General features: G+C 37.9%; 5 protein-coding genes across 51 annotated transcripts; 3 read left to right on the forward strand and 2 right to left on the reverse strand.

The window, feature by feature from the left end:
- Positions 1-17158: 17158 nt before the first annotated feature.
- SLC39A12 (solute carrier family 39 member 12) lies at positions 17159-52180 on the forward strand. Of its 4 annotated transcripts, none has more exons than XM_009465807.2 (12): positions 17159-17261; positions 18383-18735; positions 22703-22984; positions 25478-25685; positions 28113-28312; positions 32766-32937; positions 35642-35814; positions 37089-37241; positions 40884-40947; positions 44678-44836; positions 46251-46438; positions 51605-52180. In XM_009465807.2, exons 2-12 carry the CDS (start codon positions 18466-18468, stop codon positions 51731-51733), a joined length of 1998 nt encoding a protein of 665 aa, XP_009464082.1. In that variant the 5' UTR covers positions 17159-17261; positions 18383-18465; the 3' UTR covers positions 51734-52180. The 4 variants fall into 4 exon arrangements, with proteins under 4 accessions (XP_009464082.1, XP_087615983.1, XP_087616152.1 ...); XM_087759857.1 differs by having other exon boundaries at positions 28143-28312; XM_087760026.1 differs by having other exon boundaries at positions 18383-18501.
- A 29850-nt stretch (positions 52181-82030) lies between these two features.
- CACNB2 (calcium voltage-gated channel auxiliary subunit beta 2) lies at positions 82031-341069 on the forward strand. 9 transcript variants are annotated; one of them, XM_087776158.1, is made up of 14 exons: positions 82031-82192; positions 94280-94372; positions 252941-253060; positions 298596-298718; positions 303086-303222; positions 305036-305112; positions 309067-309200; positions 312617-312697; positions 313013-313071; positions 316159-316268; positions 332014-332165; positions 332905-333000; positions 334331-334516; positions 339250-341069. In XM_087776158.1, the coding sequence occupies exons 1-14, from the start codon at positions 82094-82096 to the stop codon at positions 339739-339741; spliced, it is 1959 nt and encodes a 652-aa protein (XP_087632284.1). In that variant the 5' UTR covers positions 82031-82093; the 3' UTR covers positions 339742-341069. The 9 variants fall into 9 exon arrangements, with proteins under 9 accessions (XP_087632284.1, XP_087632289.1, XP_087632300.1 ...); XM_087776163.1 differs by having other exon boundaries at positions 339253-341069; XM_087776174.1 differs by lacking the exon at positions 309067-309200 and adding an exon at positions 309346-309365.
- Positions 158526-228305, reverse strand: LOC148057653 (uncharacterized). 27 transcript variants are annotated; one of them, XR_015708646.1, is made up of 9 exons: positions 228184-228305; positions 221471-221657; positions 219290-219338; positions 218616-218643; positions 212483-212594; positions 183704-183758; positions 182357-182406; positions 164135-164278; positions 158526-160928 (listed from the first exon to the last, which is right to left on the reverse strand). XR_015708646.1 is itself a non-coding variant. In XM_087776314.1 (8 exons), exons 2-8 carry the CDS (start codon positions 221494-221496, stop codon positions 160920-160922), a joined length of 306 nt encoding a protein of 101 aa, XP_087632440.1. In that variant the 5' UTR covers positions 221497-221657; positions 228184-228305; the 3' UTR covers positions 158526-160919. The 27 variants fall into 27 exon arrangements, 10 of the variants coding, with proteins under 10 accessions (XP_087632440.1, XP_087632434.1, XP_087632513.1 ...); XR_015708621.1 differs by having other exon boundaries at positions 164135-164197; positions 212483-212606; XR_015708617.1 differs by having other exon boundaries at positions 212483-212606.
- A 4352-nt stretch (positions 341070-345421) lies between the features above and the next one.
- On the reverse strand, positions 345422-373322 carry NSUN6 (NOP2/Sun RNA methyltransferase 6). 7 transcript variants are annotated; one of them, XM_087776234.1, is made up of 12 exons: positions 373290-373322; positions 369577-369685; positions 368682-368837; positions 366926-367005; positions 365624-365733; positions 362722-362875; positions 361002-361083; positions 358163-358282; positions 353877-354021; positions 351866-352014; positions 350784-350909; positions 345422-347808 (listed from the first exon to the last, which is right to left on the reverse strand). In XM_087776234.1, the coding sequence occupies exons 2-12, from the start codon at positions 369649-369651 to the stop codon at positions 347596-347598; spliced, it is 1410 nt and encodes a 469-aa protein (XP_087632360.1). In that variant the 5' UTR covers positions 369652-369685; positions 373290-373322; the 3' UTR covers positions 345422-347595. The 7 variants fall into 7 exon arrangements, with proteins under 7 accessions (XP_087632360.1, XP_087632375.1, XP_087632385.1 ...); XM_087776249.1 differs by having other exon boundaries at positions 369577-369674; positions 373290-373317; XM_087776259.1 differs by having other exon boundaries at positions 369577-369671; positions 373290-373316.
- An 86-nt stretch (positions 373323-373408) lies between these two features.
- Positions 373409-392868, forward strand: ARL5B (ARF like GTPase 5B). 4 transcript variants are annotated; one of them, XM_087776421.1, is made up of 8 exons: positions 373409-373565; positions 373684-373828; positions 374145-374742; positions 382832-382892; positions 384144-384291; positions 387308-387391; positions 389126-389277; positions 391248-392868. In XM_087776421.1, the coding sequence occupies exons 3-8, from the start codon at positions 374697-374699 to the stop codon at positions 391294-391296; spliced, it is 540 nt and encodes a 179-aa protein (XP_087632547.1). In that variant the 5' UTR covers positions 373409-373565; positions 373684-373828; positions 374145-374696; the 3' UTR covers positions 391297-392868. The 4 variants fall into 4 exon arrangements, with proteins under 4 accessions (XP_087632547.1, XP_087632539.1, XP_087632554.1 ...); XM_087776428.1 differs by adding an exon at positions 379927-380070 and having other exon boundaries at positions 373410-373565; positions 373684-374742; XM_087776413.1 differs by having other exon boundaries at positions 373684-374742.
- Positions 392869-492812: the final 99944 nt, after the last annotated feature.

Consider the following 492812-nt stretch of genomic DNA (forward strand, 5'->3'; position numbering starts at 1 on the left):
TGTGAATTATGGCTAAATTACTTATGAGCCTAAGCTAAGTTTTTTGGGTCCTGTTAAGATTCTGTGACAAGCATTACAAAGTTGTCTATGCCTTTGATTAGCTAAATATATGGATAGTTTAATGTGTACCCATTTGAGGGTGTGCTTGCAAAAGCATATTACCTCATGATAATATAACTGGGCTACCCTGCAGTGCAAGTTACATCTTCTCAGATAATAGGAGTATGGCATCTAAGAATAGCGCTTTCTCCTGAGATGGACAGGTGGACAGATGGATGGATGGGTGGATTAAAAAAAAAAAAGAGAGAAAGAGAGAAATATTGGAGACAAACTGTACTGAGAGAAGGATATGAATTCATAGACTGTTTGTGCTGGATTTTCTTCTGTTCTTTCTGCCTCCTCATTTATAATGTTCATTGAGAGATGACATTTAACAAGGCATTAACATTAATGCCACGGATATTGCAGCATGTTTAACTCAGTCAAAATATCTCCTGAAGTAAGTCATTCTACTTTACAAAACAAATTTGAGAATACATTTCTTCTATATATCATATATCATCATTTATTTACTTTGGTTATTTTAAGTCATACTGAAAAATTCGCATTCCTCTGTTGCCAAATGAAATTCATTGAAAGTTAAAGGAAAAAACAAAAGCAATCTTGGCATACGCACTTGAATATCTGTCTCTAAAACTAATCATTCTTCAGCTTAGTACGAAATACACACACTTGGAAACAGTTCCGTACAGCAGAGGGCAGCAGTGGTAAAATGGCATATTGAGTAGCTGATAACAGTATGTCTACTTTTATCATCTTTAATATAATGTAATTCAAACAGTAAAAATAAAAACTATTAAATAAACCCAGGGTTAAGTCTTTTATTTCAGTTCCCTTGATGCTGCTCATGTCAGCATTTATTTTCATTAATAAGAGAAAATTATTCTCATATGTAGTTTCCAAATTCAAGGCTAGAATTACTGTGGCTTTCACTTCATAGAAAGGCCACTGAACCTCCTACCCTATTAACTTTGTTTTTTTCTTTGAACAAATGAAATAAAGTCTGGTTCTGAATTAGCAAATGGACATATTTTTTCCTGAGATCGTAAATTGCTAGTTCCACAGATGCATTTTATTATGGATTGCTTCATTACATTCTAGGGGTCAATATCCTGTTATACTGCCTCTCAATCAGTGAATTCTTTTTCATGAGTATAAAAATTATTGGAAAGCCATTATAAATTAAACAAGTAGCAGATCTAATGAAGACTGAGTGTGTCCAGTGGCTTTGCATCTTTTCTTTGGATTCTTCGTTTCAAATAAGATGGTTTATGGCATTCATAACATTTCTCTTACAGTTTCTTTCTTGTCAATAGCTGAGTCTTATGTCTGCAGCTTTCCTGCGTATAGATACTAATAGAATGCTGCTTCTAGCCCTTGTTTTGCACAGAACTTGCAGGAATGAAATATCTTTGAGATTTTTGTTCCTCTATCAAATATATTTGAAAGTGGCAAAATTGTTAGGGACTTACTGGGTTGGAAGGAGTCAGGGAGTTCATATAGAGACATGGAGGGATTTAACTGGCAAAATGTAGTTGATGGTACAGATGTCTACAACAAAGACAGTCTCTCCAGGCTCTCTTAACTGTCAAGGAAGTTATCATAAATATAATCACATAGGCTAGAGCGCAATTCCTCTCATCCAAAAGTTTATTCTAGAATAGGCCAGAAAAACTGCGTCTTAAAATGCCTTTCTCTCCAATGACTATACAGGGATCCTAGGGGTGACTCGCCCAGATGTAGACTTCTGCATACACCAAATTTAGATAAGATAAATCCTGACTTGCACGCACAGATCTTGACTGCTTAAGCCTTTCTTGCTCAGGAGATCACACTGAAAAAAAGCAAAATAAACCCTCTTTAAATGAGGGGAAAAATGGAAACAAAATAAAGAGAAATGGTAAATAATTGAGACTGTACTCATATATGTGTAATAAAGGTAGGAAAGGTTTGGGTTTTTTTTAAATATAGGTGAAAGAGAATTAATGGGCTTCATGCATATGTTAAAAAGCTTCTGTGGAACTATGTATTAGCTTTCATGGAAAATATTCAGATCAAAGACCAGAGAGCTGTAAGCAGGTTAAGGGTGTCAGCTTTACTGTTAAGTTTGTGTTTTTTTAAAGAATTGATTAACCAACATACAGCTACACATTTGCATTCTGAAAGATTTAATTCAGCTTTATAGATATGTTAAAGAAGAGATAATATAAAGGAACATGCCAAAAGGGAGCATGGTGTATTTTTCCCTCTCTCATATGCATATACTTCCCTCTTTCAAAAAGACAGTAAAGATAGTCTTTGGCAGGTGTATCTCAGATTTTTTTCTGCAGTAAGAGAGCAAACTGGAGTTAATACATATCCAGTTAGCACAGTGAGCAGACAGTCAATATGCCTGTGTCATTTATTGCCTTTAATTGACAAGATTGGCTTGTAGAAGAGTTCCATGTCACTCAAAAGGAGACATAGAAACAATGCAATGAGTCATCACTGAGAAGATGGGGAGGAGATCCAGTACCTTGGATGTGTGCATTCTCCAGACTTTCATCTGAAGATACATACAAACTCACACTTCCCTTTTTTTTCACTTTGCCACTGGTTGATGAAGAATCTTACTTTTCTTCCTCTTACATAAATTTGCCTCAGCTTCCTCTTTAGTTCTTTTTGGGATTTCCGCAAAAAAGAATTTTTGAAATAAAATTCTAGTTAAAAAACCCACAAACCCCCTTGTAGAGAGTTAATTTTAAAAATTACCTCAATGCACTAACGCTCTGCATACTAATCCACTTAGGCTTTCTTTTTCAAGCTTATGAGTGCCAGCCATTGACTTGTTCTACTTGGCTACTTTGAACCTTACACTGGGCTGCAGATTGTATGTTGTTAAGTGTAAGCAAGTGTATCTAATCGTTAATAAATACTCACTTTAAGTTCATCTAAGTACATTGTGAAAACTAAGATTACAGTTTACATCTATGATTTTCCAAACTTGTGTGTGTGTGTGGTTGTGGTTGAAAAGGGCAGCGGGGAAAAGGGGGATTAGGATAAATATTCTTCTTGCATATCTCAAAATCTATTTCCAAGTGTGTAGAAGGCAGTGTGGGAGCAAGAACTGCAGCAAGAGCAGAGCTGCAGTAGGCTTGGTTAGTATCATGCTATGCAGACAATTTGCCTGTAGTGGACCTTCAGATCTGGGAAAGTTTCTGCCTCTGGTGTTCACAAGCTACTCACATTGAGCACTTCAGTATAAATCCCCAGCACGCATGAGAGCTTGCTCAGCTGCTAAATCAAAGTACAAGCACTTACTCAGCAGAGAGTTAACATGGACTGCAATTCAAGGCTACCTGAATAGTTACTGGTATCGGAGCTAATAAGAATTTGCCTTTTTTTTAATTTTTTTTTTTTTGTTACAGATTTTTTTTTCCTCATCTGTACAGATAAGACATGAGGAGTGAAGGAGAAGCTAAAAGACTTTAGTTCTTTCTGTACTGTTGAAAGAATTTGTTCAGCAGAGGGAAAAGCTTGAAAAATCTTTACAGAGGAACCATAGGTACCAAATTGTCGCTATGTTGAAGATTGCTATGTTTTGCTTTTTAAGACATAACTTACAATTACTTGGGTGGATTTCTAATTCTTGTTCTTTTTGCATCCTTTTAGTCTTTTTGTTAGCTTTAAGCTGAGTATATTATCTTTAGCACAGTGCTTTGAAGTTAGCATTTCAGAATTTTCTAAAATTATAATTACCACAGACTCACCAAAATCTGTATAGCCTAATTCTAAATTAAAGGCCACTGTGACTGATAGAGGTGGATTGGTCATGGAACTAAAAGTTGATGCCTGTAGGCATCTGTTCATTTCTTGATTTCATATAGGTGTATGTACATATGAATAGTTCTAAACAAAATATACATGGCTGATACTTTAAAAAGGCTCCTTCCTTAAAGCTGAAAATAAAGATGAGCAAAACTGGATGAGTGGAGGTTTTTAAAAATAAAATGAGAATCTGGATAGCAAACTGGCTGGATGGTTGCATCCAGAGGGTAGTGGTCAATGTCTCGATGTCCAGATGGAGATCAGTGACAAGTGGTGTCCCTCAGGGGTCCGTACTGGGGCCAGTGTTGTTTAATATCTTCATCAATGACATAGACAGCAGGATCGAGTGCACCCTCAGCAAGTCTGCAGATGACACCAAGCTGAGTGGTGCAGTTGACACGCCTGAGGGACGGGATGCCAACCAGAGGGACCTGGACAAGCTTGAGAAATGGGCCTGTGTGAACCTCGTGAGGTTCAACAAGGACAAGTGCAAACTCCTGCACATGGGTTGGGGCAGTCCCCTGTATCAGTACAGGCTGGGGGATGAAGGGATTGAGAGCAGCCCTGCAGAGAAGGACTTGGGGGTACTGAGAGACGAAAAGCTGGACATGAGCTGGCAATGTGCTCTCGCAGCCCAGAAAGCCAACTGTATCCTGGGCTGCATCAGAAGCGTGGCCAGCAGGTCGAGGGAGGTGACTCTGCCCCTCTACTCTGCTATGGTGAGGCCCCACTTGGAGTACTGCGTCCAGCTCTGGGGTCTTCAGCGCAGGAAGGACATGGACCTGTTGGAGCGAGTCCAGAGGAGGGCCACAAAAATGATCAGAGGGATGGAACAACTCTCCTGTGAGGAAAGGCTGAAAGAGCTGAAGTTGTTCAGCCTGGAGAAGAGAAGGCTGCGGGGACACCTTATTGCAGCCTTTCAATACTTAAAGGGGGCTTATAAGAAAGATGGGGATAGTCTTTTTAGCTGGCCTTTAGTGATAGGACAAGGGGTAATAGTTTTAAACTAAAGGAGGGTAGGTTTAGACTGAACACAAGGAAAAAAAAATTCACAATGAGGGTGGTGAAACACTGGAACGGGTTGCCCAGAGAGGTGGTAGATGCCCCGTCCTTGGAAACATTCAAGGCCAGGCTGGATGGGGCTCTGAGCAACCTGATGTAGTTGTAGATGTCCCTGCCAATTGCAGGGGGGATGGACTAGATGACCTTTAAAGGTCCCTTCCATCCGAAAGCATTCTATGATTCTATCATTCTATGAATGATTATTGGTAACTAAGAATGACCTATTAAACAGAAATAGCACAAATTCTGCATTCATTAAAGAAGGCACATTTGTCTTAAAAAGTAATTTTTAAGAGAGGATGCAATAAAAATTCTGTATTTTGCTTTATCAATTTTCTGAACATCATTTGTTTGTTTGTACCATGTGTCGTCTTCTTCCGATTGTACTTCTATATAGAGCAATATAAATATGCCATCAAATAATGTATAAAATAACAAGGAAAAAAAAGGCTGATGGCAATGAGAACAAATATGTGATCAGAGTCAACATTTATGAAAAAAAAGAATAAATAAAAGCACAAATATTAAAGAAAAAGGCTAATAGATACTAAGTTTAAGATTCAAGAAAAATTTAATAGTATATCAAAAACGAAAGTAACCAGTATGAAATCAAAGTACTCAGTAATAACTGTCAAAAGGTATATCAAAACCAAAGTAAATTCTAGCCCTGGTGCAAGGTCTAGATAAGACTGTTTAAAAGTGTATGTATGTATAAGTTCATATAAGTATATTAATATTCTAGCTTTGGAAAGAAATAGTGCATGTAGTGCCTTATTCTGATATAAAGATACTTTCTACTCTGTCATAACCAAATAAACACTTCAGTTAAATGTTTTTACATCTGCCAGACAGGATAGCATATACTTAGCCAGAAGCATTAGTCACAGAGCATTGTGAACCATTGATGTTTGTTTTTAAAAAAAACACATCTTGGAGCATGGTGTAATTTCACGGAATGGAAGAAAAGCTTAAACTGTTCCAATATTTTAAAAAGGGTAAACAGGATGACTGGGTATCTATAGGCCATTTCACCAGACATTAATCCTAGCCAACAGCAGGGAAAGGCGTAGAATGCAGTCAGTGAGGAGTTAAAAGACAGTAGCATAGTTAATACTAATCAATATGATTATATGGGAAACAGATCTGGACAAACCAGCTCTGATAAGTTTTTCATAAGACTAGAAACTTGTCTGACGGAGGTAAGATTGCAGAAGCCTAGGCTTCATGAAGCTTTCACCTGATTCCTGAATGACTCTCCAATTTAAAAAAATAATTACTTCGTGGGATCCCAAAAAGCAATATTGATTCAGTTAAACATATAATGAATGGCAAGTTAATAAATATATAAGGACTTGAAAACAAGTTGTCACCTTAAATTAGGAGAATAGGCTTTCAGGAAGGTGGTTTTGATCAAATGCCATTCAACAATTGTCTCAGCACTAAAAAAAAAAAAAGAAAAAGAAACTATTAAGGCTAAAATTTATAGAGAAGGTAAAAATTCCACCAGAAAAAATGATGGAAACATAGTACTCCGTAACAGGCATTCATTGAACAGTGAGAATTTTAACAATCTAAGGAAGGCTGCCAAACTGGGGAAAAAAAAAAGTTGGAGTCACACTGACAAGAAGAGGGATGGTGCCCTGGAACACTGACCTGATACTGTGGTAGATAATTGGTTGAAAATGAGTGACCAATGTAGTACTGAGGCTGAGATGATAAACACAGTTTTAGATACAAAGCCTGAGAGGTACTAAGTAGGAAATTCTATTTTCTTTATATATGATCTCAGTGTAAACCATCACTGGAATAATATGTAATAATTCTAAGCTCCAGAAAGACATGCGGAAAACTTGTGATAACATTCAGAAAAAAAGAGTCAGTTAACACCTTAGAAATATGTCTTATTAAGAGATTTAAAATTAATCTCCTTACTTTGTCCAAGAAATGGTTGACATATAATGATAATGGTCAGTGTATGTTTGTAACAGTTTTTCTACTGTATTGGATGTTTAGTCATGCTGAAGTTAAAGTGAAAAAACATAGTACCTGAAGCTAAGCAAATCCACACTGAAAGTAAGACACATATATGGTAAAGGTGAGGATAACAAAGCTCTGGAAAACTTTCCTGATGATGAGTTAAATCCTCAAATGAAGCTTTTGATTTTTGTACATAAGTATATCTTAGAATGCAAACATACAATGGGCTTATATCAGAAATTGCTGGGTATAGTGTTTTGTCCTGCTTTAGTGCAAGACTGTGTAATGATCCTAAATGATCCCTTCTGTCCTTAAAAACTGTGAACTGGAAGACATAGGTTGAAATCCTTCCACATAACTGAATAGAAGTTATATGTGCAAAACTAAGAAGGAAATAATTCCTTATCGGAACTATATGACAGAAACTTCTAGCTTATCTGAAGTTTTCTAAAAGACATATTATTTTCATTGAAACATGTTTTCAAAGAGCGGTTTTCTGTAAGTGGAGAGTGGAAGTTATACAGTATGGAGCATCTTCAAGATAAACTAGTAGTTTGTGGGCACAAATGTTCAAAAATTGGAAGAGATATTTAGTTTAAATCTTCAATTGCTGTCTTGATGAAAAGACAACTTTAATACAGACTGTTACTGTTTCCTATATAGGAGGTTATAATTAGAACTAAATAGAAAATTCAGGCAAGCAGTTCTTGGAACAGTGTGTGGGAGATTACAGGTACTGATTAGTCGTAGATTGTCTGGGTGGTAACAGTTCAAAATTGGCAATTAAAGCTTAAAATACCAACCAACATCACAATGAGTGATGTTGTTACAAAGACTTTTTCTCGATCATTTGCAGCTGAGTATTATAACGCTTTCCATGCTTGATGAAATTCAGGGCCCACTGGTGTGATACCTATCCCACTACCAGATGCTTTAGAGAAAGTTCTCTTCTGGTACCTGACAGAGACAGGCTTCAGCCCTGAAACCCAGCATTCCGTATTACTCCCAAAATGTGTCTGCATTCCCACTATTTATTTACTTATTCCTGCTCATTGTCATCATGGCTAGGATCCGTACATGTGTTTTTGCTAGTAAGTGAAGTCAGCTCCCCATTATTTCTGATATAAGAAGGACCTTAATGCAAAAAACTGTACTGTAGCTTCATTCATTTTCTGGAGATGGGAGAAGGTGTTCAGGCAATGAACTGAGGTTTTTGAGATGATTAACAAAGGTCCAAGGTCCATGCTTGAAACCTGCTTTCCAACTCACAGTCGTCCATGGTATTCACATTGATACTAACTGGATGAGATGATGAAATGGCCTCAAGTTGTGCCAGGGGAGATTTAGATTAGATATTAGGAAAAATTTCTTCACGGAGAGAGTGGTTACGCATTGGAACAGGCTGCCTAGGGAAGTGGTGCAATCACAGTCCCTGGAAGTGTTCAAAAAACATGTGGATGTGGTGCTTAGGGACATGGTTTAGACGTGGACCTGGCAGTTAGGTTAACGCTTGGACATGATGATCTCAGAGGTCTTTTCCAACCTTAATGATTTTATGATTCTATAATTCTATGAACTGATACCATCTATATAATTTATAAGTGTGGTCAATGAGCATTGTATATAACTTAGAGAAAACAAGTAGAAACCAGAAAAGACATTTGAGAATGGGGTGGAGCCCTGGTTATGCCAGTGCTGTTAACTTCAAAAGTCAAAGGACATTAAATTAACAGCTTTTTAGTTCTTAAGAAACAGCAGTCTAGTGGTAATAAAGGTAAAACTGTCTTTATAATTAGCCTATCTACTCTGTGCCTTTGTTTTGGATTGGAGCAAACTTCAATTTCAGATTTGGCCGATTATGTATATATTTTTAGTAACTTCCAGCTGAATTTGCCAGAACAAATATAAATATTTACTTACCTAGAAACAGTCTGAGTACAATTGAGACTGAAAAAATCTGAGAAAGTGTTTCTACTGCCAAGTGTTTTGATGCAGTATCATTGCATGTTAAATTAAATCTTTTCTTATAATCTACATCTACATTGGTTTTATTTTCAAGATATTAAATATTTTCAACATTCAGTATTTCAATATTTTCAATATTGTACTTTATTCAATGTATCTACACAATTAGAAATTACTAATTCTGTATTTTATTAGTTTTTACTTTTATGAAAAATAAATGTTTATAGCTAAAAAGAAACTATTGCTTCCATTCAAAAGTTGGTAAAGAAGAAATAATTAGTGAACTACTAGGAAGGTAAATTTTTTGTTTGTTTTTAAATGACTAATCTTCTGGATAAAGCAGATGCAGTAGGTCAGATCTGTCAGGACTTCACTGTAACAATTGTGTATAACTATTTGGTGTGGTACCAACTAGGAAATTACTTATTAAACTGAAGGAGGTGGAAACATTGAGGGTGGGTAAAAATCTAGAAGGTTGTAGGTTGCTTTGAAAAGGGATTGATTGGCCTGGCATGAGGTTACTAGCAAGATCTTCCAAGATAAAAGTCTTTAGACTTTTCTTATACTTTCTTAAATGTTTTTGGCATAAAGTTTGCTGATGACATTGGGTCAGGAGGCTACAGAGGATGTTTAGGTTTTCATGCAGAAAGTATTAGAGACTTGGAGTTTTAGACATGACGTGAAACATAATAGTACATAGTAAGCACATACTACAGGGTTATAACAAGAATTTATAGGATGGGAAATAATGGAGAGTTAAGACCTGCATGCATCACTTATCCACAGGAATTGTGAGGCATGTAGACTGTGCAATCATAAAAGAGGCAAATGTAACCTTTGCATGCACACAGCCAAAAGTTTTGAGGAAAGATGTGAAAATTCTAATATTATTGTAAAGATACTTCATTGGGAATAATGATTATGGTTATAATCACACATACTCATCAGGTGAATTCAGTAAGCGGAAAAAAACCTGCTGTGTTGACATAAGAAACAGAATAATCATATTGAATTAGACCTAGTTTTTTTTATTGTTCTTTCATACTCTTTGGATTTGTTTCATTCTCCTTGTATATACATTTGTGTACAGAGAGCACGCAGACATAATAAACTGCTTATATAGATGAGCGCTATTGTTGCCCATCATGAGATCTCCTATACACTTCATAAACTGCTTTGAATATTCATCTACAGGAGAGGAAACCAATGAACATACCAATATCTCACCTCAGTACGGTCAGTTATTCTGCTGCTTCTTAGTACAATACACACTGAACCCACAATTTTTTTCTTCCACAACTGTGGTGGGTTGACCCTGGCTGGACACCAGGTGCCCACCAAAGCTCCTCTATCACTGCCCTCCTCAACTGGACAGGGGAGAGAAAATATAACAAAAGGCTTGTGGGTCGAGATAAGGGCAGGGAGAGATCATTCACCAATTACTGTCACAGGTGAAACAGACTCGACTTGGGGAAATTAGTTTAATTTATTACCAATCAAATGAGAGTAAGGTAATGAGAAAATAAAAACTAAATCTTAAAACACCTTCCCCCCACCCCTCCCTTTTTCCCTGGCTCAAGTTTACTCCTGATTTTCTCTACCTCCTCTCCCCCCGGTGGTGCAGGGAGACAGGGGGAATGGGGATTGTGGTCAGTTCATCATACATAGTTTCTGCTGCTCCTTCCTCCTTAGGGGAAGGACTCATCTTCCCCTGCTCCAGCATGGAGTTCCTCCCATGGGAGACAGTTCTTCACAAACTTCTCCAAGGTGAGTCCTTCCCACAGGCTGCAGTTCTCCACAAACTGCTCCAGTGTGGGTCCCTTCCATGGGGTTCAGTCCTTTAGGAACAGACTGCTCCAGCGTGGGTCCCCCACAGGGTCACAAGTCCTGCCAGCAAACCTGCTCCAGCGCAGGCTTCCCACGGGGTCACATCCTCCTTTGGGCATCCATCGGTGTGGGGTCTTCCATGGGCTGCAGGTGGATATCTGCTCCACCATTAACCTCCATGGGCTGCAGAGGGACAGCCTGCCTCACCATGGTCTTCACCATAGACTGCAGGGAAATCTCTGCTCCGGCGCCTGGAGCACCTCCTCCCCCTCCTTCTTCACTGACCTTGGTGTCTGCAGAGTTGTTCCTCTCACATATTCTCACTCCTCTCTCTGGCTGCGGTTGCACACATTTCCCCCCCCGCCCCCGCCCTTCTTAAATACGTTATCCCAGAGGTGCTACCACCATTGCTGATGGGCTCGGCCTTGGCCAGCGGCGGGTCCATCTTAGAGCCAGCTGGCATTGGCTCTGCTGGACATAGGGAAAGCTTCTAGCAGCTTCTCACAGAAGCCAACCCTGTAGCCCCCCCTGCTACCAAAACCTTGCCATGCAAACCCAATACACACAACTAAACAACACAAACCACACAACCAATGGCAAACAGATGCTAAATTCACTGAAGTATTATTAAAATACAGCAATTCTGTTCCAGGAATTAGGGATACAACGAATTCTGTGGCCAACACTGAGCAGAATGAACAGTGTGTCCTCTTGATGAGAAAATAAGAATTGTTCCTAAATTGGATAGAACAATGCGACAAGAATATATAGTGTGTTAACTCTAACTGTATTTGCAAAGTTCAAATAGTAGTTGATTTTGTATTTTCTTTATGCATTCTCATAGGCTAGGAACAAGCAAGCATCTATTTTATAATCTAAGGGTTACATATGTGCATTCATTGTGAGTACTGGTATTTAGGTTGTCTATGGTTATATATAGATAAACATCTTTTCAAAGTAAAAACTTTTTTTCATAAAGTACAAGCATTTTGTATGATAACAAAGTCTCCTCTCACTGCTCTTGTTACTAAACCTTCGAACAGTGGATATAATACTGGGTTACATGAGGGAGATACTAGTTGGTCAGTAGTTTCAGTAAAGATAGAAACTAAGTTCACTGCAACGTAATGAAGTTTGTATTTGGTTAAATTTGTTTTCTATCAATACTGTTTCTTTCATTGTCCTTCCATTCTCGGGTTTTCCTTTTTTCTTTTCACCTTTATTTCTTCAACATCTGTTAGTCGAAGCCCATCTCATCACTCAGCTATTTCGTAAGCTATTGTTAGTGTTGGTGCCACTTACGAACTTCCTGAATTTAAGACAGTGAAAGAAACTGTCTTCCCTCCCCTCACCCTGGCTTGTATTCATGACCCAGAAACATATATTTTTCCTTTGTTTTTAGGTAGACTAGAAGGCCTTGAGAAACATCAGTCTTCTCGCAGGCAACAATTACCATGGTGTTTGCTTGCAATGACTCTTCCCTATTGTGAGGAGAATTTCTTTAGAACAACTGAACACTGAGTTGTAGTTTGAAAAAAAAAAGTCATGTGAGTAAACACTTGTTATCTTAATTTCTGTAATAGTAAAAATTATTTATAAATATTTTATGAAGTAAGACAAATTGCATAAAGGGATTTTTGAGTGGTTTTCACATATAAGATGATGACTATCCAACAGGAAAGGAACATTCCAATATGTTGGGGTCAGAAGTCAATGGCTGAAGCAGTGACAAATGATACATAAGTCAGTTTCCTACAAGGTGAATAGCATAACTGTCAAAAGGTTATTTTTCAATTTAAAAACCTTATTTTTTTTCCATTAAAATATTACTTGGTGTTCTATGCTGTAATACTACATAATATTTCGTTTGGGATATTTAAATTTGTGGTTTAACATATGTAATTGGACCATAAATGCTTTGGACTGGATGAGATATTGTTAGTAAAACCAGCTCATGCTTTTTGAGCCCAGTGTCTTTAGAAACCTAAAGGAGCAGAAATAAACAATATACATAATAGATTCTGATAGTGCTCCAGGACATAACCAAACAATAGGCAGTGAAAAGCTTAGTAACTGATTTCTGCATCTATTTAGTATAAAAAGAGGTGAGGTAGCTGAAGCTGACTTGATGGCGTAGTAGCTATACTTTAATGTTTAGATACCTTCAGTAACATTAGGCTGCTAAAGTTCCTAAGGATGAACACAAGAGCATTTTTTTCCTGATATGTTTTTTAACTTAAAAATGAGCAACATCGTATACATCCTTCTGAAGCCCCCTCTTTTTCTTGCCCAAGATACTCATACCTCCTACTGTAACTAAGTTCTTCAGTACAATTAATGTTACTGTTAAATAGTCTTGATGGTTACGCCTACATAACAATTTTTGTTTTGGAAACACAGCCAGATAGTCAGCAGTGGAGAGGTTGCATGAGGGAGAAGTTTGTAGTAAGATGGGGGCAATTAATGAGGTTTTAGATCACACTTTCCATATAAATGAACACTTTCTTTTTGTTAACCCATATAAGCTTTCATGCCAGGAATATCTTAGGACAATAAATGTCACAGATTAATTCTGTAATATGTGAGAAGGCATTTCTGAAGGTACAGTTCTCAAAACATAAGAGGCTTTGCTGGCCTAGAGTGGAAGTAATCCATGAGTTCTTTCTGTTCTATTTTGATGTAACTAGATTTCCAGGTCTTCTTAGGAAACTTTCTGCTGACTCACACGTGAATTTCACAATCCTGAACTAATACAAGGCTTGTTCCAGAGACGCAAATTAATATATATAACTCTACGATAATATATGTAACTCAGATAATTTCAATAGCATTCATTTATTTTAATTCATTGGCAATCTTAATATACGTGATATTGTTAGGATTGACATGTGAGGCCAATGAAGCTGAATAGACCGTGGTAATTTTAAAGCACTGACATTTTTTATTACAGAACTCTGGCATTAATTTATTGGCAAAGATGCTTTATATATTGAAATTCTACACAAATTACATGCAAAATGTAGTCCTTTCATATGTCAATATGCTGCCTATGGCTGTAATTATAGCAATGTGCAGACATCACATGAATAACATGGAGGAAATCTGCAGTACCACAGGATTCTCTTCTATTTGCCGTAATTGCTGCGATTAGTAAAAGGGCAAAAACTGCATTTGCTTAGTCCATCAAAACAAGTTATACAGTATTTAAGAAATAAGAGTTATATAGCTGCATTTCTCAGTAAGCTGTAAAGTTCAGCAGGGTTCTTGCTAAAATGATGCCTACATCATCTCCCATTCTGCTGTACAAATAAAATTAAGCCATTTGTCAGGTTGGTAGAACCCTTTGGAATGTCCTTGTCATGTCAGAGTGAGTTCTGTAAAGAGTTTTCCTATTCCTACATAATTTATTCACCGATCCTTTGAAAACCAGTAAATTGCAGAGTGCAGTTATTTATGGCATTTGTGAATGGGCAACTTGCTTTTGTTCTCACAGCAGGTGCGTAGGTAGGAGAAACAACAAGATAAGCTGCAGTAAGTGTTACTGGTTCACGTAAAATTAAAACCAAATAAATAAATAAAAATCCTGTAACCAAAGAGGGCTTGCTGCATGTACTTATCACATTCTGTGTCTGATTATGCCATTTGGAAATTGCCTTCACTCCTATTCACTAAGAATGGAAGTTAGGATATTACTATATGAGCTTTCTAAGTCATAAAGATTGAATTTGTCTCTAGAGAAAATTTGATATGCACTTGTCTGAGATCATGAATCCAAATCATGAAATGAAAATAAGAGTTTTAAGAAGTTCCCATTTTTGTCACTCTTCTTTTTATCTTATTTGTTCTGTTACTTATTTTCCTGGGACATGTACCTATGCCTATCAGCAATCAGTTACTCTCTTGCAAGTATCCCTCCATGGTAACTGTTCAAACAGATTAAAAATTATTGATTATCTCTGCAAATTCTTGAGCTCAGATCCTTGCTTGATTGTGTCAAGGCCCTTAACTAAGTGTAGCATGGAATTAAAAAAAAAAAATCATTTGCTTATTTAATCAGGAAGTTTATCATGCCTCTGGTTTTGCTATATACAGTCTATTGTCATGTTAGAATGGTAAGCTAGTTCAATTTGAGTTACCCCAGTTCTACAGTTCCTCTGAGGGCTCTTTCTTCCATGTGTATTATCATTCTACAGTAAGCAGAAACACACTGGATTACAAGCATTGTGTGTGGCTTTTTTTTCCCCTTTATTAAAAATCACCAAAAGACATGCAATTGCATTTGAGCCAAAATGGCAGAGACTTATAACACATGAAAGAACAATAATAGTGATAGGTGCTTCGGGACGTTTTAAGACATTAAACTGTACCAGTGATTTCTTTCTGTCTATGTATCTCAGCAAACTTCTAATAGGCATATAACTACAGAGCTCTGTTGTCACTGTCCCATTTTATCAGTTGGCACAGCATCAGGATGGGTAGGTAGAAGGGGAATAATGCTACTACGGAAGGGTTTGAAAAAAGGACAGCAATTGATGCTAGCAATTACTTCAAAAGTAGAAATCCAAGTGCTGTGTAGACAGAAAAATTCTTTGTTGTCAGCAGCGTGACTCAAAGCACGGGTAGTGCGTCAGGGGTAAAAGCAGAGGCTGAGGCTTAAGTCCCCACCAGTGATTTTGCCACCACTGAGAAACTCATTTACAAGCCAGAGGAGGTTTGCAACACTGAGTCTTAAGAAGGGAAGTGATTTCTCCTTTGAAATCATCTGTAGTACCCTGTACCAATTATTATCTGTTGCTTTTTAATACACTGAACATTTCCTTTTGTTACCATCACTCTGTAATATAAACGTTAATGTAAGATATAGCCAGTATTATGTAAATCTTCTCTCAGCAGCTTTCAATAGTTCTAAATCATCAAATATGTTTTTAAATGTTAGCTTCTCTCAACAAAGTGAAACAATTCACCCTCTGTACACATTAATTGGATAGAATGAATTCTTAGTTTCAACTTGTAATTATATATAAACCACCAAATTATATACAGATAAACCTATTCTATGTTTGTTTGGAGATTGAGCAATCCCCAGAATTAACTGCTGGAAGCTATTCCCTCACTATCTGAGGAATTATTTTTATTAGTGGAACAAATCTGGACATAGTTAGCTTTGTTTCATAGAGCAAATGATATAAAAGCTAGAGGAGATGCATATTATCATGTGTTTCTGCTTTTCATTCATATAAAAATAAATTATTGAGATGAAAATTCCTGTAATTCTTGTTTGCATAAAGTTGCATATTTGGAAATGTTAGTTTGATAAATATATTTTGTAATTTATGAAGTAAAGTAAAAGGTATTTTGGTACAAATTGGAGGGTTGGTTTTTTTTTGTACTTGAGTATCTAATAATAGGACTGATTTTTAAAATGCTCAGCCTTGATCACACAAGTGTTTGTACATACTTCCAGGTACTTGTACTTTGTATTTTTGAGAACATTTGTTTACATTTTGCACTTCACTCAAGCTGGTGTAGTCAGTTTAAATTTCTTTTATAGTCAGTATCAGTTGCCAGTTCTCAGCCTTACTAAAACAAGGCTGTTCCCTTTGAGCTCACCACCTTGTAGGAAACATTACTGGCATTTTAGAACACAGGATTTTGTCAATCTAGGTTTAAAGAGAATTATGATGTTTCTATTACCACAGGCTTACTGCTTCACAGGATTTGTTGAGCCAACTGAGATGCTAATTCTTCAGTACCACACAGAAGATTTGGAAGGTGGGAGAATGATATGACTGGTGTACCTGTTGCTGTGGAAATCTGTCAGTCATGACAGTTTTCACTAACTTCTAGTGCAATAATATTGTAATGGCATGGTGATGTAAATGTCGACTTTGTAACAGCATCCCTCTGGAAAATCTGAGTGGAAGAATTTTTTTTTCACTGAAGTCTGAGCTATCTCAGCTTTTTTAATTGGTGCAAATGTGGCACAGAATAAGTGGGGATGAAAGAGCCTGTTCTCTATAGACAGTGTTTCCCAAAGAAAAATACCATTTTTCTATGGGGTACTTGAAAAGATTTCTAATTCTATTCTGTACTCATATTTGCAAAAAGAAGTAATGTTTCGATGAAAACAAGAAATTCAGGTTTGTTGTAAAATTGCTCACATAATGTAGTAATGTAGAGAACAGTTAGAGTGCTTGCCTGTATTATCCATTGTAATGCAATACATTCTTCAGTAGATTTTACACGTCTTGCACTGCTAAAATAAAGTAGACACTGTTTACATAAAATGATAACTACTAAAATATGTGAAATACAGTCAATAATGTAATGCTTAGAACTTGCCAAGAAGAACATGTACTAATTCCTATCCACCTCCATTGTTACCTTAAGAGCAGCTCTCTCCATAGCAACTGAAAACTTTGCAAGGCAGCAATAAACTAATCCTCTCCAGCTTCCAGAGCACCATCAAGGAATTTTAAAAACATTGGACTTCCAGCAGCTAAATACTTCTGAGGATTCAGAAGGCCACAAAGCTAGATACACAAGCATTTTCCCTTCAGAAGGTAAGAAAATAATGTTTAGAAATAAGTGCATCCTCATAACAGTGATACGTATTCCTAACTGCTAACAGTAAAATGTATCTAAACACCAAAAAATTTCCTAACATCTAAAAACATACTAACCTTTATCTGAGTGAATGCCAATTTGAATTCAGCAATTCTTTTTTCATTTTAAATACTTCGTTAGCATAGTTTCCCTTAAAATAAGACACACACGTACCATATTGCAGTTAAAAGAAGCTGAACTTACATGTGGCTGTTTAACACATGTGCATTATCATCTGAAAATGTATGTCACTGCCAGCATCTGCCCATCAATAAAATTAAACCTCTTTGTGGAAAACAGAAGTGAAACTCTTTTATATTTCTTTTGCTTTGATATTGAGATAGATTATTGTTAAAGCAGAGGCAATGGTATATTAGGAAGGATAGTGACAAGGCAGATTTACAGTACAAAATGTCTTTTGCATCTAGAGTAAACAAGTTAAACTTGTTCCTTCTGTTGTGTTTGTCTTGTTTATTCACTGAGTTCCATGAATGAAATTATGACCTCAGTTTTGTAACTCTTTCATCTGATCATAAAATATCACTAATTTTTAAGTGCATCCTGTTCATTCTTGTTTCGTGTTTTATAGCTGGAGTTTAGTAATGTTGGTAAAGTGTTTTGAAAATAAAACCTGGTCTATATCATTGTCATGTAACATAATTACTTCACGTTCATATCAGAATTAGACTAGTAATCTTTATTTACAGATATTTTTGCTACTAAAAACCTGTTTCATAATGGAATGAAAGTGAAAGCTATGGTATTTTCCTGTTCTTACTGAAGAGGATTATTAGTGAATGCAATAACATAACACTGAAATGAAAACCATACACTTTACTTTTATGAGGAAGGAAGGGCACTTTGAGTCAATCTCTTGTTGGTAATTCTACTAAGTTTTAAGGCCATGGTTGTCTTAGTTTCCTGCTGTTCTGGGCTGTAAAGCCCTTACAGGCTCCCTGTTGTTCAAAAACAGCTTGTCACTGCAAATCAGCTTAGCCAACCAATTAATAAATCCTTTCAGACATATTGCATTCACACTAATTAAAGGGTTGGGGTTTTTTTCCCCTTTACCATTCAGATTCCTCAGGTTTCAAGTTTAAGCTGTGAAGTGCAAACAACAATCCAACATTCAGTGCAGATCACGCACTGCAGGAAGAGGAGATGTGTTTTCTGACCAAGCATCCAGCTCTTGGGGTGGTATGTTCTGCTTTCATATTCAGCGTGCTCATTGCTGAAGGACAGCCTGGGGAAGAGCATGGGCAGGATGGCAGCTATGCTCCCAGCCGAGGCTATCTGATGGAAGTTTTACACGTTCTTTCAGCTGACAACAAAGAGCTCCACATGAACCACTCACGAGAACTGGTCAAAATGTTACTGGAGAGAGCTGAGTGCCCACAGCGGATTTATGGCATGCAAGAGGATTGTAATCTGGTTAGTGCTTCAATTAATGAGGGATATCTTTACAGGATCATCAGTGAGTTCTAAAATTATTTATTAGAGTGATACTCTCCTGAATACAAAACCTAAACATGTAAAGGGCTTGTTGTTGCAGAAAAAAAAATGTCCCTGCTTTAATTGTTTCATTCTGAATTATTAATATTTATTGTTTGAGCTCATGAAGAGATATTCCAAACATGACAGAGATTCCTTAAAAACTCCATGCTTCAGTCACATAACATTAATAATTTTCCTTTAAAAGTTGTCAAGTGTTTAGTTTCCAACGAAGATTTTTCTCCTTTACCCTGATCTAACTATAAAAGCATTGAATTTGGGACACAGAGGATTTGCACTATGGAAAGACAGAGGTAAAAATCGGGGACCAGTTCTGCCACTTTGTTTTGTTCTGGATTTTAGTTCATAAAAATAAAACCCAGACAGGATTGTCTCAGATTTATGTGCCACTTCCCTGAAACATTCAAGATTTAGGGGAGGGTTTTGGTAAGCAGTTCAGGTCAAGGAAAATCAAAGGCAGAACAATGAACCTACAAATCCAAATTGAAACTGGAAACAGTCCAGGGTACAGCTTCACAGAAGGTTTGGTTGTCTAGTTGAGCTGAGAATATTTTCAGAACTGATTCCTGATTTGACAAAGAACGGAATGAGTGTAATAAGATAATAGGTTCTGGTAGGACGGAGACAGTGGTAAGTGAACAACTTAGCTGAAAGGGATTACAAAGGGCTTGGTCAGTCTTGGCTTTGATTAACGTTACTCTAGTTCTGACATTGTTCAGTGACCTACATACAACAGAGTGTCACTTTATATCAGAATTATGAGGATGGTCATAAAGGTGAAAGCCTTCAGAATATGCTATTCTTGACAATCTGGCAAGCCAATGAAATGGAGATCTTTTTCTCCTGTGCAGTAGACAACTACTCACTTAATTGGACCTTTCTGCAAATGCTCCTATTTTTCATATAAGCCTCAATGTGAAATTTCATACATAATGTAGGTGCCTGTTATTCCCTAAATGGGTAATTTTTATGAAGAAGTTTGTGTAGTTTTTCTCTTTGCACATATGGGCAATGGATATATACCAGATACGGGCCCAGATCAAAAGCTGAGAATGTATTAAACAGTAATGGGTATAGAGTCCTCCTAAACTTCACAAAACAGGGGTCTAGACCTTCTTGTTCTCTTGCTTTGTTTTGCTTCTCTTGATTGCTGTATTTTTTCTTGTATTTGTGGTGCATTTGTGGAGAGCATACCCACTGTGTCCTTGGATGGAGGAAATCTAAGTGAAACTTAGCTGGGGCTTACTTTGGTCAGGACTTCCACTCTGTTTAGGCTTCATCTTGGAAACTTCCTGTGGGAAGAATTTGAGGACTTTCACCATTTCCAGTAATTCTCAGTGTTGGTTATGTCAGTAACACCGCACACATCCTGCACTGCCAGTGCCACATGAAGACAGTTGTCTATAGAAAATCCATAAGAGAGAGATGGCTTCTTCAGTCACATGCAGGCCACATGACATTGTACTGAAATTCTCCAAGATGATTTAACGAGATGTGGTAAACCAAGACAGCAAAAACTGTGTGAGAAGATCCTTCAAGATCGTCGAAATTTGAAACAGAATGCCCCACCTTAGCTTGGCATTTTCTTTCCCATATTTGTTGGGAATAACTAATTGATTTCAGACTCAACTTTCCCTTCTAAATACAGGATTCCAGTCATACCACATGACTTTGTTTTCAGATTTTTTTTTTTTTTTTTTCATTTTTAATGATGTCTCCAATGGGTATTTAAACACAGTGAAGTTTAGCACTTTTTTAGACGCTTTTTTGGTTTGTTGTTGTGTATTGGCCCCAAGACTCTTTGGGCAGAGGCTGGCAGCTATTGAATGGCATCTGAAACTTCTTTATCTCCTAAGCACACAAAAGTAATATATTTCTTGCAGTGGTAAGAAAATTTTTTCTAACTTCTGGTCTCTTAAACGATAGAAACTCAGGGTTCAGTGCCCAGGTTCAAAGTTGGCCTCTTTTTTATAGCAAATAAGCATTTCTAAACCAAGGCCATGCAGATGGTTATGCCTGTAAAATATTAGTAACAGCCAAATAACCAGTGATGAATCAACTTACATCCTCTTGATATCTCCCCAAAGGTCACTCTCTATGGGCTACCTATATACTATAGAGTAGCTGCATCTTTTACAATACACCTTCTTCCTTCCAATTAGCAATTTCGTTTTCTGTCACCTTCCTTCCAAGAGCAAACAACAGCCTCACTAATGACAGTTGATCCTCACTGGGTTTTGAAATGTTGTAGAAATCTTCAAAAATCTTCCACTACATGCACTATGTTTATTGTATTACTATTGAGTGTTTGAAAAGGCTGGTTGACTAACTTGAGGTCTTTTGGGACAGAAAACAGAATATATATATGCCTCCTAGCCCAAATACTAATGCTTTAGAGACATGCATTAGGAAAAGTTAGAATTATAGATAGACAATGTAGGCAGGGCAGAGTTGATAATACTGTAGTCTAGTTTATTTATGAGTATAAATACTTAATTTGGCAATTACCATCCATAGTTCTCTTTTTTTTTTTTTGCTTTTTTTACTTTTTTTGCATCAAGTATTTGTGAGATTTTTTGTTAGAATTATTTCTATTCTATAGAATTATTTCTATTAAAAAGTAGCCGCTCTCTCATTTCCTTCAAGCAACATTGCCTTCTGAAAACAACAATGTGTGTTTGATTCTATTCAGCTTCTGTGTAGGAAAATGAACTAACATACAAGGTGAGCCACACTGACCAATACATCATTCTTGTAGCCACAAACAATTTAGTCTGACAAACTAGGATTAATGAATTTATTAGAGTGCAGTTTTGATCCTCCCATGGTACCTTCATGATGTGTTGTAGTTTCTTCTCTGAAATGTACAGTCTGGCTGCTCTACCATAATAGTTGAGATTAGCTGACAGGCCTATAACATGCTTGGAAAGGTGACAGGTCCTCACATGCTTGGAAAGGATTCATACACAATGAATGACAATAGTTAGAGGATCTCTTCAAGAAAGATTCTTTATTCTGGAATTCAGTATCGTATTTCCCATAGTCTGACATACAGCTCTAGTAGTCTTCTGGTCTAATTTTAAAGACTAACCTTTGCTTGAGCTGGAAAAGGTTTCTGGAAAGTGTCTTTATATCAAGAAAAATTGGGAGTTTTACATATATATATATATATGTATGTGTGTGTGTGTATTAAAAAATCTGTGCTCAGACAGAAAGCCTGCACAGGGTGAGTTTATAATTTCAGTCCCTCTTGAAATGCATTTGGAGGACTAAATGGTGTTGAGACCTTGTGCTGGCTCTCTGCACTGGACTGAATTAACTGTTCCAGTTAACAGAATTCATTGAGAAAAAATAAAAATAGCTGTATGATTGCAGGGTCAATTAAGTCTCTTAACAGTGCACTGAATATGATATAACTTCTGTTTACATACCCTGAATTAACTACGGTGCAGATACAGTCTTTGTCTTATAATATAAACACATATAGAATGCACAGGTGAAAATACATATAGCCCTAGGCCTTAACTAATATATTTATAACCAGAAATATAATCTGTTGAAGCCAGTGGAAGACTTTTAATTCTCTACAATGATTGATCAGAGTTAGTCCTGTTTTGTAGTAAATCTTAAATCCCTTGGATACTTGACATTTCTTAAAAACAGAAGGGGCTCTGGAAAAAAAAACAGTGTGATCTTGCGGCCATAGAGCTGCAATGAATTACCTGCACCCTCCTCCTGCCATTCCATCAGCCTGCATCTGTGTAGGCCTTGGTTCAATCCCTTAAATATAAGAGTTGAATTCTCCTGTTCTCCTCTAATTATATTTGCAGATGACTGCCAGTGTGATACTTGAGTTGAATTTCCATTTATTTTTATTTTTTCACAGTGCCTTGAACCAGATGCTTTGTTACTAATAGTTGGTGGAGATTCAGAAGACCATCTCAGCGAAGAAGTATTTGAGAGAATATCTCTTATTCTTCTCTACTACATTCTTCATCAGAGAGATGTGTGCTCTTCAGAACTCAGCTTGAATAATAAGGATTATAAATTTTACCTACAGAGTATGCTTAGTTTAAGACATGATGAAGACTGTTATTATTTTTCACGGAATGAAACTGAAGATATTTTGGCTGCAGTAAGGCAACATTTTAAAACTTCTGAAACCCAGGTAAAGAAAACATAAGTAAAAATAACTTCATGTTTATTACTGATATAATGCCTTTAAGCTAGTTCACACATTGTGTCAGTATCACGGTCCTCCAGAAAACTGGTAAATAACAGTGTGAGAGCACAGGCTGAACATTGGTCTTTTGTTGTACATGCTGTTTAATACTAGCCTTCTCCTTGACTTGCTTTTGGCATGTGCTACCTGGCACTTCCACAGAGTCCGTGGCTGGGGAGATAGTGCATATTAGGGACCATTCCCAATAGGTAATTTAGATGCAGTTGCCCTGCTTAGGGCAGATGGAAAAGAGCATAGCTCTGTAGATGCAAGATCTTGCACTTGGCTTCAAGGACAGAAAATACTTTCTCATCTCTTTTATTTATTAGTATAGATATACTAGCAGTGATTGTATTTAAATGGTATAAAGCAGAATAGCTCCAAAACTGATGTTGCTGTATAGTAGAAATGATGAATCATTTTTCTGTGATGAGATCCTTACCAGGCCCTGCACTTCCATGTCTATCCAAAGCAGGGTGGAATAAGGGATCTGTCCAAAGATATGATGGTTTCCTTCAGTTGAGACACATAAATTTGTGACTAATTTTCTATGAGCACGAATATGCCTTGCAGAAAGAGTGATACAGGTAAGCTTAAATTTAAAGTTAAGAAAAAAAAAGCATATTGAGTATATTCAGCTAAAACCAACCTTTTTAAGTCAGGAAACATGCAGGGAGTTTTCTCACCACTGTTTATTATTCCTTATCTCTATAAAATAATAGAATAATATTCTAGAGTTCACAATCTAAAGAAAAACTGTTTTCCTTGTAATGGGCAATAAAATAAGTTTTTGCCTGATTAGAGAACTCCTAAAATACAGGTTGACATTCTGTGAGAAGCCCCTTAGATCTGTTCATAATATACAGTTAAATTTGGTTTATTGCAAAGTTTGAATTTGCCCTGTTCTTTTTCATTTAATTAGATTTTAATTTACACCATACGGTAGTAGAGGTTCCTATGCAAACAGAAGATGGCTAGGAGTCCTGGCTGCGCAGCAGAATGCTGAGGGCCTCCAGTTACTCTTTCTGCGTTCTTTGTGTAATTGTTTCCCATCATAAATTATTCATTGACCAGTACTTTTGGTTCTGAGTCTTGGTGAACGTGCCGATTTCCAAGAACTCCAATGGTATCTGGGCAACTGTAAAGAGGCATCGGTGGGTATTTGGCATGTCAAGATAGAATAACAATCCATAAAGTGCTTTACTGTGTGGTTTGTTTGTTTATGCTGGCAGTATAATCAGTTGTCAAGCCTGTTCAGTAGCTGAGACTTCACTGCTCACTGACATGAGGGAAAAGAGGGTTTTTTTATGAGAAGTACTCAAAACATTATAGACTATCTAATGTTTAGAATCACAACACTTGAGTTATGGAAATCAGCCAATGAGGCAGGGTAGCAATAGAAGAATAGCATTTTTAGTGGCTCTTTATATGTGTTGGTTTCACAGAAAATATCCTCCTCTTAGTCATAGCAGCTAATATATATTATTTTAAATGAGAGGTGAAATTTTGGGTTGTGGAAATGTAAATGTATAATGGATGACGGGAAAAGAAATGCCAGCTGCCTCTCGTCAGTGTTTAAGGCATATAGAGAGGGAGATGAATCTGTGTAAAATAAATTATTACTGTACTGGCTCATCTAGTTGGCTTCTCAATTTAGTCAATATGAGTTAGAGACAAATGTGCTTAAATAATTTTTGCCATTTTTTTTGTTTCTCTCAAACCCCAACTGTTTGCCGTGAAAAAAAAAAAAAACAACAAAACAAAGAAAGGCAGAAATGGAAGAAAACAGGGATAAGTTTCCAGGTAACTGAGAGAGCTGTACCCTGCTCCCTCCCTTCAGAACTGCACACATCCACACACACGGGTGTACATGACCGTCTACTGCTCCTGTTTGGTCACACAGCAGGGAAGTCACCCTTTATCTGCAGAATTATATCTTTCCATATTGTCCTCAGATAACTGCCCCATAACAAATTATTGATTCCATTTAAAAGATAGGGAACTGAAAACATTAAGAGAATTCTTTCTGAAGTTTGAGATAAAGAGTTAAAGTCTGCCTTATTTGAGTCAATTTCAGGTACCTTAACAAAAATTCCTCCCTTTTCTGCCACTTTCTGGAAGTAGATGTAGATGAAATTGAGGAGGACACAGGAATAATAAAAACAGCACGAAAATTACACTAAGCAAAAATAACCTGAATGAAGCAATATACTGCTTTGCCGTCAGACACTGAGTAAAATTTCAGGCTAGTTTATTCTATGCCTGTTCTCCTGAAAATGTCCTCTGTTTCACATTTGCTGTCCTGCTGTCAATTACAGCTTTTTTCTACCCTGGCTGTCTGTGAAAGTGTTCTCTCCATCCGGTTTCTCCTCCTGTCACTCTGATTATTTAAATGGAGGTGACCAGGGCTGTCTTCATGCTGTTTTCTCCTGATTTCAGTGTGTTGATGTGAGTACTCTGGAGAAAAATGCTGATATAATGGACCGAGATGGTGCTGATGAAAACACTCTTCCACGCCTGGCTGCTTTAATCATTACTCTGGCTCTCCAAGGAGTCTGTATGGGGAAAGCAAGTTTGCCCTCCCCGGAATTCTTTATAAAATATATTTTCAATTCTCTAAACAGTACCACTGAGCTCCAAGTGACAGGTAAGCTATTTATTTGTCTCTAGTTGCCTTTTGTGACACATATTTGATGTAAACTATCCTTAAATGCCTAAAGGACTTTTTGCTCTTCATTTTAGATTTAAATGCCATTTCATTTTAGAGCTGTTAAGTAGTCTCTTCTAAATTTAAAAACAAGGTTGGAAAATAAACTCCTTATTTTGATAATTCTCTGAGAGGTATAAAACAAATAGTTACTGTGATTATTAAATGTGTACCATCACATTAATTTATGACTTAATTGCTCAGCACAGTCTACCCAAGAGAGCTCTGAGAGTGGCAATCTAGCTGTGAGGGCAGAGTTCACTGAGGCCTCGCTTGCATTTGCTTCTTCATGCAGGTCTTGATACACTGCAAGACTCATTTAGGGGTAGATGGGATAATTCATGTACGGTAGCCAGATTAGACACCTTAGTCACTCACAACTCAGTGTAGGCGTACCCCCAGAAGAGATGAAATAGACACAGGCCACTCTGTTTTGACCAAATGCTCTCTGATATCTGCCTAATGTACCTGAAAACATCTTTATGGTTTGTGCTTCCCTACTCACCTTCTGATCTTAGTACCCAGTCAGTGAGTCTGGAAATTGCAAAGTTCATTTACTTCAGGTGCTCTGTTGCTAGACGTATCAGAAATGCTACTTAACCATAAATAAATAGAAGTATAGGAAGGCTCGAAGTGGTCCAAAAATGAAAAAAAATAGAAAACACAAGTGTTGTGCTCTCAGCAGCTGCTAGTAAGTTCTGTAAAAGATTCTGCGTGCTTAGTAGTTTAAGAAGCTAAACCATGAACTCAGGGGCCTGGTATGGATTTAGAAGGTTATTATAAGACATCTACATTTCCTTATTTGTGGTAACAGCTAGTAGCAACACTTTACAAGCTTTTCAAAGCACTTTTTAAAAGTTACATTAAGTATGGGTTAAAACAGCTTAAAAAGTTGAATTAAGCATAGGTAAAAACATTTTTACTTCTCTTAGGTTACACAGAGGTACACTGAATCACAGAATTAAATCATAAAAAAAAGAACAAAATCCAGACTTGGACTCCTAGATTGTACTTGCATAAACTGGTTTTGCAGCAAAACCTTTCCTTTAAAATTGCCAAGCCAGACTCACAAGAATGGATGGAGGCATCTGGGCACAGTGCTACTAAATAGCTATATATGGTGAAATCCAGGCCTCAGTGAAGACAATAGCAAGAGTTTATGGTTGGTGGAGTTAGGGTGTCATTCAGAGAAACAAAAAAATATTCTTAACTGTTTGTTACACTTTAAATATATTTTAAGCCTAAGCTAATTAAACTCTCCATTTAAATTTATTTAAATTCTTAATAGTAACTGCAGGAAAGAGCAAGGAACTGGCAGCATAGAAAAAAAGAAGAGTAGAGTGGACTACATTTAGGAAAAAAAATCTAGCTTCAGCCCCATTCAGATCTGTGTGCTCAAGACAAAGAAAGCAGATAAACGTCTTATCACAAGCCTTTTTTTAAGATTTACTATTAAGATTATACCATTTGCTCTTTCTGAATAACAACATTAAAAAATAAAGGATTATCGCATGGAAGCATTCTTAATCTCATTGATCTAAACTCCTTTGAAATTAATTTGTGGACCGCCTTTGTTTCCAATGGACAAACTCAGGTTTACAGAAACTATCGCTATGGCTTCATCTTGAAAATACGGGGGTGAAGGAAGGCAATAAGTAAGACAGGATAGAGCATGCTCCCTCATATAACCAAGCATTTCATCAGCAGGTGTAGCCACTGCACTCAAGCTATGTCATGGAATACATCTCTGCATTGTCTCAGGTTTGGATTAGGGATCCTGGCACCCTCCTTCCTACTTCAGTGCTGTAAACAGGCATGCTTCCAGATTAGCCAAAGGAGAGAGAAAATCCACTGCCCTGTGTTTCACTTCTGAAGTGCAAAGGGCAGCATAGCATCCTGAAGATTGCTTTCAGGACAGCCTATAAAGGATCTGTTGTCATGGTCTTTCTGGACTATCCAAATACCTGGCCATGGCGTCTTAGCATGGTGTTCCATTTACACGGGAAAACTGGAGGAACAGTGAAGCTATTTAGCAGTAATTTGTAGATAACTTTGGCAGAGATCGATGATTAAATGGAAGATTAATTGCCCTTCTAGTCACATCTGTTTTCCTCTGAGGTAGTCACAGGCAAAACATCTGAGTGTAGTACGGTAAAGAAGGAAAGGCTGAGTATATAGGTGCCTTGAACTTCTAGAGGTGTTAAGTGGAAATTACCTACAGTACCAAACTAAGGAGAAAAAAATTTATTAAAATGAGGAGTTGAATTAATGTTAAAACTAACAAAATTTTATCAGTTACTTTTGGTTTTATATTTTTAAATGTGTATTTTCCCATGGTAACATATCTGTTTTCTAATGAATTACTAGAACTAGAACAACTACTAAATGTGCTTACAGCCAAAAAGACCTGCACTGTAAATGGACAATTCCACAGTCACAAAAGACGTTATAGTATGGCAATCAGAGATATTGGAACCAGAAATATTCGAATCAAAGGAAACCATACAAAAGGAGACTATCTGAAAGGTTATTTTGAAGATCGTGAAAGGAACACAGATTGGGACCAGGTTAATTTATTTTTATGTTATAGTATTGGTCACAGAATTTCAGTGCTAAAAGTACAAATCTGTTTTCAAACACTACATTATTTCTGAGGTAAAATTTATTAGTTTCAAAAAGTTGTGTAGATACTGATAAAAATATATTTTTATATAATTATATTTGTTTAAATATTAATTAGGGGAACAACTTTATGGATGTTGAATGTGTGATTAAAGTAGCTGGGAGGGGCTAACAGAACGGTTAGTGTTACGTGGAATCAGGTGTTTCTTCAAGACACAGAGGACTGTAGTACCATGGCTTCAATATTTTCACAGATTTATTGGAGATTTCTTGTGCTTTTGTGTCACAGAGCTTCTAGAGCCCCTTAAGTGGCCTTGTAGAAAGAAGGGTTGTACTAAGGAATAAAAGTAAATTAAGGTCTCTGTGTAAGTTGTTTTTAAAAGGCTTCTGTAAACTGAAGATTGGGCATTTCCAAACACTTTTAATAGCCATCTGAAGTTCAGAAGCCTCCTTTAGAAAGTATAGAGTCTGTAAGACAGAACTTTAGCTACTACCCAGTATCCTCTTTGCGGGCTTTGAAGGACAGTGGCTCATTGCAGGTGATTTTATCTTTATCCTAAATATTTGAAAATAAATAAATTTTGTTTATAACAATGATTAAGATGGTAATTGACTTCCATCTTTTAGACTGGAAGACAGTCCTTGACAAAAAATGAGACTTCAAAGTATATACTTTGTATATATTTTGACATATACATTTGAAATACATACTTCAAAGAATGTTTCTGTTGTTTTCAGTTCTTTACAATTTAAGTTAACTCAAAGACAATGTTTCTTCTCCATTTAGGAGAATAAGCGATGTGCAATTGACTTTTGCTGTGTGGTCATTTTATGATGTGGAACTGAGACAAATGGCATCTGGTTAAATGCCATTCTGATAGATATATATCTGTGTAATTTTATTACTTTTGGAATACAGACTCTATTAATATGTTTATTTCTTTCCAGCTGACCACAAAAGAGAATCATGCTTATCAGCATGATGAGGCATTTAATAGAGTCTCAAAATAATTTTAAATGAAGGTCATTTTAAATGTGTTTCATATTAATTTTAAATTATGAAGGACAGAAATCAGTAGTGATACTATCTGTACAAGAAGTAAAATTGTTCTCCAGCGAAAGAAGAATTTATAAAACACAGTTTTTGATTTCTTGAACTTCTGAGACTGGCTGTAACTCAAAAGATAAGTGTGCAGGGGAGTTATCTGAGGCTTGGGAGTCAAACTGGGTGCCAAATATTGTGTATAGATGAAAAAAATCACAAAGAAACATCTGGAGAGGAGAGAATTTCTCTTCCATATTAATTCCTAGTTTCTTGTTTTTATTCCATTCCTCTTCTTTCTAGCTATGTCTGTTTTCTTTGACATATCATTCCATTAGAAGGCTTTGTGTTTCAGTGTTGTGTTGCTAATTTTGTCTCCTGCTTTCTGCACGTATCTATGATAGCCATTGTGTTCCATTAGTAACAGATGCTGCTACATATGAGGCATTGACTCGTTTATGGCTTGTGTTTGCTGACTACATTAAGATCTATAATTTGATTTTTAGATAGGAATTGTGTTTTGAAACATTATCACAGAAAAAGGTCACTGCCTTCTTTTTAAGTCATCATTGTCTCTACTGATTTAAAAAATGCATATAAAACAAGTAAGTAGCAGATGATCTAATGCGAGCAATCATATTAAGTTCCATTAAACTATGTCACAATATCTATGTATTAATTTATTATTCCTCATTAAAGAAACATGGATTTTGGAAACCAAAATCATCCATCCATCCATCCATCCATCCATCCATCTAGTTTTTCATATGAGAATAAGCAAATTCGATTTACTTCTTTCTTCATTATCATCCTCCAGGAGTATGCACATAGTTGTTTTACTAATGGAGGCTTAGTACTGGGCCTCCCTATGTTATAAAGCTTAAAAGGCTAGGACTTGCAACTGGAAAAGATGCAGGTCCTCATGCCTCAACTCTTACAAGAACATTTTACTAAATAAGCATTAAGAATTATTTTTTTTTATGTGTAGGTGGACAGTTTATTTTCCAGATGAGATCTTGCTTTTTCATTTAAAATTCCTTATAATAAAATCATATTAAAATTTATGTTCATAGTAATCCTGGACCTTATCTTGTCTATCCTGCTTCTCAGAACAGGGCCACCATCAAAGTCAGATCAAGTTTCACAGGGCTGTGTCCAGTTGAATTCTGAATGTCTCCAAAGATGGAGATTCCACAGGCTTTCTGGGAAACATGTACCAGTGCTTTATTGCCCTCATTTTGATGTTTTTATTTTTATTAGAGCAAATTGGAATTTTCCCTGCTGCAACTAATACCTGTTGCCTTTCATCCTTTTGCTGTACACTCTGAGAAGATTCTGGCTCTATTTTCCCTATAACCTGCATTAGATAGTTGAAGACTTAATATACACCCCAACCTTCTCTTCTCCAAACTGAACAAACCGAGATCACTCAGCCTCTCCCTGCACATTATGTGCTGAGGTTCCCTAGCCATCTTGGTGTCCCTCCATTGGACTTTCCCCAATTTTCCACTGTCTTTCTTGTACTGCCGGTTATTAAACCAGACATAGTCCAGTTGTGGACTCATATGTCCTGAGCGGAGGGCAATAATCTTTTCCCACTATCTGTTGGCTACACTCTTGCTAATGCAGCCCAGTATGCAGTTAGCCTTCATTGCCACAAGGGCACACTGGTGACTCGTGTTCAAGTTATCTGTCAGGACCCCAAAAGCTTTTTCTGTAAAGCTACCTTCGAGTCAGTTTTTCCCAGCCTTTATTGATGCATGGGGTTGTTCTGTTTGAGGCACAATAAACTTGTCTTTGTTGATCTTCATGAAGGTGTTGCCAGCCCATTTCTTTGGCTTGTCAAGATCTCTCTAAATAGCAGCTATGCCCGTCAGTATATTGACTACTTGTCCTAGCTGGATTTCATCTGTGAATGTGATATGGTGCACTCTGTTCCATCACTCAGCCGACTGGTGAAGGCATTAAATAATATCAGTCCCTGTACCGACCAGTGAGGAATGCTGCTCATAACCAGTCACAAGCTAGACTTCCAACTCGATACCACTTACTGGTGTTCCCTACTTCTAGAGTCAAAACTGCTGCCTAGAACAGACAAACTGAAGGTCTTTCCAATATGGTAGCTCCTGAATTGTTTCCATGCTCTCCTTCTGCTTGGAGGCAGAACAGACTAGATCCAGGTAGCAAGATCACCTGTTATCCTGAAGACTTGAATGTGGTATTCAGGATAAATATATCAGTGATCAATTCATTCAGTTTTTCAGTGAGCTACAAAGCATATTTTACTTCACTAATGGATGAACAAAGACAGGAAGGTGTTGGGTTTTAACTGGGTTATTTAAAAGTGATGATAATTACAAGTTTTTTATTTAAATAGTAATTTTCTTTCAAAAGAAACCTAAACTTCAGTGATTAGAAAAAGAATATGTAAGAATCCCTTGATTCTCAGATGAAGACTAATTTAAATGAAAGAAAAAAATATTTATTTTTTTAATTGAATTACAACAATGGATTATTCCTTTAAGTAAGATAGCATATTTGATCTGGACTTCTTCTTTTTAAAAGTTCTTACCAAAATTGCCACGAGAACTGTTCTAATGCTAACTGCTCATATTTTTACTAGAAGTTTCATCCTGGAGATGATAAAACAATTCTTCATGAAAATTTTTCAAAATATAAATGTTTCCAAGAAAAGTTCCTTTTTTTTTGACAAAGAGATATTTCTAACAAGAACAAAAAGTGGTTGAAATTCTTAATAATACAATAATAATAATACAATAATTAAGTAATCCTAGGCCAAATTTGACTATGTAACATCTAGTTTACTGACCTTAAAGTGACATGCCATTGTTAAAAGAATTAAAAAACCCACCTTGATTCCATATCTTACTAAAGATGCAGCACAAGGACAAATTTCAGCACTGCCTTGATACAGGCAGTATCTTACATTAATAGCAATAGTATTGCTATTAATGCAGTCTTACATAATAGCTAAGAACATGATTTGTTTTAGCATTAAAATATTTTTGTTAGTATATATGACAATAAGATATTTAGAGATATTATTGTGTCAGGTCCTTGTGATATTAACAGGCTTCGATAGAAACTGTGCTACTTCATCCCAAAGATTCTGGTCTTTCTGAAATATATAGTAGTATCAAGTTTTAATTGGAAAAAAAAAAAGAATCAGAAGTAATTGAAGTAATTAAAGTAGTTTAACCAGACAAGAGTATACGGAAAACAAGTTTTTTCTAGGCTTTATAACCTTGTGTTCTTCTAAGATTCCATATATAACCTCAGCATTAAATGCAGGTGTATGCAACATATTTAGTAACTGTATATACTTTTCTGCATAGGTTTGTTTCTCTGCCAACGAACTTGTGAAGATATTTTTAAAAAATAGTTCTTCCTCCATTTCTAAGGACCACTTCAAGCAAATCAGTCCAGCTATCATTCAGCAACTATTAAGTTGTTCATGTCAGCTTCCTGACTCCAAGCAGACAAAGCTTCCACCAACAACTTTGGAAAGTGAGTTATGTTGTTATCAGCAAAGTACTGTGAAAATTCAGATAAAAGGGTGCAGGAGCTTAACTTCTGGAGACATTTCATTAATTAATAAAATTAAACCAAAACATGATGAGATTTATGCACTCTGTAATCTATGCACTCTATAATTTTATAGCATACATGTCAGATAACAGTACTATATTGAGAAGTGCGGGGATTCAATGGTCTCAATTTTATATTAGACAGAATTCTATTTCAATGTGTAAGGTTTTAAGCTTTATTTTCTTCATTTCTTAGAGGACTGCTTGATGTAGGCATCAGTGAGCCATGACAGGTCCTTATCAGTGGGGTGCTGGGCAGTAATGACCTATTTTGTGAAATTTCCACCAGGTTTATACTGGAATCATTACATTGCTCTTACATATGGCCTCAAGATTATGTTAGGTGGCATTTTATACCATGATGTGGCAAATGCTTGATATAAGTTCTATGTGAATGTTGCTGGTTTTTCATGTTGTGATATTTTACAGCAGAGAAGCTTTGGGGATACTACTGTGAGAAGAAAAACAACCAGAAAACATCACATGGGCAGCAGGACTTGTGTGATAAAGCTGGAACAAGAACTGAGTTAGAGTATAATCAGATTGTTTCCAGTTGCAGTCGTAGCCCTCACATGCCACTGCTTCCAGGGATTTCTGCCCCATCTGTTCTGCTGATTCAACTTCTCCTGTAACCAATCCCTAGTCCACCCTACCAAAACCAAATCTGAATCTGATCTGACTTAAGGGCTTCTTAACATGTTTCCTGGTTTTGTTTTTACTTTAGACCAGCAATATCTGGGAGGTGGTTACAAACCTAGGTGTGCTGGTGTATTACAGGAGGCATTAATTTCTGGTGGGGGATTTGGGAGCTGGGAATGAGCAAAAAGGAATGGGCATCTAACCATAATCACCTGCATCTAGAGCAGCACTTTCAGGCTACAAATCAATGCCTTCAATACCTTTATCCTAATATCTACATGGCGAGCTCTAGGTGACTAGATCTTTTAGGAGCTAGTAAGCTTTCCTCACATCCTGCTGGCCAACGATCCTTATGGAACAGCACTTTCCAGCTCTAAATTCTATCTGTACTTTAAGCTACACACTTTAAGCAGCTCATAGCAATCAGCTGAGCTATCATTCCATGGTGTACAGATTAATTGAACTATAAGTGCAAATTAAAAAAACATGTTAGATAAGGGCATGGAAGGAAACTCGTGGATATCCCAAGAATGGCTATAGGAGAAAGAAACATACAGAATAGGAAGAGTCATTATAGCTCCCCAGAAGGCAGCAGTCCTTTCTTATGTTATCTCTCTTCTCATTACCTGAACACCTTGCAATCTTTACTGCTTTTATCCTTTCTATGCTACACGGATATGCCCATTTTTAAGATGGGGAATCAAGGGACAAAGAAAGAAAGGAACTTACCCAGGTCATACACAAGGTTCATGGCAAATTCACAGTTGAGTGAGTTTCTCCCGAGTCTAAGGTCATCAGCCCAATCAATGACATTTTAGTGATCTCATAAAGGTGAGACATCTGTGTAGATGAGAAAAGCTGAACCATTCAAACACAGAAGGGAATTAGTAAGAGCCCTTTCTGCAGCCCTTTCCCTGTGCTTTTTGGCAAAGGAAGGTTTCCATGACCACAGGGACACTTCTGCTGGCTGGAGACAAAGGACTTCGTGTTTGACCTATGTGTGACCTAGTGACCTGAGCATAGGCTCATTAATTTTATTCTCAGTTCTATTTTACTGAAAGGCTGTGCTGTTTTGGCTAAGTCATCAAGGCCTGACCTTCCATAAATATCTACTATACCCTTGTATTTGGATGTGCAGTCTGTGAAATTTACTGTCTGGTTTTATGAGGTGCTGAGCACTTGCAGTGCTATTAAAGTGCGAAACATTAAGTGACACTTTTGAATATTTTGGCATTAGTTCCTTTATGTCTGTTTCTCATCAGTGTTTTACCTCCATCATAAGACTTTCATACAGATTAATCAGGATTCATGTTGTGCAAAAGGTTGCAAATGTGAGCAGTGTGTAATTGAAGAATTATAAGAGTAACCTTCCAAAAATCCCAGTAACCTGGGAAAAATAGGTTGGTGGTCCTGATGTAGTAACTAAATGAGTGTCTGTCCACAGCACATTTGTAAACATAATTTGGACCAAAAAGTTTATGCTTAGAACCTAAATTAGATGCCTACATTCATCTGAGGTTTTAGGCCTTGGTTTGTGTACTGAATGTGATTTGGTTAGTAATGTGGTATTGACTGTAAAGATACACAGGTGTGGCATGTGAGGATGTAGAATAACAGGCATAAATCTGTTAAGAGAGGAAACAAATGCAGACTAGCATTCGCTGTGCTGCTCTGAGCGTCTCTACTCTGCACAGTCACTGTCTATTTAGCTCTTTAAGGTCTGAAATTTGGAAGCATTAAACTGTATTACCTGTAAAGCCTGAAAAAATGAATGTTTTTTAGGCTTCCAATTCTGTCATCTGTGTCGCACACGGGTAGAAAAATCTATGTGGCACAATGAATCACTTCTCTGTGTGCTTGTACACAGAAGTGGGAAAACATAGCCTCAAAACCAAATACAAATACAAAACAAATACTCAAACACAAATACAAATACTGAATGATTAAAGGTGCCCCTGTTTTGTTTCATTTGTTTTTCCCTACAGAATATGGTTACAGCACTGTTGCTGTTCTACTTATTACTATTGGATCTATGTTTGGTACAACCCTCATTTTTTTTAACTCCTGCCAAGAAATCTATACACTCATTTTACAGCTGTTTGTCGGTTTGGCTGTTGGGACCCTTTCTGGAGATGCATTGCTACACCTTATTCCTCAGGTAGGTAATACACACTTTTATGTTTTTAAAATGTTGACACATACGTGCGCGTGCACCCACACACACACAGAAGAGTTTCATTTAAACCTTGCTAACGCTCGTCTATTTAAAAATAAAGTTTTCCATGAAATCTGTGAACCAGCTACCCAGCATTCCAATTACATCTGCACTTCGTAGTTCAGAGATAGATTCCAAGTAGTAAGGAGGAGAAATCAATGAATGATGAATTCAGAGAAAATAAGGTTCCTATTTTCACAAAAACTTTTCGGAAAACCCACAAGTCCTGTGCAAGCCAGGTTTCTAGGTGTGTATTAAACTCTTTCATGAGGCAGATTCTGTAATGCATTTTAGGAGAAATTGTTCAAAGGTTGTACAAGGCATCCACAGTCCCCTCCACACATTGTTCCAGAGAACCAGGGGCTATCAGCCTAATTAATCCTGCTGCCTAGAACTGTAATAAAATGGGTGCTATGATTTTTTCCTGAAGTAATAAAATAAGAATAGGATAGTGTGTAAAGCAGAACCAAATTTTCCATTGTGTATTCATTTATTTTTGACTGAGTCTCCTCTGATACGACACAACTGTTATGAGTAGACTTCAACTGGTCATTGAAAGGGAGCTTCACACCTTCACTTGAGATTCTGGTCAAAATGTTCTTCGTACTCAATACATCATCTTTGGAAGCAGAACTGGGAGAGTGGTTTAAGAAAGGCAATTCTCAGTGAATGTCAGGCAAATGCATTTCTTTAAGAAACACCTTTTGAGTGTGAAAGTATTCTCCTTCACCAGTTTTAAGTGATGTATCCAGTAGCCTTTACAGTGCCCACTTTCAGAGCAAAGGAAGGCTACCATGCTGTGTCACTGGGGAAAAAAATGGAAGCACACCTACCAGCAGAAAGCTTTATGGATTATTTTCAATATGAAGTTTACATCTGAAGATGATGCAAGTAACTTTTTAGACTTTAAAGATCAATATACTCCAAACAAAATATACCAATTTTATATATATATATATAAAGGGTAATTTCATAAAACTGTCATGAAAAATAATGTTACTTTCACCATTGAGAGATGATGAAGTGTAGCAGAGACTCTTAATAATTAATTTCATCCATCTACTATTCAGCTGATTAGCTCAAAACACAATTTGAATTTGAAAGAGATAGCAAAAGAAAATTTTGAGAATAAATTGAATTAACACATTACGGATTACTCTAGCAAAAATTAAAACATTGCTATTTTGATTTTTTTTACTTTATCTCTTTTTTTTTAGACTCTTGGTTTACATAAACATGACGCACAAGAGGTAGAACATTTCTATGAGGGGAAAGAATATATTTGGAAACTTTTGGGAATAATTGGAGGAATTCACGGATTTTTTCTGATAGAAAAGTGTTTCTTTCTTTTGGTAACATCACGTGACCAGGTAAAGCTTTGTACAATTTCTCCTTTAAATAATCTCTTTTATTTTGAGATTTTACAGTGCACAAAATGTTAAAATGGTTGTGGAAAATAATTCTCATTTGTATGAGTTAAATGGAGCATTAAAAATTGCTTTCCAACGTGCTCCTACCAGATTGATCTTCAATTTCTATTTTGCTTTGCTCTTTGGATTTTGTATGCTTCATGAATGTGTTCCACATATTTATAACTCAAGAAGGAAACAGTTAATTGAATGTGTTCCGTAAGCATACTTTCATGACTAGCACTGGAGCAGTGAAGAGTATGTATCCATATGAAATAGCAATGACAGTTGTTTACTCTAGGCTCTGTTTGAAAGGGAGGAAGACATAGATGTAAGCACAAGATATTTTCAAGAATGATATCTTAAAATTTCCAAATTGTTTTTGACCCCTATCCCAATAGATTTGAAAATCTAATATGTATGTTGTGGTCAGTAGAACCTGATCTTATGTTAATAATATCTCCTTGCTCACTGCCATGCTTATAGAAATTCTATTACTTTATTTCAGTGTGGCTGGTGCCTGAAAATATGATTATGCACAAGGATATAATGTGACACAAAGTGTGATGGCTCATTAAGTTTCTCAGCATGGGAGGCTATCTTAATGTCACTTAAAAAGGCCAAGCCTTTGCTTGTTCTGTTTTACAGAGAGTGTTTAATGACTGGCCTGATTTAGATACATTGCAATGAGTCCCTATTCCCACTATCTTTGAGTTAGCTATAAGAATATTATGTGAGATTAATAGAATGAGAATATTTTGATTATGGTGATATTTTGTTTGTTTGATAAAAAGTAGTCCTTTCTATTACTTATCTGGAGAGAAGGGCTTTATCATCATCCCACAAATTTTTAAACTTGTTCTACTGAGAACTAGATGAATTCTCAAAGTTAATTTTTATACCTGTCTCAGCTTCAAATTTTAATCTTCAGCTTTAAAACAAAATAAATTTTATCAAACCATTATGGTTGTCACTGGTTAATCTGATTCACTTTTCAGAGTTTTTTAACCAAATAAGCATTAGGAAATTTTGATCCCAGCCAACAACCTTTTTCAATAGGTTTTGTTTTGAAAAAAATAATTCTTATAAATGTTAAACTATCACAAAAGGCTGAGAAAGACTGCACCTGTGTTCACTGGGTTTCAGAACTAATTGCAAAGCATCTTCATTCAGCAGGGCCTTTCTTTAGTTAATGGGCACTGGGGACATTCCCATGATCTTCCAGTGGAATCTGAATTAAATGAACATTCAGGCAGAGGCAAATCTACTTCAACAATACAGTTGGTAGGTTACCAATAAGACATACTTCCCCCCTAATTTTTTATCCTTCTTTCTCTATTCCTCAGAAAAATAAACCAAATGAATGTAATAAATCAGTATTATTTTTCAGTCTTTATTGATTTGTCCTTTACTACATGACATGATTGTTAGGAATCTCTAGATTTTTAAGTTTATAATGAGCTTCTCAGAGATTTCAAACACAAATTTTTACAATAACTTTTCTTAAGTGTGTATCAGATTGATATAACAATACACTTCCTGTACTACCTTTTGTTGATAAAATTCTTGAAGATTTTCCTCCTCCATTCTTTTTAAAAATTTATCATCTGTAAGGGCAGACTCTCCCATGGGGAAAACTTCATGATTTTCTGCAGTGAGAGTTAAGTGCATAATTAGTGAACAGATGAAATCTTGGACTGTTCTTCGGCTTTTTTCCACAGATTTGAAGAGTAACATAAACAACCTGGATATCTGGGAATGGTGCTTACCCATAAGAAGTTACATAATTTTCTATTGGTCTGTGGAGAGTATCCAGACAGATATATCTTTGCAAACTAAACTGACTCATACCTTTTAAGTTGTTTTCTCTTTTTCCAACAAATCTCTTCAGTTTTGTATGTAGTATCTAGATACATAGGTTCCTGCTTATTTAAATCAGAATCTCCAGAGATCTTCTATAATGTGAACTCCATTTTACTAAAGCAGTTGTGATGGGGAAGAGCCTCATGAGCCACTGCTAATCCCTCAACCACAGCTGGGAAACTCAATTGAATGCAGAGCAAACAGACGAGTGAAGAACGTTTACTGATTTGTGAGCCATGTCGTAGCTTCCTGTTTATGATAATGAACGACGTTGTCATTCCTCTCAGCTGCAAGATCCCCCTAAAGTTTTGTATAGATCCCATGAACTAGCCTGGCTTAGCTAGTTTGTACAAGAGCAGCCAATTTTTCAGAATCATGTGAGTAATAGTAAGACAAACACTGGTTGACTAAGAAAAGCTTATAAATCCTTCAGGTCAGTGATTAGTCTTGCAGTTTTGACTCAGAGTTCAAAGAAGTGGCATGTGAATAAATATTATAAGAGAATTGGAACAATTACTGGAATTCATATGACTGGCTGCAATCATGGGAATTAAAGACTTTTATTTTTCCTTTAAAATGTAGAATTTAAAAACCAAATCCTTTCCCTTCCCTCCTCATGCTTATACAGCACATATCCCACATCACAACCAAGCTAATACCAGCCAAGAAACATATCCTGTTTTGCAGCCAGTACACATCTCTGCTATAGTTTTTGGAGTGGTGGCTGCTGTCCCTAACAAAGCACTCTTTCGTTGACTCTTCACTGGCTGCCATAATAGCTTTAATATGCTTTTTTGGCCAAAAAAAGAAAAGACAGTGATTATAAATTCAGTTTTTCTAGTTTAAAGCAACCAATTTTTTTTGGCTTATCTCACCTTTGCAGAAATTTCTAATAATTTCTCTAATCAGAAAGAAAAGCCCCAGGGAGGTAGGGGGAGAGAGATATTCCTCATGTTCTCTCTTCTCTCCCCACAACTGAAGTTTCTGTTAATTAAACATTAGGGCTGATGCATCAAATTAGCTCTCTAGGATGAGGACAAAGATACTGTCTCTTTCTTCACTTGAAATAAGGGTAAATTTCACTCATTGCAGTGGAGTGTACTCATGTGCTGCTATGCCCATCCAGTGATGCTTGATGCTGAGGCAAAGCCCTGACTGAAGGCCAAGAGACAAGACACTGGAGGCTGTACCACCCTGAAGAAAAAAACCCTGTCTTTTGAAAGGCTGTAAAACCTACCTATGATCATCTTTTTTAGTCTGGTGTTTTCACAGAGTAACTGTGAAGAACAGGAACTCCAAAGAGACTCTGGTGTCTACCCAATTTTCCTTGGAAATCCTATAGACACCCTATCCAGCAGAAAACTACGATCATCCCATCATGACAAGATCAAAAGATACGATTTGGATTATAATGTCCTTTTTAGTTCTGCATTTGGCTCATATTTTTGTGTATTCAAGCAGAAACATGATTTTCTTGGGTTACAACAGTACTTATGAATGTCTTTCTTCCTACCTGAATTAGACTATAACCTTTTCTGGGCAGGGGAGATTTCTTTTTAATGTGTTTCTGCAGTACCAATCACACTGCCAGTGCTCAAAAATGATTCTAATGATATCTATGCAAATAACAGTGACTATCTTTAATTCAAAAAGCTTGAACTCTTTTGATATTTTCCTGTATTTATAGCGGCAGCTGGAAGAGCCCTTTAACACTTATCCATTATCTTTGTTTTTAACTAGAGAAGCCCAGAAGATTCTGAGTCTGCTGAAGTTCCTCCAGACAGTAAGGCGATCAGCAAAAAAAGTTAGTATCAATAAAAAGACTAGACAAGTAACAGGAAAAGCCTTCAGACCTAAGATGGAATTGAAAGTGTGAAGCTGGCTTAGCTCTGCATTTGCTGTGTGCTGCGTCACCACATCTGATGGTGCTTGGCTACATAATCTCTGCTTAAAGACCTTTTCAGCTGCCAAGCCTGTAATTGTGAAGTTCATTAATCTTATACTGTCCATGCTTTAGTGTTTGTTTACTCACTGTTGCAAACCATTTTTCTAAAGCCTTTGCTTAAAGGGAAATATTCAAAATTTAATACAAAACAGATTTTTATAATTGTAAACTTTGCTTGGGCTTTTATTTCTGAAGGTAGTTAAACAATTGTTTTCTTGGCTCACTATACTAATATAATTCTGCTTCCTTCTTCTCTTACACAGTAAAGCAATAGTCTCTTTAAACCAGCAATGATTTATTACATGTATGGAATTATGGGCTCCTGATTGCTCTCAGTTTTAGGATAATCTGTTTTCTTCAGAGAGCTTCAAAGTAATTCCTGTCTTCTCTCTTTTGTTGCTGCTTAGTCCAAAAAACAGGAAAATAGAGCATAAACCAAACTCTGCCTTTGACTGTACTTATGTGACCTTGATGAATTTAGTGGAGTTGCAGTCATTCAACTGAGGGAATAATATTTTAACTGAAATCAGTTTCTTTACTAAAATCAACGCCCCTTTATTTTGTGATCTTGGATCTCAGGTCATTGATTTGATTTATTTAACAATGTCATTATCTTCTTCGGGTTTTTAATATTCTTCTCTGTTCTTGTGGACTTCGTTTCCATTTCTGAAGCATTTGAAATCAGAATTTCCATTTCTTCAGTCTCACCTGTCCAGCAGTACACAATCCAGTGCCAGTTTCAGTGTGACTATCTATTCCTTCTCTAGATGTTTCCTTTCTGTTCAATAATCACTACCTGCTAACCTAAAACAAATTTCTAGTGACCTCTATGTTATTTGTTCCAAATAACTAAATTTGGTGTATAACTAAATTTGAGATAGTTTCTCAGTAATGTTCTTTGTTCAGTTCCATTTTTTTCCTTATGCCTCAGTTTTACCTCTATATTAGAAATCAGTAAGTGAAACCATAGTAGAGAAGGGGGGTTGTTTTGTTTTAGGTTTTTTTTGAGAATACATATTTTCAAAAGTTTGTATTGTTACAGTTCTTATGAATAGCTAAATGCATAAACATACCTGGGTACATTGATACTAAGCTAGACTTTTAGGTGTTTTTTTCCCCAAATGGAATGGAATCTGTACGTCTAAGACAGAAGCCTGACATCTACAGAAATACCAGACTTCACTGTAAATGCATATCAAGCAGGACTGCGAGAGGAGTCAGTCACCTTAGATAGCCAGTGAGTAACTCAGAAAGCAAGAAGCTATTGGAAGAAAAAGATGTCTCACTGGCCCTCTCCTCATTTATCCACACTTGTTCTATCAGTATCTGAAAAGATGAAAAAGTAGATTTTTATATTTGGTATGCTCGGTAAGACTTTAAGTTAACTAGAAATATTTTTGCTGTATGAGTAATGAAAACATTGGAAAAAAGATCTATTTATGGATAAATGTTTGCTTTAAACTCTTATTCAAAGCTTAAAAAGTGTAATCTATGGTGGGAGTCTTGCACCCATTAGCTTTATGAAAATTATGGAATAGAATTTGCTATGAGTTCTGATCCCATATTTAAGCAAAGAAAATTATCAAAAATAAATGTCAGATTGTTTAAGAAGAAGAGGCTTTGTAGAAATAGTTTCAGTAATAAGTTAATAGCTACTGTTGCAGCAATATAATGCAGTGAGATAATTGCTAGTAACAAAGTTGCTTTAAAATAGACTGAAACGTAAACATTCAGATTTGTTTATATACGCATCTTATTAATTTTCAGTCAAGTAAGTTCACGAAGCTTACATTTGCAATTGCTCCATAATGTTAACCTGATCCATATGTTATATTATAGACAACATGCTGGAGTAAGTTCCAATGACCGTGGTATATCTTCTTCAACAATCAGATACTTGAATAAAACAGACTAATAATATCTTAGGGCAGGCCATGATTTTGTCCTCGCTGGTGCTTATTACAAATCACAAACTTAATGTAATGCATCAATCTATTATGTCTATGCAATTCATGCTCTGCACTATTGATTATAAACTGCCCATAGTGTTTAGAAAGAACTGTGCAAACTGGGGACATCCATGTCTGGCTTTGTAAGCTGGCAGGAAAATCTAACAAGCCTGCCAATTTTTCTGAACCCGCAGAGCTCCCAGGCAACTAGGGAGGATTTTCTGAATACAGTTTTAGGCTTTTATGTGCTGTGTGTTTTTTTTTATAATAGTCTGAAGACTTCAATTCTAGCCAGTTTCTGTAAGAAAAACATCTCCCCCATCACTATAAAATGGTCATCTCTGGAAAAATTACTGAAGTGAAACCTTGTAATAACTATATTCAGACAGCTCTGTGCAGGTCCATGTTACCTCCTTAGACTGTCATATTATGTCTGTGGGGGGCCAACAAAAGTCAGGAAAATACATGATGTTTAGGGCCCAAATCATGACCCTGCTTCTTCAGGCATAAAAGGAACCCTTTGCAAAGTATTCTGTCCGTACTGTGTAGAGGGAAGCTGGATGAGTTTCCTGAGAGGCATTAGAAAGTCCTGCTTGTAAGACTGTGGATAAAATGAATGGAACAAAGTACATGATAGGGGAGCCAATTCTATGTTGCTTAGCCTAGACATTGAGCTTATGTATGGAGCCTCATTGCTACTTGAAGAGATAAAATCCCTCCCCCTGAATCCATTCAGCATTGCACATGGCTGTCTGGGTTACAGGCTAGACAAAGAGACTGTCCCTAAGTTCCTAGCTTGATTTCAGTACTTTTAACACTAGTAGCACCTTTCCTCTCATGGTAGATGCCCGATCATGAACATCCAATGTACTGTTCCACACTAAAGCAAGGTCACAGAACAATATAGGAAAGAAAACCAGCCATCTGCATCCATGAATGATGCTGCAGACAGGAGCTCTATGAGCATACCGGCCATTAATTGGTTGGAAGAAAAGCTGGAAATGAGCACGCTGTAACACTGCACTACTAGTGATACGCTGAGGCTTGTCGCCTTTCATCTCTATCTTTCACTGTAGTATGATCTCATAAAAAACAGACCCTGAAAATATTATTCAGTAGTGACATGCTTGACAGTATTAAAATGATCAGCTGTATGAGACTAAATATTCATCTTTATAGCTGTGCAATTCCGTGAGTGATAGTGGAAAATCTCCCACCTTTTAAGGAAAAAAAAAAAACATCTGGAAGGCAAGAAAGCTTGTGTGAATTTCAGCAACCAAGGAAAGGTTAATGGAAACCTTCAGGACATATCATGAGACTGGAGTCAAACCGAACTCTAAGTTTTTGTCTAACAGTTGACCCAGTAAAAATAAAGAAGCTACTTCCTGGTATTTGCATCTCTGAATTATTCTACAACCTACTTATTCATTTCAAGTGTCTTGAAAGAAGTATAATAACAAGGACAAAACAGATAAACACTGTTGTCCTCTGATTATTATGACTTTTCATAATGTTGTATGTGAAAAACCCCAAATAACTTGTAACATAGCAAAAATTACAGTATCTCTTTTTGTTAAAACTTCTGGGCTTTTTTGTTGTTTGTTTGTTTGTTTGTTTGTTTGTTTGTTTGTTTTTCCCAGGTAAAAAAATTAGCTTGTTAGCAATAATGGTTCTGGTGGGTGACAGTCTTCACAATTTTGCTGATGGCTTGGTAATAGGAGCAGCATTCTCATCCTCAACAGAAACAGGTGTGACAACGACTATTGCTATTTTATGCCATGAAATTCCTCATGAAATGGGTAAGAAATATATATGTGTATTTTTCCTGACTGGCTTTGTAGTTCCAGGTTTCCCAAAGAATTCTTTCCTGTATGACATTAGTGGGAATTCTTCTTGCTTGTAGCATCAGGAATTATAATATTAATGTGTGAGATGGATATAGAAAGAGGCTCTTTTCTTCTCTTTCCCCTTCACAAAAAGGAGAGGAGGCTTCTGCCCTCATTATTGGATGCCATCCCATCTCACCGTCTCCAAATGTAAATGGCATCAGGTCAAGAGTGACCCGTTATTCTTGTGTACAGACACAAAAAATAGTAAGCTGTGAGCAAGAGCCATGTGTGCATAATGGGCATGCCTGACACAACAGGCTATCCAAGAGTTTTAATATGCAGCAGAGCCATTTAACAATGTATTCCTCATGCTACCCTCATTCCTGCTGCTAATCAAGAATAACAATATAATAAAAGAAGATATATGACCCATTTGACTAGGAGACAGGACAGAAAGATCGTTCTATTGAACATTGACCTCAGTTATCTCCTTGTGGTAAATCTTTCAGTATGGTTGAAGTTGTTCCTGACATCGTGTTTATGAACATACATAAGCTGGCAAGTTTGAGATGAGAACTGCAGATTCTCATTTCTATTCTTAAATGACTGAAGATTTCATGTTCTGTCTATGTAGAAAACTTCCCCAAACAAAAAGGTGGGACGGGGAATTGCTGTAAAACTGGTAACTCTTGTTTGCATAGCAAAGAAATTACCAAAATACTGAACAGTTAACCCCAAAGACAGACCGTCTTAATTCTGGGGCAGTAGTGCCCCAGTGTCAAAGTGGCATTTCTACACTCACAGAGGAGAATTAAGATCTGTTACTGTGGACCTGTTATGAAATCGTTTATTTTAGAAGAAAAAACTGTGATGGGATTTTGATGTACAATTTACCAAAGTTAATTAGGTCTGAAATAAGTGGAATTAAACTCAAACTGGAATCAGACTGGCATAGGTTTTTCTGACTTGCAACACCTGTAAAACACTCAAAGACCATGCTGCAAACATACTCACATGATTTGAACTGGCAAGTTCCCATTTGAGAAAGATTTAGAAACTCTGGAAAAGCATGTGACTTCACTTTTGTGTGTATCCAATTTGGAAATGTCACAGAACATCGAGAACTAACAGAAAGCCACTCCTGTATACTGTATGCTATCTTTAGGAACAGCTAAACAAATACAAGTCAATATGGGTTTTTTGGTTTTGTTTTTTCACACAGGATGAGTTTATAGCTAATTCTACAGAAATCTAAGGGCAGTCCTCCATCATTCACTATCTTTGTGCATATCTTAATTATTTTCCTTCATGTTTTATTACCAAGAGCCTTACAAATACATTTATCAGCTAAATAATAAATTTTCTGTCTTTTTTCTCTATGCAGGAGATTTTGCTGTGCTGCTAAGTACAGGACTTCCCACGAAGATTGCAATTTTGATGAATTTTATAAGTGCGCTAACAGCATTCTTAGGACTTTACATTGGCCTTTCTGTATCAACTGACCCATGCATTCAAAACTGGATTTTTACTGTTACAGCTGGAATGTTCTTGTATTTATCTTTAGCAGAAATGGTGAGAACTTCAGTCTATTGCTATATTTTCCTTTTAACATAGCCACATCACAGATGAGTGTCAGACAAATGCAGGTGGATGAACTTGGAGGGCAAAAGAGTTCATAGGCTTCTTGGGAAAAGCATGTTGTCTACCCTGTGTGTGTACAGTGCTTAGAACAATAATCTGGTTTTGTTTCGTGTCACTGGCATGCCAGATGTAATTAGTAATAAAAAGGTGAAATAAAGGCCATTAAGAGGGTAATATATGAGAAAGGCATAAAGGACTTTCAAAGGGGGAAAGGCAAAAAATATATTTTTTAGGCCTGATAGAGTTACTTAGTACAACATAAAGAAACATTTGAACCTGCAGGGTTTTTTAAATCTTGAAGAAGTCAGTGACTTTTTTTTTTTTTCTGCCGTTTTCTTTATATATTTTCCATCCATTGTTTCAACATGAATTTGCTGTTTCTGAACTAAAATGCAAGATGCTGATCCTGTGCTCTTCCTGGCCAGCCTTTCTATCTCGGAAAGGTTTGGATGAGCTCCTAAGCAATTAAAAACCCATCAGATATTACCTCAACTTTTTCATATTTGCCCAACATTTTTCATACTCCCAGTTCGATAGCAATGATCTGACTATAGAAAAACAAAGTGTGAAGATATACAGTAGGAGGAAGGTCTAAGGACTGTGGAAGAATGTGGTGTCATCATAACTCATGCAGATGCCTCAGGCCACATCATTTATTGAAGTGATGGCTAACTGTTACACTTGTAACAATGCAGAACTTAAGTACCTTGCCAGCTTTGTCACATGGCTCTTTAACCAATGTGTCTTAATGTAAAGCTGCTTCTAAGCTTCTGAACAAAGACAGAATATTTTGAGTGATTAGATCATGAGGGGAAAAAAAAGAGGTCTGTCTCTTCATAAATTATTACTGTGTTTTTCCCAAGCCTCGCTGTCTCTCTGTTGTGTTCACTACCACCCCCACCTCATGCCTGAGATATCATTTACCAGGTTCAAGCATAATACTTTAAACCTGATATGCCATGCCAGTATTATAACCTATTTAGAAATCTACTTGTAATAATTGACCTTAGGTGTATTTTGGTCTATTTTTGCTACTGTAATAGAAGTAAAGTTCCTAATAATTAAATAAAATGCTCCTAAGAGCTTATGAGGGAACTGCCTAAGGATTGTCAACAGTCCTGACTGAGGTGGTAAACAACAGACAAGAACACACTGTACCAAGTTGCATCTTATTCTGACACAGAGAAATTTGGAAGCGAGGCTGCCTACCTACTCAGTAGGCATAGTTTTACTAATGTGGCTAAGAATGATTTAGGCATATTTTTCCTTCAGTGTAGGATCAGCATCCATCAGGGATCCACAAGCTCCATGTTTTTCCCCGAGTCTTCAAAGCAATGTGCCAGCTGTAAATCCCAAGAGATGACACAGTTCCAGGTAGAGACAGGGACGTGTTTTCCCTTGTTCTCAGCTTGTCACCATGATCTTGTTCTTGATGTGAAGAGGAGAAAGGAGGGAGAGAGAGGGGAGGATCTTATTTCTCTCACCTCCCTTTTATTAATAGGATTCCAATCAGCCTTTCTCTGCATTTTGTCAAAAGAACTGCCATTGGGTTGCTCACCCATGTTTGTCAGAAGTGCAAGTGTTGAATATCACAGGGATTATTTTATTTAAAAAAATATTCCTGTAGCACTGCAGGAATCTATAGATCTAAAAAGTTTCGTACGTTTGTATAGTACATCTCAAAAGAAAACCAGCTATGCTTTACATATTTTTCAACTTTCTGCACAGAAATAACTTCTGTTCTCTGCTGCATTCTCATCTACAAACAGCAATCATGAGTGTTCCTGTCAATGGTGTACAAATACTTAATGGTGTACAAAGCTTAACTATAATTTTCAGTATTTGTTTTATGGGCTTTCACATATTCATGTGCTTGTCAGAGGAGCATTTAAATAAGAGAGCAGCAGTTAAATAAAACTGAACAGCCTCACCGGTTCCTGCATTGAGGAACATTAAGGGGTATGAGGTGGAGGTTCGTTGACAGGACAGCACTGTGAGACTGCCACCACAGGCAAGGTTGCATAAAACTACTTCTGTGGTTAATTAAAGGTTTTTCATTTCTGCAAATGGCATTCTAGCTCCATTAAGAAGCAGGGAAGACTAATAATTTTAGAAATCTGGGGAAAAGGACAAAAGATAAAATTATTTATATCCTTCATCTTTTTTCACCAAGGAATTCTGCAAAATTTCATCTTCCCAGTAACTGGGGAAGGTGGAAGGGAGGAGTGTTTTGTTTTGCAAATGTGTGTGCACAGGTGTAATATTGCAACGCAAATTGTTTGTTGCTTCAAGATATGCATGTGAGTAAACACCTGTAATATTGTGGGTTTAGTTGTTGTTTAAGCAAAATTAAATCCCCTGAAAAACAGCTTTTTATGAGCAGTATAGTGAGATTTTTTGTACTTGATATCTCTTTAGAGGTCATAAGTATAATCATAATTTTGCACTATTTCCAAAGATCTTTTAATTAATAACATACCTTTTCTTTAACGTACCTTTAATCTGAATTGAAACATGAGACACCAATATATGGAATGGAACAGACCAACTCACTCTTAATGAATTGTTTCTTTGCCAAACGTGTGCCCTTTTTCTCTTGGGAAACAAACTTGAAAATCTTGCATCAGCCTCTTAAATGAGTATCCATGAAGTAAATGGACTGGGATGTAATTTCTGAGTGTTTGTACAGATCATATTGGTTTATATGGTTCCCGACCAGAAAGACTTACTCTCTAATTTGAAAGGAGGGAGACAGAAGCAAGAAAGACAATAAGAATACCAAGAAACAGGAGCTAGCCAACCACTCCCTGAGGCAACTAACTGATGTTTCCTCTGACTAACCTTAAAAATCTTGCCAATTTTGGAGGTAAAGGAGTATTTTTAAATTGACTTATTGGGCTGTTGCAGTACAGCAATCGTGCCATATATGCCCCAGCTTGGTAGAACTCTTGTTTAGACAGCACATGGTTGAGAGCCCCTCATGCCTTCTTTCAGTACGCTGCTTCCTAATTCTTTATATCTTTTGCGTGCTCATGATGAAAATATGAGCTGGAGTGGGAATAGAGTAGCCCCTTGGTTAACAGTAACTCTTTTGCCTCCAACAAACTTCAAGCATTAATAAGTGTGATGGCATCCAATAGCTTGGATCTGGTGGTATCTTCCCTTAATTTTTGAAGTGTTTTGCATCTGGCAGTTGGATAGGCTTATGCTTCCCAAACAACAAGCATTTCTCTGCTGTACCACACACATTTTGTGTATAGGCAAGTTCAGAGAGAGTTGGGGAACCACAGCTGATATTGTGTCAGCAATCAGCTTTTATTTTCAAAGAGATAAGCAAGGATGTCACACTAGGTAAGGCTATAGAAATGGTCTGTGCGCTTGATAACATGCACATAGGCTAGGTGGAGGGAACAGAGATCTGCATTGGACACAGGAAGGGTACTACCTGCTGAGAATTCCTTTTAAAAACTTTCTTAGGAGCCTACTGTGCATGTGTGTAACTCATAAATTGGCACTGACAGCGATAAGAGAAAATACTAGCTTTTTCAGTGGGAGGGGAAAAAGTTTCCTATTTAGAGAACTTGTTCACTCATGCGCTGGGCAAGAGGACAAAATAGACTTCTTATAAAGATAAATTAGAAAGACCAAAGGTCTAGACTGGAACCCTGGATTCAGGCCTAGGTCTTAATTAACAGTTTTTGCTTATATACAAAACAAAAACCATGTGCTCCAAACACTTACAAGCTGTCAGTTCAGATTTTGATTTACCTCAGAACTTTGAGGTGTTTACATTGGCTTTAGATTAAATGTTTCTGATAATCCTTAAATACAAATTAAATATAACTACATGAGTTTCTAAGACACGAATTTGTACCATAATTTAAACCACTGCCTAGTTGTTACAAAGTTCCAGGACCTTTGTGTTTGCCTGTTATTTTTATGTAAAACTTTAAAGTGGAGGCAGATTTTTCACAATAATTTTCTTTTGGGCCCATGCCAGCTTCCAGAGAAAGAAGACTGCAGGAGAAGCAGAGCCAGAGACCCTCCTCTGGCAGGGGGAAGGACAAGCATAGCAAATAGATGTAAACATACCCTGTTAGCCTCCTTGGTCAGCACCACTCCACTGTCTCCCAGTGGCTGATGCTGTTATAGCTCCTGTGAGGAGGCTCTAAAGAGCAGAGGAATTAAGTAGCTTCATTCAGGCACAGGCTGTGAGTGGAGCAGGAAGGCAACGTGATGGGAGAGTGCCAGGACCACTTGCTCTTGTTTTGAAGTTCACAACAAATATAGACAAAAAAAGCCCAACCATAACCAAAGGTCAGTACCTGGCCATTGCTCTATATTTATTTCCAAAGTTGGTGTGAAAGTATCAGCAGTCATTAGTGTCTCCCCTGGTGTCTATAATACATAAAGCATAAATACCAAGAGAGTCTGAGCCTGAGGCATTATTTTCACAGGCTTTATGGAGACATACATTTTGTTTAAAACTTTGATAAGAGAGACCATGTAGAGTAGAAGGTCAATGTAAGTACCTTTTAATATCATTAAAAACAGCTGCTGCTCCTTTATTTGATTTAAAACTCACAAATAAAAATATTAAACATAATTTTTTTCAAGCATATTTAAAAAATCCTGTTTTCTACTTGTATGTTTACTAAAGCCCAAGTAAATAGGAGTGTTGCCAGTTATTTCAGTAAGACCAGGATTGACCCTATATATAGTACTGAAACAAAAACACTCAAACTACTTTATTCCCACAAAAGGGAATCACTAATTTTACTAAATAAGCATTTCCTTACAGACAGCTGTATAAAATTACTTAAAACTATTGAGAAGTTAACAAATTTTTGAATCTCATTTATAATTCTTGTCAGTGCTAGCGAAAGAACCAAAATGGGTTTGATTAATTTAAATATTTCACTGTCAAGATCGGCATTGTTACGATGTACAGAACATGCTACAGATTAATAGCTATACTCAAAACTCAGCATTTTGAAAGTTTTTTTTAATGAAGTTTGCCTTGTTTTCCCATAAGACTTTTTTTCCCCAGAGATGAATGTATCTGGCTCTCATTCTGGTGTCTTATTCTTTTTTTAGCTTCCTGAAATGACTCATATTCAGACACGCCGACCCTGGTTGATGTTTCTCCTACAGAACCTTGGATTACTATTAGGCTGGCTTTGCCTCTTACTTTTGGCTATATATGAGCAGAAAATTAAAATTTAAGTTTTCTGTTGGAAATTTTGAAGTACCACTTATGACAGTGGATAGCATTATTCACAATTTTGTTATGTCTGCTATAGTGATATATAAATTAAGTTGCTGGGATTTTTATATCTGAATAGTAGATAACTATTTCACTTTATTAACTTATTGTTCAGATTTTGTAATTTTTTTGTAAACAAGAATGTTTAGAATTATGTGTTATTTGTTAATGAGTTTACCAGATCCCATGCTTAAACTCACAGGAGCTTTTGATTAGTTTTTATTGAGACTGTTCTAGTTGAATGCTCTAAGTGATCTCTGCCAGTCTGATTGAAGAAAAAAATAAAACTTTTATACACAATAATTAAAGTGGACTAACCGTAGTTGAATAATCTGAAGCAGAAAGGTTTGTTGCCTCTTAATACAAAGAATAAATGTATTTCTATAAAACTAGAAAGTATAGCAAAACTAAACTCTTAAATGGCAGACAGCAATCTCATTATAATATCTGCATGATCTATTCTGTCAACATAAAGATCCTCGGTAGTCACTTCTTACTGGTCCACTGTGGCAGGTAAAAAATGACAAGCATAAATGTTGAAGTTTATGATCTAGAAATCTGAGAATGTCCTTTTCTGATTGTAATATAGTTTCTCATACATGTGATGGAATCTGTGACAGTCAAGCATTGGACTATAGTAACTGTCAGAGTAACCGCCTTCTGCATTATCCCACCTCTGATGGTAGCTCATAGCAAATGCTTATGAATTATTATAAGGAATATGTTTAAATTATTTTTCCCTGATATCCCTTCCAGGCTCCTCAAATCAAGGGATTCCTTGAGCCAGATGCTGCTTCTGAGCCATCATGTTTAGTAAACACCAATAGTGCCTTCCAGTCAGCAATAAGCTTATTCATACAAATGCAATGTGCATGGTGGAAAGAGCTTTTTCAGTTGTCTAAAGTGCATGTAGTTGTGCTCTCTTAGGGCCTCACTGCAACTCCTGTCTTGAGTGATTTTTGTGTAATTAGTTCTCTTGATTTCAAGGGAATTCTGCATAAGTTAAAAATGACTCATTTAATTTAATATTGCAGAGTCAAGCCTGAAACAAAGATACAAGTTATTCCCTGATTCTGAGGTGCTGAGCAACTTCCAGGAGGTACTGAGCAATACTCAACTGTGCGACTTCTGCTACTTACACGCTATCAATTTTTTGGCATAAGGACTCCCCTCTACCCAGTTTATGGTTTTGTATGAGAATTGAGGTGCATTCTTTCACCCTCCTCCTCTGAACTGTAGCAACAGAGAGAGCAGATTACAGAACAAAGATATATTCTTTATGCAGCAAGTGGATATTTTCTTTTCCTTGCCTTAACTCAAGCTTGAAATATGGCTACATTATGACACGATCTGACTGTCTCACAATGTGTCCTGTGTTTGTTTGGCAGCTCCTAGTAAAGGTACAATTATTCTCCTATTACAGGGGGGAAAAGAGTCCACTTTCCTAGAGCACTGTCAGTTCTCAAAGGCTTCATGCGTACCATACTACCTTATCATCAACACTTAAAGTGAAAATAATTCTGAGTTTCATTGTTTATAATAGCTCACATTGATAGGCTTGTGGACCCCTAGTCATCCACAGACTACCCTTGGGAAAAACACTTAAAGACAATTTTAAAGGTAGAGATGCACTCATTTTCAGTGCCTGTTAGTTATGAGAATCTGTAGCAAATACCCCAATGCACTTCTAAATGTACATCTAGGCATTTACATACTTCAAAAACCTTGTCCCAGACAATTTATCCAAGGTCATACAGGAAGTCTCTATCTGACTGGGGAAATGAACTGAGCTGTTTCAAGTCCCAAAGTAAAATCCTATCTTGTTTTATTTAGGTGTGCAAATATTATGGCTGCTTTTTCTGTTGATTTAACTTTGAAAGATGAGCTGAGAAGCCACGACTGATGATTCCCTTTTCAAAGTTTACATTTTTTTCAGGAGTTTGTGCTTGCTTTTAGTAAGGTAAGATTTTTTAAAAATGGTTTCCCAGTATTTCATCTGTTTGTATTGGCACCGAGTCACTCCATGACCTTCAGCTGTGACAGTCAATTCAAGCAATAGCAGGACGCCACTGGATGTAAGCAAAATCTATTCTTGTATCAGATGGTGCAAATGAGTATTGGAAATGTTTGTTATTTCAAACAGAGCTACTTTCAGAGTTTGAATGTTTATGTATGCATAATGTTCACTACCACAGAAAACAAGATTACCAATATGATCATATTTTGGCAATGTTCTTGTATTCTGAAATATTTTTCTACTATTTATTAATGTGTCTGAAAGAGGGCAAGTAATTTCTGGCAGTGTGTACTTTAAAGTTGCATACGAGCATAGGTTCACATCCTGACATGATCTGTGAACATATTGCATCTGCATCGGCTCAGAAAATGCCATCTTTTGGCAATATATATTTATCAAGTTTCTTGATCACTTTTAACAACCAAGTATATTTATACAGCTTCCACCGCAGGCACAAATATGTTGATCAGAATGCCAGTTAGTCCTTATTTCTGCCACAGAGCTGGGATGCTTTTGTGGTATTTGTCAGTAAGTGAGCAGTTCAGTCACCGTTTTGCCCTGGTGTCAAGTCTGAGCACCTGAAGTCTCGTTAGCGTACAGAAGATGGAATTTCTATGGCACCTGCGAGACAACTTATCTCACCACTAAAGTTGGTGCCTCTGCTGTAATTCTCCTGACATTAGTATCTTTAAAATATACTGAAGGTGGAGCATTACCACATGTAAAACAAGACTAGACTGTATATTAGGAACAATGTCTCATACAGAAGGCTGGAAACTATTCCTATAGGTCACTGAATTAGAAAACTAGATCAGTTTAAATGCAAAAAGATCCACCTGCAGGATTCATCTGTTTTGACAATGTTCTCTGAAAAGCCCAAGAAAAAGGAAAGAACATGGTTTTGCGTCCTTACAAAAGAGAAGGTGGTGCACAAGTATTCTTATGATGCATTCTCTTTTTGTTTGTTTTAAATTCTGTAGAGTTTATTCATACAGATTTCAAACAAGGCTCTATTTAAAGCCAGGTATTTCTTTCTGTTCCTCCAAACCTAACAGACAGAGAGCATAATATGCCAATGTTTTCATTGAGTCAAATCCTGAGTAAGGACTGCAGAACTTCATCACTTGCAGCCCTTAAATCATGACTGGGTATCTCTCTAAGAGGTATGCAATTACTCAAACAGATGTTATGTGCTTGATGGAGAGATTACTTGGTGAGGTTTTACAGCCTGTCAGGCAGTTCTGAATAGATAATCATAATGTTCCTTTGAAACCCTAAAATATATGAATCTATAGATACAGGAATTTTTCTGGAAGAAGTTGGTTAATATTTCTCTCTTTCATCTATTCTTAGTTTTCAGGCAATCTCAAGATGAAAAAAGTAGAAAATATCTTGCTTTCCTACACAGAAAATGAGGGAGGAAAGGTTGAAAGAATTTGTTTGCTACAGTATTTGTTCCTTGAAGTTAAATGTCAGAAAGCCTCATAAAAAACCCCTTCCAATTCCAAACTACCAGGGCTCGTAAGCATAAGTGAGCTGACCTTGTACCTCTCTTTTCTGTATATGTTACACATTACCCAGGGACTCCTAAGATAAATAGTACCTTCTTTGCAGCCAGCTATGCTACTGCCCTTAGAAGTTTCTGGAGCTCATCTGCATGTTTTAAATACTGCCATCTATTCCTTCACTGTATTTTATGCTTTAGGCATGAATGTGGCATTTCTCCAGAGACAAAAAATGCCTTTTTAATATGAGAAAACATGGTTAGTTTTCATATGTATATTTGGATTGGTTTTCTTTCACCTTGCCATTGTATTTGAGAAAGCATATTATTATTGCAACAATTTTTAGCCTGCAGCTGGAAACCAAAAACAGGTTTATATCAAAGTAAGGATTAGGCCTGATAATTTTATAAGGGCATACTTTATTAATGTTGTTAGCTTTTCTTGCTTTACTGTAACCTTTTGTCAAGTCTTCCTCTCATCTTAAAAATAAGCTGCCTTCTATTGTGAGTGTAGCCTTAGGAATGTGACTACAGAAAATACAAGCAGTAGTTACACAATAGCTTTAATCAAAACAAAAAGTCCTGCAATTTATTTTACTAGACCCACCTTCATTCCCTTCTCCCCAAAAGAACAAAAAATCCACACGCGGAGCTGTTGCTCTGGGTCACGTAGGAGAATGTAAGAAGTGCCTTCTTCCTTTTATGTCTCTGATAACAAGACCGAGCACAATGGGAGACCCTGCGTAGACGTCTGGTTGCATTGAAGTCACTGCCAAGCTCCCATTGGCAGTGGTGCAGAGCCACATCCTGGTGCGGGGGGGGTGGGAATCGCAGAGGGATGGTGCTGCTTCCTTTTGCAGCCATGACAGGAGACAGAGCAGGCGGGGGACTCCAGAGGGGCATACTTCAGTGCAGCACTTCAACAGTTGTAGCAGAAGGATCAAAGGTTTTATAGCTCTCTCTGTATCGTCCTGCAGGGGCTCACTTCAGGGCAAATTCTCAGATGGTTCACGTTCTCTTGGCTTTGGACATGAAGGGTATCGTGAAAGCCATCTGGCTGATAACCCTGTGAGTGAGCGCTCCTGCAGTGCAATCCACAGGACCCCAGCAGTCAGGGTGACCCAAGGGAATGCAACTTCTCTGCAGAGGAGCCTCCCTCGATACTCTCACAAATAAAGGGCAAGGCCTGCAGTCGTGTCCAGGGTGGTCCACCTCCACGTTACAGCCGCAGAGCACCCAAACAGAGCGCGATGTGGCAGGCCCTCCTCTCCAGGGTCTCAGCTCTGACATTGCCAGAGAGCATTAAACACAGGATTACCTCGCAACCTAAGTCTGCCTAGCAACAATTTACATATTGGCCCAAGATGATGCCAACCAACCACTAATCCAATGCTATAGATGTGTCGATATGTGACATGATTTTTTCCCACTGCAGCTGGCTGGGGAACCCTCCCTCATCTTTTTCCCAGGGGCCAGCAGAAACTAACTTGACCTATCCCAGAGAGATGACAAGAGATATGCATAGGGGAATAAACTAGTCAATTATTATGACACATTCCAGTCTTAATTTAAGAATACACCAAATTCTGCTGTCTCTCCGTGGACTCTCATACTGCAGGGAAGGCACCAGGACGATGTCTGCACTGGTCTGGCGGGTAGCTGCCCAGGCTGTCCTTGCCAGGGCATGTGGTGGGCAAGCAGCAGCCATATCTCAGGCCTGACAATTGTTTCAGAGTATCCCAGGTGTCCCTGTCATTGCATATCAGATATGGCATCCACCAGCACACCACCTCACATGAAAACATTTTCTGGCTTTTCTGGCAAGGACTTTCTAGCATTTGTCCTACCAGCTACTTGTCTGTGCTATGCAAATATCATAACCCATATGGTATGGGCTCTTACCTGTTCTCCTCCATCTTCCATACTGACGGTTTTGGAGCAATGTGTTGCAACTGTTTGTGACTTCTGATGTTCAGGAAGGGCAACAGAGCACTGGAAATTTCACTGAGAGCCACACAGAAAGAGATACTATTATCTACACTGTGGTACCAGCAATTTGACTCTTGTTTGAGAGACACTGCTATGAGTACTGAACACAAACACAAGTCGGTCATTCTTTTGTATTCCATGCTGAAGTGTGTTGGTGTGGTCTTGAGTGGTTTTATCACTAGCAACTGGTAGTGTGTCCTAATTTCAGGACTTCAAAGGCCATCTTCGTATTCCTGTGCAAAGGTTTAGTATGAGCTCTGGAGTCTACTTTATGGCTGCCATCCCAATCTAGAAGTGGGTGGGTATTGCACTTCTTCGGTATAAAAGCAGAAGTCATCTATACACATGGTACAGCAGCTCAGTAGCAAGCAGCTGTAATTATCAGCAAGTTTAGAAGGTGGACAATATACATCTGGTGGTTTAGGATTCCCAGGACAGCACAGCAGCATTCAGAAAACATGACATCCACAACCGAGCTATAGCCATGAATGCAATTCTTTTCCCAGGCACTATCCACATGAGGAGTCCCATGAGTATTAGAATCATTCTGTGATACTCCAGGACTACACCGATGATAATTTTTTTGTGCACTTTGCACAAGACTTCAGAGGAAAAGATGAAATGGAGAATAAAGCCTCTTCTGTAACTTGGTAAAGAAATGAATACAAGTGGCAATGCACTCTAAATTGCCTAGTGATTCATCATTCTGCATAAATGCAAAGCATCTCCCTTTTCACTTGAAGACAAACAGGGCAAAACAGATATACAACAGGAAAACCAGAAAAAGGAAGTGTCCAGGAGAAAGTTCTTGTAGATGACTGTGTAAATGCCCAAACAAACAACAAATATGTAAAGAATATAACCCCCTCCTCTTTGTAGTTCATTCTCATTGGTAAGCACAAAACCCACACAATTCTCTGCAAATGTTGCTGGAAAATATCATGTCTAAGAAGTTGAGCTTTACACTGGAAATAGTTTAAATATTACAAAACAGATTACTTTTAATAACTCTTAAAATTGAGACATGCATTGAAAATATGATCCATATGTTCGTAGCCATATATTTTGGAAAATACATATTCATAGTTGATGAAATCAGTATAATTTCATGTGCAGGATTTCAATTCCATCTCCAGTAATGAGAAGGAAACAAGCTTATGAGAGCATAGTCCATTTTCTATCATTTCCTACTACCATAAAACCTACTTTTTAATTTGGCTTTTTGTACTTGCAATTAGCAAGAATATGCCATTTGTCTAAACAACAGAGTAGCTGACTCTGGCATAGCATTTCTGGCATTATTAGGATGGACTAAGAAAGCACATGACTATTTGTTGTAAATCCTTTTCTAGCATGTAATATTTTAATATGCCATCAAAATTCTTAGGTTGGATTGCACTTAATTAACCTGCCATTCTCGACTTTGATTCTCCTTCACAGAGCTGTGTTTTTTAGAAGTAATAATGTACTTCACTTGAGTGAAGTGGGGTTTTTTGTTTCCTTCCCTTCCTCTCGTTGCATTTATCTCCCCAATATAATTTCTGCTATGTGTTCAGTTTCAGTATTGGTGGAGAAAAACTAATTTGTCAGAATATCTTTTTCCAGACATTTCATAATTGTAGTGTAAGTTGGATCATGGGCAGGAGGGACCTCAGAAAGGATGGTCTGAATTCTGAGGAAGCATAACTAGAGGAAGAGCAGCTCCTGCTCACTTTTTGTTGGTATCAGAAAGCATACTCCAGCTTTAAAGGAAAAAAACAAACAAACAAAAACCAACAAAAGATTTAAATGGCATGGTGCAAATACCAACACTGCTATTTGCCAGTGTGTTTACACCAGACTGCAAGTGATCAGATCTCCTGCACTTCTTCAATCACTCTTTTTAAAGTTATTGCTCCCAGTTGAGACATATTATCTGACACTGGGCATGTGCCTAATCTTCTGCAAATACTCAGTAAAACAATTGCTAACCACTTTCACTTTTACAGCCTATTAGTATTACATATGAAGATATAGAAAAACAATTTCTAATAATGGATAATTATTTGATTTAGGCAATATAAACTGAAAATTCCCAATGACCTGAAGTAGATACTAATGAACTTGCAATATGCTCTTGCAGTTTACAGTTCTGGTATGAATGTAAATCATAGCCTTAACAAGAGTCACTTTTGATGCTCCTATATCTGTGTCATATAAAAGGTATTTCATACCTTTCCCTCTTTCTCCAGAATTCACAACACAAAACGTATCCCAGATTCAAGACAGTAAGAACAAACCTTCAGGTACCTAGCTTTCTCAAGAATTACTCTTTTATATGTTCAAAATGACTATTTGAATCGTAAAAAGGCCCTTTCCTCTCTTCTGCACTTATGTCCTACTTATTGCAGAAATGGCCACCTTTGATGAAGAATTGTCAAGCTTGTTCCCCAGCGAAGTTGGTGGTTCACATGGTAACAAACAGTCTTGGCAGAAGAGACATTCATGTTCACTACATTCATGTTTACAAAATAGCGTCAGATGTCAGATTCAGACTTTGCTCTCTAATACTCTTATAGTTACCAAGACTTACTTCATAATAAGTAAATGCATAAATGACTTCTGAGTTCTCAGGTTAGTTTTATACCAGTGAAATTTTACTAAAAGCAATAATTTCTGCCTTATTCTATTTTAAACAAAAGAAAACATGGGCTTTTGCATTCTTTGTAACAAAAAACCCAAGTCTGCACGGTGCCTCTGCACAGTTGCTGAGATGTACATGATAAGGAGATCATCTGAAATACAGACAGCAACCAGCACTGTTTCTCAAGTACTGAAAGTTCCTAGGCAGTATGTTTGATGAAAAACACATTGCGTGTCCATTTATCCTCTATGCCTATTTAAAATCTGAGATATAAACATCTCTTCTACAAACATACTCAACAAACCTATATCTGGTTTACATCCTTCAGTCACCACAATGACATTTTGTTAGCTAATCCATTGTGGAACTGATTTTTAACAAAATAGAAGCAAATTCAATTTGTTAAGTTTAACCTGATCATGTAATACCCTTCCAGTAAGTCTACCACTACAGTTCTGGCTGCCTTATGTTATTGTTTTCTGGTGACAGATAGGCTGCTGCAAATACTTCTACCATAATTAATCTGCTCCAAGGGAAAAAAAAAAAAAAAAAAAAAAAGAGTTGAAAGTAAACTTCTAAATGACACGGTACTGCACCTTACAGTGTAAATGGGTCCTTGTGATTTTTAGCTATGTGAAGATAAGACAAGACAGAACAAAACTCCATGCAGTGACAGGGAAGAAGCAGTGTTTGATATCTCTGTGACTGCTAGATAATAATCATCAGAGACAACGTAACAGTTTTGGCACTAGGTTGCTTCTCTTTAACTCTGCCTGTTGGCTACACACTCATCTACTGTTTTCACTCTAATTATACAGTGTTTCATATTACCTACTTAAATGAGAAAATAATTGATCAATCTCTCTCAGGGAAAATCTAATGAAGAAGAGAGTTCCTTCCCAAATGAGATTTTTCCGTGCTTCATCTATCACAGTCTCCCATCAGCTGAGCTCTGCAGAAAGGTCAGAAAATGGGAAGATTCTACAAGAGGTCAACGGAAAATTCAAAACCCAGGGATTTCCCAACAGCTTTAAGCAGCATCTGTTGGTGCGTCAAGTAACCCCTAGGGCTTGGTAAGTTTGTCAATTTGTCTATCAGTAGTTAGATACAACAAAAGACAGTTCCTTAGGTGCATGGTCTTGTCTCTGCACTAGACTTTGGAAGAGAGCATGAGGACAGTAGAAGAGAAGAGAACTGTCAGTGAAAAGCCCCAAATATCCTGTACAGAAGCCACCCATTTCCAGGGATGGCTAATGCAAAAGGCAGCAAAATATCTTAATCTAGCCCTTCTCTCCACAGATTAGAGGCCTCTGAGGGATCTAGTGAACTGGATCTAATCCTCTTCTGAGAACACACACCTTATCTTTCAAAGATCTGAACATGGTTGCTCTTCTCTTTTAGAGATTGTCTGAAGGAGGTTGTTCCGCCAAATCTTATAAAACAGCATGGCAAATGAGAGTATTCAAAAGCCAGTCTGAAACTAGCTAGTCCCAATTCCAGAGACTGCTTATGCATTTTCTCCAGGGCCTATGAAATGTAAATACAGAAACAGTCCTTGGAGCAAAGACTAGAGTCCACAAGTGATAAACTGGTCACCAGGCTAGAGAGTAACAGAATCACAGAAGAGTTGAAGTGGGAAGGCACCTCTGGAGATTGTTTAGTCCAACCACCCTTGCTCAGAGCAGGCTCAGCTAGAGAAGGTTGCCCACGGCCATGTCCAGCTAGGTTTTGAGACTCTCCAAGGATGGAGACTGCACAACCTCTCTGGGCAACCTGTGCCAGTGCTCAGTCACCTCCACAGTAAAAAAAAGTTTTTCTTATGTTTAAGTAGAATTTCTTGTATTTTGATTTGTGCACATCACCTCTTGTCCTATCGCTAGATACCTACCTCTGAGGAGAGTCTGGCTCCATCTTCTTTACTCTTTTACTTCAGGTATCCATACTCATGTATAAGATGCCCCTGAGCCTTCTCTTCTTCAGGCTGAACAGTCCCAGCTCTCTCAGCTTCTCCTTGTGCAGCAAATGCTCCAAGCCCTTAACCATCTTTGTGGATCTTTGCTGACCTTGTACGTCATGTCCTTCTTGTCCTGGGGAGCCCAGCACAGGGCCCAGGACTCCAGATGTGTCTCACGAGGGCTGAGTAGAGGGGGCGGGTCACCTCCCTCAGCCCACTGGCAATGCTTTGCAAGGCAGCCCAGGAGGCTTTTGACATTCTTTGCTGCAAGGACACTGCTGGCTCATGTCCAACGTGTCCACCAGCATCCCCAGAGCCTTTTCTGCAAAGCTGCTTTCCAGCTGGTCCCCAGCCTGTACCGGTGCGTGGGATAATTCCTCCCCAGGGGTAGGACTTGACATTTACATTTGTTGAACTTCATGAGATTCCTATTTGCCCATTTCTCCAGCCTGTCAAGGTCCCTCTGAATGTCAGCACAACCCCCAGGTGTATCAGCCACTCCTTCTGGTTTTGTACCACCTGCAAGTCCTATTCCTTCTTTGCTTTCTCTCTGACCTATTACCTTAAATTAATTCTTATAGAGTGTTAACGGGAATAGAGAAGTGGACAATAAGTGTCATGTAAGCATAGTCCTTTGGGGAGCAGGAGACAGGGATTTCAACCTCCTCCTGATGAACAATATCCCCAGCAAAGTTAGACAGCTTGGATAAGGATAGGGATCTTTCTCTCTCAACCATCATTAGAAAGGCAGTGACTATACTGACTTTTTTTCAGAGGTCAGTTCACACATTAGGTGATTTTGAATCATGTCTTGACTGGACCTTAGAAAACAATTAGTTTCTAGATCCTGAATCCTTAAGAGATGATACATTCTGATTTGCTCAGACTGTGACAGAGACTGAACTTTAGGGAGCTTACAAGTCAAATGGGAGTTACTCTGTGTGCTTAAGTACCTCTAAAAATTATGCATCAAATGAGTGGATGCTCCAGGATTACAACTTTTAAACTAGGTGCTTGGGTTCTGCTTAACTCCTGCTCCAAACATCTTAACAGTCTATGGGCTTTAGAGTTACAGAGGAAAAACGAATGTCACAAGCTTTTGGTCCGAGCATATGACATATAGCAACTTTACCCTGACTTTGTCCTTTCCATCCAGCCTTACAGCCCCCACAATGTACAATACTCACTGTCAAACTACCGCTACAGACTCTAGAGAAGGGAGGAGAATGAGAGATGAGACAGATATTGCATAGTTATTTCATCCTGTCTAACACTCCCAGCGAGTCCACATCCCTGCAAATTAGTACCCTTTATGCTGTACAAAGAGTATTAGAGCTACAGCTTTTTATGTTTAAAAGTTTAAACAAGTAAGCATTTTTGAAAAATAAAAATTACAAACTCTACTTGCTACCTATCATCTCCTGCCATCTCCATTTCTGCCAAAGCTATGCGAATATGCGAAGTACCCCAAAACCAGTTCATTACTAAGCTTGTTTGGAAACCTGAAATTCAAAGAATAACGTCTTCTTTTCATAAGTTAACAGTTTAATTGCTATCAATAAACTTCTTCAGTTTCCTGCACTGCACAGTTCTGACTGCACTAGGAGCTTTCCACCCTTTTGTTAATCCCAAAATGTGCCCATCAGATAAAATTTTCTATTTGGATAGTACTTCTTGTCTTTCCAAAGTTGTTCATAACTCTGGAACATAAGCTTTAAAATGCCAAGTTACTAAGATGTCTCTTTATCTGAGTGAATGCATCCTCAGTTAAAGCAATAGTTCCTTGCCTTTTAGAGATCGCCTTGACAGAAACCAGGAAGAAATTAAAGATAAACATGAGCAGTGAACTACAATAATGAACCAAATGTCTCTCAAAGGTGATTTCAATGCATTTTAATTGTATAATTTAATTTAATACAAATTTTATAAATCACAGACCCTTTGATTAGAATAGTTTTCAGAGCTCCTGCTTAATTTCCATAGCAGTTCCAGGCCTGATTCCTGCGTGAAGTCATTGAAATTTATCTACACAAAACAGTTCCACACCCCTACAGGGATGCAAAGGAGTCACTTTAACAGAAATACCAGCTGAGAGACTTCAGGGCTCCTCTGGTGTCCTCGAGGGTCCAAATATAAGAAAAATCTGTACCTACCTAAGAAAACTGGTGTAGTAGAAATGGATAGTATGCAGAACTGTGATTCCTTCAGAAGACCGCAGACATTTCTGGGTAGAATGAAAGCAGGATTTTTGCCTTATTTAGTATTACATCAGAACAGAAGATAAACAGTAATCAGGTAAAATACAGGACAGGAGAAGACTAGAAGGTGTTAAACAAGGCAGACTGTACATCAGAAAATGGCTTTCCCACAAGCAACAGCTTCTTTGTCTCCTGAATACACGATGACCGTCTTACCTCCACAAGCTGAGAGAGAAAAGTGTCATCAGGTTTTGGCCCACTGGCTTCTTCAGCCCATGTTGTAACAGCTGAGTTTGGCCTGCTCTTCTCTGTGAAGGCAATCATTGGGGTAGTGCTACTCTATTTAGTCTAGTCTTTTCATAATGAGTGTTACAATTCAGTTAGCTCTGACTCTGCAAGTTTAGTTGAGAGAGGAAGCAGGGGACAGACTGATTAATAGGTCATTTGATCATACAGCTTTTCCATCCTCTGAAAAGTAAGCTAAAAGAATCACTGTAGGATGTAGTTCACCCTGACGTTCAAAGCTTTGACAGCAGTTTGAGTTTCAACAAGCAAGTCCAAACTACTATCTTCCTACTCAGGAAGGTTTGTTTAAAGGCAAGTCAAGCTTCTACAATGCTATTCAAACATGACAATATCCAAACCAACACTCCAATTCTTAAAATTCAAATTCAAAATTCAAATAAAAATAAAAATAAAAATAAGAAAATGAAATTGGGCATGTCTAGTCTGGCTAAAGCCTAAATGGGACACGTTATCTAAAATATGGTAGCAACATCAAGTTTTCGCTGAACCTCTGGTGAAGATTTGTGCTGTATTGATGCTGAGGGGCAAACACAAAGGAGGTTTAGATTGCTTTTCCTTTATGAACCACTGTTAGTCTCCCATCTTCTCAGCTGAGTTGTATGTCTCTAGTTAACTTTGTAATTACACAGGCAGGAAAAGAAAAAGACGTTTTGCTTTGGTCTAGAAAATTCTGAGACTAATGAAACGGTAAGGTAATTTTGAAAGATAAAGAAAAAATGTTACCTTTTTCTAAGTGTAGCAGTCAATTCATATATTTCTCCTTTCACAATAAAAATAGAATTGCTTATTTCTTGCTATCAAAAATTTGTTGGCATTTATAGTTGTAAATGTAATTACCTGCCCAACATTTCCTCTGTAGAAAACCAAAATTAAATTATTTCTTTAACAGTGAAATGAGTTGTTTGGAAGTTCACAAACATACACTTTTGTGCCGTTTCAAGTACTTTTAGTACTTTGATCACGTGCTTTCTCAAAGGTTTATTGGATGACTACAACTAGTTAGCACTTCACAAAGGTGCTACAAGATAAAAAGTGGAGGATATTCAGTGGGTTTATTGGAGCAATATTTGCTCCTGTTGACTCTTTTTCAAGATGTTCAACATTCAGTTACTCCAGGAAAAGCTCTTTTATTCGCCTTAAGACTCCTATTGTACTGTGGTAAAATGAAAGACAGTCCCTTTCCTGTGCTGTAAACAGCTATGGAATTGCAAACAACTCAAATTCACCCAAGGAATGCTATGTTTCAATAATATTTCATCCCAAATAAATATATCAAGGGATTTATTTAATGTGAAATCTTTAAAATGCTATTTCACTAAGAAGTATAACTCCTATCTTTTTCATGACACAGGTTTGTGGGTTTAGCATAAAATACATTATAATCTCATTGGTTTGTAATCCAGTCTGATTTCACCATGGAATTTTTTAGATATTGTTTCTTGATGTCCTTTAGTTATAAACAATACAAAACAGAAGTCGATGGTATGGCTTCTTCAGAGAAACTAGTCTCTATTTTCTAAATGCTGTAATTTTTTCTGGGTCAGATATACATATTTCTCATAAAATCATAGCAAACAACAGTTGCTATCATCAATCATATGAAAACACATTTTTAGTGAAGTGTTCCCTACCTGTATATTGCATGTTTGCCCTCAGAACACATTTATGGTCTGAAGAAAATCTGGAGATAATGAAAGTGGTAGTAAATGCATTCTTAGGAATACTGTATACTTCAGACTAACCACTTATTTATGGTGTGGGCCAGATCCAAGATAGTAGAAAAGAAAATTAATAGCTATTTTCTGGCAGGAGAGTTTAGTCCATTATTATGCACTGGATATCACAACAAAGAAGGAGTGTTTCTGTTTGGGCTCTCCCAGTGAATTGACAAGACATTTGGCTGTCACCCTTAAAATTTTTGGATATACAAAACCAGGCTTTGCAATAAATATTTACATTCATTGTTTTATATAAAGCACTGTGCCAAGACCAAATGAGAAAAAGGCTTTAAACCTTCAAAAACATTGAAGTAATATTTAGCTTTTCTCATTTTAAAGCATTCCTTTCTTTTAGCTGTATTTATGCTTCTCATTTGGGAATTCCTAGCAAGATCGAATTCTCTGAGGCTTTTAACATAATGGAAGATAAAATTTGGAAGCTGCTGTGGAGAACAGGTTCTTATCCTGCAAACTTGTTTCTATCCAAGATTTTACAGAAGTTCAGAAGATTAGGTGGGTATTTCAGGTCTCTTCAGTGGGGATATTTTGTAAGGAAATAATAATACCTGTCTGTATAGTTCTCATTTTAAGGGTTTGGGTATTTCAAATAAAGGCTGGTACAAAATCTTGAAGTGAGATTTTATTTATTTATTTATTTATTTATTTATTTATTTATTTACTTACTTACTTACTTATTTATTAAAGAGGATTGCAACCAAAGTAAGCTAAGTTGCATTCACATGAAGTTACTACTGAGAAATGGAAAAGATGGCAGTAAATGTAGCTATAGAGTTTCCTGTTTTTTTCTTCAGCCTGTAGGGTAAGAGAGTATCAGGGTGAGAGCCATGGATTTAGAGCCAGGTAGTGCACTGCTCTGTTACTTCCCTGGATTTCAAATTTCCACCAGTTGTGACCATACAAGGGAGTTGTGTCAGGATGGGAATTAGATAAATGTGTCACTCAGGTTTATTGATTATAAACCAAATTTTATTTCTTTATTATTACAGTATGACATTATTGCATCCTTATAAGGAAGAGATGAGCATATGATATTCCAACCTGTTTTTCAGGCTACTATGCAAACGGACTATCTAGTAGCTGTCAGTGTTATAAATTCTATGAAGAACAATAGTTCTAGCAAATTTAGAGAACTGCAGTAAGCCAGCTTCATCTTATAGCAGTTTTAATACTTGATAGAAGCCCAGAGTGCTGGAACAAACTAGAAAAATCTGATCTCCTCTCTGGAGTGACTTATCTGGCAATGCTCAGAGAACCTGACCTAATTTCAGCAACCCTTCTTGCACTCATGCTAATATGAAATGTGACAAGAGCACTTAAAAACTATTCCTGATAAAATTTCAGGGGCAAAGGGTGACTTGTGTCTGTATCCTATCGCATTACCCCAGCAGGCAGCTGTACAAACTGAGCTGTCTTAGCTGGAATCCAAGTGACTCATCACTTTAAAGATAATTACTATGCTAGCATAGATTTAAAGTGTCCATTCTATAGTAGCTTGAAACTGTAAAGGAGATGACTGTTTATAAATAAGAGTGCATATCTATATTGTTAATGTTTTCCTTTTCTCTTAAAGATTGATGGCAATCATTCCAAAATAGCTCATCCATATAAAATATATAAGAAGACTTTTGTCAAGAATAATTGATTATTTTAAATTATTATTAAAATAGCTAGGGCTTGCATGGTCTCTGCCTGAATTCAGAGCTCTCCTATAGGAGTTTACCAGTCAAAATAACATATAAGTTATCCCAACTGGTTGTTATTCAGCTGGCCTACTGGTAAAGGTGTAGTCATTCCAGGACAGCTGATGTCATAGAGTTTTTATCATTTCATTCTTCTTCTTCTTCTTCTTCTTCTTCTTCTTCTTCTTCTTCTTCTTCTTCTTCTTCTTATTATTATTATTATTATTATTATTATTATTGTTATTATTGTTGTTATTGTTGTTATTGTTGTTATTATTGTTTTGTTATTATTGTTGTTATTGTTATTATTGTTATTATTGTTGTTATTGTTATTATTGTTATTATTGTTATTATTGTTATTATTATTGTTATCATTATTGTTATTATTGTTACTATTGTTATTATTGTTATTATTGTTATTATTATTATTATTATTATTATTATTATTATTATTATTATTATTGTTATTATTATTATTATGCTGGCCTGCTTGATAAAATATACTTTCTTAGACTTTATTTACATTTATGGAGCTGAAATAAAATACTGCCTTTTCAAGAAGTTATGCCTAGACCTGGTACAGCATGATGTGATTGTCACACCACTGGTAACATGGGTATTATAATGTTTACAAGTCTTTCAGGAGAGTTTTGTTGCTCACAGGTAACACTGATGAAATGTTATTTCTGGAAATATTATCATGTGTATAGTTTTTACTAGCAGCATTCTCACATATGAGACTAGTGCTGCTAGAACTGTGTTCACAGCATCACTGTTAATCTGAGAAGCTTCCATGACTGCTACAACCCATTTATACTTAAAATAACCATGATGCAAGTTCTTTAAGGCTCCAGTAAGAAAGTCCCCAGGTAGAAGTGTATTGAAAACACAAATTAAAGTCAGAATAAGTACCAGAGCACAAGGGCATGGAACAACATGGAGCAATAGAGCAACTGCTGCTTTGATGGAAAGGTAGGAGCCAACAGAGAGCAGACTGAGGAATTTATCCTCAAGAAAGTGATTAGATTTATTAGGCAACAAATTGTATTTTCATTCTGTATGATGGCTGCAATGGCTATTGAATCAAAAACAGTGTTTCAGAATCACAGATATTTGATTGGTTGGTACTCTGTATGCCAAGCTGGTGGGTATGTGTAAGCAGTCGTCAGATAAATTTCTAACTCTGAAATGGAGAATCATACTTAATCTGTGTCAATGAACCTTGGGTTTTTTGATTCTGCTCCTCTTATAGCTACATCTTTTTCCAGTTACCTATCAGGACAGTGTAGCTTTTTGACATTCTGACCTTTTTCTAAGTGGGATGTATAGCTCCAAGCATGTTTTTCTTTTAAACTTCGTGAGAAACAACTGAGGTGCTGTAGAAGCAAAGGTCTCTTGGCATATACACACTTACTAGAGTGAAAGGGAACTAGTCATATAAGCCAAGATTTTAAAATCCTTCCAAACCAAGATTAATTACCAAATGTTCCAGGAACTTTATCATCAGTCCAGTCAGTCCAGATGTCCTTGCTTTGTGGTGTATGTGGTAGTTGCCTTTTTGGCACGGTATATTATTTCCTGGAGGGCTTCAAGGGCTGCGGTCACATGGCTTTTTGCGTGAACTGATTTTACTGCACGCATTTTTAGGCTACAGGATATATGAGAAGTCTGTATGTTTTCTCTTGATTATAGTGCAATCTGGAAAGTACCACCACAGGATTCTAATCTGTCTTTGCTCTAAATGCATGGGGATTAGTGCTAACAGACGTTGCATGTGAGACTCACTCTCAGTATCCAGAGAGTAGCCAAGCATCAATTCCCATTCATGAAACCCTGCTGTGTTTATCTTAGGGCATTTTGGCCTCATAGTTTCCATGTATGTAGTCATAGCCACATGGAGCAATCTTCAGTTAAACCATCGCCTCTCTTAAACAATAAGCAAAGTAAACACCAAAAACGTTAAAGGTGCTCTGAGAGCCCTGTGCTTAGCTTACCTGTGAGTTTCAGCATGTATCCACTATGGCTAAGGATCACACGGGCTGCAGCCATAAATCAGAGCTAGTTTTACAATAGCTGGCCAGCACAGAAGAAGCATACTTGCAGCAGGACAGAGTGCAGTACGTGCCAGCTACCTGAGTACTACCAGCTTGCTCAGGCTGAATTTACAGCCCTTGCTGAACCCTGCTGCTTTCCTGTTATCCGTGCTGGCTCACTTTGGCCATTTCCAGTACAGAATTCTGGCCGTGAGACACCTTTATGCACTTTCCTAAACCGCGTTGTCACAGACCAGTTGTTGTTCCACAGCAGGCTTTCATTTACCCTTGGCTTCATAAATCTTTGTGGATCAGCAGTGGTGTTTCAAAATCATTTTGAAGCAGGGGAGACAGTGATGAAATAATTTAGATTTCCAATTTGCAGCAATTCGCTCTCAGCAAAGCCACTGAGTGACAAATATTTAACAATGTACATGGGTTTTTTTGCTAGAAATGCAAAGATGCAGTCTATCTGCAGAGGTAATTTATTAACAATATTAATAACATCTTGGGGTATTTTTACAGAGAGCAATGTAAATTGATATAGAGTTTATGAAAATGCCTCTTGACAAGGCTGATACTTGTTAACCATAGGTCCCATGGGGAAGTGTAATTTCTTACTGACAAAGATACAAAGAAGTTTCGAAGATCATGTGGTCCTCGTCCAAAACACCTAGCAAACAATGAAGGGTGCTGATTGTACTTCTGTGGCAGCACAGCCTCAGGGCTTCACACTTTCAGAAGACTTATAGTACTGCTCCACCAGTGAAATGAGACAACTTGGTAGACTCCACAGCCTGCCAGACTGGGATCGGTTGATGTAATTTTCCTATTGTTAGCCTGGATGGCTAAGTAAAGACTAAAACTCTTTGAAAAGATTTTATATTCTATAGAAAACAAGAGCTTTTCATCAAATACCACTTCCGTCTGTGTTTTCACTTTTCAAGTCTTGCAGGCCTTTACTATTTCTACTCTACTAGTAATTTTCTTTTTTTTTTTCTTTTTTTTCCTTTTTTTTTTCACCAAACTTGGCCTTGGATCACGCACAGCTCAACCTAGGCTAAGGGTTACAAGTAGGGTTTACTATATGTTTTTGTCGGTAAAGTTGGCCAGTCAAATCTCGTCCTTCTTTTTTGTACAAATGATAAACACAGTTATCAAGTACTTCCATCTAATTACTCTAAAGATGTTTGATTCCAGTTGTTTGGGTGATGACAGTGGTTAGGCAGCAATCAATTTTAAGATGCTAAACCTTGAAAGACTGGGGTTTGGTTGTGGGGGTGGATTTTTAAATTTGTTTTTGTAATAATCTGATCCTATACACTTGCATATGGCTCCCAACCTGATCATTAACTTTGAATGCAATGCAATGCTACTTCTACCTCTCTGAGCTCTGAAAATCTAATCACACCACCCTTTCATAATATTTCATCTGTTACCTAGGTTTATTCTCAAGTACTTTCCTTACTGAATCATATCCTTAGTAAAGGAAGATGTGGAAATGTTAGTGAATGCTCTATGTTCCTTTGCACTGATGGGTTGCAATACATTTTTTTACCTCCTGGACAAAGAATTTTGTTTAAGAATTGTTTTTGGAAAAAGAATTATTTTTCAAACATTTTCTATTTATAGTTTTTTTTTTTTTACTTGTATATTACATTTACAAGCAATCTATCTTTTTAATATTTGTGATGCTCATAAGTAAAACTATATATGTACATAGACAAACTGGATGTATAGTAACTGTGCTGAAAGAGTTTTGGTTTCTGTTTTTAACGATATTTTAGTTTCTAATCTAGTATCTGTTTTATTACCCAAAAACCACAAGGGGACATTTTTAGACATGTAATATCAGCTTTGTTTATGCCTTGTGTTTTCAATACTTTTTATCATATTTTTCTGGTTTGAGTTGGATTTTTTTTGTTTGATTTGACAGTTAGATTGGATTTCTTCTAAGAGATGTGTAGTACCTCTGAAATTTAAGCTACTTATAAAATACAAAGTCTGATCTAAAAATGAGATTAATCTCATAAAATGTCATCTGAATTGAAGTTTCATAGTAGTAAAGAGTAAACCTGAAAAGCCCTGCTGAGGTGCCAAGTTATCTCAGACGCGCTCAATTCAATGGACACCATATTTCTTTTTAGAGATGCACCTGTGAGCAAAGACTAGGTAACTTATTTCTTTAAGAAACACCTATGAGGATGCTTAGATCCATATTATTTATCTGTCAGGAGGTTTCTGTAACCACCACGCATGATCTGTTCTGAAAACAAGGTTCCTTGGGACTACGAATGAGGGGAAGAGTAAATATTAGTTTTTAATCTAATGGTTGAATATTCCAAGAAGATGGGAAAATCCTGAGATTTGATTTCTGTTCTTAAAGGACATTTTAATTTATCCAATGCCTATTTTGGTTAAAAAAGCTGGAATAGTCTCACCTTGGAAACTTTTAACTGTTCTGTACTTCTGTTTGCTGATCTGTAAGTTATAATTTCACTGGCTTATTATACTATTACTTGTAATCAACATTTGAGATCTGTGGATCTTTCACAGAAAGAAACCATAAATAAAAATGTTTGAAAAAAGGTTGCATTTAAATTATACAGTGCAAGACAATTAGAAAAATTACTCATTCTATCAGACATTCAGAATAATGAAAGCATTAAATATACTGGAACACATACTTGTGCATGAAAGACACCTATCTTGAACTTGGGTTTTCCTTTCTGGTTGAAGCACAGTAGCAAATGTAGAAACTGGTGAATTTTCTTGCAACATACAGAATTTAGCTATGCAAATGAAGAGATTATATACAAACACTATACTAGATTGCGGTAAATAAACTTTTATTGCAGTTGCAAACAGCAACATGAATGCTAATTAAATAGAGTTTATAGACTGTTATTGCACAACAGCATATGTGCAATCCAAGCAAAACAGAGCAGAGACTCAGCTACGTAGCAAACTGAGGGTGCAGTGCGGAGTAGCATGCGTTTTGACAGCAGCACTTTATGAGGAGCACTTGCGAGCAGCACCTAATCATCTGGTGTTTCTGAAGTCTCAGCAAGAAGGGTATAAGAAATTTCTTTCTTCTGCATGACCTTCATGTTTTGTCTGATACTTTAGTGTGTGCTCTGTTTTCATTGCTGATTGGTAAGAAAGGCATGTAAAAGTGCTTATTATAACTTTAACCTCGTTTATTTAGGGGGGAAAAAAAGAAAGAAAGATTATCTGGTATAATTACACTGGCAAAAGTTTCTAGTAAAAGCCCTTTTATTTTACACTACTGGCTGAAGAAACACTGCAGTCAAACTAATGCTTCTTCCAGAAGGGACTACACAGCAAATGAAGTTGGAATCACTGAATAGGTGACCACCTTCAGCTGGCCATTTTGCTGCTTTAGGACATTGCTGCCTCAGTAACAAGGATGGCCACATGGCTATTTTACTAGTTGGAGAACTATTGCACTCAACATACAAGTGAGAACCAAGAATTAATCTTGTTTTAAATTAGCATACTGGATTTAAAACAGCAGGAGTTCAGGAGTTGATTCATGAACAATAGTCTGGCTGCTAACAGCTAAAATTTCAGTCCTGACTATCTCACTGTGTTTACTGTCATTGTTTCCTTTACGCTGGGTGACACATATAGCAAAACTGAATAAAACAGTATTGTTTTTAGTAAAAGCATGCAGCAGAGACTTTTCTCAAAGAAAACAACCTCACAGTGGACCAAACTGCAAATCCCTGAGCCGTTAATCATGAGATTCACACTGATAAGTAATTCTTATGACATGGGCCATATTACTTATGCAAGTAGCCATTCACCAATGTATTATTCTGTTGTTAGGAGACTTACTCTAATACACAGTGTTGGCTTTTTTCATGTGTGTTTGATCTATTCTAAATGTTTTGTGTCAGCCTGTAGAAACGAAAACATGTTTTTCGCTATGTGTTGAACAGTAGATGAGCATTTGGAATATATCAAAATATTTACTGCAGTAAATATTGAATTAGTTTGTATAAAGTGCTTTGGAATACTTGCATGAAGTAAGAATTGTGTTAGTGTTTATAAGCCATACTGAAACATATCCAATGCAAAAGAACTTATTGTTTGCGATTCTGGCATCCAGTTAAAAAATAGTGTAGAGCACTTCGTAACTCATGAAAGGTTCTGTGAAGCTAATGAAGCTACTTACATGAATGATTTGCAGGATTCCTTTTGGTGTCTTTATATACAGCTCATTCACAAATCTAGGAAAACTAGGGCTTAAGTAACAGAGGAACATGAATTGTTCTCTTTTTTGATGCTTCTGTCTTCAGGTGGGCATGAAAAATTGCACTGCAGTCAGTAGGACTAGTAGCAAGGGCTGGGCTTCAGGGTTGCATCCAGATTTGCTTTTCTTAGCCACAAGAACATGACTAAATTGTCCCCCAATTTCTCTAGCCAAATCTGGATGTCAGCAAATGAACAGGTGATCCTGCTGAGTGACGGCTCAGTTAAGAAACCAACAAGATTAAAGATTAATTTGGAAAACACCATGACTTCAGCAACCTTCACATATGTCTTTATGTAACTTTAAAACTAAGTTAATTTAACATAATATCAATGTCAAGTATCACTTAAGGAAGCTATGCTTTAAAATTGTCTCTGACGAGTTATTTAGGAGGTCTTAAATATATCCATCTCACTAAAACCACCTTGTCAGAAGAAAATAAGAGACTTTGATGATGGAGTTTCTCTGCTTTTGTGACGTCTACAGTGATTCAGTCATGGGGAAACGTAGATTAATGTATGTTGCTGTGAAAGTTGCAACAATGGATTTAGAAGACATTTATTTTTGTGGTAGGATAATCGAGCATCAACTTTAAAAAATTAAGACGTGTCTTCTTTTTCAGATTTTTTTTTAATGTTGGCATTGGTTAATATGACACTTAAAAATAGTCTTTCTATCCTCAATGACTCCTTGTACAGAAACAGTCCACAGGCACTAGTCTGGCAATAACTGGCTTCAATATTCTTGTTCTTGTAGTAACTCCTGGTTCAGGACTTCATGAGCTGTGAGTGAATAAACAGATGTACACTGACTGTATTTTAAAAAAAAGAAACAAAACAACTGGGTGAGATTGATTTGAATATTACCTGAACAAAGCCTGTAAAATCTCATCCTGAATTTATTTTGTTCTCGGGAAAAATCATTTAATGTACAGAAAAATGACTAATTACCAAAGATGATGATCTGCTTCCATTCTTGAGGAGGAAATCTTTTAAGGCTTTGCTCATTATCACTATCTGAAATGTATTTTTCTTCCTGTTGTGCTAGAATGAAAGAAAAAATCCTCCACGTATCTTTCTTTGTAGAATTAGGGCTCTGGCTAACAGGCTGCTTCTTTAGTATTTGTTGCCATGGAGCTGCGTCTGCCTATTGAATTCACCTGCGTGGACTTGGGGTGGCACACTGAAGTTCATTCAGTCTGTCACTAACACGTGTCTTCAGTGACCACAGAATTTCATAAAGGCCGTAAGGAAAAGCAAGCCCTGTTCAGATTTCCTATTAAGGGATTGTTTTAAGTAAAATTAAAGGTTCATTTTTTCATCAGATGCTTTGTGAGATCATTGCAGCCTGACATCCCCCCCTTGGAAGAACAATGCTTTGTCATTGTCGTTCTTTGCTGCCTTTTTCAGAAATACCCATTCAGGAGACTGATCCAAGAGTGGATGTGGATGTGTCTCACCATGGCTTTCACCAGGAGCAGCAGCTCCTGCGCTACCCAGCAGTGGTAGATTTTTGATTTTTAATGTCCTGGGTGTCACAGGCTTGGACACCAATACATTAGCTCTTGGTTTTTAATAGATGCATCATTTAAAAAGCTGCTCCTTTCCTATTATTTTTATCAGTGTAATTCCATCATGCAAAAAAAGGTATTATGTCTATTTCAAGATATTTTTCGTACAAAACAGACGAGGGCAAAATTGAAGGGAAATTTGTTTTCTTAGCATCTAATGATATAAAGAAACCACACAGATTTGAGAAACATGTCATAGAAAGTACTTGAGAGTGTATTTTAAAATACATGGTTTCAAAATAATATTAAAATACTTATTTAGCTACAAAATGTGAAGTAAATCTGATTGATGCTTGCCACAGTTTTATTCTTTGCACATGACTAGGAACAAAATGTTGCTATTAGGCTTCTGGCATTTTGTTCTATAGAAGTGATATGGGATACCATTGCAATGATACAATAAAAAAATAGCATCTCAGCAAAAAAACTTGGTTCTTAGGTTTTTGGAGGACACTTCAAGGACAGTTATCTTAATAAAATGTAGGGCAGCACAGAATTGGAGGGGGAGATGGTGAAGTTATGCACTGTTTCATGTTGCAGGTTTTAGGTGGACAAATGTTTCTCTCAATATTTTACTGTGGAAATAGATAAGATGGTTTTGATGGCAATTAATTGACTGTGGCTAATACAGAATTTACATCACAGTATTAATGTGACTGCTGATATCTTATTTCTCAGAATAATTTTTTTTATGACACTTGAGGGCTGCTAAAGCTTTATTGAAAATTGCTTTCTTACAAAATCAGAACTTCAATTTTGGTAAAGATTGGGGGCAGTTGATTAAAAGAGGCTTAGCAGTAAGGGAGAAGAAAGGAGAACAAACAAAAGCTTGAAGACTTGTCTTTCCTCGCCCCCCTTTTGCTGCAAAAACTCAAAGTACTTACCAAAAATTACTTTTCAGAAGCCAAACTGACGTTATTCTGCAGTAATGTTTTCAAAACTGACCGTGGTTGCAGTTTGATGTTTATAGCTAAGCTGCTCTAAAGGCTGGTGTGCTGCCAGGAAGGAATTCCTGCAACCCTGCTCTAAGCTATGTATTCCTGCTGTCCCCCCCTTCCCCTTTCACCCTGGCAGTTGCATTTATCAGACTTCATGGAAAGATGGCTCATGGAGATAAAGTAGCAGAGAATTAACCCTATGGAAAGGTAACACGTTTTCTGCTACATTTTGCTTTTGGTTTTTGAATGGTGTCCCTTGTGCTCAGAGAAGCACAAGTGGTGTGCAATGGAGGATCAGGTTAGCAGAGCCAAGGCGCGGAGGGAGGGAAACGACTTCTGGCAAATGCTTGCTGTTAAAATCGACTTGATGGTAATGTGGAGCTGTGCCATCAGCGATCTGCGCTTCAGATCTGTGCATGTATAAATTGGCAGAGAATTTGTAAACTCTTAGGCATATTAACTCTGCCAACAACCTTGGTAATGATGAGTTAACTGTCAACCATGCTGATGGTTTTGCAATCCTCATGCAGATTAGAGGTTGTCATTGTCTTTTCTTACACCATTTATTGTGAATGAAGTTTTGCTTTGGTGCCACAAATAAGTGATTGTTGGGTGGAAAAAAAAAAATGTCTTCCCTAAAGCAGAAAAGACCAAGCTGAGCAAAGGGCTTAATGAAGGGTAGAGGAAAGGCCAGCCTCAAGGAGATGAGAAGAGCTCGGATGCCGTCCTTGGACACAGGCCGCGCGGTCTATTAAAAGCTGTCTCTCATGTCAGTAACTCACATGGGCTGAGCATATTTGTGGGTGAGAGTGCTATAAAGCCTTTTTGTGCTCTTGTGATTCAAGTATTTAATAATAAGAGAGCAATAACGCTATAAATAGGAACACCATAGTTGGTAAGGACTAGGGATACAAAAGGAGATATGTGGTCTCAGTTATGATGGGAGGGCAAAGAAAAAGGAAAGAATATATCAACTGAAACCAGCAACTTGTGCAGAAGTGCTTAATCAAACATGAACTTTGTATACAACCCATCGACAACAAAATTGCCTCTCGCTAAGTGAACAGCTTGCGAGCAGGAGCGTGCCTTTTTTGGTCACGTTTTGCAAAGGGCTGAAAATATGTGCTTAGTAGGTGTTGTGGCTTTTGCAAGCATTGCAAGCCTTCCTGTGCATTAGGAGCGCTTTTGCCAGTGTTTGTATCTTGCTCATATCTTCCATCACATAGAAACCTTGCTCCTTCCAATCCTGTCCCCCCCGCGAATATATTGTGACAATATCAATCAAAGTTTTGCTGCGTGGCACCTTTATACTACAGAATAAAGCATAAGAAACATGGGCTGGAAGAACGGATCAGTTCATTAAATCCAGCCAGGCAGTGTTGTGCTCTGATACAGACTGATAATAGATTCATAAGTGAGCCTGTCTGGAGTGGTTTTGTTCAGACTTGTTGTGTGAAAGATAAAGTACAATAATAAGAGGGATCTCTTTAGTTTGCGCTTGTGACAGCCAGCTTCCAGTTTATCACTGGAGAAGATGATGAACTATGTCTGTTCCGAGATATTAAATCCAGGTAACTGAGTGAATTCTTGTTTTCACAATATTGAATTTCTAGCTACCATGTATTTTAAGCAGGAGGTAGCACAGCGTAATGGATGGCCAGCACTTCTTTTTAACTGATATTTCTAAAGAATCCTGACGATCACTGTATCAGTTCTTTAAACATATGCTCAAGTAGAAGCATTTTAGTAGTTTCATAAGAGTCATTGTAAGCTCACCGGCCTATATTTATGCAAGTTTTTAATGATCTTCCTTGGGCCTAAGTTATTAGCTTTCAGCTGCATTTACACCAATATCAGCCAGCCATCCCAGGCCTATTTTTGCACATTCAGGTGATGGTTATAGACTAAATCAATCCTGTACTCACTGTACATGTGTGCAAAGGTTAGGACATGGTGCTGACACCACATTCTTATATTGCTGGTAAAGGACAGTTAAACATGCAAAGTAATAGAGTGCTCCTTGCTCTAAAAGAACATCTGATCTCTCATACAACAAAAAAAGCTATTTTTTTGGCACCCAAATCAGGTTATCTTCTTTGTCAGCCTAAGGTCTTGGGGTGTTTGTTTTTAAAAAAGAACAAACCAAACAAACCAAAACAGCTTATCTTTTCTTCTGGTTTTCTAACAGTTATATGTTTAGAAAAACCCAAATAAGCATGCACAACACCTCCCCATTGCAGATAAAAGAGTAAAAAAATGCAGCAGAGTGGGTTTCTGCTGAGAAGTGGTTAGGCATAGCAGGTTGCTTTCCCCTTGAGAAAGAACGAGCAATTTGGAATCTCTGCATATTGTTTTTACACATTGACCCTTATCCTGGAGCAGATGTGGCCAAAACTAGCTTGCAGAGGGATGACTGCATGCGTATGTGTTCAGCTGAAGGATTTTCACTGCACATTTCAAGGTTAGAGAACTCTGTTCCACTGCTAAACACAAGGAGTGAAACGGAGTAAGATACTTACAATTATTTTTCTAGGCTAATCTTCTAGCCACTCATTACATCAAGGCAATGAATGATAATTGCTACTAAAGAACAGTTAGGTAGAATATTTTTCCTCAGGAAGAAGAACGAAATAAACTTCCTAGAAATTTGGAGGTGATTAGTGTGCGTGGGGTTTGTTGTGGTTTTTTTAGAGAAAACTGTACAACACAACTGTTTGTATTCAACTATTTTTTTAAAGTTAGTGAGTTCCCTTTTGTTTATTTGTGTCTTAAAAAATTCATACCTGAGTCCCTGCTTTCTACAGCCCTTGTATGTGTGTATATAAACAAGGAAAATCATTACCTTTATCTTTTCATAAAGGAAAGAAAAGAAGACAAAGTAATCATAAAAGATATAAGACTTAGCAAACAAAAAATGAACTTCATTTGATATATTCAAGCTCTAATTTATGAGGGAGTAGAAATACCCTTTCAACACGGATACACAATTTATGGTTTATAGAAACTGTAATGCTTCCAAAATGATCTCTACTGCTTTTAAAGAAGAATGGTATACTTGAAAGAAAATGCTATGTTATTTATATACTCTTTCCAAAGTGAAAAATTCAGAGGCCAATATGAAGGACCGCTGTTACATGATTAAATAAATTCCACTCCCTTCTCTGCATGAGAGAGAACAGGTGATCTCTGATGGATGCCTGAAAATTTACCAAGTAAATGTACTGAATCACAGTGGATCAAGTGCCTTTCACAGAGAAAGGTTTGAAACAGAAGGATAAATGGTTCCAAAGCTATAAAGGTGTTAGAAGTCAAAGCCAACATCTTTCGATAACAACACTCCACTTGGCAATCATTAACAAGAATACTGTGTTTAGGTTATTTTGTAAACCTTTATTTATGTATTATCCTTAATTATTATGGTGGTCACAAAAAGTAATTCCATTAAAACAATCTAATTTGGAAGTGACAAAGCAATAACTACTTCAAGGCCTGTATTAGAAGGTGAAGTATGCGTACTTCCCACCAAATGTGTAAAGAGAAAATATCTTTTTGGCTATAGCCACTAAGAGAATATTTGGAAGTAGTCCAGGCTCTAGCATCTTTATAGTTTCAAGATTATTCAGCATCTCTCTTGAACAGTTTGAATGAAATGTAAGCACATAAATGACAGTCTTTTCTCTTAAAATTAAGGTTCTGTTTTGCCATAGACAACAACTTGGACAAAATTCTAGAAATCATTTTTGAACAATGTTATGTCAACTTTTCAAAATGAAATGTGAAACTTCGTGGACAAGTGAAAATTCTCAAGCTCCTTCAAACCTCGGAGCACTTCCACTTGCAGGCCAATTCCACTTCCACAAGCCAACTCCTTCACAAAAAATGGGTAGTTCCTGCAGGATATTTTCACTATTCATATGAGAAAATTTGTAGGGTAAGCTTATTCAGAGAGGAAATTTATTAGCTATTATGAAAAATTAGATAAATCAACCACACAACTCAGAGAAAGCTTGAAAGTACTTCTTGAAGTTGAACTGGCTTTTGTGCTCGTTTTGGTTCGCTGGCTTCTTTTCCTGTATGTGACCATTATAGTGCTTAGTAATGGTTGCAATTTTAAGTATATGACGTTAGGCCACTCAGGGTTTCCATACTGATTTTTCACTGTTTACAATCAACTGATAATAGATTTCACAAACTATCACACAAGTTTCCCTCTTGTGCTGCGTGGAGCGCAGCTCAGTCCAATCCAAAGACGACAGCAAGAGGTAACAAAGTCTTCCCCTACAAAATCTTCTCTAACTACAAGTACCAGTCCATCATGTGCTTATGCGGTCAGAGGATTTAGTCTCTGTTGGGGCAGTCTTAAAGTTGGGTTTTGTTTCCATGAAATGAACGATAGATCATCTCAGGGGTGGAGGGTGATTTTCCCGGGCCAGGTTTTGGCCAGGTCTTTCAAAAGCCTGCTGTGGGGTACCTGATAACATGACTGAAATCGTGCTGCTATTGGTTATGCAAAATTAGGCAGTGGGCTTCATCTCACCTGCTAGCTAGGAATTACTCATCCCTTGATACGTGCACAGGAATCCCCAAGAAGTACAGGAAGAAACCGTATCAAGAAGACAGACCTACGGAACTTTCTCTTTGGAAAGTGCAGGTTTGATCACTAAAACCAACCCTACCCCATGACTCGGGTTTCGGTACGGGCTGAGACACGCGATGCCATAGGGTCAGGGCCGAGCGGCACCGCAGGGCTGAGGGAGAGGGGTGCACCCCGCCACCCCCGCTCTCCCGGCCGTACCTGGCTGGGCGGGGAGGGCCGGCTGAGGGGGCGCGCCGCGCCTCTCCCACCCCTCCTGCCAAACTGCGCCCGGCAGTCGCGCTCCACAAGCCACGGAGCTGCCTGACCGGCGGGACGCGTCCTTGGCGAGCAACTTACCGACGGCAGACGGGAGCGAGCCCCTCCCGCCCTCGGCCACGGCCGCGCCGGGGCTGACCCAGCCCGGCGCACACCCACCGGCCGCCCCACCCTCCCGCGGCCCTGCCGGGTGGCGGGGAAAGGCAGGGCCTGACACCCCCCATCGGCACCCCCAGCCCCAACTTTCCCGCTCGCCCCTCCGCCGCGGTCCGCGCAGCCCGCCGCCCCCGCCCCGCGGCGCCCGGCGGGGAGGCAAGCGCCGCCCCGCGCCCGCCGGCCGGCAGCTGCCGGAGGGAGATGCTCGTTGTCACTTTCCCTCTTCCCCCGGCGCCGCCCCCTGCCCTCCCACCGCGCCCGGCGGCGGCGGCGGTGCCCCGTTCCCCGGCGCCGCGCCGCGCTGCGCGCTCCCCGCCGGCAGCAGGCAGGGCAGGGCAGGGCAGGGCCGCGCCGCCGCCCGCGTCCGCCCCCGGCATGGCCGGGCGCTGAGGGGCGCCCGCCGCCCCGGCTCGGCTCGGCTCGGCTCGGCACGGCTCTGCCCCGGCGAGGGGCTCGGTGCCCAGCCGCCCGCTCTCCTCGCCAATGGTCCAGAGCGACATGTCCAAATCGCCTCCCAGCCCGGCGCAGGAGGTGCAGATGGAGCTGCTGGACAACCCCCTGCCCGCGGCGGCGGCAGCGCAGGTACCGCGGGGGCGGCGGGGCTCGGTAGGCGGCCCGGGGCTGCTGCGGGGAGCGGGGCGGGGGGCGGTGGGGCCGGGCCGGGCTCGGCTCGGGGGGCTTCGCCCTGAGGCGGCGGGCGGCAGGCTGGGAGCGGCGGAGAGGGGAGCGACGGGGCTGCCGGAGCTCCGCGTCCTTCAACTTCGGCTCCCCGCCGTCAGAAAAGTTTGACGGCTCTCCTAAGGCGCCTGAAACCCCTGTCCTCCCCCCTACCCCCAAATGCCATTTAATTAACACGCACAATGGGATGCTCTGTGGCATAGAAGCTTAGTAAGTCAAAAGAACCTTACAGTTATCTGGAGGGTGGATGGATAAGAATACGTTGCCATTACGGTGCTCTTCCGTGCATATATTACTCACGGGTTACGGCTGTTTTTCCCTGCTCCAGTAACCTGTTGTATCTGTACCTGGTGCTTACCACGCACTGCTGAAACCTTCCTCATCTGCTGCTTGTTGAGTCTGTGTTGATGGGGGAAGGCGATTCACGCTGGCTGTTGAGCAGGATTTTTGGGGAGGCTGAAGGTGTTGAGCACGCTGCAGATTTAAGCTGCTCGATTACTGTGCAGAAGGTGGCTGTACAGTCATCTCTGAAATTTTAACAACTCAGTCCATGTGTACTGTGTTCAGGTGGATGGATGAAGAGAGGGAGACAGGGTATAGATGTTTGCACACTTGGTAAAGACTTTATATTTTGAAAGGTGGTTCCTGTTTAATATATGGATGTTGCATAATATCTTCGAGTTTGCAATAGTTGGCTACAAAGACTTACGGTGCTATTTTTAAACCCAGTAAAAGGGTGGTAAAATCTGATTGCGTGTGTTTTAAATTACAAACATGCTTGCTCTTGTTAGGACAGAGTTTTTTTCCTTTTGGGGTGGCAGTTTTTATTGCTGCTGCCAAAGCTATCTCTGATGCTTTATTTTCTTCGAGAAGGTGGTCCAGTTTCATCACAGAAGTGCTCAATTGCCAGAGGAAAATGCTGTCAGTCTGTCAAAAGGCTTGCTAATTGATCTTTATTTACTGGGGACCAGTGACAGCAGAACAAAATCCAGGCACTGAAACAGAGACTAGGTTAAGCTAAAAAAGAAAAAGTGTCTCTTTGGATGTGAATTTGACTGCAGCCTCCAAGTGCAGAACAGACATTTCAGCAGGGCCATATGCTTTGCCAGCTTCTCCAGAAGCAGTGGCAAGGGAACTAATTTCTGACCTACAAATCCCATCCTTTTTATATCTTTTCAGCCCTAAGCACAGAATCGGCAACTGTCAAATCATATGGTGCCTCTTTGCTGTGGACAAATGTCAAATACTGATCATAAAATTGATTTTCACCCCTCCTTTTAACTAGGCATAAAGAACCTCTGTTTAGAGAGGAAGGATAGTTTGCGAACACCCGCATTAGTTATGTTTCAGGTAAAGTACTTATAGAATCGGTTTCTGAACACTCACAGCCAAAAAGATCCACTTTTTAAGATAGTAATAATGCAGCTTTTCAGTTCGGGGAATATTTTTCAGTTTTTGAAACCAAACCCATTAGGCAAAACAAGAATCATATTGTCTCCATATATACATATTCTAGTCATACATAAGCCTTTGGTGTAGAGTAAATAAGATTATGGAAGCAAAAGAGCCCTTTGTCTGAATAATAATGTTAGTTAATTCCTTAGCATGCACTGCATTGAGAGACAATTATTCTGATTTAAATTTTTGCTCCGTTAACACGATTTCCAAAAAATCAATATTGTAAGAGCTTGCTGCTTTAGAACGTACTCACAGTGAGAAGGAGAGGCTTAATGAGAACATGTGAATCATCAAGTAGATTGCCTACAGGTACTTCAGTTATGCCCACCGCTATCTTTTTCACTAAGGTACTTGAGTATCAATCCTAGAAACATTTCATGCCAAGTAATGCATCAGGAAAAAAAAATCAAACAACATTGAAGCTTATGGAGTGATATCACTCCTAAAAGCTTCTGGGAATTATGATTTAGCGAAATACAATTGAAGAGTCTTTGCAGAGTTGTAACAAGCATCAGTATTTCTCTTACCCAAGCATTTTACTTTTGCAAAGCTGAGTATTTCTTTTAACCTGGCTGTACATCATGGTCAGTATCTTGGATCATGCCTGTCCATTGATTTTGGCCAAACTTGTCAACACTTGGCAGAGGAGTAAATGTAGTTAACACTCTGGAATTAATTATTCTTAAAAGGTAGTTAAACACGTGAAATATTCCTAGATAGCCTCTCTTTCTTATTTTCATAATGCATTTTTCTAACAAGATCTGCAAACAAAAGAAAATCCCTTTAGGTGTTGATTCTGACAGTTATACTGTACTCTCCCTGGGAAGTTCTTTGCAATAGGGAAAAGGTATTGGTGTTTTATTCTGCATTACCTAAAAATCTGTGGCTTTTAGGTCCATATTACTGTAAAAACATAGTTCTAGGTACTCACTGTGATCCTAGTCCAGATGGGGTTGTGGCATAGTTTCAGATGTCCAGTTTTAGCCAGATGAATGCACGTGCTAACAGTTACACTGTGGAGTTATTCACAACGTCCAGGTATATGTTAGTGTGAAGTGGTAGTTTTAGGTGTGGCCCTTTTGTAATAAAATCAGCATTTGATCTTCTGAAATCGTAAAACAAGGAAAATCTGTTCAACTGCATCAGCGTTTGATGATCAGTATCTGGTTTTTAAAAAATCAACTCCAGTCCTCTTTTTAATTCTTTATTTCAAGAACGCCTTAATTCTAGGAAGCTGTTTTAGAGAATGTTCAATTTAATCATTTTAATTAACTCAGATGCTATGCTGATTTATTTAGAATATATTACAGCATAGCATATTAATGTCTTTCATGGTAACTCTTGGCCTCTCTTCTTCTCTTTTCCCTCCTTCCCATGTAATTTTTTTCTGATCCTACTTCAAAGTCCCTCAGTCCCCAGAAATCATTAGATTCAATTTCTATTGCTATTTTCTCATCATAAAGCTTCCTGTGTTGTGTCACAGGAACAGTCATAGCAAATCAGATCAGTCAATTATACGAGATATTTCAAAGAAAATATAATGTATCAAGCAACTACAGACTACCTTGTGGAGGGAGAAGGTGTCTTACTGTGGATGAAGTCTTCCCTATTCCCCATTATTATTTTCCTCCTGTTCTTTTTCTTGCCTTGTTATGCATCATCTGTCAATGCAGGTCCTAACAACCTGACACCTTTTAAATGAAAACAGTTCTCTTGATTGTTTTCTTCAGCTCTTTCACTTGCATTTAGATTTTCTCTTTGCCCTGATACTATTACGTGCTTCCCCCTTCCAAGTCTAAAGGCTTCATCCTCTCAGGAGTGCTTGGCTCCAGCTGGTCAGGTTGCATTACTGAGGGTAAACTGCAGGCATGGGGTTAGAGACAGGCTTGTTCAGTTTTTCTTCTGTATTGACTGCAATTGATGTTAATGTGAATTTTAGAGTAATGTGCATCTGGTGACTCCAGAATATCAGTTATTATATTAGTTATTTGGCCCTTGCACTGACTGTTGTCCTTCCTGGATCTCCAGCTATCTTTTCAGTTGCATAGCACCATCCCCTCACTGCCTGTCTTGTGGTAATGAGGAATGGAAAGAATAGCCAGAAATTTATTCTCAGCAGATTAATCACACTGCCCTCTGCTGCTCTCTTTCAGCTGAGCTGATTTATCACAATTCATACTGTGTTTACCTATTCTTCAATTAAACATTTTGCAACAGCGTATTTCCCAGTACTGGCTTGCAAGAATACTTTGTAAGCGATAAACAAACAAAATTTATATCCCTTTGCTTACTTAAATAATAATAATAACCATTCATTGTAGAGGCATGGAAGGTTTTACTCTCTGCTGGCAGCATCCCTAGAAGCCAGATCCAATGTGGCAGCAGCTCAATGGAGTATATACAAATGAAGAAGAGATGAAATCAGAAATAGTATGGCCAGCAGGACCAGGGAAGCAATCGTCCCCCTGTACTCAGCACTGGTGAGGCTGCACCTTGAATACTGTGTTCAGTTTTGGGCCCCTCAGTACAAGAAAGACATTGAGGTGCTGGAGCGTGTCCAAAGAAGGGCAAGAAAGCTGGTGAAGGGTCTGGAGAGCAAGTCTCATGAGGGGTGGCTGAGGGAACTGGGGTTGTTTTAGCCTGGAGAAAAGGAGACTCAGGGGAGACCTTATTGCTCTCTACAACTACCTGAAAGGAGGTTGGAGCGAGGTGGGGGTTGGTCTCTTCTCCCAAGTAACAAGTGATAGAACGAGAGGAAATGGCCTCAAGCTGCGCCAGGGGAGGTTTAGGTTGGATATTAGGAAAATCTTCTTCACCCAAAAGGTAGTCAGGCATTGGAACAGGCTGCCCAGGGAAGTGGTTGAGTCTCCATCCCTGGAGGTATTTAGACCACGTGTAGATGTGGTGCTTAGGGATGTGGTTTAGTGGTGGACTTGGCAGTGTTAGGTTAACAGTTGGACTTGATGATCTTAAAGGTCTTTTCGAACCTAAATGATTCTATGATGCTATGAAATCAAACGCCATTCATTGGACTTTCTCATGGTCCTCAGCAAGAGGTAGTATTTTCACTCCTATGTGGTAACCTCCTTTGAGCATTGTACTCCTTACTGACAAGAATAAATTTTAATAGTCCTTCAATTAGGAAAGCCCTTCAAGTTTCAGCTGTTACTTTTCTGGTGATTCTTCTCTGCTCTTTGGGTTTATTTTTCATTGTCCTGAACTCTATCAGTAATAGGTGATCTTGCATGCTCATCTCTTCCAGAGACATTTATTTGCCACTTGGATATCACACATCATCAGCATGTATTGTCTAGAATCATCATATTTTACATTTTCCTGGAGTGTAAAATCCCTCTGAAACAATGCAGCGGTTTCAGTCCTAGCTTACTTGAGTATCTGGTAACCATCTTCTAGAAATGATCCTGTTTTTGTCTTGTTTTGTCTCTAGGTTTATAATTACAAACTGCTACGGATGAAAAGTTCCTGTAGTCTTCCAAGGCTGGCTTCTCTGGAGTCTCAGTTACTTTTCTTCTGCTTCTTTTACTCAGTTCTTTTCTGTGCTGGGATGGAAGAGATTCAAAATAACACAAAGGAACCAAAATCAGCCTTCCTGCCCTCCAAGGGCTTGCTTTAGTCTCTGTTGACAGGGGAGCAGACCCTTAGCAGAGGGAAGCTTCCTCACAGTTGGCTGTTGCTCCCTTCGTGTATCTTTCTGTCATAGAGTCAAATCTCTTTTTCTGTTTGCTTGCATTAGAGAAATACAGAAATCCATGGAGAGCAGGTGAGGAGGAGCAGGCACGTGGCCTACAGCTGTAGCTGCCAATTTTAAAAGGCTGCAGGAGGCACAGTGGGGTTTGGGCACGAGCTTCAACACCTATTGCTGTTGCGTGCTCCTGTTTTGCCGAGTTGTGAGCAGACATCTTCATCACTGGTGTTACGGGGAGATGTGCAGCAGATTTGCACCGAGGTGGGTTCCCAAGCCACTGGGCAGGAGGAGAGCAGGCCAAATCCCCTGCTTCTTGTCTGGCACGTTGAAACTGCCAGGTGACCCGGCCTGAAGCCAGGGCGAGAGCAGTGGTGTATGGCTTGGAAGTGTAGGAACTGGTGAGAATTGGGCTTTTTCTAGCAGCAGTACTGGCAAGGCTTTATCACAGGCCAGCAGAAAAGAACATCAAAGATTTAACCCTGTTACAGATTTCTCAGCAGAAATGGGATTTCTTTTTTTTATGGGGGAAAATGGAGCATCTGTCAAATACTTATTTTTGGATTATGTATGCAAGTTTGGATAAATAAATTATTTGTGGGTTGGATTTTTTTTTTGTTTGGATGGATTTTTTTTTGGTGTAAGTGTAAGATTTTATAAAAGGACTGTGGAATGGACTTAGCAGACTCATCATTGTAGCCTGTGTAAACTCAATGACTGTATATGGAGATCCTCACTTTGATAGGATTCCTGAAGCGAAGTCTTGTGTTTTCTGAATTGTGTCTTGATAGCAAATGGTGTTTGTTTGAAGAAATTCAGGTTTTGAGACCTAACCTTGGGATTTTTCTCTGCTATGGGGACAAGAGCCTGTGCTCCTCAGGCAGCTTCTTCACGGATGGTATGTCACAGGGCTGAGTGCCTGTTGCAAGGCTGCACTGGTGTTGATCGCGTAGGGTGACCTGAAACCCTGGCCGTGAGACAGAAGCAAGCCAGGATATATTGCTGTGTCCGCTATTGCCCCGTTGCCCCCATTCCCATTGTGGAATGGAGTTGTGGACTGCTGGGAAGCTTGTCACCAAGGTCTACGTAAGTCTTCCAGCCCTTGGCTGTACTGTCAGAAGGCTGACCACTCCTCAATTACAAGATTAGTGTGATTTGTGGTGCAAAGATCAGAAATATCTGACCCTTTATATTCAAAGACGTGCAGTTTGTGTTGTTTGAGTGCGGGTGTGGGAGTTGACAGTTACACAGCTGGTGCTGGAGACTACACCACCCGGTAGCTGGAGGGTATCGTTTCTGAGTGGTGGCAAGCCTGGCCATTGACCAGAGAGGGCTCCGGAGGTCTGACCTACAGGAACATTCGGTTGCCTTGTTGTAAGGAATTAATTCAAGTGGAAATTACTTGTTTTTCTAGGAGGTGGATGGAGCTGGATGTGCATGTTCTGCACTGTCCTGGCATGTTGTTCTTTGCCTGGGACACAGGCATGAAAAATGCTTAGTGGACTCTCTCATTTCTGACTTTTCTAGCAATTCTCTAATCCTTCAGGGGTCACTCATTTCCTTTACCTTTAGGTATTCTTTTGATCCTTATAATTGGTTATTTGTTCATCTGAGATGGTGAAGCCTCATTCCAGCTCTGAATTTTTATTTTCTGTTTTTGTTGTCTCCAGTTCCTTTCTTGCATCATTATTTCTGTTTCGAGACCTGACTCCACATTAGTGACTCTGCTGCCTAAATCTTCTGCACCTTTCCTTTATTCTTTGAATTATGTTTGCCACTAACCATGATATCAGTCTTAATGACTGGTACTGTTTTACCCATTATAATTAGTAAAGGTTCAGACTCAACCCTGTGTATGCTGCTTTTCTCTGCTTTGATGTAAAATACCACTAGAGTGGTTAATGGTGAAGAGCATTTTAAGACTTTTACTGAAGATCAGTTCCCTGGTTGTAGATAGTTGGTCATTTTAAATGTTTTATATTCCTTTTTCCAGATGATAGTATTTTGCCTACAGGGATAAACCACGCCTTCTGCTTCTCACGTGTGTTAGACGATTAAATCTTACGGGTGCGTGTTTTTCATGTGTACAGGCAGAACCTCATTAAAATTAAAGGGTTTTACTGAGTGACATTGATCTCATCTGTTTGCAATAATGTATAATTGTATATGAAACCGGTAATTATCAGGAAAGTGCTATGCAGGCCTTTAATGCTTCATAGGATTCCCGTATTTTGTTTGATTAGATGGGCTGAATAAAGGTTGCACAATGTACTTTCACATCAGAGTTGGAAAGCAGAGTCTTTCTTTGCTTTATTAAGACTTTGTTGATGAAATGTTTTTTACAAGATTACTTTGGTAGGGCTTTCTTTGGGTTTTTTTTAAGGTTTCACATTGTCTGCCAGGTATTTTAAGAAGCTGTAGAACGTAAGCACGTGTTGTGTTTCTTGTCTCTGGCAAGTCAGCCAATTTTCAAAGAACTTCACACATCTGACTAATAAACCAAGCTACAGTTTTGATCTTGTAAACACTTACATGTATACATAACTTTAGTTGTGTAAGATGTTCAGCTGAAATCCAGTGAGAATGTTCCTGTCAGCCAACTTTGTATATAAACAGGCTTGTTTGCAGTGCCAGAATCGGTTGTATTAAAATTAGCTGGGGCAAATGGTGGTACGCCATAGGCAGCTGGTTATGCTGGGTTTCGAGATTGTTACCATTGAGCACCATATACTGAGGTGCAGAGACTTTTGGTCCCCTATGGTTGTTCTGTCAGGCAGAGCTACTGTATAGGTTGAGAAAGACTGCCCCGTATTGCTGCTTTTACTGGCCAATGTCCGCACGTCATGATTCAGCCCTTTATTTTTAGCTACCTAATCGCAGCCAACTGCTGCACAGAACACAGATAAGGCAGCTAATTTTAATATGAAAATCACAGTAACATATTGAGTTCATTGTGAAAAAAAACTTTTTTGTTTTCCAGAATTGAAAGTAACTGGTAGATTATCTTTTTTTGTACAAAGGTCTTGTTCTCACATTGTGCTCTTACAGAAAAAATACACTCAAAGAAGAACAACATAATGAATATGACAGGATGAGTATTCATGATTCTGCACATGACAGAGATATTTAATCATTTTTAAAAATATGTAAGAATCTGTTTTGTTTATGGAAGACTTATCTCATTTTTAGAAGAAAGTTTCAGACATTTCTGACTGTGGGAATAAGCTTGAAAGGCCTGGAAGACAAATGTAATCCCAGATTAGCATCCTTTAAAATAATGTGAAGAGTCATCAAGTCCCACTTTTCCCATGTGCCAAAATTGTCCCCTTTTTCTCTGATTTAGAGTTGGTTTGTGCACAGAAACAGCTGTAAACCTGAATTTCCCTACACTGCGTAGCCATGGCCTGCCATCATGTCAACTGTTTCTTTGTGTTTAAAGTTAGTATTTAGCTTGTGCTCCTGAAAAGTGTTCACTTATATAAGACTAGAACAAAAATGTGCATGCTGGTATGCACAAAAAAAAGAAAAGAACTGAAAAATCAAGGTAAGTTTCAGTTTGAGCTGGATTTGCCACGTGATGTTGCCCAAAATAAATGTTTTTAGGTGTTGCTGTGCAGGTAGAGAAGTGTGCGTTTTATCTGTGCTTGTAATGTGTTTTTAGTCTGCTCTTGTTTGTTTTATCCTCATCACACTGGACACAGTCCCTCTTCTGCCTTTGTAGTAATTTTGTGTGTTATATAACTGAACACTGTGATTCTGTAAATAAATATTGTAGAAACTGGGTACAAATAAAAAAATATGAGTGTGAAAGAGAATATGTGTACATTTTTTTCTAGTATCTCCTTGGGGATTACAAAATACTATGCTGTACATTATTTATGAAATTGCATAAATAGTGTGATCTTTATGTAGATGCTTTATATTCTTGAGCTGCTATGTGCATGTTTTGAATTCTTTTTTTTTTTGTAAGTATATTTCCACATTCTTCCACAAAAATTGGAGAAGAGAGTGTCAGAATGTTGGCAGGTAACTACAGTCAGTTACCTCACTAAGAACCATTTTTAGGAGGTAAATTTTGATTTAAAGATGATGTTTTATTTGAAGACTACTCATGTCGAAGATACTTTTTATGTATTTTACATACCTTGATATTATATTCTATTAGGTGGAATATTATATTGGGTGGAAAAAGATGGTTCTTATAGAACTGTCTATTCTAACACTAACTGGAAAATGTTTTGAATAATTTGCTGGTAATGGTGGTTCCTATCTACTTTTTATTCTTATAGATCTATGAAGACCTTTCTATTATCAAAAGGTTCTTCTGTTATCAAAGATCCCTTTTAGAAATGCAACCATGTAAAGTCATTCCTCATTCAGTTTTCATTTTATGTTTTGTGATGTACTCGGTTACAGTTCTAGACTCATCAGAAAGTCATATTTTCATTCCCATAACGTGTAGCTTGCTGATTTTTATATAGTTCTTCCCTAACCTACATGTGTAGTATCAGTTCATGTGCCTTTCAGAAACTTGTTACATGGCTTTTTTACAGTTTTGTAAAAATCATATGAATTTGGCAAAATATCTTTCCTATAAATCTGTATTTTTGGGGGGAAATCATTGCTTTTCTTGTAAGTCATTGTTAGTTCAGTGACATAACATATTAAATTATTTTTGCTGAGAATCGGTGTCAGGCTGACAGATCTATTGTTACTTGAGTCATTCTTTCTGAAAGATTGGTATAATATTAGATTTCAGCCAGTGCTCTGAAGTTCCCCAGAGTCAGCATGAACCGTCCAGATACAGCCCGAGATTGTTCTCATGCATCTCGTGGTGGCAAGTTACCTGGATTTGTCAATTTGACAAACGATCTGAAGTTAGTAGTGGTTATCTGTCATCCTCCTCAATTACTCTTAGATTACAAAATATTCAATCATATTTACCATATACGTTACTGCTAAGAGCTACAGCTCAGATTTTGAAGTCATGATCTTAAAAATCTGCCAGTATGAGATTTTAAGTGCACCTCTGAGCCTGCAGTGGAGCCCACCCTTCCCTACCATGAGAACCGATGGGACGCAGCCCCAAAGCTCAGCGTGGTGCTCTGAAGATTGCCCAAGCCCAGAGGACATGCTTTATACACCAAAGCAGAGTTTTATCCCAGGGTTTGCTGTATCAGGGCCAGGTCGTCAGGGGTGTTGTGTTGTAACACATGCACAGCCACGTTCTCCAGTAAGCTAATCGTAATTTTCTCATCGTGCCTAAAGCCGGGACTGACAGCAGCTTAGGGCCAAAAACAACAGCAGGATGTGGATGCGTGGACTTGGAATTCGAGGAAATAATAGTGGATAAATAATATAATTTATTAGTGTAACGTTTTTAGATGCCAGCACCCTAATACTTTATTATCAAGAGTTTTTCTTTTTTGTTGTTGTATATTTTAAGGGGAACAATGAGATTTCTGTAAAGGAATTTTTATTCTTGGGAGAAGGACTGCGAGATAGTATGGGGGAGGATATGAAATTACTCTCTGAAAATTTAGCATGTAGGTGATGGAGGCTGATGTTTTGTTTTGTGTTGTTTTTTTTTTCCCCTGAGTTATTGTGGAACTCAAAAGTTCAGTGCTGAATGCAAGATGAGAGCTAAGATTGGGAATAGGCCAAGGCAGACCTTGAAAGTGAAGACAAAGACCCTGTTTATTTCAGGGAACTGTGGGAGGTATTTAAAGACAGGAGACGTGATCCAGAGAGATGGATTAGTAAAATGACCTTTACAGCAGCATGATGAGTGAGGAAAAAAATTGCATTTATCAACCTCAAGGAAAATAATGTTTGAAGTAGTCAAGACATGATTTTGATGTAAGTTTAGATGAATTTAAGCAATGTGACTAGATAGGAAGGGTTGCCTTTTAATGTAGTTGGGCAGAACAAATCTGCGAGATTTTGCTATGCCTGGGAGCAATGCCCTGGGAAGGGTCTGAGGTGGTGTCATGCCACGATTTACAGTCATGACAAAAATAAATGGTTGCAAATAGCATAGTTTTAAACTCTTTCATGTTTTTTTGAATTTGTTTTATGGTATTTATTGATGGTCTATATTCATCGCAGAGAACAAATAGCTTTTTTTGGGGGGGATTGGGCCATTTGCTGTGTTTCTAAACCATAGTTTACTAATTTTTTCTTCAGCCAACCATTGCTTTCTCCTGGTGTCTTTTTGATTTCCTAATAGACAAAAATGATGCCTTGCTTTTTAGTTGCATATTATCCCTTTTCCAGTTACATGTTTAGTCCTTTTTTATTGTTATACTGCTTTTACTTACTTCAACTTTTTTAAAAAAAATATTATTATAAATTCTTCCTCAGTTGTAACATTGTATCTGAATCAACAAGTTGTTGGTCACTTCTTGCTGTTTAATGTTCGCTCAGCTGACTTGGCTCATAGCTGTGATGCGCTGGAGACTGCTCCAGTGTCTCCTTTCCTAGCTTGTTTACTTAAACTAGCTGCAAAACAAACTGTACTTTTTAATCATTGTGACTTGCGTGAATAATACTACAACTCTACAAGTTTGTAAATGCTTCTCCAAACCTGAATGTGAAAAAAATCCCGGAACAATCAAGGCTCAATTGGCCATGCCTGGTTGTGTTGGTGAGCACTTGTGCACGTAGTCCCATCAGTTACTGAATATGTGCTTATTAAGTGGCACGAAGCTGATCATCTGAATCCTAGGAGCCTAGGAGACACTGGTGGTGCTTGTACTGAGAGCTTTCTGTGCAACACAAACTAATGCTGTTCCTCTGATCTTTTTTTTTTTTTTTTTTTTTTTTTACAGTCTTACGGTAAAGGGGCAAGAAGAAAAAACCGATTTAAAGGATCAGATGGGAGTACATCTTCTGACACTACCTCTAATAGTTTCGTACGCCAGGTATGTGTTTTAAAAGACTGGATGACTTGCTGAAGTTCATGTTCAAGTAATTTTTTTTTTTTTGGTAAATTGTCAAATCAAAGAGTGATATTGTAGCCTGAGAAATAGCAGAAGTCTCTGCCGGCACAATGAAAAATATTTGGTTGCTATTGTTTTGATCTTGGCAGAAAAATACTTTTTCATTTCTTATTCATTTCCATGTATAGTCGTTTTCATTATTTTTGTTACTCTAATGCTGTCAGGTGATTAAAGCTGGAGGAGGAGGCAGAGTCTTATGGGAGTGCCTGAAGTGGCAACATTTGGGAGAAAGCATCAAAACCCTACCGTTCCTCAGGGTTTTCCTGCTTAAAATAGTGCTGTGCGAGGCAGTGTTAACTTAGATGCTTTCCTCCCACATCCCAGTGTTATTTTTAAGGCATGGGTTGGAGGGGAAATCCCTGGCAGCATTTGTCCCCACTGCACTGATGCTGAAAGGCCTGTGGAGGATGGAGTGGTGCCGTGGGCTCCCGTGACCTGTGCATACATGTCTCGCCCTCAAAGGGGGAGACACAAGTGGAGCCTCATGGGGATCCCAGACCCGTGTGGGTGCTTGGAGGACAGCTGAATCTGGCCAACAGAGGCAACAGAAAATGCAGGGAAGGGTATCCAGACCCCAGTGTCTTTGGCTGCAGAACGGTGCTACTGAAGCTGTGCTTTTATGGAAGGAGAGTGAGTTTTGATGTGCTTATGGATGACAACAACTTTGAGAGCATGAAGGGTACCCAGAGCTTCACAGCGACTGTGCATGCGCAGAGCCTGAAATACAGTGCTTCATGCCCTGCTGATTTAAGCCGTGGTTTTGCAAATGCAGACTTTGCCATTTTTTTTGAAGGGTTCTGGAATTTGGGAGGTTTCATTGCAGAGCTTTTGGTTTTGCCATAAGCAGGCACCAGACCTTCTTCTCTACCAGCTTGTCTTGCATATTCCTCCATCTCAAAACATTTAATGGCTCCACTGCCGTTTCATTGGTTGTATCAGTATATATCTTCTGTTTGCAAAATTCTTCTGCTTTGTCCTGCTGTGATCATGTTAGCAGGTTTTATCATAGGTTGTGGATTTGATAAAGTCAGGCCCCTATTACATTTCAGTGTCTGTTGGACATAGGCATGAAATATTAATTGATCATGGGAGTTTTTCAGTGGCAGTAAACAATATGAAGGTGGAAACCCTGGATCAATAAATTACTTATTTCTGACATTTTGTCCTGTTTAAACATACTCTGAAAAAAGCAGTCCAAGTAGTGTTTGGGAGCAGCAACAGATCTCCCAGTTCCAAGGAATCTTTGTGAGGAAATCTGTGTTGCTGTTTTCCTTAGCTCCTCATGGATGTTGAATTCAGTCTGGAACATTTTTAGCAGACTATGAGTGTTTATTTTACACTGGCTGCACATGGTTCTTTGCCTTTCTTGTTTACCTAAATGAAGTCTGAAGTTGGTCTCAAGAATCTCTTCTTGCTGTCATGAGGGGGAGCAGGGCAAAGAGGATGTAGCACAAAGAGGTGGATCATCAAACTATGTATAGATGTTGAGGCGGACTCCTGTAATCAGTGGAGATCTGGTTGGGTCTATAGGCTGTGGGGCATGATTTATTAAATCTTCAAAACAGACATCTAAAACCAGGTTGGTGAGTTACAGTCTAAAAGTGTCTGTATCTTTCCCAGGGCTGTAAAGGGAGCATAGAGCATGACTACCTCAAGTGTAGATTTTTACAGAAGAGTTTTATATATTTCCCTGAAATAAATCCAAATTTAGTAGTTACTCAAGTGATATAATACAAATGACTGAAAAGTGAAATAGGCTTCTGTGAAAAACCAGAGATTTAAAGATTGCTGAAGCAAAATTCGGTTTTGAAATGGTATTGTCACTGAAGATAATGAGGGGATGTTAATGAATAAATGTATGTTATGTGACATTGTCTAAAATAAATTTTAAAAAAGAAAATCACCACAAAACATTCCTAGTAAGTAATGTACAGGCAGAGATGTTCAAATTGCAGCAGATGTATGAGAGGTGTCTCTTCACAGTTGCTGCTGAGAGGTTTATTTCAGAGCTTGGACTGCATCTTCAACAGGCTTTCCTGCTCTGATTCTCCTCCTGGGACAGCTTGGTTTTCTCCTGCACTAAGAAAAGTTGCCACCAGCGTGAGCAGGGTGCCCAGTGCCCCAGATATTAAACAGAAGGGGTGCAGTCTGCTGGCTCAGCTGCTGTGCCCTTCCCAGAAACTACCTCAGTGCTGCATATTGCTTGTCTCCGTCTTTCTTGGAGGATATTTTACACAGTATAAATTAACATAATTGTTTTGCCATAACCATTTATTTGCAGGAGAAAAAGTGACTCCAAGAAATTGGTGTTTCTCCTGAGATGGGCGAAAGCTGCAGAAAAGCAGAGCAGACAAATGAATCCAAACCCAGTAGAATCAATGACGTATCCGTTTATTTTCTGTTGTTTTATTTTAGCACTATCTTAAAACTGGGAAGTAAGTTTTTGCTTGGAAAGGGGTTTGTGGGATTTTTTGGCAGTAGTTTTGATCTAGATGTGGGATGCACACAACCTGTTTGTTTCAGTGATGCTTATGATGCCTATAGCTGCCTTTTTTTTTCCTCAGCCTTCCTTTTTCCCTCCTTGCTTCCTGTCTCCTTTCATATTTACTTCTTAACTTGTCCTGCAACTTTTCATAGAATCATAGAATCGTTAAGGTTGGAAAAGACCCTTAAGATCATTGAGTGCAACCATTAACCTATCACTGCCAAGTCCACCACTAAACCATGTCCTCAAGCACCACGTCTACCCATCTTTTAAATACCTCCAGGGATGGAGATTCAACCACTTCCCCGGGCAGCCTGTTCCAGTGACTGACCACCCTCTCAGTGAAGAAGTTTTCCCTAATATCCAACCTAAACTTCCCTGGCACAGCTTGAGGCCGTTTCCTCTCGTTCTATCGCTTGTTACTTGGGAGAAGAGACTGACCCCCACCTCGCTACAACCTCCTTTCAGGTAGTTGTAGAGAGCAATAAGGTCTCCCCTCAGCCTCCTCTTCTCCACACTAAACAACCCTAGAAATGTGCATCTCTACAAGTACTCCCTTTTGCACTCAAGAAGGAATCTTGAGATTGTCCTGGACATTTATTGCTAAGGTCTGCCTGTGTTCCTCATAAAGAAGAAAGAATGTTTGGAAAGTGCTTTTGCGTCATATTTAGCTGGCCTGTCCTTAAACTGGGAGAGCTGTGAGAGGCGTGCAGGTTCTTGTTGTAAGCATCAATGGAAAGTGGACATTTCCTAACAGAGAAATATATTGGTGCTGGATAAAAGAAGACAAATGTGTCTAGTCCTAAAGAAATGTTATGCATGTGCAAGGCAGTGGAGATATTGTGCAACAGCAAGGATATAGGATTCAGTCTTTTGAATCCACAGAGCTGCTGACCATTTAAGTTAAAGCTGCTGCAGGATGGAGGGAGTTAGTATCTATTACTTACATTGACAAAGCTTTATTGTGTCTGCATTTTACTATTTCCTTAAGGAGACGTGCACCTCTGGCTTCGATATGTACCTGGCAAGTTTCCTGCAATGCATACCAAATGCTACAGTAGTAAAAATAATGCCAACTTATTTCTATTTGAATGAGAGAGAACAAAGTAACATTTTATTGGAATTGCTTGAAAATTCCTGCTGTTGTATAAGGAGAATGAAATGCACTCTGCACAGCTCTGTGTGCAATGATCTTTTCCACTTAAATCTGTTTTTCAGAGTGCTGTAACAGAGCAGAGCAGTCTATCCAGTATTGTTTCTAATGTACATAGAAAAAGCATTAAACCGAAGCAAGAGAATTTATTTATATATAAAATACAAATTTAAAAAACGTTCTTTTCAATCCAGTTAAACTTCCTCTCTACTGTGAATTTTATCTATTGATATAGATTTTTATTTCTATTTTTTACTTGTGACACTGTAAAACCTATGAGATATTTAGGAGAATGTTTTGGATCATGTTCTATTTGTTTGTAACACAAAAAATGTTTGTTTAGTTTTTGTCTCCAGATTATTAGTGATGATATTGGAGCTTGAGAAAATAACAACAACTTGGCGTTTCTTTCACTTGCCAGCAACTACTGCTTGACTTTTCAGTAGCGGGAGAGGGAAGAATTTTTTTCCCCCCTCTGTGGTGTTGTGAAGTTGTATTGGCAATTAAGCAGTGTATTTGGAAAGCAGAAGCATCATTGCACACCAATCAGCTCCTAACTGACTTTAATCAGTTGTCTTTAGGGAGCTAAAGAACATTGTGTTATATAGTTTTCATCATCTTTTTTGAGCTTTGGAGTGATAAGCAGCTTGTTGTTAGGGTTAGCTATGAAAGACTGAATTGGATCTGATCTCTACTTGCTGCCATTTTGACTGATGCGTAGTAATGATTTTGTTCCCAAGGGTTTTTTCAAAATACAGATCAGACAAAATATTTCGCAGACAACACTATGGCACTTCCCAGCAACATTATTTTAAGCAAATTGCATGTTCTGATAGCATTACATATTTTGTGGTTGCACTTCTGGACCTGTCTTTGTCGAGGTTTTATTTTAAATCCTAATGATTAATCACAGAGGCAGTCTAAGTTGTTGGGATTTTTACGTATTGCAAAGGCAGATTAGATTGTGAAATAGACTGTAGACTATGGACTTGCTTACTGAAATATTTAAGGTTTTACAAATCTGTTTTTTTGCCTTTAAATATGGGCTTGGTGCCTGTTACACTGTGTTCACTCAAAAACACAGCTATAAATAATTATGTAGGGAATTCATTATTCTTCTACTTTCCTCTAAGGATGTTTGCCTAGCTGTGTAATTACCTATTGAATTTTATGAATGGTAAAACTAAGATTTGCACTAAAAAATGATTTGAAAATATTGACTTAGTTTTGCTTATAAATATGCCTCTTAATCTTGAGGTCATCGGAGAACTGGGCTGTGTTAGAAATGTATTCCTCTGCTTTTAATTGCTTTTTTTTTTTTTTTCCAGATATAGAGCTTACCTCTGATTTTTTTTTTTTTTTTTTTTCCCCTTTTCATGAGGGGAAGAGCTTATGTATCCAGCTCGTACACACAACCTGCCAGTGAGGCAATGCATTTACAGGCTGAGCTGTAAAGAGCCTGGTGTAGAGAGGGCACAGATATTAGCTTTGGTCTTAATGCCCAGCACTAACAATCTTATGCTGAAAACCTGCTTATGCTTTCTCTGCTAGGACTATTCCTGCTTCTCGAAGACTATGTATGAGCAAGATTGTGGCTAGCCAGAAAATCTAAATAAATAATTTTTAAAAAGCTCCTTTGCAAATTAATATATTCTTACATTCTTTGTGTGCCTCTAATTATGAGACATGTTTGGCTTGTAGAGAAAAAAGGAGCTTTTCAGACTTGCCTTTAGCTTTTACGCATAACAAAATGAGGTATGTCAGAAATTTTTAGAGGTATTGTGCAAACACTGATTGTAATACATGAAAATGCATACCTACTGCTCGACTTACTTTTCTCATCTTTTATTTCTGATGCTAATGTCTGGGCATATTTTGTTAGGTTCAGGTTTTTTCTGGTCTGATTCTGCTGGTTTCACTGAAAGCCACAGCGGTGATGCTTGTGGCCTGTGCTTGCTGTTGTGGTTGCATTGAAGCCCTACGCAAGTGATACGTACTAGAACATAGGCTTATTTGAAACACATTAAAACCGTTATTTTGTAGGTTTTTAATTTGATGCTATTGTGGCATCCTATGTTTTTCACTGTGAATTATAGGTTTTTGAAGGAAATGTATTGCGCTTGGATAAAGCCACGTTACACTGAGGTTGGTTATATGGAGTATGATGTCTGTACTTCTGTGTTCTTCTGGTGTTAGCGGGAGCCACCAAACTTTGCTGTTAAGGCCAGTGTGTGACCTTAAATCATGGCCAGGCAATGTAGTTTCAGGGTGATGTGCTGTTTGTATCAAGCAATGTTAATTGGTTTTTAGTCAAATCCAGTGAGTTTTTATTTGTTATGACACAAAATTAGATAATGTCTCTAGGAGTAGTACTAATATGGGAAAGCGACTATTTTTTATGTATTTCTTGTCATATGAAGTATACCAAGTTCACAGAAGAGTGGGTGAAGCACTTGGAGCAGTGTAGGGATTCATAAGAATATGTCAGTTCAGCTGTTGACGTGGAGTTTCATTCATGGCTGATATCTCAGTTCCTCAGTCATGTGGTAAAAACCAGCTAGGTGGAGGAGTGGGAGGAGGACAGCTTTTTAAAGAGGCCTGGATTGGGAGTGTGTGGCTGGAGGGCGGAAGGCTGCAGGGAGGAGAAAGGGACTTTCCCTTCTGGTGGCAGTTGTGAAGCTGTACTTTAGGCTCTGTAGACATGGGAAAATCACATTAGGCTCATTGAGCTATAGAGTTCCTCAGCTGTAGTAAGGGTTTGAAAAGTCTCCTTTTTTGGCCTGGAGAGAAAAGAACAGATGCCCCTATAAAGCATGGGATTTTGGCACACGTGACTGGAGGGGAGATGGCTGAGAAAAACCCAGCGGAAAGGAAGTTCATTTGCGGACTTCAATTCTTTCATGGGCCCTTTTTTTTTCCTCAAATGGTTTCTAAGAATAGAAATCAAAATGCTGCCATGTGTTTAAAAAAACCACACACCCTCTAACCAAAACAAACAGGCAAAACCTCATAAAACTCTTCTTATACATCCATTTACTCTTCTTGTAGCAGGCTGCGAGAAAATTACAGGGGGGAATAACTGAAGGTAATACTTTATTAAATAAACTGAAGGATAGGAGCCTTCCTTATAGCCTGTTTGATGTTAGATTGCATGCAGCTGAAGTCAACACATCCTTTTCCAAGCAGCAGTGGGAGCTATGAAATTTTTAAGGTGGGGCTTCTATCTAATGGCTGCTGAAATGATTGCCAGCGTTGCTTTTGAGCTTGCTAAGATGATGGGTGGGTGTTGTGAGGTATCAGAGAGGACATATGTGGCCTCCTGCGAGAGGATGGGGGGAAATGCGAGCCCTGAGGTGAGGGGTGGCATCTCCACTGGTGGCAGCTGTTGGACCTTCCCCTTTAGCGTTCCCATTGCTTCTGTCTCGTGTGTGTCTCCTGGCTATGTGCTTCTCCTCTGAGTCTATCAGGGAGAGGAGAAATGGGGCTTTCCATTCGGCTCAGGAACTACCACAGCCTGCACTCAAGTTTGGCAGCATCAGGTGCGTCCCTTTGTAGTGGAGCGTTCAAAGGGTGCGACAGGACTTCTGCGTCCCTGAGCCACGTGGGATTTCTGCAGGTGACAGGGCTGCCTCTGTGTTGCTGCTGCTGTGGAGGAGGCAAGGGCTTGGCTGCTCAGGCAATGAGATGTGAGGGTTTTTTAAGCAGTTAGATAAACTGATGGAGGTAAAGCATCATCTTTGCAAGTTTGCTGAATATACAGTTGGACACTCTTCCATCACAGTGCATGGCATACGGAATGAGCAGAAAGGCTTAAGCCTAGCCATGTTTTTAGGCTTTCTCTTTGGCCAGATATCTTCATGACTGGCAATTGCCCACTGGCAGTCTCTGTCTTGTCGTTTTGTGCTAATCAGAGTGTGCTTTGCATGAGCTGAACCTCTCAAAAACTTACAGCTGTGCCAAGAACCTCCTTGCCTGTATTTCTTGGTCTTTTGGGTGGGGTATAGCGGGAGCTCCAAGAAAAAAATTACACAATTGTAAACAGTTAAGCTCAGAATTAGTAATAGAATTGAATGAGAATCAAGTGTTTTGTTTTATTTTGTCCCCTGCTTCTCCCAGGAAATTCACTGCGGTTTCTAGTTCTCATGTGCAGCATTGTCTTACTCAAAATAATAATTTTAAACATTGTGGTGAGATGCAAGGTTCTATTATAGGCTATCATAGATGTCTTCTAGTTATAGTAAGCACAGACATACAAAGTATCTGCAATGGGACAAGAGTTCCGATGCATATATTTAATTATAGCTAATGAAAAAACTGTCAAAAATAATTTATGAAGATAAATGCAGTATATTGACAACTTTTTCTTACAGGCCCATTTAGTTGTAGTGGATTTGTTTTGGGGTTGTTTTTTAAATTTTTTCCATTGGAATTTTTTTTTTTAACAAGGCCTTAAAATATGGGGGTTTTTTTTGAGAAATAAGGTGGTTTAAGTCACTTGTAAAGTTCAAGTTTATATTTATATGTGAATGTACCATAAACATAGCTGCTGACTTAGTTCCTTTTAAGGAAAATTAAATCTGAAATTATTTTTGTCATTTTAAATATTGCATTCAGGGCTTGCATTTATGCTGTGTGGTTTTGATTGGGAACGAATGTCTAACACAAGGGAACAGTTTGGTCCTCTGTAAAGCAAATGTCATCTTCCACTCCAAAATGCAAGTGGTTTCAAGGAAAAATAACCGCTGGTTGGCTGATGTGCAGCAAGCTGCTTCAGTTTCTCTTCATCGTGGAGCTGGGCTGCTCCTAGTCGCTGGGAGGGCTCAGGGAGTAAATAAAGGTACTTTGCAATTAGCCAGAGGGATCTGCTGAATCTTTTTGTCTTTCACGATACCCCCCCAGTATGTTCCTGCTCAATCTCAGGAGTGTTGTACCTCACTAAGTAGATATATTACAACATATACAAGTGCCATTTCTGTCTGTTTTTACCACAGTCATGAAGTTGCCAGTTTTATGGGCAGTTGCAGCAGAGAGCTGTCTTCTCTTGGGCTATGTATTTAGACAGTACATCCAACACTGATTATATGTTTCTGTAGATTTGAATGTTGCTTTTTTTTTGTCCGATCTCACTCAGACTTTTCTTTGCTGGAATGTCAGGTTCATTGAAAAGCTTCATGCTTCACTACCTCTAAAATGAATTGTAAATCTTCAAACAAATTTACAGTAAACCTTTTTTCTGGCCATTGAATTACAGAGTGACATATATGTGAGCACAATTAGTGCACATTTTTTTCACTGATGGTCACGTAATATTTAATTCCCAAATATGACTAGCCTGAAAAATAGTAGGTATATGAAAAACTGGAAAGCTACCTTTTCTTAAAATATGATGTTGTGGGATATCTGAATTCTTCCACCTGTGCCAAAGGAGGTCATTAATAATCTCGCTGGGATGCATAGCATTAATTCTAAGCTCCACATAAACCTGTAGCCTCCTATATGATAAATGATTGTCATCAGACGATTTACCCGTAGGATAATCAAGTCTTGGACAGGAAAGAGAACTGGTTCTTGCAAATGAGTGAGGAGCTGAAAGAAGGGAGGACAGGTGAAGTGAAAAGGGAGAAATATATCTATATATGCCTTTTGATGTTTTTTCTCCTATTGCCTCGAGTGATATTTTTGAGTTTTCAGTTGTCTTGCAGTTGAACTTGCAGAAAATATTTCTGAAATCTGGAAGGCTGTTACAGGATGAAAACTAGACTTCTGCTTTTAAGCTGAATTAGCTTGAGATGCTATGTCTTTTGTGCTAGAAATACAGCTTTAAGCCATGGTTGATCGGTTGGCTCTCAAAGGTCTGCTTATCAGATGCTGCTTTTGGAGGAACTGAGTTGAAGGCAGGCGCCGTTGTTCCTGTAGAAACAGTGAAGCATGGCTAGCTGGGTTTATTTTTCCTACAAACTATGAAAGTTATAGTATATATTCGGTAATCTCCCCTTACTACTTTACTAAAAACACGTTATTGCATGCATAGCTCTCTGAAAAATAAATCATTCTTTGTCCACCTTCTTTGACCTTATTTGCTTTTTAGGAATTCTTTTGAAAACAGTAATGTGTCAAGGAAATGTTTGCTTACAATAAGAAAAGATTAAAGATTATTTCAGCCTTGTCCTTGAAATAATTGGTGAAGAAATTGCCGGAGTTAGTAACAGAGTATAATCAGAAGTCAGTTGGTTTTACACATCTCTTCCCAGCATTAGCTACAATTTATCCATCATTTGCCATTTATACTGAAATGGAAATAAGATGCTTTCCTAATCCGCCTGTATTGTTAAATAATGCGCTAAAATAATATGTTAAAATAAAATTTCCGATGCTTATGAGAAATAATGCTTGTTCAAACTCCATCAGCAGTTTGAAGATTTCAAAGGGTAAAATTTACAAAATCTTCATGTTTCTGTTATTATCTCAGAAAAGTGAACAGTATTTAAAATGCTGTTACAGATATAACAAAGAAATGAAAGCACATTAATAGATTTGACCAACCATGCTGTTACTATACTTTGAAATCTGAATGTAGAAAATGAGTCAACACCTTACATAATAAATAAGTGTGGTGATAAAATATGGTGTTAAGATAAAGCCTCCGAATGGAATGACACAGCCAAGTGGAAGAGAGGCAGCATCGGTTTGAGGCCTAAGAAGCAGTGATTCATTGGAGATACTCTGGAAGAATTGGCAGTGTGCTGTGTGCGTTTTTTTATGGAAATGACTTAAGTCTGGAAGGTTTAAGATTTTTCTAATCTTATTTGATTAATTGCTCATAAGCAAGAGCTACTTAGACTAGTCCTTAATTTTTTTGCACAGTGTTCAGCCTACATGTGATATTTATTTATTTTAGAAAGACTGCATGCAACTTAAAATAACTTGAATTTGTATTGTTAGGTAAAATATTGCTGAAGGTTTTGAAGAGAAAAACTACTTGAAGGTTGCAATGCTCTTGTCAGCATTTTTGCAGAAAATTTTGGGATTACCTCCCATAGATAGTGTTTGAACTTAAAGAACACCTATATACATTAGCAGTATGCAGTTCTTACTTGAACCACTGCTTATATCTGTATTTTGTTTTTAAAGTTCATGCTTTGGCATTCTCTCAGCAGTGCAGCCCTGGCTAGCTGTGGCAGTTGAAGCCAGTCACTCTGCCAGAGTGTCCTTGTGATAGAGAGTGGGTGTGAGGAGGGCTTGCACCAAATGGTCAGCCACAGATTAGATCCTTCTCTCTTCTACTCTGAGGCAAATCCGCTAATACCCATTTTATGGTGCTCTGATACCTCTCTATCTTTGCATCTGTTCCCTAAAATCCCTAGTTAAACTAGCTAGATGATTTATTAATGCTGTATTAAAACTTCTGTATTGAAAGTTTTCTGTTTAACACAAAACATTCTCTTTCTTAAACCCAAGTGACTAATTCTAAATCTCTTGGGCTCGGATGCAGGCAAGGGAGCAGTGCTAGTGAATGGATACTGATACTGTGCAGGGGAACTCCACACATCCAGAAAACGGTGATCGCCAGGTCTGTGTCAAAGCTTGGGGTTCATACAGGCCTGCATCCAGGATTTTCACTGAGAGATGCAGAGTATCTGCTCTTTGAGGCATCTAATTCCCATGTGAACTAAACTGTAACTTGTAACGAAAAGTATTACCATTGGGTCCAGGTCTACAAACTCCCAAACTTCTGCATGAATCAGCAGGTCTTGTTAGGAGGCTACCTGTGAAGAAGATGCATTTAGAGGAGGGGTCCAAAGTAAGACTTTTTTTTTTTTTTTTTTTTTCAACAGGACAGTGGCTTTCATTTTTGAGTCCGGCTCAAGAGTCTCATCTCAAGCCAGTGGACTCTTTTGTGTTTCTTCATCTCTTTGCTCAACTGTATGGTTTTTTTTGCGTCTGCCTGAATAGCTTGTCAAATAGACACAACTACCATAAATCCTGCAGAAACCCTATGAACAGATTATGTGAGTTACTCTGTCTTGAAATAGAGCCAAGAAACGTCATCTTTCTTCCAGTGGGGCTGGATTCTTTTATTCCCACTCCCTGCTAGGATCTCTGGTGGCACGCTTGAAAATGAACAATCTAAGCCACAACTTGCAAAATGTAACAAACGACTGAGAAGCAAAGCATATTCTGTACACTGCCTGTATTATATCTCCTAAATGCAGTTTCCTTTATATGCAAGTGATACTCATTAACTGTTTATGAGCCACAGTCACATTTATTATAAGCCTCTGATGAGAGATATTCCCTAATTTACAATAACTTGTTAAAGTTTTGTTGGTTGACTGCTCTTGAATGATGAAAAGAGTATTTTTAAAAATTTACATCTAAGGTTTCTGTAAGTCTGCTTGATGTATACGTCCTGTGTTAACTGATGGACTCACAGTCGTGATGTGTGGTGAGTTTTGTGGGCTTCATGGATATGGTACTGACCAAGAGGTTCAAGTCAGTCTGAGGGACTTGTCTCAGCAGGTGAGTGCTCACAAGAAGAGTGCTCACAAATCCGTCAGGTCAGTGTAAGGATTTATGAGCTATTCTTTACTCCATCAAAGTCTAAACTCCATTCTTAAAAAGAATGGAGTTGTATTACTCAATAGTTATCTCATATATCCTTAGCAGGCTACTTCCCCCCCCGCCCCCCGCCTTGGAACTTGGCAAAGTTTTCTAGAAAGAAGTAGTAAATATAGAAAAGATAGAAATAATTCTATTGTTGTTTGCAACTTTGTTTTTAGATTGCTGTTTCAGAGATTTCTGTCCCTTATTTCTGGCAATCAATTAACTTTCTTCAAGTATCTGTAGACTGTCATCATCTCAGACCAATGAATATATGTTATAATTACACCGGGATAGTTTACACACACCCTGCCTATTTCCACCTGTCTTCTTCCATGCTTTTTGAAGGACCCATATCTCAAAGACTGATGTCATAAATAGTTACTTTCTGATGCCAAGAGAAAGTGTTTTAATTTAAGCACTTATTCATTCCAAGAGAATAAAAAAAATGAGTAGCATTCATCTCAGACCGAAATAGATTTGAAATTTTGTGACAAAATAAAAATCTGTGGTTACATTTGCACTTTCAATTCTGTCTCTAGAACCTGGAGACTTCCTCTGAATCTGTCAGGACTGGGTACTTACAAGTGTTGGTAGTTCTAGAAATCTTACATACTTGCAGTTTGATCATGAACATTTTAAGTAGAAAGGGTGTTTTTTTTGCTATGGATGTATATATAAAAATAATATATATATATATATATATATATAATTTATACATATTTTATATGAATCTATAAATCTCTCTCTCTATATATATATAATGACCAAACTCCTGGCAGTCTCAGGTACACAGCAGTATCACATTTTATCCTTCCTGCAAATTTTCGCTATTCAGAGTGCAACTCATAACTTACTTAATTGGTCCCCGTTATGTGCCTGAAAGTCAACGTGGTGAAATCCAGTTTAACACAACTTCAGAATCTGGCATGTAATCTGGTATTCTTCTTTCTCTCAGAAATTGGCTCTCTACCTTGTCAAGATTTGTCAGATCAGTCCAGAGCTAAATCCTTACACTATACTCGGGAAATCCTTTGGTCTTCTTTGACATGTGATGTCATGCACTTTTTGTTATGCTACACCCTGTGCTTTCTCACAAAGCAGGGTTAGCTAAATCTAGGGCTTATTTCCAGTATGCATCAACTGTATCTGCTTTGGAGAACATCCTATTAGTTCTTCCAGAAACGGTAACTGGAGCCCAGAATCACAGAAAAATCTGTATCTTTGGTACTTCATCTCCTGCTCGTAACTATAGCTATGGATGTTTCATTGTTGATGTGAGGAAGCACTTGTAAGTGACTCACATTTAAGTGAGAGTTACTAATGACCAGGGGAACCAGAGAGATGAAATAATAATGAAACCCACTGCTGCAGAATTTGCTTGATTAAATGAAAGAGGGAAAGTTCATCCATGGGAACAGGTAGGGTCTGAGGTATTATCATTTTGGCAGATCTTTACTTCATTTGTGCTTTTATCACCTCTGCAGAACAAAAGTGCCCCCTGGTCCTAATTGGGAAGGGAGTCAGTCCTCTGTGAATGTTCCCTTTGGGTTGCTTTGAACTGGATCTGCTTCTACTGCACTCCTGACTAAAGACTGAAGCATGTTATTCAGAAGGTGGCATTGATCTGCTCCATTTTTCTAATTTTTGTGCTGTAAAACACTAACCTGTTTAGGCTTGCCAGTTATGTTGGTTCTGCAGACCATTTACAAGAAGAGACAGACCTTGGCTGGATGAAATTATTAACTCTGCTGTTAATTTTTTGTTGTTGGGAAATTTGTGGTCAGTCAGCTTACAATTCTGGATCAATTTACACATCAGAAAAGGAGAGTTCTTCATTTAGACATTGAATTGCTTCCTCTTATTGACTGACTATTTGGTAGACATTGGACTTGGGGGAAATCCTATTCCTATCTTATACAAAACTTAAACAGAAAGTTTCTAGGCAGACTTTCTTGGCAGCACACGTAAGATTTTATTTTTCATGTTAGCAAAGTTCAGTGTATTTATAAGACTGGTATTATTCATGGTTTTTCAGAACACATACTTGAAGTCAAGCAGCTGCAACTTACAGTTAATCTGGCAAACATTTGCCTCTCTGCTTACTCTGAGTATCAGGGATTTTTCTCTACTAGCTCTTCATAAGGCTTTTTGAAAGGTCTCACTAACATGGTTCTGCCAGCTATGGAACAGGACCTTAACTTGGTCTTATTTGTACTAATGGACCTTCCTTTCAAGTCTGTTTAATTCTGTATGCATCATTACATTTTTCTGTGAAAGTCATATTTTAATGGTCACTCAAGAGCTGGAGATACAATATCCCTTATGTTTCCAGTAAGACAGAATCTGTCTCAAAAGACATCATTGGTTTTATTACATAAGTCATCCTCAAAGCAGAACACTACCAAAATCTGAAATGTGTATAAAACCATTTCTGCCAACTCGGAAAGTGCTTCTCATTGTTTTGCACTTTGCTGGTGAGAGCATTTGCCAGCCACTGGGGCAAGGAGACACCCCTCAGACAAGCGGGCGAGCTGCTGAAGATTAATTTACCAATGCTGGCAGCTACCAGACTGTGCACTGGCGCTGGCTTGCTGGGGCAGTGAGGCTGCCCAGGCTGCTCAGCCTGCTGTAAGGGGAAGGGCCTGGATGCTGTGTCCCGGCATGTCTCCTCTCTGGCCCCAGCTGGCCAGCCCAGCAGTCAGGAGGCCTATGCATTGCTGGCATGCTGCTTCTCAGCCACAGAGGACCATAGGAGTAGTCACTGGGATGTATGCTATATACAGTACAGCCCAGGGCTAAAGAGTGTGATTGAAGACCCTATCATGCCAAAACCTGTTAAACTTGGACACCTTAGTCCCTCTGTTTTTGCCCAAACTGCGGGAAGGCCCTGGGTTTGGAGCACATTCTATCTACACCCCAGCAAGCAAAGGTGTGTGTGGACACCATTGCCTTTTTCCTTATCCCTACGTTGTGGTTTCCCTGGAAGGAAAGGAGTTTGCAAGGAGACCAAACCTGCTGTGTGTTCCCAGAAGTTTCTGAGTTTGGGCAATGGCTGGCCCATTCTCTCCCTGGGGCTGCAGGACATTCCTCCCACAGGTTCACACCTGTCTCGTTGGCATGGGTGTCCCCAGCTACTAAAAGGAGAGATCAAATCCTTTTTTGACAAAAAAATGCATTGGAAATTGTGAGGTAAGCAGGTGCTCGGTGTGAGATAGGTCTGGAAACAGACAGAAATGGAAATGAAGTTAATGTATCAATGCAGAGAGTAATTCCCAGCCTTTGTAAGCAGAAAACCCAGAAGACCAGGGTGAATGAAGAGAAATTTTCACACTGTGACTACAAATATTTTATACAGCCCATTTGCTGTATAAAGTATACTAGGGATTTCTGAATAGAACTGATTTATCTGATTGCTAGCAGTCTGTTGTTTGTTAGGTCTCTAGGCACCATAAATGAGAGCGACTGAGACATTTGGAGAAACATTGCTTCTTCCTTATATGGTACATCCTTACCATCTAAGAGAGTATCCATTAATTACTATCCACTTTGCAAACTTGACTGTTTTTTCATGAGAAGATAGGGTACAATTTGTACGATTCTATTTTAGAATATTTTTTTTCTTGCTTTTATCTTGCTTTTCTAGGATAAAAGGGAGAACCTGGTACAAAGTCAACCCTCACTGTTGCTTAGCACATTTTGTATGCCTTCAGTGGATGCTGTTGGCATCAGCCAAGGCAGAAAGTGCCACTTGAGCTCTCACCCGAGCTAGCAGCATTCCTGTGCATGCTTGATGGTTATGGAGACAGACCAGCTCTTCCAGAAGTTCATTTGCATTACCTAAATTAGTCTTCTACTCTGAATTACTCTCTAGAATAGGGTAATTATAGTCCCACTGAGTACAGGGGGGGACATCAGGGAACCAGCTTTCTCATTTAGCTGCCTGTGATTGATTGCTGTGAATAGTCTCTTTTGCTCATACCTGTATCTGATGGTCAGACTCTCTTCTGAGTTGATGTTTCTGCAGCTGTTTAACATTATTAGCACCTCTTTAGCTATTTAGCACAGATTCAGCACATGTTGCTACAGTGTTTTCTGTATCTATGCAGCTTTCTTATTTCTATGGAACGTTTTTGCATCTGTTCTACTCTATTGAAATCATATGGTCTATACCTATGGGGTGTAGAATACAGCAGCACATAAACTGTTTTTAATTTTATTGCTGTTCTGCATTTAGGAGTGACTCATTGCTCTGGAGATTGAGTTGATAAAACATTTGCACATCTCATTAATCTAATACTGTAATTCCCAAGAACCATTATAGTGAAAAAGCCTATTGTTCAGATGGTGCATGGTGAGCTTTACTTTATTGATAATACCATGGTCTGCATGTAACAGTCCTAGGTGTAATTTTCTAGCAAATGAAAATACAATAGAAGGACTCCTTTACAGAATCCAAAAAGTGGTGTCTTGGAACTCAGACCTCAGGGAGCACGGGATCAAGAGTTTTAAAAAGGCTGCAGTTTAATTCTGTTAGTCATACCATTCATCGTCATTAATATGAACGTTGATGCTTTTCTGAGCAGTGAAATTTTTCTTTCTTTTTCAATTTGAAGCTTGGAAATTGGTGACAGCCACCTGATTCAGCAAGAGATTGGTTTGAAAACTATTTTAAAGCTCTTATTTTATGTAATGGTGGTCCATAAAGTGATACAGAATAATAAAACAAATGGAAAACCTCATACAGCCTTGCTCCCCTGTAGTTTTACGATTCTCATTTAGACAAGAAATTTAATGCAGAGCATAGCTAGTGAGCTACTTTTTAAATTCTGAGGACTAGATTGATTATCACCTTGTTTCACTGACTCTTTCTTTCTACTTTGTCTTGGAATATAATGTCTCATGTCTCCCCAGCTACCCTCCCTCTCCAAAAATCCCCAAACCAAAAAGAGCTAATGAAGGGTCCATACAGTCTATTTTTGCAGCATAAAAGATTCTGAAGGTGAGAAGAAGCTGAAGGTAATGTGCCCCTTGGCAAACAATCATTCCAAATATTAATTGTAATGGAATGTGCCTACTGCAGAAACGATGAGGAAAAGGCAGAAAGCAAAACCAGTGGAGAGTACACTAGAAAAGACTTTACGATAGTCGGGCTTCAAACCTCTCCCTTCAAAGACAGTAATATTATGCCAGGCTTAGGAGCAGCCTGTTTTCCTGGGTCTGGGCAGTCTCCCTCCACATGAACTTGAAGTCTCTCTATCTGGAGCAAAAGCTTGGTGTTTCCTGTAACATCTTTCACGGTGAGTGTTAGAGTTTGCAGCATTTGTGTATCTTCTGGGAGTGATAACTTCTGAGGTAGTCAAGTTGTTACGATAACATACCAAGGATGAAGATTTGGACTGTTGCAAAATGTATGGGCAGTTTTCAACTTAAGCCAAACTCTCTGGTTATAAATAGTTTCTCCTCCGTGGTCCTTTTCAGAATATTTTTGCTCTATGTGAAAGGCTGTAAGTTTTTCCTCCATAATAAGGCTTTTCTTTTTTATGCTGTAAGAGGATAGCAAGATGAGGTGTATGTGTAAGCTGAAGTAAAGAGTTTTACTTAATTTTTAAGTTATCCATAGTGTGTGTGTGTGTGTATACGTTTTATTTTCTTTTTCTCCAAAGGACATAAAAGTAATTCTCTTGTCCTGAAAGTTCCGGGGAGACTGGTGGGCACCTGATGGGTGAATTTGCCCCACAGTTGCTGGAGGGCAGTGTTCCCCGTGTCACAGTGATTTTTTTTTTTTTTTTTTTTTTTTGGCTCATGTAAACATCATCTGCTCTGTTCAATGTTGTATGCATTCCAGGGACTCTTTGCTTATTGCAAGTACAAGACTAGGCGCAGAAACTCCAATTTAAGAAATATTTCTTTAACTCCCTATAACTTCAGATTCTGACCTCCAGTTTAGGCTGGAGAGCTTATGTACACATAATCCAATCTAGTACATGGTGTTTTATTACGTCTTGGTTCAAGATACAGAAATATAAATGAGCAAGTGAGCAACAGGTAAACTGTATGGACATAATTACCTGTAATTAATGGATTTCTAGATACCTGAAGTCCACAGGACAACCTTGGATATTTCCTCTGCAGCCTGACTTCATTGTCTGCCTGGGATTCTTAACCTCTAGGCTAAGATAAATGCCAAAATAGTCACCTTTTTTTTCTTTTTGTTTATTCTGTCCAAACCTTTATTGTTTCTCACAGCTTAAGACACAGGACTGATCTGTGGATAAATTCTAGTAAAAGTTTTCCTGAGTAAAACAGGAAAATTTCATCAGAAAGTCATGTCCCAAATATTAGCAGTTTTACAGTAAAAGACAAAAAAGAAATATACCTTCCTATACCTTACTTAATTATGGAATAAACCTTATAAGAATAAATAACTGTATGTTTGTAATGTATATTTGAAAGATAATTTTTTATCCAAGCTTCATTGTTTTTAGATTTCCATAGAAAGGTCTTTTTTAACTTTGATTAGTAACATCCCATATGTGCCACAGACAGTAAAACAGAGTACATAATCTTTCTAGAATGTGTTGGACGCACGCTTTCACTGTTCTCTAAAATATTTATGTGAATTAGAATAGGTTGTTTTCAAAATTTTTTTGAAAGTGTATGTTCTTGGACCTTTTATTTCCTTTTTTTTTTACTTACAGTCTGTGTGATTATATCGTAATATCTCTACTATTGTGATTTGTCTTTGCATTTCTTCAGGTAAGAAAAGTCTTTCAGGCTGGATTTATATAACATCTTTTGTTCCAAATATCTTGCATGTCCTTTAAAAAAAAAAAAAAAGCAGTGTATTATTGCCCAGATGATTAAAATGTGAATTAAATACCCTTTGATATTGAAGCAGCTTTGGTTGAAGCAATAGGCACCTGTCACACGTTTGGGAGCAAGGAAAATTGTGAGAGGAGTGAAAGGGAGTCAGAACATGATTAAAATTTGGCATGGTGCTGAGACAAGTGCTCCAGAGCTGGGAGCGATGTGCGGGCTGCAGGGTGAATTTCCACAGCCAGCAGGGCAACCGCTGGACCAGCCTGTGGGAAGAAGGTGGGAAGCAGCAGCCATCAGTAGGCAAACAAGAGTGTTTTGTTCATAGCCTCTGTCCGCATGTGCATAAGGCACGCGTCTGTCAGGCTGCAGTGTCTGCTGTGTGAGCGGGGAGCAGGGGGGCTTTTCTGCGTGTGACCCTGTTAATTGTGTTAAATGAGCAGGGAGGGAGGGAAAAATATGAAGGGCTTGAAGGGCTGACAGGAGCATTCACTATTTAATATCCTTATCTGCCCAGAGATTTAAGCATTAAGGAGGCAAAATTTGTTACAGCCATTTTCCCCTCTTGGAGCTGTCATCTGGGCTGTTAGTAATGGATTATTTTGAGAAGCAAAAAAATGCCTTGAAGAAACAACTCACTGCCATCACAAATGACTTTATATCTTTTTTTCCTGCATACGTTTGAATTATTTATATCGGAGATTCTGAAATAGTGCTCTGCTACGAAAGTTATAAGAGAGTATTGCAAAAGCTGCTAGCTTTTGTATTCTTGAGTGTGAATTTCCCTGATCTTGATGAAACGAAGACTTAATAGCCACAAATGAGCGTTGCTGTATCTCAGAGGAAAGGCTCTTAGTCCCTTGAAGCAGAGGCAGCTGATGCCACGCAGTGACCGGTGTCACAGTTCTGCAGGGGCTGTGAGCAGCTGTCCCGTTAACTAGAGGGGATGTAGAGGCAGCGGTTTGCAAGCTATTACATTCTTTTTTTTTTTCCAGGCCTGTTTCATTTTATAATGTTTTAGGCATATGTTTTCTATAATTGGTATTTGATTTTTTTTTATCCTGTGACTTAAAATCTAGCTACTATGTTAAGAACAGTAATGCAAGAAGTGTGAGTCATTCATTGAAGAAAATCTAAAATTTTATGCATTAAAAATTATTTTTTGTTAATGAATAAATGTATATTTATTCAAATATATCAGGAAAATTTCTGTTTTATCTAGCAGTGGTCTCCAGCAGTTCTACGTGAAGCCTTACATGTTGCTCCACGGTTGCTGTGCTCCAGGTCTTCCCCTTGCTGCTGCCGTACCACATTGTGTTGTCCGTCTGTTTCTTTAGTTGACAATATACAGCTATTCACAGAATATTGATCAAATTAATGACATTGAGTGTTTTGTGCCCTATAAGTAAACTTAGTGTATCTTTAATTTTGAGGCATATTTTTTTTCTGTTCCTTACCAAAGCTTATGCTAATTCTTTTGTTTGATTCAATTTATGGCATAATCTGACCTTTTCACTCCTATCTAAAGATGCTGGCTGTCATGGTAGACTACTAAAGGCTACCACTACTTAGTAAAGGTGATTGTTAAAGAAGTTAAACATATTTTATTTTTATTCTTACTTTTGTGGGAGTTTTAGATGCACAGACTGGCTCTAGTCATGATGCTTTTAAATATATGGTTTTGTTTTTACTTAAGGATGAAGGAAAACAAACTTTATAAGAAAAAAAAAGTTCTCTTTGCTGAGATCAAGATGTATTATATCTAATATAATATGCAGAAATCTGCTTTGTTTTCTAAATTGTATGTGGTTGTTTGCAAAAGTAAGCAAAATTGGGTATGAACTGGAATAAAATAAAAAAAGGATGAGGACTTCTAAGTTTTCTTGATAATGTCAAAAGCTAATGTAATAGGTACCTGTTACTAGATATGGGAGGAATCACCAAAAGTGTGTTTTGATGCCATTACTATTTATGAGACCAGGTGGCATTTTTTCTTGGCCTTTGCAGATACAAGAAGAAAAGAATTATCCTACTTTTTTCATGTTTTTTATACAGATTCTGAGATATTTAACTGTCTGGACAATTTGTGAAAGGCAATGAGACATGTGCATGTTGTCCTGAAGAAATAATCATGGACTGACTAAAATTTAACCCATGTTAGCTTGTTGTTTCATTTGCATGTTAAGCAATTAAAAAAATTACAATATTTTGTCTTATTATTTACTAGTCTGCGTGCATTGTTTAATAAGCTACCAGATACTTCCTCTTCTGATTAATCCTACAGGAAAATATTTTAGCACTATTAGCAATATTACTAATAACTGATAGTACTGACTCTATTAAGTTGACAAAATACTTTCATAATGAGGCCTCATTTGTGTAACTTAAGTTTTTTTATACATATGCTTCTAGCTTAAGAGATGTGGCAAAAAGGGACTTTTTCTTAGAGAGTCAAATGATATCTGGTTTTATTGTGATTCACGTAGTTCAGAAAAATGCTAATCAAATACATCCAATTGGTTGAAGATGTAGCCAGGTTTTGCCCTTTGCCTTTTCTGTTTGCCCTTTCCCTTCTTCTTTTTTAATATTGCATATGTAGTCACATACTTTCAACAGATAATCCCCTTAGCAGAAGCTTGCATTTTCTTCTACTTAACCTGGATAAATCTAATCAGGAAATTCCTGCTATAACATCTTGTGTTTGATGTAACACTGAACACCAACTGGGTAACTCTCCTTCATGTTACTGATGTTTGAGACTGAGAGCTCCAACACTGTTGCGGGTCCCATCAGACTGGACAGAGTTTGGTACAATGTATATCATAGAATAGTTTGGGTTGGAAGGGACCTTTAAAGGTCATCTAGTCCAAACCCACTGCAATAAGCAGGGACATTTTCAACTAGATCAGGTTATTCAGAGCCCCGTTCAACCTGACCTTGAATGTTTTCAGGGATGGGGCATCTACCACCTCTCTGGGCAACCTGTCCCAGTGTTCCACCACCCTCATCGTTACACAATTCTTCCTTGCATCTAGTCTAAGATCTAGTTTCCTTCCTGTCTGTTTTCTGTGCTCTTGCAGATGTTTACATATTGCAAGAAGTTTGTTCCCAGTTCTGTTCCTGGCCCCGTTTTGGGGTTACTTTGAACTCTAGGGCTGGTTACTGGAAGCTTTAAAAAGACTCCTTGGAGCACAAGCTATCAATGAGCTGAAGCTCAGTAATCCTGAATTATTTGCATCAGTTTTGACTCTATCTTGCCACTGCAATGCCTAGAGCTCTCATCTCATAGGACGCACTGTGCTATTTTTTACCCATAAGTCACTTTTAAAATAATTCTTTCAAGTAAAATGAAATCTAATCTTTAATAGATACAGCTCATGAGCAGAGTAAAAGATTGGTTAGAGTGGGTATTTTAAAGTGTGATTATTTTAAAACAGATGTGTTTCTTGTTTTATTTACTTGCTGGGAGCAGGGTTCAGGTGTCTGTAATCTTTCCCTGCCAGTGCTGATGCTATCGTTACCAGGTCACTTCTGCAAGGAGCGCTCTTCCTTTCTCCGCACCAGGGTGAGTGATGGAATCGGCTCTTAGAGACGAGACATGGGGCTCAATGCCTGACAGTCTGCAGGAATCAAATATTTCAGACTTTGCAGAGGACGCTCAAAGTCTTAGACCCAAGGATGAGCTGGAAACAATTCCTGTGGAAGAAATTCAAGGCCTTAAACCTGAGGACTTGCAGGAATCTGCTTCTGCTGAAGCAACTCAGGACACTGAACCGGAGACTGGGAAGGTACAGCAAAGGGATACTATAGATTAAAGGTTTGGGGCATTTTTGTCGTTACAGTAATGTATTTGTTATCGATTATAAACTTACAGTTTTCTCCATTATACTTGGGAAGACTTGCTTGGGTTTTACAGACTCAGCCTGTTATTTCTGTAGAGGTAGGATCTGTGAAGCCCCAGCAAGGCCTGTGGTGCAGGGCTGTTCAGTGCATGCCATGCAAACCTTTTTTGCCTTAGCTAGGCAGAAGTAGTTTCTGTATGCTGCTGTCATCTTCAGGTGGATTGATTGGAATGAGAGTATCTGTTGCAAGCTGACCTACATAGCTAACTTCTAGGTATAATGCTGGGCACTACCCATAGTGGATAAATTGAAGCTGTCCTAAATTGAGGTGACTTTTGTGTGCAATTTGAAATTACTGGCCTCTGTTCAGAGTGAGGCTAAAAATGATTGTTTCTATCTGCCATAGTCTTTGGTTTCTTTGTGGTATTGTGTTTCTCTATGGAAAATTGCACTCCGCGGTGCCATCACACAGCTCAATGAGATACATGTGTATTGGGGCCTTCAAGTACAGCAGATGTAAAATAACCTTTCTACATTGGAACAAACTTAAAATCTTTTTCAGTGTTGTTCCTAACAAGGGAAAAAAAAGATGTCAGGAATGAGAGGCAGGCTTTGATGAACAGTGTTGGTGATCTGATACTTCGCTGCAGCATGAGTCCTTGCTCTTCTGCGTTGCAGGAAGCAGACATGTCCTAAACACTGGACTGTGTTCTTGCCCAGAAATTTTCTCCTCTTAATGTTTCTCTGCAAAGTTTTTCCATTTGTGTGAACTGTTCAGCACTCGCTGCAGCAGGCAGTTGAAACATCTATGCTCCAGGTGAATGTCCTACCCAGCAGGCTGGCAGGTCCGTGTCTTTTCCTCTGAGTCAGTAGTCCAAATCTACCAGAAGGCGGATCTCAGCCTGGCTATCTATATCCTGCATGGGTGTCTTTCTGTTCCTTGAATACTTGTTCTGTGATGAGTGTTTTGGGGTTTTTTAAATTGAAATTTTCACCAGAAGTCCTATCCTGAACTTGAGAAGTCTGTCCCAAAGAAACTTTTGTTAAAAATAACATACAGTTGCAAAAAGTCTGCACTGACAGATTGACTGCTTTTATCTATGGTGTCGTTTTTTTGAAAAACTCTTAATCAAGAAACGTTAGGAAGAATTCCTTGTCAGAATGAAAAGATGACTGTTGTTTCTGGATGAAAGAATAGTTAATAATACAAGAAAATTAACAAGTATCTGACATTATAACAATTGAGGAATCTGAAAATGTTTTTTACAGAGTGCCTTGACTCTGTCAGAAAAATCTTAACTTCTGATGTTGAGAAGGTTTTTTCTTTTTCTTATTGAGGGTTTGCCTGAGCTTTAGAGAGAAGAAAGGTCAGGATGGTATGGTAGTCCTCTTAATCAATGCAACATGCAAAAACTCAGGGACTAAAATTTTGAAGAATAAATGCTGCTGAAACAGGGCTTTCTTTCTACTTCTAAAATGATTTCGTGGCATGAGCAGACTTCACGCTAAATCTTAGCCTTTAATCTTTGATTTTCCTATTTGTCAAATATCTTGATTATTTACTAAATGAGAATATTAGTCTATCTGTAACGTTGAAGTGTGAGGGAACTCCTTAAGTTCCACTTTAACAGTGCATCTTTTATATCTTTTTCTACAGGTAATATTTCTATAAAGCATTAGCAATGAAATGTGACAATATCCGGTCATTATTATAATGTAACAGCCATCTAGTTTTGCTGTTGCTTACATCAGTTGCTCACCCTATCATACATTTTGTACAATTTTGCAGTTTTCACCAAATTTCTCCTGCAGTAATCCACAGAAGCACATGTGCCATAGTTAGAGTCCTGGTTGTAGTATGACATATACCACATGCTGCCACATGTTTGCACTTAGTGTTGCCGAATGTAAGAGTGTGCTTGATTAATGAGCAGTCATGATCCCATTACGTGTCCTACATTCTTCAGACTGGTTTGCAAAGCCGAATTGACAGAAAATCGGCCCTGATGCGCATCTTCAAGTATGCGAGTCAGGAAAGGACAAAGGCTATTTTCAAAACCTTGTGATTTAATCTTGGCATAGTTTATTACTTTGCTCTGATGCTGCTGAACATACAGTTTCAGAACATAGAAATACAGCTCTGTGAAAGCACTCACTTTGGCATAGTCCTCCTTTTCTCTTTGTCTAATAGCTGGGAACAGTTCTTGCTGTTTAGTTCTGTAATGTTTCCCGAGTTCTTTTTGCTGTTGCTGACTGCATGTGCAGGACCTCATACGTTATGTGGTTGTATGTGTACATGGCCCCTTTCAAAATGAAACTATTAATCACGTTGATAAAGTTGCAAAAATCTTGGCACGTGTACAGGAGTTCTTTGCTTATATTCAGAAGCTCTTTTTATTGTTTTAAAAATTAATTTAAAGTACATCCTAACGTTTCTTTAAGCTCTCTAGTGAACATTTAATTTAGCTAAAAAAAAAGGATTCATTAGAAAATATGTTCTCTCTCAGGAAACTTCTTAGTCTTAATACTTTGAACTAGATATAAATACGTTTAGAAGTTATTTCCATTAGTGTTTTGATGTGAGGTAAATAAAAGTAAAGAGCCGTTTACAAAGAACTAAAGAATGCTATTGTTAGTAATGATATAAAATGCTCGATCTATGCTTTTAAAAATATTTCTGCCTTTTTAGGAATGTCAAGAGGCAAACTTTCAGTGTATTCTGGAAACTAAGTACTTGCATTATATAATGATGTGTGTATAGTTCTTGAACTTTTAAAATAATGTTTAGTTTATGAACTTTTCAACTTGAGATACAGCAGATTGTGCCTGGTGACAGAAAGTAAACAGAAGTTACAACCTGCGGTTTCATTAGCTGCCTGGACTAAATACAGTTTGTTTTCTAACACATCGGTGTGAATGCCATTCATTCCCCAGCCTTTATATTCAGGGACTTCTAATAGATTTATGGATCTTCAGTGTCTTTTTCTTCCTGTCTCTTTGTCTTCCTCCCTCCCTCCCTCCTTCCCTCCCTCCCCTTCTTTTCTTGCATCATTTTGTAATGATTCAGATATTCCACTATCATTCTCTCTTTAAAGTGAAAGTAGTGCTTGCAAGAAATGCCGGTCTAATGGACTAGAAAATTCTGGTTTCTTATCTCTAGAATCAATCCAAGATAGGCAGTGGCCAGCCCAATGTCATCATACAGGTGAGAAAGCCACCATTTCTTATCAATCTTAGCCTATGAATGGGGAGTCCTTAGTGGCAAGTGGCTGCCCCTAATAACAGCAGAAGCAGGTACTGTTACAGGAGGCCAGACTGAACTGTGTGGGGGAGATTGTTTCCTATAAAGGCTGCATTTCTACCTGTAAAATGTGTGCATGCTTACATAAGAACAAGTGAAATGCTTAGCCAAATATTTGGGTTTCTGGGTAACCCGAAAGGAATGGGAGACTTCCCTGACTGGATCAGCTATGGCACTGTTCTTTATTGTGATGCTGCTGGTTCAGCATTACTCTCAAGGTGTTATTCTGCACTGCCCCGACTGTGGTTTCCCATTCTGCACTGCTTGCTCTGCTTCCTTTCTCAGTGAGAATAACTTCATTAGTTGCTCCAAGTTAGTCTAATAGGTCTTGCATAAAGAAACTAATAGTTTGCCTCAGACTGGCTCCCTGGTATAACATACACATTAATAGCACTGGTGCCTTCTGTCAGTGCTTTCTTTGGATGCAAACAGAAAGCAACCCTAAAAGGACCTGGAGTCTGCAATGTTGGCTCATTCCCAACATTTGTTACATCATGCTTTCTTCAGGGAGTGCAGTCGTGTGTCATCTTCACATATGTTCAGAGTACATTAGAATGAGTGGATGGATGTTGTTCTTTCCCAAAGAATATGCAGTTCTTGTTTCTGTTTGTGATCAAGAGCAATTTAGATTGATAATATCCTTGGAGGAAGAAAAAAAAATATTTGTAGTGATGGTTATCCTGCATTTGAAGCAGACCAATTTCTGTTCTCTATTCTCAGTAGCGTCTTATTTGTCAGAATTTGCCATGTCCATGGTGATGCCTTGCTTCCCTTGAGGGGATTCATGTCCAAATTTTGTCAGACTGCCTATGCTTTGTGAATTTTCCATGAATTCCTTTAATTGTATTTGAAATAGCTCCTGTGATTTTTGGCTTTTCTTCCAGTCTGCATTAATGATTAGTTCAACTGGTTGTAACAGGGTTCACTTGGACATGGGCTGTTGCCCAACATCATTGGCCTGTCCTGGATGAGTCCTGTTTTATAAATGTATAACATGCTGAATCTCAAGCTAGCAACTGGAAACGGGTTTGGCTTGTTCAAGCTGGTCCATAGTTTATTGACACATTACTTTTCATATTTGAGCCCAAGTAAGCCATTGGTTTTGAAGCTGAATATTCCATCGGGAAACTGCTCCTTCTTTGAAGCTGGGTTTTGCTGTCCCTGGCCATGGTCAGTAAGCTGGTGCTAAAAGAGGTGAAGCAAGTGCACTGCATGACTTACCTTACAGTGCTGAACCCTTTTGTAATCACAGTCTGCTCAACTCCCTGTGTGAAACCTGGGTGAGCAGCTGGAGAATTATGAATCATTGCTCATAATGAGGAGCCATAACTTAGGCAAATATAAGTGGTGACTCAGGGGGCTCTGTGAACTGTGAAAACAGAGAACAGCAGATTAGTTTCAGAGGGGCAGGTACCTGAATGCCCAGCAACCTCACTTCAGCAAACCAAGGAGCAGAAAATAGTACACAGCATTAAATGCCAAATGATCCAAAACACAAACTCGAATTATATGTGTGATTTCAGATTCTAGGTGAAAATGAGAGGGTTTCATAAATCAATAACAACACGGAGAAGTAGAAAGCATGAGGTTGAGCTTAGTTTATGAAAGGTTTTTTTAGAGATTATGGCATTGTGAATCCGGTTTATTATTGTATCTCAAATAACATTAATTTAGGCCTAACATAATCTAAATTACTTAAGCACATCAAAAGCGTTTCTCTACATTTCAGTATTTATGGGGTTAACAGTGATCATTGCAAGTTTCTTTTCATTTTAATGCTAAAAAACCCCTTCACCCACTTTATTCTCCTCCCTTCCTCCCCTCCCTTCAAATAGCCTTTCCTGTTTTTAAAAATTTGTGCCATCTACCTTTATTCTTAAAGACTGTTCAAAATGCAGTTACTCTCACCTAATTTGTCTAGCTTCAGTTTCTAATCTTTTGCTTTTGTTGTGACGTTTTCTACTAGATTAAAGACCTGTTTACTGTTAGAAGTCCTTCCTGCTCTGGCTTACATGTAATCCTTGTTCAAGTCACCTCTTAACTTTCTCACTGCAACAGACTCAACTTCTTTAACATGCCCAAAGTGATTTCTCTAGCACTTCTCTAAAATTTTACAGTTTTCAGCAGCAGCCTAAAAGATGCATGGACACCTGTCCTCTGTCCTGCACATATTATCCCAGTAATAATCTTAGTAATACCATAAAAGCACCTACCTGCTCTCTCTTGACATTTCCTTATAGGTTGAAAGATCAGGTTGACCTTCTAAGCTACAGACCTGCAGAGAGACTTTGTGTGAAACCAGTATTGTTCATGATTTTTCCTAGGTTGCTGCTTTGCTAGGTACTCTACTGTTACCTAGTCCCCCATTTTAAATATATCTGTGTGTTTGGCTTAAATAAACTTAATTTAATCAGTCCCAGGTCCACATATGTGAGTCATCTCCGTCATTGTTTATTGTGTCCTAGAGTTTTCAGACCAACCTACCAGTGAATTGTCCACTTTGTTGATTACCCTTTTCCTGCAAACTCATTGGCTTAATTAATCAAATTTGGCAGAGCAGTGGAGATCCCAAAGATGTTAATTTTGTGCTGACTTTGTGAAGAACAGAGGGGGGCCTGTGAAGAGACAGAAATGGATGGCTCCACAGTGGGCAGATGGGTGAAATTTGGCCTTTGCCCGCTCTGTCCAGCAATGGGTGGATGGTCAGTAAATAAGAAGCTCGTCGTGGGGCAGCTAGTACAGATGTACCTTCAGGACAGCCTCTGTCTTCTGAAGCTTGCCCTTGCAGAGTTGGGAGAGGATACTGGTGGAAACTGGGAGCACTGTGGTGCCACCGAGAATGGGGATTTGGCACATGAGGGAGCTTAGGGAATCAGGGACACTGGGCTAATATGATGGTTGTGATGGGGAAATGCGTAAGGACTTCAGACAGACAAATGAAGGTTTTGCTGGTTTAGGCTACCATTAGCTCCACTGAACTGGTCTGATCCCATTTAGCCATTCTTACATTCACATATTAGATATGTCATGGGTCTGGGCTACATATTTAGACTGAAATGTAATTGTTTGCACTTTGCTTTCTTATCGAATGTTGTTTATTTGTCAGGGTACTAAACACCCAAATCTATCTGAAAAAAAAAAATTTAAGTTAAAAAAAATGACTGTACTATCCTAGTTTTTCACAACAAAAAAGTTCTAAGAGGAGACAGTCATAGCTAGAAGCACTAAGCAAATATTTTTAGAACAGCAGAAGAAACCTAGTGTTGCATTACTTTGCATACTGTATGACAAAGTTGATTAGAGTGCTGTTTGAGACCTAGCCGTTGTTTTCAAAGATAAATCCTACATGGTTAGGCAGCTAATGAATTATTCATGTGAAACTAGGGAGAGGTATAGATTTCTAGTGATAGTTACATATGGCTGGCCAGAGCAGTACTCTCTAGTCTTACTTGCTGTTGCCTGCCATGGGGAAACACGAGCAGGCAGACATGGTGCTCTTAGACCCCATCCTCTGCTGTGTAGAAAGCCACTGGACTGTAAAATGCAAAAAAGGAATGGCAATGAGAAGATACTAATTTTTGTTGTATTTTTTGATGACAGTGCTTCAATTTCAAGTAACACCTTTTAATGATGATGTGTTTGTGTATTTGATATTTTTTATAAAATTTGTATTTTCTTTCTTAAAAATACTCTAGCAGAAATGTGTGTAAGCATGTATATCAAGAAGGAACAGTTAAAAATTTTAGATGGCCTTCAACTGCATTTTTCAGAAGTTTTAAAAATGTTGCCGAGCCAGATTACTTGGTGTTTTTTGTGTTACTTTCTGTTGCTTTTTTGAATAATAGCTTCTAAATAATAAAGCATTATGATGTAAGTATAGAAGTTAACTCACGTTGCATGTCCTCTTTAAATGATTTGCCCATTGAATTTGCTCTACCAAAGCTATCTGTTATAAATATTTTGCTGGTGTCTAAGCACTGTTCAAATGAACTTTCTAATAAGGTCTCTCAAGTCTGACATAACAGGAGATTTGTTATGGTTATATAAAGGTGGACTTGACAAGATTAAGACACTGGGCCATGGAGCATTTGACTGTGAAGCTCAAATGTTCAGTTTGAGTTGAGTGTATAAAATTACTTTGTACTACTGAAGATACTTGATGTTGTGGTAGGTTTGACTTTTATTATGAAAATGAAAGAATATTATATAAAAGCAGGTCATATTGGAGTATTTTATTTATTCTGAAGACTGCTTCTCTTAATGGTATAGAAATTGGGTCAGTCATATGCCTCCCAACCTTCTGTGATCCACTAATGTCCAAATGCTTTTAATTTCTACTCTGTTTTACTTTGTAGCTGTGAGCTGCCATGCAGATTTAATGTCGTTCTCTGTAGAAATACCAGGAATAGTTTTGATTTTAAGTCCATTAAGGACAGCGTTGTATCATTTACATCTATGTAGTGTCTAACAAATCAGTCTCTGATGTTTGTTAAAGTCTTGCATGACATTTTAGGCTAAATTTTTACTACGCCTACTGTTAGCAATAATTGGTTGGAGACAGCTTATATTTTTCTAGTTTATTAATACAGCAAATTTAATGTTGTTTTTTTATAACAACCCTTCAAAATATAGCCACAAGAGTCTTGTTTTGCCTGAAGAATTTAATGATAAACCTTCTTTTTCTTGTGGTTCAGAGGGATATCACTTTACCATACAAGGAGATTGAATTAAAAGCTGTCAGACCTTCAAGGGGAGTTTTCACAGCTGGCATGGGATGGCGTTAGACCTAGATTGCAAGAAACAAGGCTGAATTTCTGATCTCTAGGGTGTTTTTTTGGGTGTTATTAAAAAATTGCCTCACCTATTGGAATAGCACACCACTTTGGTGGTCTACAAAGTGGCTGCCAGCAGTTGCTTCTGCAGTTCAACTAATCAGATTGTAAAGATCAGTGTCCAGTGATCTACTCTTGGCCAGCTTCAGGAGATTTCATAGTCATATATAAAGCAACCACTAAAAAAAAAAGGCACATTTAAAAATGGGCAATGAAATTTAATACTTGCTATTCTGTGAATGACAATTAATTAATGAGAATTCACATTTAATTTCTTGTCAAATACTATGCATTCAAGTGTAAACTCCGTGAAGTTGAGCTACTTGCTGCAATTGGCATCTTCTGGAAATCGTGCCGAAAGTGATAAAGTGTGCTTAAAAGTGTTGTTGAAAGTCGGTAAGAAGGCAGAATTACATTACAGAGAAGTATTATTCCAGATGTGTGAGCATGGTGGATTCATGTGTTGAGTATAAAGTGAGGTAATTTCTGTTTTTCTTTTTGACCAACACATCAAAAAGACTATACGTGGGATAAATTATCATTAAAAAAAAAAAAAAAAAGGAAGAATGATGGGATTAGTAATAGTTTTGTATTTTTTTACAAGTATTTTTGTTCACTTTGGTTCGTTTGAATTATTTTTATTCTTGTGACTGCAAATATAGTCAACTAGGTTAATTACATTAATCAAAGATAGTGACTGATGAATCAGGCAAGAGAGGATAAGTCTTCATCACTGTTTCAGTAATAACTGGGAAAGCATTAAATGAGAAATACAGTCCAAACAAGTGTGCATAGGAATATATTTTAGAGAGGCTGCTAGAACTGGTTTCTGTAATTCTTTCTCTCTTCATGATCACTGCTGAAACACAGCTGTGTGTCCCTGTGTTTCACTGCTGAAACACAGCTGTGTGTCCCCGTGTTTGTCACACAAGCGATAGTTCTTCATGATTGTTATTGCCCATGCTTTGTGAGTTATTCACAGAGTAAAGCAGCATTAAAATTTCCTACCACAGATTAAAAGTAAAAAAAAAAAAAAAAAAAAAAAAAAAAAAGAAAGGTTGAGAATGTAATAATGTTCAAAGTGGAAGTACAATAGCTTTAAGAATAAGTTATAATGTTTTTCTGTCGACCACAGTAATGTCCTATTTGGGAAATTTCTTTCTGTTGTATCTTTCAAGGACACAGAAAATGCGGTCTTCTGTAGTTTCTAAAATAAAAATCATTGTTAGAAAAGCATCATATATCATATATATATCTTTTAATGGCAAGGGTGCTGTGCCCATAGTTATTACAGGGGGATGTTGTTTATTCATTTAAATAAAACCAAAATATTTTGAAAATGTAAATTGCATAGTTTCTTTGTGAAATAAATTTGTCTTTTTTTTTTCTGCTCACCAATCAGGCTTACATCCCTTTGAATATGGATGTTTATCTTTGTCATTTTTGCAGTAGAGCAGCACAGAGATATATGTGGCAGAACTGAAGTTACTGTGCACTGCCAGTACACATGTATTTTTTTCCTTATACGTATTCTGCTGCATGTACTGCCCAGCAGCATGTGCGTATGTGTAATGGATTCCTCTTTCTGTGTCTTCATATATCCTCTGAGGATAAATCTTTTGCTGTGTATAATTGTAATATTCAGAACATATTCTCTCAGTGACCCCAAATGTTATATATTTTGTAGTGTTGCTGCCAGCTTAAGAGATATCTAAGCTTAAGGACACCAATACATAAAAATGCTCTTCCAGAATTCTGATTTTGTCCTTCATTGTTTAATATTTCATAAAGTTTCTCAATACAGTGAATAAACAAAAGCATGGCAATTACTCAGTTCTATCTGAATTACGCTGCAACAAGAACATATAGAGGTTAGTGCACTAAATTTTCAGGAATGGTCATAGAAAATGATTTGTCAGTTGTATTGACTAGTTGATTCTGTAATGAAAGGAAAACTGGTTTTGACTACAGTGCAAATGTGTTGTGTCTTCTAAATTTTGCAGTTAAAAGTTAAGGACATGAGAAGTTTTGTTAATGAGTATTGAAAACAGCCTTTTATGTTATTTAAATCAATTTAGATGAATTAAAATAAAAAATTAATATGCAGAAGCCGGTCTTAAATGGTTATGTAGCATATTTAGGGCAAAGATGAAGAAGAACAATAACTAATTTTTGTATACTTGCTGAGGTGGTTTTGGAATTCAAAGAGTTACAGGGAAAAAAAAGCAGCTCTAAGAAATTCTACTATAGTTATAAAGGGTAGACCAGCAATGAGTTTAATCATGTTTTCACTCAGTTTCCATGCAATTGTATGCAAGTTCCAGATAAATTGTAAGTACAATCAGATGACAGACTGTGAACTGGTTAATATTTACAGAATTATATTCTTGGATACAGAACTGTTGCTCTTTTGTTGGTCTGGAAAATGTAATTCCATTTTTAATTTCTAAATATATGTTTGTTCCTCCTGCTGTCTGAATTTTATATTTAGTCCAATACACATGACATGGATACTAAGTTTACCTAAAACAAGTATCAATCTTGCCAGCCTTGACAAGGTTAGGGGAATTGTTCTGACCTTTTGCAGTGTCATTTAAAATGGAATATGTCTCATACTGCAGTTTTACAGATGTCGGAGATGAAGACAAACTTTCTCATAAGAATAGTTTTGATTCCATCTCACACTTCACCATCCTATGTAGATCTCTATTCCAACAGGATTATCTGGTGTTTAAAATTTATGCATGCTATTTTAAAAGTTTGTATATATTTTAATTTCTCTGGTAATGCACATATATTTATCATAAATATAGCACCAAAGCAATTAAGTCATAATGGATAAAGCAGCATAGAATTCCTAGATATCATAAATTGTATGGTAGTTATACAATTGCAGGGAAGAAGTTCTGCTCTACTGTAAGTATCTGAGGATATAATTACTATTAACGTTCATTAACTTGGTAAGACATATATTTGGCAAACATAAAGCAAATTGGATCAAACTCTATGTTGTTACTAAACATTTATGAAGTATTTTTATATAATTTTAAGAAAGTTGGTTTAAATATGTGTGTTGTGTGTTTTTTTGTTTGGTTTTTTTTGTTTGTTTGTTTGTTTGTTTGTTTGTTTCCCAAATTGTCATTATCTCCATAGATGGTCTATTTGCTCTCTTGCTCCCACTTTCACTGTGAGGTTTGAACACATCTAAAGATCAAAACTGGACAAAACTCATAAATTTTCTTGACTTTGTGCTGAAAATTTTGCATGATATTATTAAAGAGACACAAGTGACCTTTAGTTTACTGCAAGATTTCAAGGTCTTCTTTCTTTATATATTGAGAATACTTTAAAAATTGATGTGGAAGTAAATCTCTTGATTATACAATGGTTTTGATAAGCATGAACCAGATTCCTTAGTTAGGAAACTAAAGTGGAAGCTGTGTGGAAAAGTGGAAGCTCAAGGTGTGCCCCAAATGTACCCTAATCCTTTATGGTTCCAGTAAGGTCCAAACCAATGGTTGAACTATATGTGTGTTGAAAACAGTTTATCCAGGGGACCAGCTAAATCTTGTCTGAAATAAAAACCTTTCTGCATATAGTGGAGACCTATAGGGGCCTTGGTACCAATTTCTTCGATCTATGAAATGACTCCTGTTGTGCTGAATAATTGCTAATGGAAACATAGCCAAGAATATAATCTCCTACGGGTGTTAATGACTTCCTTAGATAACCCATTGCAAGGCTTCCTCCTTAGCATCCCACAACCTCCCCACTTCTCCCTTGTATAAGTGCTAGTACATTTTGTAAAACTTGTTACTATTGGAGTTAATTAGAGGATTTTTTTTTAGTTGTAGGCTTCCATTCCTTGCATAGTGTGCAAACCTATTGGAAGATATGGTATGGCCTTGACTTTTGGCTAAAAAAGGATAAGGACTGATAGTTCAAGGTACTTGTGAAGCCAGAGTATTTGTTTTTGAAAGCTGTTACCTACACATATGTATTATCAGGAAGGATGTGTAGCATCTTAACATTTATTTCATTGTTCACTGACATCAATAAAGTGATGAGATTACCAAATGGGTTTGTGGGCAAAATTATGAGAACAATGCTTTAAATCTATTTAATTTTGTCTAAACCTGTGAAAGAAGTGTATCTACTGACTATTGCTGTTGGTTATTTTTCGGGATAATTATAGGTCCAAGCTAACACTGCGTGAGTGCTGAGATTACTCTCACATCTAAACAAATATAGACATCTTTATGAAAGGGATTTTGAAGGTCTATAACATGAAAGACACTCTTTAGCACTCAGTTGAACTCTTCTTACAAGATTCATTCTGAATTCTGTTATAGCAACACTCAGTCAAGTAACTTCTGGCTTTGAGTGCCAACACAACCTATATTTCCCATAAAAATAAAAGCATCTCAATGATTAAAATCTCATTTTTTAATTGTTTTGTTCCCATTGCACTCTGGTGTCTGGGTTAGGCCACATTTCTTTTTTGTATGAGAAGACCGGACGCTGGGGAGCTTGTGTGCCACCTGAAGGACCAGCTGCACAACCCACCCAGATGGGCTGTTCTCTGCCATGTCTGAAGAGTGGGAATGATGGCGGCAGGGAATACGCAGCAATTACCACAGCAGTTTGTCTAACCTGTGTGCTTTTTCTAGTGCTGTTTGGGTACAGGCAGGGAGTAGGTTAGCAGGCTTGGTGACTATTTGGCCATAATTGATTGCTCTCATCTGCCATCTTGCGCAGAGACCTCTGTTTCTTCTCACTCTCTTAGTGCCTCAGGCAGCGTGGAGAAAGGTGGTGTGTGCTGGAGCAGTCCAGAGCTGCCGTCCAGCTGTCCTGCTGCCTTGACCCAGGGAAGTGAGCCGGGAGATGTACAGACCATCCAGGTAGTAGGCTGAGCATCCAGCAGCTGGCACGCAGGGCCTAGTGAAGAATAAATTTCTGATAGCATAGGATCACCAGGGTGGTTCCTTTGTGCTTCTTCCCCACACTGAAGAGAGTGTTGGGTTTGTGATTATTCCAGATTGCCCCCTTTCTGCTTTGCATGAACCCAGGAGGCTGCAATGCCTGCCTTCAGTGTGTCAGTGATTGATTGTTCAGCAAATCAGCATTTTCCCAGGCAAAGGAAATGGACTGGTGTTGATAATAATTTTTTGTTCACTGATTCCTGGTTCTATAATTTATTAAAAGCCTATTTATAGCCAGCTAATTTCCACCAAAAATTACATTTAGTACAAAAGTATTTCCTCATCTAGATATAATGGTCCCTTTTATTTTCTCAGGATTTAAAATACTGGAAGGTAAAGAAGAGAGTGCCTTGCATTGCTAACATTGAATTTACCTTCCATTCATGTGTGGTGTGCCTCAATATAATATTGTTCTATTCAGCACACGAACTGCACGACACAGATGCCTCTGATTTTGGGTTTTTTTTTTTCCTTTGTTGTGTTCTCATATCCTAATTTCTTTAATTTATTAGGAACCAATTTTCAAAAGCTGGATGAGCCTTTATATTTTTGAAACAGGGTGGTTAAATGTTTCTAGCTGAAATGATATCTTTCTAAAAGCGGTTCCGTATAGTAGATAATAAGAAATATTATGCTATTAGCCCTCTTACAGTATTTGAGTTTCAGAATACAGTGGTACCAAATACTTTATTAGCACATAGATTATGGATCTTGAGGGTCATGTATATTTGGTGTCTGAAAAACATTGGCTTTTATATAAAGGTGTCATTTGTAGTTAGGGAGATAGAGCTGGTGAATTTTAATTAGCACTCTATTAAGTAAAAACTTTTTTCAGCAGCTTATGTAGATTTCTTGCACTTAAATAATATTTTGACACTAGATTTGAACATTAATGAGCAATATATTTTAAATACATGAATAGTCTTCCCGTATGCAAAATCCCCCATTTTTGTTTCCCTTGCTACGATTCCTTTTGATTACAGATGGTCTGTGTGATAGTTGCTATAGAAACCAGACCATTTTACTTCAATCTCTCCCTGTTGCTATGGTGTACAGAGAGCTGCTACGTGTAAAGTGTCACTTAGATTTTTTTTTTTTGTGATACTCCATTTAATAGTTAACTTGCAATCAGTATTCCCTAACTGCAGATAGAGTAATGACATGCTAATTAATGCCTTCTACCACTGTTGGATACAACAGTTGGGCAGAAATTAGTTGCAAAGTTAGTTTAATGAATTCTGCAGCTTTCTTTAAATGCTTAATATTAGAAGAAAATAACTCTGTTAACTCACTGTTAGGCAGAACTGTTTTTCTTGCTGCAGCATGCTCCCTAACTGAGCACAAGTGTATACAAGGCACCCAGAAGCTCTGAAGACAGAGACCTTGGGTCTCCAGGGAGCCCCGGCGCAGCCGCTACGCCAGCCGAAGAGGCTGGTTTTGCAATCTGCAGTTGCTAGTTGCAGCTGTAGCCTTCCAGTGGTTCCTGAAGGCAGCAGCAATTGGGACCGCTGAGTGTGAATAAGCTGGAGCGCAGCTGCCCTGGCCTCCAACCTTCACCCTTCTGCCAGCCTGAAATAAAACCAGTGTGGGGTAGCGTGTAACACTTGTAACACTTCCATGTTGCACTTTCCCTTCTTGGATTTGGCACCTAAAAAAACCCCCCAAAACCAGTTTCTGTCAGATTTCAAAAATTGTATTTTCAAGAAATCGTCTAAAGATGACATGAGCGAGTCCTTGGTGAAAAGGATGATCTTGCCATTATTCAGAGATGATGATCAGATTCTTTTTCATGCTGAATAGCTGTATCTAGAACAAAAGCTTCATCTGAAGCAAGTTAGTGAGAGTATCTACATCCCATGGCAAATCTTCAGTGATTAGTTGCCTGCCATTTGATTTAGTTTAGTAGCATCTCCTACGTGATTTATTTTGCTCCCACCCCACAATGGAGATGCCAGTGCAGCATAAAACTAACAAAGCTTGCCCTACATCTGAGGTGTCAGGAGGAGTCCTCACCACAGGAGCATGGTGGCTCTTTGCCTCCCTTCTGGGGTTAACCATCTTCCTGGGAACTTTGTGCCATGTTGGGGTCAGGAACTGGGTTAGGGCCGTTGGAGTGGGCTGGCACAGCACCTCAGTGTGCAGCACCGGTGTGCTCCCCAGCAACACGTTCTGTGCAAGTAAAGTGAGTATCATGGGGATTTTGTTTTTTTTTCCCAAGTTTTGCCACTCCAGAGAGGCTCCAAGATCCTTATTCCACTTTTCCTGCATCATTTTGGTAATAAATAGCAAGGAGCATTTAGATGTTGTTAGTTTTGTCCTGAAGCTTAGTCAACCACTTACTCTGCAGTTCTGTCTCTATGACAGGAAAATGGTGCCATCAGGGTACGTCTGTATATGGCTTTGGTAGAGTTGTTTCAAGGGAGAGACTTTGAGTCATGAAGTGGAAGTCATTTTCAGACAGGAAAACTTAATGATAGTCCCTTCTCAGATGTAAAATGTTCTTTAATATTATTTAACTGTCAGTAAAGGGGAATAAAGAAAAAGTCTTAGTTCTGTTAAGAGGAGTTCTGGGGAAATTACGTGTGCTCTTTGGAAGTGCAAGATAAACCTTTGCAAACATCTGCACTCCTCTGCCAGTTTATGTATTTTGCACCATTTATAAATATATATATTAGTATAACTCCATTGATTGTGGTTAAATGTTCAGAGTTAAGCCTGGTATAAGTTAAATAAGAATTCTTCTTCAGCCTAGCTAATTGCCTCACAGCTCACACTTCATCTTGTTTTAATTTTTTTCAAGGCATTTGCAGAATAAATATATGGAGTTAAATGTGGTGAATTGAATTTTTTCTTAATCTGATTTGCAGTGCTGAAGTTCAGTAGCATCTATGCCTATTACCTACCATCTGAGCAGCTGAGTCAGGAGATAGTCATGGCACACACAATTTCCACTGTTTTTTTTAATCACTTCTCTTTCTGTTTGTTCTTTTGACTGAGCTTAAAATGAAATAATTGAAACTTCTGGTTTAGGTCTCATGCCTTTGTTTAGAAAAAAATAAGATTTTTTTGCATCTTGAAGAAACATTGGATTACATAGCTATGAGTGCAAAGCACAATTCTTGATTCTTTGAGAGAGAGATACATTTATCCTGTTGTAGGAACTGGCTTCTACATCGCACCCTTTCCAACACACGTGTGTGCAAATGGCACTCGCAGGGTTTGTACTTCACGTATGTGCTTTGCTGAGAGAACGGAAACCTTCTGTCACAGCCTGTATGGATTATGGGTTTGAGCCCTATCGTATTCTAATAATATGGATTTTCACAGTTGTAATACTTTATTAATAATTTGCAAAGGAGAGGATAAATGTCATTAAAGAGCCAATACTGTATTGCAGACCTTCTAACAGTAAAGTAGATGCACATTTCAGCATAATTCTTCACATTAAAAGTTAAATTCTTGCTTAAATAGTCTGCTTAATTAAAAATTAAATCACCCAGGACACTACAGCATTGAGAAAAGCTGTCTGAAGTTGTTGCTGTAATAGAACAAAAACATATTTTACTGTCTGTTTCAATTTTGACTATCTCATTCATTCTTTTTGTTGTTACTGTTGTATGTGAAAATGGGAGACCACTAACCTAGATAATTGAGCCTGGTCAGCCAAGATGCACAGAGAATCTGACATCTGGAAACATCAGGGGATATTAATTTTTTCATTTTAAATGGTTGCATTTTAAAGAACACTATTAAGGCTGCTGTGCTGTGTTTATGGTTTGGACTGTTTCCAAAATCAATCTTTGTCTTAAATTATTTGCCCATGTGGATGATATTGAAGGTAGGTATGCAGATGGATGCCTGAACACATAGGAATAGAATCTATTTTTTTTTTTTTTCATATGTGGGACTATGTACCTGTTTGTGGTCCTCTCAACAAAATACTGGCTATGAAGGTTAGAGTGCAGCAGTCTTGGTCTGTCTTTTTTTTTTTTTTTTTTTTTTTTTTTTTTTTTGGAAGGAAGTTTAAATTAGGCCACACTCATCTGGTATATAAAATGTAATCCAGAGATTGTTCTTAAAACTTTAATGTTTTATTTTGCAAGTCCAGATTGACTTGCTTCTTAGTATCACTGTTACCTAAGGAAAACAGAAAAATCACAGTAACCATTAGAAGTCATGGTTTATTACGAAGTCGTGTATAATGTGTCCTTAGGCAGGGAATGATACTTGCACCATGGTGGCATAAATAAATTTCAGTTATTGACTGAATTAAATGTTTTGTTAAAAGCAGAGTCATTATAGTTTATGTGCAAGACTACTTCCTACAGAGATTTCCTTTATACCCTAAAAAAACACTGCTCCATTTCTGTCTTTCTAACTCTCTTAATCCCTCTTTATCAAAGTGAGACATCTCTGGCTTCTTTCATTGTGATGAGCTGTACTTGCTTGTAAAAACCCCGAGAATATTGCTGTAAAGTCAGAGTAGGACTGCAGGATGTCACTATAAGGTAAGAAGAGGAGCAAGAGCTTGTTGTTGGCATTTCAGGGAGAGACATCTAGTGTCTGGTTGCAAGTTAGCATGGAAATAGCCTTTATATTTTTTTTTTCTCCTTAAAAAAAGGTTAGACTCAAAATAGCACCTTAAGAGCAAAAACAGAAACTCATGACTGTGTGATTTGTGGGTCTTAGGTTTTAGGTCAAATTTTACTGTAGGCAAAATATTGCCAGTGGTGCAGGAATCTTTTTCTTTTTAAGAGGCATTTGGTACTTGGTGTAATAGTGCTTTATGATTAACTGTGGAGGTAGGAGTTTTTTTACATTTGTTTCAGTAGAAAACCAGATGTGGCATGGTTATTGGATATTCTTGTATTTCTAGAAGTAAAAATTTCTCTGTTGAAGAGTTGAGTCAAAGTGGATTGAAGCTTCTGCTGAAATTACGCATTTATTGCTTCTTTGCTGAAAATGGTTGTAGATCTAAATTCATTTTTTCCTGGGTGTCGAATTGACTTTAATGGCTCAGCATGCTGTGAATATTAACTAAACAGCCTTTCTATCGGTTTGTCAACTAACGTGTTTTATGTATTATTAGCAATAGAGTTCTTATTTATTGGACTAATGTCTTTCTTCTGTCCTCATGCTTTTCTTTCCCCTTTGTGATACTTCTAAAAATTACATTGTAATCTCTTTGGAATACATGCTTTGCTCTGTTTGAGTTCTGTGAAGTACTTCACACAATTGGGAGCAATGAATATTATCAAGTATGACAGATATTACACCTAAATTCACATTCTAAATGCTGAAAAGTAGACAAGATTAAACTAATATTTTTTAAGGAAAGAAAAGGGAAAAATATACATATAATTAAAAAAAAAAGAGAAAAGAAAAATATCTTTACTTGTTTTATTCCAGAATTCAGGAGCCACTTTGGGCTGGCTTTAGCACCCCCCACCGTTGGTCAGTTTTTACATTTTTTTGTGTAAGATATAGCACACAGAACTAAATTACAAAACAAACTTGCAGGAAGCAAAACTTGATTCGTTATATTTTTTGCAAAAATGATGAACATACTGTTGAGATTCCTAGTGACAATTAAAACTATACGATTTGATGGAGTGCAATATAAATTCAAACAGTAAGTCCATAAGCGTGTTTGACAACTAATTTCTTCATTCAAGAGAAAACTGCTGCCTCCTTTGTTTGGCGCTGAAACCATTCTGTGCCTATTGTGTGTGTGGCAGCAGCTATATAAAATGATTTCCTATACTGTGAATATAGTTAATTGCTGCTGCAGCTATCATTTCCCTTGGTGGAAAAAAAGCCCCATGCCATCTGAAGGGGAAAGGAAAAAAGGAAAAAAAAATGCTTCAGGATTGGAACTGTAATTGTGGATTTGTTTTCTCTGTTCTTTGTCAAGGTAGTTGGGCACTGAAAAGATAAGTCTGTAAGTGAGTTTGAAAGTTGCTGTGGTGCCGGAAGGTTGCTATCCTTATGACGAATGCAATGCCGACAAACTGACATCTGTGAACAGTATAACAGATACCCATCTCCATGAGTCATTGATGGCAAGGAATGTTCTTGGTTATTCTAAGATGTAGGCCTGTGTTGAGAAATGTCTGTCTTTTTCATGAGCTGAATCTCTCTCTGCAATATGGACCTGTTTGCCACTTCATTAACACTGTCACTTCTGTCTTTAATTCTGCTGAGGGAAGAAAGAACTTAGTGTGTGAGGCACATCTTCTTTCACCTACCCTGCAAAGGTGTCAAGCTGCTCAAAATATGGAAGATGTGTTGGGCTCTTCCTATATCCTATTTACCCTGCTTACTGTTCTGAAGATTAGGGAGTATATTAATGTATAGATTTTAGCCTCTAACTTTGTTTTCCTTTAGTCTCTTTGTCATTTGGTCCCTATAAAATAATTATGGTAGGTATGTAAAACGTAAAGAATTTTTATGTTGATTATTAGTAGTCCCCTTTAGGAACCACAGTTGTGTTTTGAAGGAGAAATAGCTGTAAATTCAGAACCAATTTCTATCACTATTATAAAAATATAAAGTTTTAAAATGTTTTATTAATTCCCCTTCTGAATATATTGTTTTAATGTCTGATTTCTCAAAAATAAGCTCACTAACTTGTTCGGTACTGGTGGCATATTATGAACAAGGTGGAGGCCCTGGCTAAGCATAAGATGTACAAACTTTCCTGTGCCTGTGATCCTGGGCAAAGAGAATTTGGGGAAAATCCTTCTGAATCATTTATATGCCATTCTGTGAATGAAACCAAGTTTGGTACTTGTCCAGGACTAAGTATTTGGTGTATGATAGTGGTGCTTGGCCTGTCACCAAGTGTCAAGATTTAGTATACCTGATGCCATGCAGGAACACATCCACAATTGATCTGAATTCAGCTGCTGAATTCTTTGTTAATATAATTTATTCCCTCTATCATAACCAAAGCAATACACAGATATAGTCTAAATTGACCATTTTGTAAGTGAGGATATAAGACTGGACATGGAAAGTTATTTTTCTCTGTATGTCCTATTTTGCTTTTAGTCCTGTTTCCAAAATGTATTAAGCATTGCATGCAGTTAGGTGATACCTGACTTTTGCCCGCTGGAATATTTGAAGAAAATTCTGGCAAGACTAACTATGACAATCATCATCTCTTTTGTAAGAGGAAAAGTCCTAAAAAGAATGAATGATGTCAAGGGATGGGAGAAAGCAAGATTTATGTAACTGCTTGTAGTGACCTGGTAAACTGTGCTGAAAGGAGCAGAAGTACTGTATTGCTTTTTAAAAGAGCTATGGTATACATTTATGAAAGAGATTGTCCTTAAATAAGGATAGGCACTCCTGAATTAGCAGCAGTTAAGATTTTCATGCATTGTGAAGAGTAGGTGAGAGACTGGAGTGGATAGCGGGACATCTTTTTGCGTACAGATTTATTCTCTTTTGACTTTCATGAAGCTGAGATTGAAGTACCAGCTCTGCATTCCCAGCACTGGTGTATGCCATAGTAGTGTGAAAGGGTATGCTGGCCTCTGTTTGCCATTTTTTAACCATTCATGACCAAACTCAGTGGTGGTGTTGAATAGGTTGAAATTAGACATTCTTGGGCCACCCCAAGCCTTATTCCAGGGACAATTTAAAGTGGGGCAGGATCTCCAGGAGCAGATCCTAGTTCTGGAGCTCCTCCTGCAGACTTTAGCAGGGGTGCAGCAGTGCCTGGGACTGCGCTGGGCAGTGCGTGGTCAGAGGAGATGTCTCCTGTCCCCAGCTCTCCTGTCACCCTGGTGGCCACTCCCCATCCAGGCTGGACTGCTGGAGGGTGCAGGAAGGGGCCTTTCAAGGCTGACTTTCTCCCCACCCCCCAAAAAAAAAGAAAAAGAAAAAATATATATTAAGAAGTTTAAGAATAGAGAAACTAAACATTTAATTGTAGATCAAACGAAAGGTTTGAGGTCCTTAATATTACATTTCCTGAACTGTTCATATCTGTATAAACAATCTGATTTTTTCTTTTTACTGGAGCCCAATTTACTTTCTTAATCTGTAACAGTCCAAAAATTATTTTCTTGCAGGATGTCTTTTGACTTCTGTCATCTTTTTAGTTATTTGCTCTTGTTCCTTCTCAGAATGGAGCTGCTATTTTTCTGTTATTTTAGTCATCACTTCATGTCTACTGTTATCCTTGTTTCAGGATTCAAAGTGGCATCTACAAGGGAATGTAAAAGTATTAGCAGCACATAGCATACAGTTTGTTTCCTATACCATAGTTTATTTGCAACTAGCAACACTTTTTGACTTAATTATGCCTCTAGGAGAAAAAAAATGTATGGCTGCAACATGCTGCATTTCACAAAAGTGTGCTGTATTCGTTATCATATATACATTACACAGCTATGAAACCTGCAGTCCCAGTTCTTCTACTTATCCCTCATTCCAGTCTGTTTGAACTTCTGATCACTCTGTTATCAAAGCAACATACCATATAAACAGAGAAGCCAAGATTACTCAGTCTTAAGTTGTCATGTACGCAGTCTGTCTCAGGAGACGTGGGCTTCCTGACACCACATCAGGTTTCAAGTGAAGTAGGACTGTGAGGTTTAAAATGTTTTCATTTCCAGCAAAATGCTTCAGTGCCATCTGAATTCTTCCAGGCAATAAGTAGCTGGAGGAAGTAGAAATTTCATTACTTAATACCCCAGGGATGCCTTATTTGAGTTCACGAGACCTGCCATCTGGAAATTCTTGTTCATTCACATGCTGCAGCCTTTTTTGGACACTGGAGAGCTACAAGGTGCTTGGTTTAAGTTGCTTTGGAAGTGACCAAAATAAAATGGGGAGAAATATTTGAAAGTCTTTATAAAAAATAAATAAATAATTAAAAAAATCTGTTTCCATCTGAGTTGCCCAGGTTACCCTGCTCCGCTATGAAGCCAGTCCAAACTTTGCTGCTGCGTACTGCTACGCTCTAAGCACTGCCTCTTTTCCTTCTCCTACTTTTCACCCAGTTGTCCCTTAAAATTCCTCATAGGTCACTGGCAGCAGGGTATCCCTCTTTCTCCCTCTCTGTTTTTCTGCTCCTCAAATCTTCAGCCACCAGAGGCTCTGGTTGGATCCCTGGGGGCTCTGGGAACACTGCCAACCCCGGACAAGCACACTTGGCACAACCATTGGGACATTTTCACAGTGTCCATGTAGCTGTGTTGGTTTTCATTGCATATATTTGCTAGAATGTAAGCTTGGGGTCTCCTGGTTCAATTGGGTTGCGTTTGAAAAATGTGAATTTGGGAAAAGTCTTTGTTTTGGCACAGCCTAATGTGTGGCAGAGGTCTACCTTGTGGTTTGCTGTCTCTCTTCACCATCTACCCCACAGGCCCAGCCTTGGAGCTCAAGGGCTCCTGGGCTTTTGTAGTCTGAGGTATGGCAGCTGCCCGTGGAGCCAGGGGTTGGGAAACCCTCATCCCCACAGAGACCGGCAAAGCTCAGATGGTGCTGCAAAACTGGTGGTAAAATGTGGTTTTCATCACTTACCATTGCATAACGCAGACATCCTTTTTGGGTTTGGGTCAGGTTGGTGAAGAATGTTTTGAACAACTTTAATGAAGTGTGCTGAAATTTTAATAATAAGACAGGATTTATTTTGCTATTTAAAAATCTATTTGAATCTATTTAGCTCAGTTTCTAAAGCTTTTTGTCTCAAAATTGAGGCCCTTTGTGACTGACGTTTAATGGTGGTGTTGTTTATCCCTCAGTGTTTCCTACAGAACCTATAATTTCTTGTTATTTGGCTACTTATTTAAGTAAATCTGTAGAAAATTAATATTTATTGAGATTCTACCCCTCAGTCAAATATTATAAAAATGGGCAAATGAGCCCAGTACATAGAGGGAGAAATAAATTTTATTTTATTAGGAAAGAGGAAAGCAGACTACAAAGGTATTATTTGCCTACTTCTGTTTGATTGGAAATAGTGAAATATTGCCCATCATCTGCAGAAAATCCAGTTCATATTGCACTGACTGCTTTTACCATACTAGATTCTGTTTATTTTCCTAGAAAGAGTTTTAAGCAATCTGTGACATATTTAAAAAAAAAAAAAAGTTTGTTTTTTTTTTCCCCAAGACAGAAATATGAGGGAATTTCATTAAGTACTCTGAATATCTTAAGAAATGTGTTTTGTGTTGCGTTTGAACTTCTCTGTTCCTTATATTATGGTTTGCCTATCAGTAACAGAACAACTCAGTAGAAATATATGACAGCTGTTTTCCAAGAGTTCAACAAGTTTGATAATTATGGGAGGAATACTTGAAGGAGGCTTTGAAAGATACTGTGAAACTACTGTAAAAGGAAAGTTTTGTTGTGGGTTTTTTTTTTTTGACATTGTAGCTTATGTTTACTTTTTCATAGCAGCACATTCTTAAAACTTTCCAGTGTCTCCTTAATAGCTATAAAAGCTTGACAAAACAATTGTAAAGCATTGTGTAATTGTTTTTTTGAATACATTTCTTCTTCAGTTAGTAATAAGGACAGATTTAGAGAGTCAGCCTTCTTTTCAATAAAAATTAAACTGGTTATGCCCTTGCTTACTATTTAAATTGCACAAGTAGCAGAGCTTTACTTTCCCATTGTTTTCTAAATGCTGAGCATTAAGTAGTATAAGAAATGGAGATTGTCAATTCTTTCTTCAAGCAACAAGACTGCTGCAAGTTAAGTTTGGGCAAAATTCTGTGGAATTTTACATATTTAGTGTTTGTAGAATCACAGAACAGTTGAAGTGGGAAAGCACCGCTGGAGGTCATCAAGTCCAACCCCCTGCTCAGAGCAGGCTCAGCTAGAGCAGGTTGCTCAGGGCTGTGTCCTGGCGGGTTTTGAGTATATCCAAGGATGGAAACTGCACAGCCTTTCTGGGCAACCTGTTACAGTGCTTGCCGACCCTCACTATAAAAAATAGTTTTCTTATATTTAATTGGAATTGTCTGTATTTCATTTGTGCCCATTGCCTGTTTTCCTGTCATGGGGCACCACTGAGTAGTCTGGCTCCGTAGTCTCTACAACTTCCTTCTGGGAATGTATACATATGGATGAGATCTCGCTGAACCTTCTCTTCTCCAGGCTGAACAGTCCCAGCTTTCTGTCTCTCCTTGCATGCCAGATACTCCAAGCTCTTCATCACCTTCATGGCCCTTGGCTGGACTCACTCCTGTATGTCCATGTCTGTCTTGATGAGGCTGTGTTTCTCTAGGGAAGAAGATTTTCTGTGGGGAAGAAGATTTGCGAGATTATGCTCTGTTGGAAATGTGTGGTGAGCTCTCCCCCTCTTAGAGCTGCCATGAGTGAGTTGTTTGGAGCCCTCCTGAGATCCAGGGGCTCAGGCTGAGCCCTCACTGTGGATATCAATGTAAGCTGCTTCCAAGTGACCTGTTAGCAGACTCCTGTTTTTTTGAGGCTGAAAATCAAAGGTAGCCAGCTGTGACAGGACCTTTCTTTCTTTCTCATGTGCTCCAGAAACGACTGCTCAAATGTGCTTAGCAGGTGGCTTGTCTTTTGTTGCTCCATGTCCACGCCATCCTCCCCCTCATAGTGTCCTCTGGTCAGAGAGTTGCAGCAGTTTAGTTTAAAAACTTCACAATTTGAGCTGGGGTCAAGGTAGGACTCAAACTCAGTGTGGTTCTGCCTGTTTATTTTAACCTCTCCTGTGACACAGAAGCTCATAGATTTTATAGCTGCGTCACTGTGATCAGCGGTTTACTGACATGTTAAATGACACACATCTAGGAATGGGAGTGGATGCTACTGGGCAAAAATACATTCCACATCTACTGCGTGTAGCTGGTAACTTTCCAAATGGGCAGTGCACATTGCTTTGGAATGACTCGTTCTCAGTCTGGTTTATTCTGTTTTCTTTCCTCCTCATTCTGAGTGGGACATTGTTTTGTTGACTTTCACTTAAAAGAAAAGGCAAACTAAATAGTGTTGATAGCCAGCATTAGCTCTTCCCCCTTTACTGTAAAGAATATGATCAAAAACTGTCACGTATTTAGTCTCTTCAGTGATTGGCTCCCCTCTGATGCTCACACTCCTTCTTCTCTGCAGTCTCCCACCCTTGATAGTGTGATGCTGTATCCCCAGTGGCTTTTAAAAAGCTTGAGCTGGATATGAAAAGAGCTTACCATTAGCACACCCACTTGATACAGTAAGTTTATAATTTTCTGACTGGGTAAGTTGTTTAGTCAAGTCAAAAGCCCTTGACTGTGGAGTTCACCATTCTTCTATCTTGGAGCTAGCCAGATTTGACCCATGAAACATGAGAAATCATGCCAGGATCCTCCACTCTTTGTGCACTCTTTGGACACTTTGTGCTCCTGGTCTATTAATTTTTTTGGAAGAGGGAGATACTAATATTGGGAGTAGATTTTTATTAAGTGATGGCTTAGTAGTTCTAGAGGGACTGGGAGACAGGAAAGCTCTTCCAAACTCCTTTCTTTAACATGTGCCCCTATGAGTCAGAAGGGGTTTGCTCTGCAGGATATTTGCAGAGTGTTTTGTGGATCAAGTAATGTAGTGTATTTCATGTCATTATTACCTGTCTTGCAGGTACCACTAATTCCAGTACATTGGGATGTGTAAGTGTATATAGTAGACAGCTTGGAAATCAACTTGAAGCATGATTCAAGAAGCAGATGTGCTGAAATAAAGAGAAAAAATAAGAACTAGCAAGAAGAGGTTAAGGAGAAGGAAGTACTACAAGAAAAGGTTAAAAGACTGGCTGTCTTTCTAAAGTATTTGCTGGAATTCAACCATATGGAGAGTTTGACTGTGCTGATTTGAAAGGAAGAAAAGCAGCTTTTATGTCAAGAAACATAAGGAGTACTGTGTCCTCTGTTGTCAAAGATAGCATTACTGTGCCTGGTGTCAAGTCAGAAGATAGTGTATGTGTTCATAGGTATTCTTTTCTAAACTTAAAATCTATTCAGTATTTTTACTGTTGCCCAGTGCAGTAATTTCTCCACGTGATTTCAAGAACGTTCGCTAAAAATATTTTACCTTCAGTATTTTAAGAATTTTAATAGATAGATGAAGCAGATTAATAATATTTACAGACATCATAAAATAAGTTTCTTATTACTGACGTTTTATTATTTTGCACTTTTTTATTTTCTGTGGCATTTTTTAATAAGCCCTTTTATATTCAAATAGAAAGATGCAAAGTCAAGTTTCGATTCTTTAGTTACTGGTAATTGTTTTTTGGCCAACTTTGCCACCTAGCGGCTATAATTAAACAGAACAGTTCATTTTCTTATTTTTTTTAAAAAAAGTAATGTAGCACAGTACTGCTGTATTTTTTCCTTTGCACTGAATATTGTATGATTTTTGAGTTGGCATAATTTTCAGATGCAACTGAAACCACTCATAATATGCTTATGAAAATAAGCACTTTATCTTCTAATGTTGTTTAAAAGCTTAGTAAATAAGTGACTGCAAGTATAGGAGAGTTTAATACTAGACAATTCATTTTTTAAGGAAGTAGTCTTCTCATAACAGAATCAAAAGAAAAACTGTAAGCCCTGTTAAAATCTCACATGAAAAGATGTAATTTTAGGCCTTTGCTTGTATGTACTACAGACTATTTTTCCTCTAATATCCTTGTAGCATATGTAAAATAAATCACTCTTCTTCAGATGTCATCCCTATAACACAGAGAAAAGAGAAACCTGCATCTGCAGTGCTTTTGCTTCTAGTGTGCTTTATAGGCACCTTTGCAGGCTGCTGAGTCTGTAGTAGGAGTAACAAAGACTGTGCAAGTATTGTTTTCTCCCCTTCCACTTGCTCCTAGTTCTGATGCAGAACCAGATCAAAAAGAAATAGAAATTAATATGGCCCTAAATTGTAATTTGGTATGGTGTAGTACCTTTATTTTTGTGAAATGCAATTAAAATAGAAACTCTGCAACAGCTGTTTCCTCAGTCTCCTGTATCCTGTGATGGCATACATGCTATGAACAACTGCAGTAGACAAGAAATGTATGGGGCAGTGATGAATCCTAAAACCTCTGGACAGTGGTCCAGCTGCCATCTCCTCTCCAGGCTACACCAAGCCACAGGCAAGGCCGCTCCCCAATTTATAATTTATATGTAATATTTTTTTTCCTCTTTCTTACTTGTTTTTTTTATCTAGAAACATTATCTTTTTTTTCTTCCTCAAATGCTTCGAGCTGACCTTGTTTAATACATTTTTACTAAAGAGTGGTGTTGAGAGAAAAATAATTCTTTCAACAGGAAAAAATTATCTCTATCTGTAACATGAGCATTTGAAATTAACAGTGATATTTAATGTTGGAAAATGTTATGATCACCATTGCAGCGAGTTGTTTTTCAGACATGGGTTATCTCCTTTCAATCTCTTAGGTTCCAAAGGGAAAAAGTAGCGGTTCCCTGAGCAGCAGAGCTACAGAAGCTTGATTTCCTTTTGGTTTATGTCCTTTTTTTCTTTTATATATCCCAATGACAATAATTCTTTCTAGGCAAGTGACAGCATGCCCTCTGACTGATTCAAAGTTACATGTGTGGTGATTTCCCATGCGTATAGGTTCAGTATAGTATAATTGACCTGGCAGAGCATGTGACACTTGTTTATAATTTAGTATGATTTCGTAATTATCAGGGGTTTGGGTGTCTTATTTTATCCATCTTCTAGTACTTGCCAAGCCTGTAGAAATGAAATATCCTTGAAATTTCCACTATTTGAATTAAATTGACTGACAGGTGCAGAAGCTGATGAGGTGGTAAAAGGGAGGAGGATCTGCTGGGTAAAAGGAACAATTACATAAAGCTTTGTTCCCTAAGAAACCTCATCTAAAAAGCTATGGGAAAGGCCATCATACATCTTGATCAAAATATGGCCTAGAGAGCATTCTGCATATAATAAGAAACTAAAATAGCATGGACATCTTATTAATGTTGTTGCAGCATTCATATTATCAGATTCAAAACAGCAAATTATTTAACTGTTGGAATATGTTCAATAAATCACTAAAGTACAGGAGTGAGTAAACATAGGAGCAGGAAAAAGGGGGGAGGTGGTGCAGACTTTGTCTTTAATGAGAAAGCAACAAGTCCTTTTATTTTTGACCTGGGAACTAGGGAGAGGTGCTGATAGTATCTGAGATGGCATTACAGATGACCTTCACATTGAAGGAGAAAACAAAGATGACTAGGTGTAGAAGCTGCCAAATGTGCGTTGCTAATGAGATTTCTGATACCATCTGTATATGCATGGTATCACCTGAACTGATGGCAGAACATACCTGAGAATTAGAGTTTCCTGGTGGAAACAGTAGGATTGTAGACAAAGTGGAGGAAAGAAGAGAGGATGCCACACAGAAACATGGTGTGTTCAAATACCTGTCTGACAGGAAAACCTGAAAAGCAGGCTGCCAATACAGAGGATGATGGATACAAGTAGAGGATCACAAGAAAAGAAGTTGAAATACAGTTGATGTTTCTGGATAACATGAGACAGAATGAACTGCAGGCAAAGGGAACGATGGGGCATAAAGAACCTCAACAGGTATGAAGAAGACAACATGTGTCTGAGTGGAAATCACTTTAAAGAAGACTAGATAGCTTGGATAGCAGATCACATTAAATCTCCTCATGCATCAGAATAGTGGTGTATCTAGCACAGTACTCTATCTCTAACTGTAGTTGAAAATAATGCTAGTTAGAGAGGGTATGAGAGAGCCTGTTGGCTTTATGAGGTCCCTTGTTCTCCTTGTTTTGTCAGAGAGTGTATCCCTGACTATTTGCATTTGTATCAGTTTATGTATCTGCTGTCCTCGAATTTGTCCAGTCCCCTCTGCCCCAGTAGTGTCTGTGGTACTGCCAGTGGCAGCAAATTCCAGAATTTCATGCCTGATGTTGTAAGTAGTATTTTATATTACCTGTTTCACTTTATTTTACTTGTTTGAAAGTGATCTCCTATAAAGTTTAAACTATGACTTGCTGATTGCGATTCTCTGACGTAGATCTGTATGAGAAAAACTGCATTCATAGCTAGGATGATAGCTTGACAGATTCATACAAACAAAGGTTAGTGATCATTTGAGGCAAATTGTTTATTATTATCTGTCTTTGGAGAGCTTTTAACATATTGAAAAATGAGCTTGAAAAAATTGCAGTTTATGTTACCTCTCTAGATTAACAGGCACAGTAAGGTTTGCATGTATTACTTCTTTCAGGATCAACTATGATAACAATGAGAGACTGCTGTATTAAAAGGTAATTTTTAAATGATTTAACTTATTTTTGCTCAGAAATTATGTATGTATAGATGATGTAAGCAAGAAGGTTTTAAGTATTGCTAATTATTTAATACATGCTAACTAGCAAAAATAGCATAGTGATAGATCACTAAATCAAAAGATTTCATGTTAAAAGGGTTTTACTCTTTTTCAGTCTACATTGAGAAGTAGTTGTCTGCAACTTCAGCAGCTTTATAAGAAAAAATTAAAAATTGAGCACTACAGCTCTGAAGTAAAGCCAGCCAGCATGAAGCCCTCTTAATGAAAATGAAGACTCCGTAGTGCTAATATTCTTTTCCAGAGAAAGGTTGGCAGAGAAGAGGACATTTACAACATTAATAGAAAGTCAACAACATTCATTTCTGGTGGAAGACAGGAAGGTGGGAGCCATAGTTGGCAAAAGCTCATTGTCAATGATTAAACCTCCAAACTGTTATTTAAGAATGTTAACTGAATGCAGAAGTCTTGAGCTAGTATTGCATATTTTTTATATTAAGTTTAGTTACTTAGATTTTTTTCTGGAGAATACAGATCATATATGGATGATACAGTAGAGGATATCCATTTGGAATACCACTAAAAAAGCAGCTGTACCACTCATTGTGCTCTTTCAAGCAATGGAGGAGTTGGACATCAACAAAAGTAGCTTCTTGAAAAGCCTTGGGAGGAATTGAATACAGCATATGATCAGTAAAATGTCACGTGGAGAAAGACAACAGCACTGGAGAGAAGTCATATTCTTAAGGTTATTTCCAGCACTTTCTGAGACACAGATTTTTCATACTTTTTGTGTGTACGTGTGTGTGTGTAATGTATTGCATAATACGTAGCAAATGCTTCGTAAAAGTTGGACTGTTTTTGAGAATCTTATATAGTTTTTTACCACTAACTTCCTAAGCCAAATACGTTTTTGTTTTGGCTTTGATTTTTGAGGGGGAGGGACTGCATCACTTTCTCGACAGTTCACAAAACCAAGGGATTCAGAAACAGTTTATTCTGCCAAAAAGTCTGAGATGTTTTTGTCATAATTTCTCTGTCACCATAGACCCCTCATACTGTTTTGCATGGATGCTTAAAATGCTTTATTTGTAGATAATTGATTGGCTTAAAATATCTCAAATGAGTTTCTCTGAAGTGCTGCATGGAAAGAATGTTAAATGGTACTGAGTAAATTAATCTATTTAACAACTGACTAATATGCCAAAAACCTTTAGCTAAAAATAATACATTATTTCATAAACGCTGACTCATATAAACTACTAAAAAGTGGGCCTGAAAAGCTTTAGAAGAAGGATTACAGTTAGAAGCAAATTAGACATTTTGATGTAAATTTAGGAATCCATTCAAGTACTTAAAATGAAGCTGTTATGAAGCAACTGAGAAAATCAGACCTAAATATCTGTGTATATAAATTTTAGGGGGAGAGGTCTTTCTGAGAGAGAGTGGTTTACACTGAGTATCCATACCACTAAGCTGACATCCTACAAAAATAAGGAACGACAGGCTGGTCAGCCTTACCTCGATCCCTGTGAAGGTGATGGAGCAAATCCTCTTGGAAACCATTATTAAACGTATGAAGGACAAGTAGATAACTGGGAGTAGTCAGCATAGATTTACAAAGGGCAAATCAGGCTTGACTGGCTTAATAGCCTTTTACGATGAGATGCTTGGCTTAGAAGACAAGGGGAGAAGAGTGGATGCTCTTTATCTTGCCTCTGGCAAGGTTTTCCAAACTGTTTCTCAGGACATGCTCATAGACAACATGATGGACTAAATAAGTGGATGGTGAAGTGGACTGAAATCTGTCAGAACTGCCAGGCTCAAAGGGTTATGATCAGCAACATGATGGACTAAATAAGTGGATGGTGAAGTGAACTGAAATCTGTCAGAACTGCCAGGCTCAAAGGGTTATGATCAGCAGCATGAAGTCCAGCCCAGCAGGAGGCCAGTCACTAGTTTTGTGCCCCAGGGGTGGTCCTGGAGCCAATACGGTTTAACCTCTTCATTAATAGTCTGGATGATTGAGCAGGATGTACCCTCAGCAAGTTTGCAGATGCTTCAAAACTGGGAGGAGTGGGTTGTGCTGCCATCCAGATGGACCTCAGCAGGCTGGAGAAATGGTCTGACAGGAACCTCATGAAGTTCAACAAAGGGAAGTACAAAGTCATGCATCCAGGAAAGAATAACGTCATGCAGCAGTATAGACTGGCGCTGATCACCAGAAAGCAGCTTTGTAGAAAAGGTCCTGGTGGACTCCAAGTGAACATGAGCCAGCAAGGTGTCCTTGCAGCAAAGGCCAGCATCTTCCTGGGCTGTGTTAGGAAGAGTGCTGCCAGCAGGTCAAGGGAGGTGATCCTTACCCTCTGCTCAGCTGTGGTGAGACACATGGAGTGCTTGGTCCAGTTCTGGGCTCCCTAGGACAAGAGAGACATGGACATTCTGGAGTGAGTCCAGTCAAGGGCCACAAACTTGATAAAGGGTTTGAAGCATGTGTCATATGAGAGCAGGCTGAGAGGACTGGCTGGGATTGTTCAGCTGCAGAAGGGAAGGCTCAGGGGGACCTTCTCCATATGCATAAATACCTAAATGGAAGGAGTAAAGAAGACGGAGCTAGATTCTTCTCAGTGGTGCCCCATGACAGGACAAGAGGTAATGGGGCACAAATTGAAATATAGGCAATTCCAATTAAACATAAGAAAAGGCTTTTTCCTGTGGCAATGGCCAAGCACTTTAACAGGTTGCCCAGAGAGGTTATAGAGTCTCCATCCTTGGAGATGATTTGAAACTTGCCTGGACACAGCACTGAACAACCTGCTGTAGCTGAGCCTGCTCTGAGCAGGGGGTTGGACTTGATGATCCCCAGCAGTGCCTTCCCACCTTGACTGTTCTGTGATTCTGTGGATAAATTAAAATAATAATTTAATGGAACTTATCTGTAAAGGATCCTGAAGGTAGCATAGGGTGGACAGTCATTCTTCTGTGACTTGTTTTTTCATCCAGAAAAAGGATTCAGCATAGTTTTATTCCGTCATCACTCATTTGGAATGGATGCGATGCCATTTGAGGTGGTTGGGGCAGCTGTGCCTTGAGCTTGCTGGCACTGAACACTTCAAATCCATCTCATTAGCCCTGGGCAGTCACTTGATCAGATTATGGAAGGTCTGGCCATGAGCTTTGGGTGACTGTGAGCTGGCAGAGGCTTTACCCAGATAGTGCTGGTTAGCTGAGGAAGCCAATCAAAGTAAATGACAACAATTTTCTGACAGCCTCTTTTTCTTTTCCCACATTTCAGTTTATATAACCTGTGAAATGAAGCACTTAAGGAGAATACAAATAGCTGTACCACTCATTTACCCTCTAAGAGTTCATTCCTACTCATCCTTTCATGCCAGCCTATTCATTTAATTTCAGATAAAACTTCTGTCCTTTCTTCCATGCTGTTTCAATATTGGAGAAGCTGCCTCTAAATATTTGAAAATCAACCTCACTGATTACTTCAAAACACTTCAAAAGTTTCTCCTTATTTATTGTACCTGTTGGTATGTTTGTCACCACTGTGTCACTGTTTCTTCCTGCTCCCCAAGTGTCTGTACCAATCTTTTGAATATTGTTTTATATTATCTGATAAGCTCCTTTTTTGAAGGTGCTCTCATTTTGCCCTGTGTGCAAAAATAAAATTATTCACTGAGAACATTAACCTTGGTATTGTCTTAATGATAATGGCTAACTAAAAGTTCATTTCAAAAATATATCACAAGAAATACAAAAGTAGAAGAATTGCTGTGCTCATGGAGCTATTTTTTCAACATTAGAGCATGGAAAAAAATCTTTCACTGGCTTGGTAGTATAATGTCTTTTAGTGAGGTTTTCTGATTTTTAGTTATTCTTGCGTTAGGTGCCTTGTTACACCTTCAATTCAAGGTAGCATGGAGTTTTTTTATTAGAGTGACAATGTTATTAATTAGATTGTTGCAGTTTGCCTGAAGACTAAGCTCACCCAGAAAGTATGGGGAGGATAGTGATAAAATTTGCTGCTTGAATAGTCATCATTGTTTCTTTAAATGCAATAAACACTACTAGACGTCACAAATGTGGTAATGAGAATGAAGAAGACAAAATAAAGCAAAATCCAGTGTGTGTGCTGAAGAAAATTTAACAGAAGATGTAAATGTTCTATTCTGTATTCACTGCATTGTCCTATGGGGACTGTAAACAAAGTCATATTTGCAGAACTGGATTTCAGTCACAGATGAGTTTGACTTGGAGATATTTGTGTCCCTTCTTCTTCAAAATAGTCATCCCTTTCTCACCCCTCCATAAAAAGCAACTTAGAATCATGTTGAAAAAAGTGCTTTTGGTAATTGTTTGAAGTATGGTTATGGCAAAGTATTTTAGTAATTTGGGAGTAGGAGGGAAGAGAGACAACCAAACAATTTTCCTGCCTATGTTGAAAGGACAGATTTTATGGTTGGATTATGAAATCTTTGGTTGTGACAGTAGATGCATGCTAATTTGAGTGAGAGTTGTAATACTGGTTTTGTAAGGGGTGCTCCTGGTTGCTATGGGTCTTCTTGGAAGAATTAGAAATATAGATGCATTAATCTTCCTCAGAAGCAACTGAAACTTCTAAAATTAATTTCCACTTTTTCATATTGTTTGCCTTACCAGTGCAAGAAACACTTATGTGAAACCAATATTATTGATGATTTCCAAATAAATTTCACAAATCTTTAAAAAAAGTTAAATGCCTAACATATAGCTGAAGTATGTCTCTCATTCTGGTGTTAGTTTATGTATGGATCTTCCCTAAGAGTAAAAAGTAGTCATTATAAGGAGAGAATGTAGAGAACTGATTGGTATATATGTATGTATGCAACTGCTGTATTATTCTTTCTAGCTTTATTTGATTAGCTGTTTTGAATAAGTGATGCTTTTTTATGGTAATGTTCAATATGCCCAGACTTCCAAATGCTTTTTTCTTCCTGCTAGTTGTCATTATTGCTACATTTATTAATGGTTTTGTTAGAATAACTCTAAACAGTCCTGATCGGAAAAGATGAACGGTCTGCATTGTTTATTGGTCCAGTATGCTGCTTTTGGACTGTCAGATTGTTACAAGGACACTTCCTTATGTGTCATTGTGAAGTACCAACTTCTGTCCTGCTAAAGATAAATCATTACCTATCTCACTGTGTGGTAGGAGGTAAAATAAAGCTAACTTAGATTTAGATGTATAGATCAGGTCCCTACATCCACAATTTCCTGTTGTTAATTATATTAGTCTTATTATATTTTTTAAGATGCTGAGATCATCTGCAGGTCCAGCTGAGATGAGTTATCAGCAATTTGTCTTCACTAACAATTGTGGCTTTACACCAAAAGTAAGAAAGGCCAATCAACCCACTGGTAGCCATAGGAACTGCTGGTTGTTAGATGGTCAGGAAAAAAACCACAACCCTACGAAAAAAAAACCCAATCCAAACCAGTCAAGCTAGTGATATTTGAATGGGTAAATATGCTTTTTGGTCCCCAAAGACACATGCTTAACACCACTGATTTATTTTTTTTTTTTAAGAGGGAAATTGCACATGAAAAAAATGTACTTGAAATTGGCAGCGGTTAGGTGCCTAAATTGAGTTTTAGTTGCCTGACTTTGGGCTTGTAGATGTTAACTCTCTTAGTGACGTTATTTCAGCACATAGTCAGAGGCCTTCCCACTTCTATGGGCAGACCTTTGTTATCTTCCACTGGAATAAAACTCTCTCCTGACCGTTCAGCCAGTTTAAGTACCTGATACCATTTTGCATTCACACAGGTAACTTGCCTTCTTTTGAGTCCCCTCTTTCAAGCTTGGAAGCCAAACTAATCTCTGAGGAGCATCACCTTTTTTTTTTTACCCTTTTGAGAAGGTTTAACTCTTTCATAAGCCATCATGACACAGCCTACATAAACACAGAGTAGAAATATCTTGTATAATCTCTATTTTTTTCATTACAGATTTTAATAATAAACTCAGTCATTAAATTAAAAAGATAAGTACCTTTATCTTTTAAAAGTAATATATTGGTCCTCTTATTTTACTGTTTTAAGCATACTGTGTATTCTGTTTTTTGGCAAAATGCTGGTGATGAAAGAGTTAAGTTTGCCTCAGTGTTAAAAACATAAGTGAATTATGTATTCATCTGACTGGAGATGTACAGTACTGGAGACATCTGAGACTCTTAGACCACTGCCATAAAGTACTGAAGGATTTAATTTTAAGATATAATATAGCTATTAAGCCTTTTCAGTACTGGAATATTCAGTCCCTCTCAGAAGAAGAGTGATGAACTGTGATCATAAACAGGTTAATTTAATCTGACCTGATTTCAGATGTGTCCCCTTATTGCTTTAAGGATAATAATTTTTCATTATATTTATCTTTTCAAAATCATTATCCATAAGTCTCAATTATCCAAGTATTTAATTAGCTCTGTCAGTGTTTTAGGTTAAAAAAAAAAAAAAAGGGGTGTTAATCCCAAAGTCTAAGTTTGTATTCTGAGTTTTGATGTTCTTTCAAGTTGTTTTTGTAAACAGTATCAGCAGAGGAGACTGTGCCTCTGATGCGAGTCAGGTAGTAAGGCCACTCAGCAGTCCTGCCTACAATTCATATGAAACACGTATCGCCAGACAAAGCATCTGACTATTTGGAGGGTGGTTCTGTAGTCTTGAGAATCCAGAGTGAATTAAAGTCTAGACTCTGTCATTTTTTCAGGCTGTTGGGAAGGGATAAATAACAAATCAGATATGCCCAAGATAGAACAGAGGTAACGCTGAAGCAAGGATGCTCTTGCTGGTTTGTGCATTGGGAAGAAAGCTGTAATAGCAGCAGCAGCAATAACAACAGCAGCAGCGGCAGCAGCAGCAGCAAGAGACCTTCGGAAAGCCGGGTGTTGCAGTAGTCTGAGATATAAAGATCCTGTTATGTCTCTGTCTTTCCTAAATTCAGAATGGTTGATACAAACCTTATGCCACGTGTAGTAAAAGGTGTATATGAATACAGAATTTGCTTTGTAATAACTGGATGCTGAGGAAATAAAGACGTGCCTCTGGGTTTTCGTTGTTGGGTTTTTTTCTGCCCTTTTTTTTTTTTTTTAATCATCTGAAACAGAAGAGATTGATTTACTCAGAGAAAGTAAGTTTCATCTGTCTTCAAGATAATTTAAAAGGACAGCTTGGGAGCTGGAGGGTGACTGTTTTTCTACCTGTTTCCTTGCACCTGGGGCTGAAAAGTGAGGAGAGATGGACAGTGTCTCAGAGGAGACAGGAATGACCGAAGCTTGGTGAAAGCGTACACTGATTGTTGTCTGCTGTCCTCTTCATGCAGTGCTGTGGGCTGGTGCACCGACGGCGAGTACGGGTTTCCTATGTAAGTTTTCATTTGTATTAGAATGATGCTAACTTGTATGTTCAACTCCTAATATATGAGATGTTATGGTATGCCATAGGCAGGTATTTTGATGTATATCTGAGTGACCAACCAGAGCACTAAGTATCTGTGAAATAAGTTTTTACAGCACAGAGACACAAGGACTGTTTTAACAGGTATGAGTTTCTTGTCATCTACTTTTTCAGAACTTGTTCATATCAAGAATATATTTTATTTCAAAATAACCTGTGGTGTTAAAAGACTGGAAGCCTGACCCTTCTGACTTCTTTTTTAAATGGTGTATTTTTTCTTGCTAGTAGCTCTGCGTTAAGTGGAGTCATTAGAAAAGGACATCTTTATTTATCCATATATGATAACCGAAAATCACTTCAGCAATTATGGACTGGCACAAAAATTATTTGAAAGACCCTGAGGAACATAAAAATCATCTTGTGAGGTAGTTCTTTTGACAAAGAGCAGTAGCACAGTGGCAGAAGTATGGCCTGATGGTTTGCATGGTTTGTTTGCTTTCCAGAACAGGGTATTTCAATACTCTGGTATGATAAGACTGCTCTGTATTGCAAAATGGCTGTCTCTAATAAATTCCACAAGGAAAGCCAGCACCAAAGCTTAAGTATTAGTAATGAAAAAGATTGGCTATTAGCTGAAATATGTCTGAACTATACTCAGCTGATGTGATAATCTTCTAAGTAATTAACTTATGTTTTAACATTCCTTTTCTATTCTGCTGTTCAGTTGTCAGATAGATGTGATAAAGAAACAGGAGGTTGAAACGATCTGGCTAGGCTGCAAATTGAAATTGCTGAGTATTTGCAACAAGCAGCTTGTAGCTTGTTGCACAAGAAAAGAGCAAATGTATCAATAGTTCTGTTGTCAGGAATGCTGCGTGTTTCTCTGTGTCATAGAAAGCTCTTTTACACAATGCTTAAAAATGATCGCAGAACAAGCAAGGTCATAAATAGGTGTGATCTAAGTCAAAGTTTGTATACGGGATTGATGGAGAGAATAAGATTATTAAAAAGAAAACATATCTTCTTTAGAAGATATGCAGATATATTGCAGAGATGTAAACAATTAGAAATGTGAGTGTGATCATAGTTGTTTTGCACAGCTAATTTGACTTCAGATGTATTTTGTTCTCACTGGTGCAACAGTTGATACTGTTCTGTAAGAAGCAGGCAGAAGCACGGAGATTCAGATGAGATCTTTGCTCAAGGTTAGAACTTAAACAGTATAGTATTTTGCATAATTATGCAAAACTCAATGTGTAGTTCATTTTAACCATCCATTCAATATAAAATCAAAACTTGGACATCCGTTATGCAGATACTTATTTGATATATAGCTACTTCCACTGTTAAGCAGAAATTGAAATATGAATACATTGAAAACACTTCTTACTTGTTAGCTCTCTCATGCCTGTGGAGTTTAGGGCATATGAAAACAATGACCTCTTGAGATGCACCACCGACCGTTTCATTTCTCTTTGTTATCGTTACTTAACAGTAGCACTAGCCACTGTGAATAATATTACCTAGACAGAATAAAATATTTGCCTGTTTGCAAAGTATGTTTCACAACTTGGAAGTGTCAGAATACTGATTTGTGAACCATCATGACATCTATTCAGGTTTAGTCTCAGACTAAACACATTAAACTCCATGGACTCCATCATTTTTAGGATGTTTGTGGGTAACAGAGAGAAAGATGCTTAGTGGATGTCTTATAAAGTACTAAGGTTTGTACCTCATTTTGTGATACTTGTTGTGTAGAGGGTATTGTATGCTGCTGGGCCCTGTGGTATTCTGAGTACCTCACTAACTGTTTACAAAAAAGAAGGTTGGTCCGTCTTACTTAGGATAAGTGAAATGGAGTTTGCCCTTGATCTTTTTGGTCCGAACCCCATTACATGAAAGATGACTGTGTTCTCAAATAACTTAATTACAATGAAAATTCTCTCTGTTGTTTGAATCCTTGATTATCCAAACTCGTTATTATTGAATTTTTTTGGTGCTCCCCACGGCATTGGGCTAATTGAGGTTGTACTGTGTGATTCTTTTGGGATGAAAGCACTGAAATTAAAGTGAGCCAAGATATGACCCTTTTTATTAACGTCTGACTCACTGGGGAAAAACATCAGACTTTTATTCTGGGTTATTAGTTTACAGGTCTTAAGTTGCTTATGAATTGTGGTGGTGAATACTCCAATTAGAAGTTGTTTTTTTTTATTTTGGGGGGAGTTTAAGATATTGTACTTTATGTATCCAAAAACATATGACCAAATCTAACTGACTATTGTTTTGCAACCAATACAGCTCTTTCTGGTCCAGGTCCTAAAAACTGTGCAGATCTTAGGCATAATCAGTCTCTTTGATGGTCTTTTGGGTGAGGAATAGACAGATGACCACAATTAGTTATGTGGGCTCACATTGTTTACTTGGAGGAGCAGCATTATTGGTGGAGAAGATGGTTGTATTCTTATGTTGCTCCTTTCTATGATCTCCTGCATGTTAGGCTCTCATGCACAGAGATTAGCCCTGCACCTGTGTTCAGGGATAAAACTGAAGGCCTGGATGGATTGTATCCATCTTTACCTTCTCTCCAGGTTTTGCTGCTATTGAGTGATGTGCAGACCACACAATGTTAACAAGATTAAATTTGGCTCAGGCATTCTCCCCAGGCTTTCCTGATCATTGACTCTTCCTTTAGCATGCCACCATGTACTGCCTGCATCCACTAAGTTTCTGCTCTTTCTCTTCCTCTTCTGAGAGTTTCTCTCTGTGGGTGGGTAATCAGGGTGATGGGGGGGGGGGCATTTAATGAAATTTGTCTAATATGGTGTGGCATAATCTTCAGCTTCTAATGGCAGGGTGTGTCATATGGGCTTTACGACTGCATACTAATAGTCAAGTCCAGAAATAAAGACCCTCATATTGGACATTTTGATGGCAAAAGCTGGAAATAATTCCAAATAACATCTTCACGTTATTCCTTTAGTTCTGGCTGTGAGATGGTGTCATGCCATTTGTCAAATGGGATCCATTTGGGGTAGTATGGAGGAGCAGCTGTGTCAAGTTCTTCCAGTGGACAATCATCTCTTTCTGGAATGTGGAGTCTAAAACATTAGTACTAATTGTATGTTGCCCGAAAATGTTTTCACAACTCTTACTGCCAGCATGTCACAGAACATCTAAAACCACTGGAGCCTGAAGACTGACCAGTATATTTCAGCTTTCAAACTTTATAGGCTAGTCTGTCCACCTATTGGTTCAGCCTTCAGAAGATGCAATCTGATGGAAGTCAGTCAGAAATCTTGCACTGTCTTCAGCTTTCTGCTGTTCTCCCTGGAAGTGTTTGGAAATGAAGGCTGTTTGAACACAGAGCCCAAGGTATTTCCAGAGTCTGCACGTTTCTGAACAGAGCAATTATCTGTCAACTGCTTTGCCTGACTGTATGTACTGTCTCCTCTTAATGCTGTGAGTGGTCTCATTTGCTGTGGTGCAAATACCCGCCAAACTGGAAAAATTGCTTATATGGCAACATAATAGGGGTTCACTCTGAGCTTTTTATCCATGGCAAGTGAAAGCAATGACGGGTACAGGAGGAGAGTCCATATAGTTTCTTGCACGACTCTTCAAGATGGTGAACTTGGAAGTGACCTAATGCATAGCTGTAGGTCACTTACCGGAGCATACAAGACAGGCGAATCCAAGCGCATTGAGCACGTTAGTGTACTGCAAAGCATAGCGTACTGCAAAGCTTCCTGGCTTCTCAGGGTGCAGGTCTGTTTGCAGAGTACATGTTTATTGCCACTCTTACAGCTGCACAACAAGGAGCAGGTGAATGTAGCCAGGGAGGGCCAACATATGATGATCTGGATAGGCAAGCCATAGGCTGTAATCTGTTGTATTTTAAATAACAGCTTAAAATCTTTAGGTGTCTGGATTTCCCAACACTGTGTTTAATACTTATTTATTTAGTAGTTTGAAAATTCATCTTGTTGACTTTTATAATTTTTGCTTTTTTTGTTTGTTTTTTTTTTAGAATTATCAAGTGACATTTTTGCTTAGCTGAAAGGACTATTCAGAATAAGTCTGAGCCAATGTTTTAAAGATTTTTCTCAGATATATAACTAATTTGATAAAGCATAGAGATGATGTCTGGAAGGCAAATATTCATTACTCTGGCTCAATCCTTTGTTAAGGATTAATTACAATTCAATATATTAAAAAAAAAAAAACCAAAAAACACCCTTACAAAATGCATTCCAAAACAATGTGAACTTTATTTAAAGATTAGTAGTGAAATTTATGGTATGGCTTGCACTGTGTATTTTAGTTTAATGTAAGGACGGACCTTGGTATGGTTTTGTTTCAAGATGCTTCTGTTCTAATGGTGGGGATTGTAATTGGAGAGCTTTCTGCCTGCAGCAGTGAGCAGGATCCAGACGGCAGGCTTTTTGTGCTTGTGTCTGGAGGATATCTCAGACCTCCTGAGGGAATGTTCTCTTTTTGGTGTCGTTAGATTTGGTCTAGGGTTTTTTGTCTGTTCCTCTTGAGACTGTAATCTTTTCCATCTATCACTTAATCATGCTTCTCACCAGACCATTCTTTATCATAGCAGATGCTGTCCTTCTCCTTGTTCCTTTTGCTCACTACCTCCCTATCTCTTCTTCTTTGCTGATTTATAAGGTTATTTTTTTCCAGATATAGCTACTTTTTTTCCACCATGCATCTCTGGTTTTGACATGCAGAAATCTTGCTTCAGATTTGCAAACTTCTTTTCCTTCTGTTGACATTGGTCCCAGCCTTGTATTTTCCCTTCCCAGGACTGCACCTGCAAGGGCTATTTCTATGATCCTTAATACTCCTGTGCCATCAACTCTAGTCTTGCATCTATCCCTCTTCTTTTCTTCATTGCTGCTGTTGTTAGTTTTGGTGGAAGTTTGAGCTGTTCGCAATGAGAAGTTGCAGGCTAAGGCAGCTGTTGATGAACCATTGTTATTATCACAATTTACCTCCACGATTCTCCTCTGTGTATTGTAGGCAGAAAACCAACATGCTGGGAAGGAGGAAAGAGAGTATAAAGAAGTTGTGGTTTTCTGATGATGAGAATTAAATGACATGTTTTAGCATAAACATGGTATATTTACACCTTTAAAGGAATTGGCTGGACTAGCAACAATAGTCCTTTAACTTTTTTAAGTGACTGGACTGTCCTTGGTACTGGATGAGTATGGCTGACATGAAACTCTTAGGGAGCAACTCATCATCTCTGGATTTGGGGGATACTTTCTATATTTTAAATATCTGTTGGAAGTATTTTTGCATTTTTTCTGTACCCTTTTTTAATATTTTGCTTTGGTAGTATAGGAAGAAAACAGTAAGTGAATAAAGTGGAATAAACTGGTGTGGCAATGTTTAAAGGAAAAGTGACCTGAACCAAGACTCTGTCAGTCATTGTATACCAGCCAAACCAGGGCAAACTTCACACTGCCCAAATTAAAGGCAAATAAATCCCCTTTATTTGCATTTACCCTGCTACAGTTGTCTAATTGCCTATATTCGTTAAGTTGGGGAGTATTACTGAAGCTAAACTGGTTCCATTGCAGCTCCAGTCTTTCCAAGTGAAACTTCACACATTTACTCCAATTGTTTTGGTTTTTCCCTTTTACATATTAGGTGATCATAATTTCTTATTTTTGACTCCTGTGGCTGCATTTAAATGATTGTGTTCCATTTTACTAGCATAGAGTTTGGACTACAAAGCCTCTGCTTAAAGAAACAAAATAAGAATGTATTTTCTTGTCCCTCTTCTTTAAATTCTCTCTTCTTGCTGCATTCCCTAGGTACGACCTTTGAATTTAATTAACTAGCAAAAGGGGCTTCTTTTGAAAAACTTTCTTACATTTAGGAGAATTAAATGGAACATTTATAGCTCTTGGTATATTCTGAAGTAAAATTATATAACAATATGGCTGGTGGACAAAATATTGTGACAATATGTGCAATAAGGGCCTGCTCTCTTTCATTTTGTATGTAGTATGACTGCTTGAATAATAGATTTAAAATATTTAGAATTTCAAGTCAGCAGCAGTATGACAATTTTAAATGTACTGAAATAAAGAATTAGAGAACTCCATTTCAGTTATTTTCCTCTATCCTCATCTGTTAAGGCTGAATTCATATTTCCATTGGTAATACTATCACTAATTGCTAAACCAGGGCATTATTTTGTTACCCACCACCTCTTTGGGTATATCAAAGTAGTGACATTATTTTCATTGTTTCTGGCAAGAAAAGCTCAGACTTGTGAAACCTATCTGCTTCCTTCATAACCTCCTCCTATACCAGCAGCACGCTTGACTTTGATTTTATGCATATTATGTTAGAGTTTTCTGAAGCTCTATTTTAAATAAGTTGTTCTTAAAAAGGCTATGTGTTTTCTGAAACCTGTGTTATATTCATGAAAATAAGTTGTAAATTTGCAATAAGTCATACACTTAGAGCACTGTATGCTCTATTACTAGTCTCTTGGAGTTAATAAAGTGGGAATCAGGACTTGTAATCTCCATCTCCAGACCCGCCAGTGCTTCGTCCTGTGGCTGTGGACAAATCATGTGGAAAGAGGCCTGAGGTGCTTCCTTTCCACAAAACTGCAATTCTTTGATGGACGGAGAATCCTGCTGCACAAGTATGTGTGCAGAAGTATAAGGTTTTCTATGAAACCTGAAAAAAAGAGTATTTGTTAAAAATAAACACTTAATAAACAAAAATAAACACTTAAAACTAACTTAAGATATTGTTACAAGTAAAATATAGTATAATTTTCATCCCTCATTTCTTTTCGGCTTACAGTCTCTTTGCCTTCTGCCTTTTCTCCCACTTCATACACAGTGAGATTTGCTATCCTCACTTGGTAAAAATGTTTTTCTCCTTTCTTCTTAGTCTTTTATAGGTTTATTTTGTGCGCTCTTTACTGGCCGTCTTTTTTCCCTTTGACATTTACTTTTTCATTCTGCTCTTCTTGGGTGTAATGTCTTTGGGTACAATGCTTACTGACTTAAGTGGTGGAGGAAAAATTTAAGTATACTTGGCAATTTTAATACATTTTCTGGTGAGCTGGCATTCCATAACAATTTTATGAGGCTGTGAAGTCATGATAAATTATCTGGCTGTCTTACAATACTAATTGAGTCTCCTGACTTCTCTGAGGAAGGTTGCCATGTTTAATGTCTTTCTACTATCTTTATACTAAACCGGAGTAGCAAAATTAATAACTTTCTAAAAGGGAAATGAGAGGAAAATAAAGAAATACTTTTAGATTTTAATCAAAAAGATAGACTTGGTGAAGTGCTGAACATAGCAAGAGTGCTTCAATGAGCAGAAACTCTTCTGGGAAGTCTTGCAATGGTTCCAGTGTGATTAAACCTCCCCTTCTGGCAGGAATGTTGAAGGAAAAGGGAGTTGTTGGTTAGTGAATGGAAGAAGAAACAGAGAGGGTCAAGGTCAAGATAGGCTGGAAGAAGCCAAACAAGATTACTGAAAGAAGGTCAGTTCTTTGCTTCATCCTAAAAGAGCTGAAAGAACACGTTTTGTTTAAGTAATGGGTTAATGTGCCTTTTATATGTAGCAGAAAGTTTTTGGCTTTTGTGGAGTTCTTAAGAAGTTTTGCTAGTCAAGGCAAGATGAAATGAAATTAGGGCTGAGAGTTGAGGAGGTGTTTTGGTTTGCGTTGGTTTGAACGTATAATTTACACCTCAGTGAACAAGTTCACTTGTAGAGCCCTTTTATATGTCATTCCTAGTCATACCTACTTTAACATTATTCACGGGTGCAGATCAATATCTGCACCAGGACTGTCCAGGATGTAGATGTTAATAACTCTGATGGTTACAACATTATCTTTTCTGTCCAGTTCAACCAAGCACGCACTGCTGTAAGAAACAGATTATTCATGGACACCAGGTAGCAGGCCTTTTATACTGAGCATGCTGTATTAATGGTTTATGCCTATTCCTTATTTAAAAATAGCTAGTTATCAGGGATGAGTAGTTTTTACACACTCTTCCTCTAGATGGAACCACTCTGCTGCTTCACTTGGCTGAAATACTATTTGTTTAACAGCTGAAGAAACTGCTGCAGCATGTACTTGCAATCGTGTATCTATGTTCAAATGCACACACGTGGCTGTGTGGCATTAGAGGCATGATGCGAAAGAAGGAATCCTCTTGGGTTTTGTGTTGCTTCTGGAAATAATAATTTGAAGGTAATGTTTGCAAACTTTGATCTGTTATAGAGCAGTGAAAATTATTATCTTTATGGGAATAGTGACCTACTTATTCTACATCTGGTGAAATGCAGACAGATGCTTCATCTTGTGAAGTCTATTTCGGAGTTTGTAACCAGACTGTTAGCAATAACACTCACCATCTTCACATTTTATAATCCTTTCTGTTTATGGGTTTGTGCACAGAACTTGGTCCGCTATAACAGGCATTGATACCTCTATTTTCAGTAGAAACATCTTGCTTCATTTATTGCTTCTCTATTTCCATTTGTTTTTTCCAGAAACTATCCCAGTTAAAATAGTTTTCTTTTTCTTTATTAATGCTTTTCCCATATTTTGTGATTATGTGGGCTTTTTCAGTAAGTTGCATATACAACTTTCTCAAGTTTCTTTATTTTTACCTGACTTGGAAATAAGTGGGTCCGTTTAACTCTTATCTTCCTAGTTGTAAATGTGAGCTAAATATATTACCTAATATACTCTTCATGTTCTTCTTTTATTGAATTAATCTGGGAGCCACAGATTTTACTGAAACTGGATATTTTACTATTTCTAAGAGCAGCATTTATGTGCAAGACTTGGCCTACTGCAGACCACGTAAAAGATAAACTAGTTTGATTAATTATCTGCCTAATCAGAATCAAACATAGTAAAAGATTGTCCAAAGGAGAAGAAAGAAAAAATGGTGTAGTACATTTAATCTCATGGGTTTTAGTCCTGTTTTTCTCCCACAATATTGAAAGTGTGCTGAAATAGCATGGGCCTGCACAAAACCAGCACCAGTAAATAAATATAAGACGGTGGTTCTTGGTCTCCAGCAGCTAAGGAAGGAAAAGCTTAGACATACAATCCCTTTCAGGCTGTATCCATTGATTGATGTTACCCAATCTGTCTTGTGAGCAGAAAGAAATATGGCAATGGATTATTATCCATTTTGCAGAATCTCTATTACCACATAATAATATTAAAATAACAAGTGATGAAACATTGTTATTAGGCTATAGGTTTTTAGAAAAGGAAAATACTGTTTAGCAGTTATGTTGTCAGTGCAATTCCTGTATCTTAAGTTTTCCAGCTTTTGGCAAAACATACGTGAGGTATGCCAATATTCATTTGTCATTATACTAGAAGAACTTAATTGCAAAAGTCCAAATGTGAGGCTAGAAGTGAGTTTAGTCTAGATTGTGTTTGTGTAGAATAATAAACTATTCAAATTGAAAGAATTAGAGAAAGGATAAAGAGAAATTTAGAGAGGATGCCAAAGAGAAGAATTCAGCAGGCCCTGAGGCAGTATGCCATGTGTATAGAAAAACTAGGTGGAGCGGGGTTGCATACGTGGAACATTTTCTTATGGAGGAAATGGTTAATGTTGTTATGAACTGGTGCACACATTTCATTAAAGATATGTATTTGTGTGTATATATCTGCAAACACAGTACCATAATTCAAGTAATATGGACAGCTGAATTTTTACAGATTTTAATTAAACTATGTTGGCTAATGGCTGCTGGTAGTTGTTGTCATGTTTGATCTATTGAATCAGCAATGTGCCATGATCCATTAATCCTTTTTATGTTTTAGTAATAGTCAACCTATACATGGGCTAACATATTTGTGTAGGTTACGTATAGATTACAATACAAACCTTACGAGAAGACAACAGGCTCAACAAGTCACCAAAGGGCAGGAGAAGAAAAGAAACATTACCCTGATTGAGGCAAAGAAATGTTCATTAAACCAGGCAAGTACATGAGATGATTCCTGGTCTAAGGCGGCAGTATCTGCGTCTCTGAGGAAACAAAAAAGTATTTATTTTGACAGGAAGAATGACCATGCAGTTTTGTAAATCAGGAGGAAATAAATTAACTCTCAGTGACAAACACTGAGGACTTCAATGATCGGATTGGTTACAAAAAGCTAAGTGCTTCACCAAAAAGAGGTGCTCAGTGAGGGTTGCAGCCTGAGGGTTAAGAGATGCAGAAAGAGGGAAAATGCAGTAGAAACAGGAAATTCTGTGGGAAGTTTTCTGGAGAAGGATTTAGCTTCTTCACTTTTGTCTTCATAAACATCTTTAACTGTTGACTGCTTTGGAAGTTGTAAGGAAATATTTTTCTTTTTGTTTTTATCTTAACCTGGCTTGTATTAGATGTTGGAAAGCACGTGGGTGCTAACACATCTTACCCAAACCTATCGTGAGTCAAACATCCCAATGTATTCATTGCATATTTTAAGAAATTTTCTGTTTGTCCAATGCATCCTCCAGAGTGTCCAAAGGTAATAAATTCTGCCATAGAAAAGGGTGTCCCAGGGTCAGGTGAGTCTATGCTTCCCAGGTGTGTCCCAGTCACTGGTGTGAACCAAGACAGCAACATTTGAACAGGTATCCAGTAAGCTTGTCACAAAACATTTTAAAACTGTTTTCCCTTTTATGATCTATGGTGATACACCCTCCCATCTGTATGGAGTAGGATTTCTTAAAAATTACAAAGATTTTGAAAAAACTAAATTTAAAAAAAATAGAAAAAAAAAAATTAAGACAACTTCTAAGGAAAGCTGGCAGATTGCACAGGGAATCTCTCCTGGTCCGAAGGGCAGTGACCTGGCTCGGCCTCACCATTGCCAAGCTCCTGCCATCCGTGGGCGTAGGACTTCCCGCGGGGCACCCTTCCTCCAGGCGTGCATTTGCAAACGTGCTGTTTAGGCCAAATGTTCTCCCTTTATTTTATACTGAGTTTTGAAATTGCTTTGGATTCGAAGAGAGATAGCATCATCTCATAATTTTTTTATGCTAGTACTGGTACTTATGGTTAAGGAGTTGACCCCAGTCATAGCTACATTTCTAAGCTGGATGAAGTGATCCTTGTAAATTTTAAAGAAAAATGCCAAAGTACTGTATATTGAAATAAACCTCAGACTTGAGACCTTGAATTGAAATAACTTTTTCATGAAAGAGAGAAATTGAAAGGAGACAGAACAGAGAAGATAAAAACTCTTTCCAGAAATAGCTATATTTACCTATGGTACAAGCAGAGATCACAGGGGTGGTTTTTATTCTGTGAGCTCTCTGCAGTCACTCATAGCTGAGCTTTGGCTGGATTCAAAGGAAGTCTGTCTGCCTTCATGTGCAAAACTTGCTCACAGTAACAGTTGTTATTGTGAGCCTGTGTTGCAGGAATGCTGAACAGAAATGCTTTCTGTACCCTTTGAGAAATGGCATGATTATAGGGGGGAAAAAAACCCTTATTTTCCTAGGATACTGTAAAAGTACCAAAGGAACAGTGTAGATGTTTTGCGTTAGGAAAGTCATATATATTCTGGAAAAAAATATATTTAGACAGAGAACATGGATGATAGACGATACAGAAAAGCCAGTTTGTGACTACTGCAGTAAAAAAAAGTTGTTCAAGAGCAGTTCAACCAGCTGGAAATAAAAATTTTGTAAAACTGCCAAAGTTGGTGAGACCCAAAGTGATTTGCTGATTAAATGATGGTCACATGTTCGTGTGCCTGTGGGTTGTGTTTAATTTCTGTACTTTCATGCTGCAAAATTGAAAGCTAGCATGCTTTTAGCATAAAAAGGACAGATTAGACCACAAAATAAAACATGCATTTACAGTCATTTCTTTAGAGGTTGCATTCTTTTTTGTGTACACGACAAATTTCTGGGGTACTCTCCAAATACAAAGTTGTATGAATCACAAATTGAAAGCAAGTTCTCTGTCAGTTTGTCATCACGTAAAGTGTGGGTTTCTGATCTAGAAGGTGGAGAAGTAACTTACTTTATTTTTTTTTTTTAAATAAATTATTACATTCTGGTTCCTTGATTTGACATAGCAAATGAGATAGAGAATTCTTAATATAAGAATTAATATAAGCAACTAATTATTGAAGTAAATACAAAACTCTTACTGTGATTTCAATAGATTAACTTTTTCAGTTTGAACTTCAGAGATTTCTCAATTTAATTCCCCAGCTGAATAGGTACAATGTGGCATTGTTATCGTAACACTATGGATCAGCTTGTCTATTTAGTAGGATTGGCCTGCAACAGGAACATTAGGACCCAGGAAAAATTGATTTGTACAAAATTCTTTCTTTCTAAACTGGAGAATTGTTTAGATTTCCCAATCAGAACTGGAATGAGAAAGTAAAACATGCCAGTTATTCACAACTCAGGAGGGTAAAGTCTCTTGTCCAAGACAAGTGAATTAGATGAATTTAAGGCCTATTTGAGAGGATTGTAACGGAGTGTTGCTTGCCAAAACTAGTTGCAGACACCAGCGAGCTGGAGAAGGTACAATCGGGACTGTTTTCAGCCACCAAGCCTGGTTCTCCTTGTTCAGTTTTAGCTTGTTGGGGCAGGACATCTGTGCCAGCCCAGCAGCAGGGACCTCAGTGGTACTGAGGAGTATGGAGGAACCTGTGGGCCCCCGCTGCGCAAGGTAAACCTGTCTCCAAACACATGTCGCTATGAAGTCTTGGAGAACATGAACATTGGGGTTCATACAATTTGTTAAAATGAAGTTTCACGGCTTTGCTGGTGGCTGCACTTTGCTGTGAAGGAGGGCAGAGGAGAGACCCCACCAGAGGCCCTTGCCACTGCAGTTGCTACCTGCCTCCTGCCTGCCCAGTGCTGTGGCCTGGCAGTGCAAAGGTGGGAAATGGCCTTCCCTGTGCAGGAGGAGGAGGAGGCGGGAGTAATGCTGCCTCTTCACTGGCTTAAATTTAAGGTATATTGCAGCCCCGGTGTTATATGTTGTGAATCTTGTTGAGATAGAGATGTTTCTGTTAGGTTATGGAATTTATAAGAATCTCTCCTGTTTTTTCTTCGTGTATTTACCCACTGGCTCTTCTCTCAGCTCAGGAGGCCGCTCTCTGACACCACTCACAATCTGCCCCTCCTGTTAACAGGCACCATAAATTGCTGAACATCATTCTGCCACTTGCTAGTCCCTATCACTTTCATCCATCAGTGCCTGAGACATGCTCCTGAGCTCTCTCTGGTGCTGGAACATTTAATTCGGTGCATGAAAGATGATGTAATTTGTGGCCTTTTTCCAGTACAATACTTTTGATTATATTGGATTGTGTTGGGCAGCCCAGAAGGATAATCTGTGTATGCAATATATAAATATTACCTGAACAAGCTGAACTTTATTTAATTACCTTTTTTTTGTCCCCCATTTCTGCCTTTTCTCCTCAGACCCTCACATTGACTTTAACTACAAAGGTACTATAAGCCAGAGCCACGTGTTTTCCCTTGATCTGTCCTGGACTGGCTGCTGACACTATGCTTGCTGTCTTAGCTGCGCATAAACACTAAAACATGAGAAGCAGAGATACAGACCCATCATATCATTTTGTTTGTAGCAAATATAAATAGGCATCAGAAAGGTGACATCAAAAAAGGCTGTACAAGCCAGTATCTTTCTTGACACATGATCTTCAAGATGGCAAATAGTTGTCTTTGTTTTTAAAAGCATGTTTCAGAGCATTTTTGTTTTGAAATCCTTGCTTCACAATATGTTACTTGTCCCTGAGGAACGATGTGACATGGTAGAACAGATTCTGATTTGTACTGGCTTTTCGCTGACGATTTCACTGATTAAAATACAACATTGTGTGAGTTTAAAATGAAACTGTCTCTCTGAAAGGCTTGCACAGTTCTAGTAGTGATTTTGAATATCACTGCTCTAAACTTCATTGCTCATTTTTAGCAATTTGGGCTTGAGATGCTTGATAATGTTGTCTAATAACAACAGAGAAGAAAATCCTACCAATGGTTGGAAGGCTGAATTTGCCTATATCTGATACCAAAAATCCAAAACAAAACAATTGAACATTGAATAAATTCAGAATCCTGTCCTTTTCAGACATTGAATGTGTAACTGAAAGTTTTATAATCTCTGTTATTGCTGTAGTCTAAAGTATTTGGCTTTTCAGCCAGTGAATTTTCAATCAATGCAAGAGATGGCCACAGGAAAATAATATGGTGTATTTAATTAGTGTCAGAAGTAAAGAAAAAGTTAAAATAATTTTTTGTTTCCCCAAGCACCTTTATACTCTTTCATGGCTTTGCTTATGTGTATATAATGTTCCTGCTGTTTTGTTATATAAAATATTTCAAATAAGTCAGCTGCTTTTTTTTTTGTATGTGTGTGTTCTGAAGGAACTGTTGGAGTAGTCATAAGATGAAGAACAGAAAAATAAAAAGGAAAATATTCAAGTCATTATATCAGTAAGTCATAGTAAAGGATATTGCCCAACTATTCAAATAAATAAATGCAGTGAAAAACATTTATTTAATGTAAATATATTTGGATGAGAGATGCATACAAAAGGGTTGGGGTAGTAGATTTCATAGTGTACTTTTGATTTCCTTATATAAGAATTACACAGAACTTTTCAGGCATGTAGAAAAAATCAATAGTTTTTGAAATAGATACCAGAATTCCTATTGCTCCCAAGGCTTGAGGAATTTTATTTTATCAAAATATTCTCAGAATTAAATATATTATCTCAGTAATTGATACCGTTCTTAACATATACTACATGATCTTCTTTCACAGAAAGGCTTGATTTGGCTTACCATTGGTTATTGATTGATGCTTTTGATTAATTTTCTTTGTGATTTCGAATACAGTTTAGTATGTGACACTCACCAAGTATTAAATCTCAGTTCTTTGAGTATTTTTAGTACTTCCGTTATTATTTATATGCAATGAACCAAAATACCACTGAAATATTACATTTACATACTCTTTGAGCTTTCCTTTGCTGTAAGCATGTCATTAATTTTCTACTTATAAATATCCAATGTGAACTTTTCAGTAACCTCTAAAGCATCATGCAGAAGCTTGTAAAAACATAGATAGTTTCCATTTTCCATATCTTTTGGTGAACCTCTTTTTTTATACTTTTCTGCATTATTATGAAACCTTTATGTTTGTTCTTTGTAGTGCTGAATAGGACAGATAATGAAAGAAGTTTGTTGTCCTACCTACCTTAGAAACTAACTACTGGAAACAGATACTGCATGTTATTAATATCCATAGAATTTTGTCCTGTTCTGAGAAGCATAATCCCTGAGTCAGCTACAGTATCTCAGATAATATATTTTGAAAATATGAATGATGATTATAATCTTATGATAACTGCTGAAGAATTTTTAAATCAAACTTTGAGCTATCTGCATTTCGGTTGGTTTCACAGCTTTGTAGTTAGGGGGATTCTGGCTCTTTGTAAATCCATTGCATTTTCTTCCCTGCCTGCTGGGCTGTACCGGCATGGTGGCAGCCTTCTCACCTTGCTACCCGATCCCTCCTTTCGTCCCGTACACATTGGCTCTGAAATTGTGCAACTTGGAGGTTTTCTACAATCACGGGCTCTATTCCAGAAGAGGCTTTTTAGAATTAGGTTAGAGGAGATAAGCTGATCCTTTGAGAAACATTAGTTACAAGTGTGATTTGGAATAGGCTGTGGGGATCTACCTAGAGCAAGGGGTCAGTGTGCCTCTGTCCTGTGTTCGGCCGTCCAAGCAGGGTGGTGGCAGTGCTGGTGGCTGGGACTGATGGGATGGACAGTGAGGCTGGGAGTCAGAGGAGAATGGAAAGGAGGCCGGGAACTGGGCTATGCAGTCACAAGTCATTTGGTGGCAGGGAGGAGATGACCACCAAGAAGCAGAGCTGGCAGGGACAGCAGGAGGAGGGACCAGTGTCTAAGCTGCAGTATCTTTCCAGTATCAGTAAGCAGAAGACCATGTGCCTCATCCTCTTGAAGGACCTGGCCTATGTAAATAATAACAATTACAGTTTGGCAGCCCATGTCATGGATTCCTGTGTTATGTGTATGTAGGCTTTTTTTTAATGAACTTCATTAAGAAGTGCAGTCTTCTATAATGTTCATCTAATTGCTTCTCAAACTTTAACGAGCATATTTACAGCAGTTCTTTGCAAGGTTATGTTGTTATTTCTGTTTTATATCTAGAGAGCAGACACGTTAATTCCAGTGTCTGCTTATTTTGAGGAGCCAAATTGAAATGGCTCTGGCAACATGCATCTGTTTCAGCCACAGCTCTGAACTGAGGACAGTTGCAGGCAGTACCATGAAGCTTGTTGCAATCAAAATAATTCCATCTATTCATATGGTTTTGTTTCTGGTGGTGATGGTGCTGGGACTTTTATTAAAACCTATAAAAAAATAAAAAAAGGAAAACCTCTGCATTATAAAGTGTTGAGATTAGGAAATCAGTTATTTGAAAGCTGAAACACCCTAGAATTGTGTGTATACACTGCAGTGCAGTATTTAAAGACAAAAAGAACCACATTCTCTTTTTCCGAAGATCACAGCTATATTCGTCATTGGATGGCTGATACTCAGGAAAAAAAAATAATCCATTTTCTTGATGTGAGGCATCACTCTTGCTGAAGTAGGAGCTCAGTAAGTGAATGTAGGACAGGAAGAGAGGATAGTTTTATGAATAAGATGGAAATGGATTTGGTGCTTGTTTGGCTCCTGGCAAGGCTGGACATTTTGCTTAAAGGAGAGATTCAGATCATTCTCTAAGTGTCTTGCTTACCACCATTTGGGAATACTTGGCTTAAAACAACTGTGATCTCAAAATTGAATTGATCAAGATTTATTTGCGAAACTGCTGAGTATGCAATACAGCGGAAGTCCACAAGTGTACTCTAAATACAGAAAGTATTACAGAATGTTAAATTCTTGGAAGGATCAGACCAGAACCCTCTCAGACTAGAGTCCTCATTAACTAATGGACTCATCTGGAATTGATATTCCAGCTATCAAATTAGAATAACAGTAGCATCTTCCCTCACAGGCATCTTCTGAAAATATGCTCATCAAAGACAGGAAAACTATCTGATGCAGTGACTGTACAAGAAATGCAACCTCAGAAAGGAGATGAGGCATGATGAACCTGTGCAGAATGTGTCTGTCATTTTTGGTTTATTGTTCAGCATTGCTCATCTGATGAGGACCTTCTGTTTTCTACAATGAGATTTGTGTCCTCTGGAATTAAAGATTACACATAGGTCCTACATATAACAGGGCTGATTTCTGACTTTCTAGTCTTGTTAGCATCTAAATTTTCAACCTTTATTGTATTTTAATTCATTATTTTTTGCAGTAGGAATTTGTAATGCATCCTGTTGGCACTAAATTAGCTGCTTTAAGTAAAATTCAGTATTTCTAAATCCTTCTATGTGAGGGAATAAATTTAGTTAATTTTACTTGAGCACATGTCTGGCAAGCCATCAGCAGCTGCTGCTCTAAAATTCTGTGAAATGAGTTAATATTAAGAAGGAGAAAACTCAAATGCCAGCTGTTTTCCAGCTTGTTTGTATGGGACCAAGTTTATGTTTCTTAGCACAGTATACAGGGTCAGATCTGATCTAATCTGTTGTACACCATTGACAATACTGTAGGATACCTTTGTGTTAGATACTAAAGTAACAAACTCTATACTCATATTCTCTAGCTTTCAGAATGGAATAAAGTCATTAATTTCTCCATGAAATGTTTTCTTTCTTTAACATGTCTAGACATGGTATATTTGAAACAGAACTGTTTCTAGTAACTGCTTAACATCTTATTGAGAATCTTTCTTGTACTTCGAGTGTTTCACTGCAGAAAGTTGCCACGCTGCTGTAGGGATGTCTGTCCAGTCACATACCCTTTTATTTCACCTGCCCAACTACTAGAATTTGAACTTCAGCACACTTATTGGAGGCAATCATCCACAGTTTTATTTGAGTCCAAATCGTTTAAAAATTGAGTGTAGCTTTGCAGAGAGAGTTTTTCTAGAGGACGCTATTGCCCTTGTGCTGTGGGGCCTGGACGAGAGCCTGGTATGTGGTGTGTGCCGCGATCAGCACTTAGTACACAGCATCCAGTCCATACATCGTACTTGGACTTTCAGAAAAGATGTGCTGGCTTTCTGCTGTGCTGGTGGTGACTCCCTTCACATTTGTAAGTTGGCATCTAAATGGACTCACTAACTCAGATTGTTTCATTGGGGATACACGTATAATACATTAAAACTGTAGAAACTGAAAATTCAACTGGGAAGTAGAAATTTATGCCTTTATAAGTGCACAGATGTATGTTTATAGTGTTTCTGTCTGTGCAAGCATGCAATGTGCAGGTGCTTACCTTTAGCATTCTGAGAAGCCCGGAAATTCTTACCTTTTAATTTATTTCCAGGTAATTTTATTAAGTAGAACTGAGATTACCACAGTGGCAGCCTCATTTATGTTACATAGCCTATTTAAGTTAATGTTTCTTTTGATTTATGTATGCTGGTTTGTGCCATTTCTTCCCCTTCCCAGGACTAAAATGGGAGTTGTACTCTTCAGGGCCCCCTCTTCCCAGGAATCGGCTGTAGGCAGACTTTTCCCAGCCCTGTTCCTTTATCGATTATATATTGACTGTAGTGCGTATTCAGCAAAGATCACAAAACCCTCAAGTTCAAGTCTGAAGTCTGTTTAGGGTGCTTCAGGTTGCTCCTGCTGACATCAACTTACTAGTTTCACTCCATTGGAATTTGGGGAATTACAGAGAATAATGACATAACAATGAAACAAGTGTTGACTGTTTAATGTATCTGCTTGATTCTCAATCAGTGGAAAGCAAATTAACTTCTGAAGTTATTTCTCCATGTTAAGAACTAACTTGTTTCAGAATGGCATTGAAATCTCCTTTGCATTTATTTCTGTCATTTTCATCTGGTTTTTTCCTCCCCGAACTCATGTTTTTTGTGGGCTTTTTTTATTTTATTACTTGCATGTATCTTATCATTTTATGGTCAAAGTCAGATAGAGGGAAATAATAAATTGATATCAAAGTATGTGGGAATTCTATTTTGATATTTGCCGGTGTTACATATGTATCAATATGTATTCATGCATGCTATAAATATCGTATGTAAGAGATATTTTGTCACTATAAAAAAAGAACGTCAGTGGCAGTTTCCTACTGCTAACAAAACTATATATGAGATGAAACAATGTATTCATCTCACACAAGTAATTTATATTTTATCAGAGATCTATTCCAGTGATATTAAAAAAAAGTAGAGATCTATAGCACACAGTTATTCATAACATATGCACTCTTTTGTCTTTGGTGAGAAGCATATATTAGACTAGAAATGTTGCAATAGAAATGAATGGATAAAAATACCATAGTCTTCATTGGTACTGAAGTCGAATCCAATGCATTTAAGTATATGCCTCTAACAGGAACAAAAGCATGACCTAAAAAGCTTTTCCTGATTATGTGTCACTGATGAACGGAAGGCAGCTCCAATCAGTAAGCAGTGCTAAAGTTTTCAAGACTGGCTTGCAGTTTATTGTCTCCAGACAATGTTAACTCACAGGCTTTGTTCTATGGCATTTCATACCTTGAAAACTCTTGCTTGTGTATTGCCATCTGTGGTTTATGCTTTTTTTTTTTTTTTTTTTTTTTTTTTTAAGGGGGAGGCCTTTATTTGGCCATCTTAATTACACTGCTGCCTCAGGGAATTTTTACTCTTTCTGCCTTTCAGTGTCGGTTTTTAAAATTTATAGTTTCTTTCTCAGGACAAGGAATATTTATCTTTTCTGTTTTAAAAGATAAAACATTATCACTATGAAGTATTTCTGTGCTTAGGACTTGAACCGGAAGTATTTCCTCTGACTTACTTCAGTCAGGACTTGACATATCAGGTATTTGAATGAACCCTCTCCTGGTGATGCAACAGCTTGTCCAGACAGGAGAAAAATCATCATAGAGGAACTGCATAAATCCTGAGCTTCTGTTTGTCATTGTGCATCTGTTGTTAACCTGGTATATCATGAGTGACTGGTTAATGTCTTGCTGGCAAGTGATTCTGTGGTCAGCGTGAACAACAAAGGGGATAATAGATATCTTTGATATATGATTCATGTAAAGATGAATCCAGGAAGAATGTGCCTCACCGATGAAAATCAATGCCAGAGTTGTTCTGAGATTATAGATAAAGTTATTCCGTATGCCATGTGAGAGAACATTTATAAGATTTTGGAGAGTCTCTGTAACCCAGAAGAAGTGCTGCATAGTTTAGCAAGATAGATAAAGATGTGCATATACCTGTAAATGAATCCTCAAATTTAGAAAGAAGGATGTACATGAGCTTGTATTTTAACATTGATCTTTGCAGTTTTCACTGAAACCTTCAAAATATATGTATTTCATAAATGGTCTCCTCGTTTAAAGGATGACGTGAAAAGTACTAGTGCAATTTAGAGATACAAATACATATCCAACTTTGAGCTTCACTGAAGGACGCAAGTTCAACCTGCTGTTTTCTAACATTGTCTTCCCTGGAATGTGTACTGACCTGTGATGTATACAACCTAAGTCCTGATGTAGGGCTGCCAACATACGGTAGTACAGTGTTTCAAAATTTTGTTCTGTAATATCCAAGGTATTCTATATCTCAATATTTTTGAAAAGGCTAGAAACTTTTTTTTTTTCCCCCAAATATAGACAACATTTAATAGTTGCATTCTTTGTAAGGCTTTTTTTTTCAGAAGTTAATTACGGTTTCCTTAACTCCGGCAGGATTTCTGCCTACTGGATTATATTTGAAGATCTACAGTACAATAGTGATGCTTCTCTTAAATGAAAAACCTGCTGTTGAACTACCCAGTAATTCATACTGTCTCAAATACATTGTTCTACTTCATCAACTTCTAGAGTTTATCAGCTGCTGATTTCCTAGATAGAGATCAAGGTTTACAGATTCTTCTAGTTAAAGATGCCGATGAGCCAGTAATGGGTAGTGCTTCATCTCCATGAGATTGGATGGACTGATTAAAAATAGGGGGATCTATTAAAAAACTGTGTGCATACCAGCCTTCGTTGTAGCATATGCAAAGCAGAGTGTACCAAACTTGTTCTAGTTACCTTCAGAGTGGGCTACAAATCTGCAGAAGACTGAAATTATTTTGAAATCGGATGGTTATTGCCACTGGAAAATACATGTATTTTGCTTTTCTGTCTGTCCCAATCGGGGTAAAAAGTTTCTAGAGTTTCTTTTAACAAAATAGAAAGTTTACTTTGTCATCTTGGAAAAGATCTTAAAATTACTTTAATACCCACAAACAATTTATGAGCCATCCACAAATTGAATTTGTGGAATCACAAATTCATTGCATTTATACAAATACATTAAACAATGAGTTGAAAGTGACAGATGATGCTTGGAGCAAAATCTAGGTCTGTATCATGAGTAGATAATAATATTAAGTTATTATTCAGGAAATCCTAGAAAAATGGTATGTTGTAATGCAAACTGCATCTCTGTGTCACATTCACAGTGTCTGTCAGCTGGACTTAACTGAATTTTGTACATTTTTTATTGGTTTTTATTATCTTGGCCCCTTACTTGTTCTTTTCCACCCCTCTCCTTTTGTATTTTAATTTTTGTTTTCTTCTTTTCAAGATTCAGTACACAGTTTTACAATGGCACTATAATTTTATAATACGTCCTACCTTTTTACTTGATAGCTTGTGTTTGTATTTAAAGAAATGAATATATATTTTTGAATATGGTACAGGCAGGTCACTTTCTCGTGCATTTAATGATGTGCTTTGGAAAAAGCACATTTGAATTAGACTGTTTGTGAGTTGCATAGATACTGGCAGTAGGATTTGCAGGTGTTACCCCGGGGAAGGATGATGCTTCTCACATGTTCGGTGCTCAGACGCCACACAGTTATGCTTGTACTGGATCCATATTTGAGGAGTAGCAATCAGGTACACAGGACGCTTTAGGTACATAATGCCACTCTTTGATATACCATGCTTTCTGGTGAATCCGTGAGACTCCAGCAAAACTCTTCCATCTGGAAATGGTTTGAAACATTCCCCTGTAAATTCATGCAGCCAGTAAAAACAGGATCCCTTTTCTCTTTTTAAAGACAGCGCAGTCTGTCTTGTTTTTACTGCACCATTTCTCTTAAAATGGACTGCTCCAAATGCTCTCATACTGTGCAGTGAAGCGTAAGTATTTTGCAAATGGTAGTGGCCCGCGTGCTGAGTGAGGAAGCAGAGGTCTTCCTGTATAATCCGATTTCAATCAACTCACTCTAATCACTAGTGATAGTTGCAAAATTTAGCCTGGATCTGCTCTGGTAATCTAGATTGACAGGAGGTAAAAGTAAAGGGACAGAAGGGCATAGGAACAAAGAGAAACGAGCAGGGACAGTGATGTTCTGCTTTTGATTCCCCTTCTGGGACCCGTGTCTGTGCTGGCGGGTGCGCCCAGCGCCGCAGCAGAGGTGCCGGCACAACAGGTGCCCTCAGTGGGGCTGGAGTGGCAGCCGCCACACCGTGGGCACGCACGGCACAACAGGTACCTGCACGACCTGTTGGCGTGCATTATTTATTGACATTGAGATCGTAATTCTCTTTATTACTCAGAAGATCCCAGGGTCGTGAAATATTCAGGCATACCAGCAGTTAAATGGTGCAGCCAGCAACCGGGCGTCTCTTCAACATCCTCTGAAGGCAAGTGGCTTCCACTGTTGGGCTTCGTTTTCCTACAAGCTCAGTGCTTGGGTGGAAGCTCGGTGGGCAACCGGGCTCTGCGTTTTCCCGGTGGAAGGGTCAAGTGTCTGTGGGAGTGGGTCCTTTTGACTTTCAGTTTTAACTTTTCCAAGAGAAGAGGCAACTTTGGATTTCATGGATATACAGAAATACAGCCAGCTGCTGCTGAAGACAGATATTTCGCAAAGATTTGTCTCTGTTTGACTGGATTGTACATTGGGAAGAAAAATGACTTTTTTTATTGCTACCTGACCACATGCTCAGTGTGCCTGAGTCAGCCAGGCTAAGGGACTGGGGTAACAGAGGCACCTGGACTACCCCTCCATCTGACTTTCCATGCTGGTGAGGCTGTTGTTGGTCATCTCAGCCTTGCATGTTGCCATGCTAAAAACACCCAAGGCTAAAAATGTGTCCTGGGTAAGTACAAAAGGATGAACAAAGTTTCTATAAATATGCCTTTTTTCAGATATATATGAATATGCTTCTCTAAAGATAATTTTGTGACCAGTATTTTAAATGAAAAAAAAAAAAGTTAGAATAGCTATTTCACTGAGGATGTTTAAAACAAGTAATGAGAATTTTTCAGAACATAATAGTGATTTTTTTTTTTTTGTGTTCCAATGTTTTGAAAACCTGAGATACCCTGCAGTGAAGTACAAGGGCATCTTACAGAATCAGATACCTGCTCAAAGTATCACTTGGTTTAAATCCCAACAAGTGGAGATTATCTTCAGCTCCCTGAAAATCTGGAATTTGACTCTGGAAGTTTTACCTGTCTGATGATTTGATCTTGACCTTTGTGCAAATGCAGTGAAAATATGAGGGTCCAAGGCTGAATCACAAGGATGAGTGCAAGAAAAAAATTTTGGTTATAATCTAGCAAAGCATTTCAACATCTGCTGAAATTTCAGCTTATTTCTCACCTGCTTAAAACTTAAGATTGTGGTCAAGGACTTTGGTGAATCAGTGTGTTTGCTAAATTTATGTTAGTCTGTAATTAAAGTTGGCATTTGATCCTTTGTGTCTTTAGCATACAGGTTCTTAAGGACAGAAACCATGCTATGCTGGTGTATCTTCATACAAAAGACTGCTACCTGCATAATTCATATTTCCCATTTAGGGCTTCGAAGTGTCTCCCTGGGTGCCTTCCCCTGTGGAAAAAAAAAAACAAAACAAAAAAACAACAACAAAAAAACAACCTGCTACAGTGTTTAAAAACTAGGCAGCTTCTGGGACCCTTGCCAACATTTTGCACCAATGTGTCTGACAGCCCCCTGACTGCTGCAAGGACCCTCACCTCAGTAATCGCAAGGCTGAGAAATGAATTTCTCATGTCTTTCAAGAGCTGAGGAACTGACAGCTTCTTAGTGGGATGTTTCTTCCCTGGAAGCTCTTCAGATACCATTTGATAGATCTGCATGACTTCGATACAGGCTCCAGGGTTTCCAGACGTGTGAATTACAGCCTTGGTTTTGTGCATGTGGTTTTGAGGAAAGCTTTGGTCACTGCTGCACAAGGTGTGTGGCTTTTTAAATGCATTAAATGGCCATGGAGGAGCTGCAGTGACTTCAGTTTTATATTACGTAGAGAATATTTTCACTTCTCTCTCTAAAGTCTGTTGGTGCTGCCACATGTGAATGTTTTTGAAAGTTTCTGGGAAGAACTGAGGCTGACCTAGACAAGATGACTGTAAAATCTGTTCGTCATCTAATGCCTTGGGTTTTTTTAATATTTGATTTGCAAAATGCATCCATTTAATTATCCCTAATGGAATAATTTTGTTAAATTGACTCCTATTGACATGAATTTAATTTTTATTGTCCTATATAAGCAATTTTATTGTTTGTTACTTTATGTAGATACAAGCAATCCTGTCCTTGAGCTCTGTGACAATTGTAGGTAGGACCTACACCTGTGAAAAAGCCAATAGATTACAATAAATGCAGCTATGGGACATGGTGGCGTTTTTTAAAACGATGTTTTTGACCTAAGCAGCAGATGATAGTGAGGTTTGAGCTTAAAGGAACTTATAAATTTGAAGTACCATAGGGTCTTCAAAATACTGCTCTATGCCTGTTAATGAAAGATTTCTTCCCTATATTTCCTGTAAACTATTTGGCCAATCTGTTCTACGGGCATATTACAGGAGTAAACACTTTTAAGTATTCTGTGAAAGACCTGATGTAATTTTCAAGGGTAGCATGATCTTACAGAGTTCCAGATACAGCCCTTTTTTCCTATCCAAACGTCCTCTGGCCTTTGGAGCCATACAAGCCCTGCTGGAGGGCTGCAAACCTTGACTTCATGCCAAGGCAACCTACTGAGCAGAAAGGTCACTGAGCCACAGATATCCAAAAATAAATTCTAGCTCTTTAGCTGAAAGCTGTGGAGCCTCCTGCCATGCTCTGCTGTCAGTAGTTGTAGATCGTGGTACCCACTGCAAAAAAAGAACAAAGTCTGTGTCCCACTTTGGTAGAGTAATTCTTCTTCCCTGAAAGACAGGTTTGGATGGGTAGGAAATTTGCTGCATTGCTATTACCATAAGTTAGGATGCTTAAGAGTGCATACACAGTATGTTTCTGCTCTTATTAATATTAAAATTGAGTTGTCATTGTTGGTATTTAAGAGATAAATCTTCTTGATTGCAAAGTATCCATTATCTCTGTCCTCTTACTTATTAACGCTCTTTGTCACACACCTAGTATCACTCAAATTCAAAGGAGTGGAATTTACAGAGGAGGAAGACTGACTTATATGTAATTAACTAAATTACAATTCCCGGTGAATTCCCTGAGCTAATAAAAGTGACTGATATTTCTATCTCACTTTATTACTTAAGAAGTTACATGGTGGTACACACAGTGTTGCAATGGTACAGAAAGTGAGGGATGAAAGATGAAAGATGGGATGTCAGTAGTAAAATATGCTTGTTCCAGCTCAGAATGTTTCAAGAGAGGATGGGGCATCTGTGGAAAATGTAAAGAATAGTTCAGTTATATTGAGTCGGAAACTCTTGAAACATGGAGTAACTTGAAAAAATGGAGGATTAAATGGTCAAAGAAAAAAGGAGAGGAGAAGATAAAAAGGGAGAAAATGGAGATAAAGAGAAAGACAAACTAGAGCTTTGAATCTTAAGAGATGTGATAGTATTAGAAAGGAAGGATTAAACAAATGCAAAAATACCAAGAGGAGGGTGTGGCGACATTAAGAGTTCTATTTTTGTGTCTCCATTTGGGGTCAACTTGAAAATAAGAAATTAAACAAGTAGTTTGAAGAACAGACAGTGAAAAAAGCTTGAAAATAACTGAAAAATTATTTGAGCATGGGTTTACCCCGAAACATGGAGGATAATGATAATACAAATGAAATTTGCTGTGTTCCTAACAGAGAGGACAAAACATTCCTTTGGATGAGTTCTTTTTGCTTGAGGTTCTGAAGGTACACGAAGGAGGAAAGCTTGGACAGAAGCACTCGCTATTTACAGGCATGCTATTACTCTGGTTTGGATTTGTGAGGAGGCTGCTTGTAGCTACAAACTTGGGTGAAGTCAGGAAATACTGAAGATGGAAATGTCACCTGTCTGTGGAACAATAATAGAGCTACTGCTCATTTCAAGGGGTTGTTTTAAGATGTTACTGAAAGAGGGTAGGCAAGGATCTGATGGAAGGTCGAAGTAGAGAACTGCTGATTGCAACAGTATCTCTGTGAGCTTAAAGATCTCTCCATGCAGTAACTGAAGTAGTCTATGGCACAAAAGGCAATAGATGACTGAACTCTGGCTTGCATGGAGGACTTCATCCTTTGATAAATCATGACCCTTGACATTTAAAGATTGACATAGCTGAAACAGCCGTAGATAGTATTGGCTGAAATACAAGGTTATTGGGGGGGGGAGGGGGGGGGGGAAATCTCATGTTTATGAAGTGGTTTTTTTTCTTGGTAAATCAATAAGGTGCTATTTTGGTTCCATCTCCGCCTGGCCTAATGTGCGCTAATGTGGTACTCATTCTGTCAAATAATCATGGACTGAAATTACGTTGTCATTTGCTTTCCTTCTGGTTGTTATCAAGTCCTTAATTTCTATTGGAGACAGCTTTTAGCATTCTCAGGTGATAGAGCAAGCTTCCTCGGTGAAGTTCTGATGAGGACTTTGGCTCTGTCCACTGGTAGCCCAGGTTTTTTCTATTTATAGCGGCAGGCCTGAGTAGTTTCCACCCTTCAGAGGGAAACCTGTGGGAAAACTACTGTAGCTGCCGGATTGTCTCCCTTTGCTTGCACAGGACTCAAGTGGTGTGCTACAGAAAGTTCAGGGGATTCAAAGCACTAGGAAACAAAAGGCAAAAGGCTTAATTACATATTATCTCCTCTTCTGGTTTTTCTTGTACTTATTTATCAGTGTAATTCCCACTGGTTTTGGTTGGAGCTACATGCATAATCCGATTAGCAGAAAGGTCGTCAGGGCATGCAGAATTTAAAGTAGTCTGCTGTAAGCTACAGGACTTGCTTCCCCTGAAATTTCTGAAAGTTTTGCCTTGAATCAGGGGAACGAGGATTCTGCTCACATCCTCACCGCAGCTGGGCTGTACCAGCAGAGTCGCACTGATGGCAGTTTCTGCAGGCAGTAGTAGCCTGTGTGTGCAAGGCTGTGATTTGCACTCAGTCTGCTGGCCCTGGGAGTCTGGGCTGGATGTGGGTGATACATCCCTATTGATAACACTGCTTGACTCAGGCAGATTGCTTGATCTTTAAAATTAAGCAATCGTGTTTGAAAAATAAATTAATGATAGATTCCAAATTGGAATCTATCACTAATTTTAGCACTTCATCTTTATGTGTGCTGTGCTGAGTTCGTGACTACCAGGCAGCAGTTTGAAAAAGGCTGGAGGACAATTTATGTTAAAGGTAGAAAGTTGTTGTGACTGACTTCATACAGTAATGAGAAGTTAACTTTCCTGGAGTATTTTTCCTTAATACCGTGTAATAGCATACATAAGCATTTACCACAGATGTCTAATTGCTACTTCTGATCTCTACAAACTTTTGTAACCACACAGATACAAAGGGGAAGGTAAGAGGAATGTGTTTTCCCCTTTTTAAGATGTCAAAGTTAGTTTGATTTCCAGTATCAAGCATTAATAAAAAGGCAGCAGAAGTTACTGGTTGACCCAGTCACAATCAATCTGAGCTGCCTTGAACTGTCTTGACAAAGAGAAACTTTATTTAGAGACCTTCGGTTTATTCTGGTTTAGAGGAAAGCGTAGGAAAAAATACAAACCTGACTTTGAAGGTTATTTTGTCTGAGATGAAATAGAATTACAGAAGCATCTGTGGATAAAAGAAAATTATGCCTGTTTTTCTCAGTAGTATTTGTACTGACCTTTGACATTAAAAACTGTATACAGGAATGCCAGCTATCTATTCCAGTGGGTTAGTTATTTCTATTGTCATTTCCCTTTTTCTTTTCTAATTTTTTTGCCACTACTAAAATCGGAGAAACTTTCAGTATAAATTTGCAATGTAATTTTCCTGTATTTGAATTGCAAAGACTAAAGCTGACTGAAATATGCCTGTTACTTAAATTTGTGACAAATTGCCAGATGCATCTTGCATTTCTAGAGATGTCAATGGGCTCAGAGTGTTTAAAGTATAAATGGTTTATTTTTCCAGTGATGAATGACAAATTTAAGCATGTAACTGCATAAGCATTTATGAGTTCTTCACTCAAATCATCAGTGCATTAATGGGAGAATTATTCCTAAAAGTGTAGTAGCCAAGGGAAATAGAAAGGGAGAGAAGAGAGCAGCTACTGGACACTTAGGGCTGAGAACATACTGCAACACTAGGAAGACTCTATAAAAACTGAGGAAGATGCGGAAGTTTTAACCCTTTCATGTTTGATTAATGTTAGAGATTATATAGAAATATTATGTTGTGTTGAACACGCTAGCGCTGTATGTTAAGGCAGTATAATCTTCTGTTTGGATTCATCTTGCTCCCTTTTAAAAATACTTGTGCTTGTCATGGTTGCTAAATTTCAACTGGAATTCTGCTTGTGTATAGATTTTGTAATGTCCTGCAGTTATTTTATGCCATTAAGTTATACTGTCCTTCAAGTAATGTGTGATGCTGAACAAAAATTATGCATACAATAAGAAAGGCTCATGAGAAATATTCAAGAAATGTGTCCATATTTTAGTAATAAAGTTTTGGATACAATTGATCAGAATTTCATGGAAATTTACTAATTATATGCTCAAGCTTTTCTGTATCTGTTTATTTCTTGCTATTTATACTCATTCATAAGATGATATTTATATCTAACCATTAACTATTTTATACCGAATTCATAAGGGCTACTGATTACACTGAAAGCCTTCCTAAGCTCCATTTTCATTAGGTAGCCTGTTTTGAGGGAAACGAAGGCAGGATTTCCCATGTGGAAATAATTTTTGAGTATTTAGAGACAATCTGAATGTAATACAGTCCAGAAAACTAAACCAATTAAAGCATGCCTTTTTATTATTTATTGTGGTAGAAAGAACTATCATAAAAATTACTACAATAAAAAATAAACAACACAGTTACCATAGTTTCTCTGAATGATTATCAGAAATATACTTACCTCGTTACTAGGAAGTGTTCATTTGTTGCCTCTTGAGGTGTCAGTAAGACATCTTCTATAGAATGAAAACAGCATCATCACTTGTTAACACAGAATATAACAGTTGATTACTAGACTAGATAAATCCGGGCAATGATATGCAAAGGTATGTCACACAGGAAAAAATATATGTACCAATAACATGCAAAAAAGTTTCATATGTGGAAGCATATGTTACATTCCCAAGATACACATTGGCAATGCAGATCTCTCTCTTTTCCATTATACATGATTCCTAAACACTTTCAATCACAAGTGAAAACATCTTGGAAATGAGAGAAGAGATTCAAAAGACATGAGAGATTCAAAATAATTTGCCATGAAAAAAACAGCAAAGAAGTAAATACAGCTGTACAAGCTTTAGGTTTCAAGAATTCAAAAATCCAGACCTGTGCCTAGAGTCTGTCAGTGATGCCTTCTATGCAGAGGCCTAAGGGATTGCCTTTATGTCTGACTTCCCACTGTCTCTGCTTCCTAATTTCCTTCACTTCATGTTGGCTTCAGTAAATAAGTATCTAGCTACTATAATAGATTCAGTTCTATTGGATACAGCATATTGAGTTCTTGCCCTATTTCCAGGCCAAATGCTGTTTCCTCATTTCAGCATGTCCTTGGCTGCTCTTCAGGGCAAATCCCACTCCGTGAGACCTCTGCCACATTATAGAACCTGGTTCCTGGATGCAAAATATTCATAACCAACTCTGGGAGAATTTATTAAGTAAATTTAATTTGATAAACTTCTACAGGAACTTTGATAATTACTGTAATAATATCTTGTTATCTTCAGAATTTTTAGAAAATAATAGGAGGTGCTTTGCAAACAACACCTCAATTTTTGAATATTCAGCATTTCAAACCAATACCATATTCTTCAGGTGTGAATTATTTTATTGCAGGGTTCATCTATGTCAGTACTTGCAGGCTTTACTGTCTTGTGGGCTTTTTCTTTCACTGGAAGTCTTGCTTCCAAATTGAAATCTACCCTGTGGCAAAGAGTGAATTGCACTTTTTGATATGATTTCCCTTGAGCCTTCCAGTCATTCTGAGGTTTTATTGTCAGATTTCCCTCTATATCTACCCTGTGTTGAATAAAGAATCCATATGCACCATAGGAGACAATAATCAAGAGAGAAGGCCGTGAAATACATAAAGCACTGTCTAGTGCACTAGGTACTCTTATTGTGAATAAGAATAATATTTTTAAATAACAGTAAATATTACTTCTTGAAATAAGACTAGTAAACTATTTGAGAGAGACGCATTTCAAGAACATAATCTCTCCAAGACTAAGAGAGGATGCTGTTATTAAAAAAAAAAAAATGGAGTGTAGCTCTGTTGGGTCCTTCAAGTGCACTAATACACAAGATATTATTTTACAGATTTTTTCATTGCTGCACTTCTGAATGTGGTTTCCTGTTGTTAAACTATAAGTAACAAAAGTTCTGGCTTACTCTTTCTTTGGCTAACAAGGGCCATTCAGGAGTAAGGGACATTCAGTTGTCCGTGAAGTTAAAGTTCCTCCCTAAAGATGCAAGAATGTCTAAAGACATCAGGAAAACCAGAATGAAATCCCAAAAGCACAATGGGAACAGGGAAATCGAAGTGATGTTATCTCAGCTGTTGATATCTACCTCTTTATTTATTTCTTATTAGAAGGCATGGGTCAGATATGACATCTCCTGCCTATGGTGAAAATGGAATGTTACTGGAATGCCTCACCATAATTATGGCCTTTTTTAGTTGTCAGAAATTAGAGCAGCAGTTAATACACTCTGCTTTGATTCAGACAGATGAATATGCAGCAGAAGCACCACGGGACAACCCCCAAATTCAATAACTCATGGCTTCTCATGAAAACCTTGATTTGCAGAGTCAGTAGTTGGTCATATACTATGACTTGTTTCTCATAGACCAGACAACTAATTTTTTGGTTCTGTTTGGTTGATCACTTAGCAAAGAGTGCACTTTCTTCTAGCTTTTACCATACTTTCTATTGTAAGGAAATTGAGGTTTTATTTAATGACTTCGTCTCTTACTAAACACTGACAAAATAGGAATGTGTAAGTACTTGCTGTGCATAAGTGCGTGGAATACCGTACTTGGAAGGCATTAATACATGGTGATATTCTCTGGAGTCATTAACAATTGATAGAGAATAACACTAATGAGGCAAAATATAACTATAGAATGGACATTGATTTCCTCTTAAAATAATGTATTTTTAGGAGCAGATTTTTGTAGAGGAAGAAGAAACTTAATCACCCTTTGCCAACTAAAGCAGCTTTGCAGTTCAGCAACTGATAAATTGTATTCTTCCACGAAAAATAAACAAAACATCTAATTTCAAATGTATTTTCAACCATTAAAAAGTATCAATGTAATATTAATGTATTATTAATGTAATATTAATGTCTATGATTAGTTTCACTTAGGTAGTTTTCATTTTAAGAGACAAATTCTTGTTGTTTTTTTTAATTGTAAAATGTTTCTCAATATCACGGAGACTTCTGTTAGGAGGTTTTTCCCATTGTAAACAGAAATTAAATAGCTGTGTGACAGCTATTTCAGTGCTGACAATTGGGCTCTTGCAAGGTCACTTACAAAAGCTCATAAACTTAATTAAGTTCTCTTGCAAGCCTTGACATGAAGAGCAAGTTGAAAAGTGTCAGATTGCCAGAAATTTCAAAGTGTTCCCAGTGCTAGAGCCAACAAAGCGGCAGGAGAGGGGACAGGGCAGACCAGGGCTGCGCTCTTCAGTGCCTGGCAAAATGACACAAAGATAGAGCTAAATCTCTTAAGTGACTTTCCAGCTTTCCTCTGAACAAACTGTACTCTTGAGTATCATTTCAAATGTTGTCAGCTCTGTCATGTGCTTATTGTTGTCATATTGGTCGACAGCCAGCTGAACGTGAGCCAGCAGTGTGCCCGGGTGGCCAAGAAGGCCAACAGCATCCTGGCTTGTATCAGGAATAGTGTGGCCAGCAGGACTAGGGAAGCGATCGCCCCCTGTACTCAGCACTGGTGAGGCCGCACCTTGAGTACTGTGTTCAGTTTTGGGCCCCTCACTACAAGAAAGACATTGAGATGCTGGAGCGTGTCCAAAGAAAGGCAATGAAGTTGGTGAAGGGTCTAGAGCACAAGTCTTCTGAGGAGCGGCTGAAGGAGCTGGGGTTGTTTAGTCTGGAGAAGAGGAGGCTGAGGGGAGACCTTATTGCTCTCTACAACTACCTGAAAGGAGGTTGTAGTGAGGTGGGGGTTGGTCTCTTCTCCCTAGTAACGAGTGATAGGACGAGAGGAAACAGCCTCAAGCTGCACCAGGGGAGGTTTAGATTGGATATTAGGAAAAACTTCTTCACTGCAAGAGTAGTCAGGCATAGGAACAGGCTGCCCAGGGAAGTGGTTGAGTCTCCATCCCTGGAGGTGTTTAAAAGACGTGTAGATGTGGTGCTTAGGGATGTGGTTTAGTGGTGGACTTGGCAGTGCTAGGTTAACAGTTGGACTTGATGATCTTAAGGGTCTTTTCCAACCTAAATGATTCTATGATTCTATATAAGGGTAAGAAATTATCTCTGAATGTTTGAAGTCAGTAATTCTGCTCTGATGTAACCTCTGTGTGCTGTATAACAGTGCGAGGGCAAGGCTAGGTATGATTATACTATATTTCTGATAAGTAAAATAACATCAGTCACACAACATCTTTTTACACTGTCACCAGAGCAGACATTTCAGTCTTTTGACATGCATTAGTGATGGCAGGGAATGTGGGCTGCACTGCAATGCATGTATTATTGCATCTGGTTTTCTCCATCAGATGATCTAACGTGATCAGTCAGTCACCTCTGTACACTGTTGGACTGGCAGTCTCTTTAAATAAATAAAACCAATGTCCCACCTTTCAAAATGGGAAGTTTATTTTATATTAGCAAATCTGGTGATCCAGTAGGAGTCCGCAGGGCTGCAGTCCCCATGCCTGTGCCCCAGGCAGTGCTGGTCTGCAGGTTTTGGAAGGAAACCCAAGTGGGGCATTTAGCTGGTGTGCATGACTGGAGTGGGGTTGGTGTGAGGAGGGGGGATATTTCTGTCTGAAGCAAAGCCAGTCCCCATTGATAGCCTAGCAGCATGACTATTTAATCCAGTGCCATCATTTCTAAGCTCTCTGCAGGAGGACCGCAGGGATCACGTCTGGGGTTGCTGATAAGCACCCCCAAACACCATCAGTCACCACATCAATTTGCTGACCCTTATTTTCCCTTCTCTCCTCCCAAGTTCTTCCCTATTCTCACCCATATAAACAGCCCTCCCCAATCACTTTTTTTTCCAATAGGTCCCAATTTTGGTATGTCTGACAGTGTTGCCCAGGTAACATGGCCTTATACCACCTTACTGATAGGGTTACCTCTGCACTGTAGGTCGGTCACTGTTGGACCCATTCGGTGGTCACGGAGAAGGGTTCACGTATTGATGGGTAAATAAGGCACCTCTCTAAGTCATAACTGCTCGTGGGAAAATAATGTGCTAAGTGATCAGATCCAAGTAAGCATGTGGGTTTTAATTTGAACTATTTTTGTGGGTGATTGAAGCACCCATGAAAAAATGGCTTTTGAATTGCAGCCTTTCCTGTAAATTTCCATTAGCATCTTGGTATATTTGAAAGAGATCATTTTAAGAGACATTTTGTAGGTGACCTCTTCCACGGGACGAAATATCTCGTTTGTTTTTAAAGTACCTCCTTTGAAATTGTGTTTGTAACTAAAATATACCTTAAAATCTGCATATTGCCTCCTTTAAAAAAACACTAATTTAAAAAAGTCACTTACGTTGAAATCTAAGATCCAATTGGTCTAAACTACTGGAGTATTTTGTGCGTATTTACGAGTTGAACAGTGCTAGGCTAGCTCATGCTAGTGAATTAAGGACTTCTTTTCACTTATAGCCAATGCTTTTAACTACTCCCTTGTATCTTTTTCCATAGATTTATTGTTGCTAAGGGAAATACTTTGAATCCTATGAGAAATGTGGTATGTTCCCACACTAATGGAAACTACTGTATCCTTGTAGTATACAGTTTTCAAGGAACTCCTCATGCTGCGAGTTACATCATGAGTAATGAACGTGTTGGCTCTGGGAACTGGTGTTCTCCTAGTGACGGCGTAAACTCTCTGTTGTAAATATTGCATTTTTAAGGAAAAGGAATGAAACAGCTCTTTAGCAATAAATTCCAGATTAGTTAATTATAATGTTGTATGGTTGTATGGCTCTTCTTCATGTGCTAGTAGCTGATTTATTCTTGATATACTGCAGTATGCTAATGTCTTACTGGTGGGTTTTAGCAGTGTGATTTTATAGCTGTATAGCTGTTGGATAGTTATATTAACCAATGTATTGTTGCCACGTTGCATTGTATTACAGTTCTAAAACTGCATAAAGTATTGAACTATTGAAGATTCAAGGCCAAATCTCACTATGGTGTGAAAAAGAGGGAAGTTAACTTTCTACAGTTATTTCAGGTATAATGCACATAGGAGAAAATAAATATTAACAATGGTAATGATGTTGAAGCATACTTGGAAATGAAGAGTAAAATATCCCTGAAGTATGTTATGTTTTAGTATCCATCCATCATTAACAAGTGACTTAATGGCACTATTAAAACTGTAGTTTAGGTTGAAACTTTCAAGACTTGCCAAACTGTGTAATTTGTAAAAATCCATAGATAATTCCTCATGTCCAGATGGCAAAAACTGCTTTAGTGTTTCTCACTGAAATCAGAGTCTTTAAAAACCAGACTTGGCATGTGCCCATAATTAACTACTGAATGCATGCATTCTGATAGGATTTTGCTTGTATGAGTGTGCCTGACTAAAAGGAGGAAGTTGAGGAAAAGCCATTCAAAACCATTGTGCTTCCAAAGTGATTGATTCCTATTATTTCTGGTATCAGCCATGCACTTTTATCAAGCTACAGAAAAATTAACCTAGTTAGCTGTTCACATCTTGTGTGACTATAAGTTGCAAAGTGACAGAGAATATAAAGTCCAAAGAGAAAAAAAAATCCTCCTTAAAGATGCCAAGTAGTCATTGTAGAGAAAAGGGAGAGTTTTAAACCTCACTGATGTAAAGGGCTGTTTACTAACAGATAAGTGCATTACTCCAAGCTAATATTTATGAACATAACAGATACATTTATCTACTTTTTGGATGGGGACACACTTGGTTCTCATTTAAGAGGGTGGCCAGGCTGCTCTCTACTTGAGGCAGAAGAAAAGGAGTTTAATGAATAAACCTGTTGAAAATCTGAAAAGGGAGGCTGGCTGCAAAAGTGAAGAAGGTTCATCCAGAGGGCAGAGGACATTCAGGAGTGCTGAAATCTTTGCATTTTTATCTTAAACTGGTTTGAGCTAACTGTGAGCATCTGTGGTGGGCCATTTCTCATGCAAGGGTTTGGCCCGTTTATGAGCTGGGGCCTTGCAAAGCCATCAGAGGTGTTCCAGATCTCCTCTGTATTATCAAGTATATCTAGAAAAGAAACAAAGGAGAACAGCAAATGTTTAGAATCAGGGCTTAACTTTTAAGACTCAGGAAGTAAACAGGACCTTCATCTGATCCCATGCTCTTTGAGACCATGACTGATTGCCATTGTAAGTTAGTTGAAGGGGAAAAAAAGGTATACCAAAGTTCTGAACCTTTCCTCCTTAACCCTGCCTGTTAAACTGCAGCTGCTTGGGTTAGAGTAGCAAAGCAGATGAAGTACTTTTGCAGTCAAAAACAATCTATCTTCCTTTCTAGCAGAAAACCACCTAGAAAGGAGGAAGGACTGTAGACTGAAAACATAAAAAATAAAGGTTTAATTACAAAATAATTAATCAATAAGAATAATTATTAATAGGAAATGTATCTAGTAATTAAAAAGAACTATTACACATTTATTTACTGGCTTTTTTTAAGGCCATTCTCGATTTCTACTCGTACATTCATTTTCAGGGACAAGCTACTAGAAACACAGGTTTTGTGTCACAATTTATTTAAAGAATGCATTCAGTAAAGATTTACTGTAGAATAGATGGGTGTAATATTTTGTGATCAAAGTCTTCAAGGTGTTTACGGTAATTCATGATGCCTTTGCAGTTCTGTGCTTAGGGTTATTTATTTTATTCTTCCATTAATATATTGATAATCCTCTGAAATGTGACTAAGTGGATCTGTTGCACAAAGTGTAACAACTGCGTCTTCACCCAGAGCCTCCTGTAAGGACTGAGTTCCCATTTTTCAGGTATTCATGGCACTTTTATCCCTTGCAAGCCATGTTCTGGTGTGTTGTGTTCCTTAATGGTACTGAACTTACTGGTCCAGTATTACTAGAGAACTGGCCAGTTCTCTAGCTAAATGGGTGCAACTCCTCAGCACTGTTACTGCCAAATTCTGCTTTCTGTTTCTGAGGTTTTTAATTTTTAATTTTCATGAATAAGCATTGCTTCATCTGTTTACAGCTGTAAACTAGGACAGTGAAATGCTTTTGTTTTCACAGAACAGGGCAAATGCCGGCTGTTCATGGGAATTTATCATAGCATATAGGGTGGGGTTTGGGACTGCTTACTGCATCCCTCAGTTCCCCCCAGGGGAACTCCCCAGGCATTCAGCCCGTCCTGGGGGTCTGGGGTGTCTGGTGGGGAAAGTCTTCCTTCATGGGTGGTCACTCCCTGGTCAGAGTGGGGGATCAGAACTTTAAATCTGATAGTTTTAGAGAGTTTTTAGTTATTTCCATGGTTCCCCTGATGTGGGCACTCCTGACAAGATGTTAGTAAAGATCATCCATCTTTTCAGCTTGCCTTTTCCTGGTCAAACATAACCTCCAGGCTCAGGAGCACTTCAGCTTCATACGTTTGTGAATGTGAATTGGGGACTCTTGAATGAGAGGAGGGAGGGGTGTGAGAAATACCTGCAGTGAGACCTGTTTCTGGCATTTTTTAGACATAAAGTCAGCATATTAACAAGAGCTGTATTTTTAGCCAGGATTGCTTCCTAGAAACGGACCATTTACTGTACTATGGGCTTAAAATGTATTAAATAATTTTAGCTTTCCTACTTTAACCTCGGAGGATTACACTAATGCCTCAAGGCTCTTTTCCTGTGCTATGCTATATGCCTTCCGGTACAAGACAGCAAACTACTGTCAAGGCCATATTGTGCTTAACCCCAAATGCTGTTAAACTTTTTGTGGCATGAGGGTGGTAACATAATTTCTGCTACCTTCCTACTAAGCAACTAGCTAAGTAAATATTTAGAAACTCGAGAGTGCTATCCAAAAGCTGTCCAGATTTAGACATTCACAAGTTAAAAAAACCAACCAACCAACCAAACAAACAAACCCTAAGTAATTTTGTAAAAGTTGTAAATAAAAATGAAGGAAAAAATCAGAATGGGGGTGGCTAACCTTTAAATGTGATAAATTTGCAGAATTTTTAGTTATTTCCATGGGATAGGAAGGAATACATTTTTCTGGTCAGATTTCTTTTAGGATTATTATTTGATTTTTTTTTAAATTATCTTGACTTATTTCCTTCTAATTCTAAATATTTAAGACTTAGTACTGAAAGATTTTCACTTTATGTTTCAATTTTGACTTTTATATTCATGTTACAGTATTGTTTTGTCGAACTTACTTACTCCAAAAGTAGTTTTGATTTTCAGCTGTAACCAATGTGCATATCATGCTGAAGGCAAATAAGAAACCTGTCTGGCTTGAGCAGCTTATTGTCTAAATAAAGCCTGTACTGTTTAAAGAGGATACTTTGACTGAAGTATTTAAATGGTCTAGACTTGATAGTTCAAAAAGGCAAAGGTCATACAAGTAATTTTCTTCCGTATGCTCCCACCTAAGTATTGATTAAATCTGAAGAAAATCATCCCCTCAGATGAGGAACCTGCCTTTCCATTGGCACGGTGTAGTTACCTAGACTAAAGGAAAAATTACTTTTACACACATTTTGAATAACTAGAAATGGTTATAGAAAGGAACAAATAATAAACCTTCAGTAAATTCAGGCCAGTGATGGGTACTGATAGTAGACTTCTAAAAATATCTTAAAGTTTAATTGTAGAATTAATTAACCAAAGTATTTTAAAATACTTTAATTATTGTAAAGTTCTAAAAGTATTTTGAAATGCTTTAAATTTTAATTTATTAAAAGTTGCAAATATTTGAAATTTTTGTGTATTCTCCAAATATACAATTATTTGGATATTTGAAATATTAAGTTCTCAAAATATCTTAAAATACTCTTTACTATTTAAAAGAAATATCTATTGATTTAGCTTCTGTAACTATAGTTATGTCTCATTCAGCATAGAGGTCACTAGGTACAAATCTCCTGACATTTAGGAATTTCATAATTTTTTATTTTTTAACATTTTGTGTCCTGTTTTCTTGTCTATTGTTTTTTTTTTATTAGGTCTGAGCTAAGCATTTTTCCAGTATTCCTGGAAGTGATAACCTCTTCCTTTGCCCTAGTAGGCTGCACATTTAAAATGTGAAGTAAAAGTCTTTGGGTCAATTTTGTTGTTATTTATGCATGGGTAAAGCAAATCACAGCTGTCAAGTTTTGTGCACACCATGGAAGATGTATGCAAATCACCGAATAAGTCATTTTGCTTGCTTAATGCAATTTTGCATATCATAAAATACTTCCATTTGAAAAACAAAGGTGCTGAAGAAAAATATCTATTCACTCTGGTTGGTGAAGTCTTTTATTATGTACAGGGTAAACATAAAAGGTAAACATACTGCTCTATTACCATGTCTCACTTCTTGCCTGGTGGGAATAAAAAGGTTATTTTTGTCTTGTTTCTTTGCTTCAGGTGCTTTTCTGTTTGATTACCAATTAATATTAACTGTGGTAATGAGTATGTATTATGGAAGCTGAAATTGAAATCTCAGCAGTCTGGCAGATGGGAGATATGTTTAACTGTTACTGAGAAACAAAGGGAAATCATCAATGCATTCATGACACAGTACATTACCCAGGCCCAAATAAGTATAAGTTTCTGATGAGGGCTTGTACTTGTAACATACAATCTTAATTCAGGCGTTTCTTAAAACTGAGTCCTGAATTAGACATCACTTTTTAAAATATTAAATTTTGTAACCCCAAATGATTGATTTTGTACTTGCATTTCAGTAAAAGTAAACTGATAAAAATAATTTTGGTGTATTCCTAGTATTGTACAAGACATTGCATAATGTTACAAGACACCGATTTGGTCCCTGCTCCCAAAAATGAATTATTCGAGCAGCTCTAACTAGGAGTGATAGAACATGATCTTCAGCATTGCTTTCCTGCTTTTTAGTCTGGCAGACCAGGTGCTTGAAATCTGCTGATTTTCCCTACTTTTCATACAGCTACATGTTCATGATTTTTATTCTGTTAAACTTCTTATGTATTTGGGTCTCAATCTTTCACATGTTTAATTCTTGTTGCAGTAGCTTGCACCTGTTTGTGCAGACTCTGAAGCTGCCAGATGAAGTCTGGCAGGGGAACGAGGTGGAGATATTCTGGGATCTCAATGTTAGGAGCTGGGCTCTTGTTTGTCTCAAGAGGAAGATGTTGCTTTCCCACAAGAAATTTTGGAGCCTTATAGGAAAGAGCTTTCAGGGTCAAAATGTTGGGTTTGGCCTCTACCCTTGCCAGATCCTTTTCTGGATCTGGTGCTTCCCATCCTTCATGAGCATGTGGTACCTTGGCATGGTCCTTACCTGCCTGGCACAGCTGGATGTAGATCCAGTCAAAATGGCCTGAAGTGCCAGTAACTCCAGAAGGTAGTCAAGGGGGAAAGCTCAAAATTCAGCCAAGTGCAACGCTGTGATATTCCCCTTGTGCATTACTCTGAATGTGCAGCTCAATGTAACTGTGCCCAAATGTAACTGGCACCACCTACCATGATGAGAGATTGTACAGGTGGGTTCTCTAGTGTTGTCCATGAATTATGCTTTTTTCAAGGTTGGGATAATTAAATCTAAAAATGCTGTATAATAAATGTTAGGATTATGCCAAGCTTAAAACATTCCATAGTGTCTTTTATATTGTGCCAGAAAGATTTCAGCCCTTATCAAAACTATAGTTTGGGATGTCCTGTAATGGCTAGTTTGTATTGAGCTTCTGTTTTTCTCTTTTACATGTAGTTTGACATGAGAAAACATGAAATCATTGAATATTTCAGAGCAAAAGGGCATGCTGACATGAAGTGTCCATGTTGATATGGCGATGGGCTACAGAGCACTGAGCTGAAAACTGCTTTGGAAAGTCTAAGGTCATATTTTTCAAGTCCTACATTTTTAGAGAGAGATGTTTTAATTGCAGTTTTCAATATGCTTTAAACCCAGGCTGCCTGGGCTGGATGCGGCTGTGGGCAGGGAGCATGCAGAGCATCTCGCTGGCTTGTGCTGGGAGGTGCAGAATCAGCTCCTTAATCTGCTCTTTTCTTCTGCCTTCTACAAAATCCTGCCATAAAGTGAGTTTATGCTGCTGGCAGCACTTGGTGTTTTTATCCTTCCATATTTTGTATTGTCCCAGTTTCAAGATGAATTCTGGTGAGATTATAGTAAGAACATGTCTTTCAAATTTTCGTTAGTAAATCTGAATAGATTAGTCTGCATCATACATATAAGAAAAAAATATTCAAGTGGTTGTATTAAAATCCCTAGGATGAAACATCATCCTGAGTTCCTCTGAAAAGTAGCCTTGCCTGCTCCACCAAAATGACCTTCTTGAAGCCCACTTCTTTCTCTGCTCTGGAGTATTTTCTTATTCTGTTGCACAAAACCTTCACTTACCTGACATCTTTCTAAGGATTTTTGTGAGCTTCAGAGATATTTACAGTTGGCTGCAGTGTTTTATGATATAACATTATTGGTTTCCAGTTGCTGGTACAGGAACCCTCACCATGTCCCCTCGTCTTTTGCAGACAGATGCTCTGATATATCTTGGGGTGAGGGGCACACCAAAAGTCTTTCAACATTTCTGTGTCAGTGTTACACTTGACGTTCGGTGTTCTTTTGTGGTTCTTGGTTTATAAAACTGTATTGATGTTCTTATAGCAGACCTTAGAAAATTCTGTTGCAATTGAATGCAATTTATTTACTGAGGCAACTTAAAAAAAATCGGTCTACGGTGAATATGAAATAATTAAATACTCATCAGAATCTGTTTTGTTGCTCATATGCCTAAGTATTTATTCAGATATCTGTCTGACTTGAACAAAACCACATACTTAAATTTTTAGTTGACTTGACAGTCTTTGATTTTTCTTACTAAAATTGTCTTCAAGGAAGCGTGAAGGAGTATAGAGTGCTATGGAGCAGATACAAATTTCCTTATGCTGCTATACTGTGTTTTTTCAAGGTTTTTATGTTACTGCTTTGCTAATATAAAAAAAAAAAAAAGAAAAAATCATAGTAGTCTCATAACTGGCAGATTTAAAAATGAGTTTTACTAAGGACACTAAATTTGAGTATTTTACACAATGCAAGATACAACAGGTGAAAAAATTGAGTGAAATTGGAAAATAAGCTGTAACAAAATCAGTGGTCTTTAAATGGTACCCAGGTGTTCTGAGGAGAGGCATCAGTGAAAATAAAGAGATATGTCATGTTACTCGTGTCCCTTATATCACGAGGACAGGAATATCCTGAAAACTATAGGTGTATTTATCTGCATAATACAGTGTTCCTGGCTTCGACATCAGGCAGAGCAATGTCTTTTTTCAGCCCTGCTATGAGCTGCCCATTTTGCGGAGCTGTGAAGAAATAGCAAGCACAATCAGGTGAGCTCTTCCTCGCCTGCATAGGCAGCTGGACGTGAACGTGGAGCCAATAAAGCCAGGCTGCCAAAGAGTATGAAACCCTGGACCTGGTGCACAAACTGGCCCTGTTTAATACCTACATGGCATAAATGGGAAATCAGAGACTGAATTTGGAGTACTTCTCCCCAGAGACTGCACCGTTGCAGATTGCCCTTTATTCCACATAGATTATAGTGTCAGCACAGCAAGGAGCTGAACTTGGAAATATTTATAAAACTGGTCTCCATTTAGTAGAGAAGACCTATTTCTTTGCAGGATCTGGTTTTATTTATATCAGAAAGCTTAGTTTCCTACGCTAAACCCTCAGCCTTATATCCTGGGTTACAGATAATGAGCCATAAGTGCAGCTCAGGCGAGGAGGTGCAAAATGGCCTTGAGCCATCAGCCTCGGGACAGTGATGTGACCTAATCTAAACTTTCCCCGGCTCTGCTCCAGCAGCCTCTGGGATGCTCAGTCCATCGCTTCTCCCTGTGTTCCCCTGCCCTCACAGGCCCTTTTCTGGGAGCCAGGAGATAAATATTGTAAAAACAGCTGCTCTGCTATAGCTGCTCCAGTGTCTCGTTTTTAATGCAGTCCTAAGACAACTAAACAAATGGGTTTGTTATTTTTGTGTTACACATTAGATGGTACTCTGTTTCTCCGATACGCTCTTTCTGAATGTTGTGTTTGTATTTTATAATTTGAGATGTACCTTGTAGACATAGAGTAAATGAGGGAAGATGCTACCCTTGCAAAGACTCAGTTATTTCCAAATGAGTGTCCCAATCTACAGGCCAAAATAGTCATCCTTTTTTTTGATTTCTTTCTCAAACAAGATATCATTGTCACCATTTCTATGTTGTAATACAAGTACAGTCAAGTGGAAAAGGCTTAGAAATTAAATCATAGCACTAGGCAAACTGATTCAGTGGCATTGAAATGTCATTTCTAGAATTATCCGGCTTACTGGGGAGTGTTTCAAGGAATAACCTTCTGGCGTGGCAGACTATGGTGCAGGGATTAGATGGGGCTTGCACAGCGGGCCAAATTCTGCCCTATGTTAATTAGGATTCTGTGAGCATAAGCGAAAACAAGAACTGTCCCAGCGATTGCCATTTTAGTTTTAAATCTCTGTGGTATGTTTGTGGCATTATTTTTCCCTAGGTAGGAGTAGTCTCATACCCTTTTATCTTAAAAAAAAAAAAAAAAATAATAAAAAGATAATCAGATGATGTGTTGACAAAATTGTTCTACTAAGTCACAGCATCTGTTTTGTTTTCAGAAATTTAGTATATGTTTAGGACCCTGCTTTCCAGAGAAATACATGTCATTCTAATTTTGTCTAAGAAACCCTGAAATATTACCCTGTGAGCAGGACCTAGAGTTTTGAAGGTTTCTGAAAACATCCTTAGACCATAGTTGGATGCTGTTTACAGAGGTTTACTAGAAAAACAAGAAGTGAAGAATAGGTGCTGATCCTGCGAGGCAGTTCCCCTGGTCCTACAACCATCCCTGTTTCTGCAGGGCCATAGAGAGAACGAAACTCATGGCGACACTTCTGGATTTGACTCCCAAAACCTGTCAGCAGAAGAACTTGGGAAATTAAGATGGACAAACTTTACCTCAAAATATTAGCACAGGGCTTTGCACACCTCCCAGATTGCTATTTAACAGTGTTAGAATGAAATATTCGAAGACACAGCTTTGAATTCTGAGTCGGTCTGAATGTAGAATAGAATATGCAGCACGCAGCCTTCTGCTTCAAGAGACTAGAATAAACTGGAGCTGATTGAATAGCATTAATACTGTTATTTTCAATAATGTTCTTTTGATCTGTGAGTCTTGGCTATTTTTGAGAAATCAGATCAAAAGTTCAAGTGCTAAGAGGTTCTATAATTGTACTAAGCTTCTAATATCGTGAAGGGAACTTTTGGAAATGTTGCTAAAAGGATGACTACAACTGATTTAATGGTGTTTGGTGAGAGCTACCAAATGGCTTATTGAAAAAGAGAATCTAGGGCAAAGAAGAAGTACTTGGATTTAAATTATTTTATGAGGAAATAAGACAATATGTGAGATGTATTTTAGCCACTTCATTTCTACCTGGAAAAAATTGCATGTGTGTGCTGGTGGTGAAGAGTGTGGAAGGGAGTGATCAGCAGAAACGCATCCAGCCCTGCCGGCAACCCACTGAGTGGCAGATCATTTGCTGGGCAGGGATGCTTCTTCATTCGGCTTCTACTGGGCATCTGGCAAACTCATGATTTTATGCTAATTTTCCAAAGTTCATTGTGGGAATGATTGGGACAGTTTTTAAAGAATTCATAATTCTGTTATGTAATTGTCTGGTTTGTAAGTATGTGTTGAACATGGCCAGGTTTAAAAAGCAGAAGCTGTTGCTTGCAAAATCAAGCATGTTCTGTGTTGATATTGCAATTTGAAACAATTAATTTCACGATTTTTTAAAATTATTATTCAATTTACTGCAAAAAGAAGATCTGACAAGGATTGAAGCCTTGTGACTTGTGAATGCTGATTTCTGCTGTTAGTCTGATATAGTTGTACTCTACTTCATGGACCAAGGAGCAAGCCTTATACAATAATTCATTATTTAAGTTCTATCTGTTTCCTCATTTAGTCAGTTGGAGTTGGAAAAACATTTAATGATTGCCTATGCTTACTCTGTTAATGGTTTTTGTATTCTGTATGTAATTCTGGACATTTAATATTATTCATAAGAATGCCCATTTTATTTATATCTGCCTTTGTAGTATTTTTAAGTATTTTTTTGCTACTGCAGAAAAATAAGAACCTTTAAAATCAGTCCTATGATTAAGAGATAAGATTAGGTAGTAGGTTTCAAAGGGGAGAATACACTAGAAATGACTAACTTTTATAATTTTTGCCAGCCGCCCATGCACCCTTAGCTCATCAAGGAAGGTGCTGGCAGCTGTTTGTTTATGTTAAGAGGGGATGGCATTTATGTCTCTTGTTAAATCCTTGATTGACGCAAACTGCCTAAATCTCCTTAGGAAGAAACAATCACTGTGAGGCAGTGGTGGGCAGGAGACTCCTCTCATACGCAGAGCGGTGTCAGGACAAACGTGTGCCTTGTGTCACCTGTGCTTATTGGAGGCGGTTTGCTGAAGGAGAAGGCTGAGGAGCTGCAATGAAACCCTCCCTTTGTGCTCCCTGTGTACGGCCTTTGCCGGCGAGGTGGATGGGTTGTGCAAGGGAGTAAGTTCTGGGTCGAAACAATTACTTAAAATGCGACTGTGCTTGAATTTCCTCTCACAGTATGATAATGAATAAATTGTAAAAACAACAAATGTAATGAAAAGTTAATTTTCTGTTCTCTATGGGAATTTCCCTCGATGAATCAATAAATCCAGTGATTTTTTTTTGTTTGCTTATGAACAGAATTGCAGCATTCTACTTCCTTTAAGTAAGCCCACCATGCAAAGAAGGGGAAAAATTGAAATTACATTGCTTACCAGCAAGAATACCTTTCTGTCCTGCTTAAGAAAGAAATAATTAAAGCAGGTAGTTTTGCAGTCATGACATGACCTGTTTCACAACCATACTGGGCTTGGCAGTGGCAAACCGATACCTGGGTCTTCCCGTTCTCTTGTGCGCAATTTCTCACCCAGACTGATATGCAAGCGTCTCAGGAGAAATACGTAACCAAGGAAAGAGAGAGGCTCTGAACCCTCCATCAAAAAGTATCTGTCAGAAAAGGTCTTGCAAAGCAGCTTTAAACCAAAACCACTAGAGGTGTAACACCTTCCAAACGACCTGACTTTTCCAAGTACCTGAATGATTTATGATGTTCTCCATTGCAAATTCATTTTTGTCAGGGCTGATCTAATAGATTTATTAGAGAAACAATTTTGCAAGTAATGGATCTTTACTTAGCTCTACTGGATTTCACAAGGAGAAAAGGATTAAGAATTCTTTTTTTTTTTTTTAAGGAAACTGTATTCCCTGATAGATCTCAGGTGAGGTTTCAGGTATTTAAAACAAAAGTTCTGCTGCTATTTGATTAAATTCTGATTTCCTGTGTGTTTTAAGAAAGTAGGATTTGGAGCAGGGGTTCCCTTGCAGGGTTTTTGTTTGTTTATAGGAAACCAACAGGATAAATTGAAGTAGAATGGATTAAAAGCCTATTGGAAGGAAAATCGTATTAATTAGAAAGAAAAGTCAAAATCTGGTGATATAGAGGGAGAAGAGAATGATGATGCATATAAGTGAGTAACAGAAGATGGAAGCAGAGAGGAGACACGGAAAAGAATTAATCCAGAGGTGAAGGTGAGCTTTTAAGTCAGCTTGAGTAACAGCCATGGTTGAAAAAAAGGTGGATATAGAAATAGGCAGTTGTAATTTAAAACAGAAGTAATCTGAATAATTGAATTCTTAAAAATTCATCTGATTTGTAGATCTTCCTTTAAGATGATATGGTTGAGATCTTAATGTTTTCAGATGTACCAAAGTGGTATTTAGGATTCAGATAATCAGACAATATCACATACAACTGAATACTGGTTTCATACCGGTAACTCAGGGCTCAGTGTTGTCAGATACCACAAAACTGTGTAAAACTCTGTTTTTCTGTGTTGCCAACAACTTTTGCATGGTACATGGAAGACAACACAACCTGATGAAGAGTGCTTCATCTCTGACTTCTATGTGGTACTCATGAAACAAAATATGTAATAATTAAAAATTCAGTCTACAAGATGATTTCAGTTTCTAATACTTTCAGGAAGAGGTGTAAAATATGATTTCCATGTTTCTTTACTGTCCAGGAGCTTGAAAAGGGATGTCCCTCCTCCCTCTCTCTGCCTCAGCTGCGGGGCAGGCAGAGGGTTTTGGATGGGCAGGGTAGCACTGAGCATGCTGCAGCCATGCATCAGATTCAAAATAATTTCTGTAGTAAAGTATGCTCTTTTAGAAAATCCTTGTGTTTTGCTTCATTCTCTTTTCTTCCTTAATCCCTTTCCCTTCTTTTATTTCTGCTACACAAGCAGCCTAATTGGTTTTATAATTCACATTCTTTCTGTTCTACAATATATTCGCCTCTTTACATCATGGAATAATCCTAAAATACGTACCAGAAATATGGTATGTGTACCAGAAATAGCAAATGGGAGTTTTGTGTTCTGTTTCGGCTTGGTTTTGTGTTGTTTTGTTTTTTGTTTTTTTCTAGAAGCTTCTTTCCAGCAGTCTCTTGTCTAAATATTGCCCAGCAATCCTGTGGCATTCCCTGGATATAGGACACAAAATCATTCTCTTAATTCCCATCTCTGATTACTTTCTGCTGCTGACTAGTCCCTGGAGCTGAAGCACACAGATTTAGTATATTTGCTGTGTCACTGAAATCTTTATTGGCCAAGAATAACAAACAAACTGACCCACCCAAACCTGTTCTGTCTGCAGCTGTACAGGAGGAAACAGAGTCTTGGGGAGCAATAAAGCTTGAAATTCTCTCCAGGTGATCCAAAGTGAACATGCACTTTAATTTGTGTTATGTTATACTGATCTGAATATTTGCTGTGTCTAAAAGCTAATGAAATTTGGTGTGGAAAGGCAATGAGAAGGGAAACGGTGGTTGGTGTGGGTCAGTGTCAGTGAAAATTCGTCTTAAGGAGATTTATAGAAATAACCACAGTTGCAGGGAGATAAATATGTATTTTTCTTAATGGATGCTATCAGCAATCCTAAATCTGCGTGTAAAATGCCTGGAAGTGTGGTGGATATGGACATAACCCAGGCCTTAAACAAACATCAACTGCATTAAACTAACCAGGCATTTAAATGACAGTGTTGCATCCAACAGAGTTTTGTTTTCTAAATCTCCTTGTACACGCTTTACTAAAGCTTTACGGAACTAATTAACTGAGTTAAAGTGAAAAAGGAAGAAGATTTGGAACAGAAATAAGCCCATATTAGTGGTGCTCAAATTTGATGGAAAGTCTCAAAGCCTGTAAGGCCCGCGTGGGATGCTCCGTGCTGTGTGGGTAGCCAGTGGCCTGGCCCTGCGTAGCGGGGGAATGGCTGGCGGTCCCGCCAGGCAGGGGCATAGGGGAGTCTCTGGAAAGACACTGGAGAGGTTTAGCAGCACAGTGTCTGTCTGGGTTGATGTCGTATGGCGCTGGATTGCAAAAAAAAGCTCCAAATGAGCAGGTGAGGATATAAAATAGAAATATTTGAGTTGGCTTAGAAACAATGGTGAAACGATCACCTGAATGTAGTTTAAAGTACACTTGTGGCCATAAATGGGGCCTGGCTTTGCCTGTAGGAGTTATTGAAGCTGTCTAGCTCTAAGGCTGTTTCTGTACGTGGGAGCTGAGGAGCATCAGAGGTTTCCTGGCACAGGAGTGCAACTCTGTAGAGTTGTCTGAGTGGTCCCTGGTGTGCGTTTGGCCGGTACTAACTCACAGTCTTCCAGGCAGCTCTTTGGCATCTCTTGTGAGACAGCACAGGCCAGGTAGTACTCCTGCGGGGTGGTTTGGATTCAGCCATTGTCTTTTGGAGGGGAAGAGAGTTAGTTTAATACTATGGACTTGGGCAACTCCAAGCCAGTTGGCTTCGGTTCAGGAGAATGGTCCAGGCACGTTTGATGCATTAGACCCCGGTAAGAGGAGCCAGGAGTACTGTCCCATGCTAGTAGTCACTGATTTACCTTCTGGGCCCTGCAGTGATTGCACTGTTAACTGCTAGGAGTGGACCAGGAGCCAAATGAGCCAGGAGGAAAAGACCTTCCTCCAACCCTTGGAGGTACCTCCATGTGTATTGAAAAAGTGTTTGTTTCTGCCCTTGTGTGAAAAGTGGGCATTTGTACGGCCAAGATTACATTTTAGCAATCATTTGTAAGTCATGTTGTGCTTGATAATTCACAGAGCAGTAGCTGTTTTGCAGAGTAATTTTCTTTTTTTACTGTACAGTTGATCTGAAATGCAATCAGTGGTATTGTATTGTCTGTTAATATTAAGACTCTTATGGTTAAATTGTTCTCCATATTCTTCTGCTTTTGAAAAATAGTACTTTCGCAAATATGTTGTGTGTTGAAAATGAAACTTTTCAAACAAAATACTGGCATTGGCTGTACAGCAAGGTTAAATAGGAAGCACAGTGTATACTGTAACTTCTGGTTAGGGGCAAAATCAGGTTTAAAAGCAGGGTATATCATGTCCTTGGCTCTTGGAGAATATTAAGGAAGTAATCATGGGAAAGAAATGGACTGAATTATATTAGGGAGGAAAATAAAATAACACTATCAGCTGAAGTCTCTATTTGCAGAGATAATGTAACCTTCTGGGCAGTTCCTGCTGTCATGGGCTGTCCCTCTGCTGCCTAGTTCATGGTTGAAAACACTATTTAATGCTCTAGGGAAAACTCCTTCCCATAACCTGGTACTTGACAGTACTAACATCCATACTGACCTATGTAGTTTAATGGAAATGCACAGCAGTTCTTTGAATGTGCGTTTTTTTTCTCCTGTGTACAGTCATCTAAAGGTACTGCTTGGACTTAGTTCCCCACATTTGGGTGTGATATTTCTGGAGAATTTGTGCTTTAACACAACAAGAGGTTGCTTTTTATTTTACCAGAGGGAAAGCTAAGTCCTTGATCACAAAACCAGAACCAGAGTTAAAAAAGAAAAACATAAAAGCAATGAAAATGAAACTTTAAGTATATTTAACACCAGCCTCCTTCCCTGGAAGATTTTGCAGAGGCATCTCTCAGCTATGAAGTCTTAGGGGTGGCTTAGCACCATGACGCTTCCTGGGAGTTATGTTTCATATCAGCCTTTAAGCTAACTTTGAAAGTTGAAGAACTCAGTGTGCGTCTCCTTTCCCTCTCTCTTTGTTCCCCTTATCTGTTAATTTAGCACTTGACATGAAACATGCTGTACCCAGTTAGACCAAAGATTTATCGAGCTGTTTCCAATAGTAGCCAGTAGCAGAAATAAGGAGAAATATAAGCAAAAAGCAAGTGCGTAGTGATACCTTTCCACAAGACAGTTTATCCTCCATGAAGTGTGGCACAAGAACTGCATCAGTGGTACTATATATAAGGTTTATTTAATGTGTGTTCACTGGCTGTCAATGGATTTGTATTCCAAGAACATGTCATGTCCACTCGCTTTTTGGGTCTAGTTCTGTCATTTGCTGCATGTGTTATTTACTTAACAGAAATATGGTTTCTGAACTTACACTGGGATGGTTGGGATGGCTCAAGTTCTTTCTTGAGGACTGAGCTTGAGATCAAAATGCAACAGGAGGGACATTTCTGCCTTAAGGGGTTTATCTGTATTTGAATTCTGTTGTACTCATTAATTAGCGTCTTCCTTCTACTTTAAAAAAGCTTCTTTTTGGTCACCTTGTGAGTGCACAGCAAATATTCTGCATGTCTTCCAAAGACGTGTGGCCTTGCAAGAGGATCTCGGAGGTGAGGTGCTGCTTCTGGGAGCAGGAGGCTTTCTCTTACACACCAAATTTTGGTGCCACAGGCAACAAAAAGATCGCGTGCTCCCATTTCAAATGCTGAGGAGATACCACAGTCTTCAGAACAAGCAGCCCCTTCTGACCATATTCTGCCTGTCTTAGCTGTCATCTGTAAAGTGGGAAAAAAGCCCCCTTCATCTTACCGTGCTTCTTATTCTGACGATAAATTCTTTTTGAAGCTATAGAAAATGCTAGTGATGAGCTGCTCAGAAAATTCCAAGAACAATAATATAGGCTGCAGAGCAATACAGGAGGCTTGGGGCCCAAACACTCAGGAGAACAAAGAGGAGAAAAAAATATATATAAGGTAGCAGCTCAATAAACATTCATCTGTCTGTGTGCTGGAAAATGTAGGAGCTCTCTGGAAATCAGAATATGATTATGTAGGTGAGCACAAGGGAATTCATTTAAAGCTGACCAAATGCTTAATTGCTTTATTTTGTAGTCCTGTTAATCTTCTTTCAAAGTAGGCTCTGTGTGTAATATATTGTAGTTTAACCTTGGTATGACTGGTTTTTGTCATTCTTTCCATGCTTATTAGAAAAAAAAAAAAAAAAAAAAAGAATTACGGTGTTTGTTATTAGTAAAAAGAGTAAGTCAGTATTTTTTTGCTGTGCTACATTGTTTTCTTGAGCCTATTTACAGATCTTAATTGGTATGCAATTGCTTTCCTAATCCAGGTAAGTAGTGTTGAACTGTGAATTGCAAAGTCCAGTGCCTTTTAGATTGATGGGTGGAGGCTCTGCTGCTGTTTGCAAAGGATCACTGAAAATTCTGCATTGCTGGCCTAATAAACTATAACTTCTATCAGTATAGAAAGATAATCTCAGGTATTTGTAGGCTGTAGTATTCTGTGATAAATGGTGAAAATACATGAAATAAAATAGATGAGGGATGAATAATCCACTCTTATTGCATTGGTAAAAGTTGGAAAAATAATTTTAAAGTAACTTATTTTTAGTTCTTTTAATGAATTATTGTACTGACCTATTTTTGATATAATCTTAGAGGCTGTAATCTGAAGACCATTTTCTGATTCCCTGTAAACCAGTGCACATTACTGGGTGGTAGTTCTGGCTCATCTATTTATTTCAGTAAGGCTTTTTCTGTAGTAGTAATACTGAATTCTTCACAAGGATTTAGTGATAATCCTGTTAATATTTTATTGTTTGAGCAATTACAAGGATGGATATAGATATCCTTGTGTGATGTTTTTATTGTCAGTAGAAAAAAAAAAGGCAACTTTACAAGAAACTCTTAATTGCTCCTCACTGGAGGAAAATTATGCTTAAGAAGAAAATAGATTGTAACAGTTCATCATAGTTCTTCGTTTCATATAGCTTAACAAGCTATTGTATGGAGAGTTTTCACTGATTGATAGCAATCCCTTCCAAACTTCACTGTGGAGTTGCACGTAAACAAATATGCATATATTGACAATTGCTTCATGGGGGCTATGCAATGGTACTTTGTGTCTTTTGTACTTAGTATTAGATTGCTTTGCTGTCTCCTGAGGAAGATCACAGATTAATATTTATGAAGTATACTTTGTATAAAAATAATGTAGGAGAAGAGTACTGACCCCGGACCTTCTCCCTTCCAGGAGTTCCAGCTGTGGCAATAATGGTCTGCTGTGGTTTTTATCCCCTGTGCAGAGAGGGACATGAATTTGCAAAGCACAGAAGTTTAAAAAACCACACTGCAATACATTAAGGGTGTATAGCATACAAAATTGTATTATTTATTTCATTCTTTTCTGGGAGAATATGTATTAACTTGTATGTTCAATTGAACAGAATTGCATATCAGTTCTGCTTTTCCAAAATACAGGCGTCTGTTAAATGGAAATGAATTTATATACACAGAAATTGTGCCTGTTGGAACTTGCATAGTAGAAATGGGCCCCAGATGTTACAGTTATGTAAGGGCCTAATCTAAAGCCAACTGAAGGGAGCCTTGTGGGCTTCAGATCACGCCAATAAGAACATTTTCAGAAGAATTAACATCGAAGGAGATTGCAGTAAGCTAGCATTGTCTGTAGCTATTGTAAGTATGAAATCAAAATGTATGGATGGAGGGGTGTGGCTTATTAACTGTGGCTTATTAACTGTGACTGGAGTTAAATTTGCACTTTGAAGGGGAAAAATGTGACAAGAATTATCCTTAATAAAAAAAAAGACTTCCTTTAAATGTTAAGTGCAACTGTATGTATCTTAAAGCTGTCATTTTTTCTGTTTACTTGAGTAAGTGTTTGTGTGGGGGTGGTTAATTATTAATGTTTTGAGTGTGAGATACTTGTTTTGAAGTAGATGTCTTTTCTGCTTTTAAACTGATACAGCATTACATTGCGTAGCTATTGCTATGCATTACAAAATAGAAATTACACTCACAAAGGGAGTTAGGCCCTTGGTGGGTTATCTCATAAAGCTTTGCAGAGAGGTTTGGGTGGTGGAGGTTTGTTGCCACACCACTACCAGAATCCTTTCCCCTGCTTTTGTTCCCTTTAGCTATTTCAACTTACTGACAAGGCAAAAAAGAAAAAAAATACGAAAAAGAAAAAAAAAAGTCATTTCCTGCTGGGCTAGGTATGTCACTCTCCTCCTGGAGGGGTCTGACAAGTGCAGGGACCAGTAGAGGGAAGGGAAGGCACTGCTGGAGGTACCAGGGACGGGGACAGGAGTGAAGAGGACCAAGAACTCTGCTCTCAGCAGTGGCGTTCACTTATTTAAATTGTTAGTTTAGCTATTTTATGTGATGTTTATGTTTTATGCGCTGAACTTAGATTCTTGTAAAGTTCCTAACACATCTTTCAGTGCCATCAGGGAACTTAAAGTTTCATCTGGTGCTGAAGTTCCTTCTCTGCAGATATTAAAAACGATCTGTAGGAGCTCTGTGAATCTTGCTTTCCTAACCAACACCTAACCTTAAAGTACTGTTGTGCACTGATCCTGCTTTGTGAACCTTGCAGTAAGTCAGTGTCATATAAGAGTGGGAGTGTATTTAAACTGGTGGAATTCCACATTTTCCATTAAATTGATTTTTGGCAAAGCAGTATGTACTTGAAGTCAGGAAGATCAGCATCCACGAAGATGCAACAGTTTGCCCTCAGATGCAACTGTTGCTCTCAGGAGTAACAGTTTGCAAGACAAATTCCTCAAGTTAGCTGGGCAAAAATGAGGAATATGAACGTGCAGTTCTTGGTAAGCCAGGCACTCTTATTGTGCATTTTAGTTGTAAAAAATAGCTGTGAACGTTTTTCTCCCAGTAGGTATCTAACCAAGTCAGCTTGCCCTTATTTAAAAAAAAAAAAAAAAAAAAATCTTCCCTGTGTGTTATAACCAGTAACCCTGCTGGTTTGAGTACTCACCTGTTTCAAACCTTTAAAGCTATTTTGCAATATTGGGCATTGCAGAATTTTGTCCTTTATTCTGTGACAAATTTTTCACCCTGAACCCTCTCCCACTTATAGAAAATAGTTGACTTTTCATTGGCCACAGAGAGAAAACCAAGAGATTAACTTTGTATCTGGTAAGGAAGAAACTTTTCTTCGGAGGTGGGAGACCTTGTTCGTGTCCCTTACTCAAACTGGGCAGAGTGTACTCGGGAAGCAGTTTGGCTATCCTATAGCTCAGCTCCCACTGTGCTGGGTGAGTGGCTGGCTTATTGTCTTTTGCTAGAAGTATCAACCAGCCACTCTCTCAGCATCTCACCTGGAACTCTGCTGCGTGAGCATTCAGTTAGCATGCAAAACACCAAGTAGACTGGCCCTCTGGTAAAGGTCTGAGAGGGAGTGATGAACCTGAGAAACCTTCATGAGCTTTGACATGAGCAAGGGAATGGAGTGGTCTCCTGCCAACAGGGTGGTTTTGAGTGTTTTCTGTGGAAAGGCTGTTGCAGCAATTTAGGAAATTTGGGTTTAGGTCTGTTTGCTACTGAATTGTTGACTCTGTGTGAGCTTTGACTAATTTATCATCTGTCTTCTCAACAAAAATTTTGTAGATGTCAAAATTCATATCTATCAACTTTGCGTAGGCATATGCAGAGTTCTACTGTCTTGTCATGGTTAATAAATGAGGGATTTTAATACCTTGATGTCTTTTGGGAAGACATTGGCTCCTCTCAAAGGGGAAAGGAAAATCTTCTAATGTTGACTCTTGCTAGGTGAGAAGAGCTGGTAACATATGAAACTTACATGAATGGCAAAGGGATAAATATTCACCTTCAAATAGGGAAAGGGAACAGCTTGGACCATACTTGACTCAACCTGAGGTCTTTGTATGGGATACTTGGATACCTAAAGAGTTGGCTGAGGAATCTAAGAAACATGAAGTTATCTTTTCAGAAACTCTGTAAGACTGGTGAGGTACCTTATGACTAAATAAAAGTAAATTTGGTATCTCAGATAACTGAATAAAACAAATGCAGTATCTGCCTTTAAAATGGGAAGGAAATGAGAAACAGAAAAATCCTCCTGTGTATATATATATATATTTTAGATTTAGACCTGTGGACTGACAAGTTGCTATGCATTACCTGTTCATGTATTTATCCATCAGCAAATGCCAGATAACATAATCTATAATGAGGCAGAACTATAATAAATTCCCTTAATTTGTTCGCCATATGCTAAGAGTGCCCACATGTCCACATATGGATCAGCTGGTGCACAATAACTTGTTGATGAGAAAAATTACTCATATGTCTAAGCTTTTATTATTCCTAAGATACTGACTGTTGTGATGTCTAACAACTGATATATGATCTGATTTGTCAAGAAGAGCTTTTTTAGACAGACATCCATTTTCAATTTGAGATGGAAGGAGGTAGAGTCCAGATACTTTAATTTGCTAAACTAAAAAGCCAAAACAAAAAACTCTTAAACATTCACAAGCAGCTTCTATTAATATGTTACTGAGAATGAGTATTTAGTCAATCAGTGCTTCTATGCTCTTATGTGCTTAATGGCATTTATAGTCCAAACATAGCAAAATTTCATAAGATTATGTTTAAAATTGATTGAGACTTCTGATGAAAACACTGTGTAAATATAGAGTATTAATACTTAACATTAAAGCTACTTCTCCATTAGGGCTATACAAGATTAAAGAATGAATGAAGATAGTAATCATTGGATGAATTGTGTTCCTGTTCTCTTAATAAAGACCTTATATTTTTCTGTAAGTGCCTGAAGGTCACTCACTTTTATTCTAAGGCACCTTAATTAAGTTGTCAGGTACATACAGCAGGCAGCTTTTAGCAGACCTGGTACTTCTTAAGTGACAATTCACCCTCTTGGGGAAAAAAGGGCAGAAGTCATCTAGCATTTACTACACACTAGTTCCATGACTGTCGGCTGCTCAGAAGTTAAAAAAAAATTAAAAAAAAAAAAAAAAGAAAGAAAGAAAAAGAAGTGGTTTGTATTCTATGGCTAGAATATTTAGGGAGCTTTTGAAATTTTATGATTGGTACCAGGGAATTTCTCTATTGCTGTTTCTGCAGTTTAAAACATCTTATTACTGTGTTTTCTAGTACAAAGTTCTTTTGTTTCAATATTGTGATGCCAAAATTTCTCATGATGACAGCCTGGTCTTGCAAGCTTAGTTTCAGTATTCTGTAAAATCTGCCGAAGGGCAGAAAATAAGCCTCTGGAATCAGAGCTGCCCTGTCCTAATTGCAATATTCCAGCTGGGACTGTGATTGTGTATTCTTCAGAGTAGTTTTGATTTGCCCCAAGGTATTTGTGTCCCACAGCATGTGTTAAACTTTTTAAGGATGATAACGTTGCCAAAAAGCTAGCTCAGTAATTGTACTGTAAAAAAACCCAACTTTATTAATACAGTATTGCATTGGAAATTGCTATACTTCTCACAGCCTTCTAAAATTGTATTCGCTGAAGTTTACAGTTTGCTTCCTCTGAAAACAGTAGTTGTTTCAACATTTCCAGTTTAATAATGCATCCTAGAAGTGCCTTATGGAAGTCAAAATAAATTATACAAGAGGTTGACAACGTTCTGTGTATTTTTCTTTGCTGAATCTGTTTCAGGTAAATAGAAATATCTATTTAATGAGAAAGAAATACTTGGCTATCTTCAAAAACTTATGCAAGGTTTCTACTTATTTGTTTCTGAAGCAGTGGTAAAATTTTAACAATCCTGCATTCTCAGCCTTCCCTTGCAAAAAAAAAAAAAGGCAAACCTGATCATGTATAAAGCAAAAGTCACTTCTAGTTTCAGTGAGTCAGAATTGTTAACAATATGGTATGCAGCTAATATAAATAAGAAATCACATTTTAAGTGATGGAAGGGAGGGAAATGCATAACTTTATATTGACCTTGGTACACCTTACAAGTGGCTGTGTGAAAATATGTGTAGAAACCGGTTAATATAAATGGAAGCCAGTCTGAAGTCTTTATTTAAAGACAATAATTAATCTGTTTTGATTGTTATTGTGTGACACGTAGGTGGGGTCTGCCCTTGCCTCTCCAACTACTGTCAGCTCTACAGAGTGTAATTACAAAGTCAGTGTTAAGAGTTTGGCCTTTGGAAATAGGCAATGTTTTCAGCTCTCACAGACCAGAGTTTTGTCTTTATGGGGCTTTACTTGCCTAGCATGCCTATTAAAGACCAGTCTCGAAGTGTAAGCAGAGGAGAAGATTGCCTAGCTCACTGAGCAGCTGGAGCCAAAAAAAATGTTTGTGCTTGTTGCTACTCTCAGGAGTCACTGCCTCATCATTTATTATCTCAGTGGTAACAGGAGCAGAAAGCTTTTCTCCGCAGCTCTTTCTCTGTTCATACCATTCCCTGCCTGTTGCTGCCTGCTCCTTACTCCTTTTTCCTACACCTCCAGAAGCCTCTGACCAATACAGACATGTATCCTTCATTCTTCTTATTTACATTTAACCTATACTCTTATTTTAAGCCAGTTGACCCTAATCTTGCAAACTTTTAAACACATTAGGGCCAATAATATTATGCATGTGAGTTTCCCTGATGATTTCAGTGGACTGGCTAGTGCATGGGAGTCTGCCATGCTGATGGCAGAGATGTTTTTTACGATGGTAGTTTTTGTAAAGAACCATGATTAAGGTTCATCTTCTACCATAATATATCTTCTACCTTAATTATTGGTCAAGCATAATTTTCCTTTTACAGGGGAGATTTCCAACTTGAATTGTGATTTCCAACTTGAAATACCAGTGCCTAATATCTCTGTTCAGGAGAGGGAAAAAAAAGAAAAAATATCCATATCCACAAACATCAAGAAGTCTGATTATCCAGTGTTCATGTGCAGATACTTCTCCATGATTTGTTTCTGGCTGCATAGACAGTTGTTGTATGTTAACAGGAGGCCATATGTGCTGCAGGGCATGCATCTGAGAGTAATAAAATGTTATGTTACCCCAGCAAGTGCGCGGGCTTCGTTCCTAAAGCGGCTGACGTCACCGGGAGCACGGAGCCCTCCCACTCCTCCTGGGTAATTGATGGTGACGGGCTCTCTGCTGAGCTGTAACCTAACATAGGGACTGAATCAGATCAACAGCTGAGAGAAATCGCCAGCAAACAGTATCGCTCCATATAGACAAAAGCTGGGCACTTTAAGCCAGGCTATAGATGGACAAGTATTTCAACTAATGGTTAGTTAGGCTGATTTGCTGAAGTTTTTGCTGGTGCACTGCTTTGTGTCAGAGGTTTTGCTCCTGTAAGAAGCGTTGCTGCTGCTGGAAGGCTGGCCCACTTGGAGCGAGGCTGACATGCTTGACAGACGCCTGATGTCTCCTCAGACTAAGCACATTACTCCTGGGGTAAGCATATGCTGAAGGAGTGCAGGCCAGATGCTCGGGAGCCCTTTAATTTTACAATGCAGTGTATGGGCTGGCTTGCAAGTTAACTTAATTACAGTTAAACTGTTTCACTTTCCTCTCATCTAGCCAAGCTCAAATATTGTTGAAAAATGTGGCAGCCTTTTTGTGGAAGTCCAAATTATACTTTTGAGCTTCCTTTTTAAAAACTAACTTGCTGTCACGTTGAAAAACTGCAAAAAAACTAGAGCTGAGGGGAAGGGAAAGCACTCACAGGTGGCTGTTGCTGAGAGTGCTTCTATCTATAACCCTATTAAAATAGTTAAAATGAAGTAGGTTGCTGTTTGTTCCATGTTTTGGGGGATTGTGCTCAATTGTTTTCTCCTCAATACGAGAGCAATGGGACTCTCTGCTGGCAGTAGTTTGAAGTACATTCTCTTTACAGACACAAATGTTACACTCTGTATTATTTTTGGTTTGGAGTAGGTTGTAACATGCTCATGAGTTTTGGTTTGGCAGCATTTGACCAGGTACATGTATCCTGGGGCCAGGGACTTATAGTAGAAGATATCCCACCACAGCTGTGCTTATGAAATAAAACAGAAATAGATGACAAATATTTTTAAAATGTTATAATTGGATGTGCTCTGTTTTCTTTTTTACACTGTAGAAAACAAAGGATGGAGATTAAAATAATAAAAGTAACATAGGCCTAAACTTCAGCCAAATGTTTTGCTTAAACTTGCTGCTTTCTATAACCTTTATGAGAGATTTGAGTATAGTTGCAGTGAAAGAAGTGTACTGGAGGCGTGACAGTAGCTTTCCAGAGTTATTCTGAAAAAACCCAGGGACAGTGTCTTGTGTAACAGCTGCTCCACAGCTTTCTTCTAGAAGGAAATCAGATTTGGATCATTCCTATTCCTGGATTATTTAGGGACCTCCACATAGGAAGCTGAATAGTTGTTGCTAACATCCATTCTATCCTCCTCTTACAGACAACTTTTCTTTATTCAAATTAGAACGTGTTCATATGTTTGTGGGGGAAATAATGCCACAATGGGTCTTATAGGAAGTGTGCCATGAAGTAGGAAGGTATACAACTTCACTGGACTTGTTTTCAGCATGGATGTTCAGAACAGCAGAAATCAGCTACTAGTAGAATCACAGAATCATTTAGGTTGGAAAAGACCCTTAAGATCATCGAGTCCAACCGTAGCTTTAGCTGCCTTTAGCATTTTCTTATGTAATTAATATAGCTTACGTCTTTAAGTTTTAATATATATCTTTTCCAAGCAGTTCTTAAGAGTTCTTAATCCCAATACAATTATAAACGGGAAAAAAAAAATAGAGAATAACTTTTTGGGTGGGAAAAGGGTGTAAAATGAAAAAAAAAAATCAATTGGAAAATATTGTTTTCCTAAAGAGAAGCTACCTGATGTTAGAACTTAGCACAAATAATGTCCGTGTTTCCATGCAACATTTTCAGCTTTCTGTCTGCTGGTCATCAAATAATGTCATCAAGGGGAAGGTGAGTTTGATTTATCTGGGCTATAGAGTAAAACAAAGCTTTTCCCTCATATAACATCATGAAGAAGTCCAAGCTCTATTTGGCATAGTCATAGAGGTCCTGGTGGATGGAGGAAGAAGTTACTGTTTGACAGGGTGAGGAGATTGCAGTGAGCAGTGCTGTGGATGTAGAGCCCTTGTGAACTGCGAAGCAGCAACAAAGCAGGATAGGTGAAGTGGAACACAGGCAGAAAGGAATAAAATTTGGCTGAAGGGATTCAGCCATCTACATTATGTGAATTTCTGAACATTTGGTCAACCCTTCTTTCAAAATGATGGTTGATGATGGTTCTTTCCACGTTTCCTCAGTTTCTATCCTAGTTTCTAGATGCGTCATGAGGGGACAAGGACCATTTAGCTTTGCTAATGTGAATTTTGGCTGTAGTCAGTTCTTGTTCTGAAGCCTTTTAAAGGGAGCTGTGCTTGCAAATTAGCTTGGTTTTAGCGGTACTAGTCCTCAAACAATATCTAATTGAAAAACGTGTTGTTTAGATGGATGAGAGGAAAGTAATGGGAAGATTGGGAAGATTAAAAAAAGAGATATAGCTTGAGAACTTTATCTTTCATATTTGTTGGCATGTATAATTAAGTAAATTGACTATTGATGCTGGTCTCTTAATGACCTATGTTGCATCAAAAGTGGATACCAATTGCATAATTCAACAGAAATTCCTATAACCGTTTAATGGGTACTTTTTTTCTGAATTGCCAAACTTCAGGATGTCCCTTGTAACAAGTTGACTCCTGAAGTATTCAAGTCAATTAAAATGTTGCAGTAGGATGCAATAAAGTAATACTTATTGCATAACCACTGACACGTTTTTCACCACCAACACAGTCCTTGTGACATAGAAATTCTTCAATATGGAAACTTCTGTAACTGCCAGAAAGTGTAAGCACATCAGGCGCAGTAATTCCTAGTGGTCTCCTGAGGCTGTCATTTTGTCCTTACCTCACCCACTATGCAGAGAAGTGACATCCTGCTTTTTGCAAATTTACCCAGATTTTCCTGAATTTATGTTTTCAGCATGAGTGGAATATATAATTGCTGCAGCTATTTTTTATTCAGTTTTCAAATTTCAGTGAATGAGCCTAGGAATTCATAAACTTGAAAGGGCAAATTCTGCTATTTGCTTCCCAGGATGGATAGTGTGGAAGTGCAGCAGCATAAAAGCGGTGTAAAAGGAGGGGAGGTAAAGTGCCTTGAAACTTGCACTGCATTCAGATACTTATTTTGTAGGCTATTAAACCACTGGGCTGCTTTATTTAATTTCTGTTTTTTTGCTATGGGCCAAAATACAGACAATGTTATAATTTTGAAAACAGGTTTTCTAATTACATACGCACGTATGACTTTTGGCAGGTTTTTTTTATTACTGGTCTCTAAAGTCCTTTGTTATAAGTACAGTATTTCTTTGCAAATTTTTATGCACCACTGGTGCAGCATGTACACTGCGTGAAAGCCTGTGGTTTATATCGTACTTGCAACTGGTTTAGTAACAGCAACCAATGTTCTGTGAAAAAGATGGTTTGAAAATTCTCCATACTGACTGACAGCCTAAATGTTTACATTGCTGCTCATGCCATCATCTTATATTTAAACAAGCTGCTGAGTATTAAAGTGTATGGACAGTCTTTGTATAACAGCTCTGATTTTTAGGTTGGTTTCCTAAGACAAAATTTATGCAATCCCACTTTCCATCTGTTAGTTGTGCTTCTTAGTAACTTGAATCCAATGGCCAATTTAAATCAGTCTTGCAGAGGTCTCAGAAGTACTGAGTGCTTATAACAGACCTTCTTGGAGGCTGGATGGAGCTGTTAAAGCCATTTGCTCGACATGCCAGTGTGTGAGAGTCAAGGCACTCCCTGGGCTCCTCTGGCATCCAAAAGATAGCATCCAGCCAGCCGGTGAGCACAAATTTAACTCTAGAGTAGCTGAAACAAATGCTGCCTCTTGTTCAACCAGCAACTCGCAGAAAGGGAAGGGAAGTTTGGGGAGGGAAGGGGAACCGAGGGTACAGAGCATGTGGTGTGTAGGGAAAATGAGAGAGAGCTGAAGGTATTGTGGAGGTGTGTGTGGGAAACCAGGCTTCGTTACTTCTGCTGTTCACAAAACAACTTGTTTTTCTTCAGCTCATCATTAATGATACATTGCATTTTTCAGTATTTTAGTGGATATAAGTTTCTATTTTTTTCTGAATGTTTTGAGGCTGCTGAAAGGATGCTGACAGATTGACGATTTAGAGTATTTGTCCTTTAAAAGTTATTAGCTTGTTAGTTAATGGTATTGGTAGAATATTATTGTCAGAAAAAAATACCAGTTTAAAACTCTGCTAGCAATTCTAGGTATAAAAGGTAAATTTCACTTTGAATAGGCTGATGCTGATCAAAGGCTGTCAGTAGAAAGACTGGCTCACAGTTGCAAGAGTTGTAATGCAACTTAGTGTCTTCTCAGTTTGACAGCGTCCTCAGTCAAGTACGCATTATGGTTTCCGTGCAATTCAGCACAGTCTTGTGAGTACACAGTTCAGCAGCTTAGTACATCGGGATAGAGTTTCTTTGAAAATCTGTGTGCCCTAGACATGCTTGGGCTTTACATTTTCCCCTCTTATTAAGAGCCTTATGATTTTGCTTATTTGTTTCAGCACTATTCAGTGACATTTTTATTGGAAAGTTTTTTTCTTTTTATGTCACATTCACATATACTTTATCATTATATGATAATAAAATATGCATATCTTTCTTGCCGTTTAATAATGTAACAATGAAACAAGTATTTTCAAATCATAGTATTATTTGAAAGAGTAATCTCTTTAATATTTGCTCTCTAGAAACTAGTAAGTGAACATAGGTAAGGCACTGGAAAAAGTAATGTTTGAACTTTTTAAATACTGCTTTTCAGCAATATTTCCAGTTTCTCTTGGAAACAGGGTCACTTTGGTATGTAAGAAACAGGGTAAAGCTTAATTGTATAATACTTTCAATAGCTTATGCTACGGTGGAATACTAGAAAAGTCATTTTCAAACTAAGCACTTTGATAACTTTCTGCCAAATTGTAAGTAAATCAGTGAGTTCCCAGAACATCATGATATTTTCTGGCTGAATGTTTTCTGTCAAGAAAATGTGACCAACTTCTATTGCTGTGCTTTCACACGGATCTCCCAGCTTCGTTAGAATTTGTATAGACTTAACCAAAGCAACTAGCATCGTAATGTCAGAAGTCTTTCATTTTAGGAGAAGCTTAAAGTGTCTGAACTAAACTGCTTGAGAGAATCATTTCCTTCTTAAATTTTAAAAGCAACTTTCTGCATTGATGCTGGTTTAGTGTAAATCCATTATTCCCTTCATATCATGCACAACATGATATACAACTTAGGTTCAGTTTTATGAATTTAGGAGAGGAGAAATTCTTGTAACTTGGAATTCAAAATACTGTCTTTTTACATGTTACCACCATTTTAAGATCAACAATTATGGATTTGATCAGAATTCTCATATTATTGGCTGTCTTCATCATGGTAAATCAATTGTCTAGTAAATTTTTTGTACTTAGGAGGAGTTTCTCAGTGACTTCAGAAATCCTCACACAACTCCCCTTGGTATCACAGATTTGAACCTGAAAAAGGTAGTGGGGGATGACTGCTGAATCACACGAACAGGTTCACCTTTAAAACTCTGACTGGGATGTAGAAAATGCTGGAGTGCTTTTCTTGGAGTATCAGAGCCCTGCAGCCTCAGACAGCAAGCCTGACATAGAAATGCAGTTTGAGGTATGCTGTTTGGTTTGATGCATGAGCTTTCAGTATTGTCAGCACTGGGGAACCAGGCTGTTCAGAGCATGCTTTTTACAAGCACTGTGAATCGTAGCAACAGGGAGGGGAAAAGTGTACAAAACACAGAAATGTAATTGAAAAATCACATTTTTACACCAATCTAGGAGAATATAAATCTAGGAGAATATAAATGGGAAAAAATATGTATAATAAATATGTAGGATATGTATCCTACATATCCTACATATTTAATAAATATGTAAATATGTAAATATGTATAATTCAATGTAGGAGAGGGAAGACCTTTCCACTCTGCCCTAAGTATTCTTACAGTCTCCTAACAAGATTCTGTTAATTTGGGTGGACACAGAAAAGCGACTGAAAGTATCTTACCTTCATGCTGCATCTCATCAGGACAGTTCTGAAAATGTCGTTGTAACACGTTGCATTAGTTCTCTGTAAGGAACAACTTACTGTACATATTGCATCCGTTACATTGCAAACTACTGACTCTGCTTAGCTAACTTACTGGTTCTTCTGGCTGTGTTTTCACCACAACGCACCAAAAGTTATTAGCCAGGGTTGCACATCTGGCTCCCTGCTCATTAAACTGAAGTATGTTTCTCCAGTGCCAGGGTGACGCCCATCCTCATAGGTGAGAGAGGCCGTTACAACAGCACATGTGCTGCCTAAATTCCACTTAATTCCTATTCTGAGCTCTGAAGTGGGTCTCAAGTGATACATAGTCCTTTCTGCAGAGACAAGTTTTCCAGCTTTCACATTTCACCAGGACTCATTTCACTGGAGCTCATTAAATTGTACAAGCCAGTCTTCACCAAAAATTAAACGTAATCAATAAAGCTTTTAGGATTGCCAGAAATGTAAGCACGAGAAATATTAGAGGTTTCAAACATAATAAAAATGAGAAATGAGAAGTGAGATTTGAAAAAGTGATGAGGCCAAAGAAACCACAACATTTGTTGAGAATCAATAACTTAAACTGATGGAATTGTGGAATGATGGTTTGTGCCAAAATGCATAAACAAAGCCAAAGTGTGCCAAAATACCTCCTGTGGCCTGCTGTGGTGGCTCTGCTGATCAGATACACTTTTGTTTCTGAAACGAGAACAGAATTTGAAGGTCTCAATAGCTCAAGTTTTACAAGCACTTTTATAAATACGATTTTGAGGTATCGTTGGACTCGATACATGAATTATTACCTCATCTTAAAAGCCAAAACAGTTTTAAAGGACAAAGGGCTCAGACCTCTCCTCTGTGAAGTATCAGTTGATAAGTCAATGTCCCAAGTATGGGGATTGCACAGCAATAGTACCCAGAGGACAACCTGTAACTCGAGCACAGTTTTCAGGCTGTGGCCATGGCCAGAGGTGGTTAATACCCCTGGTAGTTCATGGTGGCTTCTGTACACAGCTACAAGGCAAAGTTACTCCTCAGTCACCAGCTCTGGGAGATCAGCATCTGGCGATCATCGAGCTGCTTGTGACACTTGAAACATTTCAGTGCACTCAGGAGCAGACATGTGCTGAGTGTGAGAGTTGAAAGCCTTTCACTGAGATTAAATCCCAGTGTTTATTTAATGTAGCCTTCAGCGTAGCAGCATGTAGTGGTGATGTTCTAGAATTAAATTAGTAACTTTTCAATGGAAAGCTGTATTTTCTAAGGAACTATAGCCATCACAGGCTGTTTTTCCAGGGTTGTGTAAGTTTTGTGTATTTTACTTCAAGATCTTAGTGTTATTTATGAAAATTGGTTCTATTTTTGACATTCTTGTGATCAAAAGCATATATGTTTCCCTTCTTGCAATTAATAAATACAGCAAAATGAACATTATGTCTGTTTTAATCTTCAGGGTATCATTTCTTTTAAATGTGGTTGTTGAAGACAATTTTTTTTCCAACCCCTTAAAGCTCTGGCAAAATCTACAGCTGTTTCAGAAGTGTTTGGCAGCACATTCGGTTGCGGGCAACTTGTGTGAGCATCCTAGACCGCAACGGCATGTTGAGTACTCGACTTGTTCTTTCTGCCTGTATCCCCATTCTCTGTGCTACATTGCTGCAAGGCTACAGGAAGACAATATTCCCCATGACTCTGCATTACATTTAAAAAATAAAAATAAAAAGTCATGCCCACACATGGGAACAATCACCTGTGGGCAGATCATCCAACTTTATAGCATTTATAGCACCTCTCCACTATCCAAGTGATGCAGAGGATCCATAATACAACAGGTATTTGTATTATGTATCCATAATACAAATGTATCCATAATACAAATGGTATCAAACCTTTGCTATGTTCCTGACACTCATTGTGAGTTGGGTTAAATGTTTTAACATCTGACTGCAAGAAGAATGGCAGCCATTTGCACTTTGTTGTTTCCGTGACACTGTGAGAACACACTCATGTTATCTTTCAATGCAGGAGGAGATAGTATGTGCCCCTAATGTAAGTATGTTTGCAAGTTGAGAAGTTTAGTCTGCTGTTAATGTTATCACTGCTGTATCCTGAAATAGAAAACTGCAGGCAGATTGGATTGTGTTAGAGAATGGTAACCATAATAACCAATAACAATCTGCAAATGATAAGCAGCTTTAGTGTTTAAAAATAAAATTTAAATAGCATTCCAATAGTTCCATAGGCATACTTTCAGATTTTATTTTATTATTCATTCATTTTAAGCTTGTTTTTGAGATTTAAGATGTGACATTAATCTTAAGGAAGTGTTTAATTACTGCATCTTGAATTGGTTGACATAATTGGTTTATTATATACCTAAATTAAATCTCAGAATAAAATGTTACTTATCAACCCTCTTTCAGATGTACACCATCCGTAAAGGAGAATTACAAACATCTTACATGATATATGGTATTTTCTGTAAGGAGGTGGACTTTGGTTTTATGACTAGAAGTAAAGCCGATACATTCAGAAAAGAAATACAAAGTCTGCTGGAGATGAATGCAGAGCACCTTTATGGTTTGGAATCTGCACTGTGTTCTGGGATGCTGCCCAACACTTCTGCTGACGTGAAAATTAAAAACAAACAAATGAAAAAAAACCTTTTAACTTGACCCAAAACATGCTATTTTTTGGGGTGTACTTTCAAAAGAAGTGAAGGAGGAGGTCCAAATTGTCTCCTGGCCCCTCCACCCTGCTCCTTCCCTCCCCCCAACACACAGATAGGGATGTTTATCAGGAGTCAGGAAAGCTTGAGCTGAATAACTTACCTGTCATGAAAGTATATGAGCAGCATGGTGATCTGATCAATCTGTTAACTCTCCTGGGTTAATTTGTTTTCAGTCTCTCTTGCTGAGACACTCCTATAATTTTCATTAAATACTTGGGTGTTTCTTAGAACACAGAGTCTTTTTTCCCAGTCGTTCTAAATGCCGGGACACTGTGGTTACCATCATTCTGCATTCAGAGAGTAACAAGAGCAGTGAGAAGACTTAAAGAAGAACCATCCTTCAGAATGTGCTGATGTTCAGAGGAACAAGACAGCCAGGGCTTCAAATCCTTCATGTAGCTCTTTCAGGGCAATAACACTCCTGGAGGTGTAAGCGAGACACAGTTTATGCTGCTGGAAATGTGGTGCCCAGAGTGATCCTGACCACCATGGGAGAAAAATCAAAGGGAAAGCTAAAATTCATAGGCAAATCTGAAAAATTACTTGCTATTCATCATTTTCCCATTTAATAACACTGTCAAGGAATTATTTAGTGCTGGTGTGGGATAAGATATTTTGGATGGTAGGTAATTAAAGTGAAATAGCTCTTGCCCTTTGGGCCCATATGTGAAAGGGGACAAGTTCTTCAGCATTTTTTGCCACAGGTAAATGAAAATAGGAGCATTGCCGAAGTTTCCTTAAGAATGAAACGCTTGTGTTTACAAGAGACAATTCTTGTTGCTAGCTGTGCAAAAGACAGTTACAAGCTGTTGACATTCTTCACTGGGGTTTGAATTTGAATCTGAATCTGAATTAGGTAAGAGAGATTTGATTGCTTTCCATATGAGTTCCCGAAGAAAAAGTAGTTGTTACTGTTGGATGCAAGTTGAAAGATTCTTGTTTATCGAGGAAGGTCTGTTTAGTCTATTAACCTTGACAACCATGTCAGCAGTTTTTTCTGTTTGTTTTCCCAAAGGCACTATGTTGAAGTAGTATGATATACAGTTATTTATAGTGTAGACAATTCATAGCTATGCTTAAAAGACATGGGTCAGAGTTTAAATACCAGAGTTAAATGCTATCCTCCTAGACAATTTGAAAAGTCATTATGCGTGATCTTTGAAAATTAAAATGGAGAGATGGAATCACTAAAATATCAACACAAATCAGATATTTTTCATGTTCATTTGCTATGGTTTCACAGGGTGGTTGAGGTAGGAAGGCACCTCTGGAGGTCATCGAGTCCAGTCACCTGCTAGGAGTAGGTCTACCTGGACCCAGTTGCCCAGGAGTGTGTCCAGATGGTTTTTAAATATCTCCAAGGATGGAGACTCCACAACCTCCCTGGGCAACCTTTGCCACTGCTCAGTCACCCTCACAGTTAAAAAAAAAAAAAAAAAAAAAAAAAAAGGAAAAAAAGAATTTTCTTATGTTTAAATGGAATTTCCTATATTTCAATCTATGTTCATTGCATCTTGCCCTTTCACTGGGAACCACTGAGAAGAGTCTGGTGCTGTCTTCTTTACTCCCTCCCATCAGGTATTATAGACCTTAGTAGAATTTTATGAAAGGAAAAAAATTTACACAAACAGTCAGACCAAACGAAGTCCACACATATTCACACACCTGCATTTGTACCTGGTTGCCTCTGTTAACAGATATTTAGTATTGCTATTGCTGTCCTGGATTCTACAGATGAGCAAGAGCTATTCTAAAAGTACTTGTGTACAGTAGAAAGCTAAAGAAGTGATTTCTTTTATTATTGTGATTTAGTCATCATTTCAGACTGTAGTCCTGACTCTCACAGTCAAGCCTCCAGGTAGTTTGTTTTATTTTAGTCTGAAGGCTGGTTCTTAAGGCTTGGTCTTCATCAAGTTGGGTTTGTGTACCTGTGTAGCTCTCTGTCATACATCTTCAAGCACATGTCCTGCTGGAAAGTACCAGTGAAGGAGAGGAGCAATTCCACCCTTAGCTTTGTTTCCACCTTCTTTTTTTATAGACCCATTGCTGTGGTTTTGACACTTTCTGCCTTTATCCCAGTACCATTGCTATCCTAAACTTCATTTCTTGCTGAAGTCTCCACCCTACAGGTTTTTCAGTAGCCCATATTTGCTTGATCAGCCAGTTCTGCCCAGGCATCCCATCTCAGCATCTCTGCCCTGCTCTTCACCATTCCCCTCTTCCCTGGTTATCTCCTCGCTTTAGGCTAGTCAGGTAGCCAGCCTTCCCTGTGCAGGTCTTTTCAAATGCTATTGTGTTCCCTGCCTACCATGAAGTTTTTCTTGCCTGATCTTAATTTGTGTCTTCTGGCCTGGTTTAAAGCCAAGGAGAATCTCCATCCTTTGTTGGATGTGGAGGGAAACATTGCCACAAAGGATGAGGAGAAGCTGAGGTACTTAATGCCTTCTTTGCCTCAGTCTTTAATAGTCAGACTGGTCATCCTCAGAGTTTTCAGGCCCCTGAGCTGGGAGATATAGATAGGATGCAGAATGAAGCCCCAGTTGTCGAAGAGGTGGCAGTCACTGACCTGCTCCTCCACCTGAATGCCCACAAGTCTATGGGGCCAGATGGGATCCACCCAAGGATACTGAGGGAGCTGGCAGAGGAGCTTGCCAAGCCACTCTCCATCATTTATCAGCAGTCCTGGTCAACCGGGGAGATCCCAGATGACTGGAAGTTAGCAAATGTGACACCCATCTACAAGAAGGGTTGGAAGGAGGATCCGGGGAACTACAGGCCTGTCAGCCTGACCTCAGTGCCAGGGAAGGTCATGGAGCAGATCATCTTGAGTGCCATTACGCGGCACGTGTGGGACAACCGGGGGATCAGGGTCAGCCAGCATGAGTTTACAAAAGGGAGGTCCTGCTTCACCAACCTGATCTCCTTCTATGACAAGGTGACCCACTTAGTGGATGAGGGAAAGGCTGTGGATGTTGTCTACTTGGACTTTCATAAGGCCTTTGACACAGTCTCCCACAGCATTCTCCTGGAGAAGCTGGCTGCTCACGGCTTGGATGGGTGCACTCTGCGCTGGGTAAAAAACTGGCTGGATGGCCGAGCCCAGAGAGTGGTGGTGAATGGAGTCAAATCCAGTTGGCGGCCGGTCACGAGTGGTGTTCCCCAGGGCTCAATGTCGGGGCCGGTCCTGTTTCAATATCTTTATCGACGATGTGGATGAGGCGATTGAGTGCACCCTCAGTAAGTTTGCAGATGACACCAAGTTGGGTGGTAGTGTTGATCTGCTGGAGAGTAGGAAGGCCCTACAGAGGGACCTGGACAGGCTGGATCGTTGGGCCGGGGCCAACTGTATGAGATTCAACAAGGCTAAGTGCCGGGTCCTGCACTTGGGTCACAACAACCCCATGCAACGCTACAGGATAGGGGAAGAGTGGCTGGAGAGCTGCCTGGTGGAAAAGGAGCTGGGGGTGTTGGTTGACAGCCACCTGAACATGAGCCAGCAGTGTGCTCAGGTGGCCAAGAGGGCCAATGGCATCCTGGCTTGTATCAGGAATAGTGTGGCCAGCAGGACGAGGGAAGTGATTGCCCCTCTGTACTCGGCACTGGTGAGGCCGCACCTCAAGTACTGTGTTCAGTTTTAGGCCCCTCACTACAAGAAGGACATTGAGATGCTGGAGCGTGTCCAAAGAAAGGCAATGAAGTTGGTGAAGGGTCTAAAGCACAAGCCTTCTGAGGAGCGGCTGAAGGAGCTGGGGTTGTTTAGTCTGGAGAAGAGGAGGCTGAGGGGAGACCTTATCGGTCTCCATAACTACCTGAAAGGAGGTTGTAGTGAGGTGGGGGTTGGTCTCTTCTCCCTAGTAACAAGTGATAGGACGAGAGGAAACGGCCTCAAGCTGCGCCAGGGGAAGTTTAGGTTGGATATTAGAAAAAACTTCTTCACTGAAAGGGTAGTCAGGCATTGGAACAGGTTGCCCAGGGAAGTGGTTGAGTCTCCATCCCTGGAGGTATTTAAAAGAAGGCTAGACGTGGTGCTCGAGGACATGGTTTAGTGGTGGACTTGGCAGTGTTAGGTTAGTGGTTGGACCTGATGATCTTAAGGGTCTTTTCCAACCTAAATGATTCTATGATTCTATGATTCTATAGCATCTCCTCCCTGTAGGTCATGCAGTGACACTGCTTCCTTCCTTGTTCTGCACTCTGGTTTCCTACCGTTCCCATTCCCACCACCTCTCCAATCCAATTGCTTCCAGATTCCTTTTTCCAACCTACTACTCTCTCTCTCCTGTTTCCACTTCTGTGCTCACTCTTTCTATGTGTATCATCCCACCTGTACTGCCTTGCTGCAAGGGTCAGCACCAGCGAGACGCTGTCCGCCCTGTGTTGGCCAGCCCCATGCCACATTGAGCCACTGGGGGAACAAAGCACAGAGAAAACTCACCACTGTCATTTAGCTGTGAGTGGAGCACAGGTCATCCAGAAGTGCTGTGCTAAGTTTAAATGCCCTAAACAGCGGCGGCATTTTTGCAGAATTTAACTCTCGAACCATAAAAGCTATATACAGATTTGCTTTGTGGAGCCCTAAGATAGACTTGGGTACCTGTCATGATGTTTCAATTCAAGAGAGCAATGAGCAATTCAGCTTATTTACTGTCCAAGCTGCCAGACTCTGGCTGCTTGTACTGTCTATAGTGAGAATTACTTGTGACATGTAAGTCACTTACGGTGACAGTCTGAATAATGCCCTAAGTCTCTGTTGAGTATATGTAAACTGCAATCCTCCCTGATTTCATATTCATGCCCAAAGTACAGGAACTGATGAAACTATTTAAAAAAAAAATCACCATAATTTTTAATACATAGAAAGTAATATGTTTTCCTTATTCTTGATAGTAGGAGCACTTGTGACATTCCTGCTCATTCCCCCCCCCCCCCCCCCCCCCAAATTTAATGGTGAGAGCCATATCCAAGAAGGGAGCAATCAAGTTACGGCATCCAAATTTCAGTTTCTTATAAGAGCTGTATCAGACAAGCGAAGTAATGGGTGATGACACTAGTTTTGCCTAGTATTGACAGGTGTGGTTTCACGCTAAAAAGCTGTGCAGTAAAGCTTAGGCAATTATATTAAAACTAATAAATGTATGTAACCACACTCGTTCAGCATCAGTAGTAGCAACCAACATGGACAAGTGATTATTGCATTCCACTAGCGGTGTCTTATGTCTGTTATTTACCTCCATGCAGGAATGGTGCATGCTTTGTTTACTTTCTGGTAACACAATATTATGATATTGCTTGTTTGAAGTGTAATTTGCAGTTGATATAATGTGAAGTGACCAGTTTGGCTGACAGATTAAACTACTGCTATTTTGTAAACATGGTTGGAAGATAGTGAAGGGAAGTAAAATTAATGTCTTCTGATTTCTAATTTGCGCTTTCCAAGAGTATATAGCTTGCTTTTAACTCTGCTTATGAATACATACAAGAACTTAAAAAATCCAGACTCATGAGTCACATCACATACAGTCAACAGAGGACCAAAGGTCTGTTTTGACAGAGAAGGCAGATTGAGAGAATATTCTACTAACTCATGCAAAGAAACCGAGGTAGTCAAGAGAAGATCTATTTAAAATAGGCAGGGGGTGAGGCGGAGGGAGGAACAGGGAGGATGTTTACAATGTGTTTGAACTGCATCATTTGGTGTCTTTCTTAGGAAAGAGGTCTTGTCCTCTTTCCTCTGTGAAGAGAAGGAAGTTGAGTAGCACAAACTGTTTTTCAGTGCTATATGTGTTCGTGGTATCTTGTCATGATACGTTGTGTGTATTATATTAACATGATTATAGATATAAATGGGCAAGCATACACCCACACATTTTGTTCCTCAGACATTACGTATTCCATAATTTTTCCTACAGCTTATGTATAGTTTTGATTATGGGATATAGTGATAGCAGCAATATGAACTATAAGAGGACTGAGCAGAGAGGGGATGGGGTTCTTAGCAGTGTTTTAAAGCTGTTTTGATCGGGGTTGTGTTACTGGATGCCAGCTGGTGGCCTCTTCCCCAGTTGTGAAGGACAGCCTTTCCCAGAGGGCAGTATTTTTGTATGCTTGGCTTACTTTATGCTGTATTCCTAAACCATTTTTAATGAGATTTATTTTTACAGCCCCATTTTAATAGTAGATTGGAATGCTATGGGTGAATTAGTCTCTGAAGTCTTTTAGTCTTCAGCGGTTTATCCTGCTCTTTGGCTGCTTTTTCTTGCCTGTTCTACCTGGACTGGAGGTTGGCGAGGAACGAGGCAGGGCCTCAGGCTCTTCTGTCATGGCGTGGTATTGTGCGCTGGATCTGCTTCCCAGGCTGTGGAGGCAGTGGGTATAACTTTTCTGTTACCTAAGTGCTGGCGTGTTATAAAGTTGCACTGTGTTTTGTTAGCAGAGCAGTCTGGGATTGATCAGCAGAAGGAAGCAATGAAGTGAGTGAAACATAGCAACGGAAAACTATCCTGGAATGATTTTTTTTTTTTTTTTTTAATAGAGATAGATAGTGAGATACTTCCATGGGTGTCTGCAGAACTGTCAGCAGAGTGAGGGATAAATGTAGATGAGCTCAGGTAATCCAGATTGGGAACTGCCTGTTTCTGAGCTCCTCCAAATTGAACTAGTTGTGCTCGCTCACACCGAGCGCTTCACCCGGCTGCAGCATTTGCTCCCTCTGCCTCTCGGTGATGAATACACCCGAGCGTCCGCTCCCACTCCAGAAATGCTACTCCCGCGATCCTCCCGGGCTCCCCCATCCCATCCCACAGCACAGCTCACCGGGCTCCCGCTCGCGTCTCCCCGCTGTTCCCCGCAGCCAATGAGCGCAGCGCCAGCGACGCGTGACGAGGAGCCGGAGCCCGAAGGAGCGCCGCGGCCCCGCTCGGCGCTGACAGCCCGGCCGGCCGCGGGGCCGCCGCTGCTCTCCGGCTGCCGGGTTTCGGCTTCGGAGCAGTTTGCCAGACAGTCGGTTCCTCAGCCCCTTGCAGCAGGAGGTTTTGTTTTCGTGCCTGAGCGCAATACTTAAAGAGCAGTTTGAGCGTGGGAAACGAGCGCTGGGACTGTATCGCAGCTGTAAAGCCTGCCTGGCTGAAACACAGAAGTTGAAGATGCAGTTGAAGATCTTACTTTAGGCGTTTTGGATGCTCCAGACGTCTTGTGTCAGGCCGAGAAGGTGTAGCTATGTACCTTTTTGGAAGTGAGGATTACGAAGTGGTAAGATGTAAACTAAAGATTTTTTTTTTTTTAATGATTATTTACTTTTAATGTTTCCTGTCTCTCAGAATTTATTGGGCAGTTTGAATTTCTGTCAGTGCTGTTATTTCTGTAGTTGAACTTCAGTAGTCGCCAATTCGATTGCTTTTACAAAATGACATTTTTCTGCAAGTTCTTCAAGTAGAGAGATACCATTTACTAGATAAAACTGAATTTACTTTCCTTGTCATGTTTATCGCATTGTGGTGATATTGAAAATATTCAAGTAGTGATTATAGTAGAGGCAATTCAGACTTTGGGTTAAGCAAAACCATGCTTCCAAATAATTCAGGATTTGTCTCATACTTTGTAATGTAGATAGACTACAAGTAGCTTACAGAACTGCCCTTAATTGTATGTTTGTGGGGACGCTGCCAAACCATTTCTTTTGTACAGTTCAAAACATGTCATTGTAATGTAATGTAATGTAATGTAATGTCCATCAAAAGAGCTAGCTTAAAAAAACCCCAAACACACACACATTAAGACCTGACAGTCTTTACTTCAGTATTTGTGTAAAACAACATCTGAAATAAGTTGATGATGTAAGAGAAGACAAGAAGAAAACTGCTAATAACTCTGCACTGTTGCGTGGCTTTAGTAGCTGACATAAAAGTTTGCAATTTTGCAGTCTGAGGCTCATGTGCTACGTTGTAAGGAAGAGGGATGGATTCTTCCACCCACACACCACTTGTGACCGAGTCAAGACCTGAGGAGCTTTGAGGAAAATACAGAGACCAAAAAATGTGTATGAACTCTACTATAGGACATCAAAATAAATTTCACATGTTAAAAAGTGGCACATTCTTTGCATATAACTGGCAATTGCAAATGTTTTGTTTTGATTATTGAAGTTGCTCTTTGAAGTATGAAAGCGCCTTTTATGGCAGTCTGGGTTCTACAACACATTTCAAGGAATTAATTTAGTTATTTTGGAATTTTTCCTCTTTTTTTTTTTTTTTTATTCCAACCAGCTATGTTTTTGAGATGCAGGAAAAGTAAAAGAAGTCGTTGAGGAAAATAATTTAAACGCAGCAGTCTGCACATTGAACTCATTTGTGTGCGCGACTCGCACAAAGTTTCACAAACCAAGCAAAGCAACTGAAAAGAACTTAGTTTCTCCAAAGCAACAAAAAACACGGCATTGCAGAAACTACGCTATGGATCGATTACTTGTTTATAAAAAATGACAAGTAAAAGAAAGTTCCCAGTTTTAAAGCTTTTAATGGACTGATTTATTTTTTTAATCAATTACATCTTTGTAGCTATTTGTAAAGGGTTGCAAATCTCTCTTAATAGATTTTTGCCCAGCCTCTGTGTTCCATTGTACCCTGTGTTGTTACTTACTGGTTTGTACAGAGAGTGAAGCTTTGGATCTGAAATTTTAAAGTACCTTGAAAATAACCTAGGTGACTGAAGAATGGCGTTAGGGTTTTGGACTCCAGTGTGTCTCTCAACCTCTTTTCCTGATGCTGTTTCAACTTTTAAAAAGTATTGAAGTATTCTGTGTCATAGAAAATAGTTTAATGTTTAAGACACCTTTCCCAGACAGGTGGGACATCTCATTCCAGTCCCTTTTCTACTACGTAGTTAAGTGAAGTAGAATAGCATCAATAGAAAAAGGCAAAAAGTCCACCATGAATTGTGTGAGTTTGGCGTTTTCTTCATTTTCTTTTTTTTTTTTTTTTTTCTCTGATATCTCTAGAGGTCCCTGAAACTGAAGTGTAATGATCTGTTCAAACAAAATGTTTTGTTAAGTACAGAACAACATATCATTTGGGTTTTTTCTCCTTAGTTTTTCTTTAAAGCAAGATAGTACAGGAGAAAATATGGATGCACTTTTTTGGTGTTATTTTGGCAGCCAGACTTACCAAGATGTTTGCTTTACTCAGTGACAAGTAAAATAGAATAGATGGCCTACATAAAGCTTGAAGAACAGTTTTATTGTTCAGTAAAAGCTAGAATCAATGTAAAACTTCTATTTGTACAGATCTGTAGTCCATGAAGCCATATGGTCTGCACTGTGCAAAAGGCATTTGTTTTCTCTTCCCACACAAACAATTACTTGTGAGTCACTGAAGGACAGAGTGAGTGAAAAGAGTGACAGTGAAGAATCTCAGGATTTAATTTTAAGTTCACTATTGATTTCAAACAATTTTAAATCAGTTTGAGGCACTCTAGCTGTGCATATAAAATTTGGGTTTTATCCTAGAAAGGAGATTATTGATAAAATGAAACATAGAATGATTAAAACATCTCTTAGAGAAAATCAGTAAAACCCTCCTTAAAAACCCAACCCTTAAATAGAGTAATAGAGAAATAGAACTTTCTGTGGTCATTGTGTGCATTTCATATGCACACATCTATGTCCACATGAGCACGCACACACATTTGTGGAAACGTGAGCGTCTGAAGTGGTATTCTAACTCCGTTAAATTTAATAGTGAAACTCCACAGACTGGTACAACCAATTTTTGCATGTGGTGTCCTCTTTTGCTTTTTTTTTTGTTCCTGTGTATAAACAAGCTTGGATTATTAGCTTACTCTGAGTGCATAATAAGTCCAGATATCTGACAGCACTGATAATCAATTTTTATATGAACTCCCGCAAGCCCTAGGAAAACAAAGATAATATCGCTTAAAGATCAGTTATCAAAAGACAATGCTGGGGTTTATGACTACTTCATATTAAAAAAAAAAAAGTTGTCATTTCATAACATAGTGACAAATGCTATATTTTTGAAACCATTAATAAAACCCTGTAGCTGTGGTCCTCCCCTGTTTGAAGGAGTTTTTTGCATAGAAGTTCTGGCTTGGGATATTGAGTGTCTTTGACATTGCATTTTAGCACTTGAGGCAGATGCTTATTAACCTCTTAAGAACTGGTGGAATAAACATACGGTATCTTTTGTGATCTTTTGAGGCATTTTTTTATGCCATATGCTTGGAAATGTAGAGGTATTTGAGTATAGTAAGCAATTTAATTTCATAAATACAGGTAACTATAAAAACCTACAGCCCAAGCAATCTCATTTGTGGCTTTGACTTGATTATGTAGGGATTTTCCTGTTTGCAAAATAAACCTCTGATTACAGAACAGAATTGGAATAGTTCATCAACAATGGAGCAGAAAGTGGGAGCTCCTTTTCCGGGCTGCCTGGTAAATCATGCTCTGCATTAACCTCGCAAAGCAAAAGCATCTAAAACTTACTCCCAACAGCCTTTTGAGTTGCTGTATAAGAGATGAGGGAAATCTAGTGTAGTGCTTGCACGTTTGGGAGTCCTGGCTGGCTCTCCTGTGCCCCCAGACTATGCTTGGCCCAGCAGAACATTTCCCATAGCTGCAGAGCCTCTGCTCTTGCTCCCTCAGGTGGGCTTTGACTGGGCTGTGGGCACTGGGCATTGCCAGCCACGTCCCACCTCTGCCTTTCCAGGGGGCCCTGGGTGTGGGTATGCAGGCCAAGGCTGACAGCACCAACTCATATCTAAGAGGGCACAGGACACCTTGGCGTTTCATCTCTCCTCCCTCCTGGCGGCCTTTCCCAGTAGAAACTTTGGGCTCTGTTGTAGTAGGATGATCAGACATTGTGATGGTAAGTGTAGGATTAATTAGGATTTCTTTTGAGAACAACTTAATCATTGGAAAGCTATTTTATAGCAGAGTAATTCAGAGGCAGGAAGGAGTTTTCTTGATAATTGGTCATTTAAGGAAAATCACTGAATTTCATTCACTCTATTGCATGCAACTTTCAAACTTTTGCAGTCAAGTAGCTATTTTTAACTTTCTTAAGAAACTCGAAACTCGACTCTTTTGCTCTTCATAGATTTGTCTCTTTGAAAATATCCTTACAAAGAATGGAAAAGCTCTTTATAATTTCAGTGATTTGGTTGTGATGTCCAGAGCAAATGTTTTGGTTGCCTTGGAAATCCAGCATTTGTCACTTGTGTTCTCCAGGCTAAAGTTTTGAAGTTGTCTATTTAAATTAAATCTTCACTTCCCTGGAGTTTGCCTATGTCCTCTTGCAGGATGGAGCACTTCTTAGGGAATATTAAGGATGATGTTGATAGATGCCAGTTATACTTCTGGCTCCTTGCAGGGTAGCATTATCTTCTAAAAAGTATGAAAATTTGTCTGCTAAATTTCTGAAGGAGTGGAAGATCTTGAAGCAGCCAAAGGACAGTCAGGTTTGAGAACAGTTACTTTTTGAGTGCTATTCATGAATCAGTCAGACCCTGATTCCATTTGCAGCAGGCATACTGCTGATAGAGCTAATTTCACTGTGAGAAGAGAAAACCCCACCTATTTTAGAAACATGCTATTGAACTCCTAGAAATCAGTGGGGAGAACAGATTGATGTGTTTTCAGTGTTTATTCTGAGTCATCGCTACTTACCTTATTTCATAAACTAAGCAAAGGGAGAAAAGGTAGTAAGGGTGTTCTTTAAGATAGGAGAGAGTTATGTGTAACTGTTTAGCAACAGTATTTTTTATCACACCATGGATTAACACAGGAACATGTCTAAAAACCATAAATCAGGATTGCTTCTTTGGGAACCTACTCACTTGAATTGCAATATTTTTATCGCAAGCACCGTTCTGCAAATTTCCTGTGGCAGAACGCTGTAAAATTTTAACCCTGAGATTTTGGAATGACTTTTCCTTGTTCACCTTAGTTCAACCTAAGGCAACAACATCTAATGCTATGTTCAGATGAATAAGTTGTGTGACATGTGTGAGTGTAACTTGAAGTACCGACTTGAAAGGTAGGAAAATTAAATTCAGCCTCTGAGGTTTGCTTCAGAGTCATGAGTCCATCCTTGGACAAATCACTTGACATTTTGATTCTTTGCCTTTAAATTTTAGGTGATATTTGGTTCTCTTCTGGTAATGATAAAGATTTAACTTTTTAAAGCTGGTAAATTGCTTTAAAAATACCTGCTTTACACATAACAAATGCTAGTATTTGATTAATTTTCAACTGCAGATGTTGCACACGTGTACTAGGAATGGGGTTATTCATGCCTGAAACAGGGTGGTTAGTGAGAAGAGCGCTATGTGAAAGATAGATGTGCTCACATCCAGAGCTAGATGTGGGTTTGTGAAACAGTCGCCCTTAGCAAGCCTTTACCCGTGGCTTCTCTGCAGCAGCCAAAGTGTAGAAGCAATACAGTTTTTCTTTCCTAAATTGGAAAAATGAGGGTCATGCTGTATGGCATCATTCCCCATACTAGCTTAGAGATGTCTCAGCTGCGTTTTAAGCATTGCATATGAATTTTGGGATTCCCCCAAGGGAAGCCTGGGAGAGCCGCTGGCTTCAATCGTGTAGCAGAATGGCTCCTGAAGTAGTTTCAGTTTAGGATAGGGAACCACTAGAGAGGAAAACCTTAATAAACCCATGCAGAGAGAGGTATTGGTCATTTCTGTGTTACTCCCAAGACACTCAGTGTGCTTTCCAGTTAGTGATTTGTGCAATTGTTGTGACCATACCTTTTTTCCCCAGAGTAAAACAGGTGTTTACTCTAACCTCCTGTAGTGTATGCAAAATAGATTCTTTAATAATGATATTACTGTTTGAGTTTCATATAGCTTTCTTTTCCTTGTCTCCTTTCTTTAATTTGAATTTCACTAACTGAGGATGGAGCCTCTTTGATTATTGACAGTATACTGAAGGGATTTATACTATGTCTGGCCTTCCCCTACCTCTGTCCCCATGATCCAATACACAAACAGGCCAGAAAAAGGTGGGGAGCTCTATGGAGGCCATAGGTAGAGGCACTGCGCTGTAAGTCCTGTTACGTACGTGAGTCTATGAACGGTAGATCAGCTGTCCCTCACGTAGAGTGCAACATACCTATTTTATAACGTAGCGTCCTGGGGTACATGAAGCTCTCGGAGATTAAAGACAGTGTTCTCCCCTCAGGAATTAACTTTTAGAAATAGATATTTCTGACAGCAAATATGAGGCAAAACAATGACTATAATTAACCTGGATCCTTTCGTACTGGTTTAGTGCCGAATGGTGTCTGAAAGCAATGGAGGAAGGGAATGAGCATACCTTGTACCATGGAAGCGGGTCACAGTTAGCATACTATGTTTGAGAGGCAGGTTTGTACCTGAGGCACGCATGGGAGGGAGCTGTGTGAAGTAAGCAAAGGTCAAATGGTTTCTAGCATTTAGAAACCAATCACACTGGCCAGCTCCAGCTGATGAAATAACAAGGGAGAAGTTTACTTCTGTTTACAGAGTAGAGGGGAAGAGATGTGGAGTGTGGAAATTGTCCTGGGTTGGCAGGACCAGTGCAGTTCACCTCATAAATGTGAAGAGAAAGTAATGAAACCAAAGTATTTACAAATGGTATTCACAGATGGTGTGGGTGAGCAGCCTTGTGAAAACTTTACACAGAATCACAAAATGGTTGAGGTTGGAACGCACCTCTGGGGGTCATCTGGTCCAACCCTCTTGCTCAGCCAGGGCCACCTAGAGCCAGTGGCCCAGGACCATGTCCGGACAGCTTTTGAGTATCTCCAAGGATAGAAAAGGCACGACCTCCCTGCGCAGCCTGTGCCAGTGCTTGGTCACCCTCACGGTGAAAAAGTGTTTCCTGATGTTCAGAGAGAACCTCCTGTGTTTCAGTTTGTGCCCACTGCCTCTGGTCCTATCACTGGGTACCACTGAGAAGAGCCTGGCTCTGTCCTCTTTGCACCCTCCCTTCAGGTATTTATATACATTAAAAAAGATCCTCCCTGAGCCTTCTCTTCTGTAGGCTGAACCATCCCAGCTCTCTCAGCCTTTTCTCATATGTGAGATGCTCCAGTCTCTTCATCATCTTTGTTGCCTTTCGTTGGACTCTCTCCAGTATGTCCATGTCTCTCTTGTACTGAGGAGCCTAGAACTAGACACAGTATTCCAGGTGTGGCCTCACCAGTGCTGAGTGTTTTGTTTGTGTGTTTTTAACATAGCTCCTCTGCTTCTCACCTTCATCTTGCAGCTCGTAGTAAGTGCTGGTGGAAAAAAACAAGGAGTGGAGATGAGTGGAGAGACTTTTCTCTGCGTGCCCTCCACCGAACTGGTCGAGGTAGCTGTGTTCCTCTTGGCTCCTTTTCCATTTGTGAGACAGCAGTGGGAAGGAGGGAAGGAAGTCTCACTCAGGATCTAGGAATAGTTGGCTTCTAATTGTGTCGATAGCACCAAGTCCCATTGAAATAATTAAATTGCTTGGTCTTGGTTTCAGTTTTTTCCATCTGAAGGAAATAAATATGATAATACTACCTACTTCCTGGCAAAGCACTAATCAACCTCTCTTGCTGGGCAGTTTACCTCTCTGAAGTGAACCAGCATGAACTCTTAAAAAAATAACTTCATGATCAGGAATACTTGAGTTTTTCTTTTCTGTATTGTCATCTGTTCTACAGGTTTTGATATAAAAAATATGGCTATCTTTCAGTGAGGAACTTGAATGGAGCCTAATGTAGCCATAACAGGTATTACCAGGAGGGGCACTAATCTAGTTGTGGCAGCACAGAACTAACAAGAAGCTAATTCATTGTGCTTCTCTGATTTATGTAGCTGCAACATACTTAAGTAGCTTGGATTCCACTGTGTGTGTGTGTGTGTGCACGTGCGTGTGCGTGCATGCGTGTGTGGGTGTTTCCAGGCTTTTGGGAATTATTTACAATTTGCTCCCTGTTACGCCACATAGATTCATACTTCTTTTCTAATTAGACGTCAGGGGACCTGTGTAGCTAGAGAAGTCTTGTGCGTAAAAGATACTAATGGCATGCCTGTTTTATGTCATGAATTTATAACTCTCGGGGTGGAGCCCTACATGGAAAAGTTGGAGGTATTTAGAAGAAGGTACCTTGAATGTCTCTAGTTAAAGAAATGGGACTTCCATATGCTGTGCATGAATATGGTACAAGACAATTCCAGATCTTGCAGGGGCCTCAATGTCGTGCCTCTAACAATAGAGTTATTTTAAAGTCTGTTTTACAGTTAAGTATTTGTGACATGCATTTTGATGTCTATGTTGTTTAGTCTGTGGATAGACGTAAATTAGCAGAAGGGGTACAAATGCAAGATGTTTTATGTGAAAAATTGAAATCATGACTCCCCTGCAGCACGTATGGAAAGCTAAAGTCAAAAAGGCATGTTCATGTGGTCTGCCATACGTGCCTGCCTGCCTGGTGCGGCAAACTGCCTGGTTTAGATGCTCTATCCTGGGTAGTGCAGCTACTTTTCTCCCATCAATGGTATATCAGGTGGTGTCTGGCAGTCTAGATATCTCGTTGCTCTCTTGACCTTTCAACACTACAGTAGTTACGACAGCTTAATTAAGCACTCCTAGCAGGCAGGCTGTATATAGTCCAATGTCAGTTTGATAGGAACCTTCCACACAGGGGAACCAAGGGCCAAAAATACTGTTTCGGATTGTCTGATCTGAAACTTCTTTGATAATCTCTTCCAGGCACAATTCCTTTTTTCTCCCCCCCCGCCCCCTTTTCTTTTACAGTTGAGATTGTGTGTTTATGTCTGTGTGGGAATACATTTTTGTTTTCCAGTTGATTATAGTAAGTAGGTCTGATGAACCACTTCAGAAACAGCTGAACAGACTTAACCTATTATTTATTTTTATTCAATATTGGCTGTCAGGAACAAAAATCCATCTACCTCTTTACCAAAGCCATGGGCATCTGTCTTCATGAAGGCATGTCTTCTCTAAATTATAAACAAGCTGTGGGCAACTGGACTGGCTAAATGAAGTGCTGTTTGTGTACTTATACTACATATTATTTTCCAGATAACAACTTTAGCTGATGAATAAGAATTATGAAATGCTGGGGATAGTTAGCTCATCTTCCATTGCAGTAATTAATTATTTTTTCAGCAAATTTTTTATTTACATAGAAACAGGTAAGGATAGCCATGACAAGCTTGTTTATTGTTTTATGCATCTCTGACCAGATTAATGTCTAAGATTTCTGCAGGGAGAAAATTTAGTGAAACTTGGTGTTATGATTGCTGTAACTACAGGACTGTAGGAACCAGCAATTTTAAAAGCTTTTCTCTGAGAAATGAAAGAATGAAATCCCTGAGAAGTTCTCCTGTGCACATTTCATTGTACATTGTCATTTACAACACAATGTGAATCTATACGTTTTAATTTAGCAATGCATAGGACTTTCTGGCATTTAAAATGCTAGAATAACATACTGTATTTTATGATGGACAGTATAGTTCTAGTGTTCTGTTAAATCTTACAAACAAGTCAAATGGAGTTAATAAGCATTGGTTTTAATACGTTTTTGACTTTTTTAAGGCAGTTTCTGTGTTTTGTTCCAAATATCTTGGCAAATCTTCTTATTAAAATGAAATTCTTTAAATCAAAGTATTTGTTTATTGGTGCAAGCAAAGCAATGTTGGTGCAGAAATCCAAAATGAGAGTGCTCTCTACCCAGTTGAGCTCTTAAGTCTAAGGGCAGGTAGACCATTACAGAAATTTTAAGCAGAAGGAAAAATAGTAGGCCAGTTTGTAAGAGCAAGGCTGATACATGCATAGCTATTGTTAGAGTATTATAATATAAGAATATAATTGTATTGCAAAGCTATTCCTTTAAGGAGCAAGCCAATAAGATAGGAAAAAGTCTTTGCATGTCTTTTTATAAAGTGTATTTGCCTGAAAGTAAATGAGAAACTTAATTTTTTCTTCACTGGAAGTAATTAGGGTTTTTTCATGTGCAGAAATGGGCTTTACTAAAACTGACTTTGTGCTGAACTTGATACAGTTGTATTTGTCTGCTTGTGGAAGCAGCTCAGCAGGCTAATTTTTGAGGCTAAATGTCATATAACTTCTTAATTTATTATCTTAAGATGATAGATTACTCTTAGAATTTCCTTACATTTTTCTGGTGTAGGAGATTAACAAGGAAAATTCTATATAAAATTGAAAAATTTCCATTCATGGAGATTTTCAGAACTCAACTAGACAAGACCCTGAGCGAGCTAACCTGGCTTTGAATCTGGCACTGCATTGAGCAGGAGGTCGGACTAGATGTCCTGTCCTCCAGATGTCCCCTCCTCAACTTATTTTTTTCTGTGATTCTATTCAGAGAATACAGGCTATATAGGAATCTTACTGGCACCAAAGTAGAAATTCCCATGGTTTATGCTACAAGTCAAAACTCACTCTTAGAAGTCTTCATCTTGTCCAGCAATTGCCCATGATTTAGCTCCCATTGCTGAAGGATGCACTATATTATTCTGAAATTTTAGGCCTCTAATCTGTAATTCACTGTGATTCTTTGGCATTCATCTGCATTCCATAGAAATATAGTGATATATCTCTCTATATATATCTCTCTATAAAGTGAGATCTGAAGGACAGAGGCATTTGATTGTTGCTCAAATATAGTCAATTTATCATATGTATCATATTGTGGTTTACCCCATATATTTAAGAAAGTTGTGTTCTGTTTCCCTTAATTATCCTGTCATCTTTCTAAGATGGAATTGTTCGTATTGTTTGCTGTAATTCTGTTATTCGTTATACGGACATACTGGCAAGAACATGGGTGGCCTTTAGAGATGCTTAAGTAAAATCATAAGGCTCATTGTACAAGACTCTAGTACCATATGTAAAATCTTGCTTTCGCTGATTGACATTTCACTATAACTTAATAGCAAGAAAATCCTTTTTTTTAAATAATCGCCACATACACCTATTTGCTGATATCAGCAAATAACTTAAACTATTTTGCCTTTTGAATATGAGAGTTTTCCCATGCATGCGTGGATGTTATCCTCCCCCCATCAGTAACATAGATTTTTAAGGAAAAATTAATAATTCTGTTCAGCCGTATCCTGTTAGTACAAAATAATGTTATGATCAATTTGGATCCAGAGGTTGGATGGAATTTGCAGGCAAGAACATCTGGGAAATGGTCTGGATGGGACTGTCCTTAGTGTGTTGAGGGAGAAAATAAAATCCAACTGATACCGTTTCCTCTAACCGTTGTTGCCTTGTCAGCACAGGATTAAAATTTGACATCTTTCTCTAATCAAATGCCTCCCAGTAAAAAGCATATATTTAAAAAAAACCCCAAACACCACAAGTTGTGCTGTTTCGCTTAGGGCTATTTTAAATAAACCTGGACATCTGTGTCTGTAAGTGTGGTGGGAGAGATTAGTTCTGCCAGTTACACAACATGTTTTGTGGATCAGCTTGCCTTGTGACTATTGACAGTGTTGTCCCTGCACTTCTCTGGTAGATTTTATGACGTGAATGAAATGCTATTCAATTTAGGTAAGGTCTATTTTAGCATAATCAAAGAGGAAACAAGAAGGAACTGCTATTTAGATCATAAGCTATGATGATTTTGAAAATGAACAGGACTTAAAAATACTGATGCTTTTTCAAATCGTAAAAAAGATCCATGCCTCCAGACAGCTAACAACACACGAGAGATTATAAAAGAGCACATTTGTGTTACTGTGCCAGCTTCAGCAACAAACATATCCTTTTCTTCTGCATGAGGAAAGAAACAATAAGCCATCAATTTTGTTTTACCCTTTGTAAACTCAAGAACTTTGAACAGGAAGGGAGATGCCATCTGCATGAATTACTGATGATTATAGAGAGAATAATTATTACAGAAGGAGTGATGGAAGGAGAGCCATGCAAATCTAGAGTGAAATTCTGGTTTCCTTAAATAAAAGTTTACAATACTTGGTAATAAGTGTTTCAGCCTAACTGAAATCAAGTTAAGGATAAATGTAAAATTAAAAAAAAAAAAAAAAGTTACTAAATTCCTTTTTTTCTAAAACAGAGATGAACTGAAATACTGGCCGGTACGAGTCAGACTTCTTAAAGCCTGAAAAGCCTGTCTTGCATTTTGTGTTGACTTCTGACTTTAACCTGGCCAGGGAGGCTGGCATTGTGTCGCTGGAGAATCTTCCAGAGGATTTGAGTACAAGCGTATTTGAATTGTGATATAGCAGCATGTATACAATCTATGTGTCTACTGAGTGGGCAATAGGCGTGACCCGGAAAAGATGATGCATCTTGGGTTTCTCTATCATTTTGTAATTCTTATCTGTCCATGAATACTTTGGGGACTGACTTCATGTAGAGCAGGGTGAACACAGAGAGACTGTTCAATGCTTGTAAGCAGAAGAACTAGTTGTGGAATTAGCTTTCTGCTTATATGCTTCAATTTGGAAGCCTAGAACCACTGGATATTTACTGGCTCTAATGGAAAACGGCATACAGTAAGGAGATGGGAGTGGTTAGATGTTCTAAAAATGTATATATAAAAAAGGCAGATATTAACTCTCCTTGTAGTGCCAGGCATATAAGGACAAATAACATTGAGGTAATTTTTGTGTTTGACAGTATTTTTATGCAATATTTTTCATCCTAGAAAAGATACCCTTCTGCTTTTGTGATCTTTTCTGCTGCTAAACTGGAGAGTGGAAAGAACTAGTAAAAATTCAGAAATGCTCGTTGGCCTGCCATCCATCTCCTACGTTCTTGAAACCTTTCTCTCATATTTCTCCTCTCAAATCCTTGTCCTTTTTTGCTGCTTTGTTACAGGTGCTCCTCTTCTGTGTGGTATGGATGCTGCCCATCATCCATCTACCTACTTTCTGCTGGCTCCTTGTTCACTCTTTTCCTCTTTATCTTTAGAAGTCTCATCCAAATAATAATTGCCTTACTAATTAGCACTGCAGAGCAGCAATCTCAGTGACATCTTTGTAATATTCCTGTCCCCTCAACAGGAGTCCAGTGGTGATAGCAGTGGTACAATTGATAAGTTTGGGTGGTAATTTCTGAAGCAGAAACTGATTCCCTCATAAACTGGAGGAAATACGACTTTTAATTGAGCATAACCGGATGAGTTTAAGGAGGGAATTAATTCCATTTCCAAACAATGAAGCAGAGAGAAAAAAACAGGCTTTAGCCAGTGCAGTTCCTGAAGAAAACAAATTGTCAGGGACGACACAGTTCATTTGTATTTCTTTGGTCAGAGTTTAGCACACCATGTTTTGAGACCTTAAGGCTTGCAGAACTGAAGTTTCTATTCTTGTGTCTTTCATTACTGCAGGTGCTGGAGACTCTCTTGTGACCAGAAACTTGCTAGGGGTGTGTTGGAAGGAATCTCTTTTTCTGAGGGATTTTACAAAGTTGATTGATCCTGGTAGTGTATTAATAATGTTGCTTTACAGCAATGCGAGTCATTGCTTGTCTTAAAATTTTTGAATGAGTTGACTACTGTATAGCACATCTATAAATACAGGTTTGCCCAAGGTGTGTGTTGGCTCTTTTTTGCGGTGAATTCTATTATATTTCCAAAGTCACAGATTCTTTTGAGATCCTGAACTCCTGAGTGCTGTATGAAGAGGAGCACAGGCACTACATCCAGGGAGGTGATCACCCCGCTCTGCACAGCACTCGTTAGAACATACCTGCTTTACTGTGACCAGTTTTGGTGCCCCAACAGAAGAAAGATGTGGATAAATCCGAGAGGGTTCGGTGAAGGGTCCCCACGATGGCTGGGGCTGGATCACTTGGCCTGCAGGGACAGGCTGAGGGACCGGGGCCTGTTCAGCCTGGAGACGAGATGGCTTCGAGGAGAAACTGAAGCCCCCCAGCATCTACAAGGAGGTTATCAAAAGCACGGAGCCAGGATCTTCAGAGGTGCGTGGTGGGAGGGCAAGAGGCAAACACTGGAAATTGAAAGAAGAGAGGTTCAGACTGGATATAAGAAAAACCAGGTTCACCGTGAGGATAGTCTGTCAATGGGACGGGTGTCCCAGAGAGGTTGTGCAGTCTGTCCTTGCAGGTTTTCAAGGCCCAACTGGATAAAGTCCTGAACAAGCTAGTCTGGTCTCACAGCTTGAGCAGGAGGTTTTACTAGAGACCTTCTGAGCCCCCTTTCTGCCTGAACTATCTTGTGGTCGTGAGAACAAGATGTAGTACATCATCATAGCTCTGACATAGGGGAGAGCTTGTGCAGGTATGGTAGTCCTCAGGCATTCTTTTTTGAGATTTTGGATTTATCAGCAAATCAAACCTGTATTTTGTGTTGATATTCAGCATTGCAGCAATAGATGAAAGAGCAACCAGTGGTCCAAAATTCAGTGGTTCCTCTAGAGGAGGAAATGGCTCAGCGTGGGATACGATGTAATGTGCTCTCCTGACCCAGACAAAGTCTGTTCTGAATCAGAAAGAAGTCTGTTCCTGATGTTTCTTTTATGTCTGAAAAACAGAAAATATTTGGTCTTCTAGGTCGCAATAATTTTAAAAACCTGAGTTCACTTTTTATTCAGGAAAGTGGCTGTTGTACTCTACTAAGCTTTGAATATTCCAGAACACAAAAACTATTCCAACATTGAGTTAGAAAAGATCACAAGACCATGTGCTGCTTTTATGATTTCCTTTAATTTTTCTATTGCAATTCATTTATATTGTATTTTCCTTCAGGATAGCATCTAATCATTGTCACCATCTTCAGTAGCAGGCATGTTTCTGTTTCCAGGTTGCCTAAAACATATACTCCTCTTTTAACCCTCCCATCTTTATTTAAACAATTGTATCTCAGTAGTGCTAATATAAAACCATAGTACGAGATCTGTTTTAGCTGTAATGATAATATACTTAGATTTACCTATTATTAGAGATGATATACTATCAGATGGTTTCCTACAACCTTTCAATAATTTGTTTTTTGTAAACTAGTGTTGTATATACCCTTCACATTCTTGTATTTGCTTGCAGATGGAAAACAGAGGCAGTAACATACAGAGACTTCAGTCTCACTTCTTAGTAATGAGATGGGGATAGTGCTTTAAAAGTGCAGTAGGAAGGACTCATGAGTTAGAATCACAAACTCCATCTTGCTCGTCCTCTTGCAAAAGGCAGTTGGTGGAGCTGTACAAGCAGTGACAGCCTCGTGGATTGGGATGGGAGAATCAGGCACGCAGTGCTTGTTTTACCTTCTTCCCTATTGTCGCACACTGTATACTCTCACACGCTCTATGTGGATGTGCTAGGTTAAATATCTTTTAGAGTCAGATCTAAAAGAAGAGCCAATGGATGTGAACAGTTGATATCATCCAGTCTATACATTAACTGGTATATTTTGGTTTTAGAACAAAAAACTGCGAAGATGTAATATGCTGGAGAGAGAGAGTTTTCCAAGATTATTTTGTTATGTGATAGACAAAAGAGACAAAAGGCCTTTCCAGAGACTTTTCCATCAATGAGAAAGTATTATGCACTGTTGTATTCTTGAAATCAGATGAGAATAATTGTAATATCTAAATAGTGTAAGGAGCCTCATCCTCTTGGGAAAATTGCAAGTAGTTTGCTTTGGTTTATGCTAGACCTGGAGGATAGACAATGGGTATAAAGAAACAGTCCTAGTATTTTTCAAGCAGCATACATGAGGATGAAGGCTGGAACAAAGGAGTAATGCCTGAAACCACAAGGACTCATTTGTTTCTGACGTGCTTGGAAACTGAGCTTACATTTAGCCCACTGATAAGGATACGTGTATTTCATGTAGTGTTTTTATCCTGAAGTAAATGGTGCCGTGCAGTGTGAAAGGTTCTCACTTGGTGTTTCTGGCAGTATCAGAGAAAACAAGGCTGCAGATGCTTAAAGGATGGTTGCTCCTGACAGAGATACCTGGGCTGAGTCACAAACAAAGCACTTTTTGACAAGCTTGAGCTTTCAGTGAGCCTCAGTTAGGGAAAATTAATTAATTAATTTCTTAGTCTCCACTGTGTGTAATTTAACAAAGATGTTGATAAGAAAACCTCTCCTAATATAAGCAGTGAGCAAATTGTGGTGTTTTATGTCATGACAGTCATTGATTGCTGTTAACAAAAGAGCATGACTAGAAAAATCAAGATTTCAGTAGTAGATGATGGGCTGGAAAACAAACTTATCAGAGGTTGAAAAATATTGTAGACAACTAGTCTATGACAACAGTTTCTTCAGAGTGCATGTTTGCCAAACTACCTCATGACGATATATGGAAAAAAGATAATTATTTAAACAGATGAATACTATATTTACAGTCTAGAAATGAAGGGTAGCAAGCAAAAATACGTATTTAAAGCAGTTATTACATTTGAAATCGTAAACTATGGAAGACTTCACTGTATATACTTAACCTCAACATTTTTAACAAGTTAAAAACCAACCAAACAAACCCCCAAACCTTCCATTTGTTATCTGGAGTAGATTAAAAATGTTGCATTTGAAAACCAAGTAGGGATTGTACATATAGAGATAATTTGATAAAATGCAAAGAAAATATTTTTTTCCCTTCGAAATTCTCCATTGCTAACAGAATTTCATGCTAAATTTTCAAGGAAGTTATTTTTAAGTATGCAGAAAATCTTAATGACTTGAACCAAAATCCCAGATAAAAATATACTGAAGATCTGGAACAGAGAATCTAAATTGGCACTTTTAAGTGAGCTGAGACAAATTGAGATGATGGTTGCCATGCTTTCCTTTAAATTCTTTCCTTTTCTAGTTGTCTTTCTGTTCCTTGTTGTCATCCCAGATGTGTTTTCCATTTTTCCTCTTTTCAATTAAGCCCTTGTAATTTTATGGCTGACCCAATCTTTGTCTTTCTCTCTGTGCTCTTGTATCGACACATAGCATTTTATATTTTAAATCCTTTTTTCTGAGTTGTCTTTCTGCAATTTAAAATCCTTCCTTTGTGATACCTGCTGTTGATTAATGTCATTATATTTTCATTTTCCCTGAAAACCTTTAATTTTTTACTGGCTTCTGTCTCAGTAAACACCACCACAACTCAGCTTGTTGTTACTAATAATCCTGGTTTACCTTTGCCTAAGGGCTTAGACATACAATAAAGTTACCAGAGCTTTAAAAAGTTATCATGAGTCAACCAAGTTGTGTTAATATCCATGTGTGTGCTGACAGTCTGAGGCAAAAGTGAGATGATTCAAGTTCATGCAGCTTGCAATCATTTCCTTGGTGTATTTTTCTTCCTTTGACACCTGTCTCTGAGTTGTTCCACTGGCAACATCTTAGCTCTGTCATTGCTCTGACTTTTCCTTACAGCTCAAAATCATCAATAATTTAATCCCACCCTCTAGATCCTATTAATTATCTCAAAAAATCAAATCCTTTTTTTTTCTTTTGTTTTGGTGTTTTTTTTGTTTTTAAAGCTCTCAATTATGTGATTATATTGTTGATAAAGCATATTTTGATAAACTAGAAGACCTCCTTATATTCCTATCATTGCCCTCTTCCTCAAAAGCACTTTCTCTTGTTTCATAAGTGGGAGAATCTCTCTGTCAGAATATACAGAGCTACCAGATTATCCTCCTTCAGAGGCTTTCACAGAACTAATCTCTGCCATAATACATATAGAAAACTTACTTAAACAACAACCCACCATGGTTATGCAAGGGATGAGTCATAATGCTGGGATCGAATATTTAAAAATGCTTTATTTTCTATTGCATTGCTACCTTGATCCCTTTCTTATTCCTTTTTTTTCTGTTCATGTTCTCTCATCCTTTAGACTGATTGCAAGTTCTTTTAGAGCAGGGTTTCTCATTCACTTTGTGACTGTGCAGTGCTTAGTACAATAGGGTCTCAAGTAGTTTTCCCTCTTAGATGTTTTTTGCAAAAAAATGGTAAACCATAACACACCAGAGCATCACACAGATTTGGGGAAAGTTTAGCTCTGACTCTGAGGGGTCTGTTTGTTTGCTAAGATGAGCTCTGCAGCTGCCCTTTTGGAAACAATTTGCGTATTGCCAAAGTTTTTCTGAAGAGTCACCATGAAAAGACTATCATTCCTCTAAAAATACCTACTCATGCTACTTTTTCTTATCAAAGCAACAGGAAAGCAAACATTTAGGCTAATATTATGAAAATTTGAGTGGAAATGTGGTGTTGGGGCCTTGGTGTGGGAGTTGGTTTTGGTTTGGTGGTTTTTTGTTGTTTTGTTTTTCCCTGATAAAATGCCTGGTACAACTGTTTACCTCATTCATGAATGCCAAAATCTGGGCTTCTGCAAACCTAAGGGCTATTTTAAAAAACTCTGCTTTCATCCAGCTGTCGATTGGATTAGCACCTTGGAAACCCGTTAATGTCGAGCTGGGTGCTGCGATCAAGCTCGCCAAAGTCACGTTAAGGGTAAAGAGAAGACTGGTTTCCTATATAATCTCCTTTTTAATCACATTGCCACCCTAAAGCTCCTGAGCTGTTCTAAAATTTCACTCTTGTTATTTGAATGGTCCCCCATGACTGTAGATGCCATAGCAATGCCCAATTAGCTCTAAACAACAACAAAATTCTAATCAACATTGTTTTTGTCTTTTAAATGCAAACATAGCAGAGGATGCCAGTGACTACAGTAGGAGCTGCTAGCCCTCCTTGTATAGTAATTGTGGGAGAGCACAATTTTAACAGCATTTAAGTGTAAATGTGTGTGTAGGCAGCAAACAGCCAAGCACTGCAGGGCCCATGCCAAGGACCAGAGAGGACATCAGGACTAGAGTTGGCAGTTGCCAGGCTGTGAAGTGTCCATGGCCCTTACACAAGGAGTCAACAATTCCTGCTTGATATCCCCTTAATAAGTACATGGTATCTTCCCTTTTTTCTTTGTTAAAATACATTTCAGTTTGTCATAAGCGCCAAATATACATGCCAAACAATTAACCGGAATTAGTTTGGTCTTTCCATAAAAATTCTACACTTAAATAATTAACTTTAACATCAATATAACATTGTATAGCATTCTCAGAGCAGCATTTTGTGCTTTCTTCAACATCATTCAAAATAATGACATTGCTTAGACATCTGGAGAAAACTTCCTAGATAAGAAATTTTCATATTCACCAGCTGTGGCCACTCTGCCAAACTGAGTTCCCTACTGATGGTGCATTTATGGGAGTGCTTCTGATTTTCTAATTGTATGGCCCATACATTTCATTTTGGTCAGTTAATTATGAAACAAGACAATGGGTATTCCCTGTTGGCAAATTATAATTAAAATTTGCCAATGTCAGCAGTTTCACTTCATGCTAAAATTTAACATTTCACATTTTGCCTTTGTTCTGAGTCAATTTTAAAGATTTTAAGTGAAATGAAAATTTTATGGAAATAACCTTTCAACGATTTTTTCTATTAGCTTATTTCCTAGCACTCAAGAAGTAGTAGTACATCACAAGGACATAATATACCATCTCAAATCATGTCCTAACAGGACATTTGATGTCATTCTGGCTATTTCAACAAGATTAGAAGATAAGCAGTTAACAATATCTGTGTATAAATTCTGAATATTGAAATGAATTGTTCTCTTATTGGCACAGTGAGGCCTGAGCTTTGCATATTCAAAGTATAAATTGAATGAAAACATAAAGATATTTCTCCTTTTGGATTTAAAATTCTCTTCAGCATTAAATGAATGAAGAGATGAAAAATATATCTAGGAGAAGAACCCAGTATTATAAATGAAGATGTTCTATATACATGTGTGCAGTCACATGTATTTTTTTTATTCCTTATAAAATCTGTATGTTTGCTTACTGCTTCATGTCTTCATTTAGTAAATAATAATATATTAAGTCTGTACTTGAAGGAACTTGTTTGATCTTTTTAAGCAGAGAATTATTTGAGAATTTTCAGCAATTTGGAAAGTTATCTGTCCTAATGATATCCAGTTCATAAGTGGATTACCCCGTTAAAGAGAAACACATGGTATTCGGAGGATCACTTTTACTTTTTGTGGAAGACATAATATAAAGGCCATGACTGAATTTGCAAGTGTAATGATAGCTATATTAACCCAGTGAGAATTTATTACAGTAACAGACCAAACACATCAACAGATTTTACACTATGAATGTAACACTGTAGTCAAAATCTGTACTTAAGCTCCAACTGTAATGACCAAAGTTAAGTGTGGGTACAGAAAACTAACAAGAAAAATAAGAGATCTAGAGGCACCACCTAATTTAACTAAGGAGTTTCTACCTGCAAGTAAAGAAAATAACAAAACCCCTCCTATTTACAGAGCAGTGTTTCTTGCTTGAAGAACCCCCTTTCCTGAAGATGATACACTTCTAATACTGCAGAAGACAAGACATGTATGGTCTTGAAGAAGAAGGATCTCAAATATGATCACATATGATCACTAGCAGTGTGAAAAGTATGGCTTCATATTATAATAATACCTCATAGAAGCTACTCTAATATAATAAGTGATAGGATAGTCGGTAAATATTTGTCAAGCATGTCATTAAAACAGGAAATTATTTTTCAAACAAACTGGGTTTGTAAACCTGCCAAGGAGGAAAAGAAAAGGAAGAAAGAATAAATAGATGGGGTAATTATTAACATGACTTATCTCACTTTTATTAGACAGTTTCCCATGAAAGATGAGGAATTGGGGGCTACAGTAGCATATATTACATACATATATTACTGCAGCTCTTCCATATTGCAGTGGAAGGAGATGGAAACCTGCAGAATCCCAGAAAGACTGACTTTCAGAAGCTCTTGGGAAAAGATCCCTACTGTTCTCCAAAGCAATCCCAAAAACTCGTGTAACCCAGGGGGGAAATGTAGTTTCCTTGGCTGTCATGAATGGACAATGCACATCCACTTGGCCCTGTTTTCCTTGAATAGTCAACGTATTTCTGCTGTAGTTTCATCACAGTTTTTATGTAAGTTTGAAATTTTTTTTCATCATTTTTTAAATGATTAATTGTAATTGCATGCTCCCCCTTTTCCTGGATTGCCCTGATGTCGGGCTTTGGATTTTTTTCCATATTTGAGAAGCGAAGAAGCCCCCAACTTCTGTTTTCTACAGAAAATTTACATGACCATGTGTGTCCCTCTGGGAAAATAAATGTAATGTTGAGTTTGATTCATGTGATTTGCCAATAGAATTAAAATAAATTGATTCATTATGATTTTTTGGATGCGTGTTGGGACTGTGGCCAACACAAGACATGACCAGCACTGTAAATGATCTCTGTGGCCTGGAAGATGAAATTCCAATTTTAGCAATTCCAGCCTGACCCAAAAGGCATCTTGCCCCCTTAGGGGAGATGAGAATTGTGTTTCTGTGCTTCATGATTTTTTTTTTTTTTTTTAATAGGATGAGGACCAGTTTAGGCAGCATCCCTTCTGGACAGCAGAATAAACGATAGTAAAAGTGATGCCATGCCACTTGATCGGTGGAAAATATGATACGTTAACCATGGAAGTGCTATAGAAAGCTAACACCTACACTGTCCATTGTGTGATTGCCATGTCAGGCTTAATGGCTGGTTTGTTTGTTTTCCTCTTATTTAAAGGCAGTATTGCTTTAGGGTTGGTTTATGACACTGCGCCTTGCTTGGGGGCACAGTGGCACTGAGGAACTGCAGTGCTGGTGGGGAAGGGTTTGGACATGCCCTTTATGAAGGGGGTTGAGTGTTGGGGGACCCCAGAGTGTCCTGGAGGCTAGGGCTCTATGGGGTGGGGGTGTCATCACAGTCTCAGCTTTCATTAATGGTATGATAACATCAGTGGTTTCGACCACAGGCCACTGTTGTGTCAGCCATAGTAGGATTCAAACTCTACACTAAACTTCTGTCTGCTTATTGCTGCTCGTCTTTTGCCACTATTTCCACTGGGGAGCTGTGTCAGAAGTTGTGGCGAAGGGAAATTTTAAATAGCCAAATTTGCAAGGCTCTGGGGAGGTTACAGGGCCTCTGGGTATTTTCCTAACAGACAAGATTTTTCAAAAAATTCAAGAAAAGTTTGAGAGCATTTTCTTTTATTTTCTGCTCCTTTTGCTTTAGCTCAGTAGGCAGTTAAGTTTTGGAAGATCACTATAACACAGCAGGTGTATTTGGACTCCTGTAAGCAAAATATCCCTTAGAGAGTAATTTTTTTTATGTCAGTTCAAATTCAGCTTATTAAACTCTATTCGGTAACTATTATGGGCTTCAGAAAAGAAAAAAACATTTGGAAAGTTAAAATTTACCTTTATTTTAAGCTATCAGTTTAGTGACAACTGTTGTTAGCTCTAATAGTGGCTAAATGCTGCATCACTTGTGATGGGGTAATTTAATTGTTACACAGACACAAACCATGGCAGGATTCGGTCCTTCCTGGGATATGCTGACATACTATGATACGTGCACGACCACTGTTCTCAGCTATAATCTCTGTTCTCTATTTTTCTTGTAACTGTGAATTTATATTTAAGGCAAGCACTGCAGTCAGCTACAGTGATCTTTTTCAACTAGAATGTTGCATGTCTGTCAGTGAATCGTAAATGCCCTAGAAAACCATGCCTTAGTATGTTATTCCCATGTCAGTTAATAAAAGGGTGGAGGGTGACTCTGAAAAGCAGAATATAGAAATTCAATGTTTTGTTTGCCTTTTGCCATACTAGGATCTAGTATTTATGTGTTAAGTGGTACGTTGCAGTTATTCTTTGCTTCTTTCCTCTGCTGATGTCAGAAAAATATAAGCAGTAAGTAGAGGGTTAAATTCCTGCTCAACAGGCATATTTTTGGATTTACGTTTTTGTAAGAGAGCTCGGAGTGGAGCTCCGTGCTTTGCAGTGGAGGGAAGCGCTGCGTGACAGAACCAAGAGTCCGAGGGAAATGTGGCTCGTAGCAGACATACACGACAGGAACGAGACGCTGTACCAGCGCTTCCAGTTTCACAGGGACTGTGCGTTTTCCAGCTGTTTACCCTTGAGATGTAAAATGGCAATTTGGCATAGGCTAACAACCCGGTGTGATGTGAGCATCTGCGTAAAAGGCTGCACATATGGAGCATGCCCAGTGATATGAACAGCCTGTTACCCCACCCCCAGCCAATCTAGGAAGAGATGAAATGAACTTTGCACTTGCAAATGTCACTGAATACATTTTGCACAGCATTTTAAAAGGTTCTCTTATAAGCACTATTTTTAACAGCCAAATCCGCCCCCCAAAACAGAAAGGAAAAACCCTAGGTATTTTTCTGTGATAGATCTCAGTTTATGATCAATTGAAGCGTCTCTCACAACATTTACCTGAAGCCTGGCTTATTTTACCTTTTTATTATTCAAGTTGAGATTTTTGGAGGTGGTGTGGATTTTTTTTTTTTTTTTTTTTTTTTTACTGGCATAAGAAAATTTGAGAATTTAATTGCAGTAGAATACTTGGAAACAGTGAGGCTGCAAGCTTGAAAGGCAGAGGGAAGAGAAGGAAGGCTCTCACAGCAGAGCATGGATAGGAAAGGAGCAGTGATTCTGCGGTGCTCAGTGTGCACATGTTTTATGAGATCAGTGCCGGGCGCTGCAGCTGCGGACAATAACTGAGCTGTCTGGCTAATGAAGGCCACCTGGATCAGGCTTCTGAAAAGAGCCAAAGGAGGACGTCTGAAGAACTCTGATATCTGTGTAAGCCATATGTTTGCATTATTGGCATATACTGTATGTATTGCAGAGAGGGAGAGAAAAAAAGACGGTGAGGAGAGGACAGTTGTTTTCATTCTGAGTGAATTAGCAGAACTCTATTTTGTATGCAGGGAGATGCAGAGGGAAAGCAGAGCTGTCATTATTTATAGAGCTGTTCTGGCATTGTGGCTGCTTCCATTGTAGCGATACGGGGACATGTGTTGAGTCCAGACGGATTTTATTAGTTGGAAGTTGATTTGTGGTCATTTGCATGTTTTGCTGAAGGGCTGAGATGGATACGAGCCATTTGCAGTTCTGATGGGGAAAGTGTGTCAGGTAAAGAGGTTGCCCTAAAATAAAAAGGGATAGTGGAGGTTAAATCTGTTAGCAGTGATATTGTGTAATGGAATTATTGATACTGAATTCGCATTTTTGTTATAAAAAGTCTATTTCCTTGCTACTGCTGTCACTGTTTAGAGTTTTAATTTTTATGGAGCCATCCTTGAAGCTGCTGTGTGTCCTTCAGCCCTGCACTGCACCACTGCTGTAACTCTACAGAGCAACTGACTCTGCTCGCTGAAAAGCACACAAATAAGAGCACGGGGATGGTGCAGGAAATAAAACACTGGGGAAGACACCTGCACTTTTGGAAAGTCTCCCGAAGAAAACATTTGCCTAGACATAATTTTTCTAAGTGACTTTCCCTCTTGGGCATTTATTCTCTTTTCAGGGATACAGAAGTAAGAGAAAAGGCAAGGTGCATAACCACTTCTACCTTTTTTTTTTTTTTTTTGAGCACTGAAACAACTTGTGACATTATTTTTCCTTTTCTTGTGCAGGGTTCGGCGGACTCCTACACCAGCCGTCCATCCGATTCAGATGTATCTCTGGAAGAAGACAGGGAAGCAGTGCGGAGAGAGGCAGAGCGACAGGCCCAGGCACAGCTGGAAAAAGCAAAGGTAAGGTGTTACTTCATGTCACAGACTCATAAAATGTTCTGCTTTAAAGGACTGTCATCTCATCCATTACTGTTCTTAATGTGTTAACATATAGCATAAGACCTCTTATAAAGATTTTCCTGACAACAGTAGAAAATATATTTTCTAGGAAAAATCACTTAGAATCAGTTTTCCATAAAAGGCACTTGATTGGCTTGTGTATTTCAGAATAATCTTATTTAAATGTGTTCATTTTTTTCTCTTACTGAATATACCCATTTATTTGCGGTGTATAGGGTCAAAGCTTTGAGTTCTTACTGAAGATGTTTGTGGAAGTTTGCCTGTGGATCACTATGGCACTCAAAACTTAACAGTTCTAGAAATCAGCCCTCAAACATCCTATTTGTCTTCCTTCAGTGAAGGATTGGTCCCTACAAAGTCATATGTAAACAGGGAGAATCTGTTACAAAGGTCTTTTTTGCCTGAAGACTTCACTGGCTTTCTTTACAGTTTGTGTGTTAAATGACCCCGTGAGTAATATGTCCTAGACTTGTTAAGATTTCTCCTTCTATCTCCATACTCCTGGCAGCTAGTGACAGTTTAGTAAGGAAATATGAAATTAGCTTTGGGTTCTTGCTGTGTGTTTATATATTTTCCATGAGATGCACTTAGGACTCTCAGGGTTTTAGCAGTGAAAGGGTATGGGCTTGTTTTTCTTTCATCCGTGCTGTACCTATTGCACCTGTAAAAATCATGCTCATCTTATTTGTTATTTGTTTATCACGTCATTCCAGTTTTTCTTTCTTGTATGGTATCTGCCAGATCTTGGTGTATCACTGTTTTCCAAGATCTGTTTTCCGCTTTCATTTATCATATTTAAATATTTAAATACGCTGTTGAGATCCCTCCTCAGACCTGATCTATATTACTCTCTGACTCCCCTCCTCCATTTTGCCTTGCTTTTTACTTGCCTATCTCCCTTCCGTCTCCCATTCTGTTTCCTTTTCCGCTGCCAGCTTTGCCTCTGCCCGTTTATGCCACCTGTTTTACAAGAGTTCTCCCGACATTCAGGAGTCCAGGTCATTGAGCTATGCATCTGATTGTATTGTGAGGGCCAGCTCCATAAGTAATACAATACTATAATGCACAAGCAGACAGCTTCATCAGGCCAGAAAACTTGAACAGGGAAGCCAAAGATTTATTTTTTTTTAAATGTAATTTTTGACCGATATTTAATAAGAGCTCCTAAAGCAGCTTTTTAATGAGATGCTGGAACTTGCCAAGAGATCCTGAACATCTCTTTGAAGTCAGGTCCTGCTGTCTTGAGATTGGTATAGCAGAAACTGGACAGAAACAGCTCGCTTCCTCTTTTCCACCTTGTATCTTAGAGATGGTGCTGATCATAATCAGGAGTTTCAGTTTTATCAGGTTTGCTTTTTGCTACTTTGAGATTTCTTTGCTCCTAGAAAAGATGATAAAGGCTGCCCTGAAATTCAGGTGAAGTGTCAAATTTTATCAGTAAATGATAAAAAAAAAAGAGGAGTTGAAGAAAGAATATCTTGCAGACTAAGCAGGGTAGCAGTACAGCACTTGCTGCTGAACTGGTGCATCTCTTAGCGATGAGTAAATCTATGCGAGTGTTGCTATGGGAATTTGGCTTACTGATGCTGGCTTGGATGCATGGACAGCCCTTATGTAATATTCATGACCTCTAGCACAGCTGCCATTGTAGTTTGTAGGGAAACTGCTAGCAGACCCTGACTTTTTAAAACTGTATTTCTATACATCAAATCAATGTTCTCACTCCAGCTGGCATAAGATAAAGTCTCTAGGTCTGACACCGTCTGAGACTGTAAGACAACTTGTGAACAGTCAAAGTAGCAAAGGCACTGCCAAAATCAACCTGCTATAACAATGGGTAATTCCAATCATATAAACAACACAAAATGAGCTATTTAAATTATTTGTGCTTTAAAATCAATTGAAGCTGGAACTACCTTAGCAGTTTTGTTTCTCGAGTCAAATATTAAAAATCATTCCAGGCTTGGAAATAATTTTATGTAGAGGCTATAACAGAGTAATATTTAGTCTAGTGTAATATTTAAATTAATAATATTAAATAAAATATTATATGCATTTGGTGTTTACATTTGAAATAAATGTTTAAAAAGACGTAGATTAAACCTAATGCAGTAGATGTGAAATATGACAGGGTGTGCTTTTCTGCCTTTATTGGTGACTCAGTTCTTCAGCTCCCTGAAACACAGTAAAATTAATGAAGCAGTAACTTCTGTTGGTGCTGCCCGGCTCCTGTGTGCACCCAGACCTGTTTCCTGCAGGCAGCAGGTTCTGCTGCTGGCTCTCCGTGGCTGCCTCGCCTTCACCCTGAGAAAGGCAGAGCCAAGTGACACAGGTGCTTTAACTTTTTGCCTTTTAATACTGTGAGTGGAAGTGTTGATCCTAAATAAAGTCATTACAATTGTATTTGTCACAGGAATTAGAAGAGGATGACATACATGAATAATGCAGCGGTGGAGGGAAAATGATAGTGAATTAAGGGTAGATAAAGAACTGTTGAACTGTGTCATGCACTTAATGAAAACAGTTTAATGACATCCATTTTCCTTCCTTACAGCTAGGGAAAACACCTTAAATTGAAGAGAAAAATATAGTAATAAAGCACACAATGGCAAATTGTTAGGAGGATTTTAAGATTTTTAAATTTGGATTTTTATGGACTCTAAGTGTTTGTAACATGAAGCCAGAATATGGTATGCATATCTGATACGTATCCAAACAGGGAAAATAAAAACAAAAAAGCTTGTAAGAAAATACACATTCTGGCCATTTTTTAAAATTTTATACAAGCATTGCTTCTCTGGAAAACGGTTAAGCATGTTTTGCTGACTCACTCTGGCATGTGACTTACTGTAAGGAAGGTGGGGCCATGGGCGCATGTATGGAGTTGTCCAGGGATGGAAAATTAAGAGGCAACTGATGAGGCTACCTGCAGGCCAGCAGCTATTCCCAGGGGAAACACATCTTCAAATGAATCTGTTAAGCTTGAAGCTGAGATAAAATGTTCTTGGGTAGAACAGTTTAGCAATGCAAATGCAGAGAGGTTGATTTTTGTTTTTTTTGTTTGTTTGGTTTGGTTTGGGTTTTAAAAAAGAAAAAAAAAAAACAAACTTCAAGGCATTGAGGATTACCTGGGAATCCTCTGCATAGTCCACAGCATGTGGCTATCTCTAGGATAAAGAGACCTGCATTGTGGCTGAGTAGGATGCCCTAATAATGCCCAAATCTAAGGGCTTGTACTGCTATTTTACTGAATTTCCTATTTCCATAAAAACATAAATCTTAAGTATTCACAAGCCAAAAAATTAATAAGAAGCCCAATTATGTTGATTGCTTTTAGTGTTAATATTTTAAAAATTGTCATTTCTACAGAAAAAAAGCTTTTTGGTTTTGAAGGGTGAGGATTAAAAATAAATGATAGTAAGTAAAGATTTTTTTTTTTTTTTTTAATCCATTCCTTGCAAGTATTCAATTAATTATCCTTAAAGTATTGCACCGAGTGAGCGGGATGAAATCAAAGGAAAACTGTGAGGTACACGTATTAGCAAGTTCAGTACTAAATGAGTTAAAGTTTGTACATAAGAAAGGGGACTTCAGTAATGATTTTTGGCCTTCTCCAATGCTGGTAAAATCAATTCAAATATTCTGTTGATTTATTTTGCATCAAGCACATCATACATTATGAACTAGTTTTTGACTGAAATACCATTAGTCAGGTGGTCTGTAAACCTCTTCTCTTCTGCAAAAGTAACTTTTCTTCTCTTCAAATTTTTAGATTTTGCCTCTTTTTTTTCCTCCCGTGGCTTTAGAGCTTGTTATGCAGAAACAATTTTCAAATGAGATATATAGAATATTTTCAGCATTTTGGAAAATGAAATAATTTTTTTCAGTTATTTCTAGTACCTTGGTTACTTAACGTGCCAGTTAATAATCCAGGTTCTGTTTCTCACCTGGGACTAAGGAACAGCCTTGTGCTCTTTGTTCCCTGTTAAGGATTGTTCTCAACATCCTTTGGTCCTGAAACTTCTCAAATGGCTGTCAAAGTTGGATCAAGGCCTTCCAGAAGTCAGTAATTGTGTCCATAATAGGAAATCTCAGTTCCTCTCAGCTCTGCTTTGTTTGCACTCCACCTAATGCTCTAGTGCTAGCATCCTTTTAGGAGTTTGTTAAAACTTGAAATATCCATAGTCCTAGTTTAAAATGCCATTTAAATCATTTTCACGTTAAGATGGTGAACCACTGAAATTTTGATACCAGACATCCCTTTGTTGGCTCTTAGGCAATAATATAAGCTGTCATGTTTTGCTTTCTTGATGTGTACTGTAGTAGTGGTGATGGCTTGTGACTGTGAGTAATAATGCAATGTCTTAAGTGTAGTGCATTGCCTCCATGCATGTGTTGGGGACCACAGTTTTGAAACGTGTAGCAGGCTGGGATAATGCCTACATATCCCTCCAAGGCTGAAGGCATGAGAAAGATTGTCAGATGTAATTATCTAGTGCAGTGTGCCAAGACTAGTTATTTAAGTATTTATTCACTCTCAGACAGGTTTCACAGCCTCTGAATGATCCCATGCTGCTAGCAGGCAGCTGCAAAGCTAGTTAAGGTGTGTCTACTTAAGCTGCAGTAGCATTTTTGACAGACCAGAAATGCCCATCGCCTTGATGGATGTGTGTCCTTATATTATGTCAGCTTGTTCCATCATGGAGACTCTTTCTATTTTCTTGTAATTGAGAGAGCGTCATGGTGTTGAACAGCACCCAAAGCCATAGCAACATAGGATAGTACTTTGTGTTAGCTGTTGTGTATGGTAATATTTTTTTCATTGATTTCTTCTCATTTGCCCTTTTGTTTTAGAATACTTCCATTGCATATTATCATTTAGATAGCTAATGTTGCGTGTCAGAGTTGCTGGGATTACATGGGAGCTGGCACAGTGGTCTAGCTGGAAATAAATGAGTTGTTGATCCAAAAGTACAGTTGCAAATCTGCTTGTCGCTTAGCTGGAGGCGAGTTCTGCATTGCTGGATCTGCTCAAAGCAGGTTACAGATACTCTTTTTTTCGTTTTCTTCATTCATTTCTGCTGCTTTTTCTTAGGACTGTAACATTGGGATGTAAAGCAGCTCCCTTTGTACTGCTGTCTGTGACCTACAGTTGTTTTGTGTTTATATTCATAATCTATTTTGTCTTCAATTTAAGTGTATACACTTTTTCTACACTAGTGCCTGTCATTATGTCAGTTATTTCCCTGAACAGTTTATCCATTCTCACCGTTGGGCTGCATTGTTTGGGGGCTGGAATTGTTTCTTCCAGTGGGGTCTCATGTAACCTGGAATCAAATGCTCCAGAAATAGTACCTTCTCTAATTAAAAAACATCTGTCATCTCCCATTCGTACTGTAATTACAGAGTGTTCAAATCTGTTTCATAAGTATCCTTTCCTCTTCTGCTTCTTGGGTGTGAGTGGGGAAAAAAAGAGTGGAGGGATATTAATACAGCCTAAATTTAGATACCTAACTGTAGATAGATCCTAGAGTATTCTGACGTTCTTTAAATAATCAGCAGAAAGAGATAAATTGTCTCTGAGGAAGAGAGAGACAATATTGAGAAACAGTCCTGAGGACAAGCATAGCTCTTCTGCCTGCACTCACCTGCTGCTTTCACACTCACCTGCTTGCTTCCTTGGCAAGATGTCTTTGCTCTGAGTTTATCCGTATGGTTTAGTTCCAGTATAAAAGGCAGTAATACAAACGTTAATTTTTGTTTGTAAAACCAAACCAGTTCTTTATCAAAAGGAGTGTTAAAGAAATATTTTAACCAAAGTAAGCGCTGTAAGCCAAGTACAAACACCCGCATGCATCTTAGATCCTCGTCTGGACTTTTTCCTCCTCCTCCTCCCTCGGGTCTCTGTGGCATACGCAACCTGTTAGCTGTCAGCCTCTGCTGCATGGCTGGCACTGCAGAGGTTACAGCAGAGGTTCCCAAACTGTGATGTGCCTGTTGCTGGCCAGTTGTACATGGTGACAGCCGCATGCTGCCTCCTACCTGTGGCTGCTGAGCTGAGCTGCAGAGTAAGTGTGCTCAGGCCAGCCCTTGCTGTGCCTTGGGCAGCTGTGACCAATGGGTCTGGGTGTTAGGCCAGATGCTGGTGTGGGGGTCAGCTGAGGCTATGGAGGGTCGTGGGAATCGTACGAGAGGATGAGAAGCAGCTTTGGGGATGCTCTCTGTGACCAGTGGGGAGTGAGTGGGGTTGATGGACCCTGGGAAAGGAGGAACTAAGATGTGCCTTTGCAGGCTGCTCAGGCTGGCACAAAGGTGAGCACTTTTGCTGATCTTAGGTATAGGTAGATGCTGCTGGTCACTCTAAGTGAAGTAATTTCCAGTTGAGACATATATGACCTGGTTCATTAACTTTCTTGAGGTTTATTTATAGGGTCTGATTTACTTTTGCCAACATCCAAGACGGTATACTGTAATCCAGAACTTCACTTTTCTCAGCAGCTGGTCCAGCTATCTGAATGCCATGGTTTTCTTAAGCGGTTAACATATGTCTTTTTACTTAAAAGGGAATACTGATTCAAAAATAGATGGGAAAATAGGATTTCAGGGCACAAGCCATTGTTAAAGGTAGCTAAAATGTTTGTAATCACCGTAAGGTAAATGCTGAGCTTTCTGCATCTGTGATATCTAATTTGGGGATAATTTACATAATGTTGTCTTTTCTACTCTTAATGATTGATGTATATTTCCCATTTCAATTTCAGCTTAATGTAGAATCTGTCTGGAGATTTTGGGGAGCTTTATCTTTTTTTTTTACATCTTTTACTTTTCTAAAATTAAACGTGCTTGTAAAATGTTTTCAAGCTAGGCATTACTGATGTGGGTTTATACAAGCATTAGGGCTCTTATTTATTCTTGACTTCAGTAAAATACAGGATTTAAAATGTCTGTGATCTGGACCTGTGTTTATCTGTGGGTGCTTATACACATATGCATGCATTATATGTATCCATATACACATATACGTGTATATGGATATACATTTGTATATATGTCTGCATGTATTAGATACCTAGCACTGGTGACTTGAAGTGGCCATTTATGTTCTACAGCTGGTAACTTCCTGTTGTGAAGTGTTTATTTTGTACACAGGGAGAACTGTTGTACCAAAGGATTAACTTGTGAGGAAATAGAAGGATTTTAACAGAGAACAAAGTTATCCTGTGATCAGAGCTGGTAGTGGACTGCTATGGGCTTTTTGGAAGCAGGAATGAGATGGAGTAAGGACCTCAGTGCAGCCAACAGTGGCTCACCTTGAAGAGATGCCCCAGCTAACACTGACCCACGTGATATGGCACAGTGGCTTGGAGAAAGACTAGTCTGGACAACAAAAGCATTATGCTTTCTGCTGTTGTACCAAAGTGGCTATTTTCCAACCAGTTCAGGAAGATTTCTGTTAGAGCAGACACCTGGCTGATGTGTTATGCAGGGAGGTACTTATCTTCTGCAATGAAAACAACGCCCCAAGACACAGTTCTTGAGTCCTTGGCAAAGATCTGAATCCCCTCCATCCTCACTAACCCACTCTCCCAAAAAAACAGGAAGGAAGAAAAAAGGAAAAAAGCAGGTATCTGTAGTTTTGGTTTTATACTTAATCAGGAAAAAAATAATGGAAGGAAGCTTCAAAAATAATCTTTTTTTTCATAATTGCAACTTGCTTTATAACATTACACACAAGATGCCAATGAGTTCTAACTATAGGTAGCAGTAGGGTCCTTTGGTACAAAATTAGACTGATGTTAGATGCCAATTCAAAAGCATTTCCTTTGGAAAATTTAACATTAGTTACATAAACTAGTCACCGGTTGTATAAAATGTAAGAAAAATCAATAGAAGCCTAAAGTAAACCTGTGATAGCTGAGAAGAAGATACTCTGTTTTCACAGGTTAGGAACATTTTAAGTGCAAAACTCAACTTGAACTATGAACAGTGTCTAGATTCAATGTAATTCATGGTATGAGAGAAATTAATTAAAAATGAAGATTCAGAGAGGTCCCCACCAATGCAGGTTGTTTTCCTGACATCTTTTCACCTATGTTCTGTGTAAAGTCAGTGCATACCCTAGAGCAAAAAACATAGCATGAACTTCCCCTAACATTCACTTGTGGATCCTACAGAAACATCTGAACACCTTCTCTGCACGTTTAACCTCCAACCCTGTATTAACACTTTCCTCCAGCATTTCAGAGTCACCTGGTTTGTATTTCCAAATACAAAATGATATGGAATATTCAATGCATAAACCCTCTATTTTATACCTTTAAAATCAACTCTAAAGTAAAATGTATGTGCTGAGATACGTTTTGGGCTGCAACAAAATATCAAAGACTAAATAGACATTTGTCCTTTGTGGAAGGATGGATAACTGTTTACCCTTCTCCCTCCATTTTTGTGATGTAAATGTATACAATGGGGTTTAGTCATGCAATTTTTCTAATTACCTAGTTTTACTTTTACTTACGTGATTGAACAAGTTCAGCTCTAATAGCAAGGAAGCAAAAAATCAAATACTTTTATTGGATCTGATATAATATCTTAACATACAAGTTTTAGGTGACATGCTTTAGCTGAGATACTACCCACTGAACTGTTACTTGTTGCAGTTACTTTTCTTAAAAAACCTCCTCCATGCTAAATAGATAAATGTGATATTTTCATTTAGGATTTTTTATTTAAATCCATGTTTATTGATAGCAACACACATGCAAATGCTGCCTAAGTTTTTTAAAGTGATACAATGTCAAGCAATACACCTGTGCAAACAAGTCAGATGTTACTAATACTGCTGGAGAGAATCCAAGGATTTCTCCCATTTTCTTTTTCTTTACTATCTCCAGCTTTGCTTTACTTTACTTAGTCTCCTCCCTGCCCATATTTGAGTAATTTTAGCATATTGTAATTGTTATATTACTTTTTTTTTAATTCTTTTGGTTACCTCCAACAAGTGGCATTAAAATGTGAACTTCTCATCTGCTTATTCTTAGAAGTGAGACTCTCTTCTTGCATCTTTTCTTGATGTTGGAATGTTTTTAGTGAAATTAAATTTTCCCAACTTCTAACTTTTATAAAATTATCTTTCTTTGCTAACAGCTTAACCCATTTTGGCTTATGAGTGTAATTTTTTTCTTTTTCATCTTGGAAAAGTATGGTAGTACATTGATGGTAAAATAAAATATTTAAGATAAATATATGTATAAAATACATACCAACAAGACAGTCCTTTATTCTCATTTTGGGAATCTTATCAGGTAGATACCTATTTTCAAGGTGATTTATTGTTTATTATGTCTGGAATCTAAAATCCAGTGATGCCTTGTTTTCAGCATTTTAAACACATCTGTGTTTGACAGGTATGGAAAGCAAGGATGCAGCCTGTGGTTTGCGTTTTTATTGTGCAAATATACTTGTGTTATTGATCTGAAAGCCATCCTTTTTCAGTGACTGAAGGAAAAGTGAAGGGAAAAATACCTTGAAAGGGAAGATGAAGGATCAAACTGCAGCTGTTTTGATTATTTTGACTGGAGATGTCAGAGCATTGAAGTGAGAGAAGAGATGTGCCTGCTGCTTTTCGACTCTGTCCATTCTGCCAATTATTTGAAAATTGAGTTTTAAAAAGTTGTTGGATTCTAATATTTCACTTGTGGTAAAATAGACGAACACAAAGCATTTGGGATTACTCTAATTCCCGATCACCTCTGGCTGTCATGAGAGAAACACTTCCTGACTGAAATAAAAATGAGAAGAAATGCTGAGTACCTGCCATCTTGTGAATCAGCTGTGCATTTTGCTTTTAATAATCAGCAGTAACAAATGGCAGTAATTGGAAAGGCAAATGTATTTCTAACTTTAGTAGCAGTCAAATTACAGCTGAAAGCATCCTTCCCAGAAGAGTTGTAAGGGAACTTACTACACTTATCCCAGCTCTTCCATTATTTTGACCCTTTATTCCCTTTTTGCAGCGAGGCAAGTGACTCACCCACAAAGTACAGATTTCCTTGCCTTCTCCCCTGGTGTTTCCTAGTAGTTTAGTCCAGTTGAGATGTAACACAGAGCCACCATGGAAGTGCTCTACTGTATTGCTTATTATTTTCTGCCTTTATAGTAGCCCTGGTGTATTCAGTGAACCTGGTGTGGTGGGGGCTGAGTGTGGACCTGCCTTCTCTTGCTGTAGAGCTGTACTGGTGTAGATGTGCTAGGTATGTGTGAACACAAATGCAGTTGAAACCTTTATTTGTTCCTCAGAGAGGAAAAGATTCTTTAGTCCTGCTTTTAAACTCTTCTTAGCATAAAATCACCAAATTAAATTGCCCAGCATATAACTGTATCCTTGCTGTTTGCCTTCCAGAGCAAGAGCTTATCTTAGCATTTGGCTCAGTGCTGGGTAAAATCTCCAAGGAAAGCTCTAAAACCAAGAGTTTCTTTTGAAAGCCCCTGATTGAGTACGGGCCTGAGGACGAAGGGAGGTTAAGGAAGGGTAAACGGGGCAAAATAGTTTTAGAAAGGAGCAGACATAATGTCGATTGATTCACACAGCCTTGTTCTGTGATTCAGCTTGGAGAAAATCTGGTGGGAAGGAGGAGATACAGGGAGTTGAACGTTGACATTCTTGAGCAGGTTTGAAAGACTCGACTTTTACCTTGCATTTCTCAGGCTCGTCAGTCTTTCTCTCGCACCTTTTGATTGTGCTGCGTCTTTCTGGCAACGTAGTTTCACGGCAGTGGCTTTTGCTCCAAAGCGAAAGAAGTTTTTTTTTTAAAGAAGTTTTCATCTGCAGCTACTCAGTTCATTTATTTTGGCAAGAGTATTTCTAAGCCAGGTGAGTTAACCACAGTGAGTGTGGTGCAGCCTCATAGGCAGCAGTGGCTCGGGGATGTGGATGGAGACTGAGTGCTCCATCCTGCAAGACTGAAAAAGTAAGTATACCCTTTTCAGCTGCGAAATCCATCTTCTCCTTTCCGGGGCAGGATTTTGCACTTAACCTACCACTGATCCCAGTTTCTGATACAGCAGCATATGCTGTTGGTTGTTCATCAGTTGCAAGTGAATTTGATTACTCTTCAGGACTTTCCTTCAGAAGCTGTCTGATGTGAACGGTGACACACTACGCTCTTGTTACTTAATCCCAGGAAAAAGAGCAAGACATAAAAAGTCATAAAGCAATGTATCTGCTTTATCTGCTTCACTCTGTCATGAATTGAGAAGATCTTATTTTTATCTCAAAAATGACATGTTTCAATATTTCTTCCTGAATGCCCCTGGCACATCCATGATAGAAATTTTGCCTAGTGCAATCTGGTGGATAGTTGTGTTCCCGCAGTCAGAAGTAAACCTGCATTTTCTCTTCAAACTTCAGTGTGTGTTGCAGCAATTTTCCTGTATTCATGAGCTATAGGCTCTCTGCCATTACTGCAGGACTGTTGCACACTCAGACAGGAATGAAGACAAAGCATAATTCAACAGCTGGAACATGTAATATTGGTACCATCCCGCATGCATCTTTCATGTCATCACAAAGACATTTTTTTATACCTTTTTCTGTGTTTTATTCATCACTGGGTTCTTGAAGCTATGATCATTAATTCTAAGCACCATGAGTATCTGTCCTTGTACATGACTTCCCGCGGATTCTCCCTGTATGTTTTAATCTTGATTTGAAGCTCTCACCACAGTGGTCTTTTGTCAGAAAGAAACCACTACATGTGATAAACTATGCCCACTAAGGCAAATTCCTCTATGAGAGGCTGGAATTGCAGAGATGAAAGGCTACTAAATGTGCCATAACTGTATCTTATTCTCAAATGTTTGTATGAAACTAAAATTCATCATATGTGTATTAATAGTAAATTTTTTTTTAAATGTGAACACAGGGATGCTTCTCTTTTTGAAAAGTGATAAAAAAATAATGCCTTACTGATATTCTCAAGTTTCTTCTGCATGTATACAAAACAAAATAACTTCAAGTCCTAAATCTGTTTCTTTGAGATGTTGCAGAAAGCATATGGTTGTTTTGCGAGATGGTTCATTTAGGTGCTCATATAGAGTATTCAATGGCAGTATTACTATGATACTGTCTGTTCAGATTCTGTTTATCCATATAATCATAGCATCAAGCTCTAGACATTATAAAAAAATACTATGCCGATTCTTTTCAAAAGCTCTGAAAAAAAAAAAGTCTTGATTTTCATCAATAAACTAATTTCTTTTCAGAAATTTCTATAAACCACAGCTAACTCAAGAACCTCCATGCGAAACCCACAAACAATTTTTTTCCCTGTTGAAATTAGTGGTTTTGTTTTGAATTTTTTCAAGTAAAAGAAATCAAGTGACAAAGTACACACAAGGATTTATGTGGCATTAATGCAGCTGGAGAAAAGTTCATGTACTGATCCCTCTTCCAGTTCAGGGCTAGGAAATATCTAAGCATTTATGAGAAATATGGGAGACCTGGGTTGGACACCATTTCTCTAGATTTATAGCAAGGAGTTAAATTTGTTTCTCTTGCTCCAGTTTATTTTCAGTCTTTTATGAAGCCATTCCGCTCGGATAAAATAGAATATTGAATATCTTGGCAGAAACAAGTTGTCTGCTTTGAATATCCTGACCTTTTTTTCTTTCTTTAACTTGTTTAACACATTTTCTAACAAGCTGAAAGTTTAGGTGGAGATAAAAGGGGAAGGAGGTCTTATCAAAATACTGAAATCTGTTGATGCTCTTTTTTCGTTGGAAGAACTTTGAATGGAAATAGAAGATAACGTCTTATAACATCTTGGGGCAGTTGAGAACATACTGTTTGAATTTAACTAGTAAATTAACCAGCTACTCAAGGTCTAGGACCCCAAATTTATCTTGTTCAAAGAATATAAATTTAATTAGGCAGTCTGGTCACACATATTCATTTCAAGAGAGTCCAAATATGTTTTTTGTAGAATTTTGTGACTTATTACAGAATTCTAAACCTTAAAAATGCATTTTTTTACTTATTATTGTAGTAGATTTTTGCTCATATAAGGAGGCTTTAAGTTATTTTTAGTAGCATTTTCAGTACATTTAGTATGCCTTGTGACTTAGGTTCTTCACATTTTATATAAGGTTTGAGATCTTTAGTGAAGTATGAGGTCATTAGTACAGTAACAGACAAACTGTTGAAGACTCAGCAAATTAAGTGCATGATTTCTTTTAGCAACCGTTGAGTAGCTGCTGCATGTTGCTTTAACTATATTAAGGACAGAAACAGCTTTAGCAAATGCTGGGCCCTGTGTGAAATCAGTATCAAGTGTGCACAGGAGAGAAACCTTTTGCAGAGGTGGGGGACGCACATGTTCTTGCATAACACTATCAGATTTAGCAGTGAGTTGAATAACACCCAAAAAAATTTCATGTGTGGAGAGTAAGGCTTCTCCAATTAGCTGTAAAATGCCAAATGATGGGTACTAAACACTGTATTATAGCAGTAAGCATCGCTGCTACAATGCATCGATCGTTATCATATTAAAGAGACTCCTGGGTATGGTGGTCAGTGGTGTTTCAGGGTGTCACAGAGCTCTGTTGAAGCTCAGACTGTTTCTGCACTTCTTCGGCTCTTTCACAGCCCTTTCAATATCAGCTGTCTCCAGTCAGACTGAAACCTGTACTGGTTTTGGGTGACCTTCATAAGAAAGAGGGGATAATAAAAATAGAATACATAGTTAAAATAATTATATTAAACCAGCCACTGCCTCTGTCGCCTCTCTGTTGCATAAAATGCACTTGTAATGGAAGGTATTAACACTTGTGCCTTGTTCATCCTTTGTTAACGTTTTCTTTACATGTTTGCTTTGTTTGAGTTTTTTTGAGCAAATAGACCTGTTTGTATGACTGTAGGGTCACCTGTATTGTACGATAGTTTTTGTTGAGTTGTATCTATGGTGTCTTCCAATGCTAAATTCTTGTTTGATGTTGTCTGTAGGTGTACCAAATACTTGTGGTTCACTGCACATTGTCCGAGCCACTCTGTGTTTACAGAAAGCTGTTTCATTTTGGAAGGGGACAGAGGGGATAAAACCTCACAAATCTTCATTGAATGTTCTGCAGAGGCTTCTGATCTTTTTCTTGGGTTTTGTTCACTTTCTTGTCCCAACACACGCTTTCTCGGTGTCTTCCCCCCTGGGATGACCAACAGAAGATTTAACACCAGATTCTCCTTGAGTCTGCTTTTAGAGGTGGAAAAGATTTAAATAGCTTCCACTCCCTGACCAGCAGCTCAAAGATTTAACAACCTTGTTAAAAGCCAACTCAGACTGGCATACAAAAAGCCCACCATGTCCAGCAGATGATACTTAGACCCATGCTGACGCTGTCTTGCTTCCAGCCAGCTGCTTTGAGGCCTGGTTTCAGCCCAATTAGAGGGAGAATTCCTTGGATCAACTTTGTTACAAAGCAAATTTCATAGGTCTGTTTAGTAACACATAGATCATGTTTAAATTATTATTTCATCTCAGAGTCAAATTCAGAGGAATAGGAGCAAAGTATGTTTTGGTGTCATTTTAGAACTTAAAAGAAAAAGATCTGTCACATATTAAATGTCCTCTAAACCACTCCTACTGTCCCTAAAGTTGTGAGGTAGTAGGCTGCATATGCAGTTTTAAGTAGCATATTTTGTTTACTGTTGAATGTTTAAATTGTAATATGAATTCTGTATTCAAACCTGGGCTTAGTCATTATATTTAGCCTAGTTAAAGTAGAAGTTAGCAGATAGGCTTTTGCATTTTTTAAAAATTACTCTGATCAGTTTAGAATGTCTATCAAAGCAGGCACTTATTACATGTATAATGTATGTATGCAAATAATAGATACAGGTAAAGAAATGAGCCTGTACTGACTTTGAAAGAAGTCTGTCTGTTAGTAGGCTGCAGTGAATTTCTGCACATTAAATAGTGAAAGAAATTCTTTCAACTTTAAGTCAAAATGTAGTCCATGAAGCGAAGTGCTTTTATTCCACAATTACTTAAAAAAGGCACGAAATCAACAACCAAATAAAGTGTACATTTGAAAAAGAAACATATTCCAAATATATTGCATTTAAACATGTTCATAAGCAGAATTATTCCCAGTTATTTTAGTTTTTTATTGGACTGCACTAATCAGTTAATGCTGTAAACTTTATGCAGTATTTTCTATAGATGAAAGCTGTGGTCCAGCCTTCTTGCTGGAAAAGCTTTTATGTGACTGCATGGTGAAATAAAACTGAGAACCATTAGAGTTAAATGTAACCTAATGGGAAAAAAATGGTACAAGCAGTATCAGTTCTGTGATCCTGTTCACCCCATTGCCATCCAAATTGTGGTTTGGCACCAGGAGAGAGGCTGCACACGAGTAAGAAGACATAATTTGGGGGTAATGGGAAGACAGCATTTAATTTTAGTGAGAATGTTGGCTGAAAAGAATTGAAAGTATGCATAAAACTGTGGCCTGAAGGACATTCTGAATTAGAGCTCAATTTCATTATTAAAATACCCTTGAAAGTACATTTTAAAAGACTTCTGCTTTACCTCATAAATAATCAGCGCATGACATCTGATGCAGGGCCATTCATCTCACTTATATCTGTATTTCTCAAACAGGTACTTTGCAGAGGGGATAGCTAATTTATATGTAGACATAAAATAACTAGTCTTAATTTTCTAAAATGCAAGGTTTGTCTAAATTTCATTACAACAGAGGATTGCATCCAGGTCATCTTGCTTGTAGGACAACTACAATAGCTCTGTTTGGTGGTGGGGTTGCCCTAATTTTCTCCTTCTCGCTGTGTATTTCACCTGGCCTGTTACTCTCTTCAGATTTCTAGTTCTCCCCCTCCTCCCTTTCCTCAGTTTCTCCTTGTTAGTCATGGTGATGAGGTACATTAAGACCCAGGCAGCCTGCTCCCTTCCTCCATGCCTGGCTGGAGCATCTCCACAGGCAGGCAGTGATACAGCGGCCAGGAGGGGTTGGGAGCTGCTGTCTGCCACATCTGAAAAAGAGGCACCAGTCATCACAGAAAGAAAATGTCATTTTTGCAAAGCTTGAGAGCTGCTCCTCTGAGTTTAAAGAGAAGAGAGGAAATTGAGGGGAAGGATATGATCTCTTTTGCAGAAATTCCATCATCACCAATATTCGGCTCCTCAACTGTGGAAATAAAACTGACTGTGTAGACAGCACACATCATCTACCCTTCGTGTCTAGTCTAGTTGCTGGGGTCTTTCTTAACTGCCTTCATTCACGTGTTTGTCAATCAATCAGCAAGTTGGTTAAAATTCACAACAAATGCATTAAGCTGCCCTAAGACAGAGCAGGAACTTTATTCTTTTTGCCAGCAGTGAAAAAAAGGATCATTGAATGTGTGAAGTCTTTCCAAATGCATGCTTGTATGATTTCCTTACAGTTCTTTGGTGTTTTTTTTATATTCTCTTCGTAAATTGGCCATTTAACCCATTCCATTTGCCTTTCTGTAACAGTCATCAACGTTTTCTCTAAGTTCAGAAAGTCTTTTGTCCAGGCTGATTTTACCCTGTAAAAAATAGTTGTACTTAGTATATGACTCATATTTCAAAAAGATGGACACATATGATCTCCAGAGTTAAAATTGTATGTCTGTATACACATAAACTTAGATTATTTTCAAGTAGCAAGTCTTAAATCTTTTCAAAGGGGCCACTCATGTTTCAACTAGCAGATCATCAAACCACACCTGTGTGATGTCCTGTGTGAAAAAGCAGCTGAATTCACATGAAATAAATTACAAGTTCCATGTTATACCATAAGAGAATACCAGACTGTAAATGTAGTCAGTAAATATCTCTGGTATGACGCAACTTTGTTTGCTTGTCTGGATTCCCTCTCAAGTCATGAACCTTCCCCCTGCTCCAAGATTCAGTGCTGAATTCTCTGGATGTAGTAAAGATTTCACTGGTGTTTCATAATGTTTCATAGATCAGAATTAGGAGCTATTTCCATATCTTTATAAAATATGTGCTCACCTTTATTTTAGGACACAGACTGTTGCTTGATGAATAATCTGTTGAAATAAAAAAAAAATTGCACTTGGTTTGATTTAGTAAAGACTTGCATAAAGTTTTTTCGTCTCTGGACACTGTAAGCTGACCGAACATGAAGTAAGTGCAGTAGACTTGTAGGCTTAGGCTTTGTAATGACTTCTGCCTCTTTCTTCTCGTTGTTTTCCCCATTCACAATTCTTAAAGCAGGTTTCTTTTCCACTAAGTCTGATTTTCAAGATAAGAAAACCTCTTGCATCATAGCATATGTTAAAGTCACCCCCCCACACACTTGCAGCTGTCCTTCTATGCATCTTTAAGACCGTGAGTTGATGATTACTTTGGTGATATTGCTTGCAGTGTAGCTTAAGTTAATCTCTCATGCTAAAGCACTGAAGCCCCAAAACCGTGAAAGCCCTGTGGTCCTGATTTTTGGCACATCTTTCTTGTCATGTATCATCCACTTAAAATATTGTTGATAGTGTGTTCGAAATCAGCTGTAGATGTTTCTCCAGAAGTTGGTAGCTTCTTAAAGGTTTAGCGGCTATTAATAGATTTCTACTGGTATTATTTTTTTCTATATTTTTTGGCAGCTAATTCACTTTTTTAATAATCTTCCAACATGTCAGACATTCTTGAAGATGACCACTGGTCCAGAGTATGAGAGTATTATTGCTGTTGCTGCTTGATCCTTTGCTTGCTTTCTTGCTTAAGGTCAAAGTATTTCTTCCTGTCCAGTTTGTGCATTGTGATAACAAAGACTGTGAGGTATGTGCAACAGTGGTAAATGCAGTAGTCTACATGTCTATTAAATGGAAAAGGACATCTCTGTGGTTGATCGTTTTTAAATGACAATGTTCTTTTGGACTGGTGAAAAATGACAAATACGTTTACATTTCTAATATTTTAAAGTGCAATTTACGATTGCAAATAATGCCACCTCAGCTATCTCTGTTGCATTTGCTTTCCTATTAGTGAGTTTCCCTTGCCCTGCTTCCTTTGCTTATAGTTTTTTTATGAGGGAGGAATATTGTCTTTCCATAGAAAAGTAGGTTCAGTGATTGCAAATATAGTGGAATGGGAGGTATTAAACTGTTCATACATCAAGCATATTTTTATAGATATCTCTTTCAACACTACTAAATAATGGTGTGAAACATATTTTCATGTCTGATTTATAGTTGGATCTCTGAGCTTGCAAAGGTACTGCCTTCCTTCGCTCTAACCAGCAAACTTGTTCTGTAAGTTCACGTAGGATTCGCACTAGACTGCAAATCAGGAATACTGAAAGGACTATTTGCTGTGCTGAGGTAGAGAATTTACAAACATTAATTTTTGAGGGACTCTGATTTTATAGCCCTCAGCATTACACATGGAAAGGATAAAGACAGAGACAATATTTGCCTCTTGAATTCTGGATGTGACTCTATCTTTATTCTTCTGTTTAAGAACGTTTGGTACTTTCAAGAGCTAAAAACAGGTCTTGGCAATGTAAAACTGAACAACGTTTCACCCAAAAGATTCCTCTTATTCTTTTCCCTTCCAGATGTATGAGCATGAACAGGAGAAAAAAATCCAATTGAAAATCTGATTTATAGTCCTGCATCAGCAGTATTTGGTACAAGTTTTGCATTATTTTTATGATGTTGATTGGTTTGAAATTTCAGGGGGCCAAGGAGAAGTTTAACTGCAATGTCATATGTGCTTGCAAAAACAGTGTTTCAAACTTAACTTTTTATAAAAGAAAACAGGGTACAAGTACAGCTTAAGAGACATGTGAATGATTGAGTTTGTTCCCATTTTATTTGCTTTATCTTTGCATTTAGTACTTTGCTTTAAAAAGTATAGCTTTTTCAATAATTAGCCCACATTTCTATAAACAATGTTTTTTCTTTATAACAGAAAAATGTAAGTATAACCCCAGTAAACTTTGGATTCGGTTTATTTATTAGTTGTAGTAATAAAAAATGAATGCATTTATGAGCCTTGAATCTTGAAGAGCAGAATGAAGATATGAGAAATAGGATACTGAAAAGATTTGGCTGAATACTCCTTGGACTACCTCAAAGCAAATAATTTGAGTGATGTGGAAAAGAACAGTGATTTAATGCTGTCCAATTTGTTGACCTGGGTTTCATTAACAACATGCATTTTTTGAGAAGGCAAAAACCTTTGAGCTTTCTCTATTGTAATCTGTAGGAAAAATGAGCCAAATTTTACTTTTCACTTCTAAACACCAACATGTTTGATTTGTGGGCATTGATGTTTTGGGAAGAGGTTGGTTGAATAATTACCAGGTTTTGATTCATAAGGCCATTATGGGCAAATGGAAGCACTTTATATGGAAAGCCAATAATTTAATGTTACTTTAATCAAAGAACTATTGTTATTCCAATGTCAATAGTTTAAAATTCTATGTAGTTAAAAGGATATATACACAAACTTTCTCATATCTACCCTTTTTTTCCCACTGCACCTCTGGGTCCTAAGGTCAGTGGCTGCTGCTGTGATTAGGGTGGGGGTGCAATGGAGTCTTCATCATCCTTTACTGGGAGGAGCACAGTGCTGGTACTGGTGGTTTCTTCCTCCCCTGTATAGGATCCATCTTGGGTTATTCTTATCTGTTTGCTAGCATGCTTTGTGGCTTGCGCTTCTTTTGTTGCACTGTAACTCCACATTACATCCATCCAAAGGTGCTGTATGTGGTGTGTTTCACGTGTGCTTACACTGGTTCTTTGTTCTGTCTTTACCCCTAAGGCTGGTTTTACACACAGCTCCCAAGGTTGCATTCATTTGATGGCCAGTCATAGACCACTAGACAAGTTGCTTCTAGCCCTTGGGCCTCCAGGGTCATTCAGGGCCTCCGCCTTCATCCTGTGCCTGTATTCCACTCTGCTACATTTTATTGTAGGGTCACAGACAGTCCACTCTGCAGAGAATAATTAGTTGTTATTACTGTTTATTAGTTGCAAAAATATATTTAATAGGCGTTACACAACACAGTTGTACAAAGCCAAGCAAAAAGTAAAGCAAAGTGTGTAGCAGTTACCTGGACATCAGATAATTTCTGTTGGGAGCTAAAACAAGTCTCCAGGCAGGGGAAGACGGGACCCTCGGGCCTGTGGTATTAATTTAACAATAAGCCTGTGGCCTGTCACAAGAAACAGCAGCACTTTATTTCTTTGTCTCCAAGGCCTGTAGGGGGTTGGCGTTTATATACTCCTTCACTTGCCAGGTGGCATTTCTCCCACCTTCTCCAGTGAGCCTTTGAAAGGAGAAGATTTGCTCAGATACCAGGCAGGCATCATGGTAGCACCAAGGTCTGAGGGGCCAGGCAGAGTTTTATTCAATTAATCCTGACAGAATTAGCAGGAGAAGGGAGCGAGGATGCGGCGAGTGCCCTTTGAGAGAGAGGAAGGAGAAAACCCCAAAGAGCTTGAGAAAAGCAAAATATAGGAGATCTGAGAAGCATAGTTTCTGAGGAACTGGCATGGAAGGGAAGGAAATAAATAGGGAAAAAAAGATCAGAGAAGTAAATGCAGTTTCCCCAGTTGCAGACCTCAAGAAGTCACGAGCCAAACACTAAAAACAGTCATTTACTAAGTGCACTTGCAAGTTTCCAAGCCTTCAGGCAAGGTTTGGGAAATATTTTCAAACCTTCTTTCACAATTGTAAGGACTAGAATATTAGCGTTATTTTTTTTTTTTTTAAATGAAAGCTGAGATTATAACTAAAGCATAAATTTTTAAGACCATGGATTTAAGAATAAGGACTAAATAATCCAAGACTTAAAAATTATGCATATTGGCAGCACTACTCACTTGCTTTCACAAAGCGATTAGCTGACAGGGAGGGGAGATGAGAAAAGCGAACGTTCCTTATTGTTTCACCCTTAAAAACTGTCTCCTAGTGCTATGCGGCCATCTGTATATCTCTTCTTCTTCTGTGTTTCAAATCTTCTTATCTGAATAACGTCAGCGAGTAACTTAGATACTCCAGCACATTACTGACTTCCTGAGTTCAAGGGTTCTGGGAATTAATGGAGACCGTGAAGATAATAGGTGAAATGTTAAGTGATTAGTGACATTTAGAAAGATGATAATATCTATTTCCATTTTGTGACAAAGGCTATAGATAACCTCTCATTTTTTTTGTTTTGTTTTGTTTTTTCCTGAAGTGAGTTTGTATCTCTGAAAACATTATAGAAAACATATTTCAAAGATACAAATGCCTGGAAAGGAGACTTTAATTTACCAAGAAGGAAACCAGTTTTGTTGTGAGCAGCCTTAGTGCTGTCTGTCCAGTGACTGCACAGCCAGATTTGTGTGAGGAGCCTTACAGAAAAGCCATACAGTATCTAGCTTTAGTCACTGCTGTCATATTTCTATATTTAATCAAGAGTTATTATAGAAATACTCCTTTTAAAGTAATACCAGTGTCACATGAGGATTATCTCAGAGGACTGTTAGTATCTCTTATGGTTATGACCTAAATTATCTGTATTTAGAGCACATCACAGATCTTAATACCTGTGACTTCACAGTTTCTACTGTGAACTTCAAGATTTAGTCAGTCATGAATGCATGCAAGTAGCAATAGAAGTTTATTGTGGCCTTTTGGACCTGTGCAACTTTTTTCCATGATAAAATGCTCCTATTCTTTAAGCTGGTAACACATCAGAGGGAGAATAAAGACAGAACTGTTTGCAATGGTCTTAGACTATGCATGCTCACTAGTTATCCTTGGTTTGTGTTATACTGGTAAGAATTTGGTATGTTAGTAATTTTGTATTTTTAAAGAAGAGACTTACCTTTTCCTCCTTGGAAGATGTATTATTCAGGATTTCTGTCTCACCAATTTCCCCTTTGAGACTGGTTCTTCAATGCGATGTTCTTTGCACTTGAAGTTATATATGTGATTTCTTAATTAACCTTTGTGATGCTTCGTCATTTTTTTGCCCAGGACTAATGACAAATGAAAGTTAATTTATGATTATTGCATTAAAGTAATGGCCTTCGCAACTGATATGTTTTAGCATATTAGTTGCAAAGGTTACTAATAGAAATAGTAACACTGAATGGAGGACAGTAACCCTACTAAATTGGAATTGATTATATAGTGATATACTTGGACAGATAATTGTAAATCAAGAATCTTGTATTAAATGCAAGATTGTTACTGGTGAATTAATGCAATGAAAAAAGATACTTTTCTATTTTGAGCACTCTCATTTGATTATCACATCTCTATAAAAAACATTTTTATTTTAAATTAACAATAGATATGATTTCAAAGCAGCTGGTGTATTACACTTTGAAAACAGTCAATTAGTTACTTATGTTCTCCTGTCATGACAGTACCTTAGAGGATACTTTACTATTGATTTTTACTCTATAGATTAGTGTATCTTAATGAGTTGTACTTCCAGTTGTCCTGGAACTTTCTGACAGATATAGAAGTTTTCTGCCAGGATATGTCAGAGACAAAATTGAGCATCTGATTCCTTACAGGTTTGGGTGAAACTACTTAAAGAATTAAAATTATGTTTCATTTTGGTTTTGGTTTTTTTTTTTTTCTGCCCCAAAAAAGACTGAGAAGATTAAATTTCTCTGAAATAGAATAACTTCTGAAAAGTAACTGTTATTATTTATTCTTATGTAATTTAAGTAAAACTATTCTCATACTTTTCTAAAAGTAATTTGCTAATAATTTGATTAAAAACCATGACTCCATAATACAAACAGATTTTTAAGCATCATTTGAGGCAAGAAGTCTATAACTTTGATCAGTACAGCTTAGTTACATATTGGAACAAATAAATGAAATAAAAAAATCGCAGCCTGTAGCACAGTTTCAATTCTATGTTAGAAATAGAAAATTGTGAATAGAAAATTGGTCAAAAGGCAGGGGCAGAAAGGTTGAGGTCTGTCATTCATGCACTGCTTACAAAATTGGGAGGTACTGAATTGCTTTCTCTTAGCTAGTTTTCAGTAGCAGCCTTTCCCATACCTTAACCAAGGTTGGAGAGCTGCATCTCAGCTAACAGTTCTAGTGGAAATATCTGCTTAGTCTTAACCCCAAACAGTCTCGTTGATTAAGATCCTGCACAGTATTTTCTTAAATAATTAAATAATGCACATACTGTCTGTTCAATTTTGTATTTTAGCTGAGTTATACAAGAGGGTGAGAAGAGGAGTTTTGTGCCCTGTGTGCCTCCATTAAGTTCAATAAGGATTGTATAACCTGCATTTTTGTCAAGACAAATACAGTGTTTCCTTAGTTGTTTTTACAGTTCATATACTTGCATTTTTCACTTGAGTAATTTGTTGTAATGGTTTGTTGTGCTGTTCATTCTTCCTTGGATGTACATGTGGAAGATGGCCATGCTTCAATATACTTTCATAAGAATGTTTTGTCAGGTATTACCTTGCTGAGAGAGTGGTGTAAAACCAAGACTAATCCTGCTCATTTTAACTTGCCAGGGAATCACATTAACTTTCATTTCCCTGCAACAGTAGCAAGCAGAGTTTAGTAAGGTTGTTTAACATTGGCAGGACGTTCTAACACTGCCACCACAAAATTTAGCTCAAAAACTGCTATTAGTTTCCATCCTTTCTGAAACCAGGGAGCCAGGAAGGAGCAGGGGTATGATACTGAACGGGAGGAGGCAGTCAGTGGGAGCACTGCAGCGGTCAGTGAGATTTCTGGGGAACAGGACTGCCAGAGGCAAAGAGAGCAGCTGGGCTGGAAAGGCTGAAGCTGGACTGGGAAGTGGAAAGGGGATCGTGTCCTTTCCCCTCACAGCGGGGCAACCAGGGGAGCAATGGAGGTTTTGGCTGCTGCTTTGCCCTAGGCTGGAGGAATGGGGTCAGGACAGTAAAATCCAGGGGCTGTTGGGAACATCTCTAAGCTACAAAAATGTCTGTGAGAGCCAAGAGGATGCATGTAATTAAAGCTGGAGAGCTCCTGGATGTCCTGGTGTTCATTTTGAAGACAGGAACTGGTGAAGTACACAGGAGTGGCAGATCATCACTGAACTGGCATATCTTCATTGCTATCTTCGTTTATGTCTTCTGTCTGGGAGCACAGCTACCCTGTGTGCAAGTTGCCTGTAAAGGTGAACAGAAAAATCACACGTCTTCTGTAGCATATGTTAAAAAAAAAGGTAGATAAGCCACAGTTTTCTTAGCATAATGTCAAGATATTCTCATATTGTCTGTTCAGAGGAGACCCTTTAGCCTGCACCTCAAAGACTCCAGTTACTTGTGAATGTTCTCACTTTCCTCTGTATGCAAAGGAATGGGTAGTGATTTCTAAGACTTGGAAGATTTTAGTCCGCTCCTTCATATGCATTGCCCATCTACAGAAGTGCCATGTCTGGTTTAACATGGGACTTTACTTTCCTGGCCTTCTGGCCTTCATCTATTCTTGGCACTGGGTACAAGTTTTATTGTAATGAACTGAATTGTTTCTTCCTTAGTGTAAGATATTGATAGCTTGGACTTCATTCACCCAGTGATGTATGTGTAAGATGAAGAAGGAAAAAAAGTCAACAGACCTATGCCAGTGTGATCAAATAGAAGAGTTCCTTTATAATTTGAAAAAAAAACAAAACAAACAAAAAAACCCCACCAACCAAGAAATGTGAAATATTCGGAATACTTGAAGCAGCTCATGAAATGCTGACAGGAGAGAAATGCTAAGGCCAGGGGGTCTAGTGGTTTGCGAGGTTACAGGATTTGAAAGCCAGTCAGCTACCATTACCCTTTGGTTGACCACTTTGATATGGTGAACAAAAAGGTTAAAGGTTTCATGTTGTTTGCTCCTTCCCTCTTCTTTCTGGGAACAGTTGCGTCCCTTTTCTTGGCTTGATCAGCAGTAATCTCCTGACCTCATGAGGCATTTTCCCAGGAATTAAAGTCCCCTCCCTCTCTTCCCTCCCCTCCTGCATCCCATGGGATGGCGCTTCTCTCAGCAGTCTGACTAAATATCCCCCTCTGAGAAGAAGGGATGTGTCTTCCAAGGTCTTTTCACTGGGGTGGCAGGATTTTCTCTTTCCAGAGAGGAAACGATGTTTGTGATGGAGGATCTGCCGGCTGCTTGTGTCTGCTATGCTTTTAAAGGCTCTAAGCTTTTCCTAAGCCTCTCAAGGGTTACTGGGTCAGCTGTGGCTTCTGCTTCCCGAGGAATTCATTGGTTGGTTTCAATGCTAATGGTTCAAATCTGGTATAATGTACTAAGCCGGTGAAAGGCAGTGTGCTCTTCACTGCTTGTTTGTAACATAGGGCAGAAAAACACTCTCACAGGCTGCTTACAGGAACACAGCTTTTTCACAGAATGTCTTGATGTTACCTTTTGTCGAGTTTAATACTTAACTTGATTTGTATTTAGGATAATAAACGTAGTTTGTAGACCCTGGATCCTTTTTCATACTGAATTTCTCTTTGTTGATGTTGTCATGTTACTATACTACCATCAAAACAAAGGACTTCTCCAGGACTAGAACTAAATGCTCTTTTTCTGTGACTTTGACTTTTGATTGCAAAATGACGTTGGCATTGGTGCCTTAGTTGCACTGTTTACACTTTTTTTGCTTTTACCTGTTCGCCTGTCATCACACAACTTAAGACAACTTGCTATGTATAGACTTCTGCTCCCTCTATCAAATTTATGTGAAAGACTGGAAACTTACTGGGTGCAGAGGTCATGCTGCCTGGGATGGCTGCACAGGCGAGCACCAGAGCACAGTCACACACAGCCTCTTGATTACGATGCCATGAGCCTCATTCCCTTGGGCACCCAGTGTAAAAGTCTCAAACACTTTTCCTTTGGTCTGCTGGTTTCCCGTAGTTCTGACATTCAGAAGCAAAGAAAAATAGTCTTGATGCAAAGACCAATATAAGCCCAATATCCTCTTATTCCTTCTGAATTCAGAAATGTCTAATTTGATCCTCTGCAGGGCGAAAAAAAGAAAAAAAAAGCGCAAGTAAATAATACTGGTGCTGGTAAAACAGAAAGGATTGGGCTTTGGGGGATTTATGGGAACATTGAATTACATGGCCAGAACACATTATACCACGCTGGACTGTAAAAAAAAAGCAGAATAAAATTGTTACTTCCAACTTAAACTCTGTTTATACCTTTTGCCTTTGACTTATTACGTAAAATGAGAATAAATAAAAGGAATCGATTTACAATTGTAACTGATCAGAAAAGTTACATGGTGCTTGTTTTGTAGCTCCAATTGCAAAAGTGCAAACAACTGGAAAAGACAGGACTTATACTGGAAATTTAGTTCTATACAACAAAAACACCCAAACCGACACATAGGGTGGCAGGCTGGCTGCCTGACCAGCAGCTCTCCTTCTGTCCCTGGGAGCTTAGCCAGGGCCAGTCCTGCCACTCAGGGCTGTGCTTTCTGGGATTCATTTGTTTCATGCCCGTCTGATTGCAGTGCTGCGGCTGGGGAGGCTGGGGGGCATGACAGAAAATGTCTAACTGAGGCCAGGCCACTGTCCATCAAAATGCCTCGGCTACTTTGGTAGCTGCATTTCATTGTGACACTGAGTTTTTTTAAGATTCTGATCTTACCAGATTTTTCTTCCTCTCTGTGACCCCTGGGTGTAACACGTGCACATTTTAGCAAGAAGCTCTGCCAAGCTACATAGAACAGGCAGATAGTGAACAGTTTTGCGCTTTGGATATGCTTATGACCTTCCTTTAATGCTTGGCACAACAGTTGAAGGTGATGGAAGGGAAGTACAGAGGGAAAAGGAAGAGAGGGAATGAATTTTAAAATGTATTTTGAGCAATAGGCTCTATCCTTACTTTACTGGCTGCTGTGCTTTTGCCAGCTGGGGAGAGCTCTGTAGTAATTATGTCGGAAGTAAAGCTAAAGGCCAGGTCTACCGCTGCTTCTACTAATTTTCTCCATTAGCAGTGCTGTGGTGTGGGGTGGTACTAGCTCACATGCTGGGGCTGCTTCCAGTAGCCCAGCGAGCTCAGTCAGCTGCTGCTCAAAGACAAGTGATGGAACAGCGTCTCATAAATTTCTCTCCTAACATGCTCTTTCACAGCTTATGCTGTCTCTCTTCTTCTCTCTTCTTTGCCTTTTTATTTATTTATTTGTCCTCCGTGACAGTTTTATCAGTCCTCAGGGTGTTTTAAATGTCACATTTCTGGTGGGTGTAAAAAGCTTTGGATCAGCAAGTTCTAACACTTCCCTGTCTGGCCCATGGAGGCCAAGGCATGGTTACCTGACCCTCCTATATTAGCTTCTCTGCAGCAGATAATCCTGAAACAAAATGCCCTCCGGAGTACCATCTTGTTCACATCTCTTGTCCTTTTCCCTGCCCGTTTCTTGCGAGCCTGGCTGTTGAATTCACTACGCTGTCTGGTGTCTTTAGGATTGGGACCAGCCTGGGAATAGCCGATACCTGATGCTTTTCTCTCTGTGCCTTGGGTTTTGTGGGTTGAGTCTGGGGGCAGGGCTGAATACTAATGTTAACTTCTTGGTAATATCCTTTGGGTTCAGCAATGTAGGATGTTTGGCTATTTTTCTGGATCCTCTGAGCTTCCATCTTCTGACGTACTTCCCACTTCGCTTGTTTTTTTGTGACCTCTCTGCTCACAGATACACCTGCCACCATCGTGGTCGGCTTCATCATGCTTGCAAACATGGGCAGCCCCCTTATTGTGAGGGATCAAGGAAGGCATTATGGGCCACTTTTCCACACTTTCTGTGTCTCAGTAAGTTGTTACCTGACCTGACCTACTACAGAGTGACATTTTCTCTCTGCGGGTTGCTCCCTGCTTGTCCCTGGAGCGGACTGTCTCTTCAGCATTAATCTAATCCTTTTCCTCACGGGGTCGGGGACCTTGGCCTGTGCTTCCCAGCAAGGCATGTATTCTCCCACACCCATCAGCTCGTGTGACAGCCTCCCACGCGAGGCAGAGTGCTGTTCTTTACCTACAACCAACGTCAGTGCTGAAGGTTAATGCACTACTTCTCCAATAGCAAAAGATGCCCAAGTGCTTCTACATTTTCTTCCCTTCCTTTCTTTGCTGTTTTCCCAGATGTTCCCATAAACTGTAACTAGTTCTCCAAGTTACCTCCTTACAGTTTTATTTGCCCAAAACTTAGTCAGTAGTACTCTGGGGCTATTCCAGCACAGGCAGAAGTGCCTTCTGGTGTAAACTGTACTGGTGTGAACTATGTGCTCTGGAGACATGTTTAAATACATCTAGTCTTTTGTTTGACTATTGAGGCAGCACGTCACTATTTCTCTCTACTCAGTTTCATACAGTGGACAAACCTTTCATATATTAAAGAAAAGTGTTAGTAGTAGATACTTTTTTATATCTGGGAAATAGCTTAGTGCCATTGGGGGCATCCAGAACCCTCGCATGAGATCCCTTCTTTTCCATTTCTTTTTTCCAAGCTGTCATACCACCTAGAAGTTAAGTCTCTTTGTCAGTAAAGTCACTTCTATCATCTTGTGACCTGGGTTGTCTAAAGTGATGAACAATATCCAGGCGTTTGGCCTGTGTGCTGTCTCACTCCTCCCCAGAAGATAATGTACCACATTCACTATCTGGGATACCTGGGTTGCAGCTCCTTCCGTCTCTCCTGGGTTTCTGTTCTAGAGCTGCAACCTCTGCATGCTGTCATGGTCTGAACTGTGCAGCAGTTGCAGCGTATAGGCCTTGGTCGGCTCTCCATGTAGGAGCAATTTGCCTGCACACAAGGGCTTGCCTCTCCTTACTGGTGACTTAGTTCCTTGCCATGGTCCTGTACTGTCCCTCTTACCACAGTGACAGGAACAAAACAAAAAAATTTCTTGCTGAAATCTGAGCCTGAAATCTGCTCAAAACTCTCTAAACTACTTAAAACTAGAGCAACGAACCTCATGAAACTGAGAAAGCTTGAAATGAGAAAGACGACTTCTGCCCTGAGTAGGGTTGGTCTTTCTTTTAAGGCTCATTTTCTGCCCAGCAACTTAGTAACTTTTTCTGTTGAAATAAACCCCACCTTGTCTCTTTTAGGATCCAAGAAAAAAAAATCGTTCCTTCTGTCACTCTGGGTCTAGTCTTTTTTTATGCTTCTCTCCCTTCCCGCGTATTGCCATTGTGAGCTGCATATGAATGCTTTTATGAATTTTAATATATAGCACTTAGATACCACATTAATAAATACATGAGAAGTTCACAGAGTACCAGAAAAAGATAATTAACTAACCCAATATATATGTATGTAGAGCCTGTCTGTTTGCTTTGGGGACAAAAAGTAGGTAAAAACTAATTCACTAGAAATATCTCTATTCATAGAGATCAATAGTATGAGATATGCAAGAGAGAACCGATTAGCTGTGCTGGTGAGTCCATGAAGTTGAGCATGAGTTTGACCAAGCAAGTGGAAGTAGTGAAACAGATTGAGAGTTTGATTGTTTTGTGAATCTTGAGTTCTACAGTCCATTGCCTGGTGGTAGATGTCATCTTTCTGATTTTTTTTTTTCTTATTCTTTTTTCTTTTTTTCTTTTTTTTTTTTTTAAATATTTAAGTAGTGCTAAATGATCACACTTCTGACATAATAGCTGGCAAAGACTGGAGATAAAGGCTAAAATTAAATTAGTTTAATAAGATTGACTTTTTTTTTTTAAATAAACTTATATAAATGTGAAATAAAATTAAGACTTAAAGGAATTTCAAGGCATTCCCAAAAAGTCTGTTCTTCTACATCAACTCAGGATGTTGTACCTAAGCAATTCCTTATAGGTATTTGTAAGTTATTCCTAAAACCTCTGGCAGTTAGAAAATAGGTAATGTTTCTGTGTCCTCCCTGCTGTTTTCTACACCTCTAATCATCATTGCTGTTCCTGTCCAAACCATTTCTCTTCTTCTTACACCATCCTGAAGCACCATGCCCAAGATGGTGCAGCACGTGCTGGGTGAGGCCCCAGCCCCTCTCGAATCGCATGGAAAGATTGTTTTAGGCCTTGTGGGCGGTATTCTTGCCTGGTCTTCTTCCATGGGGTACTGTCTTTTAAACAGGTATAACAGTCACTTCTAAGTGTGGTTCAGTCCTTAAATCCTGTCATTAGGACAACCATTGAATCAGTTAAACATTTCTTACTTATGGAGTTGATGAGTGCTGTCTGGTCATCTGCAGCTTTCCTGATTAAATTGTGGTCTATTTTTCATCATTCTTCCAGTTTAGAAAGACCGTTTTGAAGTCTTCCTACTTTCTTCCACAGTTCTTTTAGTTTCTCCCAGTTCAGTATCATTTGTAAATTTAAGAAGGACATTCGGTATCCCATCATCCAAATAGTTAATGGAAATACTGAATAGTAACGGACAAGGAATACAAAGCTGCAGAAAATCAATTAATCCATCTTCCATATTTGATAGCAACCTACTGTTAACTTTTCCAATCCATTGTGCAGTCCCCTTATTTCAGCAATACTTTTAAAGCTTGCTGGTGAGACTGTTAGAGGAGCAAAGTTCAGAGCATCAGTCAGTCCAGCAGAGAGAGGGTTCTCTGCTGTCTGTGTATTCTCCTGTAGAAAGAAGGCTGTGTGACATATTTTGCTATAGAGATTTTCCTTGTTATTGTCTGCTTTCTCTGCATAAGCTTTTTATTTTAAATATGTTTTTCTAGAAACTGAAGTTAGTTCAACTGTTCTTCCATTTGTTATAGTCCTTTTTCCCTACTTACTATGGCTCAAAGATCACCAGACCAAAATATGCTATAGCTGGAGCTTTATTAAACCTCTGTCTCACCTGTGCTTTTCTTTCTCTATCCTTAATTTTTACTCCTTCATCATCAGGGTGTTTGTTTGGTTCTTTTTTGTTTGTTCGTTTGTGATTTTTTGTTTTGTTTTTTTCCCCCTTTAAATATGCAGTAATAGTGAACTTTTTAAAAATTGAAGACTGAACCAAATATACATGGTATTTCTGCTTTGTCAGGAACATAGAGTTTTAGATTTTTCCTTTGGGCGAGAGAACTCTTTTCTTGATCTGCTTTTTACTATTAATATACATTAAAAGCAGGAGGAAAAGTATTTTTAATATTGCTAACTAATTGTATATAATTTTATAGTGGTTTTCCCCCTATTTTTTGGTTCTATTGTATTCATCCCCTTTAGTATTCATCCCTAAGTTTCAGGTTATGTACTTTCTGTCTTTTTTCATATAGGTTAATTTGTGCTTGTGCCCTTAATATTATTTCACTGAGGACCTGTCACTTTCCTGAACTAATTTTTTACTTGAGAACTGCTTCCCATGGGAAGCAGTTATACTTGAGAATACACTGAAAGTGTACGAAAATCTGCTTTCCTGGAGACCATTGCATTCCTTCTCTTGTTATCACTCTTTCCTCGCTGTTGGTGAGTTTTTCTGTTTCATGAGCACTTGTTTCTTTCCACTTTCATGTTCTTAAACAGTTTCTACCAATTGGTTAGAAACAAACCTAGAAGAGGTTTTCCCTACTTGTGGTTTCCAGCACATTCAAAGGTGTTCCTCTTATCCTGCTTGTCTCCGTTCTCAGTAAATCTCTACGTAGTTTAAATATACCATTAAGACAATGACCTATCTGTATATGATTGGTAATTATTCAAATAAAACCCTTATCACCTTCTCCAGGCTTGATTGCTTGTAACGTCTCTTCTGTTTCGTTTCTTTGGCTTTTTTTTTTTTTCCCATTAATTTTATCTTTAAATCAGAGACTTTCAATCGTCTATCTCACAGTGCATTCTGAACCTTAGAGAAGGTCTACATATTTGTTATGCTAGGCAACATCTTTCTTTTTGTTTCCAGAAAATGCTATCTTCTTCATGTAAATTCTAATTATGCAAATTATCACACAACTCTGTTTTGTTAATTAAGACATGAATTTTGTTATGCAGTGGACTTCCAGTTCCTTTCAGTTACCATATTGGTGAGAATGCAAAGTGACAACAAAATATTTCTGTAAATTGTTTAGTGACATGTAAACAGACAAGTTACTTGTCTTCAGTTTTTAATAAATGAAAGGATGCTGATTAATTAGGTACACAATCTGAATTGTTTCATGTGAAACCAACCTTTATAAACCCATCATGATATCAGGCATTATATTAAAAAAGTGTTATTTTACAATGAATATTTTAAAACTTAGGCTAATTTTGCATTAAAGGAATATAAAAATTGCAAAGCTGCATAAAGTTAATATTGTGTTTATATTTATTCATTTTAAGTAGTTTTTATTCCCGTTGTGCAGAAAAGGATTCATTTTAGATGAAAACCAGTAAAACATGCTTTTTTCTTCCAATGTCTGACTCAAACAATGAACAAAGTCATAAAAACAATTACTAGAGGTCTTGAATTTGATCCCAATCAACCAGTTTAAAAGTTATTCACACTAGCAAAGAAGAGTATTTTGGGGGGATGAAATAAAAATGTAAAACAAGATTAAAATATATTATTAAAATAATACCTACTGATTTTATTTTATCTCTCCATTCTCTGTATATTGTAAAGAGGTTTTATTCACAAAAATAGAACATTTTATCAACATTGCAGCTTAATATTCTACTTTTAAGCTTCACTCCAGTCTCTTAATTTCTTTAAGTAAATATGGAAATAGAATATGGCTATTAATAAAATTCATTTAAATTAAAAAAAAATAAATAAAGAGCAGAATTCTACCATCTGTTTTCCTGTATCCCCAATATCACTTTGTGCACACGAGTTATGCCGTAACAGCCATTTACAACCTTCTGGTTGACTACCAACAATTCAAAAAGGATTGCAGATCTCCTTGGCGTATAGCCATGGATTTTATATAATTTTGATACTAGAGGAAAAATATAGAATTTTAAAATTATTCTTTTAGAAGCTTTAAAGTATGCAGAGTTTTAGTTGCTTATTAGCAAACCATATTTGCTGTCCACTAATTCTTTGTATTGCATGTAAATGGCATTGATGCACAAAAGGTGTTGAGGTAGGCTTACAGGCACAAAGCTGTATCACCAGATCCATAGTTGATGACATACATGAACTCTTTATAGCAAAAAATACTTTGGGGGAAAAATAAGGAAAAAACAGGGGAGAGAAAGAGAGGGAAAAAAGATAAGGGGAGACTCCCATTGGCCAGTTAGAGAAAGAAGTGATGGGGTCCCTTGGTGAGCATCCTCATCCTCCTCTGGTTGTTCTCCCATCTACAGTATGTGGCAATGAGAAAGAAACTAAATTTTGTGTTTCTCAGATATAAACTAAGCCCTACAAAATAAAGGGCAACACAGTTTGGGGGTTGGAGGGGAGAATGGCTGGTTCTCATGCCAGTGGCACTCACTTCCCAGGAGAACCTGTTGCAACAACAGGTGAAGCCACGTAAAAGCCTGTGTAATGTTGAGCGTGTAAATGACAGCTGCTTATGAATAAGATGCTAGTATGTGTAATACCTATTGTCTGTGGATAAAACTACGGTGCATAGATAGACAGCTGTATCATACGGGGGATGATCTTGCTCAAGTTGATTCCCTGGTAAGACTGAGCCTGGGCTGCTCCACTTGCTTTGGTTCAGCCTAAGGAACTACGTCCCTGCATGCCTACAGAAAATTCAGTCCACTTAGCCAAAGAAAATAGAGTAAATTAAAAATGTCTAGAAACCCAAATTAGAATTCTTACTGCTCTTTGCATTTAGATGCTGTGTCTCTTTTCCTAACAAAGAGAAAATTGTTACAGTTCTGTGGTATTTTATTTCATGCTTTTGTAATAACGCTTGCTGCATCCAACCTGGAATTAAACCTTAGCAGTTCTACAGCTATAATAAGAGTAAGGTTTATTGCCAGCTTGTGTTTCATCTGCTGGCTAGATGACTAGCTGTGCACCAGCTGTATAATATATTCTGTAAGGATATCATCATCGCAGCACTTCACTCTTGCATCTCATACACCCACCAGGAAACCTGTTTTATCTTGTGCTCAGAGCAAGGAATCCAAATGAGATGTCTTAAGGAAAAGTAAATAAGAATATTAGGAAATATTAACGAGAATTAATTCTGTTTCTAGAGGAGTGTTACTGTGAGAGAGTGGTTCTGGGCAGGAACGGGATGAGAACTCTCATAAATCTTTAGGCCCTGATTATGGGCTGCTCTTGGCACGGCTCAGACAAAGAATGGCCCAAAGCCTGGCTTTTAGCCACTCTTATGTTGGCTTCTCCCCTGCATGATTCTGCCTGGTTCCTGGCTTGTGTCAGAGAAGCTCTAGCGCTGCTTTAACTTAATTCTAAATCTTTGGAGGATTTTTTATGGCAAAAGGGATCTCCAGAACATATGGGCAGGGCCACGACTCTTCATATAACAGGGCAGGATAACTGCAGTGCAAAGGCAGCTCTGCTGGTGCTAAACCTCCCAGGAACTCTTCCATGCAAAGGGAAGGGGACGGGGTAAGCACTCACTGGTCTTCCAGATGTGCACAGCCACAATGATGGCCGGGCTGAGGACTCAAGATGTGCATTTTTGCCCAAAGGGCAAAAGGAGGATTACAATAGATACAGGAGGATTATAACAGATGAAGTTAGTTACATAGAATTTATTCTTCTTTTGTTTGTCATTCTGCCAAAATTAGGATATTTGGCCTAATATTTTATATGTTTTGTATTGGCTTCAGGTAAATTTTATTAAAAAAAAAAAAAGAAAAAGAAAAATTTCAGATAAAGCTACATTTCTGATTAGCTTTGCTTTAAATAGTTCTAGTTCCCAAGTCTCACAGTTCTTCTTTCAGCAAATATTTGAGAAGAGCACAGCCAAAGTGTGCATCAACTCTAGTGCTATTCCTCTTACGGAATATTAAACCATTTGCAGTCTGTTAATTCTGAAGTTGAAGTTGCAAGGAGTTTTTGGCAGTGGATATAAAGATTTCAGTTATACTGATGGTGTGTGAAAATGTCAACATGACAATAGAAATTTATTACTTAAGGGATCTTTTTCCTGTTTGTTTTATTTAAACATAGAAAATTGCACATACACACACAGAATTAAACTAAAAATAACCCCAAACTAAGTATACAATATCAGGTGCTCCAAAGCTTGAAAATGAAAGAGGTAAGGTGGTTTGTGCTAGCTTAACTTCCCTTCCTGTGCAGGTATATAATTCTGTAGTCTTTACTGTGTAGTCTGATTATATTTAACAAGTAGCTGTTGATTATTTTGTTTCTCCTTTCTTGTTCTCTTTCTTTCCCAGTGTTGTATTTATTGCATATTAAGAAGAAAGAAGTATTCACTTGTCTAATGATTTCTTGTTTTTGTAGGGCCTTATGCAGAAGCTATCTGAATGCTGTGTGAGCATTGATTTGTCTTTACAGTATCGCAGCCAGGAAGCTAAGTCACAGATTGAGATCAAAAGTTTCCATTAATGTTGAGTGTCAAACTTAAGAAACCTTTCATTCATGGCACTGAGTTGTGGGTAGGATTTGGTATGCCTGGGTAACTAGGGATCGGTGCTTTAGTTCCCTACTTGGGGGAGAGAGAGAGAGAGGCAAAAGGTGATTCATGCCATTTTAAAAGAGAGAAATCATCCCTTAGAGACTGCTTGCCTTTCTCTGTTGAACTGGGTGATCCTAACTTTTTAATGACAAAAGTTAATCCATCAGAGGAGTATAGGATACTATAGATAGCTCCTTGTGTTTCATACATTCTTGGTCTATCCCAAGGGGAGATCCATCCTGCATGCAAGTAAGATACAGTACTGGGATGGGGGACAATATATGATTATGACGTTAATAGTTGTACCGTAATACTGTACATAATGAGGGCTAAGTTAAAGATACCAATCTTCCCCTAATTTAAAGGTACTTCCGTTTTCACTTTTCCTAAGTCTGGGATGTTTAACTTTAATAGATGTTCTTTTGCCACAGCTTTAAACGTATGTGCTATGTGTTATAATTTCTGTAATCTGTATCTAGGCTGTCAAGGAGATTTGCAGTAGAGATCCCATTTGAATTTATATATGAGAAGTATCTCAGATAGTGCAAGAACTACAGAAACAATAGGTACTCAGTTGAAGAGTTGGATAACATAAGCTTTGGCCCTAAAATGTAATCACATGAAAGGAGAAGGCACATTGAATGAGATGTAGTGTTTACCATGTGCTGAAATAACTTCTCAGTTGTTCAGCATATTAGTTAAGAGCTAATATAACATTGGACTTTTCAAACTCTAAAATATCATCCTTGGAATATATATTCATAGAAGTCCTGGAAATAGAGCAGTCTAGCTACAAAATGTATGCTTCTAATAAAGGAAGAATTTTTCAGCATAGTTTCTTAAAAAACACATGCTTAACATATTATGTAAAAGTGAAACATTTTAACAACATTAACCTTTGGCTCTAGCAGTCATTAGAGACTTTCTGATCCAATTGAAAAAATGAAGTGCAGTATTGTTCAAATATTGGAACTAGCAATAAAACTAGCATGCATGATACTCAATTAAGAAACATTTTCAATGATACAGCTTTTTTTCTGGAGCTTTTGATAATAGTATCTACATTTTTAACCAACCATTGCATTGTTGATTTATTTAGTGTTTACTTTAGCTTGCTGTGTCACAGACTTATGCTTTTCCTGGAGAATTTCTGTTTGTGAATAGCCTGAAAATGTTACTGCAGATCTTTTCTTGATGTGAACCTCAATTTAGCCAAAAAGCTAAGATCTACTAAAATGCTGTCTCATAATCTTAAAATGTCTCATAAGCATAAAATGTCCTCACTTGTGACATTGAAAAAAAGAACTTGAAATCCCAGCACAGTATTTTTATTGCAAATGACAGTTTTCATCTGCTGGCTTTGGCTGCCAGAATAAGCATTTTTTTCAGTAAGCACAAACAGACTTCTTCAGCTGTGCCGGTTCCAGTTGTTCCTGTTAACTCCCCTAGTGGGTGGTACCGAAGACCCACCTTTCTGGCACTCTTGCATGCAGACAACACACGGCCAGTGATGAGTTTTGGTATTATGCTCTAATAAAAAGAGACCCTGCTTATATGAGAAAGCTCTGTGTGCGTCACTAAAGCTATTTCAGTCTTTGCTGCCTCCTGAGCTGAATGTAAACCGACATTGGTGACTCTGTTCAAATCTGATTTCGTAAAAGGAAGTAGGAAGCATGACTTTCAAGCTGTATGTGAAGATGAGCTAAAATAGTAACAGAAGTATCTCTAGAGAGTACGAGAGGACAAAAAAAAATTCTCTTAAGCCTACCTATTAAGAAAAAATGGATCTGACAGACTCTTTTGTACCAGCGGGATGTGTTAAATTTTCCTTCTTTCCTTTAAGATTGAGAGCAGGCATTGCTGTCACAGGGATACCAAGGAACTGGAAAGATTCAGAGATTTCCTCAGTGAATTTCACCAACCATCGGCCTCGATCCTAAGGAAAATCACACGTAAACTTTAATAGCTCAGTTTCCATGCAGGGACACTTACAGCCTGCTTAGAGAGTCCAAGAGGAAGGCTGATTGCAGGGGTGGCTTGTGTAATGGGCATGTCTCCTTGCTGGCTGCTCTTGCAGGAGGGTGCATGTTTTTGTCAGGCACTGGAGAGCAGCGGTTGTGATATTCCCTAGGCAAGAATTTGGTGACCCAACCCTTTGTAAGGTAGCAGTGCAAGCACTGGTAATGGCTGGGCATAGTTCACGTTGCCTTAGTTTTGGAAACAGATGGTAAAATCTACTCAGATCAAATAATTTCTCAGTGCCTGAGTCAGTAATGAAGTTTGGCTCCAGAACTACATGTTCTGGCTGACCACTTCTCTCCCAAATCCATGCTATCATAAGCCTTAATAATTCAGAAGAGTTTGAATCTCATTATACCATTGTCGTACTCAGACTGCTACTTATTAACTGCAATTTTATTGTGTTTTGTTCTCCCATTGTAGTTTTGTTTTTCAGCTCCTTCACTTTGTTGGAAGTGCTGAGTACAGCACCTTGCACAGGCAGGCACTAATCCAAGACTTGAGCCTCAGGCATTAGGTGGTTATGAGGACAATGCTATCTGCTGTAGGAAAGTAATACAACTGCTGTCTTAATCTGAAATAATAGTATATCACACACACACACAAAACCCCCAACCTAGTGGTTAAAAAACCCCTCGTTTTAGACCACATACAATTAGAGCTGGATGTTGGTGATATCCATTTATAATAACACTTCGTTTTCCTTGTAGTGGAGTATAAAATCCTGTATTTGTTGTCCGTTATTGATTTTTATGTCCCTCACTCATAGATACACGAGTGAACCATAGTTCCTGTGGTTTTTTTTACCATGAGAGTGGTCAAATACTGGAGCAGGCTGCACAGAGAGGCTGTGGTGCCTGTCCTTGGAGGTGCTCAAGACTCACCTGGACACAGCCCTGAGCAGCCTGATCTAACCAGACCTGCTTTGGGCAGGGGTTGGACTGTGTGACTCTGGAGACCTCTTTCAACCTCAGTTATTCTGTGATTCTGTCTTGCTGCCAGACTTGCTTGATACTTACACCCACGCCAATGAAAGAAGGCCTGATCTTTGCTAGGAAGCCATATTATTGATTGCTACTTTTAGTGACAGCAGATATACTCTAATTTTCTATTGGGACATCCGTGAATTGTCATTGCTTCCTTAGAGATGAGACTGCTGAGCAGATGCTATTTTTAGAGATTGGACAATTACTTACCTGTAATGAGGCTCCAGCGATAATCAGCATTTAGGATGTAAATTTCCTGTGAATTGTTTGTGTACTCAAGTGGGTTTGATTTTTATTTCTTGTGTAACAGATGTATAAATTAGTGTACAAAATAAAAAAATAAAGTAAGAAAGTTCTTTTATTATTGTTGTTTATTTTTCTGTTCTTGAGCTGCTTTTGTGACAGTATATATTTCATAACATTGTAAACTTCTTTAATAATGAAAATCATGTAATTCTGTAAAACATCTGGGTTTTGAAATGCTTTTGCTTTATATATTTGGGTCTCGGTCAACAGCAGGGCAAAATAAAGTGACATGTTTTAAGACTGCAGTTATCAGGCCACCACACTGCTGTTGATCTTTGTCCTATGTGGGATATTAATATTGCTAATGGCCCAAACACTATGTACAGGGCTACTCTGTGGAAATAGTGCCAAATGTAGGTCATCATTTGACATATTTACTCCCTACCAAGACTACTAATGAAAAGTTCAGTATCATCTTTCCTCAGCTGAAAAAAATCGTGTGGTGGTTTAAATTTTCATGAGTGCAAACCTGGTAGTGTTTCGAGAGAAACGCATTATATTCATTACCCAAAAGAAAAATAATTCCTTACTTTCAGGATAAGGTTACAGGCATCTGTGAAAAGTGGATATGATGAAGGACGCTTAGCATTATGTAGAAATACTGAGGGAGGAGACTTGCTTTGAGACAAATTTTCCAAACTTTAACAGAGATGCCAACTTTGACAAGCACTTTGTCAAAATGATAAGTAGAGTCATTTTCTGAGTCAGTTCTTGACTTAGCTGATGTTGCCTTCATAAAAGATGCATTCTGATCAGCATTCTGGTTTCATGTAAGCTGGTGTAAATGCAGTGTACCTCTGCTGTGGGAATGATGTAATCGAGTGAGAAATGAGATGGATCAGAGACCCTAGATCCTCATCACCTACTGCTGAATGAAAGTAAAGGCATCCTTCAGCCTTGCTTGTATTTCTGTAGCCCTAGAGTTGTTGCTTCACATGGGACAGCCTCAGGTGTAAAGGAAAGTGGTTTGGAAAATGCTCTAATCTGTTTTTCTACAGTCTGGTAGTGGATGGGGAATAGAGATACCTTGATTATCAAGCAACATTCCCAAAATTAGTGGCCGTGAGGGAGATGACCTGTTCTGTGAGCAAATTCTATGTCAGAAAATTTGCCTCGTTGGCTGGGATCCCCAGAGGCTGCATCCACTGGGTTTATGGCACAGCATAAAAAGTCTGAAATGAGTTATAGGAAAAAAAGGGTCCTGTCATGTTTTAAGTGCATTACTAGAAAACAGATTGTTTTATTTTGTTCTGTTATTGGGTGAAATATTTCTCGAATACAAATTCAGCCAAGCAGGTGCAAACTCATTTAAACTGACAAATTGACTGAGACAGATAGAATGTGCAAATGCTCATGTATGCATTGAATACAAGTTAGTCATAAAACAAGAGTGAGGGAATATAAGTAGCAGGGTATAATAATACTGTAACTAATATTGTCTTAGTAATGGGGGTTGGCTTGAAGATGTATAAAGTGAATATTAACTTGTGAACCAAAAGGAAGAAGTGAGATCCAGATGGAAAAGGAGAAAATTAAGTAAGGTCTCTCTAGTCCCACTTTAATTTATGTTTGTTACCAAAAGCCTACAGCCAAAGTTGGTTTAACAGTTGGTGAATATGTTTTTGTTGATTTGTATTCTCAGTTTAGATCAGAAGCTGAAATTGGTTCATGAAGAACCCCACTCCAGACTGTGTTCCCTGCTGCCCTAGTGGTACAGATGATGGTAATGTTCATGGTCTGGTTATGGTTCTCCTTGTGGGGTTATTCCGTCTGTTGTGTTTTTACAAGGGGAAAAAAGAAAAACAAGGTGGAAATGTTCATTCTGAAGATAAGTGGACTTTTTCAAGCTATGTTGCTTCTCTTGAGAGAGATGAAATGTTAAACTGTTTAACATCTGGGAGCATCTGTCCTTGAGGTCCACTCTGTGGATTAACTGGGTGCTTAACTGCCATCACATTTTCACGGAGATTTAGAGAATGAACAGAAAGTGCTTAACTGTTTTGACCCAGTCTAATTTTAGAACTGTAGAATATGTAAGCAAATGCTAGATATATTTTTAAATACATGTATGCATATGTTAAAAAAAAAAGAGATTTTTTTTTTTACATAAGTCCCTAATTACATAACAACTGGATTTTTTTACTTCAAGACAATGTAGTTCAAGAAAAGAAAGAGTAGTTAATTTGACAGTTCTATGAAACTTGCAGAATTATGTATTTATGTAAAAAGACTAGCATTTAACTTTTATAAATTAATTAGTTTTAAATATTCAATTAGAAGAATTATTGCAGCCTAATCCCGTGGTAATTCAATCTCCCTTTCTACCAGTATGACAAGTATCTAAAATGGGACATACCGTTTCTGTGAATATCTGTAGTTCAATGTTCTGCTTTGGTTTTCTACTCGGAGTTTTTATATTAATTTTTTTGATAGCAGAAAATGACAGAGAATTTTTTACCTGCTACTTATCTTTCCTGTTACGACAGTACTGGAGTAGTTTCCATTTTTCTCTTTTTCTTGGGTAGTCAGGTGTCACCCTCTTATAGGAAATTTTAGATCACTTCTAAGAAGTATGTCAAGGACATTAACTTGCTGAAGATGTCTGTTTGTTGCAATGCAGCAGAGATTTTAAAGTCTTTAGTCAGCCTAAAGTCTTTCATCCACTGATACTATTACGAGTAAGTCACAATACTCTGTTGAGCATTTTTTATATTCACTAGAGGATATCGCAAATGTGAGAATGGATAAGCAAGCATATTATCCCCCCATCAGTGTTTGGTAAAGATTTTTCCTTAATATTACCATTCTTGTTCTGAGATACATTTCTACAATGACAGTTTACTATGCTTTACAAAAAGATAATTCTAAATAACGATGAATTATTTATTCCATGCTGTACTATTTAATGATAAAGTATTATTTAGCAGATTTGACAATTTAATGCTTATTCATATCTGTATTTTCAGTATTGAAATGAGTAATAGCATAGAAAACATCAACTCTGTTAGTCTGTAATTTTTAAATTCAGGAAAGTTGTGGGGTATTAAACCCCAGTAATTTGTTATCTTTTATTTTTAAGGAAGATACATGATATCACTGAATTCAGTGCCTGTGTGACAACTTTTTTTCTTTGTGGCATGCCTAGTTCTGTAATAGTTAGCTGTCTTTTATGTAGGGTAACTGACTGCTAGTAACAACTGAGAGAATTGTAGAAGAGTTGAATAAGATATGAATTTGAGCTGCTAGGAAGTGGACGTACCTGTGTTGCATCAACACTGCAAGGTTTGTAAATTGATGTGGAAGGATCACCAAATTTTATTTTTTGGATGATCATTCTCATAAATGCCCGTTTTCAGAAATGTAATCATGAATGCATAATCACATCTAGATGCCCTTCTAACAGCTCATCTGTGTCATGACAAGGTGAACTTATTAAGGGCTTTTTAAGGGACATGTGTGCCTAGCATTACATACCTTTCTCATACTGGAGTCCAGAAATTTGTGTTAGGGGCCTAAACTCCTTTTGCAGCACACTGCAAGAGTTCAGGGTATGAGAAAGATGCCCAACACAATGAGTTAAGCCAGCTATTGGGTTTTGATTGTGTTTTTTATATATATAAAAAAAATTGTAGCTGTCATTTTCTACCATAAGATGGTGACTAATAAGAACATCTAGTAAACTCATCTAAACTGATTCTCTCGTTATACATATTTTTCTACTTATTTTTCCTGTTAATGGATGAATTTGATCCACTTATCAGTTGTTTCTGTGTATTTTTTAAATATTATTTCTGATTTGAACTTTTTTCTGTTGCACAGTGCAAATATAATCAAGTTGTTTATATAACCTATATCTATTGAGTGACATCTGCAACATGTTCCAACAGCAATAGGATTTTCCTTGTTGAAAGAAAACAGACACTTTAAAAATTACTGTCTATTTTATAATTGCGTTTCACATAGTACTCTAATTTGTTAGTTTATAATTTTTTTTTCTAGAACAGGTGACCTGGAAAGAAAAGCAGTCAACTATTTGCAATATTCCAATTGTGGCTAAACACCAAGAAAGACACTGGACTCGGAATTTGTTATTTCAACCCGTAACTATATTCAGCTGTATTTATTTTTTTGTCTGCCATAGGCTTTCCAGTTTAAATAAGTGCCTGTTTAAATGGTAACAGTTTCAGTCTTTAGAGCCCTTCTACCCAACCTTTCTTAAGATCCTTAAGATTTTTCCACTAATTCCAGAAGAAGAACAGGTGGGGTAAAGTCCTTTTCCGATAATTTCTTGATCATCTCTTTGTATAAATACAAATTTAGTTCCACAATACCACATAAACATGAAGCCCATTCTGCAATCCCCTTCCAAAATTTCTTTCCATTGAAACTGCCTGTCTCACTTCTGGACACAGAGACTATCTTGACCCCACTGTTATGAAAGGGCTTATTGTTTCTCCTTCTAAATTAAAAAGCCTTCCTAGAACGTGCACTTAGATGTAAATGGTTTGACTGTGGTAGTTCATTCAAATACAGGCCTATTTAAGGAGTTTTAAAATCTGCTTTATTGGAACCCTGTGGCTTTTACAGCACATTAAACCTAAATTAAGCAACAGGGAACCTTCTCTCCCTTTATTTCCAACTGTCCTTTCTAGGCCAGGTGGCATGATATTGTCTTTAGAATTAATATTTCTCCCTCATTATTTTATCATGTATTTTAACGTGGCAGATTTCTCTCCTCTAGCACTATGCAAGTTGTCAGAGTAGTCCTGGATGGAGCAGGCAGGGATTTTTGGTAGTCAGAAAAATATAACACGATTTTTGATTTCAGGTATTCAGGTTTGCTGTCATGAAGTAGGGGATGCATTTTCATATTCTCTTTTTCAAGAATAAATGGAAGCAATTCCTTATGTAGGAAAGGATATATATTTTTTTGCTTGTCATCTCAGCAAAATACCATATTTTTAGCCAAGCCAAAGTGATGATGGATAGCAACAAATAAAGCTAAAATTGTTGTCTGGTACAAGTTTTAGTGTATTTTAAGATGAAAAGTTATGTCACGCCTTCCTCAATCACTTGTGAGCACCTCTGAGACTCAGTTCACATCTTTAAAACTATTTTACCAGCCGTCACGTATAGGACCTTCAGATTAGATCAGAAGAGCAGTGTGGAGGATTTTGGGGGGGGGGCTAATAGTTTGGCCTGGGTTAGGACAACAGTGAGTCCCAGGGATATGGTGTGATATCCTCTGTCAGGAGAGCAAGCTCAAGGTGTTGTTTGGCATAGAATAAACCAGAACTCCTGTATTCTGATTGTACCTCTGATAAAAGAACGCCCTCTATAGCTGTAGGCTGGGCTGAGCTGGATGGCAGCTTCTACTACCTGCTTAACTGTGTCTGTGCAGGAAGGTGTTCAGCACTGGTGAGGCTTGGAAGGAGAAGCTGTGCAGGAGGCTGAAGGGCAGCTGTGGAGCCACTGCAGCCACTGAGTCTTCTTGCAACTGCTTCTTAAAAATAAAACTTGTGAAAATCCTGTAACTCACCGATACCAATTACTGCTATGAGTTGTAATATGAATTAGGGGAACCAGCAAATCTCTGTGGCTTGTATTCGGTAACAACCTGATGATCTGAGGGCACATTACCGCACTCTCAGAATGGCTCTGCACTGAGATGTTTTGCTCAGAGGTCACTGGCAGCTGCTGGCACCACTCCTCCTAATTTGTAATTTTCCTGAAGACTAGGTGGGGGCCGGCACGTGCTCCTTCATAGCGTGAGGTAGCTCTGAGCAAGCATGGCAGCAGAACTGCAAGTGCATAGGGACTTTCAGCTCAGCCAGAGAGGATGTACTTAATTTTTATGCCCATCCAGGGTTAGGTAACTGCTTAGTGCCAATGTTGAGATCTCAGGTTTGAATATGAATGCCTGAAAAAGTGCTTCATTCTTCTTTTTAATCTTCTTTCCATAGGCAGTGGAAGCAAATTACAATAGGTTTGGCCATTATACCATGTTTGAATTTCATTACTTTTACTTTGAAATGGTATACTTAAATTCTTATTATTATACAAATCTATATTATATCTCTTTGTTTATTAGCAAAGCATAGTAAACCATTGCAACTTAAACTTCAAGTGCTTATAACGTGAAATCTGATTCCCTTGTTCTCATTCCTTTCTGAATTTGACAGGGGTCCAGTAATTGCCATGAAAGCAGGATAAAACACTCCATGAAATTCAAGCGCACCTCTTAAAAATACTGCAACACAAGTGTGAGGCGTGACCACCTCAGTACTGAACTGTGGTTAGAAATCTCTAATAAATCTTAGCCAAATGAAGATCTGCTGTGCAATGCCATTGTAACTGAGCATAGTATATGGATTGCCACCTGGTTTATGATTACTGATTTGACTTATCCCAAATTAATTCAGAACACTAGTAGCTAGGTAAAAATCTTGTATTCTGTCAAATGTGTTGATACTAAATAACTGAGGTAAGTAAACGTGAGGCTTCATAATGTTTTACATGGATGTTTTGAGTGTTCTTTGTAATTGTTATGATTTTTAAAAGATAATTTGCAGAAATCATCCTCTCTGTGTATTTGCAAGGGAAATCTTCATGCTGTTTATCTTTTCTTTTGCAGACAAAACCCGTTGCATTTGCAGTTCGGACAAATGTTGGGTATAGTGCAGCTCACGATGACGATGTTCCAGTCCCAGGCATGGCCATCTCATTTGAGGCTAAAGATTTTCTTCATGTTAAAGAAGTAAGTAAAACTAAAGGAGTAAATGAATCTCACTTTAAGGATCTATTTGAGTAATAGACCTATTTCTTAATGTCAAAGAATGCTTCACGTTGTCAAAGCACTGCACAAATGTTATATAAATAAGGTAACTGTATATAAGAAATTGAATGTTCTTTGAAACACTATTCTCATAAAAGCAATGGCACAAATTCCTTACAATCAAATTAATGAAGTTTGGAAATCAAGAGCTTTTCTTCGCTATTAACTGTCACTTATTTGGAGCTTTAAAAATCCTCATCTGCATATTCAGAGATGTAGTATCTGTGGGTTTTACCATTCTAGCACTCTGAGGTTTCATTGTGATTTAGCAGCCAAGGGTTGATTCTCTTTTATTTGTGTGACTTAATCTCAAAAAAACCCAAAATCCTTAGGTCTCTTTTTTTTCCACTGAAGTTACTTCCCTGGCACAGAGAATATTTTGTTGTTAACAGTTACATACTGAAGAACTGACATGATAACTTTCAAGATGCACATAGCAACTGTCAAAAAAGGTGCTTTGCATTTGCTGCATTGGTTTTCTTTTTCTGTTGTGTTGCTTTGAAAATTTTCAAGTTTTACAGTTTCAAACGCTTAAACTCTTGTTCTTTCTCTGCTCCTTGCAAGACAGTCCAAAGCAAATAACTTGCTAACTTTCCCATACAGGCCTTCCTTAGCAGCCCACTGCTCCCTTATGAATTCCCTCATTTTATGTGATTCCTTCATTTTACGAGATTTCCCAGCTTCTGGTCATATTCCATTGTGTTTTGTCACAAAATGGTCCATCTGGAAATGGAAATTTATAGCAGAAGAACTAGAAAGTTAGCTTAAGGATGAGAGCAACTTAGCCATGCATTTGAAATTATAACTTTGCCCCATTTTATTATTATTTTATTATTATTGAAAAATCCTTCAGTAGTTATGATTGGTGATACACAATGATTCTGCTAGTGCAGGCGCTTTGCGGAAACAAGAAAAATTCCTAATACACAGCGGGAAATACAGGTGGACAGAGACTAAGGGAACACAAGAAATGGACTTTTAATGCCTTTATACTGATGACTAATGATCATAATTTTCCTTATATATGAAACACCAAAAAAAAAAGGGATAATTTGGAGTCAAAGTGTATATAGTGAAGATGATAGTGCAAAAGAATTGCTCTGCTTTGCCTTGTGACAAAAGTAGGGATGAGCAGGCACAGAGTCCTGGCAATAGAAAACCATCAGCATTCTCTGGTGAGTCTGGAAGCCCTGGAAAATACAGCTCAGTTTGGTTAGATTAAATGATTTTGTATGGTCATCTATTCCATCTGCATTTCGAAAGAGCTGGTAATCTCAGACTTCACATCAAGTCTTTCCCCTGTTTCCATATGAACAGAAACACAGTGCTAGCAGATTTTCTGTTATAATTTATGCTTTTTTCCTCACAGCACAACTTAGACTCAGCTGTAAATATACATGGAAGATAATGAGGATGAAAAAGTTTCCTGAACTTTTCTGGATCTCCAGAAATGCCTTAAAAGGAATCTTAGCTCAGCTGAGTTTTTATATTGTCTGTGGCTGCATGTAGCGCTAAGGAATGGAAATATACATTAAAATGCTGTTGTTCTTGCAGCTTCAGGTGGAACAGAACAGCCACTCTGTGTTAATTGCCTTTAAAAATACCTGGTTTTCTCCCTAAGCAGTTAAGGAAAGTTGACTGTCTGGTGGTGCTAGGCCAGAGCTGGGTTGTAGAAGGGACCCTGAGCCCGGGCCAGGTGCACCGCTGGGATGGAGAGGTGGGAAGGGACCCCCAAGGAGTCTGACTTGGACTTGCTGGTCCTAAGTTTGGCAGCAGCTGTTGCATCTGGGCAGGTCAAACCTCTTCAGGAAGGTCCTCCGAGGAGCGGCCCTTCCCTACATAGCCATGTCCTCCCCCTCCCTTTTCTGTGGCCTTGCCCTGCCTGCTCTCCAGGCTGCTGTATCCCATCAGATATTGCTCCTTCAGTAATTTTGGTGCTCCCTATAGTTAATGCTGGGAGAACTGAAATGTCCAAAATGTAATTATTTATGCAGATGAAAAGTAAAAAACCATATTTGACTATAAAATGCAGTGTTGCTTTTATATTTTATACCTAGCTAGTTGCTAAAAATAAAGAAATCTAAGTTAATCTACGATAACTTTTGCTTGCATAGTAATGCTGTATTGGATCAATGATGTCCTCTTCTTGTCTGCAAGGAGTGTTCTCCAATTTGTGCTGCTGAGAGGGCTCAAACAAGAAAAACCTCAGTTCAAAATGTACATGGTCAATCATGAAAAGTACTGCAGTGATTGAGTATGAGCGAAATTTATTTTCATTATTAGATTACATTCATTAAAACTCAGTACATATAAAGATGAAGGATTCCTTCCTGCTTGAAGAAACATGCACTGCATCATAGTCACTCCTGAATCTTTTGGGGCTTTAATGCATGGCCATAATTCTGCTTTGCATTTAATTCATATTTGTGTTTCCCTTGGCACTCTGTGCACAGGTCAGTTACAGAGAATCGCTCACCCCAGCCAACACCTTGAGAGCTGGATACCTTGCTACCAAGATTTCCGCTATTGCTTTTTAAAATTAGAAAGTATTATGTGTGGTGTTATTTACTTATGAAAGTATCTTATTCTCCTTTTATTATACTGATACAGCTTTTAGATTTGGGACTTTGCAGGAGTGAATTCCACATGTTTTTATTTTTGTATGAAGAAAAAATTCCAGATTTTAATTTAATGGTGTTTTTAAAGTATCTATCTCTTACCAAATTAATGATAGTACTTCTGCAGACTTCATGTGTACCATAGAGCAAATCCATATAATGGCAACCTCCATTGGCTTGATTGCTATAATCTTCCTCCACCTATATTATCCTACAAGATATTTTAAATGCACATGCATATCTTTAGTTAGCATTTTGCAATGAAAGGTTGTGATTTTAATGATATGTTTCAGTCTGATACAGCTTTGAGAAACTGCTATTCCAGATTAGCTCCCTATTAAATGTTGGTATTCTTACTCATAAAGGCATCCCATTGGATGAATGTTATAGATTCCCTTATATTTTATGAGCTTAAAAGTGCATTTGTTTTACTCTTTTTGTTAGCTAAATATCTTAAAGTTGGTTTCAAGCATCACAACATTTCCATAGTAGGCAAAATGAAAGATAATACTGCAATTTAGGTTGCATATCATTGATCCACCAACGGTGTATTCTTGGTGAAATTCATTCCGTTTTATGGGAGCCCACACATTTTACATGTTTTACTCCTAACTGTACACTTGTTAAAACTATTTATTAAATAATTAAACATGCACTATAACATCCACATTCATAGCTTCAGATTCAAGAAGGCAAATTCTCTTTCCATTCAGATGTTCTCTTACAGTTTCATAAATAATCCAAATTATCCAAAATTCATATTTGACGGTAGTTATTCCCATGGAACTCCTAGAGTATTGCATGTGGGGCCATATGTAACAGTGACCTATTCTCATCCAAAAAAGGTGAATAAATAATAAAGGAAAAAGCAAATAGTTCTGCTCTACAGACTTCTGCAAAACAAACAAACAAACCCCCTGTGAATGTATGAATGAATATTATTAGAGTAGTCATTATCTCATATTTCATATAGCTGAAATTCAGTCAATTGGACTATCTATCTTGCACATTTGTAGAATTGTGCATTTTTTTAGTTATCCAAAGATATCCGTTCCTTGTGGGTCTATGACTGTATGTTTAAGATGCAGATCACATGAGCTGTATGCAGTAGAACATATATAAGCAGTGGAATGTAGTCATATTTCAGAAGATTTTAGTGAGTTCAGAGAAGCGGGGGAGTTTGAGAAGTAGTATTTTTTATTTTAAACAGGGAACTGAATATAATGGAATAAGAAAAATAGATTATTACAGAGCTTTAAAAATTGTTGCAGTGGGTAGGAGCAGATCAGAAGAAATCTCTGGTGTCCACCAAGGAGAAACATCAAGGGAGAACAAAAGCAGCTCTCATGTATGAAGAGAAAAGCCTGTGAAGCAGAAAAAAATTAAGATGGTGAAATGGGTGGAACTAACAGCCAGGGAGAATTATGAAGTCTATGAAGGAAGGTTTCTCCTTAAGTACTGTAGCATTTTAATAATTTGCAAGGTATAATTATTTTAATGTATTTCTGAATATTACCACAATTCTTCATTGCCATAATAACATAGTATGGTGATTAACTGCAGGGAAGAATTACATAAAATGGTGTAGCTGCAAATTAAAAATAATAAAAAAATTATCACAAATACAGCCATTTCTTAGTACGTGACTTTTTTTTTTTTTTTTATCTGTAGAAATTTAATAATGACTGGTGGATAGGACGGTTGGTAAAAGAAGGCTGTGAAATAGGATTCATACCAAGCCCAGTCAAACTAGAAAACATGAGGCTGCAGCACGAACAAAAGGCAAAACAAGGAAAATTCTACTCCAGGTAATAACAACAAATCATTAAAAATAGTAGCATTGTCTGTGATACAACTTGGAAGTTAATGCTGTGTGTGCTATAGTTCTGTTTAATTATTGTAATTGGCAGCTACAAACATTTTGAATCCGTGAAGAAAGTAATATTTATTTATATAATTAATGTCATTGCCATTTGAGAGAGAAAGTAGCTATTTAGATTGGTGGTCTGTGGTGGCCTACAATGGCTATTATTCTATTTTATTTTCATAAAATATTTGCAAATATACATTGCAGTTAGTACATTTACTATGTGCAAGCACAATTTTTTACTTAAAAGTCAATCTCCCTAAATTCTTTAGCATTTGTTACTTGTTTTCATGATCTTGCAATTTCTAAACACTTTTAAAGCTGATTTTAGAGATTACAGAAAATGTTGGTGAATTTATTTATAAGCTGAAGCCAGTGCCTGTTAGTTAGCTCTTAGGGAAAAAATTTTTTAGTCTTGTCAAATTCATTGCCTACAAATACAGCTTTTAAGAATACTGCATTTTATGACAGAAGTTTCACGTGCAGTCATTTGTTGTCTCTGACTGCAGCCATCATTACATAAAATTAAAGATTCAGTGTCTAAATGTATCAAACAATACTGTGAGATGGTAATAATGTCATCTTTACTGTAGAATTCTTAATAAAGCAGTTTTCCAGTAAACATTAACACATGTGGAAGCAAATGCCACTTGCTTCCCTTTGAGTATATAGGAAACAAATATTTCCAGTACATCTGAGCGGGATGGAGCTGGAATTGAGAAAACACCTGGGAAACATTTGGGAAGCCAGAAGGGCTTTGCTACTTCAATAGGAAGGGTAGCAGGGTTTGAAGAGCGTGTCTACACTAGGAGGAGACCAGGATGCTGCAGTGCTCAGCTGCATTCGCCAGCTGTGAAATGCCTTTCCTATGAGTGTGCTGTCCTCAGCAAGAGGACATCAAGTTCCTTATTCCTCTTGTGACACTTCCGATAAAGCCAAATCTGACACAGTGACTTGGTCCCTTTCCAAATTGTAAAGGCTTCCATTCTCCAGAACTTCTCACTGGAGATAACACTGTCCTATGCCACAAATGCATTTACCTAGTGCTTATTAATATTTTAAGATGGAGAAACTGGAAACTACTACTATCACATGAATTATTTGAAGAGTGAAATAGCCTTTCTTACATTGTTTTCAGTGCTTTTTTCGTTATGGTGGCTGAAATAAAATGACTAAAAATACTAAAAATACTGATTCATTTCCAGAACTTGAAACTTCCTTTCACAAAGCAGAACTTGACAAAACCCTAGACTGCTTTATCTTTGTTTGACAGAATTTTTTTTTCCTAAGTGCTACCTGGTATTGAGACAGCAAAAGAATTTGTACTTTAATTAAAATGAAAATATGTTAGGCAAACACACTACCAGTTTCACTAGGGAGCTATCAATAAGTCTTCTGTTAAAGGAAACAGATATGCCCACTGGCTTAAGAATTAGTCTTGGTAATGAGTAGTAATATTAATAATTATGTATCAGTAGCCATATTAATTATTGGATCACATTAAGATCATAAGGTAGCAAGAGCATATGCAGCAGAATGAAGTTGCACAGCAGAACAAGGAGCGTGATTGATGTTTGCAGTTCCTCGGTCCTCAAAACATACACAGATTTTGTATAAGATGTATATTTTATACCACTGCCGAAATACTGTTTCTGTCTCAGCTAGTAGCTCATTTAGGAGGCAGGTAATAAATAAACTAGAATAAACACTGAGAAAGCTATGAAACGTCAAACTAATTTGTTGCTTTACTCCAGTAAATCAGGAGGAAACTCTTCATCCAGTTTGGGTGACATCGTTCCTAGTTCCAGAAAATCAACGCCTCCATCATCTGGTGAGTAGGTCATGAACCCTTCAGTTTACAGACTCATGCACCTAATCTGTTAAAATTTATATACATTTAGTCCTGTTTTTCTTATTCCCTGTACTTCATAGGTATAAGGTTGGGTGGTTGCGTTGCCCTATAAGGCTGGTTTGGGTAGGTTTGAAGTAATGGAGTCAATGCCAGCAAGTTCAGGCAATGATATGGCTGTTAACAATCCACAAAATTCCCTCTTTGCTTTTACCACAGTGTTTTACAGCAAACACGTAATAAAATGATGAGACTGTGTTGCAGTAGGATAGTTAAAGGTTTGGTCTGGTTTGTGCACTCCTGCTGAACAAGAAATACCTTCTGGTACAGGAGAAAAAGCAGCAATAAGAATAAAAATTCCCAAGAGCCTTCTGCAGTAGCACCAAGAACGGCACTATTTTGTAACAGGAACTTTCAGTTTCACAATTCTGATAATGAGGATGTGCTTCACGTTAATTCTAGTATACCGGATATTTTTTGCCTTTTGTGACAAATTTTTCACAAATACTGTTTTTTATTTAGAGCATCAACAGACAGATTTAACTTTAGTTAGGTTGGATTCAAGAGGTATGAAGCAAATACATGGTGAGTTGGTGGAGGAAACTGGCATTGGCTCCTTGAAAAAAGCATAGCAGAAGATTAAAAAAAAAAAAAATTTCTACTAAATTCCGCTGCTGTGTTGCTGGATGTTTTATCTTTTCCTGAGAGAGAAAATGTACATTTTGAATACCCAAAATCAGAAAATACTAATGAATGTTGCTAATGCATTGTCCACTGAGGCAAAGACATGTATTTTCCAATCATATTAGTTTATATGGAGTCTGGTCTACAGAGCAGGCATCTTAAAATGATCCTGAAGATTTTAAAGTATTTATATGGACATTAAGAGAGAGACAGAGGAATTCAATCAAGTTATGGTAGTAGCTTCATTTGATTAAATTAATTGAAAAATATATCTGTCTTTCCTGTGAAACCATGAATTGGTTTGTAACAACCAACTTTATTAGAATTGCAGTTTGTTTATCAAAATTCCACTTAAGTTCTCTACATCCCTTTTTTTTTTTTTTTTTGGAAAATATATGTTTAGTTTACTAATATGTGTCCATCACAAGTCTGTAGAACACACCTTAATCTTTTGTTTTACGATGGCTTTAAACTGTCATATTTACTGTTAAGGCCCACTTTTTCAACAACTGCATTTTTGTAGTAGAAAGTGTCCATGGACCTATTTTGTAATTTTATAGTTAGAACACCTGAAATGCTATAATATTTTTTTGTATCCTAAAAACACTTGGACAGCAGAACATATGAAATTTTCAGAATGTTGCACAGAATTTAGAGGTAAGAGAATGGGCAGCCTACTTTGGTTACCAACTGACTGATTGCTAGTGAAGCTGTAATTTTCATTGCATTGAGTCATTTCTTCAGACAGTAGTTTTCAGAAACCTGTTTTTCTGGAGAAAGACGAAAATCTAGTTAAATTTATTTAGTTATATTGATGATTTGGAGAATATTTATGAATAGTGCACATTAGCTTATTCTGTGATCTTCAGATTTTGGGTCCGCAGTATTTTTTTTTTTTGTTTATCTTAAGACATCCCAAGAAGGGTGAGAGAGGCATAGTTTGTGACTAACACAAGAACTCATGTGACTTTGAAGTACAGTTCAATTATTTTTCCTAGGCCTCCTCTTTTTGACAGTATAATAAATGACAAATACATAAATTATTCAATGAGTTGAGATTGTAACTGAATAAGTTAACTTCATTTTTTGACTTTGAGTCAGGAATTTTTTTTCAATATTAAACTAGTGCCACAAGAAAACAAACAAAAAAACCAAACAAGATGAAGAACCAGTGAAAAACAAATGAAAAGGAGGCTCATAGCCATTTAAATAATCGATATTATATTGATATAGTAATCAATCCATACAGCCCTCATGGGCCACCAAACAGGATGAGGATAATGGTGAAAATGACTGAAAAACACCCAATGAACTAAAGATAATTAACAGTAAAAGAACTAACACAAAAGATATTACATAGTGTGGAGACTGAGAATGAAAAAAGGAGATATTGATATCTAGCTGATCAAATGCTGCATTTCTTTTTTAGAGGAAAAAACTAACAACCCTGATTTTTCTTTACTGATGATTTTAGTTGAACATAGAACTGAAGGAGTTTTAATGTGCCTTATTACGAGCGATTTATAGCATCTGTGCTGGCCTGTATTCAAGAAAAAGATAATATGTTCTTTTTATACTTATGAAGAGGATGAAGGAACAGCGTTGCTAGAAGAAAATGTTACGTGGTTTCTGTGGCTGTTTTTAGGAGCAGGAGTATAGAAACAGAGTGCGGATCTACTCACAGGCTTTCCTGGCAAGGGCAGCCTCAAAGGCACAGTTCTGTAACTCAAGGATTGTCAGGCATCATGGCATTAGATCTGCAGATAATTCAAATGGGAAAATATACTTTACTCAAGCAGAATAGAACTCTGTCCCAAGTGTCTTTTAAATCAGTAGCTGCAAGTAGGCTTGACAGAAATATTTATTTGTTGCATAATTTAATAGTGCATGCCACTGTATTAGTTGATGTCCCACTCATCAAGCAGCTGAAAGCAGGTCACTAAGGTGGTTTCGTAATAGTTTGCAGTGATTAAATACGGGTTTTAATGAAGTTAATGCAAATTATACTGCTTACAGATCTATTTAGAGTTAGATTCAGTTCGACATAGTGGCACGGCAAGATAAGCATGTGTTACCAGTGTGTGTCAAGAGGTGGGTAAGGTCTTTACATACAAGGATGATGTTGTACGGCATGTTTGTGGATTTCTTTTGTGTATGTACTTGCTTTCTGAATATAAATTTAATACATTACTTAAGATCAGGATTGAGCATTGTAAACAAGAAAGCTTTTTTTTTTTGTTTGATTGGTTTTCTTTTGTTTTGTTTCGGATGTGGTTAGCAGGTATCTGTTGAACTCAGCATTCAGGATAACATGGCTTTGCATTATTATTTTGCATTTATTTCTGCATCCATGATGATTTTTGCTTAAACTGTTGTTACTTACTTGCTAAAGAGGGTAAATATTTTATATGTATGGTATAAGCATTGTGTGCTTATATTCTTTTGGGGTAAAGGTTGAACAGCAGTGGTTTATTGTATTCACTTCCATTTTGCCCTGCCTACATCCTCGCTCTTGACAACAGGATCCAGGTCTCTGAGACAAGCTGGGATCAATTTCCTCTCTTCTGCTACCCATTCTTTTTAGTTTTCACTATTAGTATGTCTTTTTTTAATTAATTCTAATAAACGTATCTTATGACTACTGTGGTTTTTTAGTTAAAATGGTTAAATTGCCAATTGCAGTCCACCCTGATATAAATGTAGATATTATTGTACCAGTATCAGGCTGATTTTGTCTTCAAAACTGATTTTTCTTCTGTTTCTTAATTTCCTATAGACACGCTAGTGACATTTCAAATTTCAGTTTATGATACCCATTTTGACTTAGTGTTCATTGCTATAAAATAATTCAAATGTTGTTGGGCAAGTTCTGTTGTTTACATTGGTGAAAGTCTTCTCTATTCCAGTGAACTAGTTTGGATTTACACTGGTGTAACAAGAAAGAATTTGGCCATTGGTGTGTTTTGTAAGAGTAATTCTGTGTGTGTATGAAGTAGCTATGTAAAACGGGATCAGAGGAAAATGTTATAGTAGCTGTTACAGATTGCCTTCTGTCTTCTAATCCTAATGTACTGCACCTTTAAATTTTTCCCTTTTTTTTATTGTGTTTTGTACTCATGGTTGATTTTCTATTTTTTATTTATTTATTTATTACTCTGGACAGTTTTATTTTTCTTTACCTGTTATTTCCTTTTTAACCTATCTTTACTTTCCCTGTCATCTGATAATTCTGAATTGTTTGTCTGTATATAGCTATAGACATAGATGCCACTGGCTTAGATGCAGAAGAAAATGATATTCCAGCAAACCATCGCTCCCCCAAACCCAGTGCAAACAGTGTAACATCACCCCACTCCAAAGAGAAAAGAATGCCCTTCTTTAAGAAGGTAACACCGACTTCCAAGCTCCCATCTGTACACCTGCTCACCTGCACTGCGTCACATTTCTAGTCCTGTTAACTGTCTGCGTCCTTTGACAAGCCAATAACATGCATGCTTTGTTGTTCTTTGTTTCTTTTCCATGCTGCTGTAGCTAAACAGAAGCAGAAATCGGTAAGTTTATATCAACATTACCTGTGTTTATCCTGCCATTGGCATCATTAGCATTGTGTACCCCAGATTAACAGCTATTCTAGAATTAAGGAAGAAATGTATCGAGCTGTTAGTGGATTCAGCACAAGAAAACAAACAGTCCCAAGTTCACTGCATCCGTGAAGCTCTGCTACAGTACTTATCCTTTTTGATGGAATAAAGGACACACTTAGGCCTTCTAAAAATTGGAGAGATTTATTTCTAACAAATACATATAATGCACCTCTCTAGTGCATGCTTATTCTTTCTCTCTCTCTCTGTCTCAAGTTTGTTTTTGTTTTTTTTTTTTCCTTATAACTCAGTCTATTGAAATCATTATTGGAATCTAATCAGATATTCAGATTGTACTTAGAAAACAAAAGTCAAACCATTGTATTTTTAATTTAGTCAGTATTTAAATTTCTAATTCACTAGGTGCAAAATCTGCAGGTGAACAAGACCAGTGGAAAACCGCAAACTTGTTTTGATGGTTTACTTTGAGTTTTTCCTGTTGTCATGTATAAATTATCAGCCAAATGTTCTTGCCATCCATCAGTCAGACTTTTTAGTATCTCAGCTATTGGAAATGGTACTGGTGGTTCCCAGGAGAGCCAATGTCTCTCCATAGATAACCCAGATAACTGCAGAATTATGCAATTGGCATCCTGTTACAGCAAACTGCAACACGTTTCTAGGATCTTTGCTGGAATAAGTTATCAAGACATTAGGTAGCAGCCAAACTATGTAGTGAAATACCACATTTCTACTTTTGTTTTTAAATCTTAGTCTTCATAGCTCTTATTCATTTGTTTTTAACCACTCACTTAAATCTACAGGTAACAACAGACTGTTATAGTGCTTATAAACAGTGCCAAGTGACACTGTTGCCATTGCTGTGGATGCTCTCATGTTTAGTAAATAAAATCTTTTCTTCTTGAACTCTTTTAAATAATATTGGGTCCTTCTCATTTCCAAGATCACCAGTATTTGCTTCAGTAGGGTCCGTTAAGTACCATGTCATTCACAGCCAACTATGGAAATCAACAGCAGTTTCTTGGTTCTGAGTAATTTCTTATTTAATCATATTTATAACCAATTATAAATGCTAAGGAAGAATAATATATGTTGACCTGTATTGGATGCTACCTGCATAAGCATTTTTCAAAGATGCAGCTTCTAGATGAACCACCTTGGACCTGGATGGTGGCTAGTTCCATCTCTCTCTTCATTCTGTGGTGCCTCTTTTCTTCCATATCAGAATCATCACTGGTTATAGTTGTTTTTGTAATACTGACACTTACAGTAAATACTGGATGGGCGTCCCAAACTAATCATACATAGTCAAACCACTGAGCAAAAGCCGTATGGTCAAAACCGCTAGTTTTTATTCCGTGTTCATATTATATTTGAATTGGCAAGTGAAAGCTATATAGCTCAGTGCCAATCCCTTAGAAAATACTAGATTCTCTCATGCTAAATTAAAGAACTTTAATGCTTCCACTAGATAACTTTTACTCAGTTTTCTGCTGACAGCTTCATTACTTCAAGCTGTAAAGATTAGAGGAAAAAAAAAGCCTGTTTCCACAGAACTGATTTTAAAAATACCCCATATTCCATCAAATAAGGTAATCTCTGGGCTTTACCTAATTTTCAAATAGCTGGTTAACTTCTAGCATGAGTACCTTTGGGTGAGTCAGCCGTATTGAGACAAAGATGTGTTGCATCAGGACACTCATGCTATAAGCACTTCAACATCTGTAATGAATTTTTCTTAAGATCTGTCTCTAATATGCTTATCAGATTATTAGTAATATTAGCAAGAACAGTGGAGGGCTGCATTTTGATACTGGCACAGCATAATTGCAGGGTTTTGCTTCTTTACTGTGTAAAATAAATTCATTTCACATGCCTATGATGCCTTGGGCTCTAGTATTCATTCTTATGTTACTAATTATCTGGTGAAGCTACAGGTAACAAAAAACAAGATAAATTATGTTGAAAAACATTCACAAAAATGTTTTCCATGTTTTAGACTGCTTTAGACTGCTGCTTGTGTAGCATTTTGTGCTGTCACTGTATTAATGTCTGTCTTTGTGTTTTTGTGTTTCGGAATGTATATACTGATTTTAATGTTATTGTGAAACACCTTGGGATACGTTGAGTACTGAAAAATGAACAATGACTGTATTCTGTGGTCTCGACTGATGTATTTGTACTATGTAGGCATTTGAAAAATAGATCTGGCATACCTTTTTCCATATCACCCACACGTTCCTGGGTTTAGATTTCAATCATTTTTTCCCCAAGACACAGATAAACCAAACCCTCCCTTACAAACAAAAAACTCTTTCTGATAAGACTCATTCTTGGTGATATATATATTGAATAGTCATTTATTAAAGAAAAATATTTTAATTTGTTTATATTTTATTTCAATAACAATATAAAAATATTTACAATCTTTGGAAGCAGGCAATCTTTTTATCTTTGTATTTTAAAATATGTTTTATAAATTGTGCATAATACATCAGTAAGTAGTTTGGTGAATATTGTACTAACAGAATCCGTTCTTGGGTGGTGACAGGAACTTCCCAAAGTGGAAGGATTACTATCCCAAGCTCTGCTTATGAAAATTTTCTATAAATACTAACTTGTTCAGTCATTATTTTGATTTCATTTGCAAGTGAATTGCGGATGCAAATGTGGAAGTCAGACTATGAGTGCTCCCATGGGAATTTGCAGTGGTGTCACAATGTTTTGTCAAGCAGTGGGCAGGTCTGAAAATAAAAAGAGATGTGTTATGCTTTTCCCCTCTCTTTTTGTTTTATTTTTCTCCTTTGTAATTTGCCTGCGTAAAATTTTGATGGGAAACAGATGTGACAGCTCTAGAGCCAATCATTTCAAATCATTAACTATTGGAAATACTCTTTTCAATCAACCAGTTAGGAATTATGGAGTGGGGCATGTGAATGTCTCCAGAATAGCAGTTTTGTAGCCATCCAGAGCAAATAAGAAAACAGCAAGAAAACCAAAATACAAAGAAAAGCTTTTTCAAAAGAAATCCCTGAACCTGTTAAGTCTTTATCTTGTACTATCAGTTTTCAGGAAAAGTTAATGAATCCGTGATTCCTGTGTTGGTGACATCACTGGAAATTCAGAGTTCCTAATACTGTAAGTAATGTATAACACTTTTTCAGCATCGCAGCACCTAGAGAGCCTTTTCTATTTTGCAGACAGAGCACATCCCTCCCTATGATGTAGTGCCTTCTATGCGACCAGTAGTTTTAGTGGGGCCTTCTCTGAAGGGATATGAGGTAAGTGATCATTGTGAATCGTTTCATTTTGCCAAAAATGTTGTGCTTCATTTGTATTTGAATGTTCAAGGTAGTTAAGCTGAATAACATAATTTATGTCATAGACAAAAACATAGATAGTTTTTACTTCTAACAGATACCTGCTTACATGTAATTTATTTCATATCAGAATTCAGATTAAGAATAAATTACTTACATTCCAATCATATTGTTCAGCTATAAGATTAAACTGTCAACTTTATTACATATTATTATTAGCATCAGGTTTTATGAGTTTCCTATGTGATTATTAATTTGTTGTTTGTGTGCTTCTAGGTAACCGATATGATGCAAAAAGCATTATTTGATTTTTTAAAACATAGATTCGAAGGGCGGTAAGTACTTTGCAATGCAAATCTACTTGAGTCCAGGTCCTGTTTAGGTACTACCAGGTTTTTAAGAAATAATGACATTCTTGGCAAAATATGTGTAGAAAATTAGGAATGGCAGCTAATTCCTTGTTCAGTGGACTATAGTGCTTCTTTAGCAGAGCACACCGAGGCTGTATTGCAGTGGAAAGTATTCAGGAGTGTATATTTGTTGAGAGTGGAAAAAAGGATGTCTTCTTGTGACATTGTATGACTGACATTCATACTCCAGATTGCTAGATATTTATCTACAGATTTAATAAATGTGTACTATTAAAAAAATCTTTTGTTTAAGTATTTTTTAAGTGTTATCTCATCAATGCTCCCTGGGTTCTATACAAGCTGATGAGGGCCACCATTCCACCTCAGCTCTTGTTTCTTACATTGGCATCTAACTTGGAAAGAGTGATACAAGATTCAGACTATCTAATGTATATGATTGTTAAACTCTTGATCCCTCAAGCTGGGAGCTAGGTTTGACGGTAGTGCTGGACTCTATAATGGGAAGTCTCAAAAGGACTGCTGGGGGGCTGTCAGTCCCCCATCCTGCTGAAATATGGTCACCCTTGGTAGCAGACAGGCTGCACTTTGCTGGGTTTTGATCTGAGTGCTGTTACAGCCTGTCCCCCACAGCGTACTCGGCAAAGTCCAATCTGATTTGTATTTGAGCCTCCAGGCATTACTGTAATACAAATATCAAATGATAATCTGTCTCTAAAAGCAGTGGCATGTTCTGTAATTCAAACATCACGGACTCATGGATCATAGACATCAGGTGGATTCTCCACATGTGTCTATACTGCTACTGGATCAGGCCCCAGATTAATACGTGCTAGTGGGTTGACATTTAGGGGGAAAAATTGAAAAAATGAGAAGGTCTTGTTATTATATCTGTAACTTCAATGAATGTTCTATTTAGTTTGGAAGTGGGCAGAGCAGTAACGCTATTCTATCTGTCCTGGTGCTGTCAAACTTTCAAGAGGGAGCTTAAGGTTTTCTGTCAATAGCTTCAGCTCTTTCAAATACTGGACGTTGTTTTTTAAGCTGTTGGATTTTCTCAGTCAGAATGATGATGTTGAGACCTAACCACTTAGTAGTCCTTCTTTATATTAGTCAGGATTGTCAAATATTGGATATGTACCTTCAGAATTGGAAGTTAACAAAATAGTGAATGTTGCAAACAGAAAAAAGTTGTTGCATCTTTATGTGTTAAAGTATTTTAGAGCACATAAAATTTTCAGTTGTAGATCGAATTATGGCAGAGAGAATCCACAAATACTCTCAATACAATTGATACCTATAGTAGCAGATTTGAAGCATCCCAAACTTCAGTAGCATTCTGAATCGGTACTCAAGGTCCTCGACAAATTTGTACAGGAGGTTCTTAGATTCATGCTACTGCTTTCACTGCCACTCTACTGTCATGCTGTCTCCACTCTAATTGCAATTGTTTCACTACATGAACATACATACCCTTTGTTTCAAGAGAAGTCTTGTTCTTCCTGGTGTTACATATCTCAAAAGACATTAAAATGACCTCAAAAAGATGTTAAAAGATCTTAAAATGAAAAATAGCATTTTTAGACTGATAAATCTAGCTTTATTCAGTATACCATAATTGCATTTGAAAAAGGGAAAAATTATTTTCTATTGCATGTAGGAAGGAAGACTGCCAGGAAAGAAAAGGGGGGGGGGGGGAAGAGCTGTAAAAGTTTGTAGTGTTCATCCATTAGCAAATAAAGATAACTACTGAGTACCCCAACTTACATGTTGGATTTCATTTTAAGACTAATGGCATTATCTGTGAGGAGCTGTGCCAGAAATCACAATCTTTGGTTATGTTTTTAGCTTAAGTTAAATCATGCCTAAATTTCCAAAATGATGTTACTAATCAGTATTGTGCAAATAATTCTGGTTTTCTGTATTAACTTCTGGCTTTGTTATATTTTGTAGGGTTTTAGATAAATATATACACATGTTGAGCTCATTGGGAAATGACCTATTTGGTTACATTTCAGATGAAGAGCATCTGACTGTGCTTGCTAGAGAGGAGCCCTCCCTGTTCTTAGCAAATCCATTTCCTCCTTTTAAATTGCAAGTAAAATCACGCAAGGAAGAACAAGGGAATATCATCAGTCTGATTTAGCTCAGCACTGGAAAAATGTGACCCCTAAACCTCCTTAGACCAGAAAGTTTGAAAGGGAATTTATCCAAAGGGTGCATTTTGACCCTGTAAAGCAAAACAAACAGAGTTAACTGTTTTCCTAGGAAGAAGAATATGCAGAAGGTTATGTAGCAGGTCAGTGCAAACAACTGGAAGTAACCACTTCTTTCTTGGCTTATCTTTTCTCATAAACACAAAACTCAGCCTGCCAGATGCTCAGCCCAGAGTTTTCATTTGCTTGCTTCTCTGTGTTGCAGTCTCCATTTTTGGGTGACCAGCATATTGCTGGATCTTTCTGGAAAATTATAGGTAACTCTCGCACTCTGTTAAAAAACAGTGCGAGTAAACTGAACAATAAAAATAAGAGCTATATGGCTGTACTAGTTTCCCTGCTAAGCCTTACCTTTAACTCTGCATATCCCTATATGTCTTATACATATGGTTAAAGTAGGCCAGGTTGTTGTTCAGTACCTTTCAACAAATTAATCAAAAGTAGGGAAAGGAGAAACCAGCCTATTCATACTGGGGATACTGGTACAAAGTCTAACCACATCAGGCCTGGAGCCCCTAGGGAAGTTCCATCTTTTGCAGCACGTCTCTGACATCCCCCCGCCTCCCCTCTCACCAGACACCTGTAGCTTTGCAGTCAGTGGTCATACTGCATTTCAGTACTGTGCAGAAAGGGGGATGTCTTATCAGCAGTTCTTGTAACAGTATTAGTTAAAGTTTCTTCTCTGTTCACATTGTGCAAAGCATACTGTGCTGCTGAGGAGAACTTGGTTTCCTGTAGTCTTAGCCATCTTCTAGTGTTAAACGAGTCTCTTTTTCTCCCCACATCCCTGCAAGATAAATAACATTCTGTTCTATTTTACTTTATTTTATTGTTGCAGTATATCAATTACACGAGTCACAGCAGACATCTCGCTTGCCAAACGCTCAGTATTAAACAACCCCAGTAAGCACGCGATAATAGAGCGATCCAACACAAGATCAAGCTTAGGTAAGTACCTATAATGATGCTATCTACAAATTGGCTGTAAAGTATACTACTCTCAATTCATATCTGTAAGCTAAAAATAGCCTTCTCTCTGCTGTGAGAAAATCATGATACCCATAATTCAGAAATCCTGGCACTGGAAATAATTTTAAAAACACTACCAGATAAACTTCATATAGTACTGATTTTGGTTTATCCTGCTTATGTTCAGTTTTCATGTTTTGCTGTTTGTCTCAGTGGGGAGAAGTAGCCATCCGTAAGGTAAATACAATCTGAAGAGATGTTCTTCTGGTTAAATAGAAGTGATGGTTTCAGAATACCTGAAATTATATGGATATTATTGATATTATGCATTATCTTTGATAAGATTACTAGTAGTGATAGCTACTGATATTAGACGATGGAAAGGGGAGACTTTTTAAAAAACTGTATAGCTAGGTTCATAACTTACATATCTGTCATCTTACATCTGTCTTTTTGGACTGAAGCTTGTCCAGTTGTATAAGTAATTAAACATTTATTAGTCAGAAAGGAAAACAAGCTTACCTGGGAAGATGTAGCTAAATGTCACCATCTACAGTACAGGTGGCTACACTGAAGCTTGTCATCCCAAGGTGTCCTTAGAGTAAAGAGGAAAAGGCGGTCGCTTTGGAGTCTCAGCTCATGTGGACTGAGCTCAGCCTTTCCTCTAGCACAAGATGTATTATATCTGAGACTCCGCTGCCACAGCTGGCTCATTCCCTGTGTAGGGATACCTGGAGGTAGCCGAGATGAATCTGTATTTGGTTTCCGTGGCAAGGTTTTGGTAGCAGGGGGGCTACAGGTGTGGCTTCTGTGAGAAGCTGCTCGAAGCTTCCCCTGTGTCCAATAGAGCCAATGCAAACCGGCTCCAAGACGGACCTGCCGCTGGCCAAGGCCGAGCCCATCAGCGATGGTGGTAGTGCCTCTGGGATAACATAGTTAAGAAGGGAGAAAAAAAAAACCCTGCACAATTGCAGCCGGAAAGAGGAGTGAGAATATGTGAAAGGAGCAACTTTGCGGACGCCAATGTCAGTGAAGGAGGGGGAGGAGGCGCTCCAGGTGCCAGAGCAGAGATTCCCCTGAAGCCCCTGGTGAAGACCGTGGTGAGGCAGGCTGTCCCTTGCAGCCCATGGAGGTTAACAGAGGAGCAGAGATCCACCTGCAGCCCCTGGAGGACCCCACACCGGAGCCGGTGGATGCCCGAAGGAGGCTGTGACCCCATGGGAAGCCCGCGCTGGATCAGGCTCCTGGCACCCATGGACCCATGGAGAGAGGAGCCCACACTGGAACAGGTTTGCTGGCAGGACCTGTGACCCTGTGGGGGATCCACACTGGAGCAGTCTGTTCCTGAAGGACTGCACCCCATGGAAGGGACAAACGCTGGAGCAATTCATGAAGAACTGCAGCCCTGTGGGAAGGACTCGCGTTGGAGAAGTTCATGGAGGACTGTCTGCCATGGGAGGGACCCCACGCTGGAGCAGGGGAAGAGTGTGAGGAGTCTTCCCCCTGAGGAGGAAGGAGTGTCAGAAACAACGTGTGATGAACTGACCGCAACCCCCATTCCCTGTCCCCTTGCACCACTGGCAGGGGAGGTAGAGAAAATTAGGAGTAAAGTTAAGCCCAGGAAGAAGGGAGGGGTAGGGGGGAAGGTGTTTTAAGATTTAGTTTTATTTCTCATACCCTACTCTGATTTGATTGGTAATAAATTAAGCTCATTTCCCCAAGTCATGGCTGTTTTGCCTGTGACAGTAATGGATGAATGATCTATCCCTGCCCTTATCTCGACCCACGAGCTTTTCATTATATTTTCTCTCCCCTGTCCAGTTGAGGAGGCACGGAGTGACAGAGGAGCTTTGGTGGGCACTTGGCATCCAGCCAAGGTCAACCCACCACAGAATGTTGCCAGGAGTCTACATACTCGTGTTAGGGCACTCAGCTGAGATACGAGACACCCAAGTTCAAGTCCCTGCTCAAATACAAGAAAGAAGGAACTTAAACTCAAATGTCCTAGATCGCAGGTGAATGCTCCAGCCAGGTCTCTGTCTTTACAAGGCTGCAGATTTCTCTTAGTAGCCTTTGAGAGAGCTTGGTTTCTCCTGAACACAGCATTGTATCTTGAAATCTTGTAAAACTTGTGGAACAGGAAGAGTGTCTCATTCATCCTACTAACTGGGTTCTTTATCAGTTTTACAACAAAATTTCTGCGCACAGCTGTGTTTTGACTGAGTATTTAACATTTGCCTAATATAGCTGCCCTTCTTAGAATGAGCTTCTCTGCCTTAAAAAGTTTGACTTTCCTTTCTTGAAAATTTGTTTCTTAGAACTCTTGCTTTCAGCTATGTGGAGGCTGTGAATCTTTACTTGCAAGTAGTCTGATAGCTTCCAAGTATGTCTTAATTTAAATGTTTTCAAATATCGAAATGCAATGTACTGTAACAACATAATGAATATCTTTACACGCAAGAATATTCTTCTATGTGAATTTCAGTCTTGTCGCCAAAGTCTGTTTAATAATCTAATGAAAAGATAAGGCGTCACTTCTTTTGAATAGAACTGAAAATTGGTAATAAAGATGGAGGTCACCCACTCGTGGAACAAACAGAACCATGGTGATTAATTTCCCAACCTGAACATCAAAGCATGTGCAGTTTTGTGCAATACTGCACGAATATATGCAGCAGTAAAAAGCATATCATCTATTCCTCATGGTAAAATATTTTCATATACGTAAAACAGCTATCACAAAAATTTATACAGGAAAAAAGAGTCTATAAAAAATAAATGCAGCCCAGTCGTGTACACCTTTATCTCATGGTAACCTTACCCTTAAGAACATCAACATCTTTTCTTTGGGTCAAGGTATTTTTTTGATAGAGGTATTTAAAATGGAAGCTCTGACAGAACCTCAGTTGGAGACATCCAAAAGATGACAGTGAATCTGCATATATGTAAATATATGGATAGATATGTATTTTTTTGTAACAGGCCTATTATTATTACCTAAGATTTCCTGCTACATATCAGGTTTTCAGTTGCTTATAATTGTTCTAAATATTAACTGAATTATAAAATCATTTTGAATTATCTTGAGAAATATTAGTTAGAGCTACTAGGTCATTTTAATTGAAGTTAGGGCAAAAATTAATTTTATCTATGTTAAAATATTCTCAAAACTGTGGATTTGTAGAAGCTGTAATGCTCACATACTTCTAAAAATCTAGCAGGGTTTTGAAATTTGGTAGTGAATTGAACGGTATTTCAGTTACATGTTTCTGGGCATTTTTTATGAAAATAATGAGAAAACTTGACCAAATTATTAGAAGCTGCCGTTAACACATTCCAAGCTTTGCATCTGAATTGCTTAAAGACTCAGCTCTCCCTGGGCAGGGTCCAACAATGATGCTGAGCAGAACCTGTCCCCAGCAGATTGGATTGGGGCAGCCAAACAGAACTAAGGCGGGCAGGTGCTCATCTTTCAGCTTTCAATCCCTACTTTGCTGTGCAGCATGGAGTATGGAGTAAAAAGTTGTTTATTTTAAAGATGTTCAGCTGGAGGAGCAGGTAGCTGGGCTAAGGGAGAAAGGCAAGTAGTGAAAATCCATTATGGAAAAGGTTGGAATTACGGAGTAGGAGCTGGGACAGTTGAACCCACTGGTGAAGTACCTTCACAGTCTGTGCTCCAGACATGGGGTAAACCATGGGAGGACAAAAACCAGCCAGGAAGGAAGTCAGGGACGGAAACGGTGTGGTAGCAGTGGGTTGGGAGGAAAACAGATAGGATAAAACAACCTGGAGTCAGAAAAGGGAACTGCTTTTGTAAGGCGATGGGAAAACCCTTGTGCGAGGTCAAAAGAAAGAAAATACAAGGAGTGTTACAGCCTGTTCCCTTGCTTTCCTGCAATGTACCTCAAGGTAGAAGTAGAGTCAGAATCGGAAAATATCATTGTAGCCTGCTGGTAAGTGGCCTCTTCTAGCAGTGGCTCACAAAGAAGATGACAACATACCACTGCTGTGAGTACTTAGTTGGCTCAAGTAGCAGAGGTGAGTGGCAATATCACACCATATAGTGGAATTTTTATTTTCTGTTTCTGTGATGAATTTGCTATAAGTCAACAAAAAATGCTATTAAAAGAATATTATTAGGTTTACGAACTCAAGCTGTGCAAAATAAAGGTTAGGAAGTAATAGTAAGAAGGTTAACTGTGCAGCTTCTTAGTACCTTTTAGGTTATGTTTGCTGTGATTCAGTCTTTGGTTATGTTTGCAGACTACTTTTCCACCAGTCCTCTGCCTCAGTTTTTTTGAAAAATGTACAAACTAATGGTGGGGAATTGGAATTGCTCAGTGAATTGCTGTTTTGCTTGCTATGAAACTTGTACAATGCATGAGGCAAGAAACTTCAGGAAGGCAAATTAAGTTCTCTAAAAGCACAACAGGGCATTTTCAATTTAAGTCTGGGGGGAGCAGGACAGGAAATAGTGATTTGACCAAAAATTTTTGTGGCAGTAAATCAATCAGTTTTAACAGGAAAGATTTCTTGGATCCAAGACTGAATTCCTGATCATAAGGAGGAAATTCCTTCATTACCCATCTTCTGCCCTCCAAGGAGTTCATATCGCAGTAATTAAAACACACCTTTGGGATGTAGGACATGCAGAATCAAGCTTCTGCTTTATCTGGTTCAGAACAGGGATCTGAATTTCAGTCTTAAGCTTATTGAGCACTGGTCTATCTGTTGGTTCAGCAGATGTTGATTCTCTGTTGAAAAAAAGGGATAGCCCCAGTGGGAGAGGGGGGGTCTGCTGCCTACGACCCGATAGCCTGTAAGCTACAGCACTGCAGCATGATGTGCCATGAGGCTCTCTTCTGAATCCCAGCAGCCTGCACACCTCACCCAGGACCAACAAGTATCCTTTTGGCACCATTGAGGGCTCCGTGCCAGAGATGGCACCTTGTAAAGCTCACCAAGGTAGTGCAGAGCACACCATGCCTGCAGCGTGGTGACTGCTGGTGCCTGGAGCCAGGGTCGGTGTCAGTGGAGGATGGAGGCACAGAGGGAAGGAACATCCCCTTGCTCCCCTTCCTGCCGGGCCCCTCCGCGCTGCCTCCCACCCTGCCGCCACCAGTCCTGGCTCACTGCGTCAGAGGTGAGGTGCAGTGCTGAGGCATGGAAAGGGAGACTCTTTTTACCAAATTAACTGAAGAGCCCAATGCAATAGTGGATTTTGCTGCCTCTGACAGAGAATTCCTGTATAGTATTGGACTAGTTCTTGACAGGCTTTATAAAAATGGCTATTTTCTTCCCAGTGTTTTCTGCATGCCTCAAGCATGATTTGTAGAAGTACTGAGTATTGTGGCGAAAACTGAGATTCAGGCTTTGAACCTGTCAGACAATAATGTATGTCATCAAAATCAGCATGTTGCATGGTAATGCACTGATTTGGAAAATGCAGACAGAAACCAGGCAGTACTTTATGGATTACTGGAGCTACTGTTGAGTACCTTGAGAAATGCCAGCCTTATGGCTCCTCAATTCCCAGAAGTCCTCTTATTTTAAGCTCTCTTCTTTGCAGACATTTAACTGTGGAGCTATTCTTTTCATTTCCAGCCTAGCTCAAAGAATTTTTCCCTTCTCTCAGACCAGTACTGATATGTACTGACAGTACAGAGCAGCATCAGGAATGTCCTGAGTCTTAGTACTGACTTCTAAAATAAGGTTCAAGCTTATGCTCCATTCCCCAGAAATCAGGATTTCCTGTAGGATGGTTTCCATTTTTCTAGTTTGAATGTAATTTTTCCTATGGTAATTACTCTGAAGGATCAGGCAGTACATTTCTGAAGTCGAACCCCCCCCAAATTAGTGATAACTTGTGATTATTCTTTGTGATTCAGTTTTCTATCTGGAAAATATAAATAACTTCAGCTTCTCAGCTAACTGTGATGTTTCAAAGTGAAAATTCATTTTATTGCATCAATGAAATTCCACTACAGCAAGTTCCATAAAATAGCCCACAAATAATTTATTCATTCTGTTTTCAGAGAAAGATTAGAACAATGTGCTCTAAATGAGATGCGAAACATGTATTTGACAATGAAGAGGAAGCGATTCAATAGCTGCTTATCAGTTGACAATGTATGAAGTTGTGCACTGATTGAGACAGCAGCCCTACAGAAACAACTTTATTATATGTTCCTGAGCATGCTGTCTTATAATACAGACCACAAAAAGTTTGATTTAAGAGAGCTATCTTGGCATTTCCTGATTCATTAGTATTAGCTTTGCAGCCAAATAATACTCTCTTCTAATACAAGTTTCAGTCATAGATAAATCATTGACTCGGGACTCAGGTTACCTTAATTCTTTTCTAGTATCTGCTGCAGGTCTTCTGAGGGGTCCTGGGAACCAAGTTCTTTCTCTACCTACATTTTCCCATGTATGAAATAAGAATATTAAGGTCTTTTCTCCAGATCGCTGCCAAAAAAAAAAAAAAAAAAAAGATAATTTCAGCAAACACTCAATTTGTGCCTTTTTTTTTTTTTTTTGGTCCAGACTATCTACAACGACTTAGTTCTGATCCAGATATTTAAAAATGGTATTTATTTCAATAATATTTGATCTTGTTAGTGAAAAACAGGGTTAGTTTTGTTTTGTTTTGCTCTGAGTGAGTCTTCTGGCTGCACAGCTGTGGGACATGGGGGAGATGAGTTGCTGTCTGTCTCTCTCCTCCTTGAACAGTCAGTGGCGTGTGGACTGAAACCCGTCTGTTTATTTCCACATGTGGTAGCATTTAAAAACAGCTTTTTATTATAGCATATATAGCTCCCCAGAACCGCTGTATGTTAATCCAAATGCCTCTCCCTTTGCAGGTTCAATGGGAAGCTATTCCTTTACTCACCCACGTTTGTGTAGTGGTACCTCATGCAGCTAGACAGTCAAGTGACTGATTTATGCCTCAGTTACGCTCACATTTGTGAGCAGCAGTTGTAACTGCAGCCGAGAAGGCTATTTCTTAGACTTTTGAAAATATATTGTTGATTTTTATGTAAGTATTATTTTAAGAAGTGGCCCTTGTTCTATCAGGTTAATATAGTACAAAGGTAATGTGTTTGATATATTAATACAAAATATTTTTTTCTGGGAAATAAATGAACCTCTTTTTGAGAACAACTCTTACCTTATCACCCAATGTAGGTTTGCAGTATTGTGCATATTGTTCATAATTGTGCATAGCACAGTAAAAAGTTCAGTGAGTGCCGTTATTTGGAACTGATTTAATAGGTAAGCCAGAATTAATTTCAAGGAGGCATAGACAAAAAATGTGATAATCAGGAGTAGGAATTGGCATGAGGAATTGGTTTACAGGCTTATAGGGAAGTCTCAATGGGCTTAATGCTACACACACCTATCGACTGAAAGTTTGCTTCTGTAAAGGAATCAGTTAAAAATAGACTTGGGATTTCACTCGTTGGAAGCCAATGCTACCACTGAATATTTATCATTCACTGAGTATTCTAGTGTAAAATTAATGTATCCAAGAATTTTATAAAAATAGTATCTGGCTCGTAAAGATTTAGGAGGACAATACAGTCTTATTTCTCTCCTATATGAAAGCTTGTTTTGTTTATAAAGAGACATGTTTGCTTGTCAATACTGTTATGTGTTTAATAGGTGAAATGCTAGAACTAAATTTAAGGAAAGTACAATTGATTCATTTATTTAAAAGCCTAGAAGAAATCTGTAATTTTGAAAAGACTTTTCTCTCCAAGAAGGTACAGAACATGGTTAAATCTCATTCACCTGAAAAATCAGTCCCAATTGGCTTAATTAGATTTCTATATGTGCACATGCCATTTGCAGAAACTGCTGAACCAGCTCTCTGCTTTTGCTGCATTTCTTTGTCAAAAGGACCCAAACCTTTTTCTTGTTGTTTCTGTGTATGTTACACTTGTTATAACCTTACCTCATGCTGTATGCTTTGTACAAGAACCTGATTGTCTTGGCTTTTTCCATTCTTTGCTTCATTAATGCTCTCCCTTTCCAGATGTTTTGGGTATGTATACAAGCTTGCAAATTACTTTTCCTGCTGTTTTGTGTTCAGTGCTTTATTGTACCTCACAGAACCACCGTGTGTTTCTCGCAACTGGCTCACTGACAGACAAAAGCCAATCCTGTACTGTGTTGCTAAGTGTTTCTTTTAGAAAATCTTGCTGGTTTTCCTTATTTATTTTCAAGTAATTCTAAAAATAAAGTTGAGATTGACAAGTAAATGCTAAAGATTAGGTTTTCCACTGCAAATTTCTAAGGTGCGTGCACCTAATCTGCATATTCTAACACAGATATATGAATGTTGATGTACACTATGTCATCATGTGTATGGTAGATTGATTGCAGTCAAATGGCTGCGAATCTTTTTATTTGCTTTGTATGTGAATATGCAGTAACTTTTTAGGAATCACATGCGCCCAATTTGCATGTGCAATTGAGTGCCTGCCTTTAGAAAGTTGTCTCTAGAAAATGTATAGAGCTCCCATTTACATCATTAGGTTGATATCCCAGAGTTTTGTTTTCTGAAAATGAAACATAAATGCTTGAAGAAATAATAGTGGATTATGAGTGCAAATTTCAGCCTTGTATTTTTATTTTCTTGATATCTGTGTAGAAAGCCAGTTGAATGCTTGAAACAGTGGTAACTATTATATATATATATATATATATATACACACATCATATATATATGATAATGTTATTATGCATTCTCTGTGTTTGGTAATTTAATGACTGTTGTATATAAGTTTCAAGTAAATGCTTCCCTGACTGTAAATTAAAAATAAACTTAAAAGAGTGCTAGCTAAGCCTCATAAAAATCCTTCCCTACTTACAGAGGCCATGGAACAGGAATGCAAAATTGGGATTTGACCAAGAGTGTATTTCCATTCCAAAGTCTCAAGGATCTAACATAGTTCAAAGAGAAGAACAAAGGTGTTCAATGTGTTATGGAAAAATCCTGATTGTCCCTTTATAATTTATCTTCAAGATAGCTGGGACAGATGTCCAGAACTCTCACTTGCAGGCATTAAATCCTCAGATATGATAAAGTAATCTGCTAAACCTGAGGCTGCCTTGAACCAGAATGCCGCCAAGAGCTTTTGGGTTATCGTGAGGATGTGGCTGCACATCTTTTTACACACAGATGGGGAAAGAGTGGCATGAAGATCCTGAACCTGTTATAATTTATCAGCCTCACATATCCCAAAATGCTCTTCTATCCTGCTGGCCCAGCTTTGCTTTTGTTAACATCTAAGGTCAGAGTCTCTCTAATGAATTCTCCAGGTAGCTCTGCATTAGAAGTTTGGTACTAACTTTCCAATATTCCAACTTACGAATACTTTTTTGATACTGTATTAGCAAAGTATTTTAATGAAACTTCCTGAGTGCTTCCAAAGGACATAAGGAGAAAAAAGAAAATAATTCTTGATTTCTGTAAATTAGAGATAGCTCTCAGCAACATGTCACTATATTGTGTCGTGGTACTGCACTGAAATGGATATGATTTATAACTATCTTGAAAAAAAACATGTGCTAGAGACAAAGCAATATAGCAATGTGTTAGAACAATTTTTTAAGGTCACAGGTATCTGTATAATCACTAAGATACCTGGATAGGTGAATTAAATATTTTTAGCAAGTTAGCTGTTTGCTTAAGAATACAATTTTCTTCCCTTAAAATTATTCACACCTGTAGGGTGAATTGATCCAGTATTTTTTCCTTCTCCTAGGCTCATGGAACTGCTAAAAGTTGCTGTCTGTGTTCATTTTATCCAAGACTAAGGGTTTCGGTTGTTCAACCAGAGTGCGAAGAAGCCTGGGTTCATTTCTGTTCTCTGCTAACAGAGGCATGAACTCATAATTTTCATCGCCATGACAGGGCTGTGATCACCTTTATGATGGTTATCAGTTGGTCCTGCTGAGTCTTATGCACTTTGCATAATAATTAAACTTTCCCTGGAGAAAGAACTGGAATCCATGTGTTTTGCCTCCCACTCTAAGCATCAGGCTATAGAGTCAGCATCTCTCCCACTCACTGAATATGCAAATGTTTTGCAAGTGGCACACCATCAGCAGAAGGGGTTGAATAGCCAACGATGGCGTGGTTCCACATCGTATCTGTGAGAAAGGTTGAGCATTTTATATTTGTTCTGATAAAACAACAAACCTAGGGAACACTTACTTAGTGTCTATGTATGGACCAGAGCTGTAAAAGCCTATAGGACTCTGCTGAGTAATGAGGCATGGTGCAGAAATACCTGAGTTAGTGCCAGCTTGACGTGATGATATCCATTATGAACTAAGCAGAGACACTTGCTTGGTCCCCTGGGCAAAATAAATGTTAGACTGCTTCTTTGCCCAGTCTTACTATCCCAATTACTCGCTAACAGGAGTGTAGGGGAGCTTAATGAAGGATGCAGCGCTATGCTGCTGCATGGCACCTTCTGGTTTTATATTTTCACATAACTACATTATTGCATTTCAGGAGCTGTTAGTCCATTATAAATAGGTCTTGGTTATGTTGAGGTTTCCAAACATCACATTTTATCTGTAAATACCACTTGGACGTGTGTGCACATTCCAGGCCACCTGAATTCCATCTAAACTGAGCCTCAGCAGGCAGAAAGAGGAAAACCCTGTTTTCCCGCAGCACCTCACCCCACAGCTCCCCTTCAGCGGAGCCCAAATGTGAGTGCCAGGTGGAGCAGCAGACATGCTCCTCTCCTTTCTTCTGCCTTATCGCTCGCAGGAGCCCCATCTGTTAGGCAGGAGTAACACATACAGCCACTTTCCCTGGAAAATATTGTCATCCTCCCACTCCCACCCTCCCCTCTTTATGTAACAAGCTAGCGGCTAAGGGATTTGATTGAGACCAGGGAAATGTAAGTATATTCACAAAACTACGTTTATGATAGAAATTTGATTAAAACACCTGTAATCTGGATATCTTCTGGCCCATTGCCCAAGGACTAAGCTAGAGCATTTATTCCCTCTTGCTTATATTCCTCTCCAAGACTTTTTCCTTCTTAGCTGGGTATGCTGGAGGGGGGACACAGAAGCTTCTGCTCTGCAGCGTTGCCACTGGTGCGGGGTGGGACACCTAATCCTGCCTGGAGACCACGAGGCTGAACCTCCCTGGCTGGGGAAGGGATGGAGCCAGCTGTCCCCTGTCCAGCATGACCCCACTGTTAGCTCCCAGCCTACCCAGAGTAACCTTGGTGCTTGAGGGGAGGAAAGGGTAAGATGAGAAGAAAGAGGCCAAGTACTTGCGTACATGTGGGGTTTCTTACTGGCTTGTTCCGGACTGCTCACACACCATGCAGCTTTCTGGATCACCCTCGGTAGCATCTTGATCTCTCCACTTTGTATACAGCCAGCACAGCATCTAATGTAGCCTGGGATAGCCTGCTGTGGCCAAGTACCTGCATTCTGGTTAGTAATACCTAATGTAGACACTTCGGTGATTTTGCCCACAGTATAAGCATGTATATACACACACACACTCACAAATTAAAATTTAAAATTTGAATTCTGTCAGTCAAGCTCATGATTTACTTCTTAATCAAGAGGTGTGTGGGCATGACTCAATAGTTATCACTTCCTTTTTGTTTTTCTTTTTTCAGTTTCTTGGATTTCAGATATGACCTTTATTTGTTTCTCAGCTTTTTTTTTTTTTTGATGCAATACTTTCTATGGGCTTTTAAGGCACTGGGGATTTATAGCACGTTTTTTTCTTTTGCCTTTGTTTTGGAATTTCTAAGGCTGCTTTAAACTTCTCATTTCCTTAATTATGTTCATGGAATTTAGTGATTAATTATTTTCAAGTAAGTATGCTTATATAAAAAATTTAGCATAAGAAAAATCATGGCTACTGATGTCTGTTCTTCTTAATTTATAAAATTATTTGAAAACCATTTGTGCAAGGTGTTGCTAGTCATTTTTACATGACATGCATTGGCATAGGTATGTTCTTTTCATGCTATACATCTGTAATATCAGGAGCTCTGTTTAGAAAAAGAGAACACTTTGTCTCTGTGGCTGTTGCAGTCCAAGTAATAATTTACAAATCTGTTTCTATGAACAAAACACTGCTACTGATACCAAAGAGAAGTAGACAAAGTCAAATTGAATACGATATTAAAGTCATACTGTATTCAGTTGACAGTATGTGAACTTCACTGTTCCTGCTGAAGTTCAAAATCTCTTTGCTGTGTATAAGCAATAATATAATAATATAATTTTGTAGTTTCTAATTTGACCTTCACAGGCCAGAAGAATGACCATTTTGCATCGCATCCCTGTCACAAAACTGCCATATCATCAGGGTCTTCCTAAAACATAGTGCTGATGTAGCCACTGCTCTGTAAAGTTGGGTGTCCCAGTGACTCCTGGCTGCTATGAATGCTTTCTGACCAGGTTTGAAACAGGGTTGTGTTTCTCTAACTGTGCAGAGTAGAGAATATTCTTTTACCATGGCATTGTAGAATTGACCCTAAATTTCACCATAGTTCATCTTGTTTCTAGTGAATTGACAGAGGCAATGCAGTGTTGCTGTGTCTTTGCCTTTACTTTAGGTGAGGTTATTGTAACTGTTACAGATTTTTGCTTGAAATTGACTTGTAAGGTCCAATTGGTGTAAAGAATATTTGTCTGCTCCATAATGGGATAAGCCATTTACTTGTGCTCTCATTGCACTGAATTGCTGTTCATTTCAGGGTACAGTAGGAATATTTGGAATTAATATACGGCAGTAAGTTTAAATGTGCAATATTCAAAGTTGGCTGGGAGATGTGTACTTCTTTTCCTTCGAGCTGACCCCTTATTGTATGGAATAAGTAGTTGAATGCTCCTGTCATTTAAAATATGTTCCCTTTCTGATTACCACGGAGGCCACATCAAATAGGTTGTAAGGGCCACTTTAAAATTTGATAGTTTATTTCTGGTTTTGAGTGTTGTAGCTGGGCTGACAGTATTTCATGATGATTGTCACAGTAGATCTAATTATGTTTATGCCTCTCATTATGATTGGCAAATATAATTTATTGGAGTTAATTGTTATAGTCTCACTGTTATGCCTCTCCAGTACATCAGAAGGGACGTTATTATACATAGATGATATTCATGGAGGTGGGAAGGTTGCTAAGCTCTTACTGTGCTGCTTTGAAGATACCACACTGTCCTTGTTCTCAGCTCTGTATTTTAACTGCCAGTGACATTTGTGTTACTATCCCCACATAACATTCAAGGTTCTTTGCTTAGTTTAGTCAAAAGTCTGAAAGAAAATTTATGTTGAGTGTCTTGTTGGGAAAGAATCTTCACAGGTATGGAATTTGGTTTTTGAGAGACGTTACTAAATAAAGATGAAAACCAAAGCTGCAGCAGTCGATAAAGCCTTTGTCATCTAATAAGAGAAGTTACTATTAGTTAAGTAATTGCAACAATCTTATGTGTAGTAAAAAGTTAGAATACAAGGAAGATTTCAAGCAAAATGCAGGCTTTTCCAGAAGCTGAAGAAGTACTCTAAGGGACAGGAGATCAGGACGTCTTTGGCAATCTCTGTGGCATTTTTTCCATCCATTCATGACTGGAGAGGTAGAGGCACAACATATTAGTTCATCAATCATGCAGTGTAGTTCCTTGAACTTTTCTCGTATACCCAAATTAAGAAAAATAAATACTGAGATACTTTTTAGTTGATGGAAAAGATATCTCTTCATCTTCGGACTCAGGTGGAAACTATTGGTTCATAGGACCATAGTTTCCTGCAGTTATTGCCCTGGGTATGTTTCGCAACAGAAGACAGCCTGAGGCATGCTCTGCCCTGGCAAAGGGTTGTCTCAAAAGGCATAGTAGGAAATCTAGTTCACAGAGATGTGTTCTATACTGGCAGAAAAGTGCTTCCAGCAGTGTAGCAAATACTGCTTCCCCAGAATTATGATACACTGGCAAAAAGACAGTTTGCTGGTTATAAATTGTCTTGAACAAGAGTTTTTGGCAGTCTGGAATAGTCTTAAAATGATACCTAAACTGATATTGTTATACTGACTGAAGTGTTGAGCCTGGTTTGAAATTGCAGGAAAGCAATCCAAACTCATCATCAGAACAGTATGACAAATTATGTCTGATATGTTTATTCTAGTTGTCATTTGCACTTAAATTAGGGATACGCTATTGGCTATCTTCTACTAAATCACTGAGACAATGGTGTTCAGTCATTCCAACAATATCTCTATGTAACGAAGGTGCATAAAATGTAATTGTGAGTGTACCAAGAACCATCAGAAGTTCTGTCTTCAAAAATGTGGTCCTAATTCAGACAACAGCTGAGCCACAGTGCTTTTATCGACAAGCAGGAAGGCACGCACTGATGCTTTCCATACCAGCACACCATGCACATCTCACAATGTTCTTTGCTGTAAAAGACTGATTGGCATGTACTCAGCCAAAATTGGAGATAACTAGAAACAGATGGAGGTGATCTCCAATAGATCCAAAACAACGTCAACCTCCTCCAACAGAGAGCATCATATATAGATGATGGCCATTTAGGATGTTACTTCATTTATAAAATGATCATAGTAGTCACCTATTGATTTGGAACCGAAAGACTTTGAGCTAAATGCAGACTAGCTAGGATGCTTTACTCTCTCTTGGAAATTTTGCAACCTTATCATGGTACCTAATGTATTCAGTTGCTATTCTAAGATAACAAAAATCAATCTCTTCTCACACCTCTTGAAAGAGACCATTCACTATAGAAAAATCTCTAGCCAGATCAGGTTATGTTTTCAAGCAAATGTAGTGCATGTGCCAGCATAATAGACAAAATGCTGATAGTGTAATTTCAAGAAAGTCTCTAATAAATAAGGTTTTGGTACCTCTTGTTGACATGTAAGTTTCCGTTGGTTATCTTCTAATATTTACTTTGACTGGGCTAGGTATCTAATCTAGTTTTTGTTCATGGAGTGTGCACAACCTTTAAAGGGGAACCTGTATGAATTACAATCTTGTCTGGCTCTATAACTTTCTTTATAGACTTGAACAAATCACCCAACTTCTGTAATTTCTCTGTGAAGTCAGCCTATAGCAAGATTTGAGCCGGAGAATGTGATTTCATTTCAAGGATGATTTTGATGTTATAAAATGTAGTTTTGTTTCATTTGGGAATGGCAACAGTTTCTACATCACTTCTGAAAGCAGACGCAGTCCATGTGTCTTAGAGAGGTTTGTCCTGGAAACTGCTGCCAATCAGACAGGGTGCTGAGGAGCTGGGAGCATGGGTTACCAGAAGACAAGATGATTTTTTCGGGGAAAATCACCTTTCCAGAACTCCTATGCGGAGGATACCATATCATTATTTGGATTATTGAATTATGTTTTTTAAAAAGTGTTTTACACATAGTAAGCAAATTTTTAATACGGGATATTATCCCAATCCTGGGATTGCAGGAAGCGGTGGAGGTGAGAGAGGCAAGCAATGCTGCCTGCAAGGGCAACAAACCAGGGGCAAAATGCTCTCGTTAACATTGCATTCATTTCCCTAGCGTGCCGGGGACGTGCATGGCTAACAACAACTGCCAGCCTGAGGAGGAGCAACACATCAGTCTACCACGTTTTTACATTCCTTGAAACTAATTGCCTTTTAATATTTTCATAACACTAATTTTCTACTTATCTGCAGCTGAAGTTCAAAGTGAAATTGAACGGATTTTTGAATTAGCAAGGACACTGCAGTTGGTAGTGCTTGATGCTGACACCATTAACCACCCAGCTCAACTAAGCAAAACCTCTCTGGCTCCCATTATAGTATACGTAAAGATTTCTTCTCCTAAGGTAAATATTTTACTGATATTCATGCTGTTTCAGTCTTTTCCTTTTTTTTTTTTTTTTTCTTTTTTTTGGTCTTAAATGCAGATAATCAGGTGTCCTCATGAAAGTTCAGTTATATATTGTTATTGCTTCCCTTTGGATGGTGAAATATTATTAATCAAAAAAGTATATTGGCTCTGGTGTTACCAAAACCCATTTTGGAAAAGATGCTGTAGCTCCAATGTTTTTTTTAAAATTGGGATTGTGCTTTTAGTGTTAATCATGTAAGTAATGCTAACAGCTTGTTAAATCAAAATAATGCAGAAATGAAAGAAAGATTTTCACGTAATGAATATCGGACTGATTGGTAAACTTCAACATCTGCTGGTAATGTACTCTTTCATTCTGTGGAAAAACCTGCACAGACCTTGTGAAGAGGCATTTGAAAGAGAAGAAAGAATTATGGGAAGAGAACTCAGGAGAGCAATTAAAGGATTTCGACTTAGAAACAAACAAAACCAGAAGCAGCAGAGGAAAATAAGAGGGGAACTTTTTAGTGCTTGTAACAGGAAAGGAGATGTTGGGAAGTAAATGGAAATTAGCTTGTTCTGGATGTATACGGTATGGGAAATGCTGCTAAAGCCAGCAAATGAAGAATTTGATCTGCTCAAGTGGGCAGTTAAAAATGTAAACATTTTAAGTGGTTATATATGTACATTAGGTCCGAACCTGCTCACTTTTATTAATGTCTTCTTTTTCACAGGTTTTACAGAGGTTAATAAAATCTCGAGGGAAATCTCAGGCCAAACACCTTAATGTTCAGATGGTGGCAGCTGATAAACTGGCACAGTGTCCTCCCGTGAGTTACTGTTAATTTATGTCTCGCCTTTGAAAGGTGCCTTTCTTTTCAAGCACGAGGTTAATTACGTAATTTCTGGGAATGTTTGCCCTCTTCTGGCCATATTTCACTATTGCTTTTTTGCAGAACACCTCCTGAGGTCTCTGGGCTCTACACAGGGGTTCAGAGAAAAACAGTTCTAGTCACAAGCAGTTATTAGAAAGCATGCTGACTACATTCAGTGCTCAAACAAGCTGAGCATTTGTTTTACTTGATAATTCTTTTGGGGTTATTGGTCTAAAAATGAACCCTCTTAGTGACTGTGCTTTGTCTCTGAGAGTTTAGGGTAAGGCCGGTAGTTTGGGTAGCTCCCCTTGGGCATATGTCACCACAGCCCATCACTGCTGGCATTCTTGGTCAGAGTTTTGGCAAAGAGCTGTGGGGTACTGTGTAGCTGAGAGCTCTGCAGTTCTTCTGTTGATGTGGACAGAAGCAAATTCTCTCAACTTCCACCTATAGAGATGATGAGACCCTAGCTGTGTTTTAAACATGGCAAGCATTATTACCTGCATACTCAACTGTCAAGAGCATGGGTAAGAGACCAGAAGATGAAGATTCAGCTCAGGTGCAGATATGGGAATTTGCTATAGTTACAGAGCTGAGTGAGGGGGATGTTTTCATCATTTAAGTTCAAGCATCTCAGTTAAGAGACTAGTCTCCTTAGGTCCCCAAGAAGTCAATGATGAATGCTAGAGACTGGCATAGGCTCTCAAAGCTGCCTTTGGGAGGACTTCTGTCTCCCTGACCAGGAAGGGAATGGAGGAAACTTGCCTCCTAACTTTAGATACCTAAAATTAGACTGTGTGACTAATCTCTTACCTAATATTTGTACAACACTTGGAAACTGGATGATCTGTGTTACTTGTGTTCCTTACTGTTATTAGTTATTAGTCTTAGTTTGTCTTAGTTTTCTCTTATTCTAGATATGGGGAGTGAATCCCTTTTCTTGCCATTCCCTTTTGTTCCATTAGCTAAAAACTTCAATATTTAACCTTTCTTTCTGGGCATTCGAGTTTTAAGATGTGTTCAAGCTGCCTCTTCCTATCTTCATTGACCATTTGTGCATTACTAAGTGGAAGTCATGAGGACTTCCTTTAGCAAGTGTAACATTAGTGCTAGTTATGATTGCTGTCTTTTGTATCAATTGCATTAAAAAAAAAAGGTGAAATATATTAACACAAGTATTAGAAATGTGGTTTATTTTTGATGAATGGAAAGTGTGGTCATTCATGTCTCTAGCTGATCTCTCTTTAGCTGGTGGTTATTCTCACTAAAACCTTTCCTTTATCAGGAAATGTTCGATGTAATTCTTGATGAGAACCAGCTTGAAGATGCTTGTGAGCACCTTGCTGACTATCTGGAAGCCTACTGGAAGGCCACACATCCACCTAGCAGCAATCCTCCTAACCAGCTTCTCACTCGCACACTTGCAACAGCCACTCTTCCTATTAGCCCAGGTCCAAATATTAATTTACAGGTACAGTTTTTATGCCATCTCTTCTTTTTTTTCTATCAACTTCTTCCTCTTCCAAAACGCAGTGGTAGTCTGATACTAGAATATGCTGAATATGTCTTACCATTGTTGATAGAGTAAGAGCTTTTTCAGTAGACACTCACCCATTTTCAGTATAAAAGGCAAATACAGGCACATTATTGTTATTGCTATTGTGTTCACAGTAGCATGTGTTTGCATATTGACTAGGGGGCTGGTTTTGATTCCAAGGACTAAGCCAGCCTGACTGAAAACATATGGTGATGTGAAGTGGAATACTTAAGATTTCATTGTGCCCAGGACACCACTGTGCCAGTAATATATGTACCAGCCACAAGCATTTTTATAGCTGGCCATATGTAATCCAATCAGAGGAATAAAACTGGGTTAATACTATGCACGCTGCAGCCTCTGGTAACTCTCTGACTGACGAGCACAGTATTGCTAATAGGCAAATCCCAGCCCCAGAGGCCCTGCATGACAAATTGGGTTATGTACAGAGCAGATCCACAAATGTTGGAGGGAATCTGTTCCTATCTTCCCACAGGCTATAGAGTTGTAGAGGTTGAAAATGACTGACTGTATTAGTGAAGTCTCAAGGTCAAAGTGGGCCTTCCAGTGTTTCCTTTGTTCTTTTAGTCATTGGCCATTGCTGTGAAAAGTACATACTTCCTTTAAGCCAAACTCTTGCATAAAACCCGAGTCCCGCTGCACATTGTGCAGAAAGACCTTGAGGGGCAGTATGTTCTGAACAGTGAGGGTACTGTCTAGTGAGCTGGGAAAAACAGGCTTTATTCCCACCTCCGCACTGACCTGCCTGGTGACTTTGGGCATATTTTGTCCTCTCTTTTCTCCTTCAGCTTTTGCTTTGTATAATTGTATTAAGGTTTTCAGCATAAGGAGATCCTCTCCTTTGTATATGTGTTGCATGGCATGAAATGAGGTCGTTAAAGATGCTACTTCATTACAAATAGTGAGTGACGCCTTGAGGCTGAGAAGATCACAGTGTTGGTTAAAATACATCTGTCCCAGCTCAAATAATGACTTACTACATCTAAATTTCCACCTAAGGTCCATATAGGCCCATAAGTTATATACCTACGTTAAAATTAATAACTTTGGCTAAGAAAAAGATCTCCTTTTAGAAAATCAAAGAAAAAAATGTATCTGCACCCAAATTAAAATGCCAAAAAATTGCTTTTTGCTTTTATCGTCTTGCAAAACAATTTTTTGTGTCAAAGAATTTATTTCCCATTAGAAGACCACAGACTTGACAGGTTTGTTCTTTACCAGGAAAAAATGCTTCAGCCACCTTGCAGGGTATCTCCTTCTCTTGCTTTCAAAAGCAGTTGCAGGAAAAAAGACTGTAAGCTATAGCTCATTTCTGCCTTTTTTTCTGTCCTCAGAGCTGAAACACCCTGAAAAAATTGTGAGCTGGAAGAATTTCTGAGTATGAGATTCAGTATTGTTGTGTGCAGACTTGCTAGATAAACTTCCTTTGCTTTGTAGATGGGTTTATTATTTTGCTCAAGATTTTTTTATGCCTTTTGGGTGTGGATTTATAATTCACTTACTCATTTTATTAACCACATTCTCTGAAGGAACTATATGGAGTTTTAATAACACGTTTCTGAATGTTGTGCTCTTTCCTTACAAATTAACAGATTTTTATTTTAAGAACTAAAAATGAGAATGTATTTGCAGTTTCACAGTTTGTTTGTAGGTCTACTAATCCAAAAGTGCGAAGCAGTGGGGGTCCCTTATGGAACATAGAACTTTTACATTCCTTTTGTTTCATTTTCCTATGATACATTTTCAGCTGACATCTCAAACCTGAGCCTGTCACGGTCTTGAAATAGAGTGGGTTTATTTTCTAATCACGGTGGCTGAACCCGTTCTCTCAATACTGTTAAGACTATTTGGAGAATTTATAGTCTATGTCTGTGCTGTTTTTGTGGACGGCTCTGCAGAGAAAAACCATGCCACCAGCCATTTGGCCTGAAGGGCCTACTCCACACTGCAAAGCATTTGAGTCATTCTCCCCTGGGTGCAATGCAGCACCCCTTTGCCATGAGACATAATTGGTTTTTGTGGTTTTTCAATCCCGGGTGAACATTGTAATGAGAGACTTGTGTTGCTAGCTGCCAGAGTGGTATTTTTATAGCATGATGCTGACTGTGTGCATTGCATAGCACGAGGTGCTTGAAGGTGTGAGGCCTCCCAGGACTGTTTGAAATGAAGTTGGTGAAGACCATGCACCTTCTGTCTATCTGATGGAGAGCTTTGAAGCAAACTGTCCTGACAACTCTTCTCAGGTTTCCTCTTGTGGGGCAGTAGTTGGCTAATTCCAAAAAGAAGACTGGACCAACCTCACACACGTAAGGTGCAGGCGATTAGGGACCAGTGGATGGAAATAGGGAGCAAGCAAGGGAGCAAATCGACTCAGTGGACACAGACTTCTCTCTCCTCTTTCAACACTGCTTAAACTTCTTTCCAAGAACCCCTACTTCTTTGGAATTACAACCTGAATAATGAAATGGACTTATCTCTAACCTTCTCCATTATAGGCAAAAAAATGGTGTGAGATTGGGCCATAAAATTCCTGCACTGTGGATTCTAATCCAAATCAGAGCCCTAATTTGGTTATGAATCACAAAGCCAGACCCTAATGCAGATTCAAACATTACTTGCTCCGTGTCACTGTGATATTTAGGGAAAGTTACTGTCAATGAATTTGCCCATAAATCCCAATAGCCCTAACATTATTCTGAAATTGCAGGTATTGGTTCTAAATTTATTCACTGTGGTCCTCACACGTACTTGGCATAGCAGAGAAGATGCATCTGAACTTGTAAAAGTAGCATTCTGTTCAAAGCAGGTTCAAATTTTGCATTTGTTCTCAAACCACAGCAATGTCAGATTTTATTAGTCACGATTATATATATAGGTACATACATATTTGGCATTTGACCATATGACAATTAAAGAGTTTCACATGTGTACCCAGTTTATGTGCCTTAGAAACAGTCATGGTTGTGAACTAATAAAAATGTGTTTACACATCCGAAGCAGGCATTGCTTTAAACTCTTTAGCTTTTCACTTGATTTCATTTATAATTCACCTCAGTTAAGTCATTTCTGTTCACCTGGAACACATCTATTCATATTTACAATCCTTACATTCCTTTTCTGGCAAATCTGAATCATCTTGAGATTCATAAAAACAAGAACAAAAAAGAAATTCGACCACTGTTTCTGTTACCTTGTTCTCATCTATACCATTTGTTTCAAATTAGGAACACATGGAGCAATGCAGCTAGTCCCTGGGGAGTTTACAGAACAAAATGTTGTCTTAGAAAACGAAGATTTGTCAAATTTATCAAATTACTGATTTGAAATATGTTGCTTTTTATAAGTTTCTGATAAAGTACAGATTCATTCCTGTCCAATTTCCTGTCATTTTACTTTTTGGGTTGCTAGGAAACCCACCTGCCAGTATCTGTGGCTGAAGGACAAAATTTCCTCCTTCTCCTAGCTCTTTCCCACAAAATAGAGAGACAGAAAGAAGATACATCCGTGAGCTGCCCTGGAGGCAATCCTTATTTTTAGACAATTCTGAACATAGGAGGGCAAGCTTTAGTCTAAACTTTGGTAAATTCAGAACAGTCTCACAAACAAATGCCTGTATAACTCTGCTAAAACCTACTTTAATTTTGTGCCAGTAGAGATGATTTTGTCTTGATGTTCTCCACCTCATGTGAGAAGGATAATTCAATTTCACCATAAACTATTTCTTAAAATTTTGCAATTAAGCTTGAAAAGTCCTTGGCTGTGGTTTGGGAATAAAAGCAGGTTAATGTAATGAAGCCCCCAAATGAGTTAAATAATGCCACTTGTTCGTTTTGCAGTGATTTCAAAGCATTATGCTGGTGAAGAGTAGGTTTGTTACTACCTTGTAATTTTTATTTCAGTCTTTTAATAGTAGTGGTGTGTTAGAAAATTCTATAGGTCATAATATCGCTCTCCTCCTGCTTTTCTTGGCAAGGGTCTGTATTCTTGAGCTCTTAAAATTATGAGGTCAAAGTTTAATTTTTCATTACCATGAAGAAATGGAATTATTGCTGAGAAAAACAAAAGGTCAGTGATACTATTAGTATCATAATACAAACTTTATTCATACCAGATTCAATTGCATTTTTTTTCTTAAAAAAAAAAAAAAAAACAAAAAGCTACTCTAAAAGAGCCAAGGTTTTGTACTTTGGTTCTCTGCTGGAATCCACCTCCTCAGCCCTCTAAAATCACTTTCCCATAGTGGCTGTTTCCAAGCAGGTATCTGTAAACTCTCAACTGATACCTGCCCTCTCCTGGCATGATATGTCCTCTTTAATTTCTCTGCAGTTTGTCCTGCTTCTGCATGCTCTCTTTTTGTCTGGAGTGTGGTAGGCAATTATTGCTAAATGGAATAGTCAGAAACATCACAGGAGACGAGAAGGTGTCACAAGATAACTCTGAGGAGAGTGAAAGGAATTGTTTGTATTATAATACTGAATTTTCAGTAAAAGTTGAGTTCTAATGGTTTTTTTCTAGTTTAGATTCAAAGTGGATTGTTGTGTACTTAAATTTTATTGGTTTCATGGTACTTTCTAGTTGAATTTGATATTGGGGAAAGTTTTAAAATGTGTACTTCATGTACGTGAACTCACTGCCGGTTGTGATAGCAGGGATCTCAAGGAGACCAGAGGAATGACCATTCAGTCCCTGAACGCAGCGGTTCACAAATTGAAGAGGAAGCACGGGTTGAACCCATCAAGAAATCCCAGCATCGCTCTTCCTCGAGCCAACACCACAACCATCGCAGTGGTGTTAGAGGCCTTTCTAGGCAAGAAACTTTTGACTCAGAAACACAAGACAGCAGAGATTCAGCTTACGTGGAGCCAAAGGAGGACTACTCACATGAGCATGGTGACCACTATGATTCTCACAGGGATCACAATCATAGAGACGAGTCCCACGGGAGCAGTGATCACAGACATAGAGAATCAAGGCATCGCTCAAAGGAGAGGGACCGCGAGCAGGACCACAATGAATGCAACAAACAGCGTAGTCGTCATAAATCAAGGGACCAATATTGTGACAAGGATGGGGAAGTGATATCGAAAAAACGTAACGACGCAGGAGAATGGAACAGGGATGTTTACATCCGTCAGTAACTTTTGCCTCCGGCAGTCTTGTGTTTCTTTGAAGTCTTGTAACAATGCCCCCTGAAAATATCTTTGGGTTCTTCATTGCAGAACATATGGTATCCTTCTGTATGCTGATTTGTATTGCTGTTGCTTGCATAGCAATAGCATGAAATAGAATATTCATATACTTATTTTTTTTGGTTAGTGCTATATGAATTAGCGTAGTACAACTGCAGAGCTCCTGATGTTGTACTATGCCATTTTTCAAGCTGTTTTTTGGTAGCTGCCACTTGAACAATATCTGTTGCCATCAAGGTGTTGTTAGTGTTTTTTAAAAAAAGGTACATTTGATGTTTAATAACTTCCCGTGTATTCAGCAGGCCAGAATCAGCACATAAAAAATCTAAAACTTTTTGTCTGCTCTGATTTTTAATTTGGATGCACTTGATTTGCATATTGATTTAAGAGCCACTATCTGTTGCTTGTACCTCTGGTGAACTCCATTTGAAGACAGAATTCAGTCTTGCCTTACACACAGGGGATCATAAAGTCAAAATCTATTTTCTATGTACTGGTACTGTGTACTGTATATACAGTTTATAAATGTTATTTCTGCAGACACCTTCTTAGTATATAAGTTTGATCACACTGTTTTAGAGTCCTAATGCCAAGTCAGCAGATTTGCTTTTGAATTACTGGCAACTGGAACTAGCCTCATTTAGGAAATCTGTAACAGTGTTCAACCTAAATACTTTTTCTTCTGTAGCAGAAAGCTTATACTTATTGTAAATACGAATGAGTGCTTGAGATAAAGGGTCTAACTCATATACCTTATACTGTCCTTGCAAACCCAATTTTGCATTTTAAATTTATGGTAAAGATAACGAACTTACCACTATAAATTATTCTTCTCTGTACAGGTCACAAAATTGCAATGGACACGGCTTAATTTTTGTTCTATTGTCAGAATGATAGAGCACACATGACAGAGGTGTGTATGTGAGTGGGTGGGTGTGTATGTGCACGTTCGGCAGCAAAGCGTGAGAATCTACTGAAGAAAACAAAGGTTACTCAAAAGCCCAACAAGTCTGTTTCTTCATTCTGTCTATTAATTTAAAAATCAAAATTGCAGTCAGGGAATATGAGGGAGTTTACTGAGCCAGGTAATTGAGAAAGCATAAATCTGCTGGCTCTTTGTTGAGACTTCAGGAGAGTAAAAACAGGCAAATGTTACTGTGAGTGTTTCACTGGAAATGTAAAATCTTTGTGTTTTAGAGTATTTGTTTTAGTAAGAAAAGTTTACACAGCTTGTGGAGAGTTATTTTGTTGGAAAATAAATTTTTGTAGCTTCTCCACTTTTTCTACACTTGCCAATTCCTCTGCATTCCCACTTTGCAGCCAGCTCACTGCTTTTCCTTCACCTAAACTGTTGTGCTGCTGGTGAGAGCTTAGAAAAATGACTGTGACAAAATACTCTGTTACGAGCTTGCTAGAGAAAATGCAGTGAAATCAAAGGGAGTGAACACAGTTTGTTTTGCATTGAACACCTGTTGCACTGGTAAGTGGGGGGAAATTCACTATTATTTTTGACTACAGGTTCCATACCCTTGCCTGGTGTAAAAGCTGTTCTGCATCACATATAGTCTTTGTAGTAATTGTATGAATGAAATACTTTTTGTATTTCACTGTAAATAGCACATTATATAAAGACTGTAGTGGGATAATAATTAATTTAGCTGGAAGGTCTTTTTATTTATTATTTTAATTCTGGGAATATCAGCATTGCCTGATTTTGAATATCATTTTAGTGAAATGGATAAGATATATGGCAGGTGCGTATTTTCTCCAATCTCCTATTCCAGCATCCAAGCAATTCAGTTTAACTAACTCCCTTAAACATACTCTGTCCTCCCTCTCCCTCTTCTGCCCTGCTCCTTGATGCTTTGTATGCATTTTTTACAACAACGTAAGAGAGTGAAATTCTGCTGCCAGATATCTGGCCATTCCTCCCAGTGCTGCTGACTGTTGTGGTTATTCAAGGGTAGTATTTGGCTCAAAGCATGAACTGTGGGGAACACAAGGAAAAGGGTATTTTTCTAGAAATAAAATTCTCAGCATTTTTCTAAATGTTACTAAATGATTTTGTAGACAAAGGAAGCATAGGTAAGTAGATCTGTTGTATGACTAAATGGATATATGAGTATATGAACAGTGGCTTTTGATACGAGAGGATTTTCAGGGTATCAGTGGAAAACGACATTGAAAGACTTTGTTGTTTGAATCATATCAGATCACATGTAAATGGGAAGAGAAGTTATATTGACTTGCTCTATATAGCCTGGCTTTAGCTATTTTACCAGCTTCGGTAAATGCTGTTGCTCCCTACAACTGTTATATGATGGCTATGTCCTCCAAGAAATGATCTGTGGATTCCACTGAAATACCTTGAATTTTCTTTTTTTTTTTTTAATTTTGCTCCAGAGAGTGTTTATTTTCTACCTTTCTTAAAGTATTTTTTAAGGAATGTTTGGCAGAATTTCAAAGCACTGAGTAGTGTGTGAAAATCATGGAGTAGGTAGCCATGTATAGACAAATAAATGAGAAAGTAAAGAGCATAGTCTAAACCCTAGTATTTAAGTATGGCATATATATTGATTTATGGAGTATAAATATCACAAAAAAAGGCATGTCCCAATCCAACTAATGAGAGAATCATGTTTTATATAGTGCTGCTAATTATGTACAGACAACATACTAACACATGCATTTCTTAGGCAGTCTCACTCAGTAGGTTTGTATTAATTAGCCTTGCTAAGATACTTTCCTTCAGTTATTGTTTTAAGAGTGACAAATCATTTGTAATGTAAGCTTGTAATACACGTATTGCATAGTACCACCTGCCTGCTGAACACTAATTTGAAAAGCACTTTAGCAGAATCATTTCAATGAGAAGCTTTAAAACTACTCCAACTGGAGGACATATCAAAGGTGATTGTGATTAAATGTCTTTGCAAAGTTTTGCCCATAGAAAGTTTAATATTATTGTTTGCATTAGGATACTAATGAGTTCATATTTCTGTATCTGGTTTCAGGAGCTTTGAATCTGAGGAATGGTAGAGGTCCCAGTGAGCTCCAGAGTCTTCTTATGTATGTGTGGTACAAAACAACCTGTAAAATTTCTAATCAAATGAGCTAAAAAGATAATAAAACTAGTGAGACAGAAGGAAAGGGAGGAAGATAAAATAGTTAAGTGATACATAGGTCTTGTCAGCTCTCACTCTATATTTTTCTAAAGAATTTCAGTGCATGGAAGGAATGGGATGCATTTTAACATTTATGTGTATATATGTTAGCTGTTAACCTTATTTTTATATGTCTTTTCAAATGAATACACATCAGTGCTGTTGAGCAGCCCGAGTCTATCCTTTATCGGTTGTTTAGTGTCACACAGACATCATGGAGGAATGAATTCTCGAGGAGGGACTGGAAGGAGGTGAGAGTAACAGTCTCCAGACCTGTTAAGGGACAGGACAGTGGGGAAGAATAAGCAAACAGGTTTGTGCACAAAGGCAGCATTGGTAGGAGTTAAGAACTGAAAGAAACTATTTTTAAATCGATCCATAAATTACTGCCTAGAAATCAAAAAATTCTTCTAGAATACTTATGAATTCATACTTTGTGTCTGGCATCAGGAGTTCAGAATTTGAGGAGATTTCCACAATTTTTGCTTCTCAAGGTGTAAAATTAAATAGATAGTTTCTCCTAAGGATTTGGCCCTCATTAATGAAGGCCAGTATTAAAGCCACAATAAGTTTGAGTGGAGTAACTGTTTTCACAGAAATCTGTGAAACTCTTAACCTATAGCCCTTATTATAAAAGGAGGATAAGGAAATGAAATTCCACTCATCAAACCCTGAATAAAAGTAGAAACCTATTTTTACTTTTCCCTGCATATCTGGTTACTCATCCTATACATGCAGTTCCTGCCTGGGTGTAATACCCTGCCCCTTAATACTTACTGTCTTTTATGAATTTGTTAGAAATTATCATTTTTAAGCTCTGTTGTTTTGTAAAGACATGTTCACGTTCTGTGACACCTGCAGAGGTTTTAGTGTGGTCCATTATCATTCCCTTAGCTGGAACACAGTGAGGGGTCTGATTGATTGCTCTTAATCGGTGTCTGTCCAAAGTAAAAAGGTTAGTATAAACCACGTCCTGTGTTAGCTACTAAAGCCTCTTCAAGATTTATTTTGGTTTGTGGTTACATTTGACCTCTGATTGCTTTAGCACATCAGGCTGAAAACTATTTCCCAAATGCTTTTGACTTTAATTCTATTCCCTCCATGAAAATAAAGCACATCATGGCAAAAAACTTTATTACGTAGTCTAGGGGCAGAACAGAGAAATTATTTTTCAAAGTGTAATATAACATTTCTGGTGTACATTTACTTCTATTTATTACTTTATTGCAGACCTTTCACCAAAATTTTGGTTCTTCTAACATGTGTAAAATATGTGGCTGCCATTTTTATTACAAATGTTTTTAATCAAATGTTATTCAATCAAATTTATTGCTTGGCAATTTGTCTATAATTTATTTCGCCACTTTTATATAACAAACTGTTACGTATAAGCCTACAATAGCTTTATAGACAGTTTCTTTTTATAACTTACCACCCTAGAGATGTGTTCCTACGCAGCCCCAGAAAAGATTTATATCAGATATAATAGAGATTAAGCTGGTTCTTCTAACTCATCCGTGTTCTCCTTTCTTACTTTATTCTTACCACTTTTATCTATCATGCTTACCTACTCTGCAATGAATTCTAGCAGTACAAAATTGGATTTGCTCATAAATTTTTTAGTCGTGAACAATTAAACATAAAAAGAAGGTTCTTTATATTTTAAACTACTTACTCCAAAGTAATTTCTTGTTGATCACCAACCTATTTCTTACTAAAATATTCCCTTTTCCTTAAAAAGCATATGAAATCCTATGATCTAAAAATTGGTGGACTCCATGACATGAAACAGGAAAAAGCTGTATAATAATTTCATACTATACTAGGCTGCCTATTTTAATATCTTTATACTGACCAAGATGAATATTTAGATTTGGCACTATTACTATTTCTGGCACTATTACTATTTCTGCAAACAGAGAAAACTACTTTTCAGACTTTCTTAAAGACAGGATCTGATTGCATGCCTAATCTATTTTGTAGGGTTAATCTTTCATTACAATAACTTTTTTTAATTTAATATATATCTCATATAGTATATATATAAAAATATATATATTCAATTGTGCTTCAGCACCAAACACTGAAGCATAATGATTCAGTGTGTAAAGCACTCTTATCAGGAAAGTAATCTCATTATGTATTAAAAATATATATACACCATACATCAAAATTGTGACAGTGAGAAAGTATTCCTGCACTTCTAGTTAAAGTCACAGTAAGGTGGGAAAAGAAAAGAAAAAAAGAAGGGCATCCATCCAACTTTAGTCATCTAACTTAGCCAAGCCTGTAGTCAAAGGAAGGACGCTGGCTCCTTCAAGGGGTGATTGGGATCATCTTAATTGAGTTTCTGTTCTGAACTGCCTGATGGAGAAGTCTCTCCCTGGCTCCTGCTCCCCAATTACCAACAGAGAGAGGGCCCTACGGGAAACAGCTGAGGCTTATCCCTTTAATATGCTAAGTGTTCTTTTAAGCCTAGCAGTTGACTTTTGCAGAAACAACTCTAGTAGTTAAAGTTCAGATATCAGTAATTTTTTTTCAGGTGAAGTCTGGTCTGCAATTACACTGGAATCAAATACAAGTCAGTTACTTTTTCTCCACGCCCCCCCCCCCCCCCCCCCGCCGAAACTTCTCGTATAAAATCAAGTGAGATCACCTTCTTGAAAAGCCTGTTTATCATTCAAAACTAAAGAAATCTGGGAAAGTCTCAACAAATCTTCCACTAAAAATTCAGCAATCTTAATTCTTTCAAATTCAGCATTGCACAAATCCTGCTACTGAAACTGGAGGCAAAGTTCCTTACTTTATATGCATACGCAAATTTCAGTATATAGTCTATGTGTGCTGATTAATGTTTACAGAATTTATATATTCTGCAAAAAGAAAATGCTTTTTTATTAGCACTGAGTTAAAGATTTCAACATGTACTTACAATAAAAGACTAATCTCTTTTGTTACCAAGTAATTATTTTAGCCATATTTAGACTAAAAAGAGTGTAATTTATAGTATGAGCTTTCATGATTCTAAAATAGGATATCTCGCCTACTACTGATGAAATAAAATGACTTTAAATCTTCTTTAGACATGTGGTTAATGGCAAGGAGTGACCAACAAAAGTAGAGAAGTAGTAGAAAAAAATTCCATCCTCCTATCCTGCTAGGATAGGCCTTACAGAGGATGTACTAGTCAACCTTGGCAGAACAGAAGAAGGGACATTTGTTTTATTTAAGAACAATACAAAACATACGGTATCAAAACATTTATAGCAAATATAAGTAAACAACCAGACTACTGAGAAACAGAATTGTATAAATTGTTTTGATTGCGAGCAAATGCAAAAGCACTTCTGACAGTATAAAGACCAATTATAAAAGAAGTATCGCTCTTTTTAATTCAACCAAATAGTTATGTGTGAAAAGACAGATATTTTTCAGATAATGCTTTTAAAAACTGGAAATTGATGAGCGAGAGGAAAAAAACAAACACACAGAGATGTCAGTTTACGTTTTTGAATTGTACTTACCTTTTCCCTCTAATTTTAGTGCTATTTGTCAGTTCCAGCAGTTCTGAGAAAAAAGAATACTGTTCAAACAGAGAACATCTCTGGAACGGAAGGAGAATTTTCAAATACATCTAACACCTTTAAGAAATTTAGATTATTAAAACTTTGAGCAGTGTATTAAGGCAGTTCTCATTAGCATGCTTCCCCAGTTTCAATTTTCATATGATTTTAGCTGGTGATGCTTTCTAACCAATAAAGAGTTAATATTCTTAGTTGTTTGAAAGGTGATTTGCAACATTTCAGATGGTATTATGCATTGTTTTCTGTCTTTTGATATATTAATCACAACTGTAGCCCCTTCTGTTGCAAGTGTTTGATTTTAAAATTGTCACTTGTCAGCCAGTCCAATAGGCTATTTCAGAACCAATACAGTTTATGCATGGGAAGTTTGATGTTGAAACAATATTTATTTCCATTCCCAGAGTGAGATGGTTTAATATATTCATGCTGCTATAAAAGACATGCTACAAAGCTTAATCGTATTTTGTGTATATACTATGTGTACAGAGAATCTTGCTTGTATTAAAATAAAAGAGAAATGAGGTTCTAAGTATCAATTTATAAAACAGTTCTTTGTAAAACGTTACAGTGTTTCGTGAAGCACTATTTAATGAAACATTAACTACTGGTAAACCTCCATAGAAACTACCTTTTCCAAAATTCACGAAAATAGTTCCCATCTATGTTATTTATGTTTGCATTTCATAAAGCAGCTTACTTCCCCTGCCAGAGAAACCCTGCTCCTAGGCTTGCTGCACTAGGTAAGCGACTCACACGGGGAAAGATAGAGCAGACAGCAGTATGAGTGAACATACTTGTCATTCATGCGCTGACCTGCTGTAATTACAAAAGCAAATGGAGACTTAAAAATGATACAACCCTTCCCCCCGCCATGACTTTCTTTCTCCAACCTGTGGCTCTTTCCCAGCAGAACATCTGGCAGATTTTATTGCTGCCATAGCAACCCTGCCGTCAGCCCGTTGGCTTGGCAACATTGCAGCAGTAAGAAACACACTTCACGTCTGAACTGTTCTTAGATTCACAGAGGTATTTTTTCAGGTTGCGTTCCTAAATGCTTATTTACTGTTCGTTTTAATAAATTTTGCAATAAAAAATCCTATACAGTCCTTATTTGCCAGTGAAATCAGATCGTCTTCCCTGGAATCTTGCAAAGAATTAATATCCATTCCTTGCAACGTCACAGCAGATGGATCAAATCTCTGCAGCAGCTTCAACTGATCAAGTGACAGTCCAGCTCCCCTCATGCCTTCTCCTCCAATGTGAGGTTCCTTTTTAAGTAACAAAGAAAAGCAAATTATTGCATCAGTAAAATTCCTAAGTGCCCTCAATGTATTCTGCTGAATATATGCAGAGCTGCCTAACTGTTAACGTGGATGAGCTAGGTTTATATCATTCACACCAGGGGAGGATTTAGAAGTAATGCGGCCCTTCTTTTCTTGCCTTCATCTGGTCAATATGTATACAAGCATAATTACAAGGTCCAAAGTACTTTGAGGAGGTGGTGGTGCACCTAATCCACCTTAGCCCAGTAGTTCAGAGCACTTATTGAGGACAGGTACACAGGTCTAAATCAATTCATTACTCAAAGGACATCACAAGAAAGCTGTTCTCACCAGACAATAAGAAGGTCTAAAGGTTTTAGGTTGCCACTTTTAAATGATGCAGTGCTTCTGTGTACTGACTAATAGCCGAGTTAAGTCAAAAATAGTGACTCCTTAGCCAGTTACTAATATAGTCAGTAACAGCAGTAGAAATACCTGGATTCTTCACATTAAAAACTTCAACTGGAGAGACTGAAAGCCCCAATCCAGAATACTTTACTGCCTGAACAGGTATCATTTTGGAAGATGATGCAACAGAAAAATCTAAGCTTCAGATTTTCTATGATGTCGTGTAATTAGACTAACAGGTAAATGGGACTACTGTTACATGTGTATGTATATGAGGCAGAAAAAGAAAGAAAGGAACAGCTTAGGTATCTGAATTCAGGAGATAACATTTGGCATCAAAATCCTGGAGAGGAGAAGGGCTTAAAATCACAGCCCTTCTCTCAGCATTTCTTGTGAGTAGCCTTGACTGCTTTTTATTTAATACGCTGATTCCTGGAAAAAAAATCTAATTCTTAGCTGGATTGTCCTTTCAATGCATTCAGTAAGGAGATAGAACAAAACATGCAAAAGCTTGCATTGCAATATCAAAAATAGATCTCCTTTGTAAATCTAGTCTAGTGTAGTCTATAATGCAGCCTACAGCAGGGTATTTTTTGAGCCATCACACTTTGCTAACACATGAGCTCACCCAGTCAGCACGTGATGCGAGTTAGTTGCTTAACCACGTACTGTGTGCTGTAGAGCTGGGCAGCCAAGAGGCTGCAGCCTGATTCTTCTCCTCCTTTCCCTCTAGGATTTCAGTGCTTTCCAAGTAAGAGAAAAAAAGAGGCGTCCATTGCAAATTGAGACAAAATAACATACAGAGGGAGACAGGGGTAGCGACTTGAAGTAATGTAATAGATGGAAAGGTAAAAGTCTAGGGAAAACAGTATTACACAAGGTCAAGCCACTTGCTCAAAGACAGACCAGTTTTTTCCTCTACCTTTTCCTTTTTCCTTCCAGTTAAGTTACTCCATTTAAGCTGATACACAGTATCTCCTGTGTAAACCCCTAAGAGGAAGTAAGTCTGCACAGACAAAAGGATCAGCTGCCGTGCAGTAACCTCCAGCTACAAGATCAACGCCTACGGCTCCATCTCCTGTTTTTGCCTTACCCAACATGATTCCAGGATCTGTTGCCAAACTAAGAAAGTGGGAGACAGTGGACTGGGTCTATAAGGAGGTGTCCACTGAGAGATTAAAGAATATGGGAAATACATGAAGGAACATGAGGTACATCGACCCTAGACTCCAGTTTCCTGTTCACTGGAAGAGATCACCTTACTTTACCCTACTGGGGAACTGGTTATAAGATACTATAAACTATCTGTGAGTAAACAATTCAGTGTCATCTCATTTAAAATATACTATACACAAAAGCTTAATTTTTACAGATATGGCATTTGTGTGTAAAGACTAGTGCTTCATTCAAGACTGATATTACTGGTGAGAGAAAGTCTATTAAACCAGAATTAATCTTGCATTTGAGTTAATAGGGCTTGTGTTTTGCTTTGTCATTCTATCGTGGACAATTTTTATGTTGTTAGGTAAAATGTATAATCTCAGTTGAAACAGCTGGAACTGAAAAATTCCTAGTAAATGGATGGTGAGAAAGCAGGCAGAACAACCCTGACATACAAATCTTTTAAGAAAAGCTTCAGTTCTGTTAAATCTTTACCAGCTTTCATATAATTTCTCATTGTACACCTATTGTATATATTATTTTAATTTCAGTTAAAAGATGCATCTTAACTTCTTAAGACAGATACAAGTCATCACAGAATGTATAAGTAAGCTAAACAGGTATCAGAGTTAGACTTTTCCTCAAAGCCATGACGATAAACAACTAACCCACGCAACTCATCACATCAACAAAGAGGAACAGAGACGCATACGGTCTGATGACAAACTCTCTCAAGGTACTAGTAAAGGTAACAGATATTTTTGAAATGTATGCGATATAGATAAAAAAATCTAGTATCTCCCTATATATTACCTCCTCCCAGACATCTTAATGGTAGACACTGACTCCAAAAAAGACAAGGTACATTCTTGGGACACTGAGCCTGAAATAAATTTGTTCCCTCATTCCTTTGCATAACGCAAAAATAGTTCCCATGCATATAAAAATCCTCCTTCCTCAAAACACAAGGTTCTGTCCATTTATCTCCCATCCTTTATGCACGTCTTCGCTACTTCAGTGGCATTAATAAAAAAATCTTTCACCTCTCCTATGAATGTGCAAAAAAAGAGAATAAAATATATGCATTAAAGAACAATTGCAAGAGAAATGTTAACCTGTCTGAACTATCTTTTGTCCCTGATGTGTTTTAAATGACTGTTGTACAAATGAAAACAACCACAGTACACAGTGGGAAACTACTTAACGATCCCTAAATGAAGCTCAATTAATGAGCTTTAATTAATGAAAATAGATTTAAAAGAGCCTCAGAAATCCTTGTGTTATTTCTATCCAGAGCAGTTAAAATTGTCTGCAGTGAAAAAGAGATTTATTGATAGTAAATATAGTGTGTAACTTCACAGTGCCAAAACAAGCTCACTGGATTGTGTGAAGTACCCTGCAAATACCGGTACCTGTGGCTGAAGCTGGAGGCATGGAAAAGTTTTCAGAGCCCAAGCAACTTGCTCCTCATTTTCAGAGAGTGTAATTGTACATGTACTATATACTAAAACACCTCCTGGCTTCAGCAATTTCATTGCCTGCAGGGAGAAATAAACAATAGTTCAGCTTATTTTTAAATACAAAAGCTTTCATATTAAGCAACATTAACCAAGAAACCATTAAGCTATAATATTAAAAGTTATCATTTAATAAACTCAAATCTTTCTGTCTAAGATAGGCATTAGGATACTAATTCTTCTCAGCAAATAGAGTAAAGGATCCCATGGATTAGAAAGATTCTTCTTTTCAAATCAGCATTATAGCTCGTGCAGTTTATTAATGCCATTGAGATGATTCACCTTGTAAGATTTGTTATTTGTACAGCTCTGCATATCCCAGACAGATTAGTTCTGTTTTCATCACCTGCTGGCAACCATGGATACACAATATTTTTATCAGTGATATTAGATGTCAACTGTTTCCACATATTTAGCATGGAAGCTATATCTATGCTGCTTTTCAAGCTGTGGTTCACTTTGAATACATATAATTCAGATTTACGCAAGTTTCATGAAATCTTATCTTTCGGCATCAGCCCAAGCACACTCCTACTAGCACGAAAAGTTGTAATATGGCTTCCTGGCATTGTACTCCATCTTATATCCCATACAGTACCTCAGAGCACCACTGCATGGGAGTTCTATGCAGTGAACTTACAAGAGTCTGTGCTGCTGCGGAGAAAAGACTTTAACCTGCTCCATGACTTAGACCCTTGCTATTATTATAAATTAAAACTGATGAAACTGAAGGAATAAAAAACCACATACAAAGGTTTTTACTATGGCTTACATATACTTTTTCCATGCGCCAATGAATTGACTTCACCTAGCAACAGATACGGTGAAGCTTAGAGGTTAACTGAATCCTAACACTATCTTCTTTACTTAACTGCTGAAAAGGTAGGGAAATGAGGCACCATTTTTTGGTATGAAGTTTTATGCTGCAGCAGCTTTTATCTTCGAGTTAGCTTATCTACTCAAAGATTAATACATACCACAGTGAAAAGCTTGCGCTGTAGTGGCTGATAAGAGGTCACTTCCTTTAAAGTCGAGGAATAAACCATGTTTGGTCTCTGTCCCATCCCACTACATGGAGCATCAAGAAGAATTCGATCAAATGACTCTGGTAAGAATGGAGGTCCTTCTGTAAAAAGCAGTTAGCAATTGTAAAATGTGGCTGTTTCTTTCCTTGAGACTTCACCATAAATAAGGACAAGCTGTTACTGCTTCCTTGACATAAAACATGTATGTTCTATAGATAGTGTCTGCAAAAGTAATCTCAGCTAGAGACAAGTCTCAGCACTGCTGGTGGTAGATTTCATCTCCCAGAAAACTAAAGAGTATTCGTTGTGTGAGCTCAAACAATACATGATCCCTTTAGACAATAATATTTTTAACCTTAATTTAATAATTTGAAAGTACAATGTAAAAGTAATCAAAGAAAAATGTTGAAATGTGATTGGTCAGAGGTGCTGGGTACAGAGTTGTATAGATAGGCTGTAATGAACCACAGTCAGCTCATAACTGAACCAAGTGTGCAAATCTTTACTGAGAGAAGCCTGCAGTTAACCATTAAGACTGCCTTAAATAATAATTGGACTGTCTCTATAATAACTATGTATTGCGATGCATATATATCTGTAGAAAATAAAGCACTTCATAATAACATGAAATATTACAAGTTCTAATGCGTGACACATGCTGTCTCCACAGCAGAACAATTCGGTAAACAAGGACTGTAAAGACAAGAACAATTTCTGAATATTACCTGGATAGATAAGGGAATATGTAACTTCTATATGCAGAGCCTATCCTTTCATCTGAATTCCACTGGCTCAACAGCCCAAAAGTTTCTATCGATCACCTTAGTGCTAGAGAGACTCTTCAGCTCAGCATCACCAAGACAAAAGTGGCTCCATGTGTGTATCTGTGAGTAACCAATGAGGAAGAGAGCCATATATATGCTTTACCTCCTTTTCTCCTTCTGTTCCTCATATATTCAAGTTAGGTCACAAGTGCAAACAAGTGAGTGACATCATACCACTGCTACCTATCTTGTTCCAGCACTACAAAATGAGTCTGTATCTGATTTATCTACCTCTGATCCATTACTACAACGTTCAAAATATGTCATGTCTTACTTGCAGGGATGTACAGAAAAGCCTTCATGATCTCTCAGGCTAGCTCTTGTTCATCTGTGTAAGTACTGCATACCACCTACAATATTTTATGTTCATAAAAAGACTATTAAGAAAATACCTTTATTCCTCCAAAGCAGGAACAACTGCAAGGCATAGGGACAAGGAAGGTGAATTATGCAACCTCGTTCCTACTTAGGCTAACCAGTGACTGGGATAAAATAGAGTGAGAAAGAACAGCATACTTTGCACAACAAACTAAAAATAATCAAGACAGCAGATACCGTTTAAATCGTTCCATCATGGGAACAGAACCAGTATCATAAATACAGCACTTCAGAAAAGCAAATGAAATGAACTTAAAATAATACACTGTGCTTCTATAGAACTTTCCCCTGAACAGCTGAACAAACATAAACGAACTAAACCTTGCAGCACTCCTGGGAGTTAGGTATTAATAACCCCATTTTACAGATGAGGATTCTGAGGCAGAAAAGCCAAGCAATATTGCAAAAATATTTTTTTTCTCAGACTAAGTCACACAATTCAGAGTATAGGGTTAACCATTATCATGAAAGAAGTTTTAAGGCTTCTTCAGTCTTGGATATTATCTGGGAAAGGAATGCATTTCCTTTGAGCATATTAGGTTGTGACAAGGACAGATAATTTGAGTTTTGTATTTGCTTCATGGAGAAGCTGATAATAACAAAAGAGCAGAAAATAAAAGAGCATTCACAGTGCTGAAGCAACTTAGGTATCTGCCAAGATTTCAAGGACCTGTAGACCTGTGGCAAGTTTAATACTATTAGCGCAAAACTGATTACTATTTTCTTCTAAAAGCTACTACTGCCCAAGTTGTTTATTTTACCTTGTTCATCCTCTCTCTTCTCAACTGCAAGTGCCTTAGTTCCATCATAGCAAAAGGCCTTAATGCAATTCAACTGTAGCAATTCAGCATTCTGCTTAATTTTTTTGACCTTGTTAGCTATCTTGTCCATGGCTATTACTTCACCCTGAAAAAAATCCAAAGTTTTTATCAAAAGCATATGCATTAAATGGATGTGGATTTCCTCCCCCCACCGTGAGCAGTGTAATGAATGAAGCTTATTTTTCCATACAGAATTTTGTTATTCTTAAATCCACACTCCAGTAGTCCTTGTTCGCCCATATTTTCCATGACACCCAGATTAGGCTAGATACTAGTCTGAAGCTGTGTGCATTCTGACTGGCACTAGCTGCTTGGCACAGTCACAGAATCACAGAATGGTTTGGGTTGGAAGGGACCTTAAAGATCACCCAGTTACAACCCCCCTGCCATGGGCAGGGACACCTTCCACTAGAGCAGGTTACTCAAAGCCCCATCCAACGTGGCCTTGAACACTTCCAGGGATGGGACATCCACAACTTCTCTGGGCAACCTGTTCCAGTGCCTCACCACCCTCATGGTGATGAATTTCTTCCTTATATCTAATCTAAATCTACCCTCTTTCCGTTTATAGCCATTACCCCTTGTCCTGTCACTACATGCCCTTGTAAAAAGTCCCTCTCCAGCTTTCTGGTAGGCCCCCTTCAGGTACTGGAGGGCTGCTATAAGGTCTCCCCAGAGCCTTCTCTTCTCCAGGCTGAACAACCCCAACTCTCTCAGCTTGTCCTCATAGGAGAGGTGCTCCAGCCCTCTGATCATCTTCGTGGCCCTCCTCTGGACTCGCTCCAACAGGTCCGTGTCTTTCCTGTGCTGGGGGCCCCGGAGCTGAATGCAATACTCCAGGTGGGGTCTCACAAGAGTGGAGTAGAGGGGGAGAATCACCTCCCTTGACCTGCTGGTCATGCTTCTTTTGATGCAGCCCAGGATGCGGTTCACTTTCTGGGCTGCAAGCACACATTGCCGGGTCATGTTGAGTTTCTTATCAACCAACACCCCCAAGTCCTTCCCCTCAGGGCTGCTCTCAATCCATTCTCTGCCCAGCCTGTATTTGTGCTTGGGATTGCCCCAACCCATGTGCAGGACCTTGCACTTGGCCTTGTTGAACTTCATGAGGTTCATATGGGTCCACCTCTCCAACCTGTCAAGGTCCCTCTGGCTGGCACCCCTACCCTCCAGCCTGTCAACCGCACCACACAGCTTGGTGTCATCGGCGAACTTGCTGAGGGTGCACTCAATCCCACTGTCCATGTTGCCAACAAAGATGTTAAACAGCGCCAGTGCCAATACTGACCCCTGACAAACGCCACGTGTCACCGATCTCCACTTGGACATCGAGCCGTTGACCACTACTCTCTGAGTGCGACCATCCAGCCAATTCCTTATTCACCAAGTGGTCCGTCCGTAAAATCCATGTCTCTCCAATTTAGAGACAAGGATGTTGTGCAAGACAGTGTCAAATGCTTTGCACAAGTCCAGGTAGATGACATCTGTTGCTCTTCCCTTATCCGCCAACGCTGTAACCCTCTTGTAGAAGGCGACCAAGTTTGTCAGGCACAATTTGCCCTTAGTGAAGCCATGTTGGCTGTCACCAATCACTCCCTAAGGGGCCCTAAAATGACTTCTGGCAAGTGGGTTTTTTGTTTGTTTCTTTTTGTTTGTTTTGAACTGCTTTACTGGGCACTAAGTTAGGTAAAAATGTAATCATTTGAAAGAGGATACAAGTCTTAAATACATGGTAAAATAGGTCAGCAGGTTTTAAATTTGCATGGAGATGGTCATGATCACATACACCTCAGTTCTGAGGAAATGAGACCTACAGCCACGCCTCTGGCTTGCTCAGACTCAAACATACTGTTATACTCGCAGTAGTTGTCACTGAAGTTACTTTGGGAAATACTGTAAATACTAGAATAAATTTAGATGTGGGGTGAGGGGAATCACAATTACGCGTTATTCCTTATATGTAAGAATAAGACCTCTCTTTTCTTCTCCCAAGATAAATCAAAACAGACACACACCACTATTGGCTAGATGAAATCTGTAAACACAAAGGAAAGTAAACAGTAGCATCAGTAAAATCCAGAACAGTAATCTATCTTCAAAAAAACCCCAAAGGCCAAAAACCTCTACTAGACTTGCTATAGCAAATAGAACCTGCTGAGAAAACATGGCGACTTTTTCCTACTTGGTGATGACTCTTTAGAGGCTTGTGGAAGGGTAACATGACTAAGATAGACAGTGTAAAAAAAGGAAAAAAAACCAAAAAACTTTAGTAAAGATAAGCTGTTGACTGTATGTCATGTCAGCCCATATGTAGGTCTAGGACTGCGAAGTAAAAAAGGATTTATGTTGTGTCAGTGGCATCCAGCCTTCAGCTACTGTGAGCCAAACTACCCCTTACAGGAGCACTCAGTGACCACGTGCCACTGCTTCTCCCCTCTCACCATCAACCTATTGCGCGTGCGCACTAACGACTGTGCTTGAAAGTTAGGTCTGTTGCTAGAACAGTGGATTTGCTGCACATGTGCTGTACTGCGGGTATAAAGAGGTAAGTCCTTCTCCTGAGAGACTCTTAGGAAGAAGAACAAGCTGGAAGACAACAGTTCTTCCCCATCTGGCCCATGCTGGCCACTGCCAGAACAACTTCCTGAAAGACGTATGGAAAAAATGGTGGTCTGGACTGGGATCCAGATAATAATAAATTCTCAAGCTTTAACTATTCCCAATTGCTACTCAAAAGCTCTTAACAATACTGAGTAATTTTACATTTCAATTATTTAATCTAAAACCAAAATACTAGTTTTTACAATTAAATCACAAAAAATATAAGGTTGATTCAAATATTCTGAAATGTTAATGATTTAATACACTGTCTATGGAAATTTAGTATGGAAAATCTGTGAATGGAACTTAAGAACCAAAAAGCAATGCAAATTTACTAATATATTTTTCCATATCTTAAATTAAAATTATATACTCAGAAAAGGAAAACCAATTCAGATAAATTTCAACATCTCTATTCTTAATCTTTACCACTTCAGGTGGAGGTAAGCACAATCAAAATATCTGAAATGACTAAGGAAAAAAACAGTTATGCAAAGTTATACAAAATGTACATACACAGATGGAAAAAGTATAGATGTAAATGAATTCATGAGAAATATATGCTTTTACAGACTTCCTTTATTTATCACACTGAAATTCTTTACTGGAAGCTTTATAAATCTATCTAATCAATGTCTAATGACTGTCTAATACATGTTTAATGCATGTTTGCAAACTTTCCATACTGAGGGAAGAAACACTTCAATAAGCAAACAGTCACAGAACTGAATACGTCTTTTCTAAATACATTCACATCGTTACCCACTGTATGTTCCCATTAATGCACAGACAACCGTTGAAGTACTGCATAATGTAACTGCAAGATTTCTAATAATCTGAGATATTCTAATAACCCTATTCCAATGAAAATAACAACGCATTACAAAATTTTTAGAGGAAACATTACACATTTTCCCCTCTCTGCTAGAACAGAGTAACCTGCATTTCTGTCTTTCATTTTGCATATAGCAATTTAACGTGTGCAAATTGTTATTCCTATATCCACATTCTTTTTGGCTTGTGTGTTATTTTCCTTTGTCTTTCTCTAAATATTTTGTTTCTTCTCATATTGTTACTTTCTCATGAGATATTTTTGGTTTTGTGACCTTAGAATTCAAAATTCAGACTAGAAATTCAGTCTAATATCATATCTGTACTGCATAATTGATAATTTTTACTGAGAAGAAAGCTAATTGGATTAGGAACTTTTGCATATGTTTTTGTACGGAGTTGTGCATTCTTTTGGCCCACAGTTTTCATTTCCATGTATTCTCAGTTTCATGAATCCAGCATATTCCTGCGTAACTTCGCCTCGCATGTTACGAATTCTTCCATTACAAATAAATCAATAACATTTAAAAAGTCAAATCAAACATATTTCAACAGGTCAATTTGCAGCAAATAAGGTTTTAAATGTGATGGTGACTATTTGATAGATAGTCTGTGCCCGTTTCACTAACTCTGATGTGTAGCAAAATATATTGGTAAGCAGAACATTCAAATATTAATTGTTTGCTGTTGTAAATTATCTGTACATTCTGACAGCTAAGTGAAGTGAGCTGTGCAAATGAAGAGTGGTCAGACTTTCTCCACTGAGACGGAAAATGCTCAATGACTTCTCTCACCTGGTCATGCATTAATGTTGCAAGATGGGTTGTTTTTCCTCCAGGTGCAGCACACATATCCAAAATTCTCTCTCCTGGTTGAGGGTTTAAAATATGGCTTACAACGACAGAAGGCAAGTTCTATCATAAAAACAAATATGGGAGAATTCAAACCTTATGTCCTGTATCAAGTCCTGTATTAAGGAATGACAAACTTGTTGAAACAAAGATTCATTCAGCAGTGAAGATACCTATGATATTGCTGTTGTTCCTTAACAGAAAATGAACTATTGGGATTATATAAAAGAGACAGGTCAGAAGTGTCCAGTGGCTCCTTTTTTACTTAAAGCTATGGATGAGTAACTATGACTGAAGTTTAAGGGTTCATGACTATGGAGACTACAGTACTAAAAGTCAAAATAAAATAAGCAGATACTATCACAGACACAGAGCAGCTCTGTATATTAGAAATATTTTATATTGACCTGTGTATTGGAACACTTACTATATGAACGTACTGGTGTATTATAGTAACAAACAGTACGATCAATAGCCAGGAGTTTAACCTTGCTGAATTAAGGTACCAAGAAGCTGAACTGTGCTATTAATTGTATAAACAGAACAGATGCACTGAAGAGAAATAATATACAATAATTGTGCACAGTATTGTATCTTACACAATATGGAAATATTCTGAAAGGTTCTCTTCTAACTTCGTTTAATACAAATGTATAAAAACCTTCTAAAGTTGTCTTTACTACATGTTGTCTTTGGTTAGCACAGATTCAAGTTCCATGTCACAGTGTTCAAAAAAAAGAACAATAATTCATCTCACACATGGCAAATTCAAGTCAAAAGCTCAACAAACAGAAATGCTAACTCCTGCACCTGGTGCGCCCCATGTACTCATACAGGCTGGGGCTGACTGGTTGGAAGGCAGCTCTGCAGAGAAGTTCCTGGGGATCCTGGTGGACAAGAAGTTGAATATGATCTAAATTCTCATGTGCACCAGTCTCTTAAATAACCTGTCTCGCTGTTGTGGTTTAGTCCCAGCTGGCAGCTACACCACAGAGCCACTTGCTCACACTCCCCATTCAGGTGGGATAGGGGAGAGAATCGGAAGAATAAAAGTGAGAAACTTGCAGCTTGAGCTTAATAACTGAAATAAAATATAATAATAATAGTAAAAAGGAAAACAACAACCAAAAACAACCCCAAAACCCAGGAAAAATAAATGATGCAACCGCTCATCACCTACCATCCAACGCCCAGCCAGTCCCCGAGCAGCGATGGCTGCCCCCTGGCCAAGTCCCCCCAGGTTTATAAGCTGAGCATGATGTCATATGGTATGGAATAACCCTTTGGCCAGGCTGGGTCAGCTGTCCTGGCTGTGCCCCCTCCCAGCTTCTTGTGCACCGGGCAGAGCATGGGAAGCTGAAAAGTGCTTGACCATGTAAGCACTACTTAGCAACAACTAAGACATCAGGGTGCTATCAACATTATTCTCATACTAAATCCAACACACAGCACTATGCCAGCTACTAGGAAAAAAATTAACTCTATCTCAGCTGAAACCAGGACACTCTCTAACAATTCTCTTCCTTGAAAGCAAGTACTCTGATAAGCTGAATCAGGGAAGAAAAGGCCTCTCCTTTACTGCAGGCCATGGGACAGTATATTGCTTCATAAACTACCCTTTGCCCACACCAGAAGACAGCATTGGTGCTGATTTAAAAATATTAAGATCAATTACAAACAGGATATATGCATAAAAATAATTCATCTGCTGGACTGACTTCTGACAAAAGAAACAGTGACTAAGACAATTCACTGTAATAAAGGACTTACCTTACTGTCTGAGTGATAGTTATACAAATCAAATGAGGAGATAACTTAGCATTTCAGAGAATATCTCTGAACAAGGGTTTATTTGAGATGAAATTTACATTTGCTTTGAAGATTAAAATATTTTTTTGAAGGCTGGACAGCTTGCTTTTGTTTTAAACCCTGCTTCTAAATTGTCATATTTATATAAAAAAACCCAATACCATTGTTGGCACACTAACTGCCTTAGAAATCTAATTGAGGTGTTCACCTTACCTTTTTACATTGGCAAACTGAAATCGAGAATTTTACCTGATATAAGAAAACTAGAAAGTTCCATGATTTCATCATCCTATGTTTCAGCATAGCACAGGTGGCCAATTGTCATGCCTGAGTATTACTTTTATTCAGTTTGATTGTGAGGAAAAGGAGTATAGGTATCACAAATATTAAAGATGTGCAAGGAAAAGCTAGCTTGAAATAAATTCTTAAATTTTACAATAAAGACTACACAAAAATTTGTCATTCTTTGGAAGCCGTGCAGTTTTATGGTAAGAGGTAGTGGAAGCTGTGCTACTGTAAGGTTTTCCATGGTTATTTTTTTCAGGTGAATTTTTTTCATTAGGGCTAAAAAGATATGGATTTTCTCTTCAACTTAAAGTCAACCTAATATTTGGAGATTTTCCTGATTATGTACAGAAGGATGTACGCTGAAAGAGGCTCGTATTTCAGAGTTCATAGGCAGATTCCAAAAACTAAAAGTTCTATGCAGAGTATCTGTGCAAAAAGAATGCCTACGTTTTTAAGTGAATATCTCTTAAGTCACTTTGAAGTCCCTTATCATATCTTAGACACAGTATGATTAAACCACCTACATGTAGATACTGACTTCATTCTAAATGCTTTGTTTTCTTTAAATCCAAAGAGTGAATTAGGTGCCATAATACACAATGAATATATAAAGCATTAACGTGTGCTTAGAGGATATTCATTATTCTGCAAATAGTACAGACTTTCGTTTTCATAACAAACATACCTGTAAAAACAAATGACTAGGGAGCACATTGTCAAACGAAGGACTAAGGTAGACTGGCTCTATCATTCTTATGCCCATCCCACTGAAAAACATTAAAAAAAATATTTCAACTCTTCAGATTTATAATTTTGAAGAGTATTCAATTAAAATTATTATGCTTACAAATAGAAACTTGAAACAATAATCGTACAAAAATGAAAGCACTTATAAATCAACTAAGAAAAATACTTCTACAATTTTGTGACCTGATATTCTTTAAAATAATATCATTAAGTTGGGTAAACCATAACAAAGAGGTACTACATTATAAATTGGAACTATCTGTAAAAATTGCATAAAACAAATTCATCTTTTTTGTACACAAGACAAACTGACATATAATCCAAGCCTTGATAATGTAAAGAAATGCATAAAAATAGATTTAAATACGTTAATTTCAATCCATAACTGCTTTTGGCTAGCCATGTATGAACTAGGGAATTGGCATATGATTTCCTGCTGAGATCTTCCTCTGTTTTTCTAGACTGTCTGAGATTTTAGTCAAATAACCAAAGAAATTCTATTTCAAAAGCCTTATAGAAACATTGATTTGCATGCACAGTAAAGGTTTGAACTTAGAAGCAACCTAAAAGTTTTAAATATGGATGAAGTTCTGACACAGATTTCACTAAGTTAAGACAAAGGTACAAGGAAATGGACAACAATAAAAAGAAAAACAGGGAAAAACAATACTGATACTGAAAACAATAGATTACTGAAGATAATGGGTATTATTTTGCATATGCACTGCACAGCCCAACAAGAAGAAGGAAGGATATGAGAAAGCAAACTTGCAAATACCGGATTTAGTGTTACGTACTGCCATTCCATGTCATGAACAGGTATATCCTACCACTACTTCTACTATATTTAAGCTCTAATAAATCAGAAATCCTCTGACAATGTAAACTTTTTCACTCGATCTTTTCTAGTTTGTTCTCAGGATGTAAAGTCTCGGTCATTAATTTGATGTCCATGCTCTTCTACGCTGCTTTTTATATGTGTTTTAAACAACAGAAGAGGAACAAACCATATGCTTTGGCAACAAAATAAAAAAGCAAGAAATCTTGAAATAGATAACTACCTTGGCAAATGCTATTAATTTTTTTAAGATATCTGACCTTATGTTGTGTCCCCTGCCCCACTAGAAAAGGCCCCTACAAATATTTTTGGGAGTTGAAGAAATTGGCAAGGCTGCACTTCTGTTCCATTCAAATAGGAAAATGGTACAGAACAATTTACCAAAATGCAATTTTGCCATAGTGAGAATGTTTGTCATTTCTGTTTGTTCTATATTATTGAAGTCATATGCTAAACATAAATTCTGAAAAGGCTCCCATTTATTTCCTCCTACCTCTCAAGTAAACTGGTATCTGGATACCACTATGAAACTAGATGTTGACTCTGCTAATACTTACTGTAGTACTTTAATCATAATTGCCTCCACATTGCTGCTACCACAGTTGTAAAGTTACAGAAGACAGCAGGAGGCACAATTCTATTATATTTCCAGAAACTAACGCTTCCCAAAAAATACTGGAAATCCCAACATGCAACACCAGTCTCAGTCAAAGCCATCTTGTGGTTTCACATAGGTTACAGGACATTTCAAAATGTCTTCCCATCTTCTTCCTTCCCTTTGCAAAGTTGTAGGTGTAGAATGCAGTTACTATGGACTTACTTCAATGGGCCACTTGAACTAAAGATTTCACTGCGACTCAGTTCTGAAATCCCATTTCCAAGGAAAACTTTGACTCCTTCAAATTCTTTGGCTCCTCTTTTACATTTGCCTTCAATATCTGAATACACTGAGACCAGATCTCCGGCTTTCATAACTGCTCAAAGAAGAATTTGAGATTATTATTATACTTGACAAGACAGCAGTGACCAAATAATTTACGATTTTCAGTACGCTACTTACTTCAACTCCTATATCATAGCATTTAAATAAAATTTAAACTTTCTTAATGTAACCAAAGAAAAAGATTAACTGATATTAGGCTTGAAAGTATACATGGTGAACGATGGCTACCAAATGACTAGAGCTATTGAGAGACACAAAGTTACAAATAAGAGACCGTGTCTTGTTTTTTAAGAGGCTAGACAAATCTTCCCTTTATTTATTTTATCACTGCATGGTCACCCAGAAGTTTTAAGCACACTCTTCAGGATTCAGTCCTCTGTGTGTTCTCCAAGCACGCAAGTACTTCAAACAACACTCGTTCACATTTACTGTACAAAGACAATAATACTAAGTTTGTCTAATGACGTCTCAAAAGCTAGGTAGAACATAGCTATAGTTGCTTTTTCTCTAACTATTGCTGTGATACAAGTGATTATATATTCTTGTTGAAACAATTTTTCTGGTGTGGCTCTCTTCCCTCTAAGGCAACTGCTGGTCTCAATAATCCTCTAAGAGAGTTTTGCATCTCCAATTAAAACCTTTCAGATCAGTAAAGTAGGTAAACTTTATGTATGTAGAAGTGCAGTCCTAGGGACTTAACAAACTTTCTGAGCTAAAATAAAAATAGATGGAAAAGGGGGATGGTTTAGGTGATTTTGTAGAATAGTGAGCAAATTCTGTGCACTGACTGGCTGAAAAATATGCTTAAAAATAAAGGCCTCCACTGACAGCAATAAACAATTTTCCAAAATTACATGCCTGACGTGTCTGACTGGCTGGAGCAACCAGAAGATATGACAAGTAAGACTAATAACAGTTCAGCTTCCCAAGAATTCTTTGAATTGTATTTAGGAATCTTTTTTTCCATTTTCAAGTGGCCTTCTGAATATGCACAAACGCCCTGGAATTCTTAAATGTTAATATTTGTTGGGTAGCCATCAATCATTTATTTTTTTGCATAGCTTCTTTTTACACAATGTGACACAAAAGATTATGTGACAGCCTACTGTTAATGTCTGCTTAAACTCCACTGAACAAAAACTTGCAGCAATTTAACTCTCCCATCAAGCACATTTGCCAATGATCTTTTGCAGTATTCAAACATAAAGGATTTTATTTCTCTCTCTGCTGACAATTGTCCTTTCAAAATGCATTAGTACTGCGTACAGTTCTTAAGCTTTTTGTAGCTTGTATTGGCATTCCATAAACATAAAGCTTAGAGTTTGATTAGTTAAATTAAACTCAAAGCCTGCTGATAATTAGTTTACCCTCATTTGGGTTGCAAGTTCAGTGATTAAATGTGTGTTCTTGCTGTACTCTTTTTTTCTCCTAGTTAGACCATCTGTGCTTAATACAGCCTTATTATATTTGGCCTCAAGTGGGTAGCATGCCCTTTTATTTTCTTTTCCTATCTTCAATTCCCCTGAAGTGTTCCTAAAGTTTTATAGTATCTTTTCTTTTCTTTGAATTGATGTTGCGTGCATAATTACATGCAGCAATTATGATAAATCACTAGTTGACTCAAAGAAGGATTTGAATATTTATAAGGCTGTCTAAATAAGCAGTTTCAACAACTGCTAGGGCAATATACTTATTTGATTATTAAGTCCTGGATTGAAAAACATTCCTGTTCAGTGAATTGGACTTAAGCACATGCTTAAAACTTCTTGAAGGATTTTTCCTGAAATGGAATGAAGTGGCTAGATAAATGCTTTCCTGACTCACTTTGTTTGATAATAAGAACCATGATGATTAGTAGATCTCATCACAATAGAATAATGAGATGAATCATCCAAAATTATACTGGTTTCACATAAATTTAATTTGACCTTTAAATAAAAAAATAAATAGGCTGCTGAACACTAAGCATGTATATGTAGATTTTTTATATTGTCTCACAGACATTGAAACAAAAATGTCCATTTCTTAAGAATCTGACATTAAAATTGAAGATTTTTCTCATCAATAGAAAAAAACCTTTTTACTAGATCTCTCATACACAAACAATATCAAATGAATCGCCAATGGATTAAAAACGAAAATTCATTTTTTTAGATCTATAACTTAGAATCTGAGAGGATCATGAATGGACGTGCCTTTGTGACTGAATGAAGAAATAACATGTCTGGAAATAGTATCTATTAAATAATCAACATCCAGTTACCATCCAGATGTATCTGTTGTGGCATTCCTTTTATTCTTTCTTTTATTTTATTTTTTTTTACAAGACTGGAATGCAGCAAATATCTGTGAGTTTATTCTACTGAACACCCATATTAAAAGTTACAGTATTCAGTAGTAAAAAACTCTCAACAAGCAAGGTTTTACTTTAAACATGCTCTTTAAAAAGATTTTCAAATGAAAACAAGAAACTGAAATCCTTGAGAATTAATACTTCAGCTAGGAATCACATATGGAAAAAGAAATTTAAAATAGGCCAGGTGTGAAATAACCACATATAATTTATCACAAGTAGAATGCAAAAATAGTGAAAATCTCCAAAAAAGGCCAGAAAATCTTAAAAAAAATGTATTTACCATAAATTACAACTATAAGATTAATTTCAGCTGTGAATAGAAAAAAAAAATTCATGTCACTATTTATTGGAAATTGTCATCAAGGGGTGAGATTTTTTCCACCCTCTTTACAACTTAACTGGGTGTATTTAGAGAACTCTTACATCTTGAGGTAGATATGATTCCAGGAACATAAACATGTGCTCCTCGAAGTACTGCATATCCACACTGGGCTCCAACAATGACTTCAGGTGCATGTTTTTTTAAATCTCGCCTAAAAATACAAAATGTAGTTAAGTTTAAAAAAAAAAATACTGAAAAAACCAAATACCCCCCAAGTAAACTCTAGTTCATAAATACCGGTTTTGTTGGAATATAATAGAAAAAAATAGTTAACTATCATGTATTAAATTTAAAAGATTTACTTTAGTCCCAGAGGATTCAAAGGAACGAGCCAAGAAGGAAACCAGTCCTCAAAATAAAGCAGATTCTGACAGATCCTGCCACTATTATGAACCTGACACAGGAATACAAATAAATTAAACTGGGATGGAGAAATAATCCTCTATCCTTTCCTAGGCCAGATGATTGTAAAGTGATTTTTTGTGTTTAACAACTGCTAAGTACTTCTATAATAAATGTATAACCAGGTGCAAGGAACTTTGCCAGTAAGAACTGTGAAGAAGATAGTTACTCTAAGTTATTGAAGTGTAAACATATTTAAATATAAAAAGAACAGAATGTTCAGCAAAAGGTGCTACAAAAGAGAATTAAATGAATGAAGAATAATTAAAAGCATTAAATGCTATTTTAGAGTGTACAGTATTTACAAACTAGTACTACTTATTACCAGTCTACCTAATCATGATATAAACTGAATCTGAAGTATGTCAGTCTTCATTACAAACAAGATACTTTAAATAAAATGTCCATCAGTGAATTCAATAAAACAATGAAGAAATTCCATAGGGGCAGACACAGATGCAACATGGGACATATCCAAACATATCTTAAGAATGAAGAACGAACAGTCATTTTGCAGGGGATAAAACTGATTCAGGAATCCTCTCAGCATTACTGATCCAATCTCCCTAAGTCTTGCTCTGGACTTGATTCCAGTGGAAGAAAACCCTGCTTGTATTTAGCTATAGTTCTATATTCCACCGCAAAAGTTTAGTTCTTCTATCTGCCACCTACCTGGCTTTCCAGAGAGGATGTATTTATGTTACATTTTCCCTATAAAAAGTTAGTCTCATAAGTAAGGAGAGAATTCTCTCTATGTTTTCTTATATCTTTTAAGGACTAAAATTCTGACCTGGTTAGGATATGGACTGTCTACTAGGTCTTAATATAAATGAAGTTGTGCTTCATTTGTAGTGAGTTAGTTATCGTAACTGTGTAACATGAAATCTATACGTAAAATATGTGTTATGAAATTTGAAGGCTAAAGACTGAAAATTTCAAACCTGGGTCCAATGACAGGAATTAATAAGATGTCCTGGAGTTTCGGGTGCTCAAGAACTGGAACACATAGTCCTTTAAATTGCTGTTTCATTAAAAAACATAATTATTAAGGAATACTAAAAAACCTAACATTTAAGTACTTAATCAGACTGAAAACTATTTCTCCATTCATAATTCATATCTGTAGAGTACAAAAAGCAAATGTAGTGAAAACAGTTAAGAGAGGTTGGGAAATAGTGTGTAAGGAGACACTCTATATTAAAAATACTGGTGTAAAAGACTAAATATTTAATAAATTGAGAAATAACAAGGCCACAAAGGGATTCACTGGGAACTGACTTCAGGGAGTGGGGCGGCGTTCTGACACTTATAACCCTACCACTGGTTTTTGCTTTCTTCTGGAAGAAGGTTGTGTCGAGTTGTCATCAGATCACAGTAACACCACCAGAGAAGCTTGGGTCTAATCTGTGTTATCTTTTTGATGTTACTAATTATAAACCACTGTTTAACTCTACTCATGTATTGCCCGTCTTACATAATATGCCAGGTTGGTAATACTTTTTATTTTTCTTTTCAGCTTAACTTTGATTGGGTACTGAGAGCTGAGTTGTGCATGCAGTTGAAAAAATGACACTTGCCATTTTAAAACTGTTCCTGGACTTTAAAAAGATGATGTCTTCTCGCCTGAGCCTTCTAAAATATAACCTTAAAACATGCAATAAGTATTTTCTCTTAAGAAAGAAAACAATCCATGAGCGTACTTTTGTTAAAAACTGTTATGTAGTTTCCTTTTGTAAGATAACCACAAATAAAAATATAAAAGTTTATGAAAAACCAGTCTTAATTCAGTTTTCAGCAAAGCATTTTCCCTTGAAGCAAAATATCATACTGCAATACCCATTTCCAGATTTCTACAATCAAGCTAAAATTAGCATAACTCATTACCATTCGAGCCAGCAGAATACTGTCAACTGCCTCTGCATCACAGAAATGTCTTGGCTCCTGTCATGCAATAGCTCCCTGTACACCCACTAGCATTAATAATTTACTTAAAGAACTGGATCCTTTTAGACAGAGTGAAGATCTAGGATAGAGTTTCAAAATAATCTACTTCTTAAACATAATGGCTTGCATATTATCACATAAATAAATGTTTAATTAAGGTAAGTAAAAATCCAGAAAATTATATAAAGATTAAAAACAGGTTAAAAAAGAAAATACAGCAGCTGCAGGGTATCACTGTGGCTCCAGTTTCTAAAACATACAGATTTTCTCACTTTCATAAACAGTTTGTACAATAAGACATACAGCCATTCTCCTTTAATCTTAAATAAAAATGTTCGTAACATGCTGAACACTGCATACTGAACTACAGTTTTTATCTCTTTCTAGACTTTTATCTCTTCCTAGACTTTTATCTCTTCCTAGACTTATCTCTAGACTTATGATGCCTTTACAGTATTTACTACAGTAGTACCCCAATTCTATCTAAGGTCTGGATCTGCCACATGAAAAAGAGTTGATTGTCTTTTCTCTCTGTTCTTGCCTTTCTTGGACATATTAGATGAGGAATACTGCTAGACAATGAATTTTCATTTAACATGCAATGCTGACTGGAAATCAATACGATTGCATAATCTTAATACCAGTGGACATGTATTAAGTTAAGGAATAGCTTCCAGTAATGAAAAGCTCTCATAATCAGGCAAAAGATGAAACATCCTGTTATTTTTGCTGTAACAAAGAAATCGCACAAACCTTCTGGATCTCTTCAAACAGTAATTTTTTCACGTGTTTCACTGAGGCCAAGTGGGTATTCACTCTAACAGTTGTGAAACCTGGTGGATGAGACAGATGACTTAACAGACATTCATATTTACTCTCCGCCTCCTGTGTACCTAAAGCAGTGATAAGCTGAAAGTGAAAGAAGAGAGTTTATATTAAAGAGATTCAAACAGCAGCCTCTTGCTCAGTGCAAAAAAAAAAACGCTGAATAAACATTCCGTAGAAATGGAGGACTATGGTTGTGTGGTGTGCAATAGTGAGGAATGTCTATGTCTGGAGGCCTAATTCCAGTGAAAACCTCATAAATTTCTTGAAAAGGACTTGTTGGAAAAACAGTCGTATTAGTGAGATCACTGTAAACTGGCTGCAGCAAGTACCAAAAGTACTAGCTAGCAAGCTCTGTGATGCTGTACAAAGAACAGTCCTAAGGAGAAGGAAGAGTAGATTCAAAACTATGAATTAGTAACTATAAAATAATAACTATAAAAATGTCATTTTTGTGTCCTTTGACATTAGGAATTCATAGATTGTCTATAGTATTTTTGGTTCTACACTGGGGGTAAGGAAGTATTCCTTGTCAATATTATGTGGTTCATTTTCTCTGTGATCATTCTTCAGTGGGATCTAAAACTGAAGTCTCAGATTTATGCTAAGTTTAGTTTAAATATTTTTATGTTACTTTGAGCCAACAGGCATAAAGAATAATTTTATATTTTAAATAAAACTACATATAAAAATCTGTGTCTAATGTGAAGACAACACCTTATTGTAAGGTATTAAAGTCACTCAAAATATTAAATCAAAGGAATATTAACAGTGTTCAATTAGTGAATATTTGTTGATGATTAGTAGTATCTATTTCACATACCTCATTATTTCTGAACACTTTGGTGAGATACTCTTCAACTTCACGTTGGAAAGAGATTTTGGGGAAAACAGACATCTTCCTTTAGTTTTTAAAATCTGCTGGTAAAGAACTGAAATAAGCAAAATATTTTCTTAGCGGTTTTTATCATATTCTATAAGTTTATAAATGTAACGTAAGATGTACCCACAAACTAACAGTTTCTGATTCTTCTGTTTTTGTAATGCAATTTTACTGTACTCAAAATTCCAAATGTTGCTCAGGATATGATTGTAACACTACCGTTAATTACATTTCAGAATATGTTCATTAACATGTTTAGCATTTGCAATCACCTTACAACAAGGCTACTGGATTCCTTGCTGTCACATCCTTCCCAGCCATACCTTCCAAGGCTACTGTATCAGTGTTTGAAATGTGAAGAAAGTGTCACCACTTCTAAATCCTGTCCCATTAAAGTTCCCCTAGCTATCCTTGGGAAGAACTTGCTGTTTAGTCCCAGAATTCACTCACAAAGGCTCCTCACAGAATTTAGCTTTGACTCTTCTAAGTCCCATCTTTGAAATTCTTATTCTATTACATCATCATATCTGTTCATTTTTAGAGATAATCTAATTTTTCCCTGTCAGATTTCTTTTTCTCAAGCTTAACTCCTTAGGTTTTCTCCATAGTTCAAACTATCCAAACCTCACAATGGAGGGACATGTGCATCACTGTGGACAATGATTTTTATTTTTTCCATATATACACAAAAAATTAAAGAAGGACTATAAGTAACAGCTTTTTCTTGAGACTGTGTTTAATTCACAGTAGGAACAGTGAAGCATTAATGCAACAGAAGCTCTGCTGATCCTCACTGAAAATCTTCAAGCTGTCTGGTGAAAGACAACACTGCAAAGTCCAGCTGTAAAGTCCCTATTGTAGCTCAGCCCTGGTGCAGCTTTTATTCTTTGTAATTATTCTCTATTTATTTTTCTCTGTAGGTAATAAAATACAGTTATCTTCCCAAATTTTATCTGCCCACCTAAGAATTTAATCGTTTGTTTACACCAACTTAAATGGAGGGAAAGTGAGAACACCTCCCTGTCAGTGAGGTTTATTCAATCCATAACAAGGAAATTTGAATACTAATACATTAATACATTTTCATTGTATTAAACATACTTAGAGAAAATACATCGGAAAGTCTGGTATTCATTCTATTTGAATAAGAGGCTCTTTGCCACTTTTGTCGTACAAAACCCCTCAAAAATACCTTTTTTGATATTTCAGATTTGGTTGAAGTTTTAATGCTAGAATAATGTTATCTTTTTTAGACATAACTTTTGAGCCCAGACAAAGGCAATTTTCAGTTTCATGGGAAGGAATTTCAAAGCCTTATTCCCAACATTAGCAGCCTTTGAAAGAAAGAAACTGTAATGGAATTAATAAACTTCTTTTTTGAATCTAACAAAATGCCCAAAAGAATTTACCTTGATATTTCTACTAAATCTAATAGTACTACAATATTTTCTATTACAACTGAAATTACCAAAGTTCAGTTTTAACATTTCAGGCAATGTGACATATCATGCCTCTGAGCTGTTGTTCTAGGATGCCTACACTACAGGAAAAAAAAAAATCACAAAAAAACCCCATATGGCTCACATTTGGAAAGTTTTTTCTTCAGAAGCATAATAAATAAACTAGCATTTAAAAAAATCCCACACTTGTGAAATTTTCAAAGAATTGGAATCCTGAAAAGAATTAAGCAGGCATTTGAAAGCTGGTAGAAATATGTGTTATTTATGAGCACTACAAGTGACTCCGTTATTAACGTTATGAAGGTATCTTTTCAGGACATTAAATGGGTATTTTATGATAACTGCAGAATCCCACAGAATTATTGAGGTGATCTCACAATTACAGTTACTTCTTCATGGAAAACCAACCACTGATCTGACAGCATGTTGGCAATGGGACTTGTTTCTACTGCATTTTTAAAATGTGACTGAGTGCTACCATGAAACATGAGCCAGTAGGTGGTCAAAACCAAAAACTCTTGGGTCAAAAACACTGCACACGAAGGACAGAACTGCAATGAAGTTCCCTAGATGTGTTATAAAAGGGAAGCTAGTCCCATGATACAAATTAACAAGACAACTATGTCAACAAATAATGCAGAATCTCTATGGTTTGAAATTTCATACCAAAATAGAAAAGTTATAACATGTTAGAAATCACTATCCTTCTAAACAGGATGGCAAGTATATTAAAATGCCTGTAATATAATGAGGGCCAACAGAAAAACAAGAATAAAACCAAGATTTCACTTCTCTGCTTGTAGACAGGGTAGACATCACACAGAAGCATGATGCCACATCTGTGCTTTTAACCACAGTTAATGAACACTTTAGGAAGTCAGGGAACACGTAACAGGAGAAGTTAAGACTTGACCCTGACTAACTCATAGGGCCTGGTACGAAATGTTACTGCAGAAGAGCTGCTCTGTCACAGCAACTCTAAGGCATGTTGACTCAACACATGCATTCAAATGACAAATACAAGAAACCCACTATCATTGTGCTTAGTTCAGGGAGAACAACACACAAATGAAAAGCAACTCCTCAGTTAAAAAGAGCAGTGGAAAGAATAAAACCATTGTAAGCAGCCTGGAAATTCTAAAACCCCAGAACTAAGGTTCAGAGCACACCCACGCAACCTGCAGCTTCATGTATGTGTGCCCTTTCAGCGCCCATTACCTCACAAAAGACACAATGTAGCTTAGAAAGGTTCAGGGAAAGGTGATGACCTAGAGATAAGGAATTGCTTTCAAATAAGGAAAGACCAAACAGTTTGCAATCTTCCAGGCTGGGGAACATAGTTGAGGAGGGATAGATTAACGCTTATAAATTCAGATGTGGCACGAAGAAAGGCTGATGAGGGAGACTGTCTAGTGCCTCTTCAAATACAAGAGTTAGACCTCAAACAGAACTAGCAGGGAGGCAGGTTCAAAACCGAAGAGAACTATTTTTTTCCAGAGGCTTACTGTGCGGTACACCTTGCCCCAGGAAAGGCTTTTGAAGGACTTCAGAAGAGAGCCCTTGAGGGAGTATCACCCCTTGTTCACCGTCTCCTTACGGATTTCCCTGTGTCTCTGCCGGGAGCTGCTGCGGGGGACCCAATGCTGGACCAGGGCTTTGATCTAACTATGCACCTAAGCACTGCGAGCTGGCAAACGTAGCCAGCACCGAGAGATGCCGAGCAAGATTTAACTTTCAAACCTCCTTTCCCCACCCATTCCCACACGAGGAAAAAGTCAGTCGGCTCATTTGCTGTGGGGAGCGGAATTTGGGGATCCCTCCTTTATTTCCCCATCCACCCCATTATTGAAAACACCAAGTGTACAGGGCGGGGGGGGGGGGGGGGGGGGGGGCGGCCACAGCTCTTCGCAGCCCCCCTGAGGCCCTGCCCGGCACCTCAAGCCAGGCCCAGGAGTACCCGGGAGGCGGCGCACCGCAGCGGGACGCGCCGCCGCCGCCGCCGCCGCCGCCACCACCACCACCACCACCACCACCACCACTGCCACTGCCCCCCTCAGCCCCGGCGGACACCGAGGGAGACACAGGCCCGACCCGGGACGCCACGAGAAGGGCGGAGCACGCAGGGGCCAGGCCGCGTCCCACCCCACCGCGGCGGCGCGCAGACCCCCATCGCGCCGCCAGGCCCCCACCTACCGCCGCGCCCCAGGTCGGTCCCGCCTCCTCCGGGGCAGCGGCAGGAAGTCCCGCCTCTACGGCCGCCGGGGATTGGTGGGAGGCCGACAGGGCGGTGCCGTCCCGGCTGTTACTATGGGAGCCAGACACGCTGCGGCGTGCTGGGAGGCGGCTGCGTCCCGCCGGCTGTAGCCCTCTGCCGCGGGGCGGCGACCTGGCCGCCCGGCCCCGGCGGGAGGTCCCCCCTCTCAGGGCACGGGAAAGGCGGCAGCAGGGCTGGCCCGAGCCCTGGCCGGGGTAAGCAGCGCCCTTACCAGCCCTGTCGCCGCTTACGGGCGGCCGCAGGAGTTTCCCCGGCGAGCAGAGCCCGCCTTGCCGCAGCGTGGGCCGTTGTGATGTCCTTCTCCCTCCCTAGGGTTTCGAGGTCTATGTCTCGGAACAGTCTCCCGCATGGCTGCTGGCGGCTGCCTGCGATGGAGCAGCGTGTCCCTGGGTTACTGGGCAGCGATGAGTCGGCGGCGCTGCGGTAGCTCAGGCCGCAAGTTCAACACCCAACCCCAGTATGTAAAGAAACTCGTGTGACAAAACGTTGCTGGCTGCGCGGTTTGTTTTTTTTTTTTTTTTTTCCCGGCATGAGCAAGCTTAAATGCTGCTCAGTGCATTAAAATAATAGGTTTTGTATTTCTACTCCTCCTGCACGTAATTGTCTGCGGATTCCTTCTCTAAGGCGGCACAGGGTTCGTGCTCTGCTATTGACCCTCCACGAGGTGCTGCCGAGTGAGAAAACTGGGGTACCCACGCAGGAGTTCAATATGCAAGAACCTATAGTACAGCGCTGAAAACGAGCCTGCTGTTTTAAAATGCTTTACTATACAGGAAAAACTGTGTGCCTTGAAAACCACGAGCCCTTCCCAGCCGTAACGAAGGCCGCGAACCAGCCACAGCACCGCCCGGCTGACTGACACGGTGACGGGCGCCGGCAGCACTCCCACCCCGGGGCCGACCACCGCGGCGGGGCTGCTTCTGCGGGGCGGCTCCCTCTTCCCCGGCCGCGCTAGACCCCAGACCCCTCGGCTCTCCACCGACCCTGGGGAAAAGCCTGGCCTCTCCTCGCAGCTCGCCCCGGAGAGACGCTGCCCCGAACCCTGGCCGCCGCCCACAGACAGCGTTTCCGCTCCCGCGGAGGCCAGCCGCCGTAGACGTACGTGATGACGCACGGAGTGACGCGGCGCGACAGCCGTGTACGCGTTAGGTGGCCCCTCGCGCCGTGCGGCCGTTGGCCGGGGGCGGGGCAACGCCGTATGCCCGCCCCGCTGCCGGCCGCTGCCCCGGGGCTGCTGCGGGCTGCGTCCGCCCGAAGGGAGCCGCCGCCGCCGCCTGGCTGAGCTCTGGGTGCCCTGGGGGCTCGGCGGGAAGCCGAGGCCAGGCATGGGCCTGATATTCGCCAAGCTGTGGAGTCTCTTCGGTAACCAAGGTGGGCGCGGGGGCCCGAGCCGGCTGCGGGGAGGTGCGGCGGGCGGCGCGCCGGTGGCGGGCGGGCGGGCGCCAGCGGAGCCCGCGGGGCTGAGGGGGCCGCGGGCAGCCGTGGGAGGTTGGGGGCCTGCTCTGGTCGCCGGGCTTCCCCTGAGGGCCTTCCCAGGCAAAAGTTGGGCTTTTCTTTGTGCAGCGCCTTGAGCGCTGGTTCGGCGGCGCCTCACGCTCGGAGTCGCTTTGTTTCTCTTACTGAGGTGGTCCCCTCCTCTCCCCCTTCCTCCCCGACTGCTCTAAACACTTCGTTTATCCTGGGCAGCCCTTCAAGGGGTGTGCTCCCGAGTTCGCGTAGCGGTGAATGCTGCTGCCTCTCAGACATGTTTTTTCACTGTTGTGGCGGCTGAAGCTTTGATGGACGATGAAGGTCGTGTTTGTCTTTGCAGACCTTCTGTTTTTAACTCGGAGTCTGCTATTAAAATCATGCTGTTTTTATCTTTAGTATCAAGAAAAACAAATCACCAAACTTGTGTTGAGGCCTTTGAGGTAAAGATCTGTTAGTGTTCTGGCAAAGATGCTAGGTAAATACAGTTAGTGACCCAAGAAAACCACTTCTCAAGCCAAGAATAAAAAGGTTGTAAGGGGATAGCTTTCCGTTCTCTCCTACCTAGTGTGCCCAGCTCCACACTAATGGCTCGTGCTCTAATCCAGAGTCCAAAACTTGTGGCTGCCACCACCTTTAGCTCAGACACTTACCATAAAAATAGAAAATAATGTTTTATCTATTAACTTATTTATTTTAATGAATCTTGTTTAGCTAGCCTTCTTTGGTTAGAAAACAAAATAGTCAAGGAATTTATTGTTGGTATTGTTTTTCCTTGAGGCCCTGAGTTTGGAGCAGGCAAAGTGATGTTAATATTATTGTTCTCTCATCAGATTTCCAAATGCATGCTTCATTCTCACTTCAAAGTTACTAAAAATATAATTAAGCTTTTTTGTGCAACACTTTGTTGCCAATACAATTTTGCAAGTTTTGGGAGGCAGGTACACCTGGTGTCCCTTTAATAGTCTTGTCACTGTCAGTGCACATAACCCATTCTAATTCTGTAAATACCAGAGCAAAGTCTCAGCGTGTGTACATATTAACATCTATGTATCAAACTGACTTTTCATGGGATGGGAGTGGGAGGGAGATCCAGACCATTTATCTTTCCCCTGCATGCACTGTCCCACCGCATCGTTTCTGAAGTCTTGTAAGAGAGTCTTCTGAATTTGTTGTTGTTGATTTGAAGATTCTTATTTGTCTGAACTGGAAAACCCATTTGGTAGGATTCAAGGTTCCCCCTATTCTCTAGAAAACTGTTAAGTACTGTCTCGGTTTTCATCAAATACTGCAATCTGTGACTCCTTTCCTTCCGTGAAGGGCTCTGAAGAGACATCTATAAGCAGAGAACCGATCAGGAGATAACTTCTGGTGGCTTTTAGTGTTGGTCTGTGTGGTACCTTATGATGTCAATATTTATCTTCAGGAAGGAAGCAAGAGGTGCAGTTTTGTTGTTTTGGTTTCTTTTTTTTTTTGTTAGTACATGACAACATTAGATTATGTTGATTCCATTTCATTAGTGGAAAACACGTCTTTGTTACTGTATATTAATTCCTAAAGGAAAGTTTTTCTTTGTACATTTAAAATGTTAATGAAATTAGTATCACAGTTAAGATAAATGAGGCAGTACTGAGAAATACTTACCATTTGGCTTTTATCCCAATGAGAGGCTTCTGGGGTGTGTTCTGACCTTGTTTTGTTGCTGGGGTTCTTTTTGGTTTGGTTTGTTGGGGTTTTTTTGCCCCCTCTTCTTGTGGTGACCGTAGAGAAGGGAGTTTCTTTTTATGGCCAAAATTGAAATTCCACCCTAGAAAATTCTCTTCAAACATAAATTTTTGACCCATCTAGTAGAAAATTATTCTCTAATTACATGACTGTCTTCCTCTAAATAATATTATTATTAATAACAAAGGGTAGTAATTATTGAGTTGGTTTTGGTTGCTTTTCTAGTTATATCAAATCTATTGATATATTCTATATAGAATTCACAGGCTGTCCCATGAAACTGCTTGTTGAGCAGACTAGAACAGTAGCTTACGCAACGATTTTGACTATATAGAGGGAATATTCCAAGGATGTGATGTGTGTGGAGCGTATCATCAGTTCACTGTGGCTAGTGTGGGTTGTGCTGATAGTCTGAAGCACTTGATACTGGCAAAATGAAAGGTTAAACAAAGCAAAGATTTAGAAGGTGCCATCTGTCTTCCATCAAGTAGAGCATGGGGGAGGAGGTGTGCCTAAGTGCTAGAAGATACAGAACAGGAATCATTGGCATTTGACTTGAGTATTAATTATGCACTGCAGTTTTGCTTTACTTAAATGTGAATAACAGCTGAGCTGATAATGCCAAATCTGAAAGGTATTTGCTCAATAAGGTCTGGACAACATTAAAGAAGTATCTACTGGTGAGCTAATACTGTTAACTTATAGGAATAAAATATGTTGGTAGCTTTCTGAAAAATGCACGTCTTAAGATAACTAACATCTTAAAATAAGCCCCATGCATTTTTGTGCTTCAGGATTCAGTGCAGTTAAAGTAAATGCACGATGTACAGAAAATTGAGTTCATTCAGAGTGACTTCTGCCTTGCAGGAAAACCTTGTAATAAAGGTACCTCAGATCCTACTAAAGCACTGAATGTCATTTTGTTAATTTACACATCATCATTACTAATTTGCAATTTGATTCTCTTACCATCCTTTCCAATGGTAAGGATGAGGTAGTGGAAGGAAGGTCGAGAGGCTCAACCTAATCTGTTTCTAAAGACATTCAGCAATAAGTTTCTGTTGACTAATGTTATCTGTCGACCTCTTCCAGCATCATTTCTTTCTATTTGTATTCAACTGTTTTAGCACTATGACTTGGGTAGCATCTGTGTGTTCCTACCAGGGAGTTGAATCTGTGTGTTGTTCTGTTTCAGCTCACTGTACATGCAGTAGAAATTGTTCAAGTTGGTTCAGCCCATTTTGATTATGGCTAGCCCATTTTGGCAAACTCGGACTGGCTCATGGTGAAAAATGTAATGGTTAAAATAGTATTGTATGGCTTTGACCTGTGATGGGAACTTTTAGAAGGGGAAAGCCTTTAGCTCTTTTTCCTGCTCCCCTGGCAGAATGCGCTTGCTTTTCCATTGCAGCGCACCATCTACTCCCCAAATCTGGTATGTGGGATTATGGAACAGGAAAAGCTGCAGTGCAGAGAAATTTAAGGAAACTGGGTGATGCCTGGGCTGACCTGTGAGTCAATGACTAATGAAAGAGAGGAATGCTAACCGTCTCTGCCCTGAGCACAGTCCGTCAGGGAATATCTGTTTAGTTCTGTGGATATGCTCGGAAGGATTCCTTTCCAGTTTGAGTTTGGCAGTAGTCTTTAAACAGTGACTGTTTGTGTGGTGGTGGTGGTAGTGGACAAAACTGTTCCAGAGCCATATTTAATCTTCTTGTTTTATAGTCTCTGTGCCTTTTCAGTGCAGAGGTTAAAGCCTGAAGGAGGGAGGACAATAAACATTTTGATGTCTTTCAGCTCTCAATACGTATTGTCTCTTAATCAAATAGTAATTGAATAATGCAATGAAATAGAGATACTTTACTTATAAGAGAAACAATTGGCTTAAAAATAGACTTTTGTCTTTTTTCTAGGTGACTTACTGATGGCTTCCTGATTCTTTTTCCTTATTTTTGAAATTGACAAAACACATTGTCTGATTATTGTTTTCATTTAAAATATCGTGCCCTGCAGCCATTTAAAGTCTAGTTATAAAGTGTCATAAGTTCAGATTGAACTTAGATTTCTTTTGAAAATAGCTTACTTTTAAAAGTATGTTTTAAAAAAATCAGACTTCAACAATGACCGGCTTATGCTATGATTCAGTACTCAAACGGCACAATCTTCTAAGCAACATGTAGTAATACGAATAAGTGGTGGAGCAGCTACCTTTTTGCCTGTGTTAACACAAACCTGAATAAAACTTGCTTGACTTACCGTTCCATCAGTGCTGTTAAGATTGCTCTTAATGACACTATAAGGGAAAAACAGAAGCAAATGTGGCAACCCTTATACAGGCAACTCTGACAATTGCCAATACCTTATTCCTTTGTGTGTGTGTGGCTGATAGAGTTCTTTAAGAAGTTCATATATGTGTATTTTAATTTTTTTAATTATAGTCATTCAAAGTTTTCCAGGTTGCTCTGAATAAATGCTATAGGTGTTAAACTGCTGAAAAATAATGGTAAGCTCTAAGTCAAGGTGGTTGAACTTCTGTAACTCAACAGTTTACTTCACTTAGGCTTGCTGATGGTTCCCAGACCGTACAGTCACGTTAGCAGAGACCATTACCTGGAAAACCAAATGGATTTTAGTTCCAGTGACTACTAAAGGCTGCTTTCTTGTAATCAAGTTTGGAAATACAAGATGTATTTAAGCAGTTCTTTTGTGTTTAAAATAAGACTCTAAGGCAGCTTTGAGTGTGCAGAATGAATCCTTGTATTGAAACATTTTTGAACTTTAGTAAAATGCTATTCCTCCTGCCTCCTCTTTAGCAAACTTCTGTCTCCATTCTGTCTTCAGCCTTGAAGCCTCCAAGATTGTTGTTCTTCGGAACTACATGTGGGTTTTTTTTCATGGCCTGAAAACTATCGGTACCCTTTCCAATATTCATTTCTTCTTTGAAATATGTTGGAAGAGCCTTGCTCATCATTAAAGTATTTAGAGATATTTTTATTTTTAATTTTTGCAAATTAGAAAGAGGAAAGGGCAAAGTTGTGAGAATTGAATCATCAGTTTTGAGTCCTTTTACCACAGAGGAAGTAAATGAAGAAAAGAGCATATTATGTCTTTCTTCTAACATCTGCAAGAAGATTATCTTCACTGTCCTATTGTTTTGTAATACTAGACTGCCAGAGATTTTTTTTTTAACAATACTATGTATATTTTTTTTTTATTTTTTTTTAAACAGTCTGTCAGGAAAGGTTGTTATAACAGAATTCTTTGGATTCTTTTAAACAGTAGTCTAACACTGTCTGTTTTTCCCCTGCATATGCCTACTTTTTCTACTTATTTTTGTCCCCTCTTTCTACCTGATCTAAAAAGACTCTGCTCTTCTGCTCTGGCAACTCTGTTATGGATTTTCTTCTTCCTTTGCCAAGAACATGGTGGACCAGGAAGATATTCATGAATACAACCCAAACTGAGTTTGAATACCAGCCAGTGAAAGGGAGAAACTTGGGTTAGTCTGTAAGTACAGAATATAAATATGAGCGTAAATCACTGCCTATGGTTTACTCCATAATTGTCCTTTTTCTTGAATGTAGCGTCTATCTTCTACTAGTTGCTCTTGTAAACAAGTACTCGTCTTGCTAAAGTTTTGTTCTGTCTTAGTCTGGCAGTTTTTAAGTTCACATGTCTTTCCTCTAATGCACATATACAAGTAAAAATTCTGTAACCTAAGCAAACTAGACAAAAATTCAACTTTAGAATATGTTTGTAAGCGAAGAAGTTTTCCATTGCCATAGATGACAGATCTGAAATCAACTGCCATTAATAAAAGGTGGAAACTGCTGTTTGTATGAGATACCGATGCTTTCATCTTATTATTTTCATCCTCAAATCAAAGTTAATTAACACTTGTGTGACTGTTTCTTATTTGTGCTTATTCAGTTACTGTATAAAATACCATTTGATTACAGAGTAACGCAGATAAGCTGTGCCTTTTTTTCGCAATTAGTGTTGAACCATTCACGCTTCAGTGGCTTTCAAAAACAGTCATTTCAATGGGGATTTTTTTTTTTTTAATTAAGTAGCGTGATATTGTTTCATCCAATGCTTTTCTCATTCATTGCTAAGTAAGACTCTGTATTCTGATGTGAAGGTGAGAAAGAGCAATGTAATGCCTGACTGGAATTCCTTTTCTTTTCCTCCTTGAAAATAACTCAAACAGAATGTTGCAAAAGTAGAGTCATCTTCTTCCAGACAATAGTTGACAACATGGCTGTTTTGAAAACAACAGAAGGGTATTTCTGTGTTTGAACTTTGAAAGCCCTTTAAACTTAACTGAATTTAAAGAAGAGATGGACAGTCTAGCTATGTGGCGTGGTTTATTAGAGTTGAAAGCAGAGAGGATTTTGTACCATTTATGTATTGGGAAAGGTTATTAATTACTGATGCTGGTTTTTATGGGGCTAAAAGTATTACTGGATTTAAGGCCAGGAAAAGTTCTTTCCTTTGAATGTGTTGGCAGGATGCAGTAGTAGGGGAACTGATACAAGGAAATACATTTCAACATTTGTTAGGGCTGTATTACATAGCAAAACTTCTAAAAGTCCCAAGCAAGAGATTGTTTTATTAAAATCACTTTCTGTATGAAAAGACCTAGGTTATTTATATATAAATAGATGTAAAAAACAAAAACAAACAAACAAACCAAAAAACAAACCACTTTAATTCATCCTTAGACCACCCACTTGCAGCCAGAAAAACACCAGTTTGGTGTTTGTGATAGATCTTGTCACCTTTTAGTAATTTGTTATAAGTCTTGTAGATCGAATGTGATATTTTAGAGGAATTCTTTGCTGTGAACCACGTTTTGCTTTGGAATAGGTGCCCTAGAATTTTAAATATTACCCCTCCAAAAGTGAGCGTGTTCACAGACTTTTTATGCAAATTTTACTTCTAGTGCCTGTTTGTAAATTCTTTGCTCTCAAGTGATTTGCTTTTTTGTCAGTAAGCGGATCAGTATCTTCTAACTTCACACATGTATCAAAAGAACCACCATTCTAATTGGCTGTGCCGCTGTATTTGAAATTCTATGAAGGATTAACTACAGAGAAGCATATAAATTCTGGGGGTTTTTTGTTGGTTTTGTTTGGTTTTGGTTTTGCCTCCCCTGTGCCTGGAAAAATAACATTGCAGCATTTGGAAGATCACTATATTCTATAAGCTGGGCTTTCCAGCAGATTGAGGGAGTTGATCTTTCCCTTCTGCTCAGCACTGGTGAGGCCTCACCTGGAGTACTGTGTCCAGTTCCAGGCTCCTCAGTACAAGAGAGACATGGACATACTGGAGAGAGTCCAGCGGTGGGTCACAAGGTTGATTAAGGGACTGGAGCATCTCACGTATGAGAAAAGGCTGGGAGAACTGGGACTGTTCAGTCTGCAGAAGACAAGGCTCAGAGGGGATCTTGTTAATGTATATAAATACCTGAAGGGAGGGTGCAAAGAGAACAGAGCCAGGCTCGTCTCAGTTGTGCCCAGTGACTGGTCCAGAGGCAGTGGGCACAAACTGAAACACAGGAGGTTCCCTCTGAACATCAGGAAACACTTTTTCACTGTAAGGGTGACTGAACACTGGCACAGGCTGCCCAGGGAGGTTGTGGTGTCTCCATCCTTGCAGATACTCAAAAGCCATCTGGACATGGTCCTGGGCCACTGGCTCTAGGTGGCCCTGCTTGAGCAGGACGTTGGAACCTCCAGAAGTGTCTTCCAACCTTGACCATTCTGTCATTCTGTGACTTCAGTTCAGAAATTGCAATGTTGGAATTTGTGATCTATTCAAAATACAGCTTCCTCTTAGTTTTTATTGTGCAAATGATGGTGGTCCCTTAATAAGTGGTTGTTATTGAGCCTTGAATGTTAGGCTAATTTTTTGTGCAGTCTTTGGATGTTTGGTGATGTTCTTAAGAGGATACACTGCTATGAGTTATATTTTTTCATTGTACTTTTCTTTCTAAAACTAGATTTTTTTAATGAAGTAATCATATTAGTAACCATTCCTATATGAAGACTTCCAGTACTGACTTTTCCTAAAACTGTAGCCTCAAGAGAAAATGAGGCTTTGTGGATTTTTTTTTTTTCTGTCCTGAAGTCACAAGTAGTCTGTGTAAGCTATTGAAATAAGACAAACAAGCAGATGCTTTCTTCAGTAGGGAAAAGCGATTAACCAGAATTATAATTATTGCTGTTTCCACTAATTTATTCTTGTCTTTTTTGTGTATATGCAGAGCACAAAGTAATCATAGTGGGACTTGATAATGCTGGAAAGACTACTATTCTTTACCAATTGTAAGTATATGAACTATTTTGTGCTTCTGTTTACATTTAAGTATTTGTCACTGTTCAATCATTGAAAATTCAGCTTTGCAACCTGGTGGAATCTCTAGGGTTCTAGATCACAGTTTGTACATAAATAGTATTAGTTGTTCTAAACAGAGTAAATATTTAAAGGACAAGTGAAGGAACTGCAGTGTTTTAAAAGTGAACTGTAAATTAAATAACAAAATTGTACATACAAGCACAAAGCGAACTGCAAATTCTTTTCCCATCAAAGCCTATCTTTATTTGTAAGCATAGAAATAATCCTGTTGCCAAGAACTGCAGAGAAGAAAGTGATTTCTAAATTACTGGAAATTCTAGCCACTGTGCAAAAATCCATAAATGTTTCCAAATGTTTCCTGATTCCAGTGTCTAAAATTTGTGATGGAGGATTCCTCAAAATAGTATTTCATCTTGCCTAGGTCCTACCTGAAGCATTTTCAATAACATCATTGCACCCAAATCTTACCAGCATTACAAGAATATCTATGATAAATTCAAGAATATTGTCAGGAACATAATTACTGTTGTAACTGTGGAAAAGGAGAAGGGTGTAGCCAAATTACTATGCATATATTTGGATACGAAGGCAGGAGAGGATGTTTTCCAAAAACCTTTTTCCTAAGCACTTTTGACAAAGCTTAAAGGTAGAACTGAGAAAGTTGCAGCTATGTAAACAAACAGTGGTTAGGAATTTGTTTTAATATTGAGTTACTAAGTTGAGTGCTCTGATAAAATTATATTCTGATTTATATTTTGCACAGTTTAGTGTTCCCCTTATTTGGGATCTTTAGAATAGCAGCTTCTACTTTGAAACAAGTGCATTTTAAGTATCTGTTGAAGAGCATCCTTTAAAAAGAGAAGCCTCTTAAAATGCAGATACTTATCCATTTGTTATAAGCCTTTTATGGTGCTTATTTTTCATTACTGATGTCTTTAAGCATGTCTACAGCCTCTGCTACAAAAGCACACTAGAACTTGGTCAGCCACAGTTTTTAGTCCAAATTCAGATTGAACTAATCTTTTCACTAAAGAACTGCTCTTGAATATTTGCTTTATTTCTATAAAAATTCAAATGTATAGTTTTTTAAACTATGCCTAGTTTTTTAATCTTTTTTTATCAGAGTTACGTTTTCAACAACAAATTTGTTGTAATTGAGCTGTGATGAGCCTTGTGGGTTTTACTGACTGGTCTTTATGGTGTGATATTTTTTCCTTTAGCTTAATGAATGAAGTGGTTCATACTTCTCCAACCATAGGAAGCAATGTAGAAGAAATAGTGGTGAAAAACACTCATTTCTTAATGTGGGATATTGGAGGACAAGAATCATTACGGTCATCGTGGAATACCTATTATTCAAACACAGAGGTATCAGAAGCTGCTTTGAAATCTGCAAATTAAATGTTTGTTTGAAATTCTATTTAATTATTAGGTATATTGGTAGATTTTTATAAAGATTGCAGCTGTATTGTTTTTAAATCTTTTTGAGGAAGAACAAACCCAAAAAGTGTAACATGCCTCTGGTATGCAGCCAATTTTCTGGTAATATTTGAAATATTTTTCCTGTATACTTTACAGTAGTGTTGTTTGATCTGTGGTATAAACTGTGAAGTTAGACTTTTTTCCTAGACAATCAAATGATATCAAAATACATTTCAGATCAAATGGGTTTTTTGCATGTTTTTTTCAAGTAGATTAAAAAGAAAATTTTGCTATGTACTTTGCAAATTTGGTGAGGATTTGCAGTGGTTAACCTAACTTCTGTACATCTAGTTTGAAATGTTTCTGAGGTAACGACAATTAAGGGTAAGGAATTAAACTTTCTCTAGGCAGCAATATTTAAAAAAGCTCATCAGCTTGTGGCTTTTATCCAGCGGATAAAGGAAAGTCTAGCTGTGCAGTACTCATGAGGTAACTGGTAAAGCTGCCATCACTGGAAAGGTTGGAGTAGAACTCAGCAACAGTTGTCTTTTGAGGGTTTGGTTTTTATGCCAGTCTTTTTGATGCCAAAAGGTTATCAATGCAACGTGCACATAAAATCTCTGTAGCCTCACTTTGAGACTTCTGCATTGATGTAAAAGATTTTAGACTTCATTTCTTACCGCTTCTACTAAAAGTAGAGATCTCTTGTAGATATTACTCATTATATAAGCATTCCATTCTCCTGTAAAATGAGGTTTTCTGCCCTATGCCCTGCTTTGAGAGAGGGGAGATTAGAGGGATCCACCCCAGTTGTTCAGAAACTTTATATCTACTGAAAGCCTGGAGATGACATCTGAACCTTCATCTCTAGTATTTTAAACATATTTTTAATTTAATCTAGAAAAGTATGGCTACATCTAAGACATATACACATGAAAGTGAGGAGACTTCTGCCAGCATTATTTGGTGCAATAATAATACGTTCTTGACATTTGTCCATTGAGAATCTTTAATTTTGGTATTTGGGGAGATACATGTATAAGTCCTTTTTTTGATCCTTTTGGGATGTTCTTCATCGTATTCTGGCTAGTAAGTGTTTAAAATCCAGTGCTTTTTAGCACTTGGAAAGAAGAACTTTCCCTTTACTTAGAAGCTTTGACTGCTGGAAACAGTTGAGGAAGAAAAGGGGTCTGTTTAGTGTGCTAATCCTAGCCTCCCCGATATGAATAATTCCTTTACTGTTCCTCCTCATCTGCTAGTCAACTCAAAGTCACAGCAGCATTAAATTGACTTAGTTTTTCATACTTTGTGGTCATTTTCAATGGGTAATGAATCCCCTTAATTTTATAAGGCGAAGAGATTTAGAGCATATGTTGGAGGATTATAGCAGTGACTTCTAATCCTTTTTTATTACTATCTCTCTTTTCTCTCTTTCCTTATCTGTAAATTGAAGCAATCTACACAAAATCTTTGGAGTAATGTAAAAATCCCACAAATAAGCTTTTTGGTGCATACCTGTCCTCATTAGTTTCAACTTAATATGGCTAATTCTGCAATTCTGTTTTAAGAGGCAGATCGTATTCTTACAGAAAGGATGTTGAGACAGGCTTACAGACACAAGATTTGAGGGGAGAAGAAAGGGGAGGGAGCTCTCATGGTTAAGTTGTTGGGAGTGAGGGCAAACAAAAAGAGTTACAGTAAAAGAGAAGAGAGATGGAAAAGTATTCCCATCTGGGCAGAGAAGTGGTGGAGTCTCTCAGGTGAATGTCATCTCCTTGGTTTCCTATCCAGTGTAGCATGTGTTCTCCGTAGTAGTTTGTTGGGGTTTTTTTGGTTTTTGGTTTTTTGTTTGTTTTTTTTTTTAATAGCATCTGTATAATTTTCATCAGAGTGTGCTTGATCTCCCTACTGGTTGTTCCCACCTATGATGCTGCTAGTGCTCCTTGGAGCACACTCTGGGCAGGTCAAGTGTTGAACACTGATCAGTTGTTATGGTTTGTGTACGCGTAGTATTGTGGAATGCTTACAAGCATTTACTTGAGTATTACCTACTACATAGTGCCATGTCTTTTTACCCTCTAGTGTAAGGCTATAAAATAGAAGATGCAAAACAAGGAGCAGAAAGCGTGGGGTAGAAGAGAGTAATTTTCATACCAGTGACAATCACTTCCCATGGGAAACCTGATGTACCAGACATAGCAGTGCCTCAGGATTCCCAAGTGCATGGCCGTGAGAATAATGTGTCTGGCAGGAACAGTACGGGTAAAATCACTGCTATAGCCGTCTCCAAGTGCCTAGGTGGAAGGGTGCAAAGTTGTAAGTGAGAGGCCAACTGCACAGGCCCTTTGCATTACAAAGGTCAATATGTTGTGCAACAACGTAATGCTAAGTCCTACAGGTACATAGCTTTCTGGGATCTGATGTACTACTTTGAAATAACGTTTCTTAAGCCTTGTGAATAAGATGATGCTGAATTGCTAAAAATACTTCTTTCAAAATAGGAAATTTCAATTTCAGTTTTATGGTTTTCTGAGTATGCAAGTAGTGGTGGACAGCGATAGCTGTTTTTACTGATAACTGTGTAGCAAGTTTGTCATTCATGTTTTAAATGTAATCCACTATCTATAGGTGCTTCTGGTATCTACATCACTATTTTGCTTATGATGTAGGGCCTGAAAATCCACCAAGGAGATTTAACCATAGTACACAAAAGTAGATCTTAATAGCAGTGCTGAAATGTACAAGCACAATCTTTTTTTGTTTTTAACTGTAATCTTCATGTATGATTACTAGGGCTCTAGCAAAAGACTGTAACAATAAACCTCTTGTTCTGTTTTCTAGCGTGCTCTGAAAGTCTATGTCTCTCTTATATAGGAAGACTTGTGGTAGTGGTCTCTTGAAAAAGTGCTTTTTGTAATTTATACTTTGTACTTACATACTGTACTATTTTTTTTTCCCCTAGTTCATCATTCTTGTTGTTGACAGCATTGATAGAGAGCGACTTTCTATTACAAAAGAAGAACTTTATAGAATGCTGGCTCATGAGGTATGGTGGGGAGTTGGGATAATAGTTTTCTTTTGTTGTGAACAGTCAAATAACATTACATGCTTCCTATGTTAGCAGAAATTACATTGTCACAAAAAAATTTCTGAGCCTAAATGTGCATGCATATTTGTCGCATTTTAAAACCATGTAAACTATAAATAAACCTGAAAGTTGTTATTAAGCAATCTTCTAATAGGGCTTGCTTGATTGTAATCAAATCACTCTTTACTTAGCAAATGTTGAACTTGTAAAATATCTTAAACTTCATATTAATGTAACTGGGTATTATTGTTCTCCACCACTCTCTCTCTTCTTTCAGTTAAATGGTTAAAATTTCAAGAAACTTTTTAAAATTATTTTTATTTTTATATACTTTTTTAGAAAGTAGGCAATTCTGTTTCTCATTCTTGTTTGTTTTAATCTGGTTCCTTAAAATTAAGGAGCATATCTAATACTATGGATAAATTAGTTTCAGTTCAGTTTCCTTCTGAATTTTGTTTGTAATTTTATTATTATATGTTGCATTGAGGACTGTTCAACATTGGGTCAACTCCCTCAAACATCCTAAATCAACATCTACAATGGATTAGCTAAAGTACATTAAAACCTTCTGTGATCACTCTCAAACTAAATTAAGGTTGTTTTAAATCTGAATACCTCCCTTTGTTTTTGAAGGAAAAGGATTTAGTACAATGCAAGTAATTCTGTGAAGTTCATTTCTCTGAGAGATTTGCATTGTTTCAAATGAGTGAGGCTTTTACTTTATAGTTAATATTAAAGTCGTTTCGGACTGGTAGTAAGGAGCAAATACACTACCAAAAAGGTGGAAAGATGACTTTTTGTGGTGAAATTTTCCCATGTAATTTATTAGTTTCCAGTGTTATAAACTCTTACGAAATTGTCATCTACCCTCTCTTGAAAACAGTTGGTAGGCCTAAACTGGACAGTAGTCCAGTAGGAGTGAATTTTCAACATTGGAACATAAAGGTTTGGGGTTTTCTCTCGATAGAGAAATAGTCTCAAAATTTAATATACATTTAAATGTGTTGAACACTCAGTTACAACCGTCAGCTTCCTGAGTGTTGCATTTGTTTACCCTGTGCACAACTAAAACCATACATCCCAGTTCTTGTCTCATTGCTGTGTAAAATCCTAATTTCCATACAGAAACAAAACAAGTTTTTATTAGTTTCTATTTTTACTAAAGCTGCTGCAGCTTTATTAGAGCTCCCTTTTTGGAACAATAGGATAAAACTTACAAGAATTTAGATAGCTTTCTTAAATTGTTACTGCTTTAATCGCTACAGAACTTGTTTAATGAAGTTGAAAGTAATTTCAAGAGAATGATATCTAGCAGGCTTTTCCATTTGAGTAGTATCTAATGTAGATTTTGGAATGTTTATCCAGTAATAATTCTGCTGGATGGATGGTTTGGAGCTTTATGAAATATATTTTGACAAGACTTTCATTAGTTAATATATGAACATGTGGTCAACACCAAAAGGATAGTTATATACATCATAGTTTGATTCTCTGTGGTGGAGAACACTTCTGAATAAATTGGTTTCTTCAGTCTTAATGTAATTAATTTTTAATGTGGTAAGTCTGTTAAAACTCCATGCTGCTGTGTAATTGTAGATTAGCTTAAATACAGTTCTTTTAAGAACTTCAGTTAACGCAATAGCCTTTTAGTTTTTTATAATAACTATTATGAATACTCTAAATTACTTCTAGGATTTACGGAAGGCTGCAGTTCTCATCTTTGCAAACAAGCAGGACATGAAAGGTTGCATGACAGCTGCCGAAATATCTACATACCTCACCCTTAGCTCCATAAAGGATCACCCATGGCACATTCAGTCCTGTTGTGCTTTGACAGGAGAAGGGTAAATGCTTACTGCTTGTACAGTAATATATTGTAAATGAGAATACTGATTTAGAAGCCTATTGACACCAATGTGGATTTCATGAAAGAACATATTTTCTGGTATTTGCAGTCAGAGGGACAGTTTGAATTTTTCCTTTTCTGTATTGAACCTTGTGGATTTTTTTTTCATAGTTTAAACTCCAAATTTGTATGAAAGTCTTTCAGATTATTGTTAAAAAAAAATCAAAACAAAACCCAAACAACACAACTCCCCACACACACACACCCCCCCAAATATGTAGCTGTTGGCATAATTGTTTACTCTCTGTGTGCTACCCTCTCATTCTGTGTGTCTTTGTGTAGTTAAAGAAATAAGCTACTGTCGTCTTCCTTTACATTCTCATCTGCTGTAAGCTTCTAAGATGGGGGGGTTGGGGTGGTTTGGTTTTTTTTTTTTTTGCTTGGTTGGGTTTTTTCATAAGCATTCAAACATAGTTTTGATGAAAAGGTACATAGATCTGGAATAGAACAAAATTGTTACCAATATTAAACCTTTTATTTATATCTGGCTGATGTAGCTAATTTTGAAACTTGTATATAACTTATGCCAGCAATTACTAAAGTGGAAAGCTGAGCTCTCCTTAGATCCTTTGTCTATAAAGATCAAAAAACATTTTTGGATGCCTGTAACAAGTTGGATAGTGTCTTGCTTACATGGTTTGAAGTTTGCTAATTTTTCATCTTGATTCTTAAAGCAGTCTTCTAATGTGTAATAGTGTAATAGTTAGTTTTTTTCAGCTGTGTTGTACAACCTTTACAATAATGTGGCCTTGTGACATCAAAAATAGTGAATCCAACTGAGTGTTTGAGAAGCGAGAGCTTCTTCCTCACTCCTAGCATGAAGTATTTTCTAATGTGATGGAGATGTCTTGTAGAATCATTGGTAGCATTCACTTCCTTAGGGTGGGATGTATTAGTGAAAGCAAACTGTTTTTTTGATTGAGTCTTTGGATTGTATTGTTTCATACTAAGAGTTAACTGCTTTCCTCCTACCAGTTTTGCCAAAGTCACTTTTGAGTATTTTGTTTATATACTTAGATCTTCAAATAAGTTGGCATTTGGAGGAAGGTAGAAATTAACGAATATGACCTTCGGTCTAGAAACATTGGCCATCCTAGGCTGCTTCTTTCTTATTTAAAAAAGATGAGTAATTAGAATACTTAAAACTGTGACAGTAGTAAGACCAACTCATAAAAAAAGTTCCCAGAGTTAGATCGCTGAGCTGAGCGATCTTGGGAAGATCTGACAGAATTCTAGGGAGATTAGCCCCGTGTGTGTGAAGCTAGCCCTCTTGGATAGCTAAGTCATGATATACTTTACAAAGGTAAAGTTTAAAGGTGGCATAAACTAGGTAACTAACTACATCAAAGGAAAGCCTATCTTCTGAAATGGAAAACTTTTAAATAGAGATGCAAATTGAGTGAGTAAGCAGATTCAGTCCCATGCAATCTTGGTGTTGAATATAAACATATTTTTAATTTTATAATGGGATTTTGGAATTCTTGATACACTGCCTTTTTGTGAACCAATTCAGTCTGGGTACCTGTCCTTTGTCTTTTAGTATTAATATGTAAAGGTCTAGCTTTTACGTAAGCAGTCTTTAATGGGAAACCTATAGAAAAAGAAAAACTTATTTGGTTCCATGTACTTATAAGTAAGCATGTTAAGAATAGTGTCTTTTAGATTTATAAGGAAAAAAAATTGAAGGAGTGCCAAGCTCCGATGAAATAGCATGCTTGACCATCTTCTTGTGGTTAAAGCCTAAGTAGACTTAGTTTAAAACACTATTTGCTCTGTTCAAGTTTCAATCCCAATTCCAGCTGATTTTATTTGTTTTAAGTAGATGTTTTTAAACATAAAAACAAGTAGAAAATACTTCAAAAATGTTGGAATAGAACTAGTACCAATATAACATCTTTTATCTTTCAGATTATGCCAAGGCTTGGAGTGGATGACCTCCCGTATTGGAGTGAGATAGCTTCTTTTTTTTTTTTTTTTCCAAAAGAAGAGACTTCTATTTATCCTGTGAACATGTACATTTTTCTGTACTTCTGACTGCTGAGGCAGTGACCATGTTTAATTTATATCAGCCAACTCCCAAGCTGTACTTGAATCAAGTGCAGCTGAACTGAAACACAAAGTATTTTCTTAACTTTTTTTAATACACTAATCTTCAACTGGATGAACATATGTGAATCTGTTTTTAAGCATTGAAATTACTCTGAATATGTATTCTAACTTTTTCGATGATAGCTTTTTAAAATCTGTTTTGTCATTGTCAATATTTCATATTTCCTCTTTCTAAATAGTTTATATAACTTACTAACATAAGTGAGCGCAGTTTGTTTAATAATGAAAAAGTAGTGAGTAGGTTGACTTTACTCTGGCATAGCTTTAGCCTCTAAGGATAACCATATCTCCAGCTGGGCTTCCTTGGAACATCGACAGAGTTCTAGCCAGCACAGGAGCTAATAGTTATGAATGCAAATTTTTAAATGCTGAACGAGTTAGTTATAGTTAATATGGTGGTGGCTTTTAACCTGGTATATAACTGAACTTCTGCCTTAAAAGAAATCTATTTCATTCTCAGTATATCTGGATATGATTCTTTTTCTTTTACTTGAAAATACATCTCTGTACAATGGATAAAAATTCTGTTATTAAGTGCTGGTTTAGTCACTTAGAACTTGAATACCTTTATAAAAATAAACCTCTTGATAATTAAATTTGGAATCATGGCAGCCAGTGTTATGTGTAGACTTGCTGTAATCTGTTAAAATTTTAAATACTGTATACATGAGCCTTCCTCACCTTTTAGTGAGAGTGCTGTTTTCTAAATGAATGCAAAATCAAAAGGGAAGCCAGATTTATAAATAGAACAAAATCATGGTGCTGTATTTGTAGACTTCAGAGTGAAGCTAATCTTGACATTTATTTACCTATTATCAAATATGTTTTCAGATTCTGTTGCAGAGAAAATATTTTGCCTTAATTTTTGTTTTTAGTCTTATTTGCAGGAGCAGAGAACTTTTGATGGTGTTCGAATTAGATTCATGCACCTGAAATTTAGGAACTGAAAGTTGAAAAAGTAGAGAGCTTCCATTTGAAAAACAGGTGTTGAAAGATTGGACCTAGTAACTCTTAATTCAATTTGAAGGGGATGAAGTTAGATCTGTAAAGAGAATCTAAAGCTATGGATGAAGTTAATTCAGAACATTAGACACCAAAACCAAAAAAAATCCAACCACCACACTTCCCAAAAAACCTCTGAGAAAAAAATAAAAAAGAAAACAAAACCAATAGTGGATATGCAATTCCTACTGAAATCCCAGCAGCCATCAAGTATCTAACCTCCATAAATGCTTGACAGGCTTTCCAAAAGCACCATTCTGCACTTTTGCATGCCTAAAACCCATGTGGAGTCTGGTTCCTAGAATCATGCGAACTGACTGGAGTTCTTTAATGACAAAATATTTTTGATGAATCTTGGTTTGATAATTCAAGCACACTGAGTTTTCTTTAATAAAATTTTAAGTTTTGTAAATTTCAATTTGATTCCATTTTTATTTGAACAAAGCTTAATGAAATTTTAAAAGTATCAGCAAATATGTTGTCGTAAGTGTTAAAAAGAAGACTTTGAATACATGTGGAAATCAGTGATTGGTTGAATAAAGTTATGTATTAATGCTGGTTAGCAAAAGTCACATTTAGGAGAAAGACTATGTTGAGTGTCAAGTCAAAATGCTCAGAAAATAATTTACATCAGTGAAAAGTAATGCTTAAAGAAAAAAGAGGAATGCAAGGCAAGGTTAAAGTCTGAGACTAAAGCTTCTTGCTCCAATGTTCATGTTAACAACTGTTCTAATGTGTGAAAATAAGATTTGTTTTGTTCTTAGGGAAGCAAATTACAAATGAAAAAATAAAATGATACTCTGAATGAGGTTTCTTGTTTGGTGACTTAATCATTTCAGTTTGCAATTTAGATTTATTTTCAGGTTTATTTTTATGTAATTCAGAATGTAGTCCTGATTATTTATAAAAAGCGCTACCTGGATGTATAGCCCTTTGATTGTGTTTTTAAAAAAAAAAAGCGTGAGTTTATATTTAACACTTTCTAGGTAAAACTATTCATAAATATATACTTTGATTACTAAATCCAGTCTCACCTGAGGTAATACATCTAACTTAGGAGGAAATGGTCCTGTTGTAGATCTTAGAATATCAGAATAATGAAAGTTTTCTTTTAATTCCTTGACACTTAAGACCTTTGAGTACCTTTTCAGAAGGAAACATTCTTGAAAATAGCCATGATTTTGATCGCCTTACTACTTCATTTTCTACAACAGTTTTCCATTTATGATATCGGTTTGTTCACAGCATTTATGCTGTGGTTTGTTTTTTTGAAAAAGGTTTGGTGTGGAGTTTTGGGGGGTTTATTTTTAATCACCATCAGAGCCTGTTAAACTAAATGTAGGTTGATTAAAAGAATTTTTACAATGGGGTGCTTTAGAACACTGCATGTGTCTTTGCACTGCCAAACATTGCATTATTTTTGTTACTCTGTATGTAGTAAATATATTTCAGGTAGCTTTTGCACTTCAAAATATTTTGCATTTAATATACTGTTCACAAGAACACTGTTAATCAGCTTCTCAGAGGAAATTACAAATATAAGGAAACATTTAAAAACATTCTCAAGTAAAATATCACAAAGATTTTTCTCCTAAATAATCCATTTTACACAAAATACAGGATATTGTAATAAAGTAATTGATATGCATGTTATAGTCTAATTTATAAAATCAGAGCCATTGTGTTAAAATAATGCATAATATTATGAGAGAAATAGTTCTGATTTGTTAAGCAGCCTCCATGAGCATGCACCTTTGAGCAATTTTTGTCATGCTTGGATGAGGCTGGCATATTTACATGTATATTTACATGCTGTTACCTAGACATGATGCATCTCTCGCATAGGAGTACACCTCCTGAAACACTCAATAAAGTTGCCTTCCTGAAACTGTACTTTTTATCACATTTAAAAAACAAACCCAGAAACCTCACGTGCATGTTGGCTTTAGTTTAAGTTAATGGAAAGATAAACATATGTTAAATGAAGAGAAAACTTTGTAGATACTAGCCAACGAATTACAGAAGTTCTGAACTACCTAAAATTCTGTAAGACTACACAAATGTCACTGTAAACAGTCAAATTGACATAAAATTGGTTTGTTTTCAGAAAACTAAAGCTGGAACGTGTCAGTGTTCATAGGCACAAAAGTTCTCAGTGTGGCTGAATGGGACTTCTTTATAATTTCCTTCATTAAGTGCAATGTTCAATCTGTTTGAGAAGTCCTGAATATGTATCGTAGGTTCTTCTCACTGTTCATGAATATGGTCATGGCAGTTTGCCTGAAGGGTGTACCTTATCTTGGTCTGTACTCACCACTGGAGGTCAGGCGTAGGAAACAAGCTGTCTTGATTTCTTGATGGCTTCATGGTGCTTTACTATCTTTCCATCCTGTCTCTAATTTGAGCCCTTGCCACCCCCCTCACCCCCCCCAAGGTATGTTTGCCTTGTACTGTCTTGTCTAAAGATGCTGACAAAGTCACATGAGGTACTGTACAAAAAAAAAAAAAACAAAACAGGTGGTCATACACTATAGATTTTACCAAGTAAGCTGCATTTTCCTCATAGAGCTGTCTTGCTAAATCCAATCTCATTTCACTGTTACCTCCCCTTTTTTTTATTTTTAAAATTGCTGAAGTACCTTCTCTGTTTGTCTGTGTTCATGTTTACCCTCTAGCCCTGAGCAGTCTCCATTTCCGAGACATTGCTGGCATCTTATCTGGGGATCTAGAGAGTCCCCTAGCTGGATGTTCTACAAACCCTGGATGACAGTTTCTGGTACAGGGGAGCAGATTTCCTGAAGTTTAGCCAGGCAGGCTGTACTTACACTTGGGATCCACATCACAGCTTCCTCCAATACCTGTGGGCACCAGCAGTTTTGTAGTTTTAATCTCTGCAAGTTCTTCTGTGTCAGATTTAAGGCTTGCTATTGACCACTGGAATTTTTCTTCAGAAATATGTGCTATTATCCTGATCTTGCAGGAGACTTTCTTTTTTTTTTTTTCCCTGTGAATAACAAATTCCATAAGTATAATATCTAGAGAGTTTTTTTCTTCAGCAGCAGTGTTGGTCTAGTGTCAAACTTCTGTTTGTGCTGTGCAAGCATATACTATGTTCCATTCAAGAAATTAAGGTGTCTTATACAGATTTATATTATACTGCTGTAAATGGGTTGGCACGTGGCTTTTTATTTGTTTGTTTTTTGGAATTTCTTGCCTAGGTGGTAAAGACCTTCAGTACCCCCAAGCCACTGATTCTTTCCAGCTATTTAAACAATACTGCACATGGTAATGGGAAGAGGACTTGGGCAGAAATTTTTTGTTATCAAAATAAAATTAATTGAAGAATTGTTCTGTTAGATTCAGGGTTTTTTTGTTTGTGTTTCTTCTTTGGTGAAGAGGTGTCAAAGTAGTGTTAACACTGTCACTTTAAGTGTACGGGTTAGGGAAAGCCTTTCATCTTCAGTCCCTTCACTGGGGCAGAATTGGGGCCTGCATCTTGTGCAGTACAAGAACTTGTAGCCAGTTCACAAAACATCTTGGTTGGACACCTGCTTCCTTTCATCCCAGGAGAAGCTCCAACTTTGATCCTAAAGAGACTTTCACATCATTTCAGCCATGGGAACCATGGGTCTTTGTTTATTTTAGTGAAGGGTGTTTTTCAGTGGACTGTTCCCTTTCAAAGGAAGAGCAAAACAAATCCAAATGGAAGAGGAGGAAAAAACTTGTTTGGATTTTTGTGTGTGCATTTGACTATGCTTAGCATTTAGCTGCGTATGCTCTTTCCTTTTGTAGAGTCTGCCGTGTGAAACAGCCTGGAAGGCAACAGTGAAGAGAGCAAATATGAAAAATGTGACTGCGATGCCAACACTAGCAATAGGAACTTGCATCTTAGAACAAGTTTTAACTTTTTTCTTTTTTTTAAATTGATGACCTTTCGACATCAAGTATTTCTGTATTTTGCTTCTTAGGGTAGAGCAATACAAAAGTGCATACTGTCTGCACGGTGCGCAGGACATGTTGTCACGTACTAAGTTTCTGCCCTGTCCACCGTGCAGGCAGCAGAATAAGGCTCTGAGAAAGTTAGTGCTTTGTGTAAATGATGTATCGAAAAGCAAGTTCTGACACTGAGCTTAGTTTTCATAATATCAGCTGTGATGCAACTTTGCTTTTTCTGACTTTCTCCATTTCTGGGACCACAGACATCTCAATCCTTTCTTCTTACCTCTGTATTGGCTGTTGGCAGCTACACGCTGTTTATAGCAGCATAGATCTTGCTCTCTTGAGGTATCCAGGAAAATAAAAAGGCTTTTCATACAGCTGAGTAGCTCAGAAGACATGTCCGTGTGTCATAAAAGCGAGACTTAAATTGTCAACTAAATGTTTTTGCTGGGCATTTAACTGAAATTTACTGTAGAAAATTTCAGGGTTATGCTAGAATTAAATTGTTACACATTTGGTTTCTAATAAAATAGTTGTGCTACTGTTCAGTTAGGTTTGTTTCTTGATAGTTCTGCTACTCTTCAATTAAGTTGATTTTTGTTTTGCTGCATAGGGGTAAGCATTTCAAATAGAAAGTTTTCCTATGTGTAACTGTGAAGACAATCATCTGTTCCTCCCTTTGCACACCAGTACGTGTCCCCTAGATGGCAGGAAAGGATCACTTTAACAGTGCCAAGCCTGCATTAACTCGTGTGCTTCAGCCTCGACCCGAGGGATTTTAAAAATACCTCGGTAAAACGAAGTTGTTGTGTATCACTAGCGAAATCGTGGGGACCATGCTTAGGTACACTGGAGAAAGCACAGAGGAGAGGAAAGTTGGATCACTTCTTCGGTGGGAGGGAAGCTTATGGCGAGGTTTGAATAAATTTGAAACTCAGTTCTATAGCTTAAAAGCGTTTTGTCTTCATCGTTTATGGTTAGAATTATATTTCACACCTTTTATTGTTGCTCCATCTGAGAATGGAGACAACAAGAAAATGAATGCAATTACCAACATATTTCATTTTTATAATAACCTCTGTCTGCTGTCCATGACATGCCTTATTTTCTTGAGCTTTGGTTGATTGACAGTTGCTCCTCTAAGGCTCTGCAAAGTTGTACTACCACTCCTCAGAAATTGCAAGGCAAATGTCTATGACATTTGGGATCTATAACATTTGAACTGTCAGTTGTACCTCTAAAATTTACCTTGATGTGTGTTTAGCTGTGATGGTGAGTGGTAGTCTTTCCCATATACTTATTATAGGTGAAGGCTACATTCAAGTGAAATGGCAGTTTCTTTGCAAGGCTGAGATCATGTTTAATGTTAAGCAGTGCTCAAAATAGCAGTGGTCCCAATGTGCAGTACCACCAACAGTCTTTTGGTCATTTATGTTGTACTTGATATAATGTGTGTCTCCTGTAAAACAGTCCTTAATTCTTACTATTTTGTACATTTGGTGCTAAGTGACTCAGTATTTATCAAAAATGTATGAAATTAGAGAGCTATGGAACGTAGAGTGATATCAAATGTTGCAAGGTTCATGAAAATAAGTGAAGTATCTGAGACACAGTTGTTCCTGCAAGATTTTTCTTTCTCTGAAATTCAGATAGTTGTGAGAGGAGAAACTAGAACAAAGATTAAACTGTAGTGTTGAAATACTGCTTCTTGCTGAGGAAAGGTTGGAACGGAGCAAGGAAGCACAGCGTGGTGACATGTCATGCTACCAGTTCTTCAGTAATTATGTCATTTGGAAAGCTGTATGCATTTGGTTTAGATTTGATAATTCATAACGAAAAAAAAAATGATGTAGTGCTGTTTGACAGAATAGGATGCCAGCTTCTACAAAGGAGTGTCTTATTGATGATTTCGATGAAGACAAGTAGAATTTGGGCAATCTTGGGTTGTACCTGAGGCTTGGTTGCCAGTGTGAATTCTTGACAAGTGTTCATGATCACGTCCTTATGGTGGTGAAATAAGGATCTTCAGCTGTACTTGTTGTATAAAATGGAATCCTAGGTGGAAAAAAAAGTACTTTTTTAGCCAAAAGGACACTTTGGACACAGAAAGGACACTGCTTTTCTCTGACTAACCCAGAGGAGGTACTACACCACATCCGCCCCTCTAGCATCCATCCATTTGACACTTAGACCTGCCTTTTCTCTAACTGTTGATGAACAAAATCAAACTAATCTCAAAACAATTGTCCTCAGCTTATTTGTAGCTCACAAGTTACTGTTTCTATTTCAGGCCTGAAGAAAGATTTATACAAAACATTGCCAGTCTGTTCCAAATACGAAAATATTTGGAAAATTTTTGGTCTAATTATATTTTTAGAAAGACACAAGCTATACATGTGAATGTGTTAATTCAGTGTGTATGTGTAATGTCAGTATCCTCTCATGTGCTTGGCACCTTCCAAAATACTTGGAAAAAAGTATTTACCCAAAACTGTTGGGCAGTATCAAAGGAGTTTCAAGATGAATGGTGTGCAGTGAGGACAGAGACAGACAAGGGTGGAAGGAAGTGCAGGGAAGCAACAGCAGTGATAGGATGTGGTTACTCAATTACGAGCAGTGCTGCACGTGAAGAAAATATCCTTTTTTTTCCTCATCTATTTCTGCTGTTGTTTCTTGCTTTATATTTCCCCAATTTCCTTTTCTGATCGCTCTTCTCTGTTTGCACATGCAGCAGAATTCAGACTAGTTAGTTCTGTTTCGTTCTCTTTGGGTAAAACTTGGAGCTTCTGCCAGGTGGAATGAGTCTGGAAGCAGGAAACCTAGCACAAGGCAGCAGCAAGGCAACCAAAGACATTGTAATTGAAGCGGTAGACTAGAATTAGTGCTCTGTTCACAGGTAGGAGTAACATTAATTTTGGGAAGACGGCAAAATAGCTCTTCTCCTGTCCATGCTAAATCTTTCATTCATGACTTTGCAAAGCCCAGTGTTGTCATATTTAATCATGGAACAGTATTCAATCCTCAGCTGGGTGGCACATGGGCAGAATTTAAAATGCTTTTCTGTAAAATACTTTGAAATATGCACAAGAAGAAAAAACAATCATATAAATGCAAATGGGAAGCTATGATTCTTTATCTTTCATGGTCTCATATTTTGTGTATTTCCCTTTATACAGTTCTTTTGAAAAACTATTTACACTATTACTATTGACAAGGGTATTGTCTAATAATTAAAACTTCATGTTTATGTCCACAATGAAAGTTACTGCTGGACAAGCTTTACAGGTGGAATTGACTTGTATGGCCTCAACAGGCTCATCCTCCATATTGAAAAAGAAAAGTGGTGGTAAAAAATGTGGGGCGCCTGGGGAGGGAGCGAAGTCTATAAGACCATAACTTCTTTCAGCACTTCTCTAAGGATATTCTTTAATGAATTGATGAGCAAGAGCTTCTTGAAACTCATTTTCTATCTGTTTCTGCAGCACATCTTTCACAGCTAGTTGCAGAAGTAGCTTTTATGCAAAAGTTGTACCAAAGAGTTTAATTGATAAAACTTTAGACATCTACTGGGGTGGGTGGAAGCAGTCGTGACCTAGCTCAGCGGTGCTCTGAGTCTATAGGGTGAGATCCCGTTCTGTTCCCAAAGCTGCTCGTAGAGGTACTAGCACAGGATTGTGTCAAAACCACACACACTTCAAAATTTGAACATGCTTTCTAAGAAAGCTGACCTGTAGATCTCCACACCTTGATTGTGTAAGTATACCCTTTCTGTGGCTGGATTGTCCAGCCCTCAGAAGCTGTCTCCAAAGCCCTACACAGAGGCTTCTGTGCTGTACAGTGGCACGTGGTGCACTTGCTGCATCCACAAAGAATGACCTGGATCTGTCTCCAGAGATGACTTTGGTCTCACTGTTCTCCAGAAATGGCCATGATTACCAGTGAAGACACTGGAAGATGAAATGAAAGGTACAAAGATAAAAACATAGTGAAAGTATTGGTTAAAATTTTCAGATTAACTACTGACCTTTTGGAATTAAATGAATAAAAAGGCAGTGTTGATCAGGAAAATGTCTACTGAGTTCTTTCAAAGAATCTCAGAAAACATACTTCAAAAATAGTGCTGCTAAAACTGATACTTACTTAAGAAAATCTTGGCAACTGGCTAATACCGGTCAAAATCTTCTATGACAGTTTTAAGAAAAATATGGCCATTTTCTTTACAAAACAAAACTCCGGTTTCTGGCCTCTTATTTTTCAAGATTGCACTTTTTAAGCAGTGTTTTCACTGAATCACTGAATCATTTGAGTCCTTATCATTTTTCCCTCAGCTTCTCCAACATCCCCTTGGAGGTTTTATTCCATTCTGTAGACAACAGAACTAGAGCAGAAAGTTCACTAGTTTGACCAGAGTCAAAAAGGAAGTTGCTGTCACATATTAGGCTTGGAGATTTGTTATTCTAATTCCATGTTGAGAAAAGGGGTTTTTGGTCAAGCTTTAAAGTTTGACAACAATATATCTTCAATCGCCACCAATACTCAACTCCAATGTTGGGAAACGCTTTGAATGCATTTTTTAAAAATGGCATAACTAGAAATTTGGTATAGATTTCAGCTGAGTATACTGCAGTTAGATAGATGCTGAAGACGCCAATTGAAAGAATAATGTTCAAACTTGTAGGAAACTATGAGTGACTGATTTTTTTAAAGAGAAAGAGAGAGATAAATTTCTCCTACATGTAAAGGAAATTGATGCAGGTACATATTGTAGTCTGCCCGGTGAATATTGAACAAAATTAGTATTGATCCTACAAAGGCCCAGACACTCTGTTCTTAGCCCTGCTTTTCTCATCCAACAGTTGCTCTTGGACTCAGCACCTTTCAAAGATGAATACAAACGCTTGAAATATTTTCCCTCTGCTCTTTTTATCAGTAAGTTGCAAGACAGCAGTTACTTGGTAGAATCTGTTTTCAGTTTAGCAGGAAATGTAATATACTTCTGCTCTGGAGGAAAATTAGGAAGTAATTACTGTAGAATTAAATCCTATTGCTTCTGTGAAAATAAACACAATATAGGAAGTGTCTGGGGACTTGCGGTAGGATATGTAATCCGACAGTGCTCATTCTTCTTTATAGAACTATCTAATTAGGAGTTAATGAACAAAATATTGGACTGCTTGCAATTCCATACACCAGTTCTCTGCAAGAGTTGTAGACAGTTTCTTTTGCTCCTTGTGAACCTTTTTATCTTTTTGCTTTGCTTTTTAGCTGCAATGAAAATGGGATCTTACATTAACATGGATTGTGTATATCTGGACAATAAGCAATTAAATTCAGTACCTTCTTAGTTCAGTTCCTGGTCTGATTGTCTCTTCTGTGCAGTCAAGACTGTTTCTGCTAGTCTCTGTATAGATTCATAAATATTTCTTAAAAAAAGAAGAAAAAAAGGCTAACTATGTGTGAGTTGAAATAAGGAGGGGGCAAAAGTACTCTCATCCAAGGTCAGACTATTTTTGCCTCATGTGAATCTGTGTCTGCCTTCTGCTGTGTGACTAATTTAGAAGCTTCTTTGGGAGAGAAAGGAATTTGAGGTTTTTAATTGTGCTGAACAAGTACTAGACAAGGGGCTCATGTGTGAGCCATGGGCTTTGCATTCCAACCTTTTTTCTTTTCAGTTGTTGTTCTATTGACTTCTTGTCAGCTAGGATTTCTCAGCACTGAACACAAACTCTCTAAGATTCCTGGGCAGAGACTATATTGGTGACAGAGTAGTAAACCATGGCATGCTGCTGTGCCCTGTTCTTGCTCTGCCAGGATTTCTGGCTTAAGCCAAAGACCCACAGACTCTCCCAACTAATTATAAGGTACAGACACAATTTTAGATTAAAAGTTGTCCAATACACTTACAATGCAACAAGTAAAAATCAGCCATTGAACCTATAAATCTACTTTAATACACATACTAATCAATTCAGGGTTATGGAAAAAAATACTTGCAAGATTCATAAATATTTGATTGCTTTGAAACACAGATGTCGGTGGCTTTATTTTTAAAACCTAGTACTAGAATCAGAGAGAATTTTAATATTGCTAAAATTATGCTAAAATGCTGTTGGAACTTCAGGCAAAACAGAACTAACTTAGGCTAGTAAATCTATTTCATTTCAAAGGAACAGAGCAATAAAACCCTTGAAGCGGGCATTACCTGAAGGTAATTGACTGTATCTATGAGTTAAATGTTCCAAGGAAAAGAGAAGACTGCTTCTAGCTGACAAGGTCAATTATCCCCTCGCTGTGTCCTTTCTGGGTGGTACTGTCATTCTGAACACATCCAGAATTGTTAAATAAAACTTTTGAGAGCAGAATAATGTTTATTTTTAAATAAAATTCCTATTAGCTATTTTTAAAAACACAGATATTAAAGAAATTTCCATTGGAGCAATCCACAGAAATAGTACTAATCCTATGGGTATATGCACTTCACTTCCAAGTAGTAGTTATGTACCTGTCATCACTTGTGGTTGGGTGGAACCTTATAATGGAATTTTTGTGTTTTGTTTGTTTAAAAAAACATTGACTGTAAAATGGCATTGTGTGATAAATGGAGTACTTAAAGGTTGGTGTACAGTTTTTGTATTTGGGCATCCCTGTATGCTGTACTTCTATCGTGGGTGGAATCCTGAAGAAGTAGAAACAAATTAAATGTATATGGGCCAAATCAGGCAGTGCTGAACCAAACAGGGAATTGGTAAAAGGTCACTCCACTGGTTCGGAAGCCAGCAGGCAGTGTTCTTTCTCTGTTTTGTTTCAGATGTCCAAGTTCAGCTGGTGAGTCCCACACACGAGAAAAGCCTCACCTGATCTCTGTGCCTGAGGGGCATGAAGTAGATGGGTTCTCTTAGCCCCCCCTCTCAGGATGTTCCCTGAGGAACATCCTCACACTCTTCCCATAGCTGTTTTGGCTTGATGCCCCTCTTATGGGTTTCCCAATGCTGAAACATGGACCATGACACATCTTTTACTCTATTTGAGACTTTTTTTTCCCCTTTGGTAGTACTGGGTATGGATTGTACCTTTTCCCTTGCCTTAGTTTCCTGTTCATTTACTTCATAAACTTCTTTGGCTGGGAATAAAATTTTTATTATAACATTTGAGTTTCATCTGTTTTCCTGCAGCTTTTCTCTCAAGAGCAACAATTACCATGTCCTGATAACACCAAATTGTTCATCTGTGTCCAATTTGAAATTAACATTCTGCTTTCTTTAGAATTGATAGACCATTCACTTTTTACTGCAATGTTGTTCATTCCTTCCAATATGTTAATAATGCTGTTTCCAGCCCTGCACATCCTGTTTATACTCTGCTAACGTTTGCATTTGCTTATGAAATCATGGGATCCTCTTTATTGTTTTACTTTTATTTTTTAAGCATTGGGCATATACTTGGTTTGTGAGTCTGCCACACAATTTAATGTTCTGTGCAACCTTTTGTCTTGTTTTGACTCCAGTGTTAACCTCGGCAAGTCCTTCTGCTTCTTTCTCTCTCTCTCTCCCCCCTCCTCTCCTTTTTGGGATTTTGGTCATGTTTGTAGTGCTGTAGGTTGCTCTGTGCTTTGTAAGCTTCATCTCTAGTTGAGTGATATTTGACTGGGAAATTTATTATTTCCTTAAAGAGTAATTCTGGGTCTACTTCTGTAATGTTTTGTCCCACACTCCTTTTTTTTTTTTTTTTTTCTTTTTTTAATCTGATCCCTTCTAGATTATCTTTAAAAACCTGAAGTTTATCTTTTAAGTCTTTAGTTGGAGACTCCTTCTGCCTTCGCTTATTCTTCATACTATTTCTTTAAAAATGTGCTTAAGCTATTTCAGAACTAGTTGCTTGCAAAAATAGTGTCCTGTGGCTGTCTTCCTTTCTTCGTTGAACGCACTTCTAGTAGCCAGAAATGGAAGTTCTGCTTTAAACCTTCTTCATTGTCCTTCATGTTTCCAGAAAAATTCAGCTGTTAACAGATATTCAGAGTATTTTCTTAGCTTCATGTGCTCCCCGATACTTTGTCCAGTAACTGTTCAAAAGCAGATGCCTGCTTTGCTGGCCATCTTATAGGGTGTTTGAGTAGGAGTGCAGAACGATGCTGCCGGTGTGGTGAAATGAGCAGGGGAAAAGCAGAAGGGAAAAGGCCTTAGAGGTGAAAGTGCCTTGAGTCTGCCCAGGCGAGGAAACTGCATTCATGTGACCACACTGAGTCAGGGAGCTGATTTGGCTAAAAATCAACCATTAAGTGACTTCAAGAGAAGTAATGACAACATCATTGGTGTTAATAACATCCTCTCTTGGCTCTTCCTGAAGGAAGTGAGGTGGAGAGATGCAGAAAAAAGCAACCCCTTTGCAAATGCAAAAACTGTCTTTTCTTCCTTCCCCAATGATGCGCACACAGGTGAATCATGCGGGAAGCCTTTTGCATTTAAGCATATGAGAAATTTCATCAATGTAAATTGTGCTTTGGAAGAATGGACAACACGATCAGAAGCTATTAAATTCTTCTTACTTCCCGAAACAACCCCCAAAACAAAATTAAAAAATGCATAAGTACATTTCTCAGCAATGTCTCAAATTTAGGCTCCATGCAAAAACACAATGGAAAACCAAGCATTTGCTGTAAGTTTCTCAAAGCTCACTGAAAGTTTCAGTTCAATTCAAATTCTAAGTCTGGAATTGGTGTGAAAAATGCATGTAAAATCCAAACCCTTGTGTTTACTAAACAAGCAAAAGCCTCACAAAACCTTCCTGTCCCAGATCTTGCTCAGCTTTTCTGTAGCCTAATATTAAGCTCAATGACAGCCAAAGTATTCACTCTGGTTTATGCTTTGTTATAGAAAAACCTTTAATTTAGCCTCTAGGAGATTTGAACTTGCAATAGAGAGCTGTCACATTCACTCTGCTTCTATGTGCAAATCTGCTAACTCTCAAAGCCATCCAGTGTTTTATACTGTTTATAAATAACCTTAAAATGATTTCTGCTGCACTGCATCAGGTTTTTGAAGCACGTAGCATGATAATAGGACACGCAAATGCCATGGAGATCAAGTTTTAGCAATAATACTTTGAACTCAACAACCAATCTCTAGTTCAGAGATCTTGCATTTCTGTTATTTAAATCCTTGTTTTTTTCATCTCAACGAGGGCAATGTAGTCAAAGGAAACGGGGGTGGGAGTGGAGCGAGAGGAGTGTGTGGCAAAAAGAGAAGCTTTAGGTACAGTAAAGCTATACAAGGTGGCATTCTATAGATAATACGCAAAAAAAGAAATGGAGACTGAACTCTGATTCCCCCCCCCCCCCGTTCTTTGGTTTCTTTGTTTCTGTTCTTTCCTTCCCAAGCTTCTAAGTGAAGCATGAACTCAGAAGACTTTGAGTTTTCTTTACAAGATTTGCATATTACAGTAGAGCTGAAGATAAGCTTAATAAATTGGGCCATCTGAACAGCATTGAGTATTATACCTATAAATGCCATTCTCATATAAGTAACCAATATTTTCTATGTGTTGCATGCATTTTTCATTTGAACAGTTTCCTCAACATAAAATAGTGCTTAATAACCTGAGACTTGTGCAAATATAGACAATACCTATTTTAAATTCTTCCCGCCTGCACCAGTCCTGCCTTCTGTTCTTCCCCCACCATATACTGGATGAATTCTAAAGGAGATGGACTTGTGATGTCAAAGATCTTTTTTCCAAAGATTTAAACGAGTTTATTCAGTAATATTATTCATGATCTTATTTGATCCCGGTTGCTTCCTCTAGAGATCAAAGAAACACAATTCCTTTTTATCAGTGTATTTCATCCAGTATACCATACTATGCAATGCCACCCAGCTTCATTGGGATTTTAAAGTTTAAAGTCTTAAAGATGTTTGGTAAATTTAACTATATTTTAATTCAGCCTATTTTTCCAACTCAATTTTCCTTTCATTTGCCATCAAAATATAGGAAGTGTTAACATCTATTATAAACTGGTTCCCTGGAAGAAGAGGCCTCTCTGTACTGTCATAGAACAATTGGCCTCTTATGTAGATTAGTTCAAACCATATTCTGTACATAAATGTCTCATTGCTGATGAGTACAGTAAAATATTTTTATTTCAGACTTGTGAAATATTATATTGATGAAAATAATCATATGGTAAAAACCCCTCAGGTTTCTATTTTCAGTCATGACTTAAGAAGATGAAAAATATCAATGCCATTGGAAATGCAGCTCAAAATGAAGTTAATGTTAGATGCATATTTTCATGAGAGCAAAACATGTTTTGAAAACATAAGGCATAACATAGGTCCTACACAGATATTAAAGACCGACCCTTCAAATGGCCAGCAATTTAGGCTCAATATGTGACTTCAACTCTGCAAATTGGAAGCTGGCAAACTTTGGGATTGAGTATCTTGGAGGCAATAAAAGTTAAAAGCTAGAAGAACAACGTATTAACTGCTACAAACCATGAAAATTACAGATGTCAAGCGTCTGTAAAAAAACATTCACACCATCGTAGAGTAAGGATTGCAGGAATGATTGATATGCGGAGTCAGCTCCTCTTTCAGTTGAGAATGACGTCATCATTCAGCAGACACCCTGACAACATCTGTCCTTGTGTAATGAGATTTCTGACAGAATTTGCACGGTTTGTTCTGTGTGCATGTAATGTTTCAAACTAATAATCTAGAATTCATTCAATTCTGATGACTCTTCCTCTGAAGCTGTAGATTTTTACCCCTGTTACTGATCAGTGATCTTCCATGATAATCAGTGAATTACTTTCTTAGCTAATCATATTTTGTACTGAATATTGGATTATTCAAACTGCAAATGTCTCACATAAGATGGTCTGCTTATCACCATCAATTTAAAGAACAATAATGAACAGGAAACAATAAAATGAAATCTAATTCACGAAGGAAGCATGACATAGTTTTCTATCACTTGTTGAAAAACTTGGGTCACATTGGTGAGATAAACAACCTGTGAAAATCAAATATGCTGCATTACTTCCAGTATCTTAAGTATGCTTTACTGAGCTAGAGAGTAAGTTTATCAGCAGTTATCAACCCTCTTAAAATTCTCAAGGTTCTGCTAAACACAGACCAAACAATATTGCTTTTGTGTTTTGGCACTGAGAGTTAGCAAAAGTACTGCATCTGACTTAGTGTATGAAACTTGAGTGCCATTTAAACTGTCTAAAGAGCGAGCATGCATTTTTAAACACTAAGTAGACATTAAATAATAAAACCTGGTTTAAATCCTAATGTATAATGAATGTTAAGGGATGTTCTCTAGTGAGTTTGCTTAATGGGAGGTGCATTCTGTAAAAGTACACATCTGAAATGTGTACTAGCTTGAACTATGTGCAGCTGTGCTGAGTTTCTTGGGATTGCAGATTTTGTTATCTGCAGGGACAATGTCTCCTTAAAAATACATAATGCATAAAATTTAAATTGTGTTTAAAAATGAACAAAATCATGAACAAACACAGCTGTGTTTGCATGTGTATTCTTTGTCACTCTCTCTCCCTGTAGGTTTATGTCTGTCTTCACTCCCAGAAGAAAAGAGGAGGAGGAGATAGTTGCAAAGAAATTATTTTATTTGCTTGTTTAAAACAAATAGTTCCACTACTTTCTGTAAGCAAATTAAGACTTTCTGTCTTTGTCAACCCAACCAAAAACATGTAACCTAGCCCAAAAAGTTTAAAATAGGTGGAATTGCCTTAAGGGAAGATAGTAGGTCTAGTGATTGTGAAAGTATGGCACTGAAATGTCTCTAAAACTGCTTGGATAGTTCCTGAATGTTTACATTAAAGGCAACATGTTAGTATATTCATTGCTAATTATGTTTTGAGTCCGCACAGGGATGTTCAAGGTGTGTTTCATGAATATATTAACAGATAATCACTACTTTGAGAAGAGAACTATCTTAATAACCATCTTAATAACTATCTTAATAACCATTACCTGGTAAGTGAGAGTTAAGACAAGGAATAGTATACTAGACTGGTGATGTAATTCTTACTCAGGAAGTTATGTGTGAATGTTGATGGCTCAGTTCATTTTCTTTTCCGAATTTGGCTACTTGCTCTCCCATTCGCTTCTCATAGTGAAAGGTTTATTCAACCATTTCCTCATATTAGTGAATGTTATATGAAAGAATGTGAAGAAAATGTCATGTGAAAGGGCTGGAGATATAACTTATGCATGAGAAGGCTTTAGAGCAGTTAGGAGTTATTTGCAGGCACAACAGACGCTTAAAAGACCTCACTGATGTGACTGAAATTAGCTGCTCTGAGGGGAGTGGGGCAGAACTGCATATGAGGAGCTTTCCCAGCTTGGTGTATTTGGGTACCAGCTCGATTTCAAACCTGTCTTGGGTCACAAGTTAAAATGAGTTTGCACACTTGCCCCCAGGGGACATTTATCTATACGCCAATGCCACCTTGCAGTTTGGCACAGTAGTAGTGTGAAAAAGCTTTCTCAGTGGCTGCCTGCCCTGCATGTGCTTCTCTTGCCATGAAATCAGTTCTGAGTAATCAGTCTCATTCATCATCAGGATGAAATATGAAAAAAAAAAAAACCAAAAAAAAACAAAAAAGAAAAGGAAAGAAAGAAAAAAGAATTGTTGTCTAAGAGGAATTGTAGCTTTTTGTACAGAGTCATTTAATGATTTAAATACATAGGTGATGTTATTTTCTTTTTTTTTTTTATGTTTATTAAGCACATAGCTTGGAATACCACTCAAGAAAGAACAGTAAAATAGAAGTGCTTTATCTATTCGTTATATCTTATCTTACTGTTGTACACTAAATCTTCTTCAAAATGTCATGTAAAATTAGGATGTAGCAATTGGATTCCTCCTGAGAGTAGACTTATTTCGGATATAATCCAAAGCCAACTGGTTGCATAGATTTCTTTGCATGCCTAGTGCAGATATTTGAAAAACAACATTTAAAATGTCCCTTTAACTAGTTCTACAGCACTTGGTAGACTCTGTTCAAAAGTTATTTAGATTGTTATCTTTGCCAACCAGATGAATTTCAGAAGCAAAGTAACATGACAGAAAATAACAGCAGCTGGTGCTATATTATGTAGAAGCAGCCGCTGTGGCTGGAGTATGTCTCATCACCAATGTTCAGGATAGGGACAGATTCTTACACTTTCTCTGAGTGAAGTGTCTGCATCTGGTCACAATGCAGTTGCCTCAGACCAGAAAACTGCTTTCCTTCACCAAACCAAGTGGGATGGATCCTAGATATCTAACCCTGAGAGATATAGGCATGCTGACATGTCTGCAACATGCTCATAAAATCTGCATAATTCAGTACCTCACTCCTCATCCTTCATCATTTTTTCCACTACTCACTCTCAGAGGTGCCTCTTTCTTCCTTGCCTGTGAAGCAGCCATTACCTCCCTGCTTAGGAGGGCCAGAAAACAGCAAATGCATCCAGGAGTGAAGATACGGAGCCAAGGACATCGCCTGAGCATTGGCCAGCCAAGGAAGAGGCGAGGCAATTACAAGTGCAGTAGAGCAGAACGCCTATAGTGAAGGTCATACATAACAAATTTTCATCACTCTGAATCCTCCCACAGCCTAAGCCTGTGCATTTGTCTCCTTGATTGCAAGTGTAACAGCCTTTTTTTTCCCAGATTATCCAGCTTTTCATTATTACCTACAATTTCAAACAACCCTGTTTTTCTTCAGTGTCTCCATGCTGTTGCATTGCACAAAATGTAACATATCTCATAGCCCAGAGTCCAGCTGTTTTACTTTTAATGAGGGTTGTGTTTTTGTGGTTTTGGGTTGGTTTTGTTTTTGGTTTTTGTTCTTTTTTCACTTATCTTGAGTGAATGAAAATAGGAAAATGGAGGCAAGGGATGCCAGACATGCCAGTTTCCAAAAGATGAAGTTCACCAAAACTTTTTAATTTGCCCTTATTACTACTGGAGAATCATTGCCTGGGAATACTTTCTGAAACTACTATTATTTCTTTCCTAAATGTTACTTGCCATACAGGTAATCTTTATGTATCAAAGGAACGGAGACTGGGAATTATTTTTTTTTTTTTTTACTATTATTTGTTTTAGAATACAGAGGTGCTGTAAAAAGGAGATGTTAAACAGAGTTTCAGCTGACTAACTTTTCTCTACAAGCAGGTGACAGAAGTTTCTGAAAATAGGGCATACGGGATTATTACAAGACAATATAACTATATGAGGAACTGAGAGTAAAAACAAGGATGACCAATAAATGAATTATTTAAATCTTTCTCAAAAGAAAAGAAGCAGCAAGGTGCAATTCTTCAAAGGGAAAAAAGACCCATTAATTGGACTTGACAGAGTTTAAAATGCAAACATTTTATGATATAGCCTTTCTGATACTTATTTGATTACTTGAAACAGCTGTAGTCAAAGCTCCATTCAAAATAACTTTTTCATTGGATTCATTGATGCCTGAGGTGGGCGTCGTGCATTATTTTGTAAGCCTTGAGTCAAGCAGGGTGAGAGAATTTCCTAGGAGTGTTTCATTGCTTCCTTTATTTAATGTAACACCAGTTAAGTGTAGCAGAGGTGCTTCACACTGTGAGAGCTACAGCAGGCTGCTTGGAAGGTTTCCAAACATAAAGCTGGAAATACACGCTGGAGTTCTGGGGAAATATGTGCTGGAGTTCTGGGCTATGGCAAGAGGACTTCTTAAAATCAGAGGTATAGAAGAAGGAGCTGATGGTTGTGTCTTGTGAACTGTCTGGAGGAGTTTTTAGCAGGTGTCTGAGTGATGGAGGGAGCTGTGTGAATGAGGTTTGTTGCTTTGGAAGCAGGCTGAAGAGATCAACATGAGGAGGCTGCTGAGTGCTTTGTAGAAGGCTTAACTTGTGGATCCCATAAAGGAGTCTTGGCTTTGCTGTCTTTACCTTTCCTTCCTGGAATGAAAGATTAGAAAACATAGACTGGTATGGACTGTCAGTATTGAAAAAATTGAGCAGCCTGGCCTCACATCTGCAAACACGCTAAAAGCAAAGCTCTCCCCACTCAGTGCCCTCACCTACTCCCTCGTCCCAGCACACCCCACTCAATGGGACTTCAAATGGTGAGAGAGAGCCCGCTCCAGCAGGGCACTGTGGTAACACCCAAGCCTAGACTGGAAGAGTCCTATGGTTGGGCTGTCGTTATAAACTCTTCTGTCATGCAACACCTCTTTGGATAGATCACCACAGGTCAAGAGCAGTTTTGCATAAATTAAGGGCAGCACACAGACCAGCGTTTGTCAGTAATTACACATTTATATTAAACTTGTAAACTAAAGTGATGCTCAGAAAACACATCCTAATGTTTTGTCATACAGCAAAATCACAGTGAGGGAAATCTTTGGAATTTTGTGTTTAGTTTAAAGCTTGCAGTCAAATTGCTAAAGGCTAACTGATGCCTGTTAGAGCCAAGTAATTTTTTGAATCAGAATGTAAGGTGAGATTGCTGAAATGTTATTTCCTCACATGTCACATTGAAGACTTTGTGTTTTGCACTGTTCTTAGAAATTGCTGTTGCTGATAATGAAGAATAGCTATTGAGGTAGTAGAAATAAAAGAAATATTATAACAAATTTTCCTTCTGTTTTTGTTCCCCTTGGGCTAGCAAGTGCGTTTTCCACAGCAAGCAAACAGGTAAGATTAATACTTTATTAAAGATGTAAACAGTTTCTCAGTCACTTCTAAAAATTCAAATAATTAGGAAAAAAATTACAGTAATGACTGAGTTTAAAATCCTCATATTAGTAATAGTACCTATTGCCATGAGTGTTACTGACTTGGTCTATGAATATTGCTTCACCTCTCTGGCCTGTTTTCCTATGTGAAAAATAGGGAATAATGATAGTTTAGAAACTGCTGAGAGAACTAAGGCTGACATGTGCAGTAGTGTAGCTGAGGGGATTTTAAATCTAATGTATATTTATGTATGTTCCTTCCTAAGACATCACTGCCCTGAGAGATGTTGCTCCCTCCTCCTCTCTCTCTCTGTTCTCCTATTATCATGTGCATGTTGGGTCTGTGAATTCAGTTTTTCTGAAGAAAGTAAGAAAATTCCACATTCCAAACAGGAATCTAGTTGAATCTATTGCATAGTTTTTCTGTCTTGGATGTTTGAGGTCCAGATCCTGTGTGCTGACGTAGTTCTCATGCTGCTTTCTGTTTGTCTTTTCCATTTGCTTTTGATCAGCATTTCTCGCAACTCTGATCTTTCCCGATTGCCCCTTCCTCAGGATCATACTAGCAATAGTATGTCAGTCCATGATGCTCCATGGTTGTAGAATTAACATATGTTGTGCTTTGACTTGGATATAGGTAGAAAGTGGTTACAAATTACCCTGTGTATCTACTGACCTGTTCCAGATTCAGTGGTCTGCCTGAATAAAATTGTTAAATTGTTAACATTAACACAGTGGTTGTCATATTCTCTCCTGGAGAGAAAGCTGACTCCTCTATTGCTCAAGTCTGTAGTGAAAATGTTGGGGAAAAAAAGAATTATTACATTTATACATTCAATCTTCACCAGGCTACAATTGTTTTTTTCTTCTCAGAATCGACTGCTGAAACCCCTATATCACCACTGCTGTTAATAAAACTTAGTCATCATTGTAGTAGGCAGTGAATAGGCTTTAAATTTTCATTCTGTTCATTTATAAATAAATGAATTGTCAGTCCTGCTATTTGCAGTTAAAGATGTAATGTTGGTGAAATCTCAAATAGTTTACATACACCTTTTTTTTTCCCCAGAGAAGTTCCCCAGAGTTTGATGTGGGAGCTTTTATAGACTTGAGATGATGCTTATCCCAAGGCTTTCCTGGACATTTCAGAGTTGAAAGGAAAAATTCTTGGAAGCTCTTTATTTCTTTCTTCCTCTGCCTTGATATGAACAGGATACGTTTATTTTATTGCAAAAAGTGAACCACTGGATAAGAAACAAAATAATAAACCCCATTCCCTGCCTTCACTGTTGTGCCAGGTTAGCACTCCACCTTCCTGCTTGAACCTGCCTGGGAAGGAGTGAAATGTCTGACCCGCTCCCTTTGGTATTCAAGTCCTGCTTGTGGTTAGGCTGCGGAGCCCAAATGAGCCAGACAGAAGCAAGGGGTGCATATTCTTCTCCTCTCAGAGCCAGAGAAAGAGATGACACTTACTACAGGAATATCCCTCATCTTTGCAGGTTAGATGCTGTCCTGGTCCTCAGACGTTCAGGATGTCCAGTAACATAATTCAGTAATATAACGCCTCCCTCCCTTCAGTCTTCAGATCATGACACAAAATCAATGAGAGGATTGATTGCAAAGCTAGTGCTGTTAAAAGTTACTTTTGCTTATTTTTTTCCCTATGAAGAGAGACAGGTGCCCATGAGCATTCTTATTGGCTTAATGAACTGCTGAAAATTTCAACCAACATGACACTAAAATTACTTTTTCTTCATGATGATAAGAAAAAATAATTTTTAATAGCATGCTGCTGTTATAACTGCCTGCATCTTGAGCTTACACTACAGGTATTTTTCCAAAAATGGCATCAGCTACGTATGAGAAAAAGAGAAACCCAAGGTGGCTTAACAAAACAACTTTCCTGTGCTTATCAAGTTTCAGCTTTCTTGTCTATTTTTAATAGACACTGTTGCATTAGATCAGTCAAAGGCATCACAGGAAGGCACAAAGAACTGAAAGAATTTTCAGGTACCCATATTAGACTATGATACAGGTTTTATACCCTCATCTCTGTAACAAGCAAAGAGAAAAATCAAAGCTTTATAACCTTTTTGAAAACACAGAGGAAAAGAAATAAATAAATGTTATTTATTAAATATATTACCACCAAATATTAATGTACATTGCTTAGATGACAGGAAATGTCAATAAAAATTAACTAGGGCTGATATTTTCTTCCATTACAGAATTCCAACTGGATTAATATTTTTGTTTCTTTAATTAGTAGGGAAGTTACTGTGAACAAAAAGAAAACAATTATACTTCTCAGTTGTAGGCTTACTCAGGAAATGCATGTCAGCTGCTCCTCTTTGGCTACAGTTCTTTGACTAACATCTACCCTGTTATTTCTTAAAGTAATAAATTATGGAAAAAGAAATGTGTGCTTGGTATGTTACAGACCTGACTCATCTCTCCTATTTAAGTAAAAATGTCTCATTTGGAAACAATGGAGTTAGGCTTTATTCTTCTTATTACATACACTATGTAAAGAAATAAAATTATATGTGTTTCTTCTGATGTCTGCTTAGATCATACCTTCCCTAAAATAGAGAGAGAGAGGTTTAGCCTTATCCTATTTTGTATCAGGGAGTATCAGGCAATAATACATGCTGTGAGAACTAAAGCCCAGATCTTATCTTGATGAACCTATATTTATCAAAGACTCCTGAAAAATTCTTTTTGCCTGTTCAGATAGAAAATACTTTTTCTTTACTTAGAATGAACACATTTATTACGTATGTGACTGTGCTTGCTTTGTTGGGTTGGAATACTCCTTTGAGTGAGTGCAGTCCGGTGTGGAAGAGGAGGTGAACCCCTGCTTGGAGCGGGCTCAGGGGGACTCGAGCTGCCTTCTGGGAAAAGGGGCAAACTTTACTTTTAGTGGTCAAGGACTGCATTCATGAAGGTAAGCTTAAATTCCTTCTTACTTTTTTTTAGGCTTATTTTTTCTGAGAGAACTATCCCAAACCACTTCCACTGTGCTAGTAATGGCAGCACTCTCTGCAGCATGCTGCTGATGGGTCACTGGACAACTGGTGTTTGCACAATGACTAGGCAGTAGGTGTCCCTGAGATAATTAAAAAAAAAAAACAAACCACACACAATGGAATTTTTTACTTCACCCAGAAGCCTGAAAAACGAGAAAGAATACAGTGTTTTGCATAAGTATTTGCTATTGCTTGTTTCAGCCTGTTTTTAGTGGATTTAGGAATATGCTTAAGGCAACTATGCTCATTAGACCCACAATGACCACACACACACACACACAAATCAAATATCGTCATGACTGAAAACTTGCCAGTTAAAAACCAATTGGACTATTTCAGTTGCTGCAACTGTGTCCTTCTGGCAACTGATGTTTTTCCTCCGTATTTTCACCAATTTGAAAGTTTTCCTTCTTATTTGCTAATATTAATATAAACTGAAGTTTCACAGAATAATAGAATCATTTAGGTTGGAAAAGACCTTTAAGATCATCAAGTCCAACCGTTAACCTAGCACTGCCAAGTCCACCACTAAACCATGTGCCTAAGCACTACATCTACACATCAAGTTTGCTACTGATTCTTCGGTGAAAACAATTGAAGTGACCTCATAGAAAGGACCATTACTTATGGTAATATATAAGATTATTTTTTCCTTTTTATGTTTTTGCTCTCTGGCTTCTAATAGCTATTACTTGAAGCAAATCTTGATTTCAAAGATATCTTCAGAGTGTGGTGATTCAAAAAATAAACATCTATTTCAGCAAAACACGAAGTAATATTAATCTGCAGGTAATAGTTATGTGCCATCTGAAATCCAGAGGGCAATATGTCTGCAGTTTTATCTATCTTTCAGTCCACACTTTTAAACTTAAAGACTCAGGCATGAGGGGGTAGCAAACTTCTGCAGAAATGGGAAATGTCAAACACTGATGATCTGTGACTAGCATGAGTTTTAGAACAACTGAAATTTTCACTCTCATTCCATCAATCCTTACTTGTGACCACACTCTTTGGGCATTAACAACTCTGCAACAAACAGTGGATAAATGAATGCACACAAACAGAAAAAATGCCTGGTAGACATTGAAATGTGGATGAGAGTCATCAATCCTAAATGTAGACATTTAAATATTGTTAATAGTTAAGCTAGTTACGCTATGCTCCTTCTGCACTCTTCTAAAAGAACTAGCATGTGATTCACCTGACCTGTGTTGGATGTCAACATTAGGATGACATGACTGTCGCCTTGCCCTCCTCTGTCTGTATCTACTAGCTGTCGCTTGAAGGTAATCGTGGGTGATTAGCTCAGGTGTAGGTATTTATACTGAATTAGATTAATTTCATCTTGTATCATCATTAGTTTTTTGAAATCAATATCCCATTGAAAAGGATGCATTTTTGGTGCTTTTGTTTTAGTTTATCAATAGGTAGGCTTAAAAAGATGCTTAGTTTACTACATTTACTACATTTGTGTACAATTCATAAGTATTTGAAGATTTTTTAGTTTTTTTTTAAATGAGGAAATAATGATCTTTTTACAAGGAATAATATTGCCCTAAGGTAGGTGAGGGTTCCTTGGGCATCTTGAAATGCTCATACTTTATTGATATGTACTATAGAAAATTCAACAAAGTAAATTAATATACTAAAAGATCATGATTTGAAATGGAAAGCCTACAATTCTGCAACTGCAAATCAATCCATAAAGCATTTCTGTATATCTAGTTTACGAGTGCAGGTTTTATTAAGATAGAGAACTACCTAATAAATATTCTCCTAGCAGTGCAAGATATTGGTACCAAACCAGAAAACTTGATAACTGCTCTGTGAATCTGCTTTGGTACCATTAGGGGATATATTTAACAGGTGTTCTTTCATAACTAAAATGAAAAATAAAGTAAAAGTAATTGAAATGGAATTCTCTTCTTTTATGCCTTTGGCATCATAGATATAAATGACACCATGTTAAGTGGTTGTCCACTCAAAATAGCATTGCAAACAATCTCTAAATCTTCAGTAATAACTTTTTCACTACCTTTGAAATTTTATGATGGGCTGACAATAATTATCAAATCAAACAGTCACTAATCCTACACATCACTCCTCCAGCATATCTGCTTGTCTCAATAAAAGGTAGAAAGAGAATTACTCTGGAACTCCAAGTTCATTTTTTTCTTTCATTTCTTCACTGCTACCACCCACCCTTAAAATAAATCCCCTGAAATAAATTCTAAGATCTGTACATCACCACTTTTATGATCTATCTTTTAGATATGCCTGAAACAAAAGCTACACACATGCACCATGGTAAGATGCAAATACTAAACGATGTATGTTTGTGGTCAAACTTTGTAAGGTTGTTTCTAACACAAGCAAATGGTGACAATTAAAAGTGTAAAGATAATACTGAAGAAAATATTTCTCCTGATGGGTTGCTTAGATATTAGACCAAAAGACTTGTAAATCCGGTTTAGAAAAACTTCAATGAAAAGTATAAAATCTGAAAAGAGGAGTAAAAGGTCTGAACCTCGGATGGTATAAATCATCAGTATGGTGTAAGTATTGTGGTGTTTGATAGAATGGTCCAGCTCTGTTGTCTTCAGTGTATGAATGGGAATGAACAAAATGATAAGCATTCATTTTGGATGCATATCTAAAGCTGAATTAAATCCTTAATATTGCCTCCATCTACCGGTGTGTGTCTCACTAACCATCTCAAAAGCCACAGTGCTGTGGAACTCTGTTAGCACATGGTGCCAGAGCCCACTGAGGGCTCAAGTGCTGCTCTGAAGATAGAGGACTTGCTGTTCACTATGTCATCCAATATAAATATGAATCAAAGACCTATGAAAATGCTAAAGCAAAATAGTACCTGTTGCAGCTTCTGATAAGATGATCAGCAGTAGATGGCCAACTCCTTAAAATACTGTCCAATAAATTGATATCTGGTATATCTGTGGCTAAAAGAATCTTCCTCAAGTTCTGGATTGCTAATTGACAATGCTGAGGTTTATATTTGCCTAGCAATTATCTTCTACTTTTGTCATTTTCTTCTGCGGTAATTTGCAGCTGATTATTCTTTTTCACTCTTTCTTTTACTATTTCTTACTTATTAATACTTTCTCTGTATTTTGCATGGGTGTAGAAGAAATAATTTAGTAATTTTTTTTTTTCTTTTTTTTTGCATTAAGGGGTAGCATAATCTCTCTGATTCTTTTTACTCATGGAGGTTTCTGTTCGCAGCAGATTTTAAAAATCCTTTTGAAGCCCCTGAACTTCCATGTTCTATAAAGTCTAGCCAATTTTTTTATTTCACACCATCATGCTTCATCTTTTTACTGCTAAAAATTGTTCCACTTTGGTAAGGGGCACATCACTCTTCATCACACCAATATGTGTTATTAGCTCTCATCTCCTCTGCTCATGATTGACTTATCATAGTTCCTTCTTTTTTTCTTATAAGCAATCTGCCTTTTCCACTTTTTATTATATATAAAACCATTTGGCTATTTTTATCTTGAATTCAATCACTGGATGGGATAGCTGGCAGATAATGATAGCTCGGTTTTTCATTTGATGATGTTGCATTTTAGAGAACCGAACAACTAAAAATAATGGTGGTTGTTCTCCATAGAAATGTACCCATATAAAAAAGAGGAAGTGGGCTGAAACCTAGATAGGACAATGTTTGGTACTTGGAAATGCATCCAGAAATGTAAAGCAGTTTTGCAAGAAGATAAAGAAAAACTATGGATTGTCCCGTTATTTTTCCAACATTCATCTAAAAAAGAGTAAAAGTCTGATGGGCTATACAAAAAATTTTTTGTTATCTTCTCATGCAGATGGGAGAGGTTTAGAGCTCCTCAGATTTTTTTCTTCCTTGATGTATTAAATATTTCTTCTTTTTTAAGCCTGATTTTGTAGAGAAACAAGACATATATTCACGCTGCCAGCTAAATTCAGTTGCCAAAGCATTCAGTGTTGTTTTCAATACCTTAACACTTCCCATTTGGCTTCTAGCTGCCATTCCAAAAGGGAGTGGAGTCCAATAGGTCCTGGGTCACATCTGCTAGTCCTCTGTGGGTATCATGGGTGCTCAGGGTATAAAAATGGCGCTAGACACCAGTATTTAAGCAGATGAATACCCTACTGTCTGTTCACCTGTCAGTCCTTGCCTAATAACTTCAGAGCCTATTTCTTTTCCAGCAATTTGGCAGAGTGATGAAAACCAGATAGGTACCACCTTTCGTATGACTTCTGTGAAAACTGTCATCCAGGTAGAGGAGAGTCCCCCTCACCAAGGGAAAGCAATCCTCGAGGGGCAGCTTCAGTCAGCATGTATGCTTGGGGTGGCCTGGCAGCACCTGGGTGCTCCTCATCAGCTTGAGCTGATGGATAGTGGGGGCACAGGCAGGAGCTGAGGGGGGGCTCAGGAGTCCTTCTACTGAAGCCAGTGGGAGATCAGCTCAGCTCAGAAAATCCTACTGAATTCAAGGACTATATTTTCTCTGAAGATGAATAAGGTTATTCTTAAAGAAATCTTCCTCCAGATACGTGGTTAGAATTGATTTCCTGCATTTAAATTTTCTTTCACTTCAAATGTTATATGAGAGGGTAACTGCAGCACACAGAACACATCCAAATGTGATCTTAAATCGCAGTCTGATCACAATGTGTACAGCCACATTTGCCTTTTTCATCCATTTTCTTTTTACATGTGTACTTCTCATTTGTTTTTATTTCATTTTCTTTTAATGATTTTTCTCTAGTACATGTTCCTGCTCTCTGTTGCTCTTCCTGAATGGAATGCCTAAATCTGCTTGCTGTAACTTACACAATAGTCTAAGGCACCAAAGCATTATTCTGTCAGCTATGCTTCAGGTTTTTTCTGCCCTCTGCTCTGGGCCTGATATCAGTTTCTATTAAGCAGCTTCTTGTGAAATACTCTACCATCTAGTGGTCCTAAGTTTCAGGTAGCACACAAGAATACTTTATACCCCTTGTCAACAGCACAGTTTCAATGTTCTCAGACTTAAACTCAATGTCATACTGATCATAATACATTGCATAGTGGAAAACTTGCAATTATTCTCTATACAACAAATATTTCTTATGCAAGAATTTGCAATAATTTCTTGTTACTGTGCCTTTATTACAGAGAGAGAGATGTATTCAGCATGTTGTGGTTTTGAAGGATTTCAGTATTTATCCTGAAACCTATTTTTGACATAAATTTAAATCTTTGATTCCATTGCAAAATATGCCATAAATATTGACCTGAACAGCTTGTTGTTTGCATAGAAAATTCAGCAGTGAGACCACTTGTTAGATCCTTCTTCCACTCTAACTTGACCATGTATTGTGTTTCATTGGCTGCTAGCAAACCAGAAGATTAATTTTAGGTGTTTGACTGCAAACTTTTATAGATTTAAAATTCCTGAATATAACCCTTTTTAAATCTGTAACAGAATCGAGAAACATTTTCACTGGATTTAAGGAGAGTTAGGCAACATTCCAAATACATCCATTTATTCATTCCTTAAATAGTTTCTCTCTAACAATAAATATACACTATGTCTTAGTAAATATGGGAATTAATGCACAAATAAAATGTAACTGAATTCTGTAATGATACTGGAAATGTAAAGGGCAATATGGAGTGATCAGTTCAATCATCCAGCTAAGATTTCTCGCATCCTTTGCTGGAAGTCAAAGGGTTACGTGACTATTAGTGGGTGGATTAATTTGGCCTGCACTTCTTGGATTATTTTTAAACTTATGCAGACTTTTGTACTTTACAAAAAACAAGTGCTTGGTAGATATTTGAGTTACATTCCTAGCAAAATTCTTGTATAGAAACATGCAACAAAAAGACAAAAAGCTTTGCATTTTCAGCTTTGGCATAGCTGTTTTCATGTTTCAGTGTTGAGGTTATTAGCCAAAAAGCTTTTTGCTAATTGATAATGAGGCAATATGTTATTTGTTTGCATTTTTTCCAGAGAGTAATGGTAGCATTCTGCCACTAATCCTCTTTACATATTGCCCTGCGTGTCTGCCATTTGGAACAAAGGCTTTCTGTTATCACTCAACAGTCTCAGGATATTATCTTTAGCAGTAAAGACAAAGTAGGAAGTTTAAAAGGATTTTAATGGCATTTTACTCAAAACCCAGGTTTCTATGCCCGTGTTTATAATGTGAAATGAAAACACAGTTTTATTTTAATAAAAATCCTTACATTTTCTTGCTAGAAAAATATTTTGTGCTAGAAAAGAAAGTTGCTCACGCTGAAACAATTCATAGCTGTCTGTTGTCTGACAACTGGCTTGCAGCCAATGGTGCCTTGGTGAAACATTCGGGTACAGAATGTCAGTTAGGTGTCTTTTCTCCTGTTATTAAACAATTTTTACAAAAATGAAACATTTTCTACAGTTTTTTATGTCTCTAGTTCCTTCACTTATTGTGAACTGGGCTCTCACAGTACTACAGGATCTTGCCTATAATTGCTTAGGTAAATTTTGGCACAGCCCTCATATATGCTTTGTCTCTGTATTTGATGACACAAGTTCATCTAATTTTTCAAAGAAAGAAAAGGAGGATAGCTTGCAAGTACTTCAGTTAAAGAGGATGTTTCTTTTGCTGTACAGGTATATCTCCTGATGTGCTGAATGGAGTTTCTGTTAATATTTGACGCCAATGTTTTTGATTTTAAAATGTACTATCCATATGAAAAGTAGGTTGTAATGTATTTTCTGACTTTGAAGCCACTTATTTCAACGAGGTCTGCATTCAGTGTTGACACTGCTCAAAGCAGTAGGTTGCATTAGATGACCAGTGTATCCTCAAGGGAAGCCAGCAGATGTGGGTTTTTTTGATTTTAGCAAAGCTTCTAATACTGTCTCTCACAATATCTTTCTGGATAAAATGTCCAGCACACTGCTAGACAGGTCCATAATACGTTGAGTGAGCAATTGGCTGATGGGTCAGGCTCAAAGAGTTTTAGTAAATGCAGTTACATCAGGCTGGCAGCCAGTCACCAGTGGAGTTCACCAGGGGTCGATTTTAGGGCCAGTTCTCTTCAATGTTTTTATAAATGATCTTACATTAAGTAAGTTTGCTGATGATACTAAACTAGGAGGAGTTGTGGACTCCCTCGAGGGTAGAAAGGCCTTACAGAGAGATCTGGATAGACTAGGGAGCTGGGCAATCATCAACCATATGAAATTTAACAGAAGCAAGTGCAGGAGTCTCCACCTGGGACAGGGAAATCCTGGTTATACATACAAATTGGGAGACAAGAGGCTGGAGAGCAGCCCTGCAGAAAGAGATCTGGGGGTCTGGGTTGATGGCAAGTTGAACATGAGTCAACAGCGTGCCCTGGCAGCCAAAAGGGCCAACCGTGTCCTCAGGTGCATCAAGCACAGCATAGCTAGCTGGTCAAGGGAGGTGATAGTCCCACTGCACTGGCGTGGCCCCACCTTGAGTACTGTGTGCAGTTTTGAGCGCCTCAATATAAGAAGGATATCAAACTTAGAGTATGTCCAGACAAGGGAGACCAAGATGGTGAAAGGTCTCGAGGGGAAGACTTACAAAGAGTGGCTGAGGCCGTATCGTTTGTTCAGCTTCAAGAAGAGAAAGCTGAGGGGTGACCTAATCACAGTCTACAACTTCCTCAAGGGGGGCAGTGGAGGGGGAGATGCCGATCTCCTCTCTCTGGTGACCAGTGATAGGACACGAGGAAATGGAATGAAGCTGTGTCAGGGGAAGTTCAGGTTGTACATTAGGAAAAGGTTCTTCACTGAGAGGGTGGTCAGTCACTGGAACAGGCTCCCCAGGGAAGTGGTCATGGCACCAAGCCTGTCAGAGTTCAAGGAGCACCTGGACGACGCTCTTAGTTATATGGTTTATTTTTAGGTAGTCCTGCAAGGAGCAGGGAGTTGGACTTGATGATCCTTATGGCTCTCTTCCAACTTGAGATATTCTATGATCCTATGATGCTATTTCTGCCAAAATTAAGCTGTCAAAGAAAAGCAAATATTTTGGTTTTGCCCTAAGGCAATTGCCAAATGAGAGAATCTACTGCTCATTTATGCTCACCCATCGGATTTTGGTGGTGTTGGAGTAATTCTCTTGTTGTATAAAACTGTCAGCTCTGCCAACTTCACTTAGTGTTTTATAAGTTAATCTTTATGCTATTATTTCTTTGTCTTCATTCAGTGAAGTTTAATACCAGATTTTTCCCACCTTCTATTATTACAGGAGGGTTTCCTTGCTTTATAAATAGAGAAGATGAGTAAGGAGCTTCCTTCTGCCACTGTCACTATGTGCCTGCTTTGTAAGTAATTACATTCCTCTCTATGGGCATTATGTCAAATTAGTGGGAACATTTTCTAGCACTTCCTTGCTAGAATGCTGGTGGTTATATCATTGTCCACCTGCTATTTAAAAGGATGTGTGACGATGACAAGACAAACATGGTAATTCTAGAATTGGGATAGGTTAAAACCCCCAATTCTGTCCTTTTGAATTAAATCATTTTTTATTCTTGAATCTAAAACCATATGGATATTTTATAAGACATTTCATTGAGAAGTTACTAGGGCTCCCTCTTTACTTAAAGGGAAGAGCGGTTTGCCTCAAAAGATCAGAAGAGAAGCTGCTCTTGAAGTTTCTTGAATTCTTTTAGGACATTTTTAAAATGCCATCTACAATACAGAAGTAGAAAAATCCAGTAAAACAAAAATAAAGGTGGAAGTGGAAGGACCATATGCTGTTATTTTGATTAACAATTTAGTTTAAGTAAGTCCATTAGTGTAAGAATTCAAAAAGTTCTTTCTTTTTTTTTTTTCTTTCCCAAATCAGCTCAATAATCCTCAGATGCCTGGATTTTATTTTTCTCTCTCTTAGTGGGTAGATATTCCATTTATACCTTTAACCTATGCCCTCAACTTTAAACTGCAGTAATCAATGTATTGCCAAGCTGAACCATGAGTACTTAAAAATCACTGAGTGTCATGAGATTTAAAATAAAAAGATGTGCTTAATAAACTGATATCATTGTGTTTGCCTTCAATGTTTTGATCCTTTCCAACTTACTTGGTTTTGTCACCTTTAATGAAGGAACAGACGTGTGTTTATTTTTTCACTTTTTAAATGGAATTCACTGCAATTTACACTTGATTTCCTAACAGACTAACCCTAAGTGTTGCCAGAGTTATGACAAAACTTGGAAGTTGATAAAGGAAGAAATCTTAGTGTTTATTTGCTTGTTTGGTTGGTTTTTATTCCAAGTAGGTATAAGAAAAAAAATCTTTCAAGAGTCAGCCCCTGGGCCATTAATGTCCTGTTATGTCTGACAAGGGTGTAGGATAATGGTTTCTGAAACTACTGTGCCTTTTGAAAAAAGGTATTAGGAAATAGATGATGGAGCAAAAACTCTTTAAGGACATAACCTTTTCTATAATAAGTTGCATAAGCTTGTGATTAATGGTTTCATTGCTTGTATGTAAAATTAGGTTTATGAAATACCATTGTAGCATCAGAATAATCCTAAATGCTGGGTTATGAAGTATCTTGTGACAGAGACCTTTAGGAATTTCCTACAGTGGTGTACATAGCAGCAGCTAGAATCTTACTTATGAGAAACAGTTTTCTACCATGACTTTCACATGTTCCACTCATTTAAGTATGAAGTTTGGAATTACAACATGTTTTGCATAAAGGCTTGCTCTTCTAATTAGGAACAGATGAGGAACTGATTAGGAACAACTCCTATTTTCTCCTTTGTGTAACTACATAACTATAGTAGCACAAAAATACTCCTTTGCTTCATGACAAACAGTGCTGTTGATTCTCAAGTGTGTGCAGTCATTTTGCATAAACTTGTCTTGATCTCTAATGAGAACCAAAAGGGAAAAGAATGTATTCAACAAAAAGAAAATATGGCCAACTTAGTGGAATGCAGCTACTGAATCTCTGTTCCCTTTCTTTCCAAATGAAAATGATTGATGTGGCATGGCGTGGACTCAGCACCGCTGCTGTAGCTTGGCCTACATCAGTTCCCTCTGAAGACACCAATAGCTGGTTCACTCTAACCATGGGCCGCACAGTTCTCTGAAGTGAGTGTTCATGAAAGCATTCAGAAATCAAAAAGGGAATAAATTAGTTAGTTGGTATGGAACTCATTTAGCATTAAAGATGTAAGAAAAAAGATAGTCAAAGAAACTGATGAGACATGCGTAAGTCAAGTTGATGCAGAAATATCTATGCATTTTATTTTAATCTCTCTCCCCTTCTTTGTTTTGTATTTTCCTTGATCCTACCTAAAATTTCCTGTATGGAATTAGACCAAAAATTGCACCCAAGTATCCTTTTTAGCATAAGGAATAGTAACAGATACCCATGAAGGAGACGGAGAGCTGAGCAAGTATAAAGTGGCCTTTCCCTCCTGTGTTCCTCCAGTTTCCAGCAACCTTCAGATCTTTGAAACTTACCCTGCTTTCCAGTATGTTTTCCCCTAGATTATTAAAGTTTCCATGAACTGACATACGAAAAGCAGATGTTCACCAGCAACATGTTTGACTCACTGGACTTCATCCTTAACTCTTGCAGACAGTGTCTACTACCCTCCTTTTCTACAGTCCCGAGTGTCTTTGATGCTCCTCTGTTACAGCTCTCCCCAGCAGCAGAGCTGGAATGAGCTTCAGGCCCCATACTGGGCTGAAAAAAACAGAAGAAGGATAAAGTACAGACAGTTTTTGAATAAGCAGGAGAAAGATGAGCTTACTGGAAAAAGAAGCTGCAGGCAGGTCAGAGAGATGAAGGGATAAAAGTTCCCATGCCCTGTGTTATATGGGGTATCCTGTACAATCATTTTAAAAGAAAATAGGTTGGATTAGTGATTTAACTGCAGTTTAAGAAAGGGTGAAGACTTATGAATACTGGAGATGATAAGCAATTTTATTCCCTCTTGGGTCAAATACTAGGGTTATTTTAATAAGAGAAGCAGAAGTTTAGTATCAAATTAATAGTTATTCATTGTTCTATATTAGCATATTAAAACCAATAATCCATCTCATCTTTCCCCTTCTACTCAAACACCTACTGCAGTCTTTTCCCTGCCTCTCTCCTCTTTTTTATAATCTTAGTTCACAAAAAGTACTGAGGAAATGCTGACCTGTTTGTCTTCTCAGCTGACTTTTTTTGCAGGGTGGGAGGCATTTCACACTGTCATATTTGATGCTGTCAAACATCTAATTAGATAGCTTACTCTGGACTGTAACCTTCCTTGAATTGCATTATATAGACTTTTAAAAAAAAGTTTCAATCTAAAACAGCTTTCCCAAATCTAGACTAGTCTTTGCAACTCTTTTCTGATTGTTTTCCAGTTTGTCAATATCCATTTTAAACCATCAACAGAAACAGGATTAGGATTTAGCATCACCAGGGAAAGGTTCATTAGTGCTTCAGATAGTAATCTAAGGTTCTTCTTTCTATTCTTTCCAATTTACAGTACAAATACACAGTGAATTGCATAAGTCTACAGTGTGGCTGCAGGTGCTACTATAGAATAATAGTAATAATAAAAAACCACAAGGATATCCTTTGTATCTTTTGTGATAAAATCCTCAAAGATTTCCTGAAAAGTAGGTGAAAAAGGCTTTAGCTTTAGGTCTTGATGCAGTAAAAAGAAGGTTACTCTTTTCTAAATGAAGTGACCATTCTGTACTTTAAAAAAGGGAAGTCAATTTTATGATTTGGAACCTTTAAAAAAAACTTCTAACCTTGCTTGCCTTAGTGGCAGATGTCACTAAAATTCTATCAGGATGTCAGACATCCAGATCAGCTGTATCTGTACTAAGGCACCTTACTGATTTGACTCATTGCTATAAAACTTAGTATTTATTGTGATGAATGTGTAATGCAAGATTTTTTTGTACAGAAGGTGTTCAAAGAACTAGGACTCTTTCAGAACCCATTAGTGTATAAAATTATAAAATTTAGATTTTTTTTTTTTGTCTTTCTTATTGGCTTCAAGAGATACAGCATCAGTTCAGGTGTATTTTCTCTAAGTGTTCATGTGATGAACATATAGTGCTGAGCAAGCCTGAAGCAGCAATGGCATGCGAGTAGGAGGAATAACAGGTGTTCACCACAGCTGAGGTGTCCAGCCGGTTCAAAAAGTGTGCTGATAGCTCCAGACTCTAACGGCTGAGAATAGTAAGGAAGGAGACTGAAGGATCCAGTTAAAATGTATGGAAGAATTTTATTTTCTATATTTTATTGTGTACCATTTATGAGCTCTTGCATTAGTTAAGGAGGAAACATTTTAGTAGCAAGACCAGTGAGCAGTGAGTCCTGAGGGACGGAATGCCATCCAGAGGGACCTGGACAAGCTGGAGAAATGGGCCTGTGTGAACCTCGTGAGGTTCAACAAGGACAAGTGCAAACTCCTGCACATGGGTTGGGGCAATGCCTGGCATCAATACAGACTGGGGGATGAAGGGACTGAGTGCAGCCCTGCTGAGAAGGACTTGGGGGTACTGAGAGACGAAAAGCTGGACATGAGTCGGCAATGTGCTCTTGCAGCCCAGAAAGCCAACTGTATCCTGGGCTGCATCAAAAGAAGTGTGACCAGCAGGTCGAGGGAGGTTATTCTGCCCCTCTACTCTGCTTTGGTGAGACCCCACCTGCAGTACTGTGTCCAGCTCTGGGGACCCCAGCGCAGGAAGGACATGGACCTGTTGGAGCAGGTCCAGAGGAGGGCCACAAAAATGATCAGAGGGATGGAACACCTCTCCTTTGAGGAAAGGCTGAAAGAGCTGGGGCTGTTCAGCCCGGAGAAGAGAAGGCTGCAGGGAGACCTTATGGCAGCCTTTCAATACTTAAAGGGGGCTTAGAAGAAAGACTTTTTAGCAGGGCCAATAGCAATAGGACAAGGGGTAATGGTTTCAAACTAAAAAGGGTAGATTCAGACTGGATACAAGGAAGAAATTTTTCACAATGAGGGTGGTGAAACACTGGAACGAGTTGCCCAGAGAGGTGGTAGATGCTCCGTCCTTGGAAACATTCAAGGCCAGGCTGGATGGGGTTCTGAGCAACCTGATCTAGTTGTAGATGTCCCTGCCAATTGCAGGGGGGTTGGACTAGATCACCTTTAAAGGTCCCTTCCATCCCAAAGCATTCTATGACTCTATGAAATTTCTTCTTATCTTATCTTTACCTTAAATTGTCAGAAAAATTCTTAGCCCTCTTTGTAGACAGTTACAGTATAGTGGAATAAAAAATATGCAAAATCAGAACTGAAATATTTTTCATTGAAATGGCTTGGACAACTAGACTGCAAAATATACACAGTCAATGATTCTACCGGAACTGATTTTTTGGGTAATGAACCAAAGCTGTTGGTCAGGCACTACCTTGGAACCCTTTTTCTCTCTGGGTTTTTAAAAATCCCAGTATATTTTAAGCAGGAATGTCAGACATATAATTTACTGTCCAGCAGAAACATAGCTAGTATCACCTTTACAAAGATTATCTAAACACTTGTGTATACAGATAAGCATTTCTCATTAATACATCGATCAGCCAAATGTGCAGAGCGTCACATTTTCACATCTCATAGTAGCTGATCTTTCTACTGGAAGGTCATGAAAACGCTTGGTCTTTTTATTTCCTCTTAGAAGTTACTTTATTCCAGGATGTAAGAGGAAAATTAGTTCTCTCTGACACCTGGGTCAGGGCAAATTCGTTTTTTATGTTATTTTTCATTGTGCATTGTCATATACAGTTACTTGTATTGCCTTCAGTGGGAAGTCTCCAGATGATGCTATAGAAGGGTGATGTATCTGGTCACAAGATGAGCAGCGTGATCTCTCTGGGATGCAGATGTTGGTGGGGAGGCTTAAGCATGTATAGAGGAGGGGAACATTATGAAGGCCAGAGACACTAACTTATCCAAAAATGAAAACTATACATCCATAGTAATTTTATGCATGTGGCACCTTTTTCACCCCAACTACATTGCGGACTACATACATAGAAATTAATTCACCTGCACTGATATGTGACATGCTCTAGGGCTGTAAACATCAGCTGTTTAGTAAGGGAACATGAAGTGAATAACATCATGTCTAATTGACATAGGAAGGGGAATTCGGTTAGTCAGAATGTAATTTGAAGCTGTTTTAATTTTATTTCTGTTAAGTTAAAAAATGTCCTGTCTGTAGAAGCAAGATCATAGCAGATAAAACAGTGGTGATAGATTGCTTACATTACTGAAAACATTTCTATGGTTATCTTTAATCAGATTTTATCAGAAAAAGTCATATTGAATTCCTGCAGCTACGCTGTTTATATTAGTTTGCCTGTACAATCTGATTCTGGTGATTTTAAACCTTAGTAAGGTAAACTTTCTTCCTTGAGATTTATGAATGCTCTTTTTTTTCTAAGTCTAAATTAGCTTTTTTTTTTCCCGTCCCCAGGAATCTTTTACATAATCAGAGCACTGATTTTCTTGGAGACCACTGAATTTAAGGTTCTGTTGGTTATTTGACTTCTTGTTTGTACTTTAGTTTTTCATAAGCTTTGGTAACTCTTTCAGCTGAGGTTAAGAGGTCTAGTAACGGGTAGTAAAGGGTTTGAGATAAATGATTAGCTATTAACCACTTGATTCTTTTTTTACTCATTATCTCTTAGAATAACATTTAATGGCAAAAACATATAATTTATCAAAAATCACTAAGATTGCTTACCACAAGGGAAAGAATGTGTTAAGCTGATTCTGCTGACTGCAAAATCTTGACTGAATACTGATTTGTATATTACTTCATAGTTTTGTCCAAGTATTGGATATCTGAGAGGCTTTAATCACAAACAGATCATATGGCATTCTTCTTGTCTCTGTTATAAATGTCCTTGTCATACTTTTCATATGAAATTCCTGGGATAAATATAGTGTTAAAAATGAAACTGGCTCTTGATGGCTATTCTCACAATTTTTAATCAATGCTTCAGTGCCCATTCTGGGGGATCAAGCAAGAGGTTCTAAAACCAATGAAGGCTGTGCATATCAGAAAAGGGCTTTTGAATCACACTATTCTTTGGAGAGTCAGTGTAGACAGTGGAGTAGAAGTCTGGTGTATTCATGGTGACCTCTGACACTTAGTAGACAGCTACAGTATTTAAGACCAGCTGCTGCTATTTCTGGACATTCTTAGCTATGAGCTATAGTCATAATGACTACAGCTAAAGATCATGAGAGTCTGAAACACAATTGTATGTGTATGGTGGGGCCAGCTTTCTACCCAGAGGCAGATGACCATAACTGTAATGGGAATGAAAAGTAGTAAAGACACAGAATTAATCCCAAGTTTGAAGTTCTACTTTGTGTGATATTGGGGATAAAAAAAAGAAGACAAAAAAAAAAGACATTCTTTTTCTTTCTGCCTGTCTGTCTTAATATTTCATCTTCAATCAGATGTTAAACAGCAAGGCTTGGGGTAGGGATGGGCTGGGATATGCCATCCCTCAGATTTAATATAATCAGACATCTGGATGATTTTCATCTACATTTCTGTTGGCTTAGTACTTTCCTTAAAAAGATCTTGAAAATGAAAGGCAAAAGAGTCAAGCTTTGGATTCGTTGCTTTTGCAACAATTATTCACCATTACTTTTTACCTCTAAAATGAGTTTAACCAGTTGGCTGCTACGAGCAGTAATGGTGAATTTTGGTTCTGTGTTGCACCATGGATAAGGAAGAGATGATCTGTGAGTGCAGCGCTGTACCCTGTGCATCTCATTTGATCCAAGTCTGACAGTGTGCCTCAGGAAGAAGGCTGTCCAGATAATGTAGCAGACTTTCTATAAACTTCTTAATTTGGTATTATTCTGAAAATGAATCTAGGTCATAAGAAGTTAACCAGTGGCATCAATAGTGTGATGGCTTCTTTAGAGTTGTTTGTCAGTGCATGGGTGTTTAATAATAGAGATCTCCCTTTGAAGCATGGAAGTTTTCTTCGATAAAGGTCCTAGCTGTGGTCAGAAGGAGAGGCAGAATGCTTGCAAGCATTCAGGCTGCCTGCAAACTCACTTCTCCCAGGACGCTGAAGCTCCTATCTAATCTGCAAATTTATAGTTCCTTTCCATGGAAACAAGCATATGGGTGAGGAACTAGTGTTTGTTAATCTTACCCTGATACAGAGTTGGTATATGGCTAGAGCAAACTGCAGAGAACCTGAATACATGCTTGAGTCTGATAATGCAGATGAGGCTCCAGTAATACAAATGTAGCCTGATGTGTTCCCACAATGGATATCATGGAGGATAAACTAAATTATTTTTGGTATTTATTACCCGTGATATCTCCTAAAGCACTTTGTGGAGATGGAGCAGTTGTTCTTGAAGGAAAATAATGAATTCTTACAGAACTAAGAGATTAAAACAATCTGAATGTACAAAGTACAGTATCTCTTTGAGCCTTCAAGGGTAGCAACATACATATATGAAATAGTTTCAGGGCAATATTTTTCTATTATTGATTTTTTACCTTTTCAGAACTGTCATTGTCTGGGGCCGTGTTCTCAACAGTCAAAGAACTACTGTTAGATACTATGATTTCTTTGACTGTCTGATTACTTGGGGTGATTCAGTATTATGATTTGATATTCATAAGATCCAAGTAATTTCAAGGGCTTCTAGCTTCTTCTTTAGAATGAGGGACAATGCTGGTTTTGCAAATGAACCACAGAATGGTTTGATGATCTATTTTCTTTTTATTTATGTGTGGATCAAGGGATAGCTAGCTGAGTGTATCTCTGGAGAATTAAGGTGGCACTACACATTCTTTCCTTGGAGCATAGATTTTAGTTGGAAGGACAGAATATTTTGTGTATGTATTAGAGTATTTGATCAATACTTAAAGACCTATAATACACAAAAAGTCAGATTAACTAATCCAGTGATTTCATTTTGCTGTATTTTCTATGAAAACTGTGAAGAATTTATGTCAGAATTCAATGTGCTGTGTTGTTTTTATATTCCAGGAATTTGATTTTATTGTTAATTTGTTTGGGTTTTTTTGGTTTGTTGTGTTTTTTCTGGTTGTTTTTTTTTTTTTTTTGGTGGGGAGAAGTGTTACTCCAAATCAGGAATTTCAAACTGTAATTGCTTTCTACCACTACATACATATGTGCAGGTATTTCTGCTCTAATTCTGGAAAAAGGTATCTATTTTTACATTTTCAGTCTTAGACTTATACAGTAGTCTTAACAGAATTATACAATCTTGGTTTTGTAAGTATATTTTTGTCAACAGGGAACATAATGATCTGCCACGAGATGGAGTATTCACTCTGGATTTCACATATCCTCATATACTCTTCAGTAACTGGAGACACGGCTTAGGTCTCCGAAATGCTAGAGTGAAAGTGACAAGACACAATTTAAATTACTTATTTCTATGTTCAACTAGTTGGGCAACATCGGAGACTAGTAACTGAATTTAGCCAGAGGTGATATTGCTTTATATTGGAATTATTTGTTTATCTGTTCTATTCAATTTGTGGTTAGTTTTAAGCAAAAATGGGTAGCTGAAAATGTCTTTATTATTTTTTTATAGATTATAATGCAGAACAAAACATTTTCTTATTAATAGCAATTGTATAGATGAGGTTCTAGCGCAGTACATGTTGTTAGCTTTCGTGACCCCATAGGCTCTATAGGAAAAGTTAGCAGGAAGAATGGCTCTTCAAACTGGCTGTTCTCAGCAAAACCCTGCCAGATTCCTCACTTTCCTAGATTTGTACATTGTACCGTCACTGCAGAGGATGCCATGGCTTTTGGTCTGTTCCCCATTTGCAACATAAATGTGCTGACTTTGCAAAGCATCTTCCTGAGGTCTGATGTTGCCTGGCTGTCTCACTGGAGGTTATGTGCCAGTCTGTTGAGCTGCATCCTGCAGCACTGGTCTGGCTCCCCACCACTGTTAGCAGTAAAGAAAAACCATAATACTCTGGATCCACTAAGACAGACTTCATCTGTCACAAGATATACTTCAACTAGTAATTGGAGCAGACGTGAAGAAGAGACCATGGCAACATGCAGAGCTGTCTGGGGCTCCACAGGTTACAGCTGAAGCTCCCTACATCTGTAGATCCTTGGCTCTTTGAAGCTTTTCTCTTCTGTTTTGTTATTCCCAGCATCTGAGGGCAAAAGAGTAGGTCAGCAGCCACACAACAGTAACTAATACAAATTTATGATTTTTCTCTTCAATCAGTCTTTTCTATATGAGAAGAAAGTGCACACTCCACAAACAGTACACAGTATGATTGACATTCATTTGCAATCATTTAGCTGGTAACTCAGTCCATTTCAATGTGTGTCCTGACATAAATTGCCTGAGATTTTCCTAAATGGACTACTAGGTATATACTCCCAAAAATTCAGCACCTCCCTTCTCAGCAGAAATTGTGTGCTATAATTTTGCAGTGTGATGGTTGGAGGCTCAGCTGTTTATTGTATATTAGTCTTGATGGGAATCAGGCTCTTATAGAGACCTGTTACTTGTCCCTGTTCCTCTCCATCACGTTTGATTGAATATTAATGAGTCTTGCTAGGAATGTTCATGAATGTTCACAAGGCTTTTTCTGCCACAAATAGTAGAAACTCTTCCTAGGTGAAGTTCAGTCCTGTAGGTTTGTTCTGGTGAGATTTGTATAAACCTTCTCCAAGGGCAAATGCAAAGCTACATTTTAAAACTGTCATTTTTCTGAGAGTGCATTGACTGAAGTGGATTAAGTAACGGTAAAGGGAATCACAGAGAAAAAATCTCCCTGGTATGGCATTCTAGTAGCTCCATTCGGATCAGCTCTTCGTTATGCAAATGGAATTTTCATTCATTTATGTTATTTTACATGAACTTACAACTTTTGTTTCCATTACACATACAGGGTTGTGGGGTTTTTTTGTTTTTTTATTTATTATATGTTTGCCTTTGCTGCCACTCTTTTTGTTGTTGTTGGCAAACAACTGTACTCGAGGCTGCACTAGTTTAGACTCTTTGATGATTTATATATTACAGAATCTTTCATGATTTTTGACATGGAAGACATAGAAATTCTATACATTAATCATCCAGCTTTGTTAGATGTGTTCTCCATAACAATTCATAAATATTTCATGTTTGTGGTCCAAATACCTGAGATGTCTCACAGGTTATAATACCTGTAATTTTATAAAATTCGGTGGTGATTTCTGTGTAGCCTGTCCATAAGAAATAAACAGTTCAACCTTATCATGTAAATATGCAAGCAGCTGCTGTGGTTGTTTTAGTTTCTTATTTGTTTCAGCAGAAGAGATCCAAATCTTTTAAAGTAAAGTATTAGAAGAGCTGTTAGTTTAACACTATGATACTCAGAGCTTTCCACTCCATGTAATTTCAATTTTCAAAGTGCTGAGTGAGACTTAGTACAATAATTAAAAAGACATCATTTGTAATTATGAAGAAGTTGATAAAACTAGCACAATAACATTAGCTTCATAAAACTTGTCTGTTCCTTTCATACCTTTTTTTCCCCTATGTCATCACATCTTGCTGTTTTCCACAGTCCAGTGGTTTCTAGAATCTAAAAAGGAACAAGTCAGATAATTCCACCTCTGTAGTGTAGGCATGTTGTTTTTCCATCACTCTTTTTCCTCTTCAGATAATAGTTTGTTTCAGAAGTTAACAGTTTCCTTTGGCTTGGGTTGTGTTCCGCGTAATTTTTACCTTTATTTTTCATCTCGATAGTCACAACCTGAGCCCTGAATCTTTATTTTTTTTTTTTCTGATGTCTAGAAGAAACCACAGAAGATGATAGAAAATGGTTTCAACTTTGTGCTACAATATTAGATGGTGTTATGATTTGATGCCTTCAGTTGCACAAGTACATTTTCAAGGAACTGGATACAGTTTGGACGGCTCTCAAACCTTTAGGGCACCTGGGACTCCTGTTAGTTTCAATCAAAGCTCTAGCTACTTATTACTTTTTAATAATTGTTTGATGATTGTGCTTTTGAAAGCTGTATTCAGGCTGTCATATAAATCTGATAGACTGTGGTTTTGTATTCTTTTGTTGTCCTAGGGGAAAGGTTTCCTACAAATGGCCTGCGGTACTTACAAAGTGGTAGGAAGCAAAATTTCACATCTTTTTTGTCCTGTAAACTAATAGTTTAATTTGAGGTCTAGCACCAGTAGGAAAAATGAACATGCAATAGAGCACTATAATTGCTGCAGAAGAAGCTCTGCATCCTTTAGTTCCCCAAGTGGCATATATGATTTCTTTCTGCTCTGTGTGTGATTGCTTCCGATACCTGGAGGAAGGATGATATTGATAAAAATACATAAAAATATTTATCTTTAAAGAATTTTCATCTATAATATGTAAATTATATATATATAATAGTCCCAAAATATATATGAGATACTGTATTATTATGTTACATACTGTATTGTATATAATATATATAATAGTATATCATATAGAGATACATATATATAATTGTTTGGAGTAAATTGCTGGACAACTGTAAACATTAAAGAATAGTGAATGTCCTGTGATTGGGAAAAGTAACAATAGACCCCAATCTGCTCTAAAGCTATGTGTGAAACCTTATCTCCTTGAGCATTAAGGCTTTCTGGCCTATAATCTGTCAATTATGGCTGAGTGCTCTCCCTCAGAAAGAACAACTGTATTCTTACTCATGGTGTCTAAGGTAAACATGCCATTCTTCTGACATATATCCACAAAATAAATGTATCCATTTCATCAATGTAATCACAAATTTGGCCAACAGGTCTGTCTTCCACCCCTGCCAATCTGAGAATTCTCCTGACCTGACAAACGGTCTTTTCCTGCACAAGTCCTGGAAGAACAGGTATTTAGAGATGGTGGGACAGGCAAACTTGGTAACAAAATTGTTTCATAGAAGACCTCTACAAAGTGGATTTTCCACATCTGATGTACCAAATCCATTTCTGGTTCAGATCTATGTTGGAAGACAAGACAGCTGCCTGAATTTTAAGAGTGAGCACTGACAGGGCTTGCACACACCAGCGATAGCTGCAACCCCTCTACTAGATTACGCACATCATCTGATCTAGATCAAGACAACCTCAGCACCTGGCTAGCAAATAAAACATTTAAGACATTAGAAGAAAAATTCTTTTGAATATCTTTAATTGGAACTGTGATGACTGCAGGTATATGACTTAACCACTAATTTGGCTGCCAGTTCTGGAAATGGCCTAAAATTTAAACCCCTGATTTTGAAGAAAGCATGTTTTATGAAAAGAGCAAGATAAGTGTGTATTTGAAGTGACTAATGTATTTTCTTCCTTCATAAAACTTGTATGCCTGTTATAAGGACTAAAAGGTATGGTTTTAGGTGAGAGCTGAATGTGGAATTTCTGTTTTCCTCTAAGATAGTGTGTTTTGAGAACTGAAAATTTAGATGACATTCAATGCATTTTATAAAAAGAAAATTGATTTAAGTGAATACATTGATGGTGTGTAAAAAGTAGAAATTGACTCTTTTTTAAAAAAATTGATCCATTATTATGTAGTAATGATAATAGGATCTTTTAACTATCATATTGTTTTTTAGTATATATTTAATGGGCTTCTTTTAAATTTGTAAATGAACACTCATTAATGTGCAGTACAGATTGGTGAACTCCAAAAGCTTTAAGCTTTTGATGGAGAGCTATGGAGTTTGATTCTGCTTTGTAGCTTCTGCAGCATCCCTACCCGTGTTCAACTAGCAAAAGCAAATTTAATGAAAAGAAGCTTGACTATATGACTTGCAAGAGGAACAAAAGTATTTGAAAATGTTATCTTCCCATCTAGAACTAGTGAGAATTATGTCTCCTGCAACACCTGCTCTGCTCGCAGCCCACAGAGGAAAGAATGATCATAAAATGCACATGTAAGGTTGCAATGCACACTGATACATGGTGCACATGACGGGCCAGAAATTTTCTTCTATAGCTTCTGTTGAAAAATCCAGATAGTACCTGCCAGGTTATAAAACAAAACAATTGGACTGATCACATAAGCTGTAAGGAGCGTGTAGTTAGAAATATGCACAGTTGTTTCTGTCATTAAATACAGCTACAAAAAAATGGGCAAAACATTCAGCTACAGTAAATTGGTTTAAGTTGAAATTTTGGGGACAACACCATTTAGCACCAGATGTAGTTGGAGCCCACTAAGTCTAGACACTATTGTCATTCCTGCAGTGGAAAGGGATTTTCAAGCAAAGAATTAGAAACAATGTACTAAGTCAAGTGGAAATTTTTATTATAACTCTGCATGCTTCCGAATGCTGATATCTTCTTATTCAAAGGATTACTATTCCCAAATCTTTTTGTGTTAGGGTGATAGAGGGCTACTTGATTGGTTGCTTAGAGGCTAATCTTGGGAAATGTAAATAAAGGCTTATTAAAAACAGAACAAATCTATCTTAAAGCCTATGAAAAACAACCTAGGAAAATGCTCATTCTCATCTCAGTGTCTCTGTTTTGTACATTACTTTTTTTCTTTATTAACCTGTCTCAAACAAAGGTTTTATTTAGATAAGCAGCACACACCTTTGAAAAAGCAATCAAGAACACTTTCCTTTTTATTCAATCAGTTCTTCCATGCATATGGGAAGAAAAGAATCTACTCCACAATCTATGATGCTCTGCTGATAAATTTGCTGGAAGTTCTGTAGCTTACTTTGATTTTTTCTACCTGTAGAGCCATGATGACCTCCCTTTTTCATACACTGTATATCTCTGACAGTCCTGACAGTTGTTGCAAACTTCAGAATTTTGCAGCTTTCAAGGACAAGTATTGAACTTTGGTGAAAAACTGTGGCTTCATGTGTCCGTGTGGTATTTACTCTGATACACTAATGAGTACTTAATGCTATTTGCTATAAACAGTTTTAAAATGTGGTTTGTAAAAAAACAACCCACCATACAAAATAAAAACACAGACAAAAGTCTCCTCAAATAAACATCTTCAAAACAAGTTGATCATTTGTATTCTGTAAAGAAGTTAATCAGTGTGTTCATAGAACTGAAGGTCCTACTGGGAGCACTATACTGGAGAAACATCAGCCTTTCCACACTTGTTTAACTTAACATGGCTCCATGCTACGAAAAATGAAAGTGTCATCGTCTCCTACAACAGCTTTATTTTCATTTTGTTCACTTGTCATGCAAACAGAAATCTGTTCATGGAAGTCCTGCCATTAGTAGAGGTGTGCAGGTGTAGTTTGATTTGTACAGACTAGTGGGACAGATGTGGAAAAACCACCATAGAGAAATTTCTGCTGTTGGCAACTAGAACATTTTTGGGTTTGGTTAAAAACTCCTCAAACATGAAACAGAATAATGGAAATACAAGCAGGATGGGATCCCCCAAAGACACTTGTAGTGTTACTTCTCAAAGCAACAGTCAATCCTTGGATTTTTTTTCACCTTACAGTTAAACCTGCAGACACTTTCTCTCCATTATCCCTTTGGTAACCCAATCAAACTGGGTAGAACATGGTCTTCAGAGGTGCAGTGATTTTTAATTTTCTTTGTTGCCTCTCTCCTGTAAGTCTCCATTTTCCCAGTATTGTATCCGTTACTTTTTAGCCCTGCGTTGTTTCTTATCATGCCAATTATACTTTTTTTTTTTAAAAAAAAAAAAAAAAGACAGCCTGGGAGCTGTTATTGTTTGTAATTTTTATCTTTGGTCCTTGGTTGCTGACTACCTTACCTTTAGTTTCATTATTTGGTGAATAGTTAAAATTCACCTGAATTTCCCCCCGCCCCCTCCCCCCCTTATTAGGCACATACAAAGTATACAAATTGCTTTTCCATGGCAATTTTGCTTGACACAGCATATTTTGTGTCAGGCACATCTGCACTAAGGAGATGTTACAGTCTAAGTGCATTCAGTTTGAGTATTTTGGCTTTCAAGAGTCATTTGAAGATCCTTTTCTTCCAATATCAATTTAACTGAGTTTGAAACTCTGTTGCTCCAAAAGAAATTAACTCAAAATTTCCAACTTTTTCTGGGCATTGGTATGAAGACATAAACCAGCTGAGGTTTGCTCTGCACTAGGCTCAGCATAACTTACTGGGAATTAATGAAGTTGTATCTGCAAAAAATATCCACCTGACAGCTGCAGAGTGGAAAATCAGTGCACTGTCTACAAAAGATAGCTATTAAAATGTTTCTGAAATTGGATATTTCAGTAACTGTTGCAAAAAGAAAGATTCATTGAACAAGATAACCTAGCAAAGGACATTAAAATTGTCTAGGTGTGCAGCTTGATATGATAGAAGGATAATTGGACTCACTAGTACTTGAATAAAGAACCACAATAGACTTCATTCAGAAAGATCATAATTAAGTACTATACAAATCTCAGTGTATTCATTTTTTGTCATGATATAAAGATCAAAGTACAGATGCCTGCTACTGAAATCACCTCCATTAATGAACCTGTGCTTATAGTGGAGCTAGAGAAATCTTCCAAAGTATTAATGAAGAAAGATTTGATGTAATCTTAATACGGTGTGACAATCATGCGCATAGCAAAAATACTCCTGGGAGTCTGAACTGTTCCTGTTGAAAAAAATTTAATTTGTGCTTTCCATAGTATTACTATAAGATGTTCTGAGACCTTCACAGCAAACTATGTAGAGAAGGTGTCAAATGTAGCCTAAACAGCTTCCTTGAATTTTCCCTGTTTCATTCTCAATTTGTTTCGCTTTCATTTTGGGGTGGCTACCTTACTCCTGGCCAAAACATGAATTAATCCCACTCCCTAATTATTCCTGCTAAATGTTTTTCCTTTGGAGAAAATCACACCCTTACCAATATGACACCTCAAAGTTTACTAGATGACCTAATATTCCAAATTTCCCTTTCCCTTTTTTTTTTTTTTTTACTTGGCTTTTCTATGCCTTTTCTTTTATCTCAGTCTATTCTGCTTTGCTTCCCCCCCCCCCCCCGCCCCCCTCCCAATTGCTATTATTTTGCCTTTTTCTTTTTCTTCTGTTGTCTTTGTCCTGGCTGTTCTTGCCAGATGCATTCATAATTTCCTTCTCTGTCTTTTATAGACTTTCTTAGGTCTACTGACTCTCTTAGGTTAAGTGGGACCAGACTCATAGTGAAGGCACAATTCTGACTTCCATCTGAAACTGCCACTTTGTCATTTCACAATGCAGAGCACGTACCTCCATCTCTCAACTGAGGATGATGACTCTCATCGTGAATTTTGTGGTTCAAACTTTAAGGTTTAAAAGACATGCAGACTTCTCTTCTGGACTCTTAAATAATATTACTGAGCTTGTAGTTTCAATTTGACTGCATCATTTTGTTCAGCATTGCTAGCTAATTTACTTTCCCACTTTGGTCTGGGTAACTGTTTTGGCAGACAGTCTCTCCTGTCCAATTTTGAATGCTTTTTTTGACATGGAAAGTGGTGGAGTCACTGAACTACAGATATCTGCATTCAGTGGCTCTTTGGCAGCTCTTTAGCTGGATTATTCCTTGTCTTGTGCATAAGATTAGTGCTATAGAAGGGAAAAAATCTATCCAGTGCACCTGCTGGCCCCAAAAGAGGAGCTGGTCTCAGCAGCACTTCCACTTTAGTGTCATTAGGTGTCATCTAAAGAAACAGGTCCAGACTGCAAAAATGACTTTTGAGAAGAGGGGAGTCCAACAACTGAGGGCAAACTAGGAGACAGTAAGTTTTAATTTGTACAGGTTGCTACAGAGGTCACGCATCCCTACATGGCAGAAAGATGAAGGGATGCAGAGTGATTACACTTTATAAGGAAAAATAATCTGGTACTTCTCATTAACAAGTAACTCCACACAATTGCATCATACAGTCTGGCTGCCCTTCTTAACACTACTTTGTGTAAATTTTTGTGTATGTAAATAAAATCAGTGTGAATGTACGTGTGCGTCTCTGTGGTTGTAAATGTATTTATACAAGATTCTCCTATTTTAGTCACGTCCTCAAGGGACAAAAAGCAGGTGATTCGATTTCTGATTTGTTTGGCATATCTTTTTTGATCAGTTTTCCCATCAGTACAAAAGGAATGATTTCCACAGTTAAAAAACAAAGCAGGGCACTATAGTAATATGTAGACTTTCTATTTATTATTTGTAACTCTGCATTTACCAGTAGCCTTTCTCATAGAGTTTTTTGCAGCTTATTATAACTGATGGTAGCATACACTCTATATTACCCTACCTTGGCCTCTTTCTAATTCAGGTCGTGTTTTGCTTAACTGAATTTTCTCTCATTAATATTCCAAACTTTTAAGACTGGTAGTGGCAGGAATAAGTCACTCCACTAATACCAGTATGTCAGAATTTATAAGAGCTTTGTTCAAACTGCTCATAAATGCCAATAATGACATAGAGCTTCCCTGAATCTAGAAGTGCTCAGCTGAAGCTAATGGCTTTACTGAAATCCCCAGATCACCTGTGAAGTCTCGTTAGCAATCATATTTAAACTACTATTTACAAAGAAGCCTACAATGTCCTCACCATCTTAATGACCTCAAAAAGCCAAAGTCAATGCACATATGCATGAAATACTAGATTATCTGAAACTCATTAATGTGAACAACTCTAACATAACATGACCCTCCCACCATCCAGTTGTTCCACCAGCTGTCACTTCAGTAACTTCTATTAACTGTCCTTTAAAGTTTTTTTTTTTTTTTTTCTTTTATCAGTGTATTAATTTCATTGAATAAATTTACTTATATAGCTGCAGATAAAGTACTCCCACTAATTAACTGATGACATAGACCCAAAATGAGGTTTTACTATGCCAGAATCTCCCTGAGTATCAAGGTTTTGAATAAATGGGCATCCATCCAAATGTCTCTGATGTTAGTTTAGCAAAAGAAATTTCTGTTAGGAATTTAACTAAAGACATGTCTTTCTCTCAGTTTAGTTTATTCATCTCAAATAATCATGACAAGGTAGATACAAATATTTAACCCCAAAGCTCCCCTACATACATTGTAAAGCTGCACGTAGACAAGAGCTCTTTCATACATACATTGGAAGAGCAGTGAAGCCACCTTATGAATATAATTGATATGAAGCTGTATTTTGGTTCAGTTTTTCTTTCAAGGCACTAAGAACCCCTGACTCCTCTAAAAGCAGGCCTGAAAGTACTGAGTCTGGTACAGACTGCTGTCCTGGAGACAAGTTACCTGGCACATGACATTCTGGCTTTCATAGTTTTTGATGCTCTAATTATACAGCAGTAATTTGAAGTCTTTCTAATAATCCTACCGTATATATAATTTTTAATGGGCTGCAGTGGTGTAAGCTATTTTGCTTTCTGGATTAATGCAGAAACTTTGCAGTGGAGTTGCTTAAGACTGCATTTGGGAATAACTGCTGAGATGCGAAGAAGAAAATAGAGAGAACATTATTTGGGGGAAATTAAGTTGATGTGGTCACAGATCTTAATCCAGTGGGCATTTTTTATTGCATTTGTTTTAAAGTTTTATATTGGCCTTCCTTGCTGTATTGACCTACCATAGTCCCTCTTTTTTTGTGTGGGGGACTGGTTCCGTTTTCAGTGTTACCTTGTTTGATATTAATTAAATGTACCAGAAGGCTTCTTATCTCTGGAAGGAATTCTTTTTTAGTAAGAAAAATAATTATTTCTGAGAACTGGAAAGAAAAAGGAAATTAGATGATAGAAAGTGGCAAGAAAATAAAAATCACTATGAAAGTCATGAATAGAAATTGCTTGGCTCTTTATCAGTTATGAATTAGTACTTTTCTCAAAGTCCACAGAGCTATGCCAATTATACAACCACAAATTTAGGAGATCAGCAGGCCAAAATTAAATAGCTATTTAATGAAAACATAAATTATTTGGTAGCATCTTGTTCCAAAGACAGATTTTCTTTCAAAAGGAAGCGGAGTTTGTTTATTTGAAACTGTTGTATTGCAAAGAAAAGCAGTATTTTTCTATGTGTGATAGGCCATATTCTCCTTTCTTAATTCAATTGTTTATTAATTTTTTCTTTATCTTTTTTCTTTTTTTTTTTATTAAGTCAGTGTATAAGTTATGTCTCCCCCCCTGAAAAAATGCCAGTTAGCTCATTGCTATGGAAACACAAAAAAGGACGTGTTTGCCTTAACTAGTGGAATAATTTAAAAATCAATTTAATTAAAGCAAACCAAAAGAATGATTTCATATTAATTTAATGAATAGACATACAAGTTAGCCTCACATGTGTCAACTCAACCATGATAATTGCTCCTTCATGCACTCTTCAGACATGACATTTCACAAGTTAAGTCTACTTAAATCACAGTTAAACAAGATTAAAGTAAGTGGCACTGCTTCCTTTTGCTATAGGTTTGGAGTGGACAGATTGCCACAGCCTAGTTTTTGACTAGTGACTTGTTAAACAACGTCAACTTGACAGGATGTCTGAGTCTTCGATAGTTCGAGACACAGTTTAAACTAAACTTAAATAGTCTTTGTGTACACTTGAAACTAAAATACATTCCTTAATAGCATTTGTACTGATTTAACCTAATGGGAGCTTAAATTAAATTAAAATTAATGCTTTGTAAGAAGATCTAGTTTGGCCATGCAGAAAAAAGGTAAGCTCAGTCCTCTGGTATGTGGAATGCTCCCAGTTCTAGTGACACATAATTTGAGGCAGAAATGCTGCACATACTTCAAGCTTCAGAAGAGAGGACTGGACCCCCATGAGCCTAATGAAGCCTTAAAATCGATTTAGCAAACCAGTTCTTTAACTTGAGCCTCAATAGCGTAATTGAAAAACACCATTTGATTATCAAAACAGGAATTGAAAATCACCAAGGAAGACACTAGGTCTTCCATTAACAATTATTTTCTTTGTTTACATGCAAGTGTATTCTAAGTGTTCTGAGCGTCCCCGTAAGGACTCTGCTTTAATATAGATTTTGAGTACTTTTCAATATATTGTGATATATTGGAAAAAATAAAATATTTGCAGCTTTTACTTTTTTAGCAGCTACATGTTAGTGTTGCAGGAAATGAGCTTCACCTGATTCCATGAAATGAAGAGGGGTTTTCCTTTCAAAAGACCTGGAGTGATAAATACTTTTTGCTAGTTGAAATAACAATAAACTTTTTGAGTCATGAAAGTGAGGCTAGCTAACACAGGAAGTTAACCATCACCCATTTAATCAGAGGCAGGCATTACCTAGGTAAAGCACAATATGATACAAATTTTTAAAATCTTCCAGTTCTTTATGAATGAGTGATCATAGCTGATCATAACTTTAAAATGTTGCATTGGGTTTATGTGGCAAGGTTTTGGTAGCAGGGGGGCTGCAGGAGTGGCTTCTGTGAGAAGACATCAGAAGCTTCCTCCATGTCAGACAGAGCCAGTTCCAGGCGGCTCCAAGCTGCATCTACCACTGTCTAAAGCTGAGCCAATTGGTGATGTTGGTAGCACCTCTGTGATAACGTATTTAAGAAAGGGTAAAAAGCACTGTGCAAGAGCAGCTGGGGAAGAGAAGTGAAAAAATGAGAGGAACAACTCTGCAGATGCCAAGGTCAGTAAGGAAGGAGGGGGAGGAGGTACTCCAGGTGCTGGAGCAGAGATTCCCCTGCAGCCCGTGGTGAAGACCATGGTAACTCAGGTTGTCCCCCTGCAGCCCATTGAAGACCACAGTAAAGCAGATATTCACACTGCAGCCCATGCAGAACCCCATGCTGGATCATGTGTATGTGCCCTGAAGGAAGCTGTGACCCCATGGAAAGCCCACGCTAGAGCAGGCTCCTGGCAGGAATTGTGGCCTCATGGAGAGGAGCCCATGCAGGAGCAGGTTTTCTGGCAGGACCTGTGACCCCGTCAGGGACCCACACTGGAGCAGTCCACTCCTGAAGGACTGTACCCTATGGAAAGGACCCACGCTGGAGCAGTTCTTGAAGAACTGTAGCCCATGGGAAGGACCCATGTTGGAGAAGTTCATGAAGGACTGTATTACATGGGACGGACCCCATGCTGGAGCAGGGGAAGACTGTGAGGAGGAAGGAGTGGCAGAGATGACAACTCCTGTTCCCCGTCCCCCTGCATCGCTTGGGGGGGAGGAGGTAGAAGAGTTGGGGGTGAAGTTGAGCCCATGAAGAAGGTGGGGGGAAGGTGTTTTTAGATTTGTTCTTATTTATCATTATCTTCCTCTGATTAACTGACAATAAATTAAATTAAGTCGAGACTGTTTTGCTTGTAACTGTAATTGGTAAATCATGTCCCTGTCCTTATATTGACCCATGAGCCTTTTGTTGTATTTTTCTCCTCCTGTCCTGTTGAGAAGGAGGCTTGGTGGGTACCTGGTGGCTAGCCAAGGTCAACCCACTACAAATATAATTGTCCTATCCACAAAGGAATTAAAATCCAGTTGTAACAGGTTAAATGTTCACACCAACCTTTATTAAAAAGAGTCTCTAGTGGGCTTTAAGTGAATTTGTTGTGCCACCTCAAAATTTACTAAGGTCTCAACATTGAGCTAATGCTGAGCTGCAAGAACTATAACTAGAAGGAGTTTGCACATGCGGTAAGGGAGGTATTTAGAATGGCCGTGCCCAGGGTAATGGTTCAGATGTGCCTGTTTGCCTCACTGCATACTCCAGAGACACAGACATACCTAAGAAGGTATGTCTAAAGCCAGTTAATTTACCTCATTCTCATTTTCACTGACTGACTCAATTTTTCATTATGTTTAATGAAATCAACAAGAACTAGGTAATTTATTTTGTAATTAATATAGCCACCTTTTTAATATTGATGAGCTTTCTATTTGGACAATTCAGTCACTGATGCCTAAAAGAAACCTTCAATGACTGCAGAAAGTAACAATTTTTCCCCCATAGACATGCTTTTGCATAATTGTCTTTTAACTGTATTCATAGTTTTCTCTGACAGGATACAGGAATGTATCTGTAACAGTGGTCTAACTGATGTGGCAAGACCCCATATTGCATTGTCTATCTCCTTAAAACAGTAGAAAAATATTTTCATTATTACCTTTTTTGTCTTCCTCTGAGTTGATGTTACTAGGCTGTAACTAAGATCCAGGAAATGTCTCATAACATTTATAACTTCTGTTATGCAAAAGTTTAGACTAAGTAATCCTAGTAGTCCATTTTGTATGTAAAATGAAATAATAAATATTCTTGCCTGCACCTGGCCAAGTAACCTTGTAGTATAACCTCATACATTCTTTTCACCAACCTTGACAGTCTTTTTATCTTTTAAATTATGTTCTTGTATGTGTCATCCAACTACTGCTTCATACATAATCACTATAATCTTTAATTATGTGCTTGCATGCATATATAGAGGGGGGTGTATGTGTGTTTATTGGTTTAAAAAGTAATATATTGTAAAAAATGGCAAGTGTACAGATTTTGTCCCAGAGGAAGCTGGTCCATAAGGAAATATCTGGAAGTCAAGGAAACTCACTTCTGAACCAAAACCAGAGGCCACGCGGAAGGCTTGATTAGATGGGTTCCTTGCATCTCTTCCAGGTGCCATTTCACAGTTCGTCCTGCTCCACTTCCCCCTTCCACACAGCACAGGTTTTCCTTAGACAGTAAACCCTGAGTCTTTGCCCTCAGACATTGTTTCGTGGACTGTCAGTCATCTGTCTCTGATCACATGGAAAGAGTGAAATGTATGTGTTTGGCCTGCAGATCTAGACTTTGAAATATCACTTAGATTGCAGGGTGAAAGCTTGGAGAAAGGCAAGCGAATTTACTTCCAACAGGTTTAATAATGTGCCAGTAATATTACTGTAGTTGAACAGATATTAAAAATGAGTAGTTTCCAACTTTTTCTTCACAAAGAGGAATTTGCAATTGTAGTAATTGACTCTGAACTTAGCCTTTGTGTTTACAATTGGTCAAAACAATAGGAGATTACCCTCCCTTTCCTGTGCTGTGTTCCTTCTGCTGTCATATCCAGCTTCTTTATGGAAACTGATGTGCCTGCATAATTGTGCAAACTAGTGCAAGAAATTCCTTAAGCTTAAACTTTCATGTGGATGCTGGCCACATTTGTACTGCCTAGGGTCCCTGAACATGAGGATCACTATTGGCTAGAGCCTCCGGAGCACTGACTGCCTCATCTGTCTCCATTTTTTCCAAGGCAATGTAACGGCCATTAATAATTTAGCACAGAAGAAATACCTCAGTAATGTACTTCCCAGTGGTAGGAGACAGATCCCACAACTACTGATGAAGTGCTGTATTTAGTATTCCACACTCAAAATTTCTCAGTATATAGTAGCTTGTTTCATCACCATCATGACTGAGGATGTAGGAGTTCCCATTCTAATTCAGCATCCAGATCTTAACAGGTCTCATTTATGCCATTAGCAATTTCAAACCTTCAGTTCTTCCCAGCCACGGCTCATTATTGTCCACTATACTGATGCGGTTACTGAGCACCAACTACATTTAGTTTCCTAGCTCTCACACAAAATGGGGCAGAAACATTAATCAAAGCTCCAGAGTATTCAGCAGGTAAGTTTCCAGTCAAAGAAAAAAAATCTATCCTTTTACATCATTGTAAGTGGCTCATAATTTACGTCAAGGGAGAAGTAATAGGAGCACCAGGCAGCAATTTCCTTCCAGTGGTCCATGCAAAGGGAAGACACATTATTTGTTTAGCAGTCTAGTGACAGGTGCGGGTGCCTCACTTACCATTACAAAAGGCAACAAAACAGAAAGGGATTGTGAGAGCTATAAAACATCAGATAGTGTTTTGAAATCTTCAGTATGATTTTATGCTTTGTAATTACTGGAATCAACTATGTAACATGGTCTGGATAATGAAATTTATCCTTTAATTTCGTCAAAGAATAAGGAGGTTCACTTTGCTGAGAAAACACATTTTCAATCACATTTTCACTGTTTAGCTTTACTGCTGAAGATGTCTGCTGAGACAACTTTTAAAATTCTTTAACTGTAAAGGGCAGTTTTGCAAGCATAAAGGTACAATGTGTTTTCCACATCAGCTGCCCACATTATTCTTGCAGTAAGGTGATTGTTTATAGACTATTCTTTCAAATCCAATGCTCTAGCCTTTTTGATTTAATTCTATAGTCCTACAACTTGCTGGTACTTTTCAGTAGTAGTAGTTTCTTCAGCATCATTGTTAAATAGAGAAGGAATTCAGGATGGGCTTTGCAAACTATTGCTTTCTGTTAAACTGTTGCTTCTCAAAGAAATATAACTAAAGAAACAAATTACATTTTTAAATAGATGGAGATCTGTGTTAGGTAAACAAAGATTATTTAAAAACAGTATTCACTCCGCTTCCAACACTAGGAATAGATTTTTAAAAATTTTGTGAAAGTTAAAAATTTGCATTTTTCTGAAACAAATCAGAATTCCGGGAATCTTGAGTTCTGAATCTGAAACACATCCTCCCTCCTCCTATTAAAAATAACAGCTTTAAGTCTCTGCTCAGACAGAGTGATGGGAAGGAACGGATGGTTTTTTCCTTGCTCATTTTGACCAGACATTTCTTCCTGTTGACTGAAGTGCCATTCCAATGAAAAGTTGCAGTCCTGAGTGATCAAATTTTTACAATGGAAAAATATTCTCATCATAAATTGCTCTTTAGACATTGTTCTTGGTTGTCACTTGGATTGAAAGACAGATTCTCTGCCCTTTTCTACTCTCAGCCTTGGTGACAGGAAGAGAAAAGTCTCCAGCTGTAATACACTTGCTTGTACCACCTCTGAGCAGCAGAGTCTCTGTGACAACCGGCACTTACACAACTTTGGTGAATGAGCTGAGCCTGGAGGTGAGGAGCAGAGGTGACATGGTCAGCTGGGAGGCAAACCTTAGTCTTCTCTCACATGTACTTGCTCCAATGAGTGGGCAATTATTTAGAGAGGTAGAGTAATTGTCCTGACTTCATCCCTCGTTCCCTCTTTGTCATTCTTCACCATGTCACTGTTACAATGAAATAGAAACTTCAGCCTTCAGAGTGTAACAGCATTGGTTCATTAAAGCTTCAGCTTTTTAGACTTGAGAGAGAGGGTCACTTCTCTACTTCATGCACAGCAACACTTTCTGAAGGATTTATGTGTATGAGTTTGCTCTAGCATGGTATCAGTAATGCAGGAACAACAGTATTGGAGTTCTGCTTTACTTTTGCGTTCCTTAGGCTTTGTCAATAGATCAGCATTTCATTGCCTGACCTTTTTGTTTCTCTCTTGTTTAGCCTCATTAACCTTTGAGGAATGATGAGGATGGGACAGGAGGCAATCAAAACACAGAAAACCCGAGAAGGTCATTGTAATGTGGTGTGCAGCTGGGCTTCATCTAATAAAAGGGTATGCATTTCCTTTCCTTGCTGTCACACTCTTCTGTTCAATATTTCTTAAGGGAGAAAGCACAACCTGTTAGTTAAGTCTGTGCTGGTTCCTCAAGAGCACTGCCTGTCTGCTGAGCACAGAGGGCCTTCCCTGTGAGCTGACTGTATCTCTTGATATCCAAGTGCTTATCAGCTCTCTTCCCCATATCTTTGTACCAGTGGGAAGGTATTTTGGGCACACAAGCCAGAAAGGAACCATAGTACAGACCCTCAGCTCTGGACAATGTTGGGAACCAGAGCTGCGCAGTATTGCACTAGCATTGGAAACCTATCTAGTCACTGCTTTTTTCTTACAGATTGAGTAATTATCAATTTATAGTTTTCAGCACATCTAAAGGGTTCTTATGGGGATCAGGACCCTTTGCGAAACTGGAAAAGTCTCCTTGTCTCCAGTTTTCTGAGAAGATTCCTGTTGGTAGGTTTTTATCATTTGGACCATTCTGGGGGTTCAATTTAGTTTCATTTGGGTCAGATCACCTCCTTAACTCTGTGATTTCAATGTGGGAAATCTGTCAAAGCATAGCAAAATCAGGAAGTACTTTGATCAGATCTTTTTAAAAAATTATGGAGGGAAGGACCAGCTTGTGAGCAATAGCATGTAAGAGGAAAATCATGAGCAAAATCATGAGAAAAGAATGGGTGAGAGGAGAATAATGATTTGAGAGGTTTTTTTGGTTCTTATGCTGCTCCTTTAGGAGCACTGCCCATCTCCTGTGGGGTGTGTTCTGGATAACACTGGGGAGCATGGCTAGTAGAATCAAATTTGTCACACCAAAGTCAGGCAGGTTGGGTGAATCAGAAATAACTGGGCATGAGGTGGGGAATGTGTTTGGTTTTAACCCTTGTAGACAGAATTTTAAGGCTGAACACCCTAAACCAAAACTAAACCAAAACTAAACCAAAACAACCAACCAACCTCAGAAACGTATTCATCACTGATATTTATTCCAACAGACCTGCTTTTCTAGAAGAGGAGAGAATGATTTAAAACATGTAACATCTGTGAAAAATGTCAGCTTGACAGTTAGAAATGGAGCTTGTCCAAGGGAAAGTTGTACAACTTTATATAAATCAATTTCTCCTTGTGGATACTCCTTTTTCAAAAATTGTACTTTTTAGAATTTAAAGTAAAAAATATGTCAACAAAACTTTTTGTGCCAGTTTAACCGTTTTCGTATCAAATAAGACCTTTAATTATACCAGCACAACTTTCTTACTAGGGCAGGGGAACCAGCTTTGCAAACAGCTGTGCTGGTGGAAGACACTGGTGTCCTCTTTATTCCCTGCTCTCTGCTAGGGGTTACCACCCCACAGCTGACCTAATAGAAGGGACCATATGGTCAGTTTCCCCTATAGACCAGGCAAAGGCAGGTTTAAGTAGACTGGAGTTACTGGGGGAAGTCCCCTCCACACAAAGAGAGATGAAGACAGCAACACCCATCCAGCTGTCAGTGACAAGCAGCTAAGAATCGTAATGTCTTCATTGCACATCTAGATCTACAAAGGATACCTGGCCTGGCCTTAGGCAACAAATAAATGAGTGTAAAGAAGCCCTGAAATCCTGTACTTACTCAAAGTATGTGGCTATGTTAGAAATTTGCAGCAGCTTGAACTAATGGATAGTCAATAAGTTATCACGTTTAACTCGCACAATTGAACCATCTAACGTTGCCCATTAATGCTTGTTCCTGGGCATGCTTTGTGAGCATCTACACAATACCTAATTTTAAGTACAAGTAGGGCAGATGTAGTCCAGTGTCATTTAAGAAGTCTAGAAGCTAATTTATCGTACCCTAATATGATTGACAAAGTGAACAACGATTAAGACTGCATTTTGCAGAACTGCTTTAATAATGAAAAGTGGGCAAATTCCACTTCATTACTGATAATCTTTTTGTTTCAGAACGAAAAAGAAGAAAAAAAAGAGTTGTGTTTGTTTGTTTAAAACAGACACCTAGAAATCCTAAAGATTTCTTATTGCCATGCATAGGTCCTTACCTATGACAGAGTAGTCATAATCTTGGATGAGAGCCAGCATCCTCCTGAAGTTTTAAAATGTAGCAAAAGATAAACAAAGTACACTTTCACATGCAGGGAATCATGATTTTTTAAATGCCTTTGAAATGTCTTCTTTTTGGTAATAAAGATGAAAAAACCTTAACAAAAACAAGGGTTGCGTTTTTTGCATGTGATTCATATATTAAAAGAGGAAACCTATTGCTGTTAATGTTACCTATACAGGTCTTGTATAAAGCTTGCAGTTTTAAAAACATAATGCTGTGTGGGTACAGGAAGGTGTATTATTCATCCACTGAAAGTGTGTATGCTAGTTTGGAAAGATAAGAAGTGATATCTCACTTGAGCATTTTCTCTGACATCAGTGACATTGCTGGTGAGTACAAGATAAGCAGGATTTGGTGCTCTGAAGTTGTGCTCTGACTATTATATTGTACATTGCTATGTCTTGCATTTCCTGCTTATAGAGAATTATATAGCTGGGTAAAAGTGGGCTATAGTAGTGTCAGTCCAGAATCTGAGAACTCAGTGGCATTACTTGTGTCCTTTGAGTTAAGCACATGCTTTACTAGATCCAGGGTGGAAACTGTGAGAGTCTCAGGATGAGACAATATCATCCTGACTGAAAATCTTCCTTTCTTTTTAAAAAAAAAAATCTCTACAACTCTAATCAAGAAATGAAAAAAACTAAGAAGTATCAAGAGCTGTTAATTTCAAAGCCAAGCATGTCTGAGCTTTATAGAGCCAGAAGTTGTATAGAGTGTGTGATTTTCTACCACTGGGACTGAAACAGGTTGTCAGGCAGAAGATGAAGCAAGCATGAGCTACTGAGCCCTGTTCCTGCAGCAGCTCTGTCATAACCAATGGCAGCATCTGTACTGTCAGCACTAAAATAAGTGTGTGAATAAGAAGGTGACCCAAGCAAAATTAGCCATTTCTGCTCCAGCAAATATACAGTGATGTAACTGTCTGGTAACCAAGCAAAGAAAATAGTGTTTTTTCATTGCTTCATTTTCTAGTTTCTGCTTATGTGTATATGCACATCTGAGAGAGCTCTAAACCCTAGAAAGTAGCAAAACAGCTTCCTCCAAATCGAAGGAAGAGAAGTGAGAGAGGAACTAGAAAAGCTTGTTCTATCTGTACTTAGACTTTGTTAAATGGAGGAGATTTGAGTAGTAAAGATAATAATACTTGTGTGTCACTTGCTTTATAGTTTCTCTCTTCCATTTGGATTTATCATCTAGGGATGGTATTCTGTGCCTTCACTCGAAACACTTTTGTGCTCCCTGTGTGACCATTCTGGATTTGAATAGTTTGCCGATTTGAATCTCTCATAATCTAAAACATGTCTGATCAGGAACCGCTGTGCCTGCAGCAGACCCAGCCAAAAGCAGCAGGGCTACAGCCATCTCTGTGACTGTCCCATGCTGCAGAGACAATGGAGTCCAGCCTCTTTAGCTCTCCTGGTAAGCTTATGCTTTGAACATTTAAGGACACTCTGGTTTGCATACTTGCACAGAGAGCATACTATCCTGAAATGTAAGTGTTCTGGGAAATAATGGAACAAGGTCAAGAAAGGCAAAGGTCATATTTCTTGGGCTCAGCCTGATCTGTTAAAATAGCTGGTTTGTAGGAGTCCATGATATCCTGTGAATTGCAGTGCTCTTTCCCATGTGCCACAAAAGAACATGCATTCCACCTGCAAGGCGTGTTTCCAACAGCTTTGTGAAGCTGTTTAGCTTTTCCTGCCTTTTTGAGCTCTTCCCTCTGTGAAGACAAAAATGTCTTCCTGGACTATAGAACAGTCCACGCTGGCAGAAGAGTGCAAAAGGCAAAGATTATGCCGCCTTCTGTAAGACAGAGACATGTGATTTTCATTTACTTACTGGTGGAGATGAAGAGGTACTCTGATCTTCAAAGCTGAAAAATATAAGAGAGAAATAAGGAGAAAAGGTGCATAGTCCTGTCATTCAGTGCTGTTTGAGGACACCTCAGACTTCCTCAAAAGATCCCTTCAGATTCAGTGGTACGAGGGAGACCAGAAGCAAGATGTACACACGGAACTTTAAACCAGGCATTTGAAAAAAAAAATCAAAAATAGCTTTGGCATTCTTTTGGAGGAAAAAAAAAAATCCAACTTGTAAAATATCTATATAATGTCTACCAGTATCTTTACTTCAATATCTGCATCTTCATTACTCATTTTCAAGGTATATTTCTACTACAGAAAGTGGCCTTTCCCCATTTCTCTGTTCATCATAGGTTAATACCTGCCTTCCAAGGTCAAACAATGAATGCACTGTCCTCAAACACAATACCTTATGTTATGTCTGTCCTTTAGTCTTGTCTCTTTACTTCTCCCTGTATCTCCTTTGCTCCCACAGACATGTGAAATACCTGGTGAAACAGAGAATACAGGGCATTTGGATGTTGGGTTATTCCATATGTGCTACTACTCCTTTCTTTAAACTGTTCCTGAGTTAAATCTGTGCATCTTCTGTGCAGTATGCTCAGACCGTCTCATTTCGACTCATCTCTGAAAAATTACTTAGGCAAAGAAATATTCTCTGTTTGTTATTTTTTTTTAACGAAAATAATTGAAACAACAACATAAAAATAAATTCTTTCAAAGCTTGGAAAGTCAGGTGAGCATATTCTCATTGTCCTCATTTCAATAATTTTTTTTGTAGGAAGGGCATTACAATGATGGCACTTTTAAATTTGAACGCCAGCACTGGGGGGCGGAGATAGTCAGTGGTTGATCCTTTCCTATCCTGCTCAGACAGGAATACATGTTCTTTGTTTTCACAGTAAAACAGGCAGCAATAATAAAAGCATCATACTCATAATTTGTTTGCCTTTTTAGAAGCTCAGGGCAAGATGCACATTCATCCAGCTGAACTGATGCCTGTCATTGCAAAGGTCTGTTCATCCCACCTAGCTTGAGGCATCTAATTAAAGGGAGCTATTTTTCTTTGACTCCTAAAAAATCACTGGGGAGAATATAAGGGGATCTTAACTGCGCTCTGAAGGAGCCTATGTGTCCTGTGACTTCATATTGACTACCTTCCTTACTAGAGTGTCTAAATTAGATTCCTCATATTAGGTAAAGTGAATGTCCCTGATGTGATTTAAATCAGATTTGGTGTGAATAAGGTAGTAAATGCTGCGAAATGAGGCAATAACAGGATGCTATATTGTGAACTATGGAGCTATTCAAAGTTACAAAACATTGTGCTTTTTGCTAGGCTACCCTAAAAAAAAAAAAAAAAAAGTATGGGAACTGGCTTACCTTGTGCTATTTTCTTCAGAATATATACTCTTCACCTTAAAAAATGCACAGAAAATTGTTTCAGATCTACTGATAGAAAATCAACCAATGAGAGAGATGGTTCAAACACATTGAACACCTATATGCAGTTCTCTACTTTCCAAGGGTACTAAAACTTTTGAGAACTGGTTGATCGTAATGCTTCCTGAATAGACAGGGAAAACATATGATTTTGTACAGCTTTCTGAAAATTTAGGGTATGGAAAAAAAAAATGGTAGGTCTTCAGAAATATTTTTCGCTTTCATCTTTTGATATTGTGAATGCGTATTTAATTTCCTTTAATTCCCAGGTCAGACAAATTTGAGATTTTTCTTTCATTTATATCCATAATTTTCCAGTCCATGCTTTTCAGGTGTTCTCTCTTTCAGCAGAGGACTATTTCCACTGAGGCAGACAATGGCTCATAGCACACAGCTAAGGAGCAATATAAGAATGTGGTTAGGAACAAGGCAAGGTTGAGGAGGTAGTTCCCAAATACACTGTCCCAGCTTCCAGCAACCTACAGCTCAGAGATTAATCTTGTTGTCATTACTTTGTGTTTAGTAGTCCTTGATGGATTTCTGTTCAATGAATGGGTCTAGTCACTGCTGAATTCAAGTAAACTTTTAGCATTCTCAGCATCTTGGGACAATGACTTGCACAGTTTACCTCTGATTTATGAGGAAAAAGTATTCTATTTTTTATTCTGAATTGCCACCTGCTACTTGCATTTGATGTCTTCTGCTTTCTGTATAATGAGAAATGATGAATTACTGTTCCCTGTTTCCCTTCAGTCATGCTTTTATAAAGTTTTGTCTTATTTCCCAACAAACAATTGTTTTCCAGGCTTCAGAGTCCGAATGTATTGGGTTACCTTTTCAATGTGAGCTATTTTATACTTCTATTGCCTTTCTTTGCAGCTATTCTAGTTCTACTCTAGCCTTTTGGTGACAGAAATGGAACATCCATTTAAGATGTACTGTGGATTTATTCTGTGGTATAGGGATATTTTTTGCTGTGTTCAATATTCCTTTCCTAAAAGTTACTAACATCATAGTTGCTTTTCTGAAAGTATCATATTTAACTTATTAAAAAACTCTCATATCTTTTCCATGAGGGATAATAGCTAGTTCAGAATGCATCAGTGTGTATGCATCCAGTCAGCGTTGTTTTTCCTATGTGCCTTACCTTATCTTTATAAGTAATTTACCTTCCAGTGCATTGCTCAGTGACTTACCTCCAGCATGTCCTTCCTCAGTTATTTGCTTCTGGCTTTTGTATTTACTGCCCTGAACTTATAATCATGATAAGATGTTGTCATCTTACTTTTATTACCTTCTACAAATTTATGAGAACTTGCCATAGTTTACCATTTATGAGTATGTTGAAGAGTATCAGATTCAGCTAAGATTCCTCTGGCATGCAGATGGGTCTCTCTCTCACCTTTTGAGCTTCTTCACATTCTGCTTCCTATTTTGCATCTAAGAACCCACAAGAGGACTTTCTTTCTTATCCCATGACATATGTATTCTAGCACTTTGACAGGGACTTTGTTAAAAAATCCACAGAAAACCCTAAGTAAGTGATGTATTAACTGAATGACTCTAGTCTACAAACTCATTTTGATTTCTTCTGGGAGTTCCAATGGAACATGAGGCCATGACCTCCCTCTACAGAATCTACATTGGTTCTTCCACAAGATTACTTATTTATTTATGTCCCTACTGATCTATTTTCTTATTGGGTCATGATTAGCAGGCAGCCCAATATGGGATGTTGTGGTGGACATCTGCTACAGACTGCCTGAGCAGAAAGAAGAAATCGATGAGGCCTTCTTCAGACAACTAGAAGAAACCTTGTATTTGCAGACTCTGGTCCTCATAGGAGACTTTAACCATCCTCCAGTCAGGATCACTACAGATGTGAAGGCTAGAGACAGCCTTGGCTGCAGTGATGGTGGAGTTCAGGATCCTGAGAGCAGAGTACAAGGCAAAAAGCAGGATCACAACCCTTGACCTCTGGAGAGCAGACTTTGGCCTGTTCAGGGGCTTACTTGGAAGAATCCCATGGGATATGGCCCTGGAGAGGAATCCAGGAGAGCTGCCTGATTTTTAAGGATGACCTCCAGGCTCAAGATTGACCCATACTAATGTGCAGGAAGCCAGAAAAAGGCAGCAGAAGGCCTGTAAGGATGAACAAAGAGCTCCTGACTAAAATCAGATGTGAAAAGGAAGTATACAAGAGTTGGAAGCAGGGACAGGTGTCCTGGGAAGAGCATGCTCTCTGAGCATGCAGGAATGGGGTTAGGGAAGCTAAGCCATATCTGACGCTGAGCCTGGTGAGGGGCATGGAGGACTTTAAAAAAAGGGCTTCTGCAGGTATATCATCTGCAAAAGGAAGACTAGGGAAAATGTGGACTTACTGCTGAATAGGTCAGGGGACCTGGTGACAAAGGACACAGAAAAGGCTCACCTCTTTCACCTCCGTCTTTACTAGTAAGGCCTTCAGGAATCCCAAGTCCCTGAGACAAGTGGGAAAGTTCAGAGAAAGGAAGTTTTACCTTTGGTAGGGGAGGATCAGGTTAGGAGATGTTTAAACAAACTGGGCACACTCCAGTCCATGGGACCTGATGGGATGCACGCCCAAGTACTGAGGGACCTGGCTGATGTCATTGTGAGGCCACTCTTGATCATCTTTGAAAGGTCATGGTGACTGGGGAAATTTTCTGAGGACTGGAAGAAAGCACCCTCGGCAAGTTTGCTGATGATTGTGCTGGTTTTGACAGGGATAGAGTCAATTTTCTTCATAGTAGCTAGTATGGGGCTATGTTTTGGATTTGTTCTGAAAAGTGTTGATAACACAGGGACATTTTCATTATTGCTGAGCAGTGCTTACACAGAGTCAACGCCTTTTCTGCTTCTCACACCACCCCGCCAGCAAGTAGGCTGGGGGTGCACAAGAAGCTGGGAGGGGTCACAGCTGAGACAGCTGACCTCAACTGAATAAAGGGATATTCCACACTGTAGGATGCCATGCTCGGCAATAAAATCTGGTGAAAGGAGGAGGAGGAAGGGGGAACATTCGGCATTATGGCATTTTGTCTTCCCAAGTAACCATTACGGGTGATGAAGCCCTGCTTTCCTGGAGGTGGCTGAACACCTGCCTGATGATGGGAAGTAGTGAATGAATTCCTTGTTTTGCTTTGCTTGTGTGCACAGCTTTTTCTTTACCTATTAAACTGTCCTTATCTCAAGCCACGAGTTTTCTCACTTTTACTCTTCCGATTCTCTCCCCCATCCCAGGGGGTGGGGTAGTGAGCAAGCTGCTGTGTGGTGCTCAGTTGCCAGATGGGGTTAAACCACAACAACAATACATAACTGGGAGGGGTGTCTCATACTCCAGAATGTTGCACTGCCATTTAAAGGGACCTTTACAGGCTGGAGAAAGGGATAAACAGGAAACTCATGAAGCTTAACAAATGGAAATGCCAAGTCCTGTACCTGGGGAGGAATAACCCCATGCACTACTATAGGCTGGGGCCAACCATCGGGAAAGCAGCTTTGCAGGGAAGGCCCTAGGGATGCTGGTGGACAAGAAGTTGGGCATGAGTCAGCAATGCACCCTTGCAGCAAAGGTGGCTGTCAGCTTCCTGGGCTGTGTTAGGAAGAACATTGCCAACAGGTCGAGGGAGGTGATCCTTCCCCTCTGCTCAGCCCTGGTGAGACACATCTGGAGAGAGTGCTATGTCCACTGCTGGGCTCCCCCGGACAAGCAAGATGTGGACACACTGGAGTTCACATAAAAAAAGTAAAAGTTTTTACTGTGAGAGTGATTGAACAAGGAAGAGATTGCCCAGAGAGGTATGGAGTCTCCATCCTTGGAGACATTCAAAATTTCAGTGGACATTGCCGTAAGCAACTTCTGTTGTCCTGCTTTGAGCAGGGAGTTGGACTACCTCTGGACGATCTCCAGAGATTCCCTCCAACCTCAGTGATTCTGTGTTTCCATGTTTCTGTGATTGTTATAGTTTCTACCAGTTTCCCCAGTGCAGATGTTAACAACAGTTGTTAATGTTTTACCATCAGAACCTTTCAAAAATGGATTGCTTTTTTGCTATGTTTCAGTCACCTGGTACTAATACAGTTCTAAGGAATATAGTTTAGCAGCACAGTTAATAATCTTGAGATTTTATTTTTCAATTTTTCAGAACTTTTTCTGATCTTAGAATTCCGTCTTTTCATTTTCTGTATTTTTCTAAAGCCTCTTTTACTGATACTTTTATCAGAGACAGATTCTTCAGTCTATTCCAAGTAAGGAAAGATGCAGTTGTGAGAACTTTTCTAATATCTCTACAGTGACTACAGGTACAAATGATTTGAAGACCTCTCTTCTTTAAGAACTCCTTTTATACTTTCATTTTCTGGACACACAGACTGTTCATCTGTGATTTTGGAATACATATTACACATTTATTATTAGCCCTTATGTCATTAGCTCTTATGTGTTCAATTAGGTACAGCAATCCATAGACTACTTTGTGTTTAAAAGTATATATCAGCTGTGCATCATATTTATTCATACTTGGAAAAAAATACTCTTTATCCAAAACTATGTTTTAGGGATATGAAAAAGTTGTACCATTTTTTTCAATCTCTATAGTGTTCAGAATTTATAGATAATGACTTTGACCCCACCAGGACCTTTTCAGGTAATAGATGGCCAGAATGATGTGTATGCCTGAAGAAGACTGTGTGGGGTCACAAAGTTCAATTTCCAAAAGGTCTTTAGGGGATAAAGCTAAAGATTTTTAAGGACATCGCTAGACAGCAGTGCAGTGATACTGAATTTTAATGAATACAGCTGCATTTGTTGGATGGTCCCTTTCCTAGCTTATAGCTATGAATTATGGTCTTTAGGTCATTAGGACTTCTTTGTGCACACTATTATTTTTAGTAACTGGTCAATGTCACTTCAGCAGAGTCTCATTCTTTGAAAAATAACTTATTTTTATATGCATACATATTTGTTTCTGAATATGTTTGTTTGCATTATTGGATGCATTTATATTTATATACTTATAGGCATTACTTATTGGAACAATTATGATAAGCATATTTCAAAACTGAGCCCCCTCAATCAATATTTCATTAAGAAATTGAATTTTGACATTTTTTAAAATGCATTTTTCCTTCAATACAGTGACCAAGAAAGGAATAAGAAAATTTGAAATAATGAAAGACAGCACATTTTTAGTCATTAATGGACCAAACTGCCCACAAATGGAGTGCAAAATGACCTGGATGGAGAACGGTTTGGCACTTATAAATTAATTTCTGTGAGTACTAAATAAAGAGATAGTCTACTAGAAGCATATTTACAGACCACATGTATTGACAACATCAGTATTTCTTTGGATAGTGTTTCCCAGAAGTTCATTAGTTCATAAACATTGGTGTATTTTTTTCTTCAGTTCAAAGATGGGGATGTTAATTCCTTGGGATATTATCTGATTTAAAGGAGCATATTTTGTTTAATTTATTTAGTTTCATGTGAAATATAGATAATATACTATGTGAATTCAGATTCATTGCTTGTATTAATGTGCATAAGATAAATCTGCCACTGAGAAAAGGTTTTGGTATCCAAGACAGAGAAGGTTTTGTTCTCCAAGTAGCTCCATATGCTAGCCAAAATCAAGGGCTGTGGAAAAAGTACTGTTTGGAAAATGATGTGGAGTCATGTAAGTGGCTGAACACCATGTCTGCTTTAGAACTTCTATTTATCTATTCTAGGATAAATGCAGAGAGTCACTGCGAACTACTGCCAATATCTTTGCCATGGAAGAGTTTATGGAGCAATATCCAGATGTAGCTCCACCTTTTTGTCAGACAGCAAGAACTTTGAAGTTGGGTAAAGCAGGCATTTTGTCTCAGAGAAGTAGGCCAATTTCACATTATGCTACATTGTTCATACAGAATTTTGACTGAAATAAAGTTTAATATTAAAATCTAAAATCCATTTATTTTATTCCTAAGAATGGGAATGAGTCCTGAAATAGGAAACTGTTCAGAGGATGGCTATGTTGTCCCCCTGCATTAGTATATGGGAAATGAGTTCCACAAAACATGGCTCTTAAATGTACAGACCTTTACAGGTTAGAACCAATACACTGAATCCTAAAGAGACCAGAGGTAACTACACAGACAAAGAACTGAAATATGTTCGTGACAACATATCACACTAAGCAGAGTGTATTATGAAGGTTTTCGTCCACATTACTTTGGGACGGTAACTCTAAGGATCCAGCATTGATCCCTCTGTATACTAGACTTAAGATCAGCACTGCTCTCATTCATTATGCACTGCTACTCAAATCTGGGTTAATTTGAATAGGTATATGGACAACTGTCTTGTCTATAAACCAGCAAATGGTGTTAGAATCAAATAAGCCAATGAAAACAGAAAAACTCCAGCTGAACAGAAGTGAGAAGGGGTATACAAAATTCCTGATATACCTGGAATTCTGGAATTATGGAAAGGATCAAAATTAGCAGAGGTAATTTGCAGCTTTATTATTGACTGAACATGATTGATAGTTGTATATTTTTGGAGGATATAGAGAGTGTATTTTCTGCTTGTTTGGCAAGCTGTTCTCAGAACAGAATTTAATCTGTAATAAACCAGCTTTTTACTTCCACCTCTTCAGTCAAGGTTATGTTTGTCTTTACATAGAAACTGCTGTTTAATTTCATTATGAAAGCTTAAAAAATCCAGACTGAATTTCACCAATGGTTAGTCCTTTGTATAAAAAATAGTCTTCTAATGAGGTCAGCTTTGGTCACAGTGATTTGTTAGAAGCAACAGACCGTATTCCAGTTCATCAAAACTTCATTATATTCCAGTTCCTAAAAGGGCCAAGAAAAAATTACATTGTAATCTAAGATGTCAAGGAAATAATGTATTGAAACAGTTTATCTGCCTCTTAACACCTTAGTGAGTTGGTGATGTGCTTTGCTGCAACTTCTTTTTTATTACATCTGACAAGACATTAGATCAAACTTTTGCAACAGGAATAATCCATAGTTAAGAATGTAGTCCTATTATCTTTATCAGAGGTATTGAAAGCTATCTTATAATTAAGAGCTTCTTTAGGTTCTTGGGGCTGTGTGGCAACTGCCTCCTTCACGGCTGTTCAGAGTTGCGGAAGGATAAAGAAGGAGAGTCTTGAAAAGAGTTTGTAATGTTGTCTGTTGCAAGGTCTATGTGACATAAGAGGGCAATATACACTCCACAGCACATATTCCCCTGAATGTTCTCAAGACCCATCTGGATTTTGGCTGTGCTTTCTGCTGAGATTAGTCAGGAGGCTTTTGGGCTTGCAGTTCTAGCTTCATTTTGTGTCTAAATTCTGCTTATGTCCCTCTTGGCATGTCAGTCCTCTTTTAGGTCTGGCCCTCAGGTACTATAATGATGATCACTAGGAGGGAAAAAAATTCCTCGAAAGGGACAAGCTGTATTCCAGTGTGCAAACTAGGGGATGTAGGAAAACTGAAATCTCTCTGTGTCCTACACCCTGAACTCTTTGAGTGTATTTATTATACGCTAGTCCTGCTTTTCTACTTCAAAGGGGGCTCTAAAGTGATCATTAATGTTCCTTTGGTATAACCTCAGCATTCTGATGAAATTCCATCTCAGATAATTGCGTTCTGCCTTCCCAAATTCCCTGTGCCATTTCAGCTGGATATGAGATTCTTTTCTCACTATCTGCTCTTAGCTGTTGTGAGCAATTGCTGTCTAGAGGCAATGCTGTGGTGGGTGAGGGATCTACTTACATAGGCTCTTCTTCATTTATTTCCCAAGGGAATGTTGATTCTTAATTTAATGTTTTTAAAGCACTGTAGGAGCAATTGTAGTAAGCATTGGACAAAGCATTGTTTTCTTTGTTATTTCAATGGTTTTGATACTTTGATAAAAGATGTATAAAATAGTATAACTTTTTTAAATGTGAGAAGATGTCTACTAAGTATGGTAATCTGATGAGAATTGTAAATCAGATGTAAATCAGTCCTATTTCTTCTGTTTCCTGGTGGTAGAAGAGTTGCCTTGCTCCATGAGGCAGAAATAGGAGATGATCAAGTGAATGTACATGACAGAAGGAAGAAAGAGGAAATGAGGGTTGTACATAAAGTAAGATAACTAAACTAAGTGCAATTTCCTTTCCTTTTCTGAGACACGGTGTGAAACATACAGTTGCATGACAGAATGACAATTTTGCTGTTGTTAGGCCCTCTTGATCAAATTGATTAACTTGTTCAACCAAAATAAAGATGTTTTCTTTGGATGCAGTGTAGAATTTGCTTTAGTGGAATGCTAATCAAATATAACAGCAAGGGAACAATTTCTTTCTTGTTGAGTTATGAACTTCTCTGTGCTCCAGCAAAGGATAGTAAAAGTCTTTGGACATATCCCACATAGAATAACTTACCTTCCTTATTCAGAGCAAATCCATTAATAATATTTTTTAGATATAAGGAAGGGAATTTGTCTCCTTGTGTTGAACTAGTATACATAATTCTTTGCTACAGTTCTCCTATGGATAATGATCTTTGCTGTAATTATCATGTTTTCGGGTAAGGGGAGAAATCTGTTGAATTCAAATGTCAATATATAACCCTCTCTATTCATATTATGCTGGCTTCTGCAGCTATTGAAATAACCTTGGCAATTAAAATTGTGTGCAGAAATGACCAGTATGGGAGAATGGCTGCAGAGTGTCTGAAAATTTAAGGCTGGAATAGATTACTAGGCTAAAGTAGACCATCCAGTGAGACCAAATTTATACCATGTGGTGTTGCATTTCATACCATGATACCTTTATTGAGCCAGTATCTGCCTTGCTTGGACATTTTTGATCTGTAGTTCCAGAATCCTTCTCTGAGGTGGCAAATCTCATGTGACCATATGCTTAAGTATGCATCACGTATAGGACTGCAAACTCTAATCTGAGCATGGAACGTACTTTTCTTCATTTTCTTTTTGCCTTAATCTAGTACAGAAATGACAAAGGCTGCCCTTCAAGGAAGGCTAACTGAAAAGAGATCACAGGATTCGCAGATGCTGAACAAGGAATCACCTGACACTGAAGTATTTGTTAAAACTTATCTCTCAGAAAAGTCAACACTTCTGATTAGAAGATACCAAAAACTGAACTGCAGTGTCTGCTGCTGTTTTGGGGAAATACACTCCAAAGTTTAATCACCCTGATTATAAAAAATCTTTATTCCTTGTTTCACTCATGTTTAGCTGCAGTCATCAGCTTCTTTCACTAACCTAAGTGACCCCTTCATATCTGGTTCTTTCTCTCAAGTAAGGTGCGGTGTTAAGTACTTGAATATTTTTATGGAGCTTTATTATTTTAAAATTTCTGCAGTTTTAAAACATTTATTCTAAAACATCAGATATAGATGAAAAATCTCTAATGGAAAAATATCTCTTTTTGTAAGACTAAAACTTCCCACAAAAACATTTCCAAATAAAATGTATCAGACTGTACAGAAAAAAACAATATGGTAGCTGATAGACTGCTGACGTAGAGCCTCAGACAGTATTTGTCATGTGTCCACCAGGTGAGAAGTTGTTTTGTCATATTTTTATTTTGGTTTGTTTTCTGTTTTGTGAGAGAGATTTGTGCAGACATTTCTTTTTATGATGTGGTTTGCCTTTTTTATTTTTTTTTTATTTTCATCTTAATTCAATTCTGAAAATACTGATATTTTAGCTGAGAAGGATTTTTATTCCCAGGTAGGCTCCTTTCAGAATATTCCAGCTTTGGTCTTACTAAACAGAAGTAAAATCACCTCTGTTCCCTTTTTGTTAGTCCTTGTTTTTGCAAGTAACAATTGTGTTAAACCCTTTTTGCCTCACGGTGGTTACTTGGCAACTGACTATTTATTATAACTCCTACACAATTTCTGTAGTTTTTGTTTCCAAGTGAGGCCTACATTCCTTGTTTCTTGCTGTAAATGCTTACATTTAGCTGTATTAAAACAAAGGTTTTGTAAAGACCTCTTTAACCAAGAAATCTGTATTATTTTGTATGTTATCTTATTAGCAATACCTTTATATTCCTGTCTGACCACTGATAGTTGAATACTATTAAATCTAGATGCTATTAGAAAATCCCCATTTGTTGGTGAGTCTCACAGACACTCCTCTCAAGCTTGGCTAACAGGCCAATTTGTAATCTTCTCATTACATACTGGAAGTGCTAATTCAGATGCCTTTATTATTCCTAGAGTCTTATACTTCTACAGTAGTGATACTTAAACAAATTTGCCATTTCATCCAATAATTAAGTCAATTTTCCTTGACAAGATAAATTTCCTGTAAAACAATTAAAAATGAAATTATTTGATTCCTGTAACAGGTTTTCCAAGAGTTTGTCTCGTTTAATGTCAATAGTTATTCCTGTCATCCTCTTTGTCTTTTGTGACTTTAGCCCAATGTTAATTCTCGAGCAATATTTTAACATTTCCTTAGAGTCCCAGGTTTATTTGAAGGAGTATACATAGACTAGAGATCACCACTGGTTTGAAAGTAACTAGCACTACTAACTGTTGATTAACAGCCTCTTTAGTTATTGCTAGTTGTGAAGCCTTCCATGTTTGTGGATTTGTACATTATCCTGCTTCTTCCCACATGTAAAATAGAAATATTTATTGAGAACTTCAGTCTGTTCATTACTTGTTGCTGTTGTTATAATCATTACCATCTCCATTTGATAATGGATATAAAATATTGCTAGATTTATTTCTTTTCAATATGCTTAAAATCTTTTTTGGTCTTTTGCTCTGCCAACAATTGGTTTTCCCCAATGTATTCATTATCCCTTGTCACTTCTATCTGCCTCATAACTTCTAATTTACTTTCGTTTCCATTTTCGCTTTTCCTCAGTCTTTTATTTCTAATTGCTTTCTTATTTCCAATTGCTGCCTGAAGTTTTCCACTGAAAGCAGAATGGACTTTTAGATAAAGATGCATAGTTATACATGCAGTGAAAAAATTAGGGCATCTTAGAGACTCAGAAGAAAACTGGCATGATTCAGTTAAATTCAGGAGTGTCATCTGTAGAAAACCACTTTGAATAGTTTGAAATAGAGTGAAGCTGAGTTTGTCAAGATTGGAAAAACACGAAGGCCTGAAAGGGAGACTTGTGTGTATGAATCATGAAGAAAGCCTATGCCTTAAAGACACTTTTCAGGACAAATTGGGAGTGTTGCAGATTATCTGGATTTGAGGACAGATGTTAAGATAACACCTAGGTCATTGGGCCTCAGTAGGTAGTGGATATAAAATGGAAGTTTGCCAGAGTAATATAGGCTGAAGAGGTGATTCCTGAGGAAAACAAGCAGCTTTGCTTAGTCATGTTTAACTTACACAGATGGGGAGACAAAAAGTGTCAGAAGGTCTGGCAGAGATTTCAGTCTGAGTAAAATGAGACAAAGCTGATGACAGAAATGGATCTGCACATCCTAGCAAAGAGGCGATGGCTGAAGCTGTGCTTGCAATGGAGATCATAAATAAAAAAGAAGGTGGAGAGAAGATAGGGTAAGAATATGGATTTGTGGGTTCAAATAAACAACCGCTATTGACTTTCTTTCACTGCTTTACTGAGAAGAAGTTGGCCAGGTCCATTCTCCACCTGGTTTTAGAAACTGGAACTGGGTGGGTGAGTGGACATGTGATATTGTTATTTCATATCTTGTTACCTGAAGAAGAAGTCTAGGATAAGTTGCTAAGACTTTCACTATTTCGTGGAGAAATAGCATCAGAAACAGCTGGTGAACAGTTACAGGGAGAGAATTTGGGAACCATTGCAATTAGAATTTTATTTTATTCCAAAAACTTATGTCTATGGATACATTTCCGGCTTGATCTCAGTTTATGATGAATTTTCTCAAACTATATTCTCATGATTGAAATGGTGTATTTTCCAATCTCTGTAGAGCTGGGAGGGATGCAGTCAGATTCTCTTCTGCCATCTTATGTCAGAGTCCCAGAGGAGAGGTCTGTAAACATTGTCTTTCCTCCACCAGAAAATGGTCTGTGCTCTTGGAAGAAGGGAAGATCTGGTGAAAGTGGCCAGCATGGCTGGCAATTTCTGTAGCCAGTGGCGCAAAATGCCTCATGTGACTAATCTTGTCTCAGTCACCTTTACCTGCTCAGGTCCTCCATTTGCAGCAAGATACAGATTTAAGTTTAATTCCTGGAGCTGTAGTGAAGTGCTTTCTGTTCACTACATCCTGCCTGATAAAGAAGAGAGATAGCATTTATCATGTGAATATGCAAGGGAATGATTTTAAAGTTGATTTCCACAAGAATGTATTTGAATAAAATTTTGCTTGGAGAATGTCTCTACCAATCCAACCAAAACTGTTGAAACAAGTTCATTCTCTAATGTGACTGCTGTGATTATTATTTTCACTTACCTACCACTTTCAGTTAGTGATTTGGTTTGTTCCTTTTGGTGTAAAATAAACAACAGAAATAAGTTATTACTTATGTTGTACAGATTAAAAAGGTCAAATTTAGTAATATGTTGCTACTATGTGTTTTAACCTTACTGCGCTAGTTCCCACCAGACCTATTCAAGCGGTGCTGAGGATCTGAAGCTCACAGCAGTGGGGGGAAGAAATGCCTGTCATTCAATTGCTTCGGCATGGGTCCATCTTCAGTGAAGTAACCATCACTACTAAAGTTACACCTCTGTCTGAAGCACAGTGCCATCAGCCAAACTTCATACAGATATAAAGGCACAAGCCTTTTTTTTCCATGGCAGAATTGTGTCTAGGGTTTGTATAAAAAAGGTTTTTTCTCCGGAAATAGGATCTATTATAACAAATGGGTTGAAAACAATTTTCTGTTTAGTGTTTAGGCTTTGATAAAGACTCCCATAACCTTTTCTGGTATTTAATTTTTAAAAAGGCTGAAACACCCAAACATTTTCTAAGTATTTTACATCAAAACCTATCACTAGAATATATAGCTCAGTAATTCAGTTTGTTTCTTATTCTTTACATCAGCAACATTTTGTTACACCTTGGATCAATTTCTAGTTTCAGAGTGCAGCATATTTCAAACTAGATCCTTCCTGAATTGTGTTGAAAGCTATTATCTGCTAATCATGACAACAATAATAATGCCATCACATTAGTGCACCTTGGTATTAAAAACAGAAGACAAGGAATGCTAATTCAGCCAGCATGTGTATTATTGCTTGCACTGTCATGTAATTTGATCTACTGAAAATGAAGATATGCTGCTCTTAAAGCATAACCAAGAAGGGTGCAATTCAGCCAGGCAATACTTTCCTCAAGTTGATTCCATCCATAATGCACTACTAAAGAAAAAGAATCTTTCTAAAGTGGTACTAATTGCTGTACACTTTGAGCCCTTTTGGAAGTTATAAAAGAGAATGTCAGGATAAAATGACTTAGTCTTCATTTGTCATTATAATGAAATTGTAGAACATTTCTTTAAATTTGCTTCATTTTAGGTGCACGTTGTATAATGATAATATATCCTGATAGCCACTATTCTTCATGCAATCAAGTTGCTATTACGGTGACTATCTGATTTGAAAATATGAAGATAAATCTTCATAATGATATTATGAGATGAAAGCAAATGGCATTTGTTTTAGGTGAAGTGTGTGACAGAATGAAAATAAGATAATCATTACATCTTTTAGAAACAGGATGGGTTTTGTTCATGGGAAATATTCTACAGAAAATGTATGCGTCTTGACAAGTATGAATCATTTCATACCTTTAGAATCATTCCATCTACTGAAAATAAATATGCACTATTGTATCAGTATTTCATTGTGACTAGCGAGGGTAAAAATACTTTGACTTGATACTACAAATGATTGTGGGAGCAGTTCTTGGTAGGCAAAAATTTACTACAGTTCATCTACTATTTTTACATACAGACAAGTCTTGGTTTTTAATGTTGTTTGATGATTACTTATGTGAATCAGTTAACTAGTGTTTGAAATTTTTTAGCTTTGTTTAAAATTTGGATTTTTCATCAGGAACAATGTTAATGGATTCATTAACAGTTAATGACAAGCATTTATTCTTTTAAAAAACCCTACCTTCTAGCAACTCGAATTGCATCCGTGCCTGATTCCAGGAAGGTCTCTGATGTTAGGACCTTTCTGATTTCCTTGCTCTAAGTGATATAAAGAACAGGAAAAGGGGTACAGATCTCAGCTTTTGTATTTCCCAGACATCACATAGTTTTGTTCTTAATATCTGATAAATTAAAAGTTGAGGTCATGACTGGATAATCACTTTTTATATGCTTCCTGTATATGCTGTTGCATGTATTATATGTGTAATATGCAAACATAAAATTATGTTCTGTATATTCACCAAGAATAATATATATGTATGTGCATATGTGTGTACACTTAAGTATATATGGATATACAAATATATAAAGTCCATGTATACATATATATGTACATACCTACAGACACACATATCTTTGGCTTGCAGGACACGACATCACTTTGAGTCTCATTATGAGCTCAAACATCTTGGCATTTTCACTGTATAGGACAGAACAAATGCCAGCAAAAGAAAAGCAGGCAATACAGAACCAATTAATGCTTTAGCCATTGCTCACCCTGTATTCAATTACATTGTTTCATTTAATATTATCTAGTGTAACTATCATCCCTATATAAATAAGTTGTTATACCACAGAATGTGTTAGGTGGCTACATACATGGACGTGTATCATCTTTAACCAAAAGGAAGCAATTCTTTCTGATTAAAAAAGCTGTTCTGTCACTCCTTGGCATGCCATACACAATTTGGAACACATCTTTGAAAGAATATATTGCTAGAGGGAAGGAGAGCCATTAAATAATTACAATATACATTAATAAAACATCCCTGTGTTTTGTAGTAATGTAAAGTGTAAGGGGTTAGATAGAAGTGCGTTTAGATTTTGAAAAAGCAACAGCAACGCTGACACTTGGAAGATCCTGGTTTGTCACCGACAATGTAATAAATCAGCTTACTTCCCCATTAAAAAGAAACCTTTAGAACTGCCACACCTGTAAACTCACTGTAGGCATTAAAATCAAATCATTTATCTTCCTGCATAGATAACAAATCCAATTAGGACCCATCAGACTGTGATGTCTCATTAAAAAAGCTCCAATTTTACCTTGGATAATCACAAATGTGTTTCTATTTGAGATACCAGAAAGCAAAAAGGAGAGGCTAAAAGGCAACCACTGGAAGTAAACCTACACTGAAATTACAAGGTATATTTTGACTTTATGTTTACTTAATTCTTCTCATTATCATTTTGGCATGCTCTTATTTAACATGATTCTTTTTTCTGTTTCTATTTTCTTGGGCAGATAAATAAGTCTATTGTAAAGTACACACTGAGAAATCTTAGGGTAGTCTATGTTTGTTCAATGAGATAACACTTTTTTTTTTCCCTTAGAAAAGGAATATTTTCAAAAGGATTATGTAATTTCTTTTATCTACATCTATAGAGAGTGCTAACTCAAAATTAGTCTGTTAGATTACTTTGGCATTTTTATTAATCAGGTGATTGGACCAGATTCGGTTTTGAATTAGTGGCAAAGACGAGGGCAAAAATGGTAGCCCTGGCTTGTAAATAGAGCCATTAACCATTTGGCAACATAGTCTGGAGTGTGTATGAATTTATGACATGAAGATCTCCAGCAGTGGTTGGTATGAATCAGACCACAATAGTGGGAAGTTCATCATCTTTTGCCTTTTCTGCTTGGATAACTGGATTAATTTCTAACCTTAGATCTTTGAAAATTAATCATTAAATACACATTATTTTCTGAAATTGGAAATACATTATGAAATGTACAGCACGTAAATATCAGCAGTGAAAAATCAGTATGTATTTACTAGTTTTTGCATATTTACAGACTTCAGGAATGTTAGACTAATTTCTTTGGACAGCATTCTGTCTAGTCAGTATTTTGATTTACATTCCCTATATTATTAATTGTAAGCATTGTAATATACATTATTGTTCTCTTCAGGTTCATCTTTCACTAACAGTATGATTTTTAACCAAGCAACTTTCCCTTGTTGTTCACTTAGAAATCTTGGAAAACTCTTCACTTCACTTTGAAAATTCTCCACTTGTATCTTGGAAAATGGGATGAAAAGTGACCTTTTGAGCTGCTGATGCCCAGTCCCCTGTGGTTTCAGACAACTGTGCACCATAACATCTTTCTTCAGCTGATCAAAAGTCAAATTTTGTCCCCAGTTTGTATTCCAGAGTTACACTGCTCTGTAGGTTAGAGATCTTCTTTATTAGTCATGGATAGTTTACGCCTGTTTTTTTTTTTCTCCCAACACCCCTTTATTTCAAGTATGTTGTTTCAATGAGATGTGTTTACCCTCCTGCCTGCTGATGTACTCTTTGAAAGCAATTATATCGCAGCTTGCCTTGGTTTGCTACTTCAGCTTATTTTAGCCTCTTTTTGTAAGGTTATCTCTTCATGCCTCTTCTCAGTCTAGGTAATTTATGCTTATTGCTGTAATTAAACTTCTTTGTTAATGAAGGACTAATGCTCTGCAAATTATTTGTTGTGCGCTGTCACCAGTGCTTTGGACAACGGAGTGACACTTCCTTAGCTTTGTTCACCGGACCTCTTTCGTGGCTACATGACATTGTTAAGCGATAGCTGATGAGTCTCTCTCATCTCCACTAAATTCACATTTTAGACATCGGTGAAACTCATATGACCCTGTGCTTTGCGCTATTGTATTTTACCCTATTCTAATACACCTCTTTTCAGAGTCTAGTGTTTATTATTTTCTGGAATGGGAAGCTAAAAATACATTTTGCTAGGCATTACCCTAGGTGTTAACATGGAGACTCCTCAGTCAAGTCCTTCTTCCAAAGAGTGTCTATGTATTTTAGCTGTATCTTCCACTGCCCTTTTTGAAGCATGTGGTATCTGCTGTTAAATTCTGCAGACAGCCCAATGACCTATTAGATGACACTCCCCTTGCCACTCCCAGTAAATAGGAGGAAGATAGGTAAAGGCCATGACTGGGATTAGGGACTAATAAACTAATCAGATTGCTTTGCACTGTCAACTCTAAGGTACTTCAGAGAGAGTACAAATTCTTTGAACAAACAGGAGCCATTAATATTGATGAATGAAACACTTAGAGCTTTAGAGGTCTCCAGAAAAAGGTAGTGAATGACCTGGGGTTTAAGGATTTCAAATTTGAAACTACAGGCCTATATTCTGCTTAATTTTCACTATAGATATCTTGATATAGTCTATTTTAGATTTGGGCCTTAAATTCTACGCCTTAGTTCTCCATTCTTAAAAACCTGAAGACCCTCCTTTACATAGCATAGTTGTTATGGAGAGAAATTAATTCCGAGCTATGCAGTACTTGGAAATGATAGAAGACGTGCAAAATGCTTTATAGCCAGAAGCAAACAGGAAACATTTTGTTTGCTGTCCCTGTTATTTCTGAACACTCAGTCTGTCAGGCATTTTCCCAGCAGTGGATTTGGTTCTTCATTTCCCTTTTGCTTAGTCCTCTCCAGGATAATTTTGATTTGCCTTTAATGGTGCATTGCTTCCTAATCAATATTCTTATCTGACATTTTATTTCTCACCAGAAATTTATGTTTGACACAGCTAAAAAGAAGTCAGAGAAGAGAAAAGGACCTATTTAGGCCCCACTCCCGATACAAGTGTGAAGCAAACGTCTTCAATATGCCTGAAAACACCCCACCACATTGATTCTCAACAAGAAGTTAAGAAATTGCCATGTAAAGCACTAAGGATGTTGTCTCTTGGTACTCAGTTTCAAACATCAGCACAATCCTGCCGTCAATGAAAATATATGCAAGCATAAAATAAATCCAGTAGTTTAATACTGTGCTGATACACAGCACCTGGCAGAATTTGCACAATACTGAAACCTGTTGCTACATACAATGCTTTACAAACTTCAGATCCAACAGCCAATCACAATCATGTTGGTGTTGTTTCATATATCTCCAGGGATATCAATTAATCTGGATATCATTTAGCATGTGGTATTAGTTTTATTAAATATGCAGATTTATTAATATTTCACTACATCATTTAGCTGGATGTTAAAAAAAAGATTTTATGAATCTATTATTTAAATGAGATAAAGGATTATATGGTTCTTTATGCAGAAAATATATCTCATCTCTCTTACTTTATTATCTCATTTGGTTTTAGATGAAGGATGTCGGATTGCATAATGAGGGAACGACATCTCATTTTCACCAAGGCTGCTCAAACTTAATGCATGGGCTTCAAGCTCTGCTGTTCTTCTAAGACTCTATATGTCATACTTTTTTGCTTGCAAAATGTGGAGTGGCGCATTGTGAAGTTTCTAATTCCATGGTGCTCAACTGCCTGTGACATTATTAATTGAAAAGACTACAGTATATTAGGGCTTTCTGGGTTACAGTTTCTTCTTCCTTTTAATATGCATGGTTTTGTTCCTTCAGGGCTTTTGGAAGAAAGAAAACAAGTGTGTGGTCAAAGAATACCTAGCAATGATGCACCAGTGATATTCTCTTATGTACAAGACGTATATTTTGAATGCTTTCTGAAAACCTAACTATAAGTCAGAATGGACTTCAGAGGTAAACAGAGTCAGCAACCAAACCATTTTTTAAATATTACTTGATTTAAATTAACTGCATACCACCTGTCTCTGGTGATCGTCTTCCATTATTGATTGTCATCCTTGGGTTCTTCAGGCTGCTTCTTAGAGCACCTAACTATTTTTGTTAGTAAGCATGTGTAGCTTGCTTTGAAATGCCCAGGCTATGTCTGATGATTCATAAACCAATGGTGGCTAGATTTGTTTGAGAGTCTAAGTCTAATGAAATATTATGGAATTATCTAAGTCTAATGAAATGTAAGCCATCAGCTGAAATCTGGAATAGGGCCAAGATAGAGGCTCTGATTTTCTTGTTTTACTTGCTGGGTCAGGGCTGACAAGGTCAAACATCACATGCATAGCTAAATGAAAATGAAAATAGCACTGTTTAGAATAACTTTTCGTGACATGTTTAAGAATTTTAAATTGCTCTAGGAATATGAAGCCAAGATACTTAAAGACTATTGAGCCAAAATTCATGGAATTTTAACTGGAATGTAAACTAACGAGTCACAGTGGATCATAGACCTAGAAAAATAATTTTTGAAATGCAAGATCAGTGGAACAGCACATGTTTAATACTTATGGGAAAGTCAGGCTTTCTGATTTATTGCTTCCCCCAACCTAGTGGGAAGAGAGGCCAATTAGAGTTTCTAGAGGAATTATTGAAGGTATTGGAACCCGCAGGAAGGAGTAATATGCAGAACTCTGGTGGTGATTAGGGGCTAATGTGAGATCAGAATTGCTGGGAGGCTGAGTTCACAGGATTAATATAGGTATATCAAGAAAGTATAATTTATTGCTTAACAGAGAAATTAGCAGATGTGGAAAGATAATGGAAATTTCTTCCTTCTCTCAAAGCATTTCACATAATGAATTCAGTGCATTTGTAAAATCATTGCTGGGTTTGGTCCAAGAAATAATCAGGAATTATTCCTTAATTTTTCACTATGCTGTTATTAGTGCATAGTAGGGTGTTATGAATATTGACATGGCTGATCACGTCCCATTAAGCATGAAATCCCTGGCTTAATTTATTTTGTTGATTCCAGAGAGAATGTTTCATTTCATATCTGCAAAAAGGTGTGAGAGTTCTTTCCACAGTTCCTTTCTCAATTCAGCATTTTGGCTTTTGCACTGTGAATTTTACATGTTTTACAGTGAAGCTACCAAGTAACAGTAACTTGTCCTCACTAGGGCACTGCTCATTTTGTAAACAAACTTGAGTCACTAGTCTCCTATTCAGCTAAGAAATGAGTCCAAGTTCTAAAGTCAGATCTCCAGAGATAATTGTAGTCAAATGAAATCATATGTAAGCAATAGTGCAAGGCTTTAAATCTGAATTTTCTAAAATTAGGAAAGAAATTACTAGTTCAGACTGCAATCAAATGGAAGATAAATAATCTAAAGGCATGCCATCATGGCAGATCACATTTAATAGTCTATTCTGTCTACAGTAGCTCTCCAGATGGTTCTCATAGTTATATTTAATAGCTAACTTAAATGTCAGATAGAAACTTCAAAATGAGCTGATGAAATCACTCAAGGCAAAATCTCACTTGGTGATGCATACAGCATTTGTCATTCCAATATGAGCCTTTATTGCTATTGTTGTACTGCTTTCAAATATTGAATTTTAATGGCATGTAAAGAAACTTCAGCATTACTCAAACAATAATTGAAGACTGATTATTTTATGCATTGTTTTTTTGAAGGAGGCATTATTTTCTTAATGAGTCTGGGATTAAAATATGAGTGATTTAACTGTCACAAAACTAATGTGATGCATACTCCAAAATTATCTGATCCAACCTTTCTGCAGGTCTCTGTAGGAGAGAAGTTAAGTGCCTCTGTGTACACTGCTGAGATAGAACAAAACTAAAAGTCCAGCGGTATTAGCCCAACATTTTGGTACACATATGTAAATAAAATGATCCTTATAAAACAGAAATGCCAAAATGAGTAATTAGAGAATAGGAGTTTGATTTCTATCTAACAGTTTAATTGTCATTAATACTGCTAATGAAATTCCATAATTTCTTATCAATACCTTAGTTAAAAACAAATCTTTGAACGGATAGATCTGTAATGTTCTATACAGTCTGTTAGTTCATTACCAAAGAATCACCAACAATGATATCTAATTTATTTCCAATAAAAGATATTTAAAATACTGTATTAAGTGGTCACCAATTTATATTCAATATGTTCTCAAGTACCTTTTTTGACTTTTCCACAGTCTGTTTTAAAATCAGTTAGTATAACTCTTCCAAAAAGACTCCTATATGTGGAGACTTATATGATTTGTTTATGTTATAGTAATTTTTAAATGTTGTTAATATTCAATAGAAATATGTCTATTTGAATAATCACATGATATAATTTAATGCAGGTGGGAAAAGAGTGTTTGGAATAGAAGTATTTCAGAGAAAGGATAGAAAAGGTTCTGGATTTGATGACAAAGAAATATATACATATCCCCATATCTGGGTTGAAAATCACAATCATAGTTTATTGCACTTGAGAACTGAAAAACAAATTAATCTATGCAAAAGATCCTGAGACAGATTTTTTGCACATCCAAATCTCCTTATGTGGGGAAGAGTTTGAGCATTCTTACAGTGTTACATTCTGGTTAACTGTACAAAACTCAGATAAACAGGATTTGTTCAGGGGATTGAGTTAAAAGTTGATTAGTATGAGGTGAATATTTTATTTTTATTGTTGATCAAGACAAGTCTGCTCTCTATGTAATCAGCATATGCACAAGATTATCTTCCAATAGTGTTTAGGTTTCCAGGATACAAAACTACACCCCTATATCATGATACTATTAAGATTTTTCTCCTTAATCTTGCCTGAAGTGCACTTGTACTTTCATTGAAAGAATACATAGGGGATGCAAGAAGGCTATAAAAATGACTGCACAGTAATGCCTTTGGCCATTATAAAAATCTAGCAAAATAGGAAAATGGAATAAAACATATGCAGTGTAAATGATCATAACTTTGTAGCATACCTATTTAAGTAATCCCATGTAAAAATATTTTAAGACCCTCCATATATCTTTATTCTCTTACAATTCTCCATTCATATTTTATTTTCTGATTGCTTTTTGCAATTGGTTTAGCTGACGTTATCAACACTGCTTAGAATTTCACACTGTTCATTTAAGTAGCATCTTGACATTTACTTTCACAGGTTAAAGAGAAAAGTAGGCATTCAAATGTCTCTTAAAATTCAAACTGTTCAGCCAGGCTGGATAAAATTAAACTCAGATAGGTTCAGATTATTTCCCATTGCCATTTCTTGAGAAGATTTGATCAGAACATATGAAAACATCTGTCACAGAATGAGAACAGATCTTTTGAGTGCATAGATATCAATTTTTTGTTCTTCAAATTTCAGCCATATAGTAAAAATATGTTATTTTGTAACAATAAACCATAAAACCTTCAATATTGAAATTCAGCTAACATGATTATTAATCCAATACCAAAATTTATGTTGATGGAGAGCAAGACCCTTCCTATTTCAGTGGTTATGGCTGTATACAAAAATGTCAAATGTAAAACACAGTGTCATTTTTTCTCTGAAGTTTTTCCTTAACTCCCCTTGGAATTAATTATATTTTTTATGGTTTTAAAAATTCAAACTTAGCTTCTTTTTTTATAGATTGGCAGGTTTTTCATGTCCAGAGCTGACTACATAAGCATGTTTCTAGGACTAAAAAATAATTGTTAAGAGTTATGAGAAAAAGTTCATATTAGAACTTTAAACTTACTCACTTTTATAACTGAATAATTTTAAAATCACAAATGACTCCCTCTTCCCTTCCAGAAACAATTTTCTTAATCAAAAGGATGAAACCCTGTACTTTGGTGAACTCTATGGGAAATTTGTCTCCAACTTCAGTGGAGTCGGCGTTATCCAATACAAACAACTGTAACAGGAAGTAATTTTAAAAAATATGTCAGGGAGAACATTACAAGGCAGAGCCCCTGGGTTCTGTAAACACATTCCTTATATCTCATGAAGTAACTAAAGAACATAAGAGAATAAAATTTTTAAGATGGACCTCCAGACCAGTACACTCACCATGAGCTCTTCAAATTAATTCATCCATTTGCACCTGTTTTGCATCACAGGGAATTTATTAACTTTGGTATTTTGGATATAAGGCATATATTCTGCATTTAGGTACAGAAATACAAATAATTTGATATCAGAAGTCCTAAATACTTCCAATTCTGGATAACTGTAATGAATGTGAGGGTGATCAGCATTCATGAAAATCAATCTGCTATGACTTGCGTGTCTGTCCATGGATTTAGGTACAAAGGTTTGCTCAGATTTGAAATTCTTCCTTAAACCTCTCTGAGCCTAAGATATAAGGAATGTACAATAGTTTTACTTGCTCATGTAATAACATTCTTAGGTATAGTAGAAGTGTTTGAAAATTTGTTAGCAATAAAATGCATATTAAATAAGGCTGTAAAAAGAAGGTGAGTTCTCTGTACATCACTTCTGAAACCATCAATAGCCTTCCCCCCAGTTTCCAGTCAATCAGTATCATCCCTTCTTTGTTTCCAGCACTCATGCCCACAATATTTTAAAATTTTCTGTATGATCTTCCTACCTTCTTTTTCAGCTTCAAGTTGATTAAGTTGTTTCTCTACTTAATCCCTCATCAAATAGAAGAGTTCTTTTAATGAATGTAAGACCATTTTCTTTCTCTATGTCTCTTCTACCTTTCTCTAGGAAATGAATAATTTAATACCATCATATTAGTATTCATGCACATCCTCATCATTTAGTGATGACAGTAAATCAAAGCTGAAAACACATCTGTTTACAGAGAAATTACCATATTTCATATACTGTATGCAAATTCTATGCAACTTTTGTTATTTCCTTGAAGGCTGAATGTTCATTCTTCTGCCACAGCTAATTACTTCTGTATCTGAGTTTGACTTGCTGATGAGATATATTTATGGTTTTCAACACTGCATTTGGAGTCTTCTTTCTGTCCATGAACGTCACATACTGAATCCAAGCTGCTGGAGATGGCATCATCTTTAAAGACCCTGTCATTTTAAACATGGTAACTTAACACAAAGGGAAAAGAGCATTATTGTAAGTAGAATGAATAAACCATAATCAAAATTTAAACAGAAATATCTGCTCTATTTTTCATTGTATCTTAGTTAAATTATTGCAAGTGCTTTGTTTTGTGCTTTTTAATTAATTGGTTTTACCCACATGCAAGAAGAAAATGTTATGTCGTCAGATATTTAATTGCAAACCTACTTTGTAGGGTTGAACAGTAAAACATAGTGCTAGTAATATTTTCTTTGCTAATAAAACAAATTTTCATTTTTTCATAATTTAATTGAATAGCCTTCCACTGCATAAAATATTATTCATATGTAATGTATGATGATTTGAAATTTGTTCTATGCCCTATAGCTTATGAACTTTTCACTAAGAGCATATGCACACACCAACTTAAGACCTAAGAAATAAGCTGTTTTAGCTGGAAACGGCCATGACAACAAGTTTTCTCTTTCACAGATTTTGTTCATGTTCCCATGTCACATAAAGAAATCATAACTAAGCACCCAACAAAGATACAATGACTAATAGATATGCACTTCCTACAATATTGTTTTTCTACCTAAAGTATACCAATAAGAATGGCAATCAGTTCCCCAGAAGAACTTTATTGATTTTAATGTAATATAATGTTTGTGCGTGCTGTAGACTAATGGCAAATGCTCCCATAATTGATCGTTATAGAGACAAAGGCAGCAAATACAGTTTTTACCGACAAAAAAGAATTCCAACAAAATTCATAATAATATCTTGCTGCTTGTTGAGTTAAACAAAATTAGCAAGACCATCTGCAGTGTTACTTTGGTGATTATAATTATGTTAATAGTTCAACTAGTGTATAACCTGGCGTTAGGGGCTCATTCCTTCAGTTCTGAAAATTCTGCAAATCTATTTACTTAGTGGGATGGAAGTAGAACAGAATTTTTGGTTCCAATAAAGAAGTGGAAAAATGTATTCTTCTTTGGTATATATCCTAAATAGATACCCACAATTACTTTACAGTCAGTGGCAAGTTTGTCACATTATGTAACAAAATAGTAAATCTAATTTACTAATTAATGGTGGTGACATCTGATTTGTCTTGCTATACTGCCTGCCTTTGCTTAATTTTATTGTAAATTAGGCCAAGATTTGGTCTCCTCCCTTTTTGCATGTCGCAGTTCCTGGAGGGGGATTCATAGCTGGAGTATGTACAACTATTAGGGAAACTGCTCTTCAGAATTTGATGTATTTGAGGACATACTATTGTTTTGACTCTGCAGGTTTAATGCTTATGGTTTAATGTTTATGGGTATGGAAGGCATAAATTATGTTTTGTCAGTATAATTTGATATCCATCAATTAAAAAAACTACCTTACTCCATGGCTGCTGCTTTTTTCTTTTTTTTTTTTTTTTTTTGAAAATCAGCTTCTTTTTCTATAACTTGCTCATTGTTATTATAAAGCATAAGACTGCAACAGTGCATCAGAATAAAATTCCCTTGGGCCAGTGTGCTCCTGTACCCTGATAATGAAGGGACCAAGTGAATGTGAGCTGACTTTCCATATACTCGATAGCAGTAAAATCACTAACCACAAAGTGTGAAAGTTTTGAATAGGTGAGTGAATTTTTCAGTTCTGCTCAGAAAATTATTTCATGTCTTTCAGAAGAAATGTGTGAAGAAAGTTGAGCAGAGATTTAACCATTTTCAGGACCAAACCTCAGATCCATTCCTGTGTCTTAGCTGTTCCTCAGTAATCTGCTTGCATGAGACAAATTCATTCATTGAAACAAGTAACCAAGAAACTAACAGGCATTTTTTCGTGCTGTGTTCATCCTGAATTAAGCACATGGAAATTCTAGGTCAAAAATGATAAGGCAATGCTGTAAAAATATCCATACAAATGACAGCCTGTCTACTTTGTGTCACACACACACAAACACACACATGAATTGTTTCCCCCATCTTTATATTTCATTAAAGAAAACAATGTATGAAGTAAAAAGCTCTCTTAAAAACTCAAGAAAATAATATTGTACATTCAACATATTTGACAAAAGGGAGTTATCAAAAAAAATGAGGTATAATAAAGGATTTTTCTTTGACAGGAGCAGATGACTAGATAAAATGTCAGTTTGAATAACTAAAATAAAAAAATAATTTCTGCAATTCAAAGTTTAGCACTTTGTTTAGCACAAAGCCTAAGGAGATCAATCAAGACTTTCTTTTATTTTACAAATCCTTGTATACCTGCCAAAATCCTAATAATAAATGCACTCAGGAAAACCTCAAAAGTCTGAAATCACCTGTATTAAACCTACAAACACCCAACTGTCTATATTATGCCTGGAATGGACACAATGACATAAGCCATACTTAACGTGGTTAAGCTCTACCACCACCACTGGCAGTCAAAGCAGGTAGGCAGAGCAATTTAAAGCCAGTTAGCTCTTCTACTCATATGAATTTTATGAATTGTAGGTGTTGGGTTAAAACTTGTTCACACTGTGAATGAAATAGCTCTTCATTATGGTAAATGAAACAAGACATTAGATATTTCATGTAATCAGGTAGCTAAACCAAAAACCTTCACCTAAAGTGCTGGTACTTGGCACTATCCAAAACTCAGACAAACTAAACCACATATGCACCAAGAAAGCAACTGGCTGTCCCTCTCTTGGTGGGTGAATGTGACTGTATCTGAGAGAAAGGGGAGAAAAATTGAGGATATAGCACTGAAAATCAAAGCCACAGCAAGAACAAATATTGGGAACATAGGCCTGAGAGAAACCTGTAGAGAAGTTTTATACAAAGTCCTGGGTGAAGGAGTCTTACATTGGGTGTCAACAAACCATCCTTCAGTACTTGGGTGCATTCAGAGAAACAAGATTTCTCTTTCTTTTAGAAATAGGAAGAATTGGATCAAAAATAATGGTTATCACTGTAATTTGACTGGTACCATTTGGGCCCCATAGGGCAACCCATCAGACTTTATTTGATTTACTTCTATGAATTTTATTTAAAAGGCCTGATACTAAGAAGTAGAACCAAATTAAGTTAAAAAAAAATAGACACATGAAGTTAAGCTGCCTAATCTGTAATTATTTTGTAATGTTTCAGGAAACACTGTTATTTGACAACTTCTTCATTTTTGCCTTTCTATTTTTATCTATGTTCTAGGTTCATCCAATGTTCACTTGGGTAGAAAATCTGAGGATGGTGGTAAAGGAATGGTAATTATGAGTATGATAAAAATGGGCATTGCACAATCTTAATTTACTCATTGAGGGTCTGGAAGGGAGAAGAGTCTTAACTGTCTTCACTGATCATAATAAAAATCTCATTTATCTTAAGCATGTCAATCTGAAAACATCATCAGGTCATATAATGAAAACCTTTAGAGAGACTGGAGAGAGCATGCTCAGACACATATTCCTGCACTAGTTACCCAGTTACATTTGCATTATAGGAAGAAAACAGTAGTGACAGATACTCAAAGAAAAAGAAACAATATAATTTATATAAATTGAGAAGAAAATATTGGAACTGGGTGCCTGAAGGAGAACGATAAACAGAGGAAGAAAAATAGGAAAGATAAAGCATTTTTCACCCCAGTTAAATACTATACTAAGGAGGTGTGAGCTGATCATCAATATTTTTACACTATGGCAAAAGCAAGCTTAGGATTTACAATCAGTAGCAGAATGGTACACTGGCTTAACAAGGCAGTTAAGCATAGAACTACACGTTAATATTATACTCATGAATAGTCCTTGTGACTTCTGAAGGATTTGATCCAAAGCTTTTTGAAATCAATGACAGGATTTCCTTTGGCTGCACGGGCTTTAAAGCCTGTCCTAAGTATTGGCTGAGGAGGTAAAGGATGCTATCTGCATTCTGCCACATGTATTCATTTTGGGTTTCTTGTTACTCTTAAAAATGCTTTATTTTATAGAAAGTTAAAATTTAATATGTTCTTGAAGTCACATCCAACCAAGATTTAATTTCTTTTTCATGTTTATACTTTCACTTCAGTTCTCAGTAAAATAAAGCAAGTTATTTAATATTTAAAACAAATATATCTTCTGTACATAGAGATTAATGAGCCTGGGAAAAATTATTATTATAATGCTGGGTATATGATTTTGACAATGAAATATGTATTTTGCTAGTACTTCTGGCAAAGAAATGGATTTAATATTCTTAAATGCTTAGAAAGGTTAAGAAATGAAATGCAAACGTGTTTCTCTGTTAAGCCAGTACATTTCCGCCTAAACTGAAGTGAAAAGGCCAGTACAGTGGGACCTCTTCAGATTCACACAATGCATAATATGAAAAACAGCATTCCCAGTGCATTTGTTCTCTTTTCCAGCTCATTTGCTTTCCATCCATAAGCCTATTTGGAGCTTCTATTATACAGTGAATGGTTTTCCAATTTATGCCACGTTCATTCATATTTTACTTACTGTCAGTAATTAAAAGAACACTTCTTTTGGCTTTAAAGCTTAATTTTTAATGTCATAACTAAGTTTATATCTTAATTCCACTTAATTTTATTGGAATTTTAGTTCTGCAGATGGGAGAGGAGTTGGTTCACCCTTCTCAGCATTATACTGGGACAGAACTGCAAGACCTTCATTTTCTACCGAATCGTGAGAAAGGTTCTTTAACTGTGTGTATTTCATCCAAATCTTCTCTTTTGATCTGAAAGCCTGTCCATGTGGTAGGACTTGTTCCACTAGCAGGCTTAACTTCAAATAAAGTTCATATTCAGGAGCAAATCTGTGAATCTAAGTGTTCCCACTGTTACACTGTGTGAACATATACAACCATGCATAAGCACAGACACATTATTGCTAGCTAGCATCCACTCCATCCTCCACAAGCCTGATGTTTGCCAAATCTTACCTCCTGCGCGTAATTTTTATGTACTTGCATATACTGTGTATTCCTATTGATATCCCTGTTTGTGCTCAAGGTGGCATAGGAGCTGCAGCTATGAGTTACGAAGTTCTCTTTTCATGTTTTCCCTTGCATTCTCTTTTTGGGTGTTCTGGTACCAGACCTGGACAAAAACTCGGAGAAAGTACAGTCTTTAAAATAGATGCCAGTCTGTGAAGAGAAGGTGAAAATCCTGGAGACTCGCTTTGTTGGCAAGGTATGAAGAAAGAATGTTACACTTTCTTGGCTACCCTCCTTCATGCAGATTTAGGAAAACAAAGAGAAAGGATTGCTTTTCCTAGCAGAGGCAGCTGTGCAACAACTTGCTGTCCCTGCTTTTCTCCCTCCAAAACCCAATGGGATTTATATTTAAGAAAGTCCAGCTCAACAATAATCCCAGTTATTTTTTTCAAAAGTGAACTGAGCCAAAGATTAACTTAGTATTGTGGTGCTAGCAAACTATTTGGATAAAGGTCTGTTTCTATCAGTTTGGAGATGTGTATACTTCTGTGTGGGTGACAGATTTGTTTTTGTTTTGCTGCACAGCACTTTCATTTTGTAAGTGCTTTTAGCTGTGAGTGACTGTGGGAGGCATGTAACAGTATTATTTAAAATTTCAGAAAGTAATTCTGCTAACAAATTAAATTAACTGCAGATTGCAGCGCTGAGAATTCTGACATTGCGCCCTTTAGTGGTAGATCTGCTAGCAGATATGTGTTTTCTTCTGTTGCCTAAATAACTAGTTTTAATTTACTTGTTTGGACATTTGTATGGAACTCAAATGTAGCAACTCTTACCAAATCTGTCTTGTCCATCCTGGCACATTTCTGGTCCATTTTATTGTTTGTTACGTGAGGTTTTGTTCTAAGACTGTCTTTCTAGTCTTAGCTTTATTTTCTATAACACATTCTGATTTTTAAAATCCCCTCTCCCTTCCTTTTTAAAATACTTTCTGTTCTTGTATCCTTGTGTCTTTGCCAGAAATATGGTCACATGTCATCAGAAATATTCTTTCATTTACGTTTGATTAAAAAAAAAGAAAGTCATGACTCAAATGAGTGTTAATAGTGCCTTTCCAAAAGTCTTAAACATACATCAAAACATTAATAAATCTAGCCTTGTATGACAGCAGTAACTTAAGGGAGAACGAAATTTATGATAAAAGCAGATTGTTCTAATCATCTGGTCTGACTGTCCTCAATAATTTCCTTCAGCAGTTGTGCATCAGTAGTAAATATAATTATGTTCCTTTTGGGAAACAAATATAAATATAAGCAAATATCCCCCCCTATGGGGATACTAAGGATTTCCATTTCCTATAAGTCACAAATTAAGCGTTAGAAACATACAGCTGAGATTCCAGCCTCCTTCTCCTAACCAACAAAGCGTGTTTTCTCACAAAAAAATCCATGTCTATTAAGCCCTGGGAAACCAATTCCATCAAATAAAACTAAATACAAAATTAAGCTCTAAACTGGGGCCTAGTTTGATGTTGCCAGCAGGTTTTGACTTTGTTTTATTCTTAAAAATTACAGAGAAAATTTGTTTCTACAGCTGTTGATTGCACTGTCAGAACATAATTTATCACCAGAGAGCAAGAGGAAAGTTTTCACTTAAATTCACATCTTTAAAACCTCCTCAGAGTTCATATGCTGGAGTAGGAGGTGTCATACTGTATTTGATGCAAACCACCACAATTTTTAGCTTCCGTTAGGGTGAATAGTTTTTGGCTCACTGTTTTTTATCTTGCTAGGACATAAAATTTCAAAATAAAGCCTGTTTCAGCTATTCATTGAAAATCTAATGTCTGTCTCACTTAGGCTTGCACTCCATAGCGATGCTTTGTTCCTTTCACTTTTCAGGGGGTTTCATATTTTGAATGTCCATGGCTTTTCTCCATGTTGTGCACTGCTGACTCCTTTTACCCCTGATTTCTGGTTCAGATGATCCCCTGCAACTGTTGTAGAAAGAGTGTAGGTAAAGATAAAAATGCACAAAATCAGACACTTTGGTGTAGTGTCTGCTAACCAAAGTCCAAAATGGCGAAGAACAAGAAAACTAGCTACTACTTATTTTGATGTGAAATAGGCAGAAACAAGAAAACACATAAAACCCCACATTTTCTCATAAGTAACAAATATCTGTGAGTTTTTACTAACAGAGTATTAAGATTTATTTTTTTTAATGCATAATTCAAATGCAGTCTCACCATGTCAGCAGCATAGGCATCTGAGTAGTGAAATAACATTTATTATACAATCTTCAGAATTTCAAAGGCTTCACTAATGTTCACAAGCATTTTTTTGTAAGTCCATAATTTCCATTGAAATTATTTAGGAGGGAGATGTGATCCAATTTAAAAAAACTTGTGTCTTCTGGAAAAGTGAATGCATGACCAAATGAAACCTCTGTTGACCAGTTTCTTGTGCATTTCTCTGTGGAGGTTACAGAGATTATTAAGGGAAATTGGCTCAAAGCTCAGGTGCGCCAGTGGCTGAGCACCAGCTCTGGGCCGGCTGGTGAGGAGCTTGTGTCTACCAGGGAGCTCAGCACTTCCCTTCATCCCTTTCACCATGCTGGCAGGGCAAGAAGGATTAGTGAGCGGTTTGTCAGATTGGCTTCCCCTTCTGCCCGAGCTTTTCTCAGTGCTCAAGGCCTGAGGTGGTCAGAAAAAGGCTGAGATTTCCCAGGCTGATATGGAGCGAACAGGCCCCAGAGCACAAGCGACTCTGGTAGCCTCTTGTCCCCATACTGGTCTCGCTCGTTTGAAGGGTGCCTGTGTAATCAGCTGCATGCCAGCTGCGGCCAGAGCCCTGCGGTTCCATGTATCCTGCCAGCAGTTTTCTCAGTTAGGAAGGCATTGTCCTCCCTGCAGGCATAAGTGCGATGACAAGCTGCTGTGAAATGTCTCTGTGCTTGTTTGTCCAGATGCGCCTGCACCTATATCCACCAGGCTGGACACCTCCGGGCAAACACTAATCATTGCCATGATCTCCCTGAGTTTTCATTGGAAAGCCTTTGCCACTATGATGTCATAATGGCAAAAAGAAATCTGAGAAAAATAAGGAGTTTCTTTACTGCTTGTCAGAACTGCTCTTTTCCAGTATAAAAAAGTTGAGACCATGCGTTTCACACAGTGTGTTGTAGGGAAGGAGATGTCAGAGCACAGGGCCTTCTGATACAGTGTTAAAAGACAGCTGGGTAACTGCGGTTTGTTGTCTGCCTCCAAACTGTCTTTCTAGACTTGGTAGGTATTATTCCCTCAGCATGGCCTGGTTTTCCTCCTGGGAAGGGTTATAACACTGACATTGTAGTTATCCTGCCAGTGATCCATTTGCTAGAGGGTTGCGTGCAAGGGACAACCTAAAAGAGACATCTAATCTCTGTCAGTACTTCCAGCACCTGCCTCCCGCCAGCTGCAGGAGCTGGCTTTGTCCAGACATTTGTTCTTATTTCCTGCCAGTCATTCTGCATCAGGTTTTGAGTTGACCTCTTTGATTTGGAGTTATTTATTCAAAACTTCTTCGCGTTTCAAGTAGAAATGAAGGACCTAATTTTACCTAGAGTCATTGGTTGATGTTATTACCTACTTTTCAGCCAGCCATGCTGCCGATCTGCACTGGTAGGTTTGTACTGCAAACTTTCATGCTACCTGCTTTCTCAATACATATCTTCACCCATTGCTGTGAACATTTCATTTGTGCCATGAGGGGCTGAAATTCATTAGTATGTGTCAGTTGCTGTTTGCTTGTCTTCCATGAAATGGGTCAGCTATGTCAAAGCTGTCCATGGTTTATGCCTCAGAAATGACTGCAGCCAAAACTGGCAACTTGCTGGCAAAAGTCTCAGCAGAAGAACAAAGGAACTGAAGAGCGATAAAGTCTGAAGCAAATTCACAAAAATCTAATCGAGCTCTGACATTTTAAATCTCTTGAGAATCTGTTTCAGGGACATTGCTAACTTCTTGTTCCCATGTGTGAAGTGGCAATCGGTAAGGTAAATGTTCATCATGGTACCTGGGTATATTCTGTTTCTTTGGAAAGGTGGTGATACTTTTTTCTAACTCCTTTTGTTAATTGAAAACTTCCATTATTAATTTTAAAGGAAGCTTATGTAGGTACAAGACCTACACAACTGGACCTTACAGACCAGTCTGAATTTACTAGTCATTTCATCTCAAATTTTGTTTTCTTCTATGATCTTGTCATTAGATTTTTTTAAAAAATTGAATTGTCATTAATAGTTGTTTCTTCTAATCTTAGTAGAATATTGAAGATGGACTCTAATGTGTGGTCTGTATTTACCATGTATATAGAAAATAATTAACTGCTTGTTATAAAGTAATTTCTACCTGCTTGTGAAACATTACACTGGGATTCTACCTCCTCCATAACTGTAACTTTACCTGATATTAAGTTATGTAAGTATCCTTTGATGAGTTACCTCATTTCTATATAATTCATGCTAAAAATGTAATTTTCTTGCGGTGATGGATGTCCAATCACTTATTTATTTTGTCTTGGGAATTTGCTTTCCAAAATAGAATTTTAATAGGCATTAAATCAATTAATATCCATTTACCAATCTTTGAACATTAACTGTTTAGGGCAGAGCTCTGACTACCGTCAAGAAACCATCTTTTGATGTTGATGACTACCTGATTTCTGACTTTGTCTCCTACGAAAGTTATGCTGAAATTGCTTTAGTATTATCCAGAGTCCTCAGATTTCCTTAATTGCAGTCAGTGTGGCTTTTGGCCTTATAAAGACAAGCAGAAGGCAGGATTTTACTGGGAATAGGAATGTGCTGAGTTTCAGTGTTAGGTACTGCACCTTGAAGACTTTGAAATTGTAGATTTGAAATTATATAATGCTGGTGGAAAGCACCACTCACCTTATGTTGAAAGGGCTCACAGAATAGGTCTGGATGACTTATATGGAAGTGATCAAGGATAAAAATGTCAAAATATTGTATTGTTCTTCACCCTTTTGTATAGCCCAGTATACAAGATATTTGCTATTACTTGTCACAGGCCATGGCTTTCATGTCAATTGGACAGCACAGGGTCTCAGGACTCATTGGGGCTTGTCTTGTCCTGTTTGAACTTGTTTTAACAATTTTCTAGTGGCCAATTTGCTGTAGCCTAGCCCATTTTAGTGTAAGCTCTATGATAACTATCTACTGCAAAGGTCTGAGAAATGTATGTAGTCTCTGACCAAACGACAGCCCTTTTTTCAGCTGAGGATGAGGGAGGCATTGGGTGACTTTCAAACTGCATCTAGGAACCAAGGAGAAGGAAGAAAGCTCTTGCAAGAAAACATGCTAAATTAGACCCAAACGTACCCTAGACCAAAGATGACGACTCTCTGAATTATGCCCAAAAAGGGCATAATTGCCCTCCTGGTGAACACTTCAGGTTGCTGATGACTTGGCTCAATACTCCCCCATTCTTCTTGAGGGAGATTGAAACTGCTGATGTGAGGACCCAGAGGACCATGGCAGAGATGAGCATGGCAGGAAGACAAGGGTTAGATACTTGGAAGGTCATGCTCATCAACTGGATTAATGAGGATTTTCTTAGAAACTTTGGACTATTAAAATAGAAATTGGACTTTTTAAAATTCCTGGCTCCATATTTATGTGTTTCCCTATTATTCTTGCAAGATTTTGAGTGTAACAGTTTTGTGTATTTCAGATTAAAGTTATTTGATACCAAAATACAGCCACTGGAGTGGATGGAACGATTCTGCCTCTCATTAGTGTGGTGGACCTCTAAGCATTTATCAGTTTGGGGAAATTTTTGGCCTAACCTAGAACTTCTCAAAACTCAAATTTTTCCTGAATGTTTTGATATCATTCAGCTAAAATCTTCATTAGAGTTGTTTAATGGAGCTGCTGCTTATATAGTTGAAAAAAATACATGTAGGAATTTGTTCACTCAGATGAGTTGTCTTTTTCATGTGGTAAATACTTAATTCATATCAGCTGTCTAGAATTTTAAATCAGTCAGCAAAAGCAATAAAAGTTTGTTGCCATACTTGAAATAACCTGCCATTATATATAACCATTACATTCATTTTAAACTTTGTAGTTCAATTGAAACATCCAATAAGTCTGATAAGGACCGAAAACTATTGCTGCTGATGGTAGGTAATACGTAACCGTGCAAAACAGCAACCATGCTAAACTTTGGAAACAGTCACTGGGTGATGTAAAATCTCAATCACACCTTTGTCAGCTGCAGTCTGACAATGTGTGCTGCATCTCATAGAGCAGCGGATGAGATGAGAAAACATTTCTTTTTATGTGTTTTTGATACACTGCAACTGCATTCAAAGCAACTCTGGAACTAGTTTTGCTTGCTGCAGGAGGACCACCCCCATGCAGACCCTTACCATAGCAGCTTCTCTGTCATTGGTACTCTGAGACTTCAAGCTTTTGCAAGAAAAGAAAATCTAACAATTCTCTAGGCTGATTGTAGATAAAACCATAATGGTTTTTCTAAGAAAGCAGCTGAAAGCTGTTTGCTTTAACACAGGTGTAGTGGATCACTACCTGATGAATTACCTGGGGAGAAGCAGCGGGCTGGGTAAGGATTGTAGAGGAAGGGTAGGAAATCAAGAAGATCTGGAGGCTGCACGCTAGACTAAGGTATTTGGGAATTTTAGGCTGTGAATGGGATTTAGTTCTTTTTCCTCTGACTGGGGAGAATAATGTGTTTCCTTTAGCTGTTTGGGGCTGGTCCAGCCTGCCAACTCCACACCCTTTCCTAGAAGTAGTCAGGAGGTCTGGGGTGCTTTGTGTGATTGGGAGATGGGAATAGTGGCACGGGGGTGTTTCTGATTCATTTGCTACTTGGGGTGGCTCTAGAAATAACATTTGGGGCAGCTTCAAGGTCCCTCTGAGCTATACCTACAGCTGCTGCTCTATGAGAGTTTTTATAGTAGTGGAAAAATTACTACGTCTTAGTGGCAGCCCACTTAGGAAAAGCATAGGAAGGATTTTTTGCTTGTTTGTTTGTTTATTTTGCTTTTTCACGTCTTAGCCTGTTGATGATGTCTCACTGTAAGCAAAGTCACTCGAAGTACAAAGCAACATTAACAAGAGGTTAGAACCAGTAAGGAAAGTTCTAAGCTTCTGGTGATCTATGAGAATGTATTACATTTTACATTAACTCACTAGTGTATCTAGACTGAGATTCATATTCATTTAGCTTAGATTTTAGGATTAAATGAATCACTAGATCTAAACAATATTTTTTCTTTAAAAAAAAGTGTGGGTTTTTTTTGTGGTGGTGGTAGAATATGAAATAATAAAAAAATTAATAACAGTGACATAATATTTCCTACAGTTCCTTAAAGTGTGAAATTCGTCATTGCTCTAAGTATTACATAGCTCCAATTGAAAAGTGGTTACTCTAAATACAATTTCTAGAGTTGTCTGTGTTAATTTAAGAAGCATAACTAAGCATTTTGGACTTAGGATAAAGCTGCTTTATTGAGACAGCCCACAGTGACCCTGTGGTTTATTTTAATTAATTTTTTTTCCAAATGAAGCACGTACTCTGAATTTTACGCAATTTCACTGTGTAAGTGTTAAGCTTCTATCATTAATCTCCCAAGTGCTTTAATTCCTAGGACTCTTCCCAAACCATGCATGTGCCTCTACTGCATAAAGTTCAACTTTGTATTAATTGCACTGAAAGTATGTTTTTGAAGGAGCTATTCTCTGTTGAGAATGTCACCTTTTCATTTAATCTCTCTGAAAATCAGAGCTGAAAGTATCTCTCTGTTGTTTTTAGTGAAATATTATTTCTTTGGATATCAAGATATTCCCCTTATATTGAAGGTCGACATACAGTTGGTGGAGAAAAGTTACTTGGGACTATTAGTTTTTATTTAGTTATATTTATCAGGATGTATCAGAGCAATTCAGAAATTTTCAGACCACTTATCTGTTTAAAGATGAGAAAACTGAGATATATGGGAGTTTTGATTAAAAAAGATTTGTAATAACGTACTTTGTGTATCTTTTTGGGGGGATAACATTTAGAAACGTGTGGAGCAAGCATGACTGCTGAGAAACCCTCAGGAGCAGTGTCTTGCTAGAGATGTCTTAAAGCCCAAAATCAATAATGTGGAAAAGCCTGGTGGATACATTTATTTATTTTTAATCTGGTTACTAAAGTATATACTCTCTTGAGACTCCCTCTAGGTCTTAACAGCCTAATTTCCAGCTGTTGGGCACACAGATGTGTTTCAGGACTAAAGATGAATATTACTGTAGTCACAACTCTGGACTGTGCTGATTCTGCCCCAGTTATGGGTGATGAGCCCAGGGAGATTTCTTTCTTCCAGATTTCTCCCTGATCTTGCTGGTTTTTCTAGCTAATGTTACATGTTAACAGACAGAAACAGGCAGATAGACCATGGGAAGGATTTGTTTGCCCTGTCTTGCATACCTAGAAGTGATGCCAAAGAGTAAGCTTGTTTTATTGTTGATGGAAAACACCAGACATTTCTAAAGGAGTTATTTCATTCAGAGATAGAAATCATTGGGTGATTTGCCCTGGGAAGGTGTTTGCCTCTGCTACCTGCAAAGCCTTTGGTTGTTGGCTCAGTCTCTAGCAACCAAGGTTAGGACAGATGAATTCTCCAATGTACACAGTTGAGATGGATAGAAGAGCTGTTTAATTTGGTTCCAGTTTAATTTTTATAATATATTTTCTCTCCAAACTTTGGAAGAAAGCTAGATCTATTTATATTTCTTGGGGTGAGGGGAAGGCCAGCTCTTGTTCTGAGAGCCATTAAGCATGCTTAGCACATTAGCATTTTGGTTCCAATGAGGGGTGTATTACTGAAAGATATATCCCAACTATTCTTGCACACTGTGTGACCTAAAGCAGAGCAGCCATGGAGAGCATGAAATGAATACCTCTGCATGAGACTAGAGCAGAGGATGAGCTCCAGGACCACACCTAATACACCTTGGCCACTGATGGGTGTTTGGTCTATGGGACCAGACTGGAGCTAGTTTGAGTTAAGCACCTTGCGAAATGCATTTAGTCGTGTGATGTAATAGTTCAT

Source organism: Nipponia nippon, unplaced genomic scaffold, assembly GCF_047370975.1.
Source record: "Nipponia nippon isolate SJK-2023a ecotype South Korea unplaced genomic scaffold, ASM4737097v1 scaffold_1, whole genome shotgun sequence".
NCBI classification, from domain to species: domain Eukaryota; kingdom Metazoa; phylum Chordata; class Aves; order Pelecaniformes; family Threskiornithidae; genus Nipponia; species Nipponia nippon.

Excerpts from the sequence above, each read along its gene's own strand:
- NSUN6 (XM_087776234.1), bottom strand. The coding sequence starts at position 369,651 with ATGTCTGTTTTCCCCAAAATCTCTTTCCAACGTGAAGTTGAAGAGTAT. Across the intron at positions 367,006-368,681 it reads TGTTTGAAGAGATCCAGAAG|CAATTTAAAGGACTATGTGT; the intron begins GTTTGTGCGATT and ends TTAATGAAACAG. Across the intron at positions 362,876-365,623 it reads AATCATATCTACCTCAAGAT|TTATGAAAGCCGGAGATCTG; the intron begins GTAAGAGTTCTC and ends TTCTTTGAGCAG.
- LOC148057653 (XM_087776302.1), bottom strand. The coding sequence starts at position 221,496 with ATGCTGCTCATATACTTTCATGACAG. Across the intron at positions 178,233-183,703 it reads GAACACTTCCTAGTAACGAG|GGGAAGGCACCCAGGGAGAC; the intron begins GTAAGTATATTT and ends TTTTTTCCACAG. Across the intron at positions 176,379-178,175 it reads GGGAAATATGAATTATGCAG|ATGGAAGAGTTTTGCTGGAG; the intron begins GTAGCAGTCTTT and ends AACCATTTCCAG.
- ARL5B (XM_087776413.1), top strand. The coding sequence starts at position 374,697 with ATGGGCCTGATATTCGCCAAGCTGTGGAGTCTCTTCGGTAACCAAG. Across the intron at positions 382,893-384,143 it reads ACTACTATTCTTTACCAATT|CTTAATGAATGAAGTGGTTC; the intron begins GTAAGTATATGA and ends TTTTTCCTTTAG. Across the intron at positions 384,292-387,307 it reads CCTATTATTCAAACACAGAG|TTCATCATTCTTGTTGTTGA; the intron begins GTATCAGAAGCT and ends TTTTTCCCCTAG.
- SLC39A12 (XM_009465807.2), top strand. The coding sequence starts at position 18,466 with ATGTGTTTTCTGACCAAGCATCCAGCTCTTGGGGTGGTATGTTCTGCT. Across the intron at positions 44,837-46,250 it reads TGAAATTCCTCATGAAATGG|GAGATTTTGCTGTGCTGCTA; the intron begins GTAAGAAATATA and ends TTCTCTATGCAG. Across the intron at positions 46,439-51,604 it reads ATTTATCTTTAGCAGAAATG|CTTCCTGAAATGACTCATAT; the intron begins GTGAGAACTTCA and ends TTCTTTTTTTAG.
- CACNB2 (XM_087776158.1), top strand. The coding sequence starts at position 82,094 with ATGGTCCAGAGCGACATGTCCAAATCGCCTCCCAGCCCGGCGCAGGAG. Across the intron at positions 298,719-303,085 it reads ATTTTCTTCATGTTAAAGAA|AAATTTAATAATGACTGGTG; the intron begins GTAAGTAAAACT and ends TTTTATCTGTAG. Across the intron at positions 333,001-334,330 it reads AACTGGCACAGTGTCCTCCC|GAAATGTTCGATGTAATTCT; the intron begins GTGAGTTACTGT and ends TTCCTTTATCAG.